At 42.3% G+C, this 576,716-nt stretch overlaps 6 protein-coding genes and 4 long non-coding RNA genes across 17 annotated transcripts; 4 read left to right on the top strand and 6 right to left on the bottom strand.

Moving 5' to 3' along the window:
• Positions 1-64,841: 64,841 nt before the first annotated feature.
• LOC143268647 (uncharacterized) lies at positions 64,842-128,365 on the bottom strand. Its single transcript, XR_013044701.1, has 3 exons — positions 128,243-128,365; positions 112,071-112,249; positions 64,842-65,480 (listed from the first exon to the last, which is right to left on the bottom strand). It is a non-coding gene; the product is annotated as an uncharacterized LOC143268647 (long non-coding RNA).
• On the top strand, positions 99,745-123,332 carry C1qtnf3 (C1q and TNF related 3). 2 transcript variants are annotated; one of them, XM_042261412.2, is made up of 6 exons: positions 99,745-100,183; positions 105,473-105,584; positions 107,379-107,533; positions 112,129-112,258; positions 117,679-117,778; positions 122,004-123,332. In XM_042261412.2, exons 1-6 carry the CDS (start codon positions 99,881-99,883, stop codon positions 122,161-122,163), a joined length of 960 nt encoding a protein of 319 aa, XP_042117346.1. In that variant the 5' UTR covers positions 99,745-99,880; the 3' UTR covers positions 122,164-123,332. The 2 variants fall into 2 exon arrangements, with proteins under 2 accessions (XP_042117346.1, XP_042117347.1); XM_042261413.2 differs by having other exon boundaries at positions 99,752-99,964; positions 122,004-123,327.
• Positions 117,120-122,023, bottom strand: LOC121822719 (uncharacterized). Of its 7 annotated transcripts, none has more exons than XR_006063900.2 (5): positions 121,210-121,593; positions 119,916-120,026; positions 118,796-118,972; positions 118,445-118,634; positions 117,120-117,914 (listed from the first exon to the last, which is right to left on the bottom strand). It is a non-coding gene; the product is annotated as an uncharacterized LOC121822719 (long non-coding RNA). The 7 variants fall into 7 exon arrangements; XR_006063901.2 differs by lacking the exon at positions 119,916-120,026 and adding an exon at positions 120,092-120,174 and having other exon boundaries at positions 121,210-121,591; XR_013044699.1 differs by having other exon boundaries at positions 118,796-120,174; positions 121,210-122,023.
• Positions 128,366-128,487: 122 nt separating the features above from the next.
• Positions 128,488-141,990, top strand: Amacr (alpha-methylacyl-CoA racemase). Its single transcript, XM_006996772.4, has 5 exons — positions 128,488-128,815; positions 129,751-129,894; positions 131,284-131,444; positions 133,532-133,718; positions 138,709-141,990. Exons 1-5 carry the CDS (start codon positions 128,503-128,505, stop codon positions 139,116-139,118), a joined length of 1,215 nt encoding a protein of 404 aa, XP_006996834.4. The 5' UTR covers positions 128,488-128,502; the 3' UTR covers positions 139,119-141,990.
• Positions 141,991-144,281: 2,291 nt separating this feature from the next.
• Positions 144,282-173,057, top strand: Slc45a2 (solute carrier family 45 member 2). Its single transcript, XM_006996773.3, has 7 exons — positions 144,282-144,753; positions 146,779-146,955; positions 158,914-159,239; positions 164,380-164,523; positions 165,162-165,285; positions 168,552-168,763; positions 172,455-173,057. The coding sequence occupies exons 1-7, from the start codon at positions 144,369-144,371 to the stop codon at positions 172,677-172,679; spliced, it is 1,593 nt and encodes a 530-aa protein (XP_006996835.1). The 5' UTR covers positions 144,282-144,368; the 3' UTR covers positions 172,680-173,057.
• Positions 173,058-177,738: 4,681 nt separating this feature from the next.
• On the bottom strand, positions 177,739-179,447 carry Rxfp3 (relaxin family peptide receptor 3). The gene has a single exon (XM_006996774.4). It carries the CDS (start codon positions 179,266-179,268, stop codon positions 177,853-177,855), a length of 1,416 nt encoding a protein of 471 aa, XP_006996836.1. The 5' UTR covers positions 179,269-179,447; the 3' UTR covers positions 177,739-177,852.
• Positions 179,448-208,481: 29,034 nt separating this feature from the next.
• On the top strand, positions 208,482-471,080 carry Adamts12 (ADAM metallopeptidase with thrombospondin type 1 motif 12). The gene is made up of 24 exons (XM_042261410.2): positions 208,482-208,882; positions 215,425-215,786; positions 299,932-300,067; positions 343,338-343,534; positions 345,798-345,881; positions 358,878-359,002; positions 361,266-361,415; positions 369,309-369,452; positions 370,669-370,813; positions 371,715-371,807; positions 372,607-372,752; positions 377,941-378,110; positions 384,827-384,960; positions 394,316-394,436; positions 403,211-403,455; positions 404,897-405,035; positions 410,657-410,783; positions 417,958-418,168; positions 430,133-431,224; positions 439,580-439,732; positions 448,146-448,325; positions 452,206-452,349; positions 456,793-456,952; positions 467,178-471,080. Exons 1-24 carry the CDS (start codon positions 208,756-208,758, stop codon positions 467,354-467,356), a joined length of 4,764 nt encoding a protein of 1,587 aa, XP_042117344.2. The 5' UTR covers positions 208,482-208,755; the 3' UTR covers positions 467,357-471,080.
• On the bottom strand, positions 418,972-420,553 carry LOC121822718 (uncharacterized). The gene is made up of 2 exons (XR_013044698.1): positions 420,049-420,553; positions 418,972-419,164 (listed from the first exon to the last, which is right to left on the bottom strand). It is a non-coding gene; the product is annotated as an uncharacterized LOC121822718 (long non-coding RNA).
• A 138-nt stretch (positions 471,081-471,218) lies between the features above and the next one.
• LOC121822810 (uncharacterized) lies at positions 471,219-473,964 on the bottom strand. The gene is made up of 3 exons (XR_006064061.2): positions 473,645-473,964; positions 473,085-473,154; positions 471,219-471,470 (listed from the first exon to the last, which is right to left on the bottom strand). It is a non-coding gene; the product is annotated as an uncharacterized LOC121822810 (long non-coding RNA).
• A 28,936-nt stretch (positions 473,965-502,900) lies between these two features.
• On the bottom strand, positions 502,901-523,402 carry Tars1 (threonyl-tRNA synthetase 1). Its single transcript, XM_006996626.4, has 19 exons — positions 523,205-523,402; positions 521,219-521,299; positions 516,991-517,181; positions 516,185-516,308; positions 515,773-515,894; positions 514,984-515,101; positions 514,670-514,734; positions 514,513-514,591; positions 513,713-513,859; positions 512,523-512,621; positions 511,174-511,340; positions 509,618-509,780; positions 509,386-509,523; positions 508,980-509,057; positions 508,747-508,847; positions 508,556-508,660; positions 507,522-507,594; positions 505,376-505,490; positions 502,901-503,977 (listed from the first exon to the last, which is right to left on the bottom strand). The coding sequence occupies exons 1-19, from the start codon at positions 523,256-523,258 to the stop codon at positions 503,829-503,831; spliced, it is 2,169 nt and encodes a 722-aa protein (XP_006996688.1). The 5' UTR covers positions 523,259-523,402; the 3' UTR covers positions 502,901-503,828.
• Positions 523,403-576,716: the final 53,314 nt, after the last annotated feature.

Raw genomic sequence — 576,716 nt, 5'->3', positions numbered from 1 at the left:
TGAGTTTCCAAGTGCTCCAAAGAGCTGGACTGAAAGCCATGTGACTAGGCCAAGCCTCCAAGACCATAGCAAAACTGTTCCTCAAAGCCCCTGCTGCTTATGTTACTGCCTCTGGCATTTGCTGTTACTGCTGTCTCCAGGTGCTCTAGGAAGGATGCCAGCTGACCCCCTAGCTCGTGAGTCACGGCCCAACCAGGTGCTCTGCAATTGTCCTCATTCAAGCTTCAGGAGAAGCCAGGGAAGAGAAGCTCCAGCTGTGAAAGGGATTCTTACTGCCAACAAAATGTACCAAAGGGAGAGCATATGATGCTGAAGAAGGATGTGGGTGCTGATCTGCCAAGGATGAATGATGTATGCTTACCATCGGTTTTTCGAGACAGGGTTTCTCTGTGTAGCTTTGCGCCTTTCCTGGAACTCACTCTGTAGCCTAGGCTGGCCTTGAACTCACAGAGATCCACCTGGCTCTGCCTCCTGAGTGCTGGGATTAAAGGTTTGTACCACCACCACCTGGCTCATATATATATATATATATATATATTTAATGAGTGGATGGATGAGCACTGAGTGTTGAGGTCTGCACTGTGTCCATCACAAGTACTGACACTGTCTTCTCTTCCATCATATGGATGGCGTCAGAGGGAATGGAAAGAAGACTATCAGGCTGAGGACACCTATTAACCTGGGGTCTTTGCCTTCTTTCCCATCCACATTTTTAGGAAAATGCTTCAGACCACATGGATTATCTTCACCATTCCTTGGCAAGAGAGATAGTAGTGTTTTTAGGAATGTTCTCTCATAAGGGAAGAAGGCAGTAACTTACATATTAGAAAATAATGACCAATAGGACTGAAAATCTAGGGTGCCTGACTGGACAAGTGAAGCTTTAGACAAAGGTTGTTAGTTAGTATATGAAAGCAAACACATTCAGGGTTTATTATTCCTTCTTCCTTCCTACTACCTCAGTATTCTGTACTCTTTCAAAAGCCAGTTTTTAAAGTTGAAGAATTTATTGTGTAGGTGTATAGGTGGAGAGAAAGGTTTGGCTACAAAGCCATATGACCATTTTTGATTTCCCAAGGCTGATTTCCATTGTTCACCAAGGGAATCGCGCACACACAGATGACGTCATTTGTCGACGTCACAGAAGGACAAGGAAGGTCAGGACTGCCTCTTTCCACAACCCATCTCATTACCAAGCCTTTAAGAGTATGTGTGCAGAGAGGCGGCTTGGGATGATGGCTGAACGTCAGAGCTCATGACCCAGGACCCCGTGGGCCATTCTTTTTAGGGTGCCATGTCTCTACCCTATTCTATATTCATTTTCTCTTTCCTAAATAGATGCTTTCTGGCTATCGACATCATGAACACAAATTACAGTTCATTCACACATTTAAGTGCCATATGCTAACTCACAGCAGTCTTGGGAGTGAAAAAAGCAGGAAGTGAAAAACACAGGCTCTCTTGGCTCCCCATTCCGCCCACGAGGTCTCACTCGGCAGCACTGTTTAGGACTGAGAACAGCTTGCATCATACTGACACAGTTCCCACCCCATATGGAGTCTGTTCTTACAGAGCCCTGCTCTCTCTCTGTTCCATGGAAGTGTTATCTGATATTCCTTCTCCACGTTTTTCAATCACCCACTTGCTTGCTTTCGGGGATCCCAGACACTCCCGGGGCACAACACCAGTGCCCTCATCCAGTGCTGTACTTTTTGACTCACGGCCAATGTCACTACTCCTGGGAGCCGACAGATGGGTCATATTCCTTTTGCCTGATGAAGATGTAGATGCTCAAGGACCAGGGTTAAAAGTCTAACAAGTAACAAAGTTGGATAAGGTCTTCCAGGGCCCTTCCAATCCCAATTTTCTTGTCTTCCCCAGAGGTTAGAGTACATCATCCCAGCCATAGAAAGCACGTAATAAGTATCACTAACTGCATGTGTTGACAGGGCTGAATATATTTAAACCCAGGAAAACAATGGCAAGCTTTTGCTGAATCCCAGAATGTGATAGGTTCCATTCTAATTAGTGCCTTAAATGTGTGATCTCGGGCAGTCCTCACGACAGTGCTGTAGGGAAGCTTCTATTAGCGCTCCTACTTCAGGGGGTGGGGAAACCGAGGCATGAGATAGATTAGACAGCATGTCTAACAAGAGGCAGGGTTGTGAAATTAATAGTGGGTGTTGCTGGGAAACTCGTGTTCTTCAGAATAACAATGACAGCAGAAGTAAAATACAAACGCACTGAGCTGCCCTAGGTTAGGCTAAGGATTCTGGATAAAACAAATACCTGTAGTTTTTACAGTCTAGACATTTGGGGGGAAAGTCCACCTTTGCAAGTGAGGAAACAGAAACTCAAATAAATTAAGGAACTTTCTCAGTGTCTCACAGCTTATCAGTGGCAGAGATTCAAATCCCTGCTGCAGACTGTGCTGTTCCCATGTGCTCCACATGTTCCCATATGTGGGACAAAGCCATGTCCCTGGACCTAGTGACAGAGGACGGTAAAAGTACGTCTCCCCACCCTTGACCAGGGAGGAGAGTTTACCATCCCGTCAGAAGTTTCTAGAAGATTCTGTACTCCGTGGTTTAGGGCCACACCATCAGCAACTGTGCAGTGAACTTCTCTCCCAACATGGTGTGCAGACAGCATTCATGGGTGGTGTTAATATTAGGCTGGTGTCACTTCTTCTACGGTCTAAGAAACTAAGAAACCAGTGTGGTTTGTTTCAAAGTGGAGGTTCCTGTCTGAAAGTCCTAGGGTACCATCCTAAATGTATGTCCTACTTGGTGACATAACTAAATATGTGCCATTGCCTGTGGATCATTTTGAGCTAAAAGCCTTTGGGAATCAGCTGACCCGAGAATCATTCTAAAGACAGGCCGGAAGTTTCCTTGGAGTAAAGGGAATTTACCCTTTGAAGGAAATGTCTATGTAAATATGGCATCCATCCGCTCCCCTCTCCCAGCAGGAAGAGCAGAATTCTTTTTTTTTTTTTTTTTTTTTTTTTTTTTGTGTGTGTGTGTGTGTGTGTGTGTGTGTGTGTAGAGATGGCACCAGCTTCTATACAATGGACCACGCACGCCAAGCAAAATGACTGTTCAGGGCCTCACGGAGCCCCGCCCTTTAGTTCTTTCCCACGCCCATTCTCCCTGGCTTGGCTTAAGATAGTGCAGATACCAACCGAGTTCGAACCACTCATCGCTGGGGCTCCTGTGTTGGTGTTCAGTGCCCTGCTCTTTGTCGTTCCCTGCGACTTGTCTTTTGCGGGTTGAATTTAGAGGACCCCAGCCAGAGAACCAATGATGATTTTAAAAAAAACCTTCCTCTCAGCTACAGCCGAAAGAGACTCCAGAGCGCCCCAGAGTCGGGATAATAAAGGTTCTCTAGGAATCACAGGGGTGGTGGTGATGGCCTTTCCCAGTCTCAACTCTCCTTAATACTGACAGGACGTGATTTGCCTGGGCCAAGCAGAGCTCTCTCTGGGGATTTTTGCTGGCTAGTATGGTTACACAGAGACTCGTTTTTGTCTCTTGGTACCCAGAGCTGTTAGCAATGGCCCGGAGCTTTGTTCTTTGTCCTCTGAGTAGAAAAAAAAATGTTGCTGGCGGGAGAAAAAGAGCAATAGAGAGAGCAGCGGTGAGGTGGGGGGTCAGGCCCCAGCTCCTCTTAGTCACTTCTTGTCTTTGTTGGCACGTGAAACAGTATGTTGCTTTTTTTTTTTTTCTCTGAGTTCTTTGGGGTTGAATTTGCCACTTACAGCTGTCTGGAAACCATCTAAGAGAACTTAATTATTCAATCTCTGGCATTTTTCTGGGGCCGTGGATTCTGGGGTTCTTTCCATCATTCACCCAGTCACTCTGAGAACAGCTTTGTAGGGGCATTTTATAGTCACTCTGGTGTCCCACCGATTTGACGATCACCAGCCTTATTTATATGCTTAAATCGTATATGGGTCTGTTTTTCATTACTATAAGCAAATGCATGTGGCAGATTACATTTTAAAAAAGCTTGTTTAGTTCACGTGTTAGGTGACTGGGTGTCCAAATAGTGTGATGTAAGCCCTAGTGGTAGTCTCTTAGTTAAATTACGTCACATCATGGACACAGGCATATCTCTGCTGGTCTCAGTCCTTACAAAGCCACTATTATTTTCCATGGGGGCTCTATCCTAATGATTTCAAAAGTAATCAGTTTTCAAAAGTCCCACCTCTCACATATTCAGATTATGTTTCCACTATATAGACCATTAACCTATGACTTTGGGGATAGATCCCACATTGGGGGTTAAAATCAGGGCCAAGAGTCAATATTCAAGCCATAGCAGGTTACAACAGTTAAGTTGCACAATATATCTTCTTAAACATCAGAATCTTAATGTCTGTCAGTCTGGGGACAAGTATGTCTGAGGTCAAGGTGTGCCAGGCCAGGACTGGCTCTTTGCTGAAGGCTCTGAAGGCGATCCTGTGCTCCATATCTCCCTCAGCCTCTTGTGTTGTAGGTGATCATTGGTATTTCTTGCTTGTAGGTACATCTTCCCGCCCCCCACTCTTGTCTTGACATCTTTCCCTGTGAGCACCAGAACACTCATCATGTTGAAGACAGCCCATCCTAGTCATCCTAATAACTTACACCATAGTGCCCTTGGTTCCAATGAGGCGACATTCTGAGATACTGAGAACTAGGAAGTCAATGTATATGTGCACGGTTTAGATGACGCACAGTTCAACACACCACACCAGGAACCAAGCAGAAAGACTGAGGGGCAAGGAGTCATCTCATAGATGGCAGCTTTGGGAGGAGAAGCCAATGGCTCTCTGGATCCTGACTTCATTTGTTGGGTTTCTTTACCTTGGCAGTATCTGACAAATAATTTGAGCTTTCTGTGTTTGAAAAATAAATACACATTGATAGCTTTCATGCTAGACAAGCCCACATCCCTTTATATTGTTCACTAATGGGGACTGAGCCCAGGATCATGTGCACATGGTAGACAAGTGTTCTAACACTGAGCTGTATCCAGTGAGGACTCCCAGGAATAGACTGCATAGAGGTTTACTAACTTTAATTTTTTAAAAACACTAATGGAACAGAGACAACAGCCACTAAAACACATTGGCTTGTGAAAAGGACTGCTGAGTCAGCCCATTGTATTATAAATGTTTTAACATCTTTATGGAGTCTAGGAAAAGCTATGATGGGGCTGAGGGTATACTTATGTTTCTACAGGAGATGAGAAATTATGGACACCATCAAGACTGATAAAAATCTGGCATGAGCTGAGCTGGGCAGTGGCAGCACATGCCTTTAATCCCAGGACAAGGGAGGCAGACGAAGGTGGATCTCTGTGAGTTTGAGGCCAGCCTGGTCTACAGAGTGAATTACAGAATAGTCTCCAAAGCTACACTGAGAACCCCTGTCTTGAAAACAACAACAACAACAACAAAAATCTGGCATGAACAAGAGGATCTCTTGGATGCTTCAGCTGCTGAGATGTGTCTGGGAAAGGAAAGATACAGAAGACTTTTGAAGCAGACAGCTAATCCTCCCACCTGGAGACAGTGTAAGAATTTGTGTGACAGAGGGGAGGTGATAATTCGAATGACTCAGAAACCTCTCAATGCTATAACTTTGTTCCTCGCTATGCTCTCTGTGGTATCTGTACAGGTAATGGGGACTGGTCACCTATACTGGGCCTTTATTTCTAATCCTCCAGTTAATTTAGCAGTTAAGTTGGGGAGATGCAGATATTCCTGTGGTGGTTAATGAATCTTCTTGACTACCTGGTCCTTATGACAACCGAGGTCCAGCTCAGTCAATGGAAGAGGCTAAAAAGATTAGAAATTGTGCTGTTGGAGTATAAGGAATTCCTATTTGTATGGGGAATGGAATTCAGTGTCTAAATATAACCTTTCAAGTATGACTATCTATGGTTAATACTACCCAAAATTATCATAATAAGTTTTATATGCTTCATGCATCTGGTTTTAAAGGATAAGAGATTAATGATACTAGTTCCATAAATCTACCATTCTATGAGGTGAGGATTACCAACAAGGAATCTGACTGGGTGCATTGGCAATAATGTAAGAATGAGAAACCTCGAGGGCTAATTTATATCTCCCAGGGAGACATCATTGAAGGAGCCCTTATGGCTTCCCTCAAGGAAAATATTCCCACTCTTACATTGGTTTCCAAAACATGTTCCAGGAAGCTTGAGAGTGCATATTGGCTGTTGTTTGGAGGGTTAATTTGGTTTGATCAGAAGCCATACTCACCTAACTCCACCTTGGCTTCATCCAGTGGCATATCACGTGGTCTACACTGTGGAGGGCAGTGTTCTGTTTCTGCAATAGTGTTTTAATGTTTTGGTAATTTCCACTGTCTATCTTCTGGAAACTTAGTTGGATTATTCTGGAAACATTACAGCGTATATTGTTTAAGATGAACAGTTCCAGTTTTCAATGGGAGTGGTGAAAACAGAAGGCACATGGCCTGCAGGGTAGGTGCAGGAGACTGGCTCTGTCTTCTAGCTCCATGAGACCAACAGCCTGCAATTTGAGATTTGCCGTCTTTTTTTTTTTTTTCTTTCATGGAATATGTTACCTATGTATTTCTGCAGGGGATAGGTCTTTGGGTGTGGTAGTTTGAAAGAAAGTCACCCCCTATTAGTAAGTGTGGCCTTGATGGAGTAGGTATGGAGGTATGGAGTAGGTATGGAGTGACATACTTGGAGGAAGTATGTCACTGTGGGGGCAAGCTTTGAGGTCTCATATATGCTCAAGATACCACTCAGTGTCTTAGACCACTTCCTGTTGCCTGCTCAAGATGTAAGAACTCTGAGCTCCTTCTCCAGCACCACATCTGCGTGCGTGCTGCCATGTCCCACCATGATGATAATGGACTAAACCTCTGAAAACATAAGCCACCTCAATTAGATGGTTTTCCTTTTTAAGTGTTGCAGTGGTCATGGCGTCTCTTCACAGCAGTAGAAACCTTAACTAAGACATTGGTAATGCCTATATCTGGAGCATTGGCTTTGTCTCTAGTGTGAACACAGATCTGTAGTTACACACCACTCCACTCTGCCCAGCTGTACCACCAGTTGCTTCTGTTGAAGGCTCCCTGCTGCGAGACAATGAGGACTATCATTGAGTGTGGAAGCATTCTCTCCTTACCTGCCAAGAGCACGAGACTACTCTGCCTACTGCTGTGACTTACACCCTGCTAAGATTTCCTCTTTTTATTCTAGGAAAGATAAATGAATGGATGTGCTAACACTCACTAATGCCCACTAAGCACTGATGCTGTTCCAGACACTGTCAAATGCTCTCCATCTACAGGTGGATGGCCATGGTCCAACATGCTTGGGATAAGAAATCGTTTGGATCCTAGAACTTTGCAGATATTTGGAATATTTGTATTTACATTAAAAGGTATCTTGGGGTTGGAGCCCAAGTCTAAATACAAAATTTATTCATACTTGATATATTCTTCAAACTTGAGCCTTGAAAATAATCTTAGACATTTCTAAGGCAGCCATTTTTCCCTTGGACTGATTGTACAAGGTCACATGTGAAATCTTCCACTTGTGCTGACACTTCAAAAAGTTTTAGATTCTGAATCACTTCAGATTTCTTATTTGGGGGTTAGGGATGCTTAATCTTATTAACCTGTCTGGCTAGATCCCTTCCTACCCTTAGGCAGATGGCAACAACAACCATCACCCCCATTTATCATTGAGGGATTAGGCAGGGAGGTTAATAATTGACTCAAGTGAGGAAAGGACAAAGCTAGGATCTGAACCCAGAAAGCCTGTGCTGACCATCACTGTTCAGTATATGGGAACATTTAGATGATCCTTTGGAAAACCACTGTTTGAACCATAAACCTTTTCTCAATGAAGCAGTATCAACGGAACTAGAAAGTCACATAATAAAACACAAAAGGCAAGAATTTGTCTATAACTAGACATCCATAAACAAGCTAATATGCATCACATTGTTTCTTTGAGAGGACAAAAGGACAGGAGAGGAGCCAGCAGGCTTCAAGTTAAATTCAGGGTGCCAGCTGGATGTGGGGTTACAAGTGCAATTCCAGGCACTGAACAGGAGGATCACAAGTTCAAGGTCTGACCGGACAACTTAGTCCAAGCCTGTCTGAAAGTAAAATGTGAAAGAGGCTGCGATTGCTCAGTGGCACAGCAAGGTCCCAGATTCAACCCCCAGTGCAACGGAGGAAATTTACCATGCCAGTGACAGCGTTCCATCACAACCTGGGAGCAATGTGGCATTTCCACTCTACCTGTCCTATGAGGATTATTGCTGGTTTCTTCCCCATGCACTACCATGTAGCAGGTCATAAAACAGGAGAGGGTGTCCTTAGTGGGGATGGTGGCAGCAACTCCGTAACCGTGCTGATTCAGAATAATTACTGAATGTAGAAAACGCGCTTATTCCTATTCAGGAGTCCGCTGCATCATCCAGTGAGGTCAGTGTATATGAATTTTACTTTGTCTCACCCCCCCCCCCGCCCTTGTTTTAATTAATGAAGCCAAATTTTTGCTTAGCTTCCACGATGATTAGTGTTAATTGCCAATTTGCAGACTCTAGTCTCATCTTGGAGGTTCACCTCTGGTCATGCCTGTGGGGAGTTGGCTTGATTCTTAATTAAGGTAGGAAGGCCGGCCCACTGTGGCAGCACCGTTTGATGGGCTGAGTCCTGGACTGCATGAGAAGGAGAGCGGGAGATGAGATCCATTCTCTGCTTCCTCACTGTGGATGTAGCATGGCCTGGTGCCTTGACCTCCTGCTGCTCTGAGTCTCCCCAGTGACGGACTGTAACCTGGAACTGAAATAGACAGTTCCCCTCTTAAGTTGCCTTTTTTTGAGTTGATTTTTTTTTTCCTTTTTTTTTTCCCCCAGAGCTGAGGACCGAACCCAGGGCCTTGTGCTTGCTAGGCAAGCACTCTACCACTGAGTTAAATCCCCAATCCTTTTCAGTTGATTTTATCATAGCAACAGGAGAAGAAGCTAAGATGGGGTCAGAGATCCAGTGTGTATCATGAAAGGACTCCAGAAGACATGAGCTGTGCCATCTGCCTTTCTAGTTCTTTGATTCCTACCACACAGGACTCAGCACCTCCACCCCTCAACCTAAGTACCCATTTTCTCGCTTACAACAATCATCTGGGTTGATTGTCACCTACGCTATCTGATCTGATTACTTCCCCTAGTGCTTAAAACCCGGTGATTTTTTTTTTTTTCCTGTTCCAGGGCAGCACCTGGGAATCCAACCTGCCTTTCCAGTTGGACAGTCGTGTCTTGCATAGCTTCCTCCCTTCCTTGACACTCAAAACCCATCTGATTCTCTAGACCGGCCATCACCTCCAACCGCCACTTCAAGTTCTCCTGCCTCTGTGCAAGTGAAATGAACTTCCTGCTCCCAGCTCCTTCCCCATCTCGACGTGGCTCCGTATCTGGCAACAGCAGTGCCCAACAGGCTTTAGGGAATGCCCAGGATGCTTTAGGGAAGATATCAAATTCTGGTTACAAGCTCAGGTTCAGGATTTTGTAGTTCATAAGTGCCTGGACCCAGATCTATGATGAAAAGGAAAGACTCTACTTCCCAAATGCTTTCTATGTGATGCTCATGCAATATTTCCTTTCTTTCAGCCGGGGATACTGCTTTGAAAATGCCAGTGGCCACACCGCTACATTCTGCTGTGTCGCTGGACTTGTTGTGCTGTGTTCCGCTGGCTCTCAGATGACTTTAAGTCCTTCTGAAGCATTTAATTGGAACCACATGGATTCAGGTTCAAAATGAGGGTACGATGTTTTGGTGTTGGTGGTGGTGATTGTGTGTGTGTGTGTGTGTGTGTGTGTGTGTGTGTGTGTGTGTGTATTCTGGCACTGAGAGCTAAAATCAAATTTCTTTTGAAACAATGGCAAAAACTTTACCAATTTGTAAAAACAAACAAACCTCCAAATAAACAAAGAATAAAACAAAACACTACAATTGTTGAACCTTGTTCTTCTTCTTCTTTTTTTTTTTCTTTAGGGAAGCCAAGACACACATATGCCATTGAGTTTTCTTTTCTTTGTTTTGTTTTGCTGGGGCCAATTGACCAGTGGCTTCTCTGGAGTCCAGTAACAATTACTGGACAATTCCCATGCTAAACCCCCAAAGCTTTACTTTTGGTTTGCACAATACCTGTAATTAGATCTCATAGTTCCTTCTTGTAACTGTTGCTTTTTATAATTGATTCCTTAAAGGGATGAGGGACATAGATAGTATATTGTTGTTCGTAGAAAATGATTGATGAAGCCAGGCACAGTGGAACACATCTGTAATTCCCAGAATTGAGAAGTCACAGACTGAAGGATGCCACAAGTCTTGGGCCAAACTGGGCTACATTGTGGGTATGAGGGCAACCAGGGGTATGTGGCAAGGTTCTGCCCCAGGCTGCCATCTAAATATTTCTATTTCTATTCATTGACCAGTGCTGCTCTCAATGCTGGACAGAGAAACTTCTTTTGGGGTAGGCAATGGTTAATGTAGAGATTCATAACTTGTAAAAGTGCCAAGAGTAAGTGAATGTTGATTGAGTGCTCAGCTCTAAATGGGGCACCCACATTCCCCTACCTTCCAAAGCCCACAGGCATTATGGAGTAGTGGGCATAAAGATTGCAAGAGCTTTTTGGATATGACATGGCCTGTGTGTCATGAGGACACACAGCTGTGGCTTTCTGTACAAGACTTAAACAAGGCCCAGCAATATTACATCATGGCTGGGAATGGTGATCCCTAAGTGTGGAACTATTGGAAATCAATGGCTGACAGAGGAGGAAAAGTCATTTTTCTTGGGTGCTTTAGCCATGGATAGATTGCCCCATGCTGTAGTAAATAACCTGTTACCCATGCTCATACAAGCAGTCCTAATTAAACTCAGTGAGACACATTAAAAACAACAACAGCAGCAGCAACAATAACAACATGAGAGTAGGAGGAGGGTTGGTTGGGAAGAACGAGCAGAAGGGAGAAGGATAAGGGATGGTGTTGGGGTGTGACTATGATTGCACTACATTGTACATATGTATGAGATTGTCAAAATACAATGAGCAAAAGGAAGGAAGGAAACTGAGTAAGGGAAGATAAATATCTGGCTCCAACTATTTCTGATTATGTGGCCAATATAAAGACAACGAAATGGTGTCACTTGAAGTGTGTGTGTGTGTGTGTGTGTGTGTGTGTGTGTGTGTGTGTGTGTGTAGTCAGAAGTTTTCCTGTGTTGTGCCCATCCCACAGCTGCTCGGACAAGTAAACACACAGAGGCTAATATTACTTACACACTGTATGGTCTAATGGCTCAGGCTTCTTGCTAGCTAGCTCTTATAACTTGACCCATTTCTATTAATCTATAAGTTGCCACATGGCTGTGGCTTACCAGTACTTTCACATCTTGCTACCCCTGGTGGTGCTGGCATCTGTCTCCCCTCTGCCTTTCTTTTCCTATCTCTGCCTTGGATTTCTTGCCTGGCTATATCCTGATTTGCCATCAGCCAGAGCAGCTTCTTTATTAACCAATCATAGCAACACATATTCACAGCATACAGAAAGACATTCCACAGTGCGTGTACGTGTGTGCTTGCATTGCTGGGGATCAGTCTTAGCACCCTGTAGACAGCAGACAAACACTCTTCCAGTGAGCTACAGCCCCAGCTTTCATCTACATCTTTACTTTTTAAAAATATGAGTCGTCGCCGGGCAGTGGTGGCGCACGCCTTTAATCCCAGCACTCGGGAGGCAGAGCCAGGCGGATCTCTGTGAGTTCGAGGCCAGCCTGGGCTACCAAGTGAGCTCCAGGAAAGGCGCAAAGCTACGCAGAGAAACCCTGTCTCGAAAAAACCAAAAAAAAAAAAAAAAAAAAAAAAAAAAAAAAAAAAAATATGAGTCGTCTATATGACTTTTCTAAAAAGTTACTCTTATCACAGAAAAACGGAAAAAACAACTCTTACTTTTCTAAACAAAAAAAAAAAAATGGAAAGATAAACAAAAGCGGTACAGTTAACGCTGCTGTTGCTTTTGTCCTGCCAAGAGCAAAAGCAGCAGGAATCCCTTTCCACAACGTGAGTTTGGACGGCGGGGCTGTAGCTAAGCTGCCCATCAGTATTGATGTGGGATGAGTTATATCTGGGGATAACTCTGCACCGATGATGTCGGACCCACTGGATACATCAAATTACACATCCAACTTTCATTTTGATCAAGAAAAGTGATTGTAAACCTACTAGGTTATCGCCAGCTGCTAAAAGGTGCTTAAAGACATTTTTCAATAGAGAAAAAAAAGCAGTTTCATTTTAGGAGCAAAAGTAAGAGTTTGTAGTTTTTCTTCAAATTTCTCTTTCTCTTTTCATCTTGAGCATCAGCTCTAATAATGGGTGCTGTCCATGATATTAGACTTTGTGACTTAACTAAGAAACATGTGAGGTTTTCCTTTTTAATACACTATACCTCTTGGACATGCTTAAAACCTCCTCTCATGTGTCCTCAAGGATGCTTCTATAGGTCCTTCTTTTTCTCATCTACCAGCAAAGATAATTCCTTCCTCCCACAGCACTTTCTGGAATCCACTCTCAGAGGACCCCTCCCATTAATTGAGATTTCTTGCTAGTGTATTCACATAAAGTCCAGTCTGTAAGGGATCCAGGGTTGTATTTGTATCTGTCTCTGTTATTAGACAGCTACTCTCGAGAACAGAATGATCTGTTGATCTCTCCCTCTACCACCCCAGGTACATAGGAAACTTCTTTAAAGGTTTAATGAGTGAGTAAGTGATGAAGCGATGAAGCGAATGGGAAAAATCCTCTAACCACCTGTACCCAGCATCCACACCTGCACCCTCAGTAACCATCTTTCTACTTTCTGTTCCTGACAATTTTAGCTACTTTCTATGAGTGGAATCATACAGTATTTGCCCTTTCCATGACTCTGTATTTTGCTTAGCTTAATAGTTTCGAAGTTCATCTACACTATGTGTGTGTCACAATATCTTTCTTTTTAAGGCTCAAAAATATCCCCGAGCATGTAACTGCTGCACTTTTTATCTAGTCATCAAATGTCAGCAAACATCTGAGTTGCCTCCATCTTGTGGCTATTGTAAACAAAGCTGCCATAAATCTGGATATGGAACTCATTGACATTCTGCTTTGAAGGAAGTCATCAGGGGAATATTGAGAAGTGAGATTTGCCCAGACATATGGCAAATATATACCTAATCTATAAAGGAAACTCCGTGCTGTTTTCTATAATGCCTATTGCAGTTTTTTTGATCAGCTAATGTGAATGTGTTAGACTTCTAAGGCTGCCATCTGAAAGACCAAAACGAGGAAGTTTAATGTCTTGGTCTCTATTTTATAAATAATAGAAGTATATTTTTCATGATTCTGGGGTTGTGAATCTAAGGTCAAGTGCTGGCAATTCTGTATTGGATAAAGGTTATGTCTCTTCACTTGGTGCAGGAGATGTCTGAGCAGACTTGACCCTATTTGAGCCCTTTGTAATGCACTCACCCTGCCCATGAGAGTGGAACTCTTACAGTCCAATCACCTCCTAGGTGCCCATATCTCACTATTGTTGCATTGGGTGTTCCAACATGAACTTAGAAGAGACACAAACCTTGGAAGCACAGCACTGAAGCCGCTGTGTATCTGCCCATGGTCCTGGAGCCCAGATGTTCAAGATCAAACTGTCAGCAGGTTTGGTTTCTTCCATGGCCTCTCTCTGCTGGCCTCTGGCCACCTTCAGTGTGTCCTCACCTGGATTTTTGTCTTAGTGGGCACATCTCTGTGGTCCTTTTATCATCTTACATGAATATTACTCTAAAGTCCTCATTTCAATTCAGTGACTTCTTTAGATGTCCCATTGTCAAATAGAGCTATCAGATCATGACCTTCCCCCATAACATCATCTATCATTACTACCTCTTCAATGGCTCTGTTTCCAAATATAGCTACATTTTGAGGTACTGGAGGCTGGCATGTGAATATATTACTGTTCAATATTTGCATTATAAAGGTCCCATTGCTGAAGTAAACAGGACAGCTACTTGACTTTGGAATCAGCCTGAGATGCATTTGACAGATAATTCTGGTGGTTTGTCCTCTCCATGTTGAAACTCAGAACCTAGGTTGGCTGCAGGGACAGGTGGAGAGTATGTGAGGGAAGTTACCTATTGGGATGAAGAATGCGTAGACCAAAACACATCCTTCACTGGAAAACGAGGCACTGTCATCTCCAGCACATATTAGCATCTTTTTTATCTGAAATGAACTAGACAGTAAATATTTTCATCTTTGCTAGATATATAGTCTTGGTTGCTACTACTCCACAAGGCTTTGTGATTGGGAAGTAGCTATTGGTGATGTCAAAACAAATAGGGGTGGCTGTGTGATAATAAAACTTTATTTACAGAAACAGGCTGCATTTGACCTGGTCTAGAATGCACTTTCCTGAGAGACTTGGATTCTGATACTGTCATTTGAATACTTTTTACCTGTCAATAATATAAACAAGGGGCAGTAAAGAAATAGTTTTTAACTCTATGGATGAAAATTGGAAATTCGAATTCAATAAACTCCCTTCTTCCTTATATACATTTGCATATATTTTTCATTTTTTCTTATTTCTTAGTGGTTTTCTTGAGTGCTAGTTTCATTCTTTTACTAATAATTGGTTAAATTCAATCTTTAATATGAATTTATTTTGTATTTATACAATAGTTATCATTTTTTTAAAATTACCAACTCAAATGTTTTTGTATACTGTATTTGAGCTACTGTAATAAAATATCTGAGACAATCAATTTTTAAAAGGAAAAGTTTATTTTGGCTCACAAGGAGGTTCCAGACAATGGCTGGTGGGAACCGTTGCTTTGGATCTGAGAGGATGCTGTGGAATAATCTTTTTGTGCACTATGAAGATGTATCTTTGCCAAAGCACCTTTTGATTGGTTTAATAAAAGAGCTGGCTGGCCAGTAACTAGGCAAGAGGTATAGGTGGGACAGCCAGACACAAAGAATGCTGGGAAGAAGAAGAAGGATGGAAGAGTCTGGGGAGGTCATCAGGAGATGCAGGGGAGGAAGACATGCTGGGGAACAGGTAAAGCCATGAGCCACATAGAAATACATAGATTCATAGAAATGGGCTAAGTTAAGTTGTGAGCCTGAGCTACAAGTCAAGCATTTATAATTAACATTGAATCTCCATGTTGGTGGGAACTGGTGGGCGGGAAAGAAAAGTTCACCTACAAGACAAGACAGTACCTCAGGATGGAGAACACATGACACACACACAAAAAAAATGCTTATCTGATATCTAACAGTGGCTGGGGGTAGGGAAGTGGAGAAGAGAAATGTACACAAAGAGAAACAGAGAGAAGCAGACAGACAGGAGACTGATGTCCTACCATCTCTTCTGGAGGCATGTTCCCAATGACTTAAAGCCTCCTTTCCATGGCTTTACCTCTTTAAAAGATCCACTGTTTTCCAGTAATGCCAAACTAGATACCAAGACTTTATCACATATATCTTTGGGGAACAATAGAAAGCTTCTCTAGCTGCATTATGATGATATTGGAGAAGATGGAATGCCTGTGTACAGCTGTATAGAAAACACACTATTGCAAACTAACTTGTTTCCTGAAGATCCACCCACTCTTCTTAACGGAACCGACGTGTTCTTCCTACAGGAGATGTGGTCACTCCCTTTCCCTTCTACATCAGACATGTAGGACCTACATTCTAACCACCCTTTGTGTTCACATACTGGAGCACGCCTGTGCATGTGTTCACTGCATGCATGAATTAACCCTTTCTCCTGTTAACCTGTCTTTTGCCATTTCATTTGTAGTTTCCAGACACTGAATATAAAAGACAGCAGATGAAAATGTTTGCCTTTTCCTTTACAATAAAAAGGGTGAAAATTTCCTCCTGAGTGTCTAGTATTAAAAAATTTGGCATGACTGTGGGAGCGGGAGATCCCAGCTGGATCAAGAACAGAGAGGGAGAACAAGAGGAGGGCATGGTAAATGAAGACCACATGAGAAAAAGAAGAAACAAAATGCTAGAGAGGCCCACAGAAATCCACAAAGATACCCCCACAAAAAGACTGCTGGCAATGGTCGAGAGACAGCCGGGACTGACCTACTCTGGTGATGGGATGGCCAAACACCCTAATAGTTGTGCCAGAAACCCCATCCAAGGACTGAGGAATCTGGATGCAGAGATCCATGGCTAGACCCCGGGTGGAGCTCCAGGAGTCTAATTAGCGAGAAAGAGGAGGGTTTATATGAGCGAGAATTGTAGAAACCAAGGTTGGATAAAGCACAGGGACAAATAGCCAAACGAATGGAAACACATGAACTATGAACCAAAGGCTGAGGGGCCCCCAACTGGATCAGGCCCTCTGAATAGGTGAGACAGTTGATTGGCTTGATCTGTTTGGGAGGCAACTAGGCAGTGGGACCGGGTCCTGTGCTCACTGCATGAGTTGGCTGTTTGAAACCTGGGGCTTATGCAGGGACGCTTGGCTCAGTCTGGGAGGAGGGGACTGGACCTGCCTGGACTGAGTCTACCAGGTCAATCTCAGTCCTCGGGGAGGCTTTACCCTGGAGGAGGTGGGAAAGGGGTGGGGTGGGCTGGAGGGAAGGGGAGTGGGCAGGAGGGGAGAGAACAAGGGAATCTGTGGCTGATATGTAGAACTGAATGGTATTATAAAATAAAATAAAAGGAAAAAATGGCATGAACAAAATGAACAACACAGAAAAATGAGCAGGCTTGTAAGAAAATGGTGGTGATCCAGGTGTGGTGGTGCATGCCTTTAATCCAAGCACTCAGGAGGCAGAGGCAGGTAGATCTCTGTGAGTTCAAGGCAGTCTGGTCTACAAAGGGAGTTTTAGGACAGCCAGAACTGTTACACAGAGAAACCCTGTCTTAGTTAGGGTTTCTATTGCTGCAACAAAACACTGTGACCAAAGAGTAAGTTAGGGAGGAAAGGGTTTATTAGGCTTACTCTTCAGCATTGCTGTTCATCACTGAAGGAAGTCAGGACAGGAACTCAAACAGGACAGGATCCTGGAAGCAGGCGCTAATGCAGATGCCATGGGAGGGGAGCTGCTTACTGGCTTACTTCCCATGGCTTGCTCAGACCACCTTCTTATAGAACTCAGGACCAGCAGCCCAGGGATGGGACCACCTACCATGGACTGGGCCCTCCCCCATTGATCACTAAATGAGAAAATGCCTTACAGCTGGATCTCAAGGGGCATTTCCTCAGCTGAGGCTCCTTCCTCTTCTCTGATGACTCAAGCTTGTGTCAAGTGGACACACAAAACCACCAGTACAAACCCTGTCTCTGAGAAAAAAGAAAGAAAAGAAAATGGTGGTGAGACTTGGTTTAATGTTAGACTTCATAAAGTATATAAGTGTCTTCTCAAAGAGCTACTTTATGTTGGGTTCCTATCAGTCCAGTCCCTCACATTGTTCATCTCTCACTGTTAGTCTTTCCTTAGTCCTCCTTTTAGATTCTTTCTGACCGTGTCTCCTCCAAACAATAAGAAAGTAGGAATACAAACTGGGCTAGAAGGCTCATGCCAATAATTCCAGCCTTCGAGAGGCTGAAGCAGGGCTGAGTTCATAGCCAACATGGGTTATATAGTGAGACTGTGTCTTGCGGGTCATGGGGGCAGGTCTAGAGAAGGAAACAAAGGAAAAGAAAGAAGGATAAGAACAGGAGCCTGTCATTTTTTCCTCTAGTTAGCTTGGTGACCTCTTCTCTAGCTATCCTCAAGGCTTTACAGACTCCTCTTGGGGCTTTCCGGGTCCTGGAACAGCAACATTCTACCCTGAAGGTCCGAATGAGTGTCTTATGCCTGCACATGTGGCCATTCCCCAAGTGCTCCCTTGGTACTAGATCACAAAGCTGCAACCCCTATTCAAGCAATGTTGGCTTCAAGGACTTTGGCTTGCTCTGCTATCTGCCTTCCTTCTGTGTCCTTTCTCCTGACCTCCTGAGGTATTCGATAGCAATCCATGGTGCCAATGACTTTTCTACAGTTGCCAATTACCTCACAGATTCCATATTTTAATCCTGAAAGAAGGCATTTAGTATAATTCTATTACATTCCTTAGAAGTTAGCCCAGCACTGGGAACTGAGTGGATACTCAATAATACATGTTTGAATAAAATTAGTTGGAGTTACAAGGATTTTAATATATGATCAAAAATTTTTTAATGAGAAACATAAATTGAAGTAGTCTTCATGCTGAATATCTTGTTTTATGAATTCTTTCCTTGTCTTTGCTTAGATACAACACACACACACAAGAATGGAGTATCTAACATTACAATGTGATTTTTGTTGCCTGTGACTTTGGAAATCAGCAATGTTCAGTGAATCCACATTCCAGAATTCCAGGCCTACACATTTTGGCTGGGTTTCAGAAAGCTAACTCTATTAATGGATACTTCAAACATACACCACTTTCTGATCTTCATGCAATTCATGGGGTCTTTGTTTCTTGCTGCGCTGGACGGTCTTCACTGCCTCAGTTCCTACGTGGGATCACATGACTCTCAATAGAGTTCACTAGTACTTCCCAAGCTTTGAGCCCTGCCTCCTGCAGGCCAGAGCTCCTTCTAGACCCTTCTGTCCTCTGGGAAAGAAGGTGGAAAGGCAAGAGCAGGGAGCAGCTGCATGAAAGTCTTAGCGATTTCAAAGAGAGAGATCTGAAGCGCAGTATATTAACATCCACGCACAAGAGCACCTGGGACGAACTCCGCGTTTTGGGTTTCAGTGTAGGCTGTGGGGGCTTACTTCTGGTCTCCTCCAAGATCCAGAGGGTTTAAAGTCTGTCCACAAAGCTGGAGTTCTGCTGATGACTTCATACTGAAATCATGCGAAACCTATGAGCTCACGTGCTAGGAACTGAAACTGGAGGAGACAAAAATGGCTTTAGGTGTATTGCAGTAAATCCACGCAGCATCATTCCAACCTGAGGAGGAGAAAGCAGGCAAATCCAGGCTCCTGGAATGTGAGAACTTTCTTGCAGGGACTTGTAGCTAAGCGAAACTGTTAGGTTTTATCCAAGCCCTTGGAGGACTCTCGGAGACTGTAGAATTATTGGAAATCTAAAGAAATGCATTAAATCATTTCTGGATTCCAGGTGATGCCAATGTCAGTGCTTACCATGGCTAACAAAGCCATCTCATCTCTGTAGTCCTTCTTGTCCTCATCACAGCCTCGATGCGCTGCCACCCAAAGCACATTCCAAGTCATACATCACAGTCTAACCCACGCTCATCTGCTCTTCATTCCTGCAGTAGATTCTGAGGAGCTGATGAGCAGACTCTGGTTTCCATAAACTCAGGCTGTGCTGTGCTGGTGATGGGATCAGCTCTTGGGCTTTGAAGACACCAAGGAGGACACGAGTGATAATGTTCAGCAACCCTGTGCATCCAAGTCAAGCAGACAGAGAGAAGCAGAGCTGAGGCGATGAAGGAAGGGTCAGAGCATGCCTTGGCATGGTTGTGCAACTATAACAAGGTGCACAGATGAGATGCCTTAGACAGCCGAGGTGCCTTTCTCACAGTCCGAGTCAGGGAAGGTCTCTGCCTGTCTCTTCCTGTCTTGTAAACAGAAGTCTTTATGTCTTCACATCGGGGAGGGGGACTCTCCTATATCTTCTTTTGAAGACCACTGGTCTCCTCTTGAGGTTTCCAGTCACATGACCTCATCACCTTACCATAATAACCTTTCAAATGTTTTGCCTCTAAACATTACCATATTGTATGTTACAATTTCTACGTTTTGGATTTTAATGGGGACACAATTCGGCCCCTAGCAAAGAGGGTGAGATCAGGGACAGAGCAGAAGCTGAGAAAAACTTAGGGAAAGTAAACATGTTCAATAAAGCAGGAAGGCTCTAGGATTCAGCCTAGGTTGCTTTTCTTGTGCTATCAGAATGGATAAGGGGAGAATAAGCCAGTCAGTAACAGAATGGAGTCCACCCCAGTTGTTTTCTGTAGAAGGGATTTATTTGGCTTTTAGAATTGTTGAGAGGGCTACAGAAGCAGATGCAGGCTTAAGCTTTCAGGGACAATTCCCTAAGCAGCACTAAAGGACTTGGCCACCAAGGGAGTCACTGCTTCTTCTACATTAAGGCAGCTAGCTGCCCTCTAAACTAGGGTGCTGACCCAGGAGGCCCCTGCCAAGCCCACGGTCTGGAGGCAGCTCTACTGCCATTGTGCCTGCGTGCTTTGGAACCTTCTGCATCAGCACAGGCTCTGATGTTCAACAAACAGCATCGGCAGGGAAGCCTGGATCTCACAGTTCTGTGCCTGTCAAGAGCAGAGCATTGGACACAACTAAAAACAGAGGCTGCTTCTCATATAGTTCAAGAATGGAAGGCCACAAGTCAAGCTGTAACTGCTCGGTAACGGGTGTTCTACCCATGACAATATGGCTCCACAACAGCGCGGATGTTCGAGTCTAATTCAGCTTCTCAGACTCCTTGTAGGTCTGTGCCAGAATGTGCAAGTGGAAGCAAGTAGGGAGTGCGGGCCCCTGGACCAGTTTCTTCCCACCACTCTCTGGTCTTGCTTACCCCTGGGATTTGTGTCCACAAGTCAGCCACTGTTATTGTTGTGCCTACAAATTAATTGGAAAGACTCACTGTCTTGGAATAGCTGTGAGGATTTTCTGAGGTCTTGAACCAGGTTTCTAATTAGAAGGATTTTTGCCCTTAGTCTGTTTTTGAGTCTGCTTTGAGTATTGCTTCTGCTTGGACATAGTCATCCTGGTTACCAGCTAATAACTGCTGCCTGGGAAATGATGCTGAGGAGCCTAGGTCAAACTTAGTAACAATGCCATGGTCAACTAGCAATGTCTGCCCTGGATGTGGGGGAAAATATAGGACTGTATGTGTGCCAAATATTTGCCATTCCTGGTCCAGTCCTACTTCCCAGAAATATGGAAATATGGACTTGAAAGGAAACACTGGATCAGGGTTCCACTTTTCAACACCCCAGACCTGTGAGCTCATGCCAGACATTTAACAAAGCTTTGTCTAGTTGTTTCATTTATAAAAAAAACAAAGATTAGCATATTCAGTCTGTATTCCACATAGATTAATTGTGAGAATCACTTGAAAATGCTTACAAGAAGGCCAGCAATTGTGAAATGTTATATAAATGCAAGGTGTTTTTGTTATTAGTGTGTGGTACTGGGCCAGTTTGTACTTGACAAGAAAGGAGAGCCAAGTCAGTGACTGTTTCGGTCTGTCTCTGCCTACGTCACTTTGACCCAGACTCTGCACATTCCTTTCTGAGAGCTGAGCTATAGGAGGAGAGCCTTGAAAGGTACAAACAACTTGTATTTGAAAACAGATGTCAAGGTTGGTGGAGCAGGGTCAGGAGGAGAATGCTTGCCTAGTAGACGCAAGGCTCTAGATTGGATGTTCAGCACTACTAAACCAAATACTGAAACAGATAAACGAAAGCCAGAAAGGGTCTTTCACGTTACTGTGTGATTTAGATCACGTTTTTTATAAACTCTGGGAGCCTCAGTTTCTTTAGCTGTAACATGAAGATGTTAAAAAACAAACAGTAGAACAAAGTCCCTCACCCAGTATTATCTGCCTTAACAGTCATCTCCTAGGAGGATGCAGTATTTAAAGGGGTTATATACAAGAGTGTGTAACATAGGAAACCTGAGGTATGAATAGTTGTGCCCCTTATTTTGATTTGAGCCAAATAATATTTCTATAAACGATTTCTTCTGCTCTCTTCTGTGATTCCCAATCAGCTCCTAACACCCCTGTACTGTCATCATTGGTTACATTAGGGTAAGGCTGGGCCTGGGGGAGGTGGCTCAGTGGATGAAGCATGGGATTCAGGTCCCCAGAATCCACATAAAATCCAAGCTGCACTGGTTGCTGCCTGTTATCCCAGTGCTTGGGAGGCAGAGAATGGGGGTCTTGGGAGCAAGCTAGCTAGACTAGTTAGAAGTAGAGAGCTCCATCTTCAGCAAGAGATCCTGCCTCAGTAAAGTCCCAGGAGGACATCTAAAGGTTTAGTCAGGCCTTTATACCTGTACATGTTTGCGCACACACACACATGCACTTATACTCTGAACACATACATGGGCAAAGAGAAAGAAATTAGGGCAAGGTCTCCATGAGGTCTCGGTGTCAACACTGGAGTGCTAACAGCAAAACCAGGGCTGAGTCAGAATTTAGAGACCGGCAACAACATGGAACAGAAGCCAGAAGCCTTTAAACCAGAGATGAAATAGGATTGGGTTGCATGTCAGAGGTGCTAGAGAGGCCAAAGGCATGTCCACCCCCATCTCCCCCATCGAAGAGAAACAAGGGGAAAATGGCAAAGAAAGTCCCTGGGCTATGTGGGAAGTCAGAGCCAGCCAGTGCTGATGGATGGGTTGGTTCCAAAGCGCTAGTCCTTGGCAACCCCACACCCTTCTTCACTTTTGGAAATTTTTCTTAAGTTCTGGGCTCTGGCCCAGCAGCGTTAGAAGCCTGGAGTTCTGAGGTTGCTGTGAGACACCCACACCCACTTTCCCTCCTCTGTTTTGCCTCTCCGCCCTCCACAGATTTGTTCTTTATGCCCCTATGAACGGCAAGCAAAGAGAAGAGCAATTTGATCAAGGCTGGGTGTATTCGATTCCTGGGCTACTAGAACAAAGTACCACGCACTAGGAGGCTAAAAGAAAAGAAATGCATTGTGTTAAACTCTGGAGGCCTGACGCGCAAGGGTTGCCAACAGGACTCTTCTAGCTTCTAGTGTTCTTCTGGGATTCACTGGTGTTCGCTCTCCGGAAAATGTATTACTTCCGATTCTCGCCTTCGTTGCCACATGGTGGTCTCCCTCTGCAGGTCGGTCTCTGTGTCTAACTCTCTAACTTTTATAAAGATTCAGCCATGCAGATGTATTTGATTAAGATCCACACTAATGACTTCATCTTAACTCAATAAGCTACAGCAGCCTATATCCAACTGAGGTCACCTTCTGAGGTATGAGGGAATTTGAGAATGATGTAATTCAACCCATAATGTTCTCCTTGCTTCTCTGAAGGTGATTCAAGCCAAGGTGGTTGAGTGGAGATGCAGAATGAGGGGGAACACACATCAGAACAGCACAGTGTCTGCTTCTGCACAGTGACTAGAGATACTGCTATGCTGACTTTATTTTTTTTTCCTCTGTGTTTTGCCAATATGCTTGTGCAACACAGGCATGCAGTACCAGTGGTGGACAGAAGAGGGCATCCGAGTTTCCCCAGGACTGGAGTTAGAGATGGTTATTAGCTGCCTGCCATGTGGGTGCTGGGAAGCAAACCCGGGTCCTCTGGAGGAGCAGCCAGAGCTCTCAACTGCTGAACCATCTCTCCAGACTTAGGAGGAAAACTATTCCCCCCCTAGTCTGCTGGAGAAGAGAAAAAGCTGTCAGGTTTTTGTTGTTGTTGTTTGTCTGTCATCAGAAACGACAACTTCCACGACACTTGCTGAATTAGTTACCCATTGAGGAAATGGGGTGAATGTGATGGTCCAGATCTGGCTTGTACCCCAAACATGCATGCACTGGAAGCTTGGTCTCCAGTGTGGCTCTGTCAAGATGGTGGAGGTGGGAGAGGTGAAGCCTGGCAGAAGGTGCTTAGGTCGTGGGGTACCACGCTCATGAATGGAGTATGCTGTGTCTTGGGAGAAGTCGAGTGTGATGGCGGTAAAGGAGCTCTCTCAGGAACAGGCTACTGTAAGAGCCCAGTCTCCTCCAGGTCTCTTGCTCTCTGTCTCTCCAGGTGATTGCCTGTGCACGTGCTTCCATGAGGATGCCACCAAAGCTAAGCAGAGTCTGACACCCTTCTCCTGTGTCTTCAGACCTGTGAACTAAATAAGCTTTGGAAAGCTTTGAAAGTCAAGTGTCGGCATCGGGTATTTTGTTACAGCAGCACAGGATGAATTAAGATGCTACATTTCAAGTGTTTATCATGTGTACTCTGGCTCTCAAAACTTTGACAGGCCTGGAGAAAGGACACAATAAATAGCTGTTGCGTGTACATTTTTTCACACATATGCATACAGCCACATATTTAAGAACTGGGCCTTGCCACAAGTAGGGTGAAGAACATCAGTGACAGAACTCAGAGATGCTGGAACTTTGCCTGTCCCAATGCTCCCTCCTACTCCTGGGTGATCTCAGCATATACCCTGGGACCTTAGGTCCCCATCCTAAAGCAAACATTTGAGTCCTGCTCTGAGCCTTATATTTCTAAGCCCTCATGAAATCCTTCTTTCCCAAGTTCTAATCCTGCATCACACTCATGAGCATCTTGAGACAGGTATAAGCTCAACGATCATCAGGGCCAACCTCCTGCCTTAGTAATCAGGGAATCTGTAATGCAGCCTGTGTTAGTTAGGATTTGAGTTGCTGTGAGGAAACATTATGACCAAAAAGCAAGTTGGGGAGGAAAGAGTTTATTTGACTTACACATCCATATTGCTGTTCATCATTGATGGAACTCAAACAGGGAAGGATCTTGGGGGGCAGGAGCTGATACAGAAGCCTTGGAGGCATGCTGCTTACTTGCTTGCTTCTCCTGGCTTAGTTGGCCTGCTTTCTTATAGAGCCCAGGACCACCAGCCCAGGGATGGCATCACCCACTATAGGCTAATCCCTCCCCCATTGATCACTAGTTGAGAAAATGCCTTACAGCTGGATCTTAAGGAGGCATTTCCTTAACTGGGGCTCCTTCCTCTCTGATGACTCTAGCTTGTGTCAAGTTGACACAGAAAACCAGCCAGTCAAGAGTCCTACCACCAGGACTCCTGATTCACTACTATGGCCCTTCCTAGAAAGAAAGGACCCTGTCTTCTCTTGGCTGACTGGTTGAAAGAAAGTGTCAGGTAAAGAATTCTTTTGTATGCAGTTTTTTAGAAGAACCTAGTTCAAAAGGCCCCATGTCTCCCTGGTGTAAGGGCCAACATGGGGATCTGGAGAGTTTGCAGGTTGTGGGGAGATGCTGGGTTAGATTCTTTAAACTCTCAGTCTTCGAACTCTGCCAGCTGGCTAGCTGTTTACTTCACCTGCAGCGACAGATGGTTCTCAGTCCCAGACTGCCTTACATCAATTCTTCCAGCATCCCGAGAGACAAGAGATGCCTTGTGGGAAGCAAGGCCATGGCCCAGGCTTGACCTCACATGGTGCTGCATTCTCATTGCCCAATTCTTTCACCCCCAAGACAGTTTCACACGCAGATGAACAACAGCTCCGGTTTAGCAGGGCAGTGAGCTCACCACGGACTGCTACCACCACTGCCTCCTTTGTACCACAACCGGGCCAGCTAATGGTCAGGGAGTAGCCCTGTCAATCATCCCTAGAGCTCGTTACTGCTCACAGTGTCCTGTGAGAATGCTGGAGGATGTCTCTCCCACAGCCAGCCCCACCCAAGTTACTGGATTAGGCTCCTCTTGTTTATTACATGCCAGGCTTACTTGGAGCAGACAACTGATCAGAACGGGTCCTGTGCATGTATTTATAAAACTTAAATGGTCACCAGGGAGCTGTGTTTAATAAGTAAAGCCAACCTGCCATCCAATCAGAGAAGAACAGCGAAGGTTCTCAGTTTTCCCATATTCAGCAATTAAAAGTACAGTTGGAAAGCTCATTTAAATTTGAACTTCACAAAAATAACAAATAGTCATTTATTTAGTATAAGTGAATCCCGGGCAATGTTTGGGTCATACACTAAGAATTATTTGTTAGGTATCTTTATCTGCAACACAAGTTTAACTGCACATGTTGTATTTTATCTCTCCTATGGCATTTCATGGTCAGGATATCCGATGCCTTGACTCTTGACTGTTGGAAGCAAGTCTGGGACTTTTTCCAGTCCTGACATTAGCAGCCCTTCACAAGTGCTACGCCAGAGCCTCTGAGTGGCTGCCCAGGAAGGCTCACAATGCCTGTGCCGAGGAATTCCTGGAAACAGGAGGTGGAGTTGATTAGTGTTTGCAGATAATCTCATTTGATTCCTCCGTGTCTGATAGTATTTGTCAAGGATGCCCTGCTCTATTTCATATGAGAAACTAACACTTTGGTGACATCCATCATGCTAGAGTCCGTTAGGTGAAAAGTCAGGCAAGGGTTATTCCAGCTACTGGTTCGAAGACCAACAGCACTTCCCTTTTTCTTAGAATATAATACTTTACTACTATCATCCAAAAAATCACACACTATGGTTCTCTATGGCTGTAAAATGAGTACTTGATTATTACTGAAAAACTGGGAAGCAGACAAAAAGAAAGGAAGAAAGATCATAAGAGAAATAATTCTAAATATTGGGATATCCTTCAACACATGGATGCATGGTTTTCCACTCTGTGTCTTTCAAAATATATATAAATATGTATTATTAGTTTTTAATTTTTAAAAAGCTAAATATTCTTAGATGCATATATAGATGATTTGAACATTACTCAAGTTTAGGTAATATTCATGTGACAATCTAGAGATGATTAAAGTGTATGGGAAGATGTACATAAGTTACATACAAATATGACATGATTTTATGTAAGCACTTGTATATCTACAGATTTTAATGTCTGTGATAAGCAAATTGTATACATAATATAAATTCACATTAGTTTGAAATTAGATGATTTGTGTGCTCATATTAACTGGGATTTAAGACTATGCATAGAATGACAATACAGTATCAAACAAGTTCCTGATAAAGAAGAGAGGACATTAGAGTAAAGGACACCAGATAAGGTGTTAACTATGATGAGTACATGCCCTCTGTCCTGAATGGTTCCTAGTCCAGGTGAATGTTTGGTGGACGAAGAGGGCCCACCTAAAAAAGATCAAATCCTAATGCTTTCCCATGGAAATACTGACAAACAGCTGCAAGCCACTCCACAATTGTCCTCCCCTTTAGGCAAAGGCATCTCTGTTGTGGGATAATGCTCGTGTACACTATACAGATTTGTCACCTCTATTGATTTAATATAACGCTGATTGGCCAGTAGCCAGGTAGGAAGTATAGGCGGGGCCACCAGACTAGGAGAATGCTGGGAAGAGGAAAGGCGGAGTCGGGGTCGCCAGTCAGATGCAGAGGAAGTAAGATGAGGATGTTGGACTGAGAAAAGGTACCAAGCCACATGGCTAAACATAGACAGGAATTATGGGTTAATTTAAGCATAAGAGCTAGTTAGTTATAAGCCTGAGCAATAGGCCAGACAATTTATAGTTAGTACAAGCCTCTGTGGGTTTATTTGGGACAGAACTGCTTCAGGACCTGGTGGGACAGAAACTTCCACCAACCCATGTTGGTCAGAATTGCTGCTGCTGTCACAGGTACTCAGGAGTCAGCTAGAGCATATCTCTAATCAGTACATTTGTAAATTATCAATGCTCACATGTAGCCTTGGGACAACTCTTTGTTTGAAGGTGTTGGGGTCGTTACTCATTTCAGGATGCTGTAATATGAAATGGAAAGTCTCTCAGCATCATGTGGCACCTAAGACGGTTCGTCTCTGCAGCCAGTTGCTAAGCATGGCAACTCGGGACAGTGCAGTCTGAAAATGGGTTGTGGCCAGTATCAAAGATATCTGTGGAGAGACATCATCCTGGGAGTCTTCAGGCTACGGGTGACCTGGACCATCATTCTGTTCACTGGCCTCCATGTAGGTGCACACACACAAGATCTACTACTGTGAACCAGAAAAGCTTCTCTACTGTCCCAAAATGTTCCTCAAGACACTCAGTTCCCTAAGTAAACAAATCATAGCTTTGTAATCCCCTCCTTAGCATGGCAGCAGGTCCTGTGGAAAGTTACATGAGAGACCCTGGGGACCGAAGATGAGCTCATTCAGAGAGCTGGATGACTAGATGACTCTCTGGGTCTCCGCTACAAGTTCTTTCTTAGTAAGAAACATGGACACAAACCACTCAGGAAGCACGTGACTATGAAAGTCCAAGACTATTTGATTAGTTTTCATTGTGTGCATATATGCATGCTGTTACCTTAAGAATTGCTTCTATAATGTGGTCAAATGGGTATTTCTTATATTTCCTGCTGAATAGAACAAGTCAACCTTACCAACATATTCAACACAAGGAAGAGCGCCTGCTCAAGAACAGCTATGAAAACAGGGTCCTCTAGACCACTGTGATCTGTCTTGGTTTGCTCAGTGTTCTTGCACAGAAAGGAAAATGAGACCAAACAAGATATTCCTCTACCCCACTCCTACTCCTACCCATCCCTATGCTGACCCTCACCCCCACCCCCTCCCTATGCCGACCCTCACCCCCACCCCATCCCTATGCTGACCCTCACTCCCACCCCATCCCTATGCCTGCCCTCACCCCCACCCCATCCCTATGCCGACCCTCACCCCCACCCCATCCCTATGCTGACCCTCACTCCCACCCCATCCCTATGCCTGCCCTCACCCCCACCCCATCCCTATGCCGACCCTCACTCCCACCCCATCCCTATGCCGACCCTCACTCCCACCCCATCCCTATTACTCCCACCCCATCCCTATGCCGACCCTCACTCCCACCCCATCCCTATGCCTGCCCTCACTCCCACCCCATCCCTATGCCTGCCCTCACTCCCACCCCATCCCTATGCCTGCCCTCACTCCCACCCCATCCCTATGCCTGCCCTCACTCCCACCCCATCCCTATGCCGACCCTCATTCCCACCCCATCCCTATGCCGACCCTCACTCCCACCCCATCCCTATGCCGACCCTCACTCCCACCCCCTCCCTATGCCTGCCCTCACTCCCACCCCATCCCTATGCCTGCCCTCACTCCCACCCCATCCCTATGCCTGCCCTCACTCCCACCCCATCCCTATGCCTGCCCTCACTCCCACCCCATCCCTATGCCGACCCTCACTCCCACCCCATCCCTATGCCGACCCTCATTCCCACCCCATCCCTATGCCGACCCTCACTCCCACCCCCTCCCTATGCCTGCCCTCACTCCCACCCCATCCCTATGCCTGCCCTCACTCCCACCCCATCCCTAAGCCTGCCCTCACTCCCACCCCATCCCTATGCCTGCCCTCACTCCCACCCCATCCCTAAGCCGACCCTCACTCCCACCCCATCCCTATGCCTGCCCTCACTCCCACCCCATCCCTATGCCGACCCTCACTCCCACCCCATCCCTATGCCGACCCTCACTCCCACCCCATCCCTATGCCGACCCTCACTCCCACCCCCTCCCTATGCCTGCCCTCACTCCCACCCCATCCCTATGCCTGCCCTCATTCCCACCCCATCCCTATGCCGACCCTCACTCCCACCCCCTCCCTATGCCTGCCCTCACTCCCACCCCATCCCTATGCCTGCCCTCACTCCCACCCCATCCCTAAGCCGACCCTCACTCCCACCCCCTCCCTATGCCTGCCCTCACTCCCACCCCATCCCTAAGCCGACCCTCACTCCCACCCTACTCCTATCCCCAACCCCACTCTCATCTCCACCTCTATCACTGTCCCCCCAACCCTCCCACCACACAAACTCCGAACCCCAACTGGCATTGTTTCAGACACAAGAAGTTCTCTCCTCATTTTGAGGGGATAAGAAATATTTGTCTGGAATGAAATTCCCAAGACTGAAGTCGTGTCAAGTGCCTAAGGAGCAAAAATGAATGAATGAATGAAGAAAGAAAGAAAGAAAGAAAGAAAGAAAGAAAGAAAGAAAGAAAGAAAGAAAGAAAGAAAGGCACCAATTCCAAGTGTAAAGTCTTAAAACAATGGGAGGAAAACCACAGGTCAGTGATGTCTACAACAGTCATTGCTTTGGGCCATAATTTTGAACAATTATAATGGGCACTGACAAATTGCATTTAATATTAAAATGCATTCAAGTGGAATGTAGAGACTGGAATCTTTCATGGTGGCCGAACCGAGCACAGGAGGAGAGCCAGCTAATCCACTGCCAGAGCGTCAGCTATTCTAGACCTGTGACTGCCACCTAGTGGCACACACTGTTGAGGAATTGGACAGTTTGCCACAGCCAACCACTAGAAAACAGCACCATTCTCTGCTGTTGCTGACATTCAGATTCCCTTCTCTCTTTTTATTTTCTTGTATCTCATCTTAAATCTTTTAAAATAAGTCCAAAGACATTCATATGCTTTCTCTAATATGAAATACTTTCCTTTGTTTCTCTTACCACATCCCATTCTTCTTCCTTCTTTTATCACACCGGCTTCATAGATGAGTTCCTGCTTTTGCTTTTCTTTTTCTTTTTTTTCCCCAGCCAGCTACTTCTTCTGTCTCTCCTTCTATTTCATATAACAGGAAATGCTGTGACATGAATGGTCACTCCAAAGCTCACGCAGAATTTCAATAGCCTTCGTTAGGGCATACGAGCACTGCCCTCCCGAATGGATGAAGGCCATTTTCACAAGTTTGCATAGTTCTAGGAACAGCGAGAACAGGGCCTTTCTTGTTCTTTGTATTCCACTGTGGGAAGACACAGCATGAAACCCATGCCAAGTGATCACATCATACTCTTGGACTTCCAATCTTCTAGAACCATTAGCCAAGTCTGTGTGTTTTATAACTTACTCGGCCTCAGGTATTCTGTCACAAAAACTTGAAATGGAACAACAGAAAATGGGTGACAAGAGTCTGGCTGCTAGAGTAAGAATGCTTGAAAATGTGATAGTGGCTTCTGGAACGAGATAATGGATGCAGAAGGAAGAAGCAGGAGAAGCAGGCTTTGTGACTGCACTCCCCACCTTGAGAAAGGGAACCCTTCCAGCCAGCACTCACATCACGACGGCAGCAAAGTGTTTCTGACCTTGGCACTGTGTTCCTCTTGAATTTGACCTAAAATACGTAAGATGGATGTGGTGTTGCACTCTCAGCTAAGGATTCTTTTTCTTAAGAATCTGAATTATAAATCACTCTGTCATTTTCAAAGAGTGGTTACTGGGTCTAAATTATCATTATTATTTGCCATGCAGCCATCTCAAATTCAAATAGAACTTAACCATCATCCCTGAGCATCTTGAGTGATCCAAAGAAGCCAGCCATGGAGATGAATATAGCATGAATCTCCTTGTCTCAGTTCCATCTATGATGGCCAATCACACAGATTCTAAGAATCTGCTCCTTCATGTTCTCTTGACAAGTCCTTTGCTTCTTTGGGAGACATGGGGTGATTATAGGACCCTCGTCCCTTGTCAGAGTGACAGTGTCATGGGAGGCCATCTGAGGGCTCCCTTTCTAGCTGTGTACACATTCTTGCTCTGCAATCTTGAAGCTACTAGTTTAGTTAGCTTTCTATATTTATGACAAAATGTTCTAGAGAAAGAAACCAAAGGAGGATTTGTTTAATTTGGCTTGTGGTTTGAGGTCTCAGCCTATGGTCTGCTGCTCCATTGCTTTAGGCCTGTGTGAAGGTAGAGAGTTCAATCACTCTTGATAGCTCTACTAGATGGAGACCAAGCCTTCAACACATGGGCTTTCTTGGTTGGGGTGGAGGGGAGCACTTTATATTAAAGTCAAAATACCCACCAGAACTCTGCATGAGAAGGGTGTTTGCCCCTCTCCTGACCCCACTTCTGCCCATGTTGCCTCAGCCAATGGGAGGAATAGGACGTGGAGATCTCTACGCAACTTTGGAGAGTAACTGAACTGCTACAGCAGGGAAGAGTAAATTTGAGATTTAAAATCTAAAACCAGAGAGCCTCTTATGCCTCTTCTGTGAAATCTGGCCTGTCTGGCTAGTGGGCACCCTGATTGCTGAGGTCACATAGTGAACCAGGATCCTTTCATTGTTCCAGCATCCCCTTCCTTCATGGTCACATTCAGGTTTGGGCACATTCATGTTCCAGGTCACAGGAGGGCAAAAGAAATGAGTTCAGACAAGTCATTCTGTTCAGGGAGAGGCAGAAGGTACACATTAGATTCCCACTCACACTTTTTGGTGAGAACTTACCTCTACTGAAGGACCTAAGCATCCCTTGCAACAATGTTCACGCTCTGCTTCTGGTGAACACCAGTTCCTTCCATGGGCTTCTGTTCTCGGTGCTACTTACCTTCCAGTTCAGTCTGTGTCCTGTGGGAACTTCCCTGGCCCATCCTTTAATTGGGTTTGAAGGTGGAAGGATAATAGAAAGTAAGGTGGTAGAATCAATAGAAGTTGAAAATGTATGACGAAGTCTTAATGAAACGGAAGGAGTTAACGATGTACTTGTGTTTTAATCTTGAGCTGGAGGGAGACAGGGTTTTCATGGCATGAGCTGATGTCAGAAGAGCTGGAAGAGGATGAAAATAAAAACAGTATCTGGCCTAGAACATGCACTGAGAACTATGCATTATGCCACTCATCTGTAAGCAACATTTACACCTGTTCCCTAAATTGAGGACTAATGAACCTCGGGTTTCCAGGGGCAAAGCATATTGTCCATGGTCCAGCAGCAGAACAGCTGCCCCTGGCCCCAGGAATCCCTTCCTGTAACCTCTGTGACACATCGTGTCCCATCTGATGAAGAGGAAGAATCTGACCTCACAAGTAGATGTAACTTATGTTCAGGAACTGGAAAAACTCAGTTGCTAAGAGAGATGCTGGATGGCGGTTGTGGTGAAGGTGGTGGTGGTAGTGGAGGTCATGGTGGTGGTGGTGATGATGGTCGGGGCTGTGGTGGTCATGGTGGTACTTCAGGAATGAGGGCTGAAGTTATTTGGAATAATTTATTTGATGTCTTGAGACATTTGTGTGGATAAAATAAATGTTATAGACCAGGTGGCTCAGAAATGATACAAGGTCTTCTTAGTTCTGGGAGCTGTCAAGTCTAAGACCAAAGTGCTTGGAGTTTCTGGTGATGGACTACTTCAACCATCTTTTCACTGAAACTTCACATATAGAACGGGCAAGAGACAGCACTTTGTACTGCCATTCTGGAGGGCTCTGCTTACTTTACTTAATCGTCTCCCAAGAGTGATTAAGTTTTAACAAGTGAATTTGGGAGGGACACGAACATTCATTTGCTAGCACTTGTATTTTTTTTTTATGGTCGGTATTGGAGGTTGGCTGCCCAACAGGCAAGCTGCTGTGAAGCCGGATCATTTTTCATGCCTGCTGTGGTAGTATTAAACATGCCCACAAATACCCTGATAATCTTTCCTTCCTTAAGTAGAGCTTAGTTATCTTCACATTAATTATCTTTCAAATATGGATGGCACTTAGTGACTCATTTCTAAATACTGACATAACACATGATACTGGTGTCTGACTCCTAAGATTAGGCTATGAAGACATGGTGGTTTCCTCTTTCTGTTTCTCTCAAGTCACTTACTGTGGGGGGAAACCAGCTGCTGTGACCCTCGGGAGCACAATTAAGACTCACATGGCATGGAGCTGAGTCCTCTGGTCATGAGTGAGAAAGGAACTGAAGACTGACGCCAGCAGCATGGGAGCAGAGATAACCGCTTGGAAGTGAGTCCTCCAGCCCATTGAGCCTCTCAGTGATTCCAGCCCTAGCTGAAATCTTGACCAAAACTTTAAGAGGGACCCTGAGACTAACTATGCTATGCTAATCCCAAATTATGCACCCATAGAAACCATGAACAATAAACCCTGGTTGTTGTCATCCAGTAAGATTTGGGATAATTTGTGAATGAAAAAGAGCTGATCAATGTGTCTTGACTCAGGAGTCACGAACCATCATTTGCAACATTCTGTTTGTTAAGTGAATTTTCAGCCAGGCTCAAGGGGGAGGAGATACTGGCAGGAATACACATAAAAAAAAAAAAAGTGGAGAAAAACTTAGTTATGGCCTAAACTGCCCTAAGAATGGACAAGTTGGCATATCTGTATTATGAAATTGGAAGATGGCCAGAAAATACAAAAAAAAAAAAAGTAGTTTTTTAGTTGTAGCAGCTATAATAATACAAAGGTCTGTATTATTTCCCATAGAACTTCTATTAATCTCCTGGACCATGGAGTCAATGAGAACAGGATTTTCAGATCTATTTTGTGTTCGTCCACCCATCCCAAGAGGCCCATACAGTGTGTAAGGTCACCGGATTGAACTTTTCCAGTAGGACGTGTAAGCTGTGAGGGAGATGTCTTAGATCTGTTTGACAGAAAGTGAAATTAGAGATACTAATCGGGTAATAGTGTGTGTTCTTTGCTCGAGAAACCATCACTGGATTCTGCTTTTCAGTTGCTCAGAAGCATGTATGGATTCCTGACAGGTGTGTATTATACCGTCTATCTCCACGTGGTACCTTCCTGTCATCCTCTGCCCGGCTTTGAAGGCTTCAAGTTTCTCCAGTAATAACAGTGGAATGCTTTGCTTCGGGGATGAGACTGGAAGTGTAGTTTACTTTGTGTTTCTTCAAATTCGCTCCTATCTTAGGTTATCTTTGGTCCCCTTCATAGCCATTTGACATCCATCTTCTATATTTGACCTCATATCCTATCAGTTACCAGGTTAAAACTTTGAAATATTCTTACCAGGTCACCAGCTTTTCACCAACCCCTAAGCTAAGACTTTCATCAGACAATATCTCAAACAGGCATCATTTCCCCCAGCTTTACCATAACCCCATACGTAATATTCCTACCAATGTATGTGATAAATGCATTGAGTTATGACTCACATTTGTTCTGTGAATATAAAAGTTCATATAACTAGTACCATGTTGAAAAATAAAAACCATGTTCCTGGGGACAACCCTATTCCTGGGCCATGGTCACTCACCTTGGGTGTACACTAAATTATTTGTTATTAACTTTGAAGGGAGAACACTGTTGTTTTGCATCAACACGGATGCTTCTCCTCTATGCCCTTGCTCTCTGGGAATAGTTCCCTTCTCCTCCTTTCTCTATGGCCCTTGACTTGACTGTTTTCAAAACCCCACTTGACAATTTCCGCTCACTTTAGGCAGTTCTCACTGCATGTTCCTTGCTTGAAGAATGTGGGGAGCCTAGGAGTCTTTACATTTCAAACATCCTTGGTCTATTTTAGTCCAAGTTCTAAGAGCTTCTGTCAATAAACTAAAAGCTTCCATAGGTTTTGCTTGTGGCTTTTGAAATGCCCAAGGGCTTTTCAATTCGATTCCATTCCATTCTGAGTGCCAAAAGTCACACCCATAATTCTTTCAAGCTTTTTTTCTCTCTCTCCTAGAAGCAATTACTGCTAATTTGGGCATGCTCCCATGGTGGGAACATGCCTTTAAGCTTCTGAGAAGTCTTTTCACCTAGCAGGGTGAGTTGTTAGGTGGGTAACCTGCAGCAAGAATGGGAACGCACTTGCTGACATCTGGAGTTCTGTATTGAGATTTAGCCCCTATGAAGAAAGTTGCCTGGAGCCTGCAAAGGGGCCGGGTGTCTGATGTACTGGTCGGCCACTTGCTCTGTGTATAACCATAATTCTGAAGCTCTGGCAGGACAGGGTCTCTTTACATAGCCTGCCTGTTCTGGAACTCAATATGTAGACCAGGTTGACCTTGAACTCACAGACATCCACCTGCCTCTGCCTCCTGAGTGAACTGACTTAAGGCATGAGTCACCACCAAAAGAAACCCTTATACCCTTCCCTTTGGCTATTAGACTATCACCATTTAAAAATTTTCATTTCTGGGAACTAGTCTGTTTCATAGACAAGCATGAAGCCCTGGGTTCAACTACCAGTGCCACACAATACCAGATGTGGCAGTGCACTCAAGAGGTGGAAGCAGGAAGACTAGAAGTTCAAGGTCACCCTCAGATACATACCAAATTTCAGACCAGACTACGTGAGTCCGTCTGTGTCTGGAAAGAAAAGAAACCAAACAAAAAGAGCCTTTCTCTTTTCTCTTTCAAAAATGAGATCGGCTGGGCGGTGGTGGTGGTGGCGGCGGCGGCGGCGGCGGCGGCGGCGGCGGCGGCGGCGGCGGCGGCGGCGGCGGCGGCGGCGCACACCTTTAATCCCAGCACTCGGGAGGCAGAGGCAGGCAGATCTTTGTGAGTTCGAGGCCGGCCTGGGCTACAGAGTGAGATCCAGGAAAGGCACAAAGCTACACAGAGAAACCCTGTCTCGAAAAACAAACAAACAAACAAAAAAAAAAAAAAAAAAAAAATAATAAATAAATAAATGAGATCATTTGGACCCCATAGTTCTCAGCTGAGACTTAAATAAAAAATGTCTCTGCTTGCAGAGAATGGAGGTTACCTGGGACCCAGTTCATCTTTCTCCCAGTTATAGTGTTCATCTCAGTTTCCTACAAATTTCCCATAGGCACAATGTGTGTGTGTGTGTGTGTGTGTGTGTGTGTGTGTGTGTGTGTGTGTGTGTATGTATGTGTGTGTGTGTGTATTTGTGTGTGTGTGTGTATTTGTGTGTATGTATGTGTGTATGTATATGTATGTGTGTGTATATGCATGTATGTGTTTGTATATGTGTGTGTGTGTGTGTGTGTGTGTGTGTGTGTGTGTGTGTGTGTGTGTTAGGCTTCATTCTAATGGCCATTTGATGAATATGTCTGGATGGTGGCTTTTCTCTATACTGTGATTCAGACATCCAGACTCCTTCCATCTATTCACATAAGAAAACACAAGGCAACCATGGCACAGATAACCAAGGAAAAAACCCATTTCCTCTCCAGCTGAGAAGCAGAACAAAGACCGAGATTCTGGGGGTGGGGCAAATATTTCCTCTGACATCCATCCCGGAGCATGGGCTAGGCTTCAGCCCTCTGAGGTTGGGTGCTGGCCAGTGGCTGTTGGGGTTCTCCGGCAGGCAGAGTAAGGACAGCCCCCCAAGTTACAACACTACATTTAACAGCAGCTGCAAACTGGATTCAGGTGTTGCTGCTGGAACCAGCTGTCCGCGGGGGTGATGTAGGAGGGCTGAGGTGAGGTTGGCAAGTTAGCCACCAACAGGGTAGGCACACGAGCAAAGAGGAAGGACCAAGTCCCTTCTCTCCCAGAACTCTCATTTTCCACTAGAGCAGAATTTGAGAGGGAGCCTGTTGGTGAAGTAGATATCGCCAACATCACGGAACAGAGATTGGTCTCCTGGATTAGAAGATGTGAGATGGTAACTGGGGTTGGGGGCAGTCACTGGGCAGCCACTGCAACCCTTGGCTGGTTTCCTTCCTTTTGGCCCCTTGGATATGTTTTCCACCTTCTCTGTCACACAGTGACCAAGGGGCTTCCTGTTTGACGCTCAGCCAGCTGCCTGGCCTCATGGTTTCTGAGTGTGAGTCTCACTAAGAGATGGGAAGAATGGAGGAGGTTGATGTGAGTACACTTAGGCACCTGACTCCTGGAAAAGGACCCTATATTCCTTAGCTTTCTTGTTTCTGTCATCAAACGCTTGACAACAAGCTGGGAAAGATTTATTTTGACTCGTAGTTGGAGTCTCTCACGGAAGGGAAGGCTGGGGGGCGGCAGATAGATCCACGGTGGCAGGAGAATGCAGCTGGGCCTCCTTGCCCCTTTACATCTTGGTGGAGTGGGAACTGGAGAGCGAACAGGAAGTAGATCCAGGATATAGAACTTTGAGGCCTTCTTGCAGTGATCCACTTCCTCAAGCCAGGCTCCACCTCCTAAAGGTTCCACAACTTTGAAAAATAAGGTCGTCAGCTGGGAAGCAGGTGTTCAAACATGTGAACTTATGGGGGGGGGTGCGGGGGGGGGGGGTGTTTCACATGCAAACCATGACAGGTTGCTGTCATCTTTTTCCTCAGTGTCCCCCCCCCCTCCGTCAGTGGGGTGACATTGTGGCCTTGCTACATTTAGCCCCAGGATACCATCCGGCACTATCCCAGCTGGGTTCTCCACTCACTTGTTCCGATCTCTTTATATAGTTTATTCATTCAGTTCTCTTTACACTGCCCTAATTTAAGGGTGTCACTGCGATTCTAGGAGCCTACCTAACCATTTAAGACCGTGAAGGGAAGGACTGGCCACACTCATAGTGAGCCAGGCAGGGTAGGTGGCTGTGGGGAGAAAGAGATGCAATGATGCCTTGTAAGGAAGGACCAGCCAATTGGTTGGCCCAGTAGAAAAATGGGGAATTGAATAAATAATTCAACACAGCTCTCCCATCTCCTAATCCCCGATTTTCTTCTTCCAAGTGGGGAAGCCGGAAGTGAGATGACTGATAATGCAAGCCTCAGCGGAAAACCTCCTTGGTCCTTGAGCAGGTCACATACAGCTGGAAAATGAACCAGTGAGCTCTCAGGGCCCGAGGCACCTGTCACACAGTTACAGTCATCACTGACGCGGCCTACGCTGTGTGATAAATGTACGGCAATAATCGTCAGAGAGAATTTCTTACTCTTCATTGTCGGCTTTAAAATAACTCACACCTGAGCAAGAAGAATCTATTTAAGTGTAAAGATTTTCAAATTCACTAAAATGTTTTATAAATGAATTTGATTTTACACTTAACAAAGAAAGTATCCCACATATAGGGCTTTCAATTGAAGTTAAATTAAAAGCTCTGAGTGATGATACGCAGTGACCAGCAGAAATAGCGCATGCCACGCTTCTTCCTCTTTGAAGCGCTGTTCTGTCGTGATGTAGTTTGAGTTTCGTAATGTTTGAGGGAATGAGCTGTATCCCATGAGCCAAAGACTTACTCCATTAAACAGTTGCGCTTGGCTGCTCCTTAGCCTTTTTGGCTAAGAGCAAACCAAATTCACAGCGAAACACATTTGTATAGCACAGAGCGTGCTAGCTGTGTTGAGATGGACGGCCTGGCTGGCAGTTCTCTGAAGTAACCCCTACCGAGACAGTGGTGCTCTTTAAAGCATGTTATCAAAGGCTCTCAGATCTGAAGCTTACATGTGTGTAATTAATATACAACTGTAACTATAATGGTGTTTTGGGAGTCAGGCTAACCAAAGATCCCTTTACTGATCACGTGATGCCCATCATTACTCCCGTGCTTTCTCCAGGTACTGCCTGTAGGGGCGTGGGTGGATTTGCTCCAGGGCCCCGCCCCTTGGTCTCCTATTGTTTCTAGCTTGTGTTCTGTGCTTGCGGTGTGTGTGTTTTCTCTGCGTTGGGACTGCTCTTTCCTCAAGCCCCTGCTTCCTTGGAGCTTCAGCCAGCAGACTTCTCCAGCTGAGCTGGCCTTCCCGGCCTATTCACTAGCTACTTTAGCTCCCATGGTTCCTCCACCAGCAGCTGACTTTGCAGAGCTAGCAGGTTCAAGTCCTCACCCGAGACCTCCATTTGCTCAAACTATATATATACACATGTATATATTACATACATATATATACACACACAAACATATATATATATGTTTATGTATTTGAGTGTGCCTTGTTGTTTTTCAGGTAGTCTGCACATTGACTTGACTCTACTGACCAGAAGAGAATGTAGTCACCTGACTCACATCTCAAAGCCGAGCGTGGTTCCAGGCAATAGACAGTTCTGGGTTGGCAACTGTAATCCCGAGGAGGAGCAGACTCACACAGGAGCCTCCGAAGGCATGTTGCCACTTCTCTTCTACTGCCGTGCCGAGTGCAATGGCTTCCAGGCCACAGAGGCCATCGTTAAGTTTTCTCTCTGATATTTTCATACCCCGGAAGTTTCCTTATCCTCATTTTGCAGGCAGCACAATGAGTTTTTTTACTTAGAACAAGATATGAAGTAACAGAATTCCCACTAGGAGAAATAGCTGAAGTAAAGAAAGGCTTTTCTTTTCTCCTCATAGTCAGAAGCCTAGCTGCAAGTAGCTGTGGGCATTTGCTGGGGCCGGCTTCTCAGAGAATCTACTTGTGACATCATAGTCACACAGTGTCCTCAGGGCTGGAGAGATCCTGGCCCTTTCAAGGTAGAAAGAAGGGAAGGTGGTCAAGGACCCAGGTCTTTGCAAAATGTTTTCCGGAGGCACCAGTGGATTTCTCCTGATGTCCATTGACGGGGATGGTTTATGGGCTATCTCTGGCTGCAGAGACAGCTAGAATAGGAGGTGTTCAAGTGGTTCAGGGATTTCCAGAACAGAACTGAAACTTTTGAGAGAAGCAAAGGAGGGAGATAGGAATTAGGAGTGTGGTGTAGCAGGATCCCGTGGATCATCAGATCATCCCTGAGCTGTGACCGGGGCCCAGAGCTCAGACTTCTCAGGCAGTTATCATGAGGATTGTGGGGACAGAACACCTCATCAAGACTGGAGATGGCCAAGTGTCGGCTGCATAAGTCCTGGTTCTACGCAGAACTACATTTCCATTGTGTAAGTTGTGGTGGTATACTGTGTACCCTAATAAAACTTATCTGGGGGATCAGAGGAGAGAGCCAGACACTAGATTAGACATAGAGATCAGAAGTGGTGGCACACACCTTAATCCTATCACCCAGAAGGCAGAGATCCATCTGGATCTCTGTGAGTTCAAGGCCACACTGGAAACAGAGCCAGGCAGTGGTGGCATACTCCTTTAATCCCAGTACTGGGAAGCACACACACCTTTAATCCCAGGAAGTGACGGCAGAGCTGAGAAAGGTATATAAGGTATGAGGAAACAGGAACTTAAGTTCAGCTGAGACCCATTTGGGTGAGGACTCAGAGGTTTTCAGTCAGAAGATTTGTGGAAACAGGATCAGCTGAGGAGTTGGCGAGGCGAGGTTGGCTGTGGCTTGCTCTGCTTCTCTGATATTTCAGCTCTCACCTCAATATCTGGCTCCGGGTTTTTTTTATTATTAAAAAACCATCCAGGATTTGAACAATAGTCATGAATTGAGATCTAGAAGAAGAAGCAACTATATACTTATAAGCTGGGAAAATTCTGGGTGGTCATTCACTTTGTCGTGGAGGATTTGGTGCTAACCAGTCCTGGAGCACATTTAGAATTTAACTCCCAACTGACCTAGGGATTTTTCATGCTAATTTATATTTTCTGAGAGCCTATGACATTGGAATATTCTAATATACATTAGCAGAATATTTCTTGTACGTGTGTATATATTTGTGGTGTGTGTGTAGGGGGGCATGTACACATGTGTGCCTATGAATGCATATGTGTACATCTCTGTGTGTGTGTGTGGCGCACTGGTGTGCACACGTGCATGGAGTGCAGGTGCCCATGGAGTCCAGAGAGGGTGTGGGATCCCCTGGAGCTGGACTTACAGGTGGTTGTGAGCTACCTGATGTGAGCCCAGATCTTCTGCAAGAGCAATATATATGCTTATGTCTGAGCCATCTTTCCAGCCCCAAGCAGGGCCTTTAAATTCCATTAAAAACAAACAAACAAGCAAACAAACAAACAAACACAACCACATCCAAATTACCCTGTGGGGAGCTGCATCAGGCAACAGGCTGTTCTGTGGGGTTTTGTCCAGCACTGGGTCTCAGAGGAGTCCTTACAAGTCTGGTGAAACAGACTTCAGTCATCCTGGCTGCCTTCCAGGGCCTGCCATTCACTGCCTGCAGGGCTTTTGCAGAGCTCTGAACCATTTCCTGTGGCCTCTGGGGCTCTGGTCAACAAATTAAAGTCCAACTTCTTGTCTTCTGGGTACCATTTGTTTTTCTATTTCTGTTTAGTGAATGGCCTCTGCATCTGCCCTTTCCTGCTCCAGCCCGGCTGGAAGTCACTTTATTAACAGTTCCTTTGTAAGTTCACGGTGGTCTATGAACTAGTCTGAAATTTCTTGGAAAAGAAACAACGGTTGCCTCCAGAACCAAGTCCCAGAGGGAACATATTCTGTCAGTCTCTCCTCAGGCAAGTCCCACTTATGGCTTCCAGCTATTCCTTCCCATCTAATTATCATTGAAAATGCCTCCATACCCACTGTAAAATTTTGCTGAGGTCCTGACAAGGGGCCAGCACCGCCATTTTACTTCTGAAAGCACAGACCATGCAATGCATTACATGAAGGAAGAGTTTCCTGGGAGACTCTTCAAGGATAGTTAGGAGAATCCTAAATTAGTGTCTTCAAAGCTATTTGCTATTAGCTTATTCATGAATGAGAATTCCTTACCCACTAAGGTTGAATTGTGAGCAACAAGCCTTTAGCTGGAGAGAGGAGGCACGGAGCAGCAATTAGAATTGGCCCAGAAGCCTCCAGTGAGGCCCTTCACTGTCCAAAAGGGCTGGTGGTCACACTGAATGCTTCCCGTGAGAGCCCCCAGAGCCGAGCAGCCAGCTTCAGGAACTGGCTCTCCATTTGTTTCTCTGGTTATCTCAGTCCTCAGCAACAACATCCATTTCTCCAGGGAGGCCCCACCCTGAGAGAGGTGCTTGTTGCCTCCATGACAGGGTTGGACCAAGAGCACCAACGCAGGTCAGATGCCTATCTGCTATCAGGAAGTCCTTCCGTTCTCACAAGGAGAATGACCTGAAATGAACTTCAATATGTTGACTGCTTTTTCTAGCCTTTCTTTAGCCTCAGCAACTCCTGTTCCAGAGAAATCTTACTGAGAAGACCAGGAAGTAAAGAAAGGTCCTGCCCCTGCATATTCATCTGGATCCAGTCTCTAGAAAGGTATATTGTGTCACAGGCCTCCCCAGTCTTAGGAGCTCCCAAGTACATGTATGTCGGGTAATGAGTGAACAGTCCACAGTAGTGCCTCTGGAAGTTTCCTTGAGGTCTCATCTCAGGATGGATGGAGGCTTGCACTGTGCTTGTCCTGGCCTCCCATCAGGCCTGTCTCCTGTCCATGTCTGGCACATGAATTCAACTTAGACATGTGGGACTTCCAGAGGGACAAATTGGTGTGAAATATGAGTGTGTTAAGGACTTTCTTCTCCATCAAATGAATGTAAAGTCATTTAGAAACTCAAAACAGAAGGCCTGGGAAGGGCCAGGTGAAGAATGGCCAGGGTTGCCAGAACACTGGCTTTATAAATGACTGTGTGGTCTCTTGGGGCCCTCAGAAACTCCATTTGATCCTGCATATGATTGGAGTTCCCAGCTCTCAAAGTACATGTGTGTAGATAGGCTCATGTGCCTATACACACATGAATGCACAGAAAGCCAATCTGCTCTCACCTGGTGGCCCCTCAGATCAGTGGCCCAGCAGGAAAGGAAAACCAAGTGTGGGCGAACAGGAAACTGGGCTCTCTGTTGGGAAAAAGGTGTGGGATCTTTGGACTGCCCCCCAAAAGCCAGTGAGGGGTACAGCAGATGCCAATCCCTCTCAGTGACGGTCCTCTTACAGCCGCTCTCTGTGGCTCTTCATTTGGCATAGTACCTCACAATTTGAAATTAGACCCCATGCATCCAGATTGCCACCAACTCCTATGGGCCCCATTGTACAACAGAGGTGTGGGTTCGAAGGCTGGGGGGCTTCAGTTCTTCTTGGCCCATCACTCACCCTGTAATGACAGGCAAGTCACTAATTCTCACTATTACATTTTGTCACCTATAAAAGATGGCAAATACTGGAACTTGAACTATATCTCCTATAGAGACGTCCTGGTTTCCTAATTAGTTCACAGGATCAAGAAATTATAGCAACTGTGGGCATAAACAAGTATCATAGGAATTCTTTGGAGAAATGGGAAGAAATGTCCATTCATCTCAAATCAGGAGGGCACTGGTACATCAAATGAAAGATTCTTTCCAAGTCCGGCCGGTTTATTGGAGTCTCTTATAGCATGGGTGACTTGACTGGAAGGCAGCCATACAATTAGGAAGTCTCCTGGGAAACTTCTTGTCAGCTATACCACGGACCAGTCCCGTCCGCAGCATGCATGATTCACATAAACCTGCTCTGCTGAAGAGTATCCTAGGCAGCTTACCAACGGTACCACTACCTAAGGCTGGGATGGGCACTTCCCACATTCATTCTACGGCTTACCTTTTAATAACCTTGTGTGTGTGTGTGTGTGTGTGTGTGTGTGTGTGTGTGTGTGGTGTGTTTTTGTGTAGTGTGTGTGATATTTGTATGTGGCATGTGGTGTGTATGTGTGTGTATGTGTGTGTGTGGTGTGTGTGGTATGTGTGTGTATGTGTGTGTGTGGTGTGTGTGTTGTATGTGTGGTATGTGTGTGTTGTATTGTGGTGTAGTATGTGTGTGTGTGTGTGTGTGTGTGTATGTGTGTGTGGTGTGCTTTGTGATCCTATTGAGGCTTTATAAGCCCACCTCCATGACAGACTCCCCAATTTTGTGAGGGTCTTTTTTTAATCACACAATTTTCATTGACTCTTCAGGAATTTCACATCATGCACCCCAATCCACTCATCTCCCAGTCCTTTCACGTCTGCTCTCCACCCTTGTAGCATCCCCGCCAAAATAAAAAAAAAAACAAAAATAATAATGATTAAAAAAAAAACCCATTTAGCTCCTCCATCTTGCGCACCTCTCCATGACATATTTGTCCGAAGTAGTGGGTATTGGGAGATGCGGTGTATCCTGCAGTATACAGCTTTGTTCACTCAGCTTCACTTGCATCTGTTCACAGCAATGAGTTGTTGGCTTGGTTCAAGGCCTTTGGATTCTGCTACACCACCAATACTGGACGCTTATGAAAACTTCTCACCATAATCTGTCATGGCTATGATTCCTCAGGACCAGTCCCTTCATGGGCCCCAGGAGGTTGTAGATGTTGGTGTAGGCCAACTCAAGGCCCTGGATATGGGACTGAATGGCAGTTGAGTTGGCTAGCCCAGGCCTCTGCCAGAATACCCCCTCAGGTGAGAGGCAGGGCCAGCCCATGCCTCCATGGCGGCCAGTAAGGGGCTGAGCCACCTCTTCTGCGCCCACACCTCTGGGGGCAGCTCTCCCACACCCATGCTGCTGCTGGCAAAGGGCAGGGTCAGCTTCCTTGAGTGTGTACCGCCAGTGAGAGGCGGGGCCAGCTCTCCCAAGGGGCAGGGCCAACTTGCCCAGGGCTGGCAAGGAGGTGGGGCCTGCCCTCCCTGGGCCAGTGAGGGGCGGGGCCTGCTCAGGATGGCTCTTGGACATCAACATGGCTTTAGACAGCAGTCTAGACCTTGGGCCTCAGCATGGCCTTTGGTAGTAATGTGGGCCATGGACATCAACACAGACCCATTGTGGTAAGGCCATGACCCAGACATAACTCTTGGCAGCAGCAAAGGCCGTGACATCACGTGGTCTCAGGCGGCAGCGCAGGGCACTCACTGTTTCTCACCAGCACGGCATCTCCAGTTCTGCCTCTCTCCAGAGCACATGAACCGCTCCTCTTCTCTTTCTCTGGCCTCTGGCTGCTGTCTTCCCCCTTGTGAGGATCTTCCGGGGGTGATTATAGATGCTTTGATCCAAGATGGCCATGATCATGTCCAACCCAAAGGAAACAGCTACACAGCTCATTGCACTCCTTTTCATCTCCCCTGAACTCATTTCCAGTGATCAAAAAGGGATGTGCACAACCTTTCTAGAATGCTTCAGATACTTTTAACTGCTGTTAAAAAAACAAAGAAACAGCCCATCAGTGGTAGCTCACTTTTTTAATCCTAGCACTTGGGAGGCAGAGGCAGGCAGAGGATCTCTGTGAGTTCCAGGCCAACCTGGTCTACAGCGAGTTCCAGGACAGCCAGAGCTACACAGAGAAACCCTGTCTCGAAAAAACAAAACAACAGCAACAAATTTGTGTCACGTTGGCTGCTCTCAAAGTTACATAACAATGAAAACCATGTAAAGAAAACATAGACTCTAAGGGAGCAAAGATTATCTGTAAAGGTTACAGTATTTATTTCCTCCTTTTAAGGTAAAGTTTCATTTTGTTTTGAGGTTTTCTCTTTTTGTTTTTGAGACAAGGTCCTGCTAGGTAACCCAGGCAGGTCTGGAACTCACCATGTAGCTACCTTGAACTCACCATCTTCCTGCCTCAGCCTCTTGAACGCTGAGCGCGCAGGTAAACGCCACCACACCCAGCTCTAAAAATGTGTGCTTAAAGTCGGATCTCCCTCCATCTCGCTCCTTGGTTACCTCCCTACATCCTAGCACCAGAGGTACCTGCCGACCATTGTGTTAATTGGCAGGGGGAGTCTGGGCCAAGGCACAAAGTCTTGATTGCCTCAGAACAAACCTGAGGAAGGAGCACCCAAGACATCTCACTGGCTGGGCAGGAAGTGTGAGAAGAGAAAGAGAGGGAGCGGCCTGCCAGTCTGCAGGAACGACAGGTGCCTAGGGGACTGTGAAAGATGAGGGGTAAGGATGTCATTGGCAAAGCCAGAGCAGGCGGACAGGGCGTCAGGCAAATGTGCCAAGACCCCAAAGAGCAGTGTTAGTTAGGGCAGGCAATGGCCGGGTGAGGGAAAGGGAAGGCGAGTCTTAGATCTGTCGCCAGCAATAGCAGAAACCCTTTCTCCCCACATTTCTACAGCATCAGGGTTCTAACTGGTACACAGAGCCCAGGGACTCCTGACAGTGTCAAGCCTCATGAGGCCCAGAGTTGGGGTGCTGGCGTCTTTCTTGTCTGCTCCTTCTGTGATAAACTCAGAACATGGACGAGGCCAGCTCTGCGGCAAGGGTCCAGCAACGGCAGAGACCAGAGACGTGAGGAGCAGGCCGCTCAGGTCAGGCAGAGAAGGAGAGAGAGATGCTTTGAAGCCTTTGGTCCCAAGGCAGGGGGGTGGCGCTGCAGGAAGTTCTCTTGGGTGGTTCTACTATTAGAAAGTGGGGGGGGGGCAGGGAGAATGGGAGGGAAGGAAATCCTGTGTCTGGGACAGTTCAAGCAAATAAAACTTCCTTGGCTGTAGAAATGCAAAGACCGTGTCAATAGTGAAGAGCTGCACGTGACCATGAAGTAAGATTTCTTAAAACAACAACTCTGTGTGTGTGTGTGTGTGTGTGTGTGTGTGTGTGTGTGTGTGTTTCAGCCAGAGGTCACGGTATCAGCTGTTCTTCTCTATTACTCTCTATCTTACATTTGGAGATCAGGTCTTTCCCTTATCCTGGAGCTCAGCTTTATGGGGGCAGTGAGCTCCAGGACCCTTCCGTCTCCCTAGCCTTCCTCCCCAAAGCTGAAGGTCGCATCACCGTCCCACCCAGATCTTTTCCATGAGTGCTGGAAGTAGAGCTCAGGTCCACATGCCACTGTATCAACTGGGTCAGCTCCTCACCCACACCTATTGCTTTTTTATTTGAGAGGAAATGTCTGGAATTATAAAGTGAAAAAAAGTAGCCCTTTTTATTTTTATTTTTATTTTTTTTTTTAGTTAACAAGAATAACATGTTCTGAGAATGCACCATTATGCACTTTTTTTGTGTGACCATCAGAGTGTTTATACAGCCTAAGATGATTCCAGGGGTGGAATCGTAGTCATGAGGCTGTGGCCACTGCTGAGGGAAGCATCTTCTTTGTTGTGTGACTGAGAATACGGAAGAACATTAACACATCACCCAACCAAATAAGAGAGAAGCCACAGTTTTTAATCCTAGTGTTTTGTCTTTTGACTTATCTTGTTAACAATAAAAAGACCAAAAAAAAAAAAAAAACCCACTTCATTAAGAGTGCTTAAATTTTTTTAAACTTATATTACATAATATGTATTTTACCATATCTTGAAAGGTTTTTGATTTTTTTTTTTTTTTAAGAAATAGTCTCATGTAGCTCAGGCTAACTTCAAACTCTTTATGCAGCCAAGAATGACTCTGAACTTCTGATTCTCTTGCAGATACCTCTGGAGTGTTCAGATTAATGGTGGGTGTTGGGTCTTACTAATTTTCTATGATTTCCCTGTGTAGTTTAACAACTCTTATGCTCTCCTGACAATCTCAAGTTTACAAGCAAAATTAAACTTCACCGAATCAGTAAATTAAAATAAACTATTGGTATAAATTTCTGCTATCATGGGAAGTGGGATCAAAATCCTTATGATTGAGGTCATGAGTGAGGAGACCATCTAGTTTTATAGTCACCAGACCACAAGGCTGAAGTAAAGATGAAAGAGACGTAACTACAGCTTTCCTGACTGCTAAGATCTTATCTGAGTTCTCTGAGATCCCAGCAGAGCGAGTCAGAGCCTGTTTCTGTAATCACAACAGTGAAAAAGAGCCACCCCTAGCTAGCACAATGCCAGGTTTGCTGCAGCCGCCATGGTGTTTACTCTGGATGGGTAGACACAGAGAAAGTGTGAGAGCTATGCACAAATATCTGAAGAAGCCAGTTCAGACTTGTTCCAAGACCCTGTGAATGACAAAATAAGAAAGGTCCTGTCTCCTCTGGGTCTCGCCAGAGGTGGCAAGGGCTGACTTGAGAAAGACTGGGTTCTGGACCACATGGACGTGTACACTACACACACTTGTGCAAGCTCAGGGTGGAGCTTTGGGAGAGCGGTCGATCATTAACTGCCTCTGCTTCCAGAACGGTTTTCACCCCTGGACAATCTACCATGTTCATCAATCTAAGGCGGGTCCTAGAACACAAGCATCCCTGGTACATACTTTTTAAAGGTCCTTTATGTTAGACCTCCATTTGAACGGAAGGTTATCAAATAATTTCAACCATTCTTTTTACCTTTTGTTCTCTGTGCTGAGTATGAACTTAGGGCCTTGGGTAAGACCAGGCAAGTATTCTAACACTGGGCACGCAGCCTTGGCTACTCTGTCTTCCTTTATTACATTAAACTCAATAAGGCCATTGATTTATTCATTTGTTTGTTTATTTATTTATGGGCAGGGTTTCTCTGTATAACAGAGAGCCCTGGCTGCCCTAGATCTCGCTCTGTAGACTAGGCTGGCCTCAAACTCACAGAGATCCACTTGCCTCTGCTTCTCAAGTGGGGAGGATTAAAGCCATTACCATCTTGACTAAGGTTTTGTTTTGTTTTGTTTTTCTTCAAATCAGCCAAATGGTTTTGTGACTTTTGGCGCAGTGAAACAGCGCCACCTGTTGGGCAAGGACTCTCAAGCTTCCTTACTCTTTCCTCCAGTTCTTGGCGATACGTTTTCAGAAGGCACCCCACAGAATGCAAAGCACATAATGTGAACCCCACTGCATTCTTTTTTAAAAAGATTTATTTATTATATATACAGTGGTTTTTATGTATACAGTGTTCTATCTGCATGCCAGGAGAGGGCACCAGAACTCATTATAGATGGTTGTGAGCTGCCATATGGTTGCTCAGGACTTCTGGAAGAGTAGTCAGTGCTCTTAACCTCTGAGCCATCTCTCCAAGCCCCCCACTGGCATTCTTTGGCAATAAGAAAGTATTGATTATCTTACCACAAGCTTGATGCCTTGGACAATCTAAGGATTATCTCTAACAGGACAAAAAGCTTAAAATAAAAAAACAAACAGGTCCTTTCAACAATATTTCTGTTTATAACAACCACCTGTCGATGGTCGATGGAGCATTTGGTGAAGACTGAGTTCTTCTGAATGGGGCATCACATTCTGAACAAATGTCCAACTTCATTTAAAGTATTTTGAAGTCATACAAATACAAACCAAAGACAAAGTAGACCAAATGTTAATGGTTCCTTTAAGTAACCACTAGCCATCTGCCTTCTGAGACTAATGGAAGTGGGGGTTAGGATTAGCAGGGCCATTGCTTAACCAAAGACTTCCTACTCAGCCAGCAAAGAAGGGAGCCCACAGATCGACCAGCCACCATCAGCAGCACCTCTGAACAGCCTCGTGGACTGTCCTCTGCTGTCTGTCTTTTGTTTATGCCCAGGAACCAGTGACTGAGTGGGAAAATCACTGGTCCCCGGGAAAGAACTGGACTGTATTGATACAGTCAACCATAACTTGCCTCAGAGCTGTAAACTAAACATTTTGGGTGCTGGAACAAGATTGCTGTGCTGTGTGTGTGTGTGTGTGTGTGTGTGTGTGTGTGTGTGTGTGTGTGTGCCTGGGATCAAAGGCTCTCAGACCATAAAGGATTGACTTCTGTGTTAATCCCAGGGTTCTTCTAGGGGTTGAAATGTTTTCTTCTTCTCTTTTTTAAAGTATATTTTAACCTGTGATTAAAAGTGCCCGCTGTGTTTTTTGTCTTTTGTCTGTTTGCATATTTGTTTGTGAGGGTGTCAGAGTAAGACTTGTTCTGTTCTAGTTAATGAGTACCCCAAGTTCATGAAGCCATCATGGGTGGGTGTGAGAAAAAGAGAAAAGCAATCAATATTTGCAAATACTTTCTTATATTAATCAGGGCTTTTTGATACTAAGTAGTCAAATTAAAATACAAAAAATAGGATTGTTTTATTGCTTTGTAATAATCTATATACATCTGAAGTTGTATATATGTGTAAACTTATATTAGGTTTTTTAATATTAAAGTTTTGGGGAAATTGCACATTGCTAACAAATTATTATAAGACCTTCAGTTATACTCCTTTAAAAGTATTTTTTCTTTATTTTTTTGGGGGATGGGAGTGGTCAGAGAACAATTTGTGGGAGATGGTTCTCGCCCTCCACCATGTGGGTTCTGAGTATCAAACTTGGGTCCCCAAGTGGCAAATACCTTTACCTGCTGAGCTATCACCCTGGCTCAGCACCCTCGCCCTCATCTGTGAAGAAGAGGAAATGGACTCTAAGCGTGGCAACACCCAGGGCAGAATCTGAACACTTGACTCCAGGCCCAGGTCCGTCTCCATGAAGATTGTCCTGGGTCCCCTGCCCTAGGTAGAAGCTCCTCATCATCCACATGACAGCAAATGAATTTAAATCGGCCACGTGAATCTCCTCCTATTTGGAAGCAGGGAAAACGTTGGCGAACATCCTCCATGTAACAATAAATGTGTTCTGAATTTGCTCCTCAGCTCTCAAAGGACAATGACTGTGACTCACAAACTGCTGGCTCAGGTCTGCAGGGAAGGAGCTGGAGCTGCCTTGGGGTCACAGGTCTGTGGTCTTAACCTCTGAGGCCCTGGGCTTGGCACCTCCATACTCTGCCAGTTCAGTCCTGTCGGTTCGTATTTCTTACTGACACTGTGACTTTAAAGATGCTTCAAGATGGTCCCCAAAAATGCCTGACTACCCAGCATGTGTAGTCTCTGCTCTGTTTCTCCTCGGCAATCACACTTTGTCTGTAGGGATAGATGTGGAAACTGAGGGAGAGAACAGGTGTTCTCTGTAACTCATAGTAGTGACAAAGCAGAAGAGAGTGGAGATGTTGAAACCTGGACTCCCCAGTAGACCTTCTGTTGTAAGATGGAACCATAACACGGCTAATGTGGTCTAAAATGGCTTTCTAGAAATCAAGTTAAGTGGCCTCAACAGCCCGCTGGAAGTCCCTGTAGAAACAAGGCATGCTCCTGACTAGAAGGTAGGCATAAGGTGGCCCTCACTTTGAATGCTGTCCCCACTTAAACTATAGCGTGTCACTGCAGGTGGGAGTTAGGGATTGAATGTTTACACCCGCACCCAATCATAGGTTGGAATCCTAACAAACAAAGTAATAAAGCTAGAGGCAGGGTGGGGCCCTTCGTTAATAGGATTAGTGCCCTGAAAAAGTTTCTCCAGCTGGGTGTGAAAGACCCTAACCCTTCAGGCTTACACCCCCCAAGCCCCAGGAAATGAGAAACTAAAAATCTAGTTCCAAGGGCAAGCTGACTCAGCCATTACTCAACCACCCCTGTAACAATGTAACAATGTAAAAAGATTTCTGTTACGAGATATGCTCAACTTGTAACTGGAATAGTTGGAAGTGTTCCAGGAAGGACCACTGTGACCTATGTGTAAACTCCACTCCCGCCCTGATACCCCCCTTGATGTTTCAGGAAGAATGTACATGCGGATGTGACTGTACCCACTCTGTGGTCAGACCATGATCTTGTGAAACGAAATTGTATGGGAATTGTAATCTTACGGCTTTTGTGGGTTTTTCCTTTAAAAGCCCCCATGTGGCTGCAGTAAGGTGCGACTCTTGCTCTCAGGACAAGAGTAACCCGAAAAACCTCGTGCTGTTGCATCAACTGGACTGGAGTCTGGGTTCTTGGGGTGCCCACTTGAGACCCCAGATTTTGGGGTCTAACAGGTGTAGTATTGCATTTGGGAGGCAGAGGCAGGTGAGTCTCTATGAGTGTCCAGCCAGTTACATAGCGAGAGCCTGTCTCAAAAAGGGAGGGTGGGATGTCTCCAGTGATTCTGTGTGGGGGTCAATGAAAAGTCAGTCATTTGGAATAAGAGGCAGGCCCTCACAATTGGACTATGCTGGCACCCTTACCTGGGAGTTCCAACCTCAAGATCTGTGAGAAATAACTTCCTGTGGTTTATAAGTCCCCTAGACTGTGGTCCTCTGTTGTAGCTCCCCAAATTGACCAAAGCCCTCGGTCAGCCCTCCTATACTATGCTTGGACTGCTTCCTCCTGTACCAGACCCGGATCTCACTCCTGATGATGTCATATCCATCTTCTGTGGTGGGTTTCCCACTGGCCGCACCTGCATATCGCTGGCTATGATCCTGAGTTGTCAGTGTGAAGTACATCTGTACACAGAGAGAAAGAGGCCCCCACATGCTTGTGAGGCTGCCAATGAGCAAATGCTCATGCAGTTCATGCATGCACAGATGCAGAGGGAGCCTGTCATCGACCAAGAAAGCCTTGATGCATAACCTGCTCACTGGCTGCTGTTGGGATCTTCCAGATCCTGCTCCCTACCCTGTAGTGGGTAGCCATTCCAGCTTGGATCTGGAAGCTCCAACCCCCATTGAGACTCTGGCAACTGTCACGCCTACGAGGCGGGGCGAGGGGAGGTGCTGGAAACCTAGGAGCTGGATGGGCAAGCGCTCGCTCTGGGCGCGCTCTCTGCGCCTGGATCCTGGATGGTGGAGATTGATTGTGCAGAGCTCCAGAGAACACCGCTGGATTGCTATACGCCTTCCCCAGACCCCCGCGACCTATCCATTCTTTCATTTGTAAGTCATCCACTAAATAAATCTTCCTTTTAACTACGTGGAGTGGCCTTTATAATTTTCCCCAATACTACCCTCTAGTGCTCCATCTTACTGGGTTCCCCACTTTCAAGTCCCTCACTAAACATGATTATAAAAAACCTTGCTCTTCCTACCTCCAGGTCTTTGCCTCAGACTGTTCCTTTCGTTTAAAAGCCTTTCTTTCTCATCCCTGATGTCAAGTCCTCCCCTGGATTCTAGACCCAGAAGATGGCATCTTCTCTGAAGAGCTCACCTTCCCTCCCGGCAGGTGCATAGCTTGGGCTAGTTATGGCATGGCTATGAGGGCCAGTCTACTAGCCGTATTACTTTTCCTGGGGAGACATTAACAAATGTCTAGTCACTCCAGATAGAGCACCAAATGACACAGCTAATAATTCCATCCAAGTCCAGCTTGAAGAAACAGTCAATTTATTGGGCTTATTTGTAAGACTCCTCTGGCTCAGAATTTTCCTCTTTTGCAGCTCCTGGCAATTTGGAACGTGGGCATGGTGGCTAGAGATCAAGAACCTACTTCAAAGGAGGTGGAAGGATTTGTTGTGCTTGGCGGAACATCAAGACACAAGTTTCTTGTGTCCTTCATAACTGACAGTTGTCTATGCCAACACTAGACTTAATCTCCAGATCTGCTTTACATGAGAGACAAAGAATTTTATATCTTATTATTTATATATATATACATATATATATATATATATATATATATATATATATATATATATAATTTGATACTAAAAACTAACTGTTGACACAGAAATTAAACTGTTAATAACAGGTTACTGAAGGTGAAAAACAGAGCATTGAGAGTAGATGCCATCAGGAACCACCACAGGTGAGGGGTTCCTTATAGGAATGGGGGTGACCCCTAACCTTCTCATCACTGAAAAGTCACATCCCAGCATGAGTAATGACCTTCCCAAAGCTGCATCACAAAATTCCCCTCCAGTTAACCTTGCCACTCCTCTCTAGTCTAGAACCTTCCAAGACCGCAAGCCGTGGGAGCAGAATTTCACGGAGCTGGAAGCAGGATGTAGGAGGAGGGAGGGGTGGAGTGGGTGGAATGTTAGGTGAGGGTCATTGGACCGGCGATGACTTGGCTTGATCTTGTTGTGGGTTTCCTGGAGGTAGCCACAGCTGCTCTGACCGAGATGGTGAAGACCACACCCGTGGCTGTGGGGCAGTGTTCCACAGCACTGCCTTCACCTGGGTACGGATGTCGCACTCACCCACACTGCGGACCTCTGCAAAAGCATGTGGTTTTCTGTGTCTGTTCTCTCAGAGGAGAAATGAGGAGCCTCAGGTGCGAGGATGAGAGGAATTAGTGCATCGAATGGGCAGGGAAAGCGTCTGTTTGGTGAAGCGGACTAGAGTGGTTCAGGTGCTTGCCTGATTTCTCTACTGCTCCTCCAGAGCTCCTACATACGCTTCCTTGTCCTTTGATGACGTGCCTGGCAGACGCCCTAACACTGCTGGTTACTTTCAGATGGCAGAAGAAGCAGGCTGGTTAGTACCCATGCCACTCTTGTACGGTCAGAATAACAACGGAACCCCTAAAATCTCACTGTGGTGGTTAGAATGAGGATGCCCCACCCCCTTAGGTGCATATATTTAAATGTTTGGTTCCCAGTTGGTGGACGCCTAATCCCAGGAAGGATTAGGAGGTACATGGCCTTGTTGGAGCAGGTATGCCACTGATAGTGGGCTTTGAAATTTCAAAAGCCCATGCCAGGCCTGATCTCTCTCTCTCTCTCTCTCTCTCTCTCTCTCTCTCTCTCTCTCTCTCTCTCTCTCTCTCTCTCTCTCTCTCCCTCAAGCACATTAGAATACAAACTCAGCTACTGCTCCAGCCCCATGCCTGCCTGCTGCCACCATGATTGCCCACCAGGATGGTCATGAACTCACACTCTAATGCTGTAAGCAAGCCCCCCCCCCCCCCGATTATATGCTTTCTTTTATAAATTGCCTTGGCCCTGGTGTCTCTCCACAGAAATAGAACAGACACTAAGACTGTCAGCATCCGGAAGCAACCTCTGACCTCCTTTCAGTCTCTGGGTCACCTGCAATAGGTGTGGGGCAATGCCTGTATTTCTGTGCTCCTGTGGTTCATCCTGCCAGAGTCGTGTGCGGGTGGTGGTGGTGGTGGTGGTGGTGGTGTTGGTGTTGGTGGTGTACATTAGTTGCCTGGAACTGCCATAAAAAAACAGCACAGGAGTAGCAAAAAGAACAACATTTGCTTATTCATATTTTTGGACACTCCAAGTTCAAGGTGCAGGTACCCACAGGTTTGGTTTGGCCTGCAGCTCTCGCCTAAGCCCTCACATGTCCTTCACTCTGTACAGACATGTCCTTGGTGGCTGTTACTCTTCCTACATGGACAGTCCTACAGAATTCGGTGTGCAACAATGGACTCGCGTTTTCCTAATTGCTCCTTTAATGGTGCTGTCTGCAAATACAGCTGAATTCTGAGATTCAGAAGATGACATCTCCAACATGTGGATTTTAGTGAGACATTCTCAGCTCAAAACAGACTTACGTGAAATGCAGGTAAACAAGAAATGCCTTCCTTGAATGGATGGTTGTGCCTGGCTGTGGTGCTCTCTGGGTCTGGCAGATGTTCAGACTTGAGTCTTGCTCTCAAGGGCAGCCTACGTGAGACCTTCACAGACCCCACAGAACTTGTCACTCAAGGTAACTGCAGCATCCCTGCCTCTTCCAGGAAGGGCTGTCTGTGACTCCCAGCACAGGTCCTGGGCTTGGTGACACTGTCACGGTCCCCTGCCTTCCCAGTGCAGTCCTCTTGGAGGGTCCTTGTTTCTCACATTGTGTTTGACCCAGGAAGTGCAAGCACTTTACCTGTCACAGCTGGCCTGATGTTTGCTCTAAAAGCAGCCATTTTTCTTCAACCTGCTCCAACCAGACTCTACAGATACCTGTCTTAGGTAGGTATGACACAAATCTTAATCTCTAACCTTCTGGGGACATACTCCAGGAGCATATTCTCTTGTGACTACCACCCTCAATTCTCCCCTGAAATATTCTCCCCAGGTATCTTCCACCTCAGTGTTTGATGTTCTTCAGATAAAATGATAAGGCAATACTGGCATATTAGTCAGTTCAGTCTGTCAAAACAATGTACCACAGACTGGGCATTAGCTATTAGAGATGTCTTTTCTTTTTTTTGGGGGGGGGGCGGTTTCGAGACAGGGTTTCTCTGTGTAGCTTTGCGCCTTTCCTGGGACTCACTTGGTAGTCCAGGCTGGCCTCGAACTCATAGAGATCTGCCTGCCTCTGCCTCCCGAGTGCTGGGATTAAAGGCATGTGCCACCACCGCCCAGCTATTTTTTTTTTAAAGATTTATTTATTTATCATGTATACAGAAGAGGGTGCCAGATCTCATTACAGATGGTTGTGAGCCACCATGTGGGTGCTGGGAATTGAACTCAGGACCTCTGGAAGAACAGTCGGTGCTCTTAACCTCTGAGCCATCTCTCCAGCCCCATAGATGTCTTTTCTTATAGTGTTGGGAAATCTAAGGCCAAGGCACTAGCAGGTTTGGTTTCTAGTAAGAACTATTTTTCTGACTAATCCTCACATAGACTTCCTTCTGTGGGCTGAGGGTTGGTCCACACAAGCTCTCTGGTCTCTGGCACCTTTTCCTATAAGGGCATCGATCCTGTCTGACCAGGATTCTGTTCTTACCATCAGTTTAACCTTATCACTTCCTACAGACTCCATCTCCCAGATCTGTCACACTGGAGGTCAGGGCTCCAACGTATACACTCTGGGGGAATACAATTCAGTCCACAGCAGCTGGACAAAGGCAGTTTGGAGTTACCCATTGTTTACACACTGAGCAGGTGTTCTCAGCCTCCATCCAAAGGGGCACGGGGCTACTTGGCATTTGCTGCTTTGCTTTTACCACTGGAGGCCTCAGCTGGTCAAGACAAAAGGACCCATCGCATGTGGCTTCTGTATTGGTTTCCATCACGATGATGAAACACCCGAGGCAGTGAATGTGTAAAGAGAAAGGGTCTGTTTTGGCTCACAGTTCTGGAGATCCCAGGCCAAGGTGAAGTAGTGCCAAGGATCTGGGTCTCTGGCATATCATGTTGGGCCTTGTGGAGAAAACCTGCTCACCCCATGAGCAGCGGAGCCCAGCAGGACAGGGAGGGCACGAGATGGCGTTCCTACAATTCCCTTCAAGAGAACACCCCCAGACCACCCAGTAGGCCTCACCTCCTGAAAGGTTACCCCTTTCTAATAGCATCATTCCTTTCACTTGGGCCTCTGGAGGGACACCCATCCCAACCATAGCAGTTTCTGGAATGGCGGGACTCACACTGGGGTCCTTCTCATGGTCAGGGACGTGTCTGCCTCTGATCCTAAGTTCCTGTGGGTCAGGGGTGGGTATGATAATAGTGGACATAGCTTCTCCTTCCTTGTATCAGTGGATGTTCTCCCACGGGAACTGAAGAACTGAAGTGTAGCTGTAGTTTGCCAGAGGTGGTGACCCTAGAGAGTCTGCCACCCCCATACCAGTCTGATTGGCAGAGTTGACAAGTCTCATCCTTGATGAGATTGATATACAGAAAGTCACCTACAAAGGAAGACATTTTCTAGTAAGTAGAAGTGTTTATTATTTTGAAATTGCATGGGAAATGGCTTTGTAGAGGCATACCTACCCATTAGTTATGTGTTCACTAATATGGTCGGAGGCCTATTTAATAGTCATGGATCCTTGTTTCTCCTCTACAGGAACAGTGGGTAGGATTTTCCTCTTTTTTATTTAGAGCATATTGAAAAGATGAGGGGCTTGCAAACTCTCTCCCATTTAACTTTTGTTCTCAATGCACAAACCCATCCAGAGGAATAAATAGCATTTGAGAAGAGAGGGAGGGAGGGAGAGATAGACACAGGCTGAATCTAGGATCAAATGAATCTTAGGATCCTACGAATAGAGGGGTCTGCACCCTGGTCTCTAGTGAGTCTTGACGATGGGGAAATAACCTAGAGTCACAGGCCCTGTGAGGCATCAGGGATACTTGCCCTTGGTTCTTGGGGTCCCAGCCTCAATGGTATGAGCTTCAAACATGGCACTAAAGCAGACGATTAAGGGCTAGACAGAGTCACAGAGCAAACGGAGCCCCTCAGTGGTCCTAGTGAAGGCAGATCTGCAGTGCCAGCAGAGTCCCCCGTGGCTGGTAAAACCCCAAAATTTGGTATACCGTCCTCTCCCACGGTGTAGTGGAAGGGGAGCTGCTCCTGCTCCAACGATGATTCGAGATTTAATTGGGTCTTGAGTAAACCAAATACACTGACTGTAGAAAATGAAGGCCTTAGTATTTCTCAGACCTAGAGTTTAGGGACCAAGGCTCATTTCTAAGGTTCTTCCCCACTTCACCGAGTCCAAACCTCAAGAGAGCAGGATGATTTCTGACAACACAATCAACTAGCGGTTCAACCATGTCACAGTGTTGGCTTCAGTATTTTCTATTTGGCTCTTTGGAAAACGCAGAAGAGTGGAACTACACTACACGATCTAATGCAGATGAGAAGGATGCTACAGTATATAAAGAGCTGGACTTTCAGAAACGAAGCAGTGGAGGAGTGTTGCAATTCTATGATCTCTCAGTTCCTCTGGAGCTCAAAAGCTATTAAATGAATGGATCAATAGGCTTATGAGGTAGTCAGAAGTGGAAAAAGCCCTCTAGTCACCACAGTATTAAGCAACTGCTCAATCCCATGCCCATAATTTCCAGGCAAGAATTGCTAGGAAGTCAGTATTAATACTGAAAGTTCAAACCTTTCTCTCTGGTGTCCTCCAACACCTCAATTTTAGCTATTACACAGAATTCTAAAACAAAGAACAAAGGTCTAGTTTTCAGGCTTCTCTTCCTAGTGGCCTCCTCTGGTTCAGGATTTTCCCCTCTGCAGCTCCTGGCAATTTGGAACACGGGCACAGTGTCTAAAAGTCAAGAACCTACTCCAAAATCAGGAGGCGGAAGGATTATTGTGGTTGGCAGAACATCAAGACCAAGTTTCTTGTGTGCTGCATAACTGATGGTTGGCGATGCCAACACTAGGTTTAGTCTCCAAATTTGCTTTACATGAGATTTACCTTACATGAGAGACAAAATATTTTATATCCTGTTGAATATATCATTTGATATCAAGAACTAACTTTGACCCAGAAGTCAAACTGTTAACAATGGGTTATGGAAGGTGAAGAACACAGCAGTGAGGGTGCTTGTTGTTGGTTGTTTTGGCTCTTTTGGGGGGGCCTGCCACTCAGCTCCCAAACAAATCACACACAGAAGCTTATGTTTAATTATAAATGCCTGGCCTTCACTTGGCTTGTTTCTTGCCACTTTTCTTAGCTTTAAATTATCCCATCTACCTTATGCCTCTGGGCTTCTTTCCTTTTCTTGCTTCTGAATATCTTACTTTCACTCTTACTCTGTGGCTGGCTGGGTGACTGGCCCCTAGCATCCTCCTCTCCTTGTTCTCTTGCTTTTTCTTCTTCTCCTCCCAGACTTCTCCTTCTATTTATTTTCCCTGCCTGCCAGCCCCACCTGTCCTTTCCCCTGCCTCACTATTGTCTTTTCAGCTCTTTATTAGATTATCAGGTGTTTTAGACAGGCAAAGTAACACAGCTTCACAGAATTAAAAAAAAATGCAACATAAAAGAATGCAACACAGCTTTGCATCATTAAACAAATGTTCCACCGCATAAACAGATGTAATACATCTTAAAATAATATTCTACAACAGATGCTGATGTTTTTATGTGGCTGTAAAATATTTTGTTAAGTTGTTACCTGCTGGGTGACATAAATTCTCTCCTGAGCCTGCCTGCCAGCCCAAGCCCAGCCCCAGAAGCAGCTCCATGGCCTGTGGGTCACCTACATCAACAGCCTCATGGCAGACAGGACCTGTCAGGATGTGGCCACTGTAGGCTACAAGGACTTACCCTCCATCTGGGTGGTTGTCCCCGGGAAGACCTTCACTGGTGTCCTGGTAGGCAAAGTCCGGTCAAGTTTTTCACAAATGGGTTGATGCTTGGGGACTGGAAATGTTCTGTGGTCTGGGATGTGCTGCTGTGGGATGGGGAATTTACAATGGATCTTTGTGCCCAGAGCACCAGAGGGGTCCGTCCCTCAATGTCACTGTCAACTGGATGCTAGTCTGTTGATGGGCAAAGTGTGTGTGGGGGACCATGGTGGTTTGATCAACAAGAAGTGTTATGAGATGGCCTCCCCGGTACTGACCTCGTCTGTCCCCTCCCCCACATTCCCTTCCATCTTTGTGCCCCTTCTTTCCTTACACACATATACTATTATGATTTTATTTTTGGCCATTACCCCATTTCCATTATTGCTGCCAAAATCACAGGGGCTGGGGGGCCTGGGGGGGAGCTGGGGCTGGACACATACCTCCCCCTACTACCCTCACACCCTCCTGTGTGTGTTTGGAAATTTTTGTTTTTGTTTTGGTGGCTTTTTTTTTTCTGAATAAAAAAAAGATTCCACTAACAACGACAATAAAAATACACGAATAAATAAGTAAATTCTCTTGAGAAGCCTACATCACTCCTTGGATGTAGGAAACCTTAACTTCGTTCTAAAAAAGCGTCACTGGCTGCACTCCGTGTGGCTGGGCAAGTGAGGGTTCCCTTAGGTTTCACATTGACCTGTCTTCTAGCTCACTGCAAATGTCAGCCATAGTGCTTTTGTTTTCAGAGGAGATTTTTCTGTGCCTCTGAGGCCAGGCTTAAGCTCATGGTCCTCTTGCCACGCCCTGCCGAGAGCTGGGGTCGTAGGTGTGCTGGTCAGCTTTTGTCAACGCGATACAAACCGAGATGTAGCGGCATCCTGCTGAGCTCCTGGCTTGGCTCCAGAGAACAGCACCTAGCCTTACTCCTTCCTTTGTTCAGCCACACCTTTTGTTTCTCTTACCTTTTGATTCTCTTATCGCCCTAAGTGAATCTTGTTTGAAAGCCAAGGATCAGAGAGTCCCCTCAGGATCAAAGGCGTATGCAAAACTTGGTCCCGGAAACCCGGAAAACTGAGGTACCTGATAATTCAAGTAATTTGCATCAAGTAAAAAGAATCAAGACCTGGCATTTGGTCTCTGAGAGCTCCTTTTGGGTTGCTTTGAAGGTAGGATATTAACTATCTAAACTGTAAAAAAGAGTAAATAAATATGCCCTAGGTGAAGGGAAGAGGCTTCAGTCCTTCGAGGCTGGACACCCCCCCACCCCCCGAAGCCATGATAGACTAAATTCATTCTTAAGATGCCTCTGTGTCTTCATTCCACGGATCCGCGTGAACCCACACATTCGTGTAGCGACCACACAGCTACACCTAGACATATCCGAGGAAAGGGAATTCCAATAGATGAATTGCCTCCATCAGATTGACCAGGGGAGTAGGGATGTCTGTGCAGATTTTCTTGATTACTAATTAATGTGGGGGAACTCACTCCACTGTGGGCATTGTCGGCCCTGGGCAGGTGGTCCTGGGTTGTTTAAGGAAGCAAGTTTAGTGAACCATGAAGAACAAGGCAGAACAAATCATGAAGAACAGTGCCCTCATTGGACTCTGCTTCAGTTCCCGGCTTGCGCCCTTGGCTTGGCTTCCTTTGATGATATGGAAATGTAAGCCAAATAAACTCCTCCCCCAAATCTCTTTTCCATCTTTGTATTTATCACAGCAATAGAAAGCAAAAGAGAGACATATATGTACCATGCCCCACTGACATAGTATACTTCCAAATCTTCTTGAGGGCCCTGATCTCTAAAGTGGGAATGATAGGAGAAAGAATTGTGCAGGGACATGACTTCCAGCTAAGACATGTGGATAGACCTTGTGACCCCTCAGAGATGCTCCGCTACCGCCTGGGAACTTGGATGAGAATAATATCCAACCCATGTCCTGAGAATCATTGGCACTCAGAAAACATTCAGGAGAGCCTTTCGCAGAGTGAGAACAGCTGTAAAAGATTAGAACTATTAAACAGGCTCAACCCAACACAGCACAGTGGCGCTCAACTAGTTTTTTTTTCTTTGGTTTTGTTTTGTTCAGTTTTTCTCTTCTAGGCTTAGTGGATCACTCAAGCCACTCAGCTTGAAGTCACTGAAGAAGTGTGAAATAGTGAAAAAAAGTTTCAAATATACATTAATGATTCTGAAATGAAGTTTTAGTGTTTTACGGTTTTTTTTCCTTACCATTGTCTTATCCCCTTCTTTTAAAAAAAAAATTTTTTTTTAAATTAGATTTTAGACTGCCCCACGGTCACAAAAAGTTGAAAACCGTTTCCACGTAGAAACCTATGGGAAGATGGGCGAGGCCGGCAGTGGAGTATTTCAAGGGAAAACGACCTGTGGCTGGTGGTCTGGGGTAACTTCTCTGCAGTGCTACACAAGGATGTGGCTTGTGTATCTGTTTCAGCATCCCCGTGTCTCCGGAAGGAGACATCTGCATAGCATCCTCTGTTGAGGGGCAGCTGTCAGTCAGTCTAGCAATGTGGGCCCCGAGGAACCTTCAGACCAAGAGGGAAATTTACAAACAAGTGTTTAATCTCTTAAAGTTTCACTATCTAATTTAAGGAAAGGATTCCCCTAGTTAATTTAGAATTTAGCTGAGCTATGAGTTTCAGAATGCTTTTGCTCAATGAGAGGATGGAGGCCAATACTCAGTGACCTCATTCAAGAACAGTATTATAGCTGTTTTACCAAAGAAAACTCTGACCCTTAATATAAAAGCATCCATGGTCTATCATGGAAAAGTGAGGGTAGCTACTATTTTTAGCTGAAGGAAACATTATAGAAGCATTTCCCTCTTTGGTCTGAGATGCCTTATCTCCACAGGCCCCGATTTTCCTCTTTAAAAAAATTTTTTTGTCTATTTTATGTGTATGCGGGAGTCCATATGTACTGCATGCTACAGTCACCCACAGAGACCAGAAGAGGACGTCAGATCCCCTGTAATAGGAGTCACAGGTAGTTTCAAGCTGCCTGATGTGGTTTCGGGGAACAGAGTCCGGGTCCTCTGCAAGAGCAGCGAGTGCTCTTAACCACTGAATCTTCTCTCCACTTCTACAAACTCCCTTTCTTTTCTGGAGCCTCTAGCCAGGCAGCCAGGGCTAGGTCACTGTCTGAAGAAGATGCCATTACCATTCTTGGAGGGATACAGAGATTAGGGGAAAGGCTGTGTATAGCCATTAGTCCCTCAGCACAGATTACTGTCTTCATTGTCTGCCCCAGGTCTCAAGGTCTCAGGCTACAGTTTTGAGAAAATGAAGGGCAAGGAGGAAAAAGGAAGCAGTGTGGGTGTGAGGAGGAGGTAGAGCAGGAAAGCTACCCTGGCTTTGGGGGGGAGGGAAGCCAGTACATTCTGAGCAGCCTAAGGATGTCAGGCTTGGGAAATCAGGCTCTGAGAGACAAGGGAGATGTCACAGGTGTTAGTCAAAGGCACCCTGACAAATGCGTCAAGCTTTTCTGATATTCCTCAGCTCTTAACAGTACAGCTCTCCTGTAGCGCGTTCACAGGTCAAAACGCTATTGTTCCTAGAGCCGAGAGAGGGTGCTGTTCCTCAGAGATCCGACAGAGGGTGCTGTTGCCCAATACAAGCTACACTCAAATCCAAAACCATTTCTCAGTTGGGTAGAAAATTTCCCCTTCTCATCCCAATCTATGGAAATTCATCTTTTGAGCAGATTGTTTTCCCAGCTTTCCTGTTGAGCTGTGGTGGAGAGGTCTGTTTACAACAGAATCTCCGCTGAGCACATGCTGCTGCAGAGTGGATTTTGCCACTGTGGCTGAGACCAACGATACCCAGAAGGACAGCACTGGTGCCACTATTTTATTGTACCCAGGAAGCACGTGAGTCTTGAATACAGGATGCACGTGAGTCTCGTATACAGGATGCACGTGAATCTTGTATACAGGATGCATGTGAGTCTTGTATACAGGATGCACGTGAGTCTTGTATATGGGATGCTAGTGAATCTTTTTCTTTGATTCGAACCAAAAACCTTCAGGAAAAAGTGGCTGAACACTCCCAGAACTGAGTTATCTCCTGTCTTTATCCCACAGCTGGATATGCCCATGAGTGTTCCTGTTCTGTTTTAACCTTCAAACATGTTCCCTGTGAGTTTGGGCTAAATGTGCCCAGGCATGTGTTTGGCACCCCTCCTCTTTGAGCCAGGGACCTACACCAAGCTTGTTTGGCACTGTCCACTTTAAACTGAGTGTGCTTAGGAAGTGGCCCAGCGGTCTTCTTAACCTGCTTCAGGTATTAAACCCCATCCCCATGCTCTTGTTCTCTGGTTATGCTTATTGGCTTTGCACTCCCTGAGAAATGCTGATGTTCAGTTATCCCCTGCCCAGGTCTTGAATGGACAGGTTGGTTGAGCCTTGCTTTATCACAGATGATTCCAACAATTACTGGCATTTATGCCTGCTGTACACCAGGTGTCTGCAAATGTTGTTTCCACATTCCACTCACAGCTATATTATCTGACATCAAGATTTATTAAGAAATGAGAAAGCTTATAGCAGGTTGTTTATGCAGCACTAAATAACAGTTAACTATTTGAAGTCATTAAATAGAAACTCATGTGAATGGGATTTTTGTGGCAGAAGCCAAATAATGGTAGAGACAGTGTCACAGCAGAGGAGGCCATCTAGTCTTGGCCAAGGGGGCCACAGCAGGTGCCAGTGTCCAGGGAGCTGTCGATTCAGATTTGCCCAGGAGGGAGCAGCTGTGCCATGTCCTGCCAGTTCCAGACTGGGTTCACTACAGAGCTGGAGAACAGCATGGTGATCAGAAGTTTGAATGAACAGTTCAAACTCTAAATCACCCCAAATGCAGAGGCAGAGAAACTTAAATGCCAGGCATAATTTAACAGATGTGTTCTAGCCAGTGTTCTATTGCTGTGAAGAGACACCAAGACCACGACAAGTCTTATAAAAGAAAGTATTTGACTGGGGACTGGCTTACAGTTTCAGAGGCTTAGTCCGTTACCATGGTGGGAAGAGCATGGTGGCATGCATGAAGCTGGAGCAGTAGCTGAGCGTTACATCCTGATCCCAAGGCAGGGGGAGAAGGAGAGGGAGACTGGGTCTGGCGTGGGCTTTTAAAACCTCAAAGCCCACTCCAGTGACACACTTCCTTAAACAAGGCCACACCTCCTAATCCTTCTAACTCTTTCAAATAGTGCCACTCCCTAGCAACTAAGCATTCAATAGATGAGCCTATGGCACGAGGGCATTGAGGGAGCACAATAGACTGTTTGACTGAACGGTTGCCTACACCATTTTCTTATGCATAGAAACTCAGTGTGAGGTATTGAAAGACGTGTCCAAAGAAAAGAACAAAATGAATAAACAAGACTCCCCAAGGCCTCCTCCTGACAGACACCACTGAAAGAGGGTGGTGGGTTATTGAAATCACCTTCTATGAAGACCGAGGTGTGAGCAGAGGAAGAGAAATAATAGCACGAAAGACTTCATACCCAGCTGGGACTGTGTTTTATCCACCGACCAACCTCAGAACATCCTCACCAGGGTATCCTTCTGCCTCCAGAATCTTGTCCTGGACTCCCCTCAGATGTTTGGTCCTTGTGATCTCTGGAGAGAGAAGTGAGGAAAGACACACATAGTGCAGAGAAGAAGCAGAACTTATTACAGTGTAAAATGGGGCCCTCTCTAGGGTGAGAGTGGACAGTGGCCAATAAGCAATTGCTACTTGTCAATTGTCAACCTACATTTCAGGCAGCTGGCATGCTATTTGTAAAGCATCTAGAGCAGAAGGCTTTTCCCTGGGGAGTTTGTTCTTCTGGTAGCAGAGGTATTTGGATTAACTACTAGGCAATGTCCTTGTTATTTCCAGAAAGCCTCCAGCTAGATGGCAATCTCACAGTGAGATGGTTATTAGTTCTGTTCCAGCAATTTTGACCAGCAACCAACACCATTCAGTTTTAGTTTCTGGTTTTACAAGCTATTGCTTATGAGGGAAGGGTCATCCTCAATGGCCTCCAAAGCCTGCTAATATCTAACCAGAGTCATGGTGGCATTTTTTCTAAGGACTAATTTTTGAAAATTCCATACTTGAATCACTAGTCACTCAGCATTAACTTTGTGTCTCCAAATTGTGTAGACTGTGTAATTCCTTCATTAGGTTCTGAGCACATACCGTGAAGCACCTTTTCATTTAAAAGTTGTAAGAATGCAGTTCAACCCAGTGAGAAGCTCTTTCTCTCTTTCTTCCCTGCCCCAGACTAGGCTAAAGTGACTTTAAACTTCTGAACCTTCCTGTCTTCACCTCCTGAGTGCTAGGATGACAGATGTGCACTGCCATACCTGGCTGATGGGTTTATAAAGCTTTAATCAGTGTTGGGATCAAACCCAAGGCTTCTCATGTACTGGGCAAGCATGCTACCAACTGAGCCACTGCCTGTCCTGAGCACATTTTCTTTCTTATCTGAGTGGTTATTTGGGAATTGGTAGGCAGAAGGGAAATGTCTGACTACAATTATATTTTAATTAAAAATGTTTTTTTAAAGAAAAAAATACTGTATGAAGTTATTTATTTCATTATGACAGTTATTTCTAATTAAAATCAGTATTTAATGCAGTTTCCAGTTAACTTTCTCGGAGATTCTTATGTAAATACTTCATTACTTAAAATGTTGGTGATAGACATTGATTGCTTATGCACAAATGTGTGCAACAAAGTAGATGCCACATTATCAGACACATAAATGCCCCTGCTGTGTCCCTGAGTGTGTAATGAGCAAGTGTAATGAACACTCTAATCATGTCTGTTATAAATATAACAAGAGTGAATTCAGTGGGAATAATATTGTATGTTGCTTATGCTTAATTCCATTAACAGACTTTCCATTCCCTAGACTCCTCCCAGGCAGTGTTCCATGCACAGAAATTTTAGGATTGATCTAAGTAAAAGTATGCTGAGGGACTTGCAAGCCAAACTCTGGAGTCTGGACCCGTATTTCCACTCTTTGCTGGCTGTGTGTTCTTGGTATTGGAGTGCCTTATGCCTTTCTTTCTTGTGGGTTTCGAGGCTCTGTATCTGCGAGGAAGCTAAGAAATATATTCACAGGGAGTGAACAGTGAGAAGTTTAGCTTTCTGAGACACTAGAGGTGCTCAGATTGGACTTAGTCTTTCAGGTTTAATTTCTTTTCTGGGTCTTGTGGCTACTCAGTAAATCCAAGATTTGTGTGTCAGATTTGAATTTTATTGACTCACCTGCTGCTTTAGAGGCTGCCAACAGTGTGGCAGTTTACTTTTTAGACATGTGGCAATGGCTTTGTTGAAGGAGGGACACATTTGTAAAACGTTTCAGAAACAATAGAGGACAAATTCCACTCCACCAACTGAATCAGCTCTTGAAAGATCTTATAGGTAGAGGGATAGGGTCGGTCCACCCCAAGTCTCTCCCCGAGGCCTCCCTTTCTTCTCGGCAGGTGTTTCCCCAGGCCTCAGAAAAACTGGAAGAGGCCAAGGATTCTCTTCACTAGACTGTTTACATGGAACAAGGGAGGCCCAATTTCTAAGCACCCCCCCCCCATATTTTTTCCTTATAAGAAGCTTATTTAACTTTTTTGACCACCTATTCCATTCAAGTTTGTAAAGGAGCCTTCCTGCAGACTTCTTCTGTGCACAACGTTGGGCCCAGACCACCACGTATAACCTTTCTAGGGTGGCAGTTGTGAGCCCCTCTGTCCCCTTTCTACCATCCGAATGCAAATTAACCAGCATGCAAGAGCAGGTCATGGAAACCTGTGGGGAAATCCTGACCCATGAGACGCAACCTCCAGTGATCCCTGTAGATAGCAGCTAAGCCTTAAATCATTGCCCAACGTCGCCTCTATAAACCCATTTGGGAAACCTAGTCCACGTACTATACACTCTGTAATCAGGATTAAGTCCCCAAAGAGCCATCTTTATTAGGTATCAGCTGCTGCTTCTTGATTTCTAATTCAAAGTGAAGAAAAGAACATAGAGCTGATTAAGAGTTTGGGAGCTCTGCCTCTTGTTCTGTGCCCCCAGCAATCGGTTTCCATTCCCTGATTTCATTTGCTAAAAACAGACCCACCTGCCCCTGCTCGAATCCCCTCAGCCACCCCGCGTCACTTCTTTTCTGGGCTCATCCTGATGTTACAGCCTGTTTGGCCTGTCCAAATGCTCGCCACTTGCTCTAGACATTACAGTAGCCATGGGGCAATGCCTGGTGTGACTGGTGTGCAAAACGCTAGCTTTCTGACCCTAAAATCACACCCGTTTCCAAGTCAGGTAATGCTCATGGGTTCCAGGAATGAGGATGTGGGCATATTTCTCTACAGACCTCTGTTCGAGCCTTTCAAGCACACTGACACATACCAGAAACATCACAAATGTCAGGAAAAGAACACACAAGTTTTATTAATTAACAACCTCTGAATCCCCTCCACCCGTCATTTTAGGTTGCATGCTCTGATTGCCTTTCCACAGGACAATACTGCAATTTTCTGTAAAACAGTAGGGAGAAATTCAGTGTCTCTCCTCCCTTTCATGATTGATTTAAATGTGTGAATTATGATTGACAACTGGGATGCACTGTGTGTCTGTCCCAGAGATTACCACTTGTTTTCCTGTCTGTGTATCCAACAATCACAGAACTGACACGTTTTATTTCATGTGATTCTTATTTAAAAGGGGGTAAGGGAGGTGTGGAGATAGTAGCTCAGTTGCGAAAATGCCTGTCTTGAAAGTACAAGGACCAGAGTTCAAGTCCCCACATCCATGTAAGAGTTGGTGTGGCGGCATACATTGTAACCCTAGTGCTGTGGGAGCAGAGACAAGCAGATGCCTGGAACTCACCAGCTGGCCAGTCTAGCCAATTGCTGGTCTCTAACCATAGTGAGAAATCCTATCTCAAAACATAATACGGAGACTATGATGGTTTGAATGTAATTGGTCCCCATAAGTTCATAGGGAGTGGCACTATTAGTAGGTGTGGGTTTTTTGGAGTAGGTGTAGCCTTGTTGGAGGAAGTGTGTCACCGTGGAGGCAGGTTTTGAAGGCTCATACATGCTCAAGCCACACCCAGTGTCTCAGTTCACTTCCTGTTGCCTGTGGATCAAAGATGTAAAATTCTCAGCATCATATCTGCCTGCATGCTGCCATGTCCACCATGATGATAATGGACTGAACCTCTAAACTGTAAGCCACTCCATTAAATAAATGTTTTCCTTTATCACAGATGCCGTGGTCATGGTGTCTCTTCACAGCAATAGAAACTCTAGCAAAGACAGAAGCTGGTACCAGAGACTAGGGTATTGTTGTGATAGGCCTGACCATGTTTTTGTTTGGAGGAATTTGGACTTTGATACTGTCGGTTAGAAAAGAGTGGAATGCTTTAAGCACTGCTTAATTGACCATATGAGTAAAAACATGGAAGACGGTGGTACTGAGACTGGGTTGAACTGTGGGGGCTCAGGAGGTTTCAGAGGAGAAGAATTTTATTATGTTGCCCAGAGATCTTTCTGGAGATATTTGGTGAAAAATGTGGCTGCTGTTTGCTCTTGTCCGGAGAGTCTGCCTGAGGCTAAAGTGAAGAGATTTGGATTAATACCTTTGGCAGAGGAAATCTCAAAACAGCCTAGTATAAACACTGTCATATGGTTAGTAGTGTTCATGCTTATAAAGATTCATAATGAGTGGGGTGGTAGTGGCGCACGCCTTTAATCCCAGTACTCGGGAGGCAGAGGCAGGTGGATCTCTGTGAGTTCGAGGCTAGCCTGGTCTACAGAGCGAGATCCAGGAAAGATGCAAAGCTACACAGAGAAACCCTGTCTCTAAAAACCAAAAAATAAATAAATAAAAATAAAAATAAACTAAAAAAAAGATTTATAATGAAAAGGAGCAAGCTGAGGAGAAAGGAGCACCAGGAAGTGGAATGGAGCTAAGTCCTGTGTCCAAGGAGAGAAACGGATTAAGAAATGGAATAAAGGAAGTGGTGACCTCAGGGCAAGATCCCACCCAGCTAAGTTTCCATCTTGTGAAAAGGAATTAAAGAAAAGCTTAGAGCCAGGTAGTACAAACCTTTATTCCCAGCACTCAGAAGGCAGAGGCTGGCACATCTCTGAGTTTGAGGCCAGACTGGGCTACAGAACAAATTCACAGACAGCCAAGCTTAGGCAGTGAATGTAATCATTGAAAACAGAAAACTGGTGAAGATATATTTGAACAAGGAGACCATGTTCCAGCCCCAGCAAGCAGCAGAACTTTGCAGCTTTGGCCATGTGGTTCTGGAATTAAGGATAGAAGAAGGGGGCTATGAATTTGCCTCTGGAATTAAAGAAAGCCACGGAGGTCAGGCATCTATCAGTAGTGTCCCTGAATAGAGGCCTAGAAAGGCCATTGCATTAAGCTGTGAAGTTGAAGCCTGGATTGCCTTGATGACCCCAAGATGTTGGGGATAACAGAGCTGTGGGATACCTGCAGAGGAGAGCTGCTAACGGGGAGTAGAATCAGCCTAAGAGAAAGAAGTGTGTTGTGCTCAACAAAGCTGAAAGGTGTTGGAGATCTGAAGAATGTTTTGACAATCAGACATGGTGATTCAGGGTTTGGAGTTTGCCCAGATGATTTTCTGTCTTACTTTGGTCCAGTATTTCCTCACTATGCTCCCTTTCCTACATTTTGGAACAGTAATGTATATTCTCTGCCATTATATGTTGGAGGTATGTGATCTGGTTTTTGATTTTGATTTTATAGGGGATTATAGACAAGAGATTACATGAATGTCAAAAGAGACTTTGAAGTTTGGACTTTTAAACATTGTTGAGACTATGGGAACTTTTGAAGTTGGACTAAATGCATTTTGCATTATGATATTGTTATAAGCTTATGGGGCCAGGTAGTGGAATGTGGTGGTTTGAATGTTTCAATTTCTTTGTCCTGAGAAAGTTCTGGGAAAGGGCTGCTCTGTTAATATTCACTATGTGCTTACCTGCATTTAATTACATGTCTTTCTGAACTCAAACAACCTTCCTTGGGTCATTCCTTTCTTTGTTACATTTGTGTATAAAAGTACACCAGACCTGAAGTAAGGTTGTCTACAGCATTAGACTGTGGTCCTCCCCATTCCTTCAGGTCCCAGATCCAGCAGACAAGATCTTTACAGGTCGGCTGAAAAGTTGACAACTGAGGACCCTAAAATGCTTTCAAATGAGTACAGATCTTCTCCATGACTTTGGCCCAGATCTATGTCATGAGTGAGCAGGATCAGCTAGACTGTCGATGTCCCAATCATTTCAGGACTAAGGAATTAAAAAAAAAAAAAAAAAACCAAAAAACCAAGGGAGAGCGGTAGCAAGCACCTCAAGCACCTGACTCTTCCTCCAGATGACCTACCAGTACACCTCTGCCTTTATATCACACATCTCCTTTGCCACCTCAAACTTCGGGACAAATCCTACTTAACTCTGAACATAGGCATGCTTATTATTTAAGGGGTGTCTGACAGAATGTGATAGCATAAGGCCTGTAATACCAGCACTTGGAATTATAAAATTAAGACTACTCTGTCTCAGAACAAACTACAACAACAACAAAGAAAACCCCAATTACCTAATTTCTCTTGTTGCCCTTCAGAAGACATTCAAGATGTAGGCAAATACGATATTTTCAACACTCACAGGGATATCATAATCAAGAGATTTTTAACCATCAAGTTGTACAATGCCCCCTTCCAGGAGGGACAAAAGAGCCTACAAGTGTCTACTCATTGCCCTATACCTACAAGAGGACCAGGAATCACTCCAAGGCACTCTGTTTTGCTCATGTGGCTCATTCTCTGAGTCATCTCTCCCCCAGCGTATCAAATCTCAGGGTTAGGAATACTGGGCCTTGCAGGCAGCCATCTTCTCTGATGTCAACAGGACACCTCGGAGCGCAGGCAACAATCAACTGAAGCCCATTTTGATGAAGACAGCATGATGGCACATGGCAGCACCTCAAAGGTAGCACTCAAGCCACTGACCCTCACGACTTCACCGATGATCCTTTCCTGCACCACTGGCTCTCTGACTGAGTTCCTGAAGCAGTGAGGAGAAGAACCTGATCTTTTGGGAGTCCCAGATTTGGGCATCTGAATTTGAACAGTGGCAACAGAAACCACCAACCCCCGACTTTAATCCATACAAGCAAAGTGAGCTGTTATTAATCAGTTTGCTTTGGACTCTATGCTGTTTTCTTGTCTTTGCTAAATCTGTCTTACAAAACACCCAAATGGAGAGTCTTCTGTTCTGATGACTGGATATAACCTTTTTTTTTTTCTGAACAGTTAATGAGAGTCATTTTGATCTTTGCAATTTAGGTTTTTGAAATTTTGTTCTTTTAAATAGCTACCCTTTAGAGAATCAATCCACATGCATTTATAATTATATATGAACACAACTCAGTTTTTACCAAGGGCTGCCTGCCTTTGATCTTTGAGCATGCATGAGTAGAACTGAATCCTTCACTAGAGTTTCTAACCATCTGATAAATGAAAGGATTTTTCTACAAACTCACTTTTTAACTCTGTGTATTCTAAGCCTGGATTATTATGGGTATCAGGCTTTTCATGAAGACAGAATTCCAAAATAAATAATAATAAAATTCAGACTCCCAAATCAAAACATTCAGAGAAAGACCAAAGAAGAAATCTTGATTGTAGAAATGAATGTCTCAGGTGGGCTAGTTCTCTTCATGCCTCTTCATGGATGGCAAAGATTGCTCCCGAAGGTAAACCATGCAGAATCAAGTTCCCAGAAGGTCATATCTTCATGTTGAAGATTCAGGACTGACTGGCTGATTAGGACTGCATTGTGGAGAATGGGAACGTGCAGATCCAGAACCAAAATTATCTCTGGCTATCTGTATTCCCATTAACTACTCACTTTCTGTAAACAACCCAACAACCTTCCAAATATCAGGCAAAACCTTTGGAATATATTAATATAGCAGACTCTAGCTTCTATCAATCCAAAAGTTAAGAATGTCATCAGCATTTGAGATCTACAGCAGAGATGTTCCCACATTTCTACATCCTGTCTGCCTGATGTCCTCAACAATGTGTTTGCAAATGCTCTCGATTGTGACTTTCATTTTTTTTTCTGTGATACTAAAAAAGTTCATGTAACCACTTCCATATGGGAATTTGTCAGTAAGGGTGACCTGAATTTCTGATCCTGAGCCCTGGTCATTCATATTTGACTCAGAAAAAAATATAATTTTGTCTTGATTGAGCAGACAGTGTTTTATGTCAATCTTCCTAACTCTATGCCTATTTCAGAGCTGTACAGTGTGTTCAGTCTAGAAGTTTCCACAGTCCCATCTGTCTCACTCTCTTGTGGTTCAGGGTCTTAGAGGAGACAACTACCCAGTATGCTCACCCTTAAATTCTTCTATCCACCAAGATGAGACCTGGCGCAGACAACCCCCCCCCCCCCTCCGCCCTGAGCCTTGAGTGTCTGTGAATGCCGAGACCTCAGCTGCAGAGACGCTCCATTTACATCGTTCCTCAGAAGCAAGGGTCCAGCTCAGTGGAAAATCCCTCCTTTTTAACAAGTGAGCCAGCATGTGCATTTTTCCTTGCCTCACTCCAGGGGATAAAATGAATCTTGCAGATGTTTCCCTAATTCCAGGAGAGCAGGATTCACAGAAGAGCTGCTGAGAGCGGCTGGGCGCCATTAGCTAGAGCGGGGCTCTGTGGCTTGTGGTCAAGTCAGAGACAGCAGCTGTAATTTGCATTTAGGAACTGACGTCACGATGATGGTCAGAGTCCAGAAGGCCCATTTATATGAAGCCATCCTTTTCAGACTGCACTGGCTGCCTTTTCTGACGGAAAATCCTGGAACAAAGGGGCCTAGGTCATCAGAACTGCCTTAACTTAATAAAGTTGTATATAGTCCAGTTTTTCTGATCCTTGTGGGTGGTTGTTGGGAAGCAATATTCAAAGGACATTAATCTGTGGAAGAAGGCACTGAGCCGGGTTCTGGGAGACCACAAAGACCCTTTCCATAAGAACTCAATGGGGGGAAACCACACAAATCCAAAGACTTCATTTTCCTACATGTTTGGGCCCATCATGAGACAGACTAACCCTTAATTACCATGTAAGCCAACATCCAACCAATACTCAGTCTACATATTTTAGGGCAGTAGTTGCCACTTTCGAATGTTAGAAAGACTAAGAAAATCAGTCTGCAGATAACTATCGTATCCCTATTGTATTAGTCAGGGTTTTGTAGAGAAACAGAACTGATATGCTATACATACATACATACATACAAACAAACATACATACACATATACATACATACATACATACATACATACATATACATTCAGTATACTAAAAGGGTATGTATTAGCTTGGCTTACAGGATATGGTCTTGGCAGTCTAGCAATAACTATCTCCATATTGAAAAGGCTGAGAACTCTTAGCTGGATGCCTCAGCTACTCAAATATGGTGCAGTGGTTCTCAACATGTGGCTCTATACCCCTATGGGGGGTCAAATGACCCTTCCACAGGGGCCACATAAGACCATTGAAAATATTAGATCCTTACATTACTGTTCATACCCATAGCAAAATTATAGTTATGAAGTAGCAACAATAATAATTTTATAGTTATAGGGGGTCACCACAACATGAGGAAGTGTGTTAAAGGATCATAGCGTTAGAAAGGTCAAGAACCATTGGTCTGGAGGATTCTTGGAGAGCCAATGGTTTTCAGTCTGGGTTCCCATGTCCATGAAGGATGTTAGCCACAGTTGGAAAACAATTCAGTACTTAAAAAAGAAAAGACTTGGGCTGGTAAGATGCTTCCGAAGGTAGGGGTGCTTCTTTCAGCCCTGATGATCCCTACCTCTGAAGGCCTAATACAGAGGCCTCTGCCAGAAGGTACTGTCCACATTTAGAGTGTGTCTTCCCACCTCAGTTAACATTAATAATAATAATAATAATAATAATAATAATAATAATAATAAATCATCCCTCACATGTGTGCCCAGAGCTCTTAGCTGATTGCAGACCCAGTCAGATTGAAAATGGAGATGAACCAACATGCCTACCATGCAAAACTCCCTTTTCTTCTGGGAATAGTGAGTTATTTGCTCATTAGCTATTCATGCTGGTAGAGAGGCCACCTTTCAGAGACCTAGCCTACCCTTAGTCCTTCCTCCTTCTTGCTGGTTTTCACCTTTACTTTACTAGCAGGAGACTGAGCCATGTACATGTACTGGCCCCTTATAGGTGGGCGGCACAGGAAAGCTGATGCCTCTGTTGTGCATTGGACACACTGAAACAATTTTCCATAGCTAGAAGCATTGTACTGTTATTATTGGCAGAACTCCTAATCAGAAAGACAAAGCCCAGAGCAATATGAAGAACTCATTGAGACTGAATAAAAGGGGCCGGGCAAACCACCTCAATTGGCTTGAAAATGTATAGGGATCCACTGGTCCATATGCAAATATGCTTATCATTATATATTTGTTGGTGATAAGTATCTGTTGCTCCACTAAAGTGTCAACTTCTGGAGAGGAGGCATAATGTTAGATGGGATCTGGGGGATAGAAAAGGCTTTCTAACCAAATGAACCAATGAAAAATGTCCAGCAGCCAAATGTATTTCATTCACAGCTCTGTATCAGATGTGGCTATGAAGTAGTCTTCTCAAAAAACCTTCACCTTTCTTGAACTAGACAACACATTGTTCTTCAGATCTTGTTATTTTGCTCACAGTCAGCCACTGGCCCCAGGTAATGGGCTGAGAAATGCAACACCAGGTCACTCCACATCTGCCTCAAGCCTATGCAGAGCATCGGAGGGGACAATGCAGGTCTGGTTGTGGGATGGTGACCTTGCTTCTCTGATGATCCAATAGCTTCGCCAGAGTTCCAGGGAACTGTACTTAGACTCCAGCTCTCCCATCTCTGTCCTGTGTTCCTTCTGAAAGCAGAGGAAACTTATGTCTTGCTCCTAAGTGAAGCACGTGGGAGAAGCAGATGAGACGAGAAGAGCCTGTGGCAGAGCTCAGAACTGGGTGACGGGGCCTGCAGGCAGCCAAGGCCTAAGAGGGTCTCTTGGACCTCCTCTGGTCCCAGTAGGACACAGAAAAACACTCAAGTATATTCTGTGTTTCCAAAGGCCATAGTTTTGATGCAGTCTTTAGATACAAATTTTGTCCCTAGAACTTAATGGCCACCTTTGGAAAAAGCAACCTGTTGAAACTGAAATTGTTCATACTTCATAATTTATTTTGTGGACATTGGTGTTTTGCCTGCATGTATGTCTGTATGAAGGTGTCAGATCTCTGGAACTGGAGTTACAGACAGTTATGAGCTGCCTTGTGGGTGCCGGGAATTGAACCCGGGTCCTCTGGAAGATCAGCCAGTTCTCTTAACCACTGAGCCATCTCTCCAGCCCATTGTTCATACTTTAAATGGTTGAATTATTGCTAAGTTAACCACATACATATTGTGTAGGCACTATCATGTAGCTAGAGTTTTCCTGCCTTGCCCACAGTCAGGACAAATCTCTCTCACCCGCCAGTTCCACGGCCGCTCAGACCCAACCAAGTAAACACAGAGACTTATATTGCTTGTAAACTGTATGGCCGTGGCAGGCTTCTTGCTAACTGTTCTTATATCTTAAATTAGTCCATTTCTATAAATCTATACCTTGCCACATGGCTCGTGGCTTACCAGTACTTTACATCTTCCTTGTCCTGGCAGTGGCTCCAGGCCATCTCCTTCTGCCTACTGTTCTTTTATTTCTCCTCTCTGTTAGTCCCGCCTATACTTCCTGCCTAGCCATGGCCAATCAGGTTTTATTTATTGACCAATCAGAGCAACTTGACATACAGACCATCCCCCAGCACAGCCAAGTGCAGACCATCTCAGACACCTGCACTCAGGCCCATGGTCCTAATCATCCTCTATGTGGAACTGCTGGGTAAAGCCACGAGGAACCTGAGAACGGGCTCCCATAGGACATACAGAACATCCCACAGCACTATCATTCCCAGGTTGGAGGAAGAACAGCACTTGAAGGTATAAATTTAGAGCTGGTGAGATGGCGCAGGGGGTTCAGGTGAGTGCCTCCTAGCCTGACAACCTGAGTTTGATTCCAGGGACTCACATGGTGGAAGGAGAGAACCAACTCCCCCAAACTGTCTTCTGACCATCACAGGTGTCCAATGGCAGGCCCCATCTCCCAGTAAAAGTGCATAACTTTTTAAAGAAAGATATAAAAGTTTAATTTGGAATTGAATGAAGAAAGTGAAGTTTTGTGGAGTAGTTTTGTCATTTTAATATTTTTTGTATTACACACACACACACACACACACACACACACACACACACACACACACACACACAATCACAATATGCTTAGGCCAGATAGTACTGTGACAGTGATTTTGGCATGAGTTAAAATTTAAATCAGAAGCTCATGCTACAAAAACTGAAAACTTTAATATAAAAACTGAAGTCTCCCTCTGTGGAAGAATTCTGCCTCTAGATTGTCCTTAGCTTGAATTATATATAGCAGGGACATTTCTTTGAGTCTCCAGAGTAGTGACCACTACTTTAAAATTCAGATTCACGAGCCCACACAACCACATAACTGATTCTAAAAACTAAACCCTGCTGTGGGATGGTCTGTATGTCAAATAAAATACTGATTGGCCAGTGGCCAGGCAGGAAGTAGGTGGGACAAGGAGAGAGGAGAATTCTGGGAAGCGGAAGGCAGAGGCAGAGAGACACTGCCAGCTGCTGCCGCCATGACCAGCAGCATGTGAAGACGCTGGTAAGCCACCAGCCACGTGGCAAGGTATAGATTTATGGAAATGGATTAATTTAAGCTATAAGAACAGTTAGCAAGAAGCCTGCCACGGCCATACAGTTTGTAAGCAATATAAGTCTCTGTGTTTACTTGGTTGGGTCTGAGCGGCTGTGGGACTGGCGGGTGACAAAGATTTGTCCTGACTGTGGGCCAGGCAGGAAAACTCTAGCTACAAAACCCCACTCTACAGACCAGTTCTGTACACTGATTGTCTTATTAAGCTTAGATTTGAGAATGAGAAGACACCCTCATAACAATCAGTGGTGGTGGCTCAGTGTAGGGCTTTAAGAGGCTATGGTTATAGTAATGGTAGCAGACCAGGCAAGGTATCTGGCCAGGCAAGTGAGACAATCTCCTAGCCAAATAAAACATGACATAAACCTTCACATGTAGTCAAATGCTTCCAGCAACTACTCCTTCAAAGGGAATGGTCTGTGACCTTCTGAGCTGCTGACACTTCGCCTCACACCTGACAGGCTGGGGTATAACTCTCTGTGGACAACATCTGCCGTCCCTTTGCTTGGTGGCTCTTTATCAGACTCATACTCTATGTCAAGTACTAATGGTCAGAATTCCAAATAAGCTATATTGTATTTATTTAAACATTCTAGGCTGGAGAGATGCTTCAGTGATTAAAGCTGTTTGCAGCCAAACCTAACGACCTGAGTTAAATCCCCAGAAAACACATAGAGGAAGAAGAGAACTGAGTCTCACAAGTTGCCCTCTGTGGTAGTTTGAATGCAATTGGCCCTGTAAGCTCATAGGGAGTGGCACTATTGGAGGTGTGGCCTTGTTGGAGGATGTGTGTCACTGTGGGGTGGCCTTTGAGGTCTCCTCTGCTCAAGCTACATTCACTTTGAAACTCAGATCACTTGCTGTTGCCTGCAGATCAAGATGTAGGACTCTCAGTTCCTTCTCCAGCACCATGTCTGCCTACATCCCACTATGTTGCACCATGATGATAGCGAACTAAACCTCTGAAAATGTAAGCCACCCCAACTAAATATTTTTCCTTTATAAGAGCTGCTGTGGTCATGGTATCTCTTCATAGCAATAGAAACCCTAACCAAGATACCCCCTGACTTTCACACACACACACACACACACACACACACACACACACACACACACACACACAGACATACCACTAAAAATGCACATACAGTAATGTTAAAGTTCTTTTATCTAATATGTAACTGTCAAGAGAAAGTCAATGCCCTAGTCCCTTGCTTATCAGCAAACACAATTGTTTTCTGCTCTCATGGGAAGGAAGCTACTTGGAAACTAGACAATAGTGTAAAATAAAGAGGATGGGGACTCTGTGGTAATATGAGGGACCACAAAGAATATGCATAATAAATGTGGGCTAGCCTGAAAGCCAGACAGTGAAGTCACTTAAATGAGGAAATATTTACACAAGAGGCCCCTGTAGGAAAGCTATCACGGGAATCACGGTCTATTCCAGATCCTGTCTTTAGAACTGTGGCCAGCTGCTGTCATGTTATATCCCTCAGAGTCTGTCTTGTTCGAAGGGCAATGGGGGGCCCACAACCCAGAGGCTGTGGCTGTGGTAGTTGTAATGGATATGGCATGTGTTGGGCCCAGGCTGTTTGGACTTCAGGAATGTTCTGGCCTTCTCATGGGCCATAATTATTGAGCCAAGTTGTGTTCCTTCAGTATATATGTGTGACTTCAGAGTGACTGTATCTGGAGACTGATCCCTTACAGAGGAGATATGGACTGAATGCTTGAATGTCCCCAAAGCTTTTAAGTTTAGATCTTAGCCACCAAAGCAATGATATCAGGATATAGTTCCCTTGGAGGGTATTACGTCATGAGAGTGGAACTCTCATGACTGATGACCCCCTAATAAGAGTGAGCTTCCTGGACCCATCGGGTATATGAAGACACAGGGAAATGGCTGTCTGTGAACAAGAAAGGGGCTCTGCCCATATACTGAATCTGCTGGCACCTTGGCTGGTTCACCTCCAGAACCCTGAGAAATAAAAATGACCTCATCTGTGGCATTTCTTACAATCTTCCGAACAGACTAAGGCACGAGGTAGTGAGTTAGTGTGGACCTAATCCAGCATGACTGTGTCCTTATAAGAAAGTCTGACAGCATCTTCAATTTTCCTCCAGTTTTTTGCATCCAACCAAAAACTTCACTTTAACTTCATATAAAGTCTTGGGTTTCCTGTTGAGTGAGTCCCTGGAGGAGAGGGATTCTGTTTTGGTCAGTTGGTATTTTGAATGCCTGATGTTTTGGTTCCCATGTCAAGACTGAAAGGAGATAGTACTGGATATCACTGTGATTGTCTTCCTGAGGATATGACCATTCATAAATCTATTACATCTGTGGTGGCTTGAAAGGAAATGGCCCCTAAAGGGAGTGGCACTATTAGGACATATGGCCTTGTTGGAATAGGTGTGGTCTTGTTGGAGGAAGTGTGTCACTGTGGAGGTGGGCTTTGAAGTCTCATATATGCTCAAGACACGCCCACTATCTAAGATGACTTCCTGTTGCCTGTGAGTCAAGATGTAAGGACTCTCAGATCCTGCTCCAGCACCATGTCTACCTGCATGCCACCATGTTGCACCATGATAATGGAATAAACCTCTGAAAATGTAAGTCACCCCAACTAAATGCTTTTCTTTATAAGAGTTGCTGTGGTCATGGTGTCTCATCATTCAAAGTTTATCCAGTGAAAGCCAGAATTTTGCTAACTCCTAGGCAAACAAAATACATAGAATGAGCTCCAGGCCTAAAGGGATTTATGAATTCATATGTCTATACTTGCAGTATAATATACAACTATTACAGGTAGGACAAAGTATAGAGCCCACAGAGGGGATGAGAGTGAAATGTGCCCATATTCCACCACAAAGAAAACAGGCTAGCACCCTGCATGTGCTTGAGAAGATTTCCTCTCCACAACTCATGTTAACAGTGAGAAGTTAACTACATTGCATGCCAACAGCACGTATTTGGAAGTCTGTGTTCTGGAACTTAGCGCATTGCCTAAGCTTTAAACCTCCTCCTAAAGAAATCAGGGAAACATGGGGCTTGCTGGCTGGTTGACATTTCTGTCCCCTCCCTGCTGCAGTATGCACCAAGAGTCAGCCAAACCTTGCTCGCTCGACCGGCAGCCCATGATTTGTCTTACTCAGGCTGCTCTGTCTGGGCTCGAGGCTATCATATTCTGATGAGAATGACATTTCTCTGGGATCTTTTTGTCTTTGAGTGTACTGAGTGGCAGCCCAGCACGCTGTGGAAACAAGGTGTGGTTAAATACGTTAACGTGGCAGGGGCTCCAGTGAGGAGTTACTAAGCAGCTCTCAGCTTGCCCCTCGCCCCCTCTGCTTCTTCCCCACACAGCTCTGTCTACATCCTTTTTTCTGACTTCCCTTCTATCTATAACCCTGAAGTCAACAGATTTGAGATCATGATGACAAAACCCAAGTTTGAGAAGAGTGCAAGATTTTTAGAGAACTCCAGAGAAGATGAACATAGGTAACAGGTAAGAGCTGCATTTCAAATGAGAAGCAGCCTCCATTGGCATCCACAACAGAGGGAAAAGCGAAGAGATGGGAGAGCGAATCCTGCTGTGACCCAGAGGACTCAGGGATAGTATACTCCAGGCTACAGCAGGGTCTGCAAACCTGCACACATGCTCTTGACCAGACTGAGCTCTCATCCATTGCCAGTGGGATCGTCCTCATCATCATCATCCAGATTGTCCCCCAGTGGAGAACTCAGGAAGTCAAGGAGCTGAAGCAAGAAGGAGACCTTCTGTCCACTGAGCCCCAGAGCCTCTTCCAAATGCCTCTTTTCTGTAGGCACCCATTGACACAGATTTTATAATGGAAGGTGAAGTGCTTACTCAGCTCCATCAAGAGATGCTCATTCTAGGCGTCTGAAGTACCTCCTGGCTCCAGTTATCTCTGAATAGAGTTGGGCACCTCTGTTTTCTCCTGGTGCTGTGGCTGGAAGTCTGGGTCTTGTGCATGCCAGGCAAGACCTCTTTCCTGCTGAACCCTACCCAGCCCAGGTCGGCTTCCAGCCTTCCTCACTGCTGCAAAGCTAGGTCTCATGGATTCTAAGAAATTTATCCTCAGTATAGAAAAGATCATCTCATAAAGGTTTTTGTTTTCTTACTTTTGTTTGTGCAAAAACACTTAGAAAACACATTCAGAGTCTAGAGTTGTTGAAGGACACATCTTTCTGGAGTATGGGTTATAATAAGGATTACAGACCATGTGCTGGAAATGATGAACAGTGAAGAAATGTCTTGCATCATCCCAGGCAGACACATGGCAAGGAGGAAGAATGTCTGTAAGCATCATTTGCCCCCATGCTAACTATTTCCTGGAAAACAAGGTTCCATATCTAAAACTCCTACTATTACAAGCTCACAGTTGCCTTTCTCCCCTGCTGATTGGCTTATACTCATTCATTCCTGGGGACTCTGAGTCCCACTGCCAACAACTGTCAACATTGTTTTAAGTAATCCTTTAGTTCCTTTGTCCAAACTGTCAGTGACTCTAGGCTCCCCATGCCGCCTGTTCTACTGACTATTTCCCATGGTGTGAAGGCTGGCTATTTTGCAGTGTGATTTTGGGCCACCATTTATCCCATTCAATGGTTAGTAGACAGTTTGACAGTTTCAGAGGAAACATGTTAGTGGATATAAAATTGAAAAGTTTTAAGTTTAAGATTAAGCATATCCCCAGAAATTCCAGAATATTTCTAAAAGTTTTATGCTTTTAAAGGAAGTATTTGTTTTTATTATTAATTATATGTAAGTATGTATATCTGTATGTGTGTATGTTCATGTGAGTACAGATGCTCTCCGATCTCCTGGAGCTAGAGTTACATCTGTAAGTCATCTGATGTGGGTGCTGGGAACTGAATTCAGGTCCTCTGCAAGAGCAGTAAATTCGCTTAACCACTGAGGCGTCTCTCCAGCCTCATGTAAGTTTTATACTTTTTAATGAACCAAAAGGCTACAATTGTCATCTTGCCTTTGTTCATACTCATTAAAGGGGGAACTAAAATGTAACATTAGTACTATTTTTTTTGTTAAATTTGCATTTTCCTTGTTAATTTTTCTGTCTGAATATCTCTAATAAAAATGTATCCTGTAGCTGGATCATGCCATTAGGATACAAGAGTTGTAATAAAATTAGTAAATGACGTTATACAGTTTCAAATAGTATTTTAAAATTATCAAAAAAGGTAAACTGGGATCCAGTGGACTTGGACTCAGAGACAGTCCAAGGCAAGAATGAGAAATGAATTCAAGCAAATGCAAGAGAAAGTTCAAGGACAGTGTCATGATGGCATTTGGTTTCTGCATTTTTCCTTCCCTCAATGTGAGGTCTGTGTGAAACCATACATAATGTTCTGCAACTCACCGTAACTGCACGACTTTCTGTTAAAGTAGAGGATCAAATCAAATTTCAATGTCTTGGAAACTAATCAAATTTTTCTCGAACCATAGTAAAATCACGCTTTCCTCCCTATAGAGTGGTGCCGCTGAGCTGGAGGCTTGGATGTGTACACAATTCGGCTTCATCCTAATCCACTGACAGGCTGGGGATGACATTCATGCTGCTTTACAGAGGTGCTGAAGACTGCCCTCAGCCCCGATGGCCCAGCTCATGGAACTTACAAAGCTGTGAGAGGCTTACCTAAGCACCAGGCCCATCTCTGTGGTTGCAACCAGTTGTGATGAGCCTGTGCAGGTCAAGTAGGTGGAAGCCCTTTGTGTTGAACACCAAACCAATCTAATTAAGGATGATGGCCATAAGACATTGGGAGAATGGGCAGGTGTCTGCCAAAATGATTGACAAAGGAGACCCATAAAGTGGTTGCTTGCAACTGTGAAATGGTTATGGACTATGGCAGAGAACCTTGGGCCAAGGATGTCACCAAAGAGGAAATTGAGTGCAATAAATGAGCAAATCTAAAAATTCACCTCATTAAAAAAAAGTAAAATCACTTAGTAGGCTGTTCCTACTAAGTGAAGTTTTGAATTTCTAGTGATTATGACTAAGTTAGGCCACACATTCCCACGGTAGGTTTTCCCTGTGAAAGTTGTCAGAATCAAAATAGAGTCTCTTGTTTCAAGACATAATCATAAACAAGCAAATGCATCTGGGAAGTTATGAAGGAGGGGAGCTTGTGCTTATGTAAAGACCTGGCACTAAACACTTGGTCATGACTACAATTCCACCATCTCACAGCGACCTTACACAGAAAACCTTTCTGCAAGGAGGTCTGCTCAACAATCATCTACTTGGTCAGCTGGACCCTGCCCTTGGTATTAGCCCTTGTAATAGCCATGCACTATTCCTCTGTATCAACCCCTGTAGTCCCCATTCCCTCTTTAGAAGTTTCCCATTGTCTCATCCTCCTTGAATATGTTCATAATTTACTATGACACACAGATTCCCATTTTAATACTTCTGAACAAATGTATTAATCTTAGGACAATCTCTCTGTGGTTTGGGTCTATATTGTCAAGAACTGTAGCTGTTTGAACAGAAGGACCCGATTTTGAGCAGTGGACAACAGGGGACAATGAACCCTATCTTCCCAAGGCTGAACAGCTGTCCCACAGCTGCTGTGTGCTTCAGAGCTGAAGACAGATGTATGCAGATTTCCCACTGCATCTTGGAAAATATGAGATATTGATTGGCATAACTGCCAGAGAATTGTATCTGTCTCCGGAGCTTTAACTTATTAGTAAAGCCTTAGGCTTAGACAACAGATGTGGGATTCTTAGCTCCAAGGGGTCACGGTCAGGAATCCATGTCAGTGATAAGTCATAAGCCTCACATTTCCCATTACATCTTGAAAATCCATTTATAGCAATGTGAATCTCATTAGGTTGACAATAGACACCTCTGATTCTTGCCTGAACTCATAGGCAAAACACAAGTAATAAGACCATGGTCGGTTTAGATTTCCCCTGGTATGCCAGCCTCAGATGTGAATTGGCTGCTTGTCACAGACCCTGAATTCCTCACATGTGTTCATTGCCTTCTGTTACCATGTTGGTCATCCAATGTCTGCATCCTTTCTATGTGAGAATTCTCCTTATATGTAGCATTACTGTCGTGCGCAAAGCCTACCCCCATCACAGAGCATGGTGACTTCTTTTCTTATCATTAGCAATGATGGAATGGGCATGCTACTTAGAATCAGACAACAAAGGTTTGGAATTAGTCCCGGCAGCCTCATGAGTGTACAGGACTATGCAGGGTCTGACTCCATTGATATGACATCACATCCTGACAGTTCCTGTGAAAAATAATCAACTTGTGTGGGACTCTCTAAACTGCCCCTCTCTTAGGATTTCAAGTCTGGGCTTCTAGCTCCCAATCAAATCTGTGATCCCGACAACTTTCCAAGCAAGCCTTTTCTGCTGAAGACATCCTGTGAGGGTTTCAGTTGTTTTTCTCTAAATCCCTAATTAATGCACACAGCTTTGGTCTACATATGTTGGCCAGCAGTGATGGTGACAATCAAGACAGAAAAGGAAAAACGGGAAGAAGAAACAGAAAAAGTGAAAAAAAAAGATTAAAACAATAGAAACTTGAAACATAAGAATTTTCTCAGTGTAACAGCAATTAATACAGCATCATGAATAATCAAGGTATGGTTTAAAATGTGTGGGGCGATAGTTACAAGCGATATTAAAATACTGTGCATTGTATATAAAGGACTTGAGTATCTGGGAGACAGCTGTACTGAAGAGCAATATTTCATTGTGCTATATACAAAACACATCAAAGATTATGAATCATGAAGACCGTTCATCTAGTCATCAACAGATCTATGTTTTACTGCTGGTGCTGCTACTGGATAGCTATATTATATTAGGCATGTTAGTTCTGCTTCTGTGCATTGTTTGTTCAAACCAATAAGGTGGCAGAATTCAATTAAGTGGGCTGCAGCTTTCCCTAAAATCCCTGGATACGCTTACTGCTTCTAAAACACATAGAATGTCAGTCAATGCACATTTCCATTAAGTACATAAGAATCACCTGATTTTTCCATCAAAGTCCATCCTCAATGGGGCCAGCCAAGTAGGCTGCCTTGGAAGGTGGGTATTGACTGTGTTTGTGGAAAAGTATGCAGACAAATGAGGCGAACAGCGGTGAAAGCTGAGAGCACCGTGTCACACCAGCAGACAGGAACCAATGGGACGTGGCTGGAGAGGCTCCAGGTTTACAATCCAAGAGCCGTTCCTTTATTGCCTAGTTTAAGGCTGGGAATAAAGAAATGTATCTGGGACGCCAGCCCCAGATCTGCTGCCCTTGTGGTTCGGGTGGAGTGTCTAGCATCAGCATTACTCATGTGGAAACATTCCACTCCTTAATACGTGCAAAGTCCTGGAACAGACTGTGGCAGACCATGAAAGCAGGCAAGACGGAGCTGCGCCATTATCGGCAGAATCAGATGATTAATTTTGAAGGCAGACTCTATGTTTCATATGGATTTTTCATAAACTTAGCTTTATTCCTTCAGGATGTTTCTTTCTATCTAGAGAGCTATCCGTACTTTTTCAAATGCATCTTTGAGAAACAAAATGGATACAGACATACTTTTAAATTGCATTAGGCTCCTAAACTATTTATTGAACACCAACGCCCAGTAATATCTAAAACTGATTTTGACAAAAGTGAAAGTTCTCACTGCCAATGAAGATAAACAGAAAGAGGTTGTTTTAGTCTGTAAACTAAACAAATTTTCATTTTCTTTTTGGTTCATTAATTCAAGTTACAATTGCTGAATCATTTGCATGTAAGCATGAAGCATAGTAAAACTTGCATTGACTTGACACTGTCTTCCTAATAAATTCTAACTAACAATGGCCAGTGTTGACAGTGGATCTCAGGATTGATGCTATAGAGACTGCTAAGATGTCCTTCTAAATCTTCCTAGCAACTCTATAAGCTATACACTTCATTTCATTAATGAGGAAACCGAGCCTTACAAAGGTTAAGGTAACCAGGCTAGAAAATTGAGAAGCTGGTACTCAAACTCAGGTGGGTCTGAAGCTAAGTCAATCACATCTGTCCGTATGCCCATTTATTCATTAGTAAATACTAGATTTGTCATATCCAGCACTATGTTCGGTATTAAAAATACAGCAGGAAAGCAAGTGTGATATCTAATGACTATATGAATAATGTGGTAGACACAGAAGGACCAGGAGTTCAAGGCCAGCCTAGGTAATATAACTCGTTTGGAACCAGGGTGGGCTACATGTGACCCTGTCTCAAAAACAGTACAGTAATGAGAAAAAGTTCTCATTATGGCATATACATGCCAGTAAGAAAAAAAAAAAGCTAATAAAAGAATACAACAGGTATATGCAAATTTCAATCTGGAAATCTTACAGCTAAGAGTTTAGTACTCTGAGAGCGTTCAAGAGAGAAAGAGTTAAGGGTATATATTAGCTGCTGCCTATTTTGACAAATGAATGCTGAAGGCACATTGGCTTAGCCCAGTGAAGTTCACTACTAGCTTAGAGTACATGTCTTGTAAGTCAGCAGAGTGTCATCTCCAGCCAGTTTCTCGGGAACCAGGGCTGACAGAAGCTCCACCCTCTCAGCTCCACCATGTGGAATATGTAGCCTCCAAAGTCAGTGTTCAAGGGAAGGAAAAGTCAGATGGTCTCCCTAAGTACTGTTGAAGGCCACACTTAGAAGTGCCTTGCCTCTTACGTCTACTGGCCAGCACCCAGTCATGTGACCGTAGTGTAACTATAGAGGAGGCCGGGAGGGATGCAGGAAGAACATGACTGACTGAATGCAGAGCTTTGTTTATGTGGAGAGAAACTTCTGAGGGCTTCCAGGAGGAAAGAATGACTGACCATATTGAGAAATTACTCTGCTTTTGCCAGAAATATTTTGGGGATACTAAAATGGGGGAAGGATTTCCCTCACCTCATATATGTGTGTGTGTGTGTGTGTGTGTGTGTGTGTGTGTGTGTATCACCTTAAGCAGTCTTTAATTAACCAGAGCATTATGAATCTATAAACTTGCTTTCTATTTTCAACTTATTCTCTTGGTGAGAATTCATGAAATGTTTATGATGTATCAGTTGCAGAACAAGTCTCTACCATGACAACCATGGTATTTTCATTCCCATCAACATCTCAGTTGAAAAGACAGCTATGTAGAGGACATTCAGGAGTAACTCGCTGAAGACAGTGTTGAGACATCTCGAGTTACGAACACAGAACCCATATGTCAGACACAGAAGACAACTGAGTGGCTTTTGGATCTGTTAGTTCAGTGGCTTACAGATGCTAAGAGGGCAAGCATCATCCATTATTTTGTTCTGTAATCCTATACGTGTCTGTAGTGTCCCACTTTACAGGTAAACACGATGGTATTGGTGGAGAAAGAGACATGAAATGTACATTTCTTTTTATCTGTCCAATTTTAGGCATGGAGAGTCCATCTCAAGAGCATCCCGATGGAGTATCTCATACCACAGCATATCACACACACCATGACTTAACCTCTGAAATCAGAAGAGCAAGAGGGAGATTTGCTTTTACAAGGAAGTAAGAGAATAATAGTTGCCAGGCCCCAAATAAGTTTTATCTGTCATATAATTGATGCTAAGTGGTAAATGAACAGCTTGGGAATACATTTTAACATCTGGAAAATGTGAGGAAACATGACTGAATGAGAAGCATTTTGGCCAAGGAGACGAAGATCAAGAGACGGGAACATATTAGGATTGATGGAGCATGGAAGGAAGGAACTGCCAAACTGGGGTGAAAATGTAGCTGGAACCCTAAGGATGTGTGAGCTTATGCAGCTAAGCCGTCTCCAAGGCCCTGATTTACTTCTTCTTCTTCTTCTTTTTTTTTTTTTTTTGGTTTTTCGAGACAGGGTTTCTCTGTGTAGCTTTGCGCCTTTCCTGGGACTCACTTGGTAGCCCAGGCTGGCCTCGAACTCACAGAGATCCGCCTGGCTCTGCCTCCTGAGTGCTGGGATTAAAGGCGTGCGCCACCACTGCCCGGCTCCCTGATTTACTTCTTAAAATGTGAATTTTATGAGTCAAATTGGATAGCTATATAGTGCCTAGTTTTTTGGTCACACACCAATCTAGATGTTGCTGTGAAGGTATATTTTTTTCAATGTGACTGACATAAATCCTTAGCCTTTGGATAAATTACAATATCCTGTGGTGGTTTGAATGAGAATGAATTCCATTGGCTCAGAAGACATATGAGCAAAATACTTGATTCCCAGTTGGTGGAACTGTTTGGGAAGGATTAGGAGGTGTGGCCTTTTTTAAGGACATACATTACCAGAGATGGGCTTTGAGGTTTCAAAACACTTGTGTTATTCCCAGTGTGCTCTCTTCCTCCTGCTTGTAGATCAAGATGTGAACTCTCAGCTGCTGGTCTAGCCACCTACACTCATGCTTTTGCTCTGCCACCATAAACTCTAACACTTTGTAATCATAAACCCAGTTAAACTTTTTTTTTTATAATCTGCTGTAATCACAATATTTCACTCCAGCAATAGAAAAGAAACTAAGACACCTTCATAATATAGCAAGCCTATATGATGATTAGTTTTACATTTCCAGTTTTCATGACCTAGAATCACCTGGGAAGAGTGCCTAGATGAGGACTTGCGTAGATCAGATTGGCCTATGGGTAGGTCTGTGGGAGATTGTTTTGACCACTAATTGATGAGGAGGGACCCAGACCACTGTGGATACCATCATACCCTGGTTTGGGGCCCTGGACTGTAAAAGACTGATGAGGACTAGCTGAGTAGCAGCTTGCTTTGCAGCATGGGAGCATTCATTTCTCTCTAATCTTGACTGTGGAGCTTCCCATCAGGATGTGTTATCACGGCAACAGAAATGAAGCTAGAGCAGCTTCATCTCATCAGTTGAAAGACTCAGGAGAAAGGTTGAGGTCCCCAAACATCAGGCAGTTCAGCTGAAGATTACAGTGAACTCACAACTACAGTATTGATTCATGCTTTGCAGCCTGCCAGGTCGTCCTGGGAGCATCAGCTGTCTTGAGCACAAGGCCTGTGATGGTTGGTATTGTCAGTCTAATGAGATCTGTAATCACTTAACACCTCTAGGTAGGTCCAGGAGGTCATTTCTAGAAAGGATTAATGCGGGAGAAGACTCTTCTCCAGAGTGGGTGTCCCTCTCCAATGAGTGGGCCAGATACAAAGAGGTCTGAAAAAGCAAAGTTGCATGCCTGTCTGCCTCTGCTTCTCATTGGTGAATATCCATTCTTGTTGCTACTGTTGAGGCCATCCTCCACTGACATCGGACTCCAGCTTCTCAGCCTTCTAACATGGGCTAAAGACCAGTGGCTCCTTAGGAATCATCTTTGGCTTCAGTTTGTGTGTGTGCATGTGTGTATGTGCCCATGCACATGTATGTATGTACCTATAAACATATGTGTATGTGCATATGGAAGCCACTGGTCAAGTTCTGGGATCTATCATGGTCACTTTTCACTCTGGTTTTTGAGATAGCATTGGCAAGGGTTTATTGCTTTGGCTGAGCTGGGTGACCAAGGATCCCTAGGGATCCACCTGTCTGTCTCCCCATTGCTGGGATTACAAGCATGCACCACCACACTCGGACTTTTTTTTCCCATGGGTTTGGGGGCCTGAACTCAGGTCCTCATGCTTTATGGCAAGTACTATATCAACTGAGCCTTCTCTATAACTCATGAAACCATTTTTACAACACATACACACACACACACACACACACACACATTCACACACAAATATATTTATATTCTAGTAGTTCTATTCCTCTATAGAACCTTGCCCAATTCCTGAAAATTAGTCAATCTTACTGTCTCTGTCTTGTCTTGTCTTGTCTTTTCTTTCTTTCTTTCTTTCTTTCTTTCTTTCTTTCTTTCTTTCTTTCTTTCTTTCTTTCTTTCTTTCTTTCTTTCTTTCTTTCTTTTTCTTTCCTTTATTCTTTCTTTCTCTCCCTGTATGTCTGTTTCTGTCTCCTCTGTCTCTCCTCTACACACACACACACACACACACACACACAGGAACAGTTATATTTACACAATATAATGGATATGTATATGTGTATATCATGTGTATGTATCTTTATGTCTGCTTCGCTGGAGAACCCTGATTAATACAAGACTTCTGATGACAGCAGCATACCATTTTGAGGAATAAGCTTGGATCTTTCTGAAGAATAGGAAGATCTCTGAAAAAACTCTTGTCTCCCCTTCATAGTGAATACAGTTTGCTTCCCAATGACTAGGAAACTGATATAGCACAGTCCTGCTGGGAAATAAGGGTCCTAAGTGTCAAAGGTCTTTCTGCTTCTGGCTTCACTGAAGCCTGCATCACACTAGTTCCATGGATAGAAGTCAACCTCCATTTCTCAGTGAGTGAACTGGCATTGAGCAGGCCAGCCATGGAAAGGTTATGTTAGTGTCTGTGATTGTCAATCCTATCACCTTGACATGATCGAGAATCACCTAGGAGACAAACCTCTGGGCATATTAGTGAGGGAGTTCCGAGGTTGTATTAACTCAAGTGGGAAGACCTACCCTCAATGTGGGTGGCACCATTTCATGGGCTGGGATCCTGGACCAAATAAAAAGGAGAAAGTGAGGTAGAAAGATGGGCCAGTGGTTTAAAGCACACAGTGTTCTTGCAGATGACCCATGTTCATTTCCCAGCACTATGTTAGGCAACTTACAACCACTTACAACTTTAGCTTCAGGGGGCTCCAATGCTTTTGGCCTATGTGTACATTTGCACATGCACATACCCACACACTAAAATAACAAACAATGTTGAAGGATATTTGATCACATTGTGAACTCTGAGATTATCTTATTTACTGGAAAAAAAATGTTTCTAGTTGTAGTGTGGCTTAGCCCTAGCACACACCTTTAATCCAAGAGCTTTTTGCTTATTGTAAATGGGATTAAATAAAGTTAACCAGAGGTCAAGAGGTGGAGCGAGCAACCAGTTGACAGAAAGTAACCAAGAGGAACAGCACTGGGGCCCTGGGGGGTGGTAGCGCACACCTTTAATCCCAGCACTTGGGAGGCAGAGCCAGGCAGATCTCTGTGAGTTCGAGGCCAGCCTGGTCTACAGAGCAAGACCCAGGACAGCCACCAAAACTATACAGAGAAACCCTTTAAAAAAAAAAAAAAGAAAAGAAAAAGGAAGAAAGAAAGGGCACTGTAGAGCTGGGATTGCTTTCTGAGGAAGGTGTCTTGGATGAAGCTCTAGGGGACTATATAAAAACTAAAGCTTTTGTATAAATAATCAATTGTCCTCTGTGTGGAGAAACAAATTAAATATGAAAGTGGAAATGGCCTGAATATCATTTATGAAAGTGAAGTAGGGCAGACAAGCCTAGCAGATGTGTCTCCAATCCTTTGCCAAAACCAGAGCATCAGTTCCTTGTGGCAGGAACATTCCCAGGGAAGTGGCTGGCATACCAGGTCATTGAAACTGGGCAGCAGTTCCCTGGCTCTAACTCAGCCTTAAAAATGCCATTCTAGGATGTAGAGACTTAGACTCCACAAAATTCCTAGTTTCTTTTCCAACTAATGGAGTACCAGAAGATGCTAGACAGTAAGCAGATTCAAGGACACTTGTTTCTTTTGTTTGCTATTTGCGTCATTCAAGCAATGGCCTTCAACTTGGTAGTCACCATAGGCTCTAAGTCAGCACCTGTTCACATTTCCAAAATGTGTCTAATTGGATCCCAACACGGGTGATATCTTTAGTTGGATAGTTGCCCTCATGTAGTCGGATAAATCTTTTCAGCTTGCCAGTACCCTGTAGCTAGAATTTTCTCTAATCCTGCCCAGGCCCACAGCCACTCAGACCCAAATAAATACACAGATGCTATATTATTTAAACTGTTTGGCCTAATGGCTCAGGCTTACCACTGACTAGCTCTTACATTTAAATTAACTCATAATTCTTATTTATGTTTAGCCACGTGGCTTGGTGCCTTTTCCCAGTTCTGCCTTCACATCTTGCTTCTCATGACAGTGGCTGGCAGTATCTCCTGACTTAGCCCTCCTCTTCCCAGAATTCTCCTCTCTCTTTGTCCCGCCTGTACTTCCTCCCTGGCTACTGGCCAATCAGCACTTTATTTATTAACCAATCAGAGGAACACATTCACAGCATACAGATATCCACAGCAGTACCTGAATTCAGATGCTTAATATTAATTACAAACTGTTTGGTCTATGGCTCAGGCTTCTTGCTAGCTAGCTCTTACAACTTAATTCAATCAATTGCTATTAATCTATGTTTTTCCATGTGGCTTCATGGTATTACCTGTGTCCCATTATATCTTGCTCTCCCAGCTGTGGTCAGCATCTCCCCTGACACCACCTTCCTTCTGCCTGTATCTTTTTCTTGGATTCCCTGCCTGGCTCTATTTTGCCCTGCCATAGGCCATAGCAGCATTTTTATTAATCAGTAGCAGCAACACATATTCACAGCATACAAAAAGAACATCCCACAGCACTTCCCCTTTTCTGTCTAATCCAAAAGGAAGGTTTTCATTTTACCATAGTAAAATTACATATAACAAAAACAGTTATCAAGCAAGAATTACAGTTACAATATCTGAAAAATCTCAAATGGGAACAGATGGTCCAGATGATCCAACATTTCAGAGAGCCTCTGTTGCAGTTTCCTCTGAGTTCTGAATCCAGAAAGACTTCAAGACTGCTGGCTGAGATGATTCAGCCTCACAGACTACTCCAGTCAGGACTTGATAAATTTTTCAGTCATAAATTTTCTTTGGGTCCCCATAAGATTACCAGTACCCCCAATCAGCAGAAAGTAGCCTAGAAAACTATGCCTACATTCCCCAAAAATGGATTATGGATGTTTGTCTTTGTTTAGAATGTTGGTTATAAATTGTTATGAATAATGGTCAGCAAAAAAGCTAAACAAAGGAGATTAAATTTAGGGGTTTTGTTTTGAAAATATCAAAGGGGGAAATGCTGTGGGATAATGCTTTTGTACACTGCAAAGATTTGTCACTCAAATTGGTTTAATATTACACTGATTGGCTAGTAGCCAGGCAGGAAGTATGGGGGCGGGGTACCAGACTAGGAGAACTCTGGGAAGAGGAAGGGCGGAGTCAAGGAGTCACCAGACAGATGCAGAGGAAGTAAGATGAGGATGCCTGACTGAGATAAGGTACCAAGCCACGTGACTAAACATAGACAAGAAATATGGGTTAATTTAAGCATAAGAGCCAGTTAGTTGTAAGCTTGAGCAATAGGCTCAACAGTTTATAATTAATATAAACTTCTGTGTGTTTATTTGGGACTAAATGGCTGTGGAACCAGGCAAGGCAGAAACTTCTGCCTGCACCATCCTCCATAAACCTTTTTGCAAAGCCTTTTCTCCAAGTTTCTAAGTTCAGATAACAACATCACTGTTTGCAAATACGTTCCTTCTATTAAATTCTTTCTGTTGAAACACCAAGCATGGTTCTGTTTTTCTGTTTAGTCCTTGACTGACACAAATGCTTGATGATATTCAACAAATTCCCTTACACACACATACACACACACACACACACACACACACACACACACACACACACACACACTTATGCCTATCACAAACTTCTTAATCAGAATTTGGCTTCTTATTCTACAGAGGACCTGTTGTTCATCAAATAGTGTGACTTATGTAGCCAATGGGGAATTGTGCTTTTCATTGTCAATGAATTTTCTTAAGTGCTGGGCTGGTCTTTGCATATCCATTTCTCATTGCCTCATAGAGACAGATCCATGGCTCAGATTCTGATGCTGAGTTTCCTGCACATGCCAGAGAAGGGTCACTCCCTGAGCCATGTAATTCAACCAAGTTGATGGCACCTTTGACTGGCTGACCAACATGCTGCCATGCTCCTTTCCTGCTTTTGTCCCATATTAACAAACAGAGACAGCACTGTCAAAGTCTTCTGGCAAGCGTGGATTGGCTTTTCTTCAGATGGAAATATTTCATATCTAGAGACAATGTCAACTCCCTGATCCCATTCTTTAAAATTTTCTCTAAATAAAACTTCTCAGGAAAAGATCTGGAGAGGGCTTCGACGTTTAGATATGAATGCCCAGCACAGTTAAATTACCACTTCTGAGGGATGATTTGAATTTTGCTTGTAGTTAGCACATATTTTTTTTTTAATCAAAGGGATAAAGCCGTGGTTGTAGAATCTCTGAATTCACCCAACTGTGTACAAGGAGTATTTATTTTACTCAAAAGGATAGGGAAATGTGGGTTACTCATCAAGTGTTTCTGAAAATCGGCCAGATAGTCTCCTTCATTAGCTACTCTTTAAGTTGGCCCTGATATAAAGAGACCTTGAATCCAGCACAGCTCCTGACTGTCTACTGCCAGACCATAACTGATCTTTTTGGACCCAGGCCATTGGGAGCACAGCAGAGGAGGCCACAGGGCACCTACACATCTCACAACAGCCTCCTTTGTAAGGCTAAGCAAATATTTGCCTCCAATATGCAAAGCTGAGCTATGGGACTGGGTTTTTACACATATATTCCTATGCACCTACATCTTCGCTGCTTATACCACAAGCTGTACCAACATCCTGGGCTGGAGCTGGAGGAAATGCAAGCAGGATGCAGGGGGCAGTCCTGAATCTTTTAGGAGCCCAGTGTCCTCATACATCCTCTGGGAGCTTTCAGAGCCCAAGCCAGCTACACAGAACTGGAACTCCATCTTCTACAAAGAGATGGAAGATTCCAGATGTTGTTGATACTTAACCCATAGGCAATAATCGTAACTACGTCTGTATTTTTGGACATCAGGTACAAGAGACATCTTGAAAGATGTATGAGATGATAATCACAAGTAATATTTAACAATAAACTAAGGTTTAAGCAAAGTTAATGGGAAACTTAAGAGTAAAGGGAAAAGGACCTGAATGGGAACATCAGGTACTTGGTGAATCAGTTTGTCATCCATCATCCTTGAACTTGGGCAACTGGATAAATTATCAAACCACCATCTCCTCAGGTGTAAGATGGTAGTCTGTAGGGTTCCCCCCTTTTGCTGAAAATAGATTTTCTCATTTATAATATCCTGATTATGGTTTCCTCTCCCTCGACTCCTCCCCATTCCTCCCCCGCTCTCCTCCCATTCAGATCCACCCCATTTCTGTCTCTCATTGGACAACAAACAGGCTATACTAGTACAATAACACATAATAAGATAAAACAAAAACTAACGCATCAGGACAGGACTAGGCAAACAAACATGAGGAAAAGAGCTGAAGAAAAGGCACAAGAAATAGATACAGACAGAAACCCATTCATTTGTACACCCAAGAATCCCATAAAAACACTAAATTGAGACGAGGAAGCTCCAGTGATGCTTTAGAGTTCATTTCCTGTTGGCCATCTACTTCTGGGCATACAGCCTCCCCTTAAGAGTAGTTTGTTTCCCCATTGAGACGTCCTTTAGAAAACTAAATTCTCATTTTAAGTGGTTATCAACTAGAGATAGGTTCTGGGTTAGGGATGCGGGCTTGTGTCCACATCTCCACCCATCCATATGTCCATCTCCCCTCCCTCCCTCCCTCCTTCCTTCCTTCCTTTTTTTTTTTTTTTTTTTTTTTTTTTGTGAGATGCGATCCTACTACATAGTCCTGGCTGTCCTAGAACTCACTTTGTAGAACACACTGGCATGGAATTCACAGAGATCTGCCTGCCTCTGCCTCCTGAATGTTGGGATTAGAGTGCACCACAGTGCCCAGTGAAGCCCAAGGTCATTCAGGGCCTGGATTTGAGTACAGCATCTTCTCAGGCACCTGTAGGTTTTTTAAAGTAATTTTTAATTGACACATAGTAATTGTATTTACTTAGGAGATAGATAACAAAATGAAATGTATACACACAATGTAAAATATCCTGTCTGGGTAATAGACATATCCATCACCTCAAGAATTTATAATTTCTTCATGTTAGAAACGTTTGACTATTTTCTACTGGCTATTCTAAAATATACTATCCAATGCTGCCAACCGTAGCTAGCCTGCTGCGCCACACAACAGAGAACTGTTGCTCTATCTGGAGCCTTATTTTTTCTTCAACTTTCCACACATGCCATCTTTATCCACTTGAAGATTGCCACAGAGACAGAATGCCCATGTCGGAGATCAGTGTGATAGTGAAGTTGTTTCTGGTAAGGGCTCTGAGGGGACGGACGGTCTGCCCTGCGCCCCTTGCCCGACTCCGGGGGGTTTGCTGGCAATCGTGGGTGTTCCTTGGCTTGTAAAAGCTTTGCTCTGATCCTCACCTTCATTTTCACATGGTACTCTGCCTATGTGCGTGTCTGACCCTGGGTTCAAATTTCTTCTTTTTAATAAGAACATCGTCATATTTAAGGCCCACTCCAATGACCTTATTGAGACCGTCTATGAAAACATCATTTCAAAATAAATTTGTACTCACAAATATAGAGGATTTTATAGCATCTTTTTGTCTTTGAGATGCACACAATTAACCCATGACACTGTGGGACCTCTCCTGGTTATGAACAGCTCCCTGGCAGGTATGGATGGATTGGTAGCTTATCTTTTTTTTCCCTCACCCCCCTGTGCTATTTGTAGGAGGCAGAGAATCCAGAATAGGAGACCGATGGGGTCTGTTTGCAATCACCCCTATCCCACTGTGTGACCCCAAACAAGCCACTTTACCTCTGTGAGCATCTAATTTTTGCTCTGCAAAATGGAGAAGCTTGCTAAGAGAAGTCAGTGAAGTAAACTAAAGAAGCATTTGGCTGGTATGTGGCATTAACAAATCATGATATTATTAGTTCTTCTCAAGTCCAGCAGAGTATGGATCGATGACTTGTAGCCATCACTCATCCTGGGGAAAAACTCCTGGTGTTCCAGTGTCCTGGCGATTCTGACTGGAAGGTCTGAAGTAGGACCAAGTCACTGGTATTTTTAGAAGCCCCTGGGCTTAGTTTAATGTGCAGCTAGGTTTGAGAACTACCAGGAATGAAACACTAATGAGGAGTCTGCTGTGGCTGCAAGTCAATAGAAGATGATTGATAGTCATGGAACAGACAGCACATGCCTGGTGGAGAAAGCTAGGGGCCACTTTTAGAGCACCGGTGAATCGGGTGACCTCGTTTTCACAGCTGTTTCTTGCTTTGTTACATTTTTTTCCAGGCCTCCCTGAGGTTGGAGCATCCCACTGAGGCACTGTCCTGGGCTATCCTTCTTAGCCACAGCTGAGCCTTCACCTCGGATGTGTCCTCAGACAGGCCGTGGCTCTGTAGGACTGCCTCCGGGTCCGTGAGGGGGTTCCCTGAGAGAATTCAGGCGGGACCACAGTCTGATGTGCTGTCCACATTTGCACAGTGCTTGTGGGGGCTCAAAGCAGCCTCCAGGAAAGACGGCTGAAACGCAGCCAGCACGCTGGTGAACTGGGGTGTCTCTGTCCCGAAAGTGAGAACTGCCTGCTGGGTAATCATGGCACCCAACCCCCGATTGTGATCTAGGGAGCTTTATTACATGGGAAAACTCTATCACTGGCCCCCAACATTTTCTTTGGATCCACGTCGGGTCTGGAGACAGTTGGCCAGGCCATTCGTGGCGGGATTGGCCAAAGTAGCATATGCCACTTTGGCCAGTTCAGAGGCAGCGTTTAGTTCTCAAGGCCCTTTGCTGACACAGGGCAGCCGTGGCGGCTCCTTCCTCACTTTCTCTGGCTGCTCAGTAAGCGACCGACCCTGGTTTCTCTACAGAAAACTGTCTTGACTGTCTTCTATAGCTGCCCTCGAGCATCCAGATCAGACACTAGCCCACTCATCCCCTTTAAGAGCCCAGGACCGCAGCAAGCCTCAAGGGGGAGAGCCAACAACCTTCTGATCAGTGAGGAATAGATGGAATGATTGTAAATAAAAGCAATTTTTAGCTGGGCGGTGATGTGCGCCTTTCATCCCAGTGCTTGGGAGGCAGAGGCAGGCAGATCTCAGTGATTCAAGGCCAGCCTGGTCCACACAGCAAGTTCCAGCACAGCCAGAGCTGCTACACAGAGAATTCCTGTTTCAAAGGGGGGGGGCAGTTTTTAACGGCAACACTATCAATTCTCTAAATTTAGTATCACAAAAGGGGTTAGGAGTGTTCATTTGTTCTTTGGTTTAATCAAGACAAGCACAGGAACTTTAAGGAATGGTAATTCTCTCGATTTTGAACTCTTAGAATAGTATATTTGGTTGGGTGTTTTCCACCCTTCCTTGGTATTAGCTCAGCAACATTCCCGCAGGTAGAGAGCAGCCTGAGAAGAATGTCTTTTAACGAGAGGTAGGTTGTATTTCCACCTAGCAAGAACGCAGATCGTCTGGTGTTCAGCAGTGGCTTTTAGAGACGCAAAGGAGAAGAAAATAAAGTTTCGCATGGGGAAACATCTCAGCCAAACTCAGCCTCAACCCTGGTCAGTCTTTCTCAGTCAACCGACGCCAGCTCCTGCTGGTACCTGGGAGGGAGAATGCGCTGCTTGCCGTGGCCGAAAGAGGGAAAGAGCAATCTGTTCTGTTCAGAGTGAGACCTCCCTCCGTTGACCTGAACGGGTCCCTGCTGTAATTGCAGGAACTGATACAGTTGAGCTGGATTCCCTGGCAAGCTCAAGGGTAGGTTTTTCCAAAAGTCATTTTAGACCACAAATGCACAGCCTTTCCATGTCTAATCATGAAAGCGAACCACTAGATACACAGTCTCTGTCTCCAGCTGGTTGTGTACATTTTCTTCACTCTCACACAAAAAAGCATGCCAAGGTGTGACATTTATGAACCCCACCAACTGGACGCCTAGCACACAAACTGTCTTGCCTGTGGTGCAGGAATGTGATGAATGGGGGCTGTCCTGTCTGGGAGGAGGGCTGCTGTCACTCTGGCATGACTGTAGCCTTATTTATTACACACCCGAAGTATAAAACCACCCAGCCGGCTGCAGCTCTCATCTCCAGACCTGGCATTTGCCTGAGGCGACCACGGCACCTACAGCCCCCATCGGCTTCCCAGGGAGACGCTGCGGCTCTGTTGTGAGCCATGCTCAGGAGGCAGCTCGTCTGGTGGCACCTGCTGGCTCTGCTTCTCCTCCCATTTTGCCTGTGTCAAGATGAATACATGGAGGTGAGCGGAAGAGCTAAGAACGCGGTGGCCCGGATAGTGCAGAGCCACCAGCAGACTGGCCGTAGCGGCTCCAGGAGGGAGAAAGTGAGAGAGCGGAGCCACCCTAAAACTGGGACTGTGGATAATAACACTTCTACAGACCTAAAACCCCTGAGACCAGATGAGCTTCCACACCCTGAGGTAGAGGACCTAGCCCAGATCAACCCATTCTGGGGCCAGGTACTCGGAATTCTCTTCTAAGGATTTCTTTGCAAACTTAAATGACTGATGTTGCTGTTGCTTTAACTATGATTCTTAAGATCAGCGCTCGTGAGCATTTGCTGCTATCTGTGGGGGTCTCTGGGGTTGTTCTGGGAGCCAACAGGGACTCCTAGTTGCTGGCACGATGTGCTGGGACAGAGTGGCACTGCCCCATCAGAATGGGGAGCAGGAGGAGTCAGCTTCCTTTTGTGTTGGGATTTTATTACTATAGTTACTTTGATTGCTCTGTTGATGCAGAAAGAAAGGCTGACCCATGTGGATAGATGCATTGCTGTAGATAATTATTTGCTGATGCCAAGAGAACTGGACTCTTTTTAATCCTCCCCAGCAGGGAGAAGCTGCCCTTTGCCTCTGCCAAAGATCAGTTAAGCCTGTTTTTACTTGGATTTGTGAACTTTCTGCAACATTTCCCTCTAGTTTTGTTTGTTTTGTAGCAATTTAGGTTGCCAAGCCTTCTTGTTTAGACATTTTTTTTCCCTTAACAGATTAACTCATTAAAAGGAAAGGAAACAAAAAAAGATTACATATTTAAATTACAAGCTATTGAATAACTCAGTCTCCTAATGACTGAACTCGATCTATTTGGTGGGGCAAAAGTTCAGCATTGGAGGACATTTCTTTAGGTCTTTTAGGTAACATAGGAATGAGTAAGGGTTTTTGGCATAGTTAACTGCACATCAGCAAACGTCAGTTTAATCAAAAGCAGCAAGAGCAGGAAGAAACTTATTTGTACTTAGAGCCCAAGCATGACAAATGCTAAAGTTATATGGAGAGGAGAGAAGGGTCCTTTGGACTCCATGATCTTTGAAGCAGTGCATATCACCACAAGAACCGTAGACTGGAGGCTTTGTAGTGTCCCTGGAGCTTCTTTTCACATGGCTGATATCTAACCACCACCCCACCCCACCCCACCCCCCACATACAAAGTCTTGGTTGATTTTCTGGTTCTGTGGTCAGACTGGGATCCCACACAGACTCAGCAGCAGAACTGGAAGAAGCCTGAGACACGTAACTGGACCACACAGTGCAGTTTCCAAGTCGCTCTGTGGGGCTTTGTCAGGGGTGTGTGCAAAAAGAACGCCTCTCTCAGAGACTGTCTTCTGTCTAAAGATGCTTGCTTGCTTCAGTGATCTTCATCTAACTTTTTAATGATCTTCATCCTCATTTAATTTGTGTCCAGTCCATCTTGATGGATGGCGTCTTTCCTAGGGGTCCAGTGGGGTACTACAGGCTGTCTTGGATTATTTCCTGGCGACCAACACCAACCAGGCCACTGAAATCCCAATATAGTTTTGCTTTACTCCACATCCTAGTCTTCTAGCCCTGGATTCCTGAAGCATCTTCAGATAGAGACCCACGTGGAGCTACCCAGGAGATTCAGAGCCAGGAACATCCTGGAAGCTTTCTGTACCATATTCCTCTACAAGTGGGACCGACGCACAGACCGAATTTGGGGTCACTCGAAGTTCTTCCTTCTCTCCTTGCTCTCCCCATCCTCTTCTTTATGCTAATTATCGTTTCCCCATCAATCAGCTCCTCCCCAAGCACTTCCCCCACTTTGACTTTCTCAAGCTGTAGGATGGAGACTGGGACCATAAACACACCCAGGCCTCTACCACCAAGCCACTCTGAAGTGCTCTATTAGAAACAAAATCTTGTCTGGGTTTATTTGTTCATTCATTCATTTTTCAACATTTTTATTTGTTTTTAATTTTTTTAATTAAGTTTTAAAATTAGCATACAAAGCAACAGCTTTCATTATGACAATCATTGAACTTCACTCATATCCCACCAGTCTTTTTCGTTAAATTATTAACTAAGTTTGATCAAATTCTGTGTGGTAAACAAGGTCAATATACAAAGAAAACTTGTGGAAAAAAGAATAGTGTTGGCTCCTGGGCCTTAAAAAGAAAGTAAAGAGAAGAGATTTTTTTTTTAAAAAAAAAAAAGATGGCTGTGCATATCAGAGGTTTAAAGAGTACTAGACAAAAACCTGCACCACACTGAGGACTGATGGAGCCCAGGAGCAGCTGGGTGTGGCTGGGCCCTGTGCTCTTTGAGGAGACTGCAGATGATCTGAGTGTCTGCCAAGGGAGGACCCTCAACTAGTGAAGGAGTCTAGACTACACTTTGCTCCTGAAAGTTCTGTCTGTGGTAGCAGGGCAGTGATGTAATAAGATCTGTGCACCAGGTAGGGAGCTGGCTATGGAGTCCGTGGTGGATTGGAGCTGGAAGAGTCTGCACATCTACATTCTCTTTTTCTGGCACTTTCTTCACTAAAGCCTCACTCTTTTTCCTTTTCCCCTTCTCCCCATCCTACCATCTTGTTTCTCTAAGGAAAGAATTGTGGGTTCTTTTTCTCCAGTCATTAATAGTAGAACTCAGTTCTGCCAAATGAATGGAGATTGTCTTGCAGACACCCCTCTTTTTTCAGCTGCTCAATTGCATGCTTCCAGTGTATCACTACCCAATTTGGGAAGGAAGATGACAAACTTAAGAGGCTGTGAATAGTGACCTCCCATATTCTTCCTTAGTGAGAATAAAACATCTAAATCATATCCTGTCCAACTTCGGAGTCCACCAAAAGCCTCAAGAGAGGGCTGGAGAAATGACTCAGTCAGTCCGCTATGCAAGCATTGGGCCTGAGTTGATTCCCAGCACTCACCTAAAGAGCCAGGAGTGGCTGTAAACCTGTAACCCAGTGCTAGGGTGGGAGGGGGGGTCTGCCGAGACTGGCAGATCCCTGAAGTTCACTGACTAGCCTGCCTAGCTAACCCAGGGAGCTTCAGATTCAGTGGTTCTGTCTTGTAAAATACTGGCGGAGGAAGAATACTAACAGTGATCTCTGCCCACCCCCCATACATGCACACTCATGAGCACACACACCTGCACTAACAAATATACACGACGTATTCCCTCTCTCTCTCTCTCTCCCTCCCTCCCCTTTCCCCTCCCTCCCTACTTGCTCTACTATCTTTGTTTCTTTGAACTAGACCTTGAAAGACAAGGCCAGAGGGATGAACACGTGATAAAACATCATAGGAGGGTTCCTGGGAGGCACCCAACTAGGAGAACCAGGAGTCTGTCTGCTGCACTGGTGGCAGCTCTGTGCTCCTGGAGTTACCCCAGATAGCTTGGCCAAGCACCGCTCACACCTGTTAGCTTGGATACTAAGACACACCACTTCCTTGTGTGCAGATACAGACATTTACAAATGGATGTATCAGGGCTATCTCTTGTCTGAGCTGGCTCAGCAGGCAGAGGCGCTTGTTGTCAAGCCCGATGACCTACACTTGGTTCCCAGGACCCACAAGTTTGTCCTCTGACTGCCACATGTGTGTCACATCATGTCCTACACGTACAAGAAAGAAAGAAATGCAATGAAATTGTTTGAAATTTTAAAAAGTTAAAGGTCTTTCAAAATTATTATTGAAAGTTAAACATAATAGTATCTTTGCTTGCATTCTTAGAACTGGAATTCAGGGCCAACTCAGACTGATGTCTGGGAACGGTGACTTTCTAAGGCCACACAGAACCGAGCAGGGACACTGGTTCCAGGGTAGTGATTATTCTAACAGTCCTAGGCATCCCAGTATTTCCATTCTGTTCTTACACAAGGGATCCCCTCCCTCTTCTCTATCCATGAAACCTGTCATTGGCAAAACTCTCGATTCCAGGGGTTTATTTCTGTATTTCACATTAGCAAAGGATATCAGGAGACGATGAACACACTTCTCAGATGTGTGGTAGGTGGAGTTGGCTGTGGTGTTTGATTTCCAAGTGTCTTCATCTCTGACCAAGTGTATTAGTTTATTTTCTTTTTCCTTAGCCAATATGAATGTATACCCGTCTGCGGTTGGGCTTGGGAGACTCAGAACTAAGAATTATTTCCAGGACATATCTCTTGATCCTTCAACACTGGGTTCTGGGCTGTGGCAACAGAAGGCTTGGACCAGGATGGGCTGCTACCTCAATAGTTTTAAGAGAAACTTTAGGGAGAAGGAAGGACAGTGATGAAGCCTATAAGACCAACCGATAAAAGTAAGGTGTAAATGTGTAGTCATGTGAAGCCTTCTTCCGGTTTTCTCCTTGGAGGAGGTCTAGTGGCAGAGAAAACTGGAATGATAAATTCCTCCCTCTTCTTCCTTCCCTGCCTCGTGCCTGTCTTTGTCCTCTGGTCTGTCCACTCCACCCCCTCCTTTTCTTTTCACAATGAAGCCCTTAGCAACAATGTGCTGTTTTCAAAACTGTTGAACATAACTGGGATCTAGGAAAGTTTCCACAAGTATTTTGCATGACACAATGAGAAGGCCAGTTGCCAGTGCAGATGAGGATCCAGATCTCCCAAGTTGCAAATCTCCCACCAGCTAGTTCACTAGGTCTTCAGGACCTTCACAGTAAGAATACGCTTTAGAATTTTATCTTTGCACAAATAAGAATTCTATTGGAAGTCACAGGTGAGCATATGTAGAACACATTTGTGCTCATTAAATATTAGTTCGCACAGTAAGATAATCACTTTAAGTTTAGAAGAGGAATGTGTGAAATGTTAAATACTTATCATGAAGTTAAAGTTGCTCAAGGTGTAAATAATAAACATCAATCGGATGAATGCAGTTAACAGCAGTGTGCTGAATTCTTGAAAATTGCCAAGAGAGCAGAGTTTGAATGTATTCATCACAGGAAATCAAGTGAGGCAATGTATACATTAACTAGCTGTTCCACAAGGGTGTACAGGCATATCTCAAAACAGCTGTTGTTTATGATAACTATATTTCTACTTTTCAATTTGAAAATAAATAAGGAAATGTACAGACTAAAGAATGCTTTGTTTCCTCAGTGATTTGTGTGCTTTAGAGGTTTGGGAAGGTGGGGTTACAGGGATCCTAAGACCTTTAAGCCATCATCAGGAGTGTGGTATTTAGTAACTATGTTGGAAGTTGTTGGTGGTTAGCTTTGAGGGTTACTGTAGTCTAACTGTACCTGAGACTTCTGGGTATTGGGAGAGAAGAGGCTTCTGGGTTCTTTTCTGAGGGAGAGTCTGCTTTTGCTGTCATAGGCTTGTCCAAGACCATCCCTGTTGTCTGCACAGGCCTGCCCTCATGCCACCCCAAGGCACACATTTTCTGATGTGACTGAGTTGCGTGAAGGTAAACTTCTCTAAGGGTGAAGGCCAGAGGAAGCTAAAAAGTTCTTAAGTGCTCCCAAATATCATTACCTAAAGTTTCTTTTTCCATCCTTTTTAAGTCTCCACAAACCGGAGGACTGCCCCCAGACTGCAGCAAGTGTTGTCACGGAGATTATGGATTCCGTGGTTACCAGGGACCCCCTGGACCACCAGGCCCTCCTGGCATTCCAGGTAAGGACACACACTTTGCACTGCAATTTCAGTAACAGACTGAATTAAAGGAGGCAGGCAGAAAGGAAAGTTTGCTGGGTTTCGCTCTGCCATCCACTGAGGACCATAACTTTCTGTGTCATTTTAGGCTTAGGCTTTTTTTTTTTTTTTTAATTTCACCAATTTTTGTTGTTTCTAGTTGATTTCCATGCCTCCCTTGAACTCATGAATACATTTTGGGCTCTAACAACACACAGCAGCAAAGTGAATGTTCTGGAGCTCATCAGATTCCTCTAGACCAGTGGTTCTCAACCTCCTCAATACTGTGACCCTTTAGCACAGTCCCTCATGCTACAAGGACAATCAACCATAAAATTTCATTGCTACTTCATAACTATTTTTGCTACCGTTACAAATTGTAATATAAATATCTGATATTTCTGGTGGTCTTAGGCGACCCCTGTGTAGGGTCGTTCAACCCCCAAAGGGGTCATGGCCCACAGGTTGAGAATCACTGCTCTAGATCCATGATCAACCTGTGTTCTATTGTTCCAGCTGCTTAGGTTCAGGGTCACTCTGTTAGAGTGTTACTATAAGGAACTGGGTGGGCAAAGGGCAGGCCTTTCTGCTTGTCCCCACCCCTGAGGAGTTCCTTCTACAAGAAGTCTACTTGTGTTCCCAGATTTTCCCCCATTGATATTAATAATTATCAAAACTGAATTAACTCTTTTGTACCACTCATATGAAACCAAATTATAATGAAAACAACAAACAACAAACAAACAAAAACAACCCCAAACCCTAGCCTATATTTAAACCTATGTCATTGACTATCAAAGGCATCCATTCACAGGGCGAATGATGTGAAACAAAGGATCTCTAGTGACCTCCTCTGAGGTTATAGGGCACACTGGCTTTGGTTCAGTAGTCCCCATTAGAAAGTACCTTTGTAACAGAACACTTTAATCTAATAGTCAAAGCTCATTGGTCTGAGAGCATTGCAAGCCTGATTTAGTGCCCTGTCAAAGATAACATACAGGTATAATGCAAACGAGCCTGAAGTTAGCAAATACGAGAATAAGAAACAGGTGCAGAACTGGTCTCAACAGAGGAGTGAACCTTGGAATTTACTGCTTGACTCTTGATTTGAAAACTTATTATGTTGCTTTATGAGTTTTTCTCCCAATTATAAAATGGCTTTGGTATCAGATTTGAAGGAGATGGAAAAACATATAGAGCAACACAAAATCACCCCTGTTTCATCCAATCAGAAAAAAACTATAAATAACTGTAGATAATAACTAGAATTAGTTTTTTATTCCCTATGGATATACTATATAAATATATAATGATTCAAACTGAAATCGTGCTATGCCATCCCTATTTATTTACAACCTTAACTAAAAAAATCACTGATGTTTACTGTAACATTGATCATTTAAAATATTTTAATGAATACATAATGTAATAAAATGTACCATTGATAAAATCTAGCCATTCGAGCATTGCTGGGTAATTTGTCTGTTAGTCTCCTCTGCTTTTAATAATAAAGTGATGGTGTGTCTTCTGCACAGTCTTTCATTCAGTCCTCGCTTTACAGAAAAGCATGCTCTGGGGTCTTGGCATCTCTTTCAGAGCCCAGTAAATGAGAGCTCATGTGATGATGCCCTTTAAAGTGCTGTGGTCAGGGTTGCTTTAATGTTCTCCTTTTACAACTGAGTTTGGCTATTTTTGAAGGAAGGAGCTGTGTCTGTCTAAAAATACACTGTGGCAGGAGTGAATCACTCTTCTCATATGATTTCTGATTTTTTAAAGGAAACCATGGAAACAATGGAAATAACGGAGCCACTGGCCATGAAGGGGCCAAAGGTGAGAAAGGAGACAAAGGAGACCTGGGGCCTCGAGGGGAGCGGGGGCAGCATGGCCCCAAAGGAGAGAAGGGCTACCCAGGCGTGCCGCCAGAGCTGCAGGTAAACCACCCTCTGCACATCGCCGCCGGGGCACTTCTAACGCTGCCTGGACCTAGGGACCAGGGGCCAAAAGGCTCCAGTAAACTAGCCTTCACTCGTCTTGAAATCTCCGTTTCACGTTGCTCACTGACATGGCAGGACGTCTGCATCACCAACATCTCAAACCCAGCTTTGAGAACATTCTTAGGAAAGGGTATTTATCAAGTGTGAAACCCGACTCTCTCATGGGACCAAACAGCCATAAATATGAGGGTTTTAACCAAGTTGCACCGAAACATTTAAACATATAAACGGAAGGGCTAAGCATCTACTTATATTTTATTTGCTAATTTGTCACATTATGTAGTGAAATTTCATCTATGTATATTAACATTGTTTTTCTTAAATCAGATTGTATATTTCAATTTTTTAATAATTTATTTATTTCATGTGTTTTGCCTGTGTGTACATCTGTGTGAGGGTGTTGGGTCCCCTGGAACTGGAGTTACAGACAGTTGTGAGCTGCCATGTGGGGGCTAGGAATTGAACCTGGGTCCTCTGGAAGAGCAGTCAGTGCTCTTAACCACTGAGCCCTCTGTCCAGCTCCATATAGTTCAATTTTTATTTAAACTTTTCACAACAGAGTCTTCTTTTCACTAGAGACGATTCATTTTTTTGAGTTATTCAATTAGCTAGATCAGATTATCAAGTTTTAAAATCCATTTATATGGCCATAACTCATTTACAGTTGGATGCATTCTTTGTTTCTTTTTAAACTCATATTTATAAGTTTTCTTGCAACATCTAAAATTTGTAAATATTGAGGTTAGGTCACTCAGAAAAATTATTAAGTCTAGCTTAGTTTTTTTGTTAATATTTAAAAATGGATTCTCCTAGAGGACATCTATATTCACAGAGTAAACTAGGTTTTTTTTGTTGTAGTAAAGGTTGTGTCTGGTTAATGTATCTTCCTTAAACAGCAATTTGTGGTTAAAATTAAGTATTGGGGAGAAAATTCTGTAAACAGGAGAGGTGTTTTGAGAACTGGTATACAAAGTCATTCTTGTTTGAAAGATTAGAGGAAACTGCTATTCATTTTGGCAGATATCATGATGTTTACTCTTGGGTACATTGCATCATTCTCCTGGGATCCTGTTTTTTAAGTGTAAAATAAGGTGTCCTGTGTGCTATTAGAACTGATTTCTGTGCGGTTTGGAGGTAACTTGTAATGAATGCTGTTGAATAATTTCAGCATGATGGGATTTGTGTGCCAATATAAATTAACAAGTGGGGTGGGAGGCCATCTAGCTAAGCTAAGGCATTTTCTACGACAGCCTAGAGATATATGGAAACCAGCAACACAGAACATATACATGCTCTTTTCATAGAACAGGCAGTTTATTAAATCATTAAATTCTGTCTGTTGATCGTTTTACATGACAAATACTATCATTTGGGATGATGCTTTCACATGGTTCATGGAAGACTTCAGAAATTTCTGAAAACAACTGGTCAAAATGCAGAGAACAACTGAGAGTTAGGTGGCCAGCCCCAGCTGATACATCTACAACACAACCCACCCAGCGAAGGCTCAGGGACCATCGCAGCAGAGGAGACAGAAGGCCACAGTTAGAGCTGGAGGACCAGGAAGAGCTGTGAGGTTGACTCCTTAACAGTGACAGGCATGAGGCACTCAGGAAATTTCAACCATATGGCTGTCTGAACAGTGACAACACCAACAGACACGCTAACATGGATAAGAGGAAGGAATCTCTTAGGCCCCACTTCTAAACAAAGAGCTACGGGCAATTAACCACTGAGAGAGGGAGATGTAGTTTTCTTCAGGATGAGTTAATTGGTTATCCAATACCAAGTGCTCAGTCCTGAAAACTTATATGTCTGTGTGTGTCTCTGTCTGTGTGTGTATGAGCGCTTGTTTATATATATACATATATGTATATATATACTTATATATGTGTTTATATTTATATACGAATATATATGCAACACTAAATGGACTCAGCAGGTCATATTTATGTATTTGTGCATTTATATAAGTAACAATACTAATTTTTTAAAAAGAGGCCACAAGCCAGGCTTGGGGGGTGCACGCCTTTAATCCCTGCACTCAGGAGGCAGAGGTAGGCTGATCTCTGTGAATTCAAAGCCAACTCAGTACAAAGCTGAGTTCCAGCATGGCTAGGGCTGTTACACAGAGAAACCCTGTCTCAAAAAGCAAACAAACAAACAAAAACAACCAAACAATAAAAAAAAGAGGCCATGAATTTTAGAGGGAAGGGGGGAAATGATGAAATCATGTTTTAATTTTAAAATTTGCAAACTAAAAAAGTTCATAAAGGAGAGTTATTAACATCCATTACATGTTAAAGAATTTATTATTCTCATTGCTGCTGTTTATTTTCAAGGGATTGTCAGTGACTTTCAAATCCCCTCCAATAGTGTTACCAAGTGAAACCATTTCTTGATAGACAGAGTTGTTCTAACGCTCTCTTAATTATTCAAATTCTAGTTTTAGAACACTACTAGCAGCAACAATGGCAGTAGCCATAAAGGAGCAATAATGATGCCTCATTCTCAACTTAAGGGACCTAGAAATTTGAGGTTTATATTTAAGCTCAGACTCAATCTCATATCTTAGGACCTGTGGTAGTTTGAATATAATTGGCACCCCACCCATAAGCTCGTAGGGAGTGGCACTATTGGGAGGTGTGGCTTTGTTGGAGTGGGTGTGGCCTTGTTGGAGGTGGTGTGTCACTGTGGGGGTGGGCTCATAAATGCCCAAGCCAAGGTCTGTGCAACAGTCCACTCCCTGTTGCCTTCTGATCAAGATGCAGCCAGCACCTTGTCTGCCATGTTCCCTGCCATGATGACAGTGGACTGAACCTCTGAAACTGCAAGCAAGCCACCCTAATCAAATGTGTTCCTTTATAAGAGTTGCCATGGTCATGGTGACTCTTCATAGCAATAGAAACTTAAGACAGGACCCAAATAGATAGATTATTCCCCAATGTACAGGATCTCACAGTTGGAGCAGGGGACAGGTTTCTAGAGTAATTGTTCTCACTCATTTTTATGGATTGAGCCGAGACTCTCAAGGTTTCCTAAATACAAGGGATTAGTTATAAGTTACAGATGGGGCTGCTCACAGTAACCGATTCTTTGGCTCTCTTGAATTTTCTGGCCCCAATTTACTTGATATTTATTTTATGCAAAATTATGCTTAGAAAATTTGCTTCTCCAAATGTCAAACAGATTTCTGATTTTATTTAACCCCTTTTTCTATATTTTGGTATCAAAAGCCTCTCTTTTGCCTTTTAAAGATGATTCATACAAGACCCTTTCACTGTAAAAATAAATAGGACAGGACAAGTTTTGGGGAGTTGGTTCTCTTTGTCCACCACGTGGGTCCTGGGGATCAAACTCAGGTCATCAGGCCTAACAGCAAGCACCTTTACCTGCTCAGGCACCTTGCTAGCCGCTTATGGATATTCTCGAAGATGCTTTTCTCAGGTTGACTACAGAACAACTCCACTTACATAGATACACTTAACAAAGTCGGATAGGAAGTCACAATAATCTCGTGTCGCCTACTTTTTTGTTTGTAGGCAACTACACAGAGACAGGGTTTCTCTGTGTAGTTTTGGCGCCTGTCACGGATCTTGCTCTGTAGACCAGGCTGGCCTTGAACAGAGAGATCCGCCTACCTCTGCCTCTCTGTAGGCAGTGCTGGGATTAAAGACGTGCGCCACCACCGCCCGCCCAAGTGTTGCCTACTTTTTAATTAATGCATGAAAAGATATTTCCCTAGGGTGAACTGTGGTGGTAATCTAATTGTACTGAAATATTATTTTGATTGTATGTTAATAAATAAAGTTGTCCGGGGGTCAGAGCTATTAGAGCCATAGCAAGAGTGTGGCGGTGGTGGCACACGCCTTTAATCCCATGGATATCTGTGTGTTCAGGGATATAGCCAGCATTGGAGACATATGCCTTTAAGACCAAGGGGGCTGTACATTCAGACAGTGACGAGGCAGTCACGTGTTTGGGTTTACAACCAATGAGAAAATACTTTAAATAGACGAACAGACAGGAAGAAGAAGCCTCATTTGGGAAGCTGGGACACCGCAGGCGGAAGGGTGAGATTTTAGCTCTGAGCTCTGACCTCTCGGCTTTCTCTTTTGCATTGTTTCTGTGTTTCTTATTTAATAAGACGGTTGGTTACATCTATAGTGAACAAAAGTAAGAAGTTCAATTGTCAGTTTCTCTAATCATGTAATATACAGACATGCATCTAATACTACAGCCTGAGAACTTCCTCCAAATTTTTCCCATTTTACTGGATAACAGAATTTAATATTTTAAAAAATATATCTTTTAAGGAGTAGTAGTTTTTGAAATATGTTTAGAACTGTTAATGCAGACTAGTATCTATATGGCATAAAACACATTGAATTATTATAATTTATTTACTTGTTTGTCTATTGTTTGGTATCTATATTCAAGCTTTCCATCACAAATAACATTGGGATAAAATTACCTGTGTAAGAGTGTTTTTCTTTAAGACAGATTTGAACTGACCCCCGCTTTCTCCTTAGATTGCGTTCATGGCTTCTCTAGCAACTCACTTCAGCAATCAGAACAGTGGCATTATCTTCAGCAGTGTGGAGACCAACATCGGAAACTTCTTTGATGTCATGACTGGTAGATTTGGGGCCCCTGTATCAGGTGAGATGTAAACATTAGTGAGTGGAGCCACTGAAGAGAGAAAGGAGGGAGCGGGGAGAGGGAGAAGAAGAGGTAGGGAGATGGAAGGGAAAGGGTGGGGCACAAGAAGAAAGGAAGAAGAAGAAACACAGGAAGGAAAAGGGAGAATGAATGGAAGGCAGAGAGACAGGAAGGGAGGACGGAAGGGGAGGTGGGAAGGCAGATGGATGAGAATAAAGAAGGAAGGGAGGGAGAGAAGAACAGAGAAAAGGAAATGGTCTGATGTCCCTGAGACGGCACAGACAGCACTGATTTTCAAAGTCCCCAGAACATAATTCTCAGTTTGGATGTGTGATAATTGTGTCCCTTGTCACTACCCCAAGGAATACCTGATCTATTTCTAATATTAAAAACTGAGTAAATAATACCATTTTTGAAGTTTATGAAAAATATATTTAATCTTATATAAAAACTAGCATACTCTATATTCTGAATGTAGTTTATTTTTTTAAAAGAAAGACTTGCCATAATGTTTTTAAAATCTTTCCATGTAATGACTTTTTTTATAATTAACATATGAAAATGTACCTAGCCATTTCCTTGTTATTGATCCTTTGGGTTGTTTCCACATTTTGTTATTAAAATAAGTCTGCTATCAGTACTTTTCATATGTCAATTTATAATAGAACACATACAGATATACCTGTAGGCTAATGTACCAGGAATGGAATTACTGAGTCAAAGAGAAAATGCCTTTATGAGTTTGATCAGCTCTGCAAGGTTGTTCTTTGTAAATGTTGTAGACATATATTCCTCTTATCAGGACAGGGAAACACTCATTGACCCATGACGCCATCAGCAAAAGCTTTGAAATATCTGGACAGTTGACCCATTAAAAACAGAATCAAACAAACAAACAAACAAAAAACTCCATTGTTTTAATATTTTTTCTACTTTAAAGTACTTTAAACTTACAGAAGAGTTAGAAAAATATTGCCAAATGTTTGCTCTCACTTTAGTCTGTTTCCTCTAAAGTTTACATTTAGTATAACTAAAATCTGATTACCAAAGTGAGGAAATTCACTGGGCAGAACATTGCCACTGATTGTGAAATTTATTCAGAATTAACTACTGTTGCGGTTTGAATGTGAAATGCCCACCATAGGCTTACATGTTTGAACACTTGGCCCCCACTGGTGACCGTGGCTTGGAAGGTGGTGGAACCTTTAGGAGGTGGATCTTGAAGAAAGAAGAGGGTCACTGGGGACAGGTCCTGAGCTATCATCTGGCTTCACTTACTATGTTTCCTGACTTCAGTGGCAATGCGACATCTGCCTCACGCTCCCGATGCCAAGCTTTCCCAGAAGCAATGGACGCTCTCTCTTCCTAAGTGGCAAGGCAAAGTAAATCCTCCTTAATTAAGTTGCTTCTTTTCAAGTATTAGGTCAAAGCAATGGGAAAAGTAATACCGTAAACTGGTATGGGACAGTGGGGCCCTTGCTGTCCTCAGCCTGACCATGTGGTTCTCAATCACTTGGAGTTTGTTTGCAGGAGGAATGTGGAAGTGTCTGGAACTTCAGACTAGAAAAGCCCTAGAATGTCATGAGCAGACCTTAGTGGAAGAAGTTCCTGGTGGCAGTTTGGAAGGCCAGGATGCTCACAGGAATGTAGACTGCACAGGGGAGTTAAAGGGGTTCTTGTTCCAATATGGCCATCCAGGGAAGTGTTTTCCCAGGCTCAGCCTCCAAGACACATAGAGGTTTCTACAGCAGTGGTGCAAGGCGGACCAGGCTCTATTTTGAGCTGGCAGTAGAAGTTGGCAGCAGCGTTCTCATGGTACTGGTTTTGCAGACAGTAATGCTGGCAGATTCACTGGGTCGTGGAGTCTTTTGCAGTCTGGTACCAAGGCTCCAGAGGGCCTCTGAGGCCATCTGATGTGTGCAAGGTCAGAGCCCCTACAAAGAGGATCTGAGGGGCTGCTTCATGAAGCTGTGCAGTTGCAGTGGAGTCTCGAGAATGTTGGAGATGCTCGGCTTTCAACAAAAGGTGGGGCTTTCCAGCAAGGAAACCTGCAGTCATAGAGTGGATCTGCCCTAAGAGAGAAGCCATATACGCTTGGTACAGGTGGCTGAGAGGAAAGGGTGGGGCAGCCAAAGCCCTTCAGGGCCAGATAATTCTCCCACGGACCTCAGATCCAGACTGGGAGCTGTAGGGTTGGTGTTTGCCCTAGCAGGTTTTACTCCCATGCCTCCCTTTCAGAATGGGAATATTTACTCCGTGTCATTATGTTGGAAGTATGCAATTTGGATTTGACCTGTGCAGAGACCCCACAGTTAAGAGAATACCTTGATTCTCAGAAGAGAATGGTTGACACTGTGATCAGAGTTGGGATTGTTAAGAACAATGGAGATTTTAAAAATTGAAATGAATGCATTTTTGTATTGTGAGACAGCCATGAGCCCGTGGAGGCCTGAGGCAGAATGTGGAGGGTGAACATGAAATGTCCCCTGTAAGGTCATCTTTGAAGACATGTTCCTCAGAGGGTGGCACTGCTTTTGCAAGCCTGTGAAACCTTTAGGAGGTAGAAAGGGGTGGTGGGGGCTGTTGGAAGAAGTAGGTCACTAAGGCCAGGACTTGAGTTGTGAGTCTGGCCCCATGTCCTGTCTGTCCTCTGCTTGCTGGCTGCAGAGGCACTGAGTCACATGTACTGATGATGCCACAATTTCTCTGCCATGATAAACTGCATTCCTCTTAACACGAGGAATAAAAAGGAGCCGGAATTACCCTTTCTTCACTTTGAACTGCTTCTTGTCAGGTATTTGGTCACAACTACTGGGAAAATAATTAATATAACCAGGATTTCCCAATGTCCCAGTTTTTGGTTCCTTCTCTGGTGTGGCTATTTCTACCATGGGTTCTTGAATTCTGCTTTAGAATAGCACCATTTGCTTTATTGGTATATCTACAACTCAGGATGGTGACATATTCCATCTGGTATATGGCAACATGTCTTTTTGGTACTAGTCATCCATTGGATAGTTCTTGCTGTTCTTTCCACTTTTAAGAAGTAGCTGATGACTGAGTGAACTGGCTTCTCCTAGACCAGCTATTTGTAGGAGATTGTTGGGAAAGGACCCAGGCAACCTTGAACGTGTGACATTTCAATGCCTCTTCTTGCTGCCAGGAGACTGATATTTTTCTTTGTATTTCTTCTTCTCTCATACAATACATCCCAAATGCAGGTTCCTCCCTCCACTCCCCCAATCTCCCCCTCCCCACCTCCCCCAGATCCACTGCCCCTCCATTTCCCTTCAGAAAAGAGCAGGTCTCCCAGGGACACCAACAGAACGGGGCATAACAAGGTTCTTCAGCAGGGCTGCTCTGTGTTTTTATACTGTGTGGCCCTGGTTCTTCTGTCTCTCCCCCTCCCCATACTTCCTGAGAAAGACTTCTGAGCCGGCATGGAAGCTCCCTGGCTTTCAGGAACTTGGGTATTGCTGGCAAACCCTGATATCGGTCACTACAGAAACACTTTGCATTCTGTACTTTTTTCTAGCAAACTGTCCCTTTAGGGCTGATCCCAGGACTGTCTTTCAGCACTTGAGAGTGGCCTTTCTCCATTAGGGAGTATATTGTTCCTGGCAGGGTTGAGATCTATTTTCCGCTGCTCCCGAAGCCCTGTCCAGCTCCCTGCTGCTTTGGGCAGCCCCTTTACATACTTGAAGCGTCTTGATTTTCTTCAGTGTCCTAGTGTTGCCTAAGTTCGACAGTTTCCCAGTTTCTGGTTTCCAGTTTTCTTTCGTTGTTTCCCTCCATGGTACAGATAGGGAAAACATATTCCACCGAATATAGTGGCCACGTTAAACTTACACACTTGTTTTTAATGTGTGCTTGGCTTATTCCACCCTGTTTAAGTAAGAAATGGCCTAACGCATGCAACTACAGAGAGAATCCTTTTATCACACTTCAGTCAGTATCACTTTGTGATTTTTCTCTGAGGGCTTTTAGTTTCCTGTAACAATTTTTGCAAACCATGATCTGTGCCACAGATACGTGCCTAGCTATCCTGGATCAATGGTCCCCCTGAGTTCAATGACTTCACAGTTAAATGATTTTTGAGCTCTCTTGGTTGGACACCGTTCTGAGGATAATATTTATGATCTGAATTCTTATACTTCCTGTTTGTTTTGTAACCTCGCCAGTGCTGACCAACTGGTGACCCTCTTTCCCACCTTTGCAGTTACAACACAAAGGTCTGCAAACCAGAGCACAAGCGTGTCTCCTAACGTTTCCTGGAGAGAGCCCCATGCGCATGCGGCCCAGGCTCACTTCTGCAATTCTAATTCTAAGAGTCTCATTATCTACCATCTGCTTTCTTAGTCTGCTCCTTCTAAAGTGTTTCTGCAATCCAGTTTTATTTATAGTATCATCATTTTTAAAGGAAGACTAAGGTATTTTCCTGTCATTTCGATTAAAAATCTATTTTCTGGAGGCACTGAAAATTGTTATGTGTGCATAAAATGAAATCCTATAAAGTGGAAAACACTAGACACATACAAACTATCTCTTGAAATCCTTTAATTTTCATGTCTTTGCTTTTCATCTATGAACTAGTCTCCAGGTATTGGAATGGGCATCACTGATTGCTATCAAATATGCATCCCCGACACGTAACAAAGCATAATTGTTCTTTTGTCACTCAACATCAGAAGGATCTTCATAGCTGATATCTTTATAGAAAAGAAACATGAATGGCCCATTGCTTCTTTAGTTTTTTCTTGTAGATATTTCTGTTTTCTTCTCTTGTATAGCTAGTAGTTCAAAACCTGAAACATGGAAATCAGTAAGAATATACTTTTACTAACAAGGTGTTGTGGCAGGGTTAAAGTTGAATATTTTTATTTAAACATTATTTTACTGATTTACAATGTGTCATATGAGAAATGACCTGAACTGTTTATTTAGAACCACGGGACTTATGCTTTAATATTCTACCACCATGGCTACATTTGGGGAATGTGGTTGTCCATTTTAATTTCATGTTTGACTAGTTTTCTCAATGGTTTTTATAATCTTCCTAAGTATAAATAGGAAACACAATGAGTTAAAGATGATCAAAGCACTGGGTGTGACAGCACACCCCTTTAATCCCAGCACTTGGGAGGCAGAGGCAGGAGAATCTCAGTGAGTTCAAGGCCAGCCTGGTCTATAAAGCAAATTCCAGGACAGCCAGGATGGTTACACAGAGAAACCCTGTCTTGAAAAAATAAAAACAAACAAACAAAAAAAATCAAATCACTTTTAAGGCGAGCAGACGAAAGTATATTCATATGAACAGGCCACAAAATCACACAATACATAGACTCCAACCAAGCCGTGTGTGAAATCATCTGACTTATCTTCAGTGTATGAGTGAATGAGTAAATCCTTGTCCTTCCCAGGTGTGTACTTCTTCACCTTCAGCATGATGAAGCACGAGGATGTGGAGGAAGTGTACGTGTACCTCATGCACAATGGCAACACAGTCTTCAGCATGTACAGGTACGTGACGCCATCAATCACAGGTCTCACGAGTGCTGCCATCACTTGAACAGAGGACGTCCATGGACAGGGAAGACCCTAATGGCAGTTCTGTTCTCCATGCGAATCCCCTAGTTGGTCAGGTTATCACACCTGTCTGGGAAGAACAGTAATGAACTTATCAAGTAGGTAAGAGACCTTGGGCAAATTACCAGCAGCACTCCTCATAATCAGAACTCAGATCCTTTCTGTAACTCATTATTTCCCTTTCTATTTGGCTTCTTCTGCTTCCCTACCCACCCTTCGCCTGAAGCTTGGCACTATCAGCAGTCTTCACAGCCTCCACTGGCCGATGGAGGAAGCTAGAACAGGTCCTTTTCTTTATGCTGTGCATTACTGATACTCAACACCTGCTGGATCTTCTTGGGGTGAAACATTTTAGAAACTGCTACGTCATGCTCTGTTGTTAGCACAGCCAGCCAGCCAGCCAGCACCCCCCTGTAATTAAGCGGATTATAATCTGTCCGTGAAAAACTTTTTGGCTCTTATTTTTTCCCCTGTAATTTTTATCACTTGTCATGATCTCTGTGTTCTTCTAGAGTCTGCCCTCAATAAGAAAGGGAAAGAGACGAGTTAAAACAGGTAACATTGCTTTTAGATATCCAGGACACAGTGGCTCAGACATACCAGAAACTTAAGCAATCCAGGGCAAGGGTTCCATGATGGGGAAGTAGGGTGGCAGGCGGAGTCGAAGGGAGCATTGTAAAGCGGTGGTGGTGGTGGTGGGGTCTTCCTCCTGTCTCGTTTTTGGTTTTATTTTCAGGGCTGCTGGCTGATAAAGCATCGTAGACATCATAAACTGACTTCTAAATTCTCACTGGTCCCGGTCATTTCCAGAGTCGAGAGGAAGAAAGTACAAACTGTGAACATTTTTATTTGGCATTTTATCCAGAGAATTTAATCACTGTTGCCAGCCCTACCTAACCAACCTGAGGGCAGAAAGAAACTAGTCCAGTCCCTGGGCAGGAGGGCACTCACCACTTTTCTCGTCTCTGTGGCCATCACCTGCAAAGACGCTACTTAAGGGAGGGTTGATCGAGAGGACTCAGCCCATCACTGCAGAGACGGCATGAAAGAGTTCCTGGTGGGAGCTGTGTGTGGCAGGGCTCCTCACACCTCAGTGGTCCAGGAACGGGGAAAGCCAAGTAGGAGAATCTGGAGATAACGTGCACTCAGGGGAACACTGTTACAACCTACTTTCTCCAGTAGATCCACCTTCTAAGGATTCCACAACCTCCACAAGCATTCTCCTAGCTCGGACCAAGTGTTCAAACACACGAGCTGGTGGGGGACATTTTCTATCAAATCCTGAACAAGGAGAGAACGGACTCTGGTGGACAGCCAGCTCTCTCCGGGACCCTGGTTTCCAGATATCCACCCAGCTCTTCCTCCTTCCTATAGGACACACTTCTCTCTCCTGGTCTTTGTGGGAGATAGCCTACACCAGTTCAAACCCAGAACTCAGAGATGAATAGTTCTTTTCATAAGTCAACCCTCAGCTGGTTTTCTATTTGGCCTCTGAGTCTATCCTTTGAAGGGTCTTCTTTGTCTCCTTTTCTTCACGGTCATGTGCAAAGAGTAAGTAGTTCTTTCTGTCTGAGGGCTTTCTCATGCTCCACTTTCTCTACTGGTAGAAATCTGAGAACAAAGTCAAATATCCCAGGTCTTTGTAACCCAGGCTGAGTCTTTGGCAATGGCTTCCGTAGACACATAGAAGGCTTTTGCTCTGTTTGCTCACAGTCAGTGACATGTTAGGAATCATATCCAGTACCCTTTCTGGACAATTAGCCTGTTACCCTTGTGACTGTTGTTTTGCCATTTTCTAAACACAGTCATTAATTCCAAGAGACATTTTAAGTAGTAGGTTTGGTTAGAAAGGCAACATTTTCTCTCTATGAGATAAGTAGAGTATGACTCTGAGTGAAAGTTCCTAATGGGAACACATCAGCTCTTACAGTTATAAAAGCACTTTTCTGTTTGTTTGTTTTCAACCTTGTTAGAGTCCTGATTGTCTAGACTCTATTCATCTTTCAAGTATGCCTGTTCTTCTCCACACTCATCTTTTAAAAGAAACATCTAAAATCTGTAGAGTATTTACCTCTCTTGAATCCTTTGTCTTAGGTGGTGTGTGTATACCAGGTCTATGTTACCATGCTTTTTCCAAATATCTTCCAAGCATAACACGGTGTCTTAGTCACTGTTCTATTTGCTGTAAGGAGACATCATGACCAGGGCAACTTATAAAATAAAGCATTTAACTGAGGGCTTGCTTACAGTTTCAGAGGCTAAGTCCTTGAAGATCATGTGGGGGGATGGCAGCAGGCATGGTGCAGGAGCAATAGCTGAGAGCTATCATCCTGATCCACAAATTGGCAGGAAAAAGGGAAGGGAGGAGGGAGAGAGGAAGAGAGGGAGGGGGAGGATATAGGAATATGAGACTGATTGGGTTTGTCATGAGCTTTAGAAACCTCAAAGACCCTCCTCCCCATGACACACCTCTTCCAACAAGGCCACACACATCCTAATTCTTTCTAAATGGAACAGTCCACCAACTGGGGACTAGGTATTCAAATTCATGAACCTAGAGGGGCCATTCTCATTCAAACCATCCCATATCAGTCTTTATCTTTTCAGCTCACAGTATTTATTTACACTTTGCCTCCTGCTTGTAGCAAGAATTGTTAGAAGGTCTTATTAATAGAATCAAACCTGAGGCCAGGTATTGGGGTGAAAGCTGGAAGATCAGAGAAGCAGAACAAGCCACAGCTACCTCACCTTGCCAGTTCCTCAGCTGATCCTGTTTCCTCAGACTGGAAGCCTTTGAGTCCTCACCCAGAATGGATCTCAGCTGACCTGCTGCTCAAAAGCCTAAAAGCTTAAGCAGCCAAATGCTTCTAGTTTCTGGTCCTCATGTCTTATATATCTTTCTGCCTTCTGCCATCACTCCCTGGAATTAAAGGCTCACTTCTTAGGATTAAAGGCATGTGTCACCATGCCTGGCTGTTTCCAATGTGGCCTTGAACTCACAGAAATCCAGAGGGATTTCTGCCTCTGGAATGTTAAGATTAAAGGTGTGTGCTACCACTGCCTATCCTCTATGTTTAATATTGTGGCTGTCCTGTTCTCTGACCCCAGACAAGTTTATTATTGTGCACAATATTTTAGGGAACACAATACCACCACACCTGCTCAGCTGTTATCAAGTATGTTTTCATTTTGGTTGTTGACAATTACCTTCCTTGAATACCAAATTCTAGATTGGCAAGAAGAAAATAAACCATTGTTGTAAACAAATTCTAAATGGTTTTATTAAATAAAAATTATAGAGTCAAATATAGGGGTAAAAGCCTGAGAGAAATCAGAGGAATAGGGAAAGCCACAGCTAACCTTACCTCAACTCTACAGCTTCCAAATGCGAGTTACTTTCTATCTACCCACGCCTATATGCCTTGCTGTTCTGCCATCTGATTTGCTCTCTCTGTCCAGCTACATCACTTCCTCTTCCTGTCCAGTTCTGTCATTTCCTGTTTGTCTGCACAGACCTCCATGGTTAACTAGTGTTGGGATTTAAAGCGTGTGCCACCACACCTGGCTCTGTTTCCAGTGTGGCCTTTAACTCGGAGAGATCCCTGCCTGCCAAGTGATAGGATGAAAGGTGTGTGCTAACATTGCATAACTTTTGTGTTTACTTATAATCCTTGGTTTTTCCTCTGATCTCTAGGCAAGCTTTGTTTATTAGAGCACAAATAAAATATCACCACACACTGTAAAAAAAAAAAAAGACTCTATGTAAAGGTTCAAACATAGTAGAGCTTTCTTTCTTTCTTATCTAACAGTCCAGGGAGATTATTTTGGTAAATAATCTCAGGTGTATGTTCCCAGTCTGCATGGGAGTAAGAAAGCTCTCTTCTACATAGTAATCTTCAAGAATTTTTGAATTTACAGCTATTTACAAATGGCTTTCAAGGTCATTGCAGTAATTGCTGTTGATATTCTAGAGGCAAGAAAGAAGGAGGTTTTATTGGACAGTTCTAGAAGTGGTTCATGCTATTTCCACTTAGATGCCATTTAGAGAACTTAACGCATAACGATGACACCTAAAGCATGGAAGGTGGGAACAGAATATGCTCAGGATCTGGGTTTGCATGGCAAAGACTAAGTAGTGCATCCCTCTCCTTCTTTCCAGCTATGAAACGAAGGGGAAATCAGACACATCCAGCAACCATGCAGTGCTGAAGCTGGCCAAAGGGGATGAAGTCTGGCTGAGAATGGGCAATGGTGCCCTCCACGGGGACCACCAGCGCTTCTCCACCTTCGCAGGCTTCCTGCTCTTTGAAACTAAGTGACAGGAAGGATAGGATAGCTCCACTTTGGGGGAGACCTGTAGCTGAGCTAGGATTGTTAGGATTGGAGGGATGTTGAATTGGGGGTCCTATATGGAGTATTTAACTGTTGTATTGGTCACTCTGCTACTTGTTCAACTGGTACACCCATCATGTTGGATGCTTCAGAGGCTCAGAAGAATAGGCCACAAGGTAACCTTCCCAGATGACCTTGGGAAATACTCAGCATCTTCTTCACTCTTCCCCACATGTCTGAAGGAATTGTCACCCGATGCAGGTTGGAAATAAGTGTTCACCTCAAAGGAGGCATGTGCGAAGAGTTTTGGTGCTCTGTTTCAATGTAATATTAACCAAGTTCTAGTCCACTGTTCTTTACAACATTTCAGAGACTAGCCTGATTATGACAGGGCTGGGCCAAGAATAAGAAGACTCACTAGAACCTCTCTGGAGAAACACTTGTAAAGCTAGACTGGGAAATAGCATTTGGTTAGTGGCTTTGCGTTTTTTTAGTCATAGTAAAATTATTTACAATGCCACAAATAATTGGTTGCTCTTCAAAAACATAAACAAACATGTAAATTAATATTCAATTCTAATGGCTTAGATTTTCAGATATAACATTTTTCTCATAATCCAGAACTGGGCTTATCACATCTGGCTTACCAGAGCTTCTCTTTGCCATTGCATTATTCTGACTATAGTAGAGCTCTTCTGACTCTACACAACCAGCTGAGGTAAGATTAAGCTGATACAGTACAGATGTTATCACATTTTTTAATTTGAGGATTATCCAAAATGTTTATATTTTATATACGGCATGTTATGTTGAGGGACTTGTGAACTTAAGTCTATACAAGCAGACTAATGGATTCAGAATATAAGTGTATTCCATTTAAGGGACACATAATAACACATCTTAAATGTTTTCAATAAAAGTGATGTTATTTTCTTTATTATCATACTTGACTAATGTTCACAAAGCATTTTTAATATGCCATAGTGTTATAGAAGGCGCTAGTTGCTTTTTGCCTAGCTTTCCCCACCCCAGAATCTATCAAAAAAAGGATTAAATTTCTCATCCAAACACTTTCATAGAATGTTCCATAAGTTGGTACTCACAGATAATACTACATATACATACATACACAAATATATGCATGCATGCATACATACATACATACGTGTGTGTGTGTGTGTGTGTGTGTGTGTGTGTGTGTGTGTGTATGTATTATGGCTCAATCCCAAGGCTTTGTACCCATGTGCTCTTCTACTGAGCTACATCTTCAGTACCCGTTTGATTCTTTGAAGAAAGTATCACTGTGATATGTTTACCCTGGTGTTAAATCATATTTAAAATGCACCACTGAGATGCTTATCTGAAAAATATCACATAATCAATTCTCTTTAAAGTAACGAGCCCTTAATTTATTTTCTACAACAATTTAAACTTATGCAAAGGCATTTAAACCACAAACTTCCTTCAAGTTTTCACAACAGCTAGAGGCAATGGAAGTCAAGTAGGGTTATCCTATTGACTAATTCAGTGGCTTCCACGTCCAGTCCAACCTTTGACCAGACCCCTTTTCATCCACAAACTTGTTTAAACTCCTCCTGAATCTGCATCTAATGCTCTTTTAAAGTGACTAGCTATTTGCCATTATTTGCCTTACCAGAAAATATTTTTGTGATTTAGTGTGTGCTTCTACGCCCAGAGCTGTGGGGTCACAAGGTAAAGGTCTACTGTGATCAAATGCCACAAACATTTCCCAAAAGTGCAAAAGGTATTTGACTGTTACATAACAACCAAAGAAATTTCATATCTGAGACTATCCACTACCTACTAAGTGTCTTGGAGGACGATTCTGGCATAGCGTTAGATGAGACTGTAGCTGGAAAAACTGCATAAGCGTACGTGGAAATAAATACCCTCTTGGTGATCACGTTTGCTTTTTAAATGTTCTTAATAAGTACAATTGTCATACAATTACAAATCATTTGTGGTTAATGTAAAGCAAAATATTTCCCTGGTCGTGTGAACAGCCACACAACTGAGAGATGTGCACACTGCAAGGTCACCCATCTCCAGAAGACTCCCCTTCCAGTTACTCCATCCCGCAATCCTTTAAGACATCAGCGGTTAGCGGTTCCCTTTTAAGACCCGGGTATGTCTGAGTGGATGGGTCTTCATCACACACCTGCAATCTTCCTGTGTTCATGCCAACATTCTAACTTTCATCCTAGCAGAGCTGCGCGTGGATTTGGTTGTGGGAGGATGAAATGACCTCATTTGCCAATCAGTCCCAGTGGGTGAAGAGAGGTGGAAGGTCAAAATAATTATCAATGGTTCTACAGTGCTTTGACTCTTATGGCCTAATTACACAGTAGTCACTTATCTGAAGTAATATCTTCTGCAGTTTCAAATACATGCAGTGAACTGAGGTCTGAAGAGACTAAATAGAAAATCTTAGACATTCATAAGATTTTAATTGTATGCCATTCCGAGTTGACTAATGGGATCTCATGCTCTCCTACTCCTTCACTACAAAATATGAACCTTTGCTCGGCATGCCCACACTGTATATGCTGCCAGCCTGTTGGGCAATCAGTGCCTGTCATGATTAGCATATCACATCACAGCACCTGTGTTCAAGTAACACCTATTTTGCTTAACAATGGCAGCAAAGACAAAGGAGTGATACCGGTAATTTGGACATGCCAGAGAGAAGCCATGAAGTACTTCCCGGAAGTGAAAAGGTGAGAGCTTGTCTTTCAAAGGGAAAGAGAAAAGAAAATCATATAGCGAGGCTGCTAAAACTACAGTAACATCTCTGTGGAACTGTGAAGAAGGAAAACATTGGTGCCAATTTTGCTGTTCTGCTTCAAACTGCATGAGTTAAAGCCACAACCATGATAAGTGAGTAAGTACAGTGGAAAAAGCATTGCATTCCTACATTTATTTGTTGTTCGAATCTAAGATGGTCTTATAATAATAATAAAAAAAAATCCCAGAGCCAGATATCAGGGTGCAAGCTGAAAGATCAGAGAAGCAGAGTAGGCCAAAGCAACCACCTATTACCTCACCAACTCGACGAATTCTCAGACTGAAAGCCTCTGAGTCCTCACCTCAAAGGACCTCACCTAAACTGCTTTAGTTCCTGTCTCCTCACACCTTATATACTTTTCTCTGCCCTGCCATCACTTCCTGGGATTAAAGGAGTGTGTGCTTCCCAGTACTGGGATTAAAGGTGTGTGCCACCACTGCCTGGCTCTGTTTCTAGTGTGGCCTTGAACTCACAGAGAACAGAGGATCTCTGCCTCCCAAGTGAGAGGATTAAGGGTGTGTGCCACCACTGTTTGGCCTCTATGTCTAATCTAGTGGCTAGCTCTGTTCGCTGATCCTCAGGCAAGTTTATTAGGCTACACAGTATATCTCCATGTTTATTTATGTATTATTCATATATTTATAAGAAAAATTATATAGATACACACACTATTTAGTAAGTATTTGGAGGAAGCAGAGTATTCACTAACCTAGTAAGTGTCTTGGAAGAAGATTTTGACCTGTTCTTAGGTAAAACTGCAGCAAGAAAAACTTTATAAGCATATATGAAAATACATACACACACACACAATCTTCTAGGATTTGATCTAATGCATTAAGAACATTTTTAGATTATATTTGGATCATTTGAAATAGTAAAAATAAATAAATAAAGGGAGTGCATCATGAAAAAGAGTTGAAGTCTAAATAAAAAAGCCATCCTAGATTGTGTAAATCTGTAATCCCAGTCATTTGTGAGTCTGAGGCAGGAGAATCACAAATTCCATGCTGCCTGGGCAACTTGGCAAGATCCTGAATCAACCTAGAAAGTAAATAGGGCTGGAGATATATCCCTGGTAGTGAAGTGCTTGCCCAGTATATACAAGGCACTAGACTCAATCCCATTACCACAAAAAGTAAAAAAAACAAAACAAAACAAAACAAAAAAACTAGTAAAGTCAAATCAAAGTAAATGTATATTCCAATGAGAATATAAATCCCAAAGGACGTGGCTAGAGTTGGTAAACATCTACCAATTGCAAGATACAGTGTTACTCAACCATTCAATCTTCTGCCTTCTCTGAGTTTACCACAGAGGGTAGTAGGTTACAAGTGTGATCATAGTATGAAGCAGATTTCAACAGCCAGACAGCAAGGGCCAGCTCCCTTTATGTATATATTTATGGTTTTATTATTGTTTTGCAGTTTGGGGGATTAAGCCCAGCACCTTAAGCATGAACACTCTATGACTAACCTAAAACCTATATTTACAACTTTATTTTCAAACATAGTAATAAAACATAGCATTTGACAAGTTTTCGACATATTTTCCTATTTTGACCCAAAAGAGCACTCCCATGTGCTATTTAGAACCAATTGTGAATATAATTTTAGGGGAGGAAGAGATGGTTCAGCATTTAAGAACGCTGGCTGTTTTTCCAGAGGACCCAGGTTTGATTCCCAGTGCTCACATGGCACCTTCTAGTCATCAGTAACTCCAGTTCTCTCAGGGAACACCCTCTTCTAACCTCTTCAGGTACCAGGCATGCCCATGGTACACAGACATACATGCAGGCAAAACACACCCATACCAATACAAAAGTATAATTTTAATGCTTCTTACCTATATAATCTTTTTGCTTCAGGTTCTTTTTGTTTGTTTGTTTCTATATTTTGTTTATAATTGTTGTAGTTGATTTGAAACAGGGTCTCTTGTGGCCCAGGCTGGCTTTGAACTTGCTATATAGCCAAAGATGACTTTGGATTTCTGATAGTTCTGCTTCTACCTCCCAAGGGCTGGGATTACAGTTGTGTGCCACCATACCAAAAATTGCAGTTTTTTAAAAATTACAAATAATGCTTCATGAGTATCTTTTAAAAAAATAATATATCTGAATACAACTGTATATGCATTATTTATATTATTGTTTCCTCTGATTAACAGAAGACAGTTTGTGCCAGAGGAAAGATCTGGAGTGTTGAGATTCCCTAGTACACCCTGCTTTGTCTGGGCCTCTGGATAACACAGTACTTTGAAATGATTTGTACAGCATGATGCTGGTTCAGACCTTTGATGCATGTGAATATGACCCTGTATACACTGAAGCCACATCTGTACCATTGTTTTTTTTTTTTTTTAAGAGAAACAGGATGGAAGCACTCTGATGAAATGTTAATATCTCAGTGTGGAAGTCAGCCATACCATTCTTTGTAATTTCCTCTTCCCTTTCCAGTTTTTCAAAGTGCAAAGAAAAGAAGAGGAGATAATGGGAGAACTTTAGGCTTAGACACGTAAAACAGCAACAGACAAGCAGAGAGCTCAGGAGACCATGCAGAGGATGTCTGCTCCTGGCAGGAAGCAGCTCGTTCTGGGAGAGCACAGATTCCCTGCCTGGAAATATCTTAAAACTCAGTAGCTGGTTAAACGAGTTTTGGCTACAACTACGTAGCATTTCGCCTTTGCTTTTATTATCTTTATTATTTCACGCGTTAAGAACCAGTGCCAGAGTTTTCTAGAATTCATGTCTAGCTTTATTCAGTTTCCTAGAGCTTTCAAAAACTGCATCTGGCCACCTACACACAAGGCTCCACCCGCTACTGAGAAAACGACCTGTAAATGTGGGTGGGGTATTGGTTTCGTTGTACTTTTTTTAAAGATTGAAAAAGTTTCTAACTCGCAACTGTCATTGTCCATAAAACTGAAAGCTGACAAACCAAAACCACTTTTAAAGTTCTCTCTCATTCAACCCCGGATGAACAACACTTCTGATATCCCAGACTCTCCTTAAACGCTGGGGAGATAGGAGTCCACACCACGGGCACTGGAAGCGGTGCTGGCCTTCATGCACGCTAGGCATGCACTCTCCCAACCGAGCTGCACCCTCCTCCTCCATTCCTTTTCAAACTGGAGGCCCCTAGGAGGGCGTGTTCAAACTGGAAGGAAACTAAATTTTCAGGACGGCAAGGGAGACACCCTGTGGCCCACCGAAGGAAATGTGCCTGTCGCCCTACATTGTTCTAAACAGCAAGGTGCTTAAGTACCTTTAGTCACTCACTGAAGGATGGGAGCAGGGATTCGGGTGGCAGTACGAAAGCTTCGGGAGAGGGACCCTCACACGCCGGCGTTCTCAAGGGCAAGGACTTAAACATGAACTTAACACGCTTGGACTTACACACCAGGACGAAGTAGACCAGCCAAAGAGACTTTGGCCCGGGACGACCGCGGGTAGGCGGGAAGTGCGCAAGCGTGCAGCCTCCCCGGCGGGTTCCGCGCAGGCGCGTGAGGGAGGCGGGGGGATGCGATGTCAGATGGGTCGTCCCGGGCGGAGAGGGCGCTCTGCCGCTCTGCGTTCGCCCGGGGACCGGCCATGGTGTTGCGAGGCGTCAGGGTGGTGGAGCTGGCGGGCCTGGCCCCGGGGCCGTTCTGCGGAATGGTCCTGGCGGACTTCGGAGCTCGGGTGGTGCGCGTCGACCGGCTGGGCTCGGTGGGCGACGTGAGCCTCCTGGCCCGGGGCAAGCGCTCGCTGCTGCTGGACCTGAAGCGGCCGCAGGGAGCCGCGGTGCTGCGGCGCATGTGCGCACGCGCGGACGTGCTGCTGGATCCCTTCCGCAGCGGTGAGCCGCGGTCACCGCGGGCTCTCTCCTGGCTCGTGACTCCAGCCTTCTCTGACTCCTTAGGCTTTTAATTTGCTTGATTCCCCCCCTCCCCCAGCACTCTTCTACATTTGCCTTTATTAATTATTTGGGGGGTTGGGGGGGCACTTGAACCGTATGAGAATCTCGTGCAAGAGATAGGTTGGAAAACTTGACATTGGAATATAGCCACTGACCCTTTGATATGTTCTATGCTCTAAAGCGACCCACAGACCATGCTAACCTGCCCCTAAATGATGGTATTCCCAAACTCCAGCTTCAAGATCACTTCGTTTACTATGGGCCGTGCAAAAACACTGTTTTCAGGCGCTGTAGACAGTGTTCGAGCTGTAGACTTGCATGCTTGGTGACATACACCTACCTCCACCGGGCCGTCCATAGGCTTTCGTAACTGTCACAAACCCTGAACCAAGTCTTTCTGTGTCTGTTTAAAAATGGTGTTTCCTCCTGTATTAGCCCAGAGCATCCCATGCGCCTGCGTTTTCGTCAGTCACTGATTTTAGCCACCCTTGCTCCTTACTGACATTGTCCCCTGGTAGATACCAGGAAGCCAGTAAGTTTGACAGTGAATGGGATGAGAATGGGGCACCAGGCGTATTTGCATGTAATTTTTAGTCCTCACAGACGTCTCTGACGACAGTAATGGTGACATTAAGGATTATATCACAACGTAAAAATGCCCCATTTGAAGATGAGGGTGGTTCAGTGTGGTTAAGTAGTGTCTCCAAATGACTCTTAAATTATGACAACTTTCACCAAAATTACAACGGATAGTGTTAGTGTTACTTGTGGGGGTGCACTCTTATTTGCCCTGTAGAAGGAATTCTCCCAGTCTTTGACTCTTGCTCTCTTTAAAAACAATAAACCATAAAACAATTGTTTACTTTTCTCTAAAGGGGTCATGGAGAAACTCCAGCTTGGCCCAGCCACCCTATTGCAGGACAATCCAAAGCTCATCTATGCCAGGCTGAGTGGATTTGGCCAGTCGGGAAGTTTCTCCAAGGCAGCTGGCCATGACATCAACTATTTGGCTTTGTCGGGTATGTTGGAACATGCTTTTCTAAAACACTTTGAATTGGCTCCAAAATCAGGAAGTGCAGTTACATTGACTGACAAGGATTCAAAATATATCATGTGTTTATTATGTGTAAGTGTGTAGGTATGTGAATATAAGTGCACATGCTTCTAGAGACCAGAAGAGGGTCCTGGGTCACCTGGAGCTGGAGTCATGGGTATTTGTTGTGAGCGATGTTATGCTGGGAAGTGAACTTGGGTCCTCTGCAAAAGCAGTACATAGTCTGGATGACTGAGCCATCCCTCCAGTCCCCCAGCCCTGATTAACAAGAAGTTTAAAATGTAAAGCTATAAATACTTACTGGAACTGGCAAAGAGAACATAGTTGTTAAAAACAGATTGATTTGAACTGCCTTTCTTAAGCTCTACCTGCATGCCCCCCCCCCCAACTCATTGGATGGGTAGTAATCACTAGTAGCACCTGTTTTCTACAGTTGGGAAGTCAGTTTTCAGAAGGGCCCCTACTGGGAATGAGGAGCAAGGTAAGAAGATGGGTGGTCACTCCACATACTGGGAGAGTTGATTCCGTTTGATTCTGACTTTCCCTCACCAAGAATCATTTTGAGCCATCGTTTCTGACTTCTGTGAGCACTGCTAAGCCCACAGTTCCAGGTCTCACGATCACTGTTAGAATGTGCCTGTGAGAACGTGTTTTAGAATGGCCTGACTCTGTGATGTCTAAGAACGGTGTGTTACTGATGGAAACAAAGCTCCTACTTTCTGTGAGAAGATATTTAGAGGTTGAGGGGGAAGTGAGTATAATACTGGCTTTTCTCATCTTTTCAAAACTTAATTCCTGTTCCTTTTGTGTATGATTATTTTCTTACATCTCTTTTTAATAAAAGTGTATTATATTGCTTTAAAGCCAGGAAACAATTTGACAGTAATTATTTTCTCTCTAAAACTTAGTAAGTGAAAACTTTAATAAAGTATTAAAAATGTCAGTTGGGATGATATTTTATCTATCTATCTATCTATCTATCTATCTATCTATCTATCTATCTATCTATCTATCTATCTATCTCTCTATCTATCTATTTTGCTCCGGGAGAGTTCACTGTATAGCCCAGGTCTAGAAATCCACATCTGCTTTCCTCATTTGACTGAGTGCTGGAGTTACAGCTGTGTGCCTCCCCACTTGGCATTAGGAAAATTTAGTAGAGAGGAAACGTTGAAGCAAATGGAGCCTATCTTGAGGGAACGCTTGTTTGTAAGTAGACTAAATAGGTTCATAGTTTGAAGAGCACTGTGTACCATTTTCTTTCACTTGGGTCAATGACTATAATAACAATTGGTTGTCCAAGACGCTCACGTCTTTATTTAAAGGTGCATTCAATGTGTCGTCCATGGTGCAGGCGTTCTGTCCAAGATTGGCAGAAGTGGTGAGAACCCATACCCACCGTTGAATCTCCTGGCTGACTTTGGCGGTGGTGGCCTCATGTGCACACTAGGCATCGTGCTTGCTCTCTTCGAACGCACACGTTCCGGCCAAGGTCAGGTCATTGACGCGAACATGGTGAGTATTAATTGGGTGGGGGAGGTGGGAGTGGTAGGGCTGCCATATGATGTATGATGGCCTCAAAACTTTCTGAACAAGACAAGAAATAAATAAGGTTTAATATTGGAATTCAAGTCACCAAAGAGGTTTTGTTTTGTTTCTTTGTTGTTGGTTTTTTTTTTGTTTGTGTGTTTATTTTGTTTTGTTTCTGACAGGGTCTCTCTATATAGCCCTTGCTGTCCTGGAACTCATGGAGATCCACCAACCTCTGTCTCTTGTATGCAGGAATTAAAGATGTGAGCCACCATGCCTGACAAGAGATCTCTTTCTTTCAAATAGCCCCACCCTTTTGTATGCGTTAGAATGCCGTATCGAAGCCGTCTGTGGAGTCAGCACTCTAAATGTGATTCGTTTATTTATTTATTTATTTTGTGTGAGCCTGTAAGAGTATGTCTGGAGGTCAGAGGACAACTGGTGAGAGTCAGTGCCCCCCTTCACCATGGGGCTCGGAGCACTGAACTCAGGGTGTCGGCCATGGCCGTGGGCACCCTCCCTGCCCTGCTCAGCCTGTCTTCCGGTGTGCTCTGCACTTTTCAAAACTCACCCAATTGCTGTGCTGTATCTCAACATTTTCCTCCCATCTTTTGTGGTTAAAATAGAGTTGCCAAGTAATCATCCTTCAAAACTGAGCTGCAGAGGTGGTTCCCCAGCCAGTGGAGTCGGTCCTTAGAGGTGCTAAGGATGGTGGGCCTTCCTGTCCAGACTTCCTGCTGCATTTCTCAGGAGATGCTTCAGTGTCTTGTTTCTCGGTGTTCACTGCTGTATATGAGCACTCACCCCTTCCTGATTTCTGTCTTCAGTCTAGAAGAGTGCACCATTTCCCCTGTTCTCTGCTGGGGTATGTTTCAAGAGTCCCATTGGGTGCAAGAAACTGAAGATAATTCTGAACTTTATCTTACTCTATTTTCCCCAGATACACCTGCATACAAAATTTATAAATTAGACACAGTAAGAGATTAACACAACACTAAAAATAGAACAGTATAAAATATGTACTAAGAAAAGCTTACTTATGGACTTTTCTAGTTAATATGTTCAGACCATGGTTAATTTAAACGGTGGCTATTGAAAGTGAAATACCATCTAAGGGGGAGGATTGTACCTTGTCATGATGCCTGGACACTTCTCTGAGCTCTCACAGCTCCTCGGTAAGAGTTCAGTCCAGGGCTGCGAGGTCTGTGGAGGTCAGATAGAGAACAGATTTGAGTTTGGTGGGAGGGCAGTAATCCCAAACTGATGTGTTTGGACGTTGAAAAACTAGATTGTTTGCTACTCGCATGCTCATGTTTATTTTGTAACCTACCAGTGATCATTAAAGATCACAGGATTGGAATAAGCTAGGTTTATGAGTTCCCTTTACAATGTGGCATGCTGTGTGTGTGGGGATGGGGGGTGGGGGTGTGCTTGCGCGCGCACGTGCTTATAGGCGATGAAATCGAATGTGCAGATACTCAAGGTCAGTTTTAACATATGTGGCTCAGTTGGTAAAGTGCCTGGTATCCAAGTATGAGGACCTGAGTTCACACTCCCCACACCCATGTAAAAATCTAAAGCATGACCTGTGATCCCAGCACTGGGGAGGCAGAGGCAGGAGATCCCTGGGGTTTCCTGGCTCGCCAATCTAGATTGGTTGATTTCCAGGTTCAGTGGGAGACTGTCAGGAAGCAACTGAGAAAAAGGTACCTGACATTGACCTCTGACCTCCATGTACTCACACACAAACAAAAGTAGAGATAATAATTCAGGGAGTGTCTGTGCGCTGTTACGGAACTTCAGAAATCCTCAACACTTTGGCAGTATTTGAAAGGAATACAAATGTAATTCCTTTAAGTCTTACAAGATTCCCCCAATTTAGTGTACCAACAGCATTTTCCCATCAACCCGCTCTACCTTCGTTTGCAGAAATATCAAAGACATTGTATGGTTAGACATAATTGTCATGCCTCTTAAAATAGGCAGTTACATAAATAGTAAATGCCCTAAATAATCCTTCCTTTATACGGACTTAAGCACCTGCATCCGTAAAGTGTCTTCTTTCTTCAAAGGTGGAAGGAACCGCGTACTTAAGTTCTTTCCTGTGGAAGACTCAGCACACGTGGCTGTGGGGACAGCCTCGTGGACAAAACATGTTAGACGGCGGGGCACCTTTCTACACCACCTACAAGACAGCAGACGGAGAGTTCATGGCTGTCGGCGCAATCGAACCCCAGTTCTATGAGCTGCTGCTCAGAGGTAAGTCTTATTCCCCTCTTACTGTGAGCTCTTTTTTGAGCCCTTTTGAATTCCATGATGTCTTTTTTTAAATTTACATCCAACTTTCTAGTTAATGTAACTGTAGCCATCAACATACTGGGGGCATTTTCCCTGCCTTTTAAGTTGACAGATAATTTTATTATTCTATAACTCAGGACTTAAGAAACATTAACAATCCCTTTAGTGGAAAAGCGGGTGCTTCGGCTCTTCATGACACTGGATAGATGTTTATCCTACCTCATGTACTCAGACCTTGCTTAGTCTTCCTAAAAGAGGTATGTTGGTTCTCTTGGCTCCTGTTCCTTGATGGAGTAAAGTCACTTGAGCACAGAGAGGTTTTGGTGAGTGAGCTTCAACTGGACAATGTCATTGTCACCTGATACTTTGGAAGTTTACCCTTATTGTCAATTCTTGTCTTCCTGGCATGCAATGACAAATTAGAGGGAATTTGGGGATGGCTTCTTCCCCTGTGAAACAACTGGACTGGAATTATTTTGTGATGTGAAATGTTTCAGTTTAAAGTTGGCACTACAGCTTATTAAGTGGTTTTAGATAGACTCTGAAGAAAGCTGGCCATGGTGGCGGCTGCCTATACTCCCAGCAACTCGGGAAGTAGAGAAGAGGGATTTTCATGTGAAGGCATAAAAGGTTCCAGGCTAGACTTGGCTCCGTAGGTCACTGCTTGTGGAGCCTAGAGGTTGAGTTCGGCATCTTCTTCATTTGCTCTCCACTTTAGTCTGTAGGTCTTTTTTATTACTTAAAAGTTATTTTACTTTTTAAAAATTTGTATACAATATATTTGTATTTCGATCATATTCTTTTTCCTCTCTCAAGTTTCTCCCCACCTCCCTTCCCAACCAACTTTGTTTTTTTTTTGTTTCAAAAACTAAAGTAAACTTACAAAAACCAAACCAACACACACACACACACACACACACACACACACACACACACACACACACACACACCAAAAAGACAACAGAGTTTGTTTTGTGTTGGACAACAACCCTCGCAGACATGGGAGCTGCCCTACATGGGACCTGCAGTGTACTCGATATACCCAGTGTCACTCCGTTGGAGAAAACTGATTTCCCCTCTCCCAGTAGGTATCAATCTCAAATTTACCTTCTTGGTTAAGGGTGGGATTTATGTTTACCGTCCCTTCTCAGTGCTGGAATTTTGTCTGGCTGGGGTCTGTGCAGACCTTGTGCATGCTGTCATGGTCTCTGGGAGTTCACATGTGCATCAACCCTGTTGTATCTGGAAGGCACTGTTTCCCTGGAATCATCTATCCCCCTGGCTCTTACAGTCTTTCTGCCTCATCTTTGGCACAGATCCCTGAGCCTAGAGGGGAGGAATTTGATAAAGACATCCCATGTAGGACAGTGAGAACATTGTGTGTCCATCGTCCAGTTGTGGGTCTCAGTGTTAATTACCATCTACTGCAAGAAGGTGGTTCTCTAATGAGGGTTGAGTGATGCACCCCCACAGTTCCAAGTGTTGAGTTTTTCACAGAAAAGGACTTAAATACGCCGTTCTTCAAAAGAACGGCATTTTATGGGTGCAGGTGTTTTAGAAGTGGGATTAATGTCAATTTGGGAATTTTTTAGTTGTGTAAAAAGCTGATATAATACAGTTACCTTCCTACTTTAGAGTTTCATTGTTTGGCAACTTTCTAAATGCTACTACAAATACTACTACAAATTATTTCTACATACCTGTCATGATTGCTTTTACAAACATCCCAAAGCATTTTATGATCATAGGTATTAACTTACTAACTCAAATATAGTTGATAAAACTATGGAACAGGATGATTTTTGTAGATCATGTGTGATTCTTCTCTGCCCAGACACTGAAATTATATTTAAAGACTTACTTCAGAATTCCAGACTGAACAATGCTAGGAAAAAGGGCAGTGGTTGGTGCAGAATGTCTTGGTCACAGAGCCCTGGAAAGCAGCAGGGATACAGCGTGGTGGACTTTACATCATATAACAGCTGTGTGTGTGTGTGTGTGTGTGTGTGTGGTTTATAGAAAATATATTTATATAGTTAAGTAAATTTTAGTTTCTTGTCAACATTCACATTTCAAAGACAATTTTCTTGAAAAAGCTTACAGCCTGAACTCTTAAACAATTCCAACTTCTCTTGAGCTGTAGTATCTCCCCCCAAAGTCGTAGTAGTACATTTCCCCCTTATCCTCTGGTAAACATTGCACAGAAATTAGTGCAAGAAACTCCCAATTGTCAGTCTCACCCCAGTGGTTTCTTTTGAAGATTGTGTTGGGGATGGTTCTCACATATGCCTTTGTGCATTTTGAATTAATGTCTATATACAGGGTAAGTTAGTATTTAACTCTATTTTTTGCATAGGGATCTCTAGTTTTTCCAGTATCATTGATTGAAAAGACAGTTCTTCCTACATAGACTAATATTTGCATCCCTCTTGAAGTCAGTTGACCATACATGTAAGGGTTTATTTCTTATTTCTCTTTCTTTCTTTCTTTCTTTCTTTTTTTTTTTTTTTTTGGTTTTTCGAGACAGGGTTTCTTTGTGTAGCTTTGTGCCTTTCCTGGAACTCACTTGGTAGACGAGGCTGGCCTCGAACTCACAGAGATCCGCCTGCCTCTGCTTCCCGAGTGCTGGGATTAAAGGCTTGCACCACCACCACCACCACCACCACCACCACCGCCCGACTTCTCTTTCTTTTTTACTGTTGGCAGTACTAGGGATTGAATGCAGGTCCCCCCACATGGTAGGAAAGTACTCTATCACTGAGCAATAGCCTCAGCCCTAATTTTGTACTTTCAGTTCTGTTGCATTGTCTGTCTTTATGTCACTGTGTCTTGATTATTGTAGTAAGTTTGAAACTGAGAAGTATGTGTTCTTCAGCATTGTCTTGGCTGTTGAGATTTCTCTCGATTTCTGTGTAAATTTTAGGATCAGTTTTTCAGTTTCAACCAACAAGGCATCTAATCTTTTTAAAATGTGCTTGTGTGTATGATATGTATATGTGCCTGCATTTGTGTGAGATAGTGTGAGCATTGACATGCTACAGCACTCGTGAGGAGTTCAGAGGGCAACCTTGGGGGCCGGTCCTTGCCTTACACCTTGTTTGAGACAAGGTCTTTCATTGTTCGCTGCTCATCTGCCAGGCTGGCTGGCCCATGAGCTTCTAGGGATTCTCTGGTCTCTGCCTCCCATCTCACTGTAGGAGCTCTGGGATTAGACACACATCTCTACCCCCTGACTTTAGGTATGAATTCCAGGGATTTGAAATCAGGCCTTCCTGCTTTTGTGGCAACACTTTGCCACTGAGTCACCTCTCCAGCCCATAGCTGAGGTTTGGACTGGGGTTCTGTTGAGTGTATGCCTTGATCTGGGGGATATTACCATCTTAGATGTATTAAGCTTCCCAGTCCATCTACATGGGCTACTTGTGTTACTTTATTTACATCTGAAATCTTAGTAATGCTGTGTAGTTTGAATTCCTTCTTTGATGAGTAGTTTCTTTCATGTGTGGATTAAATTTTTTTTTTCATCAAGTTTTGGAACTTTTAAGACATTTATTCAATAATTTTCTTCCTGCCTTTCTCTCCTGTCTTTTTATGACTCCCCTAATGCATTTGTAAATAAATATATTTGATGGTTTCTTAGAAGTCTGTGAGGCACTGTTCATTTCTCTTTATTCACGTGGCATTCTGTTCCCCAGACTAGATAATGGAGTTCTCTGCAGGTGTGTTTGTTTATAATGATTTCCATCAATTAAATCTGTGTTCCTTGGTATATGTAACCACTGAAATCTGCCCAGTTAGCTTAGTGCTCAGCTACTGAGTGGATAAACACTTTCGTTAATGTCTTCATCCAGAAAATCTTCCATTGTTTTGTGAGACTATTATGGCTTTTCACTTGTGTAGTACCTGCCTCCAAAATAAGCAATCCAGGCCTCTTGTGAATGTCTTTTGGGTGTATGTGCACTCCTGAAGGTGTGCCTGTGTATACTGTACAGCCTTCAAAAGCCTTGGGAGTGTGTTTGCACTGTTTAGAGTCCTCTTGAAATTCCAAAAGTTTTCTCCTTAAAAATTTTTGATCATTGTCCTCTTAACCACTCATATTATAGAATCCTCTTTCATGAGAGAGGAAAAGTGAGATTTATAGTAAACCCCTGTAAAGTGGCCCTTTGGCTACACAGATGCTCATCCACTTGGGACAATGGTATAGTTAGATAAACTCATGGGCAGTTAAATGAGAATTTTCAACTACTCACTGAAGATGTGTCTGCTACATCTGCTCAACAGCATAGCTTAATGTGCTTCCAAACATTCACATTAGACTGCAGCTGGGAAAACCCTCTAACCCATAGCTTTTAAAAAATAATAAGCTGTTGTATATTCCATATAATTTATTGAACACTGAAAATGAGAAATAATGGTTGTTTGGCAAATTTTCACACCAATGTGAGGCCCAAAAATCTTCACCTAGACCTTGGCTACCTTAAAGACTTTTGAGCTGTTAATCTGTCAAGGTAAAGAGAAAGGAATATTACTCATAAAGCCTCAGCCCTGGGCTTTACCACTTATCCCGGAGGCTCCATTCTTGGCAGTGGTGATAGTCAGGTGTAAAACAATTTTTTATTTTTAAAATGTTTGGAAATATTATATAAAGCGTGGAGTTATTTTAATTCAACTGGACGGATAGCGCCATCCTGAGGAAATTTCTTTTTGAAAACCTACTCAGGAAAGAAAATGAGTTTCTGGAGTCTAGATCACTGAAAACGGACTCCCTTTCCTGAAATGTCAGTGAAATGCTCTTGACAATGACAGGCTTGTTTTGAGTTGTGCCGCTGCTGCTGTCCCTGCCTTTTGCAGCCATTGGCTCCAGCTTCAATCTGCTTAATTTGGACTCTTGATTGATTATAGTTACTCCCCTCAAAGCATCATAACTTGAGACATTACATTTCCCTCTCAGGACTTGGACTCGAGTCTGATGAACTCCCCGCCCAGATGAGCGTCGCTGACTGGCCGGAAATGAAGAAGAAATTTGCAGATGTGTTTGCAAAGAAGACCAAGGCAGAGTGGTGCCGGATCTTTGATGGGACAGATGCGTGTGTGACCCCAGTGCTGACGTTTGAGGAGGCCCTTCACCACAGTCACAACAGGGAACGGGCCTCGTTTATCACCAACGAGGAGCAGCAGGCAAGCCCCCGCCCTGCACCTCAGCTGTCCAGAACCCCAGCTCTCCCTTCTGTCAAAAGGGAGTGTTTCGTAGGAGAGCACACCGAAGAGGTTCTCAGAGAATTTGGGTTCAGTCAAGAGGAGATTAATCAGCTGCACTCAGATGGAATCATTGAGAGTAGGAAGCCAAAAGCCAACCTCTGACTCACAGGTTCTCGGCTCACGTGAATCTGAGTGCTGTCCTTACGCTGGAAAATGACACCCACAATTGTGTGTATGAAAATGGGGATGAACAGTAATGAAGTGATCCAAGTGTTCCAATCAAGACACAACTAAAGACTGATTACAGAGTCATGATTGCACACTGAAACTGCTTTTCAGGGCCTCTGATTGAGGAATCTTTTGGTGTGCATACTGATAGGAACTTGTCGCACTTTTTCTGCTTTTCAGTTCACTTGATAACACACATATATATATATATATAAATATAGCTATGATATATTTTAAGTGAATTAATATAATTTTAATAAATAAAGCTTTTTTTCTCCCTCTTGGAACCAAACACTGTTTTTAAGTTGTGAAAGCTTTCTAGAAAGCCCTTTAAAGACCATTTTCTGATGCATTAAATATTTGGGCACTACTGTTAACAAAATGCATAACCCTTAAAAAAAAGTCAGACCCTTTTCATTCACTGTTTGTCTTTGAACTCAGATGTGAGCAAATGGTCTTGAAGTTCTCATCATAAAGCCCTGCTTCAAATCACCATACTGGATGCTGGGCTGTGTGTGAGTAGCTTGGGGGCCTGTTCTCCATCACCTGGCAGTTAACTGTCCTGTATCCAGTGAAAGTCTGCTAAGCTCCTCCCACCCATGTCTACCTCTGTACTGATCATGTCCCCAGAAGTCCTTCTGCTTATCCTCTCAAAAGTCACAATAATAAGCAGCTTTAAGTAAGCAGGTAAATAAGTCAGGTGGTACTCCATAGGCAATAGAACAACCAACCAGTGAGAAGAAGACATCCTAATGCTGAGGTGCACGGCAGTGAGAGCCGTGACTAACAGCTGGGATGAACTCCAGGAGCAAAGTGAGCTTCTCATCTTTGGACATCTCTATTACAACTTCAAAAGGTGCTAATGGTTTTGTCAGCCTTGGGTCAGAGTCATGCTTTGCCCTGCCCAGTGCTGGAGTTCACATCTCTATAGCAACCTAACCCCTGATCATGTAATGGCTTCCCAACTCCTTTGAAATGCTCTTTTTTTAAAAAGTATTTTTTGAAATTTTCATTTGCGTATACAATGTGTCTTGATCATATCTACCCCTTACTCCCCTCTCCAATACCTACCTCAACACAACTCCCTCCCAACAGATAACTGCTGTTTCTCTTTGCTTTTATTTCTGTCATATTACCTTATTGGTATTTTTTTTTTTGCAAGACTAGCCTTTTTAGTCCTGCAAAATTTTGCAGTAGTGCATTTTTTTCCTAAGGGATAAAATATAATCTTAACAACAACAATAACAATAAACAAAAATAACAGTAAAACTGCCTACATCATCAATCCATCCTCAGCTCCTGCTCTGCAGCCATGTATATGGACCACCTGAAATGTCTACATGTTATGGTTTCTCTTGCTTCCATTCCTTCCACGTGCCGCATCATTTTCCGGGACTAACAATACACCTTCTGTTCCTGCCACTTGGTTAGCCAACTCATGTTGACTCAAATGCAGCCTTCTTTGTTAAACTTCCTGCCCTTCTCAACTCTAAGATGATTTTGTACAGTGAATATGAGCTATAATGTCAGAAAGGTCATGTGCTCAAATCTCATTCTCCCAGATGATGTCTATTTCAATACTTTGGAAGTGCCTGACATGTTGGAAAAGCTCAGAAATTGTTCATTCTTTCTGTTATGCTCTTGCTATATTCCCATTGTACTCTGTATATGTCTAAGGATAGGAATTACTTTTTATTGTGATTTACAAATTCTTTACTAAGCCATGAGCTCCTGGGGTAATGGCTGTAGTATTTATATCTAGTTCAAAAACACCATGTATGGAGTCTGCCAACACAGAATCTGGGCCCTGCCCCCAGAAAGTTGATACAGTGGGCAAGGGTGATTCCCACACATTTGCATTTCTATAAAGCATCCATGTGATTGCACATAGCTCACAATTCAGAGGCTCCACCTTGCTTCGTTTCTGTTGCTTTTGCTTACTGTTGTGACCACAATACTTGAGACAGGTGGTATCAGGGATGGTTTACTTTTGCTAAGTTTCAGAGATTTCAGGCCATCAAGGCAAGGACTGTGGTAAGCAGGATGCAGATGGAGCAACAGTAGGGGGGGAGCCAAGGCATGAAATAGCCCTTCAAGAAGGCACCCCCATGCCAGCAACCCAACATCTCCAATCAGGCTCCATTCCCACAGCTCCACTGCCTCCCAAGAGGTTATCTATGTTATAAATCTGTCAGGGGGTTAAACCATAATAAGGTGAGAATCCTCACGATCTAATCCCGTATGGAAATGCCCTCATCAACACACCCAGAACTGTGTTTCACTAATTTCCTGGGGACTTTTAAATCCAGTTTTGTTGGCAATCAAGATTAACAATCACTAAACGGGAGAGATTGCTCAGAGGTAAAGAGCACTGGCTGCCCTTCCAGAGGAGCTGGCACCCACATGGCACCTCATAACAGTCTGTATTTCCAGGTCAAGTGGATCCACCACCCGCTTCTGGCTTCCATCATCACCAGGCATGCATGTGGTGCATAGACTTACATGCAGAAAAAAACACCCACATACATAAAAAAATACTAAAACCATTACAAGTGGCATTATTCTAAGAGATATGAACCAAGCAAGACTTTTTAAATCATGGTTACTATTACAATATGTTCTCAGAAAAAGTATGTGTTCAGTGGAATGGTTAGGGAAAAGATAAATGCAAATTGGTTAAAAATCTATGGCTAATCAGATGAGCTAATGTAGACGTTGATTTCTGTGTTTGGGTGATTACACAAAGTGAATGAGAAGTTATATTTGGTAGGTTGTGAATTTCAAGAATAAATAACTAAGGTGAGTAGCATGTTAGTGATGTGTGCTCTCTTTTTTCTGGAGATCTGGAACTGAAGAACATTCTATACTTTGTGAAAAACTGAAGATTTAGACATAGGAATCTGGTCAGAAAGGAGAAAGCATCAACTTTGAGAAGGATGGAAAAGAAGCAGGCAATTGAATATAGGAAAGTCAAAGGAAAGAGGAATTATATTCTCGAACACATGGTTCAATGTGTATTTTCACTCTGTTGATGGTGCCATATTGGAAGTAATGAGATGCCACAAACTGTAGGGACAACTTGTATGTAGGGGCATAAAACAGATGACTGGTGCATCTAGACCACATATCTGTGTCCATATCTTCCTTCCAACTACATCACAGGCTTCGGGAACAATGGCATTGCATTTTATTGTTTGCAAAATTCTTCCCCTACATGAAGTCAGGTGCTCTCCACTATCATACAGTATATAAGCTGTTCTTCCATAGGCCCTAAGAAGGCAGGAGAGCAGCTTTCCTTATTCAGATGACAAAACAGATACAAAAGGTCCTTAACCTTCTTAGTTCACTTCTTAATGTTCTAGAAGCCTTCTATGTTTACTATAGTGGCTGGATTTTTCCTCTGATCCTCAGATAAAATTTATTGGGATACACAGTATATTGGGGAACATAATACATCACCACATAACACACTTTAAAATAATATTCTACAGCAACTTGATTTCAAAATTTAAATGTTCTGAGATATACCAGTGTGTTCTGTGTGATCTTTGGGTGCCTTGACACACAGTTTGAGAAACATCAAATTAGGATCTGCCTAGGGAAGTGTGGTAGAAGAGGCATTCCAAGAATTAGAACTTTAACATTCTGACTCCATACTTTGTTCCTTTTTTTTTTTTTATTTTTTTTTTTTTGGTTTTTCGAGACAGGGTTTCTCTGTGTAGCTTTGCGCCTTTCCTGGGACTCACTTGGTAGCCCAGGCTGGCCTCGAACTCACAGAGATCCACCTGGCTCTGCCTCCCAAGTGCTGGGATTAAAGGCGTGCGCCACCACCGCCCGGCCCCATACTTTGTTCTTGAACCATTTTTAAAGGCATTTCTTCTAAGATATTTTTCCTACCAAGGATTTTTATTAGGGTCCAGTAAGGAAAATGTGACTCACTGGAAGTCTTTAAAACAGTAAATTTAACTAGAGGATTACACTGGCGATAAAGAGTAGAGATAGTATCTGCTCATGCAGACAGGAGCAGAATCAAGGAGCCAGGGTCACAGCTAGAGCAGCAGGGACAGCAGCTATGGGGAGTTAAGGAGACCCAGCACCCAGAGCGACTGATAGAAGGTAGGTTCACAGTGCACATGCAGTCAATGCCAAAAATACCTCCGATGAAGAAAACAGGATCATGTTTGTTTTCCCTTCTACCTAGGCTTTTATTTTTATTTTTATTTTATTTTTATTTATTTTTTTTAAACTAGTGCTTGCTGTTAGCCAAATATACCTAGAAGGCAGAGAACAAGGGAGCCTGGGAAATGTAGTCCCCTAGGATCTAAGCAAAGTAGGAAATGACTGGCACAAAACGTAGCCCGCATATACGCCATTCATTCAACTTGTATTTATTAGCAAATATTTTGGGGGACCTAAGAGGTGCCAGGCTATATGCTGGGGGTGCCATAAATCAACCTGATCTCTGTCCCTAAGATAATCAAAGGATATAATTAAGGAAATAATGAAGGCTATCACAAACACTGAACTATCTTATTTGAAAATGTCCTGAGTGCAATGAGAGAACAGTTCAGGGGTGTGTGTGACAGTTAATGGTTTGAGTAGAGGATGAAACCCCTCACTACCCACCATTTTAAGTCTGGTTAATTTGTCTTTTTTTTTTTTAAATTATTTTATGTACATTGGTTTTTTAAAGCTATATGAAGAAACTGTAAATTTATGGAAAGGGAATATCCAGGTCTATAGAATGAAGTTTATACAAATGATTAGATCATTTACATTTTTATTTAGTCTCTGTATGGGAGACTTTATGATTTGAAAAGTATGGAAACAATGTGTACAAGTGTGTGTGTGTGTGTGTGTGTGTGTGTGTGTGTGTGTGTGTGTATGAAAGAAGGGGGAGGGAGGGAGAGAGAGAGAAAGAGGAGGCAGGGAGAGAGGGTGAGAAGGTCTTTAGAAAAACAGCAGCATTCTAAGGAGTCAGAGGGCTCACAACAGCTAATCTCTGTCATGCTTCCAAGTGCCAACACCCAACTTGCTCCTCATCATAACTTGTGATCTTGGAGGCATGAAAGAATTTCAGCTCCTCCTCCGGCCTGCCCATCTCTGCTCAGACAGGCTCCATGTCAGATCCAGTTTGGAGCACAGACCTGAGGGCCACGCAGGAAGGTTATTCTCTCTGTGGTCATGAGCGGCAGCAATGGGCAGACTGACACCCGTACCTATCAATCCCTAGCCGAGGATTGCCCCTTTGGCTCTGTGGAGCAACCCAAGAGATCCACGGGGAGACTCGTCATGCACAGCATGGCCATGTTCGGCCGAGAATTTTGCTATGCGGTGGAGGCAGCCTATGTGACTCCAGTTCTGCTCAGTGTGGGCCTGCCCAAGAGTTTGTACAGCATGGTGTGGCTCCTAAGCCCCATCTTGGGATTCCTGCTGCAACCCGTGGTGGGATCAGTCAGTGATCACTGCAGGGCCCGGTGGGGCCGCCGGAGACCCTACATCCTCACACTGGGCATTATGATGCTCTTGGGGATGGCCCTGTACCTCAATGGAGATGCTGTTGTATCAGGTAAGTGGAGTACACAGGCCTAATAGTTCACTGTTAAGGTAAAATGTCATCAATATTTTTCAGTGCCTATAATCAATGGACTCTCCTAGCATGCAGTAAACTTCCTTCCACCTTTGGATGACCCCCAAGCCTGTGGTTGAGGAATCTGCTTCCAGAAACATCACAACATTGTCTTTTATTATTGTAAGGCTTTAAAATGGATTGACTTTTTATCCCTTTCACCAAATTAAATATGCTTACTTATTTTTCAGTTGAAGGACATTTGAGCATATTATGTCTCGTGGAATACTTTATCAAACTGCCCCGCTTCAAGCATGAATAACAAGTCACCTGCTGTGTACAAATAAGAGTTAATTCTGGGTGCATAACATTTTAATTAGTACCCTGTCAGCTCTGGGGACATCTTTGTATGGTGAATTCTGGAAAACAACTTTGGTGTTAAAGCAATATTTCTAGCTACAGGCCAGCTACTAATTCCTAAGTACTTGGTGGCAGCACATTGAAAAAGACATCATGAAGAGGCACATATTTTTAGGCCATTTATGCCAGTAGAATGAGAGGTTATGATACAGGATAAGCAGGTAGTATTTGTATGTATTTAGGCCAGTGGTTCTCAACCTTCCTAATGCTGTGATCCTTAAACACTGTTCCTCATGTTAAGGTGAACCCCAACTGTAAAATTGCTTCCTTGCTATCTCAATAACTGTAATTTTCTATGGTTATGAATTGTAATATAAATACCTGACATGCAGCATTCTGATATGTAACCCTCCCCCAAAGGGGTGGTGACCCACAGGTTGTGAACCACTGATTAAGAAGGATGTATAAATATGGAAATGTAGGAAATAACTAGGACATTTAAGATACATACTGGAGGTAAGAAAGAGAGGGTAGACTTATTTTTCACTTACTTTTATAGTGGAATGTGTCAAATATGTTTATATATTGAACACTATCCTTGGGTTAACAAGATATAAGCAAGGGACTCAGCAGTATATCACTCTTGGCAGACTGGGTAGATGAGTAGAGAATATGGATGGAATGGAGCCTACTTAAGTGTGAAAAGTACTACAGGGCCTTTTTAACCAATAGAAGGGTCTGGGGAGAGTTGATTGAGGATAGAATGTTTATACGCCATGATCACACTTGCCTGGGGCATTCAAAATTGTGTTATTATGAGTTACAAGAGTCATACTCCCCCACTTACACCTGCCAAGTCAGAGTCTTGGGAAATAGGGCCAGCAATCTGTGTTTGTTTTTGTTTTGTTTTGTTTTGGGTTTTGATTTTCTTGAGATAGGGTTTCTCTGTGTAGCTCTGGCTGTCCTGGCACTCACTCTGTAGACCAGGCTGGCCTTGAACTTACAGAGATCTGCCTGCCTCTGCTTCCTGAGTGCTGGGATTAAAGGCTTGTGCTACCACTGCCTGGCAGCAATCTGTGTTTTGACAAAATGGTTCAGATGGCAGTCGGGCACTCCAGAGTGTGAGAAGCCCTGTGTTTGGGGCAGCTCTGTACAACCGTGGGCTTGCACATGTAAAAAGGGATGCCTCGGAGAGTAGCAATCACTGGAGCTAGGATTTAGAGATTTTCTTCAGCTTATTTCACATTATTATTATTTTTAATGCAAAAAGACGTCATTAAAATCCCAGAGTATTCAGCTAAAGTATATACCCAGTGCTTTTTTAAATAGTCCTAAGATTGAGCAATCATCACCACTGTGTACTTATGGGATATTTTCATGCCCCTCCCCTAAGAAACCCACTACCCACTGGGAGTCACTTCCTGCCTTTTCCTAGGCACCAGGTACCAGGCAATCACTAATTTACTTTCTGCCTATGCATTTGTCTTTCCTGGGCATTCAGTTGCATACTTTCTTAAACATAAAAAAAATAGCACCATTTTTTTTTAGATGTAAGAAGAAAAGTACATAACCCAAAAGGGATGATTTGATGGCAGTTTAAGTGAAATAAAAATATATAGGTTGTTCTAAACATGCTTTGGAAGACAAACATTTCTTCTGTTTTAGCTTTGGTTGCTAACCCCAGGAGGAAGCTGGTTTGGGCCATAACCATCACGATGATAGGTGTGGTTCTCTTCGACTTTTCTGCTGACTTCATTGATGGGCCTATCAAAGCCTACTTGTTTGACGTCTGCTCCCACCAGGACAAGGAGAAGGGCCTCCACTACCACGCCCTCTTCACAGGTAGGGAATATTCCGGAAAGTTTCCCCTTCAGCTTTGCAGACAAGGAGAAACTTCAGTGGAAGGCGGCCAGCGTCTCTGTGCTTGGGCATCTTTTCAAAGAATGGATCAGTTGACAGGAAGCGCCCATCACGCGCTCCGCCCTGTCTCCAGTTCATTTCTCTGAACAAAGTAAGCTTATGACCAGGGCTTCAGAGTTCTTGCAAAGGAAGTTTACTTAAACAAGAGGTTTCTTCAGAACGCTGTGGAGACATGAACAGCTGAAGTAAAAAGGAGCCCTGTGTACTGAACCTTCTCTTTAATGCATCGAGCCTAAGGCACTCCATCAGGCAGCACCAGCCTTGCTTAGGGATGTGTTGAAAAAACAGGTTTCTGGGTCCTTTCTCTAGTTACGCTGATTCGGTGCATTTCATGGGGCCCAGGAATTTGCCTTTTATTTGGTAAGGACCCAAGATGTCCATGTTGGGTGGGCAGAGAGGGCTCTCTCCTTTGCTAGGGGGCTGTGCCCAGCCTCCCTTGATTGCCACTGGGCCATTTCCCGAGCACACGGGGCAGTGATGAACAAGCCCCCTGTTATCACACCAAGTGAAGGCAGGACCCGAGCCATGGGCACTTCTATATCTAGCAAGGGGCCTTTTCAGGCCACTTTGTCATACTGTCTTCATAGTCAAGCCAAATGCAGGTAAGTTTGGAAGCATCCTGTCTCCTTCCCCGGCCATGTAGGGCCCTACCTCCAGACCCAAGGTTAGTTCCTGCATGTAGAAGCTACCGAATCCAGTTTTGTCATTTTGGCAACTATTTGAGTAGCGAACCTGAAGGGATGAGGCTGCCCCAGTACAGCGAGCTGTTCCTACCACTTTGGGGCAAGGTGCAGGGTCAGAGGGGCAGTCCTGTCTGTCGGTGGTCTCTGACCTCCGTGTCTCAGGAGGTATAAATGCTGCAGAACAAAGCCAGGGTTTGAGAAAACTCCTACCTCATCTTTGTCTTACTGCTCAGCATCCTCATTCTCTCACCTGGGTGTCTAGTCCGGTCGGTTTTCCCCTTTGTTGTTAAGAGCAACAAGCACTCTTAACCACTAAGTCATCTCTCTCTACACACCCCACCCCACAAGCTATTTTCATTCCGCACCTCAAACTTTATTTCCCATTAATCCTCCCCCCCCATATTCTCCATGCTCTGAATAATTCTCAACTTGTTTCCAGCACAGACATCAAGTCTGTTTCATTCACTCTGCCGCTGGTTCTTCGGCCATCAACAGTCTCACTGCAGATGTTCAAAATAAATACTCACCTAACACAAGAAGAAGCCTGCCTTTTTTTTCCTTAATAATGCCTTCATTTACCCTTTGAGAATTTCAAATAATTTATTTTGATCATTTTCATTTCCTGCTCCCAACTCCTCCCAGATCCTCTCCCTTTCTTTTCCCTGGGTTCAAGGTCTTGGCTCACTCAGAAAATCCCTTCAGAGATCAAAAGTACTCTTGAAATTCCCACCTCCTCCTAAAGAGAAGACCCCTTACTCTTTTCTAAATTGCAATTAGACGCCATTTCTAACTTGGTTTTCAATCGACGAACTAATCAAAGAGCAAAAGTTTGTCGAGTGGACGGATACCAAGGCGTTCTCTTGGGTGGGAGAAAGGGGCTGCACCTCACCCTTCACACACCCTGCAGTGCACCACCCCGGGGGTTCTCTGGTCAGTCTGGACCGCTGTGCCCCAGGACTGCTGCCTGGCTGGCTTGACTAGCAGCAAGGTAATCTTCACAGTCATGGAGGACCGCAACCCAAGGTCATGTTGGTGGCGGTGGGTTCTGGCAAAGCCTCTTCCTGGCTTGCAAACACCCGTCGTCTTGTGTCCTCATGTGACTTTGCATCTGTCCATGTGCCGCCCACGCCACTCTCACTGCCCCCTGGGGTGTTTTCTCGCATAAGAAAATCAGTTCTGTGTGGACTGAGGCTCCCAGTCTCATTTAACTGTAAGCACCTCCTTAAAGACTCTGTGCACAACGCTAGGGTTGAGGACGTCAGCACATGAACTTGAGGACAGATGCACTCTAGTCCATAAAATGGCCATTGCCGAGCTCAGCTCTCCTAGGAAAAGATGCAATGTTGATCAAGCTGCCCACTTTCCTCCTCTTCCCCCCCCCCCAGTCCCCTGCATTTTCCTTTTCAGCACACTGGAGATATTCTAGGCTTTTTTTTTTTTTTAAATAAACATAAGAGCACAAAAGTTCTTTATAAAAAGAGTATTTTTTAATGTTTTTTTGTTATTGTTTTTTGTTTGTTTGTTTGTTTTAATGTTTGTGGTCTAAAGACCATAACTCTTGGATGACTCTTGGGTCTCACTCCAGTGGTTCTCAGGTCCTTCTGTGGAATGCTTCTTTTAAAGTCTCCTAAAATACCTGCAGCCCCTGGTTTGGTGGGAAGAGCAGCTGGTGACAAGGGAAAGCTCAACCCACCTGTGAGGAAACTCCGGAATGCTTCTCGGTTGAAAATATCAGTCTGCTCTCAAAGGGTCATTTTCACATAATCTCATTCTCAGCCTTCGCTATTGCTCTCCCTCCTATTTTTAGAACATTTCTAGCCACTCCAATCATGCCGTGCATTTCATTAAAGGAGGAACTATGTAGAGAAAACATGTGTGTAAATGAGTGAGAAGGCGAGGGAGGTGGGATAAAGAGATGATCAGCGTTCTGTGCTTATTAGTGAGCTACTTGCAATAATCCGATTGGAGTCACTATACTTTATTGACACCCTGACTCTTCCCCCATCCTCCCATGGGTGGCAGGTGCTCAAGGAATGCATAGCCTAGGAAAGGGGTTGGCCATAACAACGCTCACATCTCAGTGGCTCACACACCTATGTGGGTTTACTTTTCTTAAATGACAAGTCAGGGAGGGAGTACACGGTGGCTCTTGGTCAGCAGCCCATGTCAGCACCAACTTAACTGTTATTTGGTTCCTCTGTCGGTGTAGTGCCTCTTGGATACATGTTGGTTGCTATGGTTCCATCGTGTTTCTTTCAAGACAGGAGGGATGGAGAGGAGAGTCGGGGACAAAGCGAGAGGAAAGAACCTACGTTGTATTTTTGGATGAGGAAAGCAAGAGCTCTCTGTTCTTCACAGACATTTTTGTTTCTTATTGAGCATAATTAGATCATCTAATAGGCTCTAGAGGTTAAAAAGTGAGGGTTTGTTTAGTTTTTAATTTTTAGGGATGGAGGGAGGGGCACATACTTCCCCTGGAGCAAATTGGGATCCATTACCAAGGGAGAAGGGGCATTTTTACTAAATAGAAGAAAGCCAATGGTTAAAAAATATAGACATAACTGCACTTTGTTCTTAAAGAAACATTTGATTTCTTGATTTTTCTTTGAGACACTCTATATGTCAGTGTCTCCAGGGCCTGTGTTTGGTCCTGTGACCTTTTTTTTTTTATGGTGAAAAAGTATATTTAGAATTAGCCAGCTGGACTCAGTTTAGATGACCCCAATTATTTTGGCAACATCCAGAGTGAGTGAGTGTCTCCAGGGCCTATGTTTGGTCCTATGAGATGTCAATGTCTTCAGGGCCTGTGTTTGGTCCTATGGGAGATAACTGTGTGTGGACAGCTTCTAGCAAGTCTACCATTCCCCAACAGAAGGGCAAGATCAAACCCCTCCTCTTCTAGGGCATTGCTCTGGAGTCCCACCCAATTTAGATCTTAGTTTCCAAGGTCTCTAACTACTTGATGATGGTGCTCTGCATTATTCATAACAAACACTACTGGACCACTCATGAAATACAGCATGCTTTGTTACGTGTATGTAAACAGGCACATAAAGTGTGTGTGTGTGTGTGTGTGTGTGTGTGTGTGTGTGTGTGTGTGTGTGTGTGTGTGTATGAGAGAGGGGGGGTGTTAAAGGAATTTTTCTACTGTCCCCCTAGGGAGCTATTTTATTCAAGCCTTTTGTCTCTTCCACTACAAAGTGACTGTTCTCCCTGCAGCCCTGGCTCAGCAGGAGCGGCAATGGGTTTGGTGGATTGGCTCTTAGCCTCTCGGCATACACACCAGTCACCGTGGAGATCAGCTGAGGCCATGGAACCCAGTGAGCCAACAAATCCATGCTTATTGGTAGGAAGTGTCTTGTTTATATGGAGAATTCCTAACCCAGTACATTTGTGCTAAATTGAACTTCAGACTGCACTGGCCTGGGCAGTGAGATCGATCTCTCTGTTGGTGACAAGCTTGAATCGGGCAGGCTGGGAAATCCTGCCTCCCCTTAGCTGCAGTACAGGCTTGGGATGTCTGAACTCGGTCTCCACCTCCCTCCACCCAACCTGTGAGCCTAGGATGTCAGTCGCAGACCAACTGGCCAAAGGGCCCATGCCCAGAGTAAAGAGATGTGCAAAGAGTCAAATGCCAGACGTGTGTGCTCACTTAGTTTCTCTATGCTTCCATCTGCCAAAGTTGTGTTTGCAAATGAACGCTTCAGGGAGAAACCGACCCTGTGTATTCCTTCAGAAGGAGAGGGGGAAACTCGGTGGGCTTGGCTTCTTCTAACTTCAAAAAAGTACTTCAGAGTGTGCACAAAATACTACATGTAAAAAATACAATGCTCTGTCTGGCAAATAATTAAAGACTAAAATGAGAGTTAAAAAATGAATTTTAGATTTTATTCGGTAGGGAAGAACCACCTTTCATGTTTGGGGCCATTTCAACTTTTCCTCACTCGTGAATAATTGTTGGGTGAGTGGTTTTGTTTCATCAACTGGGTTCCTTTTGAAGTTTGTGCCTGTGGGGAGCTTTCACATCTCCTCCCCCAGGCACCCCGGAAAGGCCACAGCCGGAGCAGAAACCAGACATTCCCCCACTCCACTTTAATTCTTTTCGTTTCAAACTCAGCGTCTATATTTTCAGGGTTCAGTGTGATCATGTCTCCAGTGCCTGTTCCCAGTGTACTGTGATCAGGGCCATTACCATTTCCCCCCTTTTACCGATTGTTTCAATGGGTTGAGACCCTTCAAACTCTTCCTTATTTATGTTGAGCTCTGCAACAAAATGCTGTAGAATGTCAGTACCTGGCTGTGCTATAGACTATTAGGCTTCCTTCTTTTTTTCTAACTGTGGAAAGATGCCGACTATCAAACTTCCCTCTGTCCCCCCATCCTCTGCTGACTACTGTTCTATGCTCTATATCTATGTGCTCAATTTCTCTTTGCTTCCACCTGCTATATAGATACACTTTTCCACGCTTGGCTTTGTTGCTTGACACAATGTCCCTGGGAGAGCTTTGTCACTTAGCACAGTGTCCCCGGATACCAAAAGCCTCCTTTGCCTCCTTCTTCTAATTGCAGATCCCGTGCTCACACATGAGCTCACGTTATTCATTCATTTGTGGTCTCTGTCTGCTTCTTCGCCCCCAGCTGGTGGGAGTTTCTTTCCTTTTCATTGTTCTATGACCAGAGCTTTCAAGGGTGCATAGAATATGGGAGGGCCGGGTTGGGGATTTAGTTCAGTGGTAGAGTGATTGCCTAGCAAGCGCAAGGCCCTGGGTTGGGTCCTCAGCTCTGAATAAACAATTAAAAAAAAAAAAAGAATATGGGATGGCCTCAGACACTGTTGTTGTGGTGAATATTCTAGTTTAACATCCTCAGTTTTCACAATAGTTAAGTTGTGATGCTGGGAGGTAAAGTGACTGGCCCAAGGCCACTTGGCTGGGTGTAGAGGAGGGATAAAATCCAATGAGCCAACACCTAACTGAAGATGTGGTGGCTGTCTTAGTCTGGATTCCTGTAAAAGTTGAGCCCCAGGAATATGGACACACACTTTATTTGGGAATTAATTGCATGGAGAAGGAAGGAAATGTTATCAAATGTGCTGCCCAGACATTATGGAGTTGGCTTCTACCTTTCATCTCCCCCTGGTCCTCAGGGAGCCTTGTAAAGGGCATCTCAGAGCTCTTCATTTGGGGAGATAAGGGATGGAAGATTCACCTCCACTAACCCAAATTGGTTTCAGGAGATGTTTGGTTCCCTGAGGTAACGTGAGGTCCAGGTGCTCCTGTAAAACTACTTGGCTTTGCAATATTCACCATGGCAGCTGCTGGAGCAAGAGAGAACTGGGCTGAGATTTGCAGTGTGGATTAAAAGGGTTTTCCCCTCAGCACCTTATCTCCAGTACCAGTTTGCCATTCTTCTGGGTCAACACTAGGTGGTGCTAGAGCATTTTACAAAGGATTTCACCTTGATGCACTAGTTATAAATATTAGTTCTGTAGACTTGAAAAATTAACTGTAGGCATTCACAAATGGCTCAAGAACCAGATCAGTTAATGAGCTGAAAACACATTCATTTCTAATCCTTAGTCAAGAAAAGAAAAAGGAGCCAGATTTTATGAGTCCTGTCAGAAAATGAGTTTCTGAACTAGGTTTATGAGCCATTTTCTGTGCCAAAATTGAGAAACTCGTTTCTAGAAAAATGATGAGATAATTACAGTTGATGCTTTTGCATGAACCATTATTGGATTAGGCATGTTAGCACAAATTAGAAACTTCCAGCTGGAACAAAACTTGTGACCTCAGGGTATATGCAGTCTTGGGCAAATGCATTTTGCATATTACTGGCATTTATTTGGTTGAGTAAGAACAATATGATTTTGACAATGGTTTGCTGAAAATTTTCTATCGTGCAGTATAGGTAACAGCTAAGGGTAACACTGGATGAAATGTTATGTCTAAAATGGATGTGAATCCGAAAAAAGGCAAACAGTTCAGTTGCTTCTATATTAAGGGCCTCGCCACAAGACAGGTGGAACTTGGCCTCAATCAGATTGGGATTGTTTCCATTTCTTTTCCCAGGGGTTGCATCCAAGCATTGGTGGTGTAGAAAGCAAAGATTTGGAAAGGAAAGTCTATAGTTTGCGTGACATCTGCCCATGCTGACATTTACTGGGGTGCTCTCTGTCCTACCATATCATAGTGGTCAGGTTGAACTCAGCACTGAGTCAGCTCTCATCCACTTATGAGGCTCCCTCAGACCTCGGATTCTCAGCTTCCTCCAGCCACCCGCTCTTCTTACTCACACTTGGTGATGGCAGGGGATGAGCTCTGAGATGCAAACTCTCTACACCTGAGCTTTCTTGCATCCTAACAGAAAGATCCAATAGAGTCAAGATGCTTATTACCTTTGGAGTCCATACACACAAGTTTGTCCATTCCAGAATTTTATAGGTGATACCAAAGCCAGTATTTGCATTGAAGACCTTTAGAGAATGGAAGAATATTTGAGTCGGCTAATTTGCACATTGCCTTTTGAGTTCCTGGGCTAATAGATAGAATATAGTAAGAAAGGTGTCTTTAAACAAGGAGACATTCTGTCTTCTTGTTTTGATGCTCATGTTCTATAAATAGAAATCTTTTAAAGGCATATCTAGTGTCATGTACTTCACACTTTTGTGTTCTGTATTGGAGAATTTGTTGTCTAAAATGATCCAGAGTAGATAAGCATGGTATTTCAGGACTATCATTCCAGCACTGAGGAAGCAGAGGCAGGAGGATCACCATTGCAATACTAGAGATCTCACCCCAAAGGAAACTACAGTGGCCTTGAGTGTAGCGATGAAATGTTGTCTGATGTCTCTAAGCCCAAGGAGGCTGTGGTATAAATGGACTATAGTAAAAGTATCTTTAAACAGAACCAAAAATGTGACAAGAGGGAGGCTCCCAGCAACTCCACCCGGAATTTTCCCCATGAACAGTGGTTCATAATTTACTAATGCATTGCTAGCGGCAACTCCATAGGTTGTAGCGACTGCAAATCACTGGCATATTTCCTCAAAGTAATGTCTTAAGGACTGTGTCTGTGTGACAAGTAGAACAGAGTTGGGCACACAACAAATTCATCATCTGTCTACATTCACCGCACAGCCATTCCTTCATGGAAGTTTTACTGCCTTATAGGGGGCCCCTTCTAGTCCCGGTTTCCCAAGCCCCCTCCCCCCCACCCAGAGGAGGGAGAGCTCTTTCTCACCTCCCACTCTCCAACCCCAAGAAAGTCTGCCAAGAAGCTGGGCCACCACTGCCGAAGTGGTGGGCTACCACATGTGCACCCACTGTGAATGCTCTGCGACTCCCACACAATCTTGTTCTTAAAGCACACATTCTATTGAATCCACTAGCAACAGCTTTGGGGCCTTCCAGCCTTGGAAACTGCACCAGGTTGAAGCAGGTTGTTATATAGCAAGGCCTTTCCACATGCTTCACTCCTTCCACGGGTGGCTCTTTCCCCTTTCACTTCTCAGGGCCCCTTAACAGAAGCAAGTACCATAGTGTCTGCCTTCCCACATGGGGAAGTGAAGGCTCCTGCTGCCCTGATGAATACTTCGTGTGGGTGCTGGAGATCTGAACTCCAATTCTCATGCTCATGGGACAAGCACATTGTCAATGGAGCTATCTCCCATCATCAGAGATCGGAACTTTTTGAGTTATCTTTCCTTCTAGATGCTGTGGTTGGTAAGGATATTGTTTTTATCTGGGATGGAGACCTCACTCACCAAATAAAACTACAAAGTGATCCACTAAGGCGAACGATTTATGTTTGCTTGGGCATGATGGGAGGCTGGGATGTTGAAGAGTTTTGGACAGAAGAATCAGTCCTATCCAAATTTGTGGCACATACAGAGGGTATGTTTGGCATCAGTCATCTCCCGCACACTTTCAAATTTCTTGACGAGTCTCCCTGTCAGGCTTGTGTTATAAGAAGTCCCCCACATCTGCCCTGGAAGGAACATCTGAGCCACAGTACTGTTTTGGTGCTGGGTTGTATAATGTCATGTGCATAGAAGGAATGTGTGTGTTTAAAGCAGGAAGTCAAGAGAAGGGAATCTCTAATAACGGTGTTTCAGATGTAAGAACTAGGGTGGAATCAATTTTGATGAGCCCTGTCTCAGTGCCCCTCAGGTGACGACACCATGTTCAAGCATAAGCATATAAAGCAGGAACCAGAAAGCCTTCACTTTAGTGTCCTAGAAGATGATGAATTCATCTTTAAACTGTTGTTCTTATTTCTGTAGCTATAACTGTGAACAAGTACCTTAAATTTCTTCCACAGTGAAGAAGAGTTCTCAAGTCTCTTTGATCATATCAAGCTAGTTTCATATCTTCTTAAGAAGTTTGATAGCAAATAGAGGACAATAAAATCATTTCCTTTTAAAAATCATTTATTTTTAATGCTCCCAGAAATTTCATTTTATGGACTCATTTAGGTCAAGAATTTGAGATTTTTTTTCATCTTTTTTGTTTGTTTTAATTTTTTATTCATTTTACATATCAATCACAGATCCCCATCTCATCCCTCCTCCTGCTGCTTCCCCTACCCCAGCCTTCTCCCCCTCCTGTGACCCACCCCTCATCTCCTCCTCCAAAAGCGTAAGTCCTCCCATGGGGGGGGCAGCTAAGCCTGGGACATTCAGCTGAGGCAGGACCAAGCCCCTCCCCTCTGCATCAAGTGTAAGCAAGGTATTCGATCTTAGGTAATGGGATCCAGAGAGTCAGCTCATGCATCAGGGATAGATCCTTATCCCATTGCCAGGGGCCCCTCAAACAGACCCAGCTACACAACTGTCTCCTGTATGCAGAGAGTCTAGTCCAGTCCCATGCAGGTTCCACAGTTGTCAGTCTAAAGTTTGTGAGTTCCTATGAGCTTGGTTCCATTGTGTCTGTAGATTTCTCCATCATGATCTTGACCCCCCTCCCCCTTGCTCATTTAATTCCTCTTCTCTTCCCTGTCTTCAACTAGACTCTCGGAGCTGGGCCTGGTGCTTGGCTGAGGATCTCTGTATCTGCTTCTATCAATTACTAGATGAAGGTTCTATGATGACAGAGTATTCACCAATTTGATTACCAGGATAGGACAGTTCATGCACCCTCACCACTATTGCTGTTAGTCTAATCTGGGGTTGCCTTTGTGTGTTCCTGGGAATTTCCCTACCATCCAGGTTTCTCCTTACACCATAATGTCCCCCTCTATCAAGATATCTCTTTCATTGCTCTCCCATTCCGTCCCTCCCCCAGTTTGACCATTCCGTTCCGTCATGTTCTCATACCACATCTATTTCCCCCCCCCCCATCCCCAGTTTACTCATGGAGATCTCCTCTGCTTCCGCATCCCAAGGTGATCTGTACATCCCTCTTAGGGTCTTCCTTGTTTCCTAGCTTTTCTGGAGCTGTGGGTTGTAGTCTGATTATTCTTTGCTTTACCTCTAGTATCTACTTATGAGTGAGTACATATCATGTTGGTCCTTCTGAGTCTGGGTTCCCTCACTTAGGATGATATTTCTAGTTCCATCCATTTGTCTGCAAATTTCATGATGTTATATTTTTTTCTGCTGAGTAATACTCCATTGTGTAAATGTACCACATTTTCTTTATCCATTCTTCAGTTGAAGGGCATCTAGGTTTTTTTCCAGGTTCTGGCTAATACAAATAATGCTGCTATGAACATAGTTGAACAGGTGTCCTTGTGGTATGACTGAGCATTCCTTGGGTATATGCCCAAGAGTGGTATCATTGGGTCTTGAGGTAGATTGATTCCCAATTTTCTGAGAAACCACTGTACTGATTTCCAAAGTGGCTGTACAAATTTGTAGTCCTACCAACAGTGGAAGAGTGTTCCTCTTGTTCAACATCCTCTCCAACATCAGTGTTTTTGATCTTAGCCATTCTGACAGGTGTAAGATGGTATCTCAGAGTTGTTTTGATTTACATTTTCGTATGACTAAGGATGTTGAGCAATTCCTTAAATGTCTTTCGGCCAGTTGAGATTCTTCTGTTGAGAATTCTTTGTTTAGCCCTGTAGCCCATTTTTAAAATTGGTTTGTTTGGTATTTTGATGTCTAGTTTCTTTATATACTTTGGAGATCAGCCCTCTGTCAGATGTGGTGTTGATGTAAATCTTTTCCCATTCTGTGGGCTCTCATTTTGTCTTCTTTACTGTGTCCTTTGCCTCACAGAAGCTTCTCAGTTTCAGGAGGTCCCATTTATTAATTGTTGCTCTCAGTGTCTGTGCTACTGGTGTTATATTTAGGAAGTGGTCTCCTGTGCCAATGCATTCAAGGCTACTTCCTACTTTCTCCTCTATCAAGTTCAGTGTAGCTGGATTTATGTTGATGTCTTTGATCCACTTGGATTTGAGTTTTGTGCATGGTGATAGATAAGGATCTATTTGCAATATTCTGCATGTTGACATCCAGTTATGCCATCACCGTTTGTTGAAAATGTTTTCTTTTCTCCATTGTACAGCTTTGGCTTCTTTGTCAAAAATCAGGTATTCATTGGTGTGTGGATTAATGTCAGGATCTTCAGTTTGATTCCATTGATCCATATGTCAGTTTTTATGCCAATACCAAACTGTTTTTATTACTGTAGCTCTATAGTAGAGCTTGAACTCAGGGATGGTGATGCCTTCAGAAGTTGCTTTATTGTAAAGGATTGTTTTAGATATCCTAGGTTTTCTGTTTTCCCATATGAACCTGAGTATTGGTCTTTCGAAGTCTGTGAAGAATTGTGTTGGGACTTTGATGAGGACTGCTTTGAATCTGTAGAAGAGTTGTTATTATTTTTTTTTTAAAGTAGTATAGAGAATACAGTTTGCGAAGGCCACAGTAGCTCCTATGGTGGTAATTTATTAAGTACCCTCTGTGTGTCTGGTGACCTTACTGGTAGGTTACTCTTCAGTTATTACTGCATAATAGGTGAGCAGGACAAGGGTAACAGCAAGGAAATAGAAGAGCTGGGACTTGAACCCACACTGCCTCCCCACAGTGATCTTAGCGTCTTGCTGTATTGTCTCTTCATAATTGCCAGGCTGTTTCTGGTCTCCCCGGGGAGTTTTTCCACAAAAGATGAGGGCCTGTGCATGGTGGGCAACAAACACAATCACCAGACCGTGCCAACTCATCTCTCTCTCTTTCCCCTTTGTTTTCTAGGTTTTGGCGGTGCCCTCGGCTACCTTTTGGGTGCCATAGACTGGGTGCATCTGGAAGTGGGAAGGCTGCTGGGCACCGAGTTCCAGGTCATGTTCTTCTTCTCGGCCCTGGTGCTCACTTTGTGCTTTGTCATCCATCTGTGCAGTATCCCCGAAGCCCCACTCAGAGACAGTGCACAAGACCCTCCCTCAGAGCAGGTCTCTCAGGGCTCGTCATCGTTGGCAGATGGCATGCACGAATACGGCTCTATTGAGAAAGTTAAACACGATGGTGCAGACCCAGAGTTGGTAATGCAGGGAGGGAAAACCAAAAAAGGCTCGGAACAGGTAAAGATGCAAAGTCTGTTTTCTTTTTCTCAGCATGGGGGAAAATGTTCTTCACTTTCTTCTTCGTGAAAGATTGTTCGCTTTGCTTGTCTGATGTGAAGAGTTTTGTGAAGTCTATTTGAATCTTCAAAACCTCAATGAGCCATGAGCCTTTGGAATGAGAATTTTGTACCCCAGTGGTTCTCTTGCCTCTTACTCCTTTCTTACTCCTTTCAAAGCATCAAACCAGGGAAGGTGATGCCAACTATAAGAGGTTAGAACGTATGTGAGCTCTCCAGCCACACCCTGGCCACAGATAACAGTCTCTTATATAAAAGTTACAATCTATAGCTTTGTTCCTCCAAAGGACAATGTTGTTGAGTTGATGACTAGATTAGACAAACAAAACTTGCATAACATGACTTGGTTGGGCAAAATGTTCATTAGTTTCAACTTAAACAACAACAACAACAAAACCAACACCAATAGCAAAAAAAAAAAAAAATCCTCAACTGCATAGCAGAGAAATGGATCAAGATTCAGAAGAAATGGTCAGATCAGAGAAGAGATTAGAATCGTGTTGACCAATATAGAAGCCACTAACTCCATCCAACTACTTAAATGACAATTAATTAAAATGAAATGGAATCAAGTCTTCATTTCATTAGTTGCATTAGCCATATTTTGAAAGCTCAAAGCCACATGGGACCAGTACTGCTGTGCAAGGCATAGCAAGTGTAGAACTTCTCCATTGTTAAAAAAGACAAGTTGGACAACATTGATGCAATAACAGCATTATTCCATCAGCTGCCCTTAGATATCCATTTCTTGGGGCTATAGTACAATGGCTCCACTCATTAGCACAGACATTGAAATCTTGGACCTGGCTGACCTGCATTATTCATTGACAAATAACTGACAGGGTGGCTTGAGAATGGCCTAAAGATTTAGAGCATGTGTCAGCTTCTGGCACTACTGCCTTTTTAGATGTATGACCTTGGACATTTCCATTTCTGTAAAATGGAAAAGTAAATGTATCTACCAGCAAGGGTATTGTGCAGTTCACATGGGGTAATTCTGTGTAAGTCACTCAGGATGGTTCCCACTAGATAGTAAGGTGGTACCTTTAGGCATTGTTCTAATGAATCTGTGAGAATGCTGAGTGCTCTAAGCACAATCAAAGACATAAAAACAGCCCAATGAGTCACAGCTCTCCTTGAGATCAGATCTCCTGTTGGCTTAGCCTATTTGCCAGATAGAAAGGTGTTTATTAGACTTGACATTAAGGATATAAGCATATTGTTTATAATTATTATTCATTTAACAAATTGCTTTGGATACTGAGTATGTGCACAGCACTGTATTCAGAGACTATTCCATTGACTAATGTCCAGACCCTGTGCTAAGGAATTTATAAACCAGTCCCTGTGCCTGGGAAATTACAAATGAGCACGAGCCATTTATACCATCACAATATGGCACCAAGTGGAAGATGCTATAAAAGCAATGTATCCATTCAGATTTTCTAAATAGCAGGTGTTTGGGCAGAATTACATATTCAAGAGATTCTCAGGGGTAATGTCACATGAAAGACAAAGGGAAGAAGAAGAAGAAGTGGGAAGTGCCATCTTCCTATCAAGATAAAAGCCAAACACCTGTGACAGGGAAGAGATGTGGGCAGATCAGGATGCTTCTCACAGGTGCTGCAGTTCTTAGGTTTTTGTTTTTGTTTTTCAGCCAAACCGGCCCCAGGTAAGTCCCAAGTCTTAGGGGAAGAGGCTGGCACTAGAATCTCACATCTTGCTTAGCCGTTGTCAAGAATGGGTGGTAAATCTACAGAGAGACAGCACTTAGACTGTCACTCATCCATGTGTTCAGCAGCCCGGGATCCAAATGGCACATGGCTAGGATGGCCATGACTCTCATAGCAAGTCCAATTGATTTCCCAAAAGGCAGAGACTGTTCTTCAGTGAACAGAGCAAGGCTTCATGGGTGAAAAAAATAAAATCTTCCTAGAGTGGTGCTTGCTTTGAATGATGGTCAGGATTTGAAGTGGAGATTTGGGAAGAATGCTCCTGGTAGAGAAAGGAGGAACAGCAAAGCCATAGAGTTAAAACAAAATTAAAAAACCAAAAATCCCCTCAGTGTGTATGGAGGAAGGAAAGTGGTAAAAATTCCACATTGGCCACTCTTAGATAACAGACTTTCAGTCAAATCCATAAAATGAGAGCCAAGGGTGGGACTTACTGGTAGAGCATGTATATAGTTTTGCAGGGCTCTGGAGTTGGTCCCCAGCTCCACAAAATAAATTTAAAAAGATGTTGATGGGCATTGGTGATAAACAGATCAATTTGCCAAAAGATAAACTTTATAAATGTACATCAGCAGTAACATCCCATCAAAAATCAGTCTCCCATTCCTGTGTGCCAAAATAGTTGGTCTTCCCAACATTTTCGTTTTCCCCCTCAGAGACTGTTTTTGTGTGTCTTCCTCCTGAAGACTCTGAATCTTGTTCACTTGCTAATCTGTCACTTTCCATTCACTGGCTGGTGATGGTATAGAGTCTGTGCAATGACTCCGGGGGTCCAGAGCCATTGAAAGGGCTTTTCTCGGGGAATCGATGAGTCAGGGGTAAGATGCCAGCTAGCTTTTTCATTCTGTGTTAAAATACTGAATATTTATATTTCCAGCTTTTACGGAAATGCTAAGCTCCATTTGAAGGTTCACATTTATTTTTGGAAGAAAGGAGAAATTAGGTTAACAATGGAGCAGGCTGAAAATTATGTGGAAGGCAGAAAGATACATTAATATTTGGAGTGAGGCAGAATGCATGCTTGCCAGAGTGATTTTCCCAGTTGTGTGTTTTTGGGGAAAGGAGAGACAAAATGAAGAGAAAGTGCTTAGTTTAAAGCATGAAAATCAGCAACCATTCCCTAGACAACATCTACCCTCCCTATGAATAAAAACAAGTCATTCTACACAGTTGTTAAAGTAACCTATTTTAGGTATTACATTCTGCATACAGAATACTGTTATTTTTCCCAAATACAAGAGAGTGCTTATTTTGATACTAATTATTACAGAGTACTGTTATTTTTCCTAAATATAAGAGAGTGCTTTTTTTGTTACTAATTAAGTATAAGATTAGTATAGACACTGTCAGTGGGTTAAATACTGCAAGATGAATTGAATTAGCTGGGTGTTATGGTGCATGTCTGTAATCCCAGAATTTAGGAGGTGAAGTTAAGCTGACCAGGGGTTCAAGGTTATTCTCTCACCCCCAGGGAGGCGGCAAATTCAAGGCCATCCCGAGCTACATGAGATCCTGTCTCAAAACACAAAACGGAAACAAGAATGATGAAAATTGAAAGTATCAACTATATGATGAGCCTGAAATTATTAAATCTAATATCTTCAATAAAGAATTTTTTAAAAAGTATCAGCTAAGTTTAAGAGCTATAAAAACAGGGGGCTGGAGAGATGACTCAGCACTGCCTACTCTTCCAGAGGACCCAGGTTCAATTCCCAGCACCCATGTAGCAGCTCACAACTGTAACTCCAGTTCTAGGGAATTTGACACACCCTCACGTAGACATACATGCAGGCAGAACACCAATACACATAAAATAAAAAGTAACTTTTTTAAAAAAAGGATTATAAAACAGAGCAAAGACAAGAAAGAAGTCTCACATGCAGAAAATAACATGCAGTAAAAATACCAGGGATGTAACATTTAATATAACAGAGTGAGGGGCTATCTCATCATAAGTTTATTCTTTCCTCACACTTACAATCATATAAAGAAGCATATTCCATAATAAAGTACTATATGGCAATAGATGATAAAAGGAGTTATAAAACAATACATTACTATAATGAAAATAGACAATCTCAGGAGACCGTCTGATAACTCTACTCAGTTGTGTCAATTTTAGCTCCCTCAAGCTTACTGAAACTAAATAACAGTAACAATAATAATAATAATAATAAATTATAGCCCCTACTGTTAAAGCATAAATCTAAAGTAAGGAATCTGGGGCATGAGTATTCATCTTCTATACGTGTGTGTGTGTGTGTGTGTGTGTGTGTGTGTGTGTGTGTGTGTGTGTGTGTGTGTTTACACTGTTCACATTTTAACTCAACACAAACCTCACCCATCATTGGCAAGAGTCAGAGCAGTGACCTGAGAGCAGGAACCTATCTAGTCAAAGGCAGAGAGCTGATCAGCTCTCTGTGTTAGTTTCCTAAAACACCACTACAGATGTAGCAGCTTAAAACAACAGTCATCCATCATCTCACAGTTTAGAAGGTCAGAAGTGTTGGGGGGCTCCTGTGGGTTCTCTGCTCAGGGTCCTACATCCCTGCAATCATGACCTCAATAGTGCTGTGTTCTCATCTGGAGGTTCAACTGGATAAAAACTATCTTCAAGCTCGTTCAGGTCATTGGCAGAATCCACTTCCTTGAGGTGTAAGAGTAAGGTCCCTGTTTTGTTGTGGATTATTGGCCAGGAGCTGCCCTAACCTTGAAGGACTACTTCCAGCTCCTTTCCATGTGGCTCTTTCTGTTTTCCACCCTAATGCTTCAAGTGGCTCTGAATTCTGCCTCTGTTCCCAGCTGGAAAAAAAAAACCCCTCTTCTTCCTAAGGGCTTGTGTGACTCAACTAGTATTAACCAGGCAACTATTCTGTTAATTCCCTCAAGGTCCACTAGCTAGTAACTCTAATTGTATTTTCCAGATCCATTTTTACATGTAACAAAACATAATCGTGTGTACCATCAAGACAAGAGATCATGAACTCCACCTTGAATTAGCCTACCATGCTCTAAGAACAATAATTACCCAAGGGATTGTTTACACTCATGGGCTTTGTCTTCCTGCAGAATACCATTTAAAGACAGCGTTAGTTGTCTCTTACATCTTGAACTGAGTATAGTTCCATTCCAAAACTCTCTACTCTTAGGTTATGAAAGTTATTTATGGGCCTGGAACTGCTAAGTAGTCACTCATTTTTAACAGCACATTATCAATAAGTTTGTCCTGTTGGAAGCCTACATGTGATGTCATGTGATAGACAAGTGACAGAGATGTAGCATGGCTGTTGCTTTGACTCCTGCTGCTGGCTGGGCACCTACACTGAAGATCCATGCTTTTTTTTCCAGAGTCAGAGGGCAATGTCGATGAGGTCACTTCTAAGGGCCTTAGTGAACATGCCTCTCCATTATCGCTGCCTTTGCATCAGCCACCTCATTGGATGGACTGCCTTCCTGTCAAACATGCTCTTCTTCACAGATTTCATGGGGCAGGTAATGAATGAATGCATTGTGCTCACACACTCATTGGGAGCTTCGTCTGCTGGCCTTTGGAATAGGTATAACAAAGAATACCTTCAGGGAACTGGTTTATAGATATGTTCTAGAAGTAGGCTGCTACATCCTGTAAAACTAAATACTCTAAGATCTACCACTATGTGATCAAATACAACAAATAGACAAGAGCAGATAGGATCTTCAGAGCTCATGTGAAGCTTTGTAAAAGAGGGATGTGGCATGATCCTGGCCTTGAAGGGTGACTCAGGGTTTCAGGGATAAAACAGGGAAAGAAAGAATTCTAAGTGGGAATAGGAATGGTGTGGACAGAGGTGAGTTGGAAGTCTGTTAGCTGTACTAGAGAATGGTACTAAGTCAGATGGGGCTAGGTATTAGGATGAGAGGAAGGACCATTAAAGATCATCCCAGAGAAGTGTTATTTATATTTAATGCACAGATAGATATACTTCATAAAGGTCCTTGAAGGAGGCATAATTGATGAATGGAGTGACCTGGTGATGTCTGATTGAATTCTATGCACCAGGAAGGGCCCCTTCCCCCAGGGGTTGAGAAGTATGAGAAGAGCTGCCTACCACACTGCACTAGTTATTCAACCACTGGAACCTCTCTTTCAGATTGTCTACCACGGGGATCCCTATGGTGCACACAATTCCACGGAGTTTCTTATCTATGAAAGAGGAGTTGAGGTTGGATGTTGGGGCTTATGTATCAACTCTCTGTTTTCTTCACTTTATTCCTGTAAGTATTCTTTTCCTAAGAGAGTCTTCAAAAGGCTGGCAGGGGGACCCAGATCTTATACTTCAAAGTCTATTTGCTTCTCTTTAAGATATTTGAGTCTTGATAATGTTTAGGAAATCAGGATAAACTATTCTTTCAGAAATGATCATATGAAAGTGTCATTTTTTTTTTCTTTTGGTTTTTTCGAGACAGGGTTTCTCTGTGTAGCTTTGCGCCTTTCCTGGGACTCACTTGGTAGCCCAGGCTGGCCTCGAACTCACAGAGATCCGCCTGGCTCTGCCTCCCGAGTGCTGGGATTAAAGGCGTGCGCCACCACCGCCCGGCTGAAAGTGTCATTTTTTCATGGTCAGTTTTTCATTTCCCTTGAACTGTACTTGTAATCATTGGTTTTCTGGGAAATATTTTTTTAGAAAATAAACGGGAATTTTGTGAGTAAGACGGTGAGATATTGGACAGATGAGACATGAATTCCAGCAGCTCCATGCTCTGTTGGAGCAAGACCGCTAGTGATTTCAAAGCAATTTATAGATTTCATAGATGATTCAGAGAACTTGTAGATGATGCCTAAATTCCTCCTCTAGCTACCTTAAATTGTACTTCCCTTGTGATATTATTCAAGTTTTCCTCCTGCTTCTCAACCCACCCTTGGCAGAAGCTATCATTTTCTTCACCTCAGAGTCTATTGTTGCTCCCTGTTCTCAATTCATCACATAGCATCAGGTGAAGATTCAGCATCTCCAGCTACATAGAGCTCCACAGGGCAACCTGCATGCCTGGGTGGAGAATGGTGATAGAGAACCAAACTTGTTTTCATCTCCATCTTCACAGCCAAGAAACAGCCTTCTAGCAGTTACTACAATAACTGAGCACTGAGATATAGCTGATCTTCCTACCTTATACTAGTATTCATGCCTAATATTCAACTCAATAATTTCTTCCTACTGTAAAGACAGTACTGTTGAGGATGTGGCCATCTGTGGGTATCACAGGCAGGAGAGGCAAGGAAGTTTTGTCCCTGGGATGTATTGGCTTCTCTTCATGAATAAAGCACTTTAAACCAGACTTTCATCTTTTATGCTATTGTTATAGATGTGTTCAAATATCTCTGTATCTTTCTTTGCCTCTCTTTGGCTTGCTGACACAGCTAGCAAAGACCTATGCGTTGATGATATCTTTTGAACACTGAGACACCTTAGACTAAATTTTCTACATGAATATAAATCATTCATAATAATCCAAACAGGCTTGTCAAGGATTATTGTGAAATTGACCTAGCTTTGTGTTGCTTCCATTCTCAAGCCTTAGCAACAGCACTCCAGACATGGAATACATTTGATAGAGGAAGTAATGTTGTCTGCTTGTCATTTCTACAGCCTGTCTTCCCTCCAGTGACCCGAGACAGTGTTTTGTTTTGTAATTGATTCAAATATAATACTGATTTTGTTTCTTGTCCGTGAAGTATAAGTCCAATAATAATTCCAGCAGCTAGTCAACATTTCATTCTTAATAGGCACATTTCAAGCATCTAGTTGATGTGGTCTTACAGAATTTTCCCAAGTTTCAGCCCTGAGAAAATTCCTCCCAGAATCCTGGGGAAGATGCTACGTCAGGCGTGGGGTATCTGAGGGAAAGGAATCTACATACACTGCACTCTTTTGTGTGTTTACTTTATTCCTTTATGACAAAACTCTATCTACACAGCTTCAGTTCCGACTTTTTTTTTGTCTCCTCACAGCCCTGGTAATAACTAAGTCCTTATACTTTTGGTCTCATCTTCGTCTTCTATTACTTCGTCCTCCATCTATCCTTCCTAGCTCCTTATCCCTGGCCTTGATAAACTCTACAAGAGATCTGCCTTACCCTCTACAGAATCTCTGTCTTCCTCTCTTTTCTCTGGCCATGCAGTTCTGTGTCTGCCTCTGGAATTCTGCTCCAGTCTTTGCTGTACCTGCTTATGCAAAAACCTCCTTTGCTCTCAATCTCTCTGCCATGCCCAGCCTGAAGGAAAGGGATGGCCTGAGCTTCATTTGCACAAGAAACAAAGCTATGCGTCTGCAGCCTACTTGTCTCCTAGGCTTAGGCAGGGAGTTAGTTACCTAGAGGTTCAGCAGGTTTGAGAAGCTGAACTGTTTGCCAAATGGTCTAGTAGCATATGGGCCCACAAGAAATTCATAGCAAGGTGCGGCTGAATATTAAACCTGTATAACACCAAATATTCCATGATAAATGGCTTCCCATTTGATGGTCACTTGGTTGGTCAAAGTATAGCTTTAACACACAGCTGGATCTCTATAATATATTCTTATGACCCGCAAGAGTGGTCTAATAGATTAAAGTAGAGGAATGATAACTCTGCCTCTATAGTTATTATATTTATTTGTATGTGCAAAGTGTATGCTAAGAGAGGAACCAAGTGCATGGTCAGCTATCTTCAGCCCACCCTGCAGTTGGTAAAATGCCAATAGCCACATTAACTAGATATCTTTTATGTGTCCTTTAGTGGCCTGGGTGATATTTTATAGATTTCACCTCATTTGATTCTGACTAACAACCTCCACTACAAAGAACTGCATTTTACTTCCTTCCTTTTTTTTTTTTTTTGATGAGAAAGCTGAGATGGTGAGCAATGAAGTGACTTGTCTCTGTCAAGGAGCCAGCCATGGAAAACTAGGAATCCCTTCACAGCCTTTGTATGATTGACAAGACAGGGAAAATGTCTGCAGAGAACCTCACCTCTTTCTTACCTGTACAGACTGCCTTCAGATTGGGGCTAAGAAACTAAGAATGATTTGGCTCATTCTGCAAAACCTGGTTGTTTTAATATCTGCAACCTGACTTTGGGTGGTGCAGTCAGGGTAAGCATACACTGTCCATTGGGTCCTCTTGGGCCAGACTTCTCTCATCAGAATGAACAAGACTATTTCTCTGTATCTTTCATCCTCTGAGTCCCATCACCAAAGTTTGGTTTTTGTCTCTTCTTTTTACATTCTTTTGATATTTGGCTGGCTGCTAAAAGTACCTGGTTTTCCTCCATGGACAATAAAATCAGCAAGGCAATTTTATGCTGTCTTTTATGCATAGGATTTAAAACTGATCCCCACATCCAGCTGTTTCTTGAACACAGATAAGGAAGTGTTTTGTTCCTGATTCAGTATCAAAGGAAGTCATCTAAAAAGTGCATCTTCAAAAGAAAGGATTATCTGAAATTATTAGGTATTGTGAGGCACCTGCCAGCTGTAATTTTTCCCCCTTTATTCTCTCTACAGACTTTCAGAAAGCGTTGGTTTCCTACATTGGATTAAAGGGCCTTTATTTCATGGGATATTTGCTCTTTGGCCTGGGAACAGGATTCATAGGACTCTTCCCAAATGTCTACTCTACCCTGGTCCTCTGTTCTATGTTTGGTGTGATGTCCAGCACATTGTACACTGTGCCCTTTAACCTCATTGCTGAGTACCACCGTGAGGAGGAGAAGGAGGTGGGTAACTAAGGAAATTTACCCTAAGGGTTGGGGAAGGGAGGAATTTGGCAGAAGAGTTTGTATATAATTATCACCATGCAGATATGACTACCAGCCTAGGTGAGTTCTTCCCTCCTCCTCCTTGCTGTGAACCCTGGTGCACCTTTTGAGTTTTAGGACAATGATAGTGACTCCCAATTATCTGATTAAAGAATGTAGTCGTAGTGATGCTGAGAAACCAGTCCACAATCGGACCGAGGCAAAGAAATGGAACCAAACCCTTCTGCAACCACCCTACAGGCCTTCCCGGTTCACATCAGCATTTCTAGATACTCATAATGATGCCTCCCCTGTTCCAAGCACTGCAGAGGAGCACATTGGCATGTCTTGGGGTTGTGGGCTGGAGCTGTGACTTGATTCTTACCATACTTCCTGGAGAGGTGCTGTCCACCGATGGCTTGGAATTCAGACTATAACGTAGGACCTTAAACAGTCCTCCTGATTGTATTCAAGGAGTGTAGTAAAGAAATGGCTGCTCCATCATTAAGGGGTTTCTTATTGTGGATCAGAAAGAGGAAATATCCAGAGGCATTTGAAAGAGTTTAGACCAGAGAGTAGGAGAAAGGCAGAGAATAGCAGAGTGAAAATGGGGAGAGTGGAAGGACAGCTGGAAGGAGGGAAGCCTGTGAGCTGGGCAGGCCTAGGGGATTGGGATAGAGGCAGGTGTGTGTGTGTGTGTGTGTGTGTGTGTGTGTGTGTGTGTGTAGGGCCAGGATGGGGGCTTTGAAATGTGTAAGGGGTACTTTAGAATAAAGACTGTAGGAGCCCAGGGGCTGGCATGGGCTTAGGTATGTAACCACAGGTATATGTTAATGGAGAGCCATATGTCCCTTCTGCCAGAGACAAGGGAAATGATTCCTTTTGGCAGAGTGGGAACTCATTTCACAAGTTCCTGAGAGTTGCTGGCTTTTATCCAACCAGAAATCCTTCTATTATTGTCCAGCTCGAGTTGGGCCTAGACTGCCATTTCTGGACGTATGTACTTGGGAAATTAGAGTTTCCTTTGGACCTGACAATGAGAAGTCTGGGTAGTTCTGCTCTAGAATTGCTGTATCTTCTAATAAAAGCACACCACGTTTCTCTATGCAAACTGACTTTTGCTGCCTTAAATGGAGCAATGATGAAAAATCTAAAGTGAGAACCATGAGTTCATCTCACCCTGAAACCATAAAAACACCAAGAGTCAGTGTGACACTGAGTACACATCAGTATGACATCATTTCAATCATTTCAGCATTCATTTACATCATTTGATTTGGTGCGTGCAGCCAGGCAGAGCGGCACCAGGAGTTAAGACTTTCCGAGCAAGCATGGCCACTGTCCTTATCCCCTAGTAAAAGCTGCAGTGCATTGTAGGGTAAGGGCCACTGTTTAAAAGACAGTCACCAGAAAAGCCTCCCCGTTTGGAAAAAGTTACTGGCACCCAAATGTATAAACTGACAACATGACCGTTCCACGATATGGTTAAGGGGAAGGTTTTTACTGTAGACATGAGGGAGCAGTCAGAGGCATCTGGAAGAGTCCAGAGCAGAGAGAGAAATTAGGAAATGGAGCATGGCCTGCAGATTGGACATGGCCATGAGAGAAGCAAGAGCAGAGTGGAAAGAGAGAGAGAGAGGAAGAGTGTGGGAGAGGAGAGAAAGGGGGAGGGGGAGGGGGGAGACAGAAAGTCAGAGAGAGAGAGAGAGAGAGAGAGAGAGAGAGAGAGAGAGAGAGAGAGAGCAACTGGAAGAGATAGCAGGGTTATAAGGAGAATGAATAGTTGGCAGGAGGGAAGTCCATGAGCTGGAGGAGTTTAGGGTAGGGGAGAGGTGAGAAGAGCTAGCATGTTAGCATGAACTCTGAAATGTGTAACATACACCTGAGGGAGCCTGGAGGCCAGCATGCATTTTGGTATGCCAATAGCCACTAAAAAGATCCATTCTTCCATTCTGCCAGTGATAAGGGAAATGACTCCTTTTGGTAGAGGGGATTCAGGTTCACAAGTTACTGAGCAATGCTGGCTTTTGTCTAACTACCAGAATTTGGGGGGAAATGGAGTTTTCTTTGTATCCAACTCAAGGCAAAGAAAAAAATAGCAAACATGCTTTGGAGTCACAGAAAACTAGATTGAAATTTTGTCCCCTTTGAAGCTGTGTGACACGGACCATATTTTTCACTTAGTCATTAAGTAGCACTTAATTAATTAATTAATTAATGTTGGTTTTTTTGAGACAGGGTTTCTTTGTGTAGCTTTGTGCCTTTCCTGGATCTTGTTCTGTTGACCAGGCTGGCCTCGGAACTCACAAAGATCCGCCTGCCTCTGCCTCCCGAGTGCTGGGATTAAAGGCGTGAGCCACCACTGCCTGGCTTAAGTAGTACTTAAAATGAGCTCACTTTTACAAGAGGTTGTAGTCTCACAAGGTCCAATAATCACATTATATAAAAGTGTTCTTGTGAAGTCTCTCCCTCAAAAAAAAAATAATAATAATTTTTTGTCTGTACCACCAGCCCACACATGCTACATTACCACTCTTGCTCAAGTTCTTAAAGTTTATCTTTACAATACTTTTAAATGAAAGTCAAGCAAACATGAATATGTTTTCCCATTTCCCCATTTTTCTTGAAAAGATAATATTCATTTTTCTCTACCAAGGCTTATTTTACTTGAGTAGAGGGAATGATCATTCAGACACCAGATATCTTTATCAGTCAAGAGAGATTAATAACATTCACCACATAAAGCAGATGGGAAAGTAAACATGAACATATAGATACTGTGCTCAGCATAGTACCTGCTTAATACCTCACAGGACTCCAAAAATGACAGCTAGAGATAATGACAGCAACACCTGCACCTAGTGTGCTAGAGATGATAAGAAGAACATCTGCACCTAATGTGCTGATAACAAAATAAGGTCCTAACTGCAAAACAGCCTTGCACAAGGCCTTGCATGTAAGAGACACCAAATGGTAATTTGAACCAATTGGGGCCAAATATCAAATATCTACCAGGTGTTAACGTATTAAACAAATAACCATGCTGTGAGGCGGGGGGGGGGGGGGGGGGGGGGGGGTTGAAACTTGCTCTTCCTATGTTTAAAAGTAATTTAGCATTCTTTTGAAACGGCTTGCCTTTTTAACACCAAGGAAGACAAAAAGATTGGAATTGATGCCTTGTTGAGTTGCTGCAACATTGTATTTATTTACTTCTTACAAAGAGAGTCCTGACCATATTAATGTTTAAGCCATGTGCTCATTAAAGTTGGAGGAAAAGGCTTCCTGGCATATAAGGACGACAGCATCAGTGGAGTTCCCTGGAGTCCCTCAATTAGGAATTAGCAAACTGTGGCCTGCTGGTCCAAGGCAGCCTGCTGTTTGTTTTCAGACAGTTTATAAGATAAGAATCCCTTTTAAGTTTTTAAAAGATTGAAATAAATTCAAAGAAGGATGCTGTTTTGTGATGCATAAAATTGGCGCGGAACCTAATAAGGTTGTATCGGAGTGCAATTTGTTCTTACGTGAAATCTTTCTTGATTTGTGAGATCAGAGTCAGTGACAACCAAGATCCCACAAAGCCCAAAGGGCTCTTCTCAGAAAAGAGCTGACCCCTGACCCTGTGTGGCAGTGCCTTGGTAGATCAATTGCTCTTCCTGTGTTTCTCTTGCAGAAGCGGCAGGAAGCCCCTGGAGCTCCTGAGAGCAGTGGCAGAGGCAAAGGCGTGGACTGTGCTGCCCTCACCTGCATGGTGCAGCTAGCTCAGATCCTGGTTGGTGGGGGCCTGGGCTTCCTGGTCAACATGGCTGGGAGTGTCATCGTGGTGGTGATGACAGCCTCTGCCGTGGCACTGATAGGCTGCTGCTTTGTGGCCCTCTTCGTTCGATATGTCGATTAGGTTTATAAAGAGACACGGACCCCCAAACCTCAGACGAATGAGACCATGGCAAGAAACCAGTCTTTGCTCAGGCTCTCTGGCTTGGGGAACTGTATGTCCCCCACTTTGTAATCTCACCGTGCATGCACACGTGGGAGAAGGGGAGTGTGGTAGCATTGCCAGCCCCTCTGTATCTCCCTTAGCATCTGCCCCTCGGTGCAGGCAGAGGAAGGTCAGCTTCTCCTTCTCCAGGGGCATTTCAGGGCTTGATAACATCTGAGGAGCAAATCGAGCCTACTTGTGATGCTGATAATGTAATTTTTTAAGAAAGCAGTCCATCTATCATTGGGAAATCGCATATTTCATCAAATTCAAAAATACTTAAAATATTGCCGATCATTTTATGGTGTTGATTTATTCAAATGTAATTTGCTCATAATTAATTCCTGTTAATGTATGGCATTCTTAACGAATCTGCTTTGAATGTCTCATTCTCATTCTGAGAGCTGTGCAACTTAAGAGTGTTCGTTTAATTCATTGATGTGGTAAAAATATTTTTCTTGAGTCTGTACCTTCATTTTATCCTCTGGAATCGACACTTTCAAGAAGCAATTCCTGGGTTCCTCCTATGATATTCCGTCCCACCCCCAACTAAACACTTTTTCTCTAGCCAAACCCCTCAGTGGGCTCCCATGTGGGGAATTTTTAGCAGCCCGAAGAGACTGCATCGATACCATGCTGAGAGACCACATCATTTGATAGGAAAACTAATCATGAACTTTAGAGCCTGGCTAGTTTTGATCCTTTCTTTGGTACTCAGTGGCAACATACTTAACAACATATGCTCATGTATGCATTCGGTGTAATGAATTCCATTCTCAGAGCATTGTGACAGTGGGTACATAACACTTGTGGAGGGCTTCCTTTCCATCATTGCAAACGTTTAGACTTTGTTGATACAGCCATTGACAATGGGTGCTATGGCTTGTCTTCACATTTAGATGAGGGAACTGAGGCCAAAGGCCATTAGGGAGCTCATCTGAAGCCACACATTTCATAATGGCAGAGGTGGACTTTGAATCCAGGGCTTTGTCTCTACTGCTTCCTGTTGAGAGCAAGCACAGACAGGTGGCTGGCATGGGATCCGTGCTTAATGAATGCCGTGGTCATTGCTGGCAAAGCCTCACCACCAGCCCTTCCCCTTAGGTTTCCTGCAGCCTTTGTTAAGTATCATCTGTACAACTCCAAATGTGCCTGACCCGTGCAGAAAGGACTCTTTGGATCCTTGGTTTTTCCAGATTTGGGCTTTGTTCCCAGACTACCTGAGTGTATTATTGTTTCATTTATCAATCTACATGCTACCTTGCTCTCCTTTTCCCCACATGGGTGCTATTCATCTGCTGCCCCTCAATCAGGGCTCCCTACATTCTATTGTTACATTAATTCACAGATGAAATCGTCTTCTTAGGGAGCATACATAAAGTCATCCCAACTGTTCTTGACTTTATCCCAACCACCATGACCTATGTTGGAGAACTGATTATTTGACAGACTAGAAATGTGACCCTGGAAAGCACCTGCTCTGAACTCTGCAGCATGAGACAGTGATGAGCAGCTTCTAAGAGGTCCTGTGTCAGTTCCCAGCATGACAAAAAGGAGCAGGTCAAGTCACCTCTCTTGCTCTTCCTACTTATGCTCGTCTCTATACCTGGAGAATTCCATGTCATTCTTAAGCATAATTTAAGGACCTTTTTTGGTCTTTGAAGATGTGGGAATGGATGAATGGGCCAGCTGGGTATATGTCCTTCATCTGAGGGCCATCCTACTTTGGCCTGAAAGAAGTCAAGCAGAGCCACCACTGATCAGTCACAGGGCTTTTATTACAAGTGACCAAACATCAATGGATCATGGCTTATGAAAAAAGTTAACACAAGAAGCAATAAATGTTACTATATCAATGTACAATGTTGATTTTACAACATTTGATAGAGTACTGAGCTGGGGTAAGGGCCTAGAGCAATCTCTCTGTGTGTTCCTGTCTTGTCTCTATCTATCTCGGTCTGTTGGTCTGTCTGTCTGTCTGTCTGTCTGTTTCTCTCTCTGTCTCTGTCTGTCTGTCTGTCTGTCTGTCTCTCTCTCTCTCACACACACACACACACTTTACCCATTGAACTCAATTCCATTAAGTTTGAATGAGTGAACATAATGTAATTTTTAAAAGCCTTTAATCACCTCTGGAAACCCACATTTTTATTTTCTTGGGCAAATGAAATTCATTCTGGCAAAAAGCATCTGAACCATAGACAAAATTAATGTAGGAGTATTAACATTTTTCCTAGAAATCCAGGGCACTCCTGAGGGATAAAGGCGAGGTACACTGTTTGCTTCCTGCTTCTCCATCTATCTGCTTCCCCCTCCCCCATCCACCATCAGCATCATTTGTCAACATTGCATCCATATTCCCTCTACCCATCTCAAATATCATTTTGAGCAAAATCTGTCTTTTCTTCTTGGATTCTCGTACCCCTTTCTTTTATTGTAGCCTCACTGGAATGTCCAAATCATTGTTTTCTGCATTGTCTTGCTTTGCTCTCTGGCTGTTTGTCCTAACTGTGAAGTCTGGGCTGTGTCTGGTTTATTCCCTGACCACAGGCACACAGAGGGGCTGCCCGGCCACCTCCTGTTGTTCTGTCTCTGAGCTGACAGAATCCATACTTTGATGCCCCTTGTGGTGTTCTCTGAAGCTCTCAGTTTTAGATTTGGACAGAGTGGCTCCTTTTACAGACATCTGCATGAAGTCCTGGCCTCATCTTCTCTTTCTGTAATGCCCATAGCAGAAACACACACACATCAGTAACTTTTCTTAATAACTCTGAGCTATCCACAAATAATGTCATTGTCAAAACTGAAATAGCAAGTGACTTTAATCTCCCAGGAATAGTCTAATACTGATGTTGTACATGTACATGCTATTGTCTGCTTCTTCTTATGTTGGCCCCTTTATTTATTTTGTATATTGGAGCATGTATTAGTTAGGGTTTCTATTGCTGCAACAAAACATCATGACCAAAAAGCAAGCTGGGGAGAAGGGGGTTTATTTGGCATTGTAGTCCATCATTGAAGGAAGCCAGAATGGGAACTGAAGCAGGGCAGGAACCTGGAGGCAGGAGCTGATATAGAGGCCATGGAGGGGTGTTGCTTACTGGCTTGCTCCCCATGGCTTGTTCAGCCTGCTCTCTTATGGAACCCAAGACCACCAGCCCAGGGATGTCATCAACCACAATGGGCTGGGCCCTCCCCCATCAATCGCTAATTAGAAATATACCCTACAGCTGGATCTTACGGAGGCAGTTGAAGTTCCCCCCTTTCACACAATTTTAGTTTGTGTCAAATTGACATACAACTACCCAGCACAGAGCATTAGGGGCTCACGTTCCAACTGTTGTTAGCCCGGTTGCCAGTCAATACCAGTGTCAATAATGCCAAAGAGCAAAGGAGGACTGATGTGCTTGCTTTGAAACCAAACCTCAGGAGCTGCTTTGATTTTGTTCTTTTTGTGGGAAGGTATCTGAGCACAGACTGCGTTGCTTTGATGGCAGGCATGTAGATCCCATATTCCAAGCTTTAAAGTCCCAAATAGAACAGTGCAATTTTGACCAAATTACCAAATAGCCCTACAGTTCAGGAGGCCATTTAAGCAGCCATGCTATTCTAATGGTTCTTCATTGTGTTAAAGTGACCACACCACAGTGGGAGGTGCCTGCTTTAGCAGCCTCTAAACCCCAGGCCAAGCCAAAGAGAAGAGCAGCCTCTCGACTGATCCTGGCTGAGGGATGGGTAGGTTAATATCTCAGTTCTCGGAGCAGTCTCAAGAAAGGACTCTGTGAAGATCTTAAGATCTTAGACTGTGACTAGAACTGAGCTGGCATGAGGCGTCTGCTCACTCCTCAGAGACAGTGTGTAGCTGTCCTGCATATGCAATGAGCAAAACACTCAAGGGTACCTGGAACTTGGTTAGGGTAGTCCATCCAGATTCTGAGTCCTGCTGTCTCCTGTCAGTTACAGGAGCAGTGCATAGCTTCACTCAAACAATTCTGTGATGCTCTCGAGAACCACCTCTTCTTTCTCTTTAGGATAGATTACTTACTTGAATCCTCCCTCCCTCTTGGAAAAACAAACCCTAGCCTCTAGAAAACAGCTGGACAGCACTTTCGGCTCTTCTAAGCCCCAAACATACTGAGCCACCCGTTTATCGGCAACTCCAGTTTCTCATCTCAGTCAGTCCATTCCCAAAGAGTAAGGCAGGCTGCTCATGGCACCCCCTCTCTCAGGAGAGCTTTCAGGGTGCTTGCTGCCTCACCTCCAGCAACAGACCAAAGCCCCAGGTACTCATACTGTCCCCAAGAGATTCCGGGTACCCAGACTTGCAGTGGAGACACTACTCTTCCCGCCCACTTACCTAGTCCCTCCTTTCAATCAGGGGCTGCATCACAGAAAGGTTTCTTAATCACAGTGCTCTTTCTTGCACCCAATGTCACTTCCTAGAGACTCCCGGTGACATTCCTAGAGACAGACATTCCTATGCTCTCAGAGGCATAGCAGGGACATCAGGCTCAGCATGTACACCTTAGCCCTCTCCAGGATGATAAAGGATACCAGGGTTCTAGTTCTCATTTTTCTTTTCCAGACAGTCATAGCAAGTCAGATCTTTGCTTGGGCCAGTCCCACAGATCAAAGCGCATTAAGACAGGCTTTACGGGCCACTTTCCCTGCGGGATTTTGCTTGAGGCCCCATAAAGTTCTCCATAAAAGTCTCTGGGCCAAATGATCCCCTGTCTGGACATCATTTGGTTAAGCCCAACTCCTATGCAACCCAATCCCTCTGCTTCCCAGTGCCAATCCCAGCTTCTGGGTGTTCCAGAACGTTCCGAGGGCATGGTGGGGAGTGGAGCTTGGAGTAAAGGACAGGGAGGGGTGAGTGGGGAACAAGAGCCGAGGCTGCAGGCTCTACCCGGTTGCAGTCGTTCCTCCCTTAACCTGATTTCTGCAGAGACAGGCCTCTGGCTTTTCACAGGTTGCTCTTCCCTGCGCGCGCGCGTGAGCACGCCTTTCCTGCCTATCTCGATCCTCCAGCCCCTAAACTGCTCTCCCCTTCTCCTCTTCCTTGGAAGGCCCTCTTGAGCCTCGGCAGGTCTCAGTAGGCTGAGCTGCTAGGCAGCAGGTCGTAGCGCCCCCCGCTGTAGACCACCACACCGGGTGGATAGTAGAGCAGGTCAGGTTCTGCAGAGGCGTTAAGCGGCGCCAGGGCCTGCAGCCCGTGATCTTCCGGCTCTGGCTTGGTGGAGGCAGTGAAGGGACGCATGCTGGTGAGCGAAGGGGACGCGATACGCCACAGCAGGTTCTTGAGCGCCTTTCGGAACTCGCGGCGCACCAAGCAGTAGAGGATGGGGTTGAGGCAGCTATTGGAGTGGGCTAGGCACACGCTGACTGGGAACGCGTACACCTGGCACACAAAGTACTCCTGGCTGAAGGGCACCGCGTTGAACTTGATGAGGATGCTCCAGGTGGTGAGCGCCTGGTTGGGCAGCCAGCACAGGAAGAAGGACAGGACTACGATGGTCACCGACTTGGTGACCTTGGACCGTCTCCGAGCGCTGGCTGCACTCAGGCCTCCTCCAGTCGCTGCTGCTCCCCCGCCATCGGTCGTCCCCACTACGCGGCGGTCGGAGATGAAGCGCACCAGCAACAGGTAACACAGACTGATGATACTCAGCGGCAGCAGGAAGCCCAGCAACACCTTCTGCAGGTGGTACAAACCCAGCCAGAACTGCCTGTCCCAGCCCAGCAGCTTGTCCGGGAAGTGCATGAGGCACAGCTCCTCGCCCATCACCCTGATGGTGGTAGAGAAAATGACATTGGGCAGCGAGGCTAACGCGGCAGAAGCCCAGATCAACCCACACAGCACCTTGGCTGAGAAACAGCAGCTGTTCCTTAAGCTCTGTCCACAGCAGTCGCCACGGCCATGCCCTCGGGTCCGATGGCTCTTCAAAGCCGAGGCCACAGAGTGGTAGCGCGCCACGCTCATCGCAGTGAGAAAGAAGACGCTAGCGTACATGTTCATGGACGTCACCATGGACACGATCTTACACATGGCTTTGCCGAAGGGCCACTTGAAGTCTAGAGCGTTCTCCACCGCCCAGAAGGGCAAAGTGAGCACGAATTGAAAGTCAGTCAGGGCCAGGTTAGTGACGAAGAGGTTGATGGAAGATTTGCGCCACGCCTGCTTGCTTTTCATCAGGTAGAGCACCAGCAGGTTGCCGGCCAGTCCCAGAGCACAAACCACCCAGTAAACCGCGCTGATGAGGATCCGTACCCGGGCCTCAGTGTCTGCGCTCTCTGTCCCGCCGCTTCCAGGGGGATGCCCCGGCGCTGCACCGTCTGGCAACTCCAACCCCAGCTCCCACCACAAGTCCGGAAGCTGCAGCGATGCGTTGCTGCTCGTGTTGGCAACCTCCAGCAAGTCTGGGATGAGACTGAAGAATTCTGAGAGCTCATCACCGGCAGCCGCCTTACCCATGGTGGCTGCGGTAGTTGCAGAAACCACCTGCATGCGCAGGTGCCTCTGGGTCAAGTTCTGCCCGCCAACTATCGGAGAGACACCGCTCCCTCCGGGTGTGGTACCCAAGCGGGCGCGGATTCTGGAGCTGTCTAAGAAGCCCCTGAAGCTGCGCCTGGAAACTGGATGCTGAGCCGAGTCCGCGCCCAGAACCGCCTTGGGCTCAAGATTTGGCTGAGCTCAGCGTTAATTCTTAACCAGTTTAGAGCAGAAGAGGGCAGTTCCAGGCAAGGGGCCGGGATCAAGGCTCCTCCTGGTGAGGACTGAGTCTTACCTCTCCGCTTCCCCGTTGTCACTTAGACACAGCCTCCTGCCCAGGAGCACAGTTCTCCGGCCGCTTCTCTACCCAATACGGTTGTCGGCTCTTGCTGTTGCCTGGACGAGATTCTCTCCTTTTAAAGGAAAACAGAGATAATGAACATCCGTATTTCACTCTGACTGCGGATTATTTCACGCCATCGCTGCCTGGAGTTCTGTTGGTGTTTTCTGTTTGTCCGGTATTGTCAACCCCCAGTGACTAACCAGAGTTACAGGAGTTACATTCGCACCCACTGAGTCTCTGCAGAGAGCCCCAAAGAGCATGCGTAATCCCCCATGCAGGAAGGGAGTGCTTTCCGAGGTGCTGAACTCTGTGCGCCACCCAGGAGGAGGCAGCTTCCATGGGCAACTCCCCTTCTCTTCCCTTCTCTTCTCCCTAGTTGCAGAAGGAGTGGTCTTAACCTTTTCTTTTCTCTTGTGGCTGGAGTGAGTCTGCTTCCTTCCTTTCTTATTCTTTTTATGACTTTTTTTTTTTTTTTTGCCTTTTCTCCTTTCACATTGAAACCGTCCGGCTTATACAATAGTGGCACCCTTTCTTCTTTAAGTCAAATGACAATTTATCTTTTCCTAATACTAGAACTGACGCTCCCTCTCCCCTTTAATTAGCACATTGGCAGAATTCCAAGGATTGGTGTTTGTCTAGAATCCGGTGTATTTTGAAAACTGAAACTATGGCAGTTACTTCTCAGCGCTGTCGTTTATTTAAATGCCAGACTAGTTGCTCTGATATAAACTACACTTTTAAAGAAGGACCTAATGAATTTGGAGTGTTGTCTTTACCGAAGAACTAAACTGAAATCCAAGCATGCTAAGCATGCAGAAATTGTCCTAACTTCTGAGATAATAAAGGGTTCCTGACTTTAATAACAGCAATTAGGGTTGTAACATCAGATTTAATGGAAGAAGTAGAGACATTTAATGAAAAAGAGAAACAATAAGAAAGGAAAGAAGTACTCAGCAGTCTTAGGAAGTTTAACAGTCTTAATTGCGAAGCACATTTTAAAAGGGCACTTTGCGGCAGACGCTGCATTTCTCTATTTTACCAATAGAGGCCGCCAGAGCTTTAGTAAAAATCAAACCGAACAAGAGTGGATCAGTTCTGATCTGAAGCCTCTGCCCTGGCAATTCTGAGCAGCTGTGGACACTTGTGCCTCTTGGCACCCCCGTTTTATAGCCTAGTCTTCAAGCTCACTTTTTCACTTTTAATAAGCTTTTTCTTTCTCTGTCATTTTCTCTTTTGCTTTGTTTGTATTTCAAGAGCTACTGAAAAATAAGGAAGCCTGTGATAATAACAAAAGCCCCCTGCAGTGAAGTTTTCAGTGTGTGCATGTCAATCGCTCCCCAACCCACACAAATAGCTTTTCTGTCTCCATGCTTCGAGTCTCACCCACGAACATATCTTCTTGATACACCCCCAAGTAACAAATTATTCACACACTTGATGAAGATTATCGTAGGACGGTCATTCATGCCATCTCACATTCATTGACCATTCATGTTTAGCTGGGCTCTGAGCTAAATTGAGAGATACACTACCAGGACATAAGTCTTCCATTTTGGCCTCTTCTGGAACTTAATCTAAATGAATGTGCAGTTTAGGAGCCCTGTGGCTGGCTGAAGTTTTTGTTTAGACTTATGTGTGATTAAGTTATCCCAAATGCAGTTGACTTGCAACAGACACATGGACAATAATTTTAGCTCTTTCCCTACTTTCTCTAGGAGGCGGGTAGGTAATAAGTAGTTTTCTGTTCTATTATGGGATGTTACAACTTTAGATTTTGGCTGGGGTTTATTTGGGGATTTAAATTTGGATAAACCACCAAGGGGGAAAGATTCGGGGTTTGCTTTGTTATGTATATGCTCCATTTTTCTGTGTTCTTTTTCTCTGGAGGTGAGGTCAGGCTGCGATGGAGTCCTACAGAAAAACACGTTATCATCAAGAAGCCGTTTTTCTCCATGGAGGCTGAATGTAGGATCTTGATATCTTTATTTTCTTTTTTTCTTTTTTTTTTTTTTTTTTGAGATGGGTTGTATATCTGAAATTATGTGGTCCAGGACAGAGGATTATTATTATGAGAAGGACAGAGGTACTGCAGACACTGTAGTATGTAGTTCTGCAAACCTAGAATCATAGATCATAGAGTGTAGCCTTTATACTTTGCAGGGGAGGCCTGAAGAGGTGAAAGGATTTACCCAAGGTTTCATTCTCACAACTCGCCATACCAGGTTTAAGCCATAACTCAGCTGACTTTCATGTGATGTACTTTTGGCTCATTCTTCACTCCCTAACTTGGATATAACTGCCCCATAGCTTTCAACGACAGAGTAGGTGATAGACTGAGTAATATTTTCTCCAAAATATGTACATCTTAAACTCTGGGCCCTCAGATATTATTTTATGTAGACAAAAGGATCACACAGATGTGATTGAAGGTCATGAGATGAGAAAGATGTTCATTGATTATGCAAACAGACCTAATACACTCACAAAAGCCCTTACCAAAGGGTGGCATGAGACATGGAGGTCAGAGAAGTTAATGTGATAGTGAAGCAGAAGTAAGAGGGATGTACTGTGAGATAGAAAAAGGGCCACACCTGAGGTTAGAAAGCCTCTGCCATACTTAAAGACACCTGTAGGGATCAAGAGAAGTCCCGAGTGAATGTATGTTGTTGACATGGACATGGTCATATCCAGGACCCAAATACCACATTCCTGTTGGAGTGGCAAAGCCTTCCCCTGGTGAGGCTCAATGAAATGTCAAAGCCTTCCTCTGGTCAATGTGCGGCTGTTGGTAGTGTGAGCAGAAAATGTCCACCATAGCTTTCTCCCCCCACCATATATTTATAGCTTCCCAACATAGACTGCTCCTACTGAGATTAGGCAAACCTGCCTCCCTGCTCAGCTGTCTGTAATAACTCTGCCTCCTTATTTATGTGTAATAACCCCACCTCCCTGTTCAACTGTATAATAAACATGTTGACCCTTGGAGGTGCTGTGGCTTCTCCACCCAGAAGCCCAGACCACCCAAGCTTTTGTGTTACAAAAAGAAGAAAAGAAAAAGGGGCCACGAACTAAGCCACTAAAAGGTAAAAAAAGGCAGGATATGGACTCTCTCACGGGGCCTCCAGAACACTCTAGCACCACCAGTGCCTTGATTGTCTCTGAACAATGATTTGGGAACTCTAAGTCTCATAAGAGATTGGATTTGCTTTGCTTTAAAGCACTACATTTGTGACAGGTTGTTGCAGCAGCAATTGAGAAACAACTACACACACACACACACACACACACACACACATATATATATATATATATTCTCACTAAACAATGCTGGATTAAGTGTATAATTTCATTTTAACCTATTTTACACTCATTCAACAAATACTTATTTAATATTGCTTTGTGTTAGGTGTTATTCCATAACTAGAAGACTTTGTGGTAATAGCATCTGTTAGAGTTCACCTTTGGATGGGTGACACAGATATTTAGGAGTTATGTGATTGTAATCACAAGAAGGAAAACACAGTAAAATGAATTATAAACCATCTCTAAGAAGGTTAAACTTTCTGAGCTTATCTATTTAATAACAAGGGTCACAGCTCTTCAAATTAAACATTTTCAAATTGCTATTAATTTCCAATCACTGTATGGCTATCTAATGAAATAAGGGTTTTTCTCTCTAGAAAACTATTAATAAGTGTTAGGCTTTGGAAACTATAATGTCTTAAAGGAAGGGGAGGAATTCAGTAACTATGTAAAGGGCTCCTCCCTTTCCATAGGAAAAGAAAGAACGTTTGTGCAGAGGGAATGTTGTGAGTAAAGACACCAGCTGGGAGTGAATAAGTTGCTTCTGTAGGCCAGAAACAGGACTAAACCCCCGTGCCACAGCACAGGAAGTGGGGCCGGTAAGGTATGATGAGTCAGATAATGCCTAGCCAAAGAAAGAGCCTTGACCCTCAACATCAGAGCAAGGAGAGGCATTGGGAAAATTCAGAAAAGGAAGCAGCAAGATCAGTTTTGCAAATGCACACCATCCCTTCAGCTGTATAGTGGATGGGATGGAAGGAGCAAAGACAGGGACATTTAAGCAATTAGAAAGCTAAAGCAAGGTGCATGGCCAAGGTGACTGCAGTTTGACCTGTGATAGAGAAGAGCAAAATGAAATTTACCTAGACATCTCGAAAACTGACTACTAGGACCTTGACGGGCAGCATGCAAGGGTGCAAGTCAGCAGGAAACAAAAGAGTCTGCCTTGGGAGTCTACTCTGAATCTGGGTAAGTGGGGATACTGTTCTCAGATGAAGTGATGGGAAAATGACACATTCAGATTAGACAAACGGGACTGCAAATGCTTATAAGACTATCGATGAGAAATCGGGGGATAGTTGAATATATGGGTTTGCAACTCTGAAATCTAGATCTGAGATAAAAACTGTGTGAGCCAATAGCACAGAGTTGAAAATCACAGGTTTGGCATTGTCTGGTGGAAGCTTGAAAATGAAATAACCGAAGAAGGCAGCAGACTTGGATAGGACAATAACAGGTGGAATAAGGGGCAGGAGAAAATTAAGAGCATGTGACATGGAAGGCAAGAAACCTAAAAAATGTAAGACGAAAGAAGAGGCTGTGTCTAATGCCACTGAGGTGAAGGGTGGCAAGAATGGAAATAATAGTCATAGAGTCAAGAGTCAATAGAGATCAAGAGACCATAGGTAATATCAGCACTCAGCAACATTTCAGGAGGCAGATGCTGGGCAAAGGGGCTCCTAAGATTAGTAAGGGACTCTCATTGACTTCTGGCCACTGGGGAAGCAGAGTCAAGGGAATGGGGTAGAGTTCAGAGATGCTAACATTCTGCTCATTGGAGATCTATGGTATAGGCTGAGAGATTCACCTAGACAACTGCCAAAGAGAAAGAATGCAGTCATGAGTTTGGGCCCTGGAGTCCTCAGTGTGTGTTGCTCACCTGAGAAATCATTTCAGTCTAAACGACAATTTTGAAACTTTGGAAATGTTGACCTTCTGAGACTGGTCATTCTTTGTTGTGGGAGGGTGACCAGCACTCCTGACCTGTCCCCACTAGATATCAGTAACATGTCTCACTCCTAAAATGCAATACAAACTGTCCTTACATGGCCAGGTACTATCTGGAGCAAACATTCCCTTCCCTCTACTAAGAAACTATGATCTTTCTGGGTTTGGGTTACCTCACTCAGGATGATTTTTTTCTAGTTCCATCCATTTGCCTGCAAATTTCATGCTTTCATTGTTTTTCTCTGCTGAGTAGTACTCCATTGTTTATATGTACCACATTTTTTTTCATCCATTCTTCCATTGATGGGCATCTAGGTTTTTTCCAGGTTCTGGCTATTACAAATAGTGCTGCTATGAACAACATAGCTGAGCATGTATCTTTATGGTATGAATCAGCATTCCTTGGGTATATGCCCAAGAGTGGGATGGCTGGGTCTTGAGGTAGTTCGATTCCTAATTTTCTGAGAAACCACCATACTGATTTCCACAGTGGTTTTACAAGTTTACATTCCCACTAACAGTGAAGGAGTGTTCCCTTTGCTCCACATCCTCTCCAACATTGACTGTGGTCCCTAGGATGACTGTGGCTTATAATAAATTTCGGTTTTACTCAATTATTGAAAAAAAATAGCCAAATGAATGGAAACACATGAACTATGAACCAAAGGTTGAGGGGCCCCCAGCTGGATCAGGCCCTCTGAATAGGTGAGACAGTTGATTGGCTTGATCAGTTTGGGAGGCAACTAGGCAGTGGGACCAAGTCCTGTGCTCAGTGCATGAGTTGGCTGTTTGAAACCTGGAGCTTATGCAGGGACACTTGGCTCAGTCTGGGAGGAAGGGACTGGACCTGCCTGGACTGAGTCTACCAGGCTGATCGCAGTCCTTGGGGGAGGATTTGCCCTGGAGGAGGTGGGAATGGGGGGTGGGCTGGGGGTAAGGGGAAGGGGTGGGAGGGGGGAGAATAGGGGAACCCGTGGCTGATATGTAGAACTGAATGGAATTGTAAAATAAAAAAAAATAAAAAAAGCAACTATGATCTAAAGGCAGATTATGTTAGTAGAGCATTGTACAGAATGATGTGGAAAACCTTATGACTCCATTCCCATTTCTAGGACAATAATTCATAGGGCCTCGCCTTTGAGCAGGAGTTAAAAGAGTGTACAGAGAAGTACCATGTTATACTCTCTTAGGCTACATGCATACCCCTCTCAGCATTGATTGAATACATCCTTCCAACCAGAGAACCAGAAGCTCTGGTTCATACATGACAGCTGAAACTCCTGGCCTTGTCTGAATACAAGAAAAGTTGGGGGGAAACTGGGCCCCATCTGTAGTGAGGCAAGCTGATTCTTCTGGTTCTACTTCCACTGCTGTTGTGCTGAGAGCTCTTTCAGGTCACTCAGGGCTAGCAGATACTCCATTGCTATGGATACACACGGCCCATCTTGGAAGGGAAGGAAAGAACAAAAAAACAAGTGCTTGTGGCTTTGCAATCTTCTTATGTGCCTCCCAGTGAAGTTTCAGGTTAGACTTCTCAAACAGGCATTCCAAGTCATTAGATATTTTGAATATGGAATAGAGAAGTTGAAGTCTCTGCCACTCTTGCTTGGAAATGAGTCATCTCAGGGCTGACCCCCAAGCAATCAGATAATGATTCCATCCACAGTCGGGTGATGCTTCTAGCTGCAGATTCTCCACGTAAGGAAGTAACTGGCAGTCTGGAATAGCCTGAGGTAGATGCTGGGTGTGCATCTTGAAAGTTAGTGGGGCGCTTGTCAAAAATACAGATTACATACCTCTCCACATCCCACACCATCCCCAGACACTCCGATTCTCAGAAGGGTTGGGAAGGAGCCCAGAGGGCCACAGTTTGGACATTCTGCCAAGCAACTCTAATTTTTTCCCAAATTTGAGCCTCTGTACCAATTTCCATGCAAGCTCTAAACCTCTAGGTAGGTAATTCTGAATTCTTGAAAACCATGGTCTCCAGTGCCAGTTTATTACGCACTTGATTCTGGATGGGGTGAAGGAGCTATGGAGAGACTTGATTACATTCTCTCTCTCTCTTTTTAATTTATTTAACTTTATTTTATGTGTGCACTGGTGTGAAGGTGTCAGATACCCTGTAACTGGAGTTACAGACAGTTGTGAGCTGTGATGTGGGTGCTGGGAATTGAACCCAGGTCCTCTGGAAGAGCAGCCAGTGCTCTTAACTGCTGAGCCATCTCTCCGGTCCAGCCCATGGTCACATTCTCTTAATATCACAGTAAGCCCCTGTTGATTTGAAAGGGCCTTGTGCTGCAGAGGGGCCATGAGAACTAGTTAACCTACGACTCAGCTTGACCCCTCAGAGATGGCTGTCCCCATGTGTCGCTCCCACAGAATGTTGCCAGCATGCCTAGAAAGATCTTCATTCCTTACTCTGTTCTCCAACATGAATCACAGATGATGTGTAAGAACTTCCAGTTGTGTTTGACTAAGTCTGTATAATGGAGGAGAAATTCCCTTTTCAAACAATTCACTGTCAGAGAAAACTAAACTTCAGACCATTTATCTGAACAGTGTTGAGCCTGTTTTGGTCAGACAGCCCATCCAAACTCGAAGGAGAAAAGCCTGTCAGGGTGAAATGCTGTTAGGTGTGCTGTTAAAAATAACACCACATCCTTTGACTTTCCATATGAATCCCTACTGGAAAGTTGAACAGTATGTAATTTGTTGACATTGTTAAAGAGTATAAACCTTGTGGAAAAATAAAAAAGAGGCTGCCTTTTTTCAGCAGTTTGATTTAAGCCAGCCATGGCCCATTCTGCATTTGCAGTCCATTATTTTGATTATCAAGTTTTAACATTGTTGGTGTTCACATGTCAAACTGTTTTCCTTGGCTGGCACTGCCTTTGTTAAAGACAGTCTTGTAAATGTTTCCTCTCCTTTTCCATGTCAAAATATTTCAGACTTACTTATACTTCAAGAGTAGGCAAAAATACTACCATTTTGAGAAAGGTCCCCCAATTCACTGAAAAAGATGCATTTTCCCCACCTTATCTACTTCTGTTTAGGCATGCATCCCACATAGCAGATTCTGAGGCTTTCTGTACAGTTTCTCCTGCTGGCAAGGTGTGTGTGAACATTCTTGAAGTTCATAAGCACAAAACATAGTTTAAGAAGAAAGAGTTAACATTAATGATCTTAGCTTCCAACTCAAGATACTGGAAGAAGACCAATAAATTACATTCATAAGGTAGGACCAGAGATACACAGGCAGAATCTTAGTTGCGTCAGGGACTAACTTTCTTACTGTTATGTCACAGAGATATTCAAAGAGAGGTCTTAGGAGGAGGCCAGAGCATCTGAGGACAGGGTTGCTTGGGGTCCTGGGAAAGAGGCTAGCCAATAGATATGTAGGTATATTTGTATTTTTTGGAAGCCTCTGATGCCATCATTGTGTACCTCAGTCTACACAAACATGAATCCTTACAATGTTGTGCATTCTCTTGTCAATCCAGCACCCCAAACTCTGAACTACAGGAATATTAACTCACTGGTCATTCACCACGTCCCGAAGCAGCCTTGCTCCCTTTCTTTGTCCACCACATATGTTCTCTTTGCTCAGGTGGGAATTTCCAGTCTCTCTGCTGTCTGAACCATAAGTTCTCTTTCTTAGAGGTATTTTTTTTGTCATTTTCAGCTTTAAATTTCTTTTGAAAATTATATATACACATATAAGGATTTTTTTTTTTGGTCTTTTCTATCCCCATCACCTTCTTCTGTCCCTGTCCTTCTCCTTCCCATGCTCCTACTTTCAGCCCCCCCCCCACTGACTTCAACTGAAGTTGCTTGCATGAGCATGACTTGGGGTTATTTCCTAGGACACTGGCAACTTACCAGTGGCTCTCCCACTGAAGAGAGGCTGTGAGCACTGGTAACCATTCACTGTGCAGAGTCCCTCAGTGGGCACTGGAGAATGTCTTGACTTCCTCCCCTAGGCAAGATGAAATGGTGATGGCCTCAGTCTTATACAGGCAACCACAGCTGAAGCCAGTGTCTGGTGTTTCCCAGAGCTCTTCCTCATCTTCTGGCTCTTAACATTCTTTCCACCCATCTTCCTTGATGTTCCCTGAGCCATGGGAGTGGGGGAGGGGTTGACACAGATGTCCCATGTAGGACTGAGCACTCCATAGTCATGTATTCTCAGCACTTCAACTTTGACCTACCGATCTGTCTTGAAGATTCAACTCACCTCATTTCTTCTTTGGAGAGTTTGGTAATTCTCAGTGCTCCCAAAAGAGAACCAATCACTCTTTCTCTGTTCCCCTAGGACTTTGTATGAACATCTGCTATTGTGCTTATTGCTCACAAACCACAACAATGAAGTCCTCTAAACTGAATGCATCTTGAGCACTGCAGTCATGTCTAATTTTGTATCCTCAGCTCTTGACAAAGTGCCTGGAAAGTCCTGTGGAGCTTGTACCCACAAATGAGTCATTAATTCAGTTCTTTCCTGACCACTAACATCCATTTAACAATGAAAAAGCAATTTCCAGTTAGAACACCCTGAAGTAATGAATAAGTTCTGTTTCAAATACTTCTCCAGGTCTCCTATTCACACCTTGCACAACATGAAAGCTGACATTTTCAATGCATAGGAAATTATTGTTGCATAGTGAGGCCTGCACAGGTCTCATTTGAGTAAGGAGGCTTCTATAGTCAGGCTAACAATAAGGGCTCCCAAAGAACTAATGAAGACTTGCTCTAGCAGAAGATATTGAAACTGGTCTTCATTACTTCACAACATCCTGAAAACAAAATAAAATGTCAATTTAACTATCATTCTAAATCTATTAAACCTGGCTTAACTAACCTGGCTGGATTTCATGTACAGCTTTTAGATTCTCGTGTTTGAGTGTGAATGTGTGAATGTCATGCACACAAGTGGTGTGTGTAGAGGGCATGTATGCCATGGTGTGTAGTTAAAGGTTCAAGAACAACATTATTAATTAATTAAAAATTATTTTATATGTATGAATGCTTTGCTAGCATGTATGTCTGTACCCCATGTGCATCTCTGGTGTCAGCAAAGGCCAGGACTAAGTGTTGAATGGCCCTGAAAGTGGAATTACAGAAAGTCGTGAGCCTCCGTGGACCTGGGTCCTCTGAAAAAGCAGCCAATGCTTTTTCTTTCAATCAGAGCCATTTCTCTAGCCTCAGAAAACAACTTTTGTGGGGCTTGTTTTCCTTTTACACCTTTATGTGGGTTTCAGGGACTACACTCAGGTCTTCAGGCTTACACTAACAAGCACCTTCCCTGACCCTTAGGTTCTTTTTAACAGTTCAACATTTATCCATAGTTACCACTTCTTTTCAAGGTTTCAAGAAAGTGTACTTCACACCAAATTTCACCCTACACACATCTATATAAGAGAAAATAAAAGAACCATATAGCTTGTTCCACAAGTTCAATGAATCTAGCCAATTTCCACCAAAATCACTTGAGGAAAATGAAATAATGTTTTATCAGCAAGATGTGGCTAGTTGGAGTCAGGAAATATGAAACCAGAGAGGAATCAGAGGTCTATCTATTTGCCAATGAGGCCAGTGGTGCCATTGATGAAGACAGAATGCTTATTAGATTCTATTATAAAAGCATGTTTAAGCAGGGCGGTGGCACACACCTTTAATCCCAGCACTCGGGAGGCAGAGGCAGGCAGATCTCTGTGAGTTTGAGGCCAGCCTGGACTACCAAGTGAGTCCCAGGAAAGGCGCAAAGCTACACAGAGAAACCCTGTCTTGAAAAACCAAAAAAAAAAAAAAAAAAAAAAAAGCATGTTTAAAGCTGATGTAGTTGCTACCTATGATATCCAGTTCTAACACATCCAAAAGCTTCCTCCCATCCCCTTTGTAATGATCCCTCCTATTAACTTGCTCACTCTGGTGTGCCTGTCAGTACAGAGGAGTTTGTTTTTCCTAGAGGTGTTTATCAGTGCAACCTTACACGATGCACTGTGCTTGTTTATATGTGAGAAGGCAAGGGTCTGGCTTCTTGGCTCTGAATACTCAAATCTGTGCTGCCAAGTGTAGTTTGTTCTTTTAATGCTTATTACTATTCTACAAGATGGGTATAAAGTTTATGTATTCAGCTATTGACAGATTTGGATTGTTGCCAATTTGGGCTTTCATAGAAGACACTGCTGTAGATGATTATGGTAGTTTGAATAAAATTGGCCCCCATGAGTTCATAGGGCACTATTAGAAGGTGTGGTTTTGTTGGAGTAGGTATAGTCTTGTTGGAGGAAGTGTGTCACTTAGGGGTGGACTTTGAGGTTTCCTTTGCTCAAGCTATGCTCAGTGTGGTGCAAAGTTTACTTCCTGTTGACTATAGACCAAGATGTGGAACTCTCAGCTCTTTCTCCATCACCACTATGATGATAATGGACTAAACCTCTGAAACTATAAGCCACCCCAATTAAATTTTTTTCTTTATAAGCATTGCTATGGCCAGGGTGTCTCTTCACAGCAATAAAAACCTTAACTAAGACAGAAGTTAGTAACAGGGACTGGGGTATTATTATGATAATGTTTTTATTTGGAGGAATTTGGACTTTGGTATGTTGGGTTAGGAAAATAGTGGAATGCTTTAAGCACTGCTTAATAGGTCATACTAGTAGGAAGATGGAAGACTTGAATTGTAGGGGCCTGGTTCAAGAGGTTTCTGAGACAAAGAATTTTAATATGTTGCCTAGCAATCACTCTTTTGATATTTTGGTGAAGAATGTGGCTGCTTTTAGTCCTGGTCTGAAAAGTCTGCCTGAGCCTAAAATGAAGAGTTTTGGATTGATGGTATTGGCTAAGGAACTCTCAAAATAAGCTAGTATAGACTCTGTGTGGTTACTGGTGTTAACTCGAATGAAGATTTATAATGAAGGAGCAAACTGAGAAAGGAAAAATACAAAATATATAATTTGAGGAAAAAAGAAGCACCAGGAAGTGGAATGGAACTAAATCTTTTGTTTAAGGTAATAAACAGATTAAGAAATGGAATAAAGGGAGTGATGATCTCAGGGCAAGATCCAACCCAGCTAAGTTTCTAACTTGTGAAAAAGGAATTATAGAAAAGCTTAGAATCAGGTATGGTGGTGCACTCCTTTTATCCCAGCACTCTCAAGGCAGAGGCAGGTGAAGCTCTGATTTTGAAGACAGCCTGGTCTACAGATCTAGATTCAGGATAGCCAACCTTAGTCAGTTAAGGAAACCATCAAAAACATAAAGCTGATGAAGATATAATTGAAGGAGGGGCCTGTGTTCTGGCCTCAATAAGTAGCAGAATTTGGCAGCTTTGGCCATGTGGTTCTGGAGTTAAGGACAGAAGAAAGGGGCTATGGAATCCCTACTAAGAAAAGCCACTGAGGGCAGGAATGTGTCAGGGATGTTCCTGAATGGGGGCCTAGAGAGGTCGTTGCTTGAATCTGTGAATCCTAGATTACCTTGGAGACCTCAAAATGCTAGAGATACCAGAGCCATGGGATACCTGCCAAGGAAAGCTACTAACAGGGAGTATAACCACCCCAAGAGAGAGAAGTGTGTTGTAGTCAACAAAGCTGAAAGGAGTTGGAGATCTGAAGAGTGTTTTGACATCAGACATAGAGATGCTGAGTTTAGAGTTTGCCCAGCTGGTTTTCTGTCCTGCTTTGGTCCATTATTTCCTCACTATGCTCCATTCCCTGTGTTTTGGAATGGCAATGTATACCTGTGTCATTATATATTGAAAATATGTGATCTGCTTCTTTATTTTAATTTTATAGGGGATTATAATTAAGAGATTGCATGAATCTCAGAAGAGACTTTGAACTTTGGGCTTTTAAACATTGTTGAGACTGTGATAGATTATGGGGACTGTTGAAGTTTGACTAAATGCATTTTGCATTATGACATTGTTATAAGCTTTTGGAAGCCAGGGTGTATAATGTGGTGCTTTGAAAGAAAATGGCCCCCAAAGGGAGTGGCACTATTAGAAGTTATGGCCTTGTTGGAGTAGGTGTGGTCTTACTGGAGGAAGTGTGTCACTGTAGAGGTGGGCTTTGAGGTCTCATATATGCTCAAGACATGCCCACTGTCTAAGACCACTTCCTGTTGCCTGTGAGTCAAGATGTTAAGGACTCTCAGATTCTGCTCCAGCACCATATCTATCTGCATGCCACCATGTTGTGCCATGATGATAATGGAATAAACCATTGTAAGCCACCCAATTAAGTGCTTTCCTTTATAAGAGTTGCTGTGGTCATGGTGTCTCTTCACAGTAACAGAAACCCTAACTAAGACAATGATAGTGCCCGTATCTTTGGGTGGATGCACAATTGCTTTCATTTGTATTGGCCTAGTGCCCAAGAGTGGAGTGGATTAAGTCATGGTACTAGGTAGTTATAATTTTAAGAAATTAGTAAGCTGTTTTCAAGAGGTTTAAATGTTGCTAGCCTTGTAAATCATAAATTGAAATTCTAAATGGATGTTGCCAGGAGCTGAGGACTTTGGAAGCTCAATCTTCACAAACGGTATGGAAATCCCAGAACCTGACTCATTACATGAGGAAACAGAAAATAACATTGTCTAAATAAGCTGGAAAGCAGCTGCTCAGCTGAGGCCCTGGTCTTGAACCTCTCAGCCTCCAGTATGCTTTTGATGCTTTCTCTTAGTTGGTCATTTCCCTTTTCCTTTCGGGATTTCAGAGATATTGCTTGTCTTCTGGCTGGCTTTGCTTTGGATGAAAAGTTTGTCTCATTCTGCTTTGTGTCCACATGTAGAATGCCTTACCTTATTTTTCTGGTTACAAACTAGATTTCGCATTTCTTATTTGTTTTGAGCACTTGGGTTGTGATGTGCCCTTGGGGTGGTTTTTCTATTTCTGTGTTTGCAATTTATTGAACATCTTGTATATAAAGAGAATATTTATATGTGTATGCATATATGTATGTATATATATATGCTGTCTTTTTCATTTAGAATTTTTTTATGTCTTCAAGTTCACTGATATTTTCTTCTTCAGGGTCTAATTAACTAACAATGCCATGTAATACATACATTGTTTTCTTAATCCCTAGAAGTTTGACTTGCTTTTTTCATATTTCTCATGTCTTTCTTTACCATGCCTATACTTTCTTTGCCTTTTTCTAAATAATGTACTCACTTGAATCTAAAAATATCTTTATTAACTAACAATTATCAACAATATCATTTCTGGGTCTGTTTCTCCTTATTTAATTGCTTCTTTGAGGTAATATTTTATTGTTGATGCTGTTGTTACTTTGTCTGTTTTTTTCCCAGAGCTGAGGACCAAACCCAAGGCCTTGAGCTTGCTAGGCAAGTGCTCTCCCACTGAGCTAAATCTCCAACTCCGGAAATATTTTTTAATTGAATGATACATATGATAAACTTTACCTTATTGGATAATGGCTCCTTTAATGTTCCTTTAAATATTCTTTTTAATTCTTCAACAGTTTTATACATGTATATAATGAATGTTAGTCATTTCACTCCCATTATCTTCTCTCATCCTCCTTCTTCTCCTTCCCCCTCTGAGCTGTAACACTTAGAATTCCCAGCTACATGCAGTTGTCAGCACTGTTTGTTTGAACATTTTCTTTCTCATCTTGCTTTAGGTAATTTTATTACATGCATGGGTGATTAGTATTTAATAAAGGGGATGCGAGTGAATCCTTTATAAACTGCACCTCTCCTCCTTCCTGGCAGGTCCTTCCTCTCCTGCAGCCTTTCCTGTAAACTCCTTGCCACTTTGGGAAGCTCCAGTTCTTGCCTGTCCTCTCAATGACACATCAGTGAACTGTTTGAAGTCTGTCCACTCACTGCATTGCGTTCTAGGACGTCTCTCTCAACAGTCAGCTGAAAACACTGTCCCTCATTTAATCTGTTTACTTAATGTCCCCATCTCCTTCATCTCACCTGTTTACCCAGGAAGACGAAATTGTCCTTCTGATACTCTGTCACCGTTCCAGATGCATGTCCCTTTCGCTAGATATTTATACACTGCCTCTATGAGGTTGAAGAGTGTCTTCACAATATCTTCATCAAGGCACGTATCATCAGCAATCTAAATAAGAAACATCTGGTGTTTTGTGTGTGTGTGTGTGTGTGTGTGTGTGTGTGTGAGAGAGAGAGAGAGAGAGAGAGAGAGAGAGAGAGAGAGAGAGAAAGAGAGAGAAAGAGAGAGAAAGAGAGAGAGAGAGAGAGAGAGAGAGAGAGAGAGAGAGAGAGAGAGAGAGAGAGATTGCTGAGGTACTTCAAGTTGCTGCTGTACTGTGAGATTTTGACACTGTGTTATCTGGTCTTGTCAAGACTAGTGCTCTTTTTAAGCGTGTAAATAATATATACAAGTACCAATAATAAAATATTGTGAAACAAATGATAAATACCACCCCAGCCCCCAAGGAAACATTGGTGGGTTTGTGATGGGCCTCAGTTTCCAAACCTCATTTCCAAAGCAATGACTCTTGATTTCTCTTTCTGGCTTGTGTTCCAAGGTCAGATGTCAGACCATGTGTAGAAATGACACTGTGGTGGCCCCTTGAACAGACCAATGCTCCATCTACTGCTTGAGTACATATTATGTATCCCTTAGGAATGTAGTACATGTGTGTATATGTGAACACACAAACATACACTTATGTGATCAGCTGTGGTGGTATTGTGTTCCCCAAAATATTGTGTACCCTAATAAATTTATCTGGGGTCAGAGAACAGAAAAGCCACTAGATACTTAGGATAGGCAGTGGTAGCACATGCCTTTAGTCCTAGCATTCCAGAGGCAGAAATCCATCTGTTCAAGGATACAGCCAAGCATGGTGACTCATGCCTTTAATCCCAGAAAGCCAGCCTTTAATCCCAGGGAGTGATGGTAGAAAGCAGAAAGGTATATAAGGCGTGAGGACCAGAAACTAGAAGCATTTGGCCTGGTTAAGCATTTGACTGGTTAAGCTTTCAGGCTTCTAGCAGCACAGTTCAGTTGAGACCCATTCTGGCTGAGGACTCAGAGGCCTCCAGTCTGAGGAAACAAGACCAGCTGAGGATCTGGCAAGGTGAGGTAGCTGTGGCTTGTTCTGGTTCTCTGATCTTCCAGTTTACCCCAATACCTGGCTCAGGTTTGATTTTATTAATAAAGACTATTTAAGATTCATGATATAACCAGCTACTTTTGCTTTCAGTAAATCTGTAAAGGAGACTACTTACTCTTATGAGCAAAGGAAGGCAGGAATATTCTAAAACTGAAGTCAGAATTTGATTTCCATGGTCAGGTGGGAGTTAGGAGAGAAATCCAATCTTTTTAGCAAAAGAATGTGTCTATGGGCCTCAAACATTTCTCATATTGTTCCTCGCACTTATTCATCATACACCCATCCTATGATCAAATATTTAGCAGGTGCATCTTTGAGTGATATGCAGAAATGAATAAAACATAGTCCCCACGCCCACTGCTTATAATCAAGTGAGAAACCAATCAAAATTACCTAATTAACATGAGTTTTTCTGCATGACATGCTGCTCAGCTGCTCACTTTCTAATTCACTATCAAATGAGTTATCACTTCTTTGTGTTCACAGACTTCCCTAACTCTTACATGCTAATCCACCCATTCAGTCAACGTAGCCTGCACTTCTGACTTTCTCACACCCAGTTTCAAAGACACTACCCGTCTATTCATAGAAAGATGAACACTCTCACCTTTAAAGATGAAACACACCACATTAATCTGATCATAAACACAGCTTTACTCTAGGAGACTGTGGCCGAATCAACAATACCCTTTGATCTGGAGTCCCCTCAGGTGACCCAGTCGAGATTTTGTGTGCCAACAAAACAAGTAGCTGATAGTGTGAGTCAGTGCTATCTGCAACAGACAGGGGATTATAGAACAATAAAGGAGGTCCTGGCCACCGTGGAGGCCATCAGGATTCAACATGGATAAAGGTGTTAGCAGAAGCTCTTGGCCCTCCACAGCTGTCTTGTGGGCCTCATGCAAGGAGGCTGGAGGACACAGCCTGGCTTTCTGTGCTGTGAAAAATCAAAGTGCCATAAATGCTTGACTCGTGGACACGGGGATGATTCACATTTCTCTCCAGCAATGTGGGCAAGCAATGTTGAAATTCAACAAAAATCATAAAGAAATCTTTAGTCTCAATCTAAGGTTAACGTCAAGGTTGATTTTTTTTCCTGTATTATTCAGAGAAGAGACATACTGTCCATGGAAAGTCAATCATCTCAGTACTTAAGGCAGTTGCTTCCTTGGTTTCAGGGAAAGATCTCCAACATGCAGTAGCAGCATGAATGTCTCTGCCTGGTTTTAGGCCCCAGGTTCTATTATTTCTATATTTAGTGACAAGGAGAATCAATTGTGATACAGCCATACAATGGAATACAACTTGGGAATCAGAAAGAGCAAATGAAACACACAACATCCATGCGTCTCAAAAAGAATGCCCAGTGAAACAAGAAAAATAAAAATGAGAATTTCTCAGTAACTCATTCACACAAAAATTCTACAAATATGCCCAAAACAACCCCCAAATGTTAGTGACAGGAAGCAGAGCAGTAGCTGCCTGAAGTTATGGGTCATTTAACTAGACACAGGAGGAAAGATCTTTCAAAGAAGCCATCTAGGAAACAGCTGGTTTGATGCATATATGTTTATTATTATGTGAAACAGATTAATATTGTAGTGATGGTATCATAGGTCTATACACATATTTTCAACACATATAAAGTTGTGTGCTTGAAACAGGATTAGTTTCTTATGCTGAAATTATACTCCAATCATAACTATTTACAGGGCTGGAGCGATGGCTCCGTGGTTAAGAGCACTGACTGCTCTTTCAGAGGACCTGGGTTCAATTCCCAGCACCCACATGGTGGCTCACAACTCTCTGTAGGTCCAGTTCCATTGCCACTCATGGCAAAACACCAATGCACATAAAATAAAAGTAGAAAACATTTTTTTTAAAAAAAGAAAAGAACTTCTCCAATCATAACTATTTACAAAGTGGATACTACTATATTTATTACTGCCTAAACTAATCTCATCTTTTCACTTTCAAGTTTCTTGGGGACACAATTCTCCCACAATTCTGTTCTCAGCGGTCCCGGGGCAGGGCGCGGCGGGGGGGGGGGGGGGGGGGGGGGGGGAGGGGGGATACCAAAATCCAGTAATGTAGCCAAATTTCTAAGTGGTCTTATTAAATAAAATACACGGAGCTAAATATAGGGGTGAAAGCCTTAGAGATCAGAAAAACAGTGAGAGCCACCAGCTAACCTTAACTCACCCTGCCATAGCTTCCAAAGAGAGCTACTTCCTGTCTACCCGTACCTTTATTGCCTTGCTGTTCTGCCCTCTCATTGGCTCTTAGTCCAGCTACCTTACTTTCTTGTCACTGCCTGTCTGTACAGACCTCCAGCTCTCTATGGTTGGTACTGGGATTAAAGGTGTATGTCACCACACTTGGCTCTGTTCCCTAGTGTGACCTTGAACACACACAGATTCTGACTGCCAAGTGATCAGATTAAGGGCGTGTGCTACCACTGCCTGACTTTTGTGTTAAAGGCTTGCTATTTCCTCCAGGCAAACTTTATTAACATACAAATAAAATAACAGCACATTTCAGCACAAATAAAATATCACCACACAGTAATACCAAGGAGTGATTCTCCAGGACTAGAACAGCATGTGCTGATACTCAGCTGGTCCCTCTTCTGAGGATGAGAACCCTCCCCACACTCCCACGCTACTCCTAGGTTCTGATTCCATGCAATGTGTTAAGCAAGCCTAAACAATGCATAAAAAAGACTTAGACATTCCCTGGTATTTCCATCTCTTCCTGACACCACTCTATGATGGGATGTCTTATCTTTATGGATTTTAAGGAAACTGACTGTACGACATTTACTGGTGGGTGGACTTACCATTTCTTAACTGGTCTTTGGATCTTTGCTGTCATTTTTATTTTATCAGTCATGTTTCCGAGTCTTCAGAGGCAGTTTTCTTCTTTTCTGACTGACTGTTGGAGCTGGTGAGTGCTCTACATTCTCAGAAACTCTTCCCACTTACTTTTGATGAGAGTAAATTTTTGTAATTCTCTACTGCTCTCATTAGCCAATCTGTAGGCTTCTTTACAATTCTTTATTTCTCAACACTTCAAACAAGAACAATTTTCAGGAAAATGGATGCAACTGGAAAGAATCATGTTAAGCAAATCAAACCAATTGCAGAAAGGCAATACTGTGTTTTCCCCCCTCATTTGTGGTTCCTAGGTTTTATACAGATAAATGAAATCCTATATAGAAAGTATGATGTGAAACATGTTCAACACACAACATATACACATTAAAAAAGCTTGAAAAATTAAATAATTTAGAAAGTAAGGAAGTACCTCATGGTTCAGTCATCGTATATCTTTATTATCTGATAGCTCTACTCATTTGGAAATTTCACTAATCTTTGTGAATATCAATATTACCCATATACCCATGATGGTTTTTAAGTATATTCCTCAAATCCAGACCCTCCCCTGAAGTTCATTACAAATATCCACCAGCCCACTTGATGCTTCTTTTCAGATGGCTGAGACTCATATTGAACTTTTTTTTTTTTGGTTTTTCATGTTACTTTGTTATTTATGTGTATGTGGAGGTATTTTTTTTTAAGTTTTTTTTTTTTTAACCTGGTTCCCTCTACCAAAGGTATGGTGAGGGGAAGGTTTTTATTTTTTATTTTTATTTTTTTTTTAAGTTCACAATTCAGTGGCATGAATTACAATCAAGATATTAATTATACTTATGATATTCATTAATTACACTCATGATATTAATTACATTTGTGGTATTCATTGATTACATTCACAGTATTCATTCAATAACTATATTTATGATATTCATTAATAACATTAATTGTATTGATTTAGTACATTCATATTATGTCCTGATACTACTCTCCATTTGTGGGGCTTTTCCATCACATAAAACAGAGATTCTGTACTGAGGAAATCATTGCTCTATATTCCTTTCTTCTCCATCTTGAGACAACAGTTAATCTTTCTGTCTCTATGAATTTGAATAGTCTATATATTTCATGTAATATAATTCTATAGTATTTGTCCCTTTTTTAATGTAAAAATATTTTATGTACAACTGCAGGAGAAATAATACACAGATAGCTTGAACATAAAAACAGGTTATAATTCAAAAGTCCAGGGTTATTTGAAACTGGAAAATATTTTCTCTGTAGAAAATAGTAAAAATTTTTGAACTTTTAAAAAAAGATTATTTATTTGTTTGTTTGTTTGTTTGTTTATTATGTATACAGCGTGTATGACTGCAGGCCAGAAGAGGGCACCAGGTCTCATTACAGATACTCATGTGGTTGCTGGGAATTGAACTCAGTCAGTGCTCTTAACCTCTGAGCCATCTCTCCAGGCCCCATATTGAACTTCTTAGGGTCCCTGCTACAGCAAACCTCTCATACCTCCAATCTTTCCCATCTCTGTACTGGGAACTCTAAACCTTTCACCCACCCATGATTTCTTGGTTTCTCTTCTATCACACATCCAATTCTATCTGAAATATTAATGGTTCTGTCTTTAAACTAAATCTAGGGTCTGTCCAACTCTCTTTATGCCTTTAAAAAAACCCTTACCTAATGCAACATTATTTCCTACCTAGGTTACTTCAATTATCTGCCAAATGTGCTTTGTGTGCATCTGACTTTGCTTCCCACAGTCATTCTCAACCAATGAGATTCCAAGCCAAAGAGATTCCTTTAGATTTGAAGTCAGTTCTTTGTCAACTATTTCTTATAAATTTCCCAATGGTGTTCAGACTTGTTCAGGGTCAAATCCAAAGTCTCTGGGATCTACCCGAAGCTCCTCTTCCCTTGCTTCCCTGCCCAGCTCTCTGGCCACAACACACTGCTGCTTTCCCTTACATTCTCCAAGCTTCTTCCTACTTTGATATCATCATTTCCTCAGCCTAGGAAACCTATGTTACTCTGACTCTTCTTTCCTCTAGATTTCTGCTAATATCTAAGCAGAATTAGTTAGAGAGGATGTTCTTGGCCCTCTTAAGTGAAATATAAACCTATGATCCCAAACATTCTTTGTTCTATATTTCGCCTGCTTATTGGTATCCACTGGCTGTTACCACTGCCTTACACATTACATACTTATATTTGTTTATTTTTCTATTACCCTGTCTCCCACATCACCAAACTAGAGCATATGTAAGCACAATTACAAAGTTCCTATTTTATTTATTATTGTATTCTTGATGTTTGGACACAGTAAGTAGTCAATAAAATATATTTAATGAATAACTGTTTGCTATGATAATAACACTCAAAAGCTCTCCAATACATTCATCCCTTATTTCTTCCTCTGCTTTGCAACACATATAATGTTATAAATATAATATATATATATATGTATATATATTCTTCTTTTCTTTGTGCTTAGTATTTATGACAGAATAAAAGAAAGGTGGTCATTTCTATTAGGCTCAAGACCAGCATAGGAGCAGTTTGGTAATGACAAGACCGTGGTTTCCAGGCTGTGTACTTTTTCTCACTTGTCAAGAGACCACCATACACCGACATGTACTTGACTACTGCCTTCCAGAACACATTCACCTCATTAATTAATAGTCTTCCCTAATTTTCATCGCTGTGCCATCTCTATCAAGTGTTAAATTGTTATAAAGAATGAGAAGTCTGGTACTTTTTAATTTAGAAACTGTCCCAAGATTGCAGGAAGTTGGAGATAGCATTGAAAAAGAAGTCTTTGCGATCTGAGTCAGTCTAAGAGTAATCTGTCAACAACACACTTCATCATTTTCCAAATGCCTTAATGCATGTCAGAAGTCAACACGGATATCCCTCCTTAATCCTGATTATCACAAGCAGGAACTTAATGGTGATAAAATGATCATCCAGTCCTCAGTCCTCATAGTCCCCTTAAAAGTTTCATTAATTGTTCCAACAATGGTCTTTGTGACAGGAGCACCTAATTCAGAGTTATGTGTGACATCTGGTTGTCAAATCTCTTCTATCTCCTTTCACCTGGAAAATTCTCTTTGACTTTTCCATTTCTCTTTGACTTTTATGGCCTGTAAAGTTAAATGCCAGTTATTTTGTGCAATCTCCTGCAATTTTGGTCCATTTAGTGTTTCCTCCTTGCTAGACTTGGGTTATATACCTTTGATACTGATGTTATGTAAGCAATGCTGGTCTTCTCCTTGCAACCTAGCAGATAGTACACGGCTTAGACTTCCCGCATTGCTGATTATATTTGTTATTAACAGACTGGAGGTGATGTCCATTAGATTTACCCCACAGTACACTCTTGGCTTTTATAATTAATAAATGTCTGAGAAGATATATTTAATATTATGTGAAGTTTCCAATCTTCAACAGCTTTTCTATTCACTTATGTCCTTGGGTCAGTACAAACTGTGAGTCACTGTTTTATTATATGGTTAACTCTTTATTGCTGTTAGAAATTTTCTGCTGACATTTGACACATGGCATCCCTTTCATGCTAGCTCCTCAGCCCTACTAACACCATCTCATCTTCAGGAGATTCTTGGGTATTTGGAGCAGGCTCATCCATTTTCTAAGGCTTAGCACTTCTCTAAAGAGCTGGGTTCTTTCATAAGAGAATGCTAGTTAGGATGGATGATCAGGTGTGCACATTGTTTGTAAGGGGTCATTGGTCTAATGACCTTAAGTAGACAGGCTTAGAAAATATACATATGCACACACACATGCTTGTGTGTGCTACTACTATGAACCCTCCTGATTTCATTTGTGCATGCATCTATAACATACAACATTACTTACTAGCCCATATCAGCACCTTAATTTCCATTTCAGGGCTCATTTTACTTTTCTCTGTTCATATTCTGCTTCTTTTCACTGTCAGTGAGAAAGTTGGTTCCCATTATTCCTATTATATATCCGGACTTCATCAATCTCTCTATACGCAACTCATCACAGCCATCAGTTGTTACCATCACCTCACCTATCTCACCCTACTGGGAGGACATTCCCTCAGATGGATGCCTATCTCATTTTCCTCACTCTCTGAGATCTTGCACTGTATGGGGACAGTTGCCTCACTTTCATTGTCCAGACTGACACCTTGCCACAGGTTTTTCCGTTTCTTCCTCTCACCTCTCTTGGTCTCCTTCTGGCTAAGAAAATACCACCATAAGGTAGTTCTGTAGGCAAACCTGTAAGGATTTTCTTAATTAGTATTTGATGGGGGAGGGTCCAGCCCATTATGGGTGGGGCCAGCCCTGGGCTGGTGGTTCTGGGTTCTATAAGAAAGCAGGCTGAGCTAGCCAGTAAGCAGTACCCCCTCCATGGCCTCTGCATCAGTTCCTGCCTCTAGGTTCCTGCCCTGCATGAGTTCCAGTCCTGACTTCCTTCAGTGATGAACAGTGTTACGGAAGCATAAGCCAAATAAGCCCTTTTCAATCCAAGTTGCTTTGGGCATGGTGTTTCATCACAGCAACAATAACCTTGACTAAGACAATTTCCCACATGTGTTATCACCTGTCAATCACTTCATAATCTCTGTGGCCAGTCTAGCTACATTTCATTTTTATTAGGTTTAACTGATGTACAAGAAGACACTGGTTTCAATATATTATAACATTGTCACCTAACACTACATATTCTATTTGAGGTGTGCTCTTTCCTGAAGCCAACAGTATGTTTCATTAATCAGGGTTCTGTAGCCTTTTTAGCCATGGCTTTCAAAGGACCATTGCTATGACATTGCTTCATTAATTAAGCTGATTAATTATAGCGTCAGAAGAATGATCCAGCCAGAATGGCACCACTTAACTTCAAAGTTAGGAAGCTTTATATAACCTGTGACAAGTAGAATACAAGGTCTTTAAGCTGGTTTGGGAATACAAACTCTCTGGGATTGGGAGTGTGCAAAGTTATGCAAAGTTGTTGATTATTGACCCACTTACCCATTTAATACAATTGGCTGGAAGAATAAAAATGAATTGATTCTCCTGAAGGTACAAAGATCAATTCCCATCTTATTCCAAGGGCTACAGAGATGTTGAAAAGAAAATAGCAATTGAGATAGTGATTGTAGTATTTAAACAGAGTTGGCAGATATGAAATGTCTTTTTGTGGCATAATCATTTGCAATTCTTGGGGCCAAGTCGTGTGTGTGTGTGTGTGTGTGTGTGTGTGTGTGTGTGTGTGTGTGTCCGTGTATCAGTTTCCTTTGCCTTTCCAGTGTTAAGGACAATAACAAATATGAAATATACAGTGAGATAATTTTTCTTGTCCTTCAGCCATACCTTGTACTATTAAAAAAGTGTGAACAGAGGGAACTTTTTGAAAGGTATCCTAAATCTTTTGTCATAATTTATATGTTTATGTGGAAAGTGTTTTAATGTAATGAATTAAACTACCTGTGGTGGTTAGCTTTCATCAACTCGACACAGCTGGAGTCATCTGTGAAGAGCAAACCTCAATGGAGAGGCTGCCTCTGTCAGATGGCCTGTGGACATGTATATGGTGCATTTTCTTGATTAACAATGTACGTGAGAGAGCCCAGCTCACTGTGGATAGCACTCCTCCTCAGGAGATAATCCTGGATATATAAAGTAAAGCAAGTCCACTGAGCCACGAATAAAGTCAGTGAGCAGCTCTCTTCCACGGGCTCTGCTTCAGTTTTTGTTTCCAGGTTCCTGTTTTGTTGTGTTCCTCCTAGCTTCTCTCAATAATGAACTGTGGTCAACATGTGCATAAGCCAAAAAAAAAAATTCATTTCCCACAAATTGTTTTTGATAATGGTCTTTATCATATCAACAGAAAGCAAACTAGGACACAACCCAAGGCACACTGATGACAGCGAAGCATGTCTTACTATTCTTAGCCTCTCTGCGATTTAAGTGAGGACATTCCAAGAGGTCACTTCCCTCCACAGATATGGAGCTGCCTTTGGACCTGTGTAGTGACCTAAGTCTCTAAGTGTCTTGATTCCACTGTTTCACCCTGATTACTCATCTCCTAGTCATCAAGGCAAGTTACTTAATGTTTCAGTGTCTAGTTCCCTGCAGCATCAGGATACTAATAGTACCCACCTACTAGGGTGGGTTTTTTTTTTTTGTAGTGATTAAAGGAAGTGATGTAGATAGAGTTGTTTGTACAACACCAAGTATGCTTAGCATCAATGGATGCTCTCTACTCTTAGCTGTCATTTTACTCTGGGACCATGCACATTTTTGTATTTTCCCCTCAAAGGCAGCAAGCACATTTGTATCAAGTCAAGGATGGTTGAGAGATTATGCCGTGATTGACAGTTGTGTTCTCTATGATGCTTATGAAAGGCAGTTGGCTTTTTAAAGCGGTGTATGACATTTAACAACTTTAATATGCCACACAGTGGAGATGCACGCCTTTAATCTCAGCACTCAGGAACCAGAGGCAGGTGGATCTGTGAGTTCAAGGCCAGCCTGGTCTACAGAGTGAGTTCCAGGACAGTCAGGACTACACAGAGAAACCCTGTCTGAAAAAACAAGCAAATAAACAAACAAATTTGAATATCAGTCACTGCTGAGCAGAGGAAAAGTTGGGGAGGATTAGGCTTTCTCTGAGAAAGCTTCAAACTTTAGAGGAATTTTATAAATTCTGGAAAGAGTGGGGGGAACTTGGTGATAGAATAGTAACAAAGTACATGCGTGTTCTGAGCCACACTGGGAAGGTTGGAGAAATGAATTGCTGATCGCACCATGGGGGGCAACAATGAGCATCTGTCCAACAAAGAGCAATGAAAGTCAGCAGTTGGTGGAACAAAGGTGTATTTTGATGAAGAAAATGTGAAATCTTAAAGGTATTTGTTTAAGAAAGTACGTCGTAGAGTTATCACTGGACAAAAAGGAAATGAGCCAGACAGAGCTTATGGGTGTTTGAAAACCTTGGTTGGAGAGACCAAGATGAGAAAGTCTCTATGGTCTGAAGGACCACTGCACTGACTACAATGTGTTGAATGGGCTGACAGAATAAATGGCTTTTTAGTGGGATTTTGTATTTGGAGTTTTTAGTCTAGGATGACTTCTCAATGAATGATGTTCCGAGTCTGTATTCATTGTCTTACTACAGTGAACTACCTGGGGCAGTTAAAATGATCAAGAGAAAGGCTTATTTGAGATTTCAGTCCAAGACTTCATGCTATGGACCACAGCCCGTGGCTACAGACCTGTGGTGAGGTCGCCAGGCAGCAGAGTAAAAAAAGCACATGTCTGAACAAATGAATCATGCTACCAGCTAAGAAACAAAGAGGCCGAGGGACTAGAAATATGGTATAATTTTCTTAGATGCCCCACCCCCAGTGACTAAGATCTTACACAAGTCTCCATCTTATAAATGTTTACAGTCCCTTCCAGTACCACTACCCTAGAAATGGGGGCAGGGAGGTTTTATTTTAACCCATGGGCCTTTGGGGGACACTGTCCACATCCAAACCTAGCATGGTCTTGAAAATAGTTGGGTTAGAAGATCAGGAGGATAGTACCAGGGTTGAAGAAGTTAATCTGCAAAGCCAGAGTTCAGTGGCTCATCCTTGACACAGGGAGGACTCCAAAGCACCACAGAGTTCTTTGACTTCTTGTTTAAGAAAGAGATTTCCTTCCAGGGCACGGGAGCCAGAGGAGATCTCGGTCTTCAGAAAACATCTGGTTGCTCTCAAAAGAAGAAAAAGGAGGAAGAAGAGAAGGAGCACAAGGCTTGGGGCAGGGAGTAGAGAATTAAAAGAATATGCATTAGAGTTCAGCTCAAAGGCTTTTTTTTAAATGACCTTGTAAACACATATCTGGCAGGCCATGGTGCCCACTAAATTTCAGCTATTTTGACTCGGGATACGAACTTGATTCTTCCTGCTTGTGTGATAGGAATAGAGGCCCAGCCACACAGTTCCCTGGCTTCCTTATCATGACACAGCATGCTATCCTACATGGCAAGTGGAACTTGAGGTTGCAGGTGGAGTCAGCACACTAGTCAGATGAAGAGATGATCCCGATGATGAGGGTGATACCCAATGTACTCAGGAAGGGTGGGGAGAGGCAAAATAGAAGAGAGTCAGAGAAACATTACATGGGAAAGACCCGACCAACCATTGCTGACTTTGAAGACAGGGAAGGAGTTCTAGGAGCTAGAGAATTCCAGAAGCCGGAAGCTGAACGAGGCCTGGACATAGATTCTCCCTAAGACTTCCAGACAGGAATTCAGCTCTTTGATTTTAGCCCAGTGAATTCTGTTTCAGATCTCCAGAACTGAAGACAATAAATCTGTGTTGTTTTGAGGCAACACATTTGTAAATTTGCTCTAGCCCAAAGGAGAAAGCTAACATCCCTCAGAAGGTCTTGATAGCTCTGTTTCCCAGGATGAAGTCCTTGGGACCTCCCATCTCAGGCCTTGTATTTTGGACCCCTGGGGATGGCTTGGCTGCTCTATCGCTATCCAAGGCCAGGGGTGAGCAGACATCTTGTTGAAGGAATGTGATTGGCTGTCAGCCAAAGAGACCTCCATATAGGAGGCTAAATTCCTTCTGAATGTAGTAAGGAGGTCTGTTTCAACCCAGAGGTAAAGAATTTTGGCTGGGTTATCCTAGTAAATTCTCAAGATGCCTGGCAACTCCTGCCTTGTGGCATTCTCTCACTGATGAGAAAGTCTGAGCATCTGAATGAACACCACCCCTACACACACACACACACACACACACACACACACACACACACACATATGTGCACACACACCATATACACTACACACACACACCATACACACCACATACATCACATACAGACACACACACCACACACAAGCAACACACACACCACATACACACACACCATACCACCACATACACATAACACACACACACACACACACAACACACACACACACACACACACACGTGTACACACACCATACACACCACATATGTCACATACAGACACACACACAAGCAACACACACACCACGTACACATATACCATACCACCACACACACATAACACACACACACACACACACACACACACACACACACACACACACACAGAGGGGCAGCCAATGTTGGTAAACTGTATACATGCTCAAGGCCTGCTTGGGCTGACTCCTTTCTCGGCTATGCTGGTTTTCCACTGGTGAAGTAAGAAAGATGCATTTTGAAAATAGGAAAGCAGGCACTGACCTGCAGCCTCAGAAGGCCTCCCAGGCATTTCTCCAGTCACCCCATCCTGCAGATGAAGAGATGTGTCCAGGGTCAAGGTAGCACATTAGCTTGGATCATTTCCTGTGTGACTTGGCGAAGGGAAAAATTGCCCATTAATTGTTAAGTGGAAATCTTAGCCTGCACTGGAAGAAAAATCCCAGCGGGTTGCTAGCGGGTGGGAGTCTTGACAGAATAGGGTAAGTTCAGGGTCTGGGAGGAGCTGAGAAGCAGGGTCCCCTCTGGCCCATAACTCACTATTTATGCGTACATTTCATTCCGTGTGTGTGTGTGTGTGTGTGTGTGTGTGTGTGTGTGTGTGTGTGTGTGTGTGTGTGTGTGTGGTGGGGAGGGGTTGGATACCTTAGGAGCCTCCGACTGGCTCTTACTCTAGTGCCTTCCCAGACAGCTGTCTGGGGTCTCCCCTATTTGGCCCGCGGGCCCAGGCTCTGAGCCTGGAGGGAGGAGCTTGAGGGAGGAGGGCGTCCCGAAGGAAGATGTGCATGCTGGCTGGCGGCCTGGCGAGTGGGGAAAGCAGAGGGGTGGGGATCTGGGGTGGGCTGCGCCCCTTGGCTCGGACCCAGGCCACGCTCTGGCCTGCAGAAAGTAGAAGCTCTCAGCTCATTCACTACCCTTCAGGAAAGGGAGAGAAGACAAGCTCTCTGCCCCTCTTCTGCTTTAAAAAGCCGCTAGAGCTCCGCGGGCAGCTTGCTGGCCGCTCCCTTCCCACGCCTGGACCATGCCCCGTAGCCGCTTCCTGCGCGGCCACAGGCGAGGACTCGGTATCTGCAGCTGAGAGCTAAAACTTTTTTGACTTTTCTTTCCCCCCCCAACAACTGAACCATGCCATGTGCTCAGAGGAGCTGGCTGGCAAAGCTCTTGTTGGTGGCTCAGCTTCTTAGCTTTGGGGCTTTTTGCCACGGGAGACAAGCTCAGCCCGTCCCGGTTCGCTTCCCAGACCCGAGGCAAGGTTAGTGGCTTTTCTCTATTTATTTTTCAAGCCGTGGTGGTAGGAGAGTGGAACTTGGTCTGTCCCCTACCCCTTCCCCCACCAGTCAGGGCTGAACTCTGAGCCTTCTGGCCTGTCTCAGGGAAACTGGGTTGTGGGCTCAGTCTCCGACTTTCTTCTGACCTGGGGCTTGCGCGCATTTCCCTGCCCACTGAGGGGTGACAGACACCCTTGCTTTGAAAGACCCAAGAGCTAGCCCGTCCCCGCCCCCTCCTGGTTTCAGCTCCCCCATCCCAGATTCTAACGTGGAAATTTATTTTTATTAAAGAGACCCAGCTGGCCACAGGCAGTCATAGCAATGCTTCCTCAATTTTAAACGCCGGATCTGGAAGGTAGATATTTTATTCCGGCCCCCTGCTGAGCACACTTGGCTGTGTTTGGGTTTCCTGGAAAGATTTAGAGTTTTGTTATTTTTCAAATGACATCCCAATTTGGGAGAAATTTACGTCCTGGGGACTCGCGTTTCTCTTCCCTGATTTGTAGACTTTTCTCTTTCTTAATTTTGTGAGCCATGTGTGTTCTGAGAGAAAGCACTGGGGGACTGTGAAGATAGTTTGCAGTTGTTTAATAATAATAATAACTAATATTAACAATGATATTATTACTATTACTATTATTATTATTACTGTTATTTTAGGCCTAATGGCCAGGGAAAGTGATGATGTTGCTTGTTTTTTATTGAACTTTGAAGAATTCAGAGAGGACTGTGCTGAGCAGCGCGCAGTGGGGGTGGGGTGGAGGTGGGGGGAGTGGGATGGGGGAGCAGTTTCCCAGCACAGAGATGTCCTGTTAGCCCCTCGCACTACTAACAATGCCCTTCTGGAGTTCAGGTGCTATGGCTACCATGCCAGGTTTACAAATGGGGAAGCTGAAACATGGAGACCTTGTGAAACACGGTTTTGAACCAGGTGTCCTGACTGAAAGTCATGCAGCCGTGTTGACATCAATAGCAGGGATACGCACACGCATGCACGCGTGCACTTGTCTGTGTTTAAGGTATTGCTAGACAGTGATTTTCTGCCCACGTTGCAAAGTCAAATGCTGCTGGAGAATTCCTCTGGGGCGGCTTAGAGAGCAACCAGATGCAAATCCCTCCCTCCCTTTGCTTGACTTGGGAGCCAGAGTGGGCAAACACTGGGGTTGGATGTCAATCAGCCAGCACTTGCTTGTGTAAACGTTCCAGATACAATCTCAAGCCCCCAAGTTTAAAATAGCAGCTTTTGTTGTTCTTTGAAAAACAGTGCCTTTGTGAAAGGTCCCTTGTTCAGGGGTAGCACAAACAAAGCCTGCCAGCACTTCCCAGGGCATGCGGAGATAATTTCCTTCAAAGACATTCTCCTGGGTTAGTTTTCCAATCCTGCTTGCTTCGCATGTTTGTAAGGGAAAATGTATCATGGTGTAGAGCAGACACTGCTGAGCCAGTCTTGTTCCTCTGGAAAGCGAGATATGACTCTTTTCCTTAGTGACCTTTAGGGATATGATGAGAATATTTGATATTCAGAAGTAGCTCTAAAGTTCACTAAGCTTTATTAATGACGCAAATATATTTAAAATTAAAAATACTATCAGTTTCTAAAAGCATTGATCTTTTCATCAATCTTCATTAATGCTTTTACAAGTAATTAATTCTTTGTTGCTAAGAAGAAATTTCTTAGTGAGTTTCCATTAGAACTGAGGGAAAGAGGGAGGAGAGCAATAGAGGAGGGGAGGGGAGGGGAGAGAAGGAGAGGGGAGGGGAGAGGAGGGGGGAAGGAAAGGGGAGGGGAGAGAGCAATAGAGGAGGGGAGGGGAGAGGAAAGATAGGAGAAGAGAAAGAAGAGGGGAGAGGAGAGGTGAGCAATAGAGGAGGAGATAAAAAAGAGAGGAGAGGAAGGAGAATAGAAGAGAGGAGAGAGAGAGAGGAGGGGAGGAAAGCAAGAGAGGCCATAACAGGACTTCTAAAGCTTCCTGGGAACAGACCTGGATTTGATCCCAGATGCCCTTCCATTTTTACCCTGACAGGATTTTTGAGCTGCACCCAAATTCCCAATATTCAGAGTTGCAAACTCAGAGATCATTCCACTCATGCTCATTTTCACCAATTGATTGGATTTGCATGTAGGTGTTGAACACTTAGGGAATACTACTTAGCCAGGGGATGATGAGAGTCATAGAGCAGCTGGGAAGGGGTCTACACACTAGTTAACCTTGCACACCCTTTCCAGTTCTCAGGTTTGCACAGAATCGTGGTTTTAGTTCTGGGAATGGTTTTAGTTCAGCCCCAGGGTGCTTGCTTAGCATGTGCCAGACCCTAGGTTCCATTCCCAGCACCAGGGACATAAACATTGAAGATCCCCAAAAAGAATATGGTGATGAATCTAACCCTTTTCAGGACAGACTGGGCTATTTCTGCAAAGCCCTCTTCCCACATCAGTCAGTTGGTGTAAAGATGTGCTATGCCTCTCCAGGCTTTCTTGATTTACAGCCCAGAACTAAAACCATGATTCTGTGCAAACCAAACATCAAAATAACAATATATCTGGCTTTTCATACATCATGCTTCCTCTCCTCTATATCAAACAATGGCCCCCGAATTTAGCTTTTTCTGTACAGACACTTCCTGACAAGTGATGTGGTTACTTGCCAATAGCCCATCAGAAGTTGCAAATACTGTTATCTAAAATGCCCTCTAACACACTCAGCTTACACAACACCACAGCTTAGCAGCACTGTTCTGTAGAGCATGGGCGGCCACTCTTGTGACCATGTGACTGACTGCCATCTTTATCTCACTACTGCTGCCCAGCATTGTAAGAGAAGCACTCCCAATATATCTAATCCCAGAGAAGATCAAGATTCCAAGCTAACTGTTGCTCTTGTGACATTATAGAGTGAGAAAATCAGAAAGCAGGCCATTGTAGTTCATAAGCCACCCATGCTGTCTCCAAGGCACTGGTCACTCCCATTTTCTGTTTTGCTCTTGGTGACTCTGTGACATCTGCAGGGCATGCACTTATCTCATTTTGGAGATGGGTTCTGACTACACAGGCTTATAGAAGATCATGGAGAAAACCTATTATCTTTCATTTCTGCTATGTGGAAACAAATCTATAAGAAGGAAATTATTCTAGTTTTTTATTGTAGGAAGAGATTCACAATTATGTCACTTGGCGTTATTTATGATAAATTATCTGGTCAGTAGATTATTATTATTATTATTATTAAAAGCCAGCCTTTTTAAAAAAAACAAAGCCAATCAATTTTATTTATTTCTATAATAAAATAGTTGTACAGTGAGAATAACCTGTGGAAGATAATTATGGAAATAAACCTCTATTATAGGACTTGTAACAACTTTTTAAATAAATAGTCTGAGATATTCAGCTACTAATAATAGAAATAATTGAGAATGAATGTGGATGTTTCCTCTTTAGCAGAATTTACACAAAAATTGGGTTTATACAGAAAAGAGGAGCATGGCTGCTGAGCAGAGACCATGCTCTTACTCATCTCTTAGTTCCCTAAACCATGACACATAGATCTAAGCTAAACTTCACGGGAACAGATCAACATTCTCTCACACGCCACTTTTCTTCCTAAGCTGAAGGCAAATGATTGCTTGGTGTTTGTTTTGTTTTTTCGAAATGCTACATGCCCACGGGCAGCTCCTAGAACGTCTCATGAAGCTTCTTTACTATAGTTTCAAGTCATTGAGACTTGCGGTTTAGGTTTTCAAATCTAATTTTAATCAAGGCTTGTCATTTGTTTCCACAAGTGCCTATGCAGGCTGGGATTTAGTTATACTGTCCCACTCCCCTGCCCTTCCCCCAGTCCTAAGGATCCCAAGTGGATGTTTGGTCTGTAGTGGACCCACCAGCGGCAGTCAGGATGGAATGCAGAGGGGAGCAGGCTCGGATTTCACAGGTGTGAGTCCAAACCTCTCTTTTTATCCGAGATGAGAGCAGAAGCCAAGAAAAAAATGTATTAGTGCATTTTCTGTTTCTATCACAAATTACCTGAGCTGGCGGAAAGATTCAGAAAAGAGGTTTATCTAACTCACAGCAGCATCTTTTCTTGGGCCGGAACTCATCACTTAAGGTTTCCCAAGGAACCAGAAGGCTCTTCAGACCTCTTCCTCCCCAGGGTTAGGATTGTTAGTGGACCCCACCATACCCTCACTTTTGCATGGATGCTGGGATCTTCATGCACTTTACTGACGGAGCTATCTCCCTAGCGCCTCTCCTCCAGAGAACTTCTTTTGAGAAAAGTGGTTAGTGTCTTTAGAGTAACCACATCTCAGCACTCCCCCAGCTGAGGAAGACTTTTTTTGGCCATGGTGGTCCTCCAGTGCTCCAGCCTCTCTTCTCTTGAAGTAACAGTAGTTCAGAGCAATGGGAGGAGACAGTGTTGCAGAAGTTAACTATATCTGCACCATCCTGCCTGGCTACCCTGCTCTTAACTCCGGTCTGAACGTGGAAGGGCAGGCAAGTGTCAACCCTGGATTGGTCCAGACATTTCTGGAGGAGTGAATGGGAGGTAAATGTGTGAGGGGCAAGTTGGTTATACTCCTCAGTTCGTAGAACTCTATCGTCATCAGTTTGTTGACAACTTTTATTTATTTTTTAGTTATTGATGTATTTTTTTGGGGGGGGGGTTGGTCATCATTCTCCATGGAAAATCCTTCAAATGAATTCCATATGTAGTTTTTTGTTTGTATGTGTTTTGGAAAACTTAATTGTGTGTGTGTGTGTGTGTGTGTGTGTGTGTGTGTGTGTGTGTGTGTTTTCCATTAATATCAGTAGCCCTGTGTGGATTTTTTTTTGCTTCTTATTTTTCATTAACATTGTTTATTAGATTATTATTAAATTCTTCATATTAAATTGTTGATAAGATTTACCCTATGTGGTTTGTGCCTAAAATATTGCAGTTAGAACAGGTCTGGATATTTTATACTTAAAAAATCAAGATTCTTTGTTGATTCCTGAAAGTGGACTCTCTGTGCTCTGCCCCATATCTCATTGAAGCCTGAGAAGAATGGGTCAAAAAAAAAAAAATAGGATTGGAGGAATTTGCTTATGAGGAAAAGCTCCTTCTTGTCTCCCATCAAGTCTAGTTCTTTCAAAGACCATCAACATGGATATTCACTGACTTGTCAGTACATGATATACAGCCTGTAATGCTGAGATCCTGCCTCTGATAGTATCAGGAATATGTAATATGTAATAGAGTAAAGAAAAGGCAGTGTGAAATAAAGCCATCCTGGGAAATACAGAAAGTAAGGGAATGAGCCCTCAGAGGAAAGAACTAGAGCTTCAGCTGTCTGGGGATGTCAGAATGGAGAAGGAGAGCCGGACTCTGTTCTTCTTTTGTCTTTTGAGGGAAGGTCTCACCGTGTAACTGAGATTAGTCTCAAATTCTTGACCTTCTGTTTCAGCCTCTGCAGTACCACTGTGCCTAGAGCTTTGAATTTCACTTTCTGATCTGAAAGCATCAGTGGGATTCTGATAGAATGCAAAAGGCCTTACAGTCATGGGAATAATGTGAGCAATGTAGTGCAGGCTAGAAAGTATCAGGTAGAATCCTCTCTCTTTCCCTTCCCTTTCCCTTCCCACCCTCCCCTTCCGCTTCTTCCAAGATTTCCTGGTTCCTGTTTCCTTGCCTTCTCCAAGTCCTCTCTTTCTTCCCCTCCTTCTTTTGCAAAGGATAAAATTTGGGTGAGTCAAAATGAATTTTCTGGTGAATTGCAGGACCAACTGACCCCGTTAGAATCCCTGTACATCTTGGTACTTTGATGTTCTCAAATAACAATGGATCTAACGAGTAAACAATTGTCATTCTGGGTTGTAGACTACGTAAACCAAACCATCAACGACTCAGTAAAATGCATTTTCCGGAGTGGCAGTTTTAATCGTTTGAGCCAATGCCTTAGATCCAAGGATGTTTCATTATCATTTTTATTGAGTGAATTTTAAACCCTAAGTCTGCTTAAGTACCCTGCTACATCATGGGCCCCTCTGATGCTGCCAAAGGTGTGAGGTTTGTTGAGGTTTATCAGGGATCGTGTGTGATGAGTTCACTGTTGATGGTTTTTTTTTTTTTTCCCGTAACCTGACATAGCAGGAGTTCTTGAGGACTGAAGAACCACGTCATAAACCATAGAGCTCTGTAGATCACATAAGTGAACCCTACCCTGGCAATGTCCTATTTGGTGTACTGATCCTGCTTCTTTCCTTGCAGTATTCCTCATGAACTAAATCTCATCTTAAGTTGACTGTGGTAGAATGGCTGATACCCAAAGGTCTACTGTAGGTCAGCTCAGACTGCTGCATACCGCTGAGGACAGATGCTATGCACATGTTAGTTGCTCAGGGAGTTTCATGTTGACAGTCTTAGTGTGTGGGGAAACATTCTCCATGCTTCAAGGCAGTGGTGGTTTTGCAAACTCAGCCCCAAATGGGAGTCTGTTTGTCTTGCTTACACTCAGCTTGGGTCTCTGAATTCTACTCCGTTTCTTCTTCTTGCAGAACATTTTATCAAGGCCCTGCCTGAATATCACGTGGTGGGGCCAGTCCAAGTAGATGCCAGCGGGCATTTTCTGTCTTATGGACTGCGTCATCCTGTCTCCAGCAGCAGGAGGAAGAGAGCCGCGGGCAGCTCTGAGGACAAGGTGTACTACAGAATTTCACACGAAGAAAAAGACCTGTTTTTCAATCTGACGGTCAACAGGGAATTTCTTTCCAATGGCTATGTCGTGGAGAAGAGATATGGGAACCTTTCCCATGTGAAGATGGTGGCTTCCTCTGGCTCACCCTGCCATCTCAGGGGCACAGTTCTGCAGCAGGGCACCACAATCGGGACAGCAGCCCTCAGTGCCTGCCAAGGACTGGTGAGTATCTCTCGTCCCCATTCTACTCCCTGCCTTAGCCTGTAAACCGTGTACTAACAGGTTCACAGTCGGACATATGCCGATTGAGCCCTGTGCTGGGGGCCATCCTGGCTTCCAAAGGAATTGGAAGAATATAGATACTGGTTAAATTTAATCAATTATGAGGTGCAGAGAGTGCGGGTAGGAAGGATAGGGGGTTCTAAGAAGGCAGAGAGAACAGCTTGGAACAAAACCAGAAAAACTGAAGGGGAGTTTGAGTTGGTCTGTAACTTTGCGTCAGCCCCAAGGGTCACCTGTTGGTTCACTGTCTGTCTTTCTTTGAATTAGGAAACTCTGATTTGGACTGAGTAAGAATATTACTAGTACTAGCGGTGGCTGCTAGGGTGTAATAGTTGAGTATATGTACTTGGTCATCAGACTTCCTGTAGGACCCTGAACTGCCAGTAGGTTTTGTTGTTATTCTGTTTTTGTTTCCTCTGTAAAATGGGGGCAATGAGAAAACAGGCTCAGAGAAGGGGATGAAAACAATGTGGACATCCGTTGTTTTAATAAAGTTTTACTGAAACACATTCATACTCAGCTATTTACATGAAATCTGTGGCCCCTTCTAAACTACGCAGTAGAGTTGAGCAGTTGGGATAAGGGTGACATGGCTCTGAAAGCTGAAAATGCTGTCTGGCTTTCATGGAAGAAGTTTTCTGACTGTTGTTGTAGTGTATTCTAGGGATTAAGTGCATTAATACACAGCTAAGTCTTAGGAGGGTGTTTAATGCATAACTATATTCAATGAATGCCAGCTCCCTCTCCTCTTCTTTTAATTTTAGAAAAAGAAATGCATGACAGATGATGTGGCTTGCATAAAGTCCCTCTCTCTCTCCACCCTCCCCCCCATTTTTCTTTTTGAGGGACCATGTGAGGAAGCTTGGAAGTGCTGAATAGGTTTCTTGTGCTGGTTAATGTCAGCATACATTCTCACTAGTATACACTGCCTCTCAAAGTGTGACAAAGTTTGGCTTTTAAAATCTGCATACATGTTTATACATTTGTGGGGCTATGGGTCTGCATGGTAGAATACTTGGCTATTATGTTTGAAGCCCTGGGTTCAGTCTCCAATAGTGGTGGACAAGTGCAAGAATGTAAAAGATTGATTCCTCTACCCTTTTACTTCTGGCTGCAGCCATGGGGACAGCTCTGTCAGCTATTGCATGGGAAATGGCTTAGGAACCGTGCTGAGCTTAGCTGAGGTTCCCCTCAAGTTGAGGAGAGGGGCCACCTGCACTCACACTGTATGTCTGGCTGACTATATGCACTTGTTCATCAGACTTCCTGTGGGAACCTGGGCTGTCAGTAGATCCTTCTCCTCCTTCTCTTCCCCTTCCTCCTCCTCCTCTTCTTTTTCCATCTGCAAATAGAGACAATGATAAAACAGGCTCAGAGGATGGCACACTCTAGTGACCTGCTATTTCATGAAGATTCTTCATAAAGGAAGTCGTTTCAGAAGCATGAGGGTTATGGTTGCTCTGAGGTTTGCCAAACAAAATCCCTAGGACACCAGCATTCTCGCAGAAAGCATTTGTACTATCTTCCCATTACTGCTTTTCATGGAGAATTCCTATTCTGCACGGTTTAGCCAAGCAACAGGTCAAATAACCAATACACCACAGATATGCCTGTTTGAAATGTATCACTAACCTGTTCTCTGGGACTCGTGTTCATGGAAGTCTGAGAAGCTTAACCTGAAGCATTTGTTCTGAGCTCTGGATCAATGTTAGGACCACCTGAGCGCTCTTACCATATGAATGAAAGCATCACAACAAAACCTATTTCTTTGTGTGCTAACCAAAAATTAATGAAACGTGTCTGTTGCCTGGTATCTTATGTCTGAGGTGCTGTGATTTAATTGGCTTGACAGTGGAGCCAGGCACCTGTCTTTTGTGAAGCTTCCCAGGTGAGTGCAGTCAATAGATGTTACCTGGAGAGGGAATCTTAATTAGCAGCACTGGCCGGCAGGAATGCAGCTGTTCTCCTCAGGGAGTTCAGGGAGTTCGAACCAGCAACCTGCAGCAAGAACCACTGCTCTAAATTGCCCCTGCTTTCCTTTCTCTTTTCAAGGGAAATTGCATACCAAGCCTTCCCTCTGCTTTAGGGATAGAATGCTAGGATCTTTTCAACTTCCAAGTGTTCAAGGAGCAGTGACTACCAGCCACCATGTGGGTATTTTCAGAGTCGGATTTCAGATTCACACTAATTACAGGAGGCTGCAGTGGTAGTCAAGATGGCAAAAATGTTAACTCTTAGAATCAAATCATCTGGATCATTTTGTTAGAAATACTCCAATGGAGTTCTTTCGGAGATTCTCACATATAACCTAGCAATTAATGGGTGACTATAAAATGGTATCAAAAGCCAAGCAAATTTTTCCCATTGGTAAACTACATCACCGACTGGTTTTAAGTGTGTAAGCTAATATACCCAAGTCTATCAATGCCCACTTAGAATGGTCCTGGTCAGAAGGAAGTAGATGGACTTGAATCTGAATTTACGTGACCACATGCCTAGAATCTGACATTTGGAATATTTGTCCTCTCTTTCACACAGGGATGATCCCACACTGAACATGTTTGGGAAGCCTTTTGGGGGAATGGGACACTTTCACAGTGTGCCAGTTAGTTTTCCTCAACTTGACACAAACTGAAGATCCAAGGGAAGACAGAACCTCAATTACAGAATTGTTTCCATCAGGCTGGCCTATGGGAATTTCTGTGGGGGCATTTTCTTGATTGCTGATTGATGTGGGGAGGGCTGGGTCCACTGCTGGTGGTGACACTTGTGGCTAGGTAGTCCTGAGCAAGCAATGGGAGGGCCAATCCATTGAACATCATCTCACCATGGTCTCTGTATCTGTTACTGAAGCATGCCTCCATGCTCTTAACTCCTGCTCTGGCTTCCCCTGATGATGAGCCGTGATGTGGAAAACCATTTCTTCTTCAAGCTGATTTTGGTCATTGTTTTATCATAGCAACAGGAACTCAACATGAGGACTAGAATATCTGCTTCTCACATCTGGGGCTCAGTGATCATGTATTCTTTGCTCAGGTGTGGTCTTTTGTGTATGACTTAGGAGGCTGCTTATTTTCTTTTTTCTCTTAAAGTTGTCTATGAGGTTTCTTAATCTGCTCTGGAGCAGGGCTCTATGGTTTCAAAGGGAAGACCCTCGGTAAATCACTTATATAAAGCTATGGAACAGCTTTCTTCATTTAACCTCCTCTCACATAGTTCAGGTCCCCACCACTCTGGGAGCTACATCCAGACTGAGTTACCCACATCCTCAGCTGAATACTACCTGTCAGTCATGATCATCATCTCATCTCCACAAAATGTTCATAAATTTTGAAATGGTGGAGTTTGTTTTGCTTGAAAAGCTTAATGAATTTGTTCTATTCCAAGCCATTCAATGGAGAAAGGTAATCCTTTAATGAGTTATATTCTGAATGCAGCCTCAGTAAAAGTTAGAATCCCAGGAGGCATGGTTTGGGATTTGCTGCTGGCAGGGGCCTTAAGGGATTGGGTTCCAATGAGTCTGTTGTATTTCAGTTCATATTTAGGTACTGGAAAGGTAGTACAGAAGTTAAGATCTCATACTGCCACACCACACAGGACCGGGCTTGTGATTTTATGGGACACTTTACTTCTACCAATACCATTGTTTATTCACCTTCTGTACTGAGTATCCTGGTCAGCAAACATTTTTTTTTTCCTAGCCAAAAAGGGTTATTTAATTCCTGGCCACAGCTTTTCTTACATACTGCCTTATTAAAATGAGTGCTGGTCTTGGCTTGTCAATTCTTGCCTCCATTCCAGCTCTTGCTGGTGAAGAGCTGATTGTGGGTCTCCCTAGGGCCACCCAGCTGTGACTTCCATTCATCTCTAGCCTCCGGTTTTCCTTTCTCTTTTGGAACACTGAGATTTGCTTTCTTGTTTAGATTCAAATGTGTACTAAAATTGGAACCAACTGTTTTCCTATTTTTTTGGGGGGGTGTCAAATTTTAAATTTTGAGTTAGTTGTAGATTTACATGTAGTTGCAAGAATACAGAAAAAAATGCCATGTACCCTTTACCCACTTTCCTCTAATGGCGACAATCTTGCAAAATCACTGTCTGATGGCATCTAGAATTTTGACATTGATGTAGTCAACATGTCAAGCATTTCCATCATAAGAATTCCCTCTTGTCCTTTGTAGGTGAAACTTTTCTTTCCTGCCTTATTAAGTTATTCCCCCTTCCCCTGTCTTGCTCCCAACCCTCCCATGTACCCTTTATATTTACATTAACTTTAGTATCCCCTCCAATTCCTTTTAGGATGATATATGATACTTAAGCAGAGACTACTTTCCCTTTCCTTCCCTCCCCCTCCCTTCCTGTTCACCTCCCCTCCCTTCTCCTTCCCCTCTTCTTCTCCCCTAGTCTCTTCTCTTCCTTTTCCTTTATCCCTGCTCCCTTACTCCTTCCTTCTTTATTTACCTAATTTCTTCAGAACCATTTATTGAAAGCCTGTATTTCCTCTATTAAATTGCTTTCGTGCTTTTATGAAAATCCCCCGGTCAAATTTCTGAGTGAGTTCTAAGTTTAGGTTCAGTTCTAATAGCCTACACTTTTCATTACTGTGGCTGTGTAATTAGCTTTGAAGTCAGGGAGACTGACTGCTCCCAGTTTAGCCTCCTTTTCTGAACTGTTTTAGTGATTCTAGTTCTTTAGTCTTTCCGTAGAAATTTTAGAATAATCTTGTCTACCAAAACTCGATGAACTTTTGATAGGAATTGTTCTGAACCTGTATATGATATTGGGGAGAAATCACCTCCCTGCTGTGCTGAGTTTTCCTGGGCTTGAATGGTATTTTTTAAATCTTTAAGATCACCCATCGGAGTTTGTTCAGCCGCTTTGTGCAGTTTTCAGCATTTTAGTCCTACATGTGTGCATTTAGTTTATATAGAAACTACATGTAATAGAGTAGGGCATCATGTACATTGTTATCTCTGAGTGCAAGGAGGAGTGGATTGAACATATGAAAGAGAGGATTAAACAACTCATTTAGTGTATTACCCAAGAGAATTAAAGTGATAGCATTGAAGCCTTGACATTCCTTCCTGGCATTGGTCTGCATAGTGATGTTATTTTATTATTTGTACACAGCACTAAAATCACAGGCAACAAAAGAACTACATAAGACCATAAAACCAAAAGGTTCCAACAGAAGAAAAAGACCAACAGACTACAAAGTGTATATATAAATATATATATATTGTGTATGTATATATGTATATATTATGTATATACATATAAATGTATATATACATGCATGCATATACACTACTCTGGTTCGTTCATTGGTTTATGAAGAATAGTTGCTGTCTTTATCCAGATTCTTGGCACACTACACTAAGATTGTTTTTGAAAAGTGCCTAATGAACTTTGTGTTGCTGGTGGGTTCTCCTTTGTTCTCCTCAAACCCAATGTCTCTCTGCTTCATTTCATAGTTAATTACTGTTAATTGAAATACGTTCTCTCTTTGTTTAGAAGTGCCATATCATTATGGTTTGTCTCCAGTTATGTCTGTGTCTTTTGCTTCTTCCCACACACTTAGCTGCAGAAGTGACCCTTGTGTTCATCTATCATTACTCTTCTCTAGTCTCATACTCTCAGATGGCTGCCATCTTTCCTCTGTGTAGTGTCATATTCATCATCCATTTATCACACCTATCTCTACATCTGTTTCTATACAGATGTGTGCACACCGATGACCTCTATCTCTCATCTATGTAGTGTCATATTCATCATCCATTTATTACACCTATCTCTGCATCTGTTTCTATATAGATGTGTGCATACTTTTGAAGTTCAGCAGTCAACCCTGACCCCTCCTTGGCACTCCAACAGTCAATTTGCCCTTGCTGTATAGAGACCTAACAGGGAACCCAAATCTCACATCCTCTAAGCTCCGGTTAACCCCCCCTCCTCCAGTTCCTTCATCCCTATACTTGTCACCCCCACTCAGTGGCCCAGCATCAAACCCCTTGGGATATCTCATCGTTAACTTCTCTCTTTCTCTCACACTCTACATCTGTTCTTGTCAGCAAATCCCATCAACTCTGTCTTTCAAATATGTTCAGAATCTGCATTCCTGTCACCAGCACTGCTAACATTTCAGCCCACTTATTCTTAGCAGGAATAGTTTAGCTCTCCAGGGTATATTTGATAGTATCTGGAGTTTTTTTTTTTTTTTTAATTGTTGTGACCGGGGAAGAGGGAACGGTTTCTACCATCCGGTGAGAAGAGGCCAAGGATGGTGCTTTCACAAGAGGTCAGGTGGCCCAAGATGTCAGTACTCTTGAGGTTCAAAACCCCTCCCCTTGTCCCAGTCGTCACTTCTGTCATCTGGACCCTGCTCTGACCTTCTGTTCCCTCAACCTCTCCCCTTAATTCTTTGAAGCCATTTCCCATGGCCAACCTAGTCTTCATGTCTGCATGCAGTAACACCAGTCTGTTAAGATCTTCTGCTAGTTGTATATCAAAGCAGAGTGAAACCTAAATGTCTTGCTCAGGGTTCCAGGGTGTTCTCTGGTCTGGCACTACCCACTGCCAGCCTTCTGCCCAATATATCCTCCTTCAGAACTATGTCTTTTCTCTGCTTCTCAAATGTACCAAGAGTACCCTAGCCTCATGGCCTTTGGGTATGCTCTTTTCTCTACCTGGAGCCCCCTCCCAAGCTCTAATTTCTATTTATTTTATTTTCTTATCTTTGGACCTTTGGCTTGAAGTCTTTTTTTCTAACCCAAACTACAGAGAACATCTCCAGTATTCAACCACAGTGCCTACTTCATTTTTCCTTTTCACTCTTTCTTCTTCTTCTTTTTTTTTTTTTACAAATTTGTTATTTTTATTTGTTATATATTTACTTTGTGTGTGTATGTAGATGTGTGTATGTGTGTGCACGTGTGTGTGTGTGTGTGTGTGTGTGTGTGTGTGTGTGTGTGTATACAGGTACATCCATGCCATGGTGTTCTTGAAGGTCAGAGGAGAATTCTCAAGAATCCATTCTCTCTTACCTCTTTGTGGAATCTAGGCATTAAACTCAGAATATCATGAGTAAGACTACACACACACACACACACACACACACACACACACACACACAAACGCATATATTGTTTTTGTCGTTTGCACAAATGAATTGTTACTGCCACACCCTCTGAGCCCTTGGACCCACAGTGTTGTCCCAGCTTTGTGGGTCTGGGATGATAGTCACCTGAGAACATGATCAGCGTTATCAGCATGTTTTCCAAAGTCTGAGTCATTCATTTTCAAATAACAGTGTGAGGAGGAGGTGGAGGAGGAAGAGGAGGTGTCTGTGTGTGTGTTTATTGACCAAATAGACTTTTTCCGATGTGCTGAAGAAAACCTCACAGTTCCTCCTCCCAATATGTCTCTTACTCCAAGGTAAAGAGTAAGTCTGTTTATTTCCTGAAGTGTAGAGCTCTTTATTTCTGATCATTCGTAACTAATGACTCGGAACAGTTATATAAAGGCTCAGATCGTATAATTTTATGTAGAAAAACCTTTTGTGGATCATCCAAAGCTTCTGAGGCAGTGACACGCTCTTCTGAAATACCTACTCAAGAGTCACTCAGGAAAGCAGCCTTTGTCTCCTTGTCTGCCAAGTTGTTCTGAGATAAAGAGTTTTGTTTTTGTCATGGAAACAAATGAAATGTGTTCTCTGAAAAGAAATGTAGCCCTTCTTTCCCTGTGACACAGGAGGCCATGGAGCTGTGGAAGAGTCTAGCAGGTTCTAAACAGCAAGCTTTCAATTAGTGAGGATATGCTGGTACATTCTGAACGCTTTAAACGTGTTCGATTCTGATTTCCCCCAAAGCAAGGATTAAGCATCCTCTTGCTGTGTTCATGCTACTAGTGAGGATTAGTGGCATTTAAATACCAGTGTCCTGTGATGGATGGAGTCCCTAGAGGAGGGATGTTTCAGGCCATGAACAGCCTCAAAGGCAGTCCAGTTCTGGGCCAGTTGAAAAGCCCAGTTGAAAAGTTCCTTTACTTACCACACACAGAAAGAATGCAACTGTTTCTGAGCTCTTATTCTGGAACTTCAGATGAAGGCAGATGTAGCTGGGGAGTGAAATCTATGGGCCAACTGTGTGGGAAAACTCACCCCTTCAGGCTTCCTGCCTGCTTCCCAGTCACGAATGCGGGTGGGGGGTGGGGGTGGGGCTCATTCATAGGAACAACTTATTTGAGCAGTGGTGGCCTGTGTGTCAGAGGTCATAATTCCTTTCCAGGGAAAGGAAAACAAATGCTCTGTTTATCTCCTGACTGCTTCAGGATGAGGAATTTCCCCTGACTTCTGACCTTTGGGGTTGCCTGTTCAAACCCATGCTGACTCAGACATGAGACATTAGACGGAGCCTCTGACTAGTATAGACATTCCTTTCACTGTGAATGCTTTGTGGGGCAGGCTCTTAAACATAAGTGGGCCCCCACTTCCCTTTTGTCTGTTTAATACTTTCTTCATTCATTGGTTTCACCTTTTAAGTTCCCATCATGATGGACTGGAGGTGGGTGGGAGAGATCCAAGATACCTATACTTGGAGAAGCAGCATTATTTTATCCACTGCCTGGGTCCTGGAGTCAGGAGTCCTCCCTGGACTGAGGAATAGCTCTGGAGAAAGAATGGAGAGAAAAGTCTCTATTCATATGAGACACAGGAGGCCAAACATCCTATTACAGGCTTAACAACCTTGTCTAAATGTTGACATAGATTTATCTACAGCTGGACATGGCTCTCTTCTCATGGACACCTCTGTTCTAGAGACGATCATAGCTGTTTTTATTCCAGAAGCCAAAGGCTGGGAGGTCAGAGTGTCCTTTAAATATTCCTGCCTTAATATTTCTGTTCTTTTTGCCTCATTGTAAATCATAGGTTCAGGGAGCTTAAATCTTAGAAATATGTAATTCCTTTCATAATGTCTCCGTTGACTGACATACATTAATAAGGATTTGAGAAAATGGGCAAATAGGAGGACTAAGCTCTAAGTTCTGTGTAATTAAGAGAACCAGTTTTAGTTACTTGTTGGAGGTCATCTTTAGTACCACAGGAGTAGATATTTTCTGACAACTTATATGGAACAATTCCACTGGATTTGGGGGTCAGGAACATAAGACCTAGCTGAATTACATCTAATTACATCTAAATACAAATACTTTGCATGTCACCCCATACAAAAGCCTCTTTGATGTTTGTTACCTTCTGATCCCTGTGGCCTGTGGATCAGAAGGATGGGCATCTCACAGGAGCTAGTTAGGAATGCAGATTCTTGGCTCATACCTACATGCCGAGTCAGACTTACACATTAATAGGATCCCTAGGCAATCTCAGTGTGTATAAATATATAAGAAGCACTGACCCACTGACCCAGAGATACTAATGCTGTCTTGTTTTACCTTTTTGTGGATTGCAGTTTTTGGCAAATTATTTTCCTAAAAGCCTAATGACACTTATGCACTTCAGCAGGAGGTGACGTTGTGGTGCCGTAACCAACACAGACTAGTGAAGGGCTTTGTGGCAGTGTTCTTTGCCATGACCTGAGATGAACAGTCTAAGTAGGAAAAGAAGTTTTACCCTGGGGTCATTTCTGTTGTTTTGAGCCTGTGGTCAAATAGAAAATCATGGTAGAAAAAAGTTGCTTACCCCATGCTAGCTGGGAAACAAAGAGAGAGGAAGGTGTAGTTGGTTGAATTTACTCTTACTCTTTAGGGGCCTGCCACCCAACTCCCAAATAAACACAAAGAGGCTTATTCTTACTTATAAATGCCCAGGCCCTAGATTGGCTTGTTTCTTGCCTGCTTTTCTTAAATTATCCTATCTACCTTTTGCTTCTGGGCTTTTACCTTTTTCAATTCTATATTTCTTTCTTTCCTTCTTATTCCACGGCTGTTGCTGTTGCTGGGTGGCTGGCCCCTACCGTCCTCTCTCCTTCTTTTCTTGCTACTTCCTCTCTTCTCAGATTTTCCCTCCTATTTATTCTCTCTGCCTGCCAGCCCCGCCTATCCTTTCTCTGCCATTCAGCTATTTATTAGACCAATCAGGTGTTTTAGACAGGCAAAGTAACACAGCTTCACAGAGTTAAACAAATGCAACATAGAAGAATACAACACATCTTTGCATCATTAAAACAAATGTTCCACAGCATGAACAAATGTAACACATCTTACAATAATATTCAGCAACAGGAAGAGATATTTTCAAATGTCTTCTGGGAGTATGACGCTGGTGACCTAGCTTTCTCCACAGGGTTCTGCTTCCTAAATGTTCCACCATCTCCCAGTTGTGCCATTGCCTGAAAACCAAGCCTGTTAGAGTTTGGAAATGAAATGTAACACCCCCCCCCCAACTCCCTGTTTATCCAGAATATCTTAACTATTTCTCATCCAGGAGATCTTAACTATTTCTCCTTCCTGGGGTGATCCATGTGTGTTCCTCTTAGGGTCCTCTTTGTTACTTAGCTTCTCTGAGGTTGTAGTTTGTAACCTGGTTATCATTTGCTTTACATTTAATATCCACTTATGAGTGAGTACCTATTGTGTTTGCATTTCTGGGTCTTGGTTACCTCACCCAGGATGATTTTTTTCTAGTTCCATCCATTTGCCTACAAATTTCATGATGTCATTTTTTTAAAAACAGCTGAGTAATACCCCATTGTGTAAATGTACCACATTTTCTTTATCCATTCTTTGGTTGAAGGGCATCTAGGTTTATTCCAGGTTCTGGCTATTATGAATAATGCTGCTATGAACATAGTTGAGTTAATATCCATATGGTATGATTGTGCATCCTTTGATGTATGCCCAAGTGTGGTATTGCTGGGTCTTGGGGTAGATTGATTACCAATTTTCTGAGAAAGCTCCATAATGATTTCCAAAGTGGCTGTACAAGTTTGCACTCCCACCAGCAGTGGAGGAGTGTTCCCCACACTCTACAACCTTTCCGGCAAAAGCTGTCATCAGTGTTTTTGATCTTAGCCATTCTGACAGGTGTAAGATGGTATCTCAGAATCAGTTTGATTTGTATTTCCCTGATGACTTAGGGTGTTGAACAATTCCTTAAATGTCTTTTGGTCATTTGGGATTTTTCTGTTGAGAATTCTCTGGTTAGATCAGTACCCCATTTTTAATTGAATTATTTGGTATTTTGCTGTCTAGTTTCTTGAGTTCTTTATGCATTTTGGAGATCAGCTCTCTGTCAGATGTGGGGTTGGTGAAGATCTTTTCCCATTTTGTAGGCTGCCATTTTGTCTTATTTACCATCCCTTGCTTTATAGAAGCTTCTCAGTTTCAAGAGGTCCCATTAATTAATTGTTGCTCTCAGTGTCTGTGCTACTGGTATTATATTTAGGAAGTGGTCTCCCATGCCAGTGAGTTCAAGGCTACTTCCCACTTTCTCTTCTATCAGGTTCAGTGTAACTGGATTTATGTTGATGTCTTTGATACACTTGGACTTGAGTTTTATGCATGGCAACAGATATGAATCTATTTGCCATCTTCTACATGTCAACATGTAACAGAGTCCTGTGCTGTTGTTCCCTTTGCGGCAGGGGGCCAAGTAGGTGCAGAGTCAAACCCCACAGACTCCTAGAGAATGTCAAAACAACAAGCTCAGTTTATTCAGTTGGAGGCAAGCCTTATATACCCTCCACCCCACCCTGGGGGGAAGGTCTGATGAATATGCATCTGCTGGTGTGACATGGCTGCCTCTCATTGGTCAAGGTCATCTCCAGATCATGTTTCAGCTGCTGTTGCTAAGGCCCTTAGACAGACCCAGGCTGGCTCTCAGAAAGTATCTTTTTTACTAGTTCTGGCTGGCTGGTCCCCAAGCCTGTTAGGGATGAGTCATCCATCCCACATGGACATCCAGTTATATCAGCACCATTTGTGGGGGAGGGAAGTGGGGGATGAGGAAATGGATTGGGAAAGTCAAGTTGGGGAAGAGACAGAGAGGAAGAGCAAGGAAAGAGATACCTGATAGAGGGAGCCATTGTGGAATTAGGGAGAAACCTGGTACTAGGAAATTCCCAGGAATCCACAAGGATGACCCCAGCTAAGACTCCAAACAATAGTGGAGAAGATGCCCGAACTGGCCTTCTCCTGTAATCAGATTGGTGAATACCGTAATTGTCATCATAGAACCTTCATCCAGTAACTGATGGAAGCAGATGCAGTGATGCACAGCTAAGCACTGGGTGGAGCCCCTGGAGTCCAGCTGAAGAGAGAGATGAAGGGATTATATGAGTAAGGGGGTCAAGATCATGATGGAGAAACCCAAAGAGACAGTTGATCTGAGCTAGTGGGAACTCATGGACTCTGGACTGACAGCTGCGGAGCCTGCATAGGCCTGAACTAGGCTCTCTGAATGTGGGTGACAGTTGTGTGGCTTGGGCAGTTTGCGGGGTCCCTGGCAGTGGGACCAGGATTTAACCCTAGTTCATGAACTGGATTTTTGGAGCCCATTCTCTGTGGAGGTTTACTTTGGTTAGCCTTGATGCAGCAGGGAGGGGCTTGGTCCTGCCTCAACTTGATATGCTAGACTTTGTGGACTCCCCCTGGGAGGCCTTACTCTTTCTGAGGAGTGGATGGGGGCTGGGGTGGGGGTGGATGAGTGGGAAGGGGAGGGAGGGGGAACTGTGGTTGTTACGTAAAAAGGGAAAAAACTTTTAAAGAAAAAAATAATTTAAAAAAATCAGCAGGGGACTAGATCTTCTGCACATGGGCCTGTAGGAGGTACTGAATAATGACCTCATTCATGGATTAATTCATTGAAAATTTCATAGATGAGTGGACTCTTAGGAGGTGGGACAAAGCAGGTCACTCACTAGAGGGATGTATCTGGCATCTAGGTCCTTCCTCTCTTTCTGCTTACTGGCCACCCTGAACTGAGAAACCTCTTCGACCTTGTATTTCTACCATGCTATTTCTACCTTGCCTCAGACCCAAAGCTGACCATGAAACGAACAATTAGCTAAAATGACGAGTCCTTCCTTTAAATGGATTGTCTCGGGTCTTTTTGTCAGGGTGAATGGAAAGCAAAGCCTTTGGTACACGCATCACTGAGGTATACTTATAATCCAAACCATAACAGAAGAATCGTAGCAATTCAGTGTGATTCAGACAAAGATGCAGCGGGCTGAGGAGATGGCTCAGCTGGCAAAGTCCTTGCTGTGCAAGCATAAAGACTGGCGTTTGGACCCCCAGCACCCACGTGAAACATGGGTGTGGGGCAGTATACCCTTTAATTCCAGCACTGGAAAGGTAGAGACGAGATGATCACAGGGGATTGATGGCTAGAGAATCTTGCTGAATTGGAAAGCTACAGGCTCAATGAAAGGCATCGTCTCACAAAATAATAAGTTAGAGAACATTGACCCAACATTGACCTCTGACCTCTGGATGCATGTGGATGCACTTGTAAACGCACGTGCACACACACAGGAACTTGATGTACTCGTGTGTAATACATACTCAGACTTTTGGGACCTTGCGCACCAAAGTAAGAGTGGTTACAGTGACCCAATACGCCTGCTCATGGCAGTCCTGTTTTTGCTCACCATAATGTTTTGTTATGTGGACAAATTTTTATCAGAACAGCTGCTTAGATTCTTTCTTTCCCAACTGTCTGGTGGGTGTGCCAAGCAATGGTACTGTCTTGGTGTTTTTGTCCAAGCTGTGGAGAGGGGACAGGCTTGTGGGACAGACCACGACAACTGGCGCTGTTTCCATTTTTATTCTCAGCCCCAAGGATGGGCCTTGATGTTAAGCTTGGGTTCAGGATGGGGAACGCTGGTGTTGCAAATACTTTCTTAAGAGGGCAAGCGTGGGGCTTTCCAGGGTGGTCATCAAAGTCTGGTTATAATAGGGGGTGGCAAACCACAAGCCAGACTTCCTTATGGACAGATGCTCCTTGTAGACAGGGTTGCCAGTGGCAGCCCACCTGGCAGGCAGGAAGGGCCACAGCCACAGCCATGGCCTCTGCTCACGAATGTCGTCTTAGCTCTATGCCTAGCTAAATGAGTGGAGGATCAAGAGAAGGTGTGACCATGTTTCCCTTCCATGTCTCCATAAATCATCTGTTAATTCCACAGCTGTCTTGTCTTTAGTAATCATGTCGGCCTATTTTCTATTAAGACCTTTCAAACAGGCACAAAATTTTTCTTTAGAATAGCACAGAATAAGGCATGATTTTATCTGACTTTTCTGAATGGTATGTTTTGTTGGAATTTTTCATTTTTCACCCTCAGATATTCCAAGCATTTATTTAATATATTAGTATATTAATAGTTCCCACCAGACCCAGTTCTCTCAACTTTCAGACTGTGCATTGCCATTTATTCATTCCTTCATAATTCTATAGCTGTATCAGCTGGGCAAACAAGAAACAAGTTATCAAAGATAAAAAGAATTAATACTAAATGGTCCCATTTAACAGCATCCGTCATCTCTTACTGGGTCATGAGGCACCACTGTCTTTCTCCTAAGTTCTCTTCCTTTCCTTTCTTCTAGGACATTCTTTCTGGAGTTTTCTCTTCAATCCTTCAGTTTTTTGGATAGATATTCCCCAACCCCCACCACCATTGTTATGGATCTTCTAGGCTTTAAGGATAGACAGGACAGAATCACCCTTATTTCCAGTTGTGTGTGTGTGTGTGTGTGTGTGTGTGTGTGTGTGTGTGTGTGTGTGTGTGTGTTTTAACTTAATAGTTTCTTGTTCTCTTACTTGCCTCTGCTTTAATTTTGATCCCTTTTCATTTTTTTTATTTGTAAAAGAAACATAGGTGATTTAGAGGTTAAAATAAATCTTAGAGATAGTCAATACTTTCTTATTTTTCCCTCCAGCCTCTGCATAGCTTGATCAGAAGGGGATTACTTAAGGCAGACCTTCCACACTAGCTGTGGCTCATTATAATTCTTTCTGCATGAGTAGTCCTTTCCCATTGAGTTGCTTGTGTGGATATGTGTATGAGAAGTAGAATAAAAGGTAAACTAGTGTAGACAAAGTCTACAGAAAAGAGTCTATGGTACAATTATTTGAAATTGTTTTGGAGCAAAGTGCTCATCTGAACTTGAGGGATGGATGATGGTGGGGGGAATGAGTAGTGGTCCAGCTTCCTTTCTGGAATATTATCTCCTCTCTGTCTCTCATTTGTCCATCACCATCTCCGTCTGTCCATCTGTCCGTCCCTCCCTCCCTCCCTCCCTCCCTCCCTCTCTCTGTTCCTCCCTCCTTCCACTTCCTCCCTCCTCTCCCTCTCTCCCTGCCCCCCACCTCTCTGTAGACAGTCTTTTCTGTCTGCCAGGCTCTCATTACTGTTGCCTTGGAAATGACCTGTGAAAACTTGAGATGTATTGGTTCATGTTTGCATGTTTTCTCTGGTAAGGATTTTTATCTATTTCAATTTAATAGTAATGTTTTACTAAGGAAATTCAAGTTTTAAAAGTATACTTTTGTTCCTTATTTCTACATTAGCCTGCTGTGGTTTAGGCTTAGGATACAAGTCTCTTGCTGTTTTCTTAGAACTATGAGACCTGGGCATTGTGTGTGGAAGTTCCCATCTAGATGAGCATTCCAAAGGAAACCTCTGAACACTCAGGTTCCAGTTCCCATGTCTATGAAATGAAGGCTGAGTGATTTCTAAGATCTCGTGGAACTCAGCAACGGGGATGGAGGCCTCGCCTCCATGTGAGAATGAATGTAAAAACAGCTACATAGTGTCATTGTTTTATTGATGTGTGGGTAAATCTCTCTGAAAACTGAGAGGGAAGATGTGCAATGAGAAGTAACAGCCCAACACATGTGCATGGGGTGGCTACCTTTACTGTGATGTGTCCTTTGCTGTGGACAGGAGTGGGTGGCAGGATGTTGATGTCAGTATGAAAATGTTTCCTGTGTTGAAATGACAGTTTTGACAAAAGGGAGATATAGTGTAAAGATTCTGATGCACAGACTTTAGTCATTAGCAATGTGATTTTGGGCAAATTATCTCTAAAACTGGAGCATGGAGCTGATAATACATATTTCACTTGTTCATTGTGTGTGGGATTTGTGGGTGACACAGCATGGTACTCCATTAACTCTCTGATGAAAAGCAACAGCAGTGTTCCCAGTAGTCTTTGTAGGTAGCTCTTCCTGAGGTCTGGTTGACCTACCCTGCATCCTGGTAACACTCATAGCTTGGCAGTGTCTGAAATCTAGAGGCATCTGTGAACATGAGGCATCCTGGCTCAGGAAGTCTCCCTTTCCTTGCTCTCACCAGTCTGCAGGTGGTTCCGGAGAGAGTGGAGACTGCTCTTCTCTTGGACACCTTAGCCTTCATGGTGACTATGAGTCACAGTTTCACCGCAGAATCTGTTTGGCACAGACAACAGAGAAAGAAACGATAGTCTTGCCCAGCCGTTAAGAGTGAGCACTGCTCTGGCATTGAACTGGAATTCAGTTTTTAGCACCCAGATTGGGTGGCTTACATGTGCTTGTAACTGCAGCTTCAGGTGACTTGATGTTTTCTTTTCTGGCCTCTGCAAGAATTGCACTCATGCATACACACACACACACACACACACACACACACACACACACACACACTTAAAATTAAATTAACATCTTAAAATACATAGCAAAAAAGATAAACAAAGAAAGGAGATGTGACTGTACAATTTGGAAACCCCAGTGCCTCTAGGAACAGTAGAAATTGCTTAAGAAATAAGGCGCCTTGAAAATCTGATGACACCGTAGGACTAGGCCGTGAACTTGGAACCAGAATATGTACATTTTAAGTCCTCCTTGCTTTAGAGAACTGATGTACATTTTAAGTCCTTCTTGCTTTAGAGGATTGTTATCAGTAGCCAGACACAATGAGGGAACTCTTGGGCCATCCTCTACAGGTGCCCTGTGCGTTTCCTAAATGTCTGCTCCTCCGCATTCATGCTAACATGAAGTGCACCTTTGTGTTCCCACTAACAAATATCTATGGTATAATGACATGATTGTGCCTAGCTGTTGGTATTATATAACCACATACATACAACTCAGGATATTCGTGAGTGTCATGATTGTTAGTAAAACATAGAACAAAGGGACTCTGTGACTCATTGGCACCTGGGGCTTGGCATAGGCTTTTATTATTTTGTTTAATTTTTTTTGGAAAGTGGGTTTTTCAGATGCAGGGAGCCAGAGCCAACCATTAGGCAGAACCCAAGGAATCCTGTGGAAGAGGGGGAGGAAGGGTTGTAGGAGCCTGAGAGGTCGAGGACACCACATGAAAACCCACAGAATCAACTAACCTGGGCTCACAGGGACTCACAGAGACTGAACCGACAACCAGGGATCATGCAAAGGACAGATGTAGGCCCTCTGCTTATATGTTACAGTTGTGTAACTTGGTCTTCTTGTGAGACTCCTAAAAGTAGAAGCAGGGGCTGTCTCTGACTCTGTTACCTTCTTTTGGAACCCATTCCTCCTACCAGATTGCCTCATCCAGCCTTAATAGAAGAGAAGTGTGGGGCGTTTACCCACCCCCACCCCCACAGTTCCCCAGAGTTTTCTTGAGTGCGAGCAGCAGGAAATATTAGATAGAAGGATTTATAGTGGAGAATCTTGCTTAGATAAACAGATAGAAAATAAAGGATAGCCTTGAGAGAGCCTGGAACCTATTCCAATGGGCCCCAACTGTCTCTGCCCCAGGGTTTTTATAGAGACGCCAAGGGGTGGAGCAAAAGACCTCCTCCCCCAGCACAGCCAAGTGCAGACCATCTCAAACACCTGTACTCAGGCCCATGCTCTTGATCATCCTCTCTATGCGAACCTGCTGGGTAAAGCCACGAGGAACCCGAGAATGGGCTCCCACAGAGAAGGTACATAGTCCCAGTGCAACTTGATATACCATGGCTGGATGCTATCCTCAGGAGGCCCACCTGTATCTGACTTTGTCAGCAATCTTAATGTGATTTGGCTTATGTTTTAAAAGTACCTTTAAAAGTTCTTCTTTGGGAGCTGGAGATTGGGCTCAGTGGTTAAGAGCACTGGGGACTCCTCTAGAGAACCCAGGTTTGAGCCCTAGCACCCACATGCTAGTTCCCACCTTCTGTAACTCCAGTCATGGAGGATCTGGTACCTTCTTCTGGGTCTCCACAGAGACTGGTGACCCACATGGTGCACACACATATGTGGAGGGAAAAAAAACCCATACACAAAATAAAATTAGAGGGAAAAATATTTTCTGACTATAAATTTGAAAGAATATGGCAGATAGAAAGACTATTTGGGAAAGTTTGTCTTGGACTAAATGAAGGATGAGTTCCATATGAGCCAAGGGGGTAGGCAATTTGTTGTGGAATATTAGTTTAAGATATGTTACATTCATTCATGCTGAGGAATATTTATTTAATGATGCAACAATGTGTTACATTCCTTTATGTTGCATTTGTTTAACTCTGTAAACCTGTGTTACATTGCCTTCCTAAAACACCTGATTGGTCTAGTAAAGAGCTGAATAGCCAATAGCTAGGCAGGAGACAGAAATAGGTGGGGCAGGCAGGCAGAGAGAATAAATAGTATAGAAGAAAAAAAGGAGAAGGAGAGGAGGATGTCAAGGACCAGCCACCCAGCCACATAGCCAGCCACAGAGTAAGAAGGAAAGAAAGATATATAGGATAAAAAAAAGGTAAGAAGCCCAGAGGCAAAATGTAGTTAGAGAGAAAAGGGATAATTTAAGTTAGAGAAACTGGCTAGAAATAAGCCAAGCAAAGACCAGGCATTCATAAGTAAGAATAAGTCTCCATGTATTTATTTGGGAGCTGGGTGGTGGGCCCCCAAAGAGTAATTTAAAAAGACACCCCAACAACAGCAATTGCTTTACAGATTGCTTTGTGTGGGGGGAGACAATGCTGAACAATGGGAGCATAAGGCTTGTTTCTGGCTCTTACAACTGGGTGCATTTACTTAAAAATAAACATAGAGGATATCATTAAGTTTGGGAGAAAATGACAGATTCAGTTTGAATCATAGATTTGAGAGACTGTCAATATATAAATGTTACTTGTAGTTATGATTATAGCCTTGACCCTGAGCTCAGAGGAATATCTGGTTACAGATAAAATATCAGTCATTGCTCAGCGCCCCCCCCCCCCCGACTGGAAAAGGGAAATAATCTACGTAGCACTAAGATTCTAGTTTATCTTGTTTGTAGATTATGGCTTGGGTTTTAGGACCTTGAGATTATTCCAGCCTAGCAGTTGTCTTTGCTTTAGGGCTAGGTGCCACTTACTAACCTGGGAAAGCCACCTATGCTCTTAGAACTACAGTCAGGATGAAGGCTGGCCGGACTTCTGACTCCTTTGGAGAAACTTGCAGAAGCAAGTCTAGGGTTTTCAACTCTGCCTTTGGAGATTCAGATCGAGGGATTCTAGAGAGACACTCGGAAGAATATGTGATTGATCTAGTTTTTAGATTCAGCCTTTTTATTTTGCTGTTCCAAGCCTTGCCCCCTACAGTTCTATATTTTAGTCTTTCGCTTTGCAGTTACTTTGGGTGATAGATGCTGCAAACATCTCAAAGAGTAGAACCTGGGTTGACTCTTCCCTAGCATTTCATCAACATATTGTTCAGAGCATATATTAACAAGCCCAACATCTGCAAAAAGCCTATGAAATGTGGGATGCCCAAAGTTTCATATATATACACTTACATGTTTACTTAAATCTTTTATTTAAAGTTGGTTTGCTTCTCTTTTCATTGTTGAGTTGTACAAGGTTTTTGGTTCATTTTTTTGGGGGGGGGGTTGTTTTCTTTTCAGTTTTGCTATGTAGCTCAGACTGCTCTTAACTAGCAATCTTCCTACTTCAGTATCCCGAGACATAAGGTTACATACAAGCACTACCACACCGATTATGCACATCCTTTACTCACTTTAAACTGTATTTACAGTGTGAAGTGTGGGGTTCAAATTCACTCTTTACATGTCAATTTCATTCTACCCTTCATTGTTTAAGAGATTTTCTTTCCTTGCCCTCTTGACATTCTTTTTTTTTAAATTACACTCATGATATTCATTACTTACACTCATGATATTAATCACATTTGTGGTATTCATAGATTACATTCGAAGTATTCATTCAATTACATATATATGCATATATATATGTATATATGTGTATATATACATACACACACACACACACACACACAAAAGTTCCATTTTTGCAACCCATTCCAATGAGGAAAATTACAAACTTGACTTTTTAGAATTGCAAAGAATTATTACTCTGATATGAACATTCACCTCCTAGGAAATTTCACCAGAGAATGTTCTGAAAACCCATAGACAATATTCTTTTCTTAACACCCACAGAACCTTTTGAAATCTCTTCACTTGGCATCTCAGAGTGTTTCACTCTTTCTTATCATCCATGCATTCTATGTCCTCATTCTGACTGCGCATGAGTAGCAGCCTTTGCGCCAGCTACTGGATCTGTGCTCAGTGGAGACACTCTAATCAAGTGTATTCAAGTATTCCTTGCTTCACTCTTCATAGAAGAGGGGAGAAAGCATACCAAGAAACAGTGATTTCTCTGAAAGGTCTGGGAAACAGTTTTCTGTGCTCTTCATCGTGAACTCTACCTGTCAGTTACAGGCAGCCAGTTTCCTTCTGACATCTCTCTCAGAGCATCTCCAAGATTGTGAGTGATTCTCACCTCACATACCACTTGCACTATCTCTGGGCATCTGAGCCATCCTTAAGTGGCCATTGGATATAACCACACTCTTTTTGTTCTAGTCCTCAAAACTATCTAAATTATTTTGTACAGGCTTAGGTCATTTAGCATGTGGCTTGACCAGACCCAAGAGAAGGTAGCCACGAGTTCAGACATACTGGAAAATTCAGACATAATAGGAAAAGTCTTATGGGAGTTTGAAGATCCACATGTGTATAAGATGGACCATATGAGGTTTTCCCCCTCTCAAGTCTCTTTGGGCAGGATAAAGGCTTCACTGTTAGTGATCCACAGAGCCAAGATGGGAATCCTATTGTAGTACAGAACTCCTCTAAAGAGATGTCTGCTTTCCATTTCTGGAACGAGATCCGACACAGCTGTTGGCTGGTATCCTGCCTGGGAGAGTAGCACATGGGGACCACAGAGAGCAAGACAATCTTGGTAGCCAAGAGAAGCTACTGTTGGTAATGAAGTTCATCAGAATAAAAGAGGAATGTTGGTTCAGCTTTGCAAAGGGTAAGAGTGTGGCCTCTGACTTGCAAGTGAGCTGAGTGGAGTAAATTCCACTTTATTTTATTTTTTGTAGGACTCACTGTTCCATGGCTCTGTCCAAAACTCTTTAAACTTCAGTGTTCAGATAGTTTCTTAATCAGATTACAGATCTTGGAACCTGTAGTTATTGTGTTCCACTGTGCATTCGGCATGGCGTCAGCTGCCATTAGAGATGCACAGAAATATAACTAACATGTAGCTTCCCTACCTCTGCCAAGATACCTAGCTTTGCCTGCAAAGCCTTTATATGGCATCCTTCTAAATGACTGGATTTTGTGATGTTTCTTTAGATGTTGAGGGGTAAATGTGAGACCTGGAGCATTAAGAAAGGTCATTTTTTTCTTCTAGCAGGCAGAATTTGAAGCATACTTAGAAGAATGGGCAGAAAGATGAAAGAAAATAGCAAGCTTTAAAACTCAATTGTTTTACTAGCCGTGGGACCAGGACAACATTTCAATGTTTGGTTTCATTTCGAGAGTGGAGAGACAGAGGGAAGGGTGAGTCATGGTGAAAGCTTGGTGTTTAGTGGTTGTTTATTTTAGGTCTAGATGAATCCAGCTCAACAAGTCCACAGAACATCTTGTAAGCATTGGAAATTGTGCGTGGTACTGGGAATAAAAGTCAGTAATTGAGCATGTATTTCATACAAACAAGGGAAATCTCCCATAAAATCAACTGTCAACTGTCAGAACCAGGAGGTTACAAATGGTCTGTTACCACTATGAAACTTTCAGGCCCCATCAAAATTTTCTAATTGTTTTATAATGTTATTTATAGAAAAAAAGAGGATCTACACTCATATGTTGCATTTGTTTGTCAGACTGGTGGGCTCTTAAATCTACCACAGTTCCTCAGTATTTTGCTCCTACTTCCTTGACCCTTCCAAGGATCATGGAACAACAGTCTTTTAAACATGAAATCTGCTCTTTGACAATTTCAAACACATGTATAAAGTACTCTGGTCACTCTCACCCCTGACCCTTTCTTGTCTTCCTCCCACATCCTACATTGATACAAATAGGAAGTTGTGGGTTTACATAGCTACCTTTAATTCTAATCCACTAGAGGATTCATTTCCTCTTTTTCCACAGGAGTGAAAACATTTTCTTTGACAATGAGAACGCTCATTTGTCCTAGATTTTGATCATTTCGATCCATTCTCCTGTTTAAAACTAGCATCCATTACCATTACTGCCTGGCTGCCGCTGTCTCCTCTCAACACAAATAGGTTCCTGCATTCCCGGCTGACCGTTCCAGGATGTCTCCTGTGTTTCCCCTTCTTACGCAGCTGGTCTCTGTACCAGTTCAAGGCCATGGGAATTTGATTCCCCAGTTAGCTACATTGCTTCCTTGTGGGAGCGTTCACTTTACTTCCTAAAGGCTTTGAGACTCAGGATGACACCACCTTCTCGTGCACACATTGAGGCACTAACATTCTGCTGAATTCTGCCTTAGCGCTCTCTCTCTCTCTCTCTCTCTCTCTCTCTCTCTCTCTCTCTCTCTCTCTCTCTCTCTCTCACACACACACACACACACACACACACACACACACACACACACATCTAAACCCTTGTTCTTCTTAGGAACTTAAGACTGAGCTGTTTAGGAAGGGATGACGGGGCAGAGAGGGCACTGCCTTTGCCCAGGCGATCAACAGAGGCTCCTCCAATGCATACAGCCCTGTGACGCTATGCTGCTATGACTAGAGTCTTAGCTGTGCCTTGGTGCTCATCAAGCCTGGCTTATTGTGGCTGCCACAGCGTTAGTTTCCTGCCTCTGTGCCCACAGCCTGCTGTGACCCTGGCTTTTGTGTGATGCCCACTTTTCTGGTATCCTGGGGTCTCCTTATGTGAGTTACTTTTGGGATCCCTTCTCCAACTGTGAACAGGCTCAGATGGAAAAGCCGTCCTGGTACCTGGAGCTGTGCCTGCCTCCCCTTGATTTCCCTGTGTTTTTACAGCTGCCCCTGGTGTTTTCTCAACAGTTCTTTATGCAGCACTGTAGATATTAAGTAAACTCTGTGCTAATTTCAGCACAAAAAGTTGCAGCGTGGACAACTCTAGTTTTAAGTTTCTTTGGCTTGAAAAAGCTTTTATTCTAGGGGGGATTTATGCTTTCGTTAACTCAGCCTGGGGGTGGGTTGCTGTAACCTTGTAAGTTTGCTTACAGAAGGGCCATCCCTGTAGCAAATTCTATCTTCTCATTTACTCAACTGTAATTTGACGTGAACTATATCCCCAAGCAAAACTTACCTTTCAAATTTGTATAAAAGTTAGGGAGGAAAAATATGTTTAGCAACATACACAGAATGGTGATTAAAAAGCTCAAGATTTTCTATGATCTCCATGTTTTCTTTCTCTTGTGAGCTACACCTGAACATTTCCAATCATCCATTGTTCCTTTCTGCATAGGTAGTCTCATAAAATAACATCACAGTGTTTTTGCTCCTGAGATCAGGAAGCTTGAGTATTTGTATGCCCAAGACTATTGTAGGTTTTTTTTTTGTTTTTGTTTTTCATTTTGTGTAACTTTCATGAGAAGCCTTTGAGGTAGTGGTGCCTTGAAGGTCAGAAGAAGAACCAAGGCATAGAGAAGCCAAGAAAACTAATGAAGGTTAGAGCTACGCTTTGAATCAATGCAGTCCAATGTCACTGGGCCTTGACTTGGTGCTCCAAGATGCTGACTCTAGCATTGTTCATTCGAGACTGGGATGTAGGTGAAGGAGGTACATAGACCTTGGAACCTTGCTAGACTCATAGCTGGTGAAGAGAGAATTTAGATATATTTAGTGGGTCCCTAGAATATACTGCCATGTCTTTACCTAAGCTGTTATAAAGGGGGAGATAAAGATTTTTAAAATGAATAAAACACATCATCTAATCTTTGAGTCCTAGCCCTAGACTGGGCTGCATTTACAAAGCCTTAGCGGGAAAATATTTTATTGTAAACAAGTTTCTAGAGCACTTATTTATTCTTTGAACTTTGGCATCTTTCTGCAAATTGAGCCCAGTCAGGCTTTCTCAAAAAATGCCAGTGAATAAAAATCATAGGGTTTGCTTAGAAATACTCATCTGTTCAGCAAAAACACATTTGGGAGAATAACCTTAGCTTCTTAGATGGCATGAGCCATCATTCTGTAGTGTCTCTTTCTTCCAGCTAGTCATTTGACTCCACTCTCTGAAAGCACAGAAGAACGTCCCTTTTTCTATTTCATGAAGTTATGAAACAAAGCACTGTGATAAGATAGCTTTGGTAAGAGAAGGGAAAAGAGGCCGAGGTGTTTTAGTCAAGAAGCACCATGTGTTTTTGTTTTGGTGGGCATGAGATGGGGAGTGGGGGGAGACTAGAGACAGCATGGTGTTTTCAGAAGGAGATTTGGAGAGGCCAGTCAAACCTAGAAGTCAAGATTCTTGAGTTTGGTGGGAACCGACAATGATTTTGACTCTTTAGTCTGCTTTCTTCAGCTAGAGGGCAGACCTTATTTCCTGTCCAGGTTGCAGCCAGAGCAGAACAGCCATTATACATCCAAACAGGAAGGGAGGGTAACATGGGAGCCTGTACAAACACCTTGCGAATCAGTGTGATTCAATAATATAGAGATGTAGAAAGAGCACATGCATGCCAATTAGCATGATTATACAATGTCTGGTGATAGCATACAGCAAAATTCTAATCCCTAATGTGATTATCCCACCATATGCTGGTTAACCTATGGAGGACACTTGGAGTCTGGGACAAAAGATCTCTGCTGAGAATAGCTCAAACTACTCATATTACTTCGTCTTCTGATTCACCCAGCCTTTCTTCAAACTCAGTGACAGATATTCTTACCCCGTTCCTACTTATAATAAAGAGAGTTGAGGCGCTATGTGAAATACAATGTCTGAAGAGAAAAAGAGAATGAAAAATGATGCTACCTGGAGTTTCTAGGGTCATAATTTCAACACTGGTCTTTCTCTTTTTCACTTTCTGCAGGACTCCAACTTGAGATTTGTTTTAAGAGCTTTACTCTATAGATTGGGAACTGTGATAGAGGGAGGCTGGACACAGATGTGAGTGGCATCTCAGGTTAATGCTGCAGATGGAACGTTCAAATCCAGTTGATTTTTACTCAAGGGATGTTTCTAAGTATTATAATACATTGTCTAGCATAAGGCACATTTGCTCTTAGAAGTAACTTTACCTGTTCTTCAGGGAGACTGTCCCTCTTCCCTCTCTCCCTCTTCCCTTCCTACCTTTTGTCTATTCACTTACCTTGCCAGATTCTTTCCATTCACTCTGGATTTCCTTCCTTCCTTCCTTCCTTCCTTCCTTCCTTCCTTCCTTCCTTCCTTCCTTCCTTCCTCTCTCCCTCCCTCCCTCCCTCCCTCCCTTGAAACTCTCTTGCCTTAGCCTTCCAAGTATTGGTATGATGGACATGTGCCACCATACTTGACTTAAAATTCTTTTATTTGGGCACTTCTTTACTTCTCTCATACTATACTTCTTGTCAGTACTCTTTTTTTTTTTTTCCTGTGGTTCTGAGAACCTAATTGAGTACTCTGGTTCTTATTTTTATTTTTATTTATTTTTATTTATTTTTTTTGAGACAGGATTTCTCTGTGTAGTTTTGTGCCTTTCCTGGATCTCACTCTGTAGCCCAGGCTGGCCTTGAACTCACAAAGATCCACCTGCCTCTGCCTCCCAAGTGCTGGGATTAAAGGCGTGCACCACCACCACCTGGCGTGTACTCTGGTTCTTAAGATTGGATATTTTTGAAAAATTTCCCCAATGCTTCATATTCACAAAGTTTGTGTAGCATTTCTCTTTATGGAAGCTGGATGTCCATATAGGTCTATATGAAGTATTAATAGAATTTCTTGGTAAGGATTTTTATGAGACTGTGCATTCCTACTTTAAAAATGTGTGAGTTGTTAGAATGAACCACAAAACAGATTTAATTTAGTTATGATGTTTTAATTTCTCTAGTAAGTTATAGTTTTTCTATATTGGGCTCTTTATTATATATAACTTTTAAATTTCTCAAGAGCAGGTCTTTATTTAGGTTGGCCTTGCCTAATCTCTATAATTCACTTCAGGTCTGGAGAGGTGGCTCAGCTGTTAAAGGCTAGGCTCACAACCAAAAATATAATACACTACAAGTAAGATTTTTTTTTATGGAATTATTTTTCACCAGTGTTCTGATTGTCAGAAATATTTACCAAGCGACTAACTCAATCACTGGATTTGTCTCATTGACTTGTCTCTTTGGTTTTGTTTGGGGCTCAACCCTCACAGACTTTTAAACTTTCACACAATGAGCTTCAAGAAGTACCAACCAGAAAAGCTGCTGCAGATGCTAGGGAGGCATCAGGAAGCAAGAAAGTGAGCTCAGAAACCCAATGCAGTGGGAAGAAAACACATTCCTGCTCTATGGGATCCTGTTCCTATAAGACAAGGATGCTTTTCTCTTTGTGGACTTAAGTCATTGATTATCAAGGGAACTTATTTGTATGGATGTGGCTAGCAGCAATTTCACAATGGCTTCCTTCTACTATATGTTTGAAATAGACAATTAAAAACCACAATATACACAAGGCTGGCTTAATGCAAGAGAAGCAATACATGTCTTTTTACACTCACAGCTCAGTCTATCCATTCTCATACTGATTCTGTCTCCAAATTCCAAGTTCTTTCCCACCCATCGCTCCTATCTGTCCACTACCCAGTTCTATCCAAATAACACTATCTCTAATCTTGTCTCATTCTTTCCACTCAGAACAGACAGAAAGACCTTTTGAAGACACATCATTGGGCTTAGCTGGTGTGCTTAAGCCATTCCATTCACTGTTTTTGGGTTTACATCCCTATTCCTTCAGGAGCTAGACATGTCCCTCTCTACACACTTTGACATTCCTACTCGGCAGGCCAGTTCTTCTCCCTGGTCCACCATCTCCTGGCCAGGTTCTTTCCCACTCCAGCTTCATAATGCGCAGCTGCGTTGTCCAGAACATTCTTGACTTACATCCAGCTCCTTCTTGTCCCTCAGTTCTTAGCTTACTCATCGCCCCCTCTGAGCATCTGAGGACAGAGGTCATGACTTGTCCTCTTTATTCATCATCATTCTGCTTCCTCATTTTATTCCTTCCCAGCATTTCCACGAAACGGAAGTTTTCCCCTCTTGCCTCTCCCACTATAATGGAGGAGCTCCTTCGCCCTCCAGTAGAGAATTCATTTCTTGTTCACTTAGTCTTTATAGTTAGATCTTTTATGCCAAGTTAATGTTAGCTGTTAGGTGAATCTAGTCACCTTCCAGGTTGTATACCTGAGTCTCATCCTTCCCTCTCTGAAATGTGATATTCTTCCTCTATCTGAGTATTTGCTCTGTATAGAAAATATTTGAAGAAGTCCTGCATCAGTCTGGTGAGTGAACCACCCACTGGATGGTGCCTGGATTTAGGAGAAGGTATTTTCTAGCGGTGGAGAGCCGCTAGATTTTGGCTGGGATTTTTGAAGTTATTCTACGTTGCCAAGTAGATTAAGATTGAAGGGAGAACTAAGAAGTGCTTCTGTATGAGCTAGAAGTCCATGCTTATTTGGAGCTGGGGACAACTCAGCTTGGCAGGAAATGGGGAGACCCCTGGCCATCTCTATATTGTGAGCCTAGAGTTCACAGATAGTCAGGGGTTCCCGAATGAGGGTGAGATCATTCCCCAATGACACAGACCCATGACACAGTGGAGGCCAAGTACAGGCTATTGTTAAAAATGGGAAAATCCATCTTTTTTTTTGTAAGCATCATTTCAATCTGCTATTGTCCCTAAACCAAACTGTCACGAGGGAAAACCCTGCCACTTCTTTAAGGCTGAGTGGAAATTCTTTCTGAGTGCGTGCCATAATTAGGGCTGGAAATTGGACATATGATTTGTATTGCAGGGTTATAAGGCCCACCACTTTTACTCAGAGATCAAATTCTATTTTTCTATGCTTAAGAAAATTCTAGCTATGTTTTGGGTTTATATAGTGTCTGTCATGTTGAATGTTTTTGTGGTATCCATACTTGAAGTCATTATTGTTTGTCTCACAAAATGTTCTCTTATGTACTACATTACCATCTTTCCAAAGCAAAAAATGAGATAAGAACTGCTCATACAGGGCAGACGAGGAAACTGAGGCATGGTACATAGGGAGACTTCAATAAAACACATGGAGTCAGGGCCACACTTGGAAATGAATGTCTAAGTCCTCCATCCACTAGCCTATATATCCTCCCACAATCTCTGGTTATGCCTTTGTATAGCCAGTGACAGATACGGTTTCTATTTATTTTACTTATTATTTATTTATTATTTATTTATTTATTTATTTATTTATTTATTTATTTATTTATTTATTTTGGTTTTTTTCGAGACAGGCTTTCTCTGTGTAGCTTTGCACCTTTTCTAGAACTCACTCTGTAGCCCAAGCTGGCCTCGAACTCATAGAGATCTGCCTGCCTCTGCCTCCTGAGCGCTGGGATTAAAGGCTTTGCGCCACCACCGCCTGGTTCAGATATGGTTTTTATTTCCTCCATTTAAGCCTTCTGAGTTGATTAAACAGTTGTTAGGCTTAGTGATCAACGTGAAGCTGAAACCTCCAGAAAAGATCTCTCCCTTCATGATCTTAGCAGCCATGGGTGGGGCCTAGTGGTAACTCCTGTTTCTCTGTTTCCAGCAGGACACTCCGTAGGGATCAGGAAGACCTGTCCACCTCTAGCTCTATGGCCTTGGCTATGGAATAAGACCTTCATGACTGTTGCTCCACTGAGGAGTTGTAACATCAGGGAGACAATTGTTTGCCATGGCAATATATTTTGTTTTCTCAGGGGGGCAGGAAGGATAATAAACACAGAAGTATCCAGATAAAAGGAGATAATTAAGAGGTCAGCTGAATATCTACTATTTTCCCAGTAATTAGCAACACAGCGAATGTGGATTGCAGCAAGTCTTTGCTCGGGAGGGCTGTGTGGCCTTGTGGTTTTCAGAGTAAGAATCATTTGGGAGGCGGCTCAACTGAAAGACAGAAGCACCGTCCTTCAGTGGACGCAGCATCACCCTTCAATGGAAGCAGCATCACCCTTCAATGGAAGCAGCATGCATCTCTTGCTTGTAGTACTTGAAATACAGAAGGTGAGGCCAAATACTAGCCTTTGATAGCCACCCTGATGTTTGGGTTAGTTAGTGAGGAACCTTTCACTGGAAAGCTAGACTTCAGATCACTTTTTTTTTCAGGCAGGTAACCACCAAACTTGTAAGGCAGTATTGCAGGCTTGTGTACTGATGGATTCTGGTGTTAGGACACTTTTAAACTACAGTATGAGTTCTGCCTGCCCCCCCCCCTTTATCATTGTGTAACTTTGGACATACTCTTTAATCTGGACATGACTTGGTGATCACATTTCTATAGATACAAATGACAGCTATTTTATAGTGTATGGGTTCAGTGAATACATATCTATTACTCAGAAGAATGTCTGGTGCATAGCAATTCTTTGCTATTGTTCTTTCTCGTTGTTACATTTTCCCACTTCTTCCTGAATGTGCCATATTGATTTAAATGTGCATTCATGTGTGAGGATATACTTGATAAATTAAAAGTCTGTTCGTAACACAGGCACAATGAAAATCATTTCTAGAATGGAATTATTAAACCAGTCAACAGCTCTACAGCTATTGTGTCTCTTTTGCAGAAGATGAAGAGAAAAATAGAATCCCATGACAAGTGGTTTTCATGTTTTTAGGACTCCCTGCCCTGTTTTTATGTTGCATGGCAACCAGAAGCTTTTTTTGGTAAGGTCATTGTTTCCTCCTCATCTTCTCCTTTGAATATATACCTAGTAATTCCATTAATCTCTATATAAAATTGAGATATGGCTCAAATCTACATTCTAGTTGTCTTTGTCCTTTTCTACCATTCATCTCTCATATCACATTTTCATATTTACCCAGGGGATCTGGCTGCACCATGGATCTTGGGAGCTTTTGCTGGGTAATTTAACCATCATTATATACTCTGCATAGTCCCCCAAAGCTGTCCTGATCTTTGTTCTTTAATCAGTCAGAACCTCAGTCCTGTAGTGTGGCTAGAAATGGTTTTTCCAATCCTCTCCTGAATTTGACTCGTGTCTCGTGACTCTGCCCTGTGTTCTACTCTGACTTTTCGCTCGTCTTAGTTTGGGTTTCTATTGCTGCAGTGAAACACCATGACCAAAAGGCAAGTTGGGGAAGAAAGGGTCTATTTTATTTGGCTTACACTTCCACATCTTAGAACTCGAATAGGGCCAGATCTTGTATGCAGGAGCAAATACAGAAGCCAAGGAAGACTGCTGCTTACTGGCTTGCTCCTCATGGCTTGTTCAGCCTGCTCCCTCATGGAACTCAGGACCACCAGCCCAGGGATGGCACCATCCACCATGGCCTGGATCCTTCCCCATCAATCACTAATTAAGAAAATGCCCTACAGGCCTGCTTATATCCCTCTTTTATTGAGACATTTTTTCAGTTAAAGCTCCCTCCTCTTCAGTGGCTCTAGCTTGTGTCAAGCTCACATAAAACTATCCAACACATCTTTCCTACCTCACTTTATACACTGAGGTTGTAGTGTGTGTGTGTGCGTGCATGCATGCGTGCGTGCGTGCGTGCGTGCGTGCGTGTATATATGTGTGTCACTGCACACCTGTGAAGAGGAGAAGTTGGTTCTTCCCTTCTACCACATGGATCTAATGGATCTGACTATCAAACTCAAGTTGTCAGGCTTGGTGACAAACATGTTCAACAGCTGAGCTATCTCATTGGACCTGAATTCTAACATTTTGTAGAGTAAGACATATATCTCGACCAAGAAGGTTTATACTTCTTGGAAAGTCTAGGGTTTCCATCACTGATGCCAAAAGGATGACCCTTAGTAATGAGAGGATGAATGTCTTCAATACTGAAAAAAAGTAGATTGGCATTCGTAGGACTGAGTCTTTGTTCCTACTGAACAGCTGCTCAGTTCAGTAGAATCTGTTCTTAGATATAAAGGGAAATTACTTGTAGTGAATGAGAATTTCAAGGGAATAAAGAGTCCCATGAAACAATATTCCTCTAGTAGAATTATTATTTTTTTAAAGGTTTATTATTTTTATGGGTCATGTATCTTTTTTTTTAAAGATTTATTTATTTATTATGTATACAGAGGAGGGCGCCAGATCTCATTACAGATGGTAGTGAGCCACCATGTGGTTGCTGGGAATTGAACTCAGGACCTCTGGAAGAGCAGGCAGTGCTCTAAACCTCTGAGCCATCTCTCCAGCCCATAGTAGAATTATTTTTTAAGCCCCACAGAGGTTAAAATAGGCAGGGGCAGTACCAAGGGCAGTGACCAGATGCTCCTCCAATGCAGTTCCTGAGAAGCCATCCAAGAACTGAAGGGAGCCGTCATAGCAAGCAGCTAGAGTGTGCTGCTTTAGAAGGGTGGGAAGAAGCATCCTGCATACAAGAGGAGGACTGAAGAATCTCAAGCCTTCATGACAGACTAATGAGTGCAAAGTATATAGAGAAGCCTCAAACAGAGTCCCTGCTTTGTGGATCAGTTACACCAACCCTTACAGAAGTCTCAATGTCTTTCCTCATGTTATACTCTTGACAGAGGGAGCACAGCTTATAAGTGAATGCTTCAATAGGTTCTTTTCCCATCATTAGAATGTGATAGATGCTCAAATGTATCTCATTAATGTCATCAAGTTTGTGATGAAGAAGAACTCAAAATAAAGTGAGCATATGGTTCAATGAAACTCACCCAGAGCAGTAGTTAATGCCAACAGAATCCCCTCTCGCTTGCCAGGATTCAAAGGACCGTAATCTTTGATAGGAGAAGACATATCATGGGTTAATGATTATAATAAAGAGGCCAACGAAGACTCATAATACTCTCCATCAAGACAGAGCCTTCCTTTTCCTCCTTTCTATGAATAAGATCTTGAGTCATCGTTGCTGGCAGTATCCAGTCTGCACCCGTGCCTGTCATGCCCACAGTGGCTGGTTAAGAAGAAAGTTTTAAGACTTTTACAACAGGGAGAAGAATAAAATGGGGCAGTTATACAAATATGGCCAGACATATTTAAGATGAAACATGAAAGGTGTAAATACAAAGCCAATTGAAGAAAATGTGGATAGGATAACATTTCCATGATTTAATGGTAAGAAAATATCTCTTCTTCCATGTGCTGTGGTACTAGAGCTTGTGCCTGGAAAGTCCCACAAACTAGGAAAGTACTCTACTACTGAGACATCTCTTAAAACTCTAATAGGAAAAATTTCTTGAAGGTCCTCCCACAATCACAAACTCTGAAACAAAACATGGAAGAATATGATTATGTAAAATTAAGGCTTTCTGAGTTAAAAACAAAAAATAGATATAATAGAAGAATCTGGTATCTAGAGTATATAAGGAGTTCCTAGGAATGATCCAAACAAGCATGGGAAATTATCTTAGTTGCTACTTTGTTGTTATGGGGAAACATCATGACTAAGGCAATTTATAAAAGAAAGTATTTAATTCAGGGCTTGCTTACAGTTTCAAAGGTTTAGCCCATGATCATTATGGTGGGAAGCATGATGGCAGGTAGGCAGGCATGGTGCTGTAGCTGTAGCTGAGAGCTTACATCTGATCTGAAAGTTGAAGGCAGAGAGATAGAGAACCCAGCATGGGGTTTTGAAACCCCCACTGACATCCTCTAAAAAGGCCACAAAACTCAAACAGGGCCACATCATCTAATCCTAGTTCCACCAACTGGGGAGCAAGCACTTGAATATGTATGTCTATGGAGGTGTTCTCATTCAAACCACCACTGAAATCTATCAGAAAAATGGTCAAAATATGTACATGGTTACTCACAGAATGAAAAATCCAACTACTTGATGAATATATGAAAAGTCATCTTCTGTGATTCATAGTACTAAAAATGGTAAAGAACTAGATGGCACTTCATACTAGGGGCTTGGCAAAAAATTAAGAAGTCAGCAATGTAAAATCTGGACAGAAGTAGAAAACAAAACCCTTTCACTTCTGGGGATAACATGATGTGACCATTTAAGGGATACACAGAAAAAAATCTGAGAGTAACATAGGCTCAAATTAAGTGTCCAAAGAAACTTGAATCCATTTATCCTATTGCTGGGCATATACCCTGGACTTGAAGATGTGTTTATGAGGAAACATAGATAATGAATGCTTATTACACTGGTGGTTTTCACATAGGCAGTTAAGGGTAAGCTTAGAAAAAACTGTGTAAATCAAAATGCATTGATTACAACCTGTATTATAGAAGAGCACACTAGATATACCCACAGCAGGTAGATAGTTGTCAAATGATGTATCTGTGCATAAAAACAGAAGGGCAATAAATACCATGCTATTTGTGGGACCACACTACTTATGAGACTCTACCAACATAAAACAAGAGCATACACACCTATTTCCAAAGTTATATACAAATTCAGTGACAAGAACAGATGAGTAGTTTGTCTTGGGGTAAAGAGGACATGACAGGAGAGTGAGACTGAAAGAAAATTTGGTTTGATGATAGTTTTCTATTGCTATGTAATAAGTCGTTACCAACTTAAGCAGCTTTGAACCTGCAGCCATTCATTAGATCATTGTCCTGGAGATTAGAAATCTGGTACAATAAGAATAGCTCAGGAAACCAAGTTCTTAGCTGGACTGAGTCCTCTGGAAACTCTAGGGATGAGTCTGCATCTGAGCTCAGTTCCTTGAGGTTGTAGGAATGAGGAAACAAGCCAGGAATAATATCAGCCTCCAGAAGCGACCTGAAATCCTCGGTACATGGTTCCCATCTGTCTCCTGGTATGCAATGATGTTTCAGATCTTCTTCTGCTTTTGATTGCTGACATCTTCCTCTGTGGCCACTGGCAGGAAGGACTCACATGAATAAGTCATCATCTCCTTGATAATCATATACCCTTCACAGTACCACCTCGACTAGAGTTCCCAAGAGGAAGGGAGCATGTGTGCCTATATCAAGGCAATAATTTTGTGAACTTTATAGCAAGACTACCTACTATACTATCTCATGGAAAAAATAATTTCCTGTCTCAATGTCCATGAGCTATAGGCAAGAGATTTAGATATTTTTGTTTTGTTGTGCTCATGTAAAAGCTCCTACCCTACAGAGAACTCATACCTCTTTTAAATCTTGACTTGGTCATAAGTAAATATAACATAGTATGAGTCATGACAAGCCTGACATTACCATTGGTATAATGAGCAAGCAGGAAATTCTTGCTAAAGAAGAAGCAATTTAGATTTATCTAGCTGAAGCCAGTGTTCCAAACACCACAAAAACACCATGTTCTTGCAGATGCCTTGATTTTGTCAGGCTGTCTCATCCTTTCCTCATAGCCTGCCAAGTATAGCAAGTGCATTTTTCTTTTCAAGATGAGGTTGCTGTCCTTCACCACTGACTTTAAGAATATCTATTTGTCTGTATTCCCTTAGTCCTGTTGGCCTAGGGTTGCTTGTCTGAACTCCAATGCATCCAAATTTGTCCTGCATCATGTCATACTGGTGTTGTACATGGCTCACAATCAATGAGGCAGCTACCTGTTCAGAAGACAGATCCTGCTGGAGATGTTGAGATTTTTCCCTCCAAGTCTACCAGCAAGAACTGTCAAGTAAATGTTGCAACTGCCCATCTCTGTTTCTATAAAGTAGTCCCTTTGAAAATGAATGTCATCCGTGTGGCAAAGAAAAGAAAAGACTACCAAGAAGTGAGACTCAACTTGAGGATCCACTTGAGAATTTCTCTTTATGTGGGAGGAAACGGAATTTAATTGTCTTATGTTATTGCTATCAGTTAGTTACTCTTGTGGTGTGGGAGAAACAAAGAAATCTCTCACTTGGACTTCAGACTTCACATTTTCTACTGATTTATAAAGGACTTAAGGAATACCTACAGGTTTGTATGGGTGAGGGTAGTCTAGGGTTTTCCTAGGCTTTTTGCAATGCATTCAATCAAAACAATTCTATTTTTAATGATTTTTAAAAATGTGTATGTAGTTTGTATGTATGTCTGGTATGAGGCATGCCATAAGTGTGCACATCTGTGGAAAGGTGTGCATGTCTATGTGCACATGGGTAGAAGGCAGAGTTTAATGTTGGGAATTCTTCTGTATTACTCTCCACCTTTTATTTTTGAGACAGGATCTTTTATTGAACTTGGACGGCAAGTGCCAAGGAGCTGTTCGTCTCCCTGCATCCTCTTAGAGCAGGGATTAAAGATGCACATCACCATGCCTTGCTTCAGCATGGGTGTTGGAGACCCACACTTGGGTCCCCATACTTTGACAATAAGCACTTGACCCATTGAGCAACCTTCCAGGTCCTATTCTTTTTTTTTTTTTTTTTTTGGTTTTTCGAGACAGGGTTTCTCTATGTAGCTTTGCGCCTTTCCTGGAACTCGCTTTGGAGACCAGGCTGGCCTTGAACTCACAGAGATCCACCTGGCTCTGCCTCCCAAGTGCTGGGATTAAAGGCGTGCACCAACACCACCGCCCGGCTCCAGGTATGCATCCCCACAAAGAGAACCCTATAGATACAAACTATTATCATCACACTTTTAAAGATGAGTAATCTAACATCTAATAGGCTTACCTAATTTATCCAAGGCCATGAATATTAGAAGTAGAAAACCTAGCTTTCACTTTTCTAATACAACCCCAGAGCCCAGTTTTTACTCTGTGATCTATGGTTCTCTTCATTACCACAAGAGAGATAACTCAGTGGGAATACATGCAGGTTTGATATTCTAGGGTTACGGATGACTAGAAAAGATAATCACCCTGAGCTACAAGTGTGAAGTTCTAGCTTCAGCTTTGAGTCTGATCTTTCCTTCTCTCCTACCTCCCCAAAATATCTGACCCTGGTCAGTGATGCTCCAAAGTGTGGTGTGGTCAGGGCTGAACCTGAAAGTGCTATCCCAGGCCCCCTTGTCATCCTTGAGCGGTCCTCTCCTGAGCCGAGAAAGAGGCTAGGTCATTATTAAACAGATCAGGCAAATGATTCTATAAATTGTCATTTTTGAATATGAATGAGAATGATTTGATAGCAACCTGTCATGTGAGTTAAGGATCATTAATCTTTTTCTGTTTCTGAACTACAGTTAGAGCATTGCTGGAGCTTATTATAGATGCTAATTTGGTATTGGACTTAGATGTCCAGATGCCCTGTAATGCCTGGAATCATGGTTGAGGTCCCAGCTGTCATCCAAACCCATGGATTGTGCCGTTCCCCAGCATGGACCGTTCCCCAGTGTGTGCTCACAAGGGTCTCACTGCTTTGTCCTTAGGGTGATATCAAGCTGTTCCTTTTTATTTGTTACTATTATTATTTTATTAATTACAAATGTCTTAGTGTAGACTCACTAATTTAGCTTGTTATTTATTGCCTAGTTAATCACCTAATATGTAGTGGTTCACATTTTGATCAGGATAGTTTCAAATATATTTTCAAATAATTAGACTTTTTATATATTTACAAATATATACACATGTACATATGAAGCATGAAGGTATTTGTATATGTTCATTAAATTACCCATGTTTTCATTGCTGAAAACTTTGTGTACCGTCTCCTCCAAATCTGCCAGTACTCTTATCACCATGTTTCCCATGAAGATAAACAAAACCAAACAGATTGGCAACCTGTAAGTTTTTGGTTATTTTGCTTCAGAATTAGTCTGCCTTTTAAAAAAGCTTCAGCTGAGAGTAGTGGTGCACGTCTTTAATCCCAGAACTCAGGAGGCAGAGGCAGGTGGTGGATCTCTGTGAGTTCAAGGCCAGGCTGGTCTACATAGTGAGTTCCAGGACAGCCAGAGCTACAAAGTGAGACCTTGCTGTGGGATGACTTTCTGTATGCTGGGAATATGTGTTGCTCTTTAAAAGTAGATTCAATATTCTACCCTTTCATCCTGTCATATTTATACTATTATTGAATTTACTTTTAAGGAACAACACATTTCACAGTATACAGAAAGACATTTCACAGCAAGACTTTGTCTTGAAAAACAACAACAACAAACAAACAAAACCCTCAAACAAACAAAGTTTAAGCCTATTACTGAAGAAGGAAAGTTTATTTTTGTAAGCATGCTGTTGTAGTCTCATCTAAAGGCAGAAATTGAATATAAACGTTTAAAGCAGAGAAGCAGAAAACCAATTTATTTCTTGACTTCCCTTGGAAATGTCGCTAACTCTTATCACCAGCAAATCATGTAGGAGAATTGAGGTGAGAACATGGTGCACCTTCATCTGTCTTATTCTTCCCAGGACTTTTGTTTTGATCTTTAACACCGAGCTGCAGCGCAGACAATGGAGTCAAATAGTATGTCCAGCCCATTCAACACTGTCCAGGGAGGGACTGTCCCGGTGTGCTTTCTAAATCCAATATGATGAGGTGACCTGGCACAGCCACAAGTCCACGCTAAGTCTGACTCTAGTTTGGAGTCACGTTTTTCTGACTACGTAATTGAGCCCCTACTTGAGAACAATGCTCCTGGTTAGATCTCCATGGAAGAACGGAGAGAAAGCTTGTGTGGGAAAGAACTGCTTCAAGTTTGCTGGAAACGTTTCTATTTCCAAGAGATCCATACACAATTGAGTATTATACTTTCCTCAGTAAGTGGAGCAAAATCCATTTGTGGTAAAATTATTCACATAAATTATCTGATCTTTCTGTGCAGAAAATCATTTTCAGACTCTGATCTCAATCTAATTGTTCTGTGTTGTAGCTTAGAGCCCTGAATGATATTAGAATTTCTTTGGGTTTATGTGGCATCTGAAACTCAAGTCCCAGTTGTTCAACTTTACTCTGGGCAGGAGCTTTGGCGGCATTTGTCCTTTGGCTCTTCATGGCTTATGGTTGGTCATAAAGATTTGACTATTGCCCCAAACTCTAGTCCAGTGAAATGATGTTTCCAGCTAATGAATGAGGTTGAGTCCCCAGCAACCCAGTGGTATCAGCGGAATCCTGGATGCTTATTGGTTACATTCACTTGTCTATAATTGTGTGGCCAGGAGTGCTTGTCTGAATGGTTATACAGAGAAGGGGATTTTCAGAGTTTTGTGGAGTCCTAGCTGGGGCTTCTTTAGTAATAAGTTTGGCAGCCATTTGGAGAACAGTAGAGAGGTGGATGGCATGAAGGAAGCTTCTCCAGTTTCCTGGGAAATTTATAACATTTGCCTATAAATTAGACCCACCTCTTCCTCTCTTTCTCCCTCCCTCCCTTCCTCCCTTCCTCCCTCCCTCCCTCCCTCCCTCCCTCCCTCCCTCCCTCCCTCCCTCTCTTCCTTCCTTCCTTCTTTCCTTCCTTCCTGTCTTCTTGTCTTTCTTTCTTGAGACAGGATCTCCCAATGTATTCCCCCACTGTCCCCAATTTGCCATCTTGTCCCCTCAGCCTCTTCAGTGTGAGGATTATAAGTGTGGGCTACTGTGCCTAGCTTAGCTGACAAATCTTAGTGGCTAATCAATAGAATTTACTGCTCATCTATGTCATGCCCAGATCAGGGCAATATCTTGTTCCCTTCCGAAAAAATGACTCTCTTCCTTATGACCACTTAGACATCCAGGCTACTTCTTCATGTGTTTTCTTTTTCAAGATCATTTCTTTACTCATTCATTTTTAAAGATGTATTTTATTAGTTTACTTTATGTGTATGAGTATATTTATGTATGAGTATTTGCTTGCATGAATTTCTGAATACTACATGGGTGTCCCTGGTGCCCACAGAGTTCGGCAGAGGGCATCAGAGCCTCTGGAACCGCAGTTACAGATGGTTGTGATCCACTCTGTGGGTGCTGGAAATTGAGCCTGGGTCTGCCAGAAAAGCAGCAAATGCTCTTAACCACTGAGCAGGCTCTCTAGCATCTATTTAAAAATATTGTTGTGTGTGTTTGCTCACATATGCAGGTGCGTGTGGGGACTAGAAGAGAATGTTGCATTCCCTGGAGCTGGAGTCACAGGTGGTGGTGAGCCATCCATGCTCGGGCCGCTGCAACAGCAGCAAGAGCTCTTAGTTGTTAAGCCACCCCTCCAGCCCTCATGGTTATCTATTACTTCAGATGATAAAAAAGTATACATATTATAGATCCCTTAAAACTCAACTCTATAATTATGCTCCATTTAGTATTTCTGTGTAAATGTTAAGCAAAAAAAATTCTAGACACCTGAAAGCCCCAGTATAAATATGAACTATGGTAATAAATATAATGTTTAATTTATTCAATGTATAATATTTACCTTATGAAACCAATGCTGCAATGCACAATGATAAAGAATTAAACCAACTTTAAAAATCAGAGGGTTATAGTCTTGTGAAGGATGTGCTAATTATCACAAGCATATATAAAAATTAAAACGTAGCGGAGCTTTCTGCTACAAAATTCTTAATCATCTGAGTTGCAGTCATTACTCGCTACCAATTTACATGCAACATCTGCTAGGACTGATATCTGATTTTCTTCTCCCCAAGAAAGATGAGTAGATAAACGATATTTAGGAGCAGACATTAATTTACTTGAGGACAGAAAAAAAAAACCCAAACTGTACTCAAAATTAGTACTGGTCACAAGCCGCTTTCCTACAGAAATATTAAAAACGAGAAGACAAAAAAAGTCCCATCTACTAACAATGTCCCACAAGCAGAGTACCACGAGGGGCACAGCTCTGAAGAGCCCTGAACGACCACACATCTTCCTCTCCTCAATGATGAGAGGTCCATGTGCCACCAAATAACAGTGACTGAAGCGAGTGGGGGGCACCAGGTGCACAACTAATTCAATTTTGCAAAGTACTGAGACGAGGCAGAGGTGGCCAGAAGACGGGGCGATTCATATATAATTCCAACTATATACAGCATAAATGGAATGCAGCCCATCTCAAATGGCTCTGTGAAACAACTGGACCTCAGTGAGGTTTCCTTGTGTTGGATTCTTCACCTCCTAGGCTGCTGAGCAGGTTCAATTTGCTAGCTGAGATTCTCCTAAGAGATTTTTAGTGGCCAGATCTGAAGTACAATCTCAGCTGTGACTGTATCCCTTCCCAGGGCAGGGATGCTGGGACTGAAGGTGCCTTCTGTGCTTAGAAAGAGAAAACAGAACTCTGTGAACATCTAGGTAGTCTTAGCCACAGAGCTTTTGTTCCTCAGCAATGCTCAGGAATAGATGACCTGTTCCAAGTGGCCATTCCAAGTTAATGACCAGCTATTCTCTCTTCCCACCCTTGCCCCCCCCCCACATTCTGCCTTATCTGATGAAGCCTGAGTGGCTTAGAGTGGGACAGTCTATTTTTTAAGGTGTGGTGACATTTGCTCATTTGTGTGTTTCTGTATTGATGGGATTGACCGATTACAGCTTATAAAAATTCAAAACCTGGGGGCCATTTCCTTTAAAAGGAAGTGGTCAAACAGTCTTGCTACAGAAGGGGGTCTGCCTTCAAGGATGATTGTGGGGCTGCTATGCACCCACAGATCACTTCATTTTGCTCCTTCCTTGTCAAGTGGCTTCATGGAGGTATAGCAACATTTTGAATTTAGGTCAGGCTTATGTTATGTGATTGTGGTTTAAGAGAAATTAACCATATTAACCTTATCTAATATATGGATTCAATTCTTAATCTCTGCTGGTGCTTCTTTTTATCTACCACCATTGAGGAGAAAGAGACTATCCTCAGGGACAGAACTGGCTTATAAATATGATGTCCTTGAAGATATTTAATAATTTCAAGCTAGTTTCTTTGGTTTTATTAAAGCATAACTGAAAAGAAAAATTGAATGTACTTGAAGTATACAGGATGATGATTTGATATATGTGTATATTTCATGATAATTGCCATAATCAAATTAATTAATGATATTCATTGTTTTATTGTTGTTTTTGTTTCATGTTCTTTCTCCTCTGGCCAAATCCATTCTCACTTTGTGACTCTAAGATATGATGACTATCTCAAGCTTATGATTTGTTTTCATTCTTCTCATTGACATTATCTCAAGAATCTTTTCCCAAACTGGCCCACAGAGAACTATAACATATTTTATCAGTCTTGCATGAAAATAAGCCAAGTGGTAATGAATCCTGACTATCCAGATTCTTAATCTCCAGATTCTTAAGAGTAACCAGAAATTTTCATGACATAGGCTTGCATGTCTACAAGGCCAGCATCAATGTCCCCCACCCACAATGGTAACTCCTGTCCAGTTCATGGTACCCTTTACCATTCATGACTTACATCTCATATGATGGGCAATTCATAGGTGGTCACTACTCCTCATTTGTATCTCAAGTTTCTAATTGATGTAGAATTATTTTGTCTTATAGCTATTTATGTAAAAAGGAGAGAAGACAAAAGGATCCACTTATGGTGTTAAATTATCACGAAAATGGGAGAAGGTGAAATTTTTTGTGAAAGTGAAGAATACTCAATGTGTCTATAAACTATAAAGCATGTGCCAACTTTGAAAGCATATGAGCCAGCATGGTTCACTTATTTAGATTCCAGTTTTGCGCAGAAGGCAATTGAACTTGCCACCTGGGCAGAGTATATTTTTGTTTGGGAAAGACAGCCCGGTCAAAAATTTGAACAGTGAAGGAGGACTTCGGATTTTTCTCTATTATATTTCATGGCTGTACATCGGCATCTCTTTATTTTTGTTTTAAATCAGTGACATATTTCCAATGATTTAAATATTACTAAGGAGAGTCCTCCTTTTAAGAATCAGCTAATTTTGTAGGACCCTTGCATGACATTAGCAACAATTCCAATGTCTTTTAATTCATGGGCCAAGGACACACATATGTGCATAGGAACTCACAAAAAACTTAAATCAGCTGCAAGAGTTCAGTGACAAGTTGGAGAATATGTGATGTCTGGAAATGCCCTTTTTACTGGTAATTGGAAGCTTTGAAGCAGGTCATAGAGATAAAAGAGGTTTTGTAGAAAAGTAATTCAATTCCCCCATTTTCAGCTGAGACTCACTTAAAAAGTGAGTGGAATTACACACTTTGAGCTGGGCTCAGACTACTTCCTGGGGCAGGGCCTGCATGCTGTGACTCCTCACATGGGCAGCTGTATGTCCCCAGGATGAGGTTTGGCACCTTACAATAATTTAGAAAGTGAATTTACCACCCAGGTAATAAACTATATTGGAACATCATGTGCCTTTTCAATTTCCAGGTGTTAGGTGAGAATGGTTGTAGGGTATGCCCCAAGCATATCACAGAAGAATAAGAAACTCATGAGAGACAGGATAGTCTACAATCTAAGGAAGCCAAGGGAAGGATCTATGAAGTAAAAACAATATTCTCAATAAAAAAAGTTACAGAGAATAATTGTAAAATTATTGTAAGAAAAATAAAGAATATTATTATTTATTTCTAACTATAAAAGGAAAGCATGTTGCATGTTTGTTGTGGAAAATTGTAAACTAAAAATACACACACAAAGGAAAATGTACAGCTTCTAGTCACCCTATTAATATATTTCTGTACAAAAATATTTGTTTTTGCATTTCTAAATAAAAAGAAAAACAGAACACGACTTAAGAACTCTTACATCTTGCCTAAACACTTTCAGAGTGGTAAGTTTGCCATCTTAGCCTACAGAGAGTGTAGATAGTTTCAGTAAATATGTGTAATTCAACAGTCCTGAAGAGCTCAGTGGCAGAGAAATATCATAGCTAAAGCTCTTTAGTGAGGTAGATGAAAGGGTGTATGTGGGTAATTAGGATCTGCAAGCCAAGTCAAGTTCAGAGCTAGGGGACGGAAGGGAACACTTTCATGTGTCTGAGGAAAATGTGAGTAGCAAAGCTGAAGGACTGACACATTTTTGTGTTTAAAATGCTACGTATTCATATTTGTCCTTTGTATTCATATGTCACTAATGTAAACGATGGTGAGCCATGACAGTTGTGGGGACAGGACTCTCTCTCTCTCTCTCTCTCTCTCTCTCTCTCTCTCTCTCTCTCTCTCTCTCTCACACACACACACACACACACACACACACACACGCACACACACACACACACACACGCACACGCACGCACACACACACACACACGTGCGCACACACACACACACACACGCACACACACATGCACACACATATACACACACACTGGTCACAGTCACGATGGATTGTGGTGCAAATGTTCAGATGGACGCTTGTTAATGTAGATCAAAATATAATATGAAGGTGCATATGCCCTAAGACGTAACAGCCACATTCCTACTGTTTACTTTAAAATTCAGTTCCTGGCATGTTTACAATGTTGCTTATAATAAAGAAAATTGTAAATTGGAAATGAACTCAATGAAGTTTCTCTATGTGGTACAGAATGACGTAGTCATTCTTAGTGTTTTGAAAGATTATTATTTGTTGATAAAGGAAGATATTGGTATTGTTAAATGTGAAAAATATGAATGTTCAAAGTTTAAAGGTATTATAAGCACAAATGTGTTATAATTTTAAGTATAAACTTCATAGGATTGCTATTAGTGCTCATTACAGGTGTTGTGAGTATGGCATGTGCCATTGCTTTCTAATCTATGTTTTTTGAATTTTCTTTATGCTTTACCATTAGAAATCTATAGTTATTTTTTTTTTTATTTTTGAGACAGGTTTTCTCTGTGTAGTTTTGGTTCCTATCCTGGATCTCGCTTTGTAGACCAGGCTGGCTTCAAACTCACAGAGATCCACCTGGCTCTGCCTCCCAAGTGCTGGAATTAAAGGTGTGTGCCACCACAGCCCAGCAGACATCTATAGTCTTATAATTAAAAAACAAAAACAGCTTTTCAATCAATCTGAAATTAACTCTCTGATTTGAAATCAGTTTCACTTCATCTATCTGTGGGTCACTTTGTCATCAATTTTATCAATTAATGAATTTGTTCTAAGCTCTTAGGCCACTTAATGGTTTAATGAATATATTTTTAAACACTCCTTATAAAGTCTTTCTCTAAGAAGTCAAAGACAGGCCTTATATAAAGTAGTCTTAAGAGTAAACAACCTATGCAGTCATGTTTGGCATATTATAACATGATAAGACAACTCAATTCTTGTTAACTGTTTGCTTTATGTTCAATTCAAATGCATTTCTCTTGGTTTTGAAGATGATGAAATTCCGCCATGCACTCAAACATCAGACACTTGCAAGTAATTCTGTCCACTTAAGCTCTGTTTGGCAAAAACATCAAAATATGTAAGTACCTTTAGAGTTTGAAGCAATATTCAAGAGTATACAACCTAGACTTTGTTTACAGTTGTTATAACCAAGACCCCAAGAAATAAAGTGATTTTTCTAAGACTACAGTTAATCATGGCTGAGATGGTTACTGATGGCACTTGCATGTCGAGTATCATAGTAACTAGAAGGAAAGGAAATCATGTCTAGAGAATTACAAATATGGCATAAATAGAAATACAAAAACAGCAGCCAGGGAATGGTGAATGCTGCTTTTCCCTTCCAGCCTTGCTTATAGCTGTAGGTGGATACTGAGAGCAGCTACCTTCCCTGATCTCTCACCCCTCACCTGTCTCTTCACCATCTCTGTCGAGTAGGAAGTCTTCCCTAGCAGCTTTGGCATGAGATGGAGATAGTTCCTCCGTCTTTGGTGTGCTTAGGGCCTCCTGTGTTCCTCAGAGTAGGCTATGGGGCAAATCAATTACACCTTGATGAAACAGCTCTTTTCACACGGGAAAGCCTCAATGATTCACTTATATTAGAATGCTCTTTTAAATTTCTCCATATGCTACTGCAAAATAATTTCCATGATGCAATGTTAAATTTTCAATAGCAAAGCAGAGAAGAAACTATATATTTCACAAAGAGACACATTCTAGGGGTATCTGAACACTGGATATATCTTGTAAACGTTTAAGAATTTGGTCAGTTTTGTAAGTTGTGAAGATAATGACGTAGTTGTGTTTAAAAAAATAATTTGTGTTTTTGGAGATTCATTCTGAAATATTATCTGATGAAATTATCTGAGATTTGACACAAAATAACCCCAGGACATTGAGGGATGTGTTTGGGCTTAGTTTAAATGGAATTATCAAGAATTGATAATTCTGGAAAGGAGGTATGTGTTATAGAGAAGACCCCTCTTTAATACTTGACATTTTTTTCAGAGTAAAAGCGCCTATTAGAATATTTACTGGGAAAACAGGAAGTCAAACTCCTTGGGAGTCTGGAGATTAGGGAGGTAAGCTCCACCTGTCTAAGCACAACTACTTCTTGATTGGAGAGGTGGCTCAGTGGTTTAAGGACACTCTTTGCTCTTGCAGAAGACCTAAGTTTGGTTCCTGACATGCTCATCCTGGGTGGCTCACAAATTCCTGAAACTCCAGCTCCAGGGGATCCAACACCATCTTCTGGTCTCCACAGTCACTCATACACACATGTGCATACACAAAAATAATAATAAAGTAAATAATGTTTCTCAACTGACTGGTTGATAAATTGCATATTTGCCAGAATTAAACCAATCTACCTTCTCGTTTTGATTCTAGTACAGAGCTGGGGACTCTGGAAGTGGTGGTCACTTTCATCTGTGTCTCTTGATTTAGTTAAGGTGAAAGAGATTGTTAGGATGAAACATCAAGGCCAGGGACACAGAGGAAAGTAAGTAAGAGGGATCGCAGCTGGACATGAGGTAGCAGCCAAGCCGACCAGGTAAGAGGCAAGACAGGATTCTGGGAAAATAACAAAGCAAGCTCCAACCGGGTCCCATAAAGTCCCCATCCCCAACATATGCAAGGCATATTGCCTTTATCACATTCTTGCATCTAATTGCAACAGAAGATACGATACTGTGGGCAAGGATAACTTCTGAAAAAGCCTCCACCTATTCCAGGAAGGAGACTACACCAGACCCGCCGCCCACTGACAAAGAGCGGGCAGGATACAAGGTAACCAAGAAAAGCTGCCATTTTCTTCTCCAGCCAATCAGGTCCTTTTGCTTCCAGAGCTTTTCCCTGTTGGACCTTTGTCCTCCCCCTTCTCTATTCCTGGCATTTCCCCCAGACACCTCAGTGGCGCTCACTCTTTCTCAGGGAGGGCAGTTCTGGCCACACTAAACAAAAGCATCTTTCCCCTGTTCTCCCGTCATGCTTTGAATTTCAGTTACTTTTACTGTCTTGTGACAGTCTGCATCATTTCCTTGTTCTTCTTAGGTTTATCAGCCTTTCCCCTTTGCACAAAGTTTCTGAAACCATTTAAGGCTTGAGAAACTCGAGGCGTGCTGGCCCCAGATGCAAGTTCCCATCTCCGCGCTTGCTCAGTTTCACCTTGTGAGTTGCTGGAGTCCATACCTGTACCTTGTTGTTTACAATGCGAGGTGACTAAAACATAGCGATAAGCACGTGGACAGTGTCACAAACTGTGCTTTGCCATTGCAAGCCAGACGGGTCCCAGCACTAAGAGGGGGAAATGCACACGGGTCCCATCCCTAACCAAGAAGCTCTTTGCAATTGATAACTGCTGGCGAAGGGAAAATCAACTTTCTCCAGTGGGTTTTCACTGAGAGCATAAGCCACACTCTAGGACAGGTCCCATGCCCAGGAACGGCTGGCCAACAGGAAACTAACTCCATGTTTGTGTGTAGATTATTTTGTTGCATTTCGTTTTGTTTTGTTTTGACATTTTAAAGATCTTATTGGTGCTTTGTTGTTTGCTTTGATTTTCATTTGTGTGTGTGTGTTTGTTTTTGAGATGAAGAGAGAACATAAAGTTGATTGAGCAGGGAGACAGGGAGGAGGTGGGAGGAGCTGGGGGAGGGAAACATGATTAAATACAGTGTATGAAAAACCTTTTTTTTTTTTAATGAAAAAAAAATTGTGCCTTGGTTTTCAAGAGTTGATTCTGAGGCCAGCCAGTGTGGTTTCTACTACAACACATCTCCCTATTTGGCAGCTGATGAGGTCTGGAGGGGGCTCAGCAGAGAAAGAGGCCAAAGAGCGAGAGAGGTGGCCTGAACTTAGTTGAGTCATGAAGCAACATGGGGGCAAGTGAGGAGCAAGTGGACAGAATATGTCAGAGCTGGCTAGGAATAACGAGCTCGCTGTCCCCAGAGTCTGTGAGGAAGCCAAGCAAGGACAGCCCCGGTTTATCCATGTCCTAAAGTCCAAAGTGGGACAGAAGAAAGACAAACCCTGCAGTGCCCCAGTTGCTGATTTCCAAGGTGAAGTTCTGGATTCTGAACTTAGGTCCTTTGCTCAGCAGGGGCTTACAGGTCCCGTGGGAGCTCATTTGCTGCAGGGGATCAGTCCCATGACAAACCTGATCCTAAAGGTCACTGCACAGCTTTTGAGGTCTTTTTAACAGTGTCTTTTCTCATCAGATTTGAGCGTACAAGGAAAGACGCCTGTTTAATAGGTGCAATGGCACGAACATAAAATAAATATCATATGTGGGAATAAGGGGGTGCAACGGGCCGACAGAACTTTGCTGGTGAGTTTCCTAGTGTTGGAACATTTGTTTTCAATTATCCTGGAAGCTGAAGAGGAAATGAAAAGTTGCCATTGTTTGATTAAAACGTGGCTGATAGTGTGTTATGGGGACATGATGATGCCATCGAAAAGGAACTTATTACTCAAATCCTATTTCAGAGATGCTAAAATCCAATAGTGAATTTTAATTTTTTTTCAGGCCTGCTTTCAAACATATTTTCCTTTTTCCAGATGAAGGTTCTGCTTATCTAATGGTACATGTTAAGGATTAGTCTACAGCTGCTGGCATGGTGGTCATGTGAGGGGCAGGAAGGACAGATTTGCACCAGGGACACCATTGATACTTCCAGGATTGCCCATGCCCTAGGCACTCAGCACTCTGCAGGCTGGCATTTTCCAGTGTGTGGCTGTGTTCAGTGCTTCAAGTCCTATTTTCCAGTTAGACTTCAACTTCTTGAGCATTGAAATCTTTCATTCCTTGTGTAATCCTTCAGTGCCAAGTTTTCAAGGTCTTTTGCTCCTAACTTACATATGAAAAACACTTTACCTTTTTGCAAGTTCATTCATATGAACCTGTATAAATTGAAAAATCCCAACATTATGCCTTCTTCTCTGTATGCCATGAGCTCTGGCATTTTCTCCTCTGCTTCTTCCATAAATTCATTAGTTTTTGATTGAGAAGCACACAACTTAAGATTCTCTAAGATTTTTTCCCATGCCAACCATATGTTATAAATTCATCTTCATCATTATTATTATTATGAAGAGGGCTTTGTTGTATATTCTAGGCTGGTCTTGAACGTGAAATCTTCCTCCCCCAGCCTCCCAAGTGCCAAGATTACAGGTGTGTGCCACCACACTTGCTGTGCAATTAGTTCATACAATATCTTTAGATAACTACTGCTGAAGTTTGCAAACTAGAATCTCTTGTTTTTGTTTTTAAATCCCTGGAACTTGGATCCTACCACAGAGATAGGAATTTAATTGTGTGGAGGATAAATGGGATCAAGATTTTGAAAAGCTTCCAAGGGGCCCAAGGCTTGGCTACATCTGAGAACTGCTGACAGAAACTTCTGTGTGCTGGAGCATCTCTGAAGACGAATATATCTCTTCTCAGTTTTTGTTTTTCTTTTAATGGCTCCCTACAGCCATTGCAAAAATCTGCTCTGAAATATAAAAAGACACTTTTCTAATTCCTTCTGGTTACAACAAAGCACACTCTTTCCTCCCATCTAAGTTCCATGCTAACCCTTCCCTTGACCCTTAGGTCTTGCACTTTACTTCTTGGGAACCATGAAGAATGAGTTACCACCTTCCAGTTCTGCATTTAAACTTTGCCCTACCTACAACTAGGTAAGATCTGCTGGTATTGAAACATGCCCTAACCATCAGAGAAAAAGAACTTCCTTGATCCTACCTTTCTCTTCTCATTCACAGTGGAATTTCCTGACTGTGGAGATGCCAACCTTTAAGATTGGCATCTACACCCTCCACAAACTACTTCCCATGCTTGACCATTACCCAAGCTACCCACATCTAGTGCCCCCTGCATTGCTGAAGTCAGAGACACAGTGGATTACCTGAACTCTTAGCCTTGGGTTCATTGATATTGGCTGTCCCCTTCTCCAAGCTCTTCCCACTTTGGCTTAGAAATTTAATTTGCTTCTTTACATTTCTGTCACTCATACTGGATTTTAATCTTCTCAGCACATAGCCCTTCATCTTTCATTTCATTTTCATGACATTTATTTACTACGTCTTTTTCATCTATGAAATAATGTTTTCAGCCCCAAATTATTGTTTTTAATCTGCAATTGATTCCTGATAATCTGTATATGGATGTTATACAGGCATTATCAGTCTGTCCAAAGCAAAATTCATTCTCTTGCCAGCCCTCTGCCTCTAAATGTTCCTGTCTTAGTATATGACATCAGGATGGCCCAGTGACACAATCCAGAACTCTGCACACCCTCTGCCTGTCATCTCCCATATAATTCTGCCCTTCACATTTCCGGTCATTGCCGTCCATCCCTAGGCAGCCTGCCACACAATGGCTACTGATGCCAGATCTTTGTGGCTTATGCTTTATTCATCCCCATCCATCCTCACATCACTATTTCCATGGGATTTTAATGCATGCCTACTGTTTACCAGACATCTCTAGTTCTCCACACAGCCCCCATCCCATCACTGTTTTCCCCCTTTTTCTTCTGTTTGAACATTATTTAGCTTTTTAAATCTCCAGCTTTCTACAGTCTCTTCTACAGTCAGGCTTCTTCTGCATTTGCTAATTCCAGGCTCCCCAACACTGATAAGAAACTAAAATTCAGAGAAAAGTGACTTGTAGGCATTTCATCTGCTTGTTCATTTAAGAAACATCTAACTTGCTTGGTGTAATATAGTAAGACAATAGGTTGGCTCCAGGATTAGATTCAATTTCAACTTTTAGCTTCATCAATTATTAGCTCTGTGAACTTAGTCAAATGCAGCCATTCCCCTGCAATTCTCATTTTCTGCTACACATCCTGGTACCCGTGAGGATGAATTGAGTTGGCAAATAGATGTAAAATGCTTGTTACAGAAACTGGCAAACAGTAAACATAGTACATTAAACAAAGATCTGGTATCATGTTGTAGATTTAATTGTTATTTCCACTGTCAGTTGGCGTAATGCTTAGGTCTTTAGATTTAAATCTAATGCAATTATAAAAATGACACAGTTAATTTATCATGAGCATGAAACTTCTTCATGAATGCAGACTAAATTGTGTATGTCGAATGAAAGATCATTAGCTACATACCAGGACTAAGGCAAATGGAAAGCGGTGTGGAATTCAGAGACCTGCCATGAGAAATGGCTATTTAGATTGAACAGACAAAAGAAACATGTGGTTATTTTCTTCTCCCTCCTCTCTCTGTCTTTCTGTCTTTGTCTCTTCTCTCTCTCTCTGTGTAATCGGAAGGTTTCTCCGGTCCTGCCCGTCCTGCAGCTTCTTGGACAAGTAACCACACAGAGACTTATATTACTTACAAACTGTATGGTCTAATGCCTCAGGCTTCTCGTTAGCTAGCTCCTATAACTTGACCCATTTCTATTAGTCTATAAGTTGCCATGTGGCCATGGCTTACTGGTATTTTTACATCTTCCTTCTCCTGGTGGTGCTGGTGTCTCTCTCCCCTCTGCTTTTGTTCTTCCTCTCTGTCTCTTCAATTTCCCACCTAGCTATAACCTGACTTGCCATAGGCCAAATGGATTTATTTATCAACCAATCATAGCAACACATATTCACAGCGTACAGAAAAACATTCCACAGCACATGTGTATGCACACCTGTAAATAGATGCACATATGTGAAGGTGAGAGGTTGATGTCAGTTGGTCAGTTGTCTTCCTCAGTCACTCTCCACCTTATTATTTTTGAGGCACTGTCTCTCACTGAATCTGGAGGTCACCAATTTGGCTAGACTAGCAGGGCAGCAAGTCCCAGGGATCCTCTTGGCTCCACCTCCCCAGCACTGAGATTATAGATATGTACCGTGGCGCCTGATTTTTTTTTTACATGGATACTGAGGATCTGAAGTTAGGCCTTCATGTTTGTGTATCAAACACGTGATTGGAGCCATCTCCTCAGCCTTATATGTAGATATTTTACCTAGTTCATTCTTAGGTCACGTTTGTGGTGGAAGGGATAATAGGTATGGCATTGTTGAGCTTATTTTGTTGGAAATGAGGAATCAGGGCTCAGAGGAACTGCTACCTATCAGAGCCATGCCATTGTAAGTGGAACAGCGGAAATTCAGGAGTGACCCTGGTTTCCTATGTTAGGCAGCATTCCTTCTACCAAGTGACCAAGTCTCAAAGCTCCTGTCAGCTCCCATTGCATGGGGGGAAACACTGGGTCTACATGGGGAATGATTTGACCAAGATCACACAAGGAAGCTTCTGCACCATCCAGATTAATCGGATATAATGGAGGTGTAAAATGTAAGAGTGTTCATTAGAAAAAAAAGCATAGATTTCTTCTTTCTTAATTTTATGACTATCAGCATATCCAGAAGCTATAAATCCAGATGCTGCAAATGTTAAAAACTGAATTTTCTTCCTTCCTTCCCTTTACCCATCCTTCCATCTCCCCATTTCCCTCTCCCTGCCTCTCTTCCTGTCTCCTAGTCTCCTCTCCTCCTCCCCCATTTCTTTCTTTCTCTTTAGAGTTTCATGTAGCCCAGGTTGGCCTCTTGTCCATTATGTAGCCGAAGATGACCCAAAAGTCCTTATCTTTATACTTCACCCCAAAGTGCTAGAATTATAGGTGTGTACCACCATGCCTGGTTTATAGCATTCTGGGGATCAAACACAGGCCTTCATCCAAGCCCTCTACAAGATGAGTTGTATCCCAGCCCAACGTTTCTCTTTTGTTTGTTTGATTTTGAGACAGTCTCACTGTATAGCTCTGCCTGGCCTGGAACTCTCTATGTAGGTTAGGCTGGCTTTGAATTCACAGAGATCTGCCTGCTTCTGCCTTCCAAGTGCTGGGATTAAAGGCACAGACCACTATGCCCACCCCAAATTTCTTTTAAAATGGGTAGAAGGTGAAAATTCTGAGTTTTTGCCAAAACATCTGCAATGTGCTCTTGGCAAGAATCAGGCAGAAAATAAATTCTTACACCAGTTACATCACCAGATCAGATTTCCTGGACTTGGATTCCAGTAAATAATGCCAGCTATAGTTGCTGTTTTTGCTTCTCTATGGAAGGACAGTGTACCCAACAAACCTTTCTGCTGTATCAGACCAGCACTATCCCACATATGGAATAGCATTAGAAGACTGCTAAGCAGATGCCCCTCCTGAATGATGTTGCTATCCTTTGGGCTGTGTTTCCAGTAGTCATGTATGTATGTGCAGACTGAATGCATGTCTAGGGTCCTTGGCGACATTTGCATATTGGAAATGAGAAGAGAAAGGAAGAAAAGAAACAAATGTTTACTGAAAATGTAATGCTTGGCTGGAGAGATGGCTCAGTGGTTAGGAGCACTCCAGAGGACCAGAGTTCCTCTAGAGGACCAGAGTTCCACTCCCAGAACCCACACAATGGCTCACAACTGTTTGTAATTTCAGTTCCAGAGAATTTGATGCCTTCTTCTGACCTCTGTGGGCACCAAGCTTACACATATATTCAGGTGAAACACTCACACATGTGAAATAATATTTGAAGAAAAAGACGATGCAGTGTTTTTTCCTGTTTTCATAAAAATTTGCATCATCCCATTGAGTAAACTGAAATTCACAAAAAGAAATTCACAAAAATTCTCTAAATAATGGCTAAAAGGACTAGAATGTTGCATGAATCTTCAAAGTTCTTATTAATAAAATCAAACCCGAGGCCAGTTATTGGGGTGAACACTGGAAGGTCAGAGAGACAGAACAAGCCACAGCTAACCTCACCTGGTCAACTTCTCAGCTGGTCTTGTTTCCTCAGACTGGAAGCTTCTGTGTCCTCATCCCAATGGCTCTCAGCTGAACTGCTGCTGGAAAGCCTGAAGCTTAACCAGCCACATGCTTAACCAGCCAAATGCTTCTAGTTTCTGGTCCTCACGCCTTATATATCTTTCTGCTTTCTACCACCACTCTCTGGGATTAAAGGCTGACTTTCTGGGATTAAAGGCGTGTGTCACCATGCTTGGCTTTTCCCAATGTGGCCTTGAACTCACAGAGATCCAGAGGGATTTCTATCTCTGGAATGCTAGGATTAAAGGTGTGTGCTATCACTGCCTAACTAGTGGCTTTTCTGTTCTCTGACCCCAGATAAGTTTATTAAGGTACACGATATTTTGGGGAACACAATACCACCACACTAGAATGTATGTAATTCTATAGCATGGATTCTTTTAGTATTAATTTTTCATATTTAAAATGATCAAATTGCCTAATTTGGAGGTTTACATTTACCACCCAGTTTGCAGCGGACTACAATTCAAGTTATTTCCCCCCTTCAAATTAGAGATAGACTTTTAAGAGCATACGTACAGCCTCTTTTGTCTGCCACTCATTCGGCATTAGGACCCAAACATTCATTAGCAAGGCAGGCACCAGGCAGTGCAGAGCTCACCGCTCCATAAGCTTGATGAACCCTCGCCCATCTCTCCTCCTAGGCATTCTGACCCTGCTCTGTAGGAGACTGCTTATTTGATGCTGACCAAGCCACATTAGAAGGCGGGATGTACTGAAATCAGTGTTCCTCCTAATCCAAACCACTGTTAGGTACAGATCCGAAGGAGGATTGAGCCGCAGGTGCTCGGCACGGTTTCTGCTTTGCTATACTCTTTGCTTTTGTTCTTGACACATGGAGAATTGTCCCGTAGTGCTAGCAGTTAATGTATCTTGAACACCTTTGAGTTTTGTCAAAGTGAGATAGAATTTCTAATATTCATTAGTTTGATTAACTAGACAAGATTTCACCAATAATGTTTTAATCCACCATGCTGGTTGGCAAAGTGTGGGCTTTTGCTATTAACTTCATTAGTAGTATAATTCACGGAAGCCATGTCCAAGTGTGGCTCTTTATTTTTTAGTGCCTGTGGACCACACCTGGGCATTGCATCATTAGCTTGTCTGATATTAGAATGTGAACTTACCCTACTGTTGCATATATAATATCACAGTGATTCGCCTGAAATATTTTACAGCATAATTTGAACGTCACACTCCCTGTTCTAGATTGACTGAGAGATCTGTTCATTATGATCCTTCCAGGCTGTGAATGGCCCATGATTTGATCTCAAAACTCCCCGGCTCTGAGTCTGATAACCTTAAAAGCTTTCCATTCTCACTTTCACCAGCATCTCTTCTGTGTTTAGTGTTCTCCATCCTGGGACATCTGATAGGAGATACACTTTTCATTTTGCCCCCACTGCTGATTGCTGTTTGGGTTGGTGCACTTTAATATCCTGAGACATTTCCAGTAGACGACTTTGCTGGCCAGTGAGCTCCACCCATTTAATGCCAAGGTGGTGGCATTTGCAAATAACCCATGTGCAAGAGCAGATGTTTGCAGATTCCGTTTACAGCACTCTTTCAGCCTGTTAGTCCCATGGCGCTGTAGATCCTCAACTCTACACAGAATTTGGTGCATTTATAGACTCCAGATAAAATCCCAGCTTTGCTGTGCACTCGAGTCTGTTCTTCTCGCCAGCTGTTGGAAATTAAACTTTTCTAGTGTCTTAACAAGGCATTTATAACTTTGTAATTTGTTTTTAAAAAGATGTAAATTATCGTGTCTCTTTGAAGAAAAGGACATGGCTAAACAGCAGCCCTTTGAAGATTTATGTTGAGCTGCTGATAGAGTAATTTTGTTTCTTAAAATGTGTCATGGTGTTGGAAAGTGCACCGCTTCTCCCCTTTCCCCTTGAGTACTGAAGCCTGTCTCTCCCCACCCTGACCTTGCCAACACAGAGGGAAACAAACGCTCAGCTCAGGTGTGTGCTCACACTCCCGCCTACCCAGCGGCTGCTGACCCAGGCACATCTGTAATGACAGCTGCTGCGGGTTTGTAACCCATGTGCCACCCACAGCAGTGAGTCTCCAGGAAGCAGCCCTGGAGCAAGGGCTTTGACCAGGGGGTAGTCTACCCACCCCCTCCTCACTTGTTTGTCTGTTGTGATTGACTTGAGTTGAGTCTCCGTGCTTCCCAGAGAGGCCATAGCGCAGACTAAGGCCAGTAAAATCAGTGGCCTGATTCCCAGCCAACAGCTGGCTTCTCCCTCACCAGGTCAGCATCTATTGCCTTCCTCGAGACTCTCACTGCTCCAGTCTTTGCAAATAAGGAGAACCCTAAAACAGCAGCCAAATCTCCTTACCCTCAAGCATCTCTTTCTTTGAACTTTAGTGTCTGTGATTCCTATTCCTATTCTTGTTCACTTGATATAGTCTACTGATCCCCTGTTTATGCCATGAATTGCTTATCTTCAAGCCCAGGGGAAGGGTGGTGGTGGCAGGTTATTGGTAAAAGTTCTTTTGCTAACCCAGGACAGAAACATGGCTATCCTAAGTCAAAAAGGAAAGGAATTTATTGGAAAAGCCAACTGGAGCATCCCAGGAAAGCAGAGATGTAACAGACAGTGATTGAGAAATTCCAGGGGCTAAGACAGCAGTGTTTGTGGACATTTTCTCTAGGTCATTTTCACTCAAGTGGCTCACCTACTCATGGTAGAGTCATTGCACAGATGTGCAGATGTCCAGTTCCCACAAGAAGAAAAAATTGGCTTGCTGAGGTGGACATTCTTTGTGGTTGTTGCTTCATTCAGTAGTTCTTGTGGTTTTCTCTTTTGTTGGTTTGGGGTTTTGAAACATTTATTTTTAAGGTGTCTAGACATAACAAGGTTGTATGTGTAAAGGATTAGTAAAATGCTACATAGGAATTTAGGGCTGGAAGAAGTCAGAAGACTTTCTTATTTTAGAGTTGAAGATTAAAAACAAAACCATTTGGTAATTTGGCTAAAGCTACTGTCGTGTGTGTGTGTGTGTGTGTGTGTGTGTGTGTGTGTGTGTGTGTGTGTGTGTGTGGTGGTGGTGGTGGTGGTGGTGGCGGTGTGGTTTAGAATTTGAGTTTGCAGGATCCCAATGTTGTCCATGCTGTCTTATTTGGATACTTTTTTATTTTTTTTACTTTAAGCCTGATCCTAACCTGTGGGTTATTTTAATGCAATAACTACCAGAAACTGATTCTTGCTGAGAGCCAGACGGTTGGTTACATCAATACCAAAAGCTGGGGCCAGCTGTGCCTGTGAGAAACTATAACCCAGGTGTAAGGAATTAGGGCAAAGCCATCACGGTCGCTCAGTAAGTAAAGAAAGGTGCTTGCCGCCAAGTCTGATGACCTGAGTCGATTCCCCAAGACCTACACGGTGGAAGTAGAGGACCTAATCCCACATGCTGTCCTCTGACCTCCACACATGTTGGTTTACCAAGCCAGTGGGCACTGGTAGGAAGATGTCTGCTATAGCAGAAAGGAAATAAAAGAGAAAATACACCTAAATACTATGTGTGGTTCTTGGTTTCATCTACTTCAAATAAGTGAACACAAAGAGGACTTTTTGAACAGAAAATTCTAAAACTCCATTATTTACTGTATTCAGTAACCCCACTAGCATAACAGTAACATTGTGGTTATGTTTTCAAACTGTCCACAATTTGAAGAGATTCATACTGAGGTACAGGAGTCCAATGACATGATGGTTGGAGTCTGCTCACGAGTCTCAGCCAAAGGGAAGGCTCGGGGGACAGAACTCTCTGTGGTATCTAGTTAGAAGCGAGAACCTACACTCCAGTCATCTTTCCACTCCCAGGACAGAGCAGAGGGTGATGTTGCTGAAATGTCCTTTCATATCTCTCTGTGTTGGTCAGTTGGAAAACCAAGTCATTGCACCGCCAGGAAACCAAGCCCCAGACAGCCCTGAAGTGACTGGAACAAGCTACTGTGAGCATTGTCTCCGTGTGACTATCAAAACATCGCTGTTGCTGTCACAGCCCTCTGCCCTCAAACCTGCTGGGAATGCCACTGATAGACTCTTCCTAGCCACTGGCAAATTGCCTCCTGCCTGCGCAGAGTTATTAATTTTCACTTTCCTGCCTTGAGACCATAGGGAGGGAGGCTACAAACGCCTCCCTTGGTTTTTTTCCTTACAGAATCAAGTCCCCAGGAGTGTGCTGCTTAGGAAGCCGTGGAGCACAGGCAAGGGAAGTTAATGCATTTCCACCCACTCCTTGATTAGGGCTGCTTCGGGACCCTGGGGGACCAAATGTTGGGGCAGCGTTGCTGAGGATTGATTGACAGGTGTACCCAAGGTTTTACTCCACGGGTTCCCACCAAGAGACAGCAGTTGTTTCTCTTGAGCTATGAGGCCCTGGACTTCAGGCTTGCCGGCTGCTGGACTGTCCCTTGGCTAGCAGGAGTCTCCTTTTTATCTCGTGGGGGAATTTACATAACATCCCCAACCTATTTACGTTTCTGTGTTCCCACAATTCTGAATCTTTGCTGAACACTGTGGGAGCAGTAGGGAGACTTGGAGGAAACCCTGTTTCTGTACCTGAACACAAGATCATCTGAACGTCTCCGTGAGGAAGATATAGACTTCTCTTGTACCTCTAGCTAGTACATCTGAATAATCTTGCCTTTTCTCTCTTGCTCCCAAGCCATCCCCTTCCTTCCTTCTTTCTACTTCTCTCAGTATATTTTCATACCATTAGTGATTCATTACCAAGTTTTACAAATTCATTGAGTATTGAATACAAGAGGAAATCCAGGCTTTTCCCAAAGTCACTTGTTTTAATTAGAAGGTGATATTATTCCAGTGTCTATTAAGCGATAGAAACCACTACTGGCTATTCAGAAGGGACCATCTGTGGACAGGAGCTGTGTTCCAGTACAGTAGTGTGAGCGGTGACTGTAGTCTATACTACCAGATGACTGAGACTAGAGCAAGGATTCACATCAGTTCTGGAGCTGATTGCATCCTTTCAAGATCATCTCAACTGAACTCCATGAAGAGTTCCTCTTCTCTCATTTGAATGAAGCTGTGAGCTTCCTGCAGACAGGCAGGCTCTGTGCTGTTAGTTTTCAGGTGTCTAGCATCCTGAACATTCCCTCCAACATGGCAGATGATCAGTGCATGTTCAACTTAAATAGAAGAAAATCACTTCTTCCCTATCCTGCTTTGCTTGGCCTTTATAGAATGCTGGGAGTGGTGGGGTCACTTTCTTTCTACATGGGAAACTTGTCTGTGATCATGTGTGGTGGTATTGTGTTCCCCAAAATATTGTGCACTCTAATAAACTTATCTGGGGTCAGAGAACAGAACAGCCACAATATTAAACATAGAGGTCAGGCAGTGGTGGCACACGCCTTTAATCCTAGCATTCCAGAGGCAGAAATCAGCCTGGATCTCTGTGAGTTCAAGGCCACACTGGAAACAGCTAGGCATGGTGACTCACGCCTTTAATCCCAGGGAGTGATGGCAGAAAGCAGAAAGGTATTTTAGGCATGAGGACGAGGAACTATAGCCTGGTTAAGCTTTTAGGCTTTTAGCAGCAGTCAGTTGAGACCCATTCTGATGAGGACACAGAGGCTTCCAGTATGAGGAAACAGGATCAGCTGAGGTATCAGCAAGGTGAGGTAGCTATGGCTTGTTCTGCTTCTCTGATCTTTCAGTGTTGACCCCAGTATCTGGCTCCAGGTTTGTTTTTAATTAATAAGACCCTTTAAGATTCATGCTACAATCATGAATGCCTAAGTTCCTCCAGGGTCTAAGATGTGATGGGCAGCTGGTGTGGAAACCAGAAGTTGTTTCTGGACTCAGTGGCTTCAGAGTCTGCCCATTGGATGATACTCATTTCCTACAGTATTTGTGTCTGCATGTGGCTCTCTCCAGAATCCAGGATCCCAGCTGCTGAAGTTATTGCCAAACCAACTTTGTATATGTGGTGATTACAGTTACACTTCTTGTAACCAGTTCATCCCCCTTCTTTCTTACACACACACACACACACACACACACACACACACACACACACACACACACACACACTTGAGAAAGGCTTCACCATGTATCCCAGGTTGGTCTTCAACTCATTGTGTATCCAGTCTGACATCAAGCACATAACAGTCCTCCTGTCATAGCTTCCAATGTTCTAGGATGGTATGTACCACCAAGCCTTAGGAAGACAGTTCTCTTTATGACCATCCTTCATGGGGATGGTAAAGGTTTTGTCAACAAATGCTGAGACTTTCAAGCTATTTGTTAGACTAGTTTTAGGAACCCCATCACCATTCATGTGGCCAGTGAGCACTGCCCTTTGATGGTTACTTTAATTTTATTAAAGTCCTCACAGCCTTTCCCTAGCAGAGTTATGTTCCATTTGACAACAGTGGGAACCTTTTAGCCTTTATCTCAGCAACCTGATGTTCTAGAGGGCTATTTTTTTTTCTTACAATCAGCAAAATAAAGCTGCAAGAGGCAACTCAAAGTTCTATTTTAGAAAGTTTCATACAGCCTTCCAAGAATGGAAAAATTCCCAGGGAGTAATGAATGAAGATGCCCCAAAGGCAAGACAGTGAATTGTGAAAGTGAGAGTTTGGCCTTACAAGCTCTGAATTACAAAGATCCCAATCACTCTTTAGTCATGGGCTCTGTACTAAGCACAAGCAAGTAAGATTAGGCTGTAATCATAACTACATATCGAACTCTTCTGGTGCTGATGTCAGAGGGGAGCAACCTCTTCATTAGAGGTGGGTGCTTGTCACCTCAACTGCTAATTTGTAAAGACACAGAAAGCACTTAATGTAACCATTGTCTGGCTAGGGATCAGGGGAACGTCTCAACTAGAGATGGGGGATATGGTAGGGTAACTGGGAGAGACTGGAGGGAGGAAAGTGGGGGGAGATGTAATTCTGTTTAAATTAAAATATAAAAATTAAGAACACAGTACAGCATTGCTAACTGTATTCACCTTGGTGGACAATAGATCTGTGATGCCAGCTTTTGAAGAGTCCACATAGGAACATAAGCACACACCCTTTGTCTTCCCAGGCCTGTCTTGTTTTTAACCCAGTGTAGTTCCTTCAGCGTCTTTTATGTTGTTGCAAGTGGAAGGGACTCGGTCGTTTTTTAAGATCAGTAACACTCCACCGTGTATATATGTGGCTTTTTTTTCTCTTTGCCTTCCCACTGAGGGGAAATAAGATCCCCTCCATACCTTGGCTATTGGAAACACTGCCATTGCCTAACATGTGAGTGCAGATGTCTCTTCTGCATGTGAGAATGTTGGTTTCATTTTCCTTGGTAAGTACCCAATGATGAAATTGCTGCATTGGAATGTGATTTTCCTCTAATGTTTGAAAGAATTTCCAAACTGTTTTCCATAGGGGCTGTACTAATTTACATCCCTGCCAACAATGTATAAGGGTTGCTTTCTAGCCACATAGTAATTAGCACATGCTGTATCTTGTGATTTTGATGACAGCCACTTAAATCGAGTTAATGTGATTATCTCAATGAGGTTTTGACTTTTATTTCCCTGATGTTCTGTGATGTTGAACATTTTTTAATGTAGTCATTTTCCATTTGTATGTATTTCTTTCAGAAGTTCTTAGTCAGGCACATTCTATTCACTTTGAATGTAATTATGTATATGATTAAATTTGTATGTGTTTTGTTTTTTATTAATTTTAAAGTTCACATGCAAAGTAATGGGCTTTATTTTGATACATATGTTATTATGTTTTGTTCTTATTTATTCCTTTCCTCGTGATCCTCCTTCATCCCCTCTACACATCTCTTGCTGGTCTTCTCTCCTCCCTTCAAGTAGTACCTCTTTCTGTATTAATATCATATATATTCTGTCAGCATTTTTCTTCCCTCAGCTCCCCAAAGATCCATGTTTTCTTAATGTCTTATGTAATTTTTGTTTCTCATCCCTCTTTTATTATTTTATTATATTAAAACTGTGTGTGTGTGTGTGTGTGTGTGTGTGTATGGTGTACTTGTGTTTGTACATGTGTACATGTGTGTGTGCCTATGTGTGTGACCTGAGACCACAGGAGGACACTGGGTATCCTACACTATCACTCTACCCTTTGCTTTCTCAAGGGTGTATTTCACTGAGCCTGGAGCTAACCTGGTAACCACCAAACCCCGGTGACCCTACTGTCTCCTCTACAACCCTGGTGTTATGGGTACAGCTACATCTGGCATTTATATAGGTGCTAGGGACTTGAATTCAGGTCTTAATGCTGGTACAGCAAGAACTCTTAACCCACCGAGCCATTGCTCCCATCCCATAAAAAATTTTTAAATCTTGGCAGTGGCACACACCTTTAATCCCAGCACCCGGGAGGCAGAGCCAGGTGAATCTCTGTGAGTTTGAGGACAGCCTGGTCTACAGGGCGAGATCCAGGCCAGGCACCAAAACTACACAGAGAAATCCTGTCTCAAAAGACAAAAAACAAAAACAAAAACAAAAACAAAAATTTAGTCTGTCACTTAATTTTCTGTGTTGATTTTAAACTATATTTTCAAGTTAGTTTTGTATATGACTGATCAGTAGCATATAACTTTGCCTCAGTGTAATTCTATTTCTTCTCTCACCTTCTGTACAACTACTTCTTAGAGTGTGTGTGTGTGTGTGTGTGTGTGCACGCGTGTGCATGTGTGTGTGCGTGTGCGTGTGCGTGTGTGTGTGTGTGTGTGTGTGTGTGTGTGTGTGTGTGTGTGTGTGTTTAAAAGAATTTGGAAGGTGGAAATGCAAACTATCTTTGCTGTTGATCAATTCACATTTCCATTTCCTGCTTTGGATTCAAGCAGAGAGACACCAAACAAATTCAGCTGTACAGCTAGGAAGCCATCACTTAGCAAGGATCTAATAGTTGTGTAGGCGTTCACCAGCGGACAAGGGAGAAAGCAAAAGCAACCAGGATGGACCTCTTGGGTGGCATCCTACTGAAGCCTCTGCCTCCCAGTGTCCCAACCAGGATGGACCTCTTGGGTGGCATCCTACTGAAGCCTCTGCCTCCCAGTATCTCCTAAGAGTCCGTTCTCTGGCACTCGGCTGCTGCAGCTGTTCCGTTGGCTTCTTTTTCCTGGAAGATTGGCGGCTAGTCCCCTTCCTCCACTTTGGTTCTTCCTTCAGATTATACTGATCATGCTGTTCAGTGTGGTCCGAAGTGTGTCATCTGGCATTCCCTGGGGGCTTGCTGGAAATGCAGACTTCCAGGCCCACCCAGATATTTAGAATCAGGACAGCCATCCAACAAGATTCCTGAGTGATCTTCACATTCTTAAGATGTGTGAAGCATTAAAGTTAGGTGACCTCTTGACGTTCATCTCAGTTCAACCCTTTTATGATCCAGTGAAGTTATTATGGGTGTGTATATATGCATAACAGTTTTTGCTGTAGGGGTATAAATAGGTGTGTGTGTGTGTGTGTGTGTGTGTGTGTGTGTGTGTGTGTGTGCATGATAAGTCTTCCCTTCTTACCTCAGAGGTTGATTATTACCTCTCCCCAAATTCATACCTGCGGCTGTTCATATAATCCAAGGAAACACACGCTGTTCCTAGCACATTATTTCAGATGGATATTTGAAATAGGGACTAAGACTGGATTTTTCTTTTTGTTACATTTCACCTTTTTTCCTCTCCACTTTACCATCAGGGAATCTTTCCAAAAACTGGAAAACACGATTTTCATGTGAAAGTATATATAGTGAGAAGTTAGAAAAATTAACTAACTCATTAAAGATTGAATGACCAGCAAAGTAAAGCCTGCTAAAAAAGGACATCAATTAGTTAACGTAGGACAGTTAAGGAATGTCAGGAGAGGATGCCTAGGACAAGCATTAACACTGCACAAAACAAGTTTCCTTTGCTCTTGGGCAGTAACCCATTCGCATTTCTACTTAATATAGTAATTGACCCTTTCCATCTTCTACTAACTATTTGTCACTCCACAGTCTGGTGTCTCCTTAAAGTAAGTTGTAACTCAAACAGGAGAAGCTAGAGCACTAGACAGCTCTTCATTGAGCCCGTTAGACACTGGTCTAGAGTGAAGTCCCAAAGGGTGTGATTTCGTCCTTCTACCTTATTCCAACATTCTAGAAATGTTCTCATAACACTAGGTGTGACCATACTTAGAGAAATGAGAACACTTCACATGCAGAAGTAAAGAAAAAACCCAATTTGTTTCTGATATCAAATTAGCTTAGACATCAGTTCCACTTGGGACCCTTCATAGAATTCCTAGACTTTGATAGGAGTGGCAATGTTGATTTTTTTATAGTTTATTTATTTTCATTTTATGTCGATGAGTGTTTTGCCTGTGTACTTTGTGCATGAAGCACCTGTAGAGGTCAAAGGAAGATGTTGGATCCCCTGTGATTATAGTTACAGGTGGTTGTGAACTACCACGTGGGTTCTGGGAATTGAACCTGGAAACTCTGGAAGAGCAGCCAGTGCTCTTAACCACCGAGACCTCTCTCCAGTCTCCAATGGTGATATTTTAATTTCTTGTTTAATTCTCTATGCTTCTTCTAAGGCTGTAAGCCTCATGGGAGCAGAAGTGTTGGGGTTATTTACCTCTGTGTATTCAGAGCTCTGAGGAGAACCTGGCACATGAGAAGCACCCATAGAAGGTGCTTCTTTGTGGGTGAATGACAGATCTCAGAGCAGGTGAATCTTCAGGGAAACACAAGTTCAGGTTGTGGTGGATTCAGAGCAGGTGCAGCTGCTGCTGGGGAATGCTTGCTGAAATAAGCATGGACAAGCTGACCGGCCCGGAGGATTGAAGGCTGATCTAACTCCATTGTTAAAGAAGGCTTCTAGAGAGAAATTATTGAGTGTCTGCAAGAGCTGCTTGGGCTTAGACAGGACAAAAAGGGAAGGAAGCCCAGGGAGACTGGCACATGCCACCTCTCTTCTTTCAGTTTTAGGCACACGCTTAGATCTATGCTGTCATGTGAATCAGCGTAATATTCTTTTCACAGACTATGAAGTCACAGGGTAGAAGACACCTGACTGCCAGGATGCTGAAGCCGTAGTAAGCTATAGAGAAGTGAAGACACATGTCCATCTAGACCACACGCCAGGCCATAAATTGTCTGATAGTGGGTTTCCATGTCATAAGAACATTGCTTCCCTACCAGCAGACAGAGTTTATTACTGTTATTTTTAAAATTAATCTTACTTCTCACTTCAAATTTCTTGAGTGTGGGGAGAATAAAAATTGAAGGGACCACGATTCTTAAAGCTGAAAGGGAAAACTTTGCCTTGCTAGAATGTCAAGAACATAGTCTGTGGTGGTGTCAACTAGAGCAGCTACTGAGGAGTACCCAAGGGTTCCTGTGCTGTACTGAGTCTGAATTCGGGAAGGGACAAGTCCTGAATCCTGAAATATCATTACATAAAAATACAAGTAGCAAATGCTGCCCTTCGAAAGAAAAAGGAAGACTAGTTGGTGAAGATTTAACCAAGACCAGCTCTTGTGTCCAAGAATCTTAAGTGTGTCTTCACTTTTGATGTCAACTCTTTCAAAGTCTTTTTACATTTCCATGTTATTCTATTCCATTAGCTGTAAGGCATTTCCTTAAGTAGTGGTTGATGGGGAGGGCTCAACCCATTTTGAGGGGCATGTCTGGGCTGGTGGTCCTAGATTCTATAAGAAAGCAGGCTGATTAAGCAGTGAGGAACAAGCCAGTAACTGCATCAGCTCCTGCCTCCAGGTTCCTGCTCTGCTTGAGTTCCTGTCCTGACTTCCTTTAATGACAAACAGTGATATGGAAGCATAAGCTGAATAAACTCTTTCTTCCCCAACTTACCTTTTGGTCATAGTGTTCCATTGCAGCAACAGAAACTAACTAAGACACCTACCTAGATGGAACTGAAATGTACCTCCTGGAGACATCCTTAACAAGGGGTCTACTCCTTCTCACTGGCCACTTTGCTTTAGAGTTATTCATAAATGCCTGTAAAAAGCAGAACCCAAGCCTTTCTTAAGTGCTCAGCATATGTGACAGGGCTTATCTTTAATGTGCTCCAAGTAGTGGGTGCTTAAAATGAATTAAATCCAATGAAATTTTTTTTACAGGTTAAGCTCTGTTCTTAACAGTGGGGCAGGCCTGTCACTGACACGGAACTCTTTCTGCCCCAAGGTGTCCCAGTCACAGCTTGGTGAAGGATCTCATTTTTCATTCAGGCTTGTGTTTTGTCATGTGTGCTTATAAGAACTGTCTCTATCTCCTTTTGTCTCACCATTTGAAAAACTATCTTAATTGTCTGGATGAATGAGACACCATGTAATAATATGTGCATACAGTCTGTGATGATGAAATACAGGTCATATTTCTGTCTCCTCAAGCATTTGAAACTGTTTTCATTAGCACATAATTAGCCATATTTGTGGACTATGCTTCAGTGTTTTAATAAATGAAGGCAGTATGCACTTGTTAGATTAGGATAATTAACATTTCTCTCTCATTATTATTTTGTGCTTAGAGCATTTGAGCACCTCTTAGTTGTCTATAAAATATATTATAGGTTAGTCTTAACGGCACACATCAATGTTCTGTAGAATATTAGAACCTTTTAGTTTCCTCTAATGAGGCATTGTTATCAACTTATCCAATCTCCCTCTCTCCCAACCTTTCTCAGCCTCTAGTAATGACTATAATGCTCTCTTACAGACTTTAAAAAACACGCTCATGTAAGAGAGACTATGTAACATTACATCTGAGATTTCACTTAATAATACTTCCCACTCCCATTGATTTTGCTGTAAGTCACAGTGTTTTATGTTGAAGGCTGAATAATAGTCATGTATTTATCACATTTTTCTTTGTACAACCATGTGTTGCTTTGAGTGACAGTTGATTCTGTAACCTATATTACTGCTTAATCTTTGAGCTCTGTACTAGCTGGTTTTGTGTGTCAACTTGACACAAGCTAGAGTTGTCAGAGAGGAAGGAGCCTCGGTTGAGGAAATGTCTCCATAAAATCCAGCTGCAAGACATTTTCTTAGTGATCAATGGGAGAGGACCCAGACCCTGGTGGGTGGTGCCATCCCTGGGCTGGTGGTCTTAGGTGCTATAAGAAAGCAGCCTGAGCAAACCATGGGAAAGAAGCCAGTAAGCATGGCCTCCGCATCAGCTCCCGCCTCCTGGTTCCTGCCCTGTTTTGAGTTCCTGTCCTGGCTTCCTTCAGTGATGAACAGCAATGTAAGTGTAAGCCAACAATAAACCCATTCCTTCCCAACTTGCTTTCTGGTCGACAATAGAAAGCCTAGCTAAGATAGGCTCCCAGCTTGGGTGTGGCTGATGCAATGTGTAGAAGCTCTGTCTGGATTAAAGTGGTCAAAGGTTTTTATTTCCCATTGCCAATTTTGGTGAACTAGAAGAGTTTGACCAGACTGCTTATTGAGAGGGACTGTGAGGTGGGTAGAAGTGTGGGGTAATGATGCCAGAAATGCATACCCATACTTTCTGTGATGCGGTAAGGAGCCCTGCAAATGAGGCAGGTGGCAGTGTGAGGCCACACTTTTTCCACCTTTGGTCTGGGTTAGTTGTTCACTTTTCTGTGCTACTATGACCACTGTCTACCCTCCATGTCCTTCATCTTTCAGAACTGAAACACTGTACCTGTTTAACATCGTCCCTGTTTTCACCAGATGGATACTTCTTTTTAAAACTACTCTCAGATAATGCAAACTAATTATTATAAGATATTTAGAATATTAAAGAAAATAAAAATGAAGAAAAACTTTGGACAGATTGGAGAGATGAATTTCTTTGTGAAACCTTCTTCATTTGGTCACTGAGGTCCTGAGCTCCTTTTCCTCTGGGTTTCAAGATGTGCTGCCAGGCGGTGACTGAGACCCACCCATTCACTCAGATTGGAAACTTTAGTGTGAAACTGTCCCAAGGCCTTAGTTTCAACTTCCTTCTTTCCTCTAAGACAAGGACTAGAATATAATTAGGATTTTAAGTGTCATGTATTTAGCATCGATTGCTGAATGTGTGTGTGTGTGTGTGTGTGTGTGTGTGTGTGTGTGTGTGTGTGTGTGTGTGTGCTGTGTATTGAGCACCTACAATGCATTGGGAAGGTTGCTAAGCAATGCAGAGATAACGTTGAACAAACAGATAAGAACACCCACCATAGGACTGAAATTCTGCCACAGAGAGCAGCATTAGCCATGATGGTTCTGGCAAACATATAATGCTCTAGACAGGGTAGTAAGTGCTCTGATGGAGAGTAAAGGAGGTCATGATGGAAGGGCTGCCCCTCTGGGACCACTCGTCTACTTTTAAGTTGACATCAAAAGTGAACATGTGTGCAGAGAGAATGATGGCAGACTGTGAGAGCAGGAACTTGAAATCTCATTTCCTCACCATCTCCTGGCCCAATAGAAAGAAGATTCTTTACAGAGACCTCTGACTTTGTCTAAATCTAATCTTCAGCTAGGTTTGAAAAGGATGTTTTAAATACATCTCTACACCACCATAAAAGCTCCAGAAAGCTGTGGGCACATAATTATGAGGGTTGGCCTTTTCTATGTGTCTTCAGACAAAGCAAATCGCAGGTTCCGAGGAATCCTTCCTGCCTCTATAGCATTGTAGAAGTTACTCCTAAATTCCTAGGAAAGAATGTGCATAGCCCCCATAGTCTGTGAAGAGGCTCCAGGAAGGTTGTGACTTGATCTGAATGGGATCTCATGTTTCCCAAGGGATTTCAAGTTTTCCTGCACTTAGTTCAAACTTGGAAACAATCAAGGCCTATCACATAAGGCATTTCCTCTTTCTGCCCTTGAGGCCAACCAGAATGTTCTGGAAAAGTCCCTCTGGAATCATTGGAATGATGATCATGCTGGCCACAGATGAGAATTTGTCAGATGGTTGTCATAGTGTCAAAAAGCAATTATCTGCCACTCCCAATGAATGAGATTATTTGAGAGGAAACTATTACTAGAGGATAATTGTGACTTGTGGGCAATGCATTACTGTGACTGTTAAGCTGAAAAGAAGGATCTACATATACATTACTTGTAGATGTATGTATGTATTGCCCAGACTGATTGCTGGGTGGAACTGTGAGGTGTGTATGTATCGGGTAAGGGTACTAGATGTTGGTAAGAGTGTCTGTCCAGAATGCATAGCATATGTGCAATGCCACAATATGGAGTCATGTGAGGAGAGCAAGATAAATATCCTACAGTAGGGAAGGTTTTCCCATTTGCATGATTCAGTTACAAGCCCAAGATCCAAAGGAACCACTAACATAAGAAAGACCCATACTAGGGCATGACTCTGCATATCCCAATTGCCCAACTGCTCTGTCATTCCTTTTCATCCCTTAAGTCCACCAAATGTATGGAACCAGCTCTCTTGGGGCTTTCTCTCCCTAATTTTGCTTTCCAGAAGATAAAGAACTATATTTCAATATTAGCAGTCTTGGTATGTTCTTCTTAGTAGTTACTTTAATGTTTTTGCCAAAAATCTTGGGTTTGATATGAATTCTGTGCTGACTAGTTTTATGTCAACTTGACATTTTGGAAGAGGAAACCTCAACTGAAGCAAAAGCCCCTACCAGACTATCCCATGGGCAAGCCTGTGGTGCATTTTCTTGACTGATGATGATCTTGGAGGGCCCAGCTCACTGTACACAGTCCTACTTCTGGTATGGCTGTCTTCAGTGTTTTAAGAGAGCAGAATGAGTGTTCCATGAGGAAAAATCCAGAAGCAGAACTCTTCATGGCCTCTACATCAGTTCCTGCCTTCAGGGTCCTGCCTTGAGTTCCTGTCCAGACGTCCTTGGATGATGAACTACAAGCTGTAAGATGAAATAAACCCTTTCCTCCCCAAGTTGCTTTTGGTCATGATCTTATCCCAGCAATAGAAGCTCTTACTAAGACAACTCAAAACATCATTGTTCCTGATTGTTAAGGTGGGTAGCATGGCTTCATCTTCAGTTCTTTCAAACACTTGGCCTATTTCAAGTAGCTAAAATTTCCAACATTGGCCTGTTCCTGTAGCACGAATCTTAAAAGGTCTTATTAGTAAAAACAAAGCTGGAGCCGGGTACTGGGGTCAAAGCTGGAAGATCAGAGAAGCAGAACAAGCCACAGCCACCTCACCTTGCCAATTCCTCAGCTGATCCTGTTTCCTCAGACTGGAAGCTTCTGAGTCGTCATCCAAATGGATCTCCGCTGAACTGTTTGTTGCTCAAAAGCCTAAAAGCTTAACCAGCTCTAGTTTCTGGTCCTCACACTTCATATACCTTTCTGCTTTCTACCATCACTTCCTGGGATTAAAGGTTCACTTCCTGGGATTAAAGACTTGAGTCACCATGCTTGGCTGTTTCCAGTGTGGCTTTAAACTCACAGAGATCCAGATGGATCTCTGCCTCTCAAGTGATAGGATTAAAGGCGTGTGTGCCACCATTTTCTGGCCTCTATATCTAGTGGCTGTTCTGTTCTCTGATGCCAGATAAGTTTATTAGGGTGCACAATATTTTGAGGAACACAATATTACTACATGTTCCATTTGTCCCAAAGCTGGATACTCAACTTCATCTAGGTTTAAATAATCTTAAAAAATGTTTTCTATCAATAGTTTTATACATTTATATAATTTTTAGTCTTTTCTGCTCCCATTCCCTTTTTGATTCTACTTCTCACAAGCTGCTGTCTGTTTTCATGTCTTATTTGCATGTGGAATTTACTGAGTTTAATTAGAGTTTCTTGCCAGACCATGGATAGGAGGTTGTTTACTGGAATGAGGGCAACATACTAGTGGCTACAATACTGAAGAAAACAACCTTCCCCTAGCAACCATTAACTTTCAATAGTCCCTCAGGAAGGGGTGGTTCCTACTGGGCCCCTTCCCTATCCATGATGAAATGTTGATGGAGTCAATCTTGGGCAGGTGTTGTGCAGAAAACCACAACTGATGATACCCTATTTCTGGGTGGTCTCATCCCTCCTTTTGTAATCAGTGTATCTAATCCATATTGTATTAGTTTCCTGTCCCTCATTTAACTTATTTAATTTATAAATTTATACAATTTAAGTTGTATCACTCAACCCAAGTCTAGTTCTGCAAGTCAGTAATTTGAAATGGGTCTCAGGGCACCAAAATCAAAGTATTGCTTTTGGGGACTCCTGGCAGAAATCTGGCCTTTTCCAGCTTTTGGAGGTCATTTGCATTCCCTGGCCTGTGGCCCCAGTTTACTTCCACTGGACTAGCTTTTCTTCAGTCTAGCATTTGTTTTGGTTTCTCTGTTCTTCTGGTCTCCTCTATCTACAATAATCCTAAGCATGGGTATCCTCAATAGACATGAAGTGGGGGCAATATTCAACTAAACACATATTGTCTACATTTTAGTTATCTCTTAATTATGTGAATTTTACTATATAACAATGTGTGTAGCTCTTTATCATGGCATTAAAAGCTTCTGACCACTGTTATGAACAGACTTCTATTTTCCCACAGAGATCAATTGTAGATGTATTTCAATACAGTCTTAATAAATAAGAAACACAGAGCCAAATGCAGAGTTAAAAACCCAAGAGGTCAGAGCAGCAACCAAGAGCTAAGAGTAAGACTACCTTCTTACCCCTCGCTGTCACTGTCATCCTTTCCCACAAAAAAAGACCTACTTCCGTGTATCTGTCTTCTTATTGACTTTCTGTTCTGCCTTCTCATTGGTTGTAAACCCAACCACATGACCTCCTCCTCACTGCCTGTCTATACAGACCTCCAGGTCTCTATGGTTAGTATTGAGATTAAAGGCATGTGTCTCCATGCTGGTGGTGTCCTTGAACACACAGAGATCTGCCTGTCATGTGATCGGGGATTAAGGGCGTGTGCTACCACTGCCAGACTTCTGCTATATGGCTTGTTATTAGCTCTGACCCCCAGGCACTTTTATTTATTAACATACAAATATAATCACATTTCAGCACAAATAAATATCACCATAATCATTTGCATCAAATAAATTATAGCTAAAGCTCAAAATGTACTATAAAAGAAAAGGCATGGACATTTAAAACTAAGTAATTTGGAATAATGAACTTAAAAGTCTTTTAAAACAGGCATGACTGTGTTCTGTACAGCAAGTACATCTTGTATTTTAACACATTTAAAATCATAAAGCATGCAAAATACGATCCTGCTGCATCATTGAAATGTGAGTGGAACTCCTAAAGCTTCCAAAAGCTTAATGCTATTATATTTCCACTGTATCTAACAATTGTATTTTTTTTTTTTAAAAAAATCACTCTTCTGGCTTTAGAGATGGACTTTTCAAAACTGAAAAGTCTTGGCTTCCTCATCTTCCAGGAAGCAAAAGAGTGATGGCTGAAGAAAGGAAGACAATTGGAGTGAATGCCTGCCAGGGCATTTTATTACAGCTGGGAAGATGTTCTTCTTTTTGTTTTATAAGGAGCCCAATATATCTCTGCTCATTATCTATGGGTTAAGAACTTGTTCCTAGAGCCTATCATTTTACAGAAGTAATATACAAGAATGAAACTCAAAAGAAAATCTGTTCTGTCTTTCCTTCTCTTACCATTCTCATTATTTCTGTTAATTTCCTTTTCCCTTTCTCTGTTTTCCAGAGTAGCTTCTTCCTTCTCCTCTATTATAATTCCTTCCCTTCTTCTTGCTTGCTCTCAGTCACTTCATCTGGGGGACTCTAGTATATGATACAGTTGGATAAACTGGTGACTAGGTCTTAGAAATGGAGTGTGTCCGTGTGTGTGTGTGTCCGTGTCCGTGTCCGTGTGTGTGTGTGTCCGTGTGTGTCCGTGTGTGTGTGTGGTGAAACTTGCTATTTTAAATAGTTTTTAAGTAAAATATAATTACATCACTTTCTCCCTTCCCTTTCCTCCCTCTAGACTCTCTCAAAATCCTTTCCTCCAACTCCTCCCATGACCCCTCAAATTGATAGCTTCATTTTCTTTATTATTGTTATATTCATTTATTTATATGTATAGGTATGTGTAAGTATATAAATAGAACCTGCTGAGTCCATTTTTATTGTTTGTGTTCATGTGATTTCAGGGCTAACCACTTTGCATGAGATAATCAATTAGGGGCTCATCCCTGGAGGAAGCTAATTCTCCCCCTTTCAATGCTCATTAGTAGCCTGTAGTTCTTTGCCTAGGGGTGGGACCCCATGTATTTTCTCCTTTCTATGTTAGCATTGTTATTGTTGATACTGTTCCAGGCTTGTCTATGACAGACTGTTATATAGCAGACATCCTGGTATTCTGACTCTTAAAATTATTCTATACTCTTTTCCATACTGTTTCCTGAACACAGATGCAGGAGCTGTGAAATGGATGTGTCTATGGAGGCTGAGCTCCCCATGATATGTTCATTTCTGCATTGTGTCTAGTTGTCATTTTCTGTGACAGTCTTCATTTGCTATACAGAGGAACTTCTTTGATGAGTGACGGTAGCCATACTTCTATCATATATTTTCATCATATAATGATTGCCAATTTTCTTAGGTAAGGCAATGGAATGCTGATTATATATGGGCTGCCAGCTTAGGACATACATGTTGATGTACATTAAGCTGAATTGCTGTAATACCTACAGATAACCTTTAGATAGTTCAGCACATGGTGATATCAAAGGTGCTGAATTATTTGTTGAATCTAAGTGAGTATGAGTGTGTGCTACACTAAGTGGATGTTAATTTGCTTTTGAAAAGTTTTAAAATAATATATTGGGGAAAGATGGGAAAATGATCCTTGACTAATCTTCCCTTTACAGTTTTGTATGTGGCACTCTTACCCTGCTTGCAGAGAGATGTAGCTACTCTGCTGTGGGCTTGTTCTGTGGTACTTGTTCATAATTCAAATGGTCCTGCCGTCACTGTCCAGAGACTGTCCCCACTCAGATGCTGACAGAACACTAAGAATAGCATGACAGTTAAACTCCAATGAATGCTAAACAATTAGAGACCTTAAGAAAAAAATCATTAAGCTCAGGGTGTGTGAGACTTTCCACCATGAATGCTATCAGTATCACTTTTCTCCAATTCTGAAGCTCATCCTGGATCCAAGGTCATCTGGTGAAAAGAATAGATCTGTTGCTGTTGTTGTTGGTGGTGGTGGTTAAGGGATGAAATAAGTCCTCCTGAGTAAATCAAAATGTTTTCATACCAATTTATTCCCTGAAGAATATTATTTCTGTGGAGGAAAAAAAAAGCACACACGTTTCTCACTATTTAATTTCTCCAAAGCTAATGACATTAGTATGATGGACTGCCCATCTCCAAATGTGGCACTATTTTCAAAGAGTTATTGACAAGCTGTGGTATACTCTGTAGATGTTCTGTAGAGAAAGACAAGACTGCTGACGAGTTAACCAATGGCCAATGACAAATTGTCAAAGGAAATGGAAGCATTGAGTCCAAGGAGAGAACACTCGGAGGCTTCTGTAAATACATACAGTGTATCTACCTTGATATTACAGATAAAGGAATGGGCACATCCTGGCATCATTCCAGAGGGCAGGACTAAGAGGATGAGTGGAAGTTACAGGGCAGTAGAATCTCATGCCATCACAGACGGAGGCTTCTAACGATTAGGACAGTTTAGCAGGAGTGAATGACTTCAAATATGGTGGGTCTTCATGGGACATGCACTCATTGGTGTAGGTGAATGGAGATGAGGAGATAGGTTCCTAACAGCTGACAGATGGAGCCTTTGAAATTCAAGCAATGTTAACTAAGTCTTTTTGACTTCATAAGAGCAAGGTATTGTTTCTGAAACTGTGCTAAGCATCAGGCATTGTTACAAGGGCTTCTTCTCAGTGTGCAATTTACTCTCAATAGCTGCATCAATACACATTCTATCCTTTCTCCTGGTGTGACCAGGGACACACAGCAAGACAGCATGGTGACAGGATAAGAATATAAACATATATTTAATTCTAAAATATAAGTTCTCAGCGCTGACTTTATCAGTGATTTTGAATCTGCAGGTTGTAGTCCATTACTTGGTTATGGCATTAATTTAGTGTGTTGGGATCAGAGTTTCAAATAAACGAGGTGTGGACTGAAGTTTTAGTTCAGTGGTGGAGTTCTTGGCTAGCTCTAGTTAGGTCCTGCCTTCCACCCTCAGTGCTGAAGAGAAACGGGGGTGGGGGGCAGGGAGGGGAGCAGAGAACAAAGGATTTAATATGAACGCTGTCTTGTGAGTGCTGGGATTTCAATGTGCAAGGTACTTTCGTGACTCATGACCACTGTCCTATCCTTATGGACCCTTAACCTTCCAGGCTTCCCTTTGTGTGACTTGACTTTGGTGACCTGTTTGCTTTCCTAGGGTGCTATAATCAATTACCACTATCATAGAGGCACAGAACAGCATAAACCGACTCTACTCTCTTCTGTCATTGTATCTCCAAGTGTGCACTCTGACCTGCCTGCCCTCCTCTTGTAAAGGCTCCTCTGATCACACTGTTCAATGCTGACAATCCAGGGCAGTTTCTCTGTGTTGGATCCTTATTTGATTATACCAGCAAACTTCTCCCGATTGCAGTGTAAAGTAGCATTTGCAGATTTTGGGGCAACAGGATGTTACATCCAAGGCAACTGTATTCATCCTAAACATCATACTTGCTTTGCAAATTCTGTCAAGTTGGTAAACTTGCCACTGTGGGTGGCATCATTCTCTAGGTAGGGAAACTGTGAACTATGTAAGAGTGGATCTCAAGCAGACATGCATTAATTCATTGCTCTCTGCTTTTGACCATGGGTTGAACATTGCTATGGTTTGAATTGTAAAAACTCTCCATAGACTCACTTTTAGCACTTGTGCCCTGTTGGTGAGGCTATTTTGGGAGGCTGTGGATTCTTTAAGATGCAGGGTCTTTGAAGGTTATAAACTAGTCCTGGGTTCCTGTCCCACTATCTACTTTCTTGCCTGCCATGATGTGAACAACATGTGCCACATGATTCCACCACCATGAACTGAGCTACTTAACGGTGTCTTCTTTCTCTGCAATGATTAACTGAATTCCTCTGAGATAGTGGGCTAGAGTAAATCTTTCCTCCATTACATTCAAAAGTCACTAATGTAAATCCTAGCGTTCCCTTTTCCAACCACCTCTTGCTGTGCCTTTGCTCTTTAGCCTCCCCATTGGCTTGGTTTGTCTCAGTTAATCCCTTAGTCCAGCTCCATGAAAAGTTGGGCTCCTTCTTTCTAGGCTCAGGACACTGTCTCAGATATGGTTAGTTTTATTTGATAATTGCATAGTCTTGAAACACCTAGGAAGAGAAACTCGTTGAAGGATTATCTGGGTCAGATTGGCATGTCTGTGGGGGATTATCTTGGTTGGTTAATTGAGGGGAGTAAATTTACTGCTGTGGGTGGTGCCATTCCCTAATCAGGATCTCAAACATGTAAGCAATATTTCAGTGATCTCTGCTCTTTACCATGGATGTAATATGACTAACTGTCTCAAGTTCCCGCCATCTGGATTTAACCTCAGTGATGGATTATAACATGGAATTGTGAGCCCAAGAAACTCTGTCTTCCTTATGTTGCTTTTGCTGGGGTATGTTATCACAGCAATGATAAGTGAAATTAAGACCCTAAGTGTTTATTGGATCAAGAAGATGATCTTACCTTCTCAAAGAGAGAAAGGTCCTTGTATATTGCTTCAACTCTTGTCCCCTGTTTTCTCCCCGTTGTGTTATTGACATAAGACCAGGTACTGCCCTGCCTGCAGGGCTACAACGGGTTCTTGACCACCCTAAGGAGGGAATGTAGGGACAGGAGATACAAAGGAAAACACACCAAGTCTAGATTCTGGTCAAGGTGCCACTTTATTTTCTTCCACAAGGGTTTATATAGTTCCTGCAGGGTGTGGGGGGGGAGCAAGAAGCTGTCATCTGCATAAGGTGGAGCAAGCTAACAGGATGTTTGTATAGGATGTTTACAGGGTGAGAGGGTCAAGGGCTCTGACTCAATGTCCTGTTGCTAGGCAACCTGACTGTAAGCTGATCTAGTTCCCTGTCTTATCGAGGGTCTGTATTTTTCTACTAACTAGAGATTCTGTCCTTGTCCCTGACAGGGTATTACCAACCACACAGGTATTAAGAAAGCAGTATGTACTTCACTGAAGATTCTATGGGTGAACAAATACAGGGGTTTGCACTGCACCTCTTAAACCATCCTCCAAAGGAAAGATCTCCACCTGCTCCTTTCGGGTCTTTTATTTTAGTGAGTGTTTCTTCCTCCTATCCTCTCTCTTGGGCCTCTTTAACCCCAGCTGCCCATTTGACCACACCTGGATTGATTTGGAGCCCCTTAGCAACTTAAGACTTTCCCAGTTGCTGTTTACCTTACCTTCTTCAGTGCTTTAATCTTCTCTTCAAGGGCTTAAAATATATTGAACCAAGTAGAAAGATTTCATTTGTGCTCAGTAAAGAAAATTGTATAATTACTCAAATCTGTTCTCTCTGTAGGGTTATGGAGGGTGGCATTTAACTATGTTGAACTCATTCTTCTACAGCTGTGACATGTTTGGGCTATGGAAACTGAGCATGGAATTTTTCCTCTAAACAAAGAGCCCTTAAAATGAATTTTCCTGTCTTCTGTCTTTATAGCTATTATATGGATATAAATACTTGTTAATGCACCAATTCATGGCTTTAGCATTGTACATTAGACCTCTTCTTCATTATTGTTACTCTTCACTTCTATGATAGTGAAGTGAACGTGGTATCAGAGCCCCTCAGGGTTAGTTTATACCCATCACTAGGCCACCAGAGGTCATCCTATTTGCCGGAGTCACCATTAAACATGGAATGCTGTGTCTCGGGTGTCACAGTGAGCAAGAGCATTGCCCCATGGTCACAGTAGCTGCCTTTAATGGCTCTTGTGTTCTTCTCTGCAGAGATAGGAGCCTTCCACACCAGGATGGGGGAAGACAGGGCAGGGATATTTTCTTCATATTCCAGGAAGAACTTTGTGTTCTCACAGTCAGGGTGGCTTCTAGTTTGAAAATGATGACCTGCTGTGTTATAAGGCTGAAATCACCTTAGTGGCTTTCTGATCCCCACAGGAGAGAAAGTGCTTTTTACATTTGGAGTTTTCTCCCATTGTTCTCTAATAACCTGTTTCCCTGGCTTCCAATATGCTAGCAATCTCTTCCCTTTCTTTTTTGTTGGGCTCCTCATTTCTCTGGGGAGATATGGCAAACAGATGACTAGTTGAGATTGTTTAAAAACAAAAGTAGACACAGAGAAATCTGTAGACGAAGAAACCTTTTTGTTGGATTTTTTTTTTGGGAGGAGGGGGTGTAGCTGGGTGACTCTAAGTGTCTGACATCATCTTTTGTTCAGAACAAGAAAGACTGTTGGGTAAGGTGGAGCCACTTGAGAGGATCCCACCTCCACCACCGAGGACAGTGTTGGGAGCAGTTCTGTGGAGTATTTAACCATTGCTACAGTGGCTTTTAGGTAATAATTCTCTTCTTAGCTTACCTAGGAATGCAGCTTGCAATAAAAAAAATCCTTTAAAAATTTAGGGATAATTTCAGAGGGGTACTTCAGCATTTGTGTGTAGAGTTCTTTCAACATTCTTATATTCTTCTTTAAACAAAATGATTTCACACTTCAAATCTGAAACTTAGGTGGCTAGGTCATCTATTTACTAAGATGTCTTCAGACTTTTGGGGAACACCTTTGCACTGTCTTCCTCTGCAGAGATGCAGTGGACACGTTTTGCAGCCTCACATCCATGGAGTGTTCTTTACAACTTGTTTTTAGTTATTGTCATACTTGAAATTTCTTGGGATTGAAGCAAACTAAGGTTTTCATTGCACTACTACTATGTCATTTGTTAACTTTATGTTACGTGACAAAATGCCTAGCACAACCAACTTAATGGAGGGACACACACACACACACACACACACACACACACACACACACACACGCATGTACGCACGCATGCACGCATGAACACACGAACACATGCACGCATTCGCACGCACACGCACACGCACATACACACACATACTGTCCTAGTTTTGTCTCTGTTGACCAAAAGCAACTTAGGGCAGAAATAGGTTGATTTGGTTTACAGAATTCAAGACAGAAACCTGGAAGCAGAAACTGGAGGAGAATCTGTCAAAGAATTCTGTTAATGCCTGGTTCCCAAGATCATGTCAGGCCCATCTGCCTAGGGATTGTGCTGCCCCCAGTGACATGGGCTCTCCCGCCAGTTAAAACACCCCCAATAGACCTGCCCATAGGGCCATCTGATGGAGGCAATTCTTCAGTTGAGATCCCCTCTTGCCAGATGTGTGAAGCTGATAACCAAAGTTAGCCACCACCACCACCACCACCACCACCATCACACACACACACACACACACACACACACACTTAAGATGCCAGAGGCTTTCCATCTATCATGGCAGAGAAGGCATGGTGGAGCAGTCAGTTTATGTTGGGAGTTTGGACAGAAGCTGTTTATATCAAGACAGAGCAGGAAGCAAAGAGATAGTGACAATAACCAAGGTTGGATATAGACTTCAAAGACCCACCCCTAGTGACTTACTTCCACTAGCTATGACCCACCCCCCAGAGTTCCATACACTCCCAAAACAGTGCCTCTGGCTGCGGAACCCACATTCAAAAACACAAGACTGGGGTTGAGGGTGGATTTCGGATCCAAAGCACAACACACTAGTAACTACTCACATCCTTGGTTCCATACCAGATGGAAGTAAAGGATATAAAAACAACCACACGCCACGTAATGGAAGAATACAGTGTTTTCCAAACTGTGTTACATGGTTTATATGTATCAAACGCCAAGATGCTTGCTGTACAGACCCACTGCTGTGGGATGTCTTTCGGTATGCTGTGAATATGTGTGACTCCCATTGGATAATAAATAAAGCCACATTGGCCTATGGCAGGACAGGATGGAGCCAGGTGGGAGAATACAAAAGAGATAGTGAGGGAAGAGAGGCAGAGCGAAGAGACGCCAGCCCACCACCCAAGGAGCAACATACCAGCAGACTGGTAACACCACAGCCATGTGGCAAAACATAGATGAATAGAAATGGATTAATTTAAGATGATAGAGCTAGCTAGTGAGAAACTTAAGTCATTGGCCATACAGTCTGTAATTAATATAAGCCTCTGAGTGGTTATTTTATAAGCGGCTGTGGGACCTCCGGGCTGGGTGGGACTGGAGAAACTTCCAGCTATACCCCACAGTATGATACCACATCTACCAAGTCCTGGGATAGGCTCATGGGCCTATACATTTTTCAAAATATTTTTCCAGTGTTTTGTTTTATGTAGATAAGTTTTTTGTTTGCATGCATGTATTTCTACCATGTGTGTCCCTGGTGCCCATGGAAGCCAAAAGAAGGAATTGGATCCCCTTGAATTGGAGCAACAAGTGGTTGTGAGCAACCAGGTGGGTGCTGGGAATGGAACTGGGTCCCCTGTAGGAACAGCAAGTGTTCTTAAACAGGTATCTTCTCAGCCCAACTTGTACATTTTAAATAAGCTTTCCATAACATTCTTTAGCATACTAGGATTAAAGAAGCCCAGGACCAGAGCATCTCCTGATGTCCTCTTGTTTGGTGACTGCATTCTTACTCTCTGAAGACCCCACTTCAATGACTGAATGGGTGTTTTTTAAATCCATGCCTTTTCTTTTCTTATGAAAGAACGATAGCGAATCTGTGGGAGGAGCTCTCAAGAATCATGACAGCACAAACGCATTTAGGTTCTTGTACTACCAAGCAAGAAACAAAGATCGTTTAGAGGTAGCCCTTCAGCCTTCTTATGAGCAGGGTATTTTTTATTCTAGAACCAAAAACTGCCTCCAAAAATAAATAGCTGTGTCAAACATATGCCTGGATGAGGAAATGAATGACCTAGTCTGAGAGGAGGTGCTATCAATGTGAGGAAATTCGCAGAGAGACATTTACTGAAGGCCAGACATTATTTAGAGGAACTCTCATGCACTACCTCATCCATTCCCTAGTGTAACTGCTTAACAGAAAGCATGCCGCCCTCACAACATGACAGATGAGGCCAGAGATTCAGAAGGCTCAAATTACTTGTAAAAAGATATATTACTTGTTCCTGCTGGAGTTGAATGGTGAACTCGGGCCCATTTGTCTCCAAAGTCTGGCTTTTTTTTGAACAAAACAAAACAAAAAAACCAGAATGTATTCCTAGTAGCAAAAAAAGAAGAGGCTATGACTTGGTGAACCTGAAGCCTCGGAAACTGACAGCATCAGTCTTTATTGGAGAAGCCCTAGCTTAGAAACTCTGCTTGCGTCTCGCTAGGATGTACCCTAAAAACCTGCCTCCTGCCCTGTGCTGGAGGTTAATTAGAGAGGAGCTCCTGCTCAGAGATGGTAGCAGGAAGGAAGACCCAGGCTTGCACCAGTTCTTCTCATTGAGACGCTTGCAGTCACTCACTCCATTGTGTGTCCAGCCAGCAGGGATTATCCACCAGCCAGTGTGGTGTCTTCCGGCCCTACCATATCTTAGTCCTTTGGGAAAGGCTCTCCATGAAGGACAAAGAAGATCAGAAAAATGTCACTGCCATGTCTGTGGAGAGAGTTAGATCTGACAACATTGTACATCTGGGGTGTGGGCTCTAAGGGCCATGATGTTGCCTCTTGTCTGAATCTGAACTGTGGTGTGAAATTAAGTATAGACTTCAAACTAATTTATTAGTGTTAGACACCAGGATAACAGCATCCTTTGGGGGTGCTATTGATCATGAAGGGGCACAGGGAACCTCTTGACTTATGGTAATCATCTTTTCCTCCACTTGGGTCTTCCTTTTATGAAAGATATATGAACACTTGCCAGTTATGGTTTGTATGTATCTTTCCATGTTTGTAATGCTATAAAATTATTTAAACCCCATTTTAAATTACCTTTAAAGGGTAGTGGTGTTTAGAAGCATTCACAGATATTTCTAAGTTAGTTGAAACAGATGAGTTTATTTCCAAAAATGAGGCAGCAGTGTCCAGAGCTGGTAGATAAAGAAGGGAGCAGAAAACATGACAGAGGAGGTGGAAGAGAGAATTAATCTGCCATGGGCTTCAGCCAGGGCCTCAATCTGTGTAGGCTCCTCTGACTAGTGAGTGCACAGAGTTTTGTCAATTCTGTCCATAGTCTTCTTGAGAGGTAAAAGAAAGGAATGAGTTGCAAGGAAGACTGGGATACAGATGGCTTTGGTTGATTCAGAGTTAGAGCTGGAAATAGAAAGATGATTTTCCAGCATAGCTTGCTTCAGGCAAACTGTGAAGCCGGCCCTCCCATTGGAAACTGTATTTTCATCCATCATGACCTGGCTTCCACTGACTAAGCAGAGACCATTGGATCTCCTGGGCACCATAAGATGATATCTCTCTCTCTCTCTCTCTCTCTCTCTCTCTCTCTCTCTCTCTCTCTCTCTCTCTCTCTCCCTCTCTCTCTCTCCCTCTCTCTCCCTCTCCCTCTCTCTCTCTCTCTCTCTCTCTCTCTCTCTCTCTCTCTCTCTCTCTCTCTCTTTCTCTCTCTCTCTCTCTCTGTGTGTGTGTATGTGTCTGTCTCTCTGTCTCTGTCCCTCTCTCTCTCATGTATGTGTGCGTGTATGTATGTGTCTGTCTGTCTGTCTCTCTCTCTCTCTCATGAATGTGTGCGTGCGTGCGTGTGTGCGTGCGCGCGCGCGCGCGCGCGTGTGTGTGTGTGTGTGTGTGTGTGTGTGTGTGTGGTGTGCGCGCGCACGCACATGCACCTGCTTGCAGGGATGACCCCATGGAGGAATACAAATGTAAAGGAGCTTTTCAGAAAATGTTTGGCTGTCCGGCATTTGTGTTCATATTGCTCTTAGAATAGTCAAGCTCTCCAGCAGAATTCTGTTTGTTTCTTCTCCACCGTTTGAACTGAATGTCGGAGTCTAAAGAATTCTCTGTTTTCCTTCCTTAGTGGTTTCGTAATTGTTTCCTTCAGGGACATTAGTATTAGGTTATAACAGTGCACAAATGACCACAGGGCTCAGGCTCCCTGAGGAGCCCCGGATTCTGCCTCGTTTCTATGGCACAAATGAGCCTCATTAGCAGCGGGCAGGCTTTCTTCTCTCTTCTTGGCCTCTGACTCACAGCAGAAATGGAACCAAATCTCCGTAATGCATGGAGCCTGTTTCCACCATCTTATTACCATTACTTGGTACTGTTCCCTGGGCCTTGTCAGCCATTCCTGTCACACAAGTTCTTCTCAGACAAAGCTACAGAGGAAAAAACTGTCATATCTCTTGGGAGACTAAAAACAAATCTGAAGTTAGATGTAAAACATCTTGTAGGCTATTCCCTCAGGCTTGTTAGTCTTCATACTAAGACTAGTTTGAGATTAGCACCAAACTAGGGAATCAATTGCAAGATTAGTGTTGAGGTCTAGCTGTGCTGTCTACACTAATATGTAAAAGAGAAACAGGTACTTAGGAGGACACCCCAGTTGAGAAGAGTATCTTTGGCCTTCTGTTTGCCTGGGCTGGTCAGCTATTCATGCCTGTTGAGCTGAGATTAGGCTGAGATATATGGAAACAGGAGCCAGAGCCTGGAAGCCTTTCCCAGTCTCCCTCAGGTCCCAGTGTCCAGGTTTATATCCCGAATTCTGTGAAACAACACGGTCAGAGTCTGGAAAGAGCCTAATGCTAGGTAAGACTCTGCACCCTCCCCTCGCTAAAAGTCCTGTATAGAGGAACTCATTTGCCCTTCATAACAACCTGTAAATATCCCCATGTTCCAGATGAGATCTGAGAAACTGAGCAAGCTGTTTACCCAAGATTGTAAGTGAGGAGCCACTTTAATTGAGCCCAGTTTCATTCTAGGGTCTGGTGTTCTGATAACCTTGATATAAAACTGTGAAACATGTTACTCAGGGGTGAACTTTTTATTACATGCATAATGGGATTGGAACACCGAGTGTTTGTTGTGTAGCCCAAATGACATCAAACTGATAATCCTTCTGCATATGCCTTCAGAGTATATGCTAAGTATAACTCATATGGATCACCATGCCTGGCTGGCAGTGACTTTGCTAAGTACCTCAAATGGGCACTAAGAGGTTTTTCTTAGGGAATAAGAGAGTAGAAAGAACCGCACTTCCATATCAACCCCCTGCATTGACTTTTTCATGGACCAGCATTCTCAGATACAGAACTGATCCCCCATATCCATGAATAATAATGCCCTCTTTGCTAGGAACATTACAGATGGCTATCCACTTGATCAAGCACTTAGCATTATGCTTGTTTTCCTGAGTGAGGAATTAAACGCATCCAGGCATCCAGCAAAGCAATTGGGTGACTGTGTGGTCATATTATCCCACACAGAAAAATGCTCTGTTATGAGGGGGTTGAGGGCATGGGCATGGACTCCTTGGGGGCAAGTAGATGCATTGGAAGGCTCTTCCTTGTGATCCATACATGTCCAGCAGTTGTTCTAAGGAGGATCCCAGGACCTGAACAACTGCATATAACATTTTGGATCCATGTGGACATATTATGTAATACTTATAAGACATTTGATTTGATTATTTGTGTATCAGAGTCTGAGAGCACGGGGTTGGGGATTTCTAGAGATTATTAAGGTTTATGTAATGTTTCACTTTAGTAATTTTCTTTGCAGACTTGACTCAAATAAACGATCTTATTGGATATATTTACAGACTGGATTTTTCCATCTACCACATGGTGACTTTTTTATTGAGCCTGTTAAAAAGCATCCGCTGATGGAAGAAGGGTACCACCCTCATGTCGTATACAGGAGTCCGGAGACAAAGGAGCCCACCTGCGGATTAAAGGGTATTGTGACTTCAACATCTTCATACATAAGGCGTGTTTGGTTTTGATTTTTTTTTTAAGCCTGACTTCTTCAGCCAGATCTGATAGGTGTGACTGCAGTCCTCAAAGCTTTAGAGGGCTGGGGCATGAGGATCCATAAATTCAAAGTCAGCTACATATCCAGACCTATGCTGCATTAAAAAAAAAAAAGTCCTCTCCAGAATATCCTAGAAAGAAATAACGTAAAGAAGCAACGCTTTTAAACATGAACAATGTGATATCACATTAGTGTTAGTGCAAACTATTAACAGACAGCTGGCGGCTCCTCAAGCCTGCATATGGAAGGCAGATTCAAAGGTTGGATAACGATGTGTGAAGCAAAACCGAAAAGCTTATCAACCTATTATTAGATGATGAACTTAGCGATGCTCCTGGTTACACTGTGTTGTGTCTGATGTTGGCGGAACCATGTCCCCTGCCCCCTGACTTCCTGCCCCCGTCCCCCTACCCCCATCCTCTTACCTCCACATCCCGTCCCTGTGCCCCTGTCCTCCTGACCTCTGCCTATCTGTCCCTTGTCCCTCTGTCCCTCTGCCCCCTTGTCACCCTGCCCCCCTTTCCTAGGCATGATCTGAGCCGCTCCTTTCTTTCTTGCCATGAATAGTTAGGATCTTGGAGGAGTTAGGGGAAGGGAAAACCATGATCAAGATACATGGCGTGAAAAACAATTTAATGGAAAACGATGCATTTAGCCTTCTCGAACTTTTCAAGCAATAAAAAATAAAATGGCTTTCACCGATAAACTGATCCCAGTAATTTCATTGCAACCTCGCATTTTCTTTAATGTGCATATAAATAAAAATGATGTATAAAGGGCTATTCAAAACTGGAATATTTCCTCACATATTATATTGTCCATTTCTTCAGAGGGAAACTAATAATGCCAGCAAGGAAAAAAAAACAGAACAAAGGAAATAGTATTATTTTGTGTCTTAAGGATCTGGAAGCCTCGAAGGGGAAATGAAGGATGAAGGAGGTAAAGCAGTCCTTTCTGGGCAGAGCCACTGAGGACAGGGGCTTACTGGTCAGAGCGTGGAAGGACAAGAGGACACATGTGCATGCTTGATAGAAACATCCCTGGGAATTCTCCCTATAGTCTCAACAGTGATTGTAAGCAATAAGAAACTTTTAAATATGCAATGTTTTATGTGCATAAAATCAAATGACTGCTTTAGTTCCTTAACCCTAGTAAGTGATTGCAATGGGGTTCTGCATGACATAATTTACCATGTAATCTTGTAGCAAGCGTGACGAGAAAGGAAGGCACCAATCATCTGGCTGATTGGATTGCCGAAAGTGCCGATCCACATAACCTGGATGTCACATTTGGGGTGCTGTTTGTCACAAATCCAATCACTGGATAATTATCCCGTTCCTATTATGCTTGGGGTGATGGGGACTGTGTTGTGTGTGTGACTTTATAGCTTACAGGTAGACTCTAAGGTTTAGGTTGCCAGCATAGGTAGGAGAATTTCTAGGGCAATAAGTGAAGTTGTCTGGTCTGTTGTTTCATGGAATGAGTTAAGACTGTTCCTCACCTACCCACCTCGAACACTTGAACTCCCTATTGAGAAGTGGGCTAAGTACAAAATGAACAGAGGGGCTGGAGAGATGGCCCAGCATGTAAGGGTACTTGCTGCTCTTGTGGAGCACCCAGATTCAGCCCCCAGCACTCCTATGACTGCTTAAAACTGTCCAAAACTGTCCCCAAAGAGGGGATGCTATGCCCTCTTCCGGCCTTTGCATGTGATATACACATATACATGAGAACACTCATACACATAAAATAAAAATAAATGAATCTTTTAAACAATGAGCTGATTATAGAAAGCATGTAGTCATGCCAGCAGAAGAAAAGATAGGAGAAGAATGGAGTTTATAATATCACAGTCACTATTATTTCACACACAATAGTACAATTATGATACTTGTCAAACTATTTCGTATTGTGTTTCCAGGATGACCTTAACACTTGGCAGTTGTAAGTCCTCCCTTGGCTACTCCTTCCTTAGAAGGATCTTCCTAGTGTGAATTTCTCTAAGGATATCTAAAGGTCTATAAAGGACACACTTTTTTCTCTGCCTTTGAACTCTTCAGAGTGTTAGAATCAATCAGCTGTGCGTTCAGGGCCTGAGACAGTGCCCAGGGAAGCCTCTTCCAACAAGGCAGCAGCTGTGGCTCAGAGAAGGCAGAAAGTTCTCAAAAGCATCAAATTGGTTAGAATCAGAGCACAGATAAGTTCACAAGCCATAATTTTATTAGGACCTCGGGCTTTGGGCTACTTCAGTACTTCTTACGTTTTCTTTCACTGTTAATCTTGTTTCGTCAGCGGTTCTCACAGCCCTGCTAGAATACCTACAGACTCCCTCCACCAAGTGTGTTAGGTGCAAACTAGGAGATCAGGAAATCTCTGGAATGAAACTGATACAGACAGCATTTTGTAGTCAAGAAGAAGCCAGAGTGTATCAGTTTGTGCTCTAAATAACACGAATGGAAAGAGGAAAACAAAGGCGTGTTTTCTAGACCTTGAAGAAGGATTATCTGAACCATCTCTTTTCCTAAAACAATACTGTTTAAATGATAGCAAAAGTGATTCAGGAATACCTAATGAGCTCACGAATATTCTCAAACTATATAGACATTAGGACTTTTATAATCTTGGTAGAGTGAAATGTACTTGGTATTGCTGAACTAGACAACAATAGTGTTCTTATCTATGACATCCTGCAGAGATGATGGAGTTAACTGTGGGCAGTGGTGTCCTCGCTGACATTAAAATACACTTTATGCTTAGGTCAACTGATACTGCAGGGCTGAATTAGTGCTGTGATGATCACTGACCACCCTGACCACATGCAGAGTATTCTGGCTTTCTCATGTGCTTCAAAAGAAAGATGGATGAGCCTGATAATCTGATCCTCACTTGTGTTTATTTACCACATTAGGGATTTTGTAGCCTATTTCAGGATTTTAATGCGATGGTAGCTTGCTTTTGACTTGATCAAGAGTTGTCTGATCTTCTGAGTTCTTGCTGAGTCCTGCTGTATTCTTGTTTTGTTTTTTTTTTAAGATCAATGCTAAATAGTGGGGAACATGTAAACTTTGTGCTTTTTTGTCACTAGAGATGAGCTCCTTTGTTTTTGGATTATTGGCGAGATGTGGTACACTGGGGCACACGTGGCTGTTGGGTAGAGATGTCTGGGAAGCTTGAGATGTTGCAATTAGGCAGATGGAACAGATGGAAATGGCTGCAGGGTTGCAAGCGACAGGCAGTCAGCCTGATAGATAAGACCAGGGTCTGAGATTTCACTCATCAGGATTCTAGGCTGGAAACACCTAAGCTTGTTCCTGGCATGCAAGCTTGTTTTCAATTTCATCCAATCATCCAACAAATGTCTGCTGGCTATTTCCTTTATGCCAGATACTTTCCTGCATTCTGTGGATCCAATTGCGAATAATATATATCTCCTGGTATAAAACCGAAAACTTGGATAAAGGACATGAGTAAGTAGGGGTCCAGTCCTGGCCCTACCTTTATAACCTATGGTAAAATCATGAAGAGATGTGAGATATTAGGCCATGTACTGGGTTTTTTGTTACTCTGCATTATGTTTGTGCCAGACAGTCACCCATCACTTTTTTTTTAATTGTTTCAGCTGCAAAGTACTCACTCCATTTTGTAAACTTTCGACAACCGATCCAGTCTCGAGTGTTTATATGCTGCTTCCAGGTTTTGACATTGTATATCATTGTGTTACATATTCATTCTTTTTTTTTTTTTTTTTTTTTTTTTTTTTTTTTTTTTTTTTTTTTTTTTGAGACAGGGTTTCTCTGTGTAGCTTTGCGCCTTTCCTGGATCTCACTCTGTAGACTGGCCTCAAGCTCACAAAGATCTGCCTGGCTCTGCCTCCCGAGTCCTGGGATTAAAGGCATGCGCCACCACTGCCCAGCACATATTCATTCTTGTCCATGTTTCCCAGTGTAGGTTCATGAGGATTTAACCTCACCTGTAGGTGTTCTGTGAGCTTATTACACTACTAAGTGGAATGAAATCAAACACACAGAGCATCGAGATCTAAGACTTCACCAGATAATGCGTAATTTCATTCCACTGATGTTCAAGAGCATCCTGTCTAATTCATAGTCGTCTCTCTTTTGGATTTTGTCAGTCTATTGGATAGGAAGTGCTTCATGTTAAAGTTACACAACTGCTTTGAATTTGGGATATATATATACACATACATACATACTAGCACTAGAGCAGGGGTTTTCAACCTGTAGGTTACAACCCCCAAAAATGAGAAAACACAGATATTTACATTATGATTGATAATAGTAGTAAAATTACAGTTATGAAGTAGCAACAAAAATAATTTATGGTTGGGGTCAACACACCATGAGGAACTAAAGGGTCATAGCGTTAGGAAGGTTGAGAACAACTCTATAGTTTTCCTCCATGTCCTAAGCGCCATGACCCAGATGGCCAAGTGTTTTCATGTTGACTTTTCATGTAGTCTCTCACCTGATGTTCTGTCCATGTAGGTCTTAAACATGTCCCATCTCCCCAGAGCAGAAGTGGGCAGCAACAGACTTAGCTTAGCCGCCAATGCCATGCATCAGTCAGGATTTAGCCACAGAAACAAAGCCAGCAGGAAATGTGTTTTGAGATACTTGTTGCAAAAAAAGATGACTTGAGCAACAGTTAGGGATGAGCCCTGCAAATGTGTAATCTATGAACAGGCCACCAGAAAGGGCATGGTGGTACTGCCGTGCCTAGGCTAAAACAGCTGCCCACATGTAGAATGTCTCCTCTGAGAAGCTGTAGCTCTATTTATAAGGCCTTTCAACTGGTTGGAACGGATGACTAGATTATTTAGGATAATTGCCTTTACTTAGAGTTAACTAATTATGGATCTTATTCGTGTCTGCAAATGCCTTCACAGCAACACCCATCCTAATGCTTGATGGCAGTGTTGGGGACTGTGCCTAGCCAGGGTGACATAAAAGATGTTCGGAATCCTATATCTTCTGTGTCTGAATCTTTTATAACCTGATTTTTTTTTCCTGTTCTCTACTTTTGGTATCTGGAAATTTCCCCTTGTTTTCATGCTTTATGAACTAGTAGGAGTTTGGGGAAAATGCTTTGGGTTTTCACTAATAAAAGGGAGTGAGATGACTGAGAGAAATATTTAATTCATAATTTCATAATAATAAGATTATTCATTTAACTTCATAAGAAGCAGATTAACTAGTAACCCTGGTGGTTTTGTTTGGATCATGAGGTCCATGGCCATGACTTTAAGAACTTCGAGAGCCAGAGGCTGTGCCATAGTTACTCCAGACCACAGAGATACTTATTTCTGAAGCAAAAGCTTTCTTTATTAACCAGACTCCCTAGTGATAATTCTCTCTTTGCATTTCCTCAGCACTGATCAGTCTGCTTCCTTGGTCCTTCATCATTCCAGCTGTCGTGGTTTCTGGGCTCTGTGCAGGGAACAGCTCCTATGGGAGGCTCTCGTCTGCTCAGCATTCCTCCAGGATGCTTTGTGCTGGAGTCAGAGAGGCTGGCCGGGGCTGTACTCAAGGGCTGTTTTTGGAAAGGCTGAGAGCACGAGGAGGGGCATTCTGGGTTGGGAGGAGTCTCTCTTAGTCAGTGTAACAAGGATCGTTATGGCTGATGGATGGTCCTTTGTAAGGCAAGCTGTCCCAGTTCTTGAGAAACATTACCTGAAAGATTACCCATTTTAGCAACCTCGCACTTCCCCAACTATGAGGAAAAACAGACCAGTGGCTTTTAGATTTGCAGTCAGTTGTACTTGATATAAACAAAACAAACAAACAAACAAAAAAGATTGACTTGGCTCAGTTTCAGAATTGCCAATGAGGAAGAGAGGGCATGATGGAGCAGAAGAGTCCACACCAGTAGCCAGGAAGCATTGACAAGGAATGCACGAAGAAGTCAGGACAAGATATAGCTCGCAAGGACATAGCCTCAGTGGTCAACTGCCTCCAACTAGGCCCCTCTTCCTACTTTTCTTTACCTTCCAACAATGCCATCACAGAAAGAATCCATCTGGGCACCAATCCAGTCATCAGGTCAGAGCCTCTATCATCTCTGAAAATGCCTAGAAGTACACTTTACTGGTGGGAGTTATTCTCTGTACAATCAGTTCGACAATTAAGTTTAACTGCATCTGATCTTCCTACACTACTCCAGCCCACTCAGTCATGGGGCCATCAGTGACCCTATTTGGAAAACCACATCATCCTAAACAAACAAAAGAAGTAGCTCAACTTCTAGCTTGAAAACTGTTGGTGGCCAATAGAAGATGAACTGGAAGTGAGGCTCTGATGGCTGAGCAGTTGGTCACAACCTTATAAAATTGTAATGACCTCTGAACCTAGAACATGCGTAGCTGTCAGTGTCCTGTGGGCCATAGAAGACAGATTCTCATCTGCATCTAGCACTGCAATCAACCTCTTGGCCCGCTTCTGGTCCCATTCAAATACTGTCTCCTGAGATTTCCCTCTATCCATCCTGGCTTGCCTAGGAGGACCACTGCTGGCCCTGCTTCAGTTCCTTCCGCATATTGATGAGACCTCTGGTTACCTTCTGCCTCCTCTTGGCTTGCTTCCCCCTCTTCCGCACCCCCCCACCAATTCCTTTCTTGCCTTCTTAGTGCTCACATTGCACTAGGCTGCTTTGTCTGCTTGCGAAAAATTCTTCCTGCAGACCTCTTCACACTCCCATGCTACCCAGGCCCCTTCTCAAAACCACCCAAATCAGAGGAGCCTTCCTTCATTACCACTGAAAATACCTTTGTCTCCATCACTTTGTAAACCCTTTGTTATTTCTGGTTATAACCTAATGCTCTTTGCTCATGTGGCCTTCGCATATCTAGAATTTAGTTTTGTGTGGGAGAATACTACTTTGCTTTTGCTCTCTGCATTAATATCAGTTACGGGACAAAGCCTCCCATCCTACCTATGTACCTGGTAAATGCTAGACAAAAAAGTAAATGGGTGAATAAATCACACTTTATTACTGATTATTACTCTGAACTTGTATTTGATTTCCACCGTGAGACACATCTTTGTGCTCCGAGTACAGTTTCCTGGTTAATATTTGTGCCTCTGACAGATGTTTGCTCACCAGATACTGATGGGTGTGTGTGCAGTGGGATGCTGCGGGTGTAAATAAACAGAGATCATGCCTGAGCCAGGGCCAAACATTCCATGATCACTCTGGGTCCCCGAGTCAAGGCAAAAGTGGTCTCTTGGCAGAAATTAATGTTAACAGTGCGCTTGTCCCACAGTTTGATTAATGGCAGCTTTTGAGAAAACAGGCATTTCCACCCCCACACAGTCCCATTCAGGGGAGCATCTGGAAGTCTACTAAATCACCACAAAACTGCTTCTTCAGAGGGAGGAATGTTTGTTACATCTGAGGTAAAGTACTTCAGAAATTTATCAATATACTTTATGCTCCAATCTTCCTCTGCAAAAACAGAGGAATGGATCCTTAGGGGACTTTCTGGATCAACATGCCAAAGCTTAGAAAGTTCTAGAATATTTTTACCTGGTTTTAATGTCATTGCTTGACTTTCTTTCCTTCAAGAAGTGTTTGTTTAGCTGGAAACAAAGAACTCTGGATGTGCTCATCAGAACTCTGCCCTGGTAGACTTACCAATGATTGAGAAAAGAATGGAGGAAAAAAATTGGACATACAGCACTGTGATGTGCTATGAGTGTGTAGAGGAAGGTCTACAAACCAATGGAGTCCTCTACTGACATGGACCTTGTACAGAATAGAACATTGGTTCTAAGGAAACCATTTTACCCAAAATCAGATCTGCAGAATTTTCTAGCATTTGGAGAATCATGATTTTTATGGGCCAAATAATAGTTTGCTATACACCTGGAGAGTGAGCTTACTGTGTCTACCTCCTGCCAGCCCCTGGCTTTCCCAGGCCAGATTCTCAAGCACTTTCTCCCTGGCCCTTTGGCCCCTTGGTTCATCCTGGCCTCCTCCTCTCTGCTCTGATCCAAGTAACACTCTGGGGCAGTGCTCAGATCTCACCAATAGGGCAGTCCTTATTGTATCATTGCTCTTCCATGGTGCCAGCCTACATGTGTGGGGAGGGTCAGGATTGAACACATGCCCTTCAGTGTCTTAGAGCGGGGCATGGAAAGCATCTTCACACACCCTAGGCTTGAGGTAGCAGGTAGTTAGGTGCACCTCTCTCCTATGTCCTGTCAAGATATGCTCCAGGTCAGAATAAGAGTTTCTCGGAGGAATGTCCATCTGTTGGTTGCAGAGTGGTGGCCTACTACAGGAAGCAATGGTTGACTTCCCTGCCCTGGTCAGGTCTTGTATCTTCATTTTGAACTGTTTTGAGCACTGTATGCTGCCTTTGGACCAGAATGCTTTACTTGAAAAAAAAAGTGTGTATATTTAATGCATATTAATGATATACTTCAGGTTGCCATGTAATTAACCTTAGTTAGAAAGTGACTCTTATTATAAAGTCCTATGTATAGTCAGATACTGTCTTACATATATAGAGAGGCATGCATTTAGATTTTCCTCTTTTAGAGGAAAGAACTGTAAATTGGGTGACCTACGCCTGGTGCCACCTCAGCCATGCTCTGGGTAAGGTGAATGATTTAGACCCTAGTCTCTATTTCCTTGTCAGGAATATGAATATGGGTAGAAAGGTAGATTCTCTTGAGGGTGATCAATCATGACTTTCTGTTTTTACTCTGCAGTGTCCAGAAACAGGGTCTTGATGTCATTTACTCATTCTAGTGTGGCATGTGTGTTTGTGTGTTTATATGTGGTGTGTGCATCCATGCATGTCATATGTATTTATGTGTGGTATATGTGCATGCTTGTCTGTGTACTGATGTGGAGGGTGTGCATATTTAAATATGTGTAGTATATGTGTGTGCCTGTCTGTGTACTGATGTATAATGATGTGTGTGTGTGTTTAAAAGCATATCACATCCCACACCAGTGGCTCCGGGAGGCAAAGGTGGCTTGCTCAGCTGTGATGATTCCGGGTTTTATGGAACTTCTTTGCATCCTATTTAATTGCATCATGTTGAAAGCCTCATGTGTTCTCCCCGTGGACACAGGAGTTCTTTGTTTAATCTAACCGGGCAGAGAGAGCCCAGATCCCTCAAAAAGGAAGGCTTTCCCTGGCTGGAGAATTGTGTTAAAACTGGTGCCAGCGTCACCCCACCAGCAGCCATCAGGCCTGGCCTGCAGCTGTCCTAGAGTCACTGCTGCAGAAAGGACAGGAGGAAGGAGCAGAGGCCGTATCTGCGAGCTCCCTCCTCTCTGCTCCATCCCTTGTCGCCACCTCCTCTAGAACCTGAACTCTTGGTTTTGAGTAGCTCTTCCAAAGTGGATCGGCTGCCCTTCCTTCATTCCCCAGGATTGGCTTCCTGGTCTTCAGCCAGGAGCACCCCATGAGGTAAAAACTGACCACCTAGCTGGTGTCCTTGGTGTTAATAAGTGTGCAGATGACAGGCAGTCAGGAATGCAGGGTGGTGATGATTACATCTGGAATCCAGGACCATCCAGACTAAAAGACAGGGCAAACCACTGAAGACACTTGAGAGGCGAGAAGCAAACATTCTCTCCTCAGCTCTCTTAAGCTTCTGCTCTCTTTTGTTCCCAAGTCCAGGTCATGTATAGCAGGCACCAGAGCCTCTTTTAAGTTGCCTAGTGGCATCCCTGGGAATAGATCAAATAGAAAGCCAAGATCAATTTTGGCAGGAAGAGAGGCTAAAGCTTCTGGACTCTGGACTCAAGATGTTTTAATCTCTAAACTTCAGTACCAAAAAGATCAAAGGACAGTTCTGCTAAAGACAGAGCAGTGTTTCGTTTGTTTGCTTTTCTTCCTCATGAGAACAGTGTTCAGAGGTAGCAGAGCAGAATTCACATCTTCCAAAGGGGTAAGGCCATTTTCAAACCTGTAAGTGACCCCATTCTACACAGCTTTCACTAGCACCCAGACTGAGATGGAACTTCTGGGTTGCTGTCTTCAGAACTCAAAGGACCTCTAATTGTGTGAGTATACCCAAGTCCATTGTAGCTTAGCATGAAGGCTCAGCAGTAGACCCAAACAGCTTAAAATCCACACTAGCCACGGATTAATTATAAAATAAAATTGTTTATATAAAAAAATCCACACTAGCTTGAAGAGCTTGGAAAAAGACTACCTTCCTACTCTTGTTTCTTTCTTTTGTGTTTTCTCCTTTCTAAACTGTAGATGATGAAACAATTGCAGTTTCAGCAAATACAGATGAAGTGGATGGGGTGAATGGAGGCTACAGCCTCATAGCTCCTGGGCTGCTGTTCCTAATTCTGGTGCTCTATAAAATCCAAAGGCCTTCTAGTGACTACCCGACAAACTCCATTGTTGGTGAGAGTCATATGAAGATGTTTGTTATTTTATTCATCCCAGCTAATTGAGTTCAGTTAAATATTTTTTCCCCTGCACTTGAAGAAATATATGAATTTGATTTCAGGGACCAACTAGAGACATTGCTCTGGGTGTTCTGAAATACAGAGATATGGATAAAATGAGCTTCCGATTTTTGTAGTGTATGCATGTATGTTTGTATGTATCAGATTTATAATCTTAACATTTTTATAATCTTAACCTTTTATTTATTTATTTATTTATTTATTTATTACATATACAATATTCTGCCTGCATGTATGACTGCAGGCCAGAAGAGGGCATCAGATCTCACTTATAGATGGTTGTGAGCCACCATGTGGTTGCTGGGAATTGAACTCAGGACCTCTGGAAGAGTAGTCAGTGCTCTTAACCTCTGAGCCATCTCTCCAGCTTCAATCTTAACCTTTTTAAAGAAAGAATATTCACAATGATGTGCAAGCCATCTCCAAAACCCTTACTACCTTGTAAACCAGAAACTATGTACCTAGTAAACAACTTCCCATTCTCCTCTTCTGATCCCCTGGCAATCACCCTTTAACATCCCTAATTACTTCTCTAATGGCAAGAATTCCAAAATACATACAGACCTTAGGGTTTTACACATGACACTGAAGGCTTCAGCTAGAGAAGGATGGACAAGGTCTCACAGAGTGTCTTTCAAGACACTTCAGGCAAGGCAAGTTCTTCTGCTGTTCTGTCTTATGCTGCAGCTCTTTCCCCCCATCAGGCACACATTCGCACAAGACTGCAAAGCGCTAAGAACAAGAGTATTTGGTTCTGCCCTAGCAAAGAGATTGCCTGCTTTTCTGTTGCTCCCTACTGGCAGCTGTTTATGGGACCGATTCTCCCATCCCCTGGAACACAATATAGAAGTCTTTTCTGGTGAAAAAGCCCCCAGAAGCATCATGCAGGAGAAAGTGATTGAAGCTGTCGATAGCCATTTAAGGATTCTTGGAGGCCACTGGAAGCTGGATAACTCCAGGGATGTAGAGAGAGGCAGTGGCAATTATGCTGCTGCTTTCCAGTGGATCCCTGCAAGAGGCTGGGGTGAGCCAATGTTCTGCATGACTAGAATAAGACAGGGTGTTATGTATAATCTCTGGTGGTATGGGAACAGAAGGACAACTTGGACCCATCACCGGAAAACCCTACAGTGGTTGGGCAGCACGGTGACAATGTCTTACATCTCTCATTTCCTAAACATCCTGCAGAGTCCATTTTAGGTTATTTCAAATATAATAAGGATGGCATGCTTCAAAAACAAAGCAAAGTAGTTTGGCTGTCCTAATTGTTGTCATTACTATTTTTTTTAAGAATTTACATATACTTTTTTCTTTATTAAGAAATTTTTTATTCATTTTACATACCAACCACAGATTGATCGCCCTCACATCCCTCCTCCCACTTCCTCCCAGGCTTCACCCCCCAACTCGGCCCCCATTTCCTCCTCCAAAAAGGTAAAACCTCCCGTGGGGAGTCAGCAAAGCCTGGTACATTCAGTTGTGGCAGGTCCAAACCTTCACTGCTCTAAGACCTGAAACATTACCAGTGTATCTTTATTTACAGGGAACTCAGGGCTACCTTTCCGTGCACCAATAGGCACCATCTCCCTGTCCTGTTCCCTGGAGTCCCAGACATCCATGCTTCTGAGTCTCCACACCATTCCCGAGTATGATCCCCACTGGACATTTTCTTTACTCTCTGCTGTCTGTGGGCTGAAAGTTATTTGTCTGTTCAACTCTCCTCCCGATTATTATGATTTGAATGTGTTGGCCCAAAAGCATAGGCTGGAGATTTAATCCCTCAACAGCAGTTCTGGAAGGCAGAATGTAATGGAAGAAAGTGTTGTAGAGTTAGGAGGGATCCGTTCTCTCTTGTGTACTAATCATGATAGGGCATAAGGCTGCAAGCTCCATCTCTTGCTCTTTTACCTTCTGACCTGGGTGGGGAGTGTTGGTGGACAGCAAGGAGACCCTCATTAGGTGTTCCCCCTGTGTCCTAGTTTAGTAGACTCTAGAACAGTAAGAAATACATTTATAATGTTTACAAATTGCCAACTCTCAGGGTCCTGTTACATCAGCATGAAACAGATTAGGACCCATTCTAGTTAAAGCAAATTGAAAAAAGCCAGATAGGCCTTGCAAGGAAAATCTCCATGTTATTTAAATTGTAAACATAGGTGAAATTTAATAGGAGCCACTTCTCATAAATACTTGTATTAGAGAAAAACAGAACCTAAGATCAACCAATCAGATTCAAACAAATAACTTAAAATATAACTATCAACTTCCTAGCCAGGCAGATCAAATAAGACAAGTAATTTCTCTGTGTGGTTTGTGTATTCACTTAATCAAAGCCTGACCCTGTGTTTCTCCAATGGAATTTCCAAATCACTCTGGTTAGGTCCTACGTGCCTCATGGTTTGTTGTATGTGTAAACAAATGCTTTAATAATTGTATTCAATTGTGTTCACCCTATCAACAGTTTGCATAATTAACATTTGGAAATTCCATACAAGTACAAAGAACATGAATTACTCGTATACCTTTTCACACAGAACTGAGAGTCTTAGCATCTATACTTGGTGCTCGTCTGTTTTCTGACTAATATACACATGTATCAGGGACTATATTCACTTATGTGTGTATGTATGTTTGTATGCATACAGAGAGACATACATATCATGCATGCTACCTTGTAACGTGATACTTTATAAGTGAAGTCACCGTGAAGATCTTAAATGGTATTTTCAATCACACCCGATTCAGAAATCTTTCCAGCTTCTCTTCTGAATGGCCTTTTCCTCTTGTATACTGTCAGGGCCCTCCACAGGGAAGAACTGGCCTTTTACAGCCTGGGGTGACAACAGGTTTTATGAAAGGCTGCAGAGCTGAATCTAACAGTGGGGACACCGTCTCCCTCTGTCAGAAGAGAGACTTAAGGGTAAATGGGCTTGGCAGAAAGGTTCCTGGACACATTGGCTCACCACACACTGTGCCTAGAGAACTGACATGGAGATCATAAGGGTCACCAGTTAGAGACTTTCTGAATGTAAGTGTCATAATCACACAGACAGGTCAGGGCAGAAGTCAGGGCTGACAGGGAGTTATATCTATCCCTGAAGTCTAGGGTCTCCAGTCTCACCCCAAAGGCACACAGTACCAGCAGGCTACTTCTGAATGCCTTTTCCGTATTGAGCACTTCATTCTGCTCTCATCTTTCTCTGGCTTCTGCTTCTCTGTAAGCCTGTGGGTTTTCAGCTAGACTCTGCTGTGTAGGAAACATGTCTATGGGACTAGGTTCTCATGCCGCAGGGGACCTGCAGCCCAGAAGGCATTCAGCTTCTTTCTTGTGGATGACACCATCTCAGGGCTGTCCTGGGAGGGAGATGAAATGTCCTGGACTTATTGAACTGTCATCTGTGCACTTCAGGGAAACAGCAGGCCTTGGAGCCAATTTTTGTTAAGGGGGACCTCAGTCCTGGTGTTGTGGCTTTGTTCACAGATGTTTGTTGAGCGCCTTCACTCAAGGCCAAGGGTTGAGTGTGAACCTTCGGACACCGTTCACTCACACACCCTTTTATCCCATCGGAAGACTGGAATAGATGCAGACACTTGTTTTTGTTCATTGATACTCGGTTTCTAAGGCACCCTTTCTTCATCTCTGAATTTGATAGTAGCGCGTCAGCCGCCAAAGGAGCCCTTATCTCTCGCCCTCTGCCTTCATCTCCTCCAGAAGATCTACAGTGTGAGTGGGACAAAGAGCTCATGAAGTATGGGTGCCCAGAAGTTTCATGCGTGTTTACTTCCCCTTCCTACCTACCTCTGGATACTTCCCACTGACCCCTGTGTGCTCGAGACTGCTTATCAGCCATTTCTCAGGTCACAGAATCGAAAGTCACCGGTAATAGGACACAGGATGTAGGTTCAAAACCTTTCCCTGACACTTAGGAGCTGTGTGGTCCGAGCAAGTGGCCCAAGCTGTCTCGGCTTGTTTTATTTCCTCATCTGCAGAGTAAGAGAGTCAACGGCGGCGTTCCTAAAACAGCAGTGGTCGTTTTGAACTTGTGCATGCATCAGCATCCCACGGAGAGCTTGTTAAAACACACACTGCCAGGTGTTCTCCCTCATCCCCGTCATGGCAGTTTCTGGTTCAGTAGGTCTTGAGAGGAACACAAAAATTTGTGTTTCTAATAAGGTCCCAGGGGATGCTGCGGCTGTTGCTCCTCAAGTCCACCCTCAGAAAAGCTGTTCTTGAGGGTGCGCTCAGACAGCACTGGTAAACTTGACAAAGCCGGCCTTGGTCGGTGGCCCATCTGGCCAAGTCCTTCATAGCTGCAGCTGTGGGTCGTCTTCCTTGGGGACTCTAACTTGCACCTGTCCCTGACTGTTCTTTGGCTGATGTGTGCACATTGAGATGCTTCCTAACGGCTCTCCTCAGCCACCTCTCCTTCCTCTGGCTTGGCAAGCTTATACAGCAGACCTATATGTATTTCAGAGAGTTTCTCAGCTCTGGGAAGGCAGAAGTTTGACATTGTATGTGGCATTTCCACATAATGAGAAAATCTCTTTGGAGATGAAACAGAGGAAAAAGGGCTAAGTCTTGCACGAACAGCTTTTAATAAATATTTGGCCTTAAACCGTCAGAGAACAAGAAACTGTGTCTGAAGAGCCAGTCTACAGAGAGGATGAATTAGAAAGACCTGGGGGTGGATAATAAGGTTGAATAGTAATGCAAATGAGGCTTTAGAGCCATGGTTCTCAACCTTTCTAATCTCCAACCCTTCAATACAGTTCCTCATGTTATTTTCATTGCTACCTCATAACTAATTTTGCTACTGTTGTGGATTGTAATAAAAGTATCTGATATACAGGATATCTGCTATGTGACCCCTGTGAAAGGGTCGTTTGACACCCCGCCCCATGAGTCACAACCCACAGGTTGAGAACCCCTGCTTTAGACGCTTCTAACTCTGGGTCTTAACGACAGAGTTTCTGTAGAAGCACAGCCACCGCTGTTTCTGGGGTGCCCGTCCTTAGCCCCTCCGAAGGCCAACAAGAATGCATACTGATCAAATAAAGCTGAGTTGATCAGATGTGCTGCAGCAAGAGAGAAGGTGGTGGCCAGTGAGTCTCAGGAGTGTCGCATAATAGAACTGAAGGTAGTGATGGGTCTGTAGGAGCTAGGCTGGGTGATGGCAAGGCCAGTGTTCTAAGTGTGAAAACGGTTCGGGTTGGGAAGAGTTTTTGATACTGTGGTGGCTCTGTATTGGTGGGCTCAGCAAAGTGAAAGGCTAAAAATACATTTTGATAAGCAAGTTTCCAGCTGTGATAACTAAACTATTTATGAGGTCCCCAGGAATGGCTTCCAGTGACACACGTGGGCAGAAAGCTCAGCTGTTGCACTCTTGCTTGATCTGAAATATTTATAATAGCAATAGAAAAGCACATTCACTCCCAGTTTTATTTGGTATAAAGAAGTAACAGGAGTATATTGGCTTTAGTTCTCTGGGAAGTACTGGCCATGTGGGGCTCCCGCCCTCCTCAACCTCCCCATTGGCCAGAGTTTCATGAGGTTTTTCCATTTTTCTGTTTAGACCCTCTGCTCCAGGTTTCATGGTACGAATGGACCTCATATTTTAAAATGGGGTCAATAAGACTATAGCGAAATTGGCCTGACAGGGCTGTTGGATGTGTGAATTCACAGGATATGTGACTACACACATAAGACCTGACAAAATCAGACCAGACAAAAATCCCAGCATGAATGCAGAAGGGACTTATGAGGTCCCACCATGAAGTGAAGAGCTATCGGCGACCGAATGTTCCTGGGAGAGGGAGACTATCAGCTTGCTTCAGGGATGCAAGCCCTGATAGATCGCCCATGCTCCAGTGGACCTCCCTGGCAGATACTGGCAGCATTACGTAGAGCTCAGTGGGTTTAAAAGAGCGCGTGGCATTTGGAGGGGAAAATGGTAGTAGTAGGGCATATAGGAGGAGTTGGGGGAGTGAGAATAGGGGTGAACTAGATAAAAAAAAATCAAGATGTACTTTATGAAATTCTCACATAGTAGATTGAAAACATTGAAACTTCAACTCTGAAACAGAATAGAATAAAAATGGGCTTAAAATCCAAAACTACAGAAAAATCCGGCCATCTGCTTATGCATTTAGTTGGGAGATCTATGTTAGTTTAACATCAGTAAGGCCCACACCTGCTTTAACTGCACTCATTATTTCAGGTCTATTAACCATTATTAAATTTGCCATAGTTTTAATTCAGGCATATGTACTTATACAATGAGTCTACCTTTACTTAGATGATAACGTTGATTGTCCCACCAAATGTATACATACCATAGAGTTAACAGATGACATTGACCATTAATAGGAGAATTACTAGTTACACCCACAGCATCAGACTTAGTAATGGGAGTTTCTTCAACTAGACAACTTTATGATACTTAGGCCTGATAACTAATTCACCAACAAGGTACTTCCCCAAATCTCTATACATTCATTGTCTAGAAAGATCAGGCTGGAGAGATGGCTCAGAGGTTAAGAGCACTGGCTGCTCTTCCAAAGGTCCTGAGTTCAATTCCCAGCAACCACATGGTGGCTCACAACCATCTGTAATGAGATCTGGTGCCCTCTTCTGGCCAGCAGGGATACGTGCAGACAGAACACTGTATGCATAATAAATAAACAAATCTTGAGCCAGGAGGTGGTGGCGCACTCCTTTAATCCCAGAACTTGGGAGGCAGAGGCAGGTGGATCTTTGTGAGTTTGAGGCCAGCCTGGGCTACAGAGCGAGATCCAGGAAAGGTGCAAAGCTACACAGAGAAACCCTGTCTTGAAAAACCAAAATAAATAAATAAATAAATAATAAAAAGATCAAGTGTGGTATAATGTTATAAGATTTCTTCTTTGTGAAGTTTGTCTGAGTCTTATCACTCCCCTTTAGTTCCTACCTCTGAATTCAGAAGATGCCGACCACCTCCAGGCATTCATACGGGAGTCCACCAGAGCAGTCCGCAATTCTGAGGGAGTGTTTTAGGAATGCTCACTCTAGCTCTATGTCTCAGACCCTGCGGGAGTAGAGGGAAGACAGCCACAGATTACCACCAACATCTCAGCAACTCTTACCAGGAAAGGTGCCTTTCTCACACCACATCTGAAGGAGCCAGACAGTGTTCCTCTGTCCTCCATCTTTACCATCTGAAATGTTGTCTTCAAATGTGGGGGAAAACAGGGAAGGAAGAGGTGGAGAGTCTGATGAAAACGTGGGCACCCACGCATGGCCTTTGGCCTCAGAAGAATCGTGGTGTCTCCTGAAACACTGAGAAGTGCTAATTATTCCTGCCTTGGCCCGGGACTTGGGGTCTCACACACTTCTCATGCTGCTTTGAACCCTCAATCCAAGAGGCGAGAATTCCAGGGCAGAGGTGAAGAGACCTGCACAGTGTCATGTGGGTTCAAACAGATGAGACCAGTGCTAGTTGGAAAGATCATCTAACTAAAAATGGGTGTTTTTGTCTCCGTTCTATCCTGTTAGGTGAAGAACAAGGTAGAGGACCATAACACCAATCTAGATAATTACTGGATGTATCAGAATGAGCTATACACTCCTTTTTTATTATAATAATACTTCTTTAGATTCAGACATAAAAATGTATTGTCTAAGCCTGATGGAAATGTGGTTGCAGGGTTGGTCATGGTACAGCTTTGTGTTCTTCCCCAGGGGAAACATTGTGACCAGGAGAGTGCTTTCATCTCATTATAAAGGAAAGTTTTATCGAAGCCAGGACACAGGAGAAATCTTGTTCTATTGCCAGCAGAATGAAAAGAACACTGTTCACCCACTGATCCTGCCGCTTGTTTATGTAATGAAATCTCAGGCTCGGATCACTGTGAGCAGAGACCACAGTCTTTGGCTTTAGACCTTTGGAGACTCCAAAGACCACTGAAAGAAAGCCAGTTTACTTTATGTCAGAGGCAGGCTGAGCTGCCAGGGTTCACTCTCAGGAAAGGCTAGTCTTTGAAAATAAATAAAGGAAGAGGCAGGTGGTAAAGGGGGCAGGAGGCCTGTGAAATGATTGTGGGATGCACCATCTCAGTAAAGTGAGATGCACCCAGATCAGGATGCTGGATAGAAATTCTCAATCTGCTTTGGACAGGAATGGCTGGGGAGTAAGGTACACTTGCATCAATATTGTCACATATTCTTTCGGGTTTAAAGCCTTGGAAATGGAAACTTTTGTAACTTTGTAGGTGGTGATCCAGATTTAGGAAAAAAGAACCTTCTGAGTTAGAGTGCCTTTCTGTAGCCACATGAGAACTGCAGAGAAGGAAAAGGTGGTGTTCTCACCTATCATTTGCCCTGTCTCTTCATCTCATCACCCATTTCAGTTTGATGATTTGATAGGAGTATCTGTTTGGTTGGGTAGTTAGTTGGTTGGCTGGAGTTTTAGCTACTTTTCCACAGCTGTGATAAAGTACTAGGACCAAAAGCAACTTGAAGACTTCCTTAGGCTCTCAGCTTCAGAGTGGTAGATTTGCATATTTGCAGGGAAGACGTGAGAAGAAAGCTATCACGTTTGACCACACACAGGAAGCAGAGACTGAGCTGGAAGTGGGGAAGACTGCAAACTCCAAAGCCTACCCTCAGTGATGTGCTCCCTCCAATGAGTCTCCACATCCCAAAAGTTCCATAACCTTCCCAAACAGCAGCACTAGCCAGAGACCATGGGTTCAAACACATGGTCCTATGGGGCGGCATTTCTTATTTAAACTACCACAGTTGGCTTGTTGTTTTTACTTTCTTTTCATCCAACTTAAAGTTATTGCATCGTAAGTGCGCAGTGTATAAAATTTTAAAGACTGAACACACTCATATAGCTAATAACCAGGATGCGGGGGAAAAGCCTACCCATTTCTCTGTGAGAGGCCTGCTCCCACTTTTCCCCAGGGTACTTTTGAGGAGGGAAGAGTGAGAAATATTTAGATAGAAAGATAGAGGGGAGAGAAATAGATAGAAACACAGGATAGCCTTAGGAAGGCCTGAATCATTATCCACCGCCCTGCTCTGTCTCTTATAAAGGGCTTTTCATAGGAATGCCAAGGGTGGAGCAAAAGACCTCCCCCAAGCATAGCCAAGTGCAGACCCTTCCAATCACCTGATAACCACACATGTGGTCAAGCCATCCCCTAATGCAGCCCTGCTGGGTAAAGCAAGCTCAGATCTTACTAGGAAACCTTTGTGGGCCTCCGCACCAAAACCACAGACTATCTAACAAAACTCCTGCACCAGTCATAAGAAATTATCTCTCAAATTGTTGGTCAGGGGAGTCTAAGTTGCCTCTGGTTGTTTGCCACAAATTGAAAACAAGTCCCTATTGCTGAAGATACAGCATAGTTTGGAATCAGGGCTCACAGGAATTGAACTAGGTGTGACCAGAAAGACCAGAAGGAGCTATGCAAGCCATCAAGCAAGAGAAGCAATCAATAGTCTTACCCAGCTGTGATGTCTATGAACCACAAAAATGAGAAGGGCGACAAGATCTTCCTAAAGATACAACAGTGGCACTTATATCCTGGAGGTAACCAACAGTTGTACAATTAGACTTAAGACCCACTCAACAGGAGAGAAATCAAATCTGGTACCCTAAACCTAGCCAACCACCTGTAGCTAGTGAGATCATGTTTCTTAGGCGATAACCTTCTACTGCCACTTTCCTAGACCAGTATAATTACTAACTTCACTAAATGCATTCTAAATACCTATCTTTATACTCATAGGTAAGTGTAGCCCTTAGACCCTCATCAAAGAAGTCTTTTTTTTTTTTTGATAGCAGACAAACATCATTACGAAAAGCCATAACCAGTCAAAATACAATGAGGAACATCTGATGGTTGGATGCTCAACCCCAGTTGACATGTCTACAACAAAACCCTTACACTTAAGGCTCAAGGAACATCAGAGACAGTGAGTGGTAAGGTTGCAAGAGACAGAGGACCAAGAATGTGCTGCAGGACTGGGTCTCCTACATATGACAAGGAAGCTACACTCTTGAAATCTCAACAACATGGCTGCCCAAACAAGATCTCAATAATGACACCACCAGTTGATATGCCAGTGTGGATACGGGCAGTTCCAAAGGATCACACCTCTAGACAAAGAATTACACACAATAACTGCTGAGAGAGAGAAAAAATGTATACTTCCCTGGAAATGTACCCCCTAATTGATTTCAATACAAGTGGTCAACCCCCAAAACATATACATATAAGCAACACTAAACTAGTTTATCGTGTTTTATTTATGTATTTATGCATAATACATACATACATATAACAATCATACTTAAAGAAAAAGAGGCCTTGAATTTGAAAAGAAGGAGGGATGGGAGGGTCTGGGGGAGGAGGGGGTCAGTGTAACTACATTTTGACTAAAAAAAGAAACAGAACATAGTCGGGTGGTGGTGGCGCATGCCTTTAATCCCAGCACTCGGGAGGCAGAGGCAGGTGGATCTCTATGAGTTCGAGGCCAGCATGGTCTATAAAGCGAGTTCCAGGAAAGGCATAAAGCTGCACAGAGAAACCCTGTCTTGAAAAACTAAAACAAAAAAAAAAAAACCAAAAAACAAAAACTAAAACTTGATCAACCCAAAGGCCTCTTTGATCTGGACATTCTTCTCTCTAGAGCTAACCACCATCCTGACTCTTAACAGAATAAATTAGCTTTATCCAAACTAAATGGAATAATTTAAAACACACTTTCAGAATCTGACATTTTTATCTCATTTATCTGTAATGTTGGACACAGTTTCATATTATTCTTTTCTATAGAAAATAATACTGTATGGGTTCTCCATATTTGATTTCTCTCTCCTAAGGTTGGTGAGCATCGAATAGTTTAGGCAACATGGCTAGTGTTCTATTACAAATCTTTATGGGGACACACACACACACACACACACACACACACACACACATTTTGGAAGATAACAAACACTTCTTGCAATAGTATATATTTAGCTTTAGTTAACTTTGGCAGTTTTACAAAATGGTTGCATCAGTTTGCACTCTTACCAGAACTGTGGTATGGTTCTAGTTGCTCTCCATGTAAATCTCATCTCTTTTGATTCTAGAATCAGGATGGGAGACTATACATAGAATGTTCACACATAGCAAGAACATCCAAAATCACTGCAATGAGGCATATAAGATGATTTTCAAAGCAGAGGTAATAGTGTTATGGCCCATCTCAGTGACTTTCTGTCTGTCTGATAAGACAGAAAGTTTTTTCCTTGAGAGATCTCATTTTCACTGATACAACCAGATAATTATCTCTGGTTTCCCCATAACTATTGAGAAACATGTTCACACTGTGTTTTCTCTAGCACTGAAAAAACAAATTATAGTAAGAATCCTCTTCCCCATGCACTGTTGATAGTTGCCATTGGAGAGCCAAATCATGATGACCTACTTTTAGATGAACTTGGAACACATTTTGAAAACATAGTTCTGATTCCAGAAAGAAACACTTAATGAAGTTAGAAAATAAGTAAAATCAATTTAAAATTTAGAGTCTATTTTTTATTTATTTTTGATAGTGGTAGGGAATGGAAGTTATTAAGAGCTTGTTCAAAAGTCTCAATATATTGTTGCCAGAAAAATTTTTTAAATTCTTATCTGTAAATTAAAAATCTCTTCTGTCCTCACCTGTGAGGATTGTTTATAATTCTAGAAGTCTCCGACTAGCTTCCACCATGAATGTTTCATTGCATATTTTTATAGGCAGCATATTTCATTGTGAAATGTTTGGCAAATGCGTTTGGTAAAGATATTGTGATTGAGGTTGTGGATATAAATGACTAAGCTCACCCTATAAGCAGAGAACAAATAGTGTTTAGACATTTCAAGTAACATACATCAGGACTTTGACCCTCTTCTTTCTCCCACTCTCCACAAGTGTTCCTTTAACTTGCAATTTTCAATTGTTTTAGTAGTTGTTTTTATATGTCTATGGATAAAAGGCTTTAAAATGTTTATTTATTTCATGTGTCTGAGTTTTCCCCTGTATACAGATATGTGTACCATTTGAGTGCTTTGTGCCCTTAGAGATGAGAGAGGATGTTAGATCCCCACAGTTAGGAACCATCTCATGTGTTCTGGAAATTGAGCCCAAATCCTTTACAATAACAACAAGTGCTCTTAACTGCTAAGCCATCTCTCCAGCACTTGTAGGAATTTCTTTCAAGGTAACTAGCAATATTTCTTCTTTTCACACCATCTAAAAGATCGTTCATTAATTTTCCGTAAGTAAAAATAATATAACTCAGTTGAGGAAGGTTATCCTATGCACAAACATTTTGGTTGGGGATTTAGAAAGCCACTTAGCAAGATGAACCTCCTTCAGGGTCTTGGAAGCTGATAGTTCTGTGACTGATAGAACCTCCTCAGATGGCTGACAACTGACTGTATTGATGCTATCAAATGAAATGGATCATCTATACAATGATTTTAAAGGCAAATTTCTTAAAAGGATTTCCTAGGCCAAAGGCCACGTACATGTAAACATCTGGAAAACACTGAGTTCTGCAAAGGCTGCTCACTCCTCACTCACTTCATGGTGAGAGTCCATGTGAATTCTCCTTTCCTTAGGGTTCCACAAACCATTGAGGTTTGAAGACTGCCAGGAAATTGTCTTCTTTACTGACTGTAACTCCTGTAAGCCATTGAATAGATGCCTATTTTCCAACATGGGTTTACTGACATCACCTCAACATAGTTAGGCCAACCTTTGCCCTTTAATAGATTTAATAATATCAAACTGAATAAAAAGTGATTTAACTGAATGATGACATTTCACACTTGACCTAGGTTTTGAAGTCAACTTGTCCAACTCCATAAAAGAAGTTGGAACTCGGAGCAAATGTAAGTTACTATTGTGCAATGTAAAGTAAGAATCCTCAAAAATAAAAAAAAAAACTAGTTATTTTAGAATTCTGAGCTGTGATAATGAACTGCCATTTAATAAATACATCATTTCAGTTTGCAAAAGCATGAACTACCAGGATGGATCAAGGACAAAGAGAAAGGGATTTTAGAAGGTCATCATAAACTATATTTTGGAAAGCTTTATTCTCAAAGTATATATTTTCAAATAACCAGCATGGATTGATTTACTGATTCCATTTGTTCCCATGTAGTTCATTTCTGTCCTGTTGGACTTTAAATCAGTCAACTTTCTAAAATAGTTCTTCTTCTGAAATAAGAAGGGCCCATCTGGTCCTTGCTCTAATCTGAGGTCTACCTAATCAGTGCTATATGCAGCCATTCATCTAGCTGGAGTGGTTAAGTATACATGGCAGAGTTGTTGCTATTCAAACCCTGAGATTTTTTCTGTCTAAAGATGCAGTTTTGTGGCCCCATACATCTAGCAGAAGCTTTGGCCAATCATGAAAGGAAATCAGAAACTACTGTAGAAGGAAGTCCAACCAGATATGATATCCAACAATGCAAGAGTGGAAAAGAGCAAAACACTGAAGCCCTGATACATTACAATAACTTCACAAAACTAAGCTGGATAATGAAGCCATAGCAAATGCCAGGGCTATGTATGGTACAGCATGCATCATCACTGAAGCATTTGTATTGATAACAATAACATGCCAAGGACTATTAACACCAACATACTACAATGACAACAACATAGTGATACTACAACATTTATGCTAAAATCGTTTTTACAAATATACTAACAACTATAATTACTAGGTACATCATACTTGTGTAAAAGATGGGTGACTTCTTTTCACAATTGGACCATTTGACCCATAATAAGAGACACTCTAATGATGCTATTGGCCCAGTTAAGTAACACAGAACATACAGAACAGGGCCTAGCCATCCCAGCATCCTTCCTGCATGACAGCATTATAAAAGCATTATCAAGATAAAGAAGTAATTTGTTGGTATTTTGGCTATATATAGTAAGTGCCAACTATAACTTGATGCTGTTAAATGCCTTGGCAATGACATTTTTCTAAACTTAGGGTCTTATCTTGAAAAGGCAACATCATGAACATGAATAAATACCCATTTTAGATGTTGTAACAGCTCTTTCCCACTCTGCAGACATAACATATAGTCAACTGTAGGGTATTATTTTGACTCCTGCCTATGGTCTCCCATTTGTGAAGATGTTTGAAGGAAATCAAAACACCCAGGAGACTAATGATCTAATAATCTGAAGTTTAAATATACACATGCAATTTTAGCAGTCTTCACTTATGTTTTCTCTGCCTGGAGAACAGGTGTCTAGTAAAGCCTACCACATTCTCATCTGAAGAACAGTAATGACCAGACTGGATTATTCATTCTTTGAATGATAGTTACCTAGAATTGCTAATCCTTGCCCTCCCCACACCATCATATGGGTGCATCCCCTAGCTATGTCCAGAAGACAGTGTTTCACAGCTCTCATTCCCATTCTCTAACCCTCACTTTCTTCCTGCCCATCTTCCAGAAGAGCTGGTAGAGATACCATATGGGGTAGAGCTTTATTTTCTCAGCACATTGATCATTTATGATTCTCTGCATTCACCATTTCTTCCCAAAGGAAGAACAGTTCTAAGTTGCAGCTGAATCTTGTTCCTCAACTTACAGTAGAGTAACACTCCAATAAATACATATTGCTTTGAAGATATCTTAAGCTAAGAAGACTTTGAATGCATTAAAACTACTGAAGACCATAGCTCAGTCTTTCTGCCACAAACATGATCTACATTTTTGTGTTAGCAAAGCCATCTAACAGAACATGGTGTTGGCTTGCTCATTTAATTTATTGAATACTGTATGAAACACAAAACAGAATGGTTCTGTGGGTGTGCTTTGCAACAATGTGAACTTGAACATTGTAACGTTGGGTGTAGTGTGTATTTTTAAAATCTCTCGTTAAAACTTGAGAACTAATGAAGACCTCAGTTGCTTTCTATTTACTGAGTCCTGCTTTTGTTTCTCTGGAATTTGAATTCCCCAGCAATCAGTTAATAGTGCTTGCAGCTATTGCTGACTGGACACCTATGTACAATCAATCATGATAAAATAATATACGCTAAAGGATATACGGATAGCTCATGATCGGCTCTTTGATAATGCTGATTGTTCTCTTTGCTGCTTTTCACATTATAAAGCAAACTGAGAAGACTAGGAACCCACTCCCTGGTGTCAGAAGCATCAGTTCAGAGCTTACAGCTTCAGATTTTGAGCTTTGGTTACATCTCCAGTTTGGAAATTTTTTTATTTGTTTGACTAGAAATTGTTTAAAACCAAGATGCAACTCTTTGCCAAGCCTTGAGTTTATTTTAAAAGTGAGACTGAGTCCACTGGTAAGTGGCACATGCCTTTAATCCCAGCACTCAGAAGGCAGAGGTAGGCAGATCTCTGTGAGTTCAAGGCCAACCTGGTCTACAGAGTGAGATCCAGGACACCTAGTGTTACACAGAGAAATCTTGTCTTGAAATACATGCCCCCTCAAAAATTGAGACTGAGCTGTGTGGAGTCTAGAAATCCCTGCCCAGGCTCCATGCTCAGGAGTAGTTGGCTAACAAAAAACAGACTTCATTATTTTTGTGTGTACTTTTTGGGTTTTGTTGTTATTTTTGTTTGTACCTTATTGCGATTTTGTTTGTTGCAATTTTTTCTTTTGTTGTTTCTTGAGAAATAGACAGAAAGATAAATAGACAGACAGACAGACACACACACACACACACACACAGAGAGAGAGAGAGAGAGAGAGAGAGAGAGAGAGAGAGAGAGAGAGAGAGAGAGAAATGAAGTTGGTTGAATAGGATCTGGGAGGAGTTGGTGAAGGGAAAACGTGATTACAATATATTGTTTGAAGAAATTTTAAATTAAGAAACAGAACTTGAAAAGATTCCAGAAAAATGAATCCTGATACATTGTCCTGTTACAGATGGGGAAACTGAGGTGGGGCAAAATAAAAGCCCAAGAAAATACCCAGATTAATTAGGCAGTGCTAATCAACAGAACTGAGATGAAGACCTTGGTCTCCCTGTTGCACGTGTCTCTATGGTGACATTAGCCCTCTAGGACCCAGGGCATTCTCTGTACTAAGTAGTAGCTGTGTCTCTAAGTGTAATGGTAATAGAGGCACCAAACCTAAAGCTGCAGACATTTTCAGAAAGGATGCTGGAAGGACATTTGAGGGAGGCACTGGTTGTATTTTTGGCTTCAGTTGTACACTCTTCATCTCTGAAAGGATGCACTTGAGGATCTGTGGACACAGTTCCATTCTTCAGGAGAGCGACGGTAGGGTGTGGTGTTTGGAGCCTCCAGTGAGTTTGGAAAGCTGAGGTCTGCTTGTGCTGCGTAGACCTTGGGGTCTGGAGTCCCAGCTGGGCCAGCTGCAGCTCACCAAGGACTTTAATTTAGAGCATCCTGAGCCATCTGTAGATCCAAAACAGTTCACATGTGTTTGAACAGGAAGCAAAACTGGCCAGTCAGCTATAAAAACATCTACAATATCTAGCAGCAGGGCCAGGTCACTGAAGGTTGTTACCCCTGGGAGGAATCAGTAACCTACTATCTTGGAAAGTTCCATGTTAACTTGGATGGGGGAAATTAGGGTGTGGTTGGAAAGGGGTCAATCTCAAATATTCTGGGGACATATCAAATGCGGCCAATCAGTTACTGTCCAGGCCAGGATGTGGGTGTGAAAGTTACCATCTGGGTCCCATCTCTCGGGGCAGAAGACTCCTCTGAAAGTGGGGGAGATCACAGTTGTAATCAGAGAGAAGAGGTAGAAATGTTCCAACACACTGTCTCCTCTCTCTCTCTCTCTCTCTCTCTCTCTCTCTCTCTCTCTCTCTCTCTCTCTCTCTCTCTCTCTCTCTCGTCTCTGTCTTCTGACTCTGGCTGTCTATTCTAGGTAGGCTCTTGGACTGCTTGCCCACATGCCCTCCATGTAGGTCAATCTTCCTAAGAGTTTCTAGGACTGATGAAGCTTTGTTCTACCCTAGTAGATGTTCTTCTCTGCTGAAGGAGGATTCTCTGTGTTTACACATGGGCTCATCATATGGACCTCAGCTGAAATGCCATTCTCTCAGCTGTGTTTTTTCCTGATCACCCTGTTTAAGATGTCTCCCCCCCCTTATACTGTTACTTATCCAAGCAGTTACTTTTTGTCTTTTACAGTGCACATGCCAGCCTCTAATTTATGATTGGTTTTTCTCACTTATTTTTAGTGACTACTTTGTGTATCTCTGTGTGGGTGATACATGTGTACATGTGTGCACATACTTGTGTAGGCCAGATATCAATGTCAGGTACCTTTTCAGTCACTCCCTTCCTTATTTTTTTTTTTTTTGCTACAAGGTCTCTCAATAAACATGTATCTCACGGATTCAACTATACTGGCTGGCTAACATACTCCAGAGATCTGGTCTCCATCCTCTTAGCACAGGAACTACAGGTGTGCATTGACAAGATGACCTTTTTCATGATTGCTGGGGATACGAATTCAGGTCCTCGTGTTTGCAAAGCAAATGTTTTGCCATGTCATTGACCCTAAATCTTTCCAATTAGGGTCAAGGTCCAAAGGACCATGTCACTATTGCTTGCTGATGCCCTCGCATTGTCAGAGTGGTGACTAGCTCATAATGAATGCTTAACAAATATTGAATCTTATTTATAAGATGTTAATAACTAAGTTAAAGTTAATAAAAAGTCAAGAAAGACTGACTTAATTGAGAATAGAAAATGGAGGCATGATGCTCTTACAGAGTGGTTAGAGAAAGAGTCTGTTTTATGACCTGGGCCTCCTTCACAGGCTGCTCCAGTCCTAGGAACAGCATTCAGTACCAACTGAACACACAGGGAAATATGCATTCCTTTCAAGGACAGAGAAATTTGATGTGAGCATTGACTAGACAGGCTGTGTGGGTTATCAGTGGTTTCCACCCTCCCCAACAAACCATCAAGGGTACATCTATTCCTAAATTTTCCATGTGTACATGAAACTTTTCACAATGTCATTATCTGTTAGAAAGAGAAGAACACAAAATTTAACTCCATCTAGAAATTAGAAATTATCTTCAGAGAGTTTGGAGGATTTTCTCAGAGTCAATGGCAAGGACTAGAATCTAAGTCTTGATTTCTGTGAATCTCTCATTCTACCTTTCCTTCCCCACTAGACAATACTTGGCTTAAATGTTGTTTTCATGGTAGTTTGATTGCAATATAGCTTAAGTTTCTACATAGACCTCTTGCTAAATTACCCTACAATCCTCTCACTCTTCTGAGTATAATTCTACTTTTATGGATAAGTTTTAGTTCAATAGCCATACAGTTATTTTTTTATAGTCTCAAAAAAGCAATTAAAACACATCAGGATATGGTTTGACTGAAAACAGGAAACAGAAATGGGAGCAGATAGATGTAACTGCACTATAATAAGTCACAGTAACATAAAGCAGTAAAGAATACACCTAACTTCATAAAGCAGTTCTGACCATGTTGTGAAGCTAACAGAAAGGGTGGCTGTAAACAATGTTCTCCAGCTGGTAAACTTGCTTTAGTGCAGAGGTGTCCGCTAGCAATTACAACCTAATGTGCTGAAGGAATAAGGAAACAAGTTAATATATTGTAGGTAGCAAAAATCGGGGTTTGTAATAGCAGAGAACAGAAACATAAAAAAAGGGGAAATATTACATAAATAGGTGATGGATTAGAATCAGAGATGCCAGCATGAATTCATATATGTATATAAGAGCTATGTAGATAAGTACAGACAGATTAGTCTATTTGCACACACACACACAGAGAGATACAATTTGAGGTAGGGCTGTGGAGTTGGGTAGGCAGAAGACATGTATAGTTTAAAGGAGAGTGTAGGCTTTGGGGGAGCGAGGAGTTGATATTTATTTGGTATTTATTATTGTTTGCTGGGTTCTAGACACACCAAGGTGTATTTGCTAGACACACCTTGCTAATCTCACTCTACAGATAGAAAACTAAAGTCACATTTTAACATCATCTGAAACTGCTGTTTCCAGATCACTTTGTGTTACACACACACACACACACACACACACACACACACACACACACACCACATGCATATGTATGTATGTATGTATGTATGTATGTATGTATGTATGTATGTATGTATGTATATTACCTGTATTTCTCCTGGGAGAGTAAGAAAGAGTTGTCATCCAGTAACATGAGCATATCCAGCACACAGATTTAGTTTCCGATGTCCTTCTTGGCAATTGTGGTGGCACACATCAGTGGGATATGTAGAAGAGGCAGAAGCAGGACTATTACAAGTTCTAATTTCATTCTGTAGGAAAGGAACCAGGGTTTGTGAGAGAAGTGTCTGATTTCAGGAATGGCTCAGGAAATACAAAATGAACCTGGAACCTGGTTTCAGGCAGTGAAACTGTTGTCTGTGTTGACAGATTTTAGGGCCAAATTAAGTGAGTCCCCAGTGGCCAAAGCTCAGGCCACTTGAACAGTAAATTTAAGAATAATATGAGACTATAATCTATCAAATAAAATGAATATAGAAATAAATATCCATATCTTACAAATGCATCATTTAAAGAATGATGATGAAGAGATAATTATTCCTTACAGTGGGATTCCTATTAAGAAATATGAATAAAATGCTAGAAATTTAAAAACAATCACTATTTGGCAAAGCCATAGTTTTGAAAGCAAGAATAAACCATCTTTACTGAGATAAATACGTAAAAGAAATAATGAGAAACAAGGGCTTTCAATAATTTAATAATTTCAGTGTCTTCTCATGAAGTGCTCACTAATTATAATTTGACTAATGGCAACATTACAACACAGAAATCTGCCAAGCATTGCTTCACCAAGTGATAAGGACCGGAAATTAATAAAATGAATGGGAAGGAAGGGCTATTTCATGCAGAGAACTAACAGTATATAGAAGTAGTCAAGAAATAAAAGTGAATAGTCAAGAGACTGAGAAAAAGAGAGATGAGACAGGGCTGGGAAGTTGGGTCGGTAGAAGGCAGGGTTAGTTTAAAGGGTAGTTAGGCTTTGGGGGAGTGAAGGGTTGACATTTACTTGGTATTTATTCTATAAAGGATTCTATTTCAAACATATCTTACTAACCTCAGTTCACAGATAGAAAACTTAAGTCACATTTTAACATCACCTGAAACTGCTGATTCCAGCTCACTTTGTGCGAGATGGATACCGAGGTCATGGCATTATGAACTGTAGAGTTCCATGAGATAGTCCTTGATGAACTCTATGGTTAAAAATATGCAGTAATAGTTTCTTGTCAGCTGCCAGCCCACAAATAATGACACAGAGACTTATTATTAATTATGAAAGCTTGGCCTTGGCTTAGGCTGTTTCCTAACTAGTTCTTATAACTTAAATTAACCCATTTATATTAACCTACATCCTGCCACGTGCCTCGTGGCTGTTATCTCTCCTCCTGTGCATCTTGCTTCCTCCACTTCCGGCTCACAACTCTGCCTTTCTTCTTCCCAGTGTTCTCTCTATCCAGAAGTCCTGCCTATCTCTCCTGCCTAGCTATTGACTGTTTAGCTTTTTATTACACCAATCACAGCAACACATCTCTACAGTGTACAGATATCCCACAATATTGGGACTTCACCTCATGTAATACCTGAAAGCAAAGGAAACAGCAAAATAAAGCAAGCAAAGCAATAGAAGAAAATGCTTTTGCAGACCACTATATCTAACAAACAACTAGCAGGGGGAAAAAATCCCCAAATAGTGCAATTTAAGAAAACAGGTAAAGCATTTTAATAGGCATTTATCTAAATTTATCTAAAGACATAAAAGTGACTAATAAATATATTAAAAGAATATACAGCATCAGTAATCAGGAAAATACAAGTCAAAGCCATAATAAAATACCATCTCACATATGTAAGAATGGCATTTATAAAAACAGAAACAGCTACGAAGTGTTGGAATGGATTGGGGAGAGAAAATGGAGAACGGAGGTTTTTTTTTTTTTTTTTTTTATGTAGTTGGTGGGGGATGTAAATTGGTGGCAGCCACTGTGGAAATCGTATAGTAGTTTCTTAAAGATATAAAAGTAGAATTACAATGTGATTTAGCAACTGACTTCTGGGTACACTGCCAGAGGTACTGAAGTCTGCATCTCAAGATGCTCCCACCTGTGCTGGATAGGCTGTAGGAATTCAGTGAGGGCAACACACCCTGCAAACAGCTGCTGGCGAAGACTTCTGGTGGATGTGCCCACTCCAAGGCATCAGAGTCCTGCATCTGCATGAAGGGGGATTCTGAAGGAAGCCATGAAATTCATAACTTTCCATGAGCTGTTCTGGTTCTGCCGTTTAAAGAAATGTTTGCTGAATGAAAGGTTTATATTTGCAGCAGGGGAAAAAAAAATGCAGTTAGTGCAAAAGAAACTACCTCTGCCCTAGTAGAGTTTGTAATATGTGAGGTTGAAAAAAATAGATACAATACCATTTGCCACTCATGTGCCCTATGGTACCGCTCTTGTATCAAGAGAGCTAGTTCACTCAAAATGCCTTCCACAGTGGGCTCTTCTTTATTCAAGAAGACTGGCTAATAATGAGGAGCCAGGAAGAGTTCTGAGTATTCTGTTTAATTTGCGCTCATTCTTGACTACGCCATCCTATATCCTCAGCATTTAAAATTTCAAAAGATAATGGAAAATGTGGAAAGATATACATGTGTCTTTGGTGGTTGAGAAGATATTCGTCAGTCTTTATATCCTCATAACCACTATGAATACCAGAAAGTTCTATGACAAACGGAAGAAGCTGGGCTGATTCTAGACCAGAAGCTCAACATGGTTTTATGTAAATAAATACCTTTACCATTTGGTCAGTTTTCTTTCTCTCATAAGGAGTAAAGGGACAGTTGACTTCCTGGTTCTGCACTACTGTGAACATCATGCTTTTTAGGGTTCTACTTGTAGGCATTTAGCAGCACATTAATAACAGTTCTTTTGTGGAATATGGAGGGGAGATTTTCAGTTGTTTTCAGCCACCTGTGAGTACACAGAAAACCCACTGGAGCCAGTGTAAGCACAAGAGTCCCTGAAGGTGGCTGTCAGTGGTTTTCTTTAAGTTGACATTTACAGGAAACCTGGAAAAGGCCAGTTGACAGGGTTTTTTAGGATTTGTGGCTGAGGAGATTTCTCCGTCTTCATTTCAGATGGCTTAGGCTAGGCTGTGGGGGGCTATGTTGTCAATCACATGTGTCATGCTTCGTGTCTTCCAGCTGAGGCCCCACAAGTTAATTTCTAGTTTGCAAAGGGCCTGGGTGAGTAGGTCCAACTCTGACTGTCATTACTTGAAAGGTCTAGCTATGGTATTTGCTCCCATGGTATATGGCAATCTTTAAGTGTCTTTCCTGTGGCTTAGGTGAGATTTTCCCCCTTTGGTTTTAAGCTACATTTTGAACATTTAAGGTCTGAGAAGAGCCTCCCAGTAACTCTACATATTAAAAACTGAATGGCTTATCAGAGCTGTTCCAAGAGTGAGGCTAGACTGTGGGAGTCAGTTGTCAGTGCCCAGAGGAAGGGATTACTGGTCTGTGGGACCTACTCTGGATGTGGAGGTATGGAGAGACTCATCAGATCACATTTACTAAAAGAAATTGCACTCAGCCACAGCCCAAATTGGAGGGAAGGAAGATAGAGATTTTGGAAAGGAGTTTCAGCCTCTTCCCACTGGAATAACCAGAAGAGGACATAGGTTCTAAGAGCCAGATGTTGGGAAATAGATCCTGGACAAAAGAAATTGCCTCATAGATGAAAGTCCAGCCAGGGCATGTTGTAACCAAATAGTGTTTGATTAAACTTATCTTGTTTCAAACTATCAATGCATTACATAAATGTTTTGCCAGGCCTGGGATTATCTTATGCATGGTGATTCTCTCATGGTGCTTCTTCCACCACATCATCAGTCTTGAGGCTGCTGTTCTTGGTTCTCAGCCTCCTCAAGTAAGAGATACAGACCCAAGATCAGGACTCTCCCTGTTTCAGCTGTAGTGCTTAGTCGTTGGCTCCAGGTTAGGTACTGGGGCAGCTGGATATAGCTTTTGCTATTAATGTATGAGCTTGGACACTGCTTAATGAAAATTTTACTAAACTAATTATAGGCTCATAAACAGTAGTAAACACAATAAGGAATCTCCTGAACCTTCCACTCAGTTTATCCCAGTGGCAGCAGCTTACAAAGCAGTAGTACAGTCTCACAGTCAGGATACTGACCCTGACAGAATCCACTAGGAACATGTGAATAAGAGTTCTCTGCAGTTTTGTCCAATGTGTAGCTTTATGAATACAACAGTCTGCATACTGAATCCCACCTGGACAAGGCTCCTATTGAAAGTCATATCAACCTCCTCACTATGGCTCTCTAGTTCCATGTCCTAACCTCTGGAAATCACTAATCTTAATGTATAACAGTTTGCCATTGAAAAATATTGTGTAAACAGACCCACAGCATATAACCTTCTAGGACTGGCTTGTTTCATGAATAATAAGTTCCTAGAGAGAAGTACCACTTTCTGTTGCTGAGTCTTCCATGCATTACAATGTTTTAAACCACATCACAGGGTGGGGTTTTGTTGGCCATGCTTGGAGCTGCTGTAGTGACCTATTGTATTCTTTTATGTTAACATACATCTCCATTTCTCTGGAATAAATGCTCCCAAGTCTCTGAACCATGTGGCAACTGAATATGAAGTTTTATAAGATGCTGTCAAACTGTTTTCCAGAATAATCTTGCCATTTTGTACCCGAAGTAGGTGAGAGACCCCAGTTCCCACATCCTCAACAGCACTTGATGTTGTATCTTTTCTCTTTGTCTTTAGCCTTCCTGGTAGATGTGCAGCAATATCTTGTGTTTCTTTCTTAGATATGTTTTAGTTGAAATAGATTTACATCACCTGCCCCCGCTCTTTCTTCTCTCCCACCTCTTTCATGTTTCTTTTTCAACTCTCGAGTCGATAGCCTGTGTTTATTTGTATTTATTGCCCCCCACATATCACACACTCACACAGACACACACACAGACACACACACACTCCTGATAGCTAACAATTTTAAATTATCTTTTTACATGCTTTTCTGATGTGTTATATGTTCTCTTTATATCTTTTGATTATTTTCCACTGGATTGGTTCTTCATTTTTTAGAGATTCTTTATATAGTTTTGATACTAGTTTGCTCACCTAACCACTTCCAAAAGTATCCTTCTCCAGGAGAGTCTCTATGGAATAGCATTTGCTCCAGGACACCGAATTAGCCTGACTTTGACATGTGGAGATGTTCATTGTTGGCACTGTCCTGTAGAACTGGAGCTAGGAGGGAGTAGATTGCTGTTGAAAGCCTCGTTTTAGGAAGAAAAAGCAGATAAGTCACCAAGAAAACACTTAGCTCATCAACCCTGGATGTTGCATAAATGTTCCTGAATGAGTGAAGGGTCTTTCAGGGCAGTTGAGGATGGGTCAGCTCAGTGTTTGTCAGATTCAGACCTCTATCATAGCCAACCCCTGACTGTTAGCTTGGGGTGTCGTGGATGGTTGTTCCGCTCAACATAGTGTGACTAGTTCTCTCTTTGGATGATTTTCTCTAGTAACAAGACATTGATGGAGGACTGTCTAGATTACTAATTCTCTTCTGCTCATGGACAGGGAGACACACTCTCTCAATCTGGCAGACTCCTCCCCAGACAGAGGTGGAGAGACAAGGAGAAGGAAGCCTAGGGGCATGTCCAGTACTGACATGTATTGTGTGACACTGTTCCTGGGGTGACATGAACAATCATTTGTTCACCTCAGTAGGGAATAGACAACAGCACAAAGTAAAGATGCCATCAAAGTCCTGCTTAGTGAGCCAATGAGTTATTGGGGTTACTTATAGGACCAGAATTGATTCAAACTCAGCTGTATTCCTGAAAGCCAACGCCAGCATGGATGGCAGCTCATGAAAGCTGGAAATCTGGAGGTCACTGCACAACTTTCAGGCCGCTAGATCCATTGGAGACCATCTCTCTCAGGCAGTGGGGTTGTTCTGAGCCCCCATCCAGGCAGCTCAGATGGTCTGGGAGTATCTTCCTTCAGGCCTTACTGCTTACATAACCTTGGGTACAGAAAGACCTAGTTCATCTGGTGAGTTTTAGGAACATCTTGAAGCTTTTGTGTTCCTTACTTCCTGCAGGGTGGAATGCTTCACCTCCCTTTAGAACACCCTGAGTCTTAAGCATCTTCCCTCCAAAATGGAATGTTTTGTCTCAGTGGAAATTGCTATGCAACAAACATGGCACCTTATCAGCCTTTGGTCCTCAGGGTGATCTGGCCTTTGTGAGGAAGACGTGGGGTCTCTTTGAAAACAGCCATCAGAACTATGCTGGGTCCAATGTTCTGTCACCTCCAATGTTGTCACTGTCATAAGACAGCTGTTTAGCTGGTTCAGTATTTACAAATTAATGAGGGCTGTGGCACTCCAAAGACTCCTGGTTCGGTGCTGTGTCCTGAGATGCACAAATCACTGAGACATGATCCAGTCCTTGTGAGAAGTCTTTCCTCTCAGGAGGATGCTGAGCCTCAACCAGTAGGCTGGTCCAAGCTGAAGATTAAGGGAAGCACAGAGCTTTGAGCTAAAGAAATTAACAGTGGCAATGCCAACTGTATTTACCACATTTAGTAGCCTTTGGTTCATAAAAAGAGCCATGTATTATTTGGTTACAGCATCGTTTTGACCTTCAGTACATGGAAACAAAAATGCAGAATTTCTTTTCTCCTGAGGTGCAAGGAGGCTTTTATATCTTCAAAGAAAAATGACCCATAAATGTTGAGAGCATAAAGTCCCTAAGTATTATAATTTACATCTGCTACTTCCCTTCTCATGTCTGTGGTATTCCAGAGGGCTGAAGAATACTGTGTCCAGTACCTCTAGGTACTTAGAAAGCATGTCAACAAATTATATTGCACTCTCTATCACTTCTGATGTCACAAAATGTTTTGTAAAGATACAATTTTGTAAATATAGTGAAGCTGAATTTCATTCATGGTGAAAAATGACACCAAGCATTAGCGACTAGATATTTTTGCAGTAGCTAACAACCGCACTAGTATGAGAAACCTAAAAATTCTGGGTAAAGAATTTTTTAACCAATGAAGTGCTTGAGTATGAGGAGGTAGCTAAGTAGGTAAAGGTGCTTTTTTGACAAGACTATCAACCTGCGTTTGATCCCTAGTCACATGGAAAGAGAGAACCAACTCCTGTCATTTGTTCTCTGACCTCCATATGAATGCCATGTCATACACAGACATATGCAAAAATGCATAAGTGAATAATGTAAAAAAATTAAAATAAACCACTTATAATATGTACGGATAGTAGTGATGAGGTGACGAGGAAGGAGGAAAGAGGGAGGGAAGAGAGAGAGGGAGAGGGAGAGCTAAGGAATGCTCTAACTTGAAGTTGAATGACCAGGCAGGAAGTATAGGTGGGACAAAGAGAGAGGAGAATTGGGGAAACAGAAAGAAGGAGGAGAGACACTGCAGCCACCGCCAGGACAAGCAGCATGTAAAGACTCTGGTAAGCCACCAGCCACGTGGCAAGGTATAGATTTATAAAAATGGGTTAATTTAAGATAAAAGAACAGTTAGCAAGAAGTCTGCCATGGCCATACAGTTTATAAGTGATATAAGCATCTGAGTGATTATTTTATAAGTGGATTGTGGGACTGCGGGGCTTGGGTAACCTGGAGAGAAGCCCTCCAGCAACAGTTGAAGGCAACCCAGCCTCTGGGGCTTCTGGGTAGGAGGTGGTGCTCACGATGTGGGAAATAAGCCGCAGAGCTCACACATTAGCCGATCCGTGGTAGGTTACATTCTGTCGGTGGCTTGGAGATGAGGGTGAAGTTAACAGTGCATCACCTGCCATCAGATTGCAATATGAAGAGTTAACATAATTGGTTCACAATTACTCAAGGAAGGAGCAGGAGCAAGGAAGCAACTGAGTCTCGGCCCTCTTGATCCACACCATCCCAGATGTGCTTGAAGGCCGTCTGCCCAGGAGCAGCTCAAGAAGTAACAAATGCCTCTTTAATGGCAAATCCACGGGAACAACATCCCGGGCTTCTTGTAGAGCCAAGACAAGTACTACTCAGAGAAGGTGCCCTGGCCACCCCAGGTTTGGGAGCCAGTTCTGGGTAGTAGAGAGCTCTACATTCTCAGGGTAAAATAATAAAAGAAGGGCGTCTAGAGCTGGTGGGAGCTGGGTGACACATTTCCATACCCACTATTGATCACTCTCATCCCTATAAGTTATAACCTGGACCATCGGACTCCTAGAAGACCCCTGACTTTGGATGCTTTCTCATTGTTTTCTCTGTGTAATAAAGACATGAAATTTAATTTCTCCTTTAAATGCTTGTTTCAGCCCTCCCTTTAAAAGGAAGGGTACTTAAAAAGATATCCAACGCTACCATGATCATGAGATGGTGTGTAGATGTAACAGTCTTATTAAATAAGAAAGACAGAGCCAGCCAGACGGTGGTGGCACACGCCTTTAATCCCAGCACTCGGTAGGCAGAGGCAGGCAGATCTCTGTGAGTTCGAGGCCAGCCTGGTCTACAGAGTGAGATCCAGGAAAGGTGCAAAGCTACACAGAGAAACCCTGTCTCGAAAAACCAAAACCAAAACAAAACAAAACACAGAGCCAAATGCAGAGTTAAAAGCCTAAGAGGTCAGAGCAGTAGCTAAGAGCTGAGACTTAAAACCACCTTTTTACCCTTCACTGCCACTGCCATCCTTCCCCTGAGAAAGAGACCTACTTCCTGTGTATCTGTCTTTTTATTGTCTTTCTGTTCTGCCTTCTCTGGTTGTAAACCCAACCACATGACCTCCTCATCACTATCCATCTATACAGACCTCTAGGTCTCTATGGTTGGTATTGAGATTAAAGACATGTGTCTCCATTGCTGGTGGTGTCCTTGAATACACAGAGATCTGCCTGTCATGAGATCAGGATTAAGGGCGTGTGCTACCACTGCCAGACTTGTGCTATGGCTTGCTATTAGCTCTGACCCCCAGGTAACTTTATTTATTAACATGCAAATAAAATCACATTTCAGCACAAATAAAATGTCGCCATCATGGTGGACAGCATCCAGGGAGACTCCACAAAGGAGCATAGTGTTAAACCATCACATGACACCGTCTGTGAGGCTGTAACCAGCTCTAGTGTTCTCTGAGTTGAGCAAACATATGTGTTTTTTTTTTCCCACATACAGTTGTCAGCATTATGCTGTAGCACATGCTTGCAAACCATCTTCCTGGCAGGAAGTAGACTATGGTCTTACATGGCATAGTTCTAGTGGTGCTGGTGTGTGCATCCACTATGCAGTCGGGGTTATTGATCTCTTCAAGCTGGCTTTGGGCATACTTCCAGGTGCCTCAGCTAGGATGCTCATTTTTATTCCAGAGAAAGTTTGCCTCATTCACTGTGGCTCAAATAATATTTGCAGCCTTGGATAATTTGCTATCTGTCCCTCTGAACTGGTCATCTTTGAAGTGAATACAACTGTCTGAAGACAAACAAGTGAGGCAGCGTAAGTCAAAACATTGGCAGTTAGTAGATGTCCTAAGCAAATACCCCCCTTGGCCCCAGTCTCAGGTGGGGACAGAACGTAAAAGCACCAGAAGAAGATAAAATGAAATGCAGCCCCCTAGAGCCCAGAGGTTTGGACACTGTCCTTACTTCCCTGAGAATACACCACAGAGGAAGAAGGAAATGGTGGATATTGTAAAACTTCATAAACACCATCTTTAAATAGAACGCAAATCAAAGAGACATTTTAAGATCCCTGCAGATAGTCAATAGTCAGAATGCAATGAGAATAGAGAACAATTGGAGACATTATTTTTTATAAATTGCCCATCTCATTCATTGCCAACTCTGGTCATGAAAAGCAATTCAACTGATATCTAGTCCCACATGTGTTTTCCCCTTTCGTACCCTCTTATAGAAAATGTGCTGACGCATTTCTCACAATGGAGAGCAGATGTGGAGGAGGCAGCTGGGGGCAGAAGAAAGACAAAAGGCTAAATAGTCAACAGAGCGGCTAATGAATCCCACATGCTTAAACATTGACATAACACTGTTGACAGTCTGCCTTTAGCTCAGTGACTGAGGAATTGCTGAGTAACAAAGACTTTCACACCTCACCCAGAACAACATGAGAAGCTTCCTATGGTCACTTAGTCCTCACCAGTGAGTTTCTACTGCTGAAAGTGTTCCCCCCAAAGAGCTTAATTCTGCACAGTTACCGTTCATGTGAAACATGGAGTTGTCAGTATGAAAGACAGCCACATTGGGAACTGAGTACACTGTTCTCTTGACACTGAGACTTGTTTTGGTTTTGGTGCAATCAATGTTGTGCTGCACGGCACTTCATTGGGGGAAATGCAGTTTTCCAGACATAACAGCCCAAGAAGGGGAGTTATTAAATTACTGCCGATGTCTCTTCGGGTTACATGCCTGCTCTCTATGAGTAAGTTATATGGAAATGGAGATGATGCCTTACTTATGGACTGGAAGGAATCATCTATTACCTGTTTCTCCAAGGAGCTCATGCTTTCTTCTTGGGGTTTTCTCTTCTCCTTGTTGGGGTTCCTACTAGGACCAAAACATTGTTATTAAGTAGACCCACCAAAGGAGTGGAAGAAGCAGGAATGGGCTTCCAGAGTTTGGGGTGCCATGGCCCCCAGAGGACCATGTGTCCATCCTTATCCCCTGGAAGAATGGGAATAGTGAAGGAGGTGCTGATAAAGAAAAAATAAGAAAAGAAAAGCAAAAAAAGAAGGTGAGGGACTGATTAGGAAGCAGAAGTGGATCAGCAGGAGTGAGGGGAACAATAAACTTAGAGGGTAAATGAGATCAAAATAATTATATACATGCATGAAAAGTTCCTAATTAAACTCACTATCCTGTATAATTAATTAATTCTAATAAAAATACTAGAAAAATATGTCAGTCACCCCAATACTTGAGCTCAGTGGAAAGTATTGTGCCTTCTTGCAGTTTTGAGAAGTGCTGTTTCAGGATGGGAAGAGTCAGAAGAAAGAGACTACATCTAATCCATGTGGGTAGGAGTCCCTTACTTAACCAACCCTGCTAAAGCCTCTTCCAAAAACTTGGAGCTCCTGTGGCTGACTGCCTGGCTTACACCAGTTTGAAAACAGCAGTCTGAAACATTCCCATGAGAAGGGGTAAGCAGCTGGCAGAGGGGGTAAGGATGGGTATGAAAGATGAGGAATCACTGATTATCTTTGGGAATTCATACTTCACCATGCAAAGAAATTGGAGGGAGAAAATAGAAAATTATTCAACCACAGATGAGAATTTAACCATCTCCCTGTTTCTAAAACCCCACAGGACTTCCCTCAATGTTTACATAACCCTGGATTGTTTTTCCAAGAGCACAACTTCAATATTCTTAAGCAAAACCCAATACAGAATTTGGGCTGACCCAGACCTGTGTGGTACTTCATTTTTTTCATCAATATTGTTTAACACATGCCACCTTCATACAGACAGTGAAACCAAGGAATTTACTCCAGCATCATGGGCATTGGCAAGAAAGCAGAGGAGCACGGTTTTAGCTGTTTTAGAGGTCTGAGGCAGAGCCTCAAGGGGCAGCTTAATCTAGATGCTTCTAAGCACTAAAAAGTGGAAATCCCAGAGAAGCAGCTCTTAGCTCAGGACACAAGATAATCTTCCAGAAGGAAAAGATACCCTGAGTCTGTGAGCACCCTCATACACTGGGAGTGCTCTGATCAAGGCTGCATAGATCAACAGAGATCAGGATGGGAATATAAAGTTTGCCTCTTAACTCTCGTGCTCAGCTCCTCCCAGGGATACAGGGTGTCCATAGGGACAGGCAAGAGATGGGTAAAACTGTATTCCTGAGATGAATCATCCAAGACTGGTGTGATAGATAGCTTTATGTCAACTTGACACAAGCTAAAGTCATCTGAGAGGAGGGAACCTCAATTAAGAATATGCCTCCATAAGATTAGGCTGTATGCGAACCTGTAGGGCATTTTTTAAATTAGTGATTGATGGGAAAGGGCCCAGACCATTGTGGGTGGTGCTGTGCCTGGGCTGGTGGTCCTGGATTCTATAAGAAAGCAGGCTGGCCAAGTCATGTTGATCAATCCAGTAAATAGAACCACTCCATGGCCTCAGCATCAGCTCCTGCCTCCAGGTTCCTGTCCAGTTTGGGTTCCTGTCTTGGCTTCCTCAATGATGGACTACAATGTGGGAGTTTAAGCCAAATAAAGCCTTTCCTTCTTAAGTTGCTTTGGTCATGATGTTTCACCACGGCAATAGAAGCCCTAAGACAACTGAGCTGTTACCTCTCCCTCGGCCTAGTCCTTTTTGCTCACTTCCTCTATCAAGTCATTTTTCCTCAATTGCCTAAGCAAGTCTGAGTCCGCCCTAGTATTTGAGATTTGACCCTCACTTGGGCTGAGCATTCATGTCTCTGTGGATGAAGCACTCATTTTATTCCACTCTGATTTTCTGTAGACCTTGGTTAGGTAACAACATCCTGGCATTTAGGGATGATTCCATAATACTTCTTTCCAATTTCCCTTATCACTCTACAGCTTCATTTAGATTAAGCTTTCCAAACCATGACCCTCACAGACCAAATGTTTTTCAAGGCCTGTTAGTGACCTTGGTGACTTTACAGTCATCCTTTGGGTCTTTTTCAGTTTCTTGAGTCAGGATGCCTTTGAGCCTTCTGCTTTTCTCTGGTTTACATCTTCTCCAGTCTTGAGTGTTTTTCATGTTTACAGGAATATTGTAGTAAATGTGGAAGTGTGTTAATGTGAAACAGAACATCCTGGCCATCTAATGACTGAATGAGCTTAGTAATTGAGGAATATATTAACCAGCTATTCTGTGCATCCTCTTTCTCACTTGTAAAATGGAAAGAGGGATATGGATATCAAATATTTATGAAAAGCTAAAACTCAACATTTAAGTCCTAGCATACTTACTGCCTTGCCTGTGGTAGACAATGAATAATTTAGAGAAAAAAAAACAAGAAAGAGAAAACTCCCATTATGTATATGTGTATATATATATATATATATATATATATATATATAGAGAGAGAGAGAGAGAGAGAGAGAGAAAATATTCACACACACACACACACAACTCAGAGCATCATACATGCTAAGAAAGTGTTTGACCACTGAGCTATACTCCTGGCCTTTCAACACTTTATGTTGAAACATGTGCTCTCTTTGATAGCCTGAGACATCCTTAATTTGCTCTTCATCTACTTTAGCTTCTGGAGGAACTGGAGTCACAGATGTACCCCCCACAACCAACTGTAACATGTGTTTATAGTGAAAGACTTACTCACTGAAACGAACCACAACATTTTAGAAGAAATACTTCTGGAATTGCCTTATAAGATTCCAATTTGAGTAGTCTTCTTCAAGTTCATTTAAATTGATCTTATCTTCTGTTTCACACACATACACAAGAACTTTGCACTCATGTGTTACTAATCATAAACACACAGCCTTGTGTTTTTACAAATACAGGTGAATAATGTTTTTATGCACAATGTATGTTAGAGTTACATAACTTGGTTATTATGTCTTCTGTTTAATGTCCAGACAGTCTAGGTAACTCTGAGAAGCAAGAGCTGAAGAGAGAGAAGTGGGAGAGGAAAAATCTGCCAAGCAGAAGCCTCTCCCGGCGCTCCATAAGCAAGGAGAGATGGGTGGAGACCCTTGTGGTGGCTGACACCAAAATGGTGGACTACCATGGAAGTGAGAACGTGGAGTCCTACATCCTCACCATCATGAATATGGTATGACAGACTGCACGAGGGGCGGGGACCTGACCGAAGAGATGGCCTTAGGAATGCTCTTCCCCTCATCAAAGAATATGTTTGTCAGGCATCATGGTGGTGGTACCTACCTGCAGTTCCCAAATCTGGCAAACCAAGGCTGGGGGATTGCAAGTCTGAGGGTAGCTTAGTCTAGGTAGTGATATACTGTCCCAAAAGGCTAAAACAAAAAAAAAATTAAAAAGAGATTTTTGTTGTTGTCCTTTATAACACACACACACACACACACACACACACACACACACACACACACACACCACGTGGGCATGCATGCACTTGCACAAGTCTGTTACTTGCACCAATGTATAATAATGGAAATTCAGGACAATTGGTCTGTTGCTTAAAAATGTGCATGGGAAAAATTTCCCTGGGAAAATTTGGAATTCATCATTTGCATATATATAATAGCTATTATTCGCCAAGTGACTTGATTTTTTTAGGATGCCTTTCCATCATCAATTTCTGCTAGTCTTCGTCAATGAGAAAACTCGGAAAAAGGAACTGAACATGATTTCGTCAAGGCGGAAAGAGCTATCACCAGAATTAGTTTACGCTGCAACCCCACATTTAGGCTTCCTTTCCATGGTTGCTGTGCTTTGCTTTCCAGACAGGTGGCTGGTCCTGCTGAGATGGGAAACAGCAGTTCCTTGATTAACTGATAAAGGAAAGAAGACCCAGGGCTAGGCAAGGTCAAAGAAAAGAAAGAGTTTGTTTAGGGAGCCATGCTGCTGGGATCTTGTGGGTGTGGTCTCCCTGTTATAGTTAGAAGACACAATCTCAGGTCAGAGTTCCTGGTCCTCTGGTTTATAATTTTTCCACCCTCTTTCCCAAGATGTTCCCTGAGTCTTGGGTACAGGAGCTGTGCTGTGGACTTACCAAGTAGGGTTGGACAACCCAGGGCCAGTTGCTCTCTGCATTTTGACTAGTGGCTTTCTGTAATAGTCTCTGCTGCAAAAAAATAAGCTTCTTTGATAAGGGTTGAGAGCTGCACTTCTCGGTATGTACGTTGTATCAAGACAAGCAGTCTGTAAAAAGAATGCACTTAGAGATTATTCTGGTTTAGAAGAATGGCAATAATAGGATCACATCTAGGATCCATGGCCTCACAGGCACCTGTGGTTGGGGAGGTCTAAAGTACCAGCCATGAAGAGATACAGACAAATAACAGTTGCTGAAAGAGGGGAAACTAATCTTCCCCAGGGACGAGACCCCCACCCTGGCTATCCAGTACTAAGGGATCAGCCCTAGAAATGTATACATGCAGGGAACACCAAATGGACTCATCAGGTTGTATTTGTATGCTGACTTGTTTATATGTACATAGAACAACAATGGTTAAAGAAGGGGAGATTATGGATTTGGGGATAGGAGGTCAGACATGGAAGACACAGGAGGAAGAGAGAGGAGGAAGGGAGAGACTATGTGATTACATTTTAAATTATAAAACAGAAAAGAAAAAATAAAGCAAGGGGAAAAAAAACCATGAGTTGTAATGATAACTAGCACCACAGATGAGGGAGAATTAAAAAATCTGTGATGAAAATGAGCACAGTAAAGTTAAGTTAAAAAGTATCTGGTATATTTCTATTTATGTGATGTGTGTATCTATACACATTGTCTCACTATCTGCTCTGTGTGTGTTTGTAACCAAAAGGATCTATAAACAGAACTTAAAATAGGTTATCTTGGGTGGAAGAATTATAGATGAATTTTATTTGATTTGATTACATATATGTATATATAATCAACTATATATATACTATATACATATATGTAATAAAATAAAAATATATAGATACATATATGCTGTTCTCCACTGTTTATATTTTTTAATTTTCTACAATGTCCTATAAGTTAAAGTTAGATTTTATGTTTATGTTAATACTATCCCCACTTTGATTGCAGAAGTTCTCTTATTTTATTAGTTGAAAAAATATGTTCTTTTAACCAATTCCCTCTTTTCCTTCTGTCTTTGGTAGTAATAGTATCACTGTAACCAAGAATGAAAGACATCAATTTCTCAAACACACATCCAATCTATCACCCTGAAAGGGCATCTTTAAATATTATAATGTGAACTGAGATTTAGTCTCCTCAGAACTTGTGCCTAGAATTCACTCTATGACATGGTATTCATTTCCTTGTGTTCTGGAGCTATCCACGCCTCTGACAGGTACACACTGTCTGTGCATGTGGAGCTAATGTTTTCTGTTTCTGACTCCAGGTCACCGGGTTGTTCCATAACCCAAGCATTGGCAATGCAGTCCACATTGTCGTGGTTCGACTCATTCTACTTGAAGAAGAGGAGGTAAGGAATGGTTTCCCTCCACTCTTCTTGCCTGTGCTATCTCATTTCCACCCTCTCTCTTTCTCTCTCTTTTAGGAAAGTTCTTGATAAGCAAGAAAGAGGTCTCTACACAGTCTTTTTACAATCAAAAGGGGAGAAAAATATTATTTTGTGTTATTTTTCTTGGGACTTCAGCAACATTGAGTGGGAAATGGGGAACAGTTTCGAAAAATTATACACACACACACATATATACATATACATACATATATATGTATATATATATATATATATATATATATATATATATATATATAATCACCTGATTATAATTGCATCTAACAAGACACAACACAGACATACAGCTGTCGCTAAGAGTGTTTTGCAATGGAAGCAGTGTAACTCATAACCAAGTTTGATAGTTTCAGTGGATGTTAGGAGAGATATGCTATGATGCATGTCTCTCATGCCATTAATTCCTCTATGGCATATAACATACATCTCTCAGATTCAAAGCCTCTAGTTGATACATTTGTCCTTGGATATTTCATGTATTCTCATACTTATATATCCTCCACATGCTGGGATGATATGCCTAGGTCCTACTTCATTTAGTCTTGGGAATGTGGTTAAGTCTGAAATGGGATTCCTGCCAAAGTATCTCATTTTGCTCCCTTCATTCCTGATACCATTATCTTTCCTATCTCAGTCAAAACTGCTCCAGTGTTCACCAGTGGCATACACCTGAGAGTCATTCTTTTGTTGTTGTTTTGGTTTGTGTTTATTTTTGAGACAAGATCTTGCTATACATCTTTGACTGACCTGTTGTTCAAATGTAGACAGGCCAGCCTCAAATGTACAGAAGCCTGTGTATATGCCTCTCAAGTGTGTATGACATCATATCCAACCCCATCTTATTATTTATTTATTTATTATTGTTGAAATGAAACAACAAAGCCCATAGTGCTCCCACCTGCAAAGCACAGTTCAAAAATACCCAGTACTCAGCATTTCGGCAATCATTATGTTGATTCAAGTCTTACATCTTGCCTGAACTGGTACAGTGAATTCTCAAATGATATCCCTGTTTCCAACCTTGCCCATAATATATTCTCTGGGAAGATCATTTCATGTATAGCTGTAATGGATGACTTTAAATACAAGTTCAAATAGTAACTTCAACCTCCCCCACAAAGACTCCATTTTAAAAAAATCAGTTCAGATTGCTTTGGTCTGCAGAGCTCTTCAAGGTCTTGATCCATCCATCTTTTTAGTTTTTCCAGTTTTCCTTATGCTATTCACTCTCTTGTCTCCAGCCCTTGCACTCTGGAGTTTGAATGAGTTCTAGAATATGCAGGGCGTTTTTCAGCATCATAATCTTCGTACTTATGGATCCCAGTATCTCGAACATTCCTCCCTTGGTTCTGCACATGGCTGGTACCTTCTCATCACATAAGCCTTTGCTTAAGTACTGGCTCTTAAGAGAATTCTCAATGTCCAACCTACTCAAAACTATACAGCAGCTGACACACATAGGAAGGACCCTATTCACATCTTCTCCAGCAAGAAATTTGGCACCAAATGTCAAACAAGGCTATAGTTTCTTAACAGCACAAGTCTCCACCCTCGGTTAAAAGGATATTTTAAAAATGATCTTTGAAGCCTAGATTCCTTTCCCCTTTCTTCCCTACTGGCCCCACTTCACTTTGTTACTTGGGGCATGTTTGGTGCATCATGGAATTCCAGTTGTTATAGGACTTCTTTTTCTGTCATCCTTTTGTTCATAAAATTTATTCAAAACTTGGAAAGCAGGCAAAAAAATGTCTACTAGTGCCTATCTGACCCTCTGTGAATGGAACTTTGGCTGTTATGGGCTCTTGATGAGGATTCAAATGTGGTGAAGCTAGATATTGGTTTGTAGAAAACTGATGGGGTGCACAAATGGTTTCTGTCCAGAAGAGATAAAGTAGATAAGTGTCCAACAAAGATAATCCTAAGCATATTAAGCTTTTTATTGGCCTGTGCAACATTAACTGACCTTGTACCTAATTTACCAATCTCACTCTAGTATGTTTCCCACTGGCTTGGGTTGTGGTAATTTTTCTTGCATCTGCCTCCTCTTCCACATAGATGTGTTACCCTTGAGAGGGGAGGTTGATGCAGACATCCCATCTAGAACCGAGTGCTCCAATGTCTCTTACTCTCTGCACATTGTCAAATTATGGGTCTTTTACTTACTGTCCATTGCAAGAAGCTTCTCTGGTGAGGGTTGTGTGATGCCCTTGCAAGGTTTTATAAAATTTCTAAGTGTCTCAAAGTTCAAAAGTTGACAACAAATTTCAATTCACCATACTTATTTTTCCCCGATTCGCAGGAAATAGTTCAAATGATTCTTTATATTTTTGACTAGTAAGCAACCCAAACAGCATTAACAATCATGGATTTCATTACCTACCTAAAATCAGGGTGTCAGGCAGACAATGGGAGAAAGTACGGAGTGAGTGACGGGGCTATGCTAATCTTCAGTGCACAGTCCTCAGAAAGTCACATCATTTTTCCATGTCCCATCAGCCAGATGACAAATGATATGCTTCTCACTGAGTAGATAAATATGAATATAAATCCTATTTCCTGACTCTGAGTAATTTGGGATCTCCTGTCAAAAGTACAAAAATAAAAATTTTAAATGGAAATGAACGTAAGGTTAAATATGTATCAGTGATGTGGAAGGATATTTGGGTGTTTATATTGGTATTAGAGGGAACAAAGGAATTAGCCATTCAGGAAGGCTATTCCAAATGAAAGGGCCCATGCAAGTACTTTCTTTAGTGTTTAACCTCTTACTGTACATATGAGAGCAATTAGCACATCACTGATGCTGGACAAAGACATTGAGAAGATCAAGCACCTTACTATAATGGAAAACAAACCATTAAACTGAAGGCAAGAAGGCTGCTAACAAATGAAAATATGTCCATAGGAGATCCCTAGCCTCTACAACCATATAGGCACATATGAACACACATGTACATACACATGCACAAACATATATAATGCACAATCAATCAACAAATCAATTAATTTAAAAAAAGAAAACCTGCCCACTTCCACTCTCATGGGCTTATTCTATTGCTGTCTACCTCTGTGTATGACATCATGATCCTCCCAGGTAAAGAAGTTAGAGATGCAGAAACCACCATGGCACATACTTCTCTCTCCTGTAGCCAGTCAGGTGATGCTTTTTTTTTTTGACTTGCCTATCACCATCTTCACCACTTCAGTAAGCTGTCTATCTGTTTCCTGAGTTTATGATTCTAGGTACGTACTTTAGAGCCCGCTTAGAACCAATTGGATTCCTTTCAATTCTGTTATCTCAGCTCAGATGACTTTAGTACAGGTATCAATCCATTGAGAAATCCTTCCATTAATCACTCTCACAACACTTCATTTTTCCTTTGCAGAAAGTACCACAGTTGTAATTTTATGTGTTTGATTAATGCAAAATTCTCCCACGAGTGTACAAGACTTGCATTAGTATGTAAGGGTATCATTTAGTTCCCACAACAACCCATAAATATTTTATTATTATTCATATTTTATAAACACTTCAAAGTTCTTGAAAGAAGACAAAATGCCAAGTGGAGGAGATTATGATTATAATATCAGAGACTCGGTAGTAGAGATCTTAACCTACTGTGCACAAGGGTATGGGTTCCATTTCTAGCCCTGGAAAGGAGAGAAGTATCAGGGTAGGGGGCACAGAACAATGACAAAGATGGAATATAAGTTGAATGAAGTTAAGTGGATCCCAGGTTGCCATGAGAACCAGGACTGAGCCCTGCAGGTACCAAGATGTTTTGTAGAGAAAGGGTAGAGTTGATAGGCAGGAAGGCCATCGCTACTTTCCTGGAGGATTTTCTCTTGATCTACTGAATGAGTTAATGTTGGGCTCACTGTGGCACTAACAGCCTGTTGACTTTCAGAAATTTGAGTTGGTGATTGTATGAATTTATAATAACATATGTAATTGCTTTTTTCATGGTTAATATCAATGATATGGACAAATAATTTTGGCCCATTTCTTTCAGATCAGTAGTTTTCCTCTGCTGCTAACATGATTTATTTCTTAGGCATGTGAAGTTTTCCAATTTTTACATTTTATCCACTTGTCAATTCATCTGTTATCTGTTTGCTCAGCCTAAGTATCATTAGCAGAATGTGGCCAGACTGAAGCACATCAAAAGCTGCTACCAGGAATTTCCCAGGGAGCCTGATACAAGATTGTTTCTTCCTTAGAAGATAGCTCAGAAAGAAAGAGAACAATTGATAGCAGAAGCCATGTTCTTGAGAAATCATGTCCTGTCTCCCACTTCTGTGAGCTGTGTCTGATTTCTTCCAAGTCAGCTAGCCCTCTTAAAAGGTTCATGTACTGAATGGAAACACATGAACTATGAACCAAAGGCTGAGGGGCCCCCAGCTGGATCAAGCCCTCTGAATAGGTGAGACAGTTGATTGGCTTGATCAGTTTGGAAGGCAACTAGGCAGTGGGACCAAGTTCTGTGCTCATTGCATGAGTTGGCTGTTTGAAACTTGGAGCTTATGCAGGGACACTTGGCTCAGTCTGGGAGGAAGGGACTGGACCTGCCTGGACTGAGTCTACCAGGTTGATCGCAGTCCTCAGGGTAGGATTTGCCCTGGAGGAGGTGGGAATGGGGGGTAGACTGGGAGTAAGGGGAGGGGGTGGGAGGGGGGAGAATAGGGGAACCCGTGGCTGATATGTAGAACTGAATGGTATTGAAAAATAAAATATAAAAAAACAAAAACAAAAACAACCCCCCCCAAAAGAAATCCAAATGACCAATAAAATTCTGAAAAATGAAAAAAAAAAAAGGTTCATGTACTCCAGGGTATAGGAAGAGGAAGGTGGGAAGTGAATTGGGCTAGCTTGAGAAGATGAGGTGCAAAGAAATGAGCAAAAGCTATTTTTGTTTGCCAAGGGAACAAGAACAAGGTTGTGAATGAGTGTTTGCTTTAATCTGCTCAAACAATAACCAAGTTGTTTGATGGAAATATTTAAAACAAATATCTCAATATTTATTGTGAACCAGATTAATCTTACTGTATTTTATATGCTCAGGACCACGTGGTCTTTTTAAAAGATTTTTTTTCATTTATTTATTTATTTATTGTGTAGATGTGACAGCCAGAGTATAACTTAAATGAGTCAATTCTTTCATCTCATCATGTAAGTTCCAGGGGCTGAACTCATATTGTCGAACTTGATGGCAAGTGCCTGGCCTATGGCTGCATAGTGTTGTATGATATTTTGTTTGTGTTCTGACAAATAAAGTTTGCCTGCAGATCAGAGTGTGGAGCTAGCCATTAGTTAACCATAGAGGCCAGGCAGTGGTGGCACACCCCTTCAATACCAGCACTAGGGAGGTGGAGACAGGAATATAAGGAGGGGAGAGACAGGATCTTGCCACCCATTCAGTCACAGGATTCATCGAGGTAAGAAGTTATTGCTCCTCGGATCTTTCATCTTTCACCTAACATCTGACACCAGGATTCTATTTGTTAAGACTAGTTAGGGTTACTCTTCAACATGGTCTTCATACACAACTGGTAACCTTTCCAGAGGCTCCTGTGATGATGAACATTCAAGAAATTAAGTGACCAAGTGTTTCTAGGACTGAACCTGATGAGAGACTCAGAAACTAAGAGGCTAGAGGACTAGAAAAAAATTGTGCTCAATAAAGCCTCTGGAAGGTCCCTGACATTTACAGAAAAATAGGACAGTGTCCTGAAGACCTTGTCACTGGACTTTTGTTCAGAGGCACAAAGTCTGTATAATAACCACCCAAGAGATCCTGCCACAGTGAATAAAGGAGAACATGATCCAGGACAAACGTCAAGTCTCTGCACAGAAACACACATCCTCACACACACACATGTATCTATACACATATGGACATGCGTATACATGTACACACGTGACCATGCAAAATGCCCTAATGAAGTCAGCAACAGCATGGTTTCTTATAACCTCCTTGAAGAGAACAAAGCTTCCAGTGCCCTTGCTCGGATGATTGGCAGAAGCATGAGATAGCCATGGAGAAGCATCTCCCAGTAATTTCTAGTCCCCGAGAAGGATTGTTATTACAGATTTTCTGCTTTGTTCTCAAATGTCAGCTCCTGGCTCCTTCTTCTTCCCTACTCAGCAGAGCTTACCCCTTGCTTACCTTCCCACAAACCCCCTCACCACCAGTCTGCATTTGTTTCTGGCTCTACCTTTTCTTCATTACTTAATAGAAGATACATGGTCCTGACTTTTACAGTCTAGCTGATGTGTAATAGGGTACACAAAACGGCTGAAAAATGAGAGAGGCAAGTCCCTAATCCTAGACACACGCAAAAGGAAAACAGGTGCAGAGTCTGCTGAGTTTAACCTGACATGGGAGGGGATAGGAACCATGTGTGACTGAGTCCAATCACCAGGAATCTCTCCTCAGGAGGAGGCCTTCTGGAAATGACCTATGAAAGGATGGTTGGAGACTGGACAGGTTCAAGGAGGGAAGGAGGGCAGAGAAAAGCATCATAGGAAGAGGAGACATTTTCATGAAAGGGAATTTAAAAATTGCAGTGTGTGTCGGGGGCACGCTGAAGCAAGCAACTTAATGCTGCTGGAATGTAAGCTTCCAGGTCACAGGTATAAAAGAAGAGCTTCCCACAGGCTGTCACGATTGTCTCTCTTCATTTTGTTCTGGGTTTTGTTTGGGATAGGGTCTCACTAAGTAGACGTGGCTGCCCTCAAACTCACAGAGATCCCCCTGCCTTTGTCTCCTGGGTGCTGTGGTTAAAGGCATATGTTACCTTGCCGGACCCTGTTCTCCAAGTTTCATAACCTCACATTTTACATTTAACTGTACGGTTTTATGGACATAATTTTTCTATTTGATTAGAAGTAGAAAGGGAAAGGTATTTTTTGCTCCCCCCCTTTTTTTTGGTTATGACTATACAGCTGTTTTTGTACTGTTTATTTATCATTTCCTAAGTGTAAATAATGGTATAATAACAAGTTATGAATTTTTAATATATTTATTTTAAATCAATATTCTTATTAATTCCTTGAGAATTACACATGATATATATTGATCAAAATTTTCTCCACAACTCCTCCCAGATCCATCCTCTCCACTCTCACATCCCTACCCAGCCAACTTTGAATTTTCTTCCTTTTTAAAAAGACACATCAAATCCAGTTTGTGTTGCTCAGCTACTCCTGGGTGTGGGGCCAACCCCTGGAGAGTGAAAATCCCTGAACTTTGGGGTGAGGGGTGTGATATGAATATTTCATTTAGGGCTGAGTATTCCACAACCTCTTATTCTCTGCACATTAACCAGTTGAAGGTCTATGTATTAATTGCCATCGACAACAAGAAGAGGTTTCTCTGATGAGAGTTGAGAAATGCATAGTCTATAAATATAGCAATGAGTCATTAGGAGCCATTTTAATACTATGTCCATTTAGCAAACTAATAGTATTAGGTTCTCTACTAGGGCCTGTGATCCATCAAGCCACAGATTCTTAGCCCCATGGACAGTGCCAAGTATGAGTTCCATCTCATGGAGAAGGCCTTAGATCCAATCAGAAAGTGTTTGATTACTCCTGTTAAAATTATGTCACTATCATACGCACGGGCATATTTTGTCAGGTAGGTTGTAGATCACAGGGTCCCCCACTGGATGATATTGATGAGTACTCTTCTCCTTCAGTAGCATGTGTAGCACCTTCCAGCACTATGAAAGATAGCCAGTAGGAATGAGCCTTCCAGGTCAGTATCAGCTTGGCATCCCATGTTTTATGATTCAAGTTATGTGGTGTCTTCAGGAGTAGGGTCTTACAATCAAGTTCTGGAAGGTAACTGAAAATGCTAGCAATAGCCTGTAATGCTTGGTGGTCTATGGGGTCCCACTGGCAAAATACTCATAAAGAATTAACCTATTCCTGGTACTGTCTTCTTCTTCTCCTTCCCCTTCTCTCTTCCTCCTCCTCCTCATCCTCCTTCTTCTTCTTTCTTTTGCTAGCATGTGGTGTTTAGTTGGGGTATTTTCCCTCCATTGTAGGATATTTCCATTAAAAGTATATTTATGGTTTCTTCTTTTCTGTATATATATAAGAAGATATATGTTTCCAAAGTAATGTTCCAATCCATATATCTTCTTCAAAAGGCCTTTCGTGTTAGTTATTCCTCCCCATATTCCATCATCTATTCTGCTGTTTTACCTTCTGACCCTTCAGTTGTTTATTCAATAAATGTAACAATACTTTGAGTAAAAGTTCAAAAGTTCAAAAGACCTATGATGATACATGACAAAACAGAGTGCTCCAAAATGGAACTTTTCCCCAGATTGAGGTATTTGCCATAGCATACATAATATAATTGCACATCCACTGTGATGTCTGGACTTGACCCAGAGGCACATGACCGACTGGAAAATGTCCCTGGTTGAATTTGGCTGGGTGAGAGCTGCCCACAGGCAACACCAAACATTGTCAGAAGATTTTTTTGAAACCAGATGATGTGGTCACTACAGCTAATAAAGACAACATTGTGGATAAAGCTAACCAAGTGTGGTGGTACACACCTGCAATCCTAGCCCTCTAGAGGCTACAGCAAGAAAATCAGGGGTCAGGCCAGCCTAAGCTACAATATGTGAACTCATGGCAAAAAAAACAAAAACTGAACAATAACCAGAGCCTGGAAGAGGAAAGATTATTACTTTTGGTGGAGAATTTTATAAATGACCATAATAATGATAAGCGTTGTAAAGCACTGTCATTATCTGAACACAGACCGATTCATTTTTATGTGTTCAAAGCTTATAATACCAACTAATTATAGCAATTACCTTCAGGTAATTGATTTTCTATTATAAAACTAATACTCAAATCTGTTTATTGGTTTACTTTATGCCTATTAAAATCTACATTTCATTATAGTTTCAGCCAGACTATATTTTATTTTGACTTAGCTGAGTTTCTGTCTCTTAAACCAAAAGAAAACTGGAGAACTTGGATTGTTGCTGAATTGAACTATTTATCCTGACTTCCCTTGTGTAATCAATGGTAAAGCTACAAGTCTGATGAGTAGAGATTGATCTACATGGCGAGGAAGGGGAGCAACCCTTACAGCCCCTTTGTTAGAATCCTCCAGGGCTCCTGTAACTGAAACAAATCATGGTCACCAAGACAAAAAGCCCTAAAATGAAACAGATGCCATGGCCTCTTTCAAACATCATGACACAGCTCACCAAATCCCCAAACTTATGTTTTGTTTATCTCATGGTTTCTCAATTGAGAGTTTGCCATTCTGGCTTCACTCCTAACATCCTGAACACAAGAGAGCCCATGCGAGTATGGAAAGATATTTGAGAGCAGAGCAACAACATAGTGTTAAACTGAGAACTTTTTCAGAGGCCTTCTGCAAACTCAAAGATGTCTGAAGACTTCCCTTTAAACTTCCTCTCTTGCCTTAACTGATAGAGTTTGATTTTTTACAATTGCCAAATGCCACTCCAGTTTAAATGACAGCTGCCAGGAGAATATGGCCTTGAGCTGCTGGGACTTTTAGTTCTCAGTCTTGAGAAGATAGTGCCATGGTTTAATGTGAGCTGTGGTTCACAGGAGGTACAAGTGTTCACAGCCGTGCTAAGCATTCTTGGGCATATGAAGAGATCTTGGTAAGTGTTCAGTCTGTTTACTCAGCAGCAGTGTTTGACTATTTATCTGCCCACTAAGGCAAAGTAAGGAGTTACAGAGAAAATAGAGTTCCCATTGGGATTATAAGATAAGGAAAGATATACGAGAGGCCAAAGCATACAAAACAATACTATAGCTATAACCATTATTGTAATCAGCTTAACTGTGCAGAAATATTCACAGTAATGTTATTTGAATGTTATTTCTAGTGTAAGCATTAGGAAGTGAGAAAATCTTCAGCTCTATTTGTGGTGTTGCCATTTGCAAACCACTGATACCAATCCCAGTTGATACAGTGGACATTCTTCTCAATTGCATATTAGTCATTGCTTTCCTAACTACTTCACATGTTAATTTACAAAAAGCAAGTTGGGTGAAGTATGGAGACATAATCTATGATCTGTAATATGGTATAATGTGGGTGGATGGTTTATTTTATTCTTAATTGTGAGTGTGTGTCTCTGTGTGAGTATGTGCACAGAAGTACAGATGCCAGCAGCGACCAGAGAGGGCGTTAGAGTCCCCTGGGTTGAGAGTTACAAACAGGTGTGAGCTGTCTGACCTGGGAGCTAGGAACCAACTTAGAATGCTCTTTAAGAGAAGTGTGGGCTGTTAGTCACTAATCCATCTCTCCAGCCCAAGGGTGGATTTTTAAAATTCGGTATCTCAGTGGAACTCAGAGCAAACTGTAAACTTTGGAACTAGCACCTGAAATATGCTTCTCAAAATATGCCTCTCAAATTTGGTGTACTTTTTTCTTAGCTTTTGACTATAGCTTTTCCTTCCTCTTCCTCCCTCTTTCCCCCCCTCTACATGTGTGTGTGTGTATACATATATGTGTGTATATATACATATATATGTATTAAGCTGACAAACATTGTATATCTGCATTATGTACAACACAATATTTTTAAATATATAAGCATGTGGAATGAATAAATCACGCGAATTAAAATGTGCTTCACCTCATAGTTTACCCATAGTGAGGATATTTAAAATCTATTCTTCTTGTGGTTCTCACATATATAATGTACTGTTATTAACCATGGTCACCATGTCATGTAGTAGAGCTCTAGAACTTATTCCTCCTACCTAAACTGAAATACGAACCTTTCACCAACCTAGTCACATAGCCCAACTCACAGCCCTGGTTGTTTAATTCTAAATTCTAAGTTTCCAGAGTCCTCATGTGCTATTTGTCTTTCTGTGCCTGGTTTATTCCACTTCAAACTATGTCTTCCAGGTTCATCCATGCTCTTGCAAATGACAAAATCTCCTTCACTTGTTAATCTTAAAACTATTTCATTGTTTCAGAAAACTGAAAAAAATAAACAGAATTATTATATTCATGCATATTAAACTGATTTCATATCTTGGCTGTTTTATGAAAATGCAGCAATGAGCATGGGGATATGTATCTCTTCAATGTACAGAATTTATTTAACTTTGTATATATGTTCATTAGAGGGACTGCTAGATCAAATGTTAGATTCAAAACATTTGCATGCTGTTTTGAATCCAGACTATACTAGTTTACATTTTTACCAACTGTTCAAGAGTTTCTACTTTACATTCTTTCCAATTCTTATCATTTGTCTTTTTGCCAGGATCTGTTCTAACAGGTACATGGTGATAGGGCTTTATGGTTTTAATTAGCATCCACTTTCTCCTTTTTAAGTTCTTTTTTCCCTCTTTTACTATGTTGCCCAGGTTGGTCTGAAACTCACATGTGTAGCACAGGCTGGCTTCAGTTCAAGTCTTTCCTTCTGCCTCAGTCGCCCAAGTCTGGGAATATAAGTGTGTGTCAATATACCTAGCCTTGAGTATTTTTAATATGCTTACTGGCCTTTTGTGTGTCATCTACTGAGAAATGCCTATTCATGGTTTCTTCCTTCCCGTTTTTAATTGAGTTGTTCTTTTGCTATCTAGAACCATTAATGGGAAAGATTATTTTCCCTTCAATGAATTGCATTTTTACCTTTGCTAAAACAAAACAAAACACTTAAGTATGTTTATGGGGTCTACTTTTGGTTCTCTGTCTTCTGTTGACCATGTGTCCATCCCCTGCACCTACATCACACTGTCATAGTTATGAACCTATATAGTAAACCTTAGAATTGGATACACGTAATCATGAGAGATTATGTTTCTTTTCTGATACTTGTTTTAACCAATATAAGGGCTGTGCTTTTGTGTGTATATTTTATAATGAGCTTGAATATGTCTAGAAAAGTCCCAGCTGAGAATTTAACATGAATTGCAAGAGCCACAAATCAGTTTGAAGGGTGAAATCGTCAATAGATTGAACCTTTGAACCCATAAACATAGTGTCAGATCCCTTATTTACATCTCTAATTTCTTTTATCAGCACTTTGACATTTTCAGAATATAGATTCTCTACATGGCTGTTAGTTTTATTGCTGAATATTCCACTATTTTGAAATAATTATAAATGCTATGGTGAATTTTTTAAATGTAGTGAGTGTTCTCTCAGAGACACCTCCCCCACCTAAAAGAAGCATACAGTTAAGACTAGATCTGAAAGCTCCCTGGTCACAGTTGGTGTTTTATTTGATGTCAGGCTTCCTGAATAAAGGAGGCAGAGCCAAGATACCTTCCCAGTGAGGGTGATGACTGCTAATGCAGCCTCACTAGGAACCTCGATGCATCTGAGCCGAGAGACCTTCAGCTAGTTCTTTCCATCTCAGAGATTTAATTTCCTCTAATTATAAAATGAACATAATGATGTTTTGTTGCCGATAATGCTGAGTAGATGCAAGTGAATTAGACAAGGTAACATGTGAGAGTACCTAGCAGGCAGCCTCACAGCTACCTTGTGAGAAAAGGAAGCTTCTTGTGGAAAATTTATTCATTTCTCATTAGAAATGAAAAACATTGCTGCTTTGGAACTGTACTGGCTTAGAAGGCATTGTCCCACTAGAAATAAATCTTCAAGTAGTGTGAGCCTTTGTTATATGTCCAATTTATTTTTAAGGACTACTTGATATGGTGACAATGTCTGTCCTAAGGTTCCTCCTTTAGATCTTTTTTTAATAAAATCATTGGGTGTGTGGGTGACAGTGGTCAAAGCAGAGAGTCAGTCCAAAGGGAACACTTTGGCCTCTGCCAAATATCTTCCAAATGCCTGGAGTGCCATCCTGAGCTCATCTCTGTGAAGAGTTTCTAAGGACTACTGTCCAATGCTTGATCACGGAGAGTCTCCTAATGTAAGTCTCTTTCTCTTCTTCTTCCAGCAAGGATTGAAAATAGTTCACCATGCAGAGAAGACACTGTCCAGCTTCTGCAAGTGGCAGAAAAGCATCAATCCCAAGAGTGACCTCAACCCTGTCCATCACGATGTGGCTGTTCTTATCACCAGGTACCTCAGAGGCTATGTGGAAAGGAGGGTAAACAGCTGAGAAAGGATAGTGGCTGAAAGTCTTGTCATTGGCTCACCCTCATGGGATTCTAACTACCCTTTTCTGCTCTTGGTCATTTGAGACCTTGCTGGTTCATACCATACAGGCATATTAGCAAGCCTGTTGAAATTGGAAAACTCTCCTTTCTTATAAACTACATCTGTTGGCAAACAAGTCTCTTTTCTTATCATAACAAAGATTTTACCTTTAAAGCTATCTTCTTTGCATCAAGAAATCTATTTTCAATTCTTTTATTTCTATTTAATCTTCCCCTTTTCAATTTATGAGACACTACTATCCAGGACCTTACCTGTTCTAACCCACTCCTGGCTGATGCCTAGGATACAGTGTACACATCCTTCCCTACGAAAACAGAGTGATATAAATGTTCTTTTCTCCTTTTTGCCCTCATGATTTTAATAGGGGAGTATAGTGCAGTAGTAGGTCACTTGCCTAGTATTGGTGATGTCCTGGATTTAGTCCATATCATTGCAAAGATGTGATTATGTTGTAAGCACAGATGGATTCTATGGTGCTATAAAAAACATCATAACTTTCAGGATCCAGAATTATGAAAAGCTAATGAGCCTTCCCAATCAATTCAGGCTCTTTGAAATCTATGGTTTTTCACTGGCTTAGTAAATATTTATTGACTTCCTACTAAGTTCTTTATAGTAAGGGCTTATCTAATAAGGGGAGGAGTTAGTTCTTACTACACAGCTTATTCAAATTTACAGACATTCAGAAATCTAAGGATGTGTACTAAAAGAGGCCTCTTCTGCTAGGAAGAGCCAGAGCCTTTGTGATTAATGTTCTACATCCACACAAACCTACTCCACAGGGGACTACTGGTCAACCTAAGGTACAGTAGATCCTAGGAATGCATTGCTATAGGTTTATACCAAAATCTTCTCTTGGAACAGATTTGTATATAACTACCTATTCCTTTATTGTCTCCCCTTCCCCCCTCTTCAATGCTAAACTCTTAGTAGGTACTCCTTAAAAATTATGTAACAGACAGGGCCTCCTTCCAAATCAACCTGAGAGAGTTAATGGATTATCAATGGGTGTCACACACTTTTTACCCAGCATGTCCCTGAAGAGCTGTACTTTTAAATTAAGTAATAAAACATGCATCCTGCAGTCAAGGTTGGGATGTATATGTCTGGAGACTGTATGATCTACCTCTACAATGCTCAACCCTCCAACAGCTGCAGACAGTGAACATATGACTCACATCTACATTGCCCATAAAAGGGGGCTGCTTCTCTCACTCCCTTGACCTACCCACTGCCATTCAGAGAACCGGGAGCTCTCATATGTTCTCCAAGTGTGGATCCCTTCCATTTCCCTAAGGACACAAAAAGCAAGTGACCCATTCGTTGCCGCAAAAGATGCCCACACAAATATCAAGAGCTAAGCTTTGCAGCTAATGTCTAAATGCAACACCAGCACTTGTGCTAGTAAAAAGCTCTTCCTGGGCTTGAAGAAAGTCTGGTGACTAATGAATGACTCTCTTAAAGCTCTTGCCAGCGATTGAAATCATCTGTCTAGGCCATGAGAGCATGCTCTTATTTTTGAAAAGCTGTAGTGTTTTCCGATATCTTAGAAGTCTTTCTTCCCCTTTTTCCACTTAATGCTTGGTGAAAAGGAGAGCTCAAGTATCACAGTGTGCATGTGCTACTCACATACACAGTGCACGCGTGCAAGTTTTATTAGTGTAGTGCGATTGGATAATTAATTTCATCTCTTTGTGGGATAGTGGGAGAAATTGCATTTTTCATCAAACAGAAACAAGACAAACAAACAAACCTCAGATGAGTTTTGAAAACAGACCTCAGAAAGACCAGCAGGGGTTTTCATGTCTTTAAAGAAAATTGTTAATTATCCCTTCCTTATACAATGTTCAAATGAACTTTTACTATCAGTGCAATGTATTGTTAGCCTAATCATACTAGTCTCCTGAGATGATGAGCAGAAACCACTCAAAATAAAATACTTTAAATTTACCCAATACTTTAAAGCTTGGGAAATTCAATTAATTAAGAGATAAAATCAGAATAGGACCAGTGAATTCAACGTTGATCCCTGGTCTCATATGGGCTTTATTTTAAAACATGCTTAAAAGATACCAACCGTAGTAGGTTATACTGATGTATTTGTACAGGAAGTCTTCTCAAACAAGTCTTTGGGTATTTAAGCATCTTTGTTCTCTGCTTCCAGAAAGGACATCTGTGCTGGTGTCAATCGCCCTTGTGAGACTCTGGGGCTGTCTCAACTGTCAGGAATGTGCCAGCCTCACAGGAGTTGTAACATCAATGAAGATTCTGGCTTGCCCCTGGCTTTCACCATCGCCCATGAACTCGGGCACAGGTAAAGACTTCAAGCAGCAGAGATCCACTTGCAGGGTTCATGTATCAGTAGCCCTGAAGGGAATGGAAAGCAATTTAAACTGAGTATCACAAGATTCGCTTAGCATGTGGCACAGGTTCACCCCCTGACCTCTGCACCTTATCTGAGAGGTGGGGGTAATGCCATATGTCATGCCCTGCATCTACTCTGTCCTTAACATTTATAACAATTATAGATTAGAGCCAGTGAGACTTTCTTAAAAAGGCAATGTTTGTTTACTTGTTTCTTTATTTGAGTTTTGCTTAAGACACAGTCTCAGGGTGTAGCCCACACTGGCCTGAAACTCACTATATAGCTCAGGCCAGCCTATAACTCTCCTACCTCAGCCTCCAAAGTGCTAGAATTATAGTTAAAGTACTATTCCACAGCATAAACAAATGTAACACATCTTTACATAGTTAAAATAATATTCTACAACACTGATTAACACATCCCATCTTTCCAGAGGATGGAAGTCTCTAAAAGGAATGAGCAAAATATCTGATTTCCAGCTGGGCGGTGTGGTGATGTATTGTGTCCCCAATATATTGTGCACCCTAATAAAGTTTATCTGAGGATCAAAGGAAAAATCCAGCCACTATAGTAAACATAGAGGTCAGGCAATGGTAGCACACACCTTTAGTCCCATCACTGGGAAGGCAGAAATCCATCTGGATCTCTGTGAGTTCAAGGCCACACTGGGAACAGAGCCATGCAAGGGTGGTATATACCTTTAATCCCAGCACTAATCATAAAGGTCTGGAGGGCTGTACAGATAGACAGGGAGTGACAGAGCTGGGCAGGAAGAGGAAGTGATGTAGCTGGACAGAGAGAGGAAATGAGAAAACAGAACACAAAGGCATATAGGCATGATATACAGGAAGTAGGTCTCTTTGGAGAGTGAGATGTCAGTGAGGTGAGGTTGTCTGTGGCTTTTCTGATTCCTCCGATTTCTCAGTTTTTCACTCCAATATCTGGCTCTGGGTTTTCATTAATAAGACAGTTTAGCAATTTGTCTTACAGATGGTGGCACATGCTTTAATCCCAGCACTCAGGAGGCAGAGTCAGGTGGATCTCTGTAAGTTCAAGGCCAGCCTGGTCTACAGAGTGAGTTCCAGGACAGCCAGGGCTACACAGAGAAACCCTGTCTCGAAAAACTAAAAAAGAAAAATAAATCTGATTTCCAGAGATTTAGCTACAGAATGATATGAAAAATAAAGGGCCACTCTAGTTTTGAAGAGGTCTTGGGAGATCATTTTGAGGAATAAGTTTAAGTGCCAATAGTAAGGTGTATTACAAGGTAATGACAGGAAGTTATAAAGCTTCTACTAAAGCAATTTACTGACTAGAGGCTGAAGCTGCCTGGACTTTAAGCCAGAGAAAATACTGTCCCTGGTGAGGAAAAGCACGAAAGTCCTTTAATCTGATTATAGTTGGTATGGTTGTGGAATGACAATATTAATGTCACTAAAAACATGCAAAATTAGCATTCTTGAGCTCCTATTTATGCCATTGGATTTTCATTGAGCCATGGCTGATCTCAGCAGTCATATGAACTAGATACTATTATTGTTAGCCTATGTCTTATATGTATATATGAAACATTAAATAAAAAGTTGAAACGTTCTATAAACTTTCAAAGATCATTTACACACCAGTTAGTAGAACATTCGAGTTATTTAAAAATGTTTTGGCTAGATGCATCATATGAAGTCAGGTTTCAGAATGTTTAAGTGAAGTTTTGAGAAAGATTCTAGATTTGCCAGACATCAAAGGCTTCCACAGGTAGAGATCTTAGCCTCTTGTAGCTTTGTTTGGCAGTGTATGTGCTAACCACAAATCAAAGAGAATTGTCTAACAGGAGATTCAAAGTGAGGAGTCCCATGAACAGTTAAACCACCCCTGCTGCTTCATGGTAGCCTGCCCCCATCACTATTTCTACAGACATCCCCTCTCTATAAAGAAGAACAAACACTGGGCATACTCAGTGTCCCACTAGAAAAGAGTCAGAACTGAGAAGAACCTTGGAGACTGTATTGCATCAGGTGGGACCTCTTCAGTCTGGGCTCAGTCACCATTAGCCCATAAAGCTTATAACTTTGCAAAATAATTTTACCTACATGACAAGGCCAGAACATTGCCCCATGGCAACAAAAAGTGAACACTTGCTCTGACTTTTCCATCAATCAGTAATATGACCCTAAACAGTTTCCTTGATCTTGCTATACTTAACTTGGTCTGTTACATGTATAAGCTGCACCAGGCAAATTCTGAGGGGCTGTGATTTATTGAACCCTCACAACACAGCCTCAGTGACAAATGTGATATCTTTTAATATCTTTGGTTGTCAAAAATTCAGAGACAGAGAACATAGATGACCTTTCTGTAATTAAATGATGATTGGCAATCTGGAGGAGCTACAAAAAAAACAAAACAAAACAAAAAATGCTAATCTTGGAAAAACCAAGCAATAATTTGGTCTTAGCAAAATGACATCTCCCAGTGAGCCATTGGTGTCGATAGCCTACCTTCTAGCAAGTAAGTATAGAAGAATCAAACTGAGAAGCAATTGTTTAAAACCATTCTAGCAACCATGTACCCAATCTGAAGAAACAATGAGAAGATATATCTTGGTAATAGGCATGTGTAAATGTCATTCTTGCTTAGAAAATGGATCCTTTGTATTCTCAAGTTCAGTCTGACATGTAAAGAAAGAGAAATGTAAGTCAAAAATAAAAAATAAAAAAAAAAACAGCAATTTTGCGCCAGTTCTGAGCAATCATTGGTATGATTATTGGGGCATAGTCTATCACCTTGGTGATAAAAGATGCACGTGTTTACTACTTATCTGAAGTGGTGGACTGTTTGTTATTGTACTGACTGGGATTAGTGACTAAACACTAGTTCAGAGCTAGGCCGTGCATTTGGAAATTCTGTATCTAGTTCTTGTGTTGTTGACAATGTTCCATTTCATATTATACAGGAAAGATGAGGATCTGGTTCTAAAAACAAATCTTTGTAAGTAAAAATTGCATTCTGAAATAAAAGAACACTTGAGGGAGAACCAGCTAGTGTTTCAGTTCACTCGGAAGCTGACTAGGGATGAGTATACAGTGATCAAATACCAACAGGGAAATAGTCAAGGGAGAGGAGGAGATAACACATCAATCATCTTAGCTTTTTCTGCACCTCAATTTCATGGGGACACTCTCAAAAATTATCCTCTAGGGCTATTCCATTCAAAGAGGAAAAACATGACTTATTTACATAAAATATCCTTACATCATTTGTCAAAGATTGTTCCCAGAGGCCTGTATTCCATCTTACTCCCACCATGGTAGGAAAAGGCAGGACATTGCCATGTAGCCTTGAGGAAAGCTTCCAGACAAAATGATGCAAATACTTCTATTTGGAAGTCAGCTGATAGTAAGCATGTTGGCAGGTACCTGTAGCATCTGCTACTTAGGAAGCAAGTGCTGCCCTCCATAAAATTCAGAGTCAAGGAATGGTCTCAATGCTCTTTTTTCTATTCCTCCTTTTACGTATGGTGTAAAACCTCAACCATTGTATTAAAAACCCATGAAGATTCTGAGAGATGGAGACTAAAAGGAAGCCAAGGTTGGAACCACAAAACCAAAGGATGACACAATAAATTCCCTTCTTTTCTTTTTTCTCACATTTCAGATTTGAGGATGATAGTGCCTGCAACCTGAAAACAGATACAAAAATCCCCTGCCAATAAACCTATTCTCTTTCTCCAAAGGACCCTAAAAGGCATGTTGCAATGAGACAGAAAAAAAAAAAAGTTAGTCATTCTTTTACTGTAGCCACATATCATGGGGGAGGAGCAATGTGGCCTGGGTTAGCTGAGTTTAAGTCGGAAGCCTAGACTTCCATCTACTTGATACCATAAAGAAGCAGTCAGTACCCAGCACTTGGGTGGTGCCACAAAGGCCTCATAGAGTCCTGGAGACTTTGATCCCCACAGGGTAGTGGGGAGTATCCCCCTAACTCCAGCCCTGTAGTGGAAGTGCAGGTGGACCTTGTGGATATGGGAATTTCCGCTTGCTCCCAGGCCATTAGGAAGACTCTCCCTCACAGCTCAAGCATCCATTCCCATTCATGACCTCTTCAAATTATTATTTTGTTTTATTTTACATATACAGGTGTATATGTATTTCTGTGTACCACATGCATGCCTGGTCCCATGAGGGCCACAAGAGGGCATCAGTTCTTTAACTGGAATTCTATCACTGTGAGCAGCCATGTAGGTACTGGAAATCTAACCTGAATCCAGTGGAAGACCAGCCCATGTTCTTAACTGTTGAGCCATATCTCCAGCCCCAATATTTAAAATTCATTTTTAAAAAAGAGATGAATAGAAACTCATTAACTTGATAAAGTACATCAACTAATAATTCACAGTTAACACTGTATTTAGTAATGAAAAGCTGTATGTATTCCTTCTAATCTCAGAAAAAGGTAAATACATCATTCTCATCATTTTAATTCAAGATAATAGCAGTGAATGTGAGACGGCAAGGAAAATGAAGAGGATACATGTTTGGTTGAGATGGGAAGTGAAATGCCTGGGTGGAGAAAGGCATATAAGGCATGAGGAGACAGGAACTGAGCCCTTTCCATTGAGGACTCAGAGGCATTCAGTCAGAGGATTCATGGAGTTGGTGACATGAGAAGTAGTTGTGGCTTGTTCCTTTGTCTGTCTGATCTTTCAGTATTTACCCCAATATCTGGCTCCGGGTTTTTATTAAGACCAATTAGGATTTGTGCAACAATAAAGAGAAATGTCAAATGTTCTCTCCTATATCTAGCTGCAAGATTTGAAACTTGGATATGTATGTTTAAATTAAAATGCATAAAAATATTTTGTTCTTAGTAATGAAAACACCATGGTTATGTTGAGTATGTATTGGCTCAATATCATCACCTCAGCTTCCTGATTGTGATCTATTTCATTTATAGAGCTTTTCTCCATGTATGTTCAAACCTGGTATTTTCTGAAAGACTTAGAAAAGTTTGTATTCCCACTTTCATGACTCTTGGTCTCTGCAAGTTCCACTGTACCATCAAATGAATAAACAATATGAGGTAAAGAGTAGATACACCCCACAAAGTACTCCTGAGACCAAAATATTTAAGCTGTTACTTCAGCCTATAGTTTAGTAAACCCACTTTAAAGGAATTGAAACAACGAAGACCCAGATAAGAGGCTAGCCTAGCCACCCTGGAGATTGTTCCGGAAGTACAAGATGCCTCTTTCAAACTACTTTTTGGATTCTATCCCAAAGGGTAGAAGATATCTCCTTGGAGATAAACCCTCTACTGCTCTGGCCCCATGTGTTCTCATCCCTCGCTGTTACTGACTCACGGCTCCCATATGACTACTTCACCAGCTTGGGGATAGTAGACAGACAGCACATTTGTGCCATAGCACCTCTTTTCTTTCATAAAGCAAGAATAGAGCTCAAGAGAAAATTCTATGATGCACTAAAAAGATGTAGGAAAACTAAAATGAGATCTTGGTGAACTTTTGTATTTAAAGTGCAGAATAACCAATAACTAGGAGTATAATGGTGCATACTGATTATCTCAGGGGAGTAGAAGCAAGTGGATCATGTGTTGGCCTGCAACAACAAGATTCTGTTTCAAATCTTAAGATGTAGTTCAGTGATTGAATGCTCTCCTAGCAAGTGCAAGAATCTAGATTCAGTCCTCAGCACTAAGAAAATACAAAAAAGTAAACCTCAAGCACACAGCTTTGTGTATTAGAATACTCTCTACTAAAAAGATCTTCGTTTTGGGACTGGGGGTGTTGCTCATTGGTCGAATGCTTGATTAGCATGCATGAAGCCTGGAGTTTGACCCTAGTGCTTTATGAACCAAGTATGGTGACACATACCTGGAATTCCAGCACCCAGGAGGTGGAGGTACATGGATCACAAGTTCAAGGTCATTTTCAGCTATATAGCAAGTGAGAGGTCAACCTGGGCTTCATAAGACCCTGTCTCAAAAATATCTTCTTTGTGAATTTCTTTTGAGACCGGCTCCCAATATAGGACTTTTCCTAGCTACTAAATACATGACATTGTGCGGAAAATACTTCATGAGCTGGGTGGGACTGCTGGGCACCATCCTGGGGAAGCCTGTGTAGGGGATTTCTACTCTATCATTGTCTTTGTAAATAGTTGTGAAAGCTTTGCTGACTAATTCTGTGGTTCCTTTGTGAGTTTTGTATTCGTGGAATGTGATTAAAGTTTGCACGTAAGTTTGCTGGTACTATAGTAAGTTAAACACAAGAAAACCTCTAAATCCCAATGTCTATTCTGTGCATGGGTTGCTAATGCTAATCAGATGCCATTAAAGTGAAATGTGAGCTTCTTAGAGGGGTGGGAAAAGTAAAAGGTTATACTTTTCTGTATTCAGATCTGGAAAGCTAAGCCAACTTCTCTAGGCTGTAAATGTCCCATGCCCAGACTTCCATGGGAACAGATCTTTTTAGGAACCTGAGGCATCTCGGGAGAATCCTGAGGACACTGGTTGTATTTCCTAGGCACCCTCTGGTATGGAAGGAAGTCCAATATTATGATCCTTCAGGGTTGCCTTCCTGGTCCACCATAACAATGGAAGACCTGAGGCCAGAAAAACAAATGAATTCAAAATACAAAGATCTCTATTGAAGACCACATTTGCCTCCACAAGATGTAGGTCTTTTGACCTGTACAATTATTCTCTAAAAGAAGGAAATTAAGCAGGGAAATTATTATTTGTGTATGTACGTATGTGTATGTGCACATATGTGTGCAAATGTGTATACGTATGTATGTGTGTACATGTATACACACATGCACGGAGGCCAAAGGTCAACATTGGGTTAACTGTGTCTCCCTCACTTGTTCTCCATTTTATTTTTTGAGACAGGATCTCTCACTGGTCTTGAAGTCACCAAGCAGACTAGGCTGGTTAGCCAGTAAGCACCAATAATCTTCTCCAGCACTGGAACCATAGATGCTGGCTTTTTATGTGGATTCTGGGAGATAGAACTCATGTCTTCATGCTTGAGTTTACTGAGTTTGATTTACTGAGCCATCTTCCCAGACCCAGGGAAATTATTTTTAAAGCTTAAATTTCTGTTGCTCATGAAGCTCTTCTTACAGACCAGGTCTTGCTAAGCGACTTTCAAATCTTTCTTCATTCGGATCTCTTCCTAGCACTGTGGTGACTACCCATTTTCTAGAAGAGAAAAAAAACAATGAGGGAAGTTGCAGTAGCTGAAATGTCATCAAACTGCAGAACTCAAATTCAATTCAGATTGTCTATCTTCATAACCTCTGAACCTCTCAATCACTGAACTGTGAGATCTCCCTGCCAGGTTGACATGGAGACCTGTTAGAAGGGAATAAAGAAATCCATTTGCTGATGCCTGTGCCTCCGCCAAAGTCTTCTTCAGGCTGCTTTCCTGCTCCTCTTGAATGAAAGTGGAAAGGAAGACTGGATTTGTTTATACTAGGGTTGCTTCAGCAGAGCAGGCTGGTGTACTGGGGCTTGCTTTGCCCTCCTGACTTCAGAATACAGGGAGGCAGGCTGGGCGAGCTCGGCTTTCTGCCAAACAGAGGTTTGCTTTTAATTCTCCATATGTCTCCCATGGTTATGTAGCTGAGGTCAGGGGCATGTCACTAATCTTCCCTGCATTTCTGAGTCCAAAATTAGCTATGTCCCTCCAACTTCAAAGTCTCACTTCATAAGCAGCTCCTTTGGAACAAAAGTGGCTTCCTGTGGGTTTTAATCACTTTGGTGAACCTGTGAATTTCTCTTGTTTAATGCCTGTCTGCTTTCTCTTCCTGTGTTTTGTGTCAGCTTTGGCATCCAGCATGATGGAAAAGAAAACGACTGTGAGCCTGTGGGCAGGCACCCATACATCATGTCCCAGCAAATTCAGTATGATCCCACCCCACTGACCTGGTCAAAGTGCAGCAAAGAGTACATCACTCGCTTCCTGGAGTAAGTGCAGTTACCTTTCATGGTGGCCTCACGTGGGTCTCTAAGTCAGATGTTGTAATGAGTTTTCTATAGTGGACTTAATGCCTGGGAAAGACTTGGTTTCATGTCCCTCCCAGTCCCAGTATCATGGTGGCAGCACAGGAGTAGATGCCCCATCTGCTTGCTGACTATGCCCCCTGTCCACAGGCAAGTGAGCAGCAACCTGCTTCTCCCTGGTTGATACTGCCCAGCGTGTGTGTGTGTGTGTGTGTGTGTGTGTGTGTGTGTGTGTGTGTGTGTGTGTGTGTGTCTTAGATTAAGTTATTGAGACTGACAGACTGACAGGTCAGAAATGTTCAGTCAAACCTGTTAACAACAAAATCACGCTTGTTGATTTCCCCACCTTCCTACGTTTTGTTTTGTCTTTGTTACCTCGACACACACTACTAGAGTCAGGTGGGAAGGAAAACCTCAGTTGAGAAAACGCTTCCATCAGATTGCCTTTAGGCAAGTCTGTAGTGCATTGTCTTGATCACTGATGGATGGGAGTGGGCAGGTGGTCTTGAGTTGTATGAGAAAGCGGGCCGAGTAAGCCGTAAGGAGCAAGCCAGCAACAAGCACTCCTCTGTGACTTCCGCTTCAGCTCCTGCCTCCAGGTTTCTACCTTTGCTTCCCCCGTAGGTAGAATGGTACCCACAAGTAGAAGAAGCAATAAGCTTTACAAGAATACCAAGCTACATGACCGTAACATACACAGAGGACCTAGTCAGACCCATACAGAGTTCTGCTCTGTTTTGGGGAGGGAAAAGGAAGAGGAGTGGATCTGGGGGAGAGGTGAGGTTGGGGGAGGGACTAGGAGGGAAAACTCCAGTCAGGATATAATATATGAGAGAAAATTTTTGAAGGAGGGGGAGGAAGAAGAGGAAGAGAAGGAGGAGCAAGAGGAGAAATAATAAGCCCTTTCTTCCCAAATTGCTTTCGGTCTTAGTCTTTATCACGGCAATAGAAACCTAACTAGGACACCTACAATTTGTATTTCCTAGATAACAGCTATTCTGTTGGATATGATTTGCATTTCCTTTTATCAACTTTCTTTGAAGGCCTATAGGGTTCTCTTGCTTACAAGAATAAGGCTGTCAGGAAGGACAAAGAATAAATTGTTATGATGAAAATGTCTATTGGATGACTAGAAAGAGTCATAAGCAACTGCTCTGGTATTTTGCTGACTTGTTTGCAGCCGAGGCAGGGGATTCTGTCTTGATGATATCCCCAAAAAGAAAGGCTTGAAGTCCAACGTCATTGCTCCAGGAGTGATTTATGATGTTCATCACCAGTGCCAGCTCCAATATGGCCCCAATGCTACATTTTGCCAGGAAGTGGAAGTAAGTACGGAGTTTCTTGGTGCCTCTTGTGGGTCTGTGCAGTGTTTGAGATCTGTAGCATGCTGAAGGAAGCACCAGAAAAAGCTTGGAAACTGCAGGCCCAGGCCCAGAAATGAAAGCTTTTTAAATATGTTCATATTTATGCAAATCAGAAGCATGCAGTTAGGATCACCGACATTCTCAGGCCCAACTTTCTTAGAGTTCTGTGAAACACAGAATCTTTTGCAACTTAGAGGCAGTTCCATGGTGATTTACAGAGTTCAAGTGTTTAACACCTATGAACTCTATAGCTGTTAACTTACTCCTTACAATTGCCCCTTTTCTAAATTTCCCTTTTATTGAAGAATAATATCCTGAGATCACAGTGTAGGAATTAGACTTATTCCCAGTCACTCTTCTTCTCCATTATTTTCAAGTCTTGGTGTTGTGCTCTTAAATAATTAACATTTCAGTCTTGCCTTCTTCATCACCAATTCTGCTGCTGTCTCAATTCTGCCGCTCTTCTCTTGATATCGTGACTACCAACCCTCTATCTACTATTCAAAATGCTATTCCCATTATTTTAAAAGCACAAATCTAACCATGCTTCTGTTCTGTTCTTAGAGTCATGACTAACCTTTGGAAACAATCCCAAGTCCTTGTGTCATATTCTTTTATAGTTTGGACCCAGTCTACCCTACATTAAAAAAAAACTTTATATATTTTAAAATTTTATATATATACACATATATATATGTATATATATGATAGATGATAGATAGATAGATACATGTAATCCTATTTGTCAATTCTTGGTGCCTGTTAGCTTCTTATCTTCTAAGTTACTAGGTTTTTCTTACAGTTATACCTCCATGCAGGATTTGAAAGTGCAACATAGTGCAATCTCACATTTGTTTTCCAGAATATCTGCCAGACACTGTGGTGCTCTGTAAAAGGCTTCTGTCGCTCGAAGCTGGATGCTGCTGCAGACGGGACACGCTGTGGTGAGAAGAAGGTGATGTGTCCTTTGCCTGAGGAAGAAAGGTGGGAGGGCACTTGGCCTGGAGTTCTTGGAAAGAGGCGGGAAGAAGGCCCTGGAGGGTGTGATGAGCACCCAGTGTCGCTCACACAGTCAGACCAGATACAGGAAATGATTCCACCTCTGCTGCTCTTTCCAACCTTTGCTGAGACCAAGTGGTCTGTGAGAAAGGGCTGAGCACAGCTCTATACTTTACCTGCAGAGCATTAGCCCCATCTTCCCCTGATGAACTTCTATGGAGTTCCCGGTCTTTTTGGAGCTTGCTAATCAACTTCCATTTTTGACATTTCTCCCTCAAGACTGGAAAGCATAGGCGAGTGGCTTCTTCTTTTCATAAACATCAGATTGGGGTCCTTTATAATCTTCCTTCTCACTGTCTGGCATGACTAAAATGTCTTAAAGTTCTGCCCACTCTCATAAGTAGAAAAGTCTTACAGCCACAACTCACAGACATTAGATCTCCTCCAGACTGCCCAAGGGGATGGTGACCCACTAAGCAAGTTGGATTATTGTGGGTCTCTCTAGTTTAGGAGTTTAGTGGGTATCTTTATAGCTTGAGTTTGTCACCATCCATCACTGAGTTTATAGATACAGTATAAAACTGATACTAGAAACTAAACCTAATGAGGAAGTATGTGAGCCCTTTTCTGTGTGGCCCCTATTATCCTAGGAAGTCTGGCTTGGAAAGAGTTGGGTTCAGACTAAGAAAGCCTTTGGCCCTGCTTGCTGTGGAATCTTCCTGACACGTGTTCCCTCTATCGTTCTCTCTTTGCAGTGGTGTATGGCTGGAAAGTGTATCACAGTGGGGAAGAAACCAGAGAGCATCCCTGGAGGCTGGGGACGCTGGTCACCCTGGTCCCACTGCTCCAGGACCTGTGGGGCGGGAGCCCAGAGTGCAGAGAGGCTCTGCAACAACCCCGAGTAAGGCCTGGCATGGTTTGCTTTCCTTTCTCTGTACGTGCTGGGACACTATTCTCGAATGGCAGGACACCACTCTTGAGGGTGTCTGAGAGAAATTAGATCAATTCCCAAAGGCCAAAAGACCCAGACGGTTCACACGGGGTGAAAAAAAGGACTTCTGTTTCAGTATGGTTTTACTTGGCATTGGAGTCTTAACTGACAAGTAAGCTTATTCCATCATTTGGATGAAACAAAGCCAATTTCTTTTAAATGTATAAGAAAATTTCTTTTAAACATTCTATCTGTGCAGAAGCCTCTAGGAGCTTATTCAATTTAGATCCTTCCAGATAACTACACTCTATCAGCAAGAAGTAGATTCATTAAACTCAGTTTTGTTGATATGATTATAGGCGGGTTTCAATCACAATGAATGTACAATTACATAAAAGTATTCATCCTTCATGTAAGTAGTAAAATGGTCATGCACATTTCTGAAGTTAATTATCAATATTAATATTCTAGCAACATATTTTTATGAATCTTAGAATTCCATAATGGCCTGTAAAGGATTTCATAATTCACTTTCTATTTTTTTTTAAAGATTTATTTATTTATCATAATACAGTGTTCTATCTGCATGTATGCCTTCAGGCCAGAAGAGGACACCAGATCTCATTACAGATGGCTGTGAGTCACCATGTGGTTGCTGGGAATTGAACTCAGGACCTCTGGTAGAGCAGCTAGGGCTCTTAACCTCTGAGCTATCTCTCCAGCCTTCCATTTTCTATTTTTAATTCAATATTTTTTATATAATAAACTTATAATGTTACATATGTGTGTGAGTTAAGTTTAAATTGTCATGCTCTTAAATATATTGCATTCTTGATTTCATTACTTCCTCACATACAAGTTTCTAAGTATACAATTTTTAAGGATGCATTTGATACTTCTTAGAAGTGTAAACTAGACTACACTTCTTTTTTCCTACACTTGCCTTTGCTTTGAAGAATAAGAGCCATGTTTTTTAAAAGCAAGTGTTAAAAGTGATTACAAGGCCTCTCAGTATCTAAGTTCCAAATTTTTTTCCTCTCCTTTGCTTAATAAACATAGTACTATATATACTATAAATATATATATATATATATCATATGTACATGTGTTATATATGCATACTATTTGCTATATATAAAGTGTGTTTTTCTGAGAATTAGATTTTAATATCTGTATCTTAATATATTACCTATTATATAATAAATTACAAATAAGTGGTACTTACGAGGTCACCACTTACAGATATAAAGATTTGCTTAAGGAATGATGTAATTGTTTTAAAATTTTGTCCCTCGATAAAACTGTATTACTTCAAAAATTCAACAGCAGGACTTTCTTATATAGTACTTTATTTTCAGAGAAAATACTTATTAGTTTGGCCAGAAATGTGCTTTTAAAGGTAGAAAATATGGACAATTTTCTCTGAGACTTGTGAGGTGTGTTCAGCCACCACTCCCTAAACTTGGGAAGATGTTCAGTAACATATTGGTCTTCAGAGAAGGTAGGGGCTAGCTGAGGAATTGAAGAATGATTCCCTAGTTCAGTGTTAGAAGATAAGGTATCCGAAAAAGCCCATCTCCAAGGCTGCAATTTCTCACTCTCATTGGGTAAGTGATAACATCTGATGCCAGGACTCATTTTCCTGACTTTATTGAGAACACTGTCGATGGGAACTATAGCAGGTTTCTTTCTTTTGGGACAACAACCAGCTCCCAAATCATGACACAGAGACTTTCTATTAGTTATAAATGCTCTGCCTAGCTTAGGCTCGTTTCTGGCTAGCTCTTTTAACTTAAATTAACCTGTTTCTCTTTATCTACCCTTTGCTTCAGGGATTTTTTTTCCTTTTTTCCCTTCTGTATGTCTTATTGTCACTGCTTCATATGTCTGGCTGACTGGTGGCTGCCTGGCTTCTTGCTCTGGGTGTGTCTCTTTCTTTCTCCCTTGTTCTCTTCTCTCATTCTTCTCTTTCATTCTTCCTCTTTGATTATTCCTCCTGTTTATTATTTCTGCCTGCCAGTCCCATCTGTTCTTCTCCTGCCTAGCTATTGGCCATTCAGCTTTTTATTAGACCAATCAGGTGCCTTGTGCAGGCAAGGTGAAACAAATGCAACACATTTTTACATAATTAAATACACATCCTTACATCATTAAACAAATGCAACGTAAACAAATGTAACACACTTTTATACAGTTAAAGTAATGTTCTGAAGCATAAACAAATGTTAACACATCTATGCTTAGTTAAAATAATATTCCACAATAGGGAACAAGTTGTATAAAGATCTCTGTGACTCCAGTCACACAGTCAGATTAGTGTATGCACCAGCTATACTCACTTATGCTGGAAGACTATAGCTTTCTTTGATCACAATTAATACACAACTGTCTAAAAAATTATTTTTCTCTGGGTACTTTTCCTGGCCTTGTCTTTGACAGTGGTCAAGTGAGACCAACCACAGGGATACTGGCAGAGTTTGGCTTATAAGAGGCTCTTAGTAATGTTCATTGAATGGAAATATGATGGACAGGTGCCAAGTCACAGAGTCTCTGTTATTGAATGGATACTAGCATGACCTCAGAAGTTAAGGACAGTTCTTAGTACCTCCTACAAGGAAGAGATGAATGAAAAGCCTGCTAGGTGCGCTGCCCTAAGCTCGAGTCACACTAAGAAAGATGGGAAGGGAGTGGAGTAATTCTGATGAATGTCAAAAAGAACAAGAACAGACTAGACTTGTACGGTTGTCTCTCAGGGCTGCAGATTGGCTGAGACAGCCATGGATAAGAACTCGGGCTGTAGATCATAACACATGGTCTAAACCTTGGCTTTGCCACTGCCAGCTGGGAAAAGACACTTCTTACTTCCAGCATGTACTTGCATCTCTCCTGCTCACGAATCGGCCTTTTCTCCTAGACTGTTCTCTAGGTCTCTCCCTTCCAGGAACTCTTTCTAGCCAACCCCACTTCCACTTAGTGCTCTCTCCTATCCAAAGCTTTGTTCTACTCAGGGTCAGGCATACTTAGTTATTGTGTTAAAATTCCTCACTTTTTACATAGGTTTGTTAAGGGCTAGAGAGATGGCTCAGCCATTAAAGGCTAGGCTCACAACCACAATTTATTTTAATGTTTTTCACAATATTGTAAATTTCAAGGAAGCACAGGACTTGTGTTGACTATATACTAATTCTGTCTTCCTCACAGCATGAGAACAGTGTTGTATTTCCTTCCATGTTGGTTGGTATTCACGATCTCTAAAAGAGTGTATTGTGTTGTCAATTCTTAGCATGTATTAAATACTACTCTATTAAATATTTATGTGCATTGTCTCATCAGACCTTTAACATCTTTGTAAAATAAAGATCAGTATGTTCATTTCATAATAAAAAAACAGCTGAGGCTCAGAGAATTAAGATAGCTTGTTTAGATTCATCTGACTGCTAGAAAGTTAAGCTGCTTTGAGCTCCAGTCTTTGGTCCCATTAAGTTACACTACAGTGATGGTCACTGTATCTCTCTGGGGTACAGCAAGATACAGGTAAGAAGATGAAATAAGTCACCTGGGAGCTTTCAAAGGATATACAACTGCCCTCTGCTTCTCTGAGAACAGATTTGATACACTATCTGAGGGGTTCTCATATCCCCACATGAGTTACAAAGGAAATAAAATGTGGCAAATGTGTTCTAGAAATAAGATTAATTTACTTCTTTATTGAATAGTTAAGATGTCACTGTGCTCACAGCACTACACAGAGGAATTAGAACTTGAACAGTGTCATTAAAGGACTATCTTCAGGAAAAATCCAGTAAATACAGTTAGAACAAGGAGTGTCTTTTAAAATGAGAAAGAGATCACTTGTGGTTGGAGTCCAGGAAGGATTTATGATGGAGGAAGCATTTATTTGGTCCTCAAAGAATAGACAGCATATAGACATGTGAAAGCTCAAGAGGAAGGAAGTCCAGCAGAGGCACAGAGAAACACTATGACATAGGGAGAAGTATATAAAGAAGACTATGCAAAGTAAGACAGAGAGAGAGTCAGTTAAGACAGGACCACAAAAGCCAGTCTCAAGATCTGAGACTTGATTGACATGATTTCCAGCTGCCGAGTGACACTAAGCATCCTTAAACAAGAAACTAATAAACTTAAGATAATCTAATAGTATACAGACAACATTGTGCACCATGGATTGTATTTGTTTTCAATTGGCAAAGGGCACACAGGAATGAAGGACTGGAGCAACAGTCAGACTGGTCTGGTAGCTAAATAACTGAGGAAGAGAAAACACATATAAAAATACAACTCTATAGGCTGGACATAGTGGTGAATGCCTTTGTTGTTGTTGTTTGTTTTGTTTTGTTTTGTTTTTTCAAGACAAGGTTTCTCTGTGTAACAGTCCTGGCTGTTCTGAAACTCACTTTTTATAGGCCAGGCTAGCCTCAAACTCAAAGAGATCCACCTGCCTCTGCCTTCCAAGTGCTGAGATTAAAGGCTTGTGCCAAGCATGCCCAGTGAATGCCTTTGATTTTAGCACTCTGGAGGTGAAGACAGATCTCTGTGAGATCAAAGCCAGCCTGGTCTACCTGGCAAGTTTCAGGCCAGTCAGGAGTACATAATGAGATCCGCTCTCAAAAACAAACAAACAAATAAATAAATGCAAACAACTGGTAGCCGGGTCCAAGATTGGCCACGTATGACTGATTCTGCAATCTGGCCATTGTTATTGCTAAGAAGGAATCAGAGAAGGAATAGATGTTGAAAGGAAAATGATGTTTCTGTTTTGGTCATATATTTTTTCCTGAGGATTTTACAGTTGGATATATATATATATATATATATATATATATATATATATATATAATATATATATATAATTGTATATAATTAAAGCAGGCATATATAATTAAATTAGGCATATATGTGTGTATATATATACTTATATATATACACACATATATATACATATATATATAATTTAAAAACAAGAACCTTAGGACTGAAAGGCTGGTGTGAAACATACACCTCCAAACAGTATGTAATTGGAAGGTTTTTATCTCTTTCTTTAGGTCAGAAACAGGCATGGTTTGACAAGGAATAGTCATAAAGGAAGTAGTTGGCTTCTCGGGAAACTCAAAGAACAGTCTGTCTGTTTCCTCTGCAGACCAAAGTTTGGAGGGAAATACTGCACCGGAGAAAGAAAACGCTATCGCTTATGCAATGTCCACCCCTGCCGCTCAGACACCCCGACTTTCCGGCAGATGCAGTGCAGTGAATTTGACACTGTTCCCTACAAAAATGAATTCTATCGCTGGTTCCCAGTGTTTAATGCAGGTAAGGGGCCTTCAACATGAATCTCAGACCTAGAGCTTCTCAGAAGCCCTGCAAAGGTCAACAGAGAGAGAGAGCTGTACCATCAGGGGCTCTCAGTTGTACAAGACAGTTATACTGACTGGCTCAAGCTGACCTCTAAATGTTGAAGGCTGAATATGTCCAGTTCTTCTATGTAGGAGATAAAAGTGATGTCCTTCAAACATAGTGCCTTGCTTTCAATAAATGGGACATGCAGGAATTTAGTTATTCATTGCTTGTTGGTGGTCCCATGGAACCAAATGTAATTTTAGTAGATATTCAGAACAAATGGGGTGGTAATAATTTCAATGTAGCTGATGAGTTTATGTATAATAGATCTTTCTGTGAATAAAAGACAAAGTAAGGAATTAAAAAAAGTCATTCCATATGGAAGAGAACAGCTCAAAAAAGTCAAGATAGTAAGAATGCCTTAATCAGAATTTAATACTGGGCCTGAGGTCAACATTTCATATATGAAGCACAGCATAAGAAGATTAGAAAGTTAGCCGGGCGGCAGTGGCACACACCTTCAATCCCAGCACTTGGGAGGCAGAGCCAGGCAGATCTCTGTGAGTTCAAAGCCAGTCTGGACTACAGAGCAAAATCCAGGACAGGCACCAAAACTATACAGAGAAACCCTATCTCGAAAAACAAAAAACAAAAGAAAGAAGAAGATTAGAAAGTAAAACCAAAGATCTAAGGATGCATGTCAAGGGATGGAGACATAACTGAAAAATGTAACTATGGCTTTGGCCACACTGTCAGATATAATTCTACATTCTCTCCTGAACATGAAGTCAGCGATCCTTCACCTATGCTAATCATTGTTATTTGAACAAGGAATAAAACAAGGGATAGGCAAGGGAGTAAAAAGAGCAGCTAATCTAACTTTCCTCTAATTATTAGATTCTTGACATTCCAATGTGTTGAGATGATGCAAGAATCTCCCACTTGGCTTCTAAAACAGTTCAGTTCACAGTCTGGAAAGAAAAACTCTACCAAGATTTGCCCACTGTGAGTCTCCAAAACATCTTGATAGCTATCAATTTTCCTTGTCCCCAGTTCTTGCTTTGTGTGAGTGAGATGATTGGTTACTGGTGCAACTGAAACATCTGTTTATAGGAAAACCAATGTGCACACTCACATGGACTCCCAAAATAAGTAGTGACGAAGGTCGTTTAGTCAGTGCCGTCTATGTCTATATTCTGCATATTGTGTGTTTTGCTGAAACGGTTGGGGTCACTGAATGCATGGGCTGAATGAGTAGCCCTGTAGGCCTAACATACCCAAACAGCTCCACTGGTGTCGTGGGTGCTCTGTTTGTATCCCAGCCCCTCCCCAAGTTCGGAATTGGACTTGACTGTATTGAATGCTGGTGGCTCAAATAGCTTGACTCGGAATGAAAGGGTGATTCAATTTGGCTTTTCATTAGTTTATAATTATCATGTACCTGTTTTTGCTTAGTATGACTATAGGTACTAAATAAATGAGGGCAATAAGAGTAGGCAACGTTTTCATATGCTTTAGAGTGACTGGTTTGCAGTCAATTTCCACTGGAATTGAATGTGCTGGTGGCTGAGCTAACTGCTTATCTGTGATTAAAAGCATCAACCCTCTCACCTCCTGTTTTCCCCACAGCCCTTGTGACCTACCTACCCATCTGAGTAGCTGCTGTTTCGCCCAAGCCACATAAAATGCATCCATACTTTTCCTCCTCGTCTGACATATTTTTATTCTTCATTTTAAGTTTGGTTCTTCTACTTCTAATGATTACTTCTTAAGATTATTAACCCCAAAGGTTGAGCCATTCTGTTTTAGCAGGATCAAAAATGCAACCTTTGTTTGAATAATTACATTCAATTACATGAGCTTTTTTGGGAGAGCAGATGAATCACACAGTGGGAAGGTAAGATTCATCTATTAAAAACAAGTTTTATTTATTTATTTATTTATTTATTTTTGCATTTTTGGTACCTAACGATCACTTTTAGAGTCATTGCTGATAAGTATTAAGTGGTCCCATTTCTGCAGAGCTGAAAGTGCAAACTTTGACTCATTCAGCCACACAACCTTGTTGGTAAAGTGAAGCAGACAATATGAGGGCCAGAGTTCTCCTGTAAATTGATCTGAGTGCTTTCACTTAGCCAAATCACAGATGCTATTGAGATCTAGAGGGAAAACATCACATGACCGAGACAAAAGGATGCAGCAGGGTGGGTGAATAAATGGGAAACAATAAATCAGCACTAGAGGTTTTAGGTTCTATGGTTGACATCTGGGTCAGTGAATCTCTGATACACAAGACCCATGAGAGCGAAGACCATCCATTGCCACCCTTGTCTCCCTACTTACTTAGAGTCCCATGTGACAGGATGATGATATCTACAGACTCCCTCAAAGTCCCATGAGAGAGAAGCTAGAGAAGTGGGACAGGGACACACAGAACTTTTGACTCAGCATTCCAAACTGTTCAAGGGGCACTCTACCTTCCATTTGCATTGCCTTCTTCAATCGGAGTTCTCTCAGGTCTAAAGCATTGATAAACTCTGAAAGGATAAAAGCAGTAGGTCTAGGGGAAGTGGGAAGGAGACCTGAGTCAGGGAGTTATAATGGGGAACAGCAGGGGTAAGAGGGTAGTCGAGATGAGGGGAGAGGGAATTCTACTAAGACACACTTGGTTTGAAAATGCCATAGTGTTATATAATATATGCTAATTTTTAAGACCAATTAAAAAACAGTGGTTGCTCTACATGCTGCCTGTTATTATTTTTGCCACAAATATCTATGGATATTTTAGAGGCTTTACAAAACACACACTTACATTCAACAGATATTTGTGTTTTGTATGTGCAGCATACTTCATATATGTTTGTATGGTCTAGCACTAAAAGGTGTATCCTATACTGGGAAAACAGAATGGAGGGAAGTTTTGGAATAAGGACTTCTCATCATGGAGATATGTTGTGATTATCATGAAATAAAGGAGAGTATTCAAGTTCTATTGTTTCAAAGCTACAACATTATTATGGAAAGAAATATATGTGTTTTATAAACTATAAACGTTCCCAATCAAATGAAAGAAAAATGCACTCTCATTATATCATCACACTTAATCTATTCTTAGAAAGCAATCATTGTCAACAGCACACTTTTTTGTTTGCACAAGGATAGATTGTTCCTGCTGATTATGAAACTTTATTGAGTCACTAAGTATAGATCATGGAATGAAAGTTCATGTATTCCTCTCAGTTAATTGTACAGCATCCCATTACAGAAATTCAACTTAGTTGATATGTGCATTTCTCTTTGGATAAGCATTCCATTGCTGCATGAATGTACTTGACTTCTCTCACTAAGGATAATGCTTATTTTTAATGACAGCCTGAGTTAATAATGTCTCATGATTAAAATGACATTCTATGTTGATCTATACAGAATATTTTCACTAACAATATTGATAATGCCATTTAGTTGATAAAGATGAATTAGAAATCTTTTGTAATAGTAATGTTTAATAGTAACCACTCTGGAAGCGGGTAATGCTTTCATGTTTACAACACTATCCTTCAAAGAGCCTTCTCTGTGCAGACGAAACTCTGAAAACTTTGAGTTGGGAATAAAATTTGGGTCACAGTAGCTCAAACTCTAATGCCGAGTGAAAAAGACTCCCCAATCCTGAACTTCTTTCTGCATCTTATTGAGCTTGTATTCCTTCCCAGCCTGTCCTGGCTGGCAGTAGCTGATCAACGTACACTTGACCTGAATGTCTCTAAGAACATGGCTGTTGAGGACACCCCAAACCCACAGCCACAGAACTGTCAACAGGAGGACCTCTGTAGTTAAGACACAAGCAGGATATCCTTGAATGAGGTCCACAGTTACAGTAAAAGAAAGTCTGGAGATACTTTCTGTCTGAACAAGATCTATATTCCTTATGCTAAATGGGCAAGCTGCCAGTTATTTAGAAAATATGAAAACAAAGCATAAATTTAAAGCAAGGTTGATTAATAATGAATAATCTGCAGAGAGATATTGTGTTTGTTTGTTTGTTTGTAATGAGAACTGAGCAGCTGTTACAAGTCTCTTAACTACTTGAAGAAATTGGAATGAAACTCATAAAATGCCAATGCTACTTTTAATGAACTTTACAACTCCTTAAGCTAATGGTGAGGATATAGCAATGATGACCATCATTTGCTGAGCACTTGTTTGTATTTAGCATAGAGCCAAGTTCTTGACATATTGCTGAAGCACAGAAAGATTAAGTCATTTTCTCATGATAATGTTAGATTTTCATGAACTGAAACTCTTTCATCTGTTCTCTGTAGAAATTATTATTTCAGCATCTAATATTTTCTCCATATATATGCACCATGAGATAATGTATATTAAATTAAAATGGAATCCAATTGGTGTGTTACCAAGTTTGTGTAATGGTACAAAAAAAATGGACCCATTAAATATCTCATCAAAGACATTTATGTGGAATTAAAAGATTTTTAAATGACATATTGAAGTGGGTAGTACTCTGGACCCTGAACTCAAACAATCTGGTGGATTAGCTTTGCCATTCATACTGGAAGACCATGGAATTTATCTCTCTTATACCTACATTTTCTAAATCTTGATATAGGTAATAAAATTACTAACTTCACAGGAGTTGTGAAAGGGGATAACCTGTATAAATCAAAACAAAGTCTAGAAATAATGCTTATAAAGCATTACCTGCTAGTTTCAGCAAGTCAAATTTCTTTTAATTTACTATATAAACAAGACTAGCAAAAAAATCTCTTTGGGTAGTTTTATCTTTCAGAAGGGATGTCACACATCACAGACCCACAAACAAGCATGGGGACTTCACCACTCAGGAACTTGGTGTAGTACTTAACATGGATAGAGGGTTATTCACTATAAAAACACAGTTATATGACTATAAGATCAAATGCCTCCTTAAATCTTGCATTCTACTCCATACCCTGACTCTTCCCAGAAGCTTTAAAGTAAATAGGCATTTTATTTTGTTTGCAATAGAGCCATACCATATAGCCTTGGCTGTCCTAGAATTCATTATGCAGACTAGGCTGGCCTCATACTCACAGAGCTCCATCCACTTCTGCTTCCTGGGTGCTGGAGTTAAAGGTGTGTACCAGCACACCTGGCAGTATGTAACTGATAAATTAAATCTCTGCAATTATTGAGGAATAGATTCCTTTTCTGCATGTGTCCAAATACAAAATCATGAATCTGATTTCTCAAACTCAAATCAATGTCACAGTAATTGGTTCCCTAGATTGAACATATGAACGAATGTTCTCATCCCTGGGAAAGCATAATTATTCCTAGGTGACTGCCTCGTGTGCTTCTACTCTAGTTTGGTCAGTGACAGTGTTAATCTCACTGCCATGAAAGGAAATTGACAGTAGTCCCAGTTTGTGTTTTACCCTCCATTTTACCATCCTGTCCATGGCCCTTTGTAAAATAATCTCCTTGACATATTCCAGCTCTGTCCATCTTCTCAGGCAACTATGAAATCGTTTGGTAGTCTTCATTTACATATCCCTTACTTTAAGCTTTATACTGATGGATCTGACCTCTGTCTCCAGTCTGTCCAGAGGACTTAGTATTTAGTGTTCAGACTCTTTGCTCCTGGCTATGCTTGCTTGAGTTTTACACTTTTATTTTTGTCACATGGATCATCACATCCTTAAACCAACATAGTGCTGGACACCTTAGTTTTGCATCTGATGTTTATCCACATGGGATAAGGCTAGTCTCAGCATCAAGAGGCCACCAGCACTGCCCATAACACACAGATCTGAGGGAGCTTTCTTTGGGGATTTCTGAAGAAGACATTCTCAAGTTCTCACCTAAAGAAGTGTGGGCTTGGGGTATAGCTTCATGGTAGAGTGCTTGCCTTAGCATGTGGGAGGCATTAAATTCAATTTCTAGCTCTGCAATAAAATATATCAACTATATCATTTAAAAGAAAAATACTACCTTACATATTATCTGAGTGGCACATGTACAGATACAGGTGGGTGTGTTTTATCATTGTTCCTGTCTTTGTTCCCAAGGCAGTGAAAACCTGACCCTAAGAATGACTTCCAAGTGGGACCCAGGGTAAAGGGATGGGCTCCTGTGATAATTAGGTTCGGTTCCAGTTTGCAAAATCTCATATTCTTTGCCTCTATGTAGTTGCCAATTTGTATCTAAGCACTTCTTGGGGTTGGGAGAAATATGACTACTCATTAGGGGGGAGGGGGTGTTAAGATGGATGGTGCTGATGTTGGTGGCATGGAAAGGGACTGCCTCCCCCCTAAATCTTGGCTTGCCTTGCTACAGAGGGCAAGTGTCACACTTGTCTTGATCCTGTATTACCTGTTATTATTGATTTTCTAGGTTAACACTAAATGTCCCAGGCTTTCTTATTTTTAGGTACACCGTTCAGTGTAGGATTGAAAAGTCTCTTCATTTACAACAAAGGGCATAATAGTATTTTCAACCAATCACACAAATGTAATTAATTGTAAGGTTTTGCTGACAAAAAGACGAAAAATGCCTACATTTTAGCCAGAGTCTCGGACAGGCAAAAGATGGGTTCTTAAGTGGTACTTGTTGGTCTGGAGTACACAGGAATCTTGGGGGAGGGTCTGAGCTACAGAGTTAACTCATGGAGATTTACCTTTTTCTCACTTCAGCACATCCTTGTGAGCTGTACTGCAGACCCATAGATGGACAGTTTTCTGAGAAAATGCTGGAGGCCGTCATCGATGGCACCCCTTGCTTTGAAGGCGGCAGCAGCAGAAATGTCTGTATTAATGGCATATGTAAGGTATTGGGTATGTTTCTTTAATCTACAACTTTACAAAATGGTGGTTTTTGAAGTTATGAAGTCAGATGTTGTGGCTTATACCTTTATGGCATTTACATGTATCCAATTTCTTCATTAATAAATGGTCAGATATACAAGAAGATAAGAACTCTCGATACTCATTAAAGCCACAGTTTGTTCTGAGTAATTTTTCCAGCTGATATTTTATTTTTTGATTTGCTAATGGTTACAATGATATTATTTTAGACATCAAGCAGAGTCAAACAGAAGAGCCCAATTGAAGGCACATTATAGGAAAAGGCAGCCTAGACTATTTCAAGAATATTAAATTTGAAAAAAAAAAAAACTCATCCTAATAGTGTTTTCTATAAAGCTTCTCCATTGTCAACCCGAGTGTCTGAGAAGGAAAGAACATGATAGGTAGCAATAACATAGACTGTTGATTTTAAGTATTTTCTAGACTCATGCTATTAATCAACTCAAGCTTTATGCATTTAGACCTGATTTGTTAATGCTGTGAAGTGTAAAGCCATTAAAACTATTTCTTGCCACTTGTGTTTAATTTTTCAAAGAATGAAGAGATAAGTCTTGTGATTCCAAGCCCAGGCATAAATCTATCTAAAGAGAGGGAGCTTTTAGTTAGTTAAAGGAAAATGGCCCCATGACACCTAATGTACTGTTAATAAAACAATGCTTTAGTCCTCATGCTCAAGACTAGGAAATCATTCCACACCATCATTTACCAGCTGTATCATCTTGGACATCTTTCTGTAAGACTCAACTTTCTGCCATAAAATTGGGATATTATTTTTTCTCACTTTTATTATTTATTTGAAAATTTCATGCAATGTATATTAGTCATATTCACCTTCCTCCCAAATCCAACTCCCAATTCCCTACCCACCTAACTTTGTATCTCTTTTTTGTTCCCCATCAAGTATAGTTTCTGTTGCCTTTGTACTCTTGAGTCTGTGGCATGCCTCTAAAGTGGGGCCAGCCTGCCAGAGGCCACACCATTCAGGAAATTTGATTCTCCTTGATCTATCAGCTATCAGTTGCTAATAGCTCCATGATGAGATTTTCGTCTGGCTTGAGCTTGTGCGGGTCTTATGTATACTGCCACAACTGCTGCCAGATCATGGGTGCAACTGCCTTGCTGTGTCTGGAAAACACTGTCCCCTTGTGTCATCTGCTGCCTCCAGCCCTTACAATCTTTCTGCCCCCTCTTCTCCAGCGATTCCTGAGCCTTGGGAGGAGACAGTTTGATATAGATGTCCCATGTAGGGCTAAGCACCCTGAAAGTCTCTTATGCTCTGCATGCTAACCAGCTGTGTGAGCGTCTCTATTAATTATTATCTACTTTAAAAAGAAGCTTCTCTGGTGAGGGTTGAGAGACACACTAATATCTGGGTATAATATAATTAGGAATCAATTTAGTACTGTGGCCATTTAACAGAGTAATAGTAGCAGGTTCTCCCCCTAGGACCTCGGACCTGTCTAGCCACAGATTCTTGACTCTGATAACAGTGACAGGTCTGAGTTTCAGCCTGTAGAGCAGGCCTCCCATCCAATCAGAAAGTGGCTGGTTGCTTCCATGACATTCATGCCACTATTACCCCAGGGCCCCACTTTTTCAGGCCAATTAGAGCTCATAGGGTTCACATCTGGCTAAGACTGATGGTCACTATTCTCCTCCAGTGGTCTGATAGCTCTTTTCAACACTATGAAAACTAGCCAGTAGGGATGAAGCTTGTAGGTGAGTGCCAGCTTTATTTCTCCATGTTCTGATCCAAGTATGTAGTATCTTTAGCCATATGATCTTACCCTCAAATTCTTGAGGGTACCAAGATAGCTAGCAATAGTTTGTAAGGTTTGCAGGATCTGTGGGAATTTACTGGTCAACAGCTTTACAAGAGATAAGCCATTCTTGGTACTTGGCCTTTTATTTGTTGGCCTCTGGTAACTAGTAATAGCATCATTGCCCCATTATAGGGTAACTTCCCTTTAACTCTTTGTATATATGTATGTATACATCTATAGTAGTAGTTTCCATGTGATTTATTCAAAATGTCTTTGATCATAGTTATTGCTCCCTGTATTCCCCACTTTTCCCTTCCATTTATCCTCCACCCATTTAAACTTTTCTGTTCATTAGCACACTTCAGCCCTTCACACCACGGCATTCTGTCTTCTATTTCCCTTCTTTTGAAATCCACCTCTCATAGCTTCTTATTAATTTCTTGGCTTCTGTGGGAGTTCCAAATGGAATATACATATCCAAAGATTCAAAACTAACCTCCATAAATGAGAGGAAACCAAGCAATGTTTGCCTTTCTGAGTCTGTGCTACTCATAATGAGTATTTCCAGTTCCATCCCTTACCAGAAATTTTCATAATTTTGTTTTCCTTGGCAGTTTGATAATATTCCATTGTGTAAATGAACTACCCTTCAGAGAGTTCTCAAAGGATGAAACACAAAAGACTGAAAATCATTTTTAAAATGTCAACATCTTTAGCTATCAGAAAAATACAAATGAAAACCATTTTGATATTTTATCTTATTCCAATCAGAAGGTCTAAGAGCAAAAACAGGTGAACAAGCAAACAAATAAAAGTAAAATACAATGATGATAAATGCTGACTGCCTGGCATGGGTATGGTAAAAGGGGATACTTACTGTTGGGGATGCAAACTGATATATCCCCTATGGAAATCAATGTAGAGGTCAGGGCTGTCAAAAAGCTAGGAGTAGATGTACCACATGATCCAGCTGTACAACTCTAGGGCATATACCCAAAGGACTCCCCATCCTAATAGAGGTAATTGATCATTGATGTTCATTATTGCTCTATTCACAATAGCAAGGAAATGAGAACAGCCTGGGTGTTTAAAGGACAATGAATGGATGATAAAAATGAGGATAGTACATTGTATGCATGTATGAACTTTTCAAACAATAAATAAAAATGTTATTTTTTTAATTAGGATTTTAATATATCTACTTAATATGGACTGCCAAATATTTTTTATGAGATCATATTCCCTAAGCTGTTAAAAGATGCACTGATATACACAATAAACTCAATGAATTTTACTTTGTAAAAAGTTATAACAATGTTTTTTTCAACTGAGCAGAATGAAAAACTATTGCATAAATGTTTAGTGTCATAGGATGGTATATTTTCCATCTTGAAATTTCTTTTGTCTTTACCTGAATAGAGACCAAAAACATAGGAGGCAAGATAGTGATTTCCAGGTTCAAGTCATGATTAGGCTTCAATTTTAAAAGCATTCAACCAAAATTTTCATTTAAACTTAGTTTTCATGGCAGCTACAAAGAGCCCCCAAACATGTATTTTGGATTAGGTCAGTTTAGATAATTCAGGACCAAACAACTCCAACTTTCTCTAAAGAAGGAATTCTGGCTAATGTAGATGTCCTGGCTACATTTTAGAAGCATCATGACAGCTTTTAAAAATTACTGATTTCGGGGCTTTATCTCAAACTGGTTAAGTCAGAATCTCGTGACAGAGACACTGATATTTTAAAAGCTCCCAACTTGATTATGCAGTCAGGGCTGAGAACTGTAGTCACCAGAAAGGTAATGCTAAAATTGACTTTTAGACCAGAGTAAATTTGCATGTATAAAGATACCATTTTATTTTGCATATGAAAACCGGTGTTTTGAGCAAAATATGAGGAGTCCTGGTTGTCTCTACTGAAATCAATCAAATGGACATAATGGAATTTCTTTCAGTTGGCTTTCTCCTCTTTCTAGATGTCAGTTAAGGTCTTTTTCAGGAGCTATAGCTGCCTACTTTCTGTAGATCCACACTAAGTTTTTAAGCTCAAAAACTTATGTCAAATAAAATATACATAATAATCTAGATACATATCCTCCCAAGATCTAGGCTGTAGGAATTTTCTAGCATTATTAGTCTCCTTGTTCCATTGCTATAGTCTCTGAATTAGCTAAAGACTGAGTTTCAGATACAAAAAGTAAGCCCTTGATTCTTCCTTAGTGGGAAACAACAAACCACCATTTCAAAACTAGCTCTGCCATCAAGCTGTCCGGGTTCAAATTCAAGCTCTGGGAACATGGATCAGGTCAACCATTCAGGAACAGGTGGTTACAGTGTGGCTGGAGACTGTAGCAAAGAGCCAGAAAGAATGTCCTGGAAACTTCTGTCAGTGTCAACTCAGGTGGTCTGAGGATGCCTTTCCCACTGACAGGAGGAGGAAAGGCCTGTAGAGTATCTTCTGAGAGTGTCTTGAGGGAAAGTGTAAATTAACCTTGGGAGAGAGTGTTGGATGCAGTGTGAGATGCACCAGGGAGAGACTTTGCAGCGAGCCTGGAGGAACAGCCATGGGTGTGGTGGGGGTCATGGACTCCACTCTAAGGGTTTGACCCCTACATTTACAGTGGTTGTGAGCTATCAAAGGGGTAAGATAAAAGGTGATGTAAGAACTGCAAATATGACTGGGGAAACTACTTAGCCTCTCTGGACTACACCTTAAAGAGGAAAAGTAAAACTATAATAGAGCTATCATAAACTGCTTCCTATCAGCTCAGCAACTTAAGACCAGAATAACATACTGTCTTAGAATTCTAGATGCTAGAAGTCTGAAATCAAGTGTGAACATGGCCTTGTTCCCTCTGAAGCCTTTAGTGAAGACTTTGGCACCCCATGTCAGTTCTGACTTTCAGCTACCTCACTCCACTTTCTGTCTCCATTTTTGTTAGAGCTGTCTTCATTCCATGTGTCTGTGTCTGCAAAACTCTTCATCAGGGTACCAGCTACTGGGGTTAGAGCCACTGTAACCCCGTATGACCGCTTCCTCTTTTGATTGTACCCACAATGATCCTCTTTCCTCCATAAGACCACATTCATAGGTACCAGAGGTAAAGAATTTAACATGTGTGAGTGCACATCATTGGATCTTCAGCAAGAATCAACCTTGAAAAATTAAGGCAAGGAATTTATGCTATTGTCCCTTTTGTTAAGTGGCAATATCCTTTACCTGTTCTCTTCCACTAAGTATAGCTCTGGCCTGCCTTCATACTTAAAGTTTCATTGACTGGGAACAAAAATATCTGAGAATAAGCATCCTTCTAGTCTCTACATCTTCCAAGGACTTTGAAAAAAAAATAGTGACATTGAAGGTGACTTAGGCCGTGGTGCCAGTTGGTATATAAGTTCTCAATTTGAGAACTTGCAATGCAAAATAATGCTTAAAAAGAAAAAGAAAATGGCGAGATTGCCATTAGTTTTCAGCATATGGGAGGCTAAACATCTGGTGAATTAGGGACCTTTTCTCCCTGATTAGTGATCAGGATAATGTATTTGCATTGCAATTCTTTCAGGTCAAAACTTGATAGAGTAGGAGTTATAAGTGGTTCTGATTGTTTTTCAAGAACACTACCCACCAGGGTGACTATCCATTCCCCAATGATGGCCTCAGAGAAGGGTCATGATGAGACCACTATGTACTTTTGCTAGTGGCAGCATAGCCATCTCTGATTCCACTGGTAACAGAAAGGCCATACAACAAAAGGCTCTGTTTCCAAAGCACATGCTGTCAGATTCAAATGTATTTTTTCCTCTTCAGAGCCCACCCACCCCTTTGCCTTATCTGCAGCAAGGAGAACTGACATATTAGGCACTTCATTTAATTTTTAGCTCATAGGAGAAGCAAATTGGAGAAGAGATTTTGTTTGCTTTCTGTTACTATGATAAACACCATGACTAAATGCAACTTGGGGAGGAAAAGGTTTATTTCAGCCTATAGATTACAGTCCATAGTTAAAGGATGCTAAGGTAGGATCTCAAGGCAGAATCTGGCTTGCTTCCTGAAGTTTGTGCTTAGCCAACATTTTTTCTACACCTCAGTAGCACAAGAGATAGCTCTTTCTTCATTGACCTGGGTCCTTCTATATCAACTATCAATCAAGAAAATGCAACAAAGGCGTTCCCACAGACCAATCTTATGCGTACAGCCCCCTAATTGAGATAACCTACCATTTCCCTACCTGTGGTAACTCTGGACTGTGTCAAGTTGACATCTGAAGCTAACGAAGAAAGCAAGGTCTCCTCAAGAATCTATTTTATGTGCCATAACTTAATATACTAGGGAAATATTCAGGTCTCTTCTCTCCAACTCTTGTCCCCTAGATATGTAAGCTAATGTTGCTGGAGAAATACAACCAACCACTCAAGTAGAGAGACATGGGCTTGAGGGATTCATATTTCATTTTTGGTTTGTCTTACTTTATTATTCACAGTAAAAGCATTCCTCTGTTGGTAGAGTTTAAGTAAAACACTTTAAAATCAACATGTCTCAGAACATGTTTCCCTGGCTCACTCCAAATCAGTGGAAGAATGAAGGTCACTGGGAATATGATTTATAAATGTCAGCTTATTAGAGAGTGCACAGGGTTGGCATAAACATCACTGGTGTGAGGGTTGGCATTTTATTTCTAGCCAGTGCAAACATCTATCTCGAACATTCTTCTTTCCATTGTGACTTGTATAATTAAGTTTTGCCTTTCAGAAAATCTCTTAGTGCTTTTTGTTCCCCAACTAAGTCAGGTAACAAAGAGCCTTTGCACCTACAAGTCAATTAGAGGTGGCTAACCTGAGGATTTGATGTCAGTGGGTTTCCATGATGCTCCACTGGCCAAGAGTATAAAGCTCCAAACCTCTCTTCCTTCCAGTAGATTTGAGGTGGATTTAAAATGAGAAGAAAACTGTCGGTGAGAAGAATAGTAATCTATCTGGGCACAGTTCTTATATTCAACATGAAAGAAAATTAAGGACTATGGTATAGTTTCCCCCACATTGTCATGAAAGAAAGCCTGAAACAGAGAAGCTTATTTGAAATTCACATGTTTCATAAACTTTCAAATTCAATGACATGATTTTGGGGGTTTGGTGCTACAGAAAACTCCAAGGTTCATCATACCCCCTTTCCATTCTGGGAAATTTGAGAGTGAGAAAGATTTGACCATGTTAACAAAATAAATGGGAAGTGAAGGAAAGATGGTTCAGAAGGATCACTGTGCAGAACACGGAATGGACTGGATCCAGAGCACAGGAACAGCATTGAGTTTAGTGAAGAGGGGGAACAGCTAAGTCACCCTCCATAGGTGGAGGAGAGAAGGACATGGGATAGGTCCCATATGGCTAACAGGGCAGTGCACTGGTGCAGGGGTCGGGGGGGGGGGGGGGCTCTGAAGGCCCTGATGATGGTGCCCAAGGTTAAAGATTCCATCCATCCTTGGTCTGGTATCATCTCAGCTACAGGCTAGAGTCCTCCAATGGTTGCTGGTTGACCTGCTACCCATAGTCAGGAACCAGAAAGAATAACTCTAATGAGAAATGTGAAGGGATTGAGCAGTTGCATCATCCCTGGGAATGTCAATAAAAGAAGGACTGCACAGGGGCCCATCTACACCGATTTGCTGCTCCACCAACTCCAGTTCCAAAATGGTTTTACAATCGGGTATTTCATACTGTGCTCAGCTTTAACTCTGACCAAGGGGAACGTGAAGCTTCAGTAACTGTGTGTTTCCCCTTTCTAAGTAAGTACAGCTACCCCTTGTCTCCATGAATGCTATAGTCAAGGGTTCAATGAATCTTAGATCAAAAACATTTGAGGAGCCGGGTGGTGGTGGTGGTGGCGGCGGCGGCGGCGGCGGCGGCGGCGCACGCCTTTAATCCCAGCACTCGGGAGGCAGAGGCAGGCGGATCTCTGTGAGTTTGAGGCCAGCCTGGTCTCCAAAGTGAGTTCCAGGAAAGGCACAAAGCTACACAGAGAAACCCTGTCTCGAAAGACCAAAAAAAAAAAAAATTGAGGAAAAATGTCTGAAATGAGCATGTAGAGGTTTTTTTTCTTGTTATTGTCCTTTGGAAAATATGGTATATAGCATATATAAGTTATAACACATATAATATAACAACTAAATATATGGTATTTACAATGTATTGGGTAATTTTTAAATGTTTTTTTTATTGAAAAGAGATTCTTTTCTCATACAATATATCCTGATATAGTTTGCCCTCCCTCGACTGATTTCAGTTTCTCCTCGTTTCCAGAATCCTCTCACTTTGTGTTTTCTTTACTGATTCTATTTCCAATCTCAGGCCTTGAGACCATTTTTATTTATTCCTTACTGTTTATTTATTTCTGTCTGTCTGTGTTTTCCTATATTTCTCTAGGGGATCTATTCATTTCATTGTTAAGGATCTCTGTCATATTCATAAAGGTTGTTTTAAGGTCTCTGTCTTGTGCTTCTGCCATGTTGGAATACTCAGGGCCTGTTGTGGTAGGATAACTGGGTTCTAGTGGAGACATATTGCCCTGGCTGGTTTTGATTATGTTTTTACATTGGCGTCTCAGCATCTAGGTTTGGGGTGATTATAGGTCTAGTTGCTGATTCCTTGATTTGTCTTTGTTGGGTGAGTGTTTTGCTCCTTGGTTTCTGTCCCCTCTCTGGAGTTTTAGAGAGTGTGTGGCAGTGTGCTACCTGCTTTCCTGGCCTGTTCTGCTGGTGTGTCTACAGGGATTGCCTACCGGTGTTGGAGACTGGGTAACTGGGATGAGTTTGGGGAAGGAAGGTTGGAGGAGAAGGTCTTTGTGATTCCTTGGGGATGGGGTCAGAGAGGAAAGGGAGACCACAGCAGGTTTCCGTATACAGAACTGGGGATGGGACGGAGGGAGGGGTGGGTCTCAAGAGCAGTAGGAGAGGTGTGGGTCTTCCTTCTGTCTATTTGTTGCCCTGGGAGGAGCTGCCCTTGGGTTACTGCTGGAGTTGAGGTCTGGGACAAAGCACCAAGTAGAGAGGGGGAGATTAGAAGGGGATGGTTTGTGGGATCCATAGGCGGTGTGGGCAGGGGTGAGGGAAGCCTGTAGTTGGTGTTCTGTTGCAGTGCTAGGAACTAGACTGGGAGGATTGGGTTTGGGGGGAACGCAGAGAGATGTTCTGCAGGCAGTCTACCTGATTTTCTGGTAGGTATGGCCTTTGTATTGAGTGTTATGATTAGCGCAGAGATGATTTAAAGCATGAAGATGTGCAAAGGTTATGTGCAAACATTATGCCCTTTGTATAAGGGATTTGAGTATCTGTGATGTTGATTGTCTTGAGGCCACACATACCCCATGGCTGTGGAGGGATGATTCTATTTCTTTTGCCAATAGTGGGGTGCTTTGGTTATTCCTGTGCCTGCCACCAGGAAAAGGAAACAAGCACCCAGGCTTATGATTAATAAAGTGGAAAAAAAAAAGAAGCTACAGGTAAAGGCAGGTATGACATGTCCCAGCTATGTTATTCATTCCAGCTTTTTCTTCCCCACAGAGGGTTGGCTGTGACTATGAGATTGACTCCAATGCTACTGAGGATCGCTGTGGTGTGTGCCTTGGAGATGGCTCTGCCTGTCAGACTGTGAAGAAGCTGTTTCGGCAGAAGGAAGGATCTGGTAATAAACAAACCCAACTAACTGAAGTATCTAGGGACTTTGGAAAGCCAAAAAAAAAAAAGATTAATTTCCTTGTTTTTATTTCAAAAATAGCTTGTAAAAAATGTTCAAAATAGAATATAGTTCTCACCAGTAAGGAATCTGCTCCCTCTGTAGTTACAGGACAACGTTGGTTGCTAAGAAAATACAGGAAGTGTCACACTGACCTGAAAGGGGCTGATGGCTACTCCAGGGAACAAATAACAGCATGGTCCCTAGGAGAGCATCCTCCTTGAGAATATGCATCATAGGAGTAGCTGGATAATGACAGTGACATTGGAATAAACCAAAAGCCAGGAGGCAGATGAGGTCAAAAGCTGGTTATGAAGAACACACTCAGAAGAATGGGCTCTGTATGTGAGGATGTTCTGTATGGGGAACACGTGGGAAGGTAGCAGTACTGAAATGTACCTTGAGGGTCAAAGGAGAAGTAAGACAGAGATGCTTCACATCTCCAGCCTGTGAATCCCACACAATGGTCCCTTATGAGTCTTGGGGGAGTTCTTCTACCTAGCATCCCACCACCTATATTTAGACCTTACAAGATTTCTTCTTTGAGCAGCCTTTTGAGCTACTGTGAGCCTAGGAGGGTGTAGTGAGACTCCACCCTCACCCTCACCTCTCATGAGCTGTGACCCATGCTCATTTACCTCCATTAACAGTAGTTCTCATGGTACCTTGGCACCAGCCAAGATCTCTAGTTGGTAAGGTCTGAAGCATGAAAAAGATGAAGAAAACTCAGAGTGTTTTAATTGAGATTTCCCAGATACACTCTGAAACAAGAATTCAAATATAGATAATTATTTATGGGACAGGAGGTCCTGGGAAACATCAGTAGGACATGGAGGAGGAGAAAGGATGGGTCACCAAGCTGGTGCTCAGCCATAGACCTTGTACATTTGTGTTTTCCCACTGGAAGAGTGAAGGGGTGGGATGATGTCTGGTGGTTTCCATTGATCAGCGTGTGGTGGGAATTCATTCTCTAGGTTCTGCAGAAATATAGGTGCTGGGCACAGCAGTGTAGCATGCAGCACTGGAGTAGATCCTTGAAGAGGAGCATTGCCAGCTGCCTAGAGGTAACCTCAGAATAGGAAATGGTCGATACTTTCAGATACAAAATGGCACTGATTTTCTGAGTCCCAATAAAGTGGTGTCTCGCTTCTAGATGTATTTAGTATGCGGGGTGAAGTGCTTAAGTGTGATTCCAAGAGTATTGGGTGTTTTCTTCGATTGATTACATGAACCATTGTCGCCTTGTAAACATACCAGCAGATAGCCTAAATTTATCTAAATTCTATCCTTATCTTTTCATTTTTGACTGTTGACTGATTAAGGTCAAATTGTGAAATGAGTCTTGCCCTGCCCTTTAGTAATATCATTGGCAGATTGCATTTCCTGTCTTCCCTGATAGCTTTATTATGGATGAGACACATCTTGCTAATTACTTACTGAGGGTGGAAATGATAATTCAGTAAGTGTCAAACTTATGATTAAGCATCTTGTCGTGGCTATTTTTTCAAATATCTAAACAAAGGAACTTTATCGATATCTTCTGTTATTTTGATGTGGTCACATTAATCTAAATTATAACCAGCCACATTAACAGCCTGTTTTTCTTCTTCCAACCTCAGTTCACTTCTCCATAAAGATCTGTAGCTTTGTTCTCTGCTGTGCTATAATTCTTACACGATGCCCCGAGTTGTTTCCCCATTTTCTCTTTTTGACCTTCTAATATCTTAGGAAATTGGACTTTACTTCTGCTGTTGGTTTATTTTCTTGTTTGTTTTCCTTCTTCTTTAGTCTCTTGGGGATGAGAAAAGTCTTGGGGATGAGAAAAAGGCAGCCATAAATAGCTTGACCAATACCTCTAGCCACATGCTATCACTAAGCATTTGACATCTCTCTGAGTCTCTGTGATTTCAGTTCTCTTTCTGCAATTTGCAGCTTGAAGCACTTGAGTGGTCTTTGTCACCCATGAATTGGTGTCAGCTTTACACTGCCCATGCCTGAAGATTTCTCGTAGACCTCTGATCCTGCCCTTCTTAGTGTGCAGGGAAAGTGCACAGAGTTTCACTCTGGATTGCAGCATGTAGTAAGGTCTGCATCCATAGATCACAGGATACTTACCAGATTCCGTCTTTGCTTCATGATTAATGAAGTTTGACACAGAATAAAAAGGCACTGCCTACCACTATTCCACCATGCAAATGAAGCAAGGTCATGCAGCTAAAGAATGATGGAATGCATTTACAGCCAATTGGTGTAGGAGATTCATTTGAAGTTCAAAGCTAGAGAGGGAGCTATATTCATTATATAGTTCTCTATATTTATTCTCAAGCTATTCTATGCTGCTGCCATGTCTCATTTTATGTTTTATTCTTTTAATTTAATGTAATTAGTAACTAAGAACAGAATTGTCTTTGGTCTTTTTCTCTGCCTTCCTCAACTCCAATTGAATCTCTATCTGGAGTATGAATTTGGTAAGTACTCATATAAATTTAGGTAAAATGAACTTTTCTTAAGCTCGATTCCAAACTCTTTTGCCAATAAAGGACAGCAGCCCATTGGCTGTTCTAAGTTAGGGTAAGGGGATATCCAAGTTGGTTTGTTCCCCCTGGTTACTTTGCGTTGGTGCCTTAACTCTTTTAAAGCAAAACTGCTCTTCCGGGTATTGGTCACTTCAGAGTTTTACTTGTACTCACAACTCTTCTTACAAGAGTTAAAATGTCCATAATAATTAGACTCAACCCTCTTCCTCCCCATCTTCCTTCTCCCTGGAGGGGCAGTTGCTGTTACTACCTTCAGCTATGGAGGGATGAAATATTGGCCAAATTTTTTTGTCTATTGTTTCAGTGTTCATAAGAAAGAGAAAGGATGATGCAGAATTAAAATAGCTCAGGAGGCAAGAATGAGGTTGGAGTCTAGATCATCATTAGCCTCAAGGAAGCCAACCCCCAAACCTCAACTTCTGAAGTCCCTACTGACCCTGAGTCACATTTTTTTTTCTCTTTGTAGTCCTGACATCCTTAGAGCTGATTGTGTCTGTGGATATCTTGGTGTTGAAATCGCACAGTCTCCAAGAAAAGGTGTCCATGTCTGTTGCCTCCTTGGGATGACTTAACAACTAAATTCCTATCTTTCTCAGTGGCAAGGAATCTTATTCAGTAGACTTGATGCCATGTGTCAGATGGTACCATCTTGACCTCTACTTAGTGCTGGATTTGGGATATATAAGGACTCCCCCTTCTTAAAAAGCCTCATAGTAGCTTTAGTTATCATTGTTGGTGAAAAAGAAAACCATTAACATTGAGAGGTAGCTTCATGATTGCTGTGACTGGCAGTGTCTAGAATTGGAAGAACTTAAGTCAAAGTGTCATACAATACATATGATAAACAATACATAAAATAATACATATAATACAAAATAATAAACATAATAAAAAATAATACATATAATAAAGAAGTTGCCTGACTTGTTCATTAGTTTACTCATTACCTGAGAAACAATTGAGCATCTGTTGAAGAATAATGAACATAACAGCGACTCCCTCTGTAGCTGCCTTTGTTTGATACCAGTGAGAGAACAGGGCAAAGATGTCATGCTGGCATTTGACCTGTAAGTGGAAATTAAACAATATTTATGCTCCAGAAGGAGGTTTATGGACCATTAAGCTGTTTTTTTCCAAAGGTTCCCCAGGCTTATTATTCAGATCCTAACAGTAATCATGAATTTTTATGGCCTAATATCTTTTAAAAAAAAAAAGATTTACTTTTGTTTTTCAGTTATGTGGGGGGGCGGCATAGTGGGTTTTCAGTTGTGTGGGGGGGGGCATAGCACGTGCGCAGAAGAGGGCTTCAGGGAACCAGACTCAGGCCTTCCTGAAGGGCAGCATAAGCTCTTCACTGCTGAACCATCTCTCCAGCATTGTGGCCCGTTTTCACGGGCCTAGACCCTTTGTAGTCCAGTGTCCTCAGGTTTGTTTCTACTGCTTAAGCTTTTCTGTAAGGTTCCATATCTACTCTGTCTTTAAACTCAGCTGCTCTTTTCTGACACTGCTCAGCCTCTTGGACTTCTAAGAATCATCGCTCTGGACTGTTTTTCTCTCTCCTTTAGCTTTTCTACACTTCTATTCAAGCTGCAACCACTGTACTTGAGTTCTGGCCTTGCTCATACTGACCTGTTTGATCGTGTTGCTGGGAATGAGGGGCCACCATCTCTGAGCACCCTGTGACTTTCATAGGGCTAAATGGGTCCCTTAACTCAGTGTCTACAAGATTGGCCTTGACTCCTGCCTCCTTTATTTAATCGTAACCAGTATGTTCTTAGATTTACATCTTAAAAATTTTAAACTAAAGCAGTTACCATAAAATGAATCTTTATTATAAACACTCTATACATATACTAATATATATATAAGTTTAGTAATTTGTTGCATATAATAACATTATTATAACTCTAGACAGAATATTTACATTAACTGAGTTTACTCTGCCCAATACACCTCACTTATAATTTTATTTTCATAAATAAGCATGGAAAATAAAAATAACATCCTGCAGTTTATAAAGCATAGAGAGGACAAAGAAGTCACTGTTCCATAGTCTATTCTTGATGCCAGCATCCATATGTTTAGAATGGAAGATTCTTGCCATATAATAATAGTATCTTCCTGGAATGACATGTGTACCTGGCATCCCAGATCCCACCAGATCCCACCAAACCCCACCTACTAGCAGTCTTGCATTTAGTTCTCACAGATGTGTCTCACTAGTCTCTGTCATTCATCTTATTTGTTGGAAGTAATTAGAGATTGACAACTGATTGGGTTGTTGCTATCTGCCCAGTACCACAACAATGGATATTCTGAAGATTTGAATGAGGGGAACCCTCCAAGGACAGCCATTGCACAGCCAGAAGGAGGAAAGATGTAACAGTGTATGAATAAGTAACACACCTACTGAGCAGGGGTAGGGGGAGAGATACCTACTGAGCAGGGGTAGGGGAAGAAATCACATTGCTTTAAGACTCAAAGTTACTGACACACTGTACCATGCAGCTCAGTGTGTTTGCTGTTGACTTAGGAGAACAGACACAGCTCTATGACTTCAACATCTCAGCAATAGACTTCTCTGACAAGATATAAAGTTGCCTGATACAATACAGATGAACTCAGTACTACCAGCCATAACATTAATCCAAGTTAAGGTAATAAGAGCCTGGACAAGGAATGCAAGTAGATGGGAGAATTACACAAGAAAACATTCCTGCAAGGATTTGAAGGGGAAGGTGGTAGTCAATGGTAAGAGGGTGTGGCTGTTGTAGAACCAAAGTGCCATGGAGACTAGAGACTGTCTTATATTGTGTTCTCCTAGGAAGCCTTAGGTAGGTATGGAGGGGAAAAAAGGGAGGGTAGTTAGACACTCCAGAGTTTTCATATCCAAGCTAAAATCCTTCCAGGATTGAAGACTATATCATTTGCTCTAAAAGTAAGGACAGGAAGTCACTACCAATTTCTGTCACCTCTCTTACCTTTCCTTCCTACCGGCTTCTATTAAGGTAGTTATGATGTCTCACTGTGTATTATGAGATTGTCACACTTTTGAAATAATTAAGACTAAAACTCTAAATCTAGGGCAGAGCATATCAAAGGTTTCAAAAAACCTTTTAAGATCATTAATTTTTGTGTAGTTCTCATTCTGTGACTCATGTTAAACACAGAACTGTATCTAAGCCAGACGCCTCCATGCCACTGCTCTCAAGTGAGGAATCAGAAGATGGATTTTAAAAATTCAATGTTTTCTCAGGAAGTCCCTCACATAAATTGTGAGCATCAGGCTACTAGTGAACATTGTTTCCGTTGCCACTAGCAGACACCATTAATCTTATAAAAGACAAGCAAACCACTGTAGGAAATTTACCCAGGCTTAGTCTTAGTCGTGTGACCGCTTTATGAGTAGCTCTTTACTAGAAGTGACAATGATCAGGAACCAAGAATGCCAGTGAATCAGATCCTTCTATTTCCCTACATGGACTGCAAAAACAGTTCAGAAAGATGGCATGTTAGATAGCAATGTCTTCAGAAGTGCGGCAGACTTTCTACCCTATATCCTCAAGGGCCTTGAGTGTTGTACACTGGGATGTGATAGATAGTTCTTCAGTGGTCTCCATGGACCCAGAGACTTCTTCTTTGAGGTCAGATTATATTTTCCACTTTTCTCTATGTGGAGGATGTTTATTATGGAGAAGATACAAAGAAAATTTATACTTATCGATCCCTTTTCTGCTTCCAAGTATTGAGAAGAAGTACAAATAAATCACTAAGAGTTTCTATTCTACATTTAGTAGCCCTCAGTTTTCAGTTTGTCTGTGATAGTTATTTACCATTTTGGAAATTTCATTCTTATGCACAAAAATAAAAAAAATCAAACTTAAAAATGATTTATTGTAGATGAATTTCTAAATGGTCTTATTAAATAAACATGGAGCCAGATATATGGGTGAAAGCCTGGAAGAGATCAGGGAAATAGGAAAAGCCACAGCTAACCTTACCTCACCAACTCAGCAGCTTCCAAATATGAGTTACTTCCTGTCCACCCACGCCTATATGCCTTGCTGTTCTGCCATCTGATTTGCTCTCTCTGTCCAGCTACATCACTTCCTCTTCTGGCCTAGCTCTGTCACTTCCTGTCTGTCTGTACAGACCTCCATGGTTAATTAGTGTTGGACTTTAAGGCTTGGGCCACCTCACCTGGCTCTGTTTCCAGTGTGGCCTTGAACTCACCATAGGATTAAGGACATGTGCCATCATTGCCTGACTTCTTTGTTCACTTAAAATGGCTTGCTCTTTCCTCCGATCTCCAGGCAAGCTTTATTTATTAAAGCACAGATAAAATATCACCACAATTTATGTATTTTTTCCTTTTTTATTTAAAGCCGGGAACAAGGTGGTAGACATAATATTTAATGCTATTTTGTTTCCTTGCTGAGTTCTGCAGTGTGAAGACATGTAGTATCCTAAATCAGAAAATGGTTACAGAGAGCAATACCTTCAAGGTATTTTTTCAAGTTCTCATTAGTTCTAATTACATTTGATAAATGTTTTTCCTGAATTAGTGGTTTTAATGAGCTGTAGTGGACAAATGCATGAAAGCCAAATGGAATTGAACTGACTCTTGTAAGGCTCAGCTGAAATTTGACTCCAGGAGAAAAGAAGCCTAGGTGTGTTCAGGTGACAGGGATGAAGTTGTATTAGTCACACCCTTGCATTATCATTACAGATACCTGAAAGAAACTACTTAAGGGAGGAAAAGTCTATTTTGGCTCAGGGTTTTAGGGATTTCAGTCCATTCTTGGTAGACGCCCCTGTTTCTGGCCCCCAAATGGCAGAATGTCATGGCAACAGAAACATGTGGCAGAAACTGTTAATCATATGATGATCAGATTTCCAAAGTACACCCACTGTGATCTACCAGCTCTAGCTAGGCCCTACTTCCCAATTTTTCTGCAGCCTGACAATCATCAGGTTAGGTTAGAGCTCTTAGGATCAATCACTTCCATGAGCCTATCAGTTGGAATCCAAGCCCACAGTACATGAGCCTGCACACACACACACACACACACACACACACACACACACACACACACACACACACCATATGCATGAGCACCCATGAAGAATTAACAGGATGATCGATGCCTTAAAACCAGCCTAGAAAAAAAAATGAAATCTTTGAATGGTGGATCAGAGAGAATCCCCATCCATCATCCTTCAGTTCCTATTATTTGTACAGAAGAGATTCAAAGGAGTTCGATGAAGTGATGAAATTCACAGAGATAATGTACAAACTGGAACACAAGGCCATCTTAAAGCCCATGCTCCTTCCATCCTCTGAAGTCATAGTTCTTAGCAAGCGTAAACATGAGAGTGTAACGAGCTGCTGAATAGAGGCAACCACCAAGTGTCCATTTCTTCTCTCGCCAGTGTGCCTCCTACCGTGACAACCACTGAACAGAAGACGGCAGCTCGAGTTGATCAATACTTTAAAATAAATATGTGTTTTTCCTCCAGAAGCCCAGATGAGAGCACTGAAAACAAGTTATAAATTTGTAATTTCGCAGAACATTGGAGAAAATGGGGAGAGAAGGCTCCCTAATGAATAGAATTGTGCAATGGTGTAGGAAGCAGGGCTCAGAACTCAGGTTTTCATCATGGGTTGATGGAAGCAAAGCCAGGTGGCCATCAATTCAAGGTTCCCTCCAGAAGTTCTTAATGAATGGCAGCTTGGGTTAAATTATATCTAAGAATCTGTTTTTGGCTCAATGGTGATGAGGAAGAAGAAAAGTATGTAGCCTGTGCCTTGCTTGGAGGGCTAACCTGATGGTAAGAATAAAAGAGGGAGAGAGGGATGCCAGTGGGAAACTAGCTTGGAGCTCAGATAGTTTGAACCATTCACATAGAATCACAGAAAAATAAATGTTGGGTCAACCATAAATCCTTAGGGTCCCGTCTGTATTACTCACCTATCGTCACCAAGCTATTTACATGCTCAGTCCTGAAGCTCCTGAGAATTCTGCTCCTGGCTCGTCTCTTTCTAGTTCACAGTTGGTGCTTCTGCCCATCCCAGTGGCCACTCAGCATGGACACCGAAGGACGGAGATGCTGAGAAGAGGATGTCAGGCTGCAGCAGCTGAGAAGCCAGCACGCCTCCTTCATTCTTGTCTCTTTTGTCCTTAGGTTATGTGGACATCGGACTTATTCCCAAAGGGGCGAGGGACATAAGGGTGATGGAAATCAAGGCAGCTGGAAATTTCCTGGCCATTAGGAGTGAAGATCCAGAAAAGTATTACCTCAACGGAGGGTTTATTATCCAGTGGAATGGAAACTATAAACTGGCAGGGACCGTCTTCCAGTATGATAGGAAAGGAGATCTGGAGAAGCTGATGGCTCCAGGCCCCACCAACGAGTCAGTGTGGATCCAGGTAATTCTGAAGAGAAGGGAGCTGCTGACCAGTGTGTTCAGTAGTATCCTTCTCATTCCCTTCCCAAGCTGTTTAATAGAGGACATTAACTGTGAATCATTAGTTTCCTTAATAAAAAAAACAGGAAGGGAAAAAGCTATTTGTACATTTCCTTCTTGGTTCTTTAGAACTACTGAAACCCTAGGAGCAAAATTCAGGACCTCAAACCATCCATTGGGAGGTTTGAATTTAGTTCTCAGGCTGACCCCTTTCTCATGTGTCTAGTGTTGCAGTGTGGTTTCCCAGCAGTGGTGGTAAACTGATGTACCATCCTATATTGTCAGGTAGTCTTTGCCTTAGTGCAACTCTTAGAACAAGGAGACCTCATATTATAACACACGCATGAAAGGTTTTGTCTTTATTAGGCATGGAACTCTAGAAAATGGGATGACTGTACTGGGTGGGTCAAGGTAAGTTGGGAATGAGAGACAGCCCAACCGATTTAGATTTAGCCACATTCTAAACCCAGATGGAGGCCAATTCAGAGCCAGAAGGCAGAAGACTCTTAGAAGATGGAGGGCAAGGTTTTCATGAACATTTTTTTTTGTCCCAGAACTACTATAAAATAAAGTCAGTCCCCCGCTAAAAGCTAGAGAAGGAACTTCATTAGGACAACTGTAATACAATTAATATCTGAGTGCCAACTTAATGTCATATAATAATCTCTTTGTATACATGTGTTCACTTTAACCCTTATGAGACCCCCATCAGCAGTTACTTCTTAGGTATTGTTTTGAAGATAGAGAAACTTAGGCACTTCCCCGTATTCACAAAGATACACAGGGCACAAGGTGACCCATTGGCTGAATCCCACAGTGAAATGTCCATATGATTAAAATTCCCTATTTACAGGGATGGAAATTACCATGACATTTCAGCCAATAAACAACAGAGAGATACTGTAGAAATATAGACATCAAGAGTGGATGTGCTAGATAGACACAGACAGACATAGGTGAAAACCCCTTTAGTGGCACCCATTACAATACACACTTCATAACTACTTCTAAATGAGAGACTTCTGTAACGTTTTGTATACATGTGTTCATGTATATACATGGATATGCAGGTGTGCAAATAGCCCAGAGGTCAGTGTCATTTGGGCTATGTTTCTCAATTGCTTGCCTTATTTTATTTGACTTTTTGGAGACAAGTCTCCCACTAAACCTGGAGCTGGCCGACTCAGTTAGACTGTCTGGCCAGCAAACCCCAGGGCCATCCTGTCTCTGCTTCCATAGTACTGGGATTATAGGTACATGTCCTGTGTCTGGCTTCTTCATGAGTGCACAGTATGCACTTCACCTACATATCCATCTCCCTAGCTTCTAGGTAGTATTTTTAAATGGCTATATCGCAAACTATACTCATGACAATTTGACATGACTCCTCTCTCGCATGTTAGCTGCTATTCCAGGTGACTAACCCTGGTATCAAGTACGAGTACACCGTCCGGAAAGATGGCCTTGACAATGATGTGGAGAAGTTGCTGTACTTCTGGCAGTTTGGCCGCTGGACCGAATGCAGTGTAACATGTGGGACAGGTAAGAAAGAGCTGCTTTCACTTGGAAACCCCACCAGCTTTAGAGTAGGCCAAAGAGGTGACCTAAGCTAGTGGTTTTCTTTCTGTGCCTGCCAATCTTCCGAGTCTCACAGACGTATCCCAGAGACCTCTTTGGGCAGTGAATGTAATTGAGGGGGTGTGACTTAAAGGAATGGGTATTCTGCTTGCATCTCATTGGTCTGCTTCCATCACGTGGGTACCACCCCACCCCAAAGGGAGACTGGGAAATAGGAAGACACAGGAGGATGCTTGGAAAGCATAGACATGGTCCAAGGGATGGATGAGCTTTGCCAAGGCCCATGAAGGCAGAAGCCAGGCCTGTTGGTATGTGGGCTCTCGCTCATTTCAGGAGCTTTAAAAATAATGGGACATGTGGAAGCTTTGTTTCTGTGCCTGTCTTCGAACCACACTCGACTCTGTTCTGAAACGTCTTGCCTCCTTCCTGGATCTACTTCCTGTAGAATGAGCGGAACCTGCACAGCAGACATTCGGGTGTATAATGAAACAAGAGAAATGAAAAGGGGGGACAGAATGCTCCAGGAAGCCCTTCTTCTCCTCCATGGGCTTCCTCCTTGCTCTGCTTGGTCTTTTTCCTTGTTTGCCTCCTCTCAAGAAGCTATCACAGAACCTGGTCCAGAATCAGAAAATTGGGTCATGTGTAATCTAGCTCATAAACAATCCTTCTTTTCTCCAGTTCAGCAACTAGGCACAGCGTTTAGAGCTCATAAGAATAAAATGTCTACTTTTATTTTTTTTTAATTTTTCATTGTGGGTATGTGGAAATGGTGCATATGCATGTTTGTGCAAGTGCCTGCAGAAGCCAGAGGTGTTGGATCTTTGGGATTGCAGCTGTAAGACAGTTGTGAGCCACCTGATGCGGATGTAGAAACCTGACCGTGGGTTGTCAGCAAGAGCAACACACAAGGCTGAGCCATCTCTCTAGCCCCTAAAATGTTCATTGTTACTATATTTTATTACTCTTTGAGAACTCATGTGTGTGTGTGTGTGTGTGTGTGTGTGTGTGTGTGTGTGTGTGTGTGTGTATTTTGATCATGCATGTATACATATATATGGTTTGGAAATTGTTAAACTAGAAATCAGTCTAGGTCAATGGCAGCACCTGGCCACTGTTACATGGGCATTCGTAGACAATCAGACCTTGATTCCCATGGCTGCCTCTAGCATTGCCCTGGCCCATGGCCCAGGATGGGCCAGGCTCCCAGAGAAGCAAAGCAATTGTAGCAGGAAATAAATGGGGGGTATAAAACACCTTCCCTGAGGATCATTCATGAGAAAAATGAAGTCACTGTGAATGTAGCTCCAAGTACATTTTCAACCTGTGATCCCTCTTATTCTCAGCTCTCAGGGAAGTTCATGTTTAAACTTTACACTTAAATTATTTGTCCCAGACCGCACATAATGAAACTCACCTAGTGTTAGTAACCAGAGCCTCCACAGAGAAGCAGAGCCTCTTCCACCCTCTTCTATTTCAAGATATAGCCAGCCCAGGTGCAGTATTTCAGAGCATCAGAGACAAAGAGCTAAGCTACATCTGAAGTTAGGTAGGGAAGAGAACATCCTTAACTGAAGTCCATTAGTTATTTGGTTTTGTTGAAACTTGATCCTTCAGCACCCCTGCCAGGTGGGGTAAACATCATTCTGATTATAAAGCCTTAGTGGGTTGCTTGTCGTGACCATGTGAGCCTCACTGTATTGCCTATTGCAGTTCCAGGGAGATCCCTGACTCTGGCAGAGAAAATCGTGGCAATCTACTTTAATACTCAGGATACATAGAGGATAGGACACTGATATTCACACAGTGCACACAATGTGAAATGCAAAGACAGGAGACAGAACACTGAATTATTCAGTGGCCGTTTGTTATTATCTTTAAGTTCACATTTCCCACATTATAAAAATACAGAGTAAAATAGGGAAAGAATGGAAAACACAAGGGACCAAATGGTGGGAGGGGGACCACAAAACCAGGGGTGGGGTGGGTACCACAAAAACATTGTGATCTAGCCGCATCCCTGAGGTCTCTTAGGTTGGTGTTCCCCAAGTAGAAACAGTGGTTAGTTAAAACTGGAGAATGTTTTGTTTCATCCTGTTCAAACAAAACTTTAAAGATACTTTTTAATGCAAGACTTCATAAAAGTAACAAAACTATGTATCAAGGCAAGTTTAACACATGCTAGTGAGTGAAGAGGATGTATAGTTTACCGCATGCTTGAAAGGAGAAAGCAGAGATCTACTAGGTTTTTCAGCTGTATATCACCAAACATGGTGGCTGATCTAATGGTCTCTTATTCTGCTGGTCTCCCAAGTCCCACTGCTTTTTTCAACCCAGTGCACCCTACAGATTAAGCCCTCTCTTATTTATAAGCCTTTGGTTTTTTCTCCAGTATTACAGTTGCATGCTGTTTCTCAGTTGGGACATGCTCAGTCAATGTGCTCCGTGAAAGGCTGAATGCCTGCTTTTCCTTTAGCCGCTACCTGTTGTGAGATTTTGTAGGCTTTTCTGGTTTTCTTTAATTGTATGCTTCGCCTGACTTATATGTAGTGGCTACAGGAAGGAATTCACAATTGAGCTAGAAAACCAATTTTGCTTAATTTTGTGAATGCTTCCTTCACAGGACAGAAACATCCCCCCCCCCCCAACACTATTAAACATTCTTCAAGCAGAGTCAATTCTTTTACTTGAACAAACTGACACACCTTTTTTCAAAGTTTCCTCTAACATACCAATCAGTTTAGAAAATTATGTAATCAAGTCCCTGGCATTCCAATGGGGAAAATGGTATTGGTTTTGAGACTCACTGATGGGATATGTAAGGGTGTTAGCAATGACTAATAATAAAATAAAGCATATTAACTCATGTCTAATAAATAGTTGAAGTCAATAACAAGTCAGTGAAGTTTTTGGAAAAGATGAATTATGGAATTGAAGTTCAATCATCTAAAGGAAGAAAACTGAGTTATAGGTGTACAGAAACAAGTTTAAGTGGACTGGATGAATTAAGTCTCCTCTATATCCCAATCTCAGATTGTATGTTCAACCTTGATCTGAAAACCTGCAATGAGCAGAGTGTCTTTAGAGAAAATTGATAACCCATGAATATATGTTATATATAGTATATAAGGAGAGCATTCTCTTCTCTCTCCTCTCTCTCTCTAATATATAATATCACTAGCATATAATATATAATATATACATATATATATTAGTAGAAAGTGTTGTGAGGATAATTACACACACACACACACACACACACATACACACACACACACTAGTAGAGGTGGGATAATTACACACACACACACACACACACACACACACACACACACACACACACACTAGTAGAGGTGGGATACAAGCTTTCCTTGACTGAGTTTTGTGTTGTGGTAGGTAGATATGAATTCATTGGTCAATAAACACAGAGCCAAAGCTAAGGGAGCCATGAAAATAAATGAGATCAGTATTTCACAGGAACTGAAATTGAAAGTTGGGAGAATAAGTTGTACTTATATAAACAGCTATTCAGTCTTCACTCTTTCCTTCTTCCTGTGAAGTTAGTGTTATTCTTGTGTGCTGGTATTCATGGCTTTTTAGTGATGAATCTATTGATTTACAAAATTGTCATCACTTCACATTATTGACATCATTTTAGATGGAGCATTAGAATTATGATTTATGTGATAATGTGAACTTTACCTTGTACTGATGTTATTGTCACTTGAGTAGGTGTAAAGAAAGAGATCTTGTTCAGCACCTCAAAGACTGAGTTGATACAACTTCAGGTCCATTCAGATGATGTGCTGAGTCACTGCCTGAAGCCTCTTTAATCTTTTAAGTTTTGACATTTTGGAAATGCTGCACTCTTGTTTGCAAAGCTAAGTTCTCAGTTGTTTTACCTAACTCATCCCAAACTGAATTCTTAATTAAAAATATATTAAATAAACTAACTGACTAACAGGCTCTATTTTAAAAATCCCAATATTAAGTTGAGATGATAACAAACAATGTCACTGTTCTTGCACTTTTGTTTTCATGAGTAACTTACCTTTTTCTTCTTTTATGGCATGTTTCCTTCCAAACGAATTGGTTGTAACCAGGTTACAGTTTTAAAATCAAGGCACTTAATTGGCCTTATAACCACTAATATCCAGCACAATTTATCGAGTATTTACAAAGAGATTTGCCATCTTCTGGAAACAGCATAGTGTGTGTGTGTGTGTGTGTGTGTGTGTGTGTGTGGTGTGTGTGCAGGAACACAGATGCCATTGTGGGTGGTCAGAGGACAGCTGACAGGAGTCACTTCTCTGACTCGATGTGGCCCCTGGAAATCAAACTCCAGCTGTCAGGTTTAGGTGGAAGTGCCCCAGCACAGTGAAGCATCTGGTGGGTCTGATTTCCACCTTTGAAGTAGAAGTCTCCAGTAAATATCTTCAGATTAGAAACAATGTAGTGTTAGGACATCACACAAATATTATCACACACTATAATATTTACAAATAGCGATAACTATTACTATTTATTGGCATCCTTACTTAGTAAAATTTCTTTGGGGGCAGTGTCCGGTTTAAAAAAGAAGAAGAAATGAAAAGCCATGGATTTTTTCCCCCACAGATACAGTCTAAGCTCACACTCTCTGAATTTGCAGTGTTACATCATAGTAATTACTTTTAAAAGCATGACCTGATTCTAACCTCTCCACTAGAGTTTTTACAATGGCCTGTGTTAAAGAGAGCTGCCACTATTCCAAAAGTGGATTCCAGGCTAATGAGTATACCAGTGAGGAGTAATAGTCGAAGTGTTCCGTTTTTACTCTAAACTATTAAGCTCATTTTTGTAAAGGAGATAATATCGCTCCAAGACCCCAGTAGGAAACAGTTGGCACACAGGAACTCACTACCTTGGCTACTTTCACAGGTATGGGGAGGGCTTGGAGAAATCAAGGAAGGTAAATAATGCCCATGCACACTGGAAGGTGAGGGGAACAAGGCTACTATCCCTAGGCTGGAAGAATTAGGAGAAGGAGCATTTAGACAAAAAGATAGCACCCCGATTTCCAGGCCTTGATGGAAACCACATGCATCTGTAGGATCACTTCCAAAAGTTCAGAGCAGGAAACTGGGAGGAGCAGAGTAGGTCTGGAAGGAGGAAACAACAGCAACCCACGAGAGGAGGAGAATGACAGGAATCAATGGAGTCGGTGCTCCGTAAACTCAGGAAGCTAAACTGGATTGGCCTTGATTGGAGAAGGGAAGCGAGCTGGCACTCATTCAGTCCATAGAGATATTTCTTCAATATGAGAAGCCATTCTCCATCTAGTGTAGTGAGCTCCATCATGCTCACAGACTGTGTGAGACAGACATTTGTACAAGGTATACAAACGATAATAAAAAAAATCTCTGGTATGTTTGGCCTCTCAGGTAGAGAGACTCCAGTGATTGCAGTGATTTGAGAGGTCATTCCAATGTCTGGGGGCTCGAACCATCAACTCCAGTCTCTGTCCATGGCCTCGCTGAGGACTTGGGCTTTTTGTACAAGAGCATTCGCATGGGTTCAGAATTCAACATGTGTGGTTCCTTCCCCAGGTATCCGGCGCCAGACGGCTCACTGTGTCAAGAAGGGCCATGGGATAGTGAAAGCTACCTTCTGTAACCCAGAAACACAGCCCAGTGGGAGACAGAAGAAGTGCTATGAAAAGGATTGTCCACCCAGGTAACCCTTGGTAACAGGATGCTGAATTGTGTGTCGTCTGCCCAGACCGCTAATTTCATAGTGCTCCAGTGTTCCATGGTAATTGTGAGCTGTGTTGTTAAAGTTAATGGAAGGACGCTGTGAAAGGTTTCTGTAGTTGTGTTGTCAGTCTGTGGCAAGCTGTGAGGACATTTTCTTTCCAGAGAGCAATTCTTCTCACAACGTTGAGGCACTCTGTGTTTTTATTTGCTATGACTCAATGGCAAACTGTTGAAGATAATGTACACAGCATTCACCCAGGAGTTGTTTAACTACTGGGTTTGGTTCTCCAAGGGCATGTCCCCATTGGATATAGAACTTTCACATACTAGTATTCTGAACTGACCATGTCCACTCTTAGTTCAGGCTTCCCCAAAGAGGGGACTTAGAGTACAGGCTGTTGTGTGGGCTGGGGCTATGGTCAAGAGCTTCCCCCAGGACTTGGTCTCCCAGCTACTGTCCACAGAATCCCCCTGATTCCTGGGGCTTTATAGCGGACTAGCATCTCATCACCTCTTAGATCTGAGAGAAGCATTCCAGAATACAGTAAAAGGACATTTTTTTTTTCCTCCTGCAATGCTTCTTAAGCCGAGCTGATAGCTGGAACCTTTCGATCCACAGCTAAAGTTGGAAATGGTCCAACTGCACAGTCTCCTCTCATGCAGTTAGTTAATCACGCAGCCATGGCAGCCAGAATGGGAGGGCTGATGCACTCACACACATAGGAGCTGGGTGCCAGACAGCCACTGCGCAGTCCCAGCCAGAGCAAAGGTGACATCCAGAGTCAGGTTTTCCTGGGAGCAGATGATCTGTCTGTCTGCAATGCTGCCTGGGTGAGCACATCTGGATGAGCACATCTGGGGGAATAGTTACACCCCAGAGTCTGCTGCTGTGTTGGGAACATAATTTCCTCCAATTCCCTCTAACCAATTTGAAGATTGGACTTGAGGAAGAGAAAAGCCCAAGCATTTTGAGAGATCCTTTAAAAGGTTTTTACTTCAGTTTAAGCTGTGTTTCCCTTTGCTGGTACCTATTTCCTAAGGTACTACTAGGTTTTTCTTTTCTTTTCTTTTGAGGCTATTTCTACACATAGTTAATGCCAGAGGTCCAGCTTGCAGTTGCTAAAGATCAACAAAATTAACAGGTCAAGTCTGAGTTGGCTTGGTTCACACTCAAGCCAATTGCACAGCCTTCAAAAGAGGATGTTAATAAATCCAATTGCATCTTCTCTTCTGCCTCTGAAGTAAAAAGTTTGCCTTTATTTTATATCCAAGAATAGGTGCACATACAAATATACATGCACATGCAACACACAATATATTTAAAATCAGTGCTAAATACATATGACGATTACTTGACACCAGCTAGTTGGTTTTATTAAAATTTATTTAAAAATAATTTTTGTTGTTGTGCTTTGTACATGTAATCCTTTTCTTATAGCTATATTTGTTTATTTTATTATACAGACTTAAATGTTTAGCCAAGGTAACAAGTCACATATGGGTCAGGTGTGGTGGTACACACCTGTAATCCCAAGACTCAGGAGGCAGGAGGAGGATGAGATGGAGCTGAAGGATGGTTTGGGCTACCTAGTAAGACTTACCCCCTCAAAAAAGGAAGGAAGGAAGGAAAGAAGGAAAGAGAAGGAAGCAATGAAGGAAGGAAGTGGAAGAAGGAAGGAAAGAAGGAGGGAAGGGGCAGGGAAGAAGGAAAGGGGGAGGAAGGGAGGAAGACAGGAAAACAAAGAAAGGATACCAACAAAATGAAAATTGATAAGCAACCAGGAAAGTCTAAGATCTATGTTTTGTGCAAATTCATAAAGGGCTTAAAGGGATTTACTTCTTAAAGAAACGACATTAGTGTTGTTCGAATCTTAGATGGTCTTTTAATAAAACCCCTGGTACCAGATATTGGGGTAAAAGCTGAAAGATCAGAGAAGCAGAGCAAGCCACAGCCACCACCTATTACCTCACCAACTCCACGAATCCTCTGAGCCTTCACCCGAAATGGTCTCAGCTGAACTGCTTTAGTTCCTGTTTCCTCACGCCTTATCTACCTTTTTCTGCTCAGCTGTCACTTCTTGGGATTAAAGGCGTGTATATGTCCCAGTACTGGGATTAAAGGTGTGTGCCACCACTGCCTGGCCTTTCCAGTGTGGCCTTGAACTCACAGAGATCCAGACGAATCTCTGACTCCAGAGTGCTAGGATTAAGGGTGTGTGCCACCACGGTCTGGCCTCTTCGTTTAATCTAGTGGCTGGCTCTGTCCTCTGATTCTCAGACAAGCTTTATTAGGGTACACAATGTATCATCACACATTACTTTGATTTTAAAAAATATACATAATAAACAGAGGTTGCTTGGATAGTACTGTGTATTTTTACAGACTCAGCGTAGTAGTCAGTTCCCTGATACGAAGTTCTCATGCATCTTCCTTGGTCATCTGATTTCTGTGATGTCTGGAAAGCTCACATTCATCATCCAGAGCTGTCATTTCTCCCAGCAAAAGGCTTCCACTGTCTTTTTCTTAACTTCTCCAGACAGTTTTTCTTCAGTGATATCTCAGGTTTTAAATCCAATTTCAGCATTTGTTGATCTTCCCCCAAGGCATGTCCAAGACACGTTTTTTTTTTTTTTTTTTTTTTTTAAAGATTTGATCAAAGTGTAAAATTATCTAAACCTTGAAACAAACATGATGCCGCCCATGGCATGGCTTCGGGGACCAGTGCTGCCAAGAAAGGAACTCTTTGGAACACCTGACCACAGGGAGAGGTCATCTGTGTTCCTTCTCCCCAGCTGACTTCTCTCTGACTCTGCTCTTCGGCAGAACAAAGTTCTGCAAGGTTACAGCTATGATCATGCCTATCCCAAGAATTCAATACACATCACAGCTATTCATTCAACCCTGGCAGCTGTGTGTAGGTTTCTCTGCATGAAAGAACAGCGTGGGACTTCAATCAGAGTTTCCCTACTTCAGCATTTTTGAGTTTTTAGGCTGGATTGCTCTTTGTTGTGCAAGACTTTCATATGCATTCTAGGTGATTTCGCAGCATTTCTGGCCTCAGTTGTCTGAGAGTTAGAGAGTGAGGTGACCTGGCTCATAGCAGTCAGAGCTGTCTGAGTGAGCACTGGAAATAGATCGAATAAATAAATAAACTACAGGTAAGAGATGGGCTCAGAGGTTCCCCATCAAGATGGGACCCCATCCAAACCATAGACAAGTATTCCAGGCAAACTAAGGGCTCTTTAAGACACACAACAGTCTCTCTATCTCTGTGCCTTTGTCTATCTCTATCTTTCTCTCTCTTCCACACACACTTTGACAGAAACTTCTACATTATTTATAACTCATACTAAAACAATCGAGTCCATTATTTGGTGAAATATACAGATAAAAATTTACATTCATTTATTTGGCATCGAGAACACCAGTAGTTTCCAATCCTCATGGATTCTTGGTCCTCCATACAAGAGATTCTGGGTTTAGTCAGACATGGGAATATTGATACTTTTTTTTAAATGCTCCCCAAATGTTGATACAATAATTATCTGTGATATAGACTCAGTCCTTTGAATCTTTGCATCATAATGTTAAGAGATTAAGTAACATTTAGTGATTAAAGAACACTCCACACAATGTTTGCTCATTGACCAGTTGTGTGTTAGGTGTTATAAAAAGACATTATACATTGATACTTGTTAAAATGAAGTAACACACCCTTTATTCAACAACATCATGGGCATAGGGATCACTACAGTAGTAATTTACTGTAGCGAAGATATTGATCTCAACACCAAATATAGCATTGACAAGTAGGAGTCTTTATCTGAGTATCAGGGGAAGGGTCAATGGATGGGTAGATACTAATAGAAAACAGAAGGGGTAAAGAAAATATAAGGCTAAGCTGACTTGGCAAAGAACCCAATCAGGTATCAATGATCATCATTAACTTAGATGGACATTCTTATCCTGACTTCTCTGCTAAAAATGGATGTCACAGGGCAGTGCACAGTGTCTAGTCAAAGAGAGTCTCGTCCTTGTCAATGCCATTGAGAAGGAACAGATTTATTTCATTTTATACTTTCACATCATGGTGCATCATTAAAGAAGCCAAAGCAGAAACCTAGAGGCAGGAACTGAAGCAGAGACCATGCAGGGATGCTATTTACTTGATTCTGCACTGTGGCTTGATCATCCTGCTTTATTACACAACTCAGGACCACTTGTCCAGGGGTGGGGAGCACTGTATTCTGGAGCCTGCTATATCAATTGTTAATCAAGAAAATGCCCCCCCCACACACACTTGCCTGCAGGCCAATATGATGGAGGCTCTCTCTTCGCAGGTGACAATAGTTTGTGTCACGCTAACAAGAACTAACCAGCGTGGGAGGATTAAGAGCCAGTGGGGGAAACTTGACCTGGAAGACTGTAACATGAATCTTAAAAGGTCTTATTAATAAAAAGAAACCTGGAGTATAAGGGTAAATGCTGAAAGATCAGAGAGACAGAACAGGCCACAGCTAATCTCACCTGGCCAACTTCTCAGCCGATCCTGTTTCCTCAAACTGGAAGCCTCTGTGTCCTCATCCAAATGGATCTCAGCTGAACTGCTGATCAAAAGCCTAAAAGCTTAACCAGGCTCTAGTTCCTGGTCCTCACACCTTACATACCTTTCTGCTTCCTGCCATTACTTCCTGGGACTAAAGGCATGAGTCACCATGCCTGGCTACTTCCAGTGTGGCTTTGAACTCAGAGATCCAGATGGATCTCTGCCTCCAAAATGCTAGGATTAAAGGTGTGTAAGAGCCATCATTTTCTGGCCTCTATGTCTATCTAGTGGCTGTTCTGTTCTCTGACCCCAGATAAGTTTATTAAGGTACAAAATATATTGGGGGACACAATATCACCACAGAAGACGTTAGCAGGAAAACTGAAGAGTGGATGGTTCTCATTCTAAACTGACAAGATATGTTGGTCTAGCTTGTACTGCTAACGGGATACCACAGACCTAGTAACTTATAAAGAACAGAATTTTATTTCTAATTATTTTAGAAACTGGAATTCTAAGATCAAGGCATCAGCCCTTGGTTTGGTGAGGCCCCTCTTGTTGCGTCTCCACACAGCAGCTGAAAGGGCAAGAGAGGGGAAATGTATCCCCACACAGTAGAAGAGTGAAGGAGAGCAACCCACACGCACAGTTTATAGTAGCGTTCATCCATTCATAAGCACTCTGTCCTTATGACCCATTAGGCTCCACCTCCCAACACTGGTGCATTAGAGATGTAGTTTCTAACTCATGAACTTTAGGCAACACATTTTAATCATGGCACAAGCACACAATCACTCCGTGAGCACTGTGGAGGAAACTCTAGAAAGGGAAAACAGGAAGGGCCATTATCACTCTGTTAAAATACAACTGAAAGCCCTGTAGCAAGTAATTAGATAAATTAGGCTTTCAGTCATCTCAGATTAGGGCCTTTCCAGAATGACATTTTATGTATTTAGCAATCTGCCTTACCTCCCTTGAAAATGTCAGAGGTAGGGCAAAGTAATTAGATTAATACAGTGGGCATTAATTGGCTTTCACATCAGACTGTCAAGTATTAGCTCTTTATTCATACAAGGTAACCAGAATTAAACACCAACGAAGAAATCAGTGATCTTAATTACTTGCTAAGTGAAGAAAATAATAGAATTCAGAAAGAGCTTTCTTCTACAAATTTTAACTTGAGATTAAAAAGTATGAAAACCAAAAAGAATTCTACCCATAGAAAAATAAAGTGTGGTAAATAAAAATAATAGAACAAAGCTTTGTCATCTTTACTATTACCAAAGTTGAATACTGTCCTATGGCCAGGAGGCCTTCTCCAGGTCAAGACTGCAGGGTTTCCCATAATGTGTTATTTTCCTGTGAGAGATAGAAATGTCCCCCTTTATTAGTGCATGGGAACTTATATGGAAGAATTTCGTGTTCACAAGGCAATGGCAGACCCAAATTATACTGGGAGAGGAGACTAGTTCTATTTTCTGTGCTAGAGACGGTTTGCATGGTGATGGAGAAGGAAGAAATGAGAGGATTCCAGTAGGGACCCTGTCATTTTCCAAAGCACTCCACTGTAGTCATTGTTCCCATCCTGGAATGTTCAATTAATCACTCATAAACAAAGAACTTCCCCATTAGCTTGTCCTCAGAGAATCCAAAATATTAATTTACCCAACTGTTTAACTTCTTAGGAATGACTGCGATGGAAGAAATTTTCTTATTTTTAAGTTATTTTTCTCCTTTATCAAATGAGTCAGTGAAACTGGGAACAAGCAGGTTGCAGAAGATTGGAGGCAAAATGAAGTCGATGAGCTAGATTTCACATCACCCGAGTCATACAAGGGGTGTGCTTCTATCTGTCTCATAGTGGTATAAACATTCGACTGAGAGCCATGAGACCTAGAGAATGATTGGATACCATGACTCCATACCTACAGTCAAAATACCAATGCGTCACAAGTGATGGGGGCAGGGGACACCCTGTGCTCTTTACTTTACATGAATTGGTATTTCATTTAATCCATGGTACTGATGAAGGCAGTGCCTCACCAAACAGATGACAGAGGGAAGCTTAATGTTGGTTGAGGTTACACAGCAGAATCTTGGACCTCAATTTTCTTGACTTAAAATCCAAGCCTTTTTTCCCATTAAAAGACATCACTCTTTTAAACAAAATGATATGTGTGTAAATGTTTTGCTTGCCAGTATGTATGTACAGCACTTGTGTGTCTTGCATCCTTGGAGATCAGAATATGGCATTAGGTCCTCTAGAACTGGAGTTACAGATAATTGTGAACTAGAATGTGGGTTCTGGCAGTTGAACCCAGGTCCTCTGAAAGAGCAACGAGTGTTCTATAATACTGAGCCATCTCAGCAGCCCCCAAAAATGTGGTTATTTTTAAGCAACTGCATATGCCAGGATCTTTGCTGGGCTCTGGGGTTTATAATTGGACAATCACACCGACCCTGTCTACAGAAAACACCCACAGAGCCTGCATCATCCCCAGGGATCTCCCAGCTTTATATTACATGCTTGCCTACATTCTCCCCTGGTGGTTGAATGAATGTACATCTCTCTTGGTGATCTCCTCACATGTCCATGTCTGCCTGCAGGTGGTGGGCAGGGGAGTGGGAAGCATGTTCGACGACATGCGGTCCCTACGGAGAAAAAAAGAGAACAGTGCTGTGTATCCAGACCATGGGCTCCGATGAGCAGGCTCTCCCAGCTACAGACTGCCAGCACCTGCTGAAGCCCAAGGCACTGGTTTCCTGTAACAGAGATATCCTGTGTCCATCAGACTGGACAGTGGGCAACTGGAGTGAGGTAAGCTCAGAGGTTGAAGGGACAGTGATATTAGCCTTGCTTCATCAGCCGCTTACTCATTCTTCCAAAAGGACCTAGCATAAAATTGTCTACTATACAGCATCCACCATGTCTAGCTTGCGTCCTGCATTTCCTGTTCCCAGCCTTCCAAGAGCACATCCTCCCTCACTGAGTGGGCAGCTATGTACTAGGGGTCGGGTGGATCTCACTAATCCAGGCTCGTGTCAGCTAATCGATTCATTATTAGGATATCGGCTGACCTGTTGTTAAGCTATTGTAGCAGACCAAAGCCACACACACACACATACCACAGCCCCCAAAGCCAGTCTTTAAAACACTTGGCAGTTCACTGTTGTAGTTAATCCAAAGGAGGGTTACTCTGGTGGCAAAATGAAGAATGCACTTGATTGAGAAACTGTTCAAATCATTCATCTACTCAGCATGCATTTGGGATATCTGTTAATAGTTCACAAATTCAAATTAGTATCGCATTTTTCCCAAATTAACTTGATCTAATTCTCGGGGTATAATTGGAAATCAGAGGGCTTAGAGGTTATGGGGGGGGATGGGCTTTAATGTTCAGTGTCACCGTGATGTCTGGATCTGTTGGGCTTTGCTCTGCCCCAGGGTGACTGGAGAGAGACAAGCTCTTCTTTCCTCAAGCTACCAAGTGTCTCCAAAGACTTTGCTTCCACTTCCCTGTGTGCATTTCTGTTATGACCTAAGGAACAGCCAGACAATAAATGACCTTTATAAATGAACACATCAGAATTTTGAGGACAATACTGACTTCTTTGTATGTGTTTTTTTAGAAAAAAATTGCACATATTTATTGTGTACGTATACACATGCACTGTGCACACTTATTGAGGACACAGAGGAACTGTGAGCAGCATTAGTAGGTTCCAGGGATCAAACTCAGGTCATGAGGTTTGGTAGCAAGTGCCTTGACATTCTACTGGTTCCTGTGCAATTTCTTGAGAAGCTGCAAACTTCCTATAATGATGAAAAGAAATTTTCAGAAGCTTTCCTGAGGACTTATCTTCAGGGAAGTGGAAAATATTTGGTGCAGAAGAACATTATAGAAAAATAACTAGAATGAACATTGATGAATAAATAAGCAACATACTCAGTTAAGATAAAATATTTGTGAAAGTGTTTTATGAATAAAGATTTCTTGTGTGGCTTATGAAGAAGAAGTCTAAATTTTACATCAATGAAATTATCTTTTCTGAAGATACTTATTTGAAATTAGAGTATTCATGTGAGTCAAACGTCCTTGATAGCCTTCCCAAGAGAGTTTCTTTAACAGATAATCATAGTTGGGATCGTTTAACTTCTAGTTCTGTACAGGATGTTCTAGTAGGTATGTGGACTACAGCAAAGAAATGGAATTTATGGTCTCCAGACTATGAAAACTTCCTTTCAGGGGATGAAAGAGTTGGGGCAGAAGAGGGGAGGTGGGCAGTAGAGAAAGACCTCGGAGGATGCATGTAACAATAATATGTCTAGCAGCTAATATAAGCACATTATGGATTTGTGCACTGATACATCTGTGCACTTCAATGGCAAGTAAAAATATCCTCCCCGCTATTCTTGAGAAGAAGCAATCATAGCGTGCATTTGGCCTGACCTGTTCACCACCAACCTAGACTGCTATAAATTACAGTGTTGTCAAAATAAGGCTGACTGGGGTATTGTGATGGACCTATTAAATTTGTTTACCAAAAAATGTGTTGGCTGCATCCAAAACACTTAATAATTCTTGTCATGTAGAATTTACTAATTGCCAGAATCCAGGGCTTCCTCAAAAGACTGTAATTACAGATTTGGCCGAGGAGACCTTCCTGCACCCATGTGTGCAGCACATAATAACCCACCTTAGCTGGAAAGGAAGAGACCAAAAATGTTGGCACGAGGTGACCAGTACTAGTGTTGGTGGTTCCCAAAACAGGCCATTGTGGAGCTGATTGACAGTACATGTGGAGTCCCGTTTCTAGCTTCCTCTTGCAGTGCTGAGCGGGAGTCAGGCTGGCACCTTTATTAGGAGATGTAGGCAAAGTGCCCTGTAGGTAAATCAGCATCAGTAGATTCATTGGATAGATGTTTTCCCTCCTTCCGTTGTCTTGATAATAACCCTCAATGAACTTTGCTGAAATAGATAAAAATAAATGTCTTTGACATTCTAACAATGCCAAGATACCTTTGTAGAGTTTTATGTGTATGTATTTTTATTAAAATTTTACATATATAGTTTATCTAGCTTTCTTTCTTATTAAAATAAAATCTTTTCCATACAATATACTCTGATGACAGTTTCCTCTCCCTCAATTCCCCAACATCCTTCTCCCCTCCTCTCACCCCAATTTACACCCTTTCTCCTTAGAAAACAAGCAGGCATGTAAAAAGAAAGTAAAATAAATAGGACACAGCAAACAGAAGCATATATGTGTGTGTGTGTATGTATGCATATATATGTATGTATGTGTGTATGTGTGTGTATGTGTGTGTGTGTGTGTGTGTGTGTGTGTGTGTGTGTGTGTGTGTGTGTGTGTGTATGGTTTTTCGAGACAGGGTTTCTCTGTGTAGCTTTGTGCCTTTCCTGGATCTCACTCTGTAGTCCAGGCTGGCCTCAAACTCACAGAAATCCGCCTGCCTCTGCCTCCCGAGCGTATATTTTGATCATACTCTTTCTTCTCCCCCAACTCCCAGATCCTCCCCACCTCCCTACCCACCCAACTTCACGTTCTTGCTCTCTTTCTCTCCCCTGAAACAATCATAAAAATAAAAAACAGAGCTCAAAACAAACAAACAAACAAACAAATACCCAATAAGGCAAAACAAACAGCACACACAGAAAAATGTGGAGTTTGCTTTGTGTTGGCCAACTCCTCCTGGGCATGGTGCCTTCCCTCAAGTGCGGTGGATACACCCAGTGACACACCATTGGGGAAAACTGATTTCCCTCTCCCAGCAGGGATCAATCACAAACAACTTCTTGTTTAGAGGTGGGACTTTGTGCCTGCCTCCCCTTCTCAGTTCTGAGATTCTTATCTGGTTGGAACCGATACAGGTCCTGTGCACATTGCCAGTCTCTGTGAGTTCATACAGGCATCAGTCCTGTTACACCTGGAAGACACTGTCTTGTTGGAGTTATCCAGCACCTCTGGCTCTTTCTGCCTCCTCTTTGACATACATCCTTGAGCTTTTGGAGGAAGGACTTGATAAATACATCCCATTTAGGGCTGAGTGCTCTCACTCTGTATATTGCCCAGCTGTGAGTCTCTGTGTTAATTACTATCTACTGCAAGAAGCAGCTTCCCAGAAGAGGATTGAGTGGTGCACTGATCTAGGGTATAGCAATATGTCTATTAAAAACATTTTATATAATATACTTTGATAATATTCTTTCCCACTCCCCATGAAAAGATGATAATCATGATTCTTGGCCCACAGTATTTGTCATCAGAACTTTGCCTTGATACCTACATTGTTTGAAGCAGAGAAGTGCTCTAGATCTACTTTGGTCTGCACTGAGCTGTGGATTTGCTTAAGTATGAGATAACTTGGCCAAAACTCCAAAACTGAGAACTCCTAGGTTTCTGTTGAATGGTCCTCCCTGCGACTCCCAAGATGGAAAGAGAAAAAGCAAAATTCATGAGATGCCCAAATCAAGGTTCCTCCATTAACCTCTCATAAAGAGAAAGTAGGTTCTGCCATGGCAGGCCAATACATTCAATTCTGAGAAACAGTGAGTGGTTTGGAGGGGGCTTCTCCTCTCTGCTCACCCTAGGAAACCCTTTCTTATTTCCTGGTCTCTCCAGCCACTGTTTCCCACCCCACCCCAAACTGAATTCATTCGCTTGACAACCACCTTAATTTCAAACCTTGCCAAGGACCTTGTCTTGCTTTGACTCCACCTAGTTTTTTAGCCCAGAGAATGGCAACTCTATTTATTGTAAAGAAAGGCAGATTATCCACGTTTTTGTGTCTCCCATTTTTTCCCTCAAGCGCTACACTTCCGTGGCTTGCTGTGTGAGAGACAGTCACTCTAGTGATGGGTTTGTGGTTACTAGATCACAGCTCCCTTGCTTTAAATCTTGGCTCTACCACATGTTAGATTTAATCTCATTTTCTTTTCATTGTTCTCATTACCCATAACATAGCAACAGTTGAGGCTTTTATACTTTCTCAAGTATAGATGAATTCATATTTCCAAGTTCTTGTAAGCACAGGACCTACCTAGCAAAACTGCTAGAAATATTAACAGTGGCTAAACATTCGCTCATATGGTAGAGGGATGGACACACCAATAATGTCACCTGTCATTTGTCAAATGCTTTCCCTGACTGTGTAGGCTATTTTGTTTAATCCTTAAAATACCTCTAAAGGTTGATAGCAGTTCGTTAACTTTCATTTTACAACTTGAAAACTCAAAATATAAGCCTTAAAGTTGCTTCTTAGACAAGAATTCAATAAATGATGAGCTGAAATTCATATCCATCTAGCATTTGAAGGCAATCTCTGAGTGGTAGAAGAGTAAAGCTTTATTTTGGTCGACACTAGGTCACTTTTAAACCACCCTCCTATGTGCTTGGTGTATATACTGCCTAAGCGAGCATGTTTATTCAGCCTGGTTTTTGTATGGGTTGATGGATAGTTGCAGCTGTTCATTGATTTGATTTAATATTAATATGCATGCAGCACACATGGCATTTCTTTAATCCACATGTAAGTGTGTGTCTAAAGGGCTTCTTGTTTCAGGAGAATTTTAGGTTATTTACAGTCAAAGGCTCTACATATTCCAGTGGTGAAATAAAAATTATGGTCATAACTAGGAACAGAGATCATGATCTAAGCATGAAGCCCAGATGGTTACTGTTTTGCAGTTTGCAGTTTAGCCTCGAGCATTAGGCAACTAAAACAATATAGTAGGTACCACATTCTTTCTAGGTGATAGACAAAGTACACACCCATATTGTGTCCATATTATAAATGATTGCCAAATATGTGGTGTTTTGTCTGTTTATCTGTGAACCAGCCCTCTCTTGCTAAGCAAACATCTCCAAAACTTTAAAATTTATTTTAAAATTAATTCTTGCTAGGTTAGCCAAGCTAGATTCTGACTCTTGACCTTCTTGCACTACCCTCTTGAGTATCTGGGAATACAGATGTACCTCCCTACACTCACCTTATGTCAGGATTTTAGTCTTGGATCCAAGATATAGAGAATGGTTCATTCATAGGCTCTGTGAAAAGCTGTACCATGTTTTTACATGGATGGATGGATGATGGATGGATGGATGGATGGATGGATGGATGGATGGACAGACAGGAAACCCTTCAAAACACCATGTAATTAGTAAATGTGTCTTTCTTTATGCATCTCAAACAAGAAGGGAAGCAGAAGATCCCAAAGAACCACTCAGACTCTATACTGCATAAACTCACAGTACCATCTTAGGTAAATTATTTCACTTCATAGGCTTCAGTTTCAGCAACTATAACCCAGTATGTTTTTTCTCTTGTTAGAGAGACATTGTAGGTGGTGATTTTCTAGATTTTTCCAACCCTAGAAATTTCTAATTGTGTGATCTTAAGCTAATATTAACCCACTCTAACTCTTTCCTCATTTCTATTACTGTAAGGATTGAATAAAATAAATCATGTAAGTACCAACCATATTGCCTGAAAAATAGTGTGTGCCACTAAATGATGACTTTAGTATCTGACAAGACAAGGCTGACTTCCTGTGTTACTCTAATTTTGCAATCTTTGTCCCTCAGAGGTATCCAGAGCCCCAAAGGAATTGACCTATGGTCACCTTAAACTACCTATCCTTTAACTCAGGGCCCCCTTAATTCATAAAGCACTATGAACATGCTTCATAGCACCTTCCAGTTTTTCAAAACTCACCATAAGTGACCTAACAACAAATGAATGTGTTACTTTCAAAAACTCAAAAGAATATTGGAAGTCAACCATATGTATATTAGTAGCAAAATAGCCTAATTTTTCAGGTGAAGAAACTGTAACATAGAGATGCTTACAAACATGTTCAAGTCATATGGCTACCAAGTGATGAAGCAGGCTTTGAATGCAGGCAGCTAAGATTCTACATTGAGTACTGTCATATATTTCAAGTATCTATGAAATGCAGCAATATGGCAGTTCCTAGAATTCATAAGAAACATATTCTGTTTGGAAACAACTTGAGAGTCATCTTTCTCACTTTGCTGGAATTCACAATATACATAATGATTGCTGAGATCTGAGTCTCTCAAAATGAAATGACTTAGTCTCACCAAATAATTGTAAAATCAAAAGAAAAAATGTTTCAGTTGGTTTCTACAGCAATATGCTGCCTCTCACTTGAGGCTAGAAATGCATTGGTGTGCATCTGATGAGAAATAAAGTAGCCATATAAAAGCAGATGTGCTTAGGGTCTAGGAATATCTTTAATCTGCCCTTCCTGTGTCTGACCAAAACACTTAAACAGATGAATAAATCAGTCAATCAACCACGTTTCTAGTGGTCTATGAAGTGAAATCTTTTTTTAAAGGTGTTATAATATCATGGCGGCCATATATCCACCATAGGTCTGATGGTTTGGATGAGAATGACTCCCATAGGCTCATATGTCTGAAGGCTTGCTCCCTAGTTGGTGGAACTGTTTGGGAAAGATTAGGAGGTGTGGCTTTGTTGAAGAGATGTGGCCTTGCTGAAGGAGGTATGTCACTAGGAACAGGCTTTAAGATTTCAAAAGCCCACACTATGCCCCCAACCCTGATGCCTCGTAACTGTGGATCATCATGTAAATTCTCGGCTATTGCCCCAGCACCATGCCTGTCTTCCTGCTGCCATGCTCATAATGATCACAGACTCTAACCCTCTGGAACTATGAGACCCAATGAGCATTTCGTAAGTTGACTTGGTCATGGTATCTTGTCACAACAGTAGAAAAGTAACTAAGAAAATGGGTTAAAGGAAGAAAAATTTATCTTAGCTCACAGCTTTTTTTGTTTGTTTGTTTTTGTTTTTATTTTTGTTTTAGTCCATTATTTTTATTTCCACAGCAAGGAGTAACATCCTGTAGGAAGAGCCTTGTGAAGAACGATGTTCACTTTATGGTATTTAGGAAGCAGTCATAGGAAGAGGTTAAGGAAAAACACACCTTTCAAATCCTGGACTTGGGATCTGCTTCCTACAACCAGGACCTGCCTTCTACTCAATATCGCCTCCCAACAATGCCATGCTACCATAAGCCATTAAGGTGTTTTTCCATTGGCTAGATTAAAGCAGCCACAGTCTAATCACTGCCCAGTGAATGGATTCACCAGGTTGGAACCAGGCTTCCCCATAGGATCCTTCTGGGGAAACACTTCAAATCCAAGCAGTGACAAACACAGTTAACTAAACAGGCCAGATATTAATAGTCAGAAGTGAGTTGTCAATGGTTCTTCGAAATGAAGGCGTGGCAGCAAACACCAACACCAAGAAAGTACATGTGAAGTCCTGCAGGTGTTCCTGCTAACAGAAAAGAAAGCATGGAGCGACAGGAGACATTTCCAAGCTTACCTCCAATATTCTTAATTAAGGTTTCAAGCGCTCCTGTGGCTTGATGCTCTGACCTGCATTACTTCTATGGGCCTGGAGTATCTGCAAATGCTAACATCTCAGTTTCTTCCAAACATGGCAGCCTATGTTCTTCTGGTTCCTGGGGAATATACCTAGGCACTCCCGTTTGCAAGAGCTACTCAGAAAGTTGGCTTCCAGCCCTGCTAAGTCTCCTTTATTGTATCTGTTTGTAATCATCTCAGATACAGAGTTACTTTCTTAGAGTTTCCCTAAGAAAATCTCACAAACTAGCTGGCTGATACAAGGGGAAATGTCTAGTATTACAGTTTAGAAGGCAGAAATTCTAGATCAAGATGTCAGGAGGGCTAACTTGCTTCTGAAGTTCTGTGAGGGAGAACGACCTCATGCCTCCTTTTCCTTGTTTCTGGTAGTTTCCTAGAAACCTTTGGGCTCCTTTGATGTGCAAGTGAACCACCACATCCACCTTCATCTTCCCATGGTATTCTTCCCACAAGATGTTTCTCAGCCCCAAATTTCCCCTTGTATAAGAATATTGATCGTACAGGGTTAGCACCCACTCTAAAAGCCTAATTTTTAGTTGATTTCCATTTAAAAGAGCTGTCTCGTAATTAGATCACATTCTGAGATAGAAGGTGATTTGACCCTGACTCTTTTGGAGAGGAGAGGGGGTACACACTAACTCATAACATGTAATGTTTTAGCTTATGTTCAAACATGATTTTTGGTATAAAGCCCAATCATTCACTTATAAATTCCCGTGACATAGAGAAATGTTTTATGTATAAAATACCAGCTGTTTCTCACAAAGCCCCTATAGCTCAAAGCCTCTGCTGAGTTCCCACTGGGTGTTTGAATGGACTCACTCAGTGCCATACCTCTGTGCCACCAGTGAGCTCCTTTTGCTGTTGTGCCCCTCGGGTAGGTGGAGTTGACCAACTTAACAGCAGGCTTCTTTCTCATCGGGCTTTCTCCAGAGGCTTTGATCCAGGAGTGGTAACTAGAGCGGGCAAGATAACTCCCAGAGAGGGCACAAATAGAATGAACAAATAGCAAGCTACTTGCCTGGTACAGGGTTCAAAATGATAAGGTCAAGGCATAGGATAATCATAGCTGAAAGTGATTGTGAGAATTCCAAAAGTGCCAATTGAGATGTGCTTTAAGTACGCGTCACACAGTTGCATTTATCTCATCTGAAGGGCTTGACAGCTCCTGAAGAGATAAACGCTGTTAGAAAGAGCTCCGGGCTGAATACAAAGAGGCACTGTTTGTTCTGGTGGCTGTGAGAAAAGGCAACTTCCTGTTTGGACTCAATGTACTTGGTAGATAGCATGGTCCTGTTGGGCACAACATGCCCTGTGATAAGGATGGCTAAGGAATGGCCACCGAGGGAACTTGGAAGAGTGGGTATCTCCTGGATAAGGAAAGTTCTTATGGGTATGCCAGAGAACATATGTGTCCATCACAAGCCTGGGTTTCCATGACTGAAGCTTTGAGCTCATTGAGAATGAAACTAATGGGTGACAATTAGACTTTTCAAGCAGAGTCAAAAATCGGGGGAATCTTACTTATAGGAAATGTCTAGCTTTTAAAATGTCCACCACTATTCCATTTTTTTTACGTATCAATTTTGATGGTTTAAGATGGAACTGACTGTAGTGGGTAGCCATTCCAGCTTGGTTCTGGAAGTTCCAACCCCCATTGAGACTCTGGCAACTGTCACGCCTACGAGGCGGGGCGAGGGGAGGCGCCTGGGGACCCGAGAGCTGGATGGGCCAGCCCGCTCTGGGCGCTCTCTCGGTGCCGGAACGCTGACCAGTGCAGATTGACTGTGCAGAGCTCCGGAGAACACCGCTGGACTGCATTACACCTTCCCCAGACCCTGCGACCTACCCATTACTTAATTTGTGAGTTACGCCATTAAATAAATATCCTTTTAACTACGTGGAGTGGCCAAAATAATTTCTCCAATAACTGACCAAAAATGCATGTGATTGTGCTTGGTGGAAACAAAGTAAAGGAGAAGATTTTTTACACCAATAGGACTTGAGGAAGCAAGGAACTTAAGCTAAAATAAAATACAGCTTATAGGTGACAATTTTTTTGCAGTTATTTCTTTTTTCCATAATTCAATGTGGTGGAGGCAGAGAGCATATACTTCAAAGTTTTTTTATTAAAAGAAATTGAGGTGTATTGTGCACTTTCACATCCCCACAGACATTAGAACTCCTACAAACCAAAACAACCCAGAAGGCTGGGGGAAGACGTAGACGAATTCCCTTATGTTGTTATATATTCCGATGCCTCTTGGAGAGAAAAGTTGCAAGAGAGGCCACATGCACTGGAGACCATTTGGTATTAGCTCTATTTGTGAATCCATGCTGAAAGCAAAAGACGGCCTGTGAGGAAATGTATGCAGGCACAAACTGAAACTTACTTCGTTGCATTTATAATTTTTTATAATGTGAAAGTTTGCAAATCCAAGGTGATGAGAGATGGATAAATTGAATGGGCCATGGAGTGTCTTCATATTCAAAAATGACAGGAATCTGGGATAAAGCAAAAAGAAAAATAGCTCCAGCTTGCTCTTGTTAGGCTCCCAGTGCATTTTAGAGGGAGCCACAGAATCAGCAGAAGATGTTTCCTAAGTGACAGCTTCATTGTTGGTGGGAAATAGTGTGTTGCCTGGTGTGTAAAGCCCAGTTCCCACCGTAGATTAGCCCTGTAACGACCGACCAGCCCCGGGACGGGGCATTTGAGTCCTTTACTAACAGTGCCCTGAGCCCAGTCTGTACTTGGTACTGCCTTGACTCCACAGCCTTCTGCAGTCAACGGTGCTTCTTGCTTTCAAATGAGCCAATTCCCCAGAGCTATTATGCATCTTGAGTGATTGTGCTTGACTGAAACAAAATAAAGGAGGAGATTTTTTACACCAATAGGACTCGAGGAAGCAAGGAGCTTAAGCTTTAAAAAATGCAAAAGCTTATAGGTAACCATGTCCCCATCCCTGTTTTTTTTTTCCACCAAATAAAACAAACACTTCGCAAATATGTACAGTGATCAAATATCTTAAGAATTATCCTGACATGTAGTTATGAATAAGAAATACCCCAGCCTTTGGGTTACTCTTCCAACATCACAAGCACTGGGCAATTCACTAAGCAAAGTCCATGGATCTGTGTTGCCCTGGGCTTTGGTGGAGAAGAGAGCATGCTAAATAAAGCTGACTTTTTACATTGGTTGATCTGCAGCCTTTCAAGTAGGTTCTGGAGCCTTTGGCTCCTCTCTTGCAGAGAGAGGAATAACCACCCTTGCCTTGTAAATCTTGCAGAGATGTTGCTAATATCACACAGAATAATGGCTATGAGGCTCTGTGAAATCCATGGAGAATTATGCAGGCATACCCTGAAGAAACCCACTTTGACTTCAAGGATAGCAGATAGAGAATATAAATCAGTGGAAAATGGGCAGCAAAGGGACCTGAATGGTGCATGTTACAGCACTAGCTACTGGTTAGTTGAATTAACATGTCATTAGGCCAAGTAAAAATGGAGCCGTTTGGTAAAAGTACAGACCTTTCAAAGTAACTGATTTTCCTATGTTACATAGTAACTATGTATGATTAACAGTGATACAGCTGGATGAAGGCAGTTTTCCACTGAACTGTGAGGATGGCATGCCCTGTCCAAATTGCCCCCCACAAAGGCAATCTAGATGCCTGTCCTTCAGCAAACCTTCCAGAATGTAAAATGAAATTGGGATGGGAGAAACGCCACTTTCTCAGTGTGCATATTAATGTCACACTAATGGGAGATCCAAATTCTTTGAGAAAGGATATTTTCCACCTTTGATTAGCTTCTCATTTTTCAAGTTCAGGGAAAAAAAAAACACTTAGAATATAAGTGTATTTGAGTGTGGTGATTATCTAGCTTTTAATGTAATTCTACCTGCCGTAGATAAATGACCTTGACACCTGGGAGAAACTCCATGAATTCTAATCATTGTTTTCTAAATATAAACGCTTTGATATAACTAGTTTAGTGCAATCTCGAGCATCTGAGAACATTTTGTATTAATTTAATCGCATTGTAGCCCTAAGAAAGAGATCCCCTGAGTGATTTAACTTAATGCTCTCCTTATACATGGTAGTGCCCAGTTTTCAAGACCCAAAGAGCCTTCAGTTTGATGTATCATGGTTTTTGTCTTTTATCTTGGAGACCCTGGCTGGTCTCCAAGAGACAATGTAAAACTAAAAGCATAGAAACCAAATGGAGATGCTACATTAGCTGCACAATTCATCACCCCTCGGCATGGCCATGAGAAGAAGCATCTTTTCCCACTAAACTAACACTTCTCTCTCTTTTCCAGTGCTCCGTCTCCTGCGGCGGCGGAGTGCGGATTCGCAGTGTCACCTGTGCCAAGAACCACGACGAACCTTGCGACAAGACACGGAAACCCAACAGTCGAGCTCTGTGTGGCCTCCAGCAGTGCCCGCCTAGCCGCAGAGTTCTGAAACCCAGCAAAGACATAGCTCCCAGTGGGAAAAACCCACCAACATCCGAGTACGACCCCTTCAAGCCCATCCCTGCACCCACATCCAGGCCCATGCCACTGCCCACGCCCACAGTGCCTGGGTCTTTGAACACAAGCACCACGGCAATCAACAGCCTTGGCCCCACTGTGGCACCCGAAGATGGGACAGGATGGCAGAATACTTCAACCCAAGCTAAAGAGGACTCCCGCTACCTTACTTCCTCTGGAAGCACTTCCCAGGGCCCCTTTACTTCTGTGAGTATCCAGCCCGATGATGACAATGTTTCTAGTTCAGCTGTAGGTCCCACTTCAGAGGCTGACTTTTGGGCAACAACAAGTGATTCCGGCTTATCATCTAGCAATGCTGTGACGTGGCAAGTAACCCCATTTTATGACCCCTTGACCACGGATCCGGAAGTGGAGATACACAGTGGCTCAGGGGAAGGCAGTGACCAGCCTATGAACAAGGATGAAAACAACTCTGTGATATGGAACAAGAGCAGGGCACCTGAGCACGCGTCTTCCATGGAGAGGAATGCAGAAATACCACTCGGACCTCCACCAACATCTTACGTCGGGGAAGAGACTTCATGGCCTCCCTTCAGCACAGCGATGAAAGGCTCACTACCTGACTGGTCCCTTAAAAACGAGACACCCAGAGCTGAGGGGATGATCACTGAAAAAACAAGGAACATTCCACTCCCGCCTGGAGGAGGCCATCAGCCAACGCCCTCAGAAAAGTTAGGAAACCATGACCACTTGGCCTTGCCAAACGATACAAATCCAAACCAAGGCTCTGGGCCTGTCCTGACGGAGGAAGATGCATCAAGTCTGATTGCCGAGGGATTTCTGCTAAATGCTTCCAATTACAAGCAGCTTATGAAGGACCCCAGCCCTGCACACTGGATTGTTGGAAACTGGAGTAAAGTAAGATTTTCCGTTCCCTATCTCAGACCTCATTCTATATGGAAAATATCTAGCAATGGTATATTGTGAAAATTCTGAAATGAATTTACATTAAAATGTTGTCTAATTGGGCATGGAGGCACGCATTTATAATCCTAGCCCTTGAGAGGCTGAGGCAGGTGGATTGTGAGTTGAATGCCAGCCAGCCTGGGCTATAGAGCGGATTTGGAAACCAGTTTGGTTACATAAGATTCTGATGAAATATAAGAAAAAGAAAGAAAGAAAGAATAGGAATGGAAAGAATGGAGGAAGAGGGAGGGAGGGAGGGAGGGGAGGAAGGAACAAAGTAGAGAGGAAGGGAGAGAGGGAGGGAGGGAAGGAAGGAGGGAAGGAAGGAGGGACAGAAAAAAAAATAATGACAATTACAACCATCTCTACGCCAACTCCCCAAATGGGAAGGAGAAGAATAAATATATTATTTATAAAACAATGCATACATACAAGTATATATTTATACATTATCCATAAATACTAAAGAGAAGACATACAATGAGACACAGTGAGAAGTCTCTATCAGGAGACCTGAGCCAGTCAGTGTGTGAGCATGGAGAATCCAGTCATCTTTCTGTACCTGGTGCCTAAGCTGTAGGCTGATATGTCTAGGGTGGCACATCTCTGGTGTCCCTTACAGCTGTGTGCTCCAAAGGTCCTAGGATGATGACCTGTCCTCCCATTCCATTCAGAAAGCTAATGCTCAGACTTCAGTTAAACTTGTAAAGTAATCACGATTAGAATGGATATCTGAGACAAAATCTCAAAAAGAATTATATCACTTACTATGTCAAATTTTATATCCAAGTACACATATTCTATTCTATTATCAAGGGATATACGTCCTTTGATTTTTATTTGAATACTTAGTATCTTTTACTTGTGTGGTCAAAACAAGCTTGAGAGGAAATACCTACCAAAGGGCCCCCTTTCTACCTGTGATACACTTAAACTGCTTTATTAATATGTATTACATATCACAAACATTACCTGATTATTATAGAGCTAGGCACCCACCTTCATTATCTAATTATTTTTCTTTGAGTGGCCTCATTAAAAAAAATCACTATGGTTCACTAAAAGAATTGTAATATCTAAGAAGAACTAAGCATTATAATAAAATTTTGGCCCCTACTTTCAGGCTTTAGAAATTTGACCAGATATTTGTTTTTTTATTTGTTTGTTTCTCTTTATTTCTACAACTAGTGACATCCTTTTGAGGCACTGAAATGATTTCTTACCTATTTTAAATTTGAAATTCAATAAAAGTTTAGTATATGAACTTATAAAATAATGTAGCCACAAATTCAAATAATTAAGGGGTTTTTTTTGTTTTTTTTTTTTTGTTTTTTTTTTTTTTTTCGAGACAGGGTTTCTCTGCGTAGCTTTGCGCCTTTCCTGGAGCTCACTTGGTAGCCCAGGCTGGCCTCGAACTCACAGAGATCCACCTGGCTCTGCCTCCCGAGTGCTGGGATTAAAGGCATGCGCCACCACTGCCCAGCGAAGGGTTTTTTTTACAATTTATGTCTTATTTTATTTTCTAAAGCAAGCTAATCTAGGGCAGTTAATTAAGAATAGCATCTAGTATATAATAGCTGTGACTATAAGAACAAGAATACAGTTAGAGCAATTTACAAGGTATGCTGACTTCCAGAACCTTCTCACATATGGTCTCCTGTTATTCTCACATGGGCTGTCCTAGAGAATGGATGATGTCTGTCTCATATATGCTGATTTTACAAGTAGGAAACATAAAATGCCAATGGCTAAGTGACTGTCCTAAAACTCACTTTTCAATGTGATAATGAACTTTCTTTTTTCACCATAACCCTGTCTCTATGCCGAATTCTGGCACCAACTTACAAAGTAAGGGTGTAGCATTCTTTGGTGCAAATTAACCAGACTCAGTGGATCATGGTACTGACTTTACCAGCAACATATGGGTAAATTCAATACTTTAAAAGTTTCTGTGCCAAATCTGTACTTATTTGCATTTGAACTATCTGTATGTTCTGTTTCTAAAGTGAGTTGCTACATTTTTCATTGGTGAATCAACATCTTATCTCTATTTGCAAAAGTCCAGCTTCCGAGAGATGTTTATACTCATAGTAATCTGATATATTGAAGTGTATTAATGTGTCTCCTAAGCCGAGCTTTTTTAGTCATATTCCTATCTAATAAGTTCTGAAGGGGTGTAAGGACAAGAGCAGATGGTGTGAGCTTAACCACATGTGAAGATGTATTAGAAATAGGATTTTAAGCTAATTAGCATGAGTTATCTACTACAATACTTACTTCAGCCCAAGATGGTTAATGACACACCAGAGATGAGGCGGAGAGAGGTTAAGTAACTAAAATCACACCCACTGAGTGAAGGAGCAGGGATTTGAACTCAGATGGACAGCTGAGAACCTGCAATCCTTCCCTTTGCAAATCAGAAAATATTACTGTCGCTTGGCTTTGGTTTTAGTTGCTGTTCCCTTGCTCATATTATATATAAAAGCAATGTCAGTTATGTGATTACCATAAGTTGACAGATGAGACGATAGTGCATTCCACAAGAAAGGATTTTTTAATAACAGAGGACACCTTCTAGCTACTTTTAGAGCCACAAAAACAAATGTCCCCTAAGATATCACCCATTGATTCAGTGTAGAAATCTTAAAATAAATTTAACTTTCTCAGGGTTTCTTAGAATGATTTATTTTCAAATTGCATTCTCGAAACGTGTCTTTCTAAAATCACGCCATACCCCTAAGAAGCAAGAGGCTGCTATCTTCCTGTGCCAAAGCAGTCAGTGGGTGTGGCCTGAACTGATGAAGTTTAATTCAAGGTGCCTCTGAGATGTCTAGGTATAACTAATGTGCTTTTGTGTGTATGGGTCTGGGGTTCTTGAAGAAGGTAATAACTAAGGAGAGTACTTGGCAGCCATGATCCATGGGTGGTAGTTAGAGCCTTGAAAATGAGTGAGGTTACCCCAAAACTACCTGTACACTGCAAAGGCCTGTGACCCAGGAGTGAAACCCTAGAGAGCACTCATGTTTTAAAGAGGCGGCTAAGAAAGAAATCCCATTGGGGAAGTCTGGTAAGGAATAATCTGATATGTAAGACTTACGAGAAGAAATACGGCACTGTTTATAATTAGGAATGTGTCAACTGTAGACCTTTTACACTTGATCATTGGCGGGTCACGGATGACTTTGGGGAGGACAGGCTTAGTACTTAGATGGAAGCTGCAGTATGAAGGGAGAATCGCTTAGGAGGCCAGCCTAGTAACTGGGGAGAGCCATACACTAGGATTATTAGTAATGATTGACAGCCCTCCTCAGCCCAGAAGGTAATATAAAAGATTTTTTAAAAGGCACCTGTGGACCAGCGGTGGTGGCACATGCCTTTAATCCTAGCACAAAGGAGGCAGAGGCAGGCGGATCTCTGAGGCCAGCCTGGTCTACAAAGTGGGTTCCAGGACAGCTGGGGCTACACAGAGAAACCCTATCTTAAAAAACAAAGAGGGCTGGAGAGATGGCTCAGAGGTTAAGAGCACTAACTGCTCTTCCAGAGGTCCTGAGTTCAATTCCCAGCACCCACATGGTGGCTCACAGCCATCTGTAATGAGATCTGGTGCCCTCTTCTGGTCATACATGCTTTATACAAAATAAATAAATAAATCTTAAAAAAAAAAAAACACAAAGAAACAAAGGTGCCTGTGATTCTAGCACTCATGAGACAGAGGCAGGAAGGCTATGAGTTCAAAGCCCTCTTGGGCTACATAGCAAGTTCCAGGTCATCCTGGGCTGTATGATGACATGTGATAAAGTAAAGAAATACTAAAAACAAGTATTTATCTCAGGATGACCAATCCTCAGCTTCCAGAACAGTTGTGTAATTGCTGGATTTAAATGTGTTGTGGTTATTTGTCATAATGATATTAGTCAAAAGATGCTATTCAGTTGACAAATGTTAATTAATTCAATGAGAAGTTACTATATCCAAGAAAACTAAAACATAATGGAGTAGACATAAACTATAATGATTTCTGATCCTAGAGGTTAAAACATTTTGATTATAGTAAACCAAGGTACAATTCATTTAGACTCAAATGTCATCACTGGGCTTTGACAAAAATAATTGTCATATTGAATTTATCATAATTCACTCATAGGTTGAGCTGCTGATTCTAAGCAGTTTGGCTACAGAAAAGGAACTGGATCATGGTAGCTTTTTAGAGCAACAAGAATGAATATAAATGAAAATTAGAGTTCTCTACTTAGCAGTGATCCCTTATGTGGCAGGACTTAGGGACTACTCTTTTTGTGTATTTTTAAATAGAATATTTCATATATTTATTTGCCAGAGAAAGTCAAAGTTCAGAATGGAAGCTTTGGATTTTGAGCATCCCATGGTCCCTGATTCTTACATCTACTCACTTTTGATGCTATTTTTTTTCTTTCTTTCTTTTTCTTTCTTTTTTTTTTTTTTTGATGGTATCTCAGTACAGTAGATCAATCATCTCTCGATTATAATGTCTCAGAAACCTGGGGATTGCCATTGATACTAATTTGCCTCTCCCCCACTAAAACTAGCTCTAATAATATTTGAAGTCAGATGAACTCATCAATTCTGTCATCTGCTTTTTGTTTCCTACCTGTTGAAGACCTGGTAGTTCCTAGTCTTTGGGTAGGAGGGATTTGAAAGTTAATGGGGCTATTTTTGCTTGTTATTTAGTAATGATCACATTTAATATCTGAGAGCCAACAATTATAAAAAATCCCTATTCAGGGATTCAGTATTCAGGCAAGTCCTTTAAAAGGAAGGATCCCCCAGCCCAAAGTACCAGTGGTACTTCAGCATTTAAGAATGCACTACCTTCTGTGCATAGCCTTGCCCAGGACACCTGCCTTTGCCTCACTGCTGGTCTGTAAGCCTCTGTTCTTTCCCTTTTCCAATCTTTTTCACATTGCTGCAAGAGATATAAGAGGGCTGTTCTAACCACTCCAACGTCCTTCTTACAAATACTGGTCTTTTCAATACATACAGAGCAGATGAAATGCACTCTGCCAATAATAAAAGGGGAAAAATAAAAAAGAAAGAAACCATCTAATCAAACATCAAATTGGTGTTGCATAAGTGGCTTTCTAGTCTTACTGCTTTTCTGCATCCAATTTTCATCTCAAAGCTCTAAAGCACCCAATCTCCTTTATTCTCTGCCTGTCCCTGCCCAGTACTCTCATCCATGCTGTTCCTTCTGCCTGGGATCTCTTACCGCCCCCACTCCACCCCCCCTACCCCCCCCTGCCACTCTGCCCTCACATCCTCCGTGGTCCTTGGGTTCATTTTAAACCTCCTCTCCCATAAAGCTTTTCTGAGCCTTAAGCCAGAATCCATTTCTAATGTTTATTAGGGTTTGATCTGAAGCCTCTCTTAGGCTATGCCCTTAGCTTCTCTCTTTCATTAAAAGATTGCCCAAGACCCTCACTGTACATAACACATCTCTTTTACTAACTGAGGTTTCAGAATTGATAATTGATGCAAAAAATGAAGTTGACCCTATAAAAAGGCATGCAGTTTGAAAATGCACTTGCTGGACTTGAACCCTGAATAAATGCATCCTGTCACTCCCCCAGTTTCCTCCTCTCTAAGGTGATCATCATATCTGACTCCTAAGGTTGGTATGAGGTAAGAGAAATATCTATGAGCTACAGAAGAATATCAGGCACATAGCAAGGAACCGGGGTGTTTTCCATCTGTACTCACATAACAGAAACATGAAGTGTTGTGTGTTGTGTACTGTGTACTGCTGTGGCTCTTGTTTCGACAGAATCCCTCATCTCATTGACCTGCTGCTTCTTTCCATCAGATCCCTTGGCTAGCCAGTTAAAGGTAGGCTTGTGTAGTCAAGAGAACGAAAGTGACAGCTTAATTCTCCACATCTTTTCCATATTTTTTCCAGATGTTGCTGACCTGACCCTCAGTATCTGTTTACAGTTCCGTCACCCCACACTTGTTCCCTAACCTGATGGGTCAATTGCTTCAGGGGTCACAGGACAGAATTGAGTTCCCCCTCCACTTCCTCAAAGTCCTCTTGTTTTCTCTCATCTCCTACTTCCGATAGGAAAGTAATTCAAAATAAGGAAAACTGGACTCTACAGAATGCGGTTTTTGTTTTGCTTTGTCTTTAGTCTGTGATCTCTTCTTGTCGGCTTCACTTTGGGACTGTAGCAGGATGCCTAAATAGAAACTGTCAAAGAGAATTAAACCAGTTCTGGGGAGGAGGACCAAACTCCAAGCTCCAGAAATAATGTTTATGATTTGTAGCATAAACATGGCCCAAGGAACTATGGCTATTGCTTGAGATTTCATGGGATCACTTCTAGCCTGGCAATGTGGTCTCATTAGCAACTTTCCTAAGCTTGCCTAAATGTTATATTTCCCCCTCTATATCACAATATTAAGCTAATAACACTGCATACTGTCTGTGTGACCTTGTGCAAGGTGGTATGCATGAGTCATCTTCAGTCCCCACAGCAGCCCAGCATGAGGGGAACCCTCCTGTGGTCACCAGTTTTACAGGCTTGGGGAGGCTCAGAATCTGCAAAGGCTCACACAGCTAGCAAACAGCCCAACTGTGATTAATCACCAGGTAGTTTATACCCTCTCCCGGGAGGTTCTTTCAACTTCAGCTTGTCCTCTCAGGTCCCTGCTGGAGGTCAGTTGAAAGCTGGCCTGGGGTAGCTGAGTCATCTAATTCTGTTTCCTGTTAGCTCTCATCCTCTAATGGGTTGCCCAGGCATATGCTCATGGCAAAAGCAGAGTCCACAGCAAAAGAGGGAAGCAAAGCATGGTAACTAGCCTAACATTAGCCTCCATACCCTATTAGCCAGAAGGAGTCACAGGAACAGCCTTCATTTAGTGGCTAAGAAAACGCATAGCATCTTTTGATGAGAGAAACTAAGAGAGTGTGAGTGTGGATGATGGAGAACATTAACGGGCTCAATCCATGAGATGACGGTAATTGCACATTAGCTGCCATTGTCTCTACTATAAAGATGTATAATGATGTTCAAAGAGGAACAGGAAAGATACAGATCAAGTCCTAAAGAATTTTAGGGATGAGGAGAAATTTCCTCTATAAATGAAAATTGAAATGAAATTATGACATTTAATGTTTTCTACTTTTCCCTTCCTGTAATTCTACAATTTACCTAAGATATACGTGTGACTGTATACAACACACACACACACACACACACACACACACACACACACACACGTGCGCGCGCTTTACAATACCAAAATTTGCACCAGATGAAGAACTAGATTGTACGGAGGGCAAATATGTAACCAAGGAAACATAAGGCTGCTCTTTGATTTATATAATTTATCAAAAGAAACTTTCTTTTAAATAAGCTCAGAGCTGTGTTTTATGTATTCAGAAACAACCCCTTCCTAAGGGTAAGCAAGCAAGAGGATGCAAGGGGAAAAAAAGAGAGACGAAAGGGGAGAAAATGTGTGATCTTCAAGGTAATGGCAAGCTAAACTTGTGATACTGGATAATTATAAACAAGTGGGAACATCTTGAGACAAATGAACTCTACCTATAGAAAAGGTGATTGCCTAGTTCTCTGCCAGTGGAGCAAGAGGTGAAGGGCAGCATTTTGTCATTTCTTCCCAACTCCAGCCGTGGTCTCAGAGGCAACAGCATCAGCATCATCTGGGAACTTGGTAAAAATGCAGAATCCCAGTGCTGGTGAGGACACTGATGAGAATCTGCATTCACTAGGGTTTCTGGTTGTTACCTAGAGAAGCTAGAGTGTGAGAGGCACTACCAGAATGTACAACATAAGGTCTAGAGGAAGAATACCCCATCTTCCTCCATGGACAAGCCAGCATGAAGCCTCGGTGTCTTTGTCTACCCTATAATAATACTAACTGACATCATTGAAAGAAAGTGGGTAAAAGTCACTGCCATGTTAGATGTGAGGTGTGAGCCATATGCTGACATCTGACATCCATTCTGAACTGGAGTGATACGAAATATAGCTATGTGCCTGTGGCCCAGGCGCTTGTATCAGTGTACTTATCAAGGAAAAGCACATTTCCATTTGCAACATCTTTCCTTTCGTGTACGGCTGGGTGCTCCCTAACTGCAGCTGTCTATTAGAGCTATTCACTTTAAAGCACCCAGCCAGACATTCTGTGTGTGTGTTCATATCCGAGATAACCTTAGCATCCGGGACAGGAGACCTTTGGCTCCAGGATCGCCGTGATGAGTACACCTGAGAAAAAGCTTTCTGTTTCTCTTCTCTTCCTCCCTCTCCGCTGCAGTGCTCCACCACATGTGGGCTGGGGGCCTACTGGAGGAGTGTGGAATGTAGCACCAGAATGAACGCTGACTGTGCAGCCATTCAGAGGCCAGACCCTGCTAAGAAGTGCCACCTCCGCCCCTGCGCCGGCTGGCGAGTGGGAAACTGGAGCAAGGTAACCTATGAGGCTGTGTCTTCAGGGAAAGGGCTGGGTCTTGTATAAGCACTTGCTAAGAGGGGGCTCTCTCTTCTCTTCCTCCCTTTTGCCTCTTTTAAAGAGCACAGATGCTACACCAGCCATTGGCTTACTCTAAGTTACACAATGCCTACAAGTCAGACTTGTATTAACACACAATTTTTTACCTGTGTGTCCTTACTCTCTTGAGATAAGCTAGAGCAAAATGCCAAGTTTTCAGGCTTACTTGCTTTGGCCAACATGCAGTACAATATTTCACAATTATTTTAATTTTGTATTGTATAAAAATTATAATTGCACAATGTGAAATTACCCCTTGTCACATATATAATTAAGTCAGGGCTCAATGGCTCTTCACAAAACAGCTTCATTTGCCTAAAATGAAAAGAAAACATTAAAAATAATTTGGGGCTAGAGGGATGGTTCAGCAGTTAAGAGTTCTTTCTGTTCTTACAGGGGAATTAAGTCTATGTCCTGACACTACATGGGTGGATCACAACTATCTGTAGCTCCAGCTCCAGGGGAGCTGATGCCTTCTTCTAGCCTTCACACATGCACACAAATACACATAGTAAATAATAAGAAAATAATAACAATAGTGGTGGCGGTTGAATGAATGATCTGGCCATTAAAAAGTATATCCCAAGGCTAGACATGAAGCTATATATCTATGATCTCAGTGCATGTGGAGCCAAGGGAAACAAATCGTGAGTTAAGAGTCATCCTGAGCTATAGCATAAACTGTAGGTCAGTTTATGTGCTACGTGAAACCCTATCTCAAAAGAAAACCACAGAAAAGTATATTTCCCATATTGGCATGTGTTTTACAACCATTACTAATCTGCAGTTAGTCAATTCACTGTTTGCTCTGCAAGGTCCCTTGTGAAAGGGGTGAGTCAAGTCTTTAGGCTAATCCAGGTGCTTTGAAGGTGCACAGTCAGGCTATCTGCCCATCATCCTAGACTGCAGTTGACTCAGCCCTTGGGAGACAGAACAGTCAGTCTGTTGGCAGAATTGAGGGCCAAACAGATAGCAAAAGCAGGTATGAGCTCTGGATACCCCTTCCTTGTTCCATAAATGCTCAAATCTAGGCTTCCATAGATCCCTGTCCTCTCTCCAGTAAACCAGATCCCCATGACTCTAAGACTTGGGGAGGAAAAGAGCCATCTAGAAAGTCTGCAGAGGCTCAAAAGTCTATAGGTAAGTACCTTCATCTGGTAGATAACTCATGTCCCAAAACAAGACTATAGTGTTCCACTGGACAGACTTACCCATCAGACAGACTTACCTTCAGATGGGGGCATAAAATTTCATTGGTGTACCTTGTGACCCTTCCCCCAAAAGAAGATTGTGAACTTAGAAAAGAAAGGAGTAGGGCTAGCTCCTTGAGAAAATTGCACCCCTGTCTCTGTGTTGGTACTATGTTTTTTTAAGGATAAATTCACATTACCTTGCTTTTTTCTCCTTCCAACTAATAACAGACCCAGTATAAAAAGACAGATTACTTACCAATGAATTATCTTCCATATCCAAAAATATCTAAAGAAATGTCTCATTTCTCAGACGTTGCCATGTGTTGCCCATGTCCCAGAATTCCATCCACCTGTCACTGAGAATAATCATTTCCATGGAAATTATATGACCCAGAAAGAACAGATGAGTGAAATGGCTTGTAACTCAAAAAGGTCAAGTCAAGCCTGAGGAATTCTTGCCATTAGAATGTCCCAAATGAGAGACTTGGGAGCTCATATCTGGGGTTTGGCCAGAATCCTCCCTCCTCTATTCACCAGAGAGTTTAGATTTTCATAGTTGACAGTTTGATTTTTTTCAGAAACTTTCTCAGAATTAAAAATTCAACTTTACTTCAATCCTTCTGTATTAGTCTACAAATCCCTACCCAAATACAGAGACACTTAAATTCCTCAGTCTTCAGGCTATATTGCAGTCTTCATTTATATATACTACCCACAGATGCAAGCACTCACCAATACCATCATGTGCCTGGTGCTGAGGTTCTCAAAAGCCAAAGCATTAGTAACTTAACAAGAGAGTTTATAGTCTCTGTTGAGGAGCCTGAGATTTAGAGTATTTCTACTACCAACCCACTTGGTTATGAAGCTCCTTCTGCATAGTCTCAGTTCCAAGAAACTATCAGAGCATTTCAGAAGGAAGGAAACGCTGCATAGTAAGTATAGACATCAGTTGGATAGCACACACCAATTTCAGAATAAATTCCTAGGGAGATGGAAATAAGTCTTACAATGGGAGAAATGTAATAAATGACAGAGATGCTCTTGAAAACCCCTCTGGTGGGTCTGACACCCACACCACCCATGGTTTTCAGCTCTACACACTTCCTGAAATGACATTTTATGAGTTGCTTCTGTTCTGCCAGCCACTGATTTGACAGTCTCCTTGTTGTGGGTCTTGAATTAAGCACTGTCCTCTTTGGAATTAAGTCAAACAAATCATGTTTCTTCCTGAAATGAATCAGGAATATTTCCCCCTTGGGGCACTCTGTCTTCCCACATTTGCAACACTGCAATTTTCTTTTAGCAATAGTTGATTTTATTATCTGGAGTTTTACTAAAAAAATAAGAGGAGACTACAGCCTAACCTTAGGGCATCAGGTCTCATATATTTATTAACTACTTGGTCTTATTCTGGTCCAGGTTTGCATATCTTTTGAGCTGCAGGATTTTTATGGTATTCGCTACATTTTATAGAGCTGAATTTTTACAAATGAATAAAATGGGATATAGCCTTGGCCTTACTAAATACACATAGACTCCTACTTCCATCCAAAGTACTTTCCTAGAAATTTATATTAAAATTTAATGCATAAAAACCAGCATACATTAGAGAAACATTTCCATCCCCAAGAAGCAAACTGAGTGGCAAGAAGGTGGATGATACTGAAAATCTCTGCATTTATTTGACCCTGGGCATATTAATAATTGATTCTGTTTTGAAGCCAAGACATTTTTTACACCATTAAGCATCTTAAACTCAGAGATCCCTTAGGAAACAACAGAATTCAAGTCTAGTCATCTTATGAAATTAGGGCCACGGAAAACTTAACCCCAAGACAACTGAGGTACAGACCACAAGGCCCTCCACGGTGGCCTCTGTCTATTTCTCTTCGCCCTTCCTTACCCTCTTCTCACGTTCTTTTTTTTTTTAATGATTTATTTACTTATTATATACACAGAAGAGGCCACCAGATCTCATTACAGATGGTTGTGAGCCGCCATATGGTTGCTGGGAATTGAACTCAGGACCTCTGGAAGAGCAGTCAGTGCTCTTAACCTCTGAGCCATCTCTCCAACCCTCTCTTCTCACGTTCTAACCACCCGCTCTCTGCAGACAAGCCATGTTGCACGGCAGTGCTGGGCCTCTGTGCATGCCACGGTCTCTACTCCTATGTCCCCACTCTGTTTTGTCTTCATCATCTCCCTAACAGATCTAGCCTAAACTCCCCTCCTTTATTAAAGCCTTTCTTCAGTTTATGAAGTGAAGCTAACCACCCCCTCTTTGGAACATCACGAGGTCCTGAATAACTTCTGGAATACAATCTATTATATTTATGTAAATCCTTTCAGGGGAACATTACAAAGCACTTGCATTAGAGATGCAGAGCTTGGAACATGGTCATTGTTCAATAACTGGGAAGAAGGAAAGTGGGGGAACAGAGAAACAGTTACAATTTTAGAAATAGTTTTATTAATTATTTGAGAATCTCATACATTATATTTTGATCATATTCACCCACCTGATTCCTCCCATATACATGTTCCCCTTCTATATAACCCAACTGTGTGTCTTCATGTCTTAAAATCTATCAAGTCCAATTCATGTCACTCAATCACTACTTGATTTTAAAGGTCTTGTGAATGTGTTTAGCATAAAGAAAAGAGTAAAAAAGGAAGGCTCTCTTTTAAAGTCTATATTCTGGCTTAGTATTTGGCCTGGAACTTTGGGTGTTCTCAATACAACTGCAGTGATGCATGTTTTGTTTTTTGCTTTTTGTGGGTTGTTTTTTTGTTGGTTTTTTTTTTTTTTTTTTTTTGACACTTGGGAATGTTAGAATCATTTAATCACCAGCTTATCCTTCTTTTGACATCAGTGGAGAAATAGAGTCTTAGAGAAGTAATTTATCCACGCTCATACAACCACGTGTTGCCAGGGTCATAACTAAATGCTCTGTGGTGACCTCCTGATTATAATCAACTTCCTTATTATATGTTTCTGAAGACTGTATGAATCCAATGTGGAAAAGATGACACAAATTAAAACTGTAATGATAAAGCTGTGGCATGGGTACCTCTGGCGGGCCCTGTAACGCTCAGAGGACATGGCATGAGCAACAGGTCGGGGGCAAGAGCTTTATTGGGGAGGGCAAAAGAGCAAAAGAACATCTTGGAGTGGGGACATGAAAGAGGAAGACAGACAGACAGAACAGGCAAGAGAGCAAGAGAAAGACATACGACGGAGGAACACTTTTAAAGGGCGTGTGTGTCGCACAGGGAAGTACACAGGTTGTATCGGCAGTGGAGAGGGCTCCATATCTGGAGGCAGATTATGATGCAAGCGGCAACTGCCCCCCCCATGCCTGGCAGTGCAGCGAAGCTAACAAAAACTACCCCCAAAAAGAAGAGGTGGCCATTCCATTTTATTTCTATCAGTGAATTCAGTAATAAAGGTATTTTTAAGCCGGGCATGGTGGCACACACCTTTAATCCCAGTACTTGGGAGGCAGAGGCAGGAGGATCTCTGTGAGTTCGAAGCCAGCCTGGGCTACCGAGTGAGTTCCAGGAAAGGCGCAAAGCTACACAGAGAAACCCTGTCTCGAAAAACAAACAAAAAAAAAGTATTTTTATTTTCTTTAATTTTATAAACTTATTACAAAAAGTACTTGCAAATCAATGGAAACATCACAGACTAAAATTAGCCAGACCCAAAGTCTAGACAACTCAATGAACTTCTACAGTTAGAATAGGCACTTAAGCAGAAGCTCTGGTGCCTCAGGTTAAACTTGACATTTTCAGTACCCAATGTACTTTACCCACTTGTCCACCACCAAACCCAGAGAATTCGTGGCAGAGTGAGAACAATTTCGTTGTTGTTGTTGTTTGGTTTTTTAATTTTTGTTGTTGTTTGTTTTTTAATTGCAACATGATTTGGTTTGCAAAACAGTTCAGTTAAAGCAACTGACTCTGTAACCTGAAAACTATCAGGCTTACTTCATTTTGACAGAACATTAGCCTGTTTTTCCTGCTCCCCTGAGCCAGACTCCTGTCCTCAGCCTGGCCCACAGGCTCCCTATTAGGAAAACAGGAACACAAGCTGAGCAAGATGAATGTAGCAATTGGCATTCTGCACACAAAAGCAAAATGGCATTAGGAGGGAAGGGACTTCACTATGCTGCCACTTCTGCCTTGCTAATAGAAAGTGAAGTCACTTTGGAAACAAAACAGAAGCGTAGATTTGGTAAGTGTCTTCCTTGGTGACCACCTACAGTTTGTTAGTAAATTTCATTTCCCATTGCATGTGTGGCTATGCTTTCAACAATACAAGAATGCTTATTTGGAAATTGTATTTGGGAACAGCAGCTTGTAACAACAAATAGACCATAAGGAAAAAAAAACATTTTATAATTGTTTCTTGTGAAATTTTGTTTTCCTAATAAAGCTAATTTTTAAAATGCCAGCTATTTTTATTTTTATGCATGTACTTAACACATGGGAGGAAGATAAAGTTTTTAATGTGTGTTTTGTTGGAGCTGTCTGGATAGTTTTGACTATACTTGATTTGTGGAAGCATTAGAACATCCATCTACCCCTTTGTCATAGGGATCCATGTCTTCCCATGTTACAGACTTTGGTGTTTAGGGTTGGCAATTTGATAGGATCTAGAATCACCTGGGAGACAGCCTTCTAGGCATGCCTGTGGAGGTTATCTTAATTAACTTAATTGAGTTGGGAAGACCCTTCTGTTGAGGGTGGCACCATTCCCTAGATTTGGGTCCTAGACTATTGAAAAAGGGAGAGTTAACTGGGCACAAGAGTAGCTCCCAGCTTCTTGACTGAGGATAGGGTGTGACCAGCTCCCTTGGAATCCTGCCACAGCGAGTCCTGTCGTGATGGGCTGTAACCTGCCACTCTAGCCAAAAGGAACTCTCTCTTGATTAAGTTGCTTTGGGCAGGACATATTTATCGTAGCAACAGAAAACAAATCAAGACACTGGCCAGTATTTTACCAGGTACCTTGATGAATAATCTTAGACAGTGAGAGAAGGTTGAGCAGGAATTTTTGGAATCTTCTACTGGAAGCATTTGAGAAATTTTTTTTCTGCTCAGCCACAACCTTACAATGATGATTTCTACAAAAGCCAGGAGAGTGTGATGCTTCCTGATTAGAGGGGAAGATGAAAGGATAATGTATAGTCATCCTCCAGCAATACATTCCTTTCTTGGTGGCACACTTTCTCAGTCAACACTGTCAATGAAATCATTGTACAGAACCAAGAGGAGAAAGACACTGTTACATGGAGGCACATATCTGCAACCCTAGCCCTCAGGAAGCTGAAGCAGGAGGTTCATGAGTGTCAGACCAGTCTGGGCCAGGTAGAAAGAAAGATACTCTATCTCAAAAAATACAAAATCAGTGAAAACAGGAAAATAGAAAGAAAGAGGTGAAGAAGTTAGCAAAGAAGGAATAAGATGGAGGGAATGAATAGGAATGAAGGGGAAGGAGGGGAGGAGGGGAAGGGGAGGGAAGGGGAAGGGAAAAGAGGGGAGAGGAGGGGAGGGGAGAAGGGCAATGCTCTCTACCTATTGGTAATACAGAGATTGTTTTACCCTTTAGGGGTCCAACCAACAGTTTCTCGGAATTCATTTTCTTGATTCAGCAAATCCATACTGACCATCCGTGCTGTGTCTGGCCCATGCTAAGGGCCTGTGATGCTGTGCTGAACAGGACAGATAGGGCAAAACAAATGAGAAGTTTTGCATTTCAAGTGCTATGCTACAAAGAAGAAATGGAAATAAATATCAGGAAGTGGTTTTATTTAAGGAAGACCTCTGTTTTAAATAGTAGTGAGAAGGCTCAGTGGGAAGGAGGTGATTTGCCTCACGAGGCTGGTGACCTGAGTGCTAGCCCCAGAACCCACCTACCTTGGAAGGAATCAACTCCACAGAGTTGTCCACTGATCTCCACATGTGTCTCACAATGACAAACCCACACTGACACATACATAGCCATATGTACATGCTATGGTAAGTAAAGTTTTTAATCTGACTCTTAAAGAAAGAGTAGTAGCATGTAATTCAGAAAGCAGAGGAAGGGACATTTAGGATAAAGCCACCAAGGCACACTGTTAACCTTGGGAGAGTCTGCTGATGATTGTAGGCATTTGCCTCCTGTCCTCCCACTTTAGGTCCAAATGTGGGGCAAATACAGGAGCTAAAGGGATTCAAAAAGCAGTAGAATCAAATCAAAAGGAGAAAGGGAGACAGCCCTGGCTACAGGCAGCCTAAGATACCATTGCTGTCCTGGTCCAAATGACATGAAAAGCCAACAGGTAAAGCCTGCAATGTCCTGATACAGAGCAGGATTCAAGGACTTCTCAATGGGGTTGGAATCAGAGGAAGAGGGCTATTAATAGGGCCCATTTGAAGGCTTTCTGTGGACATGTGCCCATCTGGCAAACTTTCCGTGACCGAGGCAAGTGATGACAGCTTTGCTCACTCCTGTGAGTCAAGCCACTGAACAGTTACTCTGTTAATTTCTCTAGTATAACCCTTTCCTAAGAGTTGATAACCTATGTTGTGTTCTAAGGCATGGGTAAAACTGGTTTTTAGTGGAGTTCTGAGGGAGAAGTAAAAGTGGTTGGCTAGACTGGTCCTTCCATTTGGACCAAAGATGCTGGCTTTGCTTGAAGTGAACATAGATATTCAGCAGGGATCGCCACCCTCTGAGACAGGCTGTACCCTGTGCTGGCAGGGCAGGTTCTCCACTGCCACAAGTCCACAATTCTTCTGGCAGCCTTTGAGATAGCAGGTACACATCCCAGTTTACAAGTATATCATTTGAGGCTCAAAATGTATCCAAGGCTCAACCAGTGAGGGACAAAACTGGGATACTCACCCACTGTTGACAGATGTCCAAACTCTCACACATCTACACATGGGTGGGTGGAGGTGATACCAGAATGCACTAAGTAGGAGATCTGCTTATGGTATTGCGTCTCCATAAACACGAAGGAAAACAGGGCACATGCCAACTAGTCATGACCTCTCCGTGCTAGGAGCCTGAAGCTTCCCCCGTGATGGAGTTTGAAGTCCGAATGCCAAGGACTTAGTTGTTATCTTTGCTTTTGTTCTCCATTCAGTGCTCCCGAAACTGCAGCGGAGGCTTCAAGATTCGTGAGATTCAGTGCATGGACAGCCAGGACCACCACCGGAGCCTGAGGCCATTTCACTGCCAGTTCCTGGCTGGCCTTCCTCCTCCCCTGAGTATGAGCTGTAACCTAGAGCCTTGTGAAGAATGGCAAGTGGAGCCCTGGAGCCAGGTAATGCACCCAAAAGGGATATACAGCATCCCAAAGATTGAGTATAATAGATCATGAATTGTTATATTAACCAGGTAATGCACCCAAAAGGGATACACAGCATCCCAGAGACTGAGCATGATAGATCATGAATTGGTGTATTAACAAGGTAATGCACCCAAAAGGGATATACAGCATCCCAGAGACTGAGTATAATAGATCATGAATTGCTATATTAACCAGGTAATGCACCCAAAAGGGATACACAGCATCCCAGAGACTGAGCATGATAGATCATGAATTGGTGTATTAACAAGGTAATGCACCCAAAAGGGATACACAGCATCCCAGAGACTGAGTACAATAGATCATGAATTGGTGTATTAACAAGGTAATGCACCCAAAAGGGATACACAGCATCCCAGAGACTGAGTACAATAGATCATGAATTGGTGTATTAACAAGGTAATGCACCCAAAAGGGATACACAGCATCCCAGAGATTGAGTACAATAGATCATGAATTGGTGTATTAACATGAGTCTTGAAGTTGCAGAAGACCACATTGGAATCATGCCAGAGATTCAGTTCCATTTAGTGACCCAACACAGTATGGGGAAAACAGCAGGTCAAAACCTTGCAGGAGCTGAAAGATACCCACTGGGAAAATGATATGGTGTGGTGTCAGCTATGACAGTGCAGTGTTTTCTTAGAACTTGGCCTCACAACGGATATATTGGGTAATTAGGGACCCTGCTGGGGATCTGAACACAATGAAATGATTCAAAACAGACTGCTTTGATGAGCTATTTATAATAGCCTCACACACCTGTCTGAGCCTTCTTCAGTCAGCCTGAGAATAATGATGAGATCCTTCCCACACCATATAATTTGAGATTCATATCTCAGTTACATACCCAGATGACTGTTTGCTCAAATAAAAGAGACTGCGCATGTCTCTTTTGTGAGAGGATTAGCTCTGCTGGATTTTGGTATCCAGACTAAGAAAAAAAGCATGATAGTATCATTTCCCAATAGATAAATAAATCAATAGCTAAAAAACACTCCCATATACCCATGCACAGTACAAAGATGAGAAGCCAAAACTATAACATACTGTGAGTGTGTCCACAGTGTATTTTATCTATTACCTAGTTTAGTTCCCACAATGATATGGGTGGTATGCCTTATTAATTTCATTTCATAGATAAATTTTAACTCAACAAGGTTGAAAATATATACTTGAGGTTACACAACTAGAAAATAAATGAAATGTTTATTCAAACGTTAGGCAGAGTCTAGTGTCTGTGCCTGCCCCTCCATGGAACTGAGCAGAGTGAACTGGGATAGAGAGACTGAAGCATCAACTCCTTTTTAGGAATACCTGCAATGTACCCAGGAAGGGATCAGAGAGGCCCACAGCCTGAAGACACAGAGCATGGAAAGTTGATTCCCCCTGGGACTTCCTACTTCACTCCGGGTCACTAACTCATGTTGACGTCTAGGTCAGAACCACTATGTGGTGTTTCCTGGAGTGGTGTGGGACAGTGGGACACTGTCCTCTATTTTCCCTCCTTCCTTTCCTAACTCAACTCTAGAATACATGGAGTACCTGTTGCTCCCATGCATGGACCTAAGCCTCCAAGTTCCTCTCGTATGCTAAGCCTAGCATGGACCTGTTCAGGTGAATCTTTCAAATATTGAAAAAAAATTTTTTTTACAGAGAAGTTGAGATTTCTTGGTCAAGAGAAATAGCATTTTCAGGCCATCAGAATTGAGTAGTCAAGGGTCAGGAGTGGTGGCACATGCCTTTAAGCTCAGCACCTGGGAAGCAGAGGAATGCAAATCTTTGTGAATTGGAGGCCAGCCTGGGCTACATAGTGAGCCACTGGCCTGCCAAGGCTATATAGTGAGACCCTGACACAACAATCCCACAATGATGATCTACCAGTCAGGTCTTGTTTATTATGGAAAAGATATTATCTTTGTATTTCCTTAGTAGCTGGAGAACCCCAATATCAACATATTGCCCCAAGGCCTCCACCACCAATCTTTCTAAATGTCTTTATTCCAAGAAAACCATGAAGTTGGAAGATTTCTCTTTGAAAATATGGTGGAGATAAAAACTGTAACTCCTGGAGTGGTTTAGAGATTAGATAACTTTAGATGCTTTCACTGACCTGTCATAATGCTACTCTATCTAATGGCTTGCCATCCTGAGACTACTTGGGGCCCATTTGAGAAATGTCAGCCATCACAGACTAATTAAAGGGCTGATGCATTTTACCTATGGCAACATCTCTACAGCAGTGGTAGTCCAATGTTTGGATGCTTCAAAATCATCTGGTGGGTTTGTCAACATACAGAGGGATGGGATGATCCCCAGATCCAATTAGGGATCTCAGGTGGGAAACTGAATCTATAATATCTCTTCTCTATTAAAGGATGCTGATACTGCTAGTCCGAGAACCATCAATCTATATTAATATTTATCTTCTTTTCCTTCTACTTGATCAAGTGGCCAAGAATCCATCTGCATATACACAGAACCACAAGAACCCAAAGATTGAATTCTACTTTGTTCAAACAGATTGAATAAATGGGGGGCAGTAATATAGGTTGATTGAATAAATGGGGTACAGGAATATAGGTTGATTGAATAAATGTCGGCAGAAATATAAATTGATTTTCAAAGCAGGAATTTTCTGAAGACAACATGTTATGTCTTTTACTGGGCATATGCAGCTAATTGTATACAATTTTCCTGTTTTCTGTGATACAACCATACACATAGTGCCTCATGAGATGGACTTGACTTTGATAAGACAACCACAGTTTGTTATTGTTGTAACTTTGTCATAACTAGGCATTTTCAAAGTGTTCTCACTGTTTTTGCATTACTTTTCAATGATTATTAGTGAATTAATTTCTTCTTAAAAGCATCACACAAATGAGACTATATATCATATGAAATCATTCTGATAAGCAACAACCTGACATTTTTAGATATGTATCCCTAGAGAAATCCACCTTACTCTCTTGAATATGAGAGCCTATTATGAATATGATATTCTTATGGATATTAGTATCCATTTATCACTATCTTTAGCAAGCCCATCAATTTTACTAACTAAAAGAAACTTCCATTCTAGAACTGTATGTAGTAGGAAAGGAAGACTGCCACATTTCAATAGGAAGCAAATGATGTGTATTCTCCTAGTAGGGTGACAGAGCTAATCATATATTTTTTGAATTTCCTGCAACTTGATATGCCATGGCTGGCTGATATACCATTTTCTAAAGAGAAAGGAGGAGGAGGAGAGGATGGGGATGGGGGGTGAGGTTGGTGGGAGAAACTGGGAGATGAGAAGGGAGGGAGGAGAAACTGTGATTGGTCAGGGAAAATTACTTAATTAATTAATAAAAATAAATATAAAAATTTTAATTATGTGTATAAGTGTTTTGTCTGCATGTATATCTGTGTACCGTGGGTGCTCCTGGTGCCTGCAGAGACCAAAAGAGGGCATCAGCTCCCCTGAAACTTGAGGTACAGACAGTGTGAGCCATTGTGTGGGTGCTGGGAAGGACAGCCAATGCTTTTAACTACTCCAGCCCCATAATCACACATTTAAAAATCTAAGATTTACATTTTTGTTACCAAAACCTTGTGCCAGGAAGCAAAACTGGTAGCATTCTGTCTGTTCTGGGATATTTGATGGGCAGACAACCTTACATCTATTCTGAAAGACCGTTCCTTTTGGGAACCCGTGAAGACGTTCCAGGCTGTAACACCCATACTGAGTTCTCCAGCACACAGCCACAATGACAACAAAAGGTCTGCTCCTGTCATTGAATTCGCCACCACCACCCGATTTTTACCACCTGTCCATGTTGTGTGTCAGTGTTCTAGGTCCTGTGGAGGTGGTGTTCAGGAGAGAGGAGTCTCTTGCCCGGGTGGCCTCTGTGATTGGACAAAAAGACCTGCGTCCACTGTGCCCTGCAACAGGCACCTTTGCTGCCACTGGGCCACTGGCAACTGGGACCTGGTAAGAGTTGGTCATAGGTGCCTCGTGCTACCTTGGCTTTACATTCAGTATTTTCGTTACTACTATTATCACGGCAGAGAAATTTTATAGCACATTTTTTAAAATTTCTAAATTTACAGATCTCTTCACATGAAAATGTATTGCTAGGATTGGAGATTGGAGAATTGAATTAAAAGGGGCACGTTTGATATTATTACGGAGATTGTAATTTTTTGTTTTATATTCATTCTTTGAGATTTTCAGACAATGTATCATGATTTCATTCATTCTCAGCATGTCCCCCAACTCCTCTCAGATTCAACCCTTCTTCCCCACCTCACCCCCATACTGCATGTTCTCTTTTTACTTTTCTTGAAGAGACTGTCTCATATCAGAACTCATGGTCCTTTGTTCTTATAGGATTACCGACCCCTTGTCTACAGTGTTCCCTGAGCCTTAGGGGCAGGAGTTATGTTCTAATTGTACTAATTGGAGGCAGGCACCCTACAATCAGTTGAGCTCTGCATTTTGTTCAGTTGCAGAAGGAGTAATGATCTCCTTCTGCTGAAAAAAAAATGCTTTTCTGTTGAGGGATGAGAGCTATACTCATGTGTGGACATAAGGATAAGTACTGAAAATGTAGTTAGAAATTATATTTGTTTAGGAAAGTAACAGCAGCGGGTTATCATCCAGAGTCCAATGCCTTACCAGTTGATATAAATTTATAGTGCCAAACATAAATTCCTTCCTATTGATTAGGTCTTAAGTCCAATTACAAAGGTGTTGGTTACCCCCAGGATATAAGTGCCACTATTGTTCTTTCAGAATATCTTCCTATGTTGGTCCACAGGCATTACAACCACATAAGACTATTGATTGCTTTCTCTCTTATCAACTTGAATAGCTGCTCTGATATGGGAGCTATTCCTCAGCTAGGAGGCTTCCAGGTCAGATCTAAATATATTCTTCCAAGCCCTCTGTCCAAAGTATGTGATGTGTTCAGCAATAGGATCTTACCTTCTTTTTCTGAAAGGCATCAAGAGCAACAGCAATAGTGTATATTGTTTAAGAGGGTCTCTTGCAGTCCCCTGACTTGAGAGATTTCCCATGGCTGGAACTGAGGTTTTTGTTAGACAGTCTATAGTTTTGAAGGGAACATTGTTACCCCAAGTGGCACAGTTTCAATTGCATTATATAGACATATAGGAAGTTTTCTCTGGTCCCACCTGGCCCCACAGTCCTATAGCCACTTATAAAATAACCACTCAGATGCTTAATATTATTTACAAACTGTATGGCCATGGCTCAAGCCTTTTGCTAGCTAGCTCTTATATCTTAAATTAACCCTTAACTATTAATCTATGTATTGTCACATATTTGTTGGCTTTGCCTGCGTCCCATTACATGTTGCTACTTGGGCGGCTGGCTTGTGTCTCCTTAGACTCTGCCTTTCTCTTTCCTGTCTCTCTCCTTTTCCACCTGCCTCTAAGCTGCCTTGCCATAGGCCAAAGCAGCTTATTTATTAACCAATGGGAACAACATGTCTTTATGGCATACAGAAAGACATCCCCCAGCATAGATCTATTTGTGTATTTATTCATTGTATGTAATTTTAGGCAAACATAAAACAATATGATTCCCTACAGCACTTTCAAACATCCTTAATGTTATATACCCCCTCTCTTCCCTAATCCTCTGGATTATCCTCCCTCCCTAATCTCCAGGTAAATCTCTCCCAACCATTTTTCCCATTTCCCCCTTCATAGCAACTGTGTCCTGTTTCTTAATTATGCATCGGCATAATTAATGGGTATGCATGCTTGAGTGCAGTGCCCTGGAGGGGCAGAGGTATGGAATACCCTAGAGCTGGAGTTACAGGAGGTAAGCCACCAGATATGGACGTTGAGCCCTGAACTTGAGTCTTCTGGAAGAGCAGGAAGTACCAATAACATCTGGGTCAATCTCTCTGGCCCATCCACCTTAGATTTAATATTAATTTTGCTTCAGATCTATGGATGTTCACTATACTCACTGGCCTGTAACATGTGTGTTTCCCTTTTATTGTTCTTCCCCTGTGGACTACTTCCAGGTCTGCTGAAAGTTGCCTCATAGCGGCTGTGAGTCCATGTTCATTATCTGGAGTTTAGAAGACAACAAAAAAAAAAAAATACTTTCAAAAGAGAAAAGATCAAACAGCAAAAATATTCCAGAAGCACAAGGTCTAAGGAGAAGTTATTTTGGGCCCCAAGTCCTAGGGTTCACTCTTCCTTTTTTTTTTTTTTTTAGACCAAAATGCAGTCTCTTATGAAGCTTTAGGTTTAGTCTGACTTTGTAAGTTTGGGCCTTTCTTCTGCCCACAAAGCAGTTTGCCAGATGGCCAGGCTGTTTGATGGAGAAGTAAAGAAAATAATTAATCTGTAACTGAGAGCAGGATTTATTATCCTCCCAAAGTTTATTTGTTGCATAAATAACACTGTCTCGTTAATGATGGGGGAATGGGAAGTGAACATTCCCTATCCGATAGGAAAACTGTTGTTCTGACTTCACCTACCTGAGTTCCCTAGGAAGTAGATTAATGATTAATGTGCGAAAGTCCAGCCCAGTGCGGATGGTGCCGCCCCTGGCAGGCAGTCCTCAGTTGTGTAAGAAAGCAAACTGAGCAAGCTGTAGAGAAACCCAGTAAGCATCCTTCCTCCGTGGCCTTCAGTTTTTTTCCTCCGGGTTCCTGCCCTGGCTTCCCTGGATGATGGACTGTAACCTGTAAGCCAAACAAACCCTTCCCTCCCCCAAAACGGTTTGGTCAGTGTTTATCATGGGAACGGGAAACCAAACTACATTTGGTCTTCATAAAACAATCTTATCTGACAGACGAAGGAAAAGAAAGGAGGGGTAAATTATTAGGATGATAAACAGCTGGAAATCCCAATTCCCCTAAACCCTAGTCCAGGACTCTTTCAGAGTCTGGCTTAATTATTCTCCATCCTTCCTCCTTCTGGCCTTTGTTACAGACTTTTATTGATCCTGAATGTTTTATCTGAGTAGTTATTTCATTGTTTCTTGCCAATACCTGTGGGAGATTTTAGGTGAATTGATTAATTAAAATTATCTTCAGATTTAGCCACAGAAAACTCTGACTCTCTGATTCACACATGAGACCTCCATGCTGCTCAATATTATACCTCATGATTTATATACAGTACAATAAAATAGATGAGTAGAAATTACGAAAAATTAACAAAACATACCATATGTTATCCTATCATCTATCTAGATGGTCTCTGTGAGAAATGAGGTCTTGTTAGTCATATTCAGAGTTGATTGGTGGTAACCCAGTCTGGAAATTCTCTTATCTAGTGTTCTGAGCCTCCAATAATATTTCAAGTGGCAAATGGATTCTTCTAAGCTTAATGACTTTTCCCTTCAGCCCCTTTTGAGCCAGTTAGACAGTGGATATCTGTTGAAAATCACACTGATTTCTGTGAAGCATGAATAATGGGTGAGCGTGATTCTGTTCTGCTCCAGCAAGACTGAAATTCACAGTCCTGTAGATCCATTTGTGCCCTATGTACACTGACATCTTTATTTGGCCCAGTGCTCATTCCCCCCTGGTTTTTCTCTCCAACTTCCCTGTTTCATATTACTCTCATCTCCCTAATAGCTTCACCCCTTCTTCTCACGCTTGATCTCTAGCCCCAAATCAGTACTAGACCAGGGAAACCAGAAAACGCCATGGCCTAAATAGTTCAGCCTTTCTCCTTCTGTTTCACATCATGCATTCATAACGTCAAGATGAATGTTTGTCATATATCAACGTCAAAACGAATGTTTGGGTTGTGAGTTTTCATCGGAATCAACACTGCACCCTACAAACCATCTTTCATTCTCTTTCCTCCTTAAAGGTTTGCTCCATACCACTCACATTTTCTGTCATCTGGCTTCTTATTCAACTATTGCTTGGCAGGAAGTGTAACTACCCACCACACTCACTTTTGCACCATTCACATGAAAACTGAATGTCTTTCTGTGTCTGTTACAAATTGCCGAGGAAGTGACCAACTGGCCCACCTTGATTCAAGTACCTTCTCCTGGATGAGTCAAATATGGAACAGTTGGCATGGTCACATGGTACTAGTATGGGTATCTGGACCCCACTCATGTAGCTGTGTGATAATGCCAGCAGGGAATTTTCAAATGTGAGTAAGAGAAACACATTCTGCAGAGAACCCACTAGCACATTAAGCTAAATTCATTCCAACAGCCTCTAGGGCTTTTCCTAAACTCACATCTTGAATTGACTTAGATTTCAGCTATGGCAGTGTAGTGTTTTATTACACCTTGATCTCACAATGGGCCTAGCTCCAAAGGGCTGTAATTTAGATCTCTCAGCTGACTGTGGTGAGGTAAGAGATGCTCCCTTGGTAGTCCTAGGGAGGAACTACTATTCTTTCTACGTCTCTCTTTCAGTGTACCACTTCCTGTGGCGGCGGCTCTCAGAAGAGAACTGTTCATTGCATCCCCTCAGAAAACAGTACGACTGAAGATCAAAACCAGTGCCTCTGTGACCACGAAGTGAGACCCCCAGAATTCCAAAAATGCAACCAGCAAGTCTGTAGGAAGAGTGCTGGTAGGTGACTGGGTTGCCCAGGTGGGGCAAGGCTGTGCTGGGGGAGACGGCTTTGCATGAGTAAGTTATCCTCGGTGAGTCAGCTTGTGGATAGTTTTCTGGACCCTTTGCTGAACAAGAAAGTCTTGATGCTGAAGAGGCTAGGCAGGAATTGTGAGAGCAGATGATGTGATTTAATAAATTCTGATGGACTCCTTGAGGAATTACCACATCTGATTTCCTGTCTCAGAGCATATTTACACTGATGCCATCCCACATAGATAAGAATTACTTTGTTTTTGCAAAGACTGAGAGATATTAGCCTTTCTCAGGAAGCCATCCAGGTACAGAATGATCTATAAATCGAAGTATACTGCCTTAGGTCAGGTTGCCCAGAAACAAGCTAAGGTGAATATACATTCATTAAGGACATGCTCTCAGGGAAGACAATTAGGGAGTGAAGGAAGCATGACATAAAAAGAAACAGGCAAAGCCCAGGTATACAGAGCCCAGCTTAGCCTGCAAGAGAGCTCCAGTATTAGGTATTTACCCAAATGCTGTCTGAGCCCAGAAGGATGTTCACATTCCTGGACTTTTTACTGACTGGCCAAGGGCTACCTTAGAGGAATTGATTTTGCCAGCAGTTAAAGCTCTATGATAGAGACAAAGGAGTTCTTCTTGTAGCCTGTGAGCAATCTTCCTAAGAGTCAGAGTGTCTTGGAATTAAAGAAGCTGGAAAGGAGAGAAGCTTGGGATTGTGTGTGGGGAGGGGCAAGCATGACATGGCAGTGGGCAGGAGAAGTCCAAAGGGGAAGGGCTGAGCAGCCGACAGTCAGCCCGGTCTGTTCCAGTCACTTCACCCTCAAAAGCACCTGGTTTAGGGTTAGGGTGCCTCAGTGGTAGAGCACTTACCCACCATGTTCACAGCCATGGGCCAGATCTCCAGCATTACCTAAACTTGTATCTGAAATGTACATCTGAAATCGGATGTAGCCACTTTAATCACTTTAAGTGTGCCACAGGGTACCCTGGGGAGGTTACCCGTGGTATGTTTGTGACACACAGAGCTGATAGCAGAACCTGGGTCTCCATTTCACTCCTTGCATGTCGCCTATCTTCAGAGGAGAGGGTCTAGCACTGAAAATGGGCAGTAGTAGTTTTCCATTCCGGAGAGGGAACTTTCCACCTACACAACTTTACGAAGTCATTTAACTCTGAGTTGTGTGTTCTTTGGGGGTATAGAGAAAACAACTCAAACCTTACAGACTTCTTGTGAAGATTTTAAACATGTATGAAACGTCCTTTAAAAGGCAAATGCTGAGCTGGGAGAGACAGCTCAGCAGTTCAGAGCACTGGCTGCTCTTGCAGAGGACCCAGGTTTGGTTTCCAGCACCCACATTGGGGGCTCACAGCTACCTGTAACTCTAGTTTCAGGGGATCCAATGTGCTTGTCTGGCTTCCACAGGCTCCTACATGTACATGAGGCACATAAACTCAAGCAGGTACACACACACACATAGACGTCAAAATAATAAATACGTTCTTATAAAAGACAAATGCTTAATCAGGCATGGCAACATACACCAGAAATCCAGCTGTCAGGGGTAGGAGGACCTAAAGGCCAGCCCAAGCTAGATAATGGGACCCTGTCTCAGAAGACAAGTTCTTTATCCTGAAACAGCTGTTACTTCCTTCCGACAAGTTACTTTATGCCAATGGACTGAAATGTCTTTATCTACAAATGAGTAGATTCAAACACAAGCTTCATGTCCATTTTATTGATATCCTCCACTCTATTGGTTATAGAATCTTTAAGTTAAAGACCTGGAGAGGGCCTGGAGAGATGCTCCGTTAGCAGGAGCCCTTGCTGTGCACACATGAGAGTTTGGATCTAACCTCATTTGGGAGAGTCTGGGGAAGTGTCAAATTCTGGAATACTTGGGACAAGAGCCAGATGACTCTAACTCAAGGAAAGCTAGGAAATGACAGAGCTTGAGAGGCAGGCTCAAGCTCCAGTAATAAAGAGTATGTGGAGCACGCTGGTAGATTTGAACCTCTTCCTCCCCGAGGCAAAAAAGAGCTGTTGAAGTATCCAAAGGAGGGGAGTAAAGGAAATAAGTTGTTTCTGGCATGTCCAACAGTGTCATCCTTGTTCAGCTCAAGTTTAAGAAGTCATGTTGGTGAGGCTTTATGTGTCAGCTTCTGACATTACAAGAACACACAGTCTTACAGCAAACTCCCTGGTCTGGTTTTCACAATCATTCTGCCCGTCTTCTACAATGTTCCCAGAGCCTTAGGTGTTTGCCAACGTTGATGGGAAAATCCCACGAAGCCTCAAACATGTACAGAGAACTCCAGGCACCCGAGAAATGCTGGGAGTGGGAGAAATAGTCTTCTCCAGGGAAGAGCGCACTGATTGGTTATCCAAATTCAGGTGGTCAGTCAGGAAAACAGACATTTCAAACAACATTATACAGACTGAGCAGGCTATGTTTAGGAATGTATCTGTATTTATATATATGCACATATATGTGTATATATATATATGTATATTATGTATATATGTAATAACAATCCAACAGAAAATCCCATGAGTTTGAAAGAGAGAAAGGAGAGGTATAAGGTGGTTTTAGAGGGAAGAAAAGGAAGGGAGAAAAGTTGTAATTAAAAAACTCAACTTTTTTTTAGTTAAAGGAAGGAAAAGAGAGAGAGAGAGAGAGAGAGAGAGAGAGAGAGAGAGAGAGAGAGAGAGAGAGAGACAGAGATATTCCAATTAGGAGTCTGCAGTTTATTCGTGTAAAGGGCACATGGGAATGAACAAGAGAAGTGCAGACAGAAAGAAATAAGAGATCAAGGTGCTATTCTCAAGAGTTTGTGGCAAGAAGGAGAGAAAAGCCAGTTTCTGCATTTCTTAGCTGGGTGACAGAGACGACGGAGCTACTGCGCCAGGGTGGGGTTGGGAATGGCTGAAAGTCATTAGTTTAGGCTAGGACATGTTTGTTAAGGGCTGTGTGAATCCCTTGGGTGGGAGTGGCCTGTGCTTTGTTTACTGTGTAGGTGTGGAGGCCAGGAGAAATCAAATCTGGGGTGGAAATCCTGATCCCAATGTCCTGAGGGATAAATACTAGAAATATAATTATCACCTGTAGCTTCTTTCTGATTTTTGCACCCGAGGGTGGCTTCCATTGTCCTCCCTGGAAATATGAAAAGAAACCAGTGAGGATTCAGTTCCAGAGCTGCCAGACTCTTAGTCCTCAAAGTATGGTGCCTGGACAAGCTGCATTGGTGTCTGCCAGAAGTTTGCTACAATAGTGGATCTCAGACTTCATCCCAAACCTACTGAATCAGACCGTGTGCTGTGAAACATTCCATGGATGAGCCAGGTGCCCATTAGAATTTGAAGGGCATTCTGTCATAGATTAGGGAGCCAATTTGGGGATCTTCTTTTGATTTCATCCTATCACTTTCTGTTAAACCATGCTTTTAAAATGTTGACACTGTTGAACCCCTCCTAAGATGTGGTTTTTATAAAATGGGAGCAACCGTCTGGTCTACTTCGATCATGCCTATTATTAGGGGTTATCATTAACTATATGTAGATTAACTTGTCCTATTGCTAGACAATAAAATATTCAATAGCCAAAACCGAACTAAACATAAACATTATATTTTCCATCTTGAAATCTCACACTGACTAGATTGTGACTAACAGTTAGCTGGCAGCTGATGTAAATAACAATGAATTGCGCTCACCAATAATTATCAGGACAACAAAAGTCAATTACTAGCTTCATGCCTACTCATAAAGAGGCAGCAGGCAAGAACAGTTGCAAGAAATTCTTTGACTTAAGGAGCCAACCACCTATCCTGACCCCATATATACCAAGAAGCTTTGAAACCAAATTCTTCAATGCCAAGATTCTTTTTTTTTTTAATATATATATATATATTTTATTTTACAATACCATTCAGTTCTACATATCAGCCATGGGTTCCCCTATTCTCCCCCCTCCCACCCTCTCCCCTAACCCCCAGCCTACCCCCCATTCCCACCTCCTCCAGGACAAGTCCTCCCCCGAGGACTGTGATCAACCTGGTAGACTCAGTCCAGGCAGGTCCAGTCCCTTCCTCCCAGACTGAGCCAAGTGTCCCTGCATAAGCTCCAGGTTTCAAACAGCCAACTCATGCAATGAGCACAGGACTTGGTCCCACTGCCTAGCTGCCTCCCAAACTGATCAAGCCAATCAACTGTCTCACCTATTCAGAGGGCCTGATCCAGCTGGAGGCCCCTCAGCCTTTGGTTCATAGTTCATGTGTTTCCATTCATTTGCAATGCCAAGATTCTTGCCAGATAGGCATTGCAATAAATATTCCCATATCCATCATGTAAGATCTAGTATGAGTTCACACAAGATACATTGCTTTCCTATAGGCCATTCTACTTCTTTTAGGTACCATATGAACTTCAAGTTTCTTTGAGATTAATATAATTTTGTAGTTTCCCCCTTCCCTTTCCTATCTCTAAACCCTTCAAAGTATACCCCCTTGCTCTTTCAAATTCACAACCTTTTTCTTTCTTTAATTGTTACGCATCTGTGTGTGTGTGTGTGTGCGCGCGCGTGTGCATGTGTATATTCCTAAATATATAAATATAACCTGCTCAGTCTGTGTAATGTCACTTTCATGTATATGTTTTCATGGCTGACCACTTGGTATTGGATAACCAACTGGCATGCTCTTCCCTGGGGAAGACTTTGTCTCCTGCTCTCAGCATTCCTTGGTTGCCTACAGTTCTTTGTGCAGGGTTGAGTCCACCTTTGCTTTCCCTGTTCATTGTGGGAGAAGAGTCAGAATATTGCAACAGCCAGAGGAACAGGGGGTTCGCTATGAGATTCTGTATCTCCTAGACATACCAGAAGCTACACTCATCCATTGGAATTTTAATAACTTAAATCTAAATTAGAACGACTATGTTAGATTATAAAACCTTTTACAAACAGGTAGGGTTTGGAGGCTGTTTTTTTTTTTTAAGCAAAATTATTATATTGTTGTTTTCTTGTTCTTTTTTTTTTTTTTTTTTTAGTGCTGGGAATAAACTGAGGGCTTTCTATATACTAGGCAAATACCCCACAACTATATTTCTGGCCACATCCCAGGGTTTCATTGTAAGCTTTGTTCTTACTGTTCAATTTGAGTGATGAGGAGTAGGAAAGATTAAGTAGTAATACAGCAAATAAACATTTGAGTCTGTAAATTTTCTGCTGAATTTTCCGGTTAACTAGGATTTGTTTATTCACTCATTCCACAGCATTGTTGTTCAGAAGATGCTTCTTGCCAGTGCTAAATGCTGTGAGTAAGTTGCCCTGGCATCAGGGAGCTCTGTCTTATGGAAACTGTCAGCAACATTGAAATTTTCTTTCATGGGAAAAAATACAATTTCATCAACTTAGACCCAGCTGCCTGTAGGAGAACAGGCAGATGATTGTCCTTTTAAATGTCCAAGGATGCTATTGAATAGACAGAGGAGAACCAAGACCGGCTCTCCAAGCTGCCCCTAATTACAAGCATTGTGTGCACTTCGGTGCTGGGATCCAGTTGGCTGATGAACAGAAGCCTTCACTGTTTTACAATACTGAAGAGAACTGGTGTGATTATGCCCTGCCGTGAAGTGGGGTTCACTGTCACCATCTAAATCACTTGCTGGACATAGGCCAGGTACCAACCACCAACACAGGCCCTTTGCATCCTCTCTTGTTGCTTCTGGATCTCCTCTCTGGAACAACAGGACTCCAGAAGTGGGTATATTTGCAGGACTCTGAGAGCCTGGGATCTTGAGATCAGGCAACATTATAAGGCTTGAGTAAACCTCTTTAGTCATTAGATATTAACATAATCTGACAGGTGGGCTCCCCATTTTGAGCAAATTAAACTGTTCTGGGCATGGGACACTTGTCCATGTAAGTTCCTCCCCCAATTCTGAATAATCAGCACAAGAGACTCATTCCCCTGAGGGCGAAGCTTTAGAAGCACTGAGATGACATCATATCCCAGCTACAGGAGACTGGGTTACTTACTTAGTTTCTTTGGAGCCTTCAGGTTTCAAAAAGGAAGATCATTGCTGTCATCCTCGTTCATCCCATGTTTGGGTAGCAATGATGAGACTCTATGGGTGTAGCTCCTGATATTACTAGAAGACATAAATCTCACAGCAAACTCCCCGATCTTCTCCCTCTTCCAAAATGTTCCCTGAGCCTTAGGTATGTGAGCGTTTTGTAGACACATCCAATGGGACTGGGCTCCACAATTCTGCATTTTGATTGGTCGTGGTTTTCTGTAAAGGTCTCTCTCTGTTGCAAAGAGCAGTTTCTTTGACTAGGGATGAAGACTACACTTATTATGTGTATAAGGACAAATGTTTATAGCTTGTCTTGTCAGGGGTTCTGCTGGTTTAGTAATTAGGCATTGTAGATTTTCCTCTAATAGCCATGATTTCACTAGCACTGAGTAGTTAGTGAGGTTTCCAGTACCACGCACAGTTTCCCTGTTGTGGAGCAGGTTCTTAAACTGAACAGACATGCCAAAGTGGACATGGAAAAACTAGTGGGCACTTAAACTGCGGACTTAATGGGGAGGGGGAGGGGCTTCTAGAGACTCTTCAGATCACCACAGACACCTCCTCACTAATGCCATACTAGCCTTCAGTAGAAAAGGCCCACACACCATTCAGTTCAGCAAGTAACACAGTAGTGACACAGGTTTGGAGACTGAGCTGAGAAGGATCTGTGTGAACCAGCAGGGCCCAAAGAAGCTTTGTGGAAAGCTAGGCTGCATGCCAAGCCTCCCCATTTCCTGTGTCTTCTCCATTGATCATAGCAACTCCAGAGAACTCTTATGGGAAAGAATGTGTAGCAAAGAGCTCCCCAACATGTACTTTTTCCACTTACATCCTGTGAGGACTTTAGATGCTAATAAGTTCGGGAAGCCATGTGGCATCTGGGCTTTCATGCTGGACTCTGTTCCAGAAACAGAAACATGACTTGTTATAAAGCAGCAGCCCACAGATGTACTGTCCAGCCCCAGTGGAAAATGCCTGCGACACTGGTGAGCACATGGAAGATGCTAGAAGGGATATCATACAGTACTGATGCTCAAACCAGTCATGGGCTCCCTTACTGGAACTTTAGAAAATGCAAACAAATTCTTTTATGTGTTTTAGGAGAGACAGATTTTTAGTAATATGCTTAAATCAGGGGACTGAGGAAGAAAAGATTCAAGAATAAAGACAGATTTGGGGGTCCAAGATCATTATATGCTCCTTATTCCTAAGTGCGCTTCAAATAAAACAGGATTCTCAACGAGGTCCTCTAAATCAACATGTGCAAAGCTCATATGAATTCACAGAAACTGAGGCAATATGCCCTGGGCCTGCACAGGTCTGCACCAGCACATATACTATACACCAGCACGAGTCCTCAGTGTACTTAGTATGGTTTCCAGTGTAGTGTTTTTATGGGATTCCTGAGTGTGTGAACAAGTGGGTCTCTGAGTCTTGTGTCTTCTGTTGGGCTTTTTTCCTTCTGTTGGTTTTTCCTGTCAAACTTTGATGTGATAGTTTTTATTTTATCTTATTATCTTTATTTTGTTATATTTTACAAAAACCAGGATTCACAAAGCTGGTAGAATTTTTTTCCAAATAAACACAGGGCACAGTCAGCAAATAATTTCTAAGGAAATAAAAAGTATGTATGCCTCTGTAATCTGAAGGTGAAAAACACAGCAGTGAAAAGTACAGATTCAGAGTCAAGAAGACATTACTAATTTCTAGTTGCTGACTCTTCTGTTTACACGGGACAATGCACTAGCTGTTAGTGGAAACATTTTTCTCCAAGACTATTGACATATTAGAGTTCCTTGGAAAGAAAAAAGAAAAGAGGTGTCCAGGGCTACCAGAGCACTCAAGCAAAGTCTGAAATAATTTCACTTTCTCAAAGAAAAAAAAAATGGACCTCACTGAATTTCTAGAAGTGAACTCCTTTTTTTAATTTATTTATTTTTTATTTATTTATTTTTTTTAGAACTAGTACTGTACTGTAGAATGTGGGCCAATGTGTTTGGAAAATCACTTGGAGAAGTAAGTGTGTGTGTGTGTGTGTGTGTGTGTGTGTGTGTGTGTGTGTGTGTGTGTGTGTGAAAGCTGTGATCGGGGGCACGTGCTATAATCCTAGCACTGGGAAGCTGATTACAAGTTCAAGGCCAGTAAACCTTGTCTAAAGAAAAGGAGAGACACAACAGAATTGTATGTATGTATGGCCTTTGTATAATCTATTCTAATTTTTCTGAGCATGTGAGAAAAGCAAGACAAAGAAAATTAAGTCCTTATCTGAAGCTCAGGAACAAGAATTAGAATTCGGGTAATAGTTCTGTAAGGACAGTGGAAGGCAGTATTTGTTCATGTCTCATGTCTTCATCTATATAGTTTTAGGTGGTAGAGAAGACACTCTGTATCCATATCCCTCTCTACTGAGCAGTGCTCAGGAGACATGGAGAGTAGCTGACTGGTTGCTGGGTGCTCTAAACAGTGTGATAATGAGTTCTAAAGTCAACACTGCCTGCTGCAGACCTGGCCATGCCACTTATCCAGTTAGATGACACCTTACAAGTTCTTAGCTGCTATAGACTATTTTTCTCACTTGTGAAATGGGGAGAATGTTTAGTTGATGTAGATGAAAAGAAGGAAAGTGTGTAAAACGCTGTTTGCAACGGTTGCCCTGACAATGCCGCATGGAGAACATCTCTGTCCTCACAGTTTACGACAGTCTTTCTTTTCTCTCAATATCAATAGGTCATTCGATGCCCTGTTGATTTAGACAGGCTCTGGGTCCTCCTGGCTGCAAGTGTAGACTGTATATAGGCCTGCTTCAGTGTCTCTCAGCCCCTTTGTCTGGTAGCTATGGGAACAAGATTCTTGCCAGGACAGACTCATATACCCAGTGGCCCTCTAGGAATTTATTTACTGACATCTCTAAGCAAGTCTAGAGTTGACCCAAAAGCAAAGAGTGAGTGTGTATCCTTTGCCCACCAGGCAGCCATGGCACAATGGAAATGCCTAACTTGACCATACAGGAATGACGTCAGTTTAACACAAACGCTCTACAATGTCTGATACTTGGTAGTTCATTGACTACCTACTATTCTGAATTGCTATGGTCCTTTCTTGGTAGATACAGAAAGTATTACATTAATAGAAGTTGTGCTTTTTCACCTACAAAGGATAGTCTTTGGCTGTCTTAAAACGACATTTTTTCTAATTCTTTGAGAATTTCATATAATGTATTTTGAACATTTTTACCCTCTCTCCCCCAGCTCCTCCTGCATCAGCTTCTCCACACTCCCACCCCTTCCCACCCCAGATCTGAGCCTTCTTTTTTCTTCTTCTCTGTTGAGTCTGATTTGTGTTGTCCATCTGTCACTGTTAGCTCAGCAAAAGCTAAAACTTGGGGGTCTCTCTGCAGAGCTGAGAGACACACACACACTCTGGGTTCCTTTCACTGAGAAAAGAGACCAGTTTTGCTTTCTAGTTTGGTGTACTGAAAGGGCAGAGCAGGGGTTACTGGGAATGTCACCGGGCCTCATCTAGAACTTTAGAGGTCGTCTGGGCTCAGAGCTACCCAGAGAACATGCCCCCGCCCCCAAAGCTGCACCTGCAGGCATTTTCCTTCTGGCTATCAGATTGCCCACAAATTGCCCTGGAATTTAACTTTACCCTTGATGAAAGCTTCAGCGGCCAGCTGTTTGTCTAGTCTTGGGTGGGGGAATCTGCCCTATCATATGGCTAAACGATGAGGGCTCACATTGTTAATGAAAACTGACTCCCTGGCAGCTATCAAGGTCAATAGCTCCTTGACTGGCAGTGAGAGTTCATGTCCATTTCCTGTCTCTAGTCTGGGTCTTGTTTTTGTTTTTGTTTTTCTGGCTTAAGCTTCCACAGGTCTTGTATATGCTGTTACAGTGCCACGAACTCAAATGTGTAATTATACTTCGTGTTTTCCATCACCTCTGCCTCCTACAATCTTTCTCCCTCCTCTTCCTCACATATCCCCGAGCCTTGTACGGAGGGGTGTTAGATGTATGACCTGTTTAGGGCTGAGTGCTTTACAGCCTCTCATTCTCCATGTGATGACCAGGGGAGGGTCTCTGTGTGAATTGGCGCCGTCCATTTATTTCTTATTGTTTTCTTCTCCCACAGATTTAACGTGCACCAAGGACAGGCTTTCAACCAGCTTCTGCGAGACGCTAAAATCCATGAAGAAATGCTCTGTGCCCTCAGTGAGAGCACAGTGCTGCCACTCATGTCCGCAGACGCAGAGCATCCACACTCAGAGGCAAAGAAAACAGCAGCTGCTCCAAAATCATGGCACCCTCTAGGTTCAGAAAGAAGCCATCGTCATCAACCTCCACAGCCTGCTGCTCAAGAACATGGTCCAGAAGGCCACTTCGTTACTATTTCACTTTACACATGCTAGGTTCAACTATAGGTCACAACAAAACAAAATGCAATGTGTTTGTCTAGCCACAAAATGTTCCTTATAGGAAGCTTGGTGCTAGTTGCTCCCTGATAGGAAGACAAAGTAAGTATTTGAGAGAATTCTGAAGCAGCTGAGATGAGAGCCTGGGGAAAGTACCAGATTAGGCAAGTCTGTGAAAAAAGATGTCTTTTCCCCTTTAAAGATAAAAATAGAGAACAGCTTTTTTTCCAAACTACCTCAAGAAAATCAAGAAACAGCCACACTTACCCAGGGAACAGATAATCTTTTTAATTTGTCTTCAAGAATATATCCTCCTTGGCTTCCTTGGGTAGCCACTGGGGCAGCTTTTAGGAACATTTATTCAGTAGTCAATAAGGATGGGGAGAGAATGCTAGCTGACCCTCAGTCTACCCTCCAGCCCTGCAGGACTTCACAACTGGAAGTCTAAAATCTTGGGACAGACCAGGGAGATTCGAGATTAAGGACACACAGACATCAATGCAGCCCAAGGGGATTAGACCATTGATCCAGAAGTCATCTCTGACTTCAGTTCAGTTTCTACTAAAAATACAAATGAGCACAAATCAACCTCTTGCTCACAGAAGAAAGAAAATGTGGCCTTTGTTCTGTGAATTTTTTTGGCATTGTCAGTTCCTTCACAGAACAGATGAATGTCCCTGTCTGCCATTCTCTCTCCTGTCCTGCCTCTATCTGGGTCAGGGCCTCAGGTCCCACCATCATCTTCAGCCGAGAAGGATATAAAACTACTATAACTGGGTGCTGGCTCTCAGCTCACCCTCTCTCTCCTGAGAGAAAAGGTGAAGTGATAAAGGTCAAACCACTTCAAAATTAGAATCAGGTAAATTGTACTGTCTAAGAATTTAGTAGAAATGTATACTTTAGTTAGGAGGGGGAAAAATTCTAAGAACTGGGAGAGATGATCTATTTAGTGTACCCACTAGTGACTTTTAGAAGTCTTTTGCCTCTAGAGAGACAACTAGGGCAGAATGCATATTTAGCACGTGCAAGGCTATAGGTTTGATCTCTAGCGACACACGTGCGTGCATGTATTTGTACACACAGATCAAAAACAAAGGCTAGTTTACCTTGTGGAGACCAGGCAAGTCAAGAGGATCCAGATCACTGAAATGAAAGTTAGAATGCTTATTCCAGACATTGCCTCTGACTGAAGGCAGAGTAGGCTGTGATCACAGACTCAGAGCAAATCTCCGGGCAAGCCTGTGAACTGAAGCTAGACAGAAAGAATGGGTGTGTGGAGAGATGTAAGCCACAGAGAGAGACCTCAGAACGAGCTCTTGAGAGGAGGCAGTGTGTGCTTGCCTGTGATGAACTGCATAGTTGTAGGCTTGTGCACCAATATACATCATCTTCACTCTGGAATACAGTACCCCACCACTCCCTGTAGTTACCTGTCTGTTCAGCAGAATGGTGCTATTGAACCTGGTGCTAATACCCAGATGTTGGCAGAGCTAACAGAAACGTTAGCTGGTAGTCATATGAATGGCTAAGCAAACAAGAACTTCCAGATGGACATCTTCGGCTTTGTGTGAGATGGTGTTGCTGGCCAATGCCAGTTTCATTTGCTCTGAGACCATGAACACAACATTATATATTATGTACTTTTAAATTCTTTTTTTCTTTTTTTTGCTTTTTGAGACAGAATTTCTCTGCTTAGCCCTGGCTGTCCTGGAACTCACTCTATAGACAGGCTGGCCTCCAGCTCATAGAGATCCTCTGCCTCCTGAATGTTGGGATTAAAGGCATGCACTTCCACCGCCCAGTACTTCTAAACTCTTTATCAAGCCACTAGTGTGCATTATTCTGATCAGTTCCTGTGGAAAACAAAACACTGGGCTTTGGATAAGATTCAAGGTGTACCAGAAACAGGAGAAAGTACATATTTGCTGAAGCCAGGGAATTTATGTGTAGTTAAGCATACTTTCTTGTATTCTATCTTTATATATAAACATTGCTGGTCAATGACAAACTCTGGTGAAACAGCAATTTCAGAGAAATACTTACATTATTTTGGGAGTGGGAGGAATGGAGAAGCAGAGGAGAATCTGACTTTTTCTAATGAAAAAAAAAATTGCAAAGACTAGTAGTCTAGGCTTTCCAAGGGATTAATTTAGTAAGCCATGTGAATTCAGCTTAATCTGGTACTGTTCTAGCACAGGGTAAAAGTACATGACATCAGAGTCCTGGGTGTGACCAGGCTTAGATAACTCAGGAACAAACCTGGATTCCTACTGACCTCAACAAACTAAACTAGGCCAGATTTCCCAATGCAAAAATAAATAAATAAACCATGTCATTTGTTGCCCATGTGGTGGAGAACATAAAAAGCCTGTGGAGAGGGTCTGGCCAGGTGCTCTATTCTAGATTTTTCTCCAGTTCCTCAAACACAAGAAATAGACCTCCGATCACACATCATGGACATCCCTTTCCTCTATCATAGTGAGACTGTTCTATGGCGTGTGCCATTTGTGTTTGCTGTAGGAGTCATCAGTTAGCTGCTTGGCTGTGGGTTATTGGAACACCATAGATCCTTGGTGCTTGAAATGCTAGAAAAACCTTGAATATCAGGATGACTGAGTGTCTTCACAGGATCAAATATGAGGCCTTGATTTATTTCATCCATGTCCTCCTTTAGTAACACCTTGATGGTATGAGTAAGAAGTTCAGCAAGAGACACTGGATTATACATTTACCATGAGCCAGAGAGGTCCACCATAGGACCTTGTGCTTAAATACATCATGTTGGGTTTACATTGCTTTTCAGAGTGGTAGACTTAGCTCTTCTCCAAAAAGTTATAGACTATTTAATTCTTGAACATCAAAAACAGTATTACGCCATAAGAGAACAATATTCCTGGAAACTTCATAGTGAATACTCTGTTCAAGTCATGAATCATACATATCCTGTAACAAATGATTGCTTTCTTGTGTAGGGCTAACTTCAGTCATAGGTTTTCTTAAACAAGAGCACACACACCTTCTGCCTTCCTGAGACAGCCATGTCTCCACTGGCATTCCATTGCAATGCTTTCAGAGAGTCTGTTTTGAACAACCTCCATTAAGAATCTGAAGCACAAATTGGATGGATTATATTATTTCAGACCCTAACTTCCCTTCTAGCTAGCTGAAGTTCTCTGAAAGCTACATATTGCAAACCAAAGAGAGTACAAGTCTTAGCTTTTCTCTTTTCTCACTTCAAGATGAAGCTCTGGGACAGCCTGTCTGGGGCTCAATCCACAGTGATCTCCCAGGGAAAGGCCACATGTCATGAGCTTCCTGGTGCTATAACCTATCCAATAAATTTGATATACTCTTATTGCTAATTCAAATGTTTTTTTAATTCAAGTATTTTTATTCTATGTCACTAAAAATAATGTGATGGGGGGAAAAGTCTTTCTACCCATCATTGCCCTCCAAAACAGTGGTAATGACACACATGGCTAACTCATGGTTTCCTCTGTGTTCCTCTGCTGCCTCACCAGCTGATCCCTCCGCTCTGTATGTACCAGATGAGTACCTCTGTATTAAAATCAGATAGTAATCACCGCTTGTCTTTGGGTGGTGTTAATAAACAGCCAAACTCATTGATGTTTCCTTGTGATTCATTGACTCACACTGTGAGACTTTCACCACCCACCGCAGTGTTACCATGGAGTTCAGCAACCTGAAAAAGTTGCTACCAATTTCCCCCTCCCACAGTCCTCCCAGATTCCCTCCTCCCAGACGCCTAGACAAGTACATTACTCAATGAGTCATATACCCCAGGTGAGTAGAGCTTAAGTTTCTTCTCACCAATGTGCAATGACTTAGTTAGGGTTTCTATTGTTGTGAAGAGACACCATGACCATGGCAACTCTTATAAGGAAAACATTTAATTGGGGCTGGCTTACAGTTTCAGAGGTTTGGTCCATGATCATGGTGGGAAGCATGGCAGCAGGCAGGCAGACATGGTTCTCAAGAGGTAGCTGAGAGTTCTACATCCAGATCAGCAGGCAGGAAGAAAAGAGAGAGAGACTGAGTCTAGCATGAGCATCAGAAACCTCAAAGCCCATCCCTAGTGACACACTTCCTCCCACAAAGTCACACCTGCTGCAAAAAGTTCACACTTGCTACTAATGTCACTCTCTATGAATCTGTGCGGGCCATTTTCACTCAAACCATCACATACAACTGCTGAGAAAAACATGATCATTTGAACCGATGCCTAAAATACCTCACAATACCTGAATCTGGTGTAGTTAGATCCCCGGCTTATATCATGACTTCCTCTCTTGATATTCTAAGTGTAGACATGATGCTTAAAAGAAAATCATTCACCTCTAGAGGAATTTGCACGAGGAAGCTAATCCTTTCTCAAAGACAGTGCAGAGCTAAGTTCAGTCCGAAAAGGTGAAACTTGTTGCTATGGAGAAGGAAATCACCAATCATCTAAGCAAAATCGTTGAAAAGGAGCCAGCTGGACTGGGTAGGTGACCCGTAGAATTTTTGAGGATGTACTTAGGGTGGTAGGAAATATGAGTTTGGTCAATGCCCATCACAGAGGGCTATGGACACCTCCCTGTTTGTACATTTAAAACTATTCTATGACCACCAGGGAACTCTTTCTTACCCTTCCAACTTGTGGTCAAATGTCTCTGATCTAAGAAGCCCACCCTGGTCCTGTTAGGAAGAGTAAGGCATGATTCTGCTCTAGCTGTGTCCTGAACATTTTGCACATTTTGCACTCTTAATCAGGAGAGATTTTTGTTCCCCAGGAGACATGTGGCAATGTCTGGAATGTCTTGGGTCTTAACAAGTGGGAGTAGAGGAACGCTAACCATCATCCAATCAGTGGAGGCCAACGGTGCTGCTGGGTACTCTACAGGATGGCTACCTCCCTTTCTGTCTGGCTCAAAGTACCAATTGTTCTGAGGTTGGAAAGGACCTGTGCTAAAGCAATTATCACCTTGGAATGGTAACAGGGCATGGAGTTAAATAAAAATGAGCTTACTCTAAAATTTAGAACCCCAGGAAATGATTGCTAAACTAGATCAAAAAGACCTCAAAAGAAACAAAGACACTGCATATGGATTAAAAGTACATTGGACTGATGGAAAGCATATGGGAAGTGCAAATAATTGGAATCAGAGGTTTATATGCAAAACAATGGGACAGGAGGTTGGAAGGGTCCAGAAATGGGAAGTAGATCTAGGCAGAGTTAAGGAGGAGGCGTCAGGCATAAATATAACCAAAATATATTGTGCATATGTTTGAAATTCTTTTTTTTTAAAAAAAAAAGCAAAAACATTATTTTTAAAAGAAAAAAAAATCTTGACATTGGAAGGGAACTGTGATCATGAACTAGCCCCAGATGTCATGGGCTAGCCTAGGGACTGAGGCATTTCAACTTTAAACTCAGAGCAATAAACTAAAAGAAAAAAAAGTGGAACACTGATATTCTAAGGGTTTGAATTAATCATCCTCTTCCAACTGAGGTCTCCAATCAAACAGAAAGTACACATAATTAGTCAGACCAAAATATCAGCTTTACTAATGGAGACATTGGCTTGAAGAGTATGTGTGGGTTGCTGGTGGAAAAGGTTTCCTACCTTTCATATCTCCAGCCTCCATGGCAAGCAGCAGGATAGCTGTGAGCAAAGGTTTCCCTGTAGAGGTGTGCTGAGTTGAAAAAGAGAAGAGTGGAGGGCATGACTCATCAACCTCAGCCAACAGATAAATCTCTTACTTCTAAACCTAGTACCCTGACTGACACATACTATGCACTTTACGAAAACACAGGACAACACTGAGTGAGCTAAGATAGTAGATTATAAGTAAAACAAAAGCAGGGAGCATTGTGGGAGTATGAGAGAAATGGGGGGGATGGGAGGAGCTAATTTAAAGGAAGAGTATATTGAAGCAATATGGAAGCCTACTACCTCAGAACTCAATTAAAAAGGATATAGTAGACTCTAGTCTATAGTAACTAGAGGGATAGTTGAATACATATGATATGAAGGAAGAGTGTATTGAGTGGTGTCAGGGTGGAGAAGGGAGTAGTAGGTAGGTTACCTAAAACCAAGGATGTATATAAAAGTTTTGTTGAAATCCTCTAGTTAGTAATCTAATTCCAAAATATAACTTGAAACAAGCATTCAAACAGAATTACCCTGCATAGATGGACAAGCTCACTCCCAGAAGACAAGGATTATTAAATGAAAAAAATCTCAATTCAAAGCTCAGGATACCTCCCTCTGAGCTGTTGGTCAGGGCATCTCCAGAGGTCTCCAAAACAACACAGGCTGAAGACAGCACATATTTGGAATACAGGACAAAGAGAAATCAATCTCTAACTGATTGGGAAACTTTCTCCCCGCTGGCTAGCTTTCATGGGATAGCAAGGTACTTTACAGGCTGTTGGATTAGTTACTTTAGTGTTGTGATATGACGCCATGACCAAAGCTACTCGGAGGAGAGTTTGTTTTGGCTTACAGTTCCAAAGGGTAGAGTCCACAGTGATGGGACAGCGTGGCAGCAGGCTGCAGGCATGATGGCAGAAACAGGCAGCTGAGAGCTCACATCCTGAATGGCAAGCTCAGAACAGAGAGGGCAAACTGGAAGTAGGCAAGACATGTTAACTCTCAAAACCCACCCCCACCCCATGTTCTACTTCTTCAACAAGTCGAAACTACCCAAGCGCCCCCAAACAGTATCGCTGACTGGGGACTAAGTATTCAAATGCCCAAGACTGTGAAGGGACATTTTCTATTCAAACCAGCAAGCCAATCAATGTTTCCATATCGGGGGGAGGTGCTCTCCAGGCTCCACACGCCTTACTGAAGAGCTGCTGGCAGATGATAGCTGCTTGAGGGAGGGAGAACCATTCTTTTTTGAGGGTGTGCCAACTGGTGTGTTTCTTATGCTCTGGTGAATGGCCCCACAACTCATGCACATATGGGCAGCACTAATTGGGACTTCATGGATTTTTATTTTACTCTTATTTTTAGGAAATAGAAGACAGGCAGTTGGGAGGGGGCATGTTGGAGAAAATGTAGGGAGACTTGGAGGAGGAAAATGAGGGTTTGTATAATCTTATTACGTTGTAAACATGTACGAAAATTTTAAGAGTAAAGAAGCGTTATAATAAAACATGTTAGTTAAATAATGAATTCCAAGCTAAGGAGCAAGAAGAATGGGTGACTTTGTTTCAGCCTATGCGAGATAGTATTTTGGAAGCTAAACTTTATGAGATACTCAGAGCCAAGACATAGAGGTAAACCCCCATCACAGCTAGCACGATTTACTGCAGGCTCCAGAAACATCCACCAAACTTCAGGAATCAGTATTATTTAGGAACACAATGGCCCTGTGAGGTGCCCACTCATGCATAATCTGTCAGAGAAGCCCAAGAAGCCCTGTTTCCACTAGGTTAATGTCTGATACTAACTATTTTCCTGAGTTCTTTCCAGGGCTTGAAGGAGACATGTAGAGTGCTGGAAAAGAAAGTGGGCTATTTTCTCCAAACTGGAAGCAGAGAAATGAGCAGTGGTCTCAGTTCTACCACAGAACACTATGGACTTTGGGGGAAATCTGCAACAAAGATTTGCTTCTTTGTTTTTAGTGCCACATCTGGCAGGGAGAGGATGCCTGGTGAAGGTGAACAAAAGGAGGTGGGGTGACTCTACTCTTCTCCTTGAATGGAGTACTCTACTCAAGCAAAGATGTTGGCCAGGCATGCCAGGGATGTGAAAAGCATGGGGAAAAGAGAACAGAAAGCAGTTCTGATTCACTAACTTGATTCGGTGTTGAGAGAAATGGTTTAAAGCCATTGGCGTTTGGAGTGTGCATTTTAAAATACAAAACTTGAAAGCATTTCTTCAATCATGGAGACTGTCCACATCAAGACTGTGAGTGTCTCCTCTGCTTTAGGCTTCTTGGGTGGAAATCCTTAAGGCTGAATTCAGGGCTCTCTGAGGTCTGGTCTGCTGAAATTCTAGGGCCTGAGTCCTTAGTGTCTAGCCGGTGGGAGAAGCCCACTGTCCACCCCTGCTGGCCTTTCCTACCACATAATTTCCTACTACAACTCCTCGGGAGGCTCACTGTTAGTTAACTGAGTTTTCTCGGTAGAATTGATACAGTTTGGTGGCTGGTGATTCGCTTTTTCCGCTCTATGATCCTTGATCTCACTACCCAACACTAATTTAGGGTTAAGCCATAGGGACATTTTGAAGCAAAATAGAGGGAATCTTCCTGTTTGAACCTGTGCAGCCAGTCACTGAGTGTTCCTCAGATTAGGGCTCCAAAGGTGTAACATCCCTGCTCCTTAACAGGCTGATTGGTGCTCAGAAAACCTATGTTCCAACCATGACGGCTGCATTACAAACTATTGCTAAGCATATTGTTGTAAGAACAGCTACTACTTTATGCATACATTCAGTGGAGCAGGACTCGAGAGCACAGAGTGCCAGCTTATTTCTCCTCCATGATACGAAAAATGGCAAAAGCTCTTTTTTTTTTTTTTTTTTTTGGTTTTTCGAGACAGGGTTTCTCTGTGTAGTTTTGCGCCTTTCCTGGAGCTCACTTGGTAGCCCAGGCTGGGCAAAAGCTCTTGATACAGATCACTCCACCAAAGTTAAGGATGTTGGCATACATTTGCAGTGCCAGCACTATAGAGCCTAAGGCAGGAAAACCCCCAAGAGTTCCAATCAAGTCTAGACTACAGTGTGAAAAGACCAAACAAACATAACTTCATTCCAATCTCTGCATTGTTCTTTATAATTGAACTCGAGTGGTTTCTAATAGCCAAAGGCAGTATAGTGACACACTCCCTTGCAACCAAATTACTGTGTGGCAAAGCTCGAGGTTGCTAGAGAATTCACTACTTGTTCTAAAGAACAGTTAGCATAGACCCATGACCCTTAAAGTATTTACTAAAAACTTACAACCATAAATTCTTCCATTTTGCCTTTGGGAAGAATACCTCCAAAAGCCCAGGAGTCCCAAGGGCCTGAAAGCCATTCCTTTTAAGTGTAATCACCTAGAGGAATAGGGCTCACGTCCTTCAGTGGCTGTAAGAGACCACAAATCTGACTTTGGTAAATATCAGCCAGCAAGAACACACAGCAATTCATTGGGACCACCCCTCCATCTGCTTCTTATTATTTTTGTTTACTTTTGTTTGTTTGTTTGTTTTTCCAGACAGGGTTTCTCTGTGCAGCTTTGCACCTTTCCTGGAACTCAATCAGTAGCCCAGACTGGCCCCGAACTCACAGAGATCTGCCTGCCTCTATCTCCCGAGTGCTGGGATCAAAGGTGTATGCCACCACTGCCCAACTTTTTTGTTTACTTTCTTAACTCGCAAGTCCCCACATATTCCTCTTTCCCTACTACCTCACTTTCCCTTTTAAAACATCCAGTGGGTTCTACACGAAGCGGAGCTGAATGCAGATTACGATGGGGTCTCTCCCCTGTTGCAACTGTCTTTAAAATCTGTTTCTACACTCTTTGGAGCCGTCTTCGCTTGTCTTCGATAATGTCTGATTTTCTGAGAAACTCCAGGGCTTGGAGCTCCTGCCAGCTGGACTCATCTGCCGGTCCTTTTATATACAAGTCCTCTTACATACATGGTACCTGAGCTGGGACCATCAACTGGAACACCCATGGCTTCTATGTGGGGCCTCTTCTGGTTTAGACTCATGTAGACCTTCAGCAAATCACCCAGTGCCACACGGCACCTATCGCAGTCCTAGTCTTGGTTACAAACTTGAACCTGACTATTATAAGTCATCTGCAACCGGGTGGCCACCTTGAAGAGACAAGCTGTTCTCCTGCCAACGGAAGCTGGTATTTCTCATTTAAAATCAGCCTCAAGTCTCAACAGGAAAAGAAGCCCTTGGGAGAAAGAATTGAGTGGTGAACAATGGCAGTGCTGATCACCCAATGAGCAGGAGCACCTCTCTCCAGCTTGATGGAGATAGCTGGGAATCAAGTCAATAGACGGAGCTGCGGGGAAAACAGAGGCTGCACAGCGTGGCAATTCGTCCTTAGCTGATTGTCTTGCATCTGTTTTAGATTACAGACAATAGCTGAACTAATGAATCAGGAGATTAAATTAGCTCCCCTTAGCCCGTGTGGACTGGGAAACGGATGTGTTACATAGCCCCAGAAATCAGTAGCTCTTTTATTGCAATGTTTTGAGAATAACTGATGAGCATAGCATTAAGCAAATGTTCTTGCATTTATCTGGTGGTTGTTTCAATGGACACTGAATTTCAGAAAAGGAGGGGGACTGCAATAAGATGACAAGCATATTAATATTCCTCTCTCCAATTTTGTGTGTGTGTGTGTGTGTGTGTGTGTGTGTGTGTGTGTGTGTGTGTGTAGCTGGAGTTTTCCTGGTCCTGCCTGGCTCATGGTCAGGACAAATCTCTCTCATCTATGGCTGCTCAGACCCAACCAAGTAAACACACAGAGACTTATCTTACTTATAAACTGCATGGCCGTGGCAGGCTTCTTGATAGCTGTTCTTATATCTTAAATTAACCCGTTTCTATTAATCTATAAGTTGCCACGTGGCTCATGGCTTACCGGTATCTTAACATCTTCTCATGGCAGTGGCTGGCAGCATCTCTCTGCCTCAATCTTCCACTTCCCAGAATTCTCTTCTTTGCTTGTCCCACCTATACTTCCTGCCTGACTACAGGACAATCAGCATTTTATTTATACAGAGTGATATCCACAGCATGTGTGTGTTTTGTTGGTATTGAGAACCAAACATAGGGTCTTACACATGCTAAGCACATATTCCAATACTATATTTGAGTACTATGCTACAACCATTGCCTCCTCTCCTACTTAATGGAGACATAACTCTGGAATAAAGAAGGGTTACCTTTAAACTAAATCTTCAGATTCCTAGGAGCAGAGGAATCTGAAATGAAGCTGATATAACTGATTTGATTTCCTTAGATAAATATCAAATTAAAACTTTGCTATTAATACATGCAATGTAATCCTATGCTTATATTTATGTATTTTCATAGCAAAACTCCAAGGTCCAGCTTCACTGTAAGATCATTTGGTAGGTTATTCCTTGGGCAGCTGATGTATCCTATCAAACTGGAGGGGATGTTAATTGTAGTCAAGTAAACCAAGATAGAACATGGAGGAGTGAGCGGCAATGTTCACAATGGACTAGGCAGACAAAAGGAAAAGGTGAAAGTGAGAATGCAGAGGTTGTGCTTAGAGATGAGAGCACAACCTATCTGAGATAGAGGATGAGGTTGTAGAAAAGGCATAGTAATGATAGTGTGTTAAGGGTGAGGTTGGGGAACAAAGTACCAGAGACATGAAAGAGTATCGTTCCAGTGTCCTGCTATGTCCAGCCACCAACACTGGTGGCTGGGGGCACAACAGCTCACATCTGAATGGACTAGAATGGGGACTTCTGCCCTACGCCTGGAATAGCTTGAAGCCTGGTCTTTGCAGATCTCAGCCTTCTTCAGCCTAGGGAGTCAAGAAAGGAATGTTCCAACCTTTTCTAAAGCTGCTTACTATACTTCCAGGAGGTTGATAACCCCCTGCCTGTTCTGATCTTTGAATGACACTTGTTCCATGCTGCTCTGGCAGTTGTGAGGCTAAAGATAAGAGGATACAAAAGGTCCATGTGTGCTGGAGATTTAAAAGTCATCAAACAACCTAGGTCCCATTCCTCTCCAGCATCCTCTGTATCTTCTCTAAAGCACTGCCCTTGTGATTGACAGGCTGAGCAACCTAGCACTGCCTATGAGAACCTGGTGGACAGGCTCAGGATTCCTGAATGGTGCCTAGATCCAGTTAAATGATGGAAGCTCACCTAACTGAACTCCCTAGGGAGTCCATCAGGTTGGCTCGTTGGCTCCATGCCTCACCTTTCTAATAAATAGTTTACTGCAGTTCTCAAAACTTTCCAAACCATCTCTCATGGTGTGTTATGTTGTGTAGACGAGTACAACCAACCCACAGAATTAATCTGAACTAAAAAGGAATTTATTAGATTGACTTCTACAGTATGGTTTGGAGAGTCCAACAATGCCCTTCTTCACACTGGAGAAGCTGAGACCCAGTAACAGTTCAGTCCTTGAGGCTGGATCCCTCAGCACTCCCATTATGATGCTGAAGGTTTGGCAGAGTCCTAGAGAGCCGTAGGTCCTCACTCCATATTGGAAACCTGAAACAATCTGGGTTTTGATTTCAGTGATGGATGCAGCAGCCACAGCAGGGTAGATGAATTAATGAACAGGCTAGAACTCACCAGTGAGACACGAAGACAATCAGGCAAAATGCAAAAGCTTTCCTCCTTGACCCCTTCATATCTGAATGACCAGGGCAAGGTGCCGCTCACATTAATGATGAGTTTACATAATTCAATAATCCTAATTAAGAAAACCCCTCAGAGAACAGACGTGTCCAGAATCTCTTAGTTGACTCTGGCTCCAGCCAAACAGACAATCAAAGTCATTCACCACACTGGTGCAGAATGAGGAGAAGAATACTGTTATCCAGGAATCTGGAGTGACAGGCCCCTCAGGGACTGTTAAACAACACTTTCTCTGGTTTTTTCAGGACCGAATTCTCCACACTGCAAGTCCAGACTCTTGGCCACACTCTCTTCTAGCCTGAGGAGCCAAGTGTGTCTACCCCACATTCAATCATTGGGGTGATTATGAAGCTCTCACTAGACCACAGATATTTGTAGTCCCATGTTTCTGACATGCCAGTCCTTCCAAAACAGGTGCAGAACAGAGGCCTCTGTTGCTTCAATCTGGTTTCAGGACCAGTGCAGATCATAACTTCCAACCATGAGCAGAGATTCTTAGAGGAGAAGAGACCTGTAGTCAAGTAGGATCCAGGCTCATCTTGAATACAGACTAGAGCACTGGTTCTCAACCTTCCTAATGCTGTGACCCTTTGGTACAATTCCTCATGTTGTGGTGACCCCCAACCATAAAATTATTTTTGTTGCTACCACATAATTGTAATTTAGCTACTGTTATAAATCGTAATGTAAATATCTGACTGACATGCAGGATATCTGATATACAACCCTCGTGAAAGGGTCATTCAGCCTCTTCAAAGGGGTTGCGGCCCACTGTTTGAGAACCACGGGACTAGATGAATGCCTGGAAAATGGTGCCTCAATAAACATGGCATGCTTTAGCCCAGGGTTTCGGAAGGCCATCCAGGAAGACAGGCTATAAAACCATGGCTTGTGCCTGGTTGTAATGAGATCATTGAAAAAGAAGCAATGCATCCTGAATTCAAATTTTGATGTGTGCTCTCAATCTAGCTCATGACCCTCAGCCTCCATTCCTGCCTACCAGCTCTGCCCACTGCCAAGAACGTGACTCACCAAAATCCCAGAAACAAAAGATGTAGGCCAAGGCCATATGTGGGTAAAGCCTAATTCAAAGCATCAATTATCTTTCCTCTGCATCCAAACAAAGAAGCTCATTCTCATCCCAATTATAGGTCATCCTGAATCATTTCCTCACAGATACCTTTCACATTTCATGGTAGGAAGCCAAGCTCAATCAGCAACTCTTTACCAAGTCACCAAGCAGATGTACAGATTTGAGGATTAAAATATTAGTAGAATCAAATTGTGGGACTTTGCTGTGTCTTCTTGCCATCTGAATGTTTACCAGGAATGGGATGCCAAGGACAGCACTAGAACCAGGAGCCGAGGGCATCTGTTATCTATGTCTCACCTGGTAAGTTGGTGCTGATAGTATTTAACCTCCATAGGAATCTCTTTATTCCTATACAGACTAATGTATAAGAAAGGGTCTGGCAAAGATGCTTGGCCCAAAGTACACCCTCCTACCACTCATCTGTCACTGGAGACTAGTTCCTCCAGAGTTGTGTCATCAACCAACATCTCTCAGTAACCATCTCTGTCATCTTAAGTTACAAAAGCTAAAGGTTCTGTTGCTCTCCCACATTAATCAGGACTTTTAGTTTCTGACCCAGTCTTTGTTCTATGGATATAAACAGAGACTAACTAAATGGAAAAAAAAAAAAAAAACAGTCTATTTATTTTGATTTCGACTCCCTGCAATCTTGACTTTCAGGAAGATGATTTCCTGGGTTGTTTACTCTGGATTTGGTCTTCCCGTCAAGTTGTTGGAGGCTGCGGGTCAAAGTCACAGTGTCTGGCCATTGCCCCTTTGTGTACTATACCTTTTCATTATTGGTGTTACGATTTTCCTAAGGGAAGGTTTAATGATGCAAACTTCCAGTCCTCTGCTCTCAGCATTGAATTTGCATAAGTTACGTAGGGAGACTTGCATAAACTGCAGGGGGTTTTGCCCAAGCTCCAGTGATCATGACCCAGGTCTGAAGAGCACCTCAAACTCTGTAAGAAACATCTCTACCGATGTTCTAAGGATGACAGAGAGGCCCTCAACTCCCAAACCCTTGACCCAGTAAGTCAATTGACCCAGAACCTCTCAGAGGTCTGGAAGAGGACAAGGGCGTTTGTAGTTTTAGAAAATACTATTAGGTTAAAAAAAAAAAAATGAACTCTGGATGTGATTGGACATATTTGCATTCCCAGCCTGGCTTAGTCAAGAGGGGGGTAAAGCCAATTTCAGCTACATAGTGAGTTTGAAGTCAGTTGGGTTTATTTAAGATCCTGTATCACAGAAGGAGGGCAGTGAGATGGTTCACTGTGTAAGGACACTTGCCACCAAGCCTGCTGAGCTGAGTTTGGTCCTTGAAGCCCTTAGGGTGGAAAGAGAAAACTAATTCCTGCAAGCTCTCCTCTGACCTCCACACATGTGCCATGGTACACACCTGCCCCTTCACATATACATGTCGATATTAGTTAACAATGGAGTTATTATTATCAATTAGCACTGGAATAAAAGAACCTGTGTATGATTTGGCCAGGATTATGAAGGAAAGTGGGAGTATCTGACAAATGACTGCCATTGGGAATTGATTGTTATTTGGTAAATTCTGGCATTGTGGAAAGACTCACAGGTGTTTGTGTTTCCAACACAGCAAAAAACAAACATGCAGAGCAACCTGCAGCTTTGGTGAGTTTAACGTCCAACGGCGGCTGCTATTGACAGTTCATGTCCATGATCTTGGCTCTAGCTGTTAACAGTTCATGTCCATGATCTTGGCTCTAGCTGTTGGCAGTTCATGTCCATGATCATGGCTCTAGCTATTGGCAGTTCATGTACATCATCATGGCTCTAGCTATTGGCAGTTCATGTCCATGATCTTGGCTCTAGCTGTTGACAGTTCATGTACATGATCATGGCTTGAGCGCCACAGCTGGCAAGTGACATAGACAGAAAATTTGAGACATTAGATACAGCTTCTCTGTGACTTCAATATCACCTGCCTCCACTTGTGTTCCACTCTTGGAGCCAACTCTATTAACCTGAGAGTTGACCTGTAAGTTAAAACCACACTCCCATCACTAGGTGTGTACCCAATACCCATATAATCACCCACATGAGGAAGGAAAAGCATCCCTCATCAAATTTAGGGGAAGAGCAGAAAACAATTCCACCTGGTGGCATACTCCAGCCCTTTGAGAAGTTTTAAGAACATCCTGCCTTCTTGGTTCCCAAAGCTGGTCTCTCCCTTCACTTCACTCACCTAAGGTGACCATTGTCAAAGCCCACTTACTGAAAAGGATCAAATATGAGTTCCCTACACATTGTGTAGGAAAGGTTCAGCTGCTGAAACTCAGGGAAGTACAGGTAAATGAAGAGAGCTAACATTTATCAAGTCCTTCCTGCAATGTATGCATGGGTGCTTGCATGATAAACAGGTTTTGTTTTGTTTTGTTTTTTCGGTCATGCCTTATAGCTCTGTCAAACAAGATCCATTGAACTATATGAAGTGGCTACTTTCAAAAATTAAAAAAAATCATGCTGCATATTGATAATTTTATGTGGCAGAATCTGATATTCCAGGCACTAAGAAATAGATGAATATCTTATATTGGGAACATACACTGAACTCTTTTTCGTTACTGCCCTCAAATACCTGAGGCTAGACAGCTGAAGACAAGGAGAGCTTTACTTTGGCTTATGGTTCTGGAGACCCAATGTCTAGGAGCTTCAAGTGACGACCTCACTCCTGGCAAAGATAGACAGCACAGGACATTCCATGACAAATAGTGGAGGCATGTGTGGATGACTCCAGCGATCTTCTTTCTTCTTTAAGTCCACTAGGGGCAACATATACTGATGACTATACTCTTAATCAGCATCCAAACCCTTCTACATACCGCAGACAGATTAAGTTCCTACCCTCTTCCTACATCACAGTAGGGGTGATTTTAACACCTGATCCCTTGGGGGCTATATTTGAACTCTATCCAAACTGTAGCAGGAGTTTAGGGACAAAAATGGTGTATTAAGTCTCCAAGTCAATGATTTGGGAAGTGGCTACCTATTGGTGAAATTATTAAGGCCACTCCATGTAGTTAAAAGGAAGATTTATTTAGTAGATGACTTACAAATGAAGGAATAGGTAGATTGCGGGGGTCTGGGGAAGGTGTATCGCAGTCCAGCGGTGTTCTCTGGAGCTCTGCCTTCTAGGGTCCAGCAACAAAAGGAGTGTTCCCCATCCAGGTCTCGGGTCTCCAGATGCCTCCCTTGGCCCCGCCTCGTAGGCATGACAGTTGCCAGAGTCTCAATGGGGGTTGGAACTTCCAGATCCAAGCTGGAATGGCTACCCACTACAGCTACCTGTTATCTGGGAGCAGGCAGGCGGGACAGGAAAACTCTGCCTACATGGTCCAAACTCCAAAAGGCACATTCAACTAGTAGCCCCATGCACAGAGAACAGGTTAGGAAGTGATGTAAACAATTCCTATTTGGTGATAAATGGATGATTGAAAACCCTGTTGTCTCTCCCAGGAAGGCTTTTTACCTAGACATGCACATAACATCTCCTCTCAGCTCCTGATTATCATTCCCTCTGATTTTATTGGCATCTCACCTTTGCAGTGAGGTTTCTGTCACTACCTGACTTAAAACTGTAAGCTTGACCAATCTGCCCTTCCTCCAAGAATGCTGTGAATCTTTCCTGTTCTGTTTTTCCATAGCACGTATTCCTTTCTGCTTATCAATGCTCCCCACTGGAATTGAGGCTATGAATGCCAGTTGCCCTGCTCTCTCTCTCTGTCTCTGTCTCTCTCTGTCTCTCTCTCTCTGTCTCTCTCTCTGTCTCTCTGTCTCTGTCTCTCTCTCTCTCTCTCTCTCTCTCTCTCTCTCTCTCTCTCTCTCTCATATCCTCAGGGTATAGAAGGCTTCCTGGCATATAATAAGCATCTCTTGAATTAATTAACGAATGAACAGCTGGTGAAAACCTGAGCTCTGCCTCCCAGTTGGTATTGAATCAGTCAGAACTGATGCGAACAGAGAAGCATATGACAACGGTGACAGGCTTCTCAATGAAGTGATCATTGTCATCGCGCCAGATGACTAGAACCCAGCCCTGTGTGGTCCCTTCCCTGAGTATAAGGATAATGATCATCTCCGGCTCTCTCTGAGGCGGTCATAGCTTCCCAGCATCCTCCAGGGAAGGGAAGGCCCAGCTGCAGAGAAGTTGTGACCAAACAGCTGTTTAACAGGAGAAATCTCTGAGGGGCCAACTGGAACCATGAGACAGAGAGGGAAGTTCTGTGTTGACTGATGACTTGGGGGGGGGGGGCTTGTCTCTGCTGGGAGTCAATGTGAAGAGGATCAAAAGCCTCTGCCTCTGATACTCTCTGGCCCTGTCATTGTGTTGAAGTCTGATTTTTGTTGCTGGTGATGAAGGGCTGTGCACAAGCCTATTGTCAAAACACATGCTTTCTGCTTTTGTCTGGTCATTTCCCACTGGTATGCTCAATCACCACCAGGATACACTTAACCTGGATGTTTCCTTTCAAGCCAGAGCCCCAAGAGCCATATCCATGCTGCACAATTCCAAAGGAAAGCATAGTAAGCAAATGCAAATGGATGCAACTGCCCGTTGCCTAGGAGTGTGCTGGGGTAGAATGCAGATATCCTGAAATGAATCATTTTATGTTTGTAGTTTCTGAGTCCTTCTCATGGCAACTCTCCCACTTTGTACTAGAAAGAAGAGGCAACACCATGATTTTGGCATCCAGCCACTTGATGTTCAAGCTAACAGCTGGTGTTGGAGCTACAAAAAGAGGGAAAGTTAAAAAAGAAAAATCTTGCTGGCTTTCATTTTTGGAAGCTTATTTTAGATTGTTTTTGTGTATACATTTGAGTATGTGTGTGTGTGTGTATGTGTGTGTGTGTGTGTGTGTGTGTGTGTGTGTGTGTAAAACAGCACATTTGTTATCTTACCGTGCTATAGGTTGTACTAGATTAAAATCAATGTGCCAGTAGGCCTGTGTTTCTCTTGGAGGCTCTGAGTGGGAGTCTCTGCCCTTTAAATCACTTTTAGAGGCTGCCTCCACTCTTTGGCTCTGGACCCCCTTTCTCAACATCATCATTCTGATTCTCTTTTGCCTCCTTCTTGGACCTTTAATATAATAATCGTTTTTTAATGGGCTCACCTGGATAAACTGGGGTAATCCCCTCATCTTAATGTCAGTCGTTTAACAGCTGGCTATGTAATCTAACATGTTCACAGACTGCTATGAGTAATAGAATATGGATGTACTTACAAGGCCAATGTTCTGGTTAGCATAAAAAGTGGCACTACAAAGAGCCCTGCCACTCTTTTTAAGCCTTTTTACTTAAGCCTAAGGATGGCAGGGACAAGTGAGTGACATAATCATGCGATGCTTCATGCTAAATCGCTGCAGTCCTTTTCTCTGTAGTTTGGTGTTCCACCCAATGGAACGTCCAGCTCAGCCCTGATATTAGCCTGAAGGAAGATTCTGTCAGAAAACAGAGAGGTGGGTCTTGTAGGTGCAATGCCTGTAGCTCAGTCCTCAGAACTCTTAATCAAAGTCTAGAGGGAGCATTTCAAGAGTCAACAGTGACCATCCCTCCCCTTCAGCCAACTTGCAGTCACCTCTACCTCAGCATGGAGCCAAGGTGACCCCAAGAGTTTGTGAGGAGGTCAGAGAACTGCCTTCCTGGGTTAGTGGGTCTTTTGCTATTGTACCAAACATCTGAGATCATCAAGCAAATAAAGAAAACGGTCCAGTTAGGCTCACAGCTTTGGAGGTTCCAGCTCCTGGTCAGGCACACTGCTTTAGCACCTATAGTTGGCAGCACCCCATGGCAGGAGTCTGTGGTGGAGGAAGCTGCTTACTTCAGTGGTGGATAAGAAGTGAAAGGAGAGAGCCAAAGAGATTATAGATATTCTCTAGCCTCTTCCTAAGGTATGTCCTTAGTGACCGAAGATTTCCATTGATGTCATCATTTAAAGGCTCCTACATTTCACTACACTGGAGACAAGCATTTAGCACATAAACTGTAGATGATAACCCAGATCCAACCATGGTACATATCATAGCGGGGCTATGCACTCCTACCCAGGATTCCTTCTGTCTCCTTGCTTTTGTAGAAACAACTTTGGTAATTTTCTGTTTCTCACCCAGGGGTCCATTTGATAAGATGCTTAAAGAAATATATCCATCCCTCTCTTTATCTGCTTTGTCATTGGGAGACAATTTTTCCAGATCCTTAAGGTCCTATTTATTTAAGTCACAAGAATAAGCTGAACTATCAAAGAGATCCGTTATTCTCTTCTCATTGAACACTTCACTTTAAAGGAGGAACTTTCTAGAAATAAAGGCTAATTAGAAGCCAAGCCTGTCTTCTCAATGACAAATTCAGGAAGCTGGGAAGTTGAAAGTATCTTTTTCCACTGTTTTTTTGTTAATTAGCTTCATTGTTTTGCCAGCTACAATTAACTGACCACATCACAGATATGGTTACAGTGTCTTTGTCTTTACAGAACAAATGACAATCTCTGGAATATTGTCCTTGTATCTCTTGGTTAAAGGTTATAATATTCTTATCCCTATTAATCAAAAGGGAAATTTTCAGTCTCAAGAAACCACTTATCCCTTGAGAGTTGTGAGCCTATCCTTGGTTCTTTGTGTTTTCTCATGTATTTCATTGGTTCTGAATGACATTGACCACTGCTATTCACCCTAATTCTATCATGTCATTACCCACCCTGCTTTCATTTAGCCTGGACCAGTTTCTATAGATGTAACCAACCATCTGATTAAATAAGAAACACAGAACCAATGCAAAGAAGAAAGCCAAGAGATCAGAGCTAAGAGCCTTACCGCCTGCTATAGCTAGCCTCTTAAGCCAAGAGACCTCTCTGAAAAGGACCTACTTCCTGTGTGTTTGTCTTTATATAGTCTTTCTGTTCTGCCTTCTCATTGGTTGTAAACCCAAACATATGACTTCCTCATCACTGCCTGTGTGTAGAGTCCTCCATGTCTTCTATGGTATTGAGATTAAAGGCGTGTGTCTCCAATGCTGGCTGTATCCTTGACCACACAGAGATCTACCTAGCTCTTCTACCAAGTGCTGGGATTAAAGGCATGTGCCATGAATGCTCAGCTCTGCTATGGCTTGCTTTTAGCTCTGACCCCCAAGCAACTTTATTTATTAATGTACAAATAAAATCACATTTCAGTACAAATAAAATACCACCATAAGTTTCCATTGCTCAGAGATCATTAACTTCCTCCATTTACACACTGGAATTCCAGGAAAGGAAAGAACATTGGCTATCCATGGGCCAGACGTATCCAAAAATTAAGCTCCCAACTTTAACATTCTTAATTGTTTTCACTAATTGTGACAATCTCAGCACTCAGAAAGCAGAGGCAGGCAGATCTCTGTGAGTTCAATCCCAGCCCAGTCTACATACCACACTCAGAGCTAGCTAAGTGAGACCCCATCTTAACAAACTTCATGCCTGGACTTCTTTGAACATGGCCATAGTTTACTATGGGACTGGTATTCCCATCCAATGTTCTGCTATTCCAGGATGTCAATATTCTTTGAGGAATGTTTGTTTGTTTATAGTATCAAAACAATGCCAAGTGCCTTCTCGGCCTGGTCAGTGAGTCCTTCTACTCTTACCCTGCCGAGAGCCATCCCTGGCGGTGGATGGGTCCTGCAGAGGGTGTAAGGAGAAGGAAGTGAGCCAGGCCATGGTGGTCAGGAGAATCTTGCAGCCTGACTGACTAGCAGCCAGAGTGTTTCTTTATTTATACAGAATTTAGTTAGCAGGGATACATTCATGATGTTCCAAAACATAGATCATATCATTTTTGTTTTTGGACATGTGTTTCACTTTCTTTTGCTCATCTTTTAGTCATCATTAATAAACTATGACAGAACAGAGTTATCATTTTAATCATTTTTTTCAAGTTTTAACATCATTAATAAACAGAGTTATAATTTTTACTCATTAACCTATAATCCAATTTTTGAGAATCTAGAGGCATATGACAGCCTGTGCTTAGGCTGGTTGTTTTGGTTGCTTCAGGGACATTAGACCAAAACAAAATCTTCAAGTCACCCTGGGTATTTTACCATGTCTCAGGCATTGTATTATTAACTCTTAGTGGTCAGAGTGACCAGGAAAAATCCTCAGGCTAAAGCTGATGCAGTTATTATTCAAATTTTGGCATAATACAATGTTCACATTTATATCTTTATAGAATTGGTCTATATGTCTAATCCCGGCATTCTGTTGTTCCTTTTGTTGTGACTCTACATGAGCTAACTTCTAGGAGAGGGAGGTCCTAACAACTCATACTTTCATCACCTTTCCACTCCACACCTTGTTCATTAATATGTCTCTATGTAGGGCAGAGTTGTATGCCACGTAATTGTCTGAGTGTACAGTGGGAAGAGCTTTGTAATCTCAACTGTGGACAATTCCTCTAGCCCACTGAATTTTGTTGACCTTTTTAATTTTACTTTGTTTTGAATATCTTGTTCCTGTGTAAGTACAGGGACAAATGTTTCAAGAATGTCTCATAGCCTCGTGAAGAGACCTCTGGCTTCTTTATGTGTCACAACCTCCAAAGCTTAAGAAAAACCTTCAAGTAGGTAAGGATATCTCCCTCAAAGTGGGGGTTAGGGGAATAATATGTTCAGGACTTTCCTGGGTAGGCTTAGAAGCAGCATTCCTGGGAGAAGGCATAAATGATTCATAAGGGATTTTCTATCAATCCAATAGCCTCAAATTGTACAAATATTAAAAATGCCCCAAGTATGTAACAGGTGGAGATGAAAACCAAAGGTGGCATGGCAGCCATCACGTGGCTCAGCTCTGCTGGATCTTTGTCAAGCAGCTGTGGTGGCTTTATGACTTCTGCCATTCCATTCAGATATGGCTTGCCATTACCCTATATAATCTCCATTCAGTGATTTTGCCAGGCTGGGTCTGGAAGGTTGTAGCCCTGAAGAGACAAGGACCAGACCAGGAATGACTACAGGTAAGATGATGTGGGTAAGGGCAGGAGGAAGCAGTGGGTAGGAAAGAGCTAGGGGGAGGCTCTTCCCAGTTAACATTTGATGCCCAAATCCAAGTACTATGTTTGGAATTCCAGCTCTGTCTCTTGTTCTGTGGTCTTAAATGCTCTGTGCTTCAGATATATACCTACTTACTATGGTAATGCTATTGTATCTATGAGGAAAGCATGTAGCAATAAGAGCTGGGGTTTACTGAACACTTGTCTATATTATTATTAGCTTATTCTGGGTTACATGAATAGACTGAAGACCAGCTGAGACATCCTGCCTCATGGACGGAGCAACTACTGGATTCTTGGACTTTTCATTCACAGCCATTGTTGGATTAGCTGGACCACAGACTATAAGTCATTATAATAATCCCCTTTTCTATGCATATACAAATAAATCCATTCTGTAAGTTCTGTTATTTTAGAGAACCCTGCCTAATACAGTGAACAAGTAGGTAGTGTTAGCTATTTTGTGGCGCTCTTACCCTGGCTGGGTCTGAGGTAACTTGACATAATCTTTTCTCAGAAAACAATCACCCTGAACTACAAGTACAAAATGAGGGAGCGGGTGAGGCTGTCACTCAGCAGTGAAGTGCTTTCCTGGCACACACAAGACTTGGTGTTAAAGCCCCATATCACGAGGGAAGAAGGAAGATGAAACATAAGTGAGTGAGCATGCTACCAAGGTGTCACCAGAGAAACATCTCTGAAACGTGATGTGTTCTGGCTTCAGCTGGTAAACTCAGGTCCGTGCAGAAGAGCCCTGTGAAGAACTCTCATTCTTGTCCCAATCTGCACAGAGCCTCCTTAGGGTACAGGCTCCAGGGCTGGGCACCTCTCTGAGAGCTTCACTTGCCTCTTTCTTGAGAGACCCAGTCTTCATGGGGAGAGGAGTCACAGGGGATAAAAGGTTCTGCTTGTTCTGTTGGATGAAGTTCCCCGGGTACCACCATCCTCTCCAAAGAGGGCAAGTGACCATGATACAGCGGAAGCCACAGCTCCTGTATTCTGTTACCCTCAGCAGACTAACCTCATTGACCTTCAGCTTCTTCACATGAGGCTGACAACACTGCCTTCTCCACACTCTTGTCAGGAATAAGCACAAGCATTAAACTCTAAGGCCTTATGTAAAATGTGGTTTGATTTCGCCTCCTCGGCAGGCCCTGTTTGTCTGCAGGTGAGCAATGATGGTGAGCGAGTGTGATGGCTATTCTTGGTTGTCAACTTGGCTACATCTGGAATTAACTAGAATCCAAAAATGGAGGGTACACGCCTTTAATCTGGGCCTTGAGGTGAGAAGACACACCCTTAATCTGGGACACAACTGCTGGAAGCCTATACAAGGACACAGAAGAAGGAAATTTTTGCTTTTTGCCTGCTGGCCCTCACCTTGCTAGCAAGTCCATTTTTTTTCACTGGCGTTAGAGCCTGCTTCTTTGGGATTCCAGAATAGACTGAAGACCAGCTGAGACATCCTGCCTCATGGACTGAGCAACTACTGGATTCTTGGACTTTTCATTCACAGCCATTTTTGGATTAGCTGGACCACAGACTATAAGTCATTATAATAATCCCCTTTTCTATGCATACACAAATAAATCCATTCTGTAAGTTCTGTTATTTTAGAGAACTTTGCCTAATACAGTGAACAAGTAGGTAGTGTTAGCTATTTCGTGGCACTCTTACCCTACGAGGAAATGTCACGAAACACGACAGAATCCGCTAACAAGAGTTTTATTAAGATGAAAGGGACAGAGAGTGCCCAGGCCTGTGGAAGACACATGTGTAGAGAGAAGGAGAGGAGAGAGAGAAAGCCAGGAATATGGCACCAGCTTATAAAGGATGGGTGTGCACAGGTCGACGTAACTACTCCACGCAGGTGTGTAGATCACATGGCTGTGTTGCGCGCTTACACAACCATGTAAAGTCACGGATCCTGGTCACGCGAGACGCCTTGACCCGGGAATGGCTATCTTGACCTGGAACTGGCTAAGCGGAAGTGTCCAGGTCCACCAGGCATATGCAAACACGCCCAACCGCGGGGGTGTGTTGTGAACCCATCAGGTAGGCATTTGGAAAAAAGAGTAGTCATTGCACCATCTCCCTTGCTCAGCCAATGCAGCTGCACGCCCTGGAATTTCTGTCCATCTGGATGCAACATTCTGATTACTCAACAAGTCTGCATTCTTCATGGGCCTGAGACTAATTCATTCCAATCTTTCTCACCCAATTGAATTGTCTTCACCATGATTACGGTAAAAGGTTAATCACAAATTGAAGAGCTAGGACAGTCCAGGTGACTTTGAAGGGTGGTTCCTGTAGTACCATCCACTGGGCAAGTAAGTAAGCAAAGTGGAGATATCCACCCCACACCAAAGCTCTAGATGAGTGGCCTTGGCAAGAGCCTGGTGCTCAAAAAAAAAAAAAAAAAAAAAAAACCTTTCAGAGAGGGTGTTTCTAAAGATTGCCTAGTGGAAAAAGTTGATGGAGTATTTCCTTGATGGGGGGTAAGTTTTAAATTTCAAGAAAAAATGTAATAGATAGGAGAAGTAGCCTTGAGACCTCCACCCCATGCTGAGGAACTGTTGACAGTAGGTAGTTGTCGGGGGAGGGAGAATCATTTTTTATTGAGAATGATGGTTGCTGGTAGGTTTTCCATGCTTCATTGGCTGGCTCCATGTGTGCAGCACTGACTTAGTGGGTTATTAAATAAATAAATAAATAAACAAACAAACACACATGAAGTTGGGATAGTTGTGATAGAGGTATGGGGAGAACTGAAGGGGAAACAGAGGATATGATCATAGATATTAACATATTTCATTGAGTTCATGTATGAAATTTTTAAAAATAAAAAATTAACAAGAAATAAATGCCAATTAGAGTCTAAAGCCCAGGAGTTGGAAAGCAATCCCTGTTTTCAGTTCTAAAATGACAATAATAATTTAATGGCTTAAGTAAGAGACTGTGTTCAGACTGTAGCCATTTGCCTAGAAAAAAATGAGCATAAATGACTACTAGGAAATGCTAGGCATATGAAATTCAAATGTCCTCATTAAAGGAAAATGTTTCACTGTAGAATTTGTGAGCCACAGTATTTGCATTTCCAACGTGAAGTAAAAGATGGTTTTTTTCTTCTGTTAGTGGGAGAAATCATGTAAGGATCTTGTTAAAATATACTTTTCAAAATTCTCTTCCAGTTGTTAATTTGTTATGCCAAGGATCAGCCTAGAATTTGAACAAGACTATAAGGTGATTTAAATATGGTGTTTTAAAGGGCCAACATTTAAAAAACATTTAAGAAGAGCTTGAGCTTTTCACAGCCCTCCCTTTTTCTTTCCCAAGAAAATCCTATTGCTTTAATCTTTTCAACTGAATTCATAGTCAGAAACCAAACTGATACTCTGTTCATTTTCACAGGTAATGGTCAAAGCAACAATTTTACTTTCCAGGTTAGATTTTTGGAAAATTGTTATAAAGAGATCTTTGAGGGCAAATTAACTTAGGATGGCCCTCTGACCCATGATGCACAGACACAGGGGTGTAAACCAAATGCATTCAGTGGTGCATTGAATTTCAGTGTCCTGGAAGCCGAGCACAAGGTAACATACCTGTAATTCCTGCTACTTGGGAGCCTAAGGAGGGGAGATCACACGTGCAAAGCTAGCCTGAACAACATAGTAAAATCTTGTCAAAACTTCATCTGCCAGATGTTTGACTGATGAACAAGAGAGAAGTAGCTATGGGCATTTGTCATCTGTACTTAGTATTACTACGGATATCAGTAGCTGTTGGGTTGGGTGGGCACCTCTGGAGGAGTTCCACATTCTTGCGTCCCCGAGGAAGGAATGGGACTAAGACATTGCGTAGACCAGAAGCCAGAGAGAGTTTGCTAGGAAAAGATGCACGTTCACAGGAGAAGGTAAGCGGTTTAGCAGCTCAAATAGCAAATGCTATACAACAGGCCTTTCACATCATGGAAGATGAGCTTTCTTGGGCATGCTCTGTTACAGGTTTCCCAACACATATCTCATTAGCACTTAAATCTTCACCCAGAAGAGTGTATGCCATAATGAGGCACAGGTCACCTTTGGGTACTATGGAGTGCCTCTACACCAGTGACCTCAACCGGAATGAGGAGAACAGAGAAGGGGAAGTGGGAGCTACTGTCATCAGGTGGAAGCCCTCTACCAACTTCCCTTGAAACCGGAACATATATGGTGAGATTTTCAGTACTGAGGAAAGACCAAGAGAACCCAGCCAGCAATCAGAAAGGTTGGTCATGATGGAGAAATGCCTGCTTTCACAGGCAGCATTAGCAGGTCTGCCATTTGGGAACTGTTGCCATTTTTATAACTTCTCTGTCTGACTTCAAATACTCCTACGGATTGTATCCTTCACTCTTCTATCTATCTATCTATCTATCTATCTATCTATCTATCTATCTATCTATCTATCTATCTATCCATCATTTATCTAATATCTATCTATCTATCTATCCATCCACTATCTATCTATCTATCTATCTATCTATCTATCTATCTATCTATCTATCTTGCCAAAGCAGGATTTGTGGTTTCAAAGTTGAAAAGAATTTCAGGACTAGCCAGTATAGAGAAGCAGAACTGGAAATTTTATTAAAGGTATTTTAATATAGGCTTAAGCATGAAGGTTAAGAGAAAGAGAGACTCTCAGAAGAAAGTAAGGTATGTCTGAGAGTATGAGTTTGGGGTTTCCAACGAGTCACAGAAAGTAGGGTGTACCCCAGTGTGAGTACAGGATTTGTGCTGGTTAGTTTTAGTGAACTTGACACAACTCTAGTCACCTGGGAAATGGCAACCTCAACTAAAGAAGTGCCTCTATCAGATTGACCTGTCTGTGGGGCATTAATGAATGACTGATGTGGGAAAGCCCAGCCCACCACGGGTGGTACCATCCCTAGGCAGACAATCATGAGCTGTATAAGAAAATAGGCTGAGCCAGTCAGTAAGCCATGTTCCTCAATGGCTCCTGCCTCTGCTAGTGCTAGAGTTCAGGCTGTGAATTCCCTCAGTAATGGGTTGATTTGGTGAAGAATGGGCTGCTTTTTGTACTTGTCCGAAAAGTTTGTCTGAGGCTAAAGTGAAGAGCTTTAGATTAATTTCCTTGGCAAAGGAAATCACAAAACAGCCTAGTATAGACTCTGTCATGTAGTTATTAGTGGTAACTCTTGTAGCTGGAGTTTTCTCCAGTCCTGCCTAGCTCACAGCTGCTCAGATCCAAATAAACAAACAGACACTTACATTATTTAAACTCTAATGAAGATTTATAATGAAAAGGAACAAGCTGAGCAGGGTAAATTACAAAATGTAAAATTTGAGGAGAAAAACAGCACCAGGAAGTAGAATGGAGTTCCTGTGTTCAAGGGGATAAACAGATTAAGAAGTGGAATAAAGGGAGTGATGACCTCAGAACAAGATCCCACCCAGCTAAGTTTCCAACTTGTGAAAAGGAATTAAAGAAAAGCTTAGAGCTGGGTGTGGTGGTGCATGCCTTTAATCCCAGCACTGGGAAGGCAGAGGCTGATGGATCTCTGAATTTGAGACTAGCCTGGTCTAGCCATGGAAAACAGAAAGCTGGTGAAGATATAATTGAATAAGGAGGCCATGTACCAGCCCTAGCAAGCAGCAGAACTTGGCAGCTTCAGCCATGTGGTTCTGGCTTTAGAGTCAAAGAAGAAAGGCGTTATGGAACCTTTCTCTGTGACTAAGGGAAGCTACTGAGGCCAGGCATGTCAGGAGTGTCCCTGTGTGGAGGCCTAGAGAGACCATTGTGTGAAGCTGTGAAGGTGAAGCCTGGATTGCCTGGGAGATTCCAGGATGTTGGAGATGCCAGAGCCATGGGGTACCTGCCAAGGAAAGCTGCTAACAGGGAGTGGAACTAGCTCCAGAGAAAGAAGTGTGTTGCAGTCAAGAAAGCTGAAAGGAGTTGGAGATCTGACATCAGATGTGGAGACGCAGAGTTTGGAGTTTGCTCAGCTGGTTTTCTGTCTTGCTTTGATCCATTATTTCCTCGCTATGCTCCCTTCCCTAATGGTAATATATATCCTATGTTGGAAGTATGTGATCTGCTTTTTGATTTTGATTTTACAGAGAATTGCAGTTAAGAGATTACATGGATCTCAGAAGATGTTTTTTTGACTTAACACTTTTAAGTAAGTTTGAGACTGTTATAGACTATGGGGACTTCTGAAATTGGACTGAATGCATTTTTGCATTATGATATGGTCACAAGCCTTTTTTAGGGCAGGGAGTAGAATGTAGTGTGTGGGGCACACATGGTTGCAAAGAGGGTGCCGAGAGGAAGTTAGAAAAATAGAGCTTAAGCTTTAAGCTGTTTATGCAGAGAGAAGATACAAAGGATGGCTGAGAGGAAGTTAGCTTGGGTTGTTTGTATGGAGATTAGATACAAATAAGGCGAAGGAAGTTAGCTCAAGTTGTTTATGCTAAGGTAAGATACTAAAAACAGGAGATGATGTCAGTGCACAATTTGAAAATAGGGTGACCTTTAAAATGATTGGCTGGTTCCTTCACGCCCTCCTAGGGTTCTGAGGTCTTCTGGTATAAAAGAGGCTTACTGCCTATCAATAAACGAGTTCTTGCTTGACTTGACTCCTCACTGTATCTGATTGTCTCCAGGTAAGAGGGTGGCTGGGGAACGGGGCAGGCAGTGGGGTGGGCAGAGCAGTACTTACCTTTCCTTGATTCCAGGCCACCTCTTCACAGGTTATGTAAGTTCCCAGTGGGGCAGTACCCCACAGCAGTGGTTTGAAAACAACAACAACTCCCAAAGGGAATGGCACTATTAGGAGGTGTGGCTTTGTTAGAATATGTGTGGCTTTGTTTGAGGAAGTATGCTATTGTGAAGGCATTCTTTGAGGTCTCATATATGCTCAAGATACTACCCAGTGTCTCAGTTCACTTTCTGTTGCTTGCAAGATGTATAACTCTCAGCTACTTCTCAGCACTGTGTCTGGCTGCATGCTGCCACATCCCACCATGATGATAATGGACTAAATGTCTGAAACTGTAAGCCACCCTATTAAATGTTTTCCTTTATAGGAGTTGCTGTGGTCATGGTGTCTCTTCACAACCCTAATTAAGACACTGAGGTGGGGAAAGTCAGGATTATGAGTCAACAGTCAGATTTCCTAAATGAACCAGAGACAGTTGTCAGGATAACTGAGTTCCTATCACCTGACTCTTCCCCAGGAAGGATTACACATCAGTGGTTTCCTTTTGTTCCATCTCCTATACTGGCCTCACAAAGAATGTAAATTCGAAATGAGTGATGTTTTCTGTTTCAGCTCTTGTCTGTCTACAGACTCAAGTTCTTCTCCTTGTCTTACCATGTCATTTGCAATGAACTATTGCCAGTTCTAGACTGAAAGTTAAGCTAGAATCTTTAAACAAAATTATTGTGATATTCTTTTTGTCCTATGACAGGAGCAATATATACATTTCTGTCACCCAACAGGTTTGTTTCATGTCACAGTATTAAAAAAAAATCAAAATAATTTAATTGTTTTTTGATACCTTTTACTCTTGATTGGGAAAGTAGCTTTTGTTTGGGAAATGATCCATGACTAGCGTTTGTGAGCATGTGGAACAAACGCACTCTGACAGGGATTTATCAGACCATCTCTCTTAGTCACTGCTCTGTTGCTGTGAAGAGACATCCTGACAAAGGAAACTCTTAGAAAGAATTTAATTGTGGGCTTGCTTACAATTTCCGAGAGTTAGTCCATTATCATCATGATGGGGCCATGGTGGGAGCAAAAGGAAGTGCTGGAACGGTAGCTAAGAGCTACATCCTGATTGGCAGGCAGAGAGAGCAACACCAGGCTTAGTGTGGGCTTCTGAAGCCTCAGAGCCCTCCCCCAGTGACACACTTCCTCCAACAAGGCCACACCTCCTAATCCTTCTCAAATAGTGGCACTCCTGATGACTAAGCATTCAAATATATGGGCCTGTGGGGACCATTCTTATTCAAACCACCACACCATCTAAGACAGTGCTTACAAAACTAAAAAGACATGAAGACTTTCTGAACTTGAATCCCACTTCTGAGAAACTGTTCTTTGTAAGTGAGGAGCATTACACAGCAATGCATGTAGAAGATTTTTTTTTGAAGCATAGTTTGTATAGGAACAAAAGCAAAATTGAAAAAACAAAACAAGCACACAAAACAGTGACAACTTGGAGTTCCTAATAGTTTCAGAATTAAACTGTGATAAAGCCATGGAACAGAATCTCCTGCACTTATTTTTAAAAACCCAGACCTATGTACATCAACCAAGAGTTCTGCCCTCCTGCTAGCCTATTAGAACAGCAGTACCTGTAGTGAGCCCGAGTTCAGCTTTAATCAATCATCTATAGTTTATAGATGAAACAAGGTTTTCAAAGTTCAGTTGGAAACATAAGTTAAACTCCCAGCTACTCAGGAAGATCACAAGTTCAAGACCTGCCTGGGATATAGACTAAGTTCAAAGGAAGCCTCCGCAAATCAATGGGATTCTATCTCAAAGGAAAAAATAAGAAGAGGACTGGGAAGTAGCTCACTGGTGTATATGTAGTATGCAAGATACCCTGGTTTCAACCCAATCCAGCCCCCAGAAGATTTGAGGAGGGTAGAAGAATTACTAGGCTTTTTATTCCAGTGGAGAATGGAGACCTCTGAGCTTGTCATCATCTCAGTGTGTAGGTTCCTACATTTTTGCAGCAACCTACACTGCAAGTGATCTGATGAACAGGATCCTGATAGCACACTGTTAGCATTCCACAGACCTCTGCAAATATGCCTCTGCTGGACTGTTTACAAGCTGAATGATAAAGCATTTCTCTCCTTGGGATCCTTTCTCTTGACAGGCTTCACTGTTAACTGTTACAGCTCCATATTGTCTTACAGCTTTGCTCCTGTGAACTGAGCACAGGGGTTTGTTTATTCTGCAGAAGCATTTGCTTCTCTGCTCACAAACCAGACATCACTCCATTGTCTCTCTGGGTCCCTGACGCTTCACTCTCCTTCATCCCCTCTGCATCAGAGGTGACAGGGACAGCCCCAATGCCCTGACCAGTCTCTTTGTTGACACGTACTTTCCAATATTAGCTATTCCACTATTGGGATTCCACTAGAGGCTGCTGAAAACGACCAGGGAAAGCCCTGTTTCCAGTTATGATTTCCATATGATTCGCCGATGCTGCTGGAGTCCATTACTCCTCTCCAGCGAGAGGACAATGTAGTTCAAGTTAGTTCAAGCTAACCTTAAGGTAATTGTAAACTGATTGCTCCAACCTGGTTTGGTGCCTGCATCTATCGGGATTGAAGAGGGCAAGACTGCCCTCTGCTGTCTGAAGGCAAACTTTACATTTATTTTTATTTTTCATACCCATATATGCCCAGGATTCAAACTTCACCAGAGTAAACACTGGATATCGGCAGCCAGAGGACAGACTCGTTAAATAAGCTTAGTGTTGCTGTAGATACATAATGCACTTAGGGAAGCTGACGACTTCAAAAAATCATTCCTTGAGAAGCAAGCTTTACCGAAGCCTCAGGTAAATGACTTCCTGTTTCCATAACACACATACAGTCCATTGTGAATTTGATCTAAATTGCATTTTTTTTTTTTTTTTACTCAACTGCTCATTGTTTTGCTCAGTCTAGTCCTCCCATTAACCCCGCTGCTGCTTCCCTTCCACTGGTCCAGGCACCTCTCCTTTGGATACCTCTTCTATCAGTCCATTCCTTCTATTCTTCATAGCCCTTCGCCCAGGACTCTGCAGTCACCATGCTCCCACCACAGCCAATGCCCCCTTCTGCAAGCTGTGCCCTGGGATCGCAAGTGTTTTGATTTTCTTTTCTCTTGCCAGATGAGGAAGGATCACATCCAGTTCGTTCACTGCCCAGACTAGATCTATCATTAGAGCCTGAGTTCTCAGTGCAACCAAGAGCTATTTCTTTTTTCTTTTTTTGGTCTTTGGAAAGAAGCACACTATGGTTTTGTGGAAGCCCAGTCAGCACCATGGAGCACAGAATATAGACAGCACAGGAGAAAAGACAATGGTACTTTCAGTTTGCGAGGTCGGGGCGATCGAGAAGTTGACATACAGGGGAAACTACTGAAGCAGGAGCAGTTGAGAATAGCAACCCTTTCTTATATGAAACAAAACTCACAGGCTTGTCGTCACAGTTGAATACAAGATACAGTACACACATCTCACAAGCAGCAAGAGGCTCAGAGAAATTGTATTTGCCCAAAGTTATTCAACTGCAAGTTGCAGTTAAGAGTATCAACCCAACTTTTTGACTCCACAGACCATACCTGTGAGTCCATATCTTAAGACCAGGAGTTTTAGAACGGCTAGCTTTAGAAGGAGGAAGACATCATTCATGGAGGGATGGTAGCACCATAGGAGCTACATTTAAAGTAGCATGAGCCAGCAGTCAATTGACTGAGCACATGGAGTGTGCAGTGACAGCTGGAAATACTCTAAGTCCTGTGCTTTCCAGATGCCCAAACACAAGCCGAGAGACAGACTTGAAGAAGGATGTACTCCTTATTGAGGACCTTGAGCCACACCTGTGTGGACAAATTAGGAGCAGCTGGGAGTAGAAATCACCAACAGAAGGGGCTCCAGTTCTTCCTCCTTCATAGAGTACTTTTCTCACACAGGACTGGCCTCATAACTTCAGGACTGGAGAAAAGGCTAGGTTTTTATCCAGTAGGTTAAGTGAATGCTGGGGGAAAGGCCTGTAAGTGATTGGCCGGCCATGGATATCATGAGAAGAGCCAGGGGCAGGAGATGATCAGAGATGGAATTAAAAGACTAAAACTTCTGTGAGATCCAACAGCACATAAAAATAGGAGGATGTTCGATCCTGATAACTAAAAATTATCTCAAAAAGGGGATAGAGAAAGTGACCATCTTTAATGAAACTGAGTATGTAAGCTAGGGACCACTATTAGAAATCTGGCCACTGTGGTGGTAATCTAATTATACTGAAATGTGATTTTGATTGTATGTTAATAAATAAAGTTGCCCAGGGGTCAGAGCTATTAGAGCCATAGCAAGAGTGTGGTGGTGGTGGTGGTGGTGGTGGTGGTGGTGGTGGTGGTGGTGGTGGTGGTGGTGGTGGTGGTGGCACACGCCTTTAATCCCAGAAAGCCAGCCTTTAATCCCAGGGAGTGGTGGTAGAAAGCAAAAAGATATATAAGGCGTGAGGACCAGAAACTAGAAGCATTTGGCTGGTTAAGCTTTCAGGCTTTGGAGCAACACAGTTCAGCTGAGAGCTATTGGGATGAGGACACAGAAGCTTCCAGTCTGAGGAAACAGGACCAGCTGAGGAACTGGTGAGGTGAGATAGCTGTGGCTTGTTCTGTCTCTTTAAATAGACTAACAGACAGGAAATAGAGCCCTGATTCGGGAAGCTGGGACACCGCAGGCGGAAGGGTGAGATTTCAGCTCTGAGCTCTGACCTCTCGGCTTTCTCTTTTGCATTGTTTCTGTGTTTCTTATTTAATAAGACGGTTGGTTACATCTATAGGCCACAGTAATTTAATCAAATGGTGATTTCTCTCATGCATTCTCTCTATTCCCATACAGAGCTAGGTAGTCCAGACAAGTTCATCAGGTCCACCACTGATGATATTAAGAGGCTTGTTTTCAGGATCTCACTGCTGCCCACATGAGCCTCAAACTTGTGGGGTCCTCCTGCCCTATCCAATAACTGGAACCACACATGTGAACATCCACCACACACAGATGACTCCAGGCCCTCTATTTGGTCTACATTAATCCATATGTACTTTTCATTTTCACAGCTACTCTAGATGGCAATGAGTTAGCCAGACTGCTTTGTATGCAAAATGTAAGGCAGAAAGAACAGCAGGGAAAGGGGAAACTTCTCCCTCTGCCAAGTCCCACACCAGATAGTAAACACGAAGACTTGACAGTCTGTCAAGCTATGTAGATACTTGGTGGGCAAGTGGCCACAAGCAATAACAAAATGGATGGAATAAGGCTATGGAGTCTCATGTGGTATCTAAACTAATAAATACAAGTGTCCTTACTATATTAGAATACTAGAAACTGGTGGTTGCTTCTGGTTGATTTCAGGCCTATGAATAATTATTTCAAGTAAATGGATTTAAAACCTGAGAATTCATTAGAAAGTCAATGTCATCCGTAGTTCCATTAGTATATGTGTATCCTCTTGACAGAGCTTAAACTTCACCAACAGATCATATTTAGAGCACACAAAAATAAGAAATAAAATTTTAAAATGTCTCCACAGGAGCTTTTACTTTTACCTAGCTGACCAGACAGATCTACCTCCTGAGTGCTCCTTGGCACATCAGCTCCTTCAGTAAAATATAAGGTAAGGAAGTTGATTGTGCAAAAGCAGTCTGGACCTACCAGACTTGTAACTCCAAGTCACACATGAAAGTGAACCAGCAAATGAATTGAAAGGTCCACAGAAACGAGAATTAGTAAAACTATTTGCCCAGCAGGCATTTACAACAAGCAGGACTCTGGAGGTGTGGCTCAGCGGAAGAGCACGCACCTAGCCTGCTACAGGCTCTGACGTCACCCTCAAGTCTGCACATCAAATTTAATGGTTAGATTGAACAAACACAAGGCAGAAAATGAATTAGAAAATGATGACATCATAGAATACAAAATCTGTTTTAAAGTTTCATCAAGATACACAGAGAAATTAATTTCAAGCCTACCAAAGCCTAAGTATGAAACTGAGTATGTAAGCTAGAGGCCACTATCAGAAATCTGGCCACAGTAATTTAAACAAATGGTTATTTCTCTCATGCATTCCCTCTAATCCCATCCAGAGTTAGGTAGCGCAGGCCCTCAGGAGTGTGGCATTTGAAGGTTCAAAACACAAAACCAAGAAAACATCACTTCCTTTATTAGAGGATTAATCTATGCAAAATAACTTCTCTTTGATGTAATCATTGCCAACAAAATTGTTGGGTTACTATAGACATGACAAGATATAGACATGACAAGATGTTGATTTCTGAAAATGACTATAAAAAAAGGGAAATATTATATAACCACACAAGAAATTCCTTTCTTATGTCATTCTCCATAAAAGGTTTGCTGACAGAAAAACTTGAAAAGTATTCATCATAGGCGAGAACCCACTCAACAAAAAAGTCTTCCATACACAGCTCTTTCTTTGAAGACACATCCTTAAAAGTTCATGCATCATTAAGTTATTCCAAAGCTCTCCACCCAAAAAGAAATACAAGTGTCATCTCAAAAAGAAATGTTTACCATACCACTAACAAGCCAGCAGCCGGCCCCATGCCCGCTGGGAATTAGCTCATGCAATGACCTGCGCTCCCACACACCTGCACGTCCACCTCAGCACTTCCTGCTGGACACCGAGGCACACAATCTGAGCCAGGTGCTTCCACAGAAACACAAGGACAGAGGTCTTGACATCTGTAGTGGTAAATTTTAATTTTTAACACCATAATTCAATACTGGTTTTTGTTTAAGCACATTTTTTAAAATTTTTATTTTTTAATTGATTGAATTCATATAAAATAACCCTGTTACATTTAAACATCCCCCCCCCCCCCGTTTTTCCATTGCTGAGACATTTAGTGAATAAAATAATTTTAATGGTTCTTTTATTAACCCCCATCTAACACATTCCTAAGGCTTGTCCAGATCAAAAACTGATTCATGCAGACTGCAGGACTATTATTCCACGTTCATCATAAACCCACGTTTCCCAGCAGAAAGGGCCATGTGAAGGGGCACCGGTCTTCCTCCAGGCTGAGCCAGTGCTGGCCATGCTCCTGTTAAAACTCCTCCTCTGCCTGCTTGCTCCGGGCCTGCTTGAGCTGCTGCAACCGCTCCACGGTTTCCTCCACGGTTCGCTCCCCATGGACCTTGTTGTCTCTGGTGCGGATGTTCACGGTACCACTGGCTTTCTCTTTTTCACCAACAACTAAAACATAAGACACAAAGCTCTGTGAGACTTACACTGATAGACCTGGAAGGATTTGTCCTGAACAGCAGAACTCATCCTAAAGGACCCTAAACTTCCCTGTAACTCATGATACACAGATGGACAGGTGACCATGTATATATACACAGGCTTATGAAATGTTGTAGCTATTTTTAAAAAGGACCCCCTTTAAGTACCTGAATTTCATCCTGAATCACTTAATCCGGTGATTAGTAAGAAATGATATAAAAGCAATTCCACAAAGGTAGAGATTTTGTAAACAACCCTTCGGCAGTTTTTTCATGCCTACTGTCTTGTCATACAAAGGGAACACTGAATATTTAGAATCATGCTTATAGAAGCCTAGCCCGTGCAATCACTGGGTCCAATTCCCAGGACCACAAAAAAAGTAAAAACAAGAGAGGGAACTGTGTGGTTGAATGAGAATGGTCCCCATAGGCTCCTATGTTCGAATGCTCAGTTCTTAGTTAGTGGAACTGGTTGGGAAGGATTAGAAGGTGCGACCTGGTTGGAGGTATGTCACTGGGAGTTGGCTTTGAGCTTTCAAAAGCCCACTCCAGTCTCTCTCTACCCTGGACTTGTGGGTCAGGTGTAAGCTCTCAGCTACTACTCCTGCATCCTGCCTGCCTGACTGCTGTTCTCTGCCATGATGATCATGGACTTATGCTGTGGGATGTTCTGTACGTGCTGTGGGAGCCCATTCTTGGGTTCCTGGTGGCGTTACCCAGCAGGTCCGCATAGAGGATGATTAGGACCATGGGCCTGAGTGCAAGTGTCCGAGATGGTCTTCACTTGGCTGTGCTGGGGGGATGGTCTGTATGTCAAATTGCTCTGATTGGTCAATAAATACAACCTGATTGGCCGTGGCTAGGCAGGAAGTATAGGTGGGACTAACAGAGAGGAGAACAGGAAGGCAGAAGGAGTCACTGCCTGCAGCAGCCACCAGGACAAGGAAGATGTAAAGTACCGGTAAGCCACGAGCCACGTGGCAAGGTATAGATTTATGGAAATGGGTTAATTTAAGATATAAGAACAGTTAGCAAGAAGCCTGCCACGGCCATACAGTTTGTAAACAAAATAAGTCTCTGTGTTTACTTGGTTGGGTCTGAGCGACTGTGGGACTGGCGGGTGACAAAGATTTGTCCTGACTGTGGGCCAGGCAGGAAAACTCTAGCTACAGACTTGCCCTCTGAAACTATAAGCAAGCCCCTAATTTAATGCTTTCTTTTCTAAGTTGCCCTGGTCATGGTGTCTCATCACAGTAATAGAACAGTAACCATGACAGGAACCAAGGTCATTCATAACCAAGATTCATTGAGCTTAAGTCTTAAGACTTCAGTGGCTTTTCCCATACTATTGGGAACCTTCACTTCTTACCCAGGATGAAGTTATACTGTGCTAACTGTGCATTTCTGATCTTCTTATTCAAGGTGCAGCCTGGATCCAGGTCAATATCCACCATGAATTTAGCATCATGGAATTGTTGCCGTACCTAGTAACAATTCAGAGTCAAAGTGAGAAGTACATTTATTTTGTTACAGAATTTAACAAGTTTCATGAAGTTGATTATGCAAGCATTAAAAATGAATGTCAATATAAATACTGAAGCTGATAACACAAAATTATGACTTGGGTTGACATTTTGAAAGTTAATGACCACATTTTTGGAGCTGTGGATGGAACACAGTCGTAGTGCTCAACATGCAAGAGCTTGATTCCTAGCACTTGAACAAAAAGGGACATTTTTCTCTTGTAAGATAAGTATTTTAGAAAATCCACAAAAATCAGCACTCAGAAATATCAAATTAATCAGCTTTATAAGGAAATAAAACATAAAGATCCCACTTATGATCACATCAAGTTCCTCATATGACTGCAAGGAAAGCAGCCGTGTATCAGCCTGCACACAACATCACTACCTACAATAGAAGGAAAGCATCCGTGTATCAGCCTGCACACATCATCACCACGTAAAATGCAGGAAAAGCTCTGTTTATCGACAGATCAGAGTACACAGTCAGTTGTGGTGACACCAGCCTTTAATCTCAGCACCTGGGAGGCAGAGGCAGGTGGGTCTCTGGGAGTTTGAGGTCAGCCTGGTCCACCTGCATAGTAAGTTCCAGGACAACCAGAGCTACATAATAGAGAGGTCTTATCTCAAAAAGAGATAAAGAAAAGAAAAAGATCAAAGTTCAGAATGCAATTCTGATACTCAAGATAGAATCACCATCTACTTTGTTGTTAACAATACTGCTCACTGATCCACTTTTTTATTTAAAAAGTTCGCTATTATTATTATTATTATTATGTGTATAGTCATGTACACATATGGAGACCAGAGGACAACTTTCAGGACTTGGCTGTTTCCTTCCATCTTGTTTTGAGTAGGACAACTTGTAGGAGTCAGTTTTTCTAGCTTAGGGGTTCCAGGCACTGAACTCAGGTCATTAGGACAGGTGGCAGGTGTCCTTATCTGCTGAGCCACCTTGCTGGCCATTTCTGCCTTGTTTTGAGACAGGGTCTCTCTTGTTTCTGCCAGTCTGTGTCCTCTAGACTACAGAGGCCTATGAGCTTGCAGGCCATCCTCCTGTCTCTACCTTCCATCTCACTATGGGAGTTGTTGGGATTACGTATGTCTTCATCTGGTTTGCTTTGTTGTTTTTTTTTTTTAATGTGGGTTCCAAGGATCAAATTCATACTGTTAGGCTTGAACAGCACTTTAACTTACTGAGCCATCTTGCCACGGCTTACCCACCCCTACCATTCCTGAGACAGAGTCTCATTCTATAGTCCAGGCTGGCCTCAAACACTGCTCTCCTCCTGCTTCACTCACCCAGCTACTGGGCTGCAGGCTGACCACCAACCACACCTAGGCTTCTTCACGACTGACTGCTAAGCCATGTCTAAGTCTTTAGTATGCAGCAGTCAATCACTAAAGGAGACCAGAGTGTTCTTTGAGGTGCAAAGCTCCCAGGATTGTTTGCGCATTTGCTAGAGGGGCAAGACACTGACCAGCCACGACAATAAGATGAAAAGAATTTCAAGCCACTGAAGAAATTTGCATTAACAAATGAGTAAACCAGCAAATATCAGGCACTTCAGTGGGATATGTAACTCTAATGTAATAATACAGGTTAGGCTATGTTTGCTAATTCATTTCTTTACAACACCGAACATTAAAATACACAAGTATGTCTGAAACACTAAGCGAATACATGTGGTCACAGAACCATTAAGAAAAATCTCGAAAGTGTAACGCCCAGGCCTATCAGACATAGAAAAGTTATACTCTTTGATGTAGTGAGAACTTGATTTGATAAACTTATATAGCTTAACAATCCAAAAGCTTAAAAGCACAGTTACCAGGGTGGGTGTGGTGGTGCCTGCTGGCAATCCCAACTACTCAAGGGACTTTAAGACAGGAAGCCGAGTCCAAGGCCATCGTGGACTACACAATAAGATTCCCATTGCAAAAGCTTAAAAACAAACTTAAGTTGAAAGCCAACTCCTGTTTAAGGGTTACCTTTTGGGCATATTCATCACATGTTGGTCCCACTGGAACTACCATCACCTGGCGAGGAGAGAGCCAGAAAGGCCTACGGAAGAAATAACAACAGTGAGTGTGGGCTTGGGCACATTCGAGACGGAAAGACTGTGCTCATCTCCCAAGTTCTGTACCACACAGCTGAATGCCACAGTGGCTGGAGAAGGCAATAAACTCTACATTAGATGTGGGGTTCTCCCAATGGATCCCGAGTTTGTGTGAAAAACTAAGTACACAAGAGAATGCGCACCAGGGTTCTGTTTGATTGTGGGAACTTGAACTGAACCAGGGTTATTTCATTGACAAGTAGGAAAAATGTCACATCTGAACTAGCCCAATCTAATTACTGGAATGACAGTAACACTTAACTTTAGAAAAGTTTGAACCCTATACAGTCCACATGGAGGACTCTATCGTGGGTGCTGCTAACACTGGGCTCCTTCTAACTGGACTTCGGGTTTAGATAAAACCACTGAGAACTGTCAACTGACTCGGCTTGTTTTGTTTATTTCTTCTTCAATTAAAAAACTGCTTTGCTTCTGAAATATGGCAAAATACTTGCTCATTCTGATCAGTAAAACTGAACAAGATAATTAAAAAACCTATCCATTCATTCAGGCAAAAAAAAAAAAAAAAAAAAAATCAAAGCCAGAAGCAATCAAAAACAAATTACGTATGGATTTTTACTGAGGGCCTCTGTAAGACCAGCCAGTGCTCTTAACTGCTGAGCCATCTCTCCAGCTCCCTAAGTAATATTCAAATAAATCAAGTTTTGAAATACAAAGGAATTATTAATAACAAGTATTTCGGGGTATGTGTGTGCTGAGGGGTAACATGGATCCCACTCTGAACTACCACCACATTTCTAGCCCCAACAAGCACTATATGAAAACTGGGGTTAGAGTCTGGTTCCTCTCAGTGAGCTCTGTCACTAGCCTCCTCCCCCCTTCACAAGCATGAGACATTTCTCCTGGACAATTTCATGGGAAGGGAGGACAAGCAGAAGGACTTACCATTTGCCCCCGTAGTTTTCGGTGAGGATGGCAATCATTCTTTCCACAGACCCCAGGATGGCTCGGTGAACAATCACGGGTCTTTTCTTGTCATCGCCATCATGGCTACAGAAAAGAGGAAGTTGTTTTATCTTATTAGATATGTTGTCCAAGGTATGGCCGAAAGCTCAGAGCAGAGACCAGAAGCTCACCTTACGTAAGTAAGATTAAATCTGATGGGCAACTGAAAATCCAGCTGGATGGTTGCACACTGGTGGTAGCGGCCGATGGCATCTTTTATCTGTATGTCAATCTGAAAAGCAAACACTGAGTTACCATAAGATGCTCTGCATTTTCTTTGTTCCCAATTTAAAGGGATGTTTCTTTACCCACAACTAAAATTCTAAAAACCTAGAATATTACCAGAATATTCTAGGGGACTGACCTTTGGACCATAGAAAGCTCCATCACCAAGATTCAGTTCCCACTTCTCACCAAACTCATTCAGACTGTTTTCAAGTTGCTACAGACAAAGCAGAAACGATTTGAAATTTTATTCATCTGCCACGTTCCTTCTTCCCAGCTAATTTAGATGTACAGGTCTCCTGGGTGTTTTCTCGAGTCCCACTGTCTGCCATGTAACTGTTTCTTCCTAAGAGCATGAAGCTACAGCTTAGTAACTGACAGAGTATGAAGACATCCAGGCCTCCCGAAAGCAGTTGAAGACCATACAGGAAAAATGAGCCCACTTGCACACCAGAAACACTGTCGTCTTTTTTTGCTTGTGTCCACTCCAGAAGACTTCCTAAAACTGTGTAAGTTCTCGAGCACACTAAAAAAACACCACTTACTTTCTCAGCTTGGTCCCATATTTCAATATCTCCAAGGAATTTTTCTGGGCGAGTAGAAAGATTCAATTTAAATGAAAATCCAAAGACATTATATACTGTGCGAAGAAAATCCAAACAACCTTTGATTTCATCCTCGATCTTAAGAAAAAAGAAAAGAAAAAAACAGTGGTTATTTTTCTCACTTTTAAACACTTCTGTCAGAGGATTTTGCTCCATAGGGCAATCACTATACCTGCTCCATGGCACAAAAAATGTGTGCATCATCCTGCTGGAATCTTCGGACCCTCGTGAGTCCTGTAAGAGCCCCCGAGAGCTCATTCCTGTGAAGCACACCAAAATCGGCCAACCGCAGAGGCAGCTCTCGCCAGGACCTTGGCCGATGATCGAACATGAGGCTGAAGGAGAAAGCAAAGCAAAGCCCATGGGAATTTAACGGCACAGTGGTGAAGGATGCCGTCCTGGAGCAGAGCGCTTGCTTGCCCAGCACTTGTGAGGCCTCGGGTGAATCACAAGTAACAACAAAAAGAGCAATTTTAAAAATTCACAAGGAGAAAAACTCTTCCTCAGATATTACTTAGTAACATGAAAGGCTGACAAAAAGCCACTAATTTGCCACAAGCGACACTTTTTCAAGCCCCACGCTTTACACAGCAATCGAAGCACTTGTATGAATATAACGACAAGTAAGTTACAATGCAATTAACTGTGGCTAAGAGCAAATAAAGCAATGTGTCCCAAAGATTTTAAGCCAAATCCTTGTGCTCAGCACTTCCATTAATACGAAGACTACATTCAATTAATATGAAGAGTTAATGAAAGGCTCATAATGAAGAAATATTTTCAGCTGTACATAAATTACTTCTAACACTGGAAACTGATATCAGCATTGCTCTAGTGAGGCCCAAAGCGCTTCAAAAACTCAATGCTGTGAAAACTGAACTGGGCTGTTTCCCTGACATGTACGACCCAGTTTCTTAAAGGTGTTGCCCCTCAGCACCTCCGCCTGAATCACCTGCCTCTGCAGCTGCACACACGAACAAACTATCTGTCAATATCCACGTCACTCTCAGGCCTCTCGGAAGTCACTTTTCACCTACCCTTCATAATCTGAGGCAGAGACACAGGGAAGGACTTCCCAAGGATTTTAACTCATCAGCAGTGGGTTCTGCTAAAACATGTTTCTTCCCAAAGAAGGAAGAAAGGTAGGAATACTGGTCTTTCGCTGTGCTCCACATTTAAGCCCTTTTCAGTATCCTCTGCCTGTTTGCGGCTCTCACCCCAGGACCACTCCTGAATGTCTATAAATGTGGAATCGAATCAGCACGAACACTGGGATGACAACAGTGGTGCATTTCAGTGTTATTCCGATCACTACGTTTCTTGTTATTATTGGCTTTCTGCTCTCCTGGCATAGGTATTCTATTACCCTTACGCTCTCCCCCAGCTCCTCTCCCACCTCCTCCTTCTCTGTCTCCTTTCTCCACTGATATCTCTCTCAAAGGAGCGAAAGGAATCTAGAACCATTTAGAGCACCAGAAATTCTTCAACAGCAATGCAAAGCTGCAAGGCTGGAGAGAAGGTCCGAGGGTTAAGAGCCTTGCTACTCTTCCAGAGGACCCAGATTCTTCCCAGCACCCATATGGGGCAGCTCAAAATCATATAACTCCAGCAACTCCGACAGCCTCATCTGAGCTCTGCAGGAACCCACAGACATGTGGCACATACCCCACACAGACACACACAGCTAAGTTTAATAAAAAGGAAGAAAAACACAAAGCTGCTTCCTACCAGTGTCCTGGGCAGTTCATGGGCTTCAGGGCGAACTGCTCCTTCTCCACCTCAAAGGAGAACATGTTCTCACTGTAATGCTGCCAGTGGCCAGAGGTCATCCAGAGGCGGCTGTTGAAGATGTTTGGCGTGACGACCTCCTGGAACCCTCGTTTCCTGTACTCACTCTGTTAGAGGAGAACACACACACACGGGGAAGTCAGCGCTCACCTTCGTGGAGGGAGAAGTAATTACGGAGCAACTTCACACTGCAGAGTGAGGTCACAGGCACACAGACCACGACTCCGAAACGCCGTCTGCAGGTGGTGCACCCAAACTCACAGAAGCAAGACCATACATGTGAACCGAGGCACACGTGTCACAGAAAAAGTTAAAGATACATGGACATGGAGTTTACATGTAAAGCACAGGGTAAGGGAGCCATACCAACCACACAACAGTTTCAAAGGGGTCTTTCTTAAAAAACAGTATGTACTCCCTTTTTTCTTTTTACAAAAACTATGAACAAACATAGCCCAATGCAAATACGTTAAATCTTGTGGCAAGTAAACCAAACTGTGCTCTTTAAATACAGGCTTGAAATAGTTCGTAATTTGAAAACACAACACAAACGGTTAATAGACACAGCACATTCCCCGGTGAAAGGCCTCCGACCCTTCAGGCTTCGCAGCTACTCTCTCTGTGTGTCTGCATGCTCCCATGAACAAAGTCACACATTAGAAGGACTCTAAATACTTTAGGAGACCTTTCACATTTCAAAAAACGTATCCATGTGCATGAGTCTGTGTGTCTATGTGGATGTGTGCCACCTGAGCGTGGGTACCCACGGGGACCAGAAGATGGCAGGAGATCTTCTGGAGCTGGAGCTGTCCATGATTGTGAGCTGTATGACTGGAAGCTGCGATCAAAACTCAGGTCTTCTGGTAGAACACACTACTCTAAACCACTGGGCCACCTCTCCAGACCCAACTTTTTAAAAACCTATTTTTATATGTGTGTGTGTGTGTGTGTGTGTGTGTGTGTGTGTGTGTGCGCGCGCGCGCGCGCGCGTGCAGGTGTGTTTATTGAGTGAATGCTATGTGCCTGCAGGGGCCAGTAGAGGGCGAGAGAGATCCTTTGGAGTGAGTGAGGCACTTGATGTGGGTGCTGGGGAACTGAACCTGGGTCCTCTAGAAGAGCAGCAGTCACCCCTAACCACTAACCACCTTTGAAGTTACAAACTTCAACTTAGAAAAAAATTGTATTTCTTTTCCCCTCCAATACAGATTTATCTTTCTTTTAGCAGACCCTCGCTAATAAAATTATCTTATATCCTAACTCGTTAGAAGACCGTAACAAATAAAGCTTACCCTGATAAATTCCATAAGGGTATTATAAATGTAGGCTCCTTTGGGCAGGAAAAAGCAACTTCCAGGGCTGAGTTCATGGAAGAAATATAGCTCTTGGTCCTGGATAAAAGAGCAAAAGATTGTTTCTAAATGTGTAAATGACTGGTGTCCCTCAGTTCAGAATTCTGCCACTGTGCTCCAAACTTCAGCTGTGCCAGTATTACAGAAAACATGCCACTGTTTCTCGGGTACAATTTAGTGGTACAGAATTGCAGGTGATTAGCAACGCAGCACAGATCTGTCACCTCCCTGACAGTCATCAGTCCAGCCAGGGTGAGGAGACACTGGCATGGGAAGAAGTCCCCAGGAAAGATCTGGGTTTTGTCATTCGCTGTTTTACAATTTGCTTGTATATGAATGGCAAGAAAGAGAAAAGAAAAACGTGGCCGGGCCGTGGTGGCGCACGCCATTAATCCCAGCACTCGGGAGGCAGAGGCAGGCCGAGTTTGAGTGTGAGTTTGAGGCCAGCCTGGGCTACCACGTGAGTTCCAGGAAAGGCACAAAGCTACACAGAGAAACCCTGTCTCGAAAAACCAAAAAAAAAAAAAAAAAAAAAAGAAAGAAAGAAAGAAAGAAAGAAAAATGCCCTGGTAATGAAAGACAGGGGCGTGGCTAAAAGCCCTTGGGGAGGGACCTGCCAATCCCTGTTACCTTCCTCATTGCAGTAATTTATTTCCAGCTGTCAGAGCGGTAGGGCAGATCTAGCAGCCAAGGCCCTCAAGCAGTAAACTTCATTTTATAGAGGAAGAAAGTTTAAAAAAAATCAAAAGTAATTCCAGCTAGAGGATGTCAGAGGCAGCTAGAGAGAAAAGAAAAAGACAGCAGACTCCCCTGGGGACCGATGGCTCAGACTGAGACGTTACAGAGTCACGAGGAGGCGAAGAGAGGGTTTCCAGAGTCCGTTCTGTCAGCTCTGACGCGGGGCTCACACGGAGCTCACTCGGAGCTGTGGGTCCCCGGCACCGTTCTCGACAACAGTGGATGAGATGGACTCGGAATGTTTCGGAAGGATAATGTGGACATGGTTGGCTCCCAGACCAGGGAACCTGAAATCTAAGCCCCTCTTCAAAACGAAGCTTCGCACTGAACAGGCTCAACTCAAGTGAACTGGAGGAAAACTCAAACAAGACACGCCCCTGTTCCTAACGTACCCTCCCAATTTTCCTATGATCTCGGTTCTTGGCTTCCTCCTGGAACTTCTCCCACTCTTTCAGTAGTTTGGGGTCGGGGAATGAAATGCCGTAAATCCTCTGGAGGGTTTCCATGTCTGCCTTGCCTTCCCAGTACGTGGAGGAGTTCTGAAAGCAAGGACCAACAACGACACATTTCAATTTGTAAACATTTCACATTAACAGTGTATTATTTCTCATAATCACCTTCTTCGACAATGAAACTACATACAACACTCAATCCTAGTAAATGTCTCCCATTGTTTTGAGGTCTACTCCAAGTGGGTAGACTCACTCCACAGCACAGACTTTTCTGCTTGCTCTTTCCCCAGATCACAATCCCATGAACTACAGGACCTCCTCTCACAGAATCATCTGAAAATGGACAGGAACCCAAGCAAACAAGGAAAGGCACCTGGAATCGACTCAGAGAACTCGCTCATAATTCCAGCATTTCTAAGCTAGCATAAAACGGACAGGATTGGTCGTATGAAAATTGACCATTGAGTAATCATTAGCCAAACTCCAACACCGAGCCTCAAAATTTTGAAGCCACAATGGCCTGTGACTGCCAGATTCTGTGACTCCTCCCAACCCGTCCCCATATGGTAACTCTGGTAATGAGTCCTGGAGTATGGAAGACACATACAATACCCCAGTCCGTACACAGCTTTAAAAACAAAAACTGTGATCCTCTGTGTACTGACAAGAAACAAAATGTTAGAAAGGAGAAAGCGATAGAAACTGAGGCGTAAGTACTCTCCGCAATTCACATGCCTTACCTTGTGGATTTTTAAAGTCTTAATCTTGCCAGTGTGTCTGACATGAGGACCACGGCAGAGATCTATCAAGGGGCCACATCTAAAGACGAAATAAAAGGAATATTAGCAAAGGCAGACTACCGTACAAGCTGCGTTCAACAGCACTCAATATGCTCACCTATAGACAGTCGTGGTCGGAGTATTTACTTTTTCATTCAGTATCCGGCACTTGAACTTGTTGTACTGAAAATGAGAAATAAGACATGTGTTTCTCTCTCTCTCTCTCTCTCTCTCTCTCTCTCTCTCTCTGTCTCTCTCTCTCTCTCTCTTGTGTTTATCTCTAAACATGCAGCTGGAATGTGAGTCAAAGCACAAGCTTTAGGGCACGCCTGGGTTTCATGTTTGAAGCGACTTCAGGTTTTCTAGAGAAAACTTTGATGTACTACTTCAAGGACTGGCTAATAAAATCAAAGTGGTTATGGCTCAGATTACCTTAAACATTTCTAGTAACGTTTCCTTTTTCACTTCCAATCTTTCAAAAGGTTGTTTCTCTTTAATGATCTTCTTACACAAAGTTTCCAGGGAAGAGAAATCATTGCTGGACACACCCCTGAAGGAGGAAAAAAAGCAGTCTATCCATATTCCATTTGAATCAATGCAGGGACTTTTTTCTCTACTACTTTAAAATAGAGCCTTGCATCATTTATTAGAATTTAATATTAGGTTTTCATAAATTACACTTATAGTTTCACGGACTTTCTACTTCCGCCATTGTGGAGAACTTTCTTTCAAGTGACACCCCCCCCCCCCAAGCTCCATCATAACATAAAGGAAGCCGGGCGGTGGTGGCGCACGCCTTTAATCCCAGCACTTGGGAGGCAGAGGCAGGTGGATCTTTGTGAGTTTGAGGCCAGCCTGGTCTACAAAGCAAGTTCCAGGACAACCAGGACTGTTAACACAGAGAAACTCTGTCTCAAAAAACCAAAATAAATAAATAAGTAAACAGATAAATAAATAGATAGATAGATACATAGATAGATAAAAATAACATAAAGGAAAAGGAGAGCCTGTTTGATTTCCCAGCATGCCTCTGGCACATTTCCACCAATCCCAGAGATTTCACGACATGCAACTCTCAATACTTCAACTTTTGTCAATATCTGTAACTAGCGGCTTTATATTGTGAGCTGTAGATCCGTCTCCTTCATTGGCGATGCTTTAAATGTTACACACAGACTCGGGGCCACTCAGATGTTCCCTTCATTCAGTGTCTTAACTTACCCTTCTTCGAGGTACATATCATAATAGAACCCGTTTTCTATTGGTGGGCCGTAACATAAACATCCACCATAGACTCTTTCCATGGCCTCACCCATGATGTGGGCACTGGAGTGCCAGTATACCTGAAAATGTAAAGAAAAAAATAACATGGCTTTAGTCTTGGTAGATACACGATGAGTTACTGTTTAAAAGACACAGATGGGAATACACCCAAAGCAATGTTTTCAGGATCTACAACCAAGGCCCCAAAGGAATAAATAGTGAGAGACGTCCATAAATGACTGTGACCTCCAGGTTAGACCTGAATACCACCGAGCCGCAGAACAACACAGTGAAACGCAATAACTTGTTTGGCCTATGCAGCTCAGGGTCATCTCCACTGCGTTCTAATAAACACCGGATAGAAACTTACCGCCTGGGCTTCCTCGTCCTCGAACTTGAGAAGCTGCAAAGTGCAGTTTGTCTCCAGAGGGCGGTCCAGGTCCCAGACCACTTCGTTCACTTTAGCGATAACAGTGTTGTCAGCCAGTCCTTGACTTATAAAATCCAAAGGAAACAAGGTGGTTACCTGGCAAGGTCTGATGAAGGCTAGTTATCAAAAACCACTGTTTTTAGGAGGAAATGAAACAATGATGTAAAAAGAGGCGTCTGCGTTTAGCACCTGCTTCTCAAGTGTATCCAGGTGATGTAGGTATTAAAATACAACACAGTGCCCTCCAGCCATGGCTTTTCCTCTGTCACAAAGTATGTGAAAAAAATCCTCAGTTATTCATAATTTCTTCCAATCCATAAGTTTTAAGAATATATACAGTTCTTTGTGGGATTTATAAACACAGAACACACTTTTTCATACACAATATGTCAGCTGTTGTTTTTTTTAACTTTCCCTGTGAGGTGACCTACTTTCGTAAAAAAACGCTCAAAACTGAGACACTTAAGTAAAAGTCAGCGAACCCTGTCCTGCCTCTGCAGCTCTGTGACCCTAACAGAATGACTTAGCTACTTCCTAAGAGAAAAATGAAGGGACGAGCCTTCAGAAATTAACACTGAGTCTGGACTATAAAGCCACATCACCTTGATTTTCAAAGATCTCAACTAAGTAAACTAAACATCTTTAGCAGACACCTAAGAATAATATCAGGATATATCCAGCAAGACAATAAATGAACATGTGGTTACATTCTAAACCATAGATGGTCAAAGGAGGTGTGTGCATACCTGATTTCACATGCAAGCTGATATGGTGTGGTTTTCCAGGACTCTGCGTCCATCTGTTTGCCATCGGGCAGAGTGACTTTAATTGGCTTGCTATCTTTTGCTGCCTTTTCAGCCAGGATAGAATCATGCTCTGCTTTTAGCTTATTATACATATCAAGGCGTGTGTTAATATATTCAGGCCAAGGATTCAACTGTAAACATACGAAGCAGTAAGTAATCAGTAACACTTGCTTTAGGAAACAATACTAATATAATAACACATAATGATATATAACACAAAAATCCATGATGACAAATCCAGAGTGGTGGCCAGGTGGTGGTGGTGCATGCCTTTAATCCCAGCACTCAGGAGGCAGAGCCAGGCAGATCTCTGTGAGTTCGAGGCCAGCCTGGGCTACTGAGTGAGTTCCAAGACAGGCACCAAAACTACACAGAGAAACCCTGTCTCAAAAAAAAAATATCCAGAGTGGCTCATAGATCACAATAATCACTGACATTAATCTAGTGCTAAGTAAGAATAAATGAAGAAAATGGGTGACTGTGATTTTTATTCAAAAATTTTTTAAAAAGCATAAAAATAAGCAGCTGAGTTGCCAACATCTGAAATTGATAACCAATTACCATTCTGTAATTTACAGTTTGTTCCAGTAAATATTTTCCTTGTAGGATCCCTTCCTAAGGTCTTCCTTCTTTGCTTCTTGAGACAGGGTCTCAAGGATAACCTTGAACTCACGATCTTCCTAACACCGAGAGGGCTAGGATTAAACATATGTGCCTGGTCTGTGTTTTCCTCGGAAGTGAAACCAGGGTTTCTCATATTCTCAACATATACTCCACTGAAAGAGCTGCATGCCTGGCATGGTCAGCCTCAAGAGTGGTTCTAACTAAATGATCATAAATTCAGCTATGAGCAACACTGCATGGAGAGAAACAATAATGTACCATATGGTTAGAATCTTAATCAGGGGCACTCTGTGCAGCTGCTTGGCTTTAAGGCCGACTCATAGCCAACCAAAACTTTATTTGACTTAGAGGATCTTACTAAAGAAAATATTCTTCCAATTCAAAGATGCCATGATCATCTTTCTCAGATTATTTAAATAAAATAGCACACATTACTATTGCCTATATACTCAATACAATTAGCCAGAATATTTTATATAAAACACCACTGAAGTTCCCAAAAAGTCTGACAAAGAAAAAATGATGGGAGAATGTCTGTCTGTATGCTGCAAATATGTGTTGCTCTTACTGGTTGATAAATAAAGCCATTTAGCCTATGGCAAGGCAGCTTAGAGGCAGGTGGGAAATTCAAAGAGGGAGACAGGAAGAAGGCGAGGGAGACGTCAGCCCTTCGTCCAGAGAGCAGCATGTAATGGCACACAGGTAAAGCCACAGAAAAAGTGGCAACACATAGATTAACAGAAATGGGCTGAGTTTAAGCATAAGAGCTAGTCAATGGAAAGCCTGAGCTAATGATCAAACAGTTTTAATTAATATAAGACTCTGTGTGTTTACTTGGGGGATGCGAGTGGGAGCGATTTGTTCCTACTGCTGCTTTGGAGCCTGTCCTGGACTAGCTCTGTAGACCAGGCTGGCCTCGAACTCACAGAGATCCACCTTCCTCTGCCTCCTGAGTGCTGGGATCACAGGTGTGCGCCACCACCACCTGGCATGACTTCTATTTCTCAAGCAAGTAGTGAATCTGATAATTCCATCTCCAAATGACAGCATCTCCCACCCCCACCACCTCCTTGGAGAGCTCAAACTCACTATGTAGCCTACCCCAGCCTTGAACTCATGATCCTCCTGCTTCAGCCTCCCAAGGCTGGGATTACAGGTTCAAAGCACTGTGCTCTGTTGATGGTTGTTTTTTTACTCTTAGCTCTTTGGGGTCTGCCACACAGCTCCCAAATAAATCATACACAGAGGCTTAATCTTTATTATAAATGCCCAGCCTTAGCTTGGCTTGTTTCTTGCCATCTTTTCTTAACTTAAATTATTCCATCTACCTTTTGCCTCTGGGCTTTTTTATTTTTCTCTTACTTCTATAAATCTTACTTTCACTCTTATTCCGTGGCAGGCTGTGTGGCTGTGTGGCTATGTGGCTAGCCCCTTCTTTTCTCGCTCCTTCTCTCTTGCTCATTTTCCCTTGGTCCCAGACTTCTCCTTCTATTTCTCTCTGCCTGCCAGCCCCGTCTATCCTTTCTTCTGCCTCGCTATTGGTCGTTCGGCTCTTTATTAGACCAAGCAGGTATTTTAGACAGGCACAGTAACACAGCTTCACAGAGTTAAACAAATGCAACACAGAGTTAAACAAATGCAACATAAAAGAATGCAACACATCTTTGCATCATTAAATAAATGTTCCAGAACATAAACAAATGTAACACATCTTAAAATAATATTCCACAACAGTGCTCTGGTAGTAACATGGTCATTAACAGCAATAAAGAAGTGGCTTGCTTTTACTATGACTTTCTACTTGTGTACATATACAGAAATCATCAGCTATTACCATGCCTGATGACACACACCTACAATCCCACCAGATTATCATGGGACTCCACAACTACCAGTGAAGAACCACTGAACTAACAATGGCCACAGTCCATCACTGTACAAAGACATCCCCAACCTCAGCCTATCCAATATGTGCCCAATTAACCCTTCCCACCAACTCTCTATGTCTTACTACAGTCTATTTCCAAATCTACTCGGCATTTTATAAACAAAATAACTTAGTTAAACTTCCTCAATATTCATTGACTGAGTAATGTGCTCCATGCCAGACTCTGGAAATGCAGATGGGTAAAACCTGCATGTAGTCCCTAGAAGGTCACCATGACGAGTTTACAAATGATGGAAGCACAGAGAAAGCAAGGTCTTGGACACATCACTGTCCACTCTTTATTTTGAAAGATAATTTAAACACATAATAATCAGATATCTACTTAAAACTCTCAGAAGGGTCACTGGACTGCTTGTTTCCTATTAATAGGCCATGTTTCAATCTGTAATTGGAGAATACACACAATCCCAGTCAAAGTATAACAAGGAAATTAAGATACATGCATATTACTCTTTACTTGCAAATCTTATGATTCACTATCAACAATTTTACACAATGACACTGGTGTGAAATGAACAGGGACTGGCTGAACACAGGCAACACCATCCTGCATCACCTATAAAGCCACTTTGTAAACCAAAATGGTTCTAAGCTTAGCAACTCAGCATCATACAAACAGGGTTTGCGTTTTGTTTTTCTAAGACAGGGTCTCACTATGCATTCTAGGTTGGTCTAGAACTCAGCATTCTCCTCCTCTAGCTCCGAAACGCCAGGACTAACGAAGGGACCACATCAATCACTACTCCAGCTATATAACCAGCTCTTTAAAGTCCATTTATTGAGTTACTTTAAAAAAAAGCTTAAGCCTTTTGTGCTCCTACATCCCAGCAGCTTTCCAAGGTCCCCAATAAAGCTGCAATGACTAAATGCAAAAAGCAAAGCACAGTTTATAGCAGTTCAAACTCAAAACCAGCAGAACAACACGCAGAACCGCCTCCTCAAGCACCAGGAAGCAAGTGCATTCTGGGATGGCACTGAACTGCCAGTTGTGTGTCACCGAGAGCCCAGGAACTGAATACTTTTCTGGATATAAATAAACCAGACCCCAGGAAGAGATCCAAGCAATAAGCAAGGAATCAAGGGACCGGATTCTGTTCGGTTCTTGATGTACTTGTAGGAGCCCAACCCTGAGCCCCGACCCCTTAACACCTCACTTAAACAGAAAGTCAGCACCCAGTCTTGGCAGCCAGTGACAACTGCAGCCCTTCCTCTACACTGTTCATCTCTCATGTTTCTGTCTAAATCCACCGTGAGGTCATCTGACGGTAACATACGTGTCCCTCTGTACTGCCAAGGACCTGCAAATCCTCTGTCCCTCTAGGGCTCTTTTCCAAACTCTTAAGTTTTCCTTACCCTAGTCCCACCTTACCGCCTTCAGCGGCCATCAGAATCCTTACACAGGGGCCAGCAAGCCTAATCCCTGAGCTCTGTCCCCAGTGGAGAAGGAATACCTGCAAGGCGTCCTCTGGCTTCCACATGTGTGACATGCGATGGATACACGTGCGCACACACTCCTCACATAGGGCAGGTCTGGGACAGTCCCCCGTCCCCGCCAGCCTTCGAAACCCAAGCCTCAATGGTGGCGGCCTGTCTTACCTCTGCTCGACCCCCATCTCCACCTCCATCTTTGCTCTTCTTCTTGCCTCCTTCCTTTCGCTTCTCCTCACTGGCACCCACCTAAAGAGGCAAAACAGAAGAGAAGTGCTCACAGTTCAGCCTCAGTGGATAGACATGGTCCCCAAAACTGCAGCTGAGAAAGCTAGCATCTAAAAAAAAAAAAAATTAAAAAGGACAATCTTATTTTGAAAGATTGGAAATTCCATCACTGGTAAAGACAAGTTAGACAACTTACAATAAAAAACAAGCCCTAAAAAGGTAGGCCATTTATTAACATACACTTCCTCAAAGTTTCTCTCCCTTTTCCTTCCGACTTGGACCTGTACTAAATACAAAGCAACAAGAAATTATGCAACTTATCCAAGAAGTTATTCGGGAGGAGGGGGTATTATCTTCCTATCTACCTATCCAGCCAGCTAGTTATATTCAGAGAGACTAAGTGAACTGTGTGATCACACACTCACCACTTCAGCTCTTCTAGGGTCAGTTTTCCTGCTTGTGAACTGGGTGTAATTATGTTCTTCACAGCAGCCTTGTTACAAAGACTAAATGTGAAAGGAATAAAAGGTTTTGGCCTGTGGGGCTGGGGACATAGTTCAGTGACAAGAAAACGTTTGGGTTAGATCTGTACCCCACCGAGTAAGCTTTCAAAAATTTAAGGTACCTGATTACTACAGAGGCAATACCACATTTTACATTTCAAGTCACTTTATTCACAAAATCTCTATCTAATGTTTTACTACAAGCCTGCTCAGGGAGTGATTATCTTGGCTAACTTCTAGACTTATGTAAATCTTAAGAACCCAGAGGGGCTCTGAAGTAACTGATGAGTTTAAAAGTAGGATTAAAGGACAGTCAGGAAGAAACCGAAGGGGTAACCATTTTTTTTTTTTAAGGAAGCAATATGGAAATAGAAACAAAATCTATGTGCAGTCGTCACACATCACCTTAAATTTGTCATTTAGAATGTATACATAAGCATTTGAGTGATCTGTCCTATCAGGATGGAAACGCCTCTTGCTGAAGACCTTAGCGATGCTCGATGCTCACCTGGACTGTTGGAACAACCTCTGCCATACGGCCTCACCTCTCCTGAAACCTCAATGCCAGGTTAGTTTCGACAGTACAATCTCCGCTTAAAACCCTGCATGCAGAGAACACTTGTATCTTCGACTGCTGTATTTCCTGTTTCTCTCCTGCCTCTTCCAATACAGCTGAGACACAATTCATCCTCTGTACCTGGGCAGCTCTGTCCTGCCTGGTTTACCTGACCTCCTTTTTCCAAATCTAATAAAACAGTCTGACTGTGCCAAGTTCGATGCTTCCTCTATAACTCTACTGAGCCGATCACACAGAATTTCGATTTTCCAGTCTTGTACTCTAGGCTTTTGCCCACCCCCTTCCCCTGTCAGGAATCAATCTTAACTAGTATTGCCACCTGCGCTGTCCGGCTAAGTGCCAAGACAAATAAATACACAGAACGTTGGTTGGCTTTAAGGGGGACGTGTGTGAAGTTATCTAGGACGTTTCCAGCACCCCGCCTAATTCCCAAGCAGTCTGTCAAATGGAGACATCTAGCCTTCACCATTTACTTATCATAAAGCACCCAATCTTGGGCACACTGGATCTGATCTCTGGGGCTGGCTTTTCCTTCCTAAATCAGAAAGAGCCCTTTGCTCTGCAAAGGTTTAGGATCTAAAAGTTCTGCAGTGTTCTTCCCGTCTTTTTTAGGGATACAAATACAAGTGTAGGAGTCCAAGTCCCGCATGGGTATTATCTAGCTCTGAGCAAGTCACTCCGTCTGAGTTCACAGATCTCTGGGATGGGGATGACCCCCGGACCACTCCTGCCTGCGGGGGCTCCTGAACTATCCGGGCTCCCCAATACCGCCAGGTCCCTGCTACTTTCTACTCCGGCCGAGCAACGTCGGCTCCCGGGACACGTCCAGCCACCGCGCCTGCTCACCGGCTTCTCGCCGTCCATCTTCCCCGAGGGGCTGCTGGCCTTCTCCTCCGACATGGAAGCACGGCTGAGAGACAAAACCCGAGGGCGGCACCGGAGAGAAGACCCTAAGCCCGCGGAGAGGACCGGCAATTCTGCACTGCGCGTGCGCCACGTGGACTATCCGGAACCAGCTGATGCAATGGAGCGCCAGGCCGCCCCGCCCAGCTACGCTGGACACGCGGCCAATGGGCTGCGCCGAGAGGCGGGCCCTCCCTTTTCTCAGCCAATAGAACAAGCTGGAGGAGTGACGAGCCTTTCTAGGAAATCCGATTCCTAAAGTCTAGACTGTGAAGTGAAGCGCGCAAGCGCTCGCTTGCTCATCTGACTTTCTGTCACTTCTTGGGGCCTTATTGGCCACCGTAGAGCACCCGATCGGCTTGGGCTGAGTTTCCGGGAAGTAGTGGGGAACCTGGCTGTGGTTTCTGGCTCTTTGGCTGGTTTCAGATGCATTCTACCCTAGCCTGATGGGTGACTGTGACTGTCTGAAGCGGTGGCTCCAGCCTTCCTCATGGGCACGGGACCCATTTGGTTTTGGGAACAAGCGCCATTCCTCAATCATTCCTCAGTGCATCGCGGAGCTTTTCCATAGGAGGCACACAAATAAAGTTAACTTTCTTTTTTTTTTTGGTTTTTCGAGACAGGGTTTCTCTGTGTAGCTTTGCGCCTTTCCTGGAACTCACTTGGTAGCCCCAGGCTGGCCTCGAACTCACAGATATCCGCCTGGCTCTGCCTCCCGAGTGCTGGGATTAAAGGCGTGCGCCACCACCGCCCGGCTAAAGTTAACTTTTTATTCCGGGAAATAACTTCTGTCTCCACACGAAAGTCATTTGTATCCCTCCCGGGGACTGGAGATTACCTTCCTCTCATTTAAGCATCTGTGCTCTAGTTGAACTGCTTCTTATAATAGCAGCCTGCACTTGGTTTGTGGTTGCCAAGAATATCCTCGAGCTTGTAATATAGATCTGACTGATCTGGCCATAGCCACCCAAATTCTGAGATTAAAGGTGTTTGCCACCATGTCCGCCCTAAACCATCACTACCCACCCCCCAACTTGAGACAGTGTCTCTCTATGTACTCTGGCTGTCCCGGCTAACTATGTAGACCAGGCTGGCCTCAAACTCACAGAGATCCACTTCAATAAGTAGCTTCTCATTTCAAAAGAGCTTATTATCCTCCAGCGTTTGTTGTAAATTTGTAAAAACTCTGCATTTGTTCCTCTCTTCTCATTTTTTGGCAAGCTACCTTTGCCATTTCTGAAGGTATTGTCATGCCACTAATTCTTCTCTACCCACTTGTCTCTGAAAAACAGCTTTCAGAAGACCCTCAGAATTTATTTTCACTAAATAAATGACAACTAGGCTTAAATATATTGTTTCACCTAAGTCCCAAGAGCTTAGGGTTAAAGTTTTCTCAAGTTCAGTACTATTGATATTTAAGCTAAGTAACTATTTGTGTGTGGCAGACTATTCTGTGTGCTGTAGGATGCTAAAACAATCCTCTAGCTCTAACCCACGCAGAGTCGATACTTTCCTTCTCCTACTTGTGATAACTGAATACTCCAATAGCCATTACCCAACGTCTCACTGAGCCAAAAGTTACAGCTGAGAATATTAGTGTAAAGGACTAAGTTCCCGATGTACAATCTTTGGGCATCATCAAAGGAAAACTGTTCTAGAGATGCCCCTTAAGCTATCAACCCTGAGTGATTGCTGATAAGGGAGGACCAGGTTTTCTCTGCATGGTCAGATCATTTTTTTTTTCTCCTAGCAAATCTGCCTGCACTCACACCATTTCTGAGCATTTACTTGTACTGAGAGTGACTCATGGTTATCAATGAAAGCATATATACTGTCCTATTCACATAGAAATCCATGAGTGATTTTTTTTAAAAAAATCTACTTAAAAATTTCTTAATTTTATGTACATTGGTGTTTTACCTGCATGCATGTCTGTGTGAGGGTGTTGGATCCCCTGGAATTGGAGTTACAGATAGTTGTGAGCTGCCAAGTGTGTGCTGGGCATCAAACTGACTTGTGCTGAAAGAGTAGCCAGTAACTCTTAACTGCTGAGCCATCTCTCCAGACCCCACATCCATGAGTTACTAATGTTGACCTAAAACAACTATTTTAAGGAAATAAGAGACTTCATTTTGCATCAAGAATGAATGTCAAGGGCCCAGGAAAGTGGGCAAGTTACACCTAATGAAATGTTCCACCATGGGAAAGTTACATGAATTTTCTTTTTATTTTGTGTTAGGAATCAAACCTATGTATGTTACACAAAAAAATGAACATCATGGACAAATTCTATTCTTAGCTGTACAGGGGGCTCATCAGGTAGACAGGCTGAAGCAAGGCAGGGCATGGATAGGATTTGCATGTTTCCTTTTAGGCTTTAGCTTTAGCGTGAGGGCTAATCATTTGGAGACACATTCTAACAATGCTATTTAAGAGTCATAAAAAATGTTAGGTCTGAAACGAATGGAAACACATGAACTATGAACCAAAGGCTGAGGGGCCCCCAGCTGGATCAGGCCCTCTGAATAGGTGAAACAGTTGATTGGCTTGATCTGTTTAGGAGGCATCTAGGCAGTGGGACCAGGTCCTGTGCTCATTGCATGAGTTGGCTGTTTGAAACCTGGGGCTTATGCAGGGAAGCTTGGCTCAGTCTGGGAGGAGGGGACTGGACCTACCTGGACTGAGTCTACCAGGTTGATCTCAGTACTCGGGGGAGGCTTTGCCCTGGAGGAGGTGGGAATGGGGGGTCAGCTGGGGGGAAGGGGAGTGGGATGGGAGGGGGGAGAACAGGGGAATCCATGGCTGATATGTAAAACTGAATGGTATTATAAAATAAAATAAAAGGGAAAAAATGTTAGGTCTGAAGCAAAGAATGGCTATCAAATGGCTACTAAAAGGAACTAAATATACCCCAAGATAAATTTAGCTTTGACCTATAAAATTGTGACAGTCTACTCAGGCCACAGCTGTCGGGCAGCTCTTTATCAAGGGGTAGCTCTTCAGAGAGCTCATTTCACACTGCTGTCTGTATTTGAAACTCCTGTGTCCATGGGAGTGTCTTTTAATTGAAAATAGTATTTTCATAGGACCTATTCTAATTATGGTTGCCCCTCACCCAGTTCTTTCTTTTTGTTATTTATTTATTTATTTATTTATTTATTTATTTATTTATTTATTTATTTATTTATTTATTTATTTATTCCGAGACAGGGTTTCTCTGTGTAGCTTTGCACCTTTCCTGGAACTCGCTCGGTAGCCCAGGCTGGCCTCAAACTCGCAGAGATCCGCCTGCCTCTGCCTCCCGAGTGCTGGGATTAAAGGCATGCGCCACCACCACCTGGCCCCAGAGCCTTCTTCTTAGAGCCTTCTCACCTCCCCACTCACCCAAATCCACCTCCTTTCTTGCTCTCTCTCTCATTAGAAAAATAGGCATCTTTAAAAAAGAAAGAGACTGGGCAGTGGTGGAGCACACCTTTAATCCCAGCACTCAGGAGGCGGAGGCAGAGGCAGGCGGATCTCTGTGAGTTCAAGACCAGCCTGATCTACAGAGTGAGTTCCAGGACAGGCTCCAAAGCTACACAGAGAAACCCTGTCTCAAAAAAAAAAAAAAACAAAAAAAAACCAAAAAACAAAAAACAAAAAAAAACAAAAGACAGAGGAAAAAATAATAAAATAATAAGCTAAAACAAAACAAACAAACCTGAATAAGGCAAAACAAAGAAACAGGAAAACAAAGAGCCAAAGAAAAAGCAAAAGAAATGCATGTAGATGCAGAGACACACACATTGGCATGGCACAGACAGACAGAAATCCTGTCAAACACAAAAATTGAGATTATAAAATATAAGCAAAAGACCTGTAGGGGTAAGAAAAGGGGGGATGGGGTGGGAAATGCCCAGTTAAAGCATTATGAGACAAAACAAACAAAAAACAACAAAAGAAACCCATGAATATCATTGAGTTCATTTTGTGTTGGGCATCTACTCTTGGGCATAAGACTTAGGGGTGGTTTGTATACCCAGTGAGACTTCATTGGAGAAAACTAATTTCTCATTTGTGAGTGGTTAGCAATTAGAGATGCCTTCTGGGCTAGGGATGTAGATTTGTGTCCATTTTTCCTTTCAGCTCTAGGGCCCCATCTGGCACAGATCCATGCAGGCCCTGTGCATGTTATCACAGTCTCTGTGAGTTCATGTGTGCATCAGCCCTGTTGTGATTAGAAATGCCTTGTTTCCTTAATTCTCCCCTTCCCCTCTGGCTTTTGTACTCTTTCTATCTCCTGTTCCACGGTGTTCCCTGAGCCATGAAGGGAGGGAATTGATACAGAATTCCTATTTAGGATGGAGAGTTCCAAGGTCTCTCACTCTCTGCACCTTGTCCAGCTGTGACTCTCTATTTATTCCCATCTACTGCAGGAGGAAGCTTCTCTGGCGATGGCTGAGCAAGACACTGCTCTAAGGGTATGTTGTTAGGAGTCATTCCATAGCTATATTCCTTCAGTAGAAAAGCAGTATTTGGTTTGCCCCTAGGTGCCTGGCCTGTCTAGTCTCAGACAGTGTCAGGGATGGGTCCTATCTCATAGAGTGGGCCTTAAATTTATCAGATATTGATTAGTCCCAAAAGCTTTGTGTCACTATTACACTAGAACATCTTGCATGCAGGTCACCGTTGTAGATCAAAGGGTTTGTAGCTGGTTTGGTGTTTACCTTTCTCCTTTGGTAACATGCAGAGTACCTTCCAGTACCCTGAACACTAGTCAATAGAGGTGAAGGCTCTAGGTAGGCACCCCCTGGACTTCTCCATGCTGAATGAGTTGAGTGCGTGTTATCTTCAGTAATAGGGCCTTACCACCAGTTTGTGGAAAGAAACCAATGTCCTCGGTTGTCTGGGGTTCCCATGGTGCCCCTTTGGCCAACATCTCGATTAGATATAATCCCTTCCCTGTATTAGAAACTTACAGTGGCAAAAGATATCCAGTTGGGGCTCCATTGTTGGGTGATTTCATTTAGATCATCTTCATATGTATATATTTTAAGGCCCTTGGTTTTAATTGTGTCTCCCTCTATTTCTTTCCTCACCTTCTCTCCCCTCCCCTTTCCCATTTGATCTTCCCATTCCAGTATCCCTCCAGTCCACAATTATCTATTCTATTTCCCCTTCCTAAGGAGATGCATCCCACCCCCTAGTCCCTCACTCGATACCTAGCCTCTGTAGTTATGTGGAGTAAAGCCACATTGAAGATTTAACAGCTAACATCCATATATAAACAAATACGCACTGTATTGTATTTGGGGTGGGGGAGTTTACCTCACTCAGGATGATTGTTTTCTAACTCTATCCATTTATCTGCATTTCTTTAATAGCTGAGTAATATTCCATTGTGTAAGTGTACCACATTTTCTTTATACATTCATTTGTTGATGGACATCCAGGCTCTTTTCAAATTCTGGCTATTATGAATACAACAACAACGAACATGGTTGAGCAAATGCCTCTCCAGTAAGATCAAGCATACTTTGGGTATACATCCAAGAGTGGGATAGCTGGGTCTTGGGATAGATCTATCCCCAACTGCCTGAGGAGCCATCACACTAATTTTCATAGTGGCTGTATCACCCACACCAGCAATGGATGAGTGTTCATTCTCCTTACTCCACATTCTCACCAGCATGAGCTGTCATTTTTTTTTTAATTGATCCTGCCATTCTGTCTGGTATAAGATGAAATCTCAAAGTGGTTTTGACTTCCATGTCCTTGATGACTAAGGATGTTGCACATTTCTTTAAGTGCTTCTCAGCCACTCTTGTTTCCTCTTTTGAGAATTCTCTTTTTATATTTGTACCCCATGTTTAAATTGGGTTATTTGTAGTTTTGGGTTTTTTTTATGTTCAGGGTTTTTTTTTTTTTAGTTCTTTATGTATTTTAGATATTAGCTCTCTGTGAGATGTAGTTGGTAAAAATCTTTTCCCATTCTGTAGCCTGCCAATTTGTCCAAATGACAGTGACTTTTGCCAAAAAGCTTTTCAATTTCATAAGGTTCCATTTATTAATTGTTATTATTAATGCATATGTTAACTGTATTTAGTTAAGAAAGTCCTTGCCTGTGCCAATAAGTTCAAGATTGCTCCCCACTTTCTCTTCTATTATATTCAGGGTATCTGGTCTTTGTTGAAGCCTTTGATCCACTTCCAATTTTGTTTTATTCATGGTAATAAATATGGATGTATTTGCATTTTTTCTACACACAGCCATCCAACTGACCAGCACCATTTGTTGAAGATGCTATCTTTATTGTAGTGTGTATTTCTGACTTCTTTATAGAAATCAAGTATACATAGATGTGTAGATTTACATCTGGATCCTCAATTCAATTCCATTGATCAGTGTGTCTGTTTTTATGCCAATAACACATTGTTTTTATTAGTATAGCTATGTAGTACAACTTGAGGTTGTTAAAAGGTCCCCACACCTTAGCACTACTGACTCTATGATGGAAGTACCATGAAGGCCATAAACTCAGCATGTAGACAGTACCACCTGCCAAAATGAAAACGAAGACCCAATACATCAAAGTCCGTAGTTCTGGGAAAATCTCTAAATGTACTAACCTTGTTTTCTGTCTTCTATAGTTCTTCTTTCTGGCTGACTGTTTTTGTTGCCTGCAATGTCAACCCAAGACATGGCTTTTGTGCTTAAAACTCACCCTGAGAAAGGCTTGGGGCTACACTGCGCCCAAACACCCAGAGTAGTCACTGGCTGGCTAACAGACTTTATTGGCTTAAACCTATGTCTGAGTAGTCTTCTTTGGTAGATTACCCCACAGCAGTGTTGGTGATCGTGATACCTTCAGCAGTTCTTTCATTACTCTGGATTGTTTTAGTTATCCTTGTTTTTTTGTGTTTCTATATGAACCTGAAAATTGTCCTTCCAAGTTCTGTGAAGAATTGGTTGGAAGTTTGATGGGGATTGCATTGTCTATGTAGATCGCTTTTGGTAAGATGGGCCGTTTTTACTATATTAATCCTGCTATTCTATGAACATAGGAGATCTTTCCATTTTCTGAAATTTTATTTTCTTTTTCAAAGTCTTAAATTTTACTATACAGTTATTTTTTACTTGCTTGGCTAGAATTAACTTCAAGATACTTTATGTGTTTTGAGGCAATTGTAAAATGTATTGTTTCCCTGATTTCATTCTCAGTATAATTGTCATTTGTGTATAGGAAGGATTCTGATTTTTATGTGTTGATTTTGTATCCTGCTACTTTGCTGAAAGTTTGTCCTCAGCTGTAGAAGTATCCTAGTGTGATTTTTGGAAGTCACTTATATATACAATCATATCATCTGCAGATAAGAATATTTTGACTTTTCCTTTCCTATTTGTATCCCCTTGATCTCTTTCAGTTGTCATATTACTCTAGCGAAGACTTCAAGTACTATATTAAACAGAATGGAGAGAGTGAAGAACTTTGTCTTGTTCCTGATTTTAGTGGAAATCCTTTGAGTTTCTCTTCATTTAGGTTTATATTGGCTGTGAGTTTGCTATAAATTGCCTTTATTCTCTGAGGTATGTATGTCCTTTTTATCCCTTGTCTCTCCAAGACCTTTACCATGAAGGGGTGTTGGATTTTGTCAAAGGCCTTTTCTATAAAATGAGGTGATCATATTTTTTCTTCAGTTTCCTTATATGTTGGATTATATTTATCTATTTATATACGTGGAACCATCTCTGCATTTCTTGTATGCGACCCATTTGATTATGGTGGATAATACTTTTGGTGTGTTCCTAGGTTTGGTTTGCAAATATTTTATTGAAAAATTTTGCAACTGTGCTCATAAGGGAAATTGGTCTATAATTCTTTGTTGGTTGTTTATGTGGTTTAGGTGTCAGAGTAGCAGTGGCCTCATAAAAAGAACTGGACAATCCTCCTTCTGTGTCTATTACATAGAATAATTTCCGGTATATTGACATTCTTATTTCTTTGAAAGTCTGGTAGAATTCTGCACTAAAACCATTTGGCCCTGAACAGTTTTTGATTTGAAGAGTTTTAATTGCTGCTTCTATTTCAGTAGGGAATATATGTCTCTTAAATTACCCATCTGATACTGGTTTAACTGTAGTAGGTAGTATATATCAAGAAAACTACTCATTTCTTCTAGATTTTTCCATTTGGTGGAGTGCTGGTTTTTAAAATATGCCCTATGATTTTCTTGGTTTTCTCAATGTCTGTTGTTATGTCCTCATTTTCATCTCAAATATTGTTAATTTGGATCTTCTCTCTCTGCCTTTTAGTTAATTTGGCTAATGGTGTGTCAATCTTATTGATTTTCTCAAAGAACCAACTCTAGGTTTCATTGATTCTTTGTATGGATTTTTGTTTATTTGTTTGTTTTCATTGATTTCAGCCATGAATTTGATTATTTTTGCCATCTACTCCTTTTGAGTATGATTTCTCCTCCTCCTCCTCCTCCTCCTCCTCCTCCTCCTCCTCCTCCTCCTCCTTCTTTTTCCAGAGCTGAGGACCAAACCCAGGGCCTTGCGCTTGCTAGGCAAGCACTCTACCACTGAGCTAAATCCCCAAACCCTCTTCTTTTTATTATAGAGCTTTTGGGTGTGCTGTTAAGTGGCTAGTATGGGATCTCTCCTTTTTTTTTTTTTAAAGTAGACACTTCATATTATGACCTTGTTTCTTAGAAGAGCCTTCATTGTGTCCCATAACTTTGGGTATGTTGTGTTTTCATTCAGTTCTAAGTCTTTATTCTTGTCTTGACCAATTTTTAAACCAGTAATGAGTTGTTCAGTTTCCATGAGTTTGTAAGCTTTCTGTTGTTGTTTATATCCACCTCTAATTTGTTGTGGTCAGATAGAATGCAGGATGCTATTTCAGTTTTCTTGTATCTACATAGACTTATTTTGTGTCCAAGTAAGTGATTAATTTTGGAGAAAGTCCCATAACCTTTCAAGAAGAAGGTATATTCTTCTGTGTTTGGGTGAAACATTCTGTAAATATGTTAGGTATATTTGGATTATGATGTCATTTAGCTCTGTCATTTCTCTGTTCAGCTTTGGTTTGGATGATCTATTGATTGATGAGAGTGGAACATTGAATTCATCCACTGTTACTATGTGAGGGTCAATGTGTGATTTTGCTGTAGTAGTGCTCCTTTTATGAATGTGAGTGCCCTTGTGTTTAGTGCATAGATGTTTAGTATCGAAAATCTAAAAAAAATTCTGGTTGATTTTTTCCTGTGATCAGTATGCAGATCTTTCTCTACATCTCATGATTAGTTTTGGTTTGAAGTCTATTTTGTCAGCTATTAAAATGGATACACCTTCTTGCTTGTTGGACACATTTGCTTGGAATTCATTTTTACATCTATTTACTCTGAGGTGATAATTATCCTTGATGGTAAGGTGTGTTTCCACAGGAGGGCAGAAAGCTGTCTTCCAGGAAGATCTGATTCCCTGGCTAGTGTGGCCTGAGGGTTTTCCTGAGACAGTGTCTGGCCTGTGGGAGGTTGAGACAAAGGGATGGTATGAGGAAGAAGGCTCTAGGGAGGAAGTGCTTAGTTCCCTGGGAGTGGGCAGGGAGAGTAAGGAGAAGTGGCAGCAGGTGGTCTACTACAAAGCTGGCGATAAGGGGGAGCTCCTCAGAAAAAGGTCAGTAGGCTATGTGAACTGCACTGCCCCAACCCCTAGGAAAGGGAACCCGTGGTAAACCTCCTACAAGGCTGAGTGGCCTACTCAAACTTTGGTGATTGTGGAAACCTGGAATGTTGCAGGACCAGAGCTGAATTATCTTGGGCTATTTTTAGCTTCTGGATAATCATTTATTGAGCAATTATCTGTTCGTCCTGTACATCCTTGTGAGTTTCAGGTAAAATCTTTTTCCTTTTCCTTTCTTTCTTTCTTCCTTCCTTCCTTCCTTCTTCCCTCTCTTTCTTTCTTTCTTTCTTTCTTTCTTTTCTTTCTTTCTTTCTTTCTTTCTTTCTTTCTTTCTTTCTTTCTTTCTTTTCTTCCTTCCTTCCTTCCTTCCTTCTTCCCTCTCTTTCTTTCTTTCTTTCTTTCTTTCTTTCTTTCTTTCTTTCTTTCTTTCTTTCTTTCTTTTCTTTCTTTCTTTCTTTCTTTCTTTCTTTCTTTCTTTCTTTCTTTCTTTCTTTCTTTTTTTCAATGTACAGGCGGACTCAACCCAAAGCTGAAGAATGGCAGATGGCATCTGGGACCTGCAATAGAGATTAAGCTGTCTGATGGTATCCAGCCCAACTGGCGTTTCAATCAATGCATTTTGAAGTGTTTTGACTTATGATTTTCTTTGTTCTTTTATAGAAATCTTCATGAAATGGTCCTGTTGAGAATGTCATAACGTGGCATAGGGTATCCTGAATCGTTGTTTCTGAGCCACAGTTACTCATCCAGAATAAATTTTATTCTCTTTGAGATAGGAGTTGTGTTTTTGTGTGAACATATTAGGCATATATCCAGACATATATGGTCATGTGTATTTATATATTATGCATGCATATATATCTAGAAGTGTACACTATATGTAATACACTATATATTACATGTAATACACACACACACACACACACACACACACACACACACACACACACACACACACGGAGAGAGATTAATATAAGGTATTGGTGTAGCAAGCTTTCTTGTCAGACTGTCTTTGAATCACCAGCCTGCAAGTAATGACCCAGAGACTTATTAATTATGAAAGCTTGGCCGTAGTTTAGGCTTTTTCCCAACTAGCATTTAAAACTTAATTAATCCATTGTTTCTTAATTCTCATTTCTACCATGTGTCTTGGTTACTTCTTAGTATGGCTTGCTCTGGGTCTGCTGGCGAAATCATGCACCTAGATTCCTCCTTCCCCCAGTTTCTCTCTCTCTCTCTGCCCAGAAGTCCTGCCTATACCTCCTACCTAGCTATTGGCCGTTCAGATTTTTATTACACCAATCACAGAAATACAGCTTCACACAGTGCACAAATATCCTACAACATGTAACTATGCAGGTGAATAAGTTGGAGGCATGGGGCCTCAAGGTGTAAGTTCCAGTACAGAAGCCGGGAGGGTGAAAACTTAAGAATTTCACTTTCAGTTCAAAACGGGAGATGGGAAAAGGCAGATGTCAAGGCTCAATCACTCAGACAGAAATGTCTTCTCATTCAGCTTTTTTTTTCCCACTGGGGATCTTCCATTGACTGGATGAAGCCCATCCACATTAGGGGAGGTACTTTCCTTTCCTTTACCTACCTGATCTCGTTTAGAGGCAAGCACACCCTGAAAAATGCTCAATACAATGGCTAAGACTTATGGCCTAGCTGAAGGGCTCCAGCAGCCTGAGCACGGCAAACACACGCCAGAGCACGGCAAATCTGGCACCAACAGGCTTTGCCTTTTACCCTTCTCCTCCTTGCTAAACCGTTAGATCACATTCCTAAAGCTAGCCACCAAGATCTGTTCCCTTACCTGGCTACTTCCTGAGATTGATCACAAAGGTCCAACTATCAACACATCAAGGTCCAGCAATCAAATTAATTATTTTGACCAGCCTAATTAAAATACCCAATCAGAACTTGCCAATCACCCTAGCTCACTCTAACACAGACTTCCCCCCTTTTCTCTCTTAAAATTATCACTTTCGAAGCTGTTTGCTGCTGTTTCTGCCTGATTCAGATTCAGCCACCTCGTCTTTTTGCTTTGCTTAATCAAGGGTCTCTTTGTATTTGGTTTGTGCTTTGGATGCCGTGTTTGGGTGTGGTCTGTGTCTGGGGTCCAAAGAGGAGCACCCCCATAGTACAGGGGTCCCTTCCCCCAATCAAATGGACACATGAATTAACCTTCACACACCTCAGTCCCACTCCCACCACTGACTTCAGAATACCTTTAATTACATCCTTGAGAACTAATTTTGGCAAAGTTGACACTGGTACTGTGGTGGAGACTGTGATGTGATGTTTTTCCAGGACGCATGTAGTTGGCGAAGTTCATTAGAGAGGCAAATTAAAGGTCAAATGAAGCCCTCTGCTGGTGAAATTTACCCTGACTCTCCCCCCCCCCCCCAACAACACCAATGATTCTACATTCTTGCTTTCTACTGGCCAAATTAATCCCTAGGCAAGGAGTTATCCATAGAAATCCAGTTCATAGAACACAACAGGCAAATGCTTACTTGGCATAGGAAAGAGGTTTCTAAATAGAATATATTAAGGTAGATGTGTAGGCATTTTTTCTTGTCATTAACTAAAATGATCTTTTTAGTGACCAGATTTTTTTTTTGTTCCCATGCCATCTTCTATACAGTTAAGGGCGAAGGGGTTGGCAAGTCCTTTCTGAAAGGGACAAACAAATATTTTAGAGTTCTAGGACAACACAGGCTATTATAAGTCCTTAACTGCTGTAGTGCATGGTCAGCTATAAACAGGTAAGTAGAATGAATACAGCAGTGTTCCAATAAAACTTTATTTGAACAACAAGTAACTGATCACTGTCTGTCTTTCCCATCCCCCTCTGTGGGGGAGGTGGGAAGGGGGTTGTGGTCCTTCTTGACCCATGCACAGGGTTGTCATCTGCATGGCCATACTTTGGTTACTGGCACTTTGCATTTCACCTTTCAAAGAGAGAGAAAACCACAGTCGAATTTCACATCCCAAGTGTTCTAAGGCCCAGACTCAGAAGGGGCACATATTCACTTTGTCTCTCCTTTGTCAACTGCGGTTGTTCCTGGGGCTTGGAAACGTGGTCCCTACCTAGAGGTTTCATACCTTCCCTGACTGCTGTCATTTTAGTAGCTCAGATTTGGGGGGAAACCATGAGCTACTGGCTGAAGGGGAGCAGTCATGCAGCAGGAAACTCTGCAATGTGCTTGATTATATCACCCATGGCTCGTTTCCTTTAATCGAGAAATTATTTGTCTATATTCTTCATAGTTAGGTGTAGTTGTGGCTTTAAATGAACAGACATTTACTAATACTTTGTCCCCAGGCATTTCTGTAATTTATTCTTTAAGGCGGCTCACAGTATACTTAAATAAAATATTGCAATGCAAAAGGTAGCCATACACATTCAGTTACGGAACCAGAAAATATATTTTATAAACAATCAGACAAATTAAAAAGTAACTCAGATATTATATTTGTGCTTTTGAAAATTATATGTGTTGTTTGTGTGCGCACACACACAAATACAAGTGTGTGTATGTCTTTTGTGAGGAGCAAAAGAAATTATAAACATCAAGTGCACTTGATTTGGAGTCATTAAACTGAATAACTTCAAGGTGCATGAATTTAAACAAGGATTAAACATCAGTTTTCCAGGTACAAACTGAGAAGGTCTACTGGTTGTTTTTGTTTTGTTTTGTTTTGTTTTGTTTTGTTTTGTCTTGTTTTGTTTTGTTTTATCTTGTCAAAAGGACAGAGGCTAGAATCCCCTGGGAACCTTCACTGAGAACATGCCCCAATCAGATTGGCCTGTAAGTAAGTAAGTAAGTAAGTAAGTAAGTAAGTAAGTAATTTTCTTGACTAATGGTTGATGTGGGAGGACCCAGGTCACTATGGGCTGTGCCACCGCTAGGCAGGCGGTCCTGGGTGGTATAAAAGAACAGGCCAAGCAAGCCACGGGCAGTAAGGCAGTGAGCAGCATTCCTCCATGGTTCCTGTTTCTGTTTACGTTTCTTCCTGACTTCTCTCAGTGATGGGCTGTGAGTGTAAGCCAAATCAAACCCTTTCTTCCACAAGTTGACTTTGGCCAGGGTTTATCACAGCCATAGGAAAAAAACTAGTGCAGAGGTTTAGGCTAGATATCCAAGATATAAGATTTGCAAGTGTCAACTCCTAAGTATATGCCTAGAGTAGTCAGGACCTTAGTTAATGGAGAGACCACTAGATGGCACCCTTGTCACAGATAATTTTGCTGTTCAACGGTAGTTTAAAGGTCAAAATACCTGAATAGTTGAACAAGACCTTAATTTTTTTTTTCAGTGCTATGAATTAATTGTTAGAAAATATGCTATTTGGATTATGTAAACCAAATGATTTTAAGTTCCCATAGCTAGTTAGTATCAGCACAAACTTTTGACTTGTATTTTACTGGATTTGTCTCTCTTTAAAGGAATGATGCTTGGAAAAGATTTTTCTGTGTGTGAGTTTTCAAATTTGATATTTTACTGTTTTTATCCTCAGTGATTTGGGAAAGGATTATTCAAAATTTCTGTGACTTAAGATACTATCCGGCTGGGCATAGTGGCAGAGACTTATGATCTCAGCACTCCAAAGGTAGGAGAATTGCCCATCTGAAACCAGTTTGGGATATATGACAAAATACTACTGAAACAAACAAACAAAGCATCATGCGAATGAATAGAAAAAATGAATAAATAAAATAAAAGTAATAATAATAACAGCAATAATATTCTGGGTGGAAAAGTAATATTACTCATGGGTTACTATTTTTCCTTGAAACTTGTTAGAAGGCAATTCAGTTGAAGATGTTAGAAGTCGGATGGACTGGATGAAGGATATTGAAATGCACAGAAGCCTGGCTCATCTGAGGTCCAGACTTCGGCCACTTTCAGTTTTCCTATAATGAGGTCATGGTTAGAAACCTGAAAAGGACTTTCTTTGAGAAAGGAAATAACTTTTGTAGGATTTCTACATCAAACTACTTAACATTAGTTTTTATGCCCTCTCATCAGCCTTAATAGGCAGCTATTTCTTAATAAATATGGGTGTATAGTTTTTTGGTTCACAGTAATTCAGTGGTATGAAGGAATCTGAGCCAGGAATAGGATCAAGAGACAAAAGTGACCACAGATAAGAACAAGGGGAGGATTTTCTAGACTCAATAACAAAACCATATTCTACCATTTAAAGATAACAACACTGTTATTGCAGACATGTTTAAGAACGTATGCATCTATACTCTTTGTCTTTTGTGATATGCAAGTGTTTATTTAGAAGATTTTATACAAAATGGTTAAAATGAAGCTTTGGAATCTAAAGCAGGAAGGTTTACCTGTATGGGAGAGTCATTTAGACAATGCATACAAAGACAAATTGACAGTAATTCTTTCCCCACAGTGGAATTAAGAATGGATCATGTGATATAAATTATGAGTGTTAATATTGGCTTTGCTACCTTAGTAAACTGAGAAGACTATTGATGTATACAGGTACTATATGATGAGTGAATTGCAGAACATGCAAAGTGCTGTATAATTAAAGCAATCAAGGTGATAATAGTTAGAAAAAGGGTGTGCCCATACCTCCCATGAAGTTCTCCCCTGTGAAGATGAACAGAGAAAACCAAAGTGCTCAAAAACTGAAGAGATAAAAGAATATAAGAACACCAGAGGAATCCATGAGGCCTCCTTCCTTCCTTCCTTCCTTCCTTCCTTCCTTCCTTCCTTCCTTCCTTCCTTCCTTCCTTCCTTCCTTCCTTCTCCCCTCCCTCCGTCCCTCCCTGCCTCCCCCCTTCCTCCCTTCCCTCTTTTGGCTGGGAATGGCCTCACTCTGTGTAGCCTGGACTGACCCAGAATTTAATATGTAACCTAGGTTGACCTTGAATTCTCTTAATGATCATCTTGCCTTTGCTTCCTGTATTCTGAGATTAAAGACATGAGCCACCAGGCATGGCTCTGGTCAACTTCTTCATGGATGGTGAAATTGTAACAGCCCCCAGACCTTAGTAGGCCCCTAGCCTTAATGCAGCTGTCTCTGTGGTAGAAGTACACCATTCAGGCTGTAAAACTCAGGATATTGATAGCACCGCCAGCCAAAACGAAACAAAGTCCATAGTTCTGAGAAAGTCTCTGAATGTACTAATCTTGCTTTCTGTAGGTCTGCTTCTGACTAACTGTTCTTGTTAACTGAAGTGTGCCAACCCAGGACATGGTTTTTGTGCTTAAAAACTCATCCTGAGAAAGGCTTGGGGGTACACTGGGGGGTCTGAACACACAAGCGTAGTCGCTGGCCAGCTAGCAAAGACTTTGTATTGGTTTAAATCTGTGTCCAAGTAGTCTTCTCTGGTGGATACCCCGCAACGGAAATCAGACATTCTTCCATGGGAGAGGAAATAGGAGCAGCCCCTGAAACAGTACCGAGATACGGCCATGATGGTTCCCAAGGAAATCTAAAAACATGGCTACATGGAGCTTTAGAGTCCAAGGGACGAGCTCTTGTGTTTCTCCCTTCATCTTGCTTTCCCTCCTCAGTTGCAGCATTAGGGAGGCCAGGGCCTGAAGACAGACTACCCTGAGGGACAGTTTAATTGTCAGTCTGCTCAACTGTTTTTCTATTTTCCATCATCTGGGGTTAGAACTTTCTCACTCTCTCTTTAATCCTCTAGATGAACTTATTCTTGAGACAATGTAAGTTGCTTGTTGGAGGAATTTCCCAGTTGGTTTCAGAAAGGAAGCAAGGCAAGTTCACTATGATGTGTGTCCACACGTATACGCTGATTGAATTTCTATATCCCTTCAAGCCAACCATATGCTTTGCAAAATAGTTAATGGAGTTAGAGTCAATAAATAACCATTAAGTGTGCATTATTTTAGTGTGGGAATTTCATGTTTACTTGCCCATTACTGGGAACACAATTCTTATGCCCCATTTACTTTGATTACTGTATAGGGTTATTGGTCCTGTTATTGTGTTTCTGGTGGTGTGAGTATTCTCATTGTAAGCTTTGTCAGATTTTTTCCTAACTCAGTTGTAAAACCTTGTCTCAAATCTTATATTTCCTCTCAATCCCAGACACATTAGGGAAAGAAAATTAAGTTAAATTAAATGAAATGTTAAAGAATCAAAATAGCAAAGAGCTGTAACGCTTCAAATCTGTTTACTTTTTCCAACTCTTAACATACAATGTAACATTCTGTCTCTGAAATTCAATGACTGGGTGAGAAAGTTGAGCATTTTTAAAAGTTTCCTGCTTTAAGGAAATAATTTCTAAGGTTACTCAGCCAAAAAGGACAGCTGAGGCCTCCAGAGGAAGTATCAAATGTTTATTCTAATATTGTTTCATCCTCAGAAATAAATAGCCAGGTGTCTGTATAGCTTGTTTCCACCTTTTTATTTCAATATGAAGTGTGTTCTGGTAGGAGAAGCCAACAGAACTCCTGGAAGTCAGTTCGTAGAAGTGTTTACAGCTTATCAGTGAGCAAGCCAGGGTGTCCTGGAAGTGAGATGCTTTCTCCTTCTTAATTGATTCGCTGGAAAACTTCAAATTCGAGATGCCAGTTTCTCTGCACCCCGCCCCTTTGAGCAGATTCCATCTGTGATAACTTGAGCGACCCTAGAGGCTGTTGGTGATCTCAGAGTCAGGGATACAACCCCTCTGGGGAGGTTTTCTATTCTCAGTAGCTTCAACGAAAACTGAGCTGAGACAGAACAAGACACGTTGAAGATAACTGGGTCAAGATTTTGTTTTGTTGTCAGGAATATTTTGAGATAGGATTCTTGAGATGAACCAGTGGTAATGTATGATTTTTAGTAAATTCATTTTGAATTTAAATACTATAATATGTAAAATAATGCTACATGGGGGTCTAGCTCTCCCCCCACCCCCACCCCACAAACATTCTTCCTGAAAGTTGTTGATACTCATTGCTCCAGCAGCATAGTTAGGAATTTGGGGTGAAGTTTGAGGAGAATAAAAATCCCCCTTACCAGTTTACTTGGTGATTCTAAATCTCTGTGCATAAAACAAAAGTAGTCATAATGTCACTACTTCTAAAAAACATTCTTTAGTGTAGGAACTGTCAAACTTTCTTCATTCTTTGTGTCTTTGAGACAGGGTTTTACTGTATAGCCCACGCTGGTCTGGAACCCGTGACCCTCTTGTCTCAGCCTCTCTAGTGTGGGATTACAGTTTTGTATCACTATATCAGGCTCTCACAAACTTTTTCTGGAAACGGGGAGATGGTAGATGTGCAGGATCTCATTCACAGTAGTCAGTTTGGTAGATGTGCAGGATCTCATTCACAGTCAGTCAGTAGTCAATTCACAGTTCTGCTCCATTAACACAGTGGTTCTCAATCTGTGGGTCATGACCCCTTGGGGGTCAAATGACCCTTTTACAGGGGTCACTTATCAGATATTTACATTATGATCCATAACAGTACCAAACTTACAGTCATGAAGTAGCAGTGAAAATAATTTTATCATTGGAGGTCACCACAACATGAAGAATTGTTTTAAGGGGTTGCAGCCTTAGGAAGGTTGACTAGTGGATGAGGAAGACAAAGCTCAGAGAGATGAATTAACCTGCTTAAAGACACGCAGTAAACAGAGTTGAGCTTTGGCATCCAATCTATCTATCTCAGGCTGTGTTACTCGATGCTTTCTATCTAAGGACTTCCACAAGAACACTGGGAAATGTGATGAAAATTCTATCACCCTAACTGGCGAGTGCTCTAAATTAAATATTTTGTCAAAGAACAGGTTTTCCAAATGGTTCTCTGATTTATCTTGATAATATGGGTCAAAATCACTTTGAAAATAATTTACTATTACGCTTCTACTCATATTTTATCTTAAAGGTAGGATTTGGATTTCCCTACTTTCCAAATGTATTTAGTAGTATTTTCACTTTATTTACTTCCTTTAAATAGAAAAGAAAAAGCAAAAGAAAAACTGTTCAGGGTCATCTTTCTCTCTGCCTCTGCCTCTGCCTCTGCCTCTCTCTCTCTCTCTCTCTCTCTCTCTCTCTCTCTCTCTCTCTCTCTCTCTCTCTCTTCCTCTCTCTCTCTCTCTCTCTCTCTCTCTCTCTCTGTCTCTTTCTCCCTCTCTGTCTCTTGATTCTGTCCCTCTCCTTCTCCCTCTCCCCATCTCTCTTAGAAAACCAAACCAAACTGAACAGTAAAGCACTTATTTTCTGTTCTCACTATCCTTCCAAGCAATGAAATTAAAGAGTAGCCTTTTACAGACAGAAACAGGAAGAAAGCTTGGGAAAGCATCATTGATGGAGAATTATAATGGATAGTGACTGTCATTCCCATCCTTCTTTGAGACTTGACCAACTCTGAAGGACTTTACCTTTGGTTGACTAGTGTTCATAATGGGGAAAGCGAATGCATTTTTACAAGATTGCTGGACCATTATTTGGGCAGAATAATTCATTTGATGAGACAAGTATGTTGACTATCTATGTTGGGTTTTCTCCACCAAAAATGGGACACTCACTGCTCTGTTCCCTGTCTTCCAACTGATTCTGCATGATTCCCTGAGCAGACTGAGATCAAATGGGAAAATAATTGACTAGAGAGTTGCCCATATTTTCAATGTCAAGATTTTCTATGATGTAGGGATCTTGGAAAATTCCCCTCTAGGCCACCTTGACAGGGAGCCTTTGAAAGAAAGCATGGACCTAAAGCAAAGATGTAGTTAATGTTCTTAAGTATCAGAGATTCTCAGTCAACTGGACCTAAGAAATTTGAACTTCTTCAGTTCAGTGGTTACCTCTTTTTTTTTTTTTCTTCAAGACAGGGTTTCTCTGTGTAACTTTTGCACCTTTCCTGGATCTCGCTCTGTAGAGCAGGCTGGCCTTGAACTCACAAAGATCCACCTGCCTCTGCCTCCTGAGTGCTGAGATTAAAGTCATGCGCCACCACCGCCCGGGTAGTGGTTACCTCTTAATCAATCAGGTCTGAATGGTATAAACACATGCCAAGTACTGGGCTTCCAAGATAAAACCATGCATCCATGTGTATGAACTTCTATGATGGAGATTTATATGGCATCTTCATGGTGGAGTCATTTGACTTCTAAAGCTTGCTCTGATTTTTAGATTGGGGTCACTTTTCGGGGAGGCAGTGTGGGTAAGAAAACTTCTCACTAGAACTCTGAATGTCCTTTGGATGAACTGTTGCTCTGACTAATGAAACCAATATATGTAATCTATTTTGTGGGAATAGTGATGCAAAGCATGGTTGCCGCTAACATCACACTCATCAAGACATATTTAGCTTAGTGACGCACTGGGGACAGCACCTTCCAAAGTATCCATCTTTCTTTCTAGCAGCACTCATTTGTAGGAGGTCTTACATTCTGGCATCTTCTACCACGCTTTTATTTTTGCCTACTTTTCAAGCCTGTCCCCTCAGAGTTTGTGTATCTCCATATCTTATTCACTTGTCTAACCTTGAGGCGCACATGCCCCTCATATTTGAATATTGTCTTACTCTATTATTTTTAGAAAAATGAATCTCTCTTTTTGTTTTTACTGCAATTAGGTCCAACTTGGGAGGGAAACTAGATTACATTTCATATAGTAGGTTGAATTATAGTTCTCTAGGACAATCAATTAAATATATGGAATTAAGGGACATGATTACATGGGGATTAAATTGAATTTTTGAAGACCAGATGTTTCAAGGGGAATTCCTTACAAATGAAGTCGAAAGTACACACGAGTGACAACAGGATTTACAGCATGCTACACGTGTAAACTGTTTCAGTTCTCTTTAGAGACACCAGAGCAAAAATATGTGATATTTGGAAATCTCCAAATTGTCTGGAGAGTCTATCAATTATCTACTTATGGAGCTAAAAATTATATTCAAGGAAAACACAGCACTAATTTTAGTGATTATTCCCAGAGAGAGATAATTATGGTTTTCTTTGTCATTTCTGGCAAAACTGACTTTGTTGGAAAAAAGCAAAATACAAAAGTTTAATTATATACCAGCAATAGAGAAATTTGTCAACTTGTATCCTCTTCTGTTTTTTAAAACTTATTATATTTTTACTTATTTAGGTGTGTGTGTGTGTGTGTGTGTGTGTGTGTGTGTGTGTGTGTGTGTGTTACCCACATGAGCATACATGGGTGTATGTGTGGTATAGGGAAGAGCACAGATCAGATAATTTGGTGGGTAAGTTTTCTTCATCCACAGTGTAGTTCCCAGAGATTGAACTCTGGTCCTCAGAGTTGGCAATAGGAACCTTCACTTGCTAATTAGAAACAGATTTCATTTCAGTGTATCATTTTGGCCTGGTGATCATCAAGTGCACTTCTAGATACAGTACAAAGCTGACATTTCTACTGAGGATTCCTGCTGTCCAAAGCCAATCAATGACAGGGTAACTACAACCTCCTTATCTCTGAAAAAATAAAATTTCATGTTTCTACATGTCATACTTATTCACCTTAGAGCATTCGGAAAATAATAATATCCCATGAAATTACATAAAACATGGTTCGTATTAATGCCATAAATAATGGCTGTCATCATTTTGGTGTTTTTCTTCCAGTCCTCATCCAAACATGTTTACAACACTGTGCATATCCTTACCCATACATGTTTACATCACTCTGCATATCCTCACCCATACAGGTTTACATCACTCTGCATATCCTCACCCATACATGTTTACACCACTCTGCATATCCTCACCCATACATGTTTACATCACTCTGCATATCCTCACCCATACATGTTTACATCACTCTGCATATCCTCACCCATACATGTTTACATCACTCTGCATATCCTCACCCATACATGTTTACATCACTATGTATATACCTTTGAGGTCACAGAACACTAACCAAAATAGATCTGTTCTCCTTGTCTGGGGTTTTGCTATGCTATGGAGGGTGCTCCCTCCTCACACTCTTCCTAACATTCCACCAGTGATGAAGGGGTGCCTCATACAGAGGGGAGAGGGCCCTATTCCCATGCTTTGTGCCGTATTTTCTCACCCCAACTATCAGTCACTGTGACTCATGGAGTCCCTCTGAAATTTTCCTGGGCCTATAGTTCTTTCCTCCCTTGACTCAGATATGAGTCCCTGTGGTCCCTAGGGTTAGGGACAGGATCTCATCTCCTCCAGGTTTGTGACCTCACTCCTCTCTAAATGATTTCATACACGTGAAATTTGGCTATAGTAGGGAAAGTTACACAGATGATATTCGGCAAACATTTTAGAACACATTCACAGTAGGTATAACACTGTGTCGCGCAAAAGGCTGAGACAGTGGGAGAAGCCAAGTTGTCTTCCTTGCAGTGGAAACCGTGGTGCTGACAGTGCTAATAACTGAAGAATTAAATATGACTGTGTGGATCTGGGGATATTTTTAAAAACCTTATCCAGAGCATCTAACAGCTTCTTCAGTTTTCTTCTTCTTTTTTTTTTTTTTCTGCTAGAATCTGTTTGTCCTCCAGCACAAAAACCCTAGAATGCTATCCCCTAGGTATATTCATGTATATACAGACCAGGTCTGATTTCTCCCACCTCCCTCTCTTCTAGGCAATCTTCCTGAGAAGCTGACAATGTCTCTGAACTTTCTACTCTCTGATCCTTCCTGAGGAAAACTGTCGACAGATTTCTTTCAGGTTTTTAAAGGAATTTGAGTGCTTCAGTTAGTTTCATATGACATAGCCACACAAATATGTCACTGATATCAAATTTATCTCTGATAGAAACAGAAAGTTTAGATGACTAGATAAAAGGAACCAGGTCCATTTTTTGTACTTATGGTCAAAGGGAGGGACTGTGGTTAAAAACTTGATTTCCATTCCATAGTCAATCATTGTTTCTGTTCCTAGGACTTTTATGTGGGAGTCCATAATTACATCATGCATATGATTTCCTTTGAGGATAGACAGTTTCATGGTGACTGACAACTTGGGCATGCCTTTTGTCTCTAGCAAAACCTCTCCCAAGGGTCTTCTCTGGGTCAGTGGGGGGAATTCTGGAGTTGAGGAATGATGAGCAAAGTCGGAATGGTACCCAGGGAAGGAATCTGGGATTCCTCAGGATGATTTTGAAAACCATCTCAAATCCTACTTGTACTCTTTCCGTGCAGGAATGTCACTGCTGGTTTTTATCAGGCACTTCTCCGGGCTTGGTCTCTTCTCCTGTCATTCCCAGCTGGCACTAGACCGTAGGAAAGAGACAAGCATGGCCCTCCCGACCCTTCCCGAGGGCCGTGGGTGTTCTGTAAGGCCTGGCTTCAGTTCCTCCTTTTCCACGTTCTCTCTGACCCATCCTAGGGAGTTCCCTTTGGCTTGAATACATCACAGTATCTGGCAGTTAGTGAATATTTCATATTGGACAAAGCGATTGACTGAGAGTCAAGATACACGTTTTGGCTCGGGCTTTATTTAAAAGGTAGATACCTTTGATTCTGTCACTTGGCTGACTTTTCTAGGTTTTATTCTTTTTAATGGGGAAAATAAGTGGAATTAGGTGTGAGTTACCTATCTGTAGCACCCGTACTTCAGGAGGCAGAGTGGAAGGACCTTGAATTGCAGGCTAACTTGGGCTACATAGTGAGTGCAAGGCTAGCCTGGGCTATAGAGAAAAACTATTCCAAAAACTGTGGAGAAGTGGGTAGAACAAAGGTGGCTCTAAACTGTATTATTCTATTTCTACTGCTAACTACATTTGTAACTTACATTAGCTTCCACCTGACATTTTATCTTCTTCATGCCTAGGAGTTGGATGCAAAGAAGAGAACACGAATATTTGCTGGTTGATTCAGATCCTCACTGATAACAAATACTTCACTTTTTCCATCTTGTATGCCCAGAGGACTTAATATTGAACAATTATTGTTATACTTGTTTGTCACATCTTCCAAAACCAGACCTAATTCCTTCCAGTATGCTAATGTTAATATCAGTTATAGTTACATTAAAATTTTTTTGAGAATTTTACAATGAATATTGTATTCATATTATTTCTACCCCTCTTTACCCCCTAAATCCTTCCATGATCCCCCTCAAATAAATGACCTCTTCTGTAATTACACACACACACACACACACACACACACACACACACACACACACACACATCTCACCTACTGAGTCCATTTAATGTTGCTAATATGTACATATGTTTAGGGATGACCATGTTGGATTAGATAACCTATCTGGGAGCTTGTCCCTGGAGTAAACTAATATTAGTTACAACTTTATGCGTTTAAAATAGTTTGAAAGCTAATCATCTCTTTATAGCTCCTATTTTGTAAATTTTAAAATATAATTAAAATATTCAGTAAGCAGAGTAATCATTTTAGCCAATAAATTTTTAGCATCAGACCCTATAACACCACGTTGGGCCTACAAATGTTATTCATAAAGTCATAAGATCACACTATAACAACTTCCTTGAAACTGATATTTTCCAATGAAGTCAAGTTTAATTACAGTAAATGAGTCGCATGAATATCCGAAACACAGTTCCAGATGTGGAGATGAAAGGGTGATGCTATGCAGTTTCTCGGGAATTGTCTAGTTAGCAAAGACAAAAACAGAGACAAATGGCATGTCCACGTTTACTATTTTTATTTTCTAAACTCCAGCTTTGAGCATTGGGCTAAAAACAATGACTTAACATTCTGTTGTTTTTGCAAATGATGGTACAGCCGTTTAAAAACAGCTAATTCCTAAATTCATTGGCCTGTTTGATACATCAAACACCTATAGGTTGCTCTCATGTAACTGGTCTACATTAGATGAAGACTGAGGAGCCAGGATTTTGTTCATAGCAGTTTGTAGAAAATTAAAACAGACAAGACTCGAAATACTAATAAAACATACCTGTATGCATCTCTAACATTAAAATGGAATTGAAAGTTACAGGCAAATGAAAATGAAGAGCTATTATGCTTCAGAGGAGGAGAAATAATGATTAACTGGTGATTGTGTTGCAGGGTCAAAAGTCAGGGAGGAAGTCTGAGACCAGGGAATATGAAGATGGCACTAGATGCACGTTGGGTTCCAAACATTTTGCTGCTTCTGGCTGTATTCCTCCAATTTCTGGGTGCTAGAGAGATGGCTCAGCAGTTATGAGCATTGACTGCTCCTCCGTAGGACCCAGGTTTGATCTCAGCATCTGCATGGTGGCTCACAATCAATTGTAATTCCAGTTCCATGGGATCTGACACCCTCTTCTGACCTCTGTGGACAGCAGGCACACCTGTGCACTAATACACATGCAGGGAAAACACTCACGCACCTAAAGTAATAAAAGAAAATAAAAACAATCCACTTTCTGTTGTTATAGCAAAATGCCAGGCTCTGTATACATCTAGAGAGGTTGACTTAGCTCATAGCTTCTAAGGCTGGAGTCCCAGATCACACAGCCCCATCTGCACAGCTTCTGATGAGCCCTGCTGCCAGCACCACAGATCGTGGATGGGTTTATGGTTGTAGCACACGTGAGGGGGAGAGATCAAACAGTGAGACGGGAAACCAGAGGGCTCTCCTGGCACAAAACCACTCTTGGGACAAGTCATCAGGGTTGTAAGAGGACTATACGAATTTCCTCTGAGAACGATGGCCCAAGTTGAATTTCCTTCTATGAAGAGCCTTCTTGTAGAAGTTCTACCATTTTAACCTTTCTTTTTGAACTTTTCATGCATTCCATTTTTTTTTCAGGGTCTCACACTATTGCTCAGATTGGCCTGGAACTCACGGTGTAGTCCAGGTTGGCCCTCAAGGCAGTTTTCTTACTCTGGCTCCCAAGTACAAGGATAATAGATATAGACTACCATGTTAAACTTTTGCCATCTCTTTAATATCATCACAGTGGATAACAGCCTTGTAGCACATAAACCATTGGAGGATGAACCACATCTAAGCCCTGGCACTGAGAACCCTTATTGTGAAGGACCTTGCAAAGCCTTCATTAAAATGAGTGAACTGAGTGAGGAAATATTCTGTAGCGTATTCCAAACTCTTTAGCATAAGGGGGAGACTTGATGCCAAAGAATAGAACCTGAGACTCTGTAAGGAAACTTGATATATTTGTCAAGATTAGAGTTCCAGAGGATGCATTTTGAAACCACTAGTCTACCCTGAAGGAGTAAGGAGAATGTGGCAGAAGGCAGACCTATGGAAATCGTTGACATAGTATGAGGGAAGAAGAGGAATAATTCTGGTGTGACAAAAACTATTTTGTGTCCTGTATGCACCGACTCTGAAGCGCCACAATAAAGCTCTTACCCAAGGAAATCTGGGGTCTGGGTTTGGGAGTCACGGTTGAGCAGGCTGCTGAGTGCTGTGTGAATGTTCTCAGTCTTTCGTGGTGGCTTCCTCCATGTACTAACGAGGGGTCCATTTAGCTCCACATTAACATGTAAACCAGCTCACTTACTCATCTTGTTCCTTTCCTGTTTTTAAACAGTAACGGAATATGAAGAATAGGTCCCAGTACAACCCTGTTCCCCCTTCTGTGTTTTAGGATTGGAAATGTAATATGTGGGTTTATACTTCCCCCTTTTAAAAATAAAGCAGTCGTGGCAGTTTTGAAAGAGGTATGGAATGCATCTTTAATTGTAAATAATTGTTTCATATACTTGGCAAGGGGACCTACATGGAATTGAGAGGTCTCTAGGTCAAAACATGGAACTCATTCAGACATCAAAGCCTTCCCTGTCCTCTCTGGGGGGCAGAGAGCAGACACATCAGCTTGATCCAACACATGCTTCTCTTGCAACCAACCAGTTATTTATTGTTGTACAACTGACAGGCGATGAGACAAGGCAGGGATGGGGGAGGCTTGATGCCAAAGAATAGAGCCTGAGAATCTGTAAGGAAACTTGTAAAACCAGAGAACACTGAAATTTAAAGGAACTTAATGATCCAAATTAAAGGGCCAGCTCACTGAGACGGAAACAGGGTCCCCCAGCCCAGATAGGTGAAGTGATGTGTCTCAAATAATCAAGAAATAGAAATAGACCTGGGTACAATGTCTTATTCATTTTCCTGGACCATACATGAGGATTCCTGTTTGGATATTGTTATCTATGAAGTCTCTATCCACACTGTTTTGCACCTTGAGTTTGTATAATGGTGGATTGGAATTCCCTGCTCTGACTTTATTAAACACAAATCTTTGAGGGGTTTTAGTTAGAAACGTTAGATGGTCCTGCCATTTGGAGGAAGTGAAATAATGTCAGACCTGCAGCAAGAATTCAACTTTACTGCTTATTCATTAAGGTTAAAAAAATGAAAAATCAAAGTGCTAGGTGGCATACTCCTGTAGTGCGAGCACTTGCTGAGGCAGGAAGATAATACATGAGTTTGAGGTCAGCCTGGATACATGCTGAGACCCTATCTCAAAAACACAAACAACCCAAGGACTGCCAGGTAGGAATGCACTGAGGTTTTAAAAAATTTAAAATTCATAATATTGAAGAGTTGAAGAGCTTGGATCAGTCCACTGAAGAACTTGGATCAGTCCACTCATTGCCCGGCTAATTCAGCCCTCCTTAAGGAAACACTGGGCGGTGGTGGCACACACCTTTAATCCCAGCGCTCAAGAGGCAGAGCCAGGCGGATCTCTGTGAGTTCAAGGCCAGCCTGGTCTACAAAGCGAGTTCCAGGAAAGGCACCAAAGCTACACAGAGAAACCATGTCTTGAAAAACCAAAAAAAAAAAAAGGAAACAAACAAAGTTTTGTGCAAACTCTGGATATAATAAATCTACAAATATCGCAAAGATAATCCACCCACCTAAACCATTTTAAGTGTATGCTGCATGCCAAGATCCAAGGCCACAAGGCTGTAAAGATATTTCTTTCCTCTGGAGTGCCACTTTGCATTGTTAAATTTCCATGAACTTCTGGAAATTGTTCTCAGTCTCCAATTCAAGAACATGGAAGCAGGGTTTAGATACACTCATCACTTGTGGGAAACGGAAAATGATTTCTCTGGTGTTCAAATATCAGTATTCTCATCTAGTGTACTGGAGAAGTGTGGAAGGTAAAATGGGAATCAGAGAGCATAGGGATCCCAAGTCAAAATAGTCAGGACTGAAGGAGAGCACAGAGGTCCAGACAGAATGACCTGAAGATTATCCGACCATTGAGAAAACAGTGACGTCTGCTTTCATGTGAAGCGTGAAACAATTGTGAGGCATTGACCCAAACAATTCTGCCTCGCTTGCAAGTTTCACTGTAGGATGTAGTGTTGTTCATTTGTGTGTTTTGTTTGTTTGTTTGCTTGCTGAGAACTGCTGGCCTGAGTTTAAATGTCTGAGATGACACTTATGAAGAAAATTCATATGAAGATGAGTCCTTAAAGAGGGGGCTCAACACGGTAGCATAGAAACCATAGTTCATTTTTGGTTATAATACTTTTTTATATTCCATGTCATTAAATCCCCAAATGTCCCATTGGGTAGCCATATTAAATTAAAATTGTATCCACACCCAAGTAGTGCCAAATGGGCTAGGCAAGTTACATATATATGTATGTATGTATACATATATGATATATGTGTGTGTGTGTGTGTGTATGTAACAATAATAACCTAAGAAAAAGAGGTCATGCATTTGAGAGGAAGTAAAGAGGGGACATGTGAGAGGATAGAGGGGGAAGACATAGAAGAGACTGGAGGGCAGGACATAACCCGGTAACTAGCTGCTTAGTTGAGAATTTATTTTCTTTTTCCTAGTTTCATGTAGTTGTTACTGGGGTTGATTTTGACTATCACAGAACAAGTCCAATTACTTGATTTCCTGCCACTGGTGATAACCCAGCTCCTCTCTCTTCACCGCTCCCTTAAATTCAGAAAGCTCAGCACTCCAGCCATTCCACATTAGAAAACGATCACTTGCATTCTTGAACTGACGCCAACCAAATCACCAGAAGAATGAGTGCCTGAGGCAATTGCTCTGCCAATAACACTGGTTTTGTGCTGGTTTTCTGGTGACAGGTGTTACTAGAAAAATGACAGAACTGTAGCAGTTTGACTCATTGGCCCAAAAGTAACAGAAAAAAAAAAAAAAACCCTAAATCAAATTCTGTCAAAAACATAGACACCTAAGCTATGCAAGAATGTAGTGTTTATTTTGATGCTACAGAAGTCTTGTTTTCTCTAATACCATCTCTTTACCTGTCTGTCTTTCTTTCTGTCTGGCTCCTCAAATACCAGTTTATAAAATGGGGGTTTGATATATTCATTTAGATCTTTCTTGTTGCTCTTAGCAACAGAGACTTTGAGTTTTTCCTGGATCAGAAAGGCCCCAGAGCACCAGGGCTGAGCTGGCATTGAGGGATGGTATTTCTGTAGGAAGAGGGTCAAAACTCCCTAATAATAGAGCAATTAACACCAAAATTGTGCATACCTAAATTTCTCTGGATCCACAGTCACAGATACTTTTATTTTTCATTTTTTTAAATAATGTACTTTTAAGAATTTAGAATCCTTTTTACAACAGCTTTCCCCCCTAATGTTAGCAATGTCCTATGCATTGTGAGTTTGTCTGAAAATATATATTCACTGACAACTTTAAGACAAAATTATGTTACTCCAGAAACTTCATTAGAGTACCTGGCATTGTATATCACAAAACAGTGTTATTGAAATGGATTTGTTACCTTTGTTGTGCTGCTCAAATTGTATTTATGGAGAAAATTAGAGTATGCTTGACTCTTATGTTTAAAGTCAATCACAATTTGATTTCTTAATCCTAATTATTGTTGGTTTTTGTTATGCATGTTCTGGTATGTTTTGTTTGGAGTTTTGAAAAAGGCAAGTGTTTTATATTATTTGCATTAAATTTTAGAGTATTCTTAGACATATATATCAATATATCAAGCTGAAGGTTAATTTATTACCTTTTTCCTTTTTATGATTACTTTCTTGAACAGAGCTTTGTTAATTTAGGCATTCATACCTTAAGAATAAATAGTTTAAAAGAAGAATTTAACATCCTGCCTCCAAGAATTTAGAATCCCATTGATGAGTGAAGATGGGTTGGGCAACTGAATACAAACGAAGTTCCTGATGTGTATTATGATGTCTTAGAAGAAAAATCAACACACATAATGCACAATATAAAATGGTATAAATAGTAAGTACTAAAATAATGTTTTGCTACTGTGTCAGTGCTGGGAAATCGAGCCAGGTCCCTTGCAAGAGCAGCAAATACTTTTAAATACTGAACCAACTCTCCAGCCTCTATCTATGTTCATTATTTTTATAGACCATCTTTTTCTTGTTCAGATATACATTCTCAGATGAGAAAACTGAGTCTCAGATGAGTTAGGCAATCTACCCAAGGCACTACTACTAATGTATGTCATACCCTGGGTTAAATTCTGCCCCCCTTGTATATATGACTGCTATGAAGATAAATGACTACAATAATTTAATGGAGATGACCATGAAGGGAACTTTAGAAATGCAAAATTGAGTTAAATGGCATCAATACACACTAGAATTTTAACAGTGGAAAGATTAGAGAGAAGTGATTTGGTACAGTATAAGGTATAAGATGCAATGGACAAAGGGCTGTAAGAATGTTGCTTTCTCCTGGATGTGGATTTTCCTTCCCAGTGCCTCCTGTTCTTTTGTATATATTGTACATGTGCACATGCTACTGTGTTAGATTCGGACATGATTGTTTGTTGAGCTCACTCTACTGGGCCTGGGTAATTCGGTCTTCTCTAAGTAAGTCTGAGGATATATTGTCTGTGGAAGGAATCACCTTTCTAAATTGAGGTCAATATTCCTTTGCATCTTTCTCTTCCATATTGCCTTTACTGAGCACTCCTTTAGCTAATGAATATTTTCCCAATATTCACTTTTAATAAATGTACTCTTTGAAAACACCAAACATGCATATGATGCCCTTGATCATAACTACTCCTCACTCCCCATTCCAATTCCCTAAGACCAGGCCACCACATCTCCTACCCAGTTTCTTGTCTCTCAATATATTTAACCCAGTGAGACCCATCAGTACTGCTCATATGCTTATGCGTGTGGGGTCATCCACTGGAGCACAGGGAAACTACCAGTGCCCACACAGGCAAAGAAAAGTGACTATACTTTTCCCAGCTGCCATCAACTGCCTCAGCTAGGGGTAAAGCCTCAGGAAGCCCTCCCTCCTCCATGCTGGGATTTTTTTTTTCATGTTGGAATTTTTAACTGGCTCGATTTTGTGCAGGTAACCCCAGATACTGTGAGTTCATTTGTGACAGTCCTATCACACCCAGAGGACAGAGTTTCAGGGCTCTTTTTTTTTTCACCACTCCCTGCCCCACCCAGCCCTTACATTGTTTCTGCTCCCTCTGCCATGATGCTGCCAGAGCCTTGGGGTGGTGGTAGTAGTTACTATAGGTGTACTATCCATTGCTGAGTACTCAGAGTTGATTACCTAAGCACTGTGACTAGCAATAGTAATCATCTCTGCATTAGCCACTACCCATCGCAGTAAGAACCTTCACTGATGAGGATGGAAAGAGCACAAATCTATGGATATAGACATAAATGACATTTAGAAAAACACCACCAACAGGTTCTCCCCAGGGCCTAAGACTTTCCTAGTGACATGTTTTGACCATGTGTACAGCACCAGACCGGAAGTCCCTTCTGTGGGGTAGGGCTCCAATCTAATCAAGAGAGAAAGGTTGGTTACCCGTATAAACAGTCTTGTCCCTATTATACCAGTGGACACGCCAGTGTGTGTGTGTGTGTGTGTGTGTGTGTGTGTGTGTGTGTGTGTGTACTGCTATACACAAAGTTCCACTGACTGAGCTAATTACAAAATACAGAGAGTGGGAAACCCATGATCAAGGTTCTAGCAGGTGAGGAGGGCTTCAAGCTCTGACTTCAAGATGGCACTGTAAATATGATGTTGCTCCTTTCCTGGTCACCACTGCGTTACCTAAGTCTACTTATAATGGGAGACAAAGGAGAGCAAAATAGCCTAATCTTGGTCCCTCTGGCCTTTGTATGAGAAAATCAATTCATGAAGGAGAAGCCTGTGATTTAATCATTTTATCAAAAGGCTTCATCTCGCCGGGGCGGTGGTGGCGCACGCCTTTAATCCCAGCACTCAGGAGGCAGAGCCAGGCGGATATCTGTGAGTTCAAGGCCAGCCTGGGCTACCAAGTGAGTTCCAGGAAAGGCGCAAAGCTACACAGAGAAACCCTGTCTCGAAAAACAAAAAAATAAAAATAAAAAAAAAACAAAAAACAAAAAACAAAAAACAAAAAGGCTTCATCTCTTTAAAACTTAAAAAAATGTAATTACAATAAAATTTACCCCTTCCCTTTCCTCACTTCAAGACTTCCCATGTATTATTCCTTGCTCTCAAATTCATGGGCTTTATTTCTTTTTTTTTTTTTTTTTTTTTTTTTTTTTTTTTTTGGTTTTTCGAGACAGGGTTTCTCTGTGTAGCTTTGCGCCTTTCCTGGAACTCACTTGGTAGCCCAGGCTGGCCTCGAACTCACAGAGATCCGCCTGGCTCTGCCTCCCGAGTGCTGGGATTAAAGGCGTGCGCCACCACCGCCCGGCCTATTTCTTTAGCTCTGTGTGTGTGTGTGTGTGTGTGTGTGTGTGTGTGTGTGTGTGTGTGTGTCTGTCTGTCTGTGTATTCCTAAGTATAGAAATAAACCTGCTCAGTCTATAGAAAGCTATTTATATGCATATGATTTCAGGGCTGACCTCTAGGTATTGGATAACTACTTGAGAGGCTCTTCCCTGGGGAAGATTATTTTTCCTGATCTCAGTATTCCTTAGTTCCCTATGGTTTTTTGTCTAGGGTCAAGGCTCTCTGAGATTTCCCCTTCCATATTTGCATTTCTTTTCTATTGGTGTTGTTCAGAGAAGCCATACACAGCCATGTTCAGAACATGGTGATCTCACTTCTTGTTACTATGGGTGCAGAGGGAGGCCTTATTAATTACACCATGAACTCTGGTGAAACCAGGAAACAGCCATTCAGATTATAGCATACTCAGTATTGGTCACCTGTCTCTTGAATCTGTATTGCATCTTTGTGGAGAGCTCTCTTCCCACCCATCCCCAACTCTTCAGGGTAATCTTCATGACCATACACACTGATATCCACTTAGAGGGCCTGCCTTATCCTTCTAAACTCATGTGTGACAGCTGCTGAGAAATCAGAGCAAAAATGCTGACATTTCCGAGGGAAAGAGTGGGAGATCCTAGCTGGATCAAGAAAAGAGAGGGAGAACAAGGAATAGGAGACCATGGTAAATGAAGACCACATGAGAAGGTGAGAAGGGGAGGAAGCAGAGAGCTAGGGAGGCCCACGGAGATCCACAAAAATACCCCCTCAAAAGACTGCTGGCAATGGTCGCGAGACGGCAGGAACTGACCTACTCTGGTGATGGGATGGCCAGACACCCAAATAGTGGTGCCATAAACCCCATCCAAGGACTGAGGAATCTGAATGCAGACATCCACGGCTGGGCCCCTGGTGGAGCACTGGGAGTCTAATTAGTGAGTAAGAAGAGGATTTATATGAGCGAGAATTGTTGAAGCCAAGGTTGGATAAAGCACCGGGACAAATAACCAAATGAATGGAAGCACAGGATCTATGAACCAAAGGCTGAGGGGCCCCCAACTGGATCAGGCCACCTGAACGGGTGAGACAGTCAGTTGGCTTGATCTGTTTGGGAGGCAGCTGTGCATTGGTGCCAGGTCCTGGGCTCGTTGCATGAGTTGGCTGTTTGAATCCTGGGACTTATGCAGGGACACTTGGCTCGGTCTGGGAGGGGGGAATGGACCTGCCTGGACTGAGTCTACCAGGTCAACCCCGGTCCTCGGGGGAGACCTTGATCTGGAGGAGGTGGGAATGGGGGGTGGGCTGGGGGGAGGGGTGGGCGAGAGGGGGAGAACAGGGGATTCTGTGGCTATTATGTTGAACTGAATGGTGTTGTAAAATAATAATAATAATAATAATAAAAAAAAATTCCATAATAAAAAATATACTTTTTAAAAAAAAAAAATGCTGACATTTCCATGCTTAATTACTGTAATATTTAAAATTGGAGCAAGGCCACGTAAATTGCAGTCATTCCTGGCTCTTGGTTGTCATGGTGTTCAAGAGCTTTCTGTTTTCCTGGTGGCCTAGCAAAAAATCAACAACATGTGATTGTCCACACATTCGTAAGTTGCAACAGTCAACAATGGTCAATTTATTTCTGCACAGTGGAGCTGGCAGGGAATTTCGGTCCATGATTCTGACTTGAGTTCAGCTACTCATTTGGTATTCTAGTTTCATGAGCTGCTTTTTTGGTCCCTCCAGGTGGTATTAAGGGAATTATTAGGAGAGACTAACAAAGACTCCTCACTTGGTCAAAATCTAATGAGATGCCTCAACTGCCTACTAGGCTCATCTACACACTTTTTTGTAATAGTTACATTTAACAAAGAACCTTACTTAGCTTAGCAAAAGCTGCCAGCCTTGATTACTGATCTCCTTACTATCAGATCAGGTTCCTCACCCACTTTCAACACCCCCCCCACCCCCCATCCCCCACCCCCCCACCCACCCCAGTGATGTATGTGCCTGTCTATCTTCAGTAAGGATTTTGTTAGGTCACTTTAGCCAGAATCCTCATTTTTAAACCCCAAAGTCTCCTTCAGTAACTTTGCGACCATTGACCTAGACTCTGCTCTGGGCTGTTTCTACTTCCTCTAGTTGTATCTGAGGTCAAGCCCAGTCTCTATCTCATTCTGAGTCCATATTGCGTGAAGCTCCAAGACTTACCATGAGATTCCTGAATAAAGTCTTCCATCCAAAAACTAACGAGTTTCATTGGACATCTTCTTTCTTTACCAAGACCCAAATTCTAGATTGATTTGTATTATGAACCAGTCAACCATGTGTCCTTGGTCAATCAGCGCTTCCACTTCTTGAATTTTAGTTTGGTTATGTTTTTTTTTCTGTTTTTGTTGTTGTTTGCTTGTTTGTTTGTTTGTTTGTTTGTTTTGAGATAAGGTCTGTCTACATAGTCCTAGTTGTCCTAGAACTCATTATGTAGACCTGGCTGGTCTGGAACTCACTGAGATTTGCCTGTCTCTGCCTCCCAAGTATTGATATTAAAGGTGTGTGCCACCATGACTGGTCTAAATTTGAAGTTTTTAACTAAGACTTGCCTATACTACTGTACAATTTGTTGAGATTTGACTCTTACCATGTTTTGTTCTTATTACCACAGAAAGATGGAAGATTCAAAGGTAATTTTGTCTTTCTCTGACACATCTTCTCACTCTCTTTATAAAGCACTAGTATTCTGTGCTCCAAATCCACATAGGAATTTCATTCCTTTGCACATGGGTGTTCCTGTCCAAGCCACTGCATAGAACTATGTATGGAAGTTGGTCACTGCTTTCAGAAGAGGAAGGAATTAAGTAGTGGCTGACTTTAAACTACCTGAAGCGAGGCTAGGACAAATTTTATTTAAATTAAAAACTACAAGTATGGTAACATTCACGTCTTTGCTGTGAGGAGCTCTCATACATGCAACCTCTTCCTCTTGGAATTAACATAGAGATTAAAGCCAGGCAGCTTGAGAGTGCACCTAGCCAAATGCCTGCACAGCCTGGGTTCCCCCAACCTCTCATTTCTCTCTTTGCCTGCTTCTTTGCACATGACATTCAGGAATCTGCTAAGCCATTTGAAGCTCTTGCTTAGATGAGCTGTCAATAAATCTTTATTAACTTTAATGAGTTAGGAGTCATTTTCATTTCAGGGTTACTGAGATGTTGTATGTGCGCATATTATATATTCAATAAATATTATCATTCTTTCTGTACAGCTCAATGGATTTTGAACAAATTTCTGTGTAGGGGAGCAGTCACAATGATCAAAGTGTGAAATGTGTCTGCTGTATCAAAATGCTCTCTTTTGCCCTTTGCACTCATGACTCTCTTCTAATCCCTGCCGACCACTGACTGGATTTCTGCTCCTGTAGATTTTGCCTTATTTCTCTCTGTGACTTTTGTGGAATAGAACAATAAAATAGGAGACTGGAGCTAGATCTTTTGACCCACTTGAAACGATTTTCTTCTAATTATGCAGCAAAGTGGGTGGGGAGAACAGTCCTTCCATTCTTCTCTAGGCACAGTTAAACGAGAGCAAAGCACTGAAAGGAGACACAAGCAAATATTAATCTAAATGCATGAACAGTGCTACTATTTAACTGTCTATGTAAGTTCTACAGCCCACAGTCATTTTTCTCCATTTTGGACTATCAACACTTCCCCCGAGCCTGTCTCCCTTCTACCACTTTTAAATAACAGTTAAGATCACAACTGTTTCTAAGTCTGCTTTTTCTTCTACTTTGTGCTTATTTCAAACTGGCTAGCATGGTAGGAGAAAGACACACTCTTGCTTACAGGCATCACTTTCAATTCATGCCCCTGAGTTCCTAGTGTCCCCTTAAGACCACGACACATAATCTACATTTTCCTAGTCTTTTCAAAATCTCACTCTCCCAAATGACTGCTTCATACTTTCTCTTTGTCTTCAAACCACTGGTATCTTCTTTATTCTCCGTCAAACACTGATGTGATTAGTAAGTGACTTTTTATAACCTTTTACTATTTCGCCGTGGACATATCTACTGACATTATGTTGCTGTGTATTTCACTATCCTGTCACCACTACTAAGCTCTCCACACCCAAACGAAAAACCCAAGTTTCCATGTGTGTGACAGACCCCACTCTTCAGTCTATGCAAAGATAATGTTCCTAGAATTCTCTCTTCTTTCCTGGATTATTAGTTTTCAACTCCTGCTAGACTCTTCTCAATCTGTTTGTAAACAAACTATCTCTGAGGCCATAAACACTAAAGCAAACTTCTCTAAATTCCTCATTTTTTTTCTTCCTGGGCTCTACCCCTTTCTTCCAGTCCCTTTTATAACAAGACCTCTTGGGGGAAACTGTCTTCATTTATTGTCTCCAGTTTCTTTTCTCTTGCTCTTTTAAATCCACCCAACTGAATCTTTAACTGCATGAGGGAGGAAACATATAGAATCTTTTCCTTACTAATTACTAGTTGATGACCAGCCATGATCCTTATAACAAAGGGCATATAAATAAGAAAAATCAAACAAATATTTAAAAAAGATGTATAGGTTTTAGGAGTGAAGACCTAAAGAAACAGGGACAGACACATATTTTTGGATGACAACACAGAATGTTGGTTAGAGGATGAAAATATGTCCCAGGCTGGTAAGCTGGGGGTGACTTCGAAAAGATGGCTGAAATCCCTCGGAGTGTTCTTCAAGGACAAAGAAACCGTTACTTTCCAGGTTCTTCATGAGCACCCCTGAGATGGAAGCACTGTTACTTTTAGAGGAATTAGAGAAGTAATCTATGGTGTACTTCAGAGCAGGTGTGAAGTAAAGCTGAGAAATTTTCTTGTGTCTGTTGGTTCCTGAAATGCCCAGATGCCATATGTTTGGGGTAGAAAATCCTGAACTAATCCCCTTCATCCTCTGAAGTCACTCTTTTCAAAGCCTCTCTAATCCTCAATTTACTAAATGCAATAGTGATGCTAGCTGGTGTTCACTTGAACTTGAACTATATAGCAAAAGTGAAAACCACCACTGTCTGGAAGCTTCATGTTTAGTTATCATTATAACATGTTTTCCTTTTATCTTACCACACTTCATTAGTCTCTTAGTGTTTCCTATGTATATTCATCCTTAGATTCCATCCCGAACAATTTCCATATCTACAAATCAACACTGAGGTTTTTTTTTCCCTGAGACTCTAGACTTCAGTTGGATATTGTTTGCTTCCCTTGAATGTCTAAAAGATACCTCAAATGAAATAGCCAAAAGACAATTTACTTTTCTTTCTAAACCTATTTTAACTATAATCTCTTAGTTACCGTTCTGTTGCTGTGAAAAGACTCCATCACTAAGGCAACTCTTATAAAAAAAAAAGTACATTCAATTGGGGCTTGCTTACAGTTTTAGAGAATTAGTTCATGATCATCACAGTGGGAAACAGGCAGGCACATCACTAGAGCAGTAGCTAAGAGATTTACATCCTGATTCGCAGGTAGCAGGTGTGTGCGAGGGTCTAGTGTGGGCTTTTGAAACCGCAGTGACATACCTCCTCCAACAAGGGTACACCTCCTAATCCTTCCCCAAAAGTTCCGCTCCCTAGTGCCTAAGCATTCAAATAGATGAGCCTCTGGGGGCTCTTCTCATTCAAACCACCATAATTTCAATCTCTTTTGGAGGACTTCCTATCAAGGACCTGCTCTAAGTGTTCCTATATTCAGGAACTTGACTCTGGGACTGAATAAGTGCTCAGTGCCTATCCTCTGAATGGGTGAATGTTAAAAACAACAGAACCCATAGCAAAGGTTGTTCTCCTTTATTACCTCTCTCCTTTCTTCCTTTCTCTTTCTCACATTTAGAGTATATACGTGATAATATTAACAATTTAAACAGAAGCTAGTCTCACTGGGCTGGCTTCATTTGACACGAGTTGCTTATGACAGACATTTTCTACTTGTTGACTGAATGGAATCTGTGGTTGCATTTGAAACATAAAAGAATATAAAATCTACCTAAGTGATATATAGAAATGTAATTTTGAGTCAGTATTGTTTTGGTTTTCTCAGACCTCTTGGATTTCCTGAAATTCAGAGAAGACTATCAATCATTTGCTTGCTTTGAATAATACTTTTTTTGTTGTACTGCCCAGATTTGAGAATGTAGATGATTCTGACAGATTAAAAAAATTTTTTTGTTACTTCAGGTGGTTGGTTGCCAATTCCTTCCTTTCAACAAAAATAGCCAGTGGATAAATTATTGATCATCATAAAAAAATTTGTTATATAACCCAAAAGTTCAAATAATTTAATTTTATTAGTATAATAGAATTCCTTCCATACATATGTAGACAGTTTCTTTCTCAGTGATTGCATTTGTGAAAAATGAAAAAAAAAATACAGGACTAAAATGTATTCCCAATCTTACTAAAATGATGACTACTATTTAATAAACACATTGGAACAATTTCTACCTATTTTATTAAAGGCTACACGGTACCCTTCCTCCCTGGCAGCTAGATTTCATAGTTCCAGAAAGTGCCATGCAGGCTGTCTCGGGAGAAGAGACCTCGGCGATCTTACCCACCTGTGACTGCTGTGAGCTACGGTACCCACCTGCCAGGCCAAACGTGCCCTCTTGTACACAACTGTTCTGGTGTAAGCGACTGCCCTCTGATGGAATGGGAGGTCCACTCCACAGGAGAGGATCCGTGCCCGGTACTTTAAACCTCAGCAAAAATTCATGGCGGGAGAGTTCTCCGACCCCAGGAGAGAACTTAATTCTGTCGTTCAGCTAAATCAACCCATTGAAGTGCCTTCTGTATCTACATGTTTACCCACCCCCCCAGATAGTCACTACTCAGCCTTAGTCAGAGACGCCTCTCTTTAGTGAACTGCGGTGAATGCAATTTATTGGTCACAAAGATGACCCTAGTTAAGCTAAATGGGTCACAAAATAACCCAGAAGTCATGAATCCTGGGGAATGACAGACGGATGGACAGGAGGAAGGCTAAAAAGAGTAGGAGGAGGAAGAGAGAGAATCAAGGAAAAGAATAACTAGACTGCATTATATACATGTAAGAAATTGTCAGATCACTAATTAAACATTAAGTGTATTCAATAAATATTTACTCCTTCTATTTATTAATTACTTGTGAAATGGTAATATATATGTTGTTTAACACATTTGTGTACTGCTCATATTTGCAATGGCTTCTTTAGTCTAATAAATTATATACAAAAAAAGCTTATGGATGTATGAATTTAGAAAAATACCTATCATAAATAATTTTTGTAGAAAACTCTTTTTTCATTATAATTTTTTAATTTTATAATTAATTTAATTTTACATATCAGCCACGATTTCCCCATCCTCCCTCCTCCCCCCAATCCACCCCCTACTCCCGCCTCCTCCAAGGCAAGGTCTCCCCTGGGAAGTCAGCCCAGCCTGTAGAAAACTTTTATAGGGTGATTAAAAACCATGAAGATATATTTAATTTGGGCAAATTCATTGAGACTTATGTTGTATATAAGTTAAGGAAGTAATTTTTTTTTTTACTTAGTTTCAGATGGATGGGTGTAAAATCACTGTGGCCCTATTCAACGATTTATGAAGAGATGAATCAGTTTTAGTTTTAAGTATTATTTATAATCTAAAGAAATTTCATCTTTTGGAATTATTTCATAAAAAAATAGAGGATGGTTTACAATGTAATGGTCATTAGCTCTCACATTTTTGAAGCATAGGTGAAAGAAGAAGTTTGAGGAGCAGTGTGACAGAGAACTTGCAATTAATGTCATTTAGATAAGGCTGGTGTTCGATGTACAACAGGGTGCAAATAGCAGTTGGGGAGAAGCTGAAAGCTGAGTAGAAATTAGTATGTGATACAAGAAATAGTGATGGGCCAGAGAGGGCTGTTGAACGACTGGGTGACAGAGAGACTCTGGGGGGGGGGGGGAAGCACAGAGGGAAGATAAATGGTGACTATTTCTCCAAGAGATCCTGGTCTACAAAGAGCTGCCTAGATGAATGGACATCACATGGGCTTGGAACAGCAGATTTCCAGGCAGGTGGAATGCAGTGGTCCCTGCCAAGCACAGTTGGTGAGTTGGAATCAAGACTGGTAGGAAAGTTGTGAACTCATTTTGGAGAGATACTTAAAGGTAGTTTCCAGCCACTCATGGTTTAACCCTTACAGAACAGTCTACGCCTTACAGACAGTGTTGAAAGCACCTCAGAATTTTACATGCCATTCAAGAAAATAATGCTGTTAGTTGGTTGTAATAAATATTGGATTTACTGACCAATGAGACCCACGGTCTCTTGGTTACAGAAAGGAGAGTTGAAATACAACTCGGTTTCAGAATCCAATATATATTTGATCAAACAAACTTCTCTGTGGGAAGAGGACTACATATTTCAGGGTATTTTTATTTACAGGTAGAGAGGGGCTATCTTCCTTGAAAGTAACAACTTAGAAGAATTCCTGAAAGATTCTGTAGATAGTGATGTTGAAAAGATGATTTCACTAGCTCATGATTCATGTGGGCAGAGAGGGTGCAGCTTGATTTGGGGGTTTGAGTTAAATCTAACTAGTTAACCATGAAGCTAAAAACATCTCCCAGAAAAAAATATAGGTCAGATTACTGACCATTTGACCATTTCACATTATCAAACATGTTTTTCTTTCTTTCTTCCTTCCTTTCTTTATTTCTTTCTTTCTTTCGAGAAGCAAGCATTTAATTGGAGATTTGTTTATTGTTTCAGAGGGTTAGTCCATTATCATCAGGGAGAACCAGTAGCTGAGAGCTTTACATTTTATCCACAGGCAGTAGGAAGAGAGGGAGGGAGGGAGAGGGGGAGGGGGAGGGGGAGGGGGAGGGGGAGGGAGAGGGGAGACTGGGCCTGGTGTGAGCTTTTAAAACCTCAAAGCCAACTCCCAGTGCCATACCTCCTCCAATAAGGCCACACCTCCGAATCCTTCTAGTCCTTCTCAGATGCAAACGCATAATTTAGTCTACCTTTTCTTTTCTTGTAGTAATTCAATTGTTTATGTGATTGTATTTTATTTTGTAAATGCTCAAGTTTTCCAGCGTCCACACTTTGGCTACAGAGCAAAAGTCACATTTTGCTTTGGCATTTTGGGTTCTCCATGGTTTACCTCAGCCTATATTTCTTTTTCATCTCTTATCTTTTCACAGGCTGAGACTTCCATGCCATGTCAGTAGGGCTTCAGGCTACAGGCTATGGCAGAGTCACAGACAAACAAGAGACAGAAGGGGGTCACTTTTAACGAGGCAACCAAGGAAGTTTTCACAAACGAAAGCCTCGGGAACTGGTTCTTATTTGTTCAACTTTAAGATGTGGGCTTAGAGGAAAAGACTGAATGGAAAAGAGTTAGATATGGCCCAGTTTCCTAGGAGACTCACTCCAGTAAAACCTTAGACAGCGAGCTACATCCTGATTTGGTCTCTTCTTATCACAGATTGTATCAAGATAACCCAGTGCCACATTAGATGGTTTACAGGTCTCTTGGCACACAAACAGCTACAGAGTAGGACATCTGAGTGCTTGTGTTGGTACAGTTCTCTTTAGTGCCCTGTTCACCCCACTTTATTGTGTTTGTCATCACAACGTGACTTTATTATCAGGTGTTCATTATATTTTCACAGAGGACTTAGCCAGGTAAGATGGTGACTCAGGTTGTTTGTTTGTTAGTCTGTTTTGCCAAATAGGGGAAACAAAACCCCAAAAACTGAAAACCCAGTACTGTGAGCCAAGAATGTCTGAGTGCAAACTCAAAGTCTGCCAATGCCATTGAGTAGCTAAATGCTAATCAAATAAAAAATAACTTTTCCCACCCTTGAGTTTCTTACCTATGACTGTAAATAGCAAAAATATTTCTTCTTTTGCAAGAGTACATTAGGAATGAAATATTTTATTTTATTTTATTTTTTGGTTTTTTGAGACAGGGTTTCTCTGTGTAGCTTTGCGCCTTTCCTGGAACTCACTTGGTAGTCCAGGCTGGCCTCTAACTCACAGAGATCCACCTGGCTCTGCCTCCCGAGTGCTAGGATTAAAGGCGTGCGCCACCACCGCCCAGCAGGAATGAAATATTTTAATGCATGCACAAATTTTCCCAGGGAATGACCAAAATTAAAATGGGATGTGTTCAGATTCTAAGCTCTTTATTCTCTGTAAGGGTGCAGTTAAATCACCTAAAGACTGTAGCCAATCAAACGTGTTAGGTAGTACAAGTCATGTCCAGAGGGTTGTTGTAGATTTCCAGTGCTAGAATAGTGTCTGCTCCAAGTATGCATTCTTCTGTCTGTGGGAAGAGGGAATGAATATGTGACTGAAGGTAGGTATGGCCGTCTTTCATCCTCCTGGCTGGGTGCCTTGGCTGCCAAACCTCTGGGCCTAGGTGACTGGCTGAATGGAGTCTGCAAACTGTTTATTTGGTTAAGGGTATCCTGCTTCCTTCTGTGTTTCTCTTTTTTGTTTTAATAAGATTGCTTGAGGACCAAATCTCTGCTAAGAACTGTGGGGTGATTTACTGAGACCGTCGGTAATTCTTTCAACCCTGAAAAAAAAAAGTATACATCTCGATTATAAATGTGAGAAACTCATTCACAGAGGCCAAGTCCTTACAGAAAACAATATAGCAAATCTTCCTATTTGATAAGCTGCATTGTGTAGCGATTGCACACAGACTCAGAGATTACAGCACAGGCTTGTTTCTTGCTGGGTCACAGTCTCATGCTGAGTCAGGGAAGGGCACCTTCTGCTGCAATTAGGATTCAGGCTGCAGGACAAGTGTTGCCATCCTAGAGAGAATGACATCTCTGAAGAGTGTCATTCCAGCAACACATGTTTGACTTGAAGTGACAAGCAGCGGTTCCCACAATGCATGGAGAAGAACTAGTCCTGTGACACCTTTGAACCTTATGCAGATGAGGAAGCATTGCTCTAGCGTGGGACTGGAAAGCAAAGCCAGGCTGTGCAAATGACTGCCAGAGCTAGGGAGTGGAAGACTTAGTTTCTGAATCCAAAATGTCTGGCTTCAAGGCCAGGTTTGTTTCACCCACCACATTGCTTTACTTGGTTTTTCCAGAGCTCTGAGAGTGGGGCATATCCACGTCATTTGCCTTTCTGTAAATTTTTTCAGTGAGGGTTGTCTTCTCCCTGAATCTTCACAGGCTCCACACTTGGAGGAGCTATCTTCTTCAATTACTATACATGGAAGCATGATCCCTTTGGTTGCTGACAAAGGAGGGCTTGCAAATAAGACCTCAGCTGAGTATGTATGCCAATGGCTCTTGTCCATGCTAGATCATCACCAGAAATTGACTCCACATCTTTCTCTGCTCTTCAGGCCCATAGTCATAGAGTGATTTGTAACCCCAGAGCCAATGAAGTCATCTAAAAGTTGGCCAGGTACACGTTGAACCAAAGTCATCTAAAAGTTGGCCAGGTACACGTTGAACTGCAGATGGTCTGTGCTAGGTCAGCAGTAAGAATTCTCTCTGTCGACCTGGATGGAGCTGGTGACAGTGACCTGCCAACAGTGCTGAGACTATAATTTGGGGTTACTCATCTTTCTTTTTTTGTTGGAAGCCAATGATGTGAGCTTAGAGGGGTATGTATCAAATGGACCTGAAGTGGAAGTCAAGAATTTTGAAATCAGTCCTGGCTCTATAGTCACTGTGTGACCAGGGGCAGATCATTTAATCTCTCTAAAGTCTAAGTTTTTCTCATCCAAGAGGAGGCTTTCAGTTTTAGTAGCCATATTTTCAGATGAAAATGCCAATCTACAAATAATGTGAATTGATAAGTATTTTAAATCCCTGGTATTAGGTTCCCCTGCTGACACAGTACACCAAATCAAGTGGAATTAAATGTCCAGATTTAATGAGCCAAGCATTCCCAGGTGATCACAGCAGAAGAAGAAGTCACATGGCAGGTCTATAGACCGAAACTTAAATACCCTGTACTTGAGGTCTTGAGTAGCTCCAGGAGAGGAGCTGCCGCTTGGTGGGCTTTCTGAGAGGGGGCCAGGTTTGGAATGAGGGAGAGTGAGCAGAGCTTCCAACTTAACCATGAATGACTAACATGTTTAAATGACCCAGGAAGTACAATTGCAGTACTGAAGGTGCCCTATTTCATGGCATCAGGAGAGTTGCCCAAGGTCTCGCAATGACTAAGTAACAGAATCAAGACTTGAATAGAAGTCTTTTTCATATGGCCATAGAGTATGAAAAAAAGGAAAAGAAAGTAAATGACAATGTTTGGTAGAGAGGAAACATCTTCAGCCTTTGGTTATTTGAGACCAGATTTGAATGCCAGTTTTGTCACTTACAGTTCGTAGACCCAGGAAGGCCACACATCTTTACGATTGTTTTGGCAGATACAGTCAGGCATGATGGTCCATGGTAGAGCCATAGAGCTTGTTAGAATATTGAGATCCATGCTGGGCAGTGGTGGCACACACCTTTAATCCCAGCACTCGGGAGGCAGAGGCAGGCAGATCTCTGTGAGTTCGAGGCCAGTCTGGTCTCCAAAGCGAGTTCCAGGAAAGGCGCAAAGCAACACAGAGAAACCTTGTCTCGAAAAACCAAAAAAAGAATATTAAAATCCTTCTGCCCTGTTCGGTAAATAGTCGTTTCAACTGGCTTGCCTCCTCATATCATTGTCTTCTGCCCAGAAAAATCATCTGTCTTCCTTTTCATGTACAGTTTCTAACCCCACCCCCATTCCTTTTTGCTGTATTTCCAGTTTCCCCTTTCATTCAAACTTTTTCTGATCTCCCTAACTGGATTGATACTCCACATAAGCCATCATCCAGGCCATACAAATCTTCAAAGCCATTCCAATTGAAGTTAGCCACTTGTTTGCATGATCATTTGTTTAGTATTAATCTACTTTGTTATATTTTATGCTTTACAAAAGCAATGACCATATCAAACACTGTAAACCCAATATGTAGTACACAATAGGTTCTCAATAAATATTTGTAGAATGAATATACAAATATATACATGAAATGAACTATTAGCAGTGATTCAAAGAGTGGACTTCAGCTTATGTTATATCAATCAGAGTCCTGACAGGGAGTAAATAAGATCTCCAAATGGACAAGCTGAGGAATATTTAAGAACTGCTTTGTAACTAGAATTAACTCAGCATCTGCCAAACTTTAGTGACTCCTTACTATTAAACACATTTTCAAGCTATCCTGTGGCACTTTCTGCCTTACCAATTCTTTTATAATTGGAACTAGGTGGATGCAGGCTTAAGGAGAAGTAACCAAGCACAGTAAAATACCCTGACACTAGACATGGTGGAAAGAACTTGGCAATGAGCAAGTGGGCAGAGTGGTTTCATCCTAAAGAGGGTAACCATGGTCTAAGAGGACACTGTGGTTGTTGTAGACCAGTGGTTCTCAACCTTCCTAATGCTGCGATCCTTTAATACAGTTCTTTGTGTTGTAGTGACCCCCTCAACCATAAAATTACTATGTTGCTACTTCATAACTATAATTTTGCTGCTGTTACGAATCTCAATGTAAATATCTGATATTCAGAATAGCTGATATATGACCCCCAAAGGGGTCACAACCCACAGGTTGAGAACCACTGTTGTAGAGGGATCACTCATAGGAGCTCAGCTGTGTCTAGCTGTGTTAGAATGTGAGGACAAGAGAAACATTATCTTCAACATGACTTTCCATCTCCATTCAGGGCCTTTCCTTGACTGAACAAGACTGAGAACCAGAAAGAAGAGAACTGAATAATGTAATCCACAAAGACTGGCCTTGAAGGGTCTGGAACTAGGTAGAGAATAGAGTGAACAGATCCAGCAGGAAGAATTTAAAATATTCAGCCATTTGTCATTGGGACAATTCTTAATTTTAAAAGAAAATCTAAAACAGACAATGCTATAGGGTTGCCTGGAGAAGTTGTAATTTAATATTGTAGAAAGGAGCACAGAACTTAGACATGTCTATAGGTAGCAGCAGTCATAAACATTTTTTAGTATGGAAATTCCATGAAGTGTGAATTAGGAAATATGCATTGGATTTTTAAGTTAAATGTGGACCACCACAGCTTTGGTCTTCTACCTCCAAGATAGCTACCTTTGTTTTTCTTGTGTGCCGAGGAAAGGGTATCAGTCTTTCATTGATTATCTTGATTGATAAGATAACTGTAAGACTCCAGTGTCTGACACATAGAACATATCCAAGAAATGGCAGCTATAATGAGGAAGTTGTGTGGTGTACAGTTACCATATTCAGAGCCTAGCAATGTGATGAAGTCCCCTCTAAGGACACTGTCATATAATTAGGAACATAGGGATGGCATGGAGGTCGATGGGCTGGGGGAATAATCAAAGCTTATTTATCTTCAGATCTTCAGAAAAGATAAACATCTAAATTTTTGATAGATCCCCTGTGCAAATTACTTCCTTGTCTTTACCCATTCCCTATCTTACAACCTCCCATGCCTCCAGGTCTTTAAGCAATCTCCCAGTGATAAAAGGTAGTGCATTGTAGATGCCAAAGACTGAAAATCACATGCAGCAAGGGCCTCCTGAGCCAGTATGGGCCCCAGAAGTTTGAATCCCTCAGTGGTGGTTAGTTCTTCCCCCACACAGTAATGACATTTGACCCAGATGAATTGAGTGATGGTGACAAATTTCCCATTTCTTCATAACACCTCTGTCCACTTACTGGGTGTCAAATGACTCCCTCGTAAACACTAAAGGACAGATTAATGACTGCATTGTGCTTTTCCACAGTGATAATATCTGGAAGTAAGAACAGAATACTGTGGATTGTATTTTAACCATGAAACACTCTATATACCATAGAATGCCTGAGAGGGTGTCTTTATTTCTTGTCTCAAGGCTTCTGCCATTAAGAAAAGTAGAATCAAGTGGCTAAGAATTTATCTCAAAGGCCTGGGCAGTGTCCCAGAAGAGGAAGAGATTGAAAGGATAAAGACACAGAATTCAAAGGTGTAGAGGACGAAATGAAGGATGTTGCTTCTGGCTGGAGTTGGCTGCACATAGCTGCTGTGTGGCCCGACCCAGAAGCAGAGCAACATGATCTCTGCTTCAAATAGCCTGCAGCATCCTAGAAGCTATTGTGCCAGCGGCTTGGTGTTGAGGGTCATTTATTTATTTTTTTGCATGGTCTTCTTCTGCCTAAAACCCTTCTTACCCAGAAGAGTGAGCATTTACATAGCTTTGAGGTCAGAGGAGAAAGCAGGGGTACTTATGTGTTCCATGTCTAAGGCACAAAACTGGACAGGCAGGTTTTCAGAAACTAAAGTATGATCCACCCAGTTTCTCCTGTTTCTTGGGGCTCCTCATTCACTTTCCTATCTCAGGTTGTGAGCCATTTCTGTTGGTGACTTTCTTCAGTAACCCCCAAAGTTTACCATAAAGAGGCTGATGGGTTTCACTGATCTTCCCAGAAATAGAGGGCATATCACTATTGACGGAAATTACTCTGAGTAGCTCTCAACAAGGCATCTCCATTGTATTGGGGGCCCAGTCTCCAGAAGGAAATTGACCCTTGAAGTTACATCTTTGTGTCCTTTTTCTTTTTTTTTTGGCGCAGGAAGAAACAACAGCAACAGGAGGCTGTCTATATTGAAGGAAGGAACTCTCTGAGTTCCAGAGTGGCCTGGGTAATGTCAGCCTCAGGGAGACACACAGGCCTAGGCCTTCTGAGGTGAATAGGCATCCAGAGAGCTTGGTCCTTTTTGTTCATGGTCTGGATGAATCCAGAGATACTTTCCTAGAGAATAGTTAAAAGAATGTAGTGTACCGCTAGAGAAGGGATGGCCCATGAATTCAAACTACATTCCACAGGGCTTCACAAGGGGACATTCTAATTATTCTGCAAATGACTTTGTTATCTGCAACACTCTGATTTCTTTCAAAAGAGAATTTTTCATTTATATTTAAGTTTCTTAATTATTAACTTAGAGACAATGAACTCAGGACTTATTAAATCCTATATAAAAGTTTTGATGGTAGGAAAATAGTTGAGGCTGTTGATATGAAGTAGCTGTCCTACTTCCCATTATCATGGTCTAGAGCAATGGTTCTCAACCTGTGGGTCATGACTGGCTCAGGGGTTGAGCCTTTTCACTGAGTGGTCTAAGACCATTCTGCATATCAGATATTTACACTACAACTCATAAAAATAGCAAAATTACAGCTGTGAAGTATCAACAAAAATAATGCTGTGGTTGGGGGTCATCACAACATAAGGAACTGTACTAAAGGGTCACAGCATTAGGAAGGTTGAGAACCACTGCTCTAGAGTAACCTCTCTGCATCATTCCCTGGGCTCCTGTCACAGTATCTGATTTACCCACCATTCCTCCTCACAAATGGAGTTACTCAACTTGACCTTGGCAAGAGCTTGAAATGGAAAAGTAAAGAAAACCCATGGTGTGTGTGTGGTTTGTCTAGGCCTCCTGCCACACAGGTCTAAAGATGAATCTTGGCTTCTTCATGGGCTGCCTTGGAACTGTGAAAGAATCACTGAGATTTCAGAATTTAGTTTCTTCCTATCTCTCTCTATTCCTTCCATCTCTGTCTCATCCATTTCCATCTCAACTGTTCATCTATCTATCTATCTATCTATCTATCTATCTATCTATCTATCTATCTATCATCTATCTATCCATCCATCCATCCATCCATCTATCAATCAATCTATCTATCTATCTGCCAAGGATTTACCTCAGAGACTTCAGTTTAGCCATTTGCTCTATGACCAAACTATGCACATGAATCCTTAAAAAGAAATAATTTGATCTACTTTGTTAAGTCCCTCCATATAATATACAGTAACATATGAACCTTGTCTTGGAGGAATCTAAGCAATTAAGTCCAGAAAAGTGGTTTGATCTCTCTAATATAGAGTCACTGAGAGGACACAAGCAAAGGAATAATACTGAATAGATAAAAGCTCCAATTCATCAAATATTCACTGTGAATCTGACTTTTTGTGCTCTAATTAACTGTTCATTTAACCCTTGGGAAATGGGCTATGCTCTTTCAGTTTTAGAAACTAAGGGTTGGAGTTCACTTACTTTACATTTCTTACCCCAGGTCACACCCACATATCTACTCAATCACAGAATTAGTGCTTGATTTTGGGGGAGCAGTCTGCCTTATTCTAAAGCCCATGCTCTAAAGTCACTTCTTGGCCATTAAGAATGGAGACCAGAACATTTTATAAGGTAATTTAATAATAATAAGTTCATCTGTCCATCCACCGATTATTCCATCTTCCATCCATATATTTCAGAAAGGGCTTCACACGGCATTTAAAGATGTTATCATATGTGCAGAGAGTTTTGGAAGACCCTGTGTCAAATGAGTAGGGCTGGGAAGGGCTTTTGAGATAGAGGTTAAAACACAAGGAGTCATATGAAAGGATTCCTTGATAAGTAGCCTTCTGTGTCTACAGAATGAGATAAACACCCAAGGCTAGACACATAGGTTTATATGAATGCCTTGTATATAGTACATTAAATTTTCAAAACTGAAAAGTCAATCTGTGGGCAAAGGAGAGAGCAAGGATAATGGGTGTTACGAGAAAACTGATTTCATTAACACAGAATGATAACTCATGTTGTGATCGCCAACGAAGTTGCTCTGCATGGTCATTATCTTTCATTTAGAACACATGGCAGTTTTCCAGGAATGTAATCAAATCTACAAATTTCAATATGTAACCCTACAGAAACGAGGGGAGGAAATGTTCTTCATCCTCTGAGTCCATTTCCAATGAGAGATTTGAAGTGGTTTTTGTCTGAGTATATGGCTCACTACAGTACTAAGAATAGAACTTTCAGATTGAAGAAATTAGATACAGGATGCCAAATTAAATTCTGATTTCAGATACGTAACAAATGCTTGTACTTGGGACATGCTTGTATTCAAAATATTTGTAGTTTATCTGAAACTCAAATTTATCTGAAATTAAGAAAGATGCTGTCATTTCATCTGGTGATTTTATTGAACTGGCTGCTTTATATGATAGTTAAAATTGCAGATTTATGGATTTAAAGTGATTCCTTCTCAGATTGCTGAGGTACTGCAGAACTCAGTGCTGGGAGAAACATGGGCTGTGACCGGTACCTGCTGCCACTTCCCACACATGTTGACCTGAGAGAGACTGACCTCAGGCCACAGAGAAACAAAAGAGGCAAATCAAGGCATGAGTTCATGTGAATTTCCTTCAGGGTTGACCTTGGATGTTGCGCTACCTTCCTGTGACCTGGCGTGAGTGATTGAGTTCTGAAATTCTCTTAAGTGATTGTGTTCGCTTCCTTTTCTCAAACCTTATCTCTTCCTTGGAGTATGTTTTAGTTTGTCTGGATAAAGTTGTGTATTCCCTGGATTCCCTGAGGCCCCATGTTGTTCTTGGTTTCTGTGGGATTTCTTTCTTTGCTTATTTACTTTAGGAAAAGGCACTGATAAAAAGAAGGCCGCCATCTGGGAGCCAGAGAATCTACTATGGCAGCTACCTACATAGGGCCCTGCTTCCTCCTCAGCTTACAGGGAATATGTTTGTAATGCTGAAACCCAGAGGCACCTTAACATGACACATGGTAATAGAACATGTAGAGTAGCTTTGTTTTTTGTGTGTGGTGCATTATAGGCTTCCCCGAATGATGAAATTTGATGAAAGGAGGCAGAAGCTAGCAATTAAGTTATAAAACCAACTCACCATTATATCTTTGACCCACTTTAAAAGAATCTTAGACTCAAAAATTAACCATGATGATTATACCTACAATCCCCAATGTGATCATGAGTACAAGGTCAGCCAAAATCTTACCTCAATAAAATAAAATACAGGAAGGAAGCCCTGGTTCCCTTTTTACTTTCTCATTGAAATATCCACCATTCAATATCATTAGTTTTTTTCTCTTTTGTCTCTTAATTTATACATTATTTTTATCGAATGATCAAGGGATCAATTTCTAAATTTTTACCACAAAGGTGATGTCCTCTCCCCATGATGAAATCCTATTAGTTGTTTTTGTGGTGCTGTGACAAAGACAGCTGACAGAAACATCTTAAAGCAGGAAAGTTTGATTCTTAGCTCAAACTTTCAAAGAGATTTCAGTCTATCATGATGGAGAAATTATGGGTGGTCATGGAAGCACTCCACCCACAGTGGTTGGTGTAGGTGACAGAGCAGTGGAATAGGAAGCTGGGTGCTAACTCAGAACCAGGACTGGGCATCCCTTCCAGAGGACCACCACTGCTGATATCTACTAGCCAGGCTCTACCTCCTAAAGACTTAAAATGATGTCACTAGCTGAAGAACAAGTGTTTGAGCCCCTGGGGTGCCTTTCATACTCAAGCCATAACAAAAACTATTGGAAGCATACTTTAAGGGATGGATACATCTCAATTGTTTAAGTACTTGTCACACAAACACAAGAACCTGAGCTTGATCCCCATAACCTATTAAAAACAGTCAGATGAGGCGGCAGTAAGAACTTGTAATCCCAATGCTGGGTAGGCAGAGACAGGAGGATCCCTCAGACTTGTGGCCACCCAGCCTCACCTGCTTGGTTGGCTCCAGTGAGAAACCCTGTCTCAAGACAACCAAGAGAAATTATGGGTGGTCATGGGAGCCCTCTACCCACAGTGGTTGGTGTAGGTGACAGAGCATTGGGGTAGGATGCTGAGTGCTAGCTGAGTACCAGAACTGGGCATCCCTTTCAGAGGACTCAATAAATGACACCTGAGGTTGTTGTCTGGCTGTCACATTCAGATGATAACAATTAACAAGTGGGACCTCCTAAAATTAAAAACTTTCTGTACATCAAAGGATAAAATCAAGTGAAGAAGAACCCCACAGAATGAGAGACAATATTTGGCAACTATATATCTGATAGAGGACTAATATCCAAAGTATATAAAGATGTAGAAAGACAAAAAAGTCAAGAAAACAAATGATCCAATTAAAAATGGGACTATGGGTCTGAACAAAGAGTTCTCAAAAGAAGAAATTAAAATGGCTAAGAAGTACCTCAAAAAGTGTTCATCATCCTTATAAATTAGGAAAATAAAAATTGAGACAATTTTGAGATTTCTTCCGGCCACAGTCAGAATGGCTAATAAATATTGGCAAGGATGGGGAGAGAGAGACGAACCCTCATTCACTGTTGGTAAGATTGTAAACCGGTATAGCCACTCTCCTGGAAATAAGTGTGAGAAATTTTCAAAAAGCTAAAAATGGATCTACCATATGAACATAAACTGCCAATACCTCTTCTGTTGGTGTAGGGCCTCTGTGGAATTTGACTGGCTTCATCTTGGGTAGGTCTTGTATAAGTAACATAGCTGTCCTTGATGATGTGTGCAACAGTCATGTCATGTCCAGAAGTCAGTATTGCACAGCTCTGCCCCTCCCCCAATCCACTGGCTCTTACCTTCTTTCTGTTCTCTCTTCCACAAAGTTTCCTGAGCCTTGAATGGTGGGAGGTTGCTATAGATGACCCATCCAAGTTGAGTACTCAGAGTTACTTGTACTCAGAATTTTGACTAATCATGAGTCTCTGCATTAACCACCAACAACTGTATATGTTGTGAACAGCACAACTCTATGAGAATAAACATAAATATTTAGAATGCATTTTTTTTTTTTGGTTTTTTTTTCGAGACAGGGTTTCTCTGTGTAGCTTTGCGCCTTTCCTGGAACTCACTTGGTAGACCAGGCTGGCCTCGAACTCACAGAGATCCGCCTGCCTCTGCCTCCCGAGTGCTGGGATTAAAGGCGTGCGCCACCACCGCCCGGCTAGAATGCATTTTTACAGCATGACCATTTACTAAGACAACAGTAGGTTCTCCTAGGGCCCATTATCTTTCCAGTCATGGGCATTTGGCCAGGTTTACAACACCAGATGTTAAATTCCTCCTATGGAACAAGCCTTCTATCCAAACAGAGAGCAGTTTGTTATCCCTATAACCATCATGCCACTATTTTACAGTAGATGCATCTTGCTAGAAGGTTAGTATTAGAATATGTAGGGCACAGCATTAGGTTATACCACTGATGTATTTTCTTCCTCAGCAGCCTGAATAACACCTTCTGGCATATGTA

Source organism: Peromyscus maniculatus, chromosome 15 (genome assembly GCF_049852395.1).
Source record: "Peromyscus maniculatus bairdii isolate BWxNUB_F1_BW_parent chromosome 15, HU_Pman_BW_mat_3.1, whole genome shotgun sequence".
Taxonomy (NCBI): domain Eukaryota; kingdom Metazoa; phylum Chordata; class Mammalia; order Rodentia; family Cricetidae; genus Peromyscus; species Peromyscus maniculatus.
Note: the sequence above shows the minus strand (reverse complement) of the source record. Positions and strands in the feature narration are given on the sequence as shown.

What these genes read in the sequence shown, in the direction of transcription:
- C1qtnf3 (XM_042261412.2), top strand. Translation starts at nt 99,881, where the DNA reads ATGCTCAGGAGGCAGCTCGTCTGGTGGCACCTGCTGGCTCTGCTTCTC. An exon ending in TCAACCCATTCTGGGGCCAG is followed by an intron (nt 100,184 to 105,472) that starts GTACTCGGAATT and finishes ATCCTTTTTAAG; the next exon opens with TCTCCACAAACCGGAGGACT. An exon ending in ATTTGGGGCCCCTGTATCAG is followed by an intron (nt 112,259 to 117,678) that starts GTGAGATGTAAA and finishes TGTCCTTCCCAG; the next exon opens with GTGTGTACTTCTTCACCTTC.
- Amacr (XM_006996772.4), top strand. Translation starts at nt 128,503, where the DNA reads ATGTCAGATGGGTCGTCCCGGGCGGAGAGGGCGCTCTGCCGCTCTGCG. An exon ending in GCTGGATCCCTTCCGCAGCG is followed by an intron (nt 128,816 to 129,750) that starts GTGAGCCGCGGT and finishes TTTTCTCTAAAG; the next exon opens with GGGTCATGGAGAAACTCCAG. An exon ending in CAACTATTTGGCTTTGTCGG is followed by an intron (nt 129,895 to 131,283) that starts GTATGTTGGAAC and finishes TCCATGGTGCAG; the next exon opens with GCGTTCTGTCCAAGATTGGC.
- Slc45a2 (XM_006996773.3), top strand. Translation starts at nt 144,369, where the DNA reads ATGAGCGGCAGCAATGGGCAGACTGACACCCGTACCTATCAATCCCTA. An exon ending in CTACCACGCCCTCTTCACAG is followed by an intron (nt 146,956 to 158,913) that starts GTAGGGAATATT and finishes TTTGTTTTCTAG; the next exon opens with GTTTTGGCGGTGCCCTCGGC. An exon ending in GTTTTCTTCACTTTATTCCT is followed by an intron (nt 165,286 to 168,551) that starts GTAAGTATTCTT and finishes TTCTCTCTACAG; the next exon opens with ACTTTCAGAAAGCGTTGGTT.
- Rxfp3 (XM_006996774.4), bottom strand. Translation starts at nt 179,268, where the DNA reads ATGCAGGTGGTTTCTGCAACTACCGCAGCCACCATGGGTAAGGCGGCT.
- Adamts12 (XM_042261410.2), top strand. Translation starts at nt 208,756, where the DNA reads ATGCCATGTGCTCAGAGGAGCTGGCTGGCAAAGCTCTTGTTGGTGGCT. An exon ending in GCCCATGAACTCGGGCACAG is followed by an intron (nt 361,416 to 369,308) that starts GTAAAGACTTCA and finishes GTTTTGTGTCAG; the next exon opens with CTTTGGCATCCAGCATGATG. An exon ending in AGGCTCTGCAACAACCCCGA is followed by an intron (nt 372,753 to 377,940) that starts GTAAGGCCTGGC and finishes TTTCCTCTGCAG; the next exon opens with ACCAAAGTTTGGAGGGAAAT.
- Tars1 (XM_006996626.4), bottom strand. Translation starts at nt 523,258, where the DNA reads ATGTCGGAGGAGAAGGCCAGCAGCCCCTCGGGGAAGATGGACGGCGAG. An exon ending in ATGAACTGCCCAGGACACTG is followed by an intron (nt 509,781 to 511,173) that starts GTAGGAAGCAGC and finishes TTTCTCCTTCAG; the next exon opens with CCTCATGTTCGATCATCGGC. An exon ending in GAAAACTACGGGGGCAAATG is followed by an intron (nt 507,595 to 508,555) that starts GTAAGTCCTTCT and finishes TTTCTTCCGTAG; the next exon opens with GCCTTTCTGGCTCTCTCCTC.